The 521362-nt window shown below is 42.2% G+C and overlaps 2 protein-coding genes across 3 annotated transcripts; one reads left to right on the forward strand and one right to left on the reverse strand.

Moving 5' to 3' along the window:
* Positions 1-54463: 54463 nt before the first annotated feature.
* STARD13 (StAR related lipid transfer domain containing 13) lies at positions 54464-319891 on the forward strand (the record flags this gene model as incomplete). 2 transcript variants are annotated; one of them, XM_082011774.1, is made up of 17 exons in its annotated part: positions 54464-55713; positions 86615-86761; positions 92559-92693; positions 149066-149099; positions 284282-284353; positions 286391-286472; positions 294270-294333; positions 299610-300988; positions 302429-302602; positions 304694-304853; positions 308873-309071; positions 312224-312431; positions 313347-313461; positions 314036-314257; positions 315873-316090; positions 319240-319416; positions 319774-319891. In XM_082011774.1, 17 exons carry the CDS (start codon positions 54958-54960, stop codon positions 319889-319891), a joined length of 4260 nt encoding a protein of 1419 aa, XP_081867900.1. The 2 variants fall into 2 exon arrangements, with proteins under 2 accessions (XP_081867900.1, XP_081867901.1); XM_082011775.1 differs by lacking the exons at positions 54464-55713; positions 86615-86761; positions 92559-92693; positions 149066-149099 and adding an exon at positions 199778-199946.
* Positions 319892-336416: 16525 nt separating this feature from the next.
* Positions 336417-392067, reverse strand: KL (klotho; the record flags this gene model as incomplete). Its single annotated transcript, XM_082014723.1, is given in 7 exon segments — positions 336417-336754; positions 340545-341661; positions 344229-344497; positions 349983-350493; positions 390537-391334; positions 391338-391362; positions 391832-392067. Coding segments are annotated over 7 exon segments (3294 nt in total).
* Positions 392068-521362: the final 129295 nt, after the last annotated feature.

Below are 521362 nucleotides of genomic sequence, written 5' to 3' on the forward strand. Positions count from 1 at the left end.
CTTCTTTTGCTTGGATCAAAGGCAGAGGTAGTTCATCTCTGCCCAGAGCATGGCGAAGACATGTGTTGCTCACAATGTGCACACTGGTGATGAGACACATTGAGTGTTTCTAAAGTACTCATAGAACAAGATTTTTAATTTTACAGCCAGATTTGAGAATCTCAATATTTTTTTGATCCTGTGATAGGGTCCAGCTCCATTAACAGCACTTCTGTGTGGCTGAGCCCTCTGTCTTGGGGGAGCACGTGAGCAGCAACCTAAGGGTCAGCGATCAATCTCCAGATTGCAACTCAACTCTTGCTCTGTGAGTGGGGCTTGAAAGGAAGCAGAGCACCAAGCCAAAAGTCTGTCCCCAGGAAGGTCTAGGTTGGCAGGGTGGTTGAAGGGTCAGAGCTGCTCTGTTGTGCGGAAACTGGTATGTGGAGGCATGACAGGGAACAGTGACTCATTTGCTCTGGGACAAGGAAGGTCAAGTAGGAGATGAATGGAAAGAGAACTGCAGAAATCCAATTGATTCAAGTGGGGTTTTTAATACAATTACTTTCCAGAGTGTTTCTGCTAGATACAGAACCTGGTGCTGTAAGAAGCAGGTACACTACATAAAATGGGATAATAAATAATAGTAGATACCAGAATATAAAGTATAAAAATATAAGCCCTCCAGAGATGGGAGAGAACTGCTGCAGTATGGACTTCACAGATGTTGGGGCCCTGTTTTGGTAGGTGCTGTGCAGTCACTTTCTCTCGCCTTCGCTTTCAGCATAACTGTTGTGATTAGACTGGGCAAGAAAGAGGGCACCTTTCTTTTCTGTACCCTCCCACGCCTTCATTTCTAAGAAAGAGCTTTGTCATGTGTAAAAATTGTCTGAGAACGAAATGGCTGTCCTTTTCGTGCACAGTTGCACATTTCCGCACGTCAGGGAGATATACGTCATTTGGTAGGATTTTATTTTACACTCTAAATTGATTTATTCTTGCTTACCTCTCGCGGATCCACTCCCTTGGGCCCACACACTATAATGCATCTTCACCTCCATCTCCCCATGTCGTATTTCAGCCACTTTCAGTCCCTCCATCACCTCCACTGTTCCTTCCCTCCCACCATGACCTCTGGAGTGTAGCAAGTTTAAGTTCAGACTCTATAATCGACTGCAGGCAGCTTCGGTGAAAGACGGTAGATAGTAATTGGTTTATATCTGAAAAATAGAAACTGAAAAATGTATGGGTAGCAGGGGGAAAGTCTCTTATGACAAGTACATTTCATTAGACCAATTAATACATCTTTTAGACATTTAAACTCTTTCCCATTAAAATATCCCTACCTTCTGTATCAGGACAATAAGCCTCATAGTATTTTGTTATCTGAGTTTTGTACTCCAACTGTGCAACGGTTGCCAACATAGTGACAATGCCCAAAGCTTCCTCTTGTTAACTCTCCTATAATTTAACCTTAAGCAGGTTGCATCAGGGACCTTCTGCTCCTCCTTGCGGTAGAGAAGAAGTGACCTAATTAGTGCCCAGCCTGAGGGATGGGGTCATGGCCCGAGCTAGCATTCCTGTAAGGCGACCTGCCGTTGTCACCACATGGAATCTTAAACTGAACTGCTGTGAAACGAAGTTATCTCAGGTCACTCTGGCAAACTCGGATAAAAACTTTTTTGCATTTTGGGCATGTCAGAACACTTCATTTCAATATAAATTAGTAAGAAACCTAATGTAGACATCTTTCCTAAGAATATTTAAAAAATCAAGTTGGTATTTCCTGCCATGAATAATGAAAATTTCAAGTCCTGTAGTTCCAACTTACGATGAGAACAAATGGCGAAATGTCAAAGTATCCCACTGGATAAAAACGTTTTCTTTCTCAGCTGTGCTCTTTGGGAATTGGGTGGAATGACATGTCTCTATACTCATTTTTTACATCTGTATACCCCTAGACTGCTGGAGTAATTTTAAAACAGACCTTTCTATCCAGAAGTAAAATTGGCACATAGCCCTTTGATTCAGTTGACAGATGGTGTATGGTATTTATGAGAACAGTTGTTAAATGCTTTATAGTGTGACTCACCAACTGATAGCTGCATATTAATGGAAAGTGGACGGTGCTATCACATTTACAAGTGCTGTATTGTTGAGGGGAGCTGGTTGAGCTGATTTATATAAACAGTTGCCCTCAGAAGTTGTATAGTATATTTGGATTCTTTCCCAAAGTACTGCTTTTATGGGGCTGAAACCTGCTAACAGTGCTGAAAAGATGAAAAGCTTTTAAACCAGAACTCAGACCTCAGTTTCTGAATCAAAACACAACAAAAAAAAAAGGAATTCAGCAGTTCATTATGTTTATTATTTAGAATTAATTTCTGGGCTGGGTGATATTTCTAGTTACTAACTGAAATGATCTAGGGAGAAATAAAATTCATTTATGATGCTGCTATCAGTATATGATATACTAGCTGTTAATCAAACCAGACAGAAGGCATTCTAGCCTTTTCTTGGTGAAGTTTAGATAGAAATTTGGTTTGCCCATTTGCACAAGTCTTAAAGGAATCTTTCTAGAGCAACTTGATTGGATTGAATTCAATTCAGGAATTATTTAAAAATCCTTTCTATGAGCTTTTTGATGAAACACTCTGCCTATCAGTTATTTAAAGAGCCAGAAAAAACACTGAAAGCATGCTACACTTTTCATGAAATTACAAGGACCATAAAACAGGCCTAAACCACAAGACCATGCAAATTATTGCAAAGACAACTAGCTCTCATTGCTGAAGCACTTCTTTCATTGCCTTGATCTTGCATTTGTTTGGGTTGCTTTTGTTTGCCTTTCAATGGTAAAACAGCCTAATGGAAACACTGCCGCAGCAGTGACACCAGCGGCACGGCTACAGCTTGCTGTAGTTCATGTGAATAAAAATAAGCCTAATATAACTAGAATATAGTTACAGAGCTCATTCTCTCTCTGGCCCCTGCGTTGCACAGGCACACTGGGGCCCAAAGGGAATAGCCCCTGATGGGAAACCGTTGGACAGAAGGTGCGGAGTTTGACCTGTTTCCCAGGATCTGGAAGGAGCCAAACCCCACCAGGTACCCAAAATACACCAGACGGAAGGCAGCTCCGAATTGTCCTCTGATTCTTCATCGTCTGTGCAGGAATTTCCCTTACCTAAAGTTACAGTCTGGGTTTAGGGGCGTCCAAGCAAAGGAGGTGGCTGGAAAACGGCAGTCTGGGGCAACGCCAGCGGCTCACAACAAACCCGGGTGTATTTTAACATTCCCCCGCTGCTCATGTGAATAATCAAACCTTATATAAATTGTCTGGGGATTATTTTTCTCTCCTTCAATTCCCACTAAGCTTCGTAAGTATAGTAAGATTCCAGTGGGATTTTTAGCAAAGTACTACTTGTGCCATAGGCAACCACGCAGCATCTGGTGGCAAAGGTTGGAGAGACGCATGGTGTTCGCAGCGTGTTGCAACACAGTCCTCTTTACTCAGGCGCCTGTTTGCACTTTGACCGCGGGGTAACGCAGGGGAGATGTGGAGACACAGAGGCTGCTGGAGGTACCGACCTTCTCAGGTGACCACTGGCCCAGAAGCCTGCTCCGAAATCGCCGCCTGTGACTGGTATTTCAGGCAGGAATGATGCTCCTCCTGGGGTCTGGGTTTCGGCTGCAGACACCCCACCTCTCTGGCAATGGTGCAGATTGGATTCCCAGGTATCTCTGAAGGTCTCGACCTGAGGCTGCAACTGTACAACTGTGTGCACAGGCATTTACCCAAGTGTCGAGTCAATGCATTTACCCAAGACACTGAATTATGTATTAGTGTGTTTGACAAAAGCGGATGCAAATGTTTGCAACGTCAGGGTTTTAGTAAAACTCTAGTCATCCAAACAAATGTGACAAATAAAAAGAAACAGGTATGAAGGTTAGAGCTGGTCAGCTCAAATACAAATTTGCCTTAAATTCTCCTTAATATGTCTTTATTTTCATCCAGCTATTGCCCTTCTTTAAAGAAAAGAGACCTAATCTTGTCTCTGCTGTCTTTTAAAAACAAACCAAGTCTGCAAACTCTACGGTAAAAAGCAGCAAAGATAGAGGGGTTGGAGGAACTGATTAATGAGGAAAAAAACACATAGAGCTTGGTGAAGCGGTGGCTCACAGGCGATGCGGTAAGTCTACAAATATTTGCAGGCTGTAAATACCGAGGACAGGAATTTAGTATGACACAGTCCGGCATAATCAGGACTAAAATGAGAGGAAAAAAAAAATATGCTAGACGTTGAGGAAAAAGACTTGCCAGTGAGATGCAATAGACCTGGGGATTAATAGATGGCACGCACGTCCTGCAGGGAGCCGCACCGTCTTGGTAAGTAAATAGGCTGGGGGAGATGACAGGACCGTTCCTCTTGAGCTGCTGTGGTAAGGTGACTTGCTAAATCTCAGCCGTTAACGCATATATGCTCAGCATTCAAGAGCTGGCTTGGCTGCGTGTTTAAAGGAGGCTGGCAGGCTGACTTTCCCAGGCCTGATGTGAATTTGTGGCTCTGTGGCTGTGGCCGATACCAACACACGGAAGGCTAAGGCAGGTCTCAGGTGTGCCGGTGCGGATTCGCAGTCCCGCTTGTCGCTGCCGGGTGGGTGTGAGGCTGGATGGGGCAGAACTGTCTCTTCTGGAGGTTTCACCTTGCGTGGGACCAAAAAAGGAACGACGAAGCTAGACCCTTTGAGAGCTTGTGGAAAGCCACTGAGGATGTTGGGGTAACAGCCGGCTGGCCGTACCGGGGAGGTTTCCGCTCGGGTTCCTCTGCATTGCCCCGGCAAGATCTCAGACTCAGTGGAAATAACCATTTTACAGGGCTCAACATTTTTTCCTCCACCTCTGCCTCCAAAGTGTTGCTGGATGCTGCTTCGGCTCCAGCAGCAAAAGGGGGTGAAGGTTTGCCCCGCCGTGCTGCAGGGCACAGCCCCAGGGAGAGCCGGACAGGCTGACCCTGCTCCAACCCCATGCCCGGCCCCGGGATCAGGATCGGGATCAGGCAGGAAAACCTCCGGCCAGCCTTTCCCCGGCCACTCCCAGCTCGGAAACCTCCGAACAAAATGTTCCCGGCTGGGAACTGGAAACAAGTTTGCTCCTTGTTGCAGATCTGAAAAAGACCTTACACACCCCAAAGACGGTCCCTCTCGCTCCTCCCCAACCCGCCGGCGGCCGATGAAAGAAATTACTTCCACTACGGCTCTTGGCTCTCACTAACGGGGAGTTATTTCCTGCTCGGGGCTTGCTGGCCTCAGCCTCTGGAAATGGGAAATTCCACCCTGAAACCGGCGGGAACTCATTTCACTGAGCGAAGTCCATCCCGCCTCAGTGTCCTTCTGCGGGAATTTTTCCTCTGAGAAACCGGTGGGTTCTGGAGGTGGAAAATGGAGCTTTGTCAAAATTTTTAACCAGCCTGATTATATCCGCCATAGGAAAAGCATTGTAAAATGAGCCTTTAGTAAATTCCTAATCTACTAGGCTAGAATTTAGAAGCAAAATTAATTTAATTAAACCATGGACTGGAGCTAGCAGTTTCTATTACAGCCAGCTCACCCTAACCTGCACCCTGTCTGTGAAAGTAAGGCTATTTGATCAAATAAAGCTACTACTATGAATTGATAAAGCCAGCACTGATCTAGTCGAAGATGTCCCTGCTCACTGCAGGGGGGTTGGACGAGATGACTTTTAAAGCTCCCTTCCACCCCAAAGATTCTATGATTCTATTATGGGAGGTGCGAGATGGGAAGGCCTTTAGGTCTCGTACTTCCGCTGGAAAAGGCACGGCTTTTGCACTGGTGTGTTTACTGGTTTCCCTTCCCAGCACGTTGTGACTTGCAAGCACGCTTCCAGGAGTGAAAACAAACCTACAGACGTTAGTTCATCACGCTCACCTATGTACGGTCTGATTTTTGACTTTACGCCCTGCCTTGCTGCTGCGCTTTCAGCCCGCGTTAACGCACACGCGTTTTTCTCACCCTCGGTTCTGCGCGAGGGCTGAGCACGCAGCGAGCCAGCAAGCTGTGGCTGTACGCCTCTGAGGTTTGAATTTAAATGCCGTCGGCTTAAACAGATGCAGGACGAAAATGACCTCTCCGACTGACAGGCACGGAGCGAAGCTGCGTGCGGGGAGCTTGCACGGCGAAGCCGGGCGGCTGCGGCGGAGGCAGAGAAGGAGCAGGGAGCCCCTGGGCAGCCGGCCGTGCGGCGAGGGGAGAGTGTGAGCTTTCGGGGAGAGGGAGGAAAACCCAGGGGAGGCTGACCCGCTGGTCCAGAGTACTGCCAGCCCCCCTGTTATGAGGGGCTGGCGATGCCCAGGGCTTTTCCACAGGCATGGTTTTGCAGGAATGAGGTTTGGAATAAAAAGCCATAAATGGGGTTAGAATAGCAACTAGGAGAAAAAGTGAAGAAGCATCTAATACAATGGTGAATGAGATTATTTTCATTAAAACAGTAAGGAATAAGGCCAAAAGGAACAAGACACAATTCTTGTCCCCAGGCTTTGGTGTCCTTATGGCTAGTTTCGCAGGACCGGCGGCGCTGAGGCCGTCTGCAAAAGGCTCTGCCTTTGCTCCCGCCGCCCCCGTTTCGCCTCCCGCGGCTGGGCTCGGGGCCGGGCAGCCCGGGCTGGGGCACCCCCCGCGCCGTGTCCCACCGGCACCCGCGTTCGCCCGGCGCCTGGGTCCCACGGAGCATATGCTGCCCGTGACCGGGGCGCGGGCGAGCGGCTTTCCACATCTGCGCCCAGGGTCTCCCGATTGGTGTGCTCCGCAGAAGGGGCTGGTCCTTGAAGGCAGCTCCTCTGCCTGTGACAGATGATATTTTTATGCAAGAAAACAAAACCAGGATATCTGATGGACTGCAGTATCTTTCCAGACGGCTTGAAGCTACAGCTGCAAAGTAAGAAGTTTTATGCTTAGACTTCAAAACCGTGAGTGGAATTTAAACATCAGTTTTAAACACCTACTTTTTTTTTTAACTTTTTTTAAACTTTTTTCTTTTTTTACTTTTTTTTTACTTCTTTTTTTTCCCATGTATATAACTTTGCATGAAGTATATATATCTGCATAATAACTTTCCATTATCAAGCAAGCTGTTGCGAATTCTCGTAAGATGAAATAATTATTGCTTTGGAAAACTTCACAAAGTGTTAGCTGCATTTGTGGCTGGACTAATAAATGTGTACTGAAGAGGAGGAGGATGCTCTTTTCAGCGAAAGCAATTAGTCTAGCTAGAAATGGTTTCAAATTATCTTTTCCACTGGAAAATGTGTTTGAGCAGGATGAGTTGTGCTGAGGGAGAATCTCCTGGGAGTTATCAGCAAATGTCAGGCTGGTCTGTGTGTCTGTCACGGGCGTCATCTGATGTTTGCTTGTGTATGGAGAGGGATTAGGTTAAAACCTGCTGTTGCCATTATGTGGCACTGCGCTCACTAGATGAAAAATCTGTTGGTACCAGGTGCTAGCAAGCTGGCCAATTAATGATTAATGATTAATGATTGCGGGAAATTAGTTTAAGAGAATATTGTCCACTATGCTGCAGATTTATAGAAATAATTTTAACAGATACCTAGCACTTACTAGTGCACAGGATGAACATTCCTGTATCTGAAGCATTAATAACCTGCTCTTGCTTGCACGTGTTTGAATAGGAATAATGAAATGGTTTCCTGTGGGAGAGCTCTAGGGTCAGGTGTCGAAACCCGAGCAGGCAGTTTGCGACTCCAGGCTTGTGGTATTTTTGTTTTCTTATATGGGAACTGTCCAGGATGGTGTCTGGATCTTTCCAGATGACCTCTGTCATCCTAGGATGTTATTTTATATACAGTCTTGAGCAAAAAGAGATATATGTTGGAACTGTTCTTGATTCACTTACGTGTTAGTAAAAGCTGAGATACATGCTTTTAAAAAAAAAAGTTGTGTCAAATTCTGTCTGGATTGTTCTACAGCTCGCTCTAGCTACCCAAAACAATCCAACACCCTTCCCAATTTAACATACATTTTCCTTAGAAAGCAGGCAACTTCATGCTTCTGAGCCTTGGCATCGCATCAGTTTATACTTCTATATTCTGGTGGACCCAGGTGAAATCCAAAGGTGACATGAAAAGAAAAATCAGTGGCATGTTATTGCTAACTTGGTATGGCAGAAAACCCATCCCCGGCGGATCCACTGCCACTCACTCTCCATCTGGGCACCTCCAGATCACACAGCAACCCAAAGAGCAGCCAGATGAGGTGTGGGCATACAAGTGCATTTCTGCTGAACTGGTCAGAGCACACAACATGGGATGTATACCAACTTTGTACAACTGGTGATGAGGACATTCAGTCCATTGCCTGCTACGAAGTAAATGTCAATATTTCTTTAACAAATGAACTACTAGAGTAAATCTATACCATTTTGCTACTCCTACAGCATTGGTTGCAGAGTTTTTGTTACAGCACTGGGATCTCTAAAGTCAGATTTACAGTATCACCAAGCCATGGCCTGAGTGAACCTGAACTTACTGGAGATAATGCAGTGATGATAAATTTCCCTTACCTTCATTCTTTTCCTCTATCTTTTGTTGGTCACTACAGTAGGGACGCTCTGGATTTGTCCAGCAGAGCGAATCACTGTGTTTTTCCCAAAGCTGAATTTGGCACTGACAGAAAAATGCTTCCACAGAGAAAATCATAAACTCAACAAATTTCAGCCAGAGAGGCCATCTTAATTGACATGGATGAAATCCTAAATGGAAGACTTCTTAACCCAAAGTGCTAATAAATGCATAATGAATTAGTGTTCTGTGTTGAACAAATTGCAGTATTTGTATTTCAGTAATGTTAAAATCAATCCGTTTTCTTTCCATTTGCTAAAATAGCAAATGAGGGTTAAAAAAAATCTAGGCATATACAGAAATGCTTTTCAGGGGCCTGTCCTTTCAATGCTGATAAAGTCCTTAAACTGAAGGACCTGCAAAACCCTTATAATGTAAAATGTTTCCTCTTGATGTGACATAGTCTGGTTCTTCTTGTTCCCTTAATTTGGCAGTCTTTTCTCTATTAGATATTGCAACCTAGATAGAATGGGCCAGATTCTCAGCTAGGCAAGCGTGAATAAAGAGTAACCTCACTGAAGACAATGACATGACCCTGGATTTGTTCCAGTGTGACCAGAGTTGGAATGTGGCTCCATACATGCAGCTGGCATCCCTGCCAGGCTGGCCAAGGAGGTAAACGAAGAGCTACTGCAGTTGTGCACGTTGCTAGCAGAAGGATGGCTGTGGTCCTGCCAGCTTCCAAGTTGTGGTTTCACCTGCAGTTTCTTACAAAAAAAAAGATTAACCAGGACAAACTCACTTCTATTCCACCAACTTCAGTTATAATCTCTTCAAACTATGCGTGGTTTTGCAGAAAGGTGCTAAATCCTTTACTGTGTTACTCTATTTTCTTTCCTCCTGCTCAGAAAGGTTTTAGCTTGTCCTTGACAACTTTTAGGTTTTTGTTGTTCTTTACGGGGGATGATGTTTGAGGAAGCTTGGCTTCTTGCTGTGAAAGTGCTGGTCTCTGTGATACTCTGGGACCTTCTGGAAGCTGCTTCCCCAGTCCTAGAGAAAGTTCTGTTTCCACCTCTGCTTCGTGATGATAACCACACTGTTCCCATGGCCACCTACCCAGCCAAATAACTCCCAGGTCTTTGTCATGGAGAGACTAATGGGATTATTTTGTACTATAGGTGGGGCTTCCTTACGATCACTCTGATCTCCCTGCTCTGCATGCTAGGATAGTCCAGAGCTGCTGCCCTAAAGAGAGGAGAGGATTTGTGTGGCTACCTGCAGACGCTGGCTGATCTCCTGAAATTCATCCCAAAGGCATAAGTTGGCCATGTTTCAGATGGAAGAGTCAGCTCTTACTGCTATTGCTCATCAGAAATGGCTGGTTCATACCTCTCTTGCTGCAGCTAAAGAACTAAATTCTGTGGTATTTTTACCAATAGCAGTTAATCTCTCCTAATTGGAAGTGCCAAAGCTACAAAAGGATCTTAAGGGGAGGACTCTGCATAAGGTCTGGGGTGAGGCTGGTTTCCTGGTTACTCTGAACGGGAAACAAAAACATGGTATGTTCAGATTTTAAGGAGTTCATTACAAGTGCTACCTGCTGTGTGGATTTCCAGGGACACTCAACTCTCTAAATGTTCCACATCACCAAGAAAAAACACCAACGAAGCCAAGAGGCAGGAGGGTGCCTGTTCTTCTTTGGTACTTCACAAGTTCCTAGAATGAAGTGTGCTTATATCTACCACTGAAGTGGGGATTAGATGAAGCTAAGGCTCAGCTGAACTGTAGCTAAAATAGTTTCTTTTGAAGTACTTTTTATCATTACTCAGATATTTTTTTTGCTATGTGAGCTTGTTCTCAACAACAGCACTCTATTAGTCCAAAATAACTTAACAAATTCTGTCTGTATGGGCACAAGTTTTACCTGTAATGCTAAATATTCATATGATGTATGCAGCCTAATTACAAAACTTTTATAAAGTTTTATAATATTTTATCAAATCTTTAAAGTTTTATAAAATCTTACCTTTTGTAAGTATTCATTCTGTTGCATCTGGTGCTGATGACAAGAACATATCACAGGCTGCTATTATGGAAGAAGTAGTTCCACTAAGAAACTGATATTTTTATTTTTAAAATTAATATTCTGCTTCCACATACACATTTGTGAGATGAGGATATTTGTCGTGCAGTTAGTAAGAGTTGTGAAAGGGATCAAGCAGAAGAGAAGCAGTGTCTTAGCACATACAAAAGAGTCTGCAAATTCAAGGAGGTCTGTGGACCTAAGAGATATAACACCTTGGCTGCAACACTACTAATATCACTGTTTTTTCAGGCCTGGGAAGTATCACACTATAATCTCATAAATTATTTGTGAAATTGGGGCCTTTGAGTCACCTGAGAGAAGCTGTCCAGAAGCAACGTGTGAAAGGAAGGGAGTTACAGGGCAAAGGAAAGCACTGAAAAAACAGACTCGTGCTAGTACTACACAAACGCTTCTTGAAGCTGAAAATGAGAAAGCACAAAAGCTGGCAAGGGGAAGGATGAAGGTATGAGTAAGAGTCATGTACCTCTGATGTTGTTTTTTACCCTTTGTGCTATGTGTTTTGTGCCTTAGGGTGAATGAATAATACTCTGTTTTGAAGACAAATTAAGTTACCTTAATTAATGCATAATACATTGTTTTGAAGACAAATTGAATTACCTTAATTAAATTGCTGGTTGTGGGTTCTCAGAAAAGAAGGTGTATCCATGTGTCAAAAGTAGGTGCATCACTTGGGTTCACACACTTGTGAGGGGGATGTGCAGGGCAGGAGGGAGGTGTGCTGCTGAGCAACCCAGGCCACGAGCGCTCCGGCTCTATCCAGAAAAATTAGAGGGATCCCAAAAGCAGTTGATCCCAAAACCTTTACAACCACAACTGGATTTTTCAACATTTAAACCCCAGCTGTTTTCATTATGTCCTGAAGTTACGGCAGTGTGAATGGCATATCTGGCCATCGGAAAAACCCCTACCAGTTTACATATCATACAGAACCAGCAACTGGTGTGGTTTAAGTTATGTCTGTCCCTCTATGAACAAAGGGCTAAGAGCCCTTTCCCTGGCAGATTATTGCAGGGACACAAATGGAGGAATTCAGTCTAATTTAAACAGGGGGCATTTAAAGACCCGAGCTGTGAGCAAACCAGTGGGACTGACTTTAATATTTTGGAATTTAGCCAAAGAAAAAAAAAGGTCTGAAAATAATTTTGGATATTGTGTCTCATCTTCTCAAACTGAAACTTCAAAAATTCCAATCCATATCTTTACACCTTGATACATATCTTTACACCTTTATATCTTTACACTTACCTGCGTGTCTTCATATCGATCTTTATTAACCAGCAGAATTTAGGCCCACCTAATTCTCATTCTTGGAAACATACGTGGATTTACCTTTTGTGCAAGGTAAGGTTCTAGCCTTCATGTTAACCAAGAAAATGCATCTCAAAAGAAAATCCAGGCAACTGAAATGAAAAATAATTAAGGGCAAGATAAACATTCATGATTTTTAATCACTTTGTGAGCTTTTTAATGGGTGGCTGGAGCAGACTCCAGTTTTGGGTTGAGCAGTGTTGCAAATCCACTAAACCTAACGGGAATAGAAATAACAAAGAATTAAGGTGCCCTCAAACCTCTTCAGAGAACTCCCTCCTGTGTGATTTCTGCCTTTGAAACATTCTGCACCAAAGCACAGCAAGAGCAACCGCACACAGCTCAGGCTGGAGAGGAAACATAAGGATACTCTGCCCCTTGTTGTATCGGGAGAACGATATCGGGAAGGAGGTCTGTGACTATATTTGCTGGAATTTGGCGGGGGTTAAAATTTAAAACATTGCAAAACGCCATGAGAGCTGTGATGCCAATATAGGATCAGGTTATCAGTAGCAGCATAGTCCGACATGCCTGAACACAAGCGTCAGTGTTGAGGATGCCTGTGCTGTTGGTATTTCATCATTTTAATTGCAATAACACCTAGAGGTTAAGCTCTGCTGTGCCAGCTGCGCGTAGTCCGTGGCGGTACACCTACTTGGTGTGTCTGCACTCTGCAGGTTCTGCTCTACTCCCCAAAAAATACCCGTGACCTCAACCTCGAGGTGGTTTAGGCAGCCCTGCCTGGCTGCAGGGCAGAGGTAGGTTATAACCCTGCCCACTCTCGGGGCTAAAGCTGAGGCCTCGCTTGAACGCTGCGTCTTCCGAAGACCTTTCCACTATTTCGCTGGAGAGAAGAGACAATTTTACTCTCTCTGTCGGGAACATGACGGTGTGAATCCCGTCAGGCTGGGGAGCGACAGCACCGCGTCTGCCACGTCCGCAGCAAGCACCCTCACCCCCGAGAGCGTTGCACAGGCTGCAGGAGGCACAGCTGCTGCTCCCTCCCACGCCACCCCTGATTTTAGGGAGAGGGATCCCAGGGGATGCTCTGGCACTCCTTCCTGAGCAGCTTCTCAGGCATGGTGGAAGAGTGCTGTGTTGTCCCTCGGGCACCATTGCATTCAGTTACTCCGTCGCCCCTCCAAGGAACTCGGGCACCAAACTTCAACACCTTAAATTATGCTGCTAAGAACAGGAGCTCTGATGCCTCAGGTGGGTATCCAAGTCAGGCGTGCTAAAACTCACCCAGAATTTCCAAGCAAGTAAGTAAAAATAACATTCCTCCTCATGTTTTTGGTTCTTGGTATCTCCATCCCAACATGGATTAAACAAACATACAGATGTTAGCAGAAGGGGATGCCAAAGGGTAGGTTGTTTTATATAGATTATTTACACCCACAGCTCACATGTAGTCAGGAGCAGTGATTTCAAATGCTGTCAGCTTGGCTGCCCAGTTCTGAAGAAGGGAGGAGCCTGCCTCTTCCAGGTCCTCAATACAATTTTCTGCAACACTAAAGTTGGCAGTCTGTAAGTGGTGTATCTGCTCTTCATTGCTGCTCTTCATTGGGGTACAGTGACCTTGGGATAGAATCATAGAATCATAGAATCATGGAATCATAGAATAGTTTAAAGACCTTTAAAGACCTTCTAGTCCAACCACCCTGCAGTGAGCAGGGACACCTTCAACTCGATCAGGTTGCTCAGAGCCCCGTCCAACCTGACCTTGAATGTTTCCAGGGATGCATGCACTGTCCCTTTTTTACATTTTGAAGTTGACTTCTATTTCCTTTTTCCCCCAAACCTTAAATTGCCAAATACTTCTGAGAAACATCTCCATGGAATTGAGATGCTGCTCCATACCCTTTGCAAATGTAAATTAACTAATCTTGCAGGAGTAATTGGCAGAAAAGTAATTTCCCTTTATCATGACAAACAGTATTGCAGTATGAGAGTAATGACTACAATTTAAGCAGCTACGAATTGTGCATTAGGGAGCTCTAGGTCTAAATATTGCTCACAATGAAATTTAAATTGTATTTTTTCTGTATCTCGGTGTTTATAAATAACATTGCTGTTACACCCACAACAGTCCTTTTTGTCACCAATTTCTTATTGTCACTGACAGTAGAAATAAATGATCTAGCTAGCTGATGGTCAGTGCAGTAAATAAAGGTTAAAATACTCTTTATTACACTCAAACTTCACTAGAAATGGGAATAAACCGAAACCCTAGATACAACCACAGCATTAAGTGTAAGTACCTTGAAAACCTAAGTAAACATTTAGCAGCTAGGATCTCTTTCAATGGCTGGTAATAAACAAACAAACAAACAAAAATTTAAAAAGGATACAAGGCTCCTTGAACGCTGTCATATAAATTGAGATTTTGATACAAATTTCTGGCTTGGACCTAACTCTCAACTACCTGGCATCTGTATTTAGGCGCAGAAGAATAAGTGGGTTAATATATATTGTAGTAGCCTCCAAAACCTGCTGGATCCTGCGCACTCAAGTGCTTGCACAGGTGTGCTGCAAGCTCTACAGCTTTCAGTCACTTGTAACGCACTCCGTGCTTGCATCCACGGCGCAACACCCCCCTCTGACCGTGCAGGGACCCCACGTGCCTGCTGCTGAAATCCTTTATTTACACTTAGCTCGTCAGACTGATCTTCCTGTGAATAAGGGATAACTAAGGGGCAGTCCTACTTGTGGTTCTGATATGGCTATTTTTACAATTCATCAGCATGATGGAGCGCACCAGCAATCCTCTCTTGGCCGTGGCAGATCTTCCTGGAGGATTGGAGCTCAGGGTCTGGCACCCATTCAGGACGTGTGTTTTACTACGTGTGGCCATGAAATCTGTGAGGGCATTTCTTAACAACGTCACAGCAGGTTAAGCTGCCCACGCAGCTGCAGTCACAGCCATCTCCACGTTGCGTCTTATAGGTGGGGCGAGCATGGGCTGTCCTTTACCCCAGGGACGGTGATGCTGGAGCTGGAGGTGGCAGAGGCAGCCACATCTGCGGCAGGAGCGCGCTGGTCCTCAGCGCTCTTCCTCCAGCCCGGGTGCCGTACGCATACACCCAGCAGCTCCCAGCTTCTTAGAAATGCTTTGTCTGAGAAACACAGGGCTGCCCAAACGGTAGGAGAGGAATGCAATAACATGTTTTCTTTGTATATGTATTAAAATGTCTTTTATTGCTCTACAGTTAAGCCATTGCCCTCTAATTTCTCACTGCTTTTACGATAGAAATGAGTCCTCAAGAGAGAGCTTCAGAGAGGAGAAAGAGTGTATTGAGGCAGGGGGTGGGGTTGGTAAAGCAGACATAGAAGACATCAAGAAATGCAAAGCAAAGCAGACGTGGGCATTACTGTATGATGAGTCTGGGCTCAACTAAATGGAAATGAGCATCTATTACATTTTTACAAGCCAGGCAAAAACAATCGTAGGTAGAGATAAACTAGCTTCAGTGTAAATACAAGCTCTGCTGCGTGCTCCTCTGTGATAACAGGATAATTTACTGATACAAAGAACCTTTTTTCTGCAGTCTGTGAATTAGCTAACATGGCTGTGTATGCAAGATATAAAAAAATGGACCTAACAGGGAAGGAGCTTTCTAATGGCCCTCACAGGGAAGAAGGAAAGGATCTAAAAGACCAGCAGAAAAAAAGACAGGCTGAAATAGCAACAAAGAGGAAAATTAATAATTTTGTGCATGCAGGACTCTCCTGTAGCTTTTTTTGCAAGCAGCCCTAAGACTATTTTCTGTTCCTCTGGCTCTTTCTTACCACTCTGCAACTTTAGAGAGGTACAGATATCACAACTGTCTAATGCTTGTGAAGGAGCAATAGAAATAAACAACCTAAAGATGCAGATCCCTATGCTGCCAAAAAAGCATAAGATCATGATTAATGGAAGAAATAGTTTCATGTGACAGCTGGTGAGAACCTACCTTGAAAAAAGAAATATTCAATCTGAAAACGTACACCTTGAAACTGGTTGTAATTGAAAGTCACTACAGTAGAACGAATTGGAAACCTTTTAATAGTGGCTAAAATATTTTCTCTTTAACTGAGACCCACGTATTAGCTTCAGTCAGAGAATAAATATCAATAAAGAGTCAAGAATTTTTTGATAGAAATCTGTAATTACCTTTGCAATATTGCTGGTATCCATCTACTTAGCAAAGACTCTGACTTTATTAGCTATTTAATCATCTGAAATACTCTATTACCAAATGCTCAGGGAGAACAATGTCTCTGTCAGATTCTGCAGCTGTTGGGTTGTGTGTTTAATAACCTGTTATATTTCAGCCCCTGTAGAAATTAGTCACTGAAACTCTTCTTCTTTTAATCAATCCCCAGATTAAAGATATGGACGGACTAAATCTTTCTTTGAAGCCAGGTTCACAGAGTTTTCATCCTCACCTAAGATTTAGATTACCTCAAAGTCTCTGTCAGCGATTTGTGTTCCAAAATGTTTAAAGAGCTGTGCTTTTAGGGTCATGTCCTTGTGTGTGCGGCGGCTGATGGGGACTCTGCCCTGACCTCAGTGGGACGAGGGATGGGGAACTCCTGGAGCTGTGCCTCTGAGTGCGCTGCAGAGCCCCACACCCACACGTGATCTGGCCAGCAATCCTATCTGATGATGAACCTCCAAACTGCCAAGAAAATGATGAAAATAAGGCCACATCTGTCAGTGGGAATGTAGTTCTGATGTAAATGGGAGTGACTGACTCCCAGTCCCTTTCCCCCTTTCTCCATGAGGTTGCCTGCTGGAGGCAGCCGGTGGCAACATGACTGTGAGCTGAGGGAATATTATTCTCCGTGGTGTGGCCAGCTCTATGTCTTCCCTCCAGGAGACACTAAGGGGACAGAACTGCAATGGGAAAGTCTTCAGAAGCTTGGCAGGGCTTAGAAAGTATGCAAAAATGTTCAAGACCATGTGCAGGATTCTCCTGGTAGAGCTGCACCATAAGTAAACGCCACATCTTTTCTGCACGCAACGTATCTTTGGCCAAGTTAGTCAAGGAGGCCAGCCTTTGCTAACTACGTTATTTGGCCAACAGCTCTAGTCAGTGTCAACAGCTTGCAGAGCCAAGACGGCCAAGAAGAGCCTTCTGAGGAGCCCAAGCCAGGGCAGTAAGGAAACAGAAACACTGGGATTCAGAACAGGGAGGGTCACTAATGGTAGTCTTCATCTGAAATAGCGAATTATACAGCTGAGGAATGAAATAACCTAGTATCTAGTTTGTTCCTCTACCACTGCCATTCTCTCCGTTGCATTCCTTTTCCGTGAGTTCAGCCTGTATCATCTCCCCCCGTTGTTGATCTCAGATTAAGTTAGCTGAAAGGCATGGAGTACGAGGGAAAATGCTGCTTTTCACTGATTGCAAACCAAGACCGCTTAGCGGGTTTCCCAAGCGTTAGGACTCCAGGGACAACAGATCTGGCTTACAGCTGGTTGGGAAAGGTTCTGCAGCTGCTCGGAGGTGGGAAAAAAAGACAGTATTTTTATTTTTACATTGTTAATGAGAGATCAGGGTGGGTCTCTACAGCTGCAAAGACAAAGGGCAAATGGAGGTCAAGGCTACTACACTGATTCAACAGATGTCTCCTAGCCTTCCTGGAGATAATGGTAATGAGAGCAAATAGGCCCTAGCCTTGCCCATAGTGAAGACTTTCAATGTCAGGAGGACCTTTCTTTATGGTACAGTGGCTGCACTGACAGATGGCTTCACAGCCCCACCTTGCTCCAAACTTACCTGCACTGAGGGCTGGGGACATGAGATGGCAACAAAAAATAACAGGTAGAAGTAGAAAGTAAAAAGCAGAAGTAGCAACAGAAGTCCACATTCCTCTAACCACTGTCAAATGAACGTTAGCTGCAGGGCACCACAACAGAAGTAGGTTCCAAGGAGAGATTTTGAAGATTAATTTACTAAGTTAGCTATATTAAAAATTAAAAGTTACCATATTAAAAACTATGTTTAAAGTGTACTAGGTTAACTTTACATGTGAGTGGAGGGAAAGCAAGAGAGGCAGGTGATAGACTGGAAGTCGAACCTGCTGCTGTTAGCTGGGCACAGTGAGGAATAGTCAGTCCCATAAACTGTAAGATTTGATAGAAAAGGTGAGCTTGAAGCGGGGGACCTTACGGGGAGGACCACAAATCAGTGTCTGTGGGGAGGATGAGAGAGGATGACAAGTTGATGTTCTGAAACCAGGATGCAAAGAGCTTTGTTTTGTATGGATTTAAATGAGGTGGTTCAGAGGGTATCTGAACATTGCAATGAGTATGAGATGCTGGCCTAACATTGCCCGGATCTGGCCTGCATGTAGCAAGAGACAAGCACAGTCAGCCTAGAGAGAGGACCCTTTTGGTGATACTTTGTGGGCTGTTGCATTGTCATGGCAGCAGTAAAATGAAGGACAAGAATGTACCAGCAATGTTTTAGCAGCATTGAATCTAATGTTAAGTGTGCCAGTAGCCCACTTACATCATCCTGAAAGGCAGTCCAAACTATTTTAATTACTTTCTTAGGATTATTGATGTGCCTTTTGCCTTCAAGTAGTGTCCAGCTTTGGCCAAGTCTGATTCCTGCACACTCTCAAAACTTCTGCTTTTTGTCCAGCCTTCCAGCTGTTTGAACATTTTTTGTCCTTTTCTTCCTCTGGATCTTTTTCTATGCTGGCTTTTCTCTCTCAGTGCCTAATGCATGCGTTATCATATGGTCTATGGCATATTCTCTGAAGTCAAATTCTTCTTTAAAGCACTTTACTATTCTAGCGAAAACTGCCTCTTGCGCTATTGTCTATTTCATTTATCACAAAGCACATCCTCGCCCAGGTTCAAGCACATCCTTGCCCAGGTTCAAGCACATCTGCTTCACATCTCCTTTATTTGATGTCACTTCGCAGTCCTTCCCACTTTTCTCCTTCCTGCTCCCTTGTTAATTCTCTGTGTCATCTGATTTATGCTGTCGGCTCTGCCAAAGCTATTTGGCCCAATTCTCATCCTAATTATGGAGATTTACTCCACAAAGATGGAGTAAGAGGAGATATTCCAGTATTGCTGATACACCAGGATCTGAATCTGGGGCTGATTTCTTTCTTTCAATAGCATGCATGATTTTGGCAATATAATTGAATAATAACCTCCTTTCATTTAGAGTACTCAATAACAAATTGAAAATTTTTAGAAGATGAATTCTGAAAAAAAAAAATCCCTTCTTATTGTAATTGTCTGTCTAACAAACAACCTCATTTGGCAAACAGGAGTCACTAAAGAAGCTCCTGACAATACAGCCAAAACTGGTAATACGATGGCATTCCCTCTTGGTTAAGGCATCAAACCACCGTGACAGACAGGCTAGCCTTCAGCGGCCTACAGCAAGGAAGACTTTGAAGACTAAATTTCTTTTGAAACATTTAAAAATATTTTGAAACTTCTAATCTCAGGAATAAAGAGGAGACTGGTCATTGTTACCCAGAAGATGCGAAGCTACAGGGATAAATAGCATAAATCCTTCAAGTTCATCAAGAACAAAATATTCTTCCATTAAATACAGCTTGAACCTTTCCTAGTCCTTCTTTTTCATCTGATATTCAGCTCACCGAAGCTATGCTTTCTCAAAGCATCACACTTCAGCTGAAACACAGCCTGGCTTCTTGCCAGATGTAATGATTTAAAGATATTTGTGTGCTTACTTGACTTGCTCTGAATGGACATAACTGCTGGGTTTTGTACCGTCACCTCCTTACATTCCTGCAGCAAACTCTTTCCTGTTACGCTCCGGGTCTCCCAAACTCCTTGCCTCTACAGGTTAGGGGACACTGAAAAAATGTGTAACCCTAGAGTGTGCTGACAGCTTTTGCAAAGCGTGTGTTGTTGACTGGTGCCGACTTGAGCAACGATGGGTCCGCCGGGGAATTTAGCCACGTGCCCAGAGGCTGCCCGGGATCGCCTGCCGGGGAGGCGATGCCATGTGTAGGTCTGGGCTGACTCGCCGGTGGGAGGGAGAGTCTCCAGAGCTGCTGAAACCCCCTGCACGAGATACCCACGCAGCTTTCTTCCACGGGGCAGAGGGGGAAAAAGAGAAGAGATACAAATAAGGGTCTGTAGACCTCCATAAAAGAAATGCCTTTGCTGAAGCTTGGTTGCCTGCTTGGTGCACCCAGTGCAGCCTGGGGGACCGCGGCACAACAGACATGGGTGGGAGGCACCTGCAGACCACACGTGCAGGTTTTCTTGCCGGCTGCAGCCCGGTGACGGCCATCATCTCCTGCTGTGATATGTGGCTCAATCCTTTTCCCAGCCACGCCGCTGCTCTCGGGAGGTGGCATCAATAAAGGCAATCAGCTGTGAACTGACACAGGTGTAACACTGACAGCTATCAAAAATATTTCAAAGACATTCAGCATCTCCTCTTTTCTGTGTGGATTCACATCTTCTGGCCTTTCACGGTCTCCCTGACCTTGCCATGTGTCTGTGAGCGGCTGACATTTCAGCCATGAGTTATGGCAGAAGTTATGGCTCTGTGCAGTCCTGTTTTATGATGATGATTTATCGTTTGTATTACAGTCGTGCCTAGAGGCCTCAAGCACGATCAGGGCCTCGTCGTGCTAGTTGCTGTATAAACATGTATCAGGAGATGGTCCTGCTCGGAAAATATCACAGATGAGGGGCGGGAGGGGGAACAGACACCCAGAGATGTGAAATGCGTTCCCCAAGGCAACCCAAGGATCGGTACCAGGGCAGGGAGCAGTAGCGCTCACGTCCCTGGGCTCCTGCCTGCCCACCATATCTGCGCCGGGCTCCGCCGCCTGCAGCGGCTCCACGTCCTCCTCGCCCGGCGCTGTTCTTCTTCACCGCGCCTTGGCCCGCGGCCTGACAGCAGGCCGGGGGTGCCAGGAGGCACGTCTGCCCCTGCTCCGCGCGGGTGCCGCGGCTGCGCCCGCGCAGGTGGCCGCTTCTGCCGCGCTTCTGAAATTGTTGTCTTTCCATTGTTTTCTCACCGCTGAGCTGGCAGTCATTGCTACCGGCGGCGTTGTTGTTTGTCATCACCTCCGAACTAGGACCAGACGGCCTCGTGCCTTCCCAGAGCAGAATAAAACGGGTAGCTTAAAACAATCGCTATGTTATATATAGGTGGAAGATACCTTCGGTGCAACAGCAAGACCAGCAACATACTATACTGAAAGCGCAGAGACATCCTATGGGACAGCTGCATCCTACCTCCAGTTACGGGGCTCGGATCTCACTTCTGGCTCTGCCTAAACACTGCCCTTGCTTTGCCGTTGTAGCAGTTGCGGGATAATTGGAGGGCAACATTTTTCCTCCTTTTGGAATTGTTATTGCACTTGGCATTATGACCAGAGCTGTTCTCTATGTATAAAAATGCAGTTTCCAGAGCTTAACCTGAAAGCTGGTGGTGTGACATGGGAAATCAGTCCTGTGTTAATATGAATTATACATTGGACATTACTTTGAAAACATTGTCAGCTAACTCTACACAGGAAAGAAAAATGAGATGCAGGCTTGGCCTGAGGATTTTCAAAGAGGAAAAAGACAGACTGCACTTAGGAAAATTCTTGGTTATGCCCTTCAGAAAAGCAAGGAAATAAAAATACTGAGCGCACTGCGCTGGCTGTCACTGCTGTCGGGGGTACCAGTACAGCAGTCGGGAACAGACAGACACGCCGAGATGATATTAGGGTGACAGGAAAGTTGTAAATTGAGGGACCCTGGTGGGCTCTGAGGGCTGGCAGGGGACTCCCCAATGCTGGCTCGACTCCAAGGCCTGCTAGAAGCAGCAGAAGATGCTGCTCCCGAAAGAACCTGGAAAGCGTGAATGGCATCTAAGGGAAATGGAAACGTTATCACACCGGCAAGGCCACTGTCAGAGCCACACAGGGGGAGCAACCCGCCCTTCAGCGAGCTTCTGTCACGAGGCACTCTCCAGAGACTTTTATCTCCAGGCAGGTATTCAGGCTGTCTTGCAACATCTGAGCTGTCTTTTGGTGCTTTCACGACAGAAAGTGCTTACTTCCAGCTGAAGCAAATATATCCTCCATTAGCTTAATGTTATCACTCTAACTGTGGCGGGGGGGCCAGGCAGACATTTTCTATCTACTCAGTCAATCTCCAGTGTAGTTCAAGAGCATGGCAAAGAGCTGGATCACAAATTACATCCAGGAATGCAAGATGATGCAGGAATACATGCCTGCAAGATGTAGCTGAATTCCTTGTTTCCTCTCAGAGCCAGGGAGCATCCAGACTTCTCAGCCTCACCTGCATCTTTCCCAGGTGTGTTCCACCAGTTGCTGTGTGTGTCTGATTCTTCTCCCTTCATAACACAGCTTGGCCAATGCTGATTGTATCTGCATGATACTGTCACCATATAGTGCCGTGAGGCGTGGAAAGTCTCCCCACAAATGTGTTTAAAAGGAGATTTTATACTAGTTCATTCTTTTATATGGATGCAAATAATGTCACAGTCAGCAATCTCTGCATCAAGTCCATTCTCCTGGCAAAGTAGTCCACCAGCACCTGGTTCCTCATCCCTAGCAGGAGCTTTGCTTCTGCTTCATTCATAATTTTCCATTCATTCCCTGTTGCATGGAAATCCATCAACTCATGAGTTTGAAATTTACTGCCATTTCCTGAGTAAGGTAGTGGTTGTTGTTTCCTCCAGCTCCTTGAAAGAGGGCTAGTTCCTGAACTGACATTTATTACCAGCATAAACCTTTTTTTTGTAATGAAAAAGCAGTCACTGAGTGTTTTCCACATTGTGTTTTCTACTTAACATCCCTATGCTTCTTTTTTTATTTCTTTTTTTGTATTCCTTCTGTAGAACGGACACAAGGGGTAGTGCTGGCCTTCTTCGCAGTCAGCCAAACCACCACCCCATGCCTCAGCACAGATGTCACATGTGTTACATACTGCTTCACGTGCTGACGGAGAGGCACCCTCAGCCCAAAATCAACCATCAAACAAGTCTGTTCGCTCCAAACAGACATTTTTATGCCTTGTCTGTGTGAGCCAGCTATTGACAATCCCAGCACTTTAGGCTGTTTTTTTTTTCCCTTTGTTGTCAGAGATATGAGGGTGATCTAAGCTTCCTCAAGTGTGAGATGCAGAGCAAGCAGGACACACAGTTTTATGGCACTAGGCTTCACTACTTCCACTTCTTAGGGAGAAAATCCATTTCGATGTGGCATGTGATCCGTAAAACAGCTTAGCAGCAGGTCCCTTCAAGAAGCCTAGCAGAGCTGAGCTGCTGGTGGGGCTCCCCTTCACTGCCTGAAGCTCAGACACCCAGTCCACCATGAGGCTTCCCTCCTGCTCAGGGGCAGGGGTCAGCCCTTTCTTTGAAAATGCATGGTAAATACACCACCAGCAGCAGCCTGAAGAGGTTTGGGGATCAAATCAGCATCATTGACTCTTGTGGAGACATACCCACAAACATCTTGGCTGCTGTGCTTCTCGTGGGCTGTTAGCATTTACCAACCAACCTAATGCTACAGCGTCAGCCAGCGATGTCTTGCAGACTGGATCACAACTGTATTCCTTGGCTGCGGTGGCACTGCTTGTGGGGATAAATATTACACCTCTGAGGTGTAATGTGTTATTTAAAGCCATAAAGTTAACAACATTGCTCCTAAGCAGACAAATTTAGTGCAGTGTCTATTACTGTTCAATGACAAAATTAGAGTTGTAACAATATGGAGATGTAAATGTAATAGTGTCTAACATTGTGTAATCATTAAAATCCACATAAATTTTGCGCACCCAAATTAAACACAAGCGACTACTGCTTGACACCTGAAACATTAGCATAACATTCATGCCATATGGTTGGCATTTTCTTATATCTGTCGCTCTTCATTCTTGTCAGCTGCTCATGAGAACTTGCCAGATAATATCTGCACCATTGCCAAAAATGTCTAACAGCTGGTGTAGTACTGGTTAAACACTCCTTAATGTTTCAAAGTTTAGTGCTCCCATCTATGCATTAGAGAGCTAGTTCTTGGAGCAGATGTTTAGCTTTGTTTTTAAATTAACTTCAGTCTGCTTTTGTGTCAGTGGCATGTTTTTATGCTCCATCATTCTGCTGTCTTCTGTGAGATGAATAAGCTCAACAGAATCCTGGCTCTGACAGCCTTAAAACACATAAACTGGCATGATAAACTCTGTGTTAAAAATGTACTCTGCTGTCTGCTTCGGTACCTGACATGGGCTCAGGGGCTGGACTTGGACTGAGAAGTTAAAGATCAGTTCAGGCTATCTATTAGCTGAAGCAGTGAGATCTTAAATTTTCCCATGTCACACAGAATCACAGAATCATAGACTCACAGAATCATTAAGGTTGGAAAAGACCTTTAAGATCATCAAGTCCAATCACCAACCCAACATCCACGTGATCCTGCACATAGCACGGAGGTGGGCATCTGCTCCATGTCCTCGGTGCCACTGGAGCCCCTCTGTGATTGAGAAATAGGCACGGAGGGACCTAAATGCCCAAATGAGTGTCCTGAGGGACCCAAACCGTAACATGGGCTTAAGACATAAGCACTGCGGAGGCGTGGGTTAGAGCTCTGTACCCCTCAGCTGGGGAGAGGGCAGCAGGGTCCATACTGGCACCCACGCTTGCAGCTGGAATGCGGCCTGGGACCCTAAGCCCACCTTCATCTTGTAGGACGTGAGGCCACTGGTGGAGGACTGAGAGCAGGAGACACATTTCTGACTCTGTAAATACCCTTTAAAACAGTGCTAACAACTAAACCGCGAATTCTCTAGTATCTTCTGTATGGAAATAAGTGTGAACCCTGAACCTGCTGAAATCTATGTAGTTGGATGATTTACATATTAGGATTTATGATGAGCCAGGCACATGAACACCCATGAATTAAACAAACATCCAATTTCATAAACAATCTGATTTTATGGATAGTGTATGCAGTTCCCTTGGGGCTGTGAGTTTAAAAGGCTGATTTACACCTTTGGAAAAGAGGGCTCTGCTTTTTCATTTTGCTTTTCTTTTCCTGGAGACAAGGAGTTATTCCACCTTTTGCTCCCTCAGATTCACTTCCAAATGAAGTCACTAGCTAGTTAAAACACTGGCTTGAATTTTGAGTCCTTAGACACTGTGATGGAGGGCATTTACTGAGAAGCTGCTAAGACATCCTTCTGTCCCCCGATGGCTTTGTAGGGACAAAAATGGGGAGAATGCTGAAGAGAGGAGACCTCTGCCCATCCAGAAGTGGACAACTTGATCCTGCTAGGCTGCTTCACCTCTTGTAGGGAATGACCTAATATACGTCCTTTTTACACAGAGGCATTTTCATTTGTGCTACCTTTTGGAATAGGACACCCTTTCTGAACTGGGATTCTCCTGTTTCGGCTGCCATACAGGCACACAACAAGAAGGCAATGGCTTCCTGGAAAAGCTCCCCATCTGACATGAGGCAAAAAACAGAGATGCAGACAGGCAAAGAGAGCAAACAAATATATGGGTTCATGCTATAGGCAGTGGTCTTAGCATGCCATCACCACCAGCAGGCTATATGCTCGCTTTTGCCATGTAGGATGCATAAACACTGGATATTCAGATAGTGGCTTGTGCCTCTGATTTCCTCTCCTCTGCACATGCAGACCTACTCAGATGGAAGAAGTGTAGGCAGAAGAGTCGTGGGCTGCATGTATAAGAAAATAGATTTGCACAGTTTTTATTCTTTGCAGACATTCCTGCCCCTGTACTGCATCCCTGGAAATTATCCATCTTGGATAATGGATGGAATTAGATTAGAAACAAGACAAGATGCAATTACTCACTGAGGATGAATTGGGTAAACTGGTAAAATGGGTCTGCAGCTGGGCCTGTCAGCGTCTGGTTTGTGTGCACATGGAGGAGTCACAGAGGATTTTATCCTTGGCATTAGCTGTAATAGGATAAACATATTTTCTCTTTATTATAATATAGCCTTCTATCCACATTAAAAATCATTACTGAGCCATCATCTATCACATAACAGCTGGTATCACTTATTCCAGTAAGGTGCTATCCACGTGAAGTCCCTAAGTTAAAAAACAAACAAACTGTGACTAAAACAAAAATAAACTTTATCTTTGATGAGGAATAAAGAAACCACCTCAGGCCAGAGCACTGCACCAGGATGCTCATAATGCCTTTTCAGCACCATGGGATCCCATGTAGGAACAAATGTCAGACCAGTCCTTTCCCAGTCCAGGCTCAGCTCTTCCTAAGGAAGACTTTAAAGCTTTCCCTCAGCACCAGGGTTTGCAAGTTCATTCCCAAAGTATACAAGCAAATGGAACAAGCTTAATTTGTTTCGGTGTTTGGCACATCCCTTTCAATGCTTTTCTGTTTCTTTGGGCATTTGGACATTGTTGACAGTCAGGCCCTCAGATTAGTTTAAGGACACCTGAGAGGTGTGACAGAGCTGCGAACACAAGCACTGTTGGGAGGTGTGTTCCCACTGCTTTCCCTCTCACACGTGTTTTCTTGTGAATGCGCCCATTGACAGGGCAAGGTTTTGAATTCCACAGTTAGGGAGGGAAAGTGTGAAACCTCTGCTAACGAACGTTCACACTTCATTATTTTTTTATCTGTAGAATCCTTGGACTATTTTGATGTAAATGTTCCATTTTACACAGTAATTGAGACCAAAATTTCGGCACAAGGCTACACCCCTGAAACTGAAGATGTTGGTTATCAAACTATGATGTTCTGCTGCAAAAAGATGAATAAAAAGAGTGACATAAGTAGATGTTCCTGGAGGCAAAACATGTAGTACAGTGCAGCTCATTACTTAGTAATGTAGCGCACATACATGTGGTTGTAATCCATCATTTTTACCACCACCTTGAGCAGGATTATAGCCAACTTGTAGGGTCATACAGGTACCGGTAATCCTAGGCAGCAAGTTCCTTTCAGCTCAGGCCATCGCAAATCTGTCATTTGTAGTGTTCCGTTTGTGTTCTTTAGTTTATGAATGTGAATTATTTGATGGAAATTGTTTCAGTGCAAAGGTAACCAGGCAATGCTTTTGACTGGGTGCCAGCCAGCAGGTCAGGAAATCAGTTTTGCACTTCTTGCTGTTTATACGTTTAGCTATGGGACTGTTTTTTAAATGTCTCTTTTATGTTTCTGTATTGATATGTTATATATAAACATGAAGTTTCCAAACTCAACCCTTGCCCTGTATATTCTTTGTACACGTACTTAAAGCATTTGAGTTGTCCCATTCGCTTCAGCAGACTAATCAGGTACATAATCAGGTGTGTATAATATTTACAGGGTCAGGGTTTAATTCCTGACAAGACTACAAAAGAAAGGTCATGCTAAGCATGGTGGTTGTGACACAAAGTTGTTACATGTTTCTTCTTTTATGTACTGCTCAGGTGATTAAAGCCATGTGGATAGACCCCACTGTCTGTGTGGGCTTGAGAGGCTGCCCCATAGGTGTAATATAGGTTGTCACTTGATGGTCAGCATGGGAAAGCACTCACGTATACATAAAGTTAATACAGTTTATATAGTGAAAGACAGAGAAATAGAAAGAATATGGTTTGTCTGGTTTTCTTTCTGATTCTGTTCCTTTCTCCCTCTGTTATGTTGCTATAGCATGTCAATACCTTCTGCTGATATGGAAATCATCAGAAGCAGCCAAGTCCTTCATGCACTGTAGAGGGGGCACCGTGCTCTGCTTTTTGGAATCAACCTTTTTTTCATTAGGAGTATTTCTAAGGCCAGATTTTGAGACACTGAAAGGCTGAAATAGTTGTCTATATTGAGTGTAATTTTTTTAATGGACTTTATCAAAGATTTTGTAGACTTCAAAATCTTTAATTTCTCGGAATTCTTCTTGAGGCTAGTGTACTTCCCCCAGCTTCATAATGTCAGTAGCAATGACTTAAAAGAAATTCATACAAAGCAATGAAGATAACTCACAGTTCAAAAAATACATTTTCATTTTGCCAGTACTTCTGTAAGAAATATTTTGCTGAATTTTAGCACAGAAAAATACTGTCGTCTATTCAAATTTCTTAAGTAACTTTTAAGGGTTTCACTTGGCTGACACTTCTTGGCCTTGCATTAATCTTGGGATTGTTTCACAAGAGACCCAGGGAACACCCACTGATAACAATGTCAAACATTCAATGTATTTACTGAACGTTTCCACTTGCTTGATCATTAAGGCATGCTTTGCGTATGAGGTCACCGATGTTGTGTAAGTGTAGAATTTATGGGGTGATTTGAACTATAGGGGAGTCCTGACATGTTTTTGGCAAATACCGTCAGATACCATGGACTGATGCCACTCAGAATTGTAGCTCTGGGATATAATCAGGTTCTAGCATGAATGTGTTGCATTAGAATTCAAATCCTCTGATTACAGAGAAGATGGGAAAAAGGTTATTTAAACAGGCCATACATGCACTGTAGGAATCTTTTAACAGAACACATTTTCTTGTCTGTTAAAACAGATGATTTAAACATTAAGTCTTTTAACAAACAAAAATGAAAATGCAGTTTTAGAAAATCAGAGGAGAAAGCTTTACATCAATGTAGCATGCAATCATTGTGCTCTCCTTTTGAATCCTGCATTTAAGTTGGAGGGAACAGTGAAGGTCTAAGTTAAGAAGGTGCAGTGAGACCGATTCACCGTCAGCGTGGGCTGTAACCAAGTCTGGGCTTCCTAAACTGTACTCCTGGATTTGCCACCAACTTGCTAGGTAGCCTTGCAGAGCCTATTCAAGGCCTGTTTAAAACTCATTGAAATAATGAAAAAATCTTAAATTTTATTTTAGCATGTTTTAGATGTAGTGATAACGACTTTGGCTACCTTAATTTGCCACTTCTCTGCTTGTAGTGCTGTGAGAATAACCTAAGACTTGGAGACCTTGAATGAAACCAGACAGGAAGAGGATCCGGATCTATACAATTGCTGACTTTTATCACATAACTGCTGCCTGACTTTGAGTATTTTGAATCTGTTTTTCCTCCAGCCTCTTGTTTTGCATGTTTAAATTGCAAACTCCTTCGGACAAGGTCCATTTCTCACAAGAGATTAGTAGAGTCTGTTGTCTGTGGTCATGTTGTAAGTCAAACTGGCAATGGCTGCCACTCATGCTGGAGGTTTCAGCAGTTCTCTCCCACTTTGTCTAAAACATTCTGGTATTGTGCACATTTTAATCCTTTGCAAAGCCGTTAACCCTTTGACATTAGCCCCACTATTTGGATTTTGTTTCATTACCTGAACTTTTTCCCTTATCATTTTAAAAATCATGTTGCTAGCTGGTTGCCAAGACCACAGGTAAATGAACAGCATTTCAGTGTGGATTCTGGAAGTAAATACTCTATAGGTATTGACTTACACTAAAGTTCTTCATTCCTCCCATAATAGAAAGAAAGGAGACAGAGTAAAGAAAACACAGAAAGAAGTAGAGTAAAAGATAGAAAAAAACGAGTGATTCTATGTGTTTGAGTATACAGTTATCAGATAAAGACTAAACAAGACTAGCTGATCCATGGCCAAGGTCTTTTCTAGAGGATGCATAATTGATACACAAAATATTAGATTTGAGACATATTTTATAGGGATCACTAGCAAGCAACATATGCACTGGAGGGTTTTAAGGAACAGTCCTGCTCTTGATATTCAGAAAGCTCCACAGTTTTTGGAAATGTGCTGTCTAGCCCTAGGAGTCCACTTCTTACAGGAAAGGCCTTTGAATAAAGTGTTCCAGAATTTCCTGACCCACTCCCTGAAAGATTTTCAGTACTGCTTTTTCAAAATAACTTCATTTTATAGGCTCATTTACATGGGAAAAATGGGCAAATACTGCGATCTATTTTCCTGCTCTTATTTTTATTTAATGTTTTATATTCCTATTGCAATTAGGACTATCCTATGACACAGAAAGGACATCACCATTTTCTGTGGAAAACAAAGTGCAAAGTCTTCTGAAAAATAGCACAAAAATGGTTTTGCTTTTTAGGTGGACATTGCTCTCCAGATATCTGAAATACTTAGACATTAGAGAAAAAGGTGTATTAGTGTAGCGAAGCTGACATTGTCGGGTGTTGTATATGAGAAATGTCATTTATGAGTTGTCACACAGCTGCTATTAAGAGACTGTTCAGCAGAACACAGTACATCATAGTGACTGTCACTGCGCTCGCTGCAACCACCGAACAACCAAGGCATAGTTAAACAGAGCATTTCTTTTCGCTTTCAGAACAAATTACACTTACGGTTTATTTACGTGATTCATTCGTTGCCTTTCGGCATCCCCCGCGACTATTTTACGCTGGCTCGGGAGGCACAGACCCACGGCACGGTGCCTGCCAGGTGGGACGGGCGACAGTCCAGCCTCCCACAGCTGGCCAAGGCAGCCAGCGTGGCTGGGGGTGAGGAGGTGGGAGTGCTGGTGCTCCAGCTCTGGTCCCCCTCACTCCCCTACCAGTGGTTCTGGAGGACGGGGTCTGGCGGCTCTAGGCAGTCTCCTGGCCCTGGCTCTGGCCAGGATGAGAATCCAGCAGCTTCCAGAGCTTCTTCTCCTTCCCTGCACCCCCCCAGCCTCCGGGGCAGGGACCCTTGCTGTCCTCCTTTCTGCAGCATCTCATACATGCTCAGGTGTCTCCCTCCAGCTACACACGGCTTACAGCAAAGTGCAGTTACTCCATGGGCTTCCCCACAGCCATAACTATTTACACCAGGTATTAAAATGCACACAGACAAAGGAAAGTTAGCCCTAGATTTGGGATTTGAACAGACACCACCTGCTAACGACTTTAGGTCACATACTGCCAGGTCACAGACTGGTAAGCCTTGATTCTCTAATCTCTCCACGTGTTGAACTTCCATTGACTTTAACCTGCCCAGCCATATCCTTTAAAGCCAGCCTCCCCCAATTATTGCACCACGTGCAGCCCCGCTGGACCTCTAAATCTTTCAAGAGGTTTGTAATTTGGTGCATTCCCTAAGGAAGGTTTGGAAGGGGTCCAGGGAACAAGGCTAATTTAGGAGATGGGAGAATACATCTTCTGAAGAAATGGCTCCAAGACCTTAACATGTTGGGCCGTGAAAAAAGAGCAGGTGAGAGAGGATTTAATTACAGTGTACAAGTACCTAAGGGGGCGAACACAGAACTAGGTCTGAATCTATTGCAAAAAGGTAAAATATGAGGTCATGGGCTGAAATTAAAGTGTATTTCTCTCAGCAGAAGGCTACTCTGTGTATGTAATAATCTGGCAAACAAGGCAGCAGAAACTGGTAGTAGGTGAGGTAACCTGTTCATTACTGTTGCGGTGCGATCGGGTTGCCCTGCTGATGGTTCTTGTCAGTCACAAATGGCTCTTTTTGTGCATCATTTGGTGTTTCAATCTACAATGCTCTCTTTGGGGAAGCTGAGCTTCCAGAGGTTAAAAATAGATACAATATTTAAAGGCTAACGGTAAGAAATACGTAACTATTTTTTTCATTAAATGCTTTGAAGGTTTATGTATATAGTATTGTAGGTCTTGCAAAATGCCATGAATCCCTCTATGGTCTGGTGCTGCAGAAGAGCACAGCAAATACTGCACAATTCTGATGAATTGATGGCAGGTGAAAAGTAAGGTTTCTGTGACATCGAAAATAGTAATATGGTACTGGGCATTCCACCTCATTCACCTTTTTCATGTTTAGGTAGTAGGGGAAAAATAAAAGATCTAATCTGGAAGATGAGTACAGCATGTGAACCATGGTTGCTTGAAGGTTTTAAGTTTTTGGGTTTAAGTTTTTTTGATCAGTTTGAGCAGCAGATGGCCCAGTTTCAGCTGGTACTTCTGACTCTGAAAAATGTCAGAACACGCGGAGGCAACTGGGACAATGATCTGCCCCTTTGCAAGCTGAGTAGCTTTGTTTTCACCCATTTCCAATCACTTAATCATCTACTAATGGAAAAGCTGCTCAGAGAAAAGGTTAATGTGAGACTTAACTTGGACTTACGGGGCATCAATAAGCAGATTATTATTTTGGACAGTCTACATTCATGCTTCACGTTTCCTAAACAAAGTTCAGAGTTGATTTATTTACTCCACCAGAAGTGCAAGAAAATAATGAGTTGAGGCAGCAGTTCTGCCAATATCGCTGTGTACGCTCTACACGTTCACTTTTTTTTTAATGGGAAACTTCCTATTAACAACTTAGGTAGGTAGACTAATCCCAAGTATATAGCACCTGTAGATTAACTGGAGACGGGATATGCCTAGAACTGCTACATCCTTCAAAGGACCCTGCTGAAGTACTGAGACTGATTGCTTCCCATAGCACATCAGAGCGCTGTGCTAGAGGGGAGATGCTCCTAGCTAAACCAAACACTCCCAGGAGATCACTTTGGGTCTCCCCTGGTAGAACGTGTGGGTTTTGACCTGGATAGTCCTGGTGAGATTCATTTGGGTAGCAGAGACAACCTATATATAGTGGTCACCCTATGCTCCTTCTGTTGTACCTGGAGAGCAGCAGACTCTTCTAATATGCAATTCATTTTGAAGAAAACACTGAAAACTGGTAACACAGACTCTGCCTAATGGGCTCTGTTCCTAAGCTTGGATTATGGAGTAAGTCTTGGGTGACTGGTTGGGCTCCTGGGGTACTTTCACAAGTTACGGTTGCAACTTTATGAAAGGTTTATCCCAGTTGCCAGAATTGTACCACCCAAACTCAACAGTTGTGTCTTCTCCAGGGCTTTCCTTGCCACTTCTATCCCAAGGCAACTTCAGTAACTAAAACTGAGGCTGTCTTCTACTAGCTTCAGCTTTTTTTCATCTGTATATCTTTAGACCAGTATTTATGACAGAGATAATGATCTTTAAAATGAGGTTAATAATCCTTCTTAAACAATTTTGCCAACTTATGTGAATTTTCTAGAGCAGAGACTATTTTCTCTAGGATTTGGACTGGTGCATAGCAGAAATCATAGATTTTATCCTGCAAGAAAATTTAGCATTTTAAAATATATTTCACAGCAGCTGAGGATGAAAACAACTTTGTTAATTTCTTCAAAACAGGGATTCCTGAGAGAATTCATATTAAAAACTATTTTTTCTGTAGTTTCAATTTATTTTCTGTCATTTCAGAAAAGGAATTTTATTAGTGCTGGTAAAATGCTTCCCTAAATTAATTAAAAAATAAAAGAAGAACTAGGGTGTTTTACCTATTATGATGTCATACCACAGCACGTCAGTGTAATGTTACACAAACATAAATTTACTTTTAACTCATCTAAATTTTTTCTACTTCAAAATACGTGAGGGTTTTTTGTAGGAAATCATTTTGCTCACAGTTTAATGAAAAGAATCATTTTTTAAACAAAATATCTTTGAGGAGCTTTAATTTTGCTTCTGTCCCATCTCTTTGCATCTTTCCTCAGCTGAGTCTTCGAGCTGTGCTAAAAAATCTAATACTTATTATTTTATTTTGCAGCTCAGATTAATTCCCTGGGTGCACTAGTCAATAAAGTGAATAATGCAGCAATAACATTTTTTACAAAAAGTTGAGAGTACTGCTGTGGACTGCTTTAGTAGATGATATATCTATAAGATCTAGTTATATTAATCAACTTTAACAAAATGCAACTAGACAGCACAGCCGTAAACATGCCAAACCAAGGCTGTGTGAGCCTCAGCAAAGACACACCTCAGCAATCTATCTTGCTCTGATTCAGCCAGTCACTCAGAGCAAACCACCAACTGGGTTTAATCCTTTGTTGTTGTTGCTGTTGCTCTTTGGTGTGGTATCATCTGAAGAACTGTCTTAAATAACTGCGTTAAATAAGATCAGACTAACGGAGGAGAATCACATCTCTGACCAAGAGACTTCTCAACGAAGAAATTCTAGATTCAGCTGTTATAGCAAACTGTTCCTGTTGCCCATATAGCTTATTTCACTCAGGAAATTGCTTTATGTTATGCTAGCAAAACAAGTTGGTTGAAGACTTACTTTGCCAAAACAAGTTGCATCTCTCTGGAGAGCAGTTCTCCAGGATTTTAATTTTTTTTAAGAGTAAACATGGTGACACACTGAGAATTACTTCACAAAATGCTCTGTGGGTAAAAATCAATCTTTTTTTCCAGTAACACATTATTTAAGATGAAGGGTAAAATAATTTTATAAAATAAAGATTTAGATAAGATTTATAAAATAAAGATTTATAAAATAAATCTTTAAATTTGATATAAAATTTAATTCCAGAAGTTCTAAGATGCAAATGTTCTAAGTATTATACACACATCTCTCTCCTCTTGTTTCCTACATAGTTTTTCCCCCATTATTGTGATAGATTTGGGGGTTTTTTAGTACTTTATGGAAACTTCGAAAAGAGGAACAAAGATGGAAAATGGCTTTAAGAAGCTGGAATTATTGTCATTTGAATGAATGGGTTTTAATTCATTTCTGGCTGAGAAATAAATGGTTCATTAATCTTCAAAATGGACTGAAAATACGCTTAGAAGAAAGAATGATATTAAACACACAACAGAAAACTGTGGGGTTGCATTGACCTATGCAACACTTTAAAAATATTCTTACTTTAGATGGCTGAAGTAGTTTGGATGAGTAGAATGATTCAAGTCTCCCCTAAGTCAAACTTCTACAGAGAAAGTATAAAACCAGCAACTAGCTAAGTGGTCTTTCAACAAGATCCCTGAAAATATTTTCACTTATACTTTTTAATTATCCTTTGCTTCTTGATTCCACCTGAATTTAGGGTGGCTAAAAACTCCACAACACCCTAATGTACTGAGGCACAACTCAGCAATGTTTTTATGCTTTTTTAAAGTGCTTTTTAATGCTTTTTTAAAAATTATTCCTGATGTGACTGTAAAATTAACTGTATGTGACGTATCAGTATTTCTACAGCCTTCAGCCAGCCTCATGGGCCTCTGAGGGCTGGCTGGCCAATATTTGTGTTTATATATGCTCATCACAATCTGCCTTCTGTACAGCTGTTTGTGCTTTCCATAGTTGTTTATGTCGTGTCATCTTCAGAGGAACAGGCTGCGAGTTCCTAGAGCGGACACTCATCCCGGTGAATCTACTGCTCTTCGCACAGTGAAGAACTGATTCTTTAGATGGTGCCCTGGCCCTATCACAATATAAGTACCTTTTTTTTTGGTATTGGGACAACTCCTTTAAGTCAAAGGAGGAGTCATGGAAAGAGGCAGTGAAGAAGCAGAGATTTCATCACTTTAAAATCATGTTTTTTGAAGCACGTCTTTCTGTGAGGTGTTATCCAGAGAAAGCAAGAATTATATTTTGAGAATTCTAGTGATATTTTTTAATCCATATCAACCTAGTATTAAATACATTCTGGATCTTGTAAGATATTGACATAGTGGCAAAAAAAAAACCCGCCTTAGGCCACATTTTCTAAACCACAGATCCAACTGTAGATATGATGCTTTTAGTAAATTGACAGCGGGAGCTGTAAGAGTGGTTTAGATGATTCATATTATTCCTCTGGGCAGAGTCCCAGCTCAGAGTTCTCTGAGTCAGCTTTGGTGTTCCCTTATCAGGAGGCAGAGCATTGTTAGAAAACACCATTTTGGGGCTAAAGCAACTCTTCTGTTGTAATAGCCCTGTGGCATTGACAAAATTTTAGCTCCTTTTAATAGGGTAGTTCCCTCTGCATGCCAGCCAAATCCAAAGTGCTGCTTGTAAGTCATCTTTACATCACAACTTCATTTCTGAATTTTTGCTTTAAGATGACTTTTTACTTTTCCATTTTTATCTCACTACATTTTAGCTGTTAGTACTGAAATTCAGTGATTTAACCAGGTTGTGGAGAAATACGCTACTAGTATTTTTCTGTTACTCTCTTGATCTTTTTCTGCAGTTTCTTTCTTGTCTACATGCAGTAACATTTTATTGTGCTTGTATCCACACTGATTAATTCAGCTTCTACATATCCTCCCTTCTGACAACCAGGCTTGCCAGTGCTGTCTATATGTTGGCTTCCATTGCAGTTTAAGTCTAAAAAGGGACCTGCTGGCTTGCCTGGTATGGAAACTCAGGCCTGGTTAGCAAAAAGACTGGATGCCAGCAGCAACCAGCACTTTGACCCCCTCAAAGTCCTGCAAATGTCTGGGAGCTTGGAGTGTTGCATTGCCCTCCACATTCCCCTGACCCATCCCATAGCAAGACCCTCACGGTGACCTATGCTTAGCATCCCAGGCTGTAAAGCAGGACCTGTTCCTGGGAACAGATTTTCTGCTTAATGGCATTCATGGTAGATGGATCCATTAACACAGAAGAGATGATGCTCTAATGGCAGCAGAGGATGGTTCTCACTGATTGCCCAGGAGCCGGAACATTTGCTTTCTAGACCCTCAATCTGAAACACTGCTCCTACTTTCCAGGAAAGTCCATCAGCCACCAGGCTGCAACATAATCTAGCATGGAACAGTTCTCCTGCCAGCACCAAACACCCTGTTGAAAGGGTCTTGAGATTTACAGGGCAAAAGCTGTCAAGAAAGATGGTACCGGGGCCTTTGGCCTGTTACAAGAGCAAATTCCGTGAGAAGGGGAAGTCCCAGGCCCTGCTCCTTGCTCCCACTTATTTATTTTTTGTAGTTCATTTGTGACACAGACACTCAAAGTCTCTCTAAGCTGGGCTGAGTTATGGCTCCACATGTAACTTCAGAGTATGAGCTCGCCAGTTCTCTGACCAGTGCCAGTAAGGTGGCAGATCACTCAAAGTAACATATAGCTCAAAACTATCAACCTTCACCCTAAATCTAAAGCATTTCCAGCTCTCTGGAAAATTGAGCCTTCATTTCCACCCATGGGAGCCCTCCCCCAGGTCCCTCCCTTGCCATACTAGACAATTCTGCTCTGCAGATCCTTCCCTTTAATCTTTATCCTCCCTTCACAAGTCAAGCTAGAGACACAAAAGGCCTAATACCAGATGTGTTATTCATGTACAATAAGCTTACAAATGCATGCTTGAGGCACCACCAGAGTCAGACAACTTGGCTTGCCAAAAGGCAGAGCTGCCTGGGCTTGCCAGAAGGCAGAGCTGCCTGGGCTGCCTGCTCCCTGCCTGCAGGCTGCCCTGAGAGAGGAGCTTTTGGAGCCGGCGGGAGGTCACGGACCGTGCAGTGGGGCAGCTCTCTCTTGCCTGCCCCACCAAGCCTACGAGGACAGTCGTGTCCCTCCTTGCAAGGGATCATTCACTGCAGAGCATCCATCAAGAGAAGGGGAGCATCAGGAGTGCCAACACGTTGGCGTAGGTAGGACAAATGGCCACACGGGGAATGTGAAGGGGAAAATAAGTGGGAATGGGGTGCTAAGGACTGGCAGAGAAGTCTCCGGCAGAGGACAAGCATTGGGCAGATGGAGCTGAACGGTTAGGTTTTGTTGGGGGTGACTTTGGGAAGAGCTTGGAATTAGTTCTTTTTGTGTTTCTCTCTCTCTCTCCCTTTTATTCTGACTCCATGATTTTTCACACCCCTGTAGCAGACAGGCATCTGGTTACACCTCTGACTGCCACAACCCTTTCTGCCCTAAGAGCTTTGCCTTTCTGGCCTTTGACCTTCCCTTGAGCAGAGACCATTATTGCTAACTGTTCGGCAGAGGTGAGGTAGAAAAGTATAGCTTAATAATGGTGATCATACAAAAAAAACTTTCCAGAGGCTGCAAAGGACTGATAGAAAAGGTATATAAATCCTATGGCTCAATATCTTCTACTAGCCTATGAAACAGACTTTTTTGGTGAGTTGACAGATCTGTTAATGAATAATGGCTGCATTTATTCTCTTCCTCTCCAAACAGTCCCTTTAAAAGTCTCTTTTTTGTTCTCAAGATCTGAAATTACTTTGATAGGAGGAAGACAGTTGCATTCCCAGTTTGGCTAACTTTGTTCGATACTAAGCTGCGATGTCTTCAGCCTGGTAATGTTTATAGATCTCAGTCCCTTCCAATATTCAGTATATGCCTACCTGTAATACCTACAGTGCTCTAGCTTGTAGAAAAACAGCACTGCAAGAGAGGAAAAGCTAATGTTTAGCAAATATCAGAAATGACAGGATAAATTAAGCTGTGAAGCCAGATGTTCATTTCAATGTAGCCGGCTATTTGAACTTGTTCTGCAAGATCGATATTTTTAGAGTTGCTTAATTTCTAGAGGCAATGTTTTCAGTCTGAAAGGTTTTTAGCCTGGGTGAGAGGGTGAAGAATATCATGGGAGATACGTAGGAGCAAAAGAAGATGCTTCAAAAACAGCGCATTAGAAAATCTCCAGTTGTTTTAACTCCAAAGAACACTCAATTTTACAGCATACCTCGCATACAATGCCCATCTTTCACCCATAATTCAGCTTCTGAAGGTGTTTGCCTTCTCTCCCTGCATCACTAGTGGTCAGTTTACCTCTGCTGTCCCAGCCAGTTCCCCATGCTAGACACACTTCTGTCTGTCAGGTGCTCCTTCAAGGGATTTCTAAGCTCCTCTGCACTTCTATGGGGAGTGATTTGTCACGTAACTACGTAGCTTTTGAGAGAGGAAAAAAATTGAATGCATTTGATTCAGCCTCAGTCACTGTTCCTGGTTAAATGTAGAAGTACCTTGTGTTTAGAAATCCCTAAGAGTCATACTAGCTCTTCCAGAGTAAGAGACACTTACAGCATTGATGAATTTGTAACAACAGGCATGCAAATATGTGACTGCTTATCCTCAGTTGCCTTACTTCTGTTTAGTATAAGCTCCTCAAATATGCGCTAATGGAGCACACCTCATATGGAAAATGCTGCACAAAACAAAGCTATAAAGTCTTCCTGAAACAAATGGAAAAGGAGAGTTTTGAAAATCTTGAAATTGGTATACTTTTATTTCTTTAATTACCTGGTCCAGTACTCATCAGAGTAAATGGAAATCTTGCCACACAAATGTTAATTTAAAATAACACAAGATAACTGTAACCTGGGCTGCATCCAAAGCAGCGTGGCCAGCAGGTCAAGGGAGGTGATTCTGCCCCTCTACTCCACTCTGGGGAGACCCCACCTGGAGTCCTGCATCCAGCTGTGGAGCCCTCAGCACGCGAGAGACATGGACCTGTTGGAGATGGTCCAGAGGAGGGCCACAAAAATGATAGTCAGAGGGGTGGAACACCTCTCCTCTGAGGACAGGCTGAGAGAGTTGGGGTTGTTCATCCTGGAGAAGAGAAGGCTCCGGGGAGACCTTCTTGCAGCCTTCCAGTACTTAAAGGGGACTTATAAGAAAGATGAGGACAGACTTTTTAGCAGAGCCTGTTGCCATAGGACAAGGGGTAATGGTTTTAAACTAAAAGAAGGTAGATTTAGACTAGATAGAAGGTATAAATTTTTCCCAATGAAGGTGATGAACCACTGGTGCAGGTTGTCCAGAGAGGTGGTAGATTCCCCATCCCTGGAAACGTTCAAGGTCGGGTTGGATGGGGCTCTGAGCAACCTGATGTAGTTGAAGATGTCCCTGCTCATTGCAGGGGGGTTGGACTAGATGACCTTAAAAGGTCCCTTCCAACCCAAAGGTTCTATGATTCTATGGTGTTTGGTAAAGAGCACTTAGACTGGGCAGTATGTAATTAGTTGCCACTGCCAGCTATGAATGGATTACACACATTTGAGGGAACCTTCCCAGTTGTCTTTTCAATACCAGTTAACCCTTAAAATACAACTTTCTCAGGATGGTGGTCATTTCTACATTAGCATTTAAACTGCCTCTGACGTATCGCTTCCATATGAAGTATTTACTGACACCACTACATAAAAACTCTCCCAAAGCAAATTCTGATAGTTAGTAGGCCAGCATTTTATTTTATTTCCATAGGTGGAGTTTCACAACTGGAAGAGTTACTTTGGGCACTCAGAATACTGACACTGTCTTCAGCCTGGAGGTTGGTTGGTGCGAATTCATGGTACACATTGCTGTTCTGCCATGTTTTTGTGTTGTGTGGGTAAATGGAGAGTGGTGAGCAAGCTTTGTAGCAGTCAACTCATAGCAGGTGAACTCACTGGCACTCCACATCTTCCTCTGAGAAAAAGAAACTCAACAATAGCTCAGTTAGAAGCTCATAAAAACCTTCTACTTGCCTGTACCCTCACTGGTATGGTGTTTATCTAGGATACTTTCAAATATCTTTGGAATTGTTTATGTAAGTTAACATTTCTTCACTTAGCTGAAGGTTATGTATGACAGGAATTCACTAAAAATGTGATGCCATCAGGTAGGTGCCATTTTAAAATCGAATGGAAACGTAGCCTTTTGCACGGTCAAACAAATACGTGTAAATAACTCACCCAGAAGCATGCTAAAACAGCACATAGTCAAAAATTAGCATGTCTTGTTTTACCATTGACTTTCCCGCATTGACACCTGTTTGGTCACTTGTCTCATGTGCAGGATGAAGCAGGAAACCAAGGGCTACAAAACTGTAGGATTGTGTAGTTAAGAAATATACTATAATAAACATTTTCAATGGGAACAAGATGAAGGTGTGTAGGCAACTCTCGTACTTGTCAATCTCTCACTGCAATGGGAACTCCTAGGAATCTAAAATCACAACAGTCCTCCCAATGATTTAAAGGGATGGTGACAGTAATGCATTGTAACACACGGATGCAGAGTACATCCCAGACCCTCTAATAACCAGAGTTCTTGTGTGAGCATTTGCATATGTGCTAATATTCTGTTAGTGTACGGGATTTTAGGTTTTTAGAACATAAAAATAATAGGCTAGAATGAGACAGAAAAAGGCTAATAAGTACGTTAAGTTGCAAATCTAAGCAATTTAAGGGAGGTGTTATAAATTTCTGTACATCTGTACACAATCTGACCCTGACCAAGGCACTTAATTTTCATCTACTGGAGCAGCAGAAATTTTGAATACGTACAAATCTTCATTTGCCCATTTATTTCTTATTGTGCAACCTATTTCTTAAGCTCAGAGCATGATTGTTCCAGGGCTTGTTGCAGCCCTGAGGATGTAAGTTTTTGGGAAGTGGCACAGCTAATTTCCCACTTACCACAATTGTTTTGCTGTTTCCTACACGGTGCTTTATTTTTTCCAAAAAAAGCCTGAGAGTAACTCTGCTTTTCACTGCTTTTGGGCATCATCGTGCAAAGCGGGGCTTGACTAACGCAACGCAGCCCTACGGCTAATAACACACAGTGCCTTCGTGGCTGCAGGCACCGCCGTGTGTTCGCACGACTTGCGGTGATGAAAGACGAACAAGACCGATTCCATGTTCCCCACCACCACCAAAAAGCACAAACAGTGATCACTTCCTGCAGCTTAAAGAAAGAGAGAGGTGGCAGCGAGAAACCTGTCAGCAGTAAGTGCCCTGGTGCGGGTGGCCGGAGGCGGTGACGTTGCTCGTTTCTTGTCATGGCCGCTCTTCTTGGCGTGGGTGGTTTGCAATTTATGCCGGGCTGAGGTGTGCGGGCAAGTCCGTATTTCATACAGCTGCTTCACCCTGTCATCGCTTTGGCTCAGGGAGCCAAGGTTGCGTTGGTTACAGTCTCGTACAATTTTTAAGCTTCTCTTAAGAACAGTGGGGACTAAAACATGTTTTCAAAACCAGACAAAGAGAGCTTGATATTTTGAAATCAGAATGTTTACCATTACACAAACGATCCCTTTGGAGAAGGACACTTTAGAAGTGGCTGATATTTTTCAGAAGGAGAGCCCCACGGTTTTTTGAAGATCAAGCCCTCTTAAGAGACTTTGTGATGAAAATATCAAAAACTTCGGCCTTAAACTACATGGAACATTAGGGTAGAAAGGCACTCAGACCATAAACAGAGCATTTATTCTACCATTTGTTTGATCAGGAAGCTAATGAAACTGTCAAATACACATATTTACTTGCTTTTCTGCTTTTTAACTAAAAATTACCAATGCAGTGATTATTCCTCGTTGTTAAAAAAGTTTCTATATCTAACATGACAAATAGACACATACACTTTAGCCGTATTTGCAGTAACCGAGGTTTATACCCATGAAAAACTGATTTACTGACAGATCTTTAACTCATACTGTGATGGTCCAGGCATCCTGCACCGTAACAGCCTCTACAAAGCATGTGCAATATGCACAAATGAACACCCCAGCTTTTTTAATGAATCAAGTGTGAAACTGAATTTCTGGCACTTCTAAAGCTCAGTCGAGGCAACTAGTCTTTTTCTTGTCTCAAGGGGAAAAAAAAAAATGACTAGTCTTGCTCCTCTCATATCTGAATTAATGACTTATCTGCAGCACTCTGAAGGAAAGAAAATCTCTTCCACGTTAACACAACATACTTTGTACTTGTAAAAGTAAGGATGAAAAACACCATCTATCTCAGAGGTTAATATATTGGAAGAGTTGCAAAGGCCATTGCCTAGTGAGAGGAGGGTGTTGAGCATTTGACTGAATGCTTGTATACTGCATAGAACCTGGAAATAACCATTCTGCTTGTTTAAAGGGCTCCGTAACAGAGTTTGCATCAATGTTGTGTTTCCACGGGAATGAGATTAATTGAATTTCATGTTCTGTGTGAGCTTCATCCTGCCAGGCAATGGACAACCCCTTTGATTAAGATTTCAACTTATCTTTTGTTTTTATTTATTAAAAGTTGGAAAGAAATAGCTTATGTAGGAAAGGAAAACTAGAAAAAGTTAAGAAATACATTTCCTTCATTTGCTTCATCTACCTTTTAGTCTGGGTATAAAGCGACAGTTTCAGATATTTTTCTCTACTCCAAATTTCTTTCTGGAAAAAAATATCCAGCTCATTCTTTGTTTGTGGACTGTGCTTCAGGTGTAGTAGACCCTTTAAAATTTCTAGCAGCATGTACTAGTGGATTACACAGTTTTCCATGATGGGGTGGTTATTTGCTGCTTCATTCCACAGAGTCATGTGGAAATCCCCACAGCAGTTTTATTCTGTGTAGAGGAGAGATGTCATGGGTGGAGAAAATCTGAGAAAGTCTCACAGGAGAAATTTGTACTGTAAGAAACCAAACTTATGGAGGGTCCAGTGAAAAACTTAAAAAAAAACTTCTGAACTTGGCATATTTATGTCATGTGCTATGTAAATATCTCTGAGTTAACTCTTTGGATACCACAAACAAGGTGTATCACAGCAGTATCCCTCAGCTCCACTGCTTTATTATTTGTGGGACCTAAGCTAGTAAGCTTAGAGCTAGTTTAGATATTTTTATACTGCATTTGTTACACCATTTGAAATGTTTAGTTGTTTGAGTTTATCCAAAAAGGACAGCTGTTATTTGATAAAAAGTCTAGAAAGACCTCTTCTATGGGGAAAAAAGATCATCTGATACCATAAGTCTCTTAAATTTAGCAAGGACAAGAAGAAATCTCTGTAAGTAGAAATCTGTAATTTAAGAACTGAAACTGGAAAACTAGTGTAAAAAAGAACTAGTGTAAAAAAAAAAAGAGTGCAACTAATTATTGGAATATCTCAAAAGGGAAGAGAAGAAATAACCGACAAGCAGAAAGGCAAACAGGGAATTTGTTCAAAATAACTATTCAGGCTTCAAATATGCACTTTGGCTTAAGAAACACTTCCTTCTCTACATAAATAAAACTTTGGACACCTCTAAAGCAGCTGTTACTAAAGTATTGCTGGGTGTTCTGACCTCGCCTGGTATAACTGGGCAAAAACCCCATAAACTTCTCCAAAAAAAAGAAGAATTCAAAGGAACTGTGAATTTCTGTCAAATTAACTGAACACAAAATAATACCCAAAAAAACCAAAAATCACACGGGGAAGCAAGAGATAGAAAAGTTGAAAATACTCTAATACTCAACTGCACACTTTATATTTGAACACTTCTTTTTTCTGAAAGCTCTGAAAAATTAAATAGATTAATCAAAAGGAATAAATATCCCCCAACATAAATGATTTTTTTTTCAGATTAAACAAAAATGTGTCATGCATGAAAAATTTGTTGTTTTTTTTTTACCAAAAAGTAATTCTTGACCAAAACTGATTGAGCAGGATTTGCCTTGGCCTTATCACACATTCAGATAGGGATCACAGGAGGTTCTTCCAGAATAACTTTCGCCCCCTCTGAAATAACTTATCTATCTGCACTGCGGCTGACACAGTCCTCCCTTGCTGCCATTTATATCTCATGCACGCAGTAGGTCTGGAGAGGAGTAGTCTGCCCTCCAGCATGGCCTTTGTAGTAATAGGCGTTTATTGCGGGGGTCACCATTACTTTAGCATTCGTTACAGATGCTGATTAGAGAGATATTAGACATTGCTGCAGTCCAAAGCCCATCTTGAAATGGGGGGGGGGGAAGTACGCAAAGTAACATTTTAAACGAATGCATCTATGTCGTGCTGATGTTTTCGTACAAATGGTTTAGTGATATTAGATTCAGAAGGTGTAGCAAAGGCTTTAATTTGCAGCAGTTCTGGTCTAATAGGTATAAAGACACCAGAGGATTCTGAAATACTAAACTCAGAGGTGTTCTGACAAACCTTTGTACTCATAAAAACAAGAGCTAGTGTGAGCTTATACAGTTTAAAACTAATTGCCCAGCCAACATCCTCATTACCATATTGATGCAGTTCATAAATCAAAGCCCTGCCTATTCAAGCTGTTTACCAGTCTTGCATTAAGCAGCGTATTTCAACTGAGAAATGTAGTGTGTTGCCAAAACACTGCAGAAACTTTAAAAGACTGATAGGAGCACAAACCTGGGGAGCTGAAATGCCACGGAGTGATTTAACACACGTGGCACTAAAGGACTCGTTCTTGTTTGTTTTCTGAGTATGTTCTGATTTAGCCTTGAAACTTTCCATAATAATGTACTGCAGCACAGATACAGGTCCTTACCCAGCAGAGAGCTGCTGGCAATTTTGATCAATTTGGCTTCCTACAGGAGATTCTTTGCTTAACCAGGAGACTCTCATGTAATTTTCTTTTTTTTACAATATAGTACTTATGCCAACTGGATTTAGCTGCACACGTCAAGAACATAGGATTTTTATATAGGCAAAGGAGAGGTTGAGGCTTTTACCTAAGTCTTAAATTAATCACTGAAATTAGGTGCCTGAAGGTAATTTTTTTTTTTTAATACCCTACAAAGTAAACTGAAGATTCAATCTTTTTGCATAAACAAGTGCCTACCTGTGGGTGCCTAGCAGTACCCTTTGAGATACCCATCCTACAACAGACACATAGTAGATGTGTCAAAGGAGTTGGAGAAGATTCATACCTCTCTGCCTGGCTGAAGGCTGGGTGAGGTAGTCTAGGATATCTCAGAGGGCACTGGAAACCTATGTTTAAGTAATTGAATTTTTCCTGATTTTTCCTTCAGATGTTCAGTGAGCTGGTTTAGGTATCAGAAACAGCCTGTTCCTGTAAGCAGGATTAATAAACTTGTGCAAGCTTCAGTAGCTACCACGGTCCAGCTGCTTCCAGCTCCCCAGGCTGGCTGCTTTAGGACTAGCTGGGAATTTCTGCAGAGGCCTGAGCCTGTTCTCATCCCAAACACCAGTGTCCTGTGAGTTATTTTTCTGTTTATACTTTGCTCAGAAAACAGCAAGAGAGATTTATTTTTATTGTGGTTTCTCATGAGCTGAGCAGAGTAGATCTTGGCAGCTGCTGGGAAGCCTCTCCTCCTGTGCCAGGCTTTCACCCCTGTGGTGGGTATGGCCACAGATTGCAGGGACAGAGAGCTGAAGCAAGAGTCAACTTGCTGATGTGAGGGAAGCTTGAAGAAAAAGCAGGGCACTAAAGAGTTGCTGAAGGCTATTGGAGCTGTTGGGGGAATTTAAGAGATTCTGGGAAAATCAAGGGCTTGGGTGGAGTAGCGTTTGGTTAAGATCATTGGTTTATCCCTGTTTAAGAGGATAAGACACGAGAAAAAGTTTTTCTTCAGAGTTCAGGGGAAAAAGGGTGGACATTTCTAATGAAATGCAAGTCTTGTCTATAAATAGAATTCACAAGAAGAGTTCAGCTTATTAAAATAAGTGCTGATCCTCAGTCATGATGCCTATTGAAGCCTCTGTCTCTTATGTTCTTTACATAAATTCAATTGCGGCAATTAGTAAATCAAACAAAACAATTTTTATGGCTGGAAAATGAGATGTGATTATGACATGGCTTTAGCGGTAAAGAAACTTTGATTCTTGTTTACATCTCTTCTGCTGTGTGGTCACAGTAGATGCAAGCTTCCAATTCCTTATATCAGATGGTAAATAACAATTATAAAAAGTGAAAGGAATATGAATTGATGCCTTCTCTTGAAGGGACCCAAGGCAGTGATATGTTTTCATTCTTCAAAGGAAATAACTTTAAAGAACTGATGGGTGGCGCACTCAGTGGATAAGGATTTGGATAGATGGTCACACTCAATGAGTTGCAGTCAATAGCTCAATGTCCAGATGGAGATCCATAACAAGTGGTGTCCCTCAGGGGCCCATATTGGGACCAGTATTATCTAACATCTTTGTCAGAGGCATGGACAGTGGGATTGAGTGCACCCTTGTCAAGTTTGCAGAAGACACCAAGCTGAGTGGTCCGGTTGATACTCTAGACAGAAGGGATGCCATCCAGAGGAACATTGACAGGCTAGAGAGGTGCGCCCATGTGAACCTCATATAGTTCACCAAGGCCAAGTGCAGGGTCCTGCACCTTAGTTGGGGCAATCCCAAACATGGATGCAGGCTGGATGATGAGTGGACTGAGAGAAGCCCAATGAAGAAGGACTTGAGGGTGTTGGTGGATGAAAAACTGAAAATGAGCTAGCCATGTGCACTCACAGGTGAGAAAGCCAACATATCCTGGGCTGCATCAAAAGAAGTGTAGCCAGCAGGTGATTCTTCCTCTCTACTCCGCTGGAGTGAGACCCCACCTGGAGTACTGTGTTCAGCTCTGGGGTGCCCAAAGTAAGAAGGACATGGACCTGCTTGAGTGGGTCCAGAGGAGGGCGACAAAGATGATCAGGGGGCTGGAGCCCCTCCCCTATGAGGACAGGCTGAGAGAGTTGGGGTTGTTTAGCCTAGAAGAGAGGAGGCTCCGGGGAGACCTTATAGTGGCTTTACAGTACTTAAAGAGGGCCTACAGCAAAGATGGGGAGGGACTCTTTATCAGGAATTGTAGTGATAGGATCATAGAATCACAGAATGGTTTGGGTTGGAAGGGACCTTAAAGATCATCTACTTCCAACCCTACTGTCATGGGCAGGGACACCTTCCACTAGATCAGGTTGCTCAAAGCCTCGTACAGTCTAGCCTTGAACACTTCCAGGGAGGGGACATCCACAAGTTCTCTGGGAAACCTGTTCCAGTGCCTCACCACACTCACAGTAAAGAATTTCTTCCTAATCTAAATCTGCCCTCTTTCAGTTTAAAACCTTTACCTCTCATCCTGGGGGTTGGACTAGATGACCTTTAAAGGTCTAACTCCATTTCTTTCATTTTTAAGGAATTATGAACCATACGGTAAACACATATCATACCAGCCTCTGCACTTATGAAGTACCAAAATAACTGCCATTCGCCAGTGTCTTGCTGCTGGCGGTTGTCACGGGTTCAGCAGAGATTTCTCAAAAGGAAATTCTCAGAGCATGCAATTCTGGAAGCCACCCAACGTGTATGCACTTTCAGTCTATTGTGAAGGACAATTTTGTGCTGATACACAACTTTCAATAGGCAAGAGCTAAATAGAAAAAACCCAAACCAAGCAGCTTGCTATTTACCTAACTTGTAGAGTGAGAAGTGGTTGTCTTATGTCATATCTCTTTCATGAGCTTAAAAAAAAGTAAAGATGCGAATATGACTTTTAAGGTGTCCATCTTAATATAGACATCATCCCATCTGAGAAAAATTCTTCTTCTAGACTCTTTCCTCTTGAGCAAAATGAAGATTAATTTCCAACCAGTCTATTGAACATCCCATGAGCATATGTAATGGAATTCACTTTACAGGCTGAAGAAACAGCCATACTATTTAAACTGGAGGAAGAAGCAGCTCATACCTGTGTGTCTTTGCTTGCAGAAAGGCTGTTTCCCGACTTTGGTTTGGACTGGCTGCTTAGACGAAGAGCTAGGATCTTACCAGTGCCAAGATCCTCAACCTAAGGGGAGACAGGCTTTTTTTTTTTCCTGTGTGGTTTATCCAGTGTTATTTTTAAAATATTTATTAGGTGTTGGTTCATTTTGGGGCCTGTGTTTATGAACACTGTCTGTGTATGACTGGCTGTTCTTCCTGTTTCATGTTGATTGCACCATTCATACAAAAATGTATTCTAGGGCAATATATAAAAAAATACTTGTCTTCATTTAATACCACAGATTTTAGATAAATGCATATGCACACACACACCTTTCACTGCTTGTTTCCTGTGAGTATTAGGATTTTCAGCAACTTCACATCAAGTTTAATTTCTCAAGTAGTTCAGACTGTAATCTTAAATCACTCAAAATTGCTTTCTGAAAGCATGTACTCAAACAACCTCAGGACAATATCTCATCAGGAGCTTGAGGCTGCATTTCATAGGTGCAAGACAAAATCCTTGGGGGAGAACAGGGAGTACAAAAGCAATACATTGAATGCAATGCTAAAAGAAGCCAATGGCAGAAGGAAAACCAGATCTTGTTCTTGAAATGTATTTCATTCATGTTCTCAGAGACATGCTGAAAGACATATGCCCTTAGTTTCCCATTCATACCTGACTCCTTTTCGGTACCTTCTTTTGAGAGGATGCAATCAGGTATGCAAGAGGTATGAGACTTTTCCAAGTGTGAAGAACCACATCTAGTCCTTTGCCTTACTGGTGGTCACATACTCCTGCTGTTTGGTTTGCTCACAATCATAACCACGCTATTCATGGGCTGCACAGAGCAGAATAATTTGCACAGTCAAGGGCCACTTTATGTAAATTAACTAGGGCTAAACATTGCCCATGGATCTAAGTTCTTAGAAATGGCAATAATTGTATTACAGAAGGTATTTTCTCTCTTCCTTTGCAATTAAACTACTGTTCCCACATGCTGGTGAGGTGACAATGTGAGTGGTGTTGAGAATGCTGGTTTAGACGGAAACGCAATTGAGTCAGCACACTGGCAGGATGTTAGCACCTCAGCTGGATTAAACTCAACTTCAGGCTCAGCTAACCACACAAAATGTGCCAATGATCCCTCCTGGAGCAGAGTCTTTCCCTCCTATATATTGCAGGTAGGTCCAGCTGTAAATAAATTGCTGACATAGCTGCGCTAGTTAAGATGGTGCTTGGAAAACGGCACATCTGTGACCAACAGTTGCACCTAAGACAAACATGAATGTTAGCACAGTTAAATTAACAAAGTGTCTCTTTATCATTGTATTTTACTGCATTTGAGAAGATATTTTACTTTCCTTGGCAACATAAAATGAGCTTCTGCCACGGTGGAGGTGGGGACAGACATGGCAAAGCTAACGGAGAGGCTTGGTAGTACAGCTCTCCTAGGATAATAAACACTTCTAAGTTGAGACAAGCCTCACTAAACTGTCATATAAAGTAATTTCTGTAAAATGGTTGCCTCAAGATGTGGCTTCATTTGCTGAGTGACTCATTCATAAATATGCCAAATTCTTTGCTGACTAAAATACCGTTTAACTTCAGCGAAGGCAATCGGGTGCATGAGGTGTAAGAGAAATCGGCATCTAAATGCCGCCTCCCTCACTCACTGAAATGAGTCAGGAGGGATGTTGATTTGGCAGCATCTGTGCCAAATATCTTTGCCTGGATATCTCAAGGTGAAAAATATAATCTACTACTTACTAGCACACAAGATCCATTACATGAGAAGGGTATTGCAGCTTTTCCATTTTTTGCTGTTTGCTCTAATCAAAAGCAATATAGAAAAACACTTCCAAATTAAACTATAACTCTCTCACCCCATATTTCCAGTGACAACTCATCCTTTTCCTTTCCAGGCTAGATCTGCTAATAGCTGATTTATAAAGGCGCTCAGAAACTCACATGTCCAGTGACCCATACTATAGCTACACTTTGCAGCATATGCAGAAGTCTGTCTGCAAGTTATGATCCTATTAATATATATAAAAAGGAAGACTTGTGAAGTTTTGGCAGCAAATGCAGGTCTTGAAGAAACACAGGCAAGCAATAATTAGAATTTGCAAGTGACATGGAAAGCTAATTTTGGTATTCCTTTATACTGGCTTTATACTACATCAAAAGGCATTTCACAGCCTACCTTTTCAAAATCTGACAGCATCCAAAGTTGAGTGTGTTCAGTGGGAACCTGACTCCAGGTGCTCCAGGTGATAAAGCAAAGCACAATGTTAAGGTCTGGCATAATGTGAAGAATGAGGTCACACTGTATTTTTAGAAGTGCCTGGTGTTCCTGTGAAGCATGATCTCGCTCTCTCTTTTTATTTTTTTCCTTCCCTCTCCTTTTTCTCTGCCTTTTGCTGCGAATAATTTGGCCGGTGCTTGCAAGAAGGCTGTTTTTGCCCCAGGGATTCTCACACATACTTCTGTTGACAGAGTTCTTGTGCAGCAAGCAAGCTGAAATGCCTTTTGTTAAGGATCTGCTCACTTCTTTTTCTGTTCTGCCCCAACGCTTGGAGGATCTTTTGGCTACTAACTGAGTTCCTGTTGTTACGCTTATGGAAATTAACTGAATTGAAAAATATGAGGTTACCTTGCAAAACAGGTAAAATTATCATCAGGAAAAAAAAATTCCTATCTCCATTTGCTCTTAGTCTATGTGTCTCACAGTTTCTTGGCTTGTTTGCTTAATTTTTCAGGGGAAGATTGTTTAAGTCAATGGGAAATATTAAGCGAAGTCATTGTGAAAGGGAAACAAATGCATTAGGGGCTGAGGGGTAAAAACTTGTTATTTTCGATGAGTGGTGTACTATTCCAGAAAAGATCAGCACTTGATTTGCTGGTTTACTATGTCAGTTCAAGTATAAATTGAATTTATAGTAAGAAAATGCCACACGTTCACATGCTCTTTAATGCCAAAATACATAATGGGTATTGAAATGCACTAATTTAAGCAATGTTTGAAGAGTTAGTTTAGGTGACTTGCTGTTATAGCAACCCTATGAAATAAAACATAATCATTTGCCCCAGAAAACAATTGTCCTTGTATTGACTCAAGAAAATAGAAATGAGTCTACGAATATTAAAGTCTCTGTAAAATCTTCCTATTTAATGGTTAAGCCTAATACGTGCTTTTTGTGTGATCGTTACGCAAAACTTGGTGAGTTTTAATACAAATTCCAGTTGTCTGGGTAAAGGGGAACCAAGCCAATAGCGCATGATACACAAAAATTTATCTGTGAGTCTGCACATAAACATTTGCTTGTGCCAGATCACATGAGAACTTTCCTTCCATAGCACTTCACTAGCTTTAGCACGAATCTGTATTAATTTATTGCTGATTTGTGAGGAGCTTTCCTTAGAAAATAATATTTGGGTTGTAAGTTTTAAAATCACGTGTGTAAAAAGCTGAAGTTGCTACTCCCAGATATGCATTTCACATTTTAGCTTAAAAAAATAATCCTGCGTTGCTTCTTTTGTGCTCCTCCTTAAGCTGTTTTGGAGTCAGTTTTGGTTTTAGCTGTCGTAGCTCTAAATTTCCCTTTTTAGTTGGAAAAAGCCCAAGAGACTTTTATTATTTGACATCTTTACCTACACTAGTGCCTACCAGTAGAGCTAATGCTACAGTATTTAGAACTATGTAAGCATAGTAAAGTAATTTCCCTATTTATAAAGCCTTGAAGACGTTTTCCAGAAAGATTATTATTTTTCAGAATTTATAAGTGCACACATTCAGAACTGTGGTGAGAATTATCTTATTTTGCAGGGCTGTGTTATGGGCCTTTTACAACATGTACAGTTTTAGCTCTGAATGTTCAGACCTCTCTGAGTTACACATGTCGCTATGGGCAAGATTTCCCAATCCACAGCTCTGACAAAAATGCTCCATTTTTAGGAGCTAGAAATGTCTCTGTGTAACTCTTTATAAAATATGGGATTTGATATTTTGTATAAGGGTGGGGGGTTTTCCCAGTCACTGCTAGATCGAGTAAAGAGATATGTTCTACAAGATGAATAAGGGTAAACTCACACTCCCTCTTCTTACCACTTCCTCTTCAGAGATTTCTTGCCATACTTGCACAAAACCAGCCTGCTTTTGCATACTTTCTTTGTTCCAGTCTCAGCTCAGGAAAAATAAGAGTCCAATGGAGTAAGCAACTCTAATAAATGGAAAAACTCTTTCATGCCTTTTGTACTTAAACTGTTAGAATTACAGCTTTACACCACATCCTGTAAAATCCAAAACGTATTTGAGAGAAAGAACTTAGCAAAATTTTAAAAGAAGCTGGGTAGTGATTTTAGATGCTAGGAATATCCACAGATAATGAATAATACAAACTTCTGCAGGGATGAGAATTCATGTTTTGGAGCCTAAAGCATCATCCTAAAATACTAGAAATAAAAAATATGTAATTCAGTTACCCCATGCTTGCCTGCTGTAGAATTTCTGTGGCTTCTTCTGGAGCATTTTTTGCTGTATTTTGTGTTTGTTACAGCAAAGATGTTCCTGTGAAAACAGAGGTGTATCTCTGAAGATGTCGTCACAGCAGAGCCTGCTCCGCAGTATTACCAGAACTAAAGACAGTCCAGGGAACAGGCCAAAGCTGGGCAATTTCTGCCAGAAAAGCAAGAGTGGCAATAGGAAAGGGTGAAGCTGGGAAAGAGAGTCTGTGGCGGAGACCTGGAGACATGAGTATGCTACTGGAACTACCAATATGTGAGGAACCTGGCAGCCAGCAGCAGCAATGGCTGGGGAACACAACCCATCTTCTCATCTGATGGCAACAGACTGGAGTGGCCGGCGAGGCCAAAGCTCTTTTGTTGCCTTTTGGGGAGTCTTCTAGAATAGGCAAATCTTTTTTGCTTATATCTGGCTTTGCATGGTGGGAGTATGGGTGCTAGCAGCATGCCTTCTTGCAGAGTACTGGGTGCCAGGGACTGAAAGACAAAGGTGATGGCTCATAGTGAAACACAGATAATAATACCCACCTGAAATGACAGGAGGCTTTTCCACTGTGCCCACAATGTACAAAATATTATGTGAAATGTTAGTTATTCCAATCATTTTCTACAATGTGGGAATGTGTTTTCTGTTTCAAGAACACTGGGCTCGACTAGTTCACATAACGTTAGGGAGAACCAAAGGTGTTCAGCGCTTCTGAGAGTGTAGTCACTTCCATGTAGATGGCTTAATTGAAGCTTCTGAGAAAATGATGGTTTCAAAAGTAAGTTTCTCATTCACATGTAGACAATGTAATCTATTATTAGGGTGTAACAAAGGTATGGGCTGAGATTTTTCTTGCCTTTGTTTGTCCCTCTAAAAGCTGGGTGCTGGGTGTAAGGTTTTTGTCTAGACTTCCTCCATAGTTTTGGGTAAGGTGGTCATGCCATGAGGGAGACTAATCCCATGTCAAAATAGGTATCCAAGATAAATGAGAGCATTTACCATCTGAAAGCATTTTTCCCTCCCCGCTGACTCCAGCAGGAGGCTGGACAGTTAGCTTACAATAATGACTGACTTTTAAATAACTAGCAATAGCTGAGAGGAAGTCTACCTAAGCAATGTGTACCTGCATGATTACACCTTTTACAGCTGCAGTTCAAACAACAAAGGTAATATAATGAATTCATATTTTCTGTACACGTAACAATATTCTTTCTATTACCCAACGTTATGTCTATAACACTAAAATAGACACTAACGAGCACTAAAATATGCCTAGCTGGTATGAATTGCTCAGTTTATGGCACATGCAGTGAGAAGCACATCACATGCCAGCATCTTACTTTGCTTGCTTCCCACTTTGACAATCACAGCACTGCCTTCTGACATGTCCTCCTCATCACTGACAGGTTTGCTTCATACATCAAAGGCTTAAGCTTCTCTTTTTATTTTGACAAGCTTCTGTTCTGCTTTGCTCTCTCACAGATGGAATACTGAAACAACCATTAAAATAAATACTATCAATATTCAATCTGTCACAAGAACTAAATTACATACATGGGTGGATGTAAGCTATTCAGTGATGCAAGACTGGTTCTTCAGATGCTCCTTTCTTCCCATGCGTTGGAGGTGCACAGCCTAAATGTGGGCACAGAAGTCAAGCCTGATTTAAACCAGACATGGCCAACTCTGATGTAGTAGTAAAGCTCTCTGTATTTTTAGCCTCCTCTTTTTGCTTTGCAAATTTATTGGAAGTGGACAGGTGCTGCACTGCATTGGCAATTCACGGAGGCCAAGAGACAGAAAATTGTACTTATATTGAAATGTTCTTTCTTTTCTTGCTCTTTCCTATGGCATTTTAGTAGCTTTATCAGAACAGCATAAAAATTTTCAGTAATTTAACGGACAATAAGAATATAGTGAACAGAGGCATGTTTCAGTAACAAGCATATATCTAACATCACTTTGAATGTTTCTGAACCATTGTGTCAATAATCAACATAAAGTCAATATTTAAAACCCATTTCTGCATTTGCCAGTTCTTTCCTAGTCTCTAAGGTAAACAGGTCAAGGTTCTCATGTTTTAAGTTCATTTAATCTGCATACATCAAATATTTTTGAAGAGACCTATAAGTAAATTTGATACAGGAATTTAATGTTTTAGGATGACTTTTGCTGAAGCACTCCAGTGCAAGCATGTTACCATCAATAAGGTGTTTTGTTTTTGGTTTTGTTTTTTTTTTCATTTTCAGGAGCAGAGAGAATTCAGATGTTTTATATAAGAATCCAGGCATTCATAATGATTGTGTGATCATGCTTTTAGAAAAATAAGAAGATATTTCCTGGCTACATATGTGGAGTTATGTTTCTTGAGAAAACCAAGAATGAAGTAATTTTGATCTCTGATGGATGAAACTCACTGGAATGGAAACTAACATCTATGAAGAAGAACAGGGCTCACCTTACCTTACATCTGCAAAGTCTCCGGGAACGCCAAAGGACGGACAATATGAAAAATACCAAAGACACACAGAAAAACAGGCAAGTCCATCTGAATTTCAGAATGTTTTACTGGAACCTGAGTTGAGTTTGCTGTCTGCATTACCCTTATTAGACCACCGTGAGACATCCTTGCAAGCTGGCAGGGTTGCAGGCTGCGTCATTGCCACCACTCAGCCTGAGACAAAGCACCTTTGTGAAGAGTTACTGTGCTCTGCAAGGCACAAGCCACGGGGAGATCCTTTAAACCTTCCCTCACACACAAAATGGCCAGCCCTTGCAGGAAAAAAATCAGACAAGGAGCCAGAAAGAAGTCATGAGATCAGAGTCATAAAACACAAACCAAGTGCTATCACATTTTCTGATTTTGATTTTTTATCACGTGAAGCTAATACTAAACTCCATATTTGCGAGGTGGGAGATGCAGAAGATTTTTCATCTGAAGAGGAAGAAGCAGATGGCAGAGATGATGAGGATGTGTTTACAGAACTGCCACTGTATGAGGCATTTTTCAATGGTCTTCACAGAAGGAATGTTTCCCCAAAAAAGCAAGCTAAACATGAACTTACTAAATACGAACACATTTATCATTTAGAAGACTGCAGTGATCCTTCTGAAAAGGAACTGAAGGACCATGACAAAGAAGAAAAACACATGGAGCTGGAGGTAACACAAGCTACTCTTTTGTTCCAAGTGTGTTTCAAATAAGTGGTATGCTTTAAGCTTGGTTGCAGGAGGAGGAGGAGTTGCACAAGTTGTTATACAGTGATAACGAATGTGAATTATGTAAGTAAGAATATAAACCAACTCTAAAATACATTAAACATTTAAAATATAATGTTAAGCTTTTACATTAGGCAAATCTATTACTTCAGATTGGCCATACTTCCATTATTCTGAACTTCAAACTCTTGTTTTCTGTTTCCTTTTTTAAAATGGGAACATTACCTCAGTTTCCCCTGTTCCTACAAGATATCGTGCCAAGTACAGCATATATTCCCTGAGTTTATGGACTGTTCCAGGGGGGTAGAGCTCAGGTTTACACTGCAAGCAGAATATATTTCTTTGTGCTGAAAAGTGGCCTTTTTTAGTGTAGTGGCACTGTAGCACTGTGCCTTCTAACCCACAGTATTGCTTCTGCTAAATAACAGTGTTTTCTGTATTGTTATTTCATTAAAATAATATGGAGAACAGGTTACAATCTGGTCTATAATAAAATAAAATAACGAGGGTTTTTTTGTATCTGTACTGGTACACATCATGATCCTCCATAGACCAATTTCCAAAATGAAAACATAAGATTTAGCACAAAATGAAAAACGCTCTGTAATAAGAATCAACCAACTATAACCTTTCCAGAAAAAAATGGTTGAGTAAATTAGCTATGTTTTTTTGGAACTGGAGGAACGGAAGCTTTCCAAGTGAGTTCTCACTAGTCTGGAGAATAAGCAAGGCTTTCCCCCTGCTCCCAGCTGGTGACCAACCAAATGTCTGGAGCTAAACATGTTTATCATTGGAGAAGTTCAGCTCTAGTACAAAAATATGAAGTGACTCCAAATAGTGGGCAAAGCAGACGCTTAAAATTCCAACGTTCCTGACCTTGCAGCACAAATTAATCTTAAACTGCAGGCCAGGCATACCTTTCCTTCCTCTCTTTTCTCCTCCTCCATATTTTTAAAGATATTTTTCATCTAAATCAGCTTTATACCTTGAAAATCAAGGTGGAGCCCTGGTCTTTTACCTGGTGTGTTCTATTTTTCTCTCTCTGCAGTTCTCCTTTTACTTCTACTGCTTATAACACACAGTTGGTTCACTCATTTCTGATTAAATGAAAGAAAGTAGGATTGGGACTGTAATGTCCATATTAACACCAAAATATTGGTATAAAATACTTAATTACTTGTCTCCTTTGATATTAATCTATGACAAATTTGGGGGGACTAATTCTGCCCTTAACTGAGCAGGAGTTTTGTGGTTGTGTTTCACACATATCCCAACTTTCCTGTGGAAAACCATCAGCTCACAGAGAAATAAGCCAGATTTTTACAACTTTTTCTCAGCGGCTAACAGTAGAAAACCAAGGCCCAAAGATGGTTCCAAAACAGTGCACCTTTTGATGCAATACTGAGCCTGAGAGATTCTTGTGACACATGGTTTATTAAATAATCGCATTGTTGCTCTACCCTAAGCCAAGGCTTGCTTCCTCATTTACTCAGAAATGTTCCCATTAATATAAATATATATCAAAATGCATGTGCAACATGCCTTGCATTCTGCTTACTGAAGGTCATTCCCACAGATAAAAGGGAGAGGCCAGGGGCTGTTGTCATTTAGTTTACTTATGTCTATGACATAAAATAAACCCAAGGATGCAGCTTGTAGTGCAAAATAATGGATTATAAATTGCCAGACAAGCATGTGAAATTACCTAGTAAATCTCAGAGAACATGTCAAAACGTTTCAAAAACTGCACAGATGCAATGATGCAGTCCTGGGTTTGATTTTTTTTCTATGTAAATAAGTATGTATCATTCTAGTAAAGCCTCCAAGAATTAAAAAAAAAGGATTATCTTGTCTCTGAAATGTTAGCAGCAGTCATACATTACTGTTCAGACTAAAAACTCCCCTCATGACTCTGGATCAAGCAAATGCATGTTGCTGTCAAGTTGCTTATTTCTATTATTTAGAAATGGGACCGCGGAAAAATGTCTTTCTAGTGGAAATAAATTAACTAAATAAAGACAGCACGGCATAAAAATGTTGTCAAAAGCGACCGTTACTGCTAAGCCTTAGACTTAAAAATAGTACAAGAAACAAATCACCTTGGCCGTACAGATACAGGCTATCACACATAGCACCCTGACCGAGATCCTGGCTAAATCCTTGCTACTAGAGTTCACAGTGAAATGGTGATTAAGATCTACCCTGCAGGGGCATTCCTAAATGAATGTACTTGTTACTGACTGCAAATCTCCTATTTTATACGTAGAAAGCAGGAAAGGCTGCCACCTTCTCCAGGCTGGGAAGCACTGGCCCTTGCAGGCAGTCACCATGAGCAAAGCCTGTGTCCAAACCTCATCTTGAATAGTTGTTACACCCATTTAAGTGATAATTGTTGAACTTCTTATTTCATTCTAATTAATAAGCAGAAGCAAATCCCCAAGTACACTGAACAGTAAACAAGTAGAAGGAAGAGGGAAAAAATACAACTTGGGTATGCTGCCAACACTGCTACAAGCGGAAGAAACTGCTGAAAACAATTCATACAATGGTGCCCATTAAAAAAAAAAAGCTCTTTCGTTTTCCAAAGGCATACAGCATCTGTCTGTTCTGAGTGCTACAAGACAAATGATAGTTCTGTTCAATTTATGAATTCAGTACAGCTCCTGAGTTTCCACCCTTAGACCAGTCCATATATATTTCCTTTGCCTTCTCATCAAATCTAAATTTGGCAACCGTTTTCCCTTGTCAGGAGTGTGTAACCAGTGGTACATTTCAATGCCCACATAGAGTTCTTAAATTAAAATTAACATTTATTTCAACTGAGGGACCAAAATTTTGAAGATTTAAAAACAACTCTCTATATATATGTCTGAAATATTGTTCATGTTATTTCTCATTTTGGGATGGTCGTCTAGGTAATTTCATCACTAACAAAGTACTTCCTTAAACACACCTTTGAGTTTCTATACCCTTGTTATAGATTTGTCTTCTCTGCCACCTTCCTTGCAAAAGTCCCCTTCTATCTTGAGCAGGAATTTTTTTTACATCACTCATATCCTTCTAATATTATTTATGATTGTTTTGTTCTGTCCAGAGATTTTCTCAGCAGCACTTAAGTGGTATCTTGAGCCATTCTTTCTTGCTTGTTTTGCTTCAGGTCTTCATATGAAACTACTTTGTACATGCAACCAGCTCAGTTTGCAATGGCAATAAACTATTCAGCATGACTTCTGAAACATAACATTTTTCTACATTGCCATTTTTTCAAACTGTTCTGAACAGGACCCAGCCGATAACCATATTTAACCAGGAACTGTGCAACTTTACATCAGTAATCTTGTCCTACCCTTACATAGTCTCAAAACAATGTGTTACTTCCAGGAGTAGCATTTTGGTCAAGTAAAAAATTGAAGATATTTGACAGATATTAGGCAAAAAGAAGTATTACAAAATCATACCCTTGACAAAGTGCGTTGTCATGGATCTTCCATCACCTCAGTGATTGTATAGAAATCCTGCTAATGTTGGCGGCTGCAAAGAGTCAAGCATAGTCTTACCAACAAGGTAGCAAACTGGAAATTCTCTCTGGGAGCCCATCTTAGCTATTATAAGAGCCAAAAACGCTTCTGTCGCTGTTGACATTATTAGGGGCACTGCAGTGAGTTGTCACAGCTTCCTCTATTGTATCAGAGAGAGAAGGGGGCAAGCCAGGAAGCCCACATGCTGGCAAGGAACCGCTTAGAGCTAACTGTCAGGACATGCTAGATGCTCCAGCAGCCCCTCTGCGGCCTCCAGTGCCTGCACCAGGACCACGTACTGGGTATGTCTCCCCATTGGATGTTAAGGGTTCTCCAAATGAGTCCTCTCTCAGGGCTGCTGCTTGGTGAAACAAGGTCACCTCTATCTAAAATATATATGGAAAAGTTGAAGGATTAACTGTTGGCAAGTGTTGTCTGTCTGGGTCTAGTTTCCTCTAAGGATTATGGTTGTCCATTTCTATCTATATGTGGGTTTGCATATAGGCGTAACTTCCAAGAGGATCCCAGAAAAATAATTGTTCTTAAAGAAATGAGAGTCCTTCCTAACCCAGGAGGAATCCATTTAGGGAGCCCCCGTCATACTATTTCCCCCTGCACTCTGCCATCCCTGCTGTGCAAGCTGGTGAGCAGTGTGTCCCACCCAGAGCATCACATCTGCTAGCCCTTACACAGGAACCTGGGAGACCTTTTGGGGGGCTTGAGTTGCACACAGATTTACATCATGCTTCTTTCAACACAGTTCGGAAGATCTAAACCAAACCTTCTTGTTGGTTTAAAGTTAGAGGCTGATGGTCTAATATTTGCATTAAATATTAGCTTGTTCAGCTGGGTCAAACAAAGAGTGAGACACCACTCCCTAGGAGCAACGGAAACAAGATGACCCAAACAGATAATTTTGGTAATTGAGGTAGTATTCACAATGCGTATCTTTGTCAGGATTTGTAAATCCTTCAGACTGTAAACTCAGAGACTTTTGGAGGAGGCTGCACAGTCATGGGAGTGGCCAGTGCAATGTCAGGAGACCCAGTCTCTGTGTACAGCACTGGGTAATGTTAACGGGGTAGCTGTGCCATCACCTTTCACCGTGAGCAAATCTTTATTTTAAGTGAAACTGTAGTGTTCTAAAGGAGATTTGTGAAAGCTCCATTGCTTTTGACATTTAAAGCTAAGCCAGCTGAACTCTGGAAATGGTTACAGAAAACAGTCCTTTACTGGCAGGAAGATGGATGATCTGGCCTTCCAGTCTCTCCTTCCTTGACTATTCACTTATTTTCATTAATTTCCTTGTTCCATCCTTGTACTACACTTAGGTAAATTTCATTGTCATTATACAATCATTACTGAGTGACAAGTTTGAAAATCATTGTATAAGCTTAGACCATGAGAGTTCATATTCAGGCTGAAATAATTTGCTGGGACGTAATGTGGAAGTTTCCATAGCATCTGTCCTACATTTTGTCAGCTTCTGGCCTGTGTCTCCATTCTTGTTTTCACAAACACCAGAAGTTCAGCAAAGGAGCAAGGCAAGGTAAATAGACAAGGACACGTACGAGGGGATAAATACACAAAAATCTATTCAAAGCCATAGTCTTTGTAGTTAATTATCATTCCTTAAAAGACATGTGTTGTCTGTGTGGCTTGTAAGTATTTCAATCAAGTAGTGATATCCAATGAGAAAAGAATCAGAAAGTTTGAAGGCTTTGACAATGAATTTGCTTTATTCAAATGAGATCGAGTTCATTCAATTTAAATGATCAAAAGAGAGCGGCAGCCAGCCCTACAACTATGTAACTGGGCCTGCCAAGGTAAGCTTCTTACCCTCATATTTGGATGACTTAAATTCTGCTAAGTCCTTATACGTCTTGTATTCCTGCTCAGTGCCTTGCTTAGCCACTCTGAAGCACTTTTCTGAGAGGTACTTTGCTGTTTTCATTAATGAGGCACTGGAACATAGGTGGAATTTAAGCTATCTGAAAATTGCCCTGCAATAGTTTCTTCTCTGATTCAGTTGTACAAGAGCAAAAACTAGTAAAGAACCTATCAGTGAAGCACACATTCCTTCTTCCATTCCTCCCATACTTTGGAAGTTTGTTCTTCTCTTTACCCTATCAAATTGAAACTCTAAAACTAGAGGAGGAGAATGGTTGCAAACTTGTGATGACTTCTTCATGAGAAGTAATACGGTTATTATTATCTCCTTTTTGTTCATCATCTGCAGACATGGGCTGTCTACCCAGGTAGGAGAGCTGAGTGCTGAAATAATTACCAGGGAGAAGAGAGTAGGAAGTAAAGGGGAGGAAAATGGGAAATAGCTTGTCTAAGACAGGAGTGATGCACTGGGCTTTGTACATTTGCATTTCCTTTGCGTGTCTGTGAAATTTGCACTTTCTGCATTTCAATTAGACTTTCTCTAGAGCTGACAGAAGGAGACGCGGTGATTTCAACTTTGCAAAGTTTGTAGTGTTTCTGCTTGTTTTTTGCCTGCCTGGGAAAGGAGTTGAACTGCTGATTACTTCAGCAATTACGCATTACTACCAGTCAATAAACAGCCACAATCAGCTCTTAATAATAAGGTCAGATAAATGCTGGCGTAGGGACTCTAATTATTAATTTAAAAGAAAGAGTCTTTTATTAATTTCACAGATTTGAGGGACTAATGATAAACATAGCATTTTGTACAGAGTACATTTTTCTCTAATCCCACTATTCTTAATGTAACCATTTTCCATTAGGATATGGCATTTCTTGTATCCTACTTCTTATTGTGATCGAAGGGAGCAGTAAGTTCAAAGTTGCATCTTACTAAAAGAAAATTAACTGTATGGATGTTTCTATTATAAAATTATAGGAACTTTGGAAAATAACAGTACAGTACAGTCAGGAATAGTAACTTAAGGATGTGCTGAAAGATCATATAAACAAGAATAGTTATATTGGAGTTATGCAGGAAAACAAGTAGATACTATCCAAATGATTGTGCTTTATCTCTTCAGTATACTTGCATGCTGCTTGCATGTTTTAATATACATGCATGATTCATTATTCATTAACAGAGAATTTAAAAGATTAATTTTCTTGACACCAGCAGATACCTGCCTTTCAAATCACAAGATTGTCTTCAGCAGGCATCAATGGCTGCTGGATTGAGATTGGAGAAAACATACGCACTCTGGCTTTGTGAATATCAACCTATAAAAAAAATATTTTCAGCAGTCCCATCTTGGGCCCTGCCAAAATCCTCCTGAAGAAAAGCTGTAATACAAGAGGGGCAAAATCTGTCCTTTTTCAAAAGCAAAACTGCTAACCAAACTTCCATGTGATGGGTGGACTAGCACTCAAAAAATTCAGCGGGCTTTTTTGCAGTTGACCCTTCATGCAGTTTGAAATAATTTGTGCTGCAGAACACCATCACTCTCCAAATATGTGTAGTATATGGTATATATTACCTATACAGTGAAATTCTGAGAAATTTAAAATTCCAGGACAAAATAATAATGTGAATCAGATAATTACTCAAAAAGACAACTCACCTTGACTTTCAAACTCCTTCAGAAAATTTACAAAGCACATTAAAAGGCCCTTAAGTATTTTTTATAACATTATGAAATATATTCAGGCTAGCATTTTCCAAAGTGCGGCTACCTGCTACCGGCATCTGACAAAGGTTTTATGCTGCCTATCCTAGCTGTAGCTATCCTATTAAGATCATGCTGTGCTACCGACGAATTTTGTTGCACAGGCCCATTGTGGCCCCATGCACACACATTAAGAGGTCCCATGAACAAAATGTTGAGACCTCCTGCTTTAGCCTGTTCATAAGTATTAATGTGTGGTTTATATTTATCTTTAAAGCTTCAGGAGAATAAATAGTTAACATAATCGGTGTACTATATTAAAAGGGGAGAGAATCACAGAATCACAGAATCACAGTATTCATTGTATGCAACTTGATTATTTTTTTCAGATATTGACTCCTTTATTTGTTGTGTATTTGAATACTTCATAGACATACAGCCACTTCAGGAAACAGCAATATTACTATTGCTTCTTCCAGAAAACATAAAAAAGATTATGTGTTTATGGTCGCACTAAGCCCATAAAATAAAAGAGGTATATCAGGATTCTCCTTTGCAAACATTTGAAAATATCTGGAACTTCTGCAATGTGAGACCATTCAAGAGTTTCATGTATCTCTACAGAAGTAGAGCAAAAGTCAACAGAAAATAAGCCCTGTCTAAGTCAAGGCTCTGATGAACTACATTCCTCTGTCAGAGCATGGGAACAGGCACCTGTGAGAATTACAGACTGGGTCTTAGGTGGGGAGAACCAGAGGAAACATGTAAAAATCTGTTAATCTGCTTACCATTGAAATGAAGATATTCCTTCAAGGTGCAGATGGAGATTCTGGATAAACCGGGATGGGCAGTAAGCAGAACAGCTTGTGAGACCGGAAACTTGCGCAGAAGATGAGGGGACTGGGTTGGGTTGCATTTTCAAGCTCGTTTGGCCGATAGGTGAGGATTTGGTATGTTTTTCAAATCCAGCGATAGAACTGAAAAAGTAACAGAATGTTACTGAATTAAAAGTATATTTCATAAAATGGCAAAGTTCTTGAGCCAGTGTAAGAAAAATGAGATACAAATTTCCTCACATGCACAAAAGTCCCACTGAAAGTTTGTGGCACTTCCTGTAAAGCATTTAGGTGCTTTTGAAAATTCTTCCGAGGTAACATATACCCGGCTAATAAAATCAGATTCTAGTGATTCTAGATTCTACCTAGGATCACTCTGTCCTTCTTTGTGTGAAATTCCAATAAAATAATCTTAGCTTCATATTGTAACAGACATATTTCCTTGGTAGTACCATGGGACCACAGAGTATCATGTCATTTGACATAGCCAAGGGTCTATGATCATTTTGGTACTGCCACATCACCAGCTATCATATAAACAGTGATCTGTGCAAACACTGAGGTCCATATTTGAAAAAAATTCAGAGAAACTTTAAAACTTTTTTAAAATGTAGTGAAATGCATAGAAGTTTAAGGATGATGGATCTGAGGTTTCATTTTATAACATTCCTGTGTGGTTATTTCCTGTAGCAGAGAATGTCATCACCCTCAAGACTTTGCTTAACAATCACTCCAACTACTGAGTATTTTAAATTGTAATAAAAATGGAAATGGACTGCTTTTACCTATCTATGTTTTTGTCCAAACTAAAAGTCATGCCTAGTTTTGAATTATTTCAGAACTAAGACCTTTGCAGTGTAACTAAGTGAAACCTCCCCTGAATTAGTTTGGAGTTTCCAGAAATAAAACGGGCAGGGCATTGAGGCCAGCTCCTGCATTTGAAACATTTTTCTTCCAGAAATTAACTTCAGTAAAATCTCACCAGACTTTTGGATTGTGTTATTGGGCTCTCTTTAGCCATGCTTTCTATTGATTCTGAAATTCTCTGCGTTTAGACTTTTAATCCAATGTTTAAAAAAATTGGGTGTAGAATAGGTAATATTTTAGTGTCAAAGATTTAGCATCTCATTTATACTGTATATTCAGAGAAACATCGTCTGGCCTTAATCTAATCTTTGTGATGAAGTACTTAGTGATACGGTATATAACCTACTGTAAGTTTTGCAGTTAGTATTTACTGTTCATATTCAAACAGTATAATGGTGAGATTTCAGTAGCTACGTAACGACGATTTTGCACTGTGGCAAAAGCCTTTGCACTTAGACTGGGGACTGAGCTCCTTAAATTAAAAAATCAAAAAAAGCCGCTGAACCTGCCAAGAAACAACAGACTATAACACTGCAACTTGTACGTATTTCATGTTGTAATACATACATCATACATCAAGACCAAGAGGAAAGTTTGCAAAGCCGATGACTAGAAGAAGGACCACGCAGACTGGCCAGGACAGCAAGAGAGCGTTAGCCATCAGCAGTAAGCTGCTGTGTATGAACACGTATGTGTGTGCTGGGCGAAAGCCGAGTACCGACTGCTCGTGCAGCTGAGGATCTCGCCTCCACGAGTTCACCTCAAGCTGTACTTTTAACTGCTGTGTTATCAGAGTTTGCTAAGATATTACACATAACCGTAGATATAGATGTATGGAAAAAAAAAGATTATGTTTGGGATATGAAAGATGGTTAAACTAAAAAAGATTACCCCCCCAAAATATTCCACAGACACTGTTTGTTTTTTTTTAAATAAAGGTTGCAATACTACCATGTATCTCTCATGCAAGAGGGCTGTCAAGATAACCCTCCATTTTGTGTTTTGTATAGTATAGATCATGTGCTATCTTGAATTGTCCAAGTCTTGTAAGGACTTAACACTTTTAGTCTTATCTAATGCCACTGAGGTAAATAAAATTAAAAAAAAAATTAAAAAAAGGAATGCTAAAAGAGAGAAACAGGTTTAAAAAGCCTTAGTGGGAAACCCCCAGTATTCCAAGCAAGCAGGGACGAACTCAATTCTTTCTGAAATAAAGGCAAAAGTGCATTATACAGGCTCAGAAAATGCTTTTGAAATGAAAGTTTTCAGACATGACAAAGCCTGCATTTTGCATGTGAATGACAGACTGAAAACTAAAATTGCCACTTCAATGTTCTCATATAAAACTTTTTCAAATAAAAGAATTTACCAGGAATACAAACAATAAATAACGGCAAACTCTAAAATAGTAAGAATTGCTGTAAGTTGGAATATATACATTTGCAGTTTTTATCTCGGATCACCTTCTCTTGTGCTCAATGTTTCCAGTTTCGTATAATGTTCTTAAGAAAATTAAGTTAAGTTGCATTAAATGGAATGCAGATATCTAAGCTAAAAAAGACTAGACCTTGATGGGTGTTCTTTTCTTATTCAGAAATTTTGTTCAGATGATTGCAAATGCTAAGACGTGGTCACACACACAGCTCAGGACACTCAGCATTAAGTTCCAGTGCAAATTTAAATGAATTTAATGTAAGAACAGCAAGCATGAGGACAAAAACTGGACAAAACTAAGAAGGAAAATTTAGTTTATGCACCCAATTTAAAATTTGCAGTACATACCCCAAAAAAACCTTCTAGGTATAGCATGGCAAATAAAAGCATTTAGTTTTGCAAGGAAAGTAATTCTTTTAAAATTGGGGTTTACTCCAGTTTCAGAAAAAAACTCCACAAAGATTTAAAATTCTCCATGAAAGTTAATGATTCCTCAGCCTGGGCGTGATATGTCAGGAGCCTCCAGCAGCTTGCTAGGTGGGCTACTAAGGAGCTTGTATAGTTTAACTGACAGGTAAAGGTATTTTCCCCAGAGGAAGGTCGTCAGAATTAAGCTGTCTTTGAAAAGTAATTGAAGTTTGATGAATTGACAAATATCAATTAAATGAAAAAAAAAATCACTTAGATTCCAAAGGAAATTGCTATCACTTTGGCGTTTTAAATTTAAAATTTAAACATATATTGGGTGGGTTGCAACTAGACTGCTTTCTACATTGGTTACCCATTTTTTTTCCAGCAGGGATAAACTATTTATCGATCAGTTTATGCACATTCTCACTCTAAGTGTGCTCTAGCCCATTTCCCCTTGTTGTTGCTTTTAAAAAAAGGTGGCAATATCGCAACAGGACTATGCGGAGGTGAGCAGGATTGGAGAGCAAGTGGGATTTTAAGTTCCTCAAGTGTTACATTAAGACAAACTATTAAAATACAAACTATGGTCCTTCCAACTCGGATACAGCCCAAGTGCTAATGCAGCACCTAAAGCCTTCTCCATATGAGGGTATCTAGATGTGCCTCTTACACCTGCAAATCTTGCGATCCTACGTTTTGCTGCTTTTTGCTAGGAAGATTTTGGTTATTCTTGCTATTGTTAAGTCTCTTGCATTTCAAAATATGCTTTTTAAACCTTCTTTCAGGCATATAATTGGAGGGACTAGCTGAAGACCTAGCCACCTTGAATTAGGCTAGGAATTGTTTGTTTTCAATTATTTGCCAGAGTTATGTCAATAGATTTTTTTATTTGGATTATTATGGTTTTGCTAAAATATTTCATATCACATGGAAATATTTGCAAATAGAAAATATCACTGCTGATAATCATCCCACAGCAGGGTTTTTTTCTCTTTCTTATAATTCTCTGAGTAATTCCAAACAATGATGTTTTCCTGTTCTTTTTAATAATCATTACTTTTCTAAATATAAACAAAGCTTACCAAATACCTTAACATAGATAAACAGAATGTTCAAATGCTTCCAGTTACGACACTTCACAAAGAGCCAAGCAAGTGCAAATAACACAAGTACTCAAAATATAATGTATATTAGAACTGGAAGTCAATAATGGTTAGGCTAAACCTCAGCTTGAAAGTGCAAACACTGGGACAGGCTCATGTTTACAGCTTCACCTGTCTCAGAACATCTTTAGTGCATTTGTGTCTTGAAGATTTTGCAATACTCTTGTAGGTTTAGGAAAGTAGCTGCTACAGATCACTCCTCTCTCTCAACCCCTCTCACTCCAGCAGATGATGTCTGAAGCAAGGGCACAGGGAACTTGTCTGAGCCTTGAGCTTCTGGTAACAGTAGTCATTGTCGTTTAGTGACATCGTACTCTGAAAATAAGACAGATTTTTTGAGCTCTAGGCCACAATCTCCAACCTTTCTGTTATACAAAAATATTTATATGCTATAAGCAATATGTTTACCTGCTCTGGGGATACAGGAATTATTCTTTTCCTCCAAGAATGATGCCTAAGGCTACTCTATCAAGGCAACTTTTCTTCAAAATTGCAATCAAACCGATTTGTTTAAAAGAATGTTTTATGGTTTTTAACAGTTATCTTTTTTCCAAGATGAAAAGGACTTGCTAAAATCTATAATCACTGTTCTGTTTCTCAGTTTATGATTAAAAAAGCCATGACAGAGTCTTCAAAAAGACAGACGTCCAAGGGGAGCAAAATACACAAGTCAACATTATGCAGTAATAATACATTTCCACATACTAGCACCGTTACTTTTTAAATTTTTTTTATTCTGGCAAAACAGGGCTTCAGCCGTTTACAAATACCATTAGTAAATAACATGAACAGTTAAGTTTCTGAAAGTTGTTTTGATCACTCACATGGTATTTGGCTCTGTTTCTGATCTCTGAAAGACGAAATATAGCTAAAATTCTGAAAGGTTTAAGCAGATAACCAGCATTAACAATTAAAAATATAAGACAAAATACATACTACATAAACTAATACGGGAGTAAGGAACATATGCATGCATAGATGATTGTTCTTGTGCATTAGGTGACCATCTTAAATTCAGCATTTAAACTCTACCTAATTCCTTCAGCTTCTTAGTTTCTGCGTTTGGCATGGGTATTCGTGCCATTTAGAGGGGATAAAAAAAAAAGACTATAAACTACAGCAGAGTATTCTAGTTGCCCACCTGATACTGTGGCTTTTAGCATAGGTGTGTAGCAGGAACGTATATCTCAGTCTACCAAAGAATGGTGGTGAAAAAACCCAGAAACCTCACAGAGAGGTGACTTGCAAGAGGTGTCATCAGTAGAGCCTGTGGCCTGTTCAGAACATTTCCTGTAAGACTACATGCTTCTCCAGGTTGAAAGCTTTTTCCAGTTTTATCAGCTTAGCAAGGGAGGGTTGAAAGATGATCTCCATACTTGAGGCAATTAATTTTCATCTAAAATGTAGACGTTTAACTATCTGTGGTTCCTGATCATCCACATGGCCTGGTGGAGTAGGCTTGCTGCTCTCATTGCTAATTTCCTTCCCAGAGAAACTAGGGATGAGGGAGGATGGCAAAAGGGAGTGGGAGTGGAGATGGTGCACACCAGGTCTTGTCCCAACACGGAGTTAAGACATCGGCAGAGTATTATCTGGATCTGGGTATTAGGGAACGTATCCAGTTTCCACGTTATAGAAAAAGCAATCTGTCAAATGAAGCACATAAATTCCTTATACAGTCAGAGGAAAAGACATTGATGCCTTTGAAGACCTCCAGAGGGAGATCCCATCTGATTAAGTGCAGACATTTAAGAGACTTAGACAATGAAAAGAAAAATGTGCCTCTTCACTCATCTCTGTCGCTTCCAAAAATCTACACAAGGAGATTTATTTGTTGCAATGATCAGTGTCCTTATGTCATTTTGACAAGCTTCTTATAATTGAAATGCTGCAACTCATAAGCCCTCTCAAAATAGGGGATACAAAACATTAAAACTGAACAGCGTACATGTACTATAAATAATACTTGGAGCTAGTTTTATCTAGCCACCAACTATAAAGATATTTCTGATTTCAACAGCATACTCAAACTTACTCCCACCTCCCTTTAAATTTAGCCAATTCAAAACTTAAAAAAAAAAATAATTTACCGTTTGTATCAAACTGTATCTTTAGTTACAGATATCTTTAGTTTACTTTCTCAGTCCTAACAACTTTTTTTCCCAGAAAAGATTTTTAATCATGTACTTTATCTGCTGCAATTTTGCCACATAAAAGAATTATTTTCTTTTATGTAACTGTTACTTAACCCACTACTCTTCCTCCTGGCTGACATTCAGAAAGGAACTAACTACATCCCTCTCTCGATCCTTGGCCAGTAGAGATGGGCTTCTAATGAAGTTCATTGAATTCATCGAGGCTCTGCAAGGAGCCACTTGGCAGGGCTGACACCTAAACAGAAGCTGTTGAGAAACCCCTTTCCTCCTTATGAAAATATATAACAGCATATGGGATGAGTGATACAAATCCTATAAAATCATCAAATAAGAACTGAACAACCCATCACCTCCCTCACAATGTATTTTTCTTCAATTTCTTGATTGGGGATGAATTGCCCTTCATGACGGAAAAACTGTCACTTATAAAAATCCAGTGTCTTAGGGTAGGAAGTGAAAATTATTGTCCTGCTGTTTCTACAGAACTCACCTGATCACCCCCAGATGATTATCTCTGAAAAGAATTGTTCCAAAGTGTTTTTCCGATTACCACAACGACATTCTGCAAACTAATGCATCCTGCGTTCCTGTGGCCTCCCGGCTCACCCCTTTCAGCAGCTCGTGCGCCCCGATCCATTCCCCATCTCTCAGTGTTTTTCCACTATACTCCAGCCCTCTCCCAGCATTCTTGCACCATCTCCAGTTTCCACCTCCCACTATTTTCTCTGTACCTGCCCATGGCTCCTCTATTTCCCTTTCCCCAGAACCTCCCCAAACTCCCCATGATTCTGGCAAGAGACAACATGTGCTTTAGCTAGAGGTATCTTTTCACTGCCCAGCCAGTTAGCACATATATGCTCATGGGAAGCTGCTCAGAAAAGATATGAGTTGATATCTCCTCATTTTTAGCTTATAGCGGGCCGTCATTTTGAGTCTCTTGTATCTATCCAGCCACAAATTTTGATTAAACTTCAAAGTTTGATCTCTCTGATATTTCTGCCCATCTTTCAAACTGGCTTGAAACTGTCTAAAATACTCCAAAGTTGTGGGGGAAATGTCACAGCAGTTGAGCAACACCAAGACAGAACAGTATGACTCTTTTAAAACACCAAACAAAAAAAAAAAAAAAAGAGAGAAAGTACAGAATAATTACTTAAAGTATAATTACTTTACATATAAGTACCATTAAAATATAATGGAAGAAACTCAGAGGAAATAATACGTTTAGCATTTTAATTAAAACTATAAATTCCGATAATGAACACTTAGGAAAGGCCTATTACAAAAAGTAAATGAAACTAGAAAACTAGACCATCCTGAAGGAAAAATTAAGAGAACTGATTTTTAAAAGGTATTTAAAAATATTCTGATCTATGTGGTCCAATATGTTTGGGTTTTATTTATTAAGGAAGAATAGGAATTGGAGTTTTACTTATTATCATTTGTATTGAACCAAATGACAAAGGACCACAATTAAAATTAAGTCCTGCTGGCACTAGGAGCTGTACTGTAACAGGATTCAAATTCAGGTTTCAAAGCCTTGATTCTCTGTTCTACCAGTTTCTCCTGAGTCTCGTGGTGTCAAGACAGGAGGCTGATCCTCCAGATCTGGATCTGATGCTTTGCCAGATTTCACTCTTGGTAATTAAAGGAGTTGTGATTACAGCCTGACCTTGGCTTCCAGCATCCAGAATTTCTACTCTTCCTCCCTCCCTCCCTGTATCCTTCCCTTTCATGCCCCAAAATATAATGAAGAAAAACCTTTTCATATCACCAGAAAGATAAAAAATGAGCCTGCCCAAATCTGCCCACGCAGGCTCATTTTAGTGTGTCAAAACCAAATATTCAAATCTTAAATGCTTTCGGAAATGCTTTATTTTAGGCATTCTTCTCTTGAGCTGTGCTGAAACCTAGGAGTCTGAAGAATTTTCTCTGTCACCTGAAGTCTCCTTTTGTGTTCAATATGAGAGCTGAGCTCAGGCTGTCTCACCACTAACAAAAGCAATCAGATCTTAGATTTGACATAACTATTTTCCTCAGGTTGAAGAGAATCAGTCTCGACTGAGTCAGCACGCTTTATCCCGACATCTGTCAGGTATGGCAGAGGGGCAGATTGTCTGTGCAGCACCTTACGGATTTACTTTTCAGAAACGCGTGTACGTAACTATTTAGACGTGCAGTGAGCCATTTGTAAGTGAGATGCTTGTAGGGCAGTAACTGCAGCTTTGAAGGTGAAAGCAGTAACTTCCTCACCAGTGCGCGCAGTTGCAGAAGTATTTCTGAAAATCTGATTGCCTTTAGATTAACTTTTAAGCCCTGTCTGCCTCTGCGTAGACGTGCAGGCAAGGCGTCAGTAGCAGGTCCCGCACGCCCAGCTCCGCCTGGAGCAGGACCTCCTAGCTGGAGTGCTCTTTCGTACGGGGTAAACTGAGGCACAGCCCGATGGAAGTCATGTCAGGACTGCGGGAAGCCGGCCCCAGGTGTGACAGTTTTTTATACCAAGACAAAGCACGGGGGAAGGAGGGCGGCGGGGGGCAGCTCAGCGGCCCCCTCTCGGCCCTGGCACCCCGGCGGCTCCCCACACCCGCTCCCGGAGGCGTTGAGGCCACGGCCCCCGGCGACCCTGAGGACAAGGGGACCGCCAGACCGCTCCCGCAGGGCCGGCGGGAGGCGTCTCAAGCGCTCAGCCTCGCCCTCTGGAGGAACCGGCTCCCCGCTGACTGCAGCGCAGCCGGCACGGCGGTTCTCCGGAGATCTGCGAGGGCAGCCCCTCCGGGCCAACAGCTGCCGGGCGGGGCGCGGAGGGGGCAGTGGGCAAAGGCAGAGCTGGAGCCCAGTGCCCTCACCCAGAGGCCCCGCACTACCCGGCCGCTGCTGAGCCCCTCGGCGGAGCGAGCCCCTCCCCGCCGCGGCGGGCGCGCCCTTCCCTCTCGGGACGTTAGGGCGCGCTCTCGGGCCGCGGGCGCCGCCGCGAGACCTGACCGCCAGGTGGCGCTGCCGCCCCGCGAGCCGGTGGCCACCGCCCGCCCTCCCCTCTCGGCTCCGCCCTCCAGTGACGTCACGGCGCCGCGCGGGCGGGGCGCAGAAAGAAAAGAGGAAGCTGGCGGGACTGCGCGCGCAGCTCGGGGCGCTGGCCGAGGCGGGAGCTCCGCCCTCTCCTCCCCTCACTCCCCGGGCGCGCGCGAGCTCCTGGAAAGGGCGGGGGGTCGGGTCGCGGCCATTGTTGGAGGGGGTGGCGAGAGGCGGCTCCAGGGAGGCGCCGTCTCCTGTCACGCAGCAGCCGCTGGGGCCGGCTCCTTCCCTGCCCCCGCGGCCGGACCATGCGAGCATGGCGGGGAGGGCGCAGGGGGGGACCCACGGCGCTCGCCGGCGGCCTCACGGAGGAGGAAGGCCGAAGAAGAAGCCGTTGCCGCCTCGGCGGGACAGGGGCGCGTTGGCTTCGTATATGTGCCCTGATCCCGCCCTCCCTTGCCGGGGGAAGGGACGGGCCCTGCCGGCGCCTTCCCGCAGCCCTGCTCGGCGGGATGCGCTGGCCTCTTGGTTCGGCCCGGGAAGCAGGGCCAGGCCGCGCCGTACGCCGGGTCGGGACGGGCCTGGCCCTCGTCCTCCTCGGCGGTGCCGCCGCGGTGCGGGTGACATTGTGCAGTGCCCTTGAGCACAAGGGTGCGGAGGCAGCGCGTCCTGGTTTGTGTTTTTTTGGTGAAATAAAGCTTCCCCAAGTGAAGGGTGGGAAAAATCAACTTTTTTTTTCAGTATGCTACTGAAAATCACATTATTTGGGGCTAGATGTTGGAGGGATCTGGGTGAAAGCTGTTGGCCTGGAGGTCATGGAGAAAACCTTCCGTTGTTCTTTGTCTGCTCTTATTTTTGGAGGAAAAAGCTTTTGTGGTGCTTTTTACGGGATGGTGGTACTGTATTCTGCCCGAAATCCCAGGGAGGTTTCTCTGCTGCTGTGGGAGCTGCTGTTTCAGAATCCGGTTTCTCTCCAACTCCGATGTGATGTTAAGAGTGTGCCTTGTCACAAAATAAATTAAAGTACATGCCACCTTTAATTTGGTGTGGTTACACCCAGGCATTATAAAGCTTGCAGGTCTGCGTTACATTTGGGACAACCACAAGGACTTCTGTGTAATTATATTGTTACAGTGTGATGAAACTTGGCCCAGGTCCTTGTACATACTATACGCAAACTAACTTTTTATAAACATTTGTCGTTATTTTAGTTTAACAGATAAGCATAACTTGGCATGAAGCTAAGTAATGTGAAGTAATATAGGGATGTTTTAACAATTATAGTTGCATTCACTTAAGGAAAACAGATATGTGACTTTTGTATTACATAATGTTAGCAATATGAGTTATATTTGTTGGGGACAATCTTTTCAGCAGGGACTGTTGTGATACCAAGGGGAAATGGTTTTAAACTAGAAGAGGGTAGATTTAGGCTAGATCTAAGGAAGAAATTTTTGACAATGAGGGTGGTGAACCACTGGCACAGGTTGGCCAGAGAGGTGGTAGATGCCCCATCTTTGGCAACATTCAAGGTCAGGTTGGACGGGGCTCTGAGCAACCTGATCGAGTTGAAGATGTCCCTGCTTATTGCAGGGGGGGTTGGACTAGGTGACATTTAAAGTTCTCTTCCAACCCAAACCATTCTATGATATAACTTGTTATTTTAATTCCTCTAAATGTTTCAAAGAGTTTCAAGAGTGGTTAATAATAGTCATGGATTTTTTTTTTAAAATGCATTTAAATATATCAATGTATTTATATTTATATAAATTATATTTATATATCAATAACTATCTAGCTCACAGCAAATCCATAGATTGCATTTAATTTGATTTTGAATAATATAGAAGCCTGGTAGTTAAATCTGGATACTTAGGTATCAAACTTCCAGTGAAGATCTGGGAATCATGCCTAATTACTTTCCTGGGCCTGGGATTAATGCCCTCTCTTTATTGTTAGTTTGAGGAAAATTGGTTCATGATATAATTTAGAAGGTTTACATTATTTCGATTATCTGCTGTTCTCTTATTCTCTCATAATTCATGTTCCATGCTTTTTCCCATCACCACCCACTCTTAGCCACCAAAAATATCTTCCCTTCTACCAAGCTTTCTCTTATTTGTCCTTGAGTACTCTTTAATTCCAGAAAGTGCCTTTCACTCTTTATTTTCTCTGTTAATTTATGATTTCTGCTTAGAAGAGGATTGCTAAGGTTAACATGTCTTCTCAACAGTAGATTGCAAGAACTGTTGGGCAGGGAACAATGTCAAATTTGACAGAACTCCATGAATGCTTGTGAATATTGGAAAGAGTATCCTTTTTATCCTGTGCAATGGGGTTTGGGGTTTTCTTGGTACTTTCTCATAAATATAATGATAGTATTACAGTAATTTTACCAGTTTCATATTTTTCAATAGCTTTTTGTTATGTTTTTGTATGTAGTGTAGGCACCAAAGAAGCACCCTATGACTTAGAAAATATGAACAGCTGAAGTTCCATGATACATGGAGACAATCTCTATTACCAGTTTTCTTGGAAATTCTTTCATTGCCTATATGGATTTTTAAAATAAAATAACTGAAAAGTAGGTACATAAGAATGTTGGCATTTTAAGGAAAAAAGTGTTAAGGTTACAGTTATCTACACAGAGAGGTTTTTTTTTAAAAGTATTCTGGCACTTTGTGTTTCAAGAGAGGTTCTATATTTACATTTAGAAATCTGCCAGATATTACTAGACCTCAGTCTTTATCCTTTACCATCTTAATCTTCAGAATCTACTCCAGAGTTCTTGAGGAAACATTGATATTTTTAGAAAAAATGACACAACTTGAGTGTTAGATTGCCAGGGCAGCCCTGGCGCTGGCACGCAGGAGTTGATTTGTGGCTCTCGGTACCTTTAATACTCTTTGCCCACACACTGAGCACCAGCTCTTGTCAAGGTATGCTCTGACAGTTGACCTGTGTCGTCATTTTAGCATGGGTGGTGATGTGCCAAGGAAGCAGGGAAATCCTTGCTTCATTCAACTACTATATTAGATAAGATTATTACTTTACTAATGTTGGTTACCATTTTATTAATAGCATAACCCTGCTTCAGCTGTTGTAACAACCAGTGAAGCGCAGGATGGATCGGTGACTTGTTAACATGCTGTCCATGGCCCTGACAGGCGAGTGGGGAAGGGCACCCGTGTTGGCTTATGTTGCTCAGGGTGGGGTAGTGCTTCCCCTGCCCCATATTGCGTTATTATTGTGTGTTCTGGTTCCAAGGCACTAGTGATTCCTCTCTTGAGCCTCCATTGCCTTATGCTGCACGTAAGCCTATTGGTGGCTTTTCCTCTCAAGCTTTCAAAGGCCTTTCCCCAAAATTTGCTTTATGCCTTAGGGGGTTTGTGTCTGGGACCTCCTGAGCTTTACCTGGTGTCCTGCTTTAACCCCAGCCGTCAACTAAGCCCTACGCAGCCACTCGCTTACTCCCCCACGGTGGGATTGGGCAGAGAATTGGAAGAGTGAAAGTGAGAAAACTCAGATGAGATAAAGACAGTTTAATAGGTAAAGCAAAAGCCACGCACGCAAGCAGAGCAAAACAAGGAATTCATTCACCACTCCCCATGGGCAGGCAGGTGTTCAGCCATCTCCAGGGAAGCAGGGCTCCATCACACATAATGGTTTCTTGGGAAGACAGGTGACTTAACTCCAAATGTCCCTCCACCCCTTCCTTCTTCGTCCCAGCTTTATATATCGAGCATGACGTCCTATGGTATGGAACACCCCTTTGGCCAGCCTGGGTCAGCTGTCCCAGCTGTGAACCCTCCCAGCTCCCCGGGCACCCCCAGCCTGCTCGCTGGCAGCCCAGCACGAGAAGCTGGACAGTCCTTGACTGCTCAGCAACAACCCAACACATCAGCACGTTATCAACATTTTCTCATCCCAAATCCAAAACACAGCCTCACACCAACTTCTGTGAAGAAAATTAACTCTCTCCCAGGTGAAACCAGGACACCTGGGTCACAAAATCATTTTTTATATCATCCTGTCACTATCCCTCTTACCTGCTGTAACTGTTTGCTTCGTTATGTTACTTTTCACTACTTGTCTCCAGCAAAGGCTGTGTAGTTTCCACTAGTCACATTAATTTTTCTTTCCTACAGCCAGTAGGGGTGAAGTTCACTATATACAAATTTGTGTCCAGCAAGGTCATGGCACCAGGGAAGATGTCTGTGGGCTCCACATGAGTATTTGTCTTCCCTACATTCTTCTATATGAAAAACACTTTCAGTATAGGAGAACTATGTTCTCATTTCTACATAGAACAGAAAAAGAACAAGGATCTGGTGAGGAAGAAGCAAGTATGCATGAAGTTTTTCTTCTTTTAGTAGTATAGTATAAGGAGGTCTCTATGTAGTGCACAAGCACAGCATTAGAGCTTTAAATCTTGCTAGCATTTAAAAGCTACCGTGGTAGCAGTTGCTCACTCTTTGGAGAAGAAGTTCTTTTTCTCACTATTTGTATTAAGATGCGACATGACCTGGTTTGCATTTGTGTGTTGGAAGACCTAGATCAGGCTGAAGTATTTGTATGCTGTAATGGTCTAGTACTTAGATTAGACCAGTTCTTTACCAAAGACCTCAAACATTATCACAGAAAGAATTCAGAACAGTGTGTTACTTCTGTTGGGCCTCCATCAGGCATCAGATGTTTAATAGAAGATAGAGGTTTCAGACGGAGCAGTGGACCTTGCAGTGTTTTGTAGTGTGCATGTCTAAGTGAAAATGTCATAACTGAAGAGCTGCCCTTGTCAGGGTTTTGTTGGCTAAGATCTGAGAATTTGTCCAGAACTGCACTGAATTTGTAATGTTTGGATCAAATTCAGAACATTTAGGGCATAGGCAGAATTTGGTTGCTTGACATGAATGTGCTGTTTAATGTCCACTGTTGTACAACTTGCAGCTTATGGTACTGAAAACTGGGAGAGCATCCTGTGTGAAATACCAGGTTATTATTGCCTCGTTCTTACCCCTTTCTTTAGGCATCAGCTGCTGACCATTCTCTGAGACGTGCTATTAGGCTAGCCAGGCATTGATAAAGTAGGGGGGAGGTTGTTATTTTCTGGACTCTTTTCTCAATTTAAGATTCCTTGTTTGCTTTTTCCTGTGGTCAATTAGTTCCAAGACCAAGAGCTTGATGCTTATCTTGAGGCTAACCTTGACTGGGAGGCAGCACATAGGTGGACTGATTGCTCTGAGTCACTTTGGTGGACATACTTGTAGAGCCTACATGTATATCCTGAGGCTTAAGGTTTCCACAAAATGCAATAGGAGCTACTGCTTTCCTTGTAAAAGAAAGAGGTACTGTATTACCATTTTCCATAATTTACTGGTTTGTCTCCCCCAGACAAGAAGGATTCAGCTTTTTCAACTGTTTGAAAGACACTAGGCTATGTTTTCTACCTTCCAGAAGAACTTTTGCTGGTGAGTTTTTATGGGCATAGGTTCTTCTCTGGTAGCTTTGCCTGTGCAAAAATAATTCAAGATTTGTCAGACAAATAAGAGAAACTACATGTGATGGAAGCAACTCAAATCTGTAGCCTGGGGATGAAATCCTGTTTGTAGGACTTGAAGACCAATACACTAGTCTTACCAAAGTGCTTATATATTATATAGAGCGTAGTTGCTGGCTAAAACTCTTCCGATCTGTTCCCCGCAAGGTAGGTGCTACAGCTGGTAAAGTAGATTTTCACGCTTGTTTCCTCTTTGGCCAGAAGGAGAGGAGGAACTTCATGCACAGCCACTTGTACCTGCTACTAACGTGATACTATTTTTTCATCTCCCTGCTGATTTTTAAAATGATGGGAGAGCTGATATAAAATGCATTAGGCCAAAGATGAAGCTGAACCCAGCTCTTCTACATCCTGGATGGCTCTAACCACAACATTTTCTAAAGAGATAACCCTTTTTTAAGAAAACAGATTAAGCACTAACCAATCTCAGAAGGTAGTCCATAGGTGCAACTAAACACACTGGGGAGAAGGATCTGTAAGTTACCTATTCCAATATGTAATTTTTCATGGATTTAGTGGCCTGAGACCCCTCAGCTTTTGTGAAACCCAGTCTGAAACACACCATTGCTTAGTCAACAAGCAGTGCAGGAAGATACCCTTCTGTAAGTAGACACAGGTTGGTTACGTTTTCCAAGATAGTCATGGTAAGAGTTACTGTATTTTGAAGTTTTTTGGTGAAGTTGTAAAATATGTCTTAATATCTATGTGTATAAACTATTTTGACATTCATGGCCACTGACTGTGATGTGCAGATACAACCACTGTTGTAGGTGGTGCCAAAGCAAATGCAAATGGACTGTGTCAGGAATTTGACTACTGCTTAGAGCAGGTGTTTGGGATACAAGTTCACTTCCTCCACCTCACGAGGAGGTAGAATAGATAAATGATGAGCTGGCATCTGTTCTGAAGCACCTGAAGATGGGATAACCCAAAAGGATAATTTATGTGCTGAAAGAGGAGCAGATGTCAATTAAGACAGCTTGTCTGGTCATTCGGGTGCCAGCTCTATAGCATGTGTTGGCAGCACAGGCTTGTCGGACAGCCTGTTTGTGAAATTTGGTGTTGCTTGACATTGTAATTTGTTACAAGGTGGAGAACTGCTGTAGGCATTGTGAACTGGGAAAACAAAAAAGCATTTTTTTAATCATTGGAGCAAACACAAATTACAATTTGATGTTAAAACCAACTACATGCTATTTTAAGTTGTCATTTTTCAAATGAGACATCCAGTACGAAACTAGTTGCTTTTACTAGAAACAAAACAAACCTGCAACAGAGTTTTCATATTAGGCTGTCTGGAGCCATGGGTTACTGCACTTAAAAACTTATGCAGTAGTGTGCAATTGTTTTCCAAAGCTTTTTGCCCCACACCTTTTCTTCAACGAAATTCCTTTCTTTTCCCTTTCCATGCTCTCTGTCATGTCTTGGGTGAAGCACCATGCGGATACAGCTTATGGCCTTCAGTATCAGAAATTAACTCAGGTTTCTTTATCTGGGAAATATTTCCATAAACTAATATTTGGAAGACTTTGTTGGTACCAGGGCTCCTGTCCTGCCTAGGTTAGAGTAATAATCCTTAAGAATTGATGCAGGAACCCTTGAGAGAGACGGGACTTCAGGATTTTATTTTCTTTTATATGATGGACATTATCAATATGCAAAATCAATGTGTTGATTGCAAATTAAAGGCCAAGTTTACCAGTTCACTCTCTGAGACATTAAAAGCTGTTATAAAAAGTAATTGAGTCTATTGTGAGCTGGTATGAGTTTGCCTTTAAAAAGTCAAGCAGTCGAATACACAAAAGGGGGTTTGTTACATTATTTTGTCGTGGTACCACCTCCTTGGGTTCCCTTTTCTCCCATGTTGCGCACATTTTAATCATGAAAAAAACCAAGTGCATCTCTTTATTGTTCTATGTCTTGAAGTTAGCATTTCCACAATATTTTTCTGTATTTTGTTGTATTTATCCTCAAAGACATAGCTGGTGGTTTACTAAAATGCAAACGTGTAGGTTATAGAAATGCATGGTTAAGCTTCTTGAAAGAAGATGAAATCAGTTATGCGGTGGCACTGTAAGGGGAAATGGAGAAAAGCCAGAAACAACCTTAAGTGTCTGTAAAAATCAGTTTAATTTGCTCTAGAGCATCAAACACTTACACGGTTTTATCAGATTCATACAGTTATGGCTTGTGTCACTTCTGAAAACCTGTTTGAAGAAATCAGTAGCTTGGGGCAGCATGCCCTCAGGCAGAAAAGCACAAAGGAGAAAGTGACTGGATAGGAAGGAAAAATGAAGATCCATACAGATGTATTTAAGAAGTATAAATCTCATGGGTTTGGGGGAAAAGTATTCCTCCTGGAAAAGGTATTTTCTTTAAAACCAATTAAATTAGCACTATGTTCATCCCAGTATTTCTGTACCTTTTCTTTGTGAAAACTGCTGAGATCCTAATAGTCCATCTTGGGTGAATGCTTTCATGTTTTAGGGTTCAGAAGGATCGAGATTGCTCTGAATTTTATGAGAAGTCCCTGAAGAACTTTCCCAGTGACTAGCTATGTGCATGGTTTTGCCTGCTGACTTGAGAGGTTGAAGAGCTTCTCCTTGATGGTTTCAGATGGATAGCGGTACAGTTCTTAGAAGTGGAAAGGTGGCTAATTGCAAAGTTTACTTTACCTGCTTTCCAGGATGAAGGTGCCAGAAGATAGCTGTCAATCTAAAAGCTCTGTAAATATTTAAGCAACTCTGTAGTGGGATAGGAGGGAAAATTCCCTTTGGAATATTTTATCTGTAATATAGAAGGCACACACAAATCTCTTTTGAGAATAAGAGAGTCCTTTGTATTCTAAATACTTTTTTTCGGAAGGATTTTGTGTAAGGAACAAATCTGGCTTCCTCCCCCAGCCCTTGTAGGCAAAGCCACCAGTGGCTGAGACCTTCTTTTACACAGAGCTTCTTTTGAGAATGGAGGAACCCCATCAGTGCAGCAAGAGCAAAATATGATATTTGGAGTCTGAAATACTTCCATGAAATCTTTCTTTGTGGATCTAGGCTGTACATCAGAGAGAATTTTATCTAAACCAATTTAATATTAGGCAGGAGGGTTAAATAGCATTGGTATTTTTTTATTTGGAGGTTAGTAATTTATGACTTGAAGTTGTACAATACATTAATTGTCAGAACAATTGGACCTATTGAAAGTTTCTGAAGTGAAAGCCACAAGTTATCTGATAAATTTAGAGTTGTGTAATTTTCTCATAACCCTTCACTTGGAAGCCTTTCTGCTTCCAGCATATGATGAGGTCTGGCAGCGAGGTTAACCCTGACCTCTGAGTGTTCTATATGGACTTGTTCATTTCTGCCACATTCTTTCAGTTTAAATTTAGATTTACTGGCAGCTATTATGCCTATTGCAATAAGCTTCATGAGCAAAACATTGAAACAAATATGCTTTTATCGCAGATGTTTTTGCTGAATAAGATTCGTGAAGAACACTTGAAAGCTGAAAAACAGGGTGCAGAAGCCTTTGGTCCAAAAGGCACAGATTGTTGAATGTCTGGAATGTATTTACTTCCCAATCGAAGGAAAGAACAAGTAATTGTTTAAGTGATGGACAATAATCTTGCACCCTGTTTTACCTCTGTTTTGTTACTGGTAGTGATGAAATTTAAGCTATGTTAAGTGAAAACAGAATCTGGATACAAATGTGTACATATAATAAAAATATTTAAGCTTGCTGTCCTAAACCAAGCTGCGGTTGCTGTAGGAAGTAGCAACCTACAACTAAATTTTATGTTTGGCTGATTGCTAAATGTGTCTTAATAAATATTAAACAGCTGAGTTAGTTCTTCATCTGCAGTAACTATGTGAAGCATAATAGCTGCATTTGTAACTGCTTTAAGTTCAAGAAAGTGAATACCACTTAATTTTATATTTAGCAGTGAGGATGATACTTCTGTTTTATTATATTTTTATTCTTTTTTGTATAACCTGAATATACGGGTCTTGAGAAATCCATATGGCAAAGGAGTTCACTTTCAAGGCCATTATGTCATTCTCTGCCTAATGTACAACATGATCTTCCCAGGATCCTGCACCTGGGTCGGGGCAACCCCCGGTATCAATACAGGCTGGGGATGAAGGCATCAAGAGCAGCCCTGATGAGAAGTACTCAGGGGTACTGGTGGATGAAAAACTGGACGTGAGCCGGCAATGTGTGCTCACAGCCCAGAAGGCCAACCACATCCTGGGCTGCATCCAAAGCAGCGTGGCCAGCAGGTCAAGGGAGGGGATTCTGCCCCTCTACTCTGCTCTGCTGAGACCCCACCTGGAGTCCTGCATCCAGCTCTAGAGCACTCAGCACAGGAAAGACTTGGACCTGTTGGAGCGGGTCCAGAGGAGGCCACAAAAATGCTCAGAGGGATGGAACACCTCTCCTGTGAGGACAGGCTGAGAGAGTTGGGGTTGTTCAGCCTGGAGAAGAAAAGGCTCCAGGGAGACTTTATAGGAGCCTTCCAGTGCCTAAAGGGGGCCTACAATAAAGCTGGAGAGGGATTTTTTACAAGGGCATGTAGTGGTAAGACAAGAGAAAATGGTTTTAAACTAAAAGAGGGTAGATTTATACTAGATCTAAGGAAGAAATTTTTGACAATGAGGGTGGTGAACCACTGGCACAGGTTGGCCAGCGGGGTGGTAGATGCCCCATCCCTGGCAACATTCAAGGTCAGGTTGGACGGGCCTCTGAGCAACCTGATCTAGTTGAAGATGTCCCTGCTTGTTGCAGGGGAGTTGGACTAGATGGCCTTTAAAGGTCCCTTCCAACACAAGCTATTCTATGATTTTATGATCTTCATAGACAAGGTTGCTCCACCTTGAAAGATTTATTTGACAAAGGTTTCTCTGGCCTCACTCTTTACTACTGCTCATCTGTCTAGGATAGGACGAGAGGAAACGTCTTCCCCCAAAGTTGCACCAGGGGAGGTTTAGATTGGATATTAGGAAAAATTCTTCATTTGTTGTCAAGCATTGGAACAGGCTGCCTGGGGAAGTTGTTGAGTCACCATCCGTGGAGGTATTTAAAAGATGAGGTGCTTAAGGACATGTTTAGTAATAGACTTTAACCTAACGGTGTTAAGGTTAGCAGTTGGACTCGGTGATCTCAAGGATCTTTTCCAACCTAAATGATTCTACATCCCGAGGTAATATACAAGAAGTGTTCCTGTAATGCACTTCTGTCTCTAAGCTTTTTAGGTTCTTCAAAAGATAACATCATTCCTGTGACTTGCTGAATGCAGCTCCAAGAAAGAAGGGAGACCTTGAGAGTGTATGGAAAGGAGCGTTCTCCCTGTACACTTTTTTAGGGGAAAAACAATGAATAAAGCAGACCATATTTCTTAGATAATTTAAAGTAAGATTTTTTTCCTCCTGAAAGGCAAGACACAAAAGCTTCCAAAGATACTCTGACCCTACTGCCTCTGCAGTTGCTATGGGCAGGATGCACTGATACTCAGCTCTTCTGAGCACTTTGATAGTGTCCAACCTAGTTACTAGGGCTGAACACCGGGGAGCTGTGTTCCTCATGAATGGATTAGGCAGAATTTATTCACTAGTTAGAAGCCCCACTGTGCAGGCTGTATATTTTTGAATGTAAGTAGCATCGTGTTTTTGCTGTTCAGCAGGAATTTCAGGCAACCTTGAAATATGTAGCCAATCAGCTTTTGTTCCAAATGGCACTTTTGTGCCAAATTTCCAATTAGTGAATGGCATTTGTTAACTAGGCCCATTTGGCTTTATCTTGAAGGATAATGAAAACCCATCTTTTTCCTCATCCCCTTAATAGACACAATATAGAGTCTTACTGAACTAAAAAAGACAGAACTCAATGGAGAAAGCTAGGAGAGTTATAGTTTGCGGAAACTCTTCAGGACTTTTATTTTTAAGGAATGACTGTGGTTTGTGTTCTGTTACAATAAAACAAGAAATTTATAAAAATCAGGGGTGTTAGCTCCTATGGATGTATTGCAGAGTATTGGTGAATGCTGGAAATACTGTTCCAGTAGGTAAATGTTTGTCAAGATAAAGGTGGAGTGTGCTTCCCTACGCATGGAACTGTATTTTTTATTGTAACACAGATAATGCATATCGTTACATGCATTCGGAGTGTCTTAGAAATATTTTTAAGCCTTTCTTAAAGTCCTCATGAATTTTCATCTTTGTATTTTCTATGGAAAATGCTAAATTAGAGACACTTCTCCAGCCCCTCGAAATACTCTTTTCTGTCATGGAACAGAAAATGAACTGTTTGCACTTCCATAAATCACTCCTACTACAAAACTCAAAAATTGAGACTTCGAATGTAAATCTTAAATGTTTGTCACTGGGCAAGTACAATTTTTGCATAGCTCATGGAAATCAAACACATTTTATTCATTATTGTTGCCTCAGAATTGTTTACCACTGATAAGTAAGAAAGCACATTCTTACAGCTCCTTTTTCTTAAATTACAGTTTAACTGTGTTGAGAAATAAAACCTTCATATTAGATTTTGACAGACTTTCTACATCCATTGTTGCTGGAGTTTGGGTTGGTTTGTGTGTTTTGTCCTTGCTGAGTTTTTTTGAGCATTCTTTAGTATTGGAAAGATCAGTATGTGAGGAAGTATAGCTACAGGAAAGTGTACAATCTTTACTTTGTTTATAAATGACTGTGATAGACATATATCAACATGCACATTTCCTGTATAAGATCATCTCACTCAGAATGGATTCAGCATGAAGAGTGTCTTTTGATCCTCACTTTCTGTGGGCCATCCTATATTTTACTTTAGAATGGTTGGGAAGACAATGGGAAGCAATCAAAGTATCTGCTTAAATTATTTCAATAGCTACAGGGTTGCAATACAGCTTAGCTCTTTTAACAGCATTTCAGGAAAAATACTCAAGAGGTTGTAAAATTTGGGAAATTCCAAATAAAGATTTTGAAGACTAAATCTTGGATTTTTAATTTTCTGTGCTTCAAAATAATCCCTACAAAGATAGTACTAGCCTCTCGGAAGGGAACATACATCTGTTGGTAATATGGGTCCAGGAGTTTGACGATCTGGGGCCTTATTCTTAGTTACTGTGGTGAAGATGAGCAATTCCATTAGTAATAATATATGTCAGTGTAATACTGGAGTGAGCTTCCTGGATTCTATTCATAAAGCTTTTTCTACAATAGCGAGCAAATTACAATTATCTCTCTGTCCCACTTGCAAAACCCTCATAAGGAAACAAATCACTGTAAACATTTATCAGGTAAGAATAATAACAATATTGATCTAGCTCTCCTAGGTATTTTGGAGCGTTGGTACAATGCTCTTAGGATTTTGGCAGGATGGCAATGCAGTATTACTCTTTGTATACTCAGCCTGTTAGAATTGTTTGCTATGCAATTATCCTCTGTGCAAAGATATGTATTGTTTGCAAAAGTAAGACAGATGAAAGAGCTGCGGTAGCTTCAGGACAGAGACTAATCTGGGGAGCTGTAGCTGCCTGTGATGACAGGGAGGTCAATGTGACTGTATTTTTCTCGTGAATCTTTAGAAGTTATTTGAATAAGGAAGACGGGACATAATGCAGCAGCATGCACAGGGACTGCCATGGAAAAATGCTTGAGGGGAGTCACTGGAAAGGACTTTGAGGAAACTAAGGAAGAAGGAAAGTATTTTTGGCAGTTTAATCCAAAAACATTTGGATTAATGTTTTCATTATACAGTGAAGCAGTCGGGTAAAAGGGGGAGATGTATTCATGACAACAGAAAGTGCTTGAGACCAGTGAAGTATTCCCAACGGATGGACAGAAGAAAGCTGCACGACTTGATGAAATCTGGAATTATAGTAAGGAATAAAATAGAGTGTACATGATGACCTTCAATGTTCTCATTCTTACTGACAACAAGCAATCAGCAGAGAGATGCTAAAATAGAAGTGGCTTAAGAAGGAGACATTAAAGTTACTTTGGTTTTGGTCTTGGTTGTGCTTAGCTTGAGCTGGCAGTGGTTCACCCAAGATGAAGTGTTAGAAAGCCATTCAAATATACAGAAATGGAGTGTGATCACTTGAGTATGAACAGCAGCTATGAATATGTATCATCAGAATTGGAGTGATAATTGAGGCTTTCTAAATGGAGAAAGTTATCCAAGGTCAGGGAAAGAACTGGTCAGCTTTTTCCTTGAGGGCTAGAAGAAAAATGAGAGTCTTCAAGTTACAAAAGCTTGAATGTTTTAAGACTTCACGTATGTTTGATTTCTTTTAGACCCAACCAGAAAAAGGATCGGAATGGTCAGACTCTATGTCAAGTCTTATGAAGAAACTGGAACAGTTGAATTTAGATATTGAAGAAGCTCTGAGTGTTGGCTCTTCTCCCTCCGGTACTCCTTCTACCCAAAGGCACAAGCAACTGGTAAGAATGCATGTGTCATATGAAGCATTATCTAACATCTAGCTATCAGATGCTCATCAAGCCATGGCTTTCAGATCTGGTTGTGTTTCTGGATAGACTGAGGGGCTCAGGTTCAAGGATGAAGAAAGATACAGTTTTCACTCGATAATAATGAAATCTTTAATTTCATTAGACAACTAACGGCCAAATAATGAGAAACGTCATAGGATGAAACTTGTAAGTTGTGTGTCAGTATGACTTAAAAATCATTAAACACCTGTTTTAGAGGGAAATTTGAATGCAGATAATTGCCTTTGATATTTTTTTAGGATAGAATATTGTTAATTTAAAGTTCCAGTGCTAGCCCATTTACACATGTTATATTTGTGTAAAGACATAAATAGCAAGAGAGACACTATGTATCTTCATCGAGAGGTGAATTAATATTTTTGTTTGTTTATTTTATCTGGGTATTTGATTTAGAACTGCATTCTGTTAGTTAAGAATATTTTGTGATGGCAGATGTCATCAGTTGATGACACACAGTTTCCCAAGCTTTTATTTTGAGGGCAAATGGGATTAAGGAGCAATGATATCAGTAATTTTTGAATAAGGAGGTTTTTTTATAGAAGCAAGTGACTGGAGAGTGAACAGTGTGAGAAGTCGGAGTGTTTGTTCTCTGCTTTAGGCTATGATTAAAGTGAGTTCTTAAGATAGAGTTGTTTGGATTTGCAGCTATGAATGTTAGTGCTGGCTTGAAATTCCTGAAAGGTGAGCTTGTTTGAATGTTTTTGCTGTCACTGCTGTTTCAATGCTGCTTCATTTTGTAAAAGTAAATTCTTTAAGTAAATGTCTGTGCGGATCACACTGTAAACGTTCATGTCCCTCAAGGTGGGACATTCAGAATCTTGCATCTCAGTGTTGCCCTCTGCAGTAGCTGTTCTGATATTCTGCAGAGACAGTGTTAATAACAGAGTGGCCATGACTGTTTCTCATTTCCTTCTTATTGTACATGTCAGCAAGTCAGAACGAGGTCTGTCCAACTGAATTAATTTCATCATTAACTTCTGTCTTAATGGACAGTGTTCTGTCTTCTTGTAGGAGGCTGCTCAATGTCTTCTGTCAAAATGCGGTGGCAGTGTAGTCTGCTTTTCTGCCTGGAAGTGAAATCCAAGCCATCAGAGTTCAAGCACTTCCCGTTGTGACGCAGTCTGGTTTTGCTAACCAGTGATCCAAACACCTGTGATTTTATGGCTGTGCCTGTCCTACTAAGACAAAAGCCATGGTTTGGTTAGGCATCATTTTTTTTCCATGATGACTTGAACATCATAAGATACTGGACTTCAAATCCATTCCCGGAGCATTCAGTGAAGGCCATGTAGTATGTAGCCAGCAGAAAAAAAATCCAAATAGACAATGTTTTCAAATGCCCTTTGATACATAAGAATAACATCAAAAGTCTTTGCATAAAGAATGCCAACACCAGCATCCCAAGTGCTTGCACTTCTCTTATTGAAGCCTAGTGGTAGGACATCTTCTGAGTACGGATGCTAGGACTTTGAGCACAGCCTTCTGCCTGGGACGTGCCTCCCACCAAAAGCCTGTGCTAGTGTTACAGAGCTGGTTATGCTTAATATGCTGATAAGACCTACCTCCAAGCCAGTCTCACTGATCTTGACACACTTGTTTCCCTTACCAATAGTTGCATCTGTATGCATAAGTCCAGAAAGATTTCAGGGATGTTTCTAACATCAATGCCAAAATCACCATTTTCCTCAATATGATTGTCGTGGTTTAGCCCCAGCCGGCAACTAAGCCCCACGCAGCCGCTCGCTCACTCCCCCTCGGTGGGACGGGGGAGAGAATCGGAAGAGTAAAAGTGAGGAAACTCATGGTTTGAGATAAAGACAGTTTAATAAGTAAAGCAAAAGCCGCGCACGCAAGCAAAGCAAAACAAGGAATTTGTTCACCACTCCCCATGGGCAGGCAGGTGTTCAGCCATCTCCAGGGAAGCAGGGCTCCGTCACGCATAATGGTTTCTTGGGAAGACAGACGCCATAACTCCGAACATCCCTCCACCCCTTCCTTCTTCTTTGTCCCAGCTTTATATACCGAGCATGACGTTATATGGTATGGAATATCTCTTTGGCCAGCCTGGGTCAGCTGTCCCAGCTGTGTCCCCTCCCAGCTTCCCGTGCACCCCCAGCCTGCTCGCTGCAGGCCAGCATGAGAAGCTGGATTGTCCTTGAGTACTTAGCAACAACTCAAAACATCAGCACCTTATCAACATTTTCTTATCCCAAATCCAAAACACAGCCTCACGCTAGCTTCTATGAAGAAAATTAACTCTACCCTGGCTGAAACCAGGACAATGATTTTTGAGCAGTTGCACTCCTCTTTATCAGGTCTCATCTTCTTTCCGCTCTGAAGCAGGAGAGCTTCCTTCATTTTAATTGTGGACAGGCAAACATCATGTGAATCAGCCACATTTCTATTGTGGCCTAATTTGGCAGACTGGAAATGTCCTTTAAACCTCCAAGAGCCAATGTCACTATGGGAGGTGGAGAGGTCAGTTAACACAAAGGTCTTTCTGATGTGACCAGCAAGATCAGACCAAGAAAAGAGTCAGGGACAATCTGTTGTGGAACTTATGATGGAACGCCCTTTGCTGTCTCCTGCAAAGGTAATTGTAGTCAAACCATTTCTGAACAAGGGAATCATCTCCTGTAATGTAAACATTTAAGAATAATTTGCCTCAAAATGGGTTGACCTTAGTCTTCCCATATGGTCAAAGAAGTGAACTACATTCTCCTAAATCTCTCCATTAATTTACTGTGAAGAAGCAGATTTTGAAAACCTGAGAATGACAGTTGCAGCAGAAAACTCTTGTTTTCATACAAGTTGTATCAGTAATTTATCTTCTATTAATTCATCCCATTTGGTCCGTATTTCTTATTATAGCTTTACTTTACCCGCACATATCAAATGTTTTATTCTTGTCACTCACAATGAAACTTCAATAGGAAGATCTATCTCAGACATATGCTTACTAGTAACTGTGTAAATTTGGCTTCTATAAAATGATGAACCACTTCTGGGTTCTTCATATTTTTTTATGCTATTTTGATTATATAAACTGGGAACTGACACAAGAAAGTATGATTGAAAAGGATTTGGGGTGAAGTGCTCACAGATGCAAGGTCAGCTTGTGTCTTGATCCGACGTCTCAGAAGTAGGTGACTCCTGTATGAGTGGCAGCATTTTTGGTGGAGCTGCTGCTCTGAAAATTGATTTCTTGAGAATGTAGGCAATTTTTAATAGATGACAGTGTTTACTTTATATGGCAGATGCTGTGTCTCAGGAATACACTCCATACTTTAATCACTGGGTTGAGCCAGTCAGTTTTCTACTGAAGGATTTTTTCATCTGTTCACAGAAGTAACTCCTTGTTATTTTGTTAGTCTTTACATTTTCCTATTGTGAAGATATCTGTCATTAATAATACTCCATTGGACAAAAATTTTTCCAGAAAAAATATTTGCTAGTTAATGAAAATGGACTGGCTGAATAAATGTTTTGGGAGTTATTGGGTGGGAGTAGGGGGTCTTGGAGTATTTTGGTGAACAAATTTAAGATATTTTCCAAAACATAATAACTTCTAGAAAAATGCTAAGAGGTTTAACTTCCCTTGGTCAGTCTTCTGTATAAACATTTTTTTTCTTCAACCATTGATCTTCAGCTAGATAACCTGACATAGTTGAAGATGTCCCTGCTCATTGCAGGGGGGTTGGACCAGATGACCTTTAAAGGTCCCTTCCAACCCAAAGATTCTAGGATTCTATGTGGGTTTTTTTAATTGGGAAGTAGCATTGGGCAGTAGCAGTGGCTGGATGACTCTGTATCTGATTGAGAAAAGATATAAAAAAAAATTAACTGGCATCAAATTATTTTCTGAAACAATCTGTCACCAATGCTATAAAAAGCACAAAAAGCTGGGCTATCTGAATGTACTAACAACAAAACTGCTAGCTTCAGAAAACTGCAATTAATAGTATTGCTCCTCTAAAACCTGCATGTTTCCTATGAAAAAAGTCTGTCTTAACAATATAGAAGGAGGTACTTTGTAAATGAGATATCAGAGATAAAACAGTCTTGCTGTAAACACTGTTGTTTAATGTATCTGCTTCGTTGCCATTTGATGTCTAGTACTAGTTTCAGTACAGAAAAAACAGCAGATCTGAAGAACGAGAATCAGGTTTTTCAGTTTTAGTCCTTTATCATTCATGAATAGTGACACAGAAATCCTGTTTGATTATAATTACCCTGTCTTCTATTAAAGATACGACTTTCATTGAACAAATTTTTGTCTTTAACTTACACATTCTCTTAATTCTTTTGCAACAGTATATTATCTTCAAACTTTTTTGGGCCACGTGCTGATACTTTTGTCAATTTTGTAAAGCCTCCTCATTTTACAGCCCTAAAAATATACTATCTGGGAACTAGGCAGTTGCTGTTAAAGACCAGCAGCAAATATGTCCTCTGGTGAAGGGGAGCAGCCAGAAAATGAACTGGTTTTGATCGATTGTACCCAACAGCTTGGAACTGCTTTGCAGTGCACCCCCGATCCTGGTTCCCTGATTGTTCCCAGCACAGATCCTGCTGGATTGCAGCACGGCTTGCTCCTTGCTTGCGCACCTCATTGTTCTTTTGAAACAAACCAGGATACGTTGGGGAATGTTGTGGAGTTGGTCTCTTCGTAGAATCACAGAATCTTTGGTTTGGAAGGGACCTTTAAAGGTTGTTTAGTCCAACCCCCTGCAATGAGCAGGGTCGTCCTCAACTAGACCAGTTTGCTCAGAGCCCCGTCCAATCTAACTTTGAATGTTTCCAGGGATGGGGCATCTACCACCTCTCTGGGCAACCTGTGCCAGTGTTTTACCATCCTCATTGTGAAAAACTTCTTCCCTAGATCTAGTCTATATCTACCCTTATTGCATTCAGTGTGGTCAGGTACATGTGAGCCCAGAGTTAAGATGTGCATCTTTTAAAAAATGGTATGGGAGCGGAGCAATTGAGTAAGATCTCCCCAGGTTTGGGGGACAAGGAACAGTGAATTTGGAAAGTTCAGTGGCTGTGATTTGAAAATGGAAATTTGCTGGGTCTCTGTTTAAGTTAGTGTCATGGTTTAACTCCAGAGGTTGACTAAGCCCCACGCAGCCCCCCACTCATTCCCCCCATGGTGCGATGGGGGAGAGAATCAGAAGGGTAAAAGTGAGAAAACTCATGGGTTGAGGTAAAGACAGTTTAATAGGTAAAGCAAAAGCCGCTCACACAAGCAAAGCAAAACAAGGAATTCATTCACCACTTCCCATCGGCAGGCAGATGTTCGGCCATCTCCAGGGAAGCAGGGCTCCATCATGTGTTACTTGGTTACTTGGGAAGACAAATGCCATCACTCTGAATGTCCCCGCCTTCTTTCTTCTTCCCTCAGCTTCATATGCTGAGCATGACATCATATAGTATGGAATATCCTTTTGGTCAGTTGGGGTCAGCTGTCCTGGCTGTGTCCCCTCCCAGCCTCCTGTGCAGCCGCACCGCAAGAAACCTCTTCACATTATATCTGGATGTCTAACTTAGCGAAATGTAAAAATGGCAGCAGGTGGTTTTAAGAAAAAAGACTGAGGTCAAATGTTTACCTTACATGAAAGAAAAACAGCTTTAAAAAGATAAAATTACAATGTTTCTGTCTTGCAGTTCACATTAAAAATATTTATGACTTACCTTTATTTACAGGGTTTTTAAAATTCTCTTACAGTGCCCTGTTCAAGTGGAGACAGGCTTTTATGGAGATCATCAAGGAAAGGGATCTTGGAAAAACAGAAGAGCAGACTACCAGGATCTAGGCTGTTTACCTTACCCAGCGTCAGCTGGAGCACGACCTAAAACCGATGTAAGTAGCTACAGCATATTTACAACGTTCTCTGACTCTCAGGTTCAGTAACCTCAAAATTTACTATTTATCATTAAAATTGTCCTTGTGTTTCTTCAAAGTAATTTGTTCTGCAAATATTGCACTCTACAGAGTTTGGTTTGCAAAAGAGGTATAGATAAAAGTTAAGTCAGTCTAACCTGATTTTAGATAACTCTAGGGAAGACTTCTACATCTGAACAAGTCACTTGGACTGTCTTTATACTCCATGGAAAGAAACGGGCATTTCTAAAGAGTAAGTAAACTCATCTGGAGGTTAAACATGATGGATTCCAGGCATCAGATCAACCACTGCATCTTCTTTGCTTATTTTAGAATTAGCCTCTTAGGATTTTTAATTTGGCTGTTGGTTAGGCCCAATTCAGGGTGGATTCTGCCCTGCATTCTGTGTAAGCAGAAGTGTTCAGTTCTGGAGGTTTAGTTAAGCCCTATTTCTAACCAATAATAGCAATTTTTTTTTAATTTTTTTTATGAGGTGATGCTGTACTCTGCAGTTGAAGTCTGTTAAAATTTATCAGAGGGTTTTCTGAAAAGGCTTTGATTCACTTCCCTCAACAACTACATGTAAGCTATTTTAGGATGAGTGTCTTGATTACAAAATGCAGATGGTTTTGCCTCTCAGTTTCAAATTACTTGGGTGCCAGCAGTGTCCGTGATCACCACACAACATAAAAATGGCTGCACCGGATTGAATCAAAGGTACTTACAGTTCAGTATCCTCTCTTTGGCAGTGGCCAACGTTGGATGTTTCAGGAAAGAATTGTAAGGGCAGGGTAAGCAGATAGCAACACTTATTTCTTGTTGTAAACTTGCTACTGGATTATTAATTTGTCGGTAATTCTTGTACTGTGAAAAACTGAATTTCAGCAATCTTGTAGGAAGAATTGAATACCTGAGGCTGGGGTTGTTTTTTCAGTGTATGTATTGGTACTGAATTTTATCTACCTGTTTACCTTATGTTCATTCAGCATCATGAGATCATTTCGCAGCAATTGGCAGTCAATTTTTGTTTTTACTAGCCTCCGTAATTTAATATCATCAGAAAACTCTGTCCCTTTTTATTCCTTCATTTTCCTGATCATTTATCAGTTTTTTGAATATATATCTGTGAGGCTGCCAGGTAATATCTGTCCACTGTAAAAGAAAGCAACCGATTATTCCTAACTTTTTTTCGCTTTTAGTTAGCAACGAAAAGAGATTTTTATTTCTTGACGTCTTTTTTGTATTCCTCCTTGACAACATAGTTTGAGTCTGATGGATAACTTCATCAGAAGTTCTTTGAAATGGAAGTACATTGTATGAGCCAAATCACCCATATCTGCATGACCATTCAAAGAACTTGGGTAGATTACTGAGACATGGCTTCCAGAAGCCATACGTATGCTTCCCTGTTAACCTGTGTTACTATCTGTGTGTTTATTCTGTTCTTAAGCATACTTTCTGGCAGTTTTCTGCCATGCATAGCAGTCCTACTAGCATCACTTCCACGAATAGCTTCAGAGGCATTTTCAAATATTGGCATCACATATGCCACCCTCCATTTCTGTGATCCCAAAGCAAATAGATTTTAGCAATAATTACACATTAAGTCAGTAGCTCAGCAGTTCTCTTTCTCCTGATGAGGTGCTTATTTCGTTATCTATGCAATTTTGATTAAAGCAAAATCAATTATATTAAAGGTATCTTTAAAACTGTCATACTGTTCATCTACCAAAGAATGATGTACATGCCACCATATAAATTCTGTATTTCATTAAATGAGCCTACTCCTGTTCATTGAAATGGAAATTTGAAGGTAGGCTCCACTTGCTTACTAATTGAAAACATTATTGTCTTCCTACCAGCTATTTTCTTTCCTTAGCAAATAAGTTTGCTGTTTTCCATTTGTGCAAAAGCACAAACACTTGTTTTGATTTGTCGCATGTTCTAGTTGGAGTAGATAGTAGAATTCAGTAAGAAGTAAGATACTTGCCAACTTTATTTGGTTTTTACCTCAGCCAAATGTTCAGGCATGTACAAGTGTCATTGCTTAACTGCCTTCCCAGTAGTACTATGTAAATATTTTTGAAGTGATGGTGCAGTAATACTGTTGTTTGGCTAGAAGTGTGTAGGAGAGAAGGCAGAGAAAGTAACTTTTGGGGTTTTTTTCTTTTCTGAAGTCATCATTTCTCTTTTTGTTGAAATTCAGGAAATACTAGTACAATAAATAGCAGTTCTGCGAATCTTCATCAGTACAGTCCATGTATTGTATCAAACATTTGTAATACTGTAGTAACAGCAATGTGATGCAGAAAGTACTGCTGTTGTGAAAGTACTTTAGGGCACCATCTACTCTAGAAACCTACGGGAGGCACAGAATTTCTTTAGAAATTACTGGGCTAGGTTTTTTTAATTGGCCAGTGCTTTAAATTAGGGATAAATGTTGAAGCTGGGTGTTTGCAAATTTCATTCAGGACAGTAGATCATTTTACTTCCTTCAAAGTGCTGCTTTTAGTGTACGTGCTATATTTCAGGCAAATGCAAATAATGCCATGTCTAGCTGCCGGCATTGCAGTCTGCCTGAGTCTGTCATGTCTCTCCAATACATGAATTTTCACTGCTTATTCCTTAAGATACAGGCTTTTCCATATTTTTTAAAAAGGCCATGCCAAAGTTTCTTTAATTACAGTAAAGGGGATGAATCCAAATGACAAAAGGCCTAATTCCTTCTGTGTCACACCCAGGTTGCATCCATTTAACTCCCATGATCCAAGTGGTATAATGTATAACTTGGGAGTAACACAGAGATAAGTCAGACGTGTTGTATTTTGAGCTAGTTTTTCTTCTCATTCAATTTTTTATGAGTCAAGAGGTCAAAAAGAGCTTATTTGTCTCCATTCCCCAGGAGGTCATACACCCAGTCATTTAGAGAACCAAATACTCCTTAACTTACTGAGATTAGCAAATATAGCAGAGAAGACCAATGTTAGAAAGAACAGGGATGCTGTAATTCAGGAATAATATGCAGAGAATTATGCAGGACACAGTCATTCGATTCTCAATACAAGGCAGCAATGTTAGCTGTCGACGTTATCCACTGTCATGGATACCAACTAGGCTGACAGCTGAGAAGGTGCAATGAAGGTTTCTTTGGCACACTTTGGTCACAGTAGGTATGCTGTTTATAAGCCTTTAAAAGTTGACTCACATTTGTTACAACTTTTTGATAGAACAATAGTAAAAATCATGGTTTGAAGGCAATGATGTGTCATATCATGTCATGTCTCCCCTCCTTCCTTCCTCCCAAAAAGTTGCTTCACTGTGGGAAACATTATGTGTGAGGTACTAAAGGAGATTACGTACCTCAGCTGGTGGGGAAGTCAGGTGCCTGAGAGACAAACAGCAAGGTTGCACCTGACAAATGCTGGCATTTGTAAGTCCATGTCTACATCACAGAGATTCCATTAATAGAGAGAAAAAACACAATTCTACAGCAAGGTCCATCTTTCCCTGAAGTTGTCATCTGAACGTAGGTCACCTGGTTGAAGTTCTTTGTGTCCCCAGATTGCTGATGTTGGTAGTTTGAGTATTTGAAGAGGCTGGAGCGACTGGCTGAGGCATAGGTGTTAGAGCTGGGTGAGCTAACTCCCTCCCATGGTGTATAAGTTACAGTCTGGCCTTTGATGGACAGTGCCTGCCTCTCCTTGCACTGAGCAGAGGAAACTTTGAGACCCCAGTGGTCTACCTTACGAATCTAATACTAGGTGGTGTAAAAAACCCCATCAGTAAACACCCTCTAGCTCTTGCAGATAACACAATATCCTCTCCAGTATGCACTCTGTGGATTAGTAAGGAAACAAAACTTCATGTATTGGTAATAAGGTGGGCTTTTCCCTTTTATCTGTGGTAAGTCTGTTTTTATGTTTTCATAAAGTACAAGTAGATTTTAATTTTTTTTGCAAGTACAGTAGATGAGCACGGTTTTGATTTCTCGTGCTTTAGTTCCACAGGTAGCTTGTTCATTAAACCAATCGGGCTAAAATTAATTTTATAGGTTTTTGGCTTGTTTTAACCTGGTTTCTCAGTGTGGTACACTCCTCAGCCACATGAATATGTAGCCTGGTGCAAGAGTGGGTAAGAGTGGCTGGAGATGAGACAGGGTGAATTGCTTCTCTCAGCATCAGTGCCAGCTTCTGATCGCTTAAACTATTTGTAGAACTGTAGTTTACCCGTGCTAAGCCACTTGATTCAGAAAATGGAAAACAAGACAGTGCCTTGTAACCCGCATGACTGAAAAGTGTTTGTGATTCTTTTAAGAAGATATTATTCTTTTTTTTTTGTCCTGAGAAATGCTATTTGATACTATAAACAGTGTCTCGGAGTTTAGGTCAGAGGTTCCAGAGATGTCTGATCTCTTCTGACATTGTTTAGCAATGTAAAACCAATAATACCATAATCTATGACTGTAGTAGTCATTATCCCTCTGTAGGCAGCGTGATGCCTGCCTGACCCTCTGACATTGTTTGAGGCCAGAGAAACTCAAAGTAAAAACAGCTGAAGGAAAATAAGAATCATTGTGTTTCTCATGTACTACTTGTTCAACATTGCTGCCCCTGGACCAGCAGGGATCAGAGATTATTCCATTAGTGAGCATGTGTGACAAGCCTTTTATCAGATAGCTGCCAAGGTCCAGTGCAGAAGGAAGTTATAATGTGACAACTCATAACAATTGGTATTTCTACTAAGCACTCTTTCATAGTCTGAGGATCTTAAAATATTTACAAACTTTAGGCTGATCCTTCTTTTCTCCGTGAAATATGTACACAGAGTCTTCATTTTACATCCGAGATTAGAAGGTAAGTGTATATAACCTGGCTCTAAAATATATTTCACACACTATCACTGCTGGATGTGGTCATAAATCTATTGGTTCACGGTACAATTTACAGCAGCTGAAATGTCCATTATCTAGTAGGGTGTGTTTCCCTAGGTGAAGATTAGGCAGATCATGCTTTTCTCTGACCTTGCCCCCATTGAAAAAGCTGATAGTAAAGCCCCAAGAAGACTTGTGCAACCTCAGGGCAAAGACTTCTTACCTCAGAGAGCTCTCTGCCCATTCTGTTGTTGGGTCACTTTGTATGACCCACAAAGTGCAAGATGATGAAATAAGAAGCCTAGTCCTAAGTGAGGGAGACATAGTGTTTGATGCTCTGTTTTCTCAAAGAAACGGTGTGCTTGAAGACATGGTTATTTGGCTTTGTTGGAGCTGAAGATTTCTGTCTGTACTTCAGCTAAAGACGAGCATAGCTCATGGAGGTAAGAGAGGCAGAAATATTTGTAGAAACCAGGTCCTCACTGACTTTCTACAAGGCGTACTGGTTGATTGCAGCATGGTCAAGAGCAGAATCAGGACATAAGCCTGGGCCTGTGTTTTTGCCTCCAGACCATCCTTCTTCATAAAGAGTGCGAACTCCAGTTCTTCCCATTTCTGCAAAAATAAATTTCAAATTGTGTCCTTTAGTCAGGAGAATTGCTTTCCTGTGTATCCTTAATGTTGATATTAATCACATCAGCAAATTAGCTCTCCCGTATAGATGCAGATAGCCTGAAACATCATCTTTGCAGGATTTTTCTTCTTGCTTTCAGTACGTAATATGATGTGCGTTCCACTGAGACAGAGGCATAGTGAAAGAGTCAGGTACAGTGACCCACTCTGCTTCCAGCTGTACCCCGTTACGGTGGACTTTCTTGCAGGATGGCTGCATTTCCATTTGTCCCCTGCTTTGCCCCCACAGTGAGGACATTACCCTTCTTGCCGAGGAGCACTGTAGACTTGGAGGCCTTTCTGAGACGATCAAGCGCTCCTGAAAGACAGACTCTTCCCCACTTTGAGATGAACTGGTTTCTTGGTAGTAGAGGGATTCATTGTTCCGGGAAAAGCCTGTACTAGCTCCAGGAAAAAACAAGGAGGCTAACAGGGAGTGAAGGGCAAACGGCTTGCTTGCTTCCTTCCTTCCTTCCTTCTGTCCATCCATCTGTCCATCCCATTTTTAACAGGAAGAACTATATATTCCTATATATATATATAACTATTCTATAACTATATAACTATCTAATACTCCAGGCTTTCTCATCCGCTTTGTTTCCAGTGGCGCTCTGGCCAACGTCTGCTCCCAGCAAGGAGTGGTTGCAAACATAAGAGCCCAGCATAGCCCCTTCTCTTTTCCCTTTTGTCTTTATTCCCTCCTCCCATCAGTCAGCTCCTTCACAGAGCAATTAGCGGGTCTAAGACAAAGCTGTCTATGAACCAGGCAACACTGTGCTTACACGTTACACTGAAATGATGATGCCACGATGAGTTCAGAGAACAGGGGAAGGGGGAGCTCAGTATAAATTTTAGCTTTTGCTCAGTATAAGTATTTTGTACGTGAGTGGATAAACTTTCAAAAACTTCTGAAAGGAAAACTAGCACATTAAAATCTCATCTAATACATCTTCTGAACAGTCCTAAATTCTAGGTCTAATTTCCCAGTCAGCCCATCTCTGCAGATCAGCGAAATCGCAGTGGAAATAGGATCAGGTTTTCTGAATCAAGAAGATGTACATAAGAGTACAAGGATCTCGTTAGGTCAAGCAGGGACAAAATTAGAAAGGCAAAAGCCCAGCTAGAGCTCAGTCTGGCCACAGTCGTAAAGGATAATAAAAAACGTTTTTACAAATATATTAACAACAGAAAGAGAGGCAAGGAGAATCTCCATCCCCTACTGGATATGGCGGGGAACATTGTCTCCAAGGACGAGGACAAGGCTGAGGTACTTAATGCCTTCTTTGCCTCAGTCTTTAATAGCCAGTCCAGGTATCCACAGGGTATTCAGCCCCCTGAACTGGAAGATGGGGATGGAGAGCACAATGTACTCCTCATAATCCAGGAGGAAGCAGTCAAGGACATGCTAAACCACCTGGACACCCACAAGTCTATGGGGCCTGATGGGATCCACCCGAGAGTACTGAGAGAGCTGGCAGAGGAGCTTGCCAAGCCACTCTCCATCATTTATCAGCAGTCCTGGTTAACAGGGGAGGTCCCAGAAGACTGGAGGCTTGCCAATGTGACGCCCATCTACAAGAAAGGCCGGAAGGAGGATCCTGGGGACTACAGGCCTGTCAGCCTGACCTCTGTACCAGGGAAGATTATGGAGCGGTTGGTCTTGAGAGTGCTCACAGGGCATCTGCAGGACAACCAAGGGATCAGGCCCAGCCAGCATGGGTTCATGAAAGGCAGATCCTGCTTGACCAACCTGATCTCCTCTATGACCAGGTGACCTGCCTAGTGGATGGGGGAAAGACTGTGGACATGGTCTACCTGGACTTTAGTAAAGCCTTTGACACGTCTCCCACAGCATTCTCCTGGAGAAACTGGCGGCTCGTGGCTTAGACAGGTTTACTCTTCACTGGGTGAGGAACTGGCTGGATGGCCGAGCCCAGAGAGTTGTGGTGAATGGCGTTAAATCTGGCTGGCGGCTGGTCACAAGTGGTGTTCCCCAGGGCTCGGTTCTGGGGCCAGTCTTGTTCAATATCTTTATTGATGATCTGGATGAGGGAATTGAGTGTTCCCTCAGTAGGTTTGCAGATGACACCAAGTTGGGTGGGAGTGTTGATCTGCTGGAGGGTAGGAGGGCTCTGCAGAGGGATCTGGACAGGCTGGATCGATGGGCAGAGGCCAACTGTATGAGGTTTAATAAGGCCAGGTGCAGGGTCCTGCACTTTGGCCACAACAACCCCATGCAACGCTCCAGGCTTGAGGAGGAGTGGCTGGAGAGCAGCCCGGCAGAAAGGGACCTGGGGGTGCTGGTTGACAGCCGGCTGAACATGAGCCAGCAGTGTGCACAGGTGGCCAAGAAGGCCAACAGCGTCCTGATCTGTATCAGGAATAGTGTGGCCAGCAGGAGTAGGGAAGTGATTGTGCCCCTGTACTCGGCACTGGTGAGGCCGCACCTTGAATACTGTGTTCAGTTTTGGGCCCCTCACTACAAGAAGGATGTTGAGGTGCTGGAGCGTGTCCAGAGAAGGGCAACAAAGCTGGTGAGGGGTCTGGAGCACAAGTCCTTATGAGGGAACTGGGGTTGTTTAGTCTGGAGAAGAGGAGGCTGAGAGGAGACCTTATCGCTCTCTACAACTACCTGAAAGGGGGTTGTGGCGATGAGGGTGTTGGCCTCTTCTCCCAAGTAACTAGTGATAGGACAAGAGGAAATGGCCTCAAGTTGCTCCAGGGGAGGTTTAGATTGGATATTAGGAAAAATTTCTTCACTGAGAGAGTGGTCAGACATTGGAACAGGCTGCCCAGGGAGGTGGTGGAGTCGCCATCTCTGGAAGTGTTCAAAAAACGTGTGGATGTGGCGCTTCAGGACATGGTTTAGGGGACATGGTGGCGCTGGATTAATGGTTGGACTTGATGATCTTGAAGGTCCTTTCCAACCTAGTGATTCTATGATATACCCAAACAGCAAACACTAATTCCATCTCACTGAGCAGATCGATCATCTGAGTAGCATTTACTAGATTTTTTTACAAGATTGATGCCAAAGACTGTTTGTCTCAGAGGTTCAGTTCTGATGGTGGCAGAAGGAGGCCCTGAATTAGAAAAGGGAGGTGAATAGTATACAATTATTGTGTTTATCAGCACTGGCTAATAACAAACTGTTGCATTACACATTCTTACTGATTTTTATATTGAAAATTACTATAAAGAAAGAGGTCACAGGGCCAGTTGGCAGGCCACTGCCTTTTCATTTTAGAAATGCTGTCTTGAGATGACGTCCCTTTTAACTATGCTTAGAAATTTTAAACTGGAACTTGGCATTGCAGGGTTTATGTATAACAATAGGAGATGCTATCATGTTACTACAAAATGTTTTTTTGAGGGAGGACAGGATTGTTACCTGTTAATTTTATCGCAGCTTTTTCTTGGTATTTTGCTTTTGTATTTATCTGATTAGAATTAAAAAGGGGTTGTTTTGTTTGGAGTTTACTCTCTTTCTTTTCTGTGTGTGAGCAGCATTGTCTTCACTAGTACACGAACAGACCAGAGAAACTGAAGTCTTCCCAAACATACACAGCCCCAAAAGTTTTTTTCCAAATGCACACTTATAAACCATCTTATTTATTCTGATTTACCGCATAACTCTTAAATTTTGCTCAGGGTATTTTAGTGAGGAGACTCGAACAGCTTGCGTCAGAAGTACGCTGCATACAGATAGTTGAATAGTGAAGGGGTTGTTTTATTTCTTGGTCATAGTAATCCTGAACTCCAAATGGACTGAAAAGACCTTGTCATCTCAATTGATGAGACTCGTGAGATTTTAGTGTCAGTTCCAAGGAAATTAAAATTTTAGATCATTCTGATTCATTTAGGACCAAATTGTGGTGTGTTTCAGAACTTACCAAAAAGTATTTATCAAATAGTTTCTTTGTCAAATATCACAACATGCCTTAAATAAAATATTTAACATACTTTTTTTCTTAATAATTAGCTCAGTTCCATTTTTTTTCCTGACAAAAATGTTGAAGTCAGCTGAAGATGATAATCCTAATGTAGCTATACAGCAATTAAAGTTACCTTGAACTGTTATGTTTAAATCGATCTATGAAAATATTTATTTAATTTTAAATTACATTAACAGTATTCTTTTTACACAGTATTTTGCATCAAATTCATTATTTTAATTTTCATAAGGATTATTTTGAGGCGGGGACATGCTTTGTACATTTATGTTTTTTAAAAAAACCCTCATTGTGTTATCTGTGTAAGAAAGGAAGGAGCTTTTTTATCCTTATTCATAAAACAGCTTTGAGAAATAATTTAACATTAATTAATTACTTTTGGATGGATGCGGACAAGATAATTTATATGCATTTCTTTGGATACAATACAAAGTAAAACCGAAGTTTCCAACTCATTTTGGAGTAAAGTTCATTTGATGAGGTTCAAAAGGTGTATGAAGGCCAAATCTGTCCTGGGAGGAGACTAGAATTGGTTATTTTTATTGCTCGGCATTACATGGCTATTTATGTAGTTCCAATTGATAACGTTTGTTTACCTTGTAAGAAAAGCTTTGAACAAACGAGCGACGGCAGGAGCAGTTGGGAAGTGGAGGTGACCCACCTCTGCAAGGGCAGCTGGCCGTTCCACCAGGGACAGCAATAGCCGCGGAGCAGCTGGGCTTGCTGGTCATCCCGCCGAAACCCCGTGAGCAGAGACTGCCAGCGACATACATTGAGTGAGCGCTTTTCTGAGCCAGCCCAGTCCCTGTCTCCTAATAACTGTCCCAAGCACGCTCAGTGAGATTTGCCATCTAGGTCCAGCTGTAGCGACAAAATGAGAGCTGCGGGCAGGCATTTCGTTAATAAATACATCCCAATTAAGCCTATGTATGCTACTTGGCTTTTATAGACATATTTATCATATGTAAATAGAAATATTCAGTATTCTAGATTGACTTATTACATTAATTATATATTAATATTATCTTTTTATCATAATTTATTATTAATATTATTATATATATTATCTAGATTGACTTATTACATTAATGTTATTACATTAATTTTCAGATCTTCTAGCTGAATTCTTTTGCTGAAACTATACTGTAAGGTACCAGTACTCTTCAGTGTTGTTTTTTGTGTTGTATTTCTGATAACAGTGACTGCTTTCAGGAACACAATCGCATTTCATAATAATGCAATCTTATTAATCACAGACACTAAAATTGCTGACTTACATTTCAGCGTTAGTACGCAGTCTCGGAAATGCATTGCTTTTCAAGGACAGACTGAAATGTCCTGATCCTCTGTCAGTAGATGTGGGATGTAAGCTGTCAAAATAAGAATCTCTCTAAATGCGTAACAAGAGGCTATCAGGAACCATACCGGTAAATTATATCTTGCATATGCAAATATAAAGAGAGATAACCTTACTTCCCTACGTTTAACTTAATACTCAATGAAGTGCATAAGGGAAACAATTTATCTCTCTTTTCTTCTGTTTGCATGTTTTATACCAGCAGCTGGGCTCATGCTTTTAAACGCAACACACTGTTTATTTAATTGTCAGTACAATTTTGTACTATGTTTTGTAGCAGCCACAGGAAAGAACAGGCGATAGAGTACACCGGCTCCCACGGGTGAGATCGGCAGGCGTGCGCTGGCTTGGACCCTGCCAGGCTGCCTGTTGTATTTTTGTTTGTGGGATTTGTTGAGCACAGTTTTCTTCAGGGAGGTATGTACAATCATACCTTATCTGTCTACCTATCTGTCAGAGTTTTGTTTACTCTTTTTCTGGCCCTGTAGTATATTTGTTACAACAGTGTGAAAACGAAGAGTGAATACGTTCTATGTATATAGTTTTATCAAAGTGATTTCTCTTCCAGTGTAGCTATTACTCATTTTCACCATCTTGGCCCCAGTTTTGGGACTTGTGTCATTCTTATTCAGGTAGGGTTCTCTCAGCTACTTCGCATGTTGATCGGACGGCGCGCACAATTGAGCTGGAGCCTTTGACTTTTACAGTAGTTGTTTACAGCAAGAGGAAAGTGGAGAGACTCAAACATTACCAGACACATATCGTTAAAAATGTGTCCTGCCTGGATGTAGAAGTGCTTGTGTGGTGCTTCAGAGCTTGGGTAGAGTCGGACCCCTAGTCCCACTTATGCAGTGATGCAAAGGTCTCTCATAATACAAGCCTCCAGGGTCTTTGTACTCTGGAGAGCTTGTAGACTGCTCTCTCCCGTTTCCCACGCTAGGGAAGAAGGGACTTCCATCTGTAACACACCAGAGACAGAGGCTGGCTCAATGCGTAGGGAGAGCATTTTTTATGCAAATGAATACAGCAAATCGTGCATCCCGTCTCTCTGACAGATAATCCCTCTCAAGGTACAGCTCTCTCTTCTGCTTCTGCTGGGAGGAGGCATCTTTGCCCAGCTGCCACCCCCTTGTCCTGGGACGTACGGTGTCTCACAGTGCTGAAATGGGATTATGCAGCCCTTTTGTGTAAGTGATGTGCACTAAAGCTGGTAGATGTGGGAAGGCTCAGGATTCTGCCTGACTTGAGCAGCTTTTTCAGACACCTCTGTGTTTTTTTTTCTCTCAGGTATACCCAATCATTTCCCAGAACTTCTCGTACAAGTTTGTGTCACAACTTCTTTTTCTCAAAAAAAAAAAAAAAAAAAAAATATTGCATATTTTAAATATGTACTTGTATATGTGTATATATATACATTTTATATATACATTATATGTATATGTTTTTGATAGACTTCAGATTTTTTTAACAGTGTATCTACCTGTACACAGGTAGCTTGCTGTATGGTTCTAGTAGCCAGTCCCCTGGGCACTGTTGCCTCACTGAACTGTGTTTAAATAGCTTCTGCAGAAGCCTTTACAGCGCTTCAGCTCTTTTACAGAGGGATCACTGCTACACAGGACTTACTCCCTTATCCAGAGTGGACCCCATGCTTGTGTCCCATGGGAACCAGGGAGTATGGGGCTGTGGTATGTGCCCAAGTCTCATGTTGACCCAGAGTCATGAAGCACAGCCAGAACCAGATGATAGACAGGGCTTCCACACCCCATGCCTTAGATGTAGCGTGAGAGCTCAGCTCCTCAGCAACCTTCATCCTTGCTTTCATGGAGCTCCGGACCAAAAAGCTCTTTTCAAAAAACACATAGCAAGAGTGAGAAAGTAGGTTGATATTCTCTAATTTTTCCATTTCCCCATTCATTTTTACAGAAGCCAGTTTTTCCTGTTCTGGACAGGAGAAAGTTCAGATGTGGAAGCCTTGCTACTATAATTGCCTGATGTACACATGGGAAAACAGACAAAAGCTTCAGAAAAGAACTTCTCTCCTGTCATTTCTTGGTGTATGGAGGGAAGTACAACCTCAGAAAAATTATTTGCAGAAGGTTTCTATGTAGCTACCATTCATTTTGGTAAATTCCCAGAACTGATAAAGTAGTGATTTTGGGATAAACTGCTAGTTGTTAGATGGGCCCTGCTGGTAATCCACAGTAGGAGAAAGGTCACACATTATTTGAAGCAGCCAAGTGTCATAATTATAACCTTTAAACTGACATTTCGTGGTTTAAGTATTGCAATGGCTGATCACTTGATACAAAACCAAAGTGCTCAGAAAATAGAAGTGCCTGAAGCTTCTGTATTGCAAAGTGTCCTAACACAAATTTTCAGATGAGCCATTAAAGTAGAGCTTGAGAATGTTGTGGGTTAGCCAGCGTGCTGCAAATTTAACTGAAATTTTCCAGAAGTGCTTGCGTGTCTTAAAACCTGAGCTAACAAATTGGACTTTGCATCTGGGACTGTGAATCTGGACTGAAACAGAGTTATCACAGCCTCAGAGAGGAACTGGAGCAGCCTATGGTCTGAGAGGCCTCAGGAGGACTTCTAGGCTATTCCCCTCTACCAAATCAGAATCGCCTATACCTGTGTCTCCATGACACAAGTTTGACTAGCTTCTTTTTTAAGACTCCCGTTGACAGACTGCAGAGGCTGTTCAGATGATACGTTTCAGTACCCTGCTTACCATTAGAAAGTTTTACTATGTTTTCTTGCTGTAAAATATCTTCTTGTGTTCATCATCAATATGCAGAACAAGTTATGCTTTTATTATTTCCCTTCTGCCTTCCTTCCTCGGGTCAACCTGGTTTATGTAGCCTTTCCTTGTAGGTCCTGGTTTCCAGACTCCTTATTCCTTCTAGTGTGCTGACCTGCATACTAAATGTTAATTTGAGCACATCCAGAGCTGGTTATGTGTCTCACAGCTTTGTCAGGGGCGGGGGGGGGGGGGGGGGCGGGGGGGAAGAGTTTTAGCAGTTGAGGCCATAGCAGAATCTGGGCTCTTTGTAATGCACAATGACTGGTGAGTTGCATGGGCATTGAAGTGGATAGTGGTGTACCATCCTCCATAAGCCAGCCATCACCAGTACTAAGAAAAGAGAAGAACATAATTTGAAACTCAGAGGAGGATTGTGCAGTGATGGTGATGGCCCACCTAGAGATAACTGAAAGGGACTTCATATGGAGGTAGACTTGCAAATTTGATGGTCATTTGAAGAAAGGCACGGTACCGAGTGTATAGAAATCCAAGAACTGACTAAATCATTAACATTTTCTGTTGAAAGGAGGCCACTTGTTTCTCAGCACAAAGGCAAAAGCTTCATGAAAACGATGAAATGAAAGAACAAAAGAGGAGCAAAGAAGATAACTGGGCAGACAAAAAGTCAGAGAACCTCTCTCTTGTTTCTTACTGTTCACTTTCATCTTCTCCATGATCATGGTTGCAAAAGTTACATGTTTCCTACTGCTGGTGTTACTCCCTGTAGCCTGCATGTCCTTAGTACTAGAAAGTCCGAAGAAATATGTTGTAGTTGTGTTGTGATCCGTGGTTGTGCCTACCATACAAGGGATCGCTGTGCTGATAAATATAAAATAATTCATCAAAACACAGTTACCACCAGACAGCAATTCCCAGGAGCTCTGCAGCCTGATTCAGATTTCCTGCTGGCTTTCTACCAGCGTAAGTGAAAAGGGAATCCTAGTCTCCTTTAATTTCCCAGGCTGAACGCCTCCTCACTCCCTTCCCTAACTGCAGCACAGCAGGAGGCTGTGTTGATGGCAGGCCCGTGGTATCTGGGAGCAACCTGAAATACTCCACGGCCAGAGGGGCATCAGGTGCGGTCAGCAGGACGGAGAGGGGCAGGGGCGGGGGGAGCCGCGGCAGCAGGGCTCAGCAGGTGCCACTCCTCCCTCTGCATCGGCAGCCAGGGGAGGGGGCGGCTGCTCCGCGGTACTCGCCGCCCGCGCTCTGCTGACACACCAGTTCAGGATGCGGTGTGAAATCCAAAGCCTGGTCCTCCTTTGATCGCTGGGTTGCTTGGGGTTTTTTTCTTTTTTTTTCTTTTTTTTTTTTTTCTTTTTTTTTAATGGAGTCGGCCTGATTTGTGTATAAAAATAGTTTACCAAATGCTCTTGAAATTTCAGCTCAGGTAATCTGCCTAATGAGATGTCTATCTATAGCTTTGGCTCTGTAAATTATTCTTCGCTCCTTGTTCAAGCAGTGCAATCCTAACTTTGATGTCAGACGTAACTGTCTTTCTAGGCCAGTGGTGAGTCTCGTCTGTACAGTCGGAGCATTTAGAGATGCAAATCTTCATATTATTATAGACTGTTTTCTGCGTTGCACTGGCTTTTCAAGCAGTCATTCAGTCTGTTTGCAGAGTGAATTTAGTGAGAGCCTAGACAACTAACATACACTTGAAGTCTAACACTGTATGAATGTACCCCATCTTTTTAATGAACCCTTTTTAACAGGGAACCTGGTTCGGGTGATTAAGGGTGTCTTGTTCACCCCACCCCTAGCTCTTATGGCGATATAAAGAAAAGAAAAAGAAGTTTTGGCAATAAATGGTTATAATGAGCTTTAATCCCCAAGCTGTACCTGTACCAAAGCCTCAAGGATTTTTTGCTTGCTTTCTTTGGGTGTGTTTTTTTCTGAAGGCGTATCTGGAGCTTCACCAAGTACTTGCCTCTGAGTCCTTGTTTCACAGCAGGGATTCAACCCAGGGTCAGGACTGTCTGGTTCTGGGTTGATAAAATTTGCACAGTTGTTGGCTTTGCTTAATTGAGGAGCCTCCTTTTGTCATAATCTCTTTGGGAGTTTTGGATGGTAGGTAGCTCTGAGTCAATTTATTGACATTTCTCTCCACAGGGTATTTTTTTTATTAAGGTCTATCAGAAGCACTACCTTTTCTGCTGACCACTAGTTTTTATATACACCTCTTTGAGAGTGCTCCTTAGGACATTTAGCTTAAACATACTTGTCATGCTTTACTGGCTGGCCTGTTCTTTTACACTGAGAGAGACTGATTTTGCTGCTGAACCGTCCAGCTGTATATGCCTCTGTGATGTGGAGTTCCAACTGCTGGGACCTGATTGAAATCTCTTCAGCAAGAATTACTTGTGCCTCCTGGGAAATCAAAATATTGCTGCTCCCTACAGTCCTGGCTAGCCTACATCATACCTGTGGCCCCCTTCCTCTTGGCTGGCACGTGTTTCACACACTTACTGTCCAGCAGTCTCCTGCAATGCCATTCATTTAGGATGTGGCAAAGCAGAGTGTGGTGAGTTTTGTTGATTGTCTTACACAAAGTACATTGGGACAATGATTTTTTTAATATTCATAGCTCGTTTGGAAGTGTGTGGCCAAGTTCACTGCATGTGGGACAAGATTGATCATTAGTGGGGAGTCTTACAAAGGTGGTTGCGGAAGGACCGATTCAACCTTTTTCACAGTGGCTGTGGTGGTGGTGTCCAAGAAGTGTCCATCTTTGGTTTGGTGGGCTTCCTGGGAGTGGTCTCAGAGGAAGTACTTCTTGTTTATTCACAGCAGGTATAAGCATGATGTGATCTTCTCTGAGAAGTAATTATCCATAATTCCCAGCAAATCTGAGGTATAGCCCACAGTGGTTGAAGTTCAGGGTGAATTTTTTTCACCATATCTGAGGTTCACAAAGTCAATGATAGAGATGATTTCCATGGCATAATTCATGATCTCAGACTAAACTAAAAACCCACAGTAAGGACTAGAGGAGGTCCAGACTCGCCTGACAATAAAATCCTCTGGGCCAGTCTGGCAGGAGCAGGCATTGATAGGAAGCGCATGTGCATGGTAGACATGCTTATATCAAACAAGTCCATCTTTTGTTTGTGGTAGATCCATCCCCTGGTTGCACTGTCACAGGTGCTTTATTTTCTTCCAGTAAGAATTAGATTTATGTATGTACACAGAAGAACCATTACTATGAGTTTGTTTCACTTAACAATACTAACAGCTGGACAGTGAGGTTAGTTGGTTGACAGCAACTGTGCGTATGGCATTTATCAAACTGGGAGGGTTTTTTTATCCTCTAAGAGATGTATTACTCTAAGGTATTAAAAATTACGTTAAAAAGGTCCCCTTAGCTCTGGAATGAATTACTGGTATCAGACATTCTCCAGCTCTGAAGACCTCAGGGTCATTATATGGGAACAAAAATTATGTACCATATGGCACATATGAAATATTCAGTAATTTGAAGAGAGTGTTTGCTGAAAACAAATTTTACAGCAAAGCAGGCTGTAAATTTTATATAGCTTTGAAAAATCACTGTGAAAGAAATAAGAGGATAAAACACTGAAATGTATACCCTTCCCTGCATCATGAATGTAGGTTTATCAGTGAATGATTATATTCTTTTCATTGTACAAATGCATTCATCAGACCTTTTCAACTATAAACTCTACTGGTGATTAGCATTTTAGTGTGGGGACCTGAAAGCATTCTGTAAACATGACTGAGCTCACATCCAGTGTTTCCTGACAGGCATTTCTGTAATAATGCATTTTGTCTGCCTCTGGAATTTTTGGATCCCCTGCTTTCTGTGTCAGGAGAAAAAAGGCCGCATGCAAAGAGGTGAATTGCAATATTTAGGCTTTCAGACCCAAGAAGGACACTTCGTGTTCTTCACTGTCTTCATTTTGCAGCTGGAAGGCAGAAGGGCAGAACGCAAATCATTGCCCAGCATCGCACATGAGGTCTCTCACAGTACTGAAAAGATCAGCGGGATCTTTTGATCTTCAGTCCTGCACCATCCTGCTGTGCAGAACTTTCTTGTACACTCCCATCAACACTTGCTTTGCACCTTCGTACCTAGCGCAGAATATGCAAAATAACATTCTCTGTAATACCATTTACTCCTCCAGACTACAGTAAGGCAAGTCCTGAACGCTGCTGCCTGGGGCACTCGGGGCACTGCTGACAAATGTCCCAGCAAAATCAGTGTAGTTACACTTTTTAATGACTCTGCGTCCCAGTAACACGGTTGACACCCAGTAGCCTCCCAGTTTACACCCTGCTCTGTCTGCAAAGGCTGCATTTGCAAAGCAAAGGCTCTGGCAGCTAAGAAGATACCTCACTCAGCTGGAGCACACCGCTGAGGCTCTTAAGGGTAACCATTCCCCTGGTTTGACTGAAAGGTACACATTTGTGGCAGGCATTTCAACACCGCAGATCTTGGGGCGTCCTGATTTCCAGTGCGTATCATCTGGCAGTTCTCATTCAGTTGGATCAGCAGTTAATCTGCTGGAATTGCCAGTTCTTTCTTTTTTTTCATTTTTTTCCCCTTTTTTCCCTTCTTTTGTTGTTATTTTCATTCTCCAGAGTCTAAAAAAGGGAAAGTGCAAGCCTAAATGAGGCAGCTGGGACCCGCACATTTAGTTGCACAGATCAGCCATCTGCTTTGCATGCTATACCTTCGCTCCTTGTTATACACTTATTATGGGAATATTTATTCTGTCAATGACTAGCTGTTTGCTCTTAATATGCTTCCATCTGCATATAAATTTGTCAAACCACTCCCCTTAGGCATATGAAAGTTTGGCTTTCCCTTTAAGGTGGCTCTAACTACGCAATTAGATTTACTGTATCATCATCAGGGTGTTCAGCTCCCACATCCACTGCAGGATGCGCGTGTGGAAGATGGGCTGGGAAAAGCCATTTACACAACTCCTCAGGTGCAAAAAAGGCTGGGTTTTAGAGTGACAGTGAGAGCTGGAATCTGTGTAGGAATTTTGGAGGTCTTAGAAGTAACAGTATAGTGAAAATATTTGGGGAGGAGCCATAGACACCTTTAGGTATAAGTAAAGGCAGGGGATTGCTGGGAATGATGAAAAGGGACTGTCTCATGGTGTGTGCCACATACCTGGCAGATTTGCCTTCCTTGAAACTCCCAGTGGGATTTGAGAGGAGCTATGTGAGGAGAAGACCCCTCGTGGGCCTTCCTTCTGGGAGGAGGCAGAACAAGACCAAGTTGCAGTGGAGGGTGGGTGAGACAGGTTCTGAATTACTTAAACATTTTTGTTTGTGCAGTTTGTGCATATTGAACAGAGAAGAAGAAAGAGGAAAAAAAAAAAGAGAGCTTGGGGTTTAGGGGCTGGTTTGTTTGCTCTCTTCTGATTTTGTTTTGTTTCCCTCGCAGAAAATGACTCAGACTAATGCATTTTCTCACTAGTTCTGCTCCTGTTAAGTTCTAACCGAATTCTAAGAGACAGGGCCAGATCTCCTAACACTGTCCATCTTGGCATTTGGCACATGGTACCACTTTTCCAGACTAGCTTGAACTTTCAGAAATTGTGTGCTTTTGAAAATTAATTAGATTCTCCTTCTTATGCTAATCAATACTGGTAGCATTTTGTCTACAAAAAACTTTATCCCAGGAGCATGGGTGGTTTAAGTGCATGCCAGAGAACTGTCAGCTATCCCTGGGGAAATGATGTGTTCAGGCGTATCTCACTTTAAATAATTTTTAAAGTAAACACTTTGCTTTGTCTTGCATATGAGTTATGACCCTAATGACTTCTGGTTCTGAGTTTCCTTTCTGAGCGTTTCCTCTCCCCAGACTTCTCCTGATGATAATGCTGCACAGTGTGGGAATGAGCCCAGGCTGCTTTTTATTCCTATGTATTTACCTGACATTTTGCCAATGTGCTATTACGCTGCTTTTTATATTGAAAAATAGTGCCCTGAATGTCACGTTGTGAAGATCGAAACCCACTCTTCAGGAAGGTATATAGTAGACCAAAATCTCAATTATGGGGACAGAGATAGCTAGGCAGTAGGCACATGGGCTGTTAGGGGACAGATAGAGAAAGCATAAGGCACGGTGCCTTACTGGAGGCAGTTCAGTCTCTGCAGAAGCACATTGAGTGCCAGTGGGCTTGGGCACAAAATTGTAATAGCTTTGAAGAATGCAGCAACTTTATTGATGCCTGTGGTGAAGGCATCTTTTTTCTCTGTTTAGCCTACCTTAAGCGAGGAACTCTTGATGAATTTTGTCTTTTGACAGCCAAAAGATTGACCAGGGAATTTCAGAGATAATGGCTTTTATTGCTGAAGACTGTCTTCCCTTTTTTCTCCCTCCCAAGAAGATGTTGATTAGAGTTGTGGCTTGTTTCTTCTCTTTGATTCATGGCTTCTGAGTGAGTATCTTGACATTGTATGACATCCTATCATTAACTGGTTCTCTGAAGGTTCTCTGCAAGTGTTTTGCAAATCACTGCTACATTATAGGCTCACTGTTGGGACCAATAATTTAAGACATATCCTTACAACTTAAAATTGCTTTGTTCATAATGGGAAAGCAGGCAAAGTTTTGGCTACTTGAATATTTGCGAATGGTGTTGTGAACATGATGCAGGAAGACACTGTGCACAGGAAAGCTGTAGTCCTAGTCCTGCAGGTCTGGGGATACATTTGTTCCCACAGAGGTCAGCAGGAGTACTTCTACAGGAATTTCTTCAAGACCTCAGAGCACGGTGCTTGGGGTAAAGTTCAGCAGCACCAGAAACACTAGGTGAACCTAGAACCTCGGTGAACACTAGGGACGATTTGTTCCCAACTTTTAGATAATTGACCCCTCCCTGGAGAATATTGATAATGTTTTGCGTCTTGTTGTTTCAGCTCCTCACAAAAATCTCTCTCAGGTCTCGTGTATCTCTTCTTTATAGTCTTTCTTGCTCTGCAATTGCCATCATACCGATCCTGCATCCTTACTTCTCCATTGCCAGCTTTGCTGACAGTTCTAGGACTGAGAGTGAATTTAAAAACCTGACTTTGTCTGGCTAACATCACCCAGAGTCATTGGGGTGTCTCTGCACCATGCTCTCATGTCATTCTGATGTAGGAATACATAACACAGACATACAAGTTGGCTTTGCATGGATCTGTACGGATCAGATAGAGCTTGTTCATTCCCTCTCCGTGCTTCATCTGTGACATGCTCATGGGTCACCACTGAGATCCACCTCATCCATCAGAAAACTCTGAACAAGAGTGCTTAACATTTTAACTCCATTGCAAATGATTTCATAGACATGGAGTCAGTTTATTCACAGTGGAAAATAATTTATTTCTGTGTAGTTAATGAGCTGTTGCAGACAAATAAGAAAAAAATGCAGAACAATTAGAAAGAATTTGCTCGCAGGTGGAAAAAAAGTTAATTTTTGTGAAAATCAACAGTAAAAATATTAAGTAGGCTGCATTTTCTTTGGATACATGTACCTCAGCATAAGAATTTAATTTATAACACTTGATATAAATAGTGTGATAACACTTCACAGAAGCTCCACTTATCAGGGGAATTCCAACTTCTTACAGAGACTAAAGCATACTGGTTGTCATGCCATCCTTGTAAATATTTTATGTTGGCTTAAGACTCAAGGGCAGACATCTATTTTTACTTAGTGTTTGTGAAGAACTATGAACCTAAAAAGCTTTTGGTATAAAACATTTAGCAGTAGCAAAGTCAGTTCAAAGCTGTCTCCGGAAACAGAAATTGTGATGCAGCTTTTTTGTTTGTTTTTATATTAAATTTAATGTTTGCTATACTTCTGTGGTAAACATGTCTGTAATAAATAGTTGTTCCAAACAACAACACCCATTCAGCAAAGTAGCTTGGAAGTCAGTATTCAGAAAGCATAGCCTGCCTTTCCTCTTAAAGCAACTGCCTTGCACTGACATCTTCAGCAGTAACTTGCTATTTTTATTTTAAAGCAGCTACAGCTTAGTATTGCCCACCTGCCAAAATAATGCGACTTGTAGACTGGCAAAGACAGCGCATTACTAATGTTCATCTTATATTGTCTGGTGTCCCAACAAGCTTTCCTGCATATCTACTGATTTTTCAAAGAAATTACATAAAACTTCTGTTTGGGACATAATCTGAGGTTCCTAAAACCACAAAAAAATGTGTCATGTGCTCTTGATTAAAGTGAGAAAGTTTGAGAGCTAAAGATGTTTACTGTGCAGATAACCAGTACAAATGTTGAGGTGCCCGAGCCACATTGCCTGCTAACACAGACTCCTCACCTGCATCCGTGCCTTTGGAAGCAGGGCAGAGAGATTCAGTCATTCAGACACTTGTAAAAGGTTTAGCCAGCTTTAATATTTATTTTAGAATTCAGATTTCAATAACTTAATGCTCTTCTGTGTTTCCATGGCAGAGTCTCAAAAGCCAGCCACTTTACCATCTTGAGTGGCCATACCTACTTGTTGGCTTCTGCCTGCGTTAGCGTAGGGCTTGACTCGGTGCTGCTGTGAGAGGCCGGCGTGTGACATCATTACTAATTAATTTTGAATACAGAGCTATGTTTGAGAGCCAAAGGAAGTGCAGGAAGGAAGCTGAGCGTCAGTGAGTCATGTCATATGAATGCATGGCAAGCAGTTATTGATAACATACAGCCAAACCACACTGTTGATTTTGGAAGATTTGGCATGGGAACTAAAAGCAACATCCTGACCTCAGTTGCGATTTGTTTGTATTTAGATTTCCAATAATGCTGTTTTGGTTTTTTGGAAGAGTTGATTATTTTCAGATACTCTCTCTTTATTTATCTCACAGCTCGTGATAGAATAAGTACCCTCAGGGATGTCAACGTTTAATCTGTGTGAACAAGGCATCAGCATTTTTCTGAAGACTGTCTCCCATTTTCTGTGTGAAGGAAAAATGTCTCTTTAGTGGCAGGCACACTGCCTTGCAATTTCCGTTGTGTGAGCTTGGACATCTGTGCGATTATCCTCTGGGAACACTTGTAGCTTGACACACATGGTAGTCTAGCTATTTTTAATCACTGCTTTTCAAGTGTCTGTAGTGAGTTTGGTGACATGAATGGGAATAGTGTTTTCCAAATTTGAGTCCTTTGGTATTTGCTTTTCATAGTCCCTCGACCCCACTAAAATCTCAAAGTATCATAAAGGTTAATCACTTCCAACTGTCCAGGAAACTTCATTATAAGGCTTGAAAATATTAGAGTGCCCACAGAATTTGATTATAAGAAATATTTAATTTCTGTGTTAAGTGTAGCCATACTTATATAGCAACATAACAGACTGGGAACCAGGTAGTCTTTAAATTTTTTTGAAGTTATTTTTAAATTAAAATATGGGCATATATGTGTTTTGGCTTAATTTATAGGAAAGGTGATAGTTCTGTACCAGCAACAGTTACTATGGGAGTGGTTCATCTTGCTGGAGAGTTATTCTGGTACTGTTTTCATTTTAGTCTCTGGGACAAAACTGATCCCAGAGAACAGTCTTTTCCTTACCTATCCCTTCCTGTCACAGCTCCAGGGACTACATCTTTACTGCTTACCTCATTGCAAGGATCTTATTACATCACTCGCAAGTCCTTCTCTGTTCATAAACAGGTCTAGGGAGGGTGCCCCGCTGGACCTGTTGTTTGCGAACAGAGAAGGACTTGCGGGTGATGTGATGGTTGGAGGCTGTCTTGGGCACAGCGATCGTGAAATGATAGAGTCTTTAATTCTCAGAGAAGTAAGGAGGTGCGTCAGCAGAACTGCTACCTTGGACTTCTGAAGGGCAAAGGAGTCCAAGAAGGCTGGACATTCTTCAAGAAGAAAATCTTAAAGGCGCAGGAGCAGGCTGTCCCCGTGTGCCAAAAGAGAAGCCAGCAGGGAAGAAGACTGGCCTGGCTGAACAGAGAGCTTTGGCTGGAACTCAGGAAAAATAGGAGAGTTTATGACCTTTGGAAGAGGGGCAGGCAACTCAGGAGGACTACAAGGATGTCATGAGATTATGCAGGGAGAAAATGAGAAGGCCCAAAGCCCAAGAGGAACTTAATCTGGCTACTGCTGTAAAAGACAATGAAAAATGTTTCTACAAATACATTAGCAACAATAGGAGGGCTAAGGCGAATCTCCATCCTTTATCCTTCACCGCTTTGCAGACTGAAGAGGAAAGACCCATCACATCAGTAGAGATGCTGGAGCTGAGTTAGGCAGCCCAATCTGCTCCCTGTATACCAAACTAGCACAACTGAGTAAAAGCAACAGGTGATAGTAGTAGGCGACTCTCTTCTGAGAGGTACGGAGTCACTCATTTGCCAACCTGACGCACTCTCTAGAGGTGCGCTGCTTACTGGGGGCTCATATCAGGGACATCACGAAGAGACTACCAAGCCTTATACATTCCACTGACTATTATCCGCTGCAGTTGTTTCACATGGGGATCAGTGATACAGCCAGGAGCAGTCTGAGGAGTATCAAGAAGTACCACTGTGCCCAGGTGGCCAAGAAGGCCAACAGCATCCTGGCCTGTATCAGCAATAGTGTGGCCAGCAGGAGTAGGGAAGTGATTGTGCCCCTGTACTCGGCACTGGTGAAGCCGCACCTCGAATACTGTGTTCAGTTTTGGGCCCCTCACAAGAAGGACATTGAGGTGCTGGAGCGTGTCCAAAGAAGAGTAACAAAGCTGGTGAGGGGTCTGGAGAATGAGTCTTCTGAGGAGCTGCTGAGGGAACCGGGGTTGTCTAGTCTGGAGAAGGGGAGGCTCAGGGGAGACCTTATCGCTCTCTACAACTACCAGAGATGGGGTTGTGGTGAGGTGGGTGTTGGTCTCTTCTCCCAAGTAACTTGCAATAGGATGAGAGAAAATGGCCTCAAGTTGTGCTGGGGAGGTTTAGATTGGATATTAAGAAGAAATTCTTTACTGAAAGAGTGGTCAAGCATTGGAACAGGCTGCCCAGGGAAGCAGTGGAGTCACCGTCAGTGGAGGCGTTCAAAAAATGTGTAGATGTGGCACTTTGTGACATGTTTTAGTGAGCATGGTGGTGTCGGGTTGACAGTTGGACTTGGTGATCTTAGAGGTCTTTTCTAACCTTAACAATGCTGTGATTCTATAACCCTAACTCTCAGCCCATACTCATAGGGGAGGTGCTCCAGCACTTTGATCATCTTAGTGGCCCTCTGGACTTGCTCCAACAAGTCCATGTCCTTACATTGGGGGTCCCCTGAGCTGGAAGGCAGGGACAGGGAGCAGAATGAAGCCCCCATAATCCAAGGGGAAATGGTTAGTGACCTGCTACACCACTTAGACATACACAGGTTTATGGGGCCAGATGGGATCCACCCAAGAGTATTGAGGGAGCTGGAGGAAGTGCTCACCCAGCCACTTTCAATCATTTATCAGCAGTCCTGGCTAACCAAGGAGGTCCCAGTTGACTGGAGGCTAGCAAATGTGATGCCCATCTACAAGAAGGGCTGGAAGGAGGATCTGGGGAACTACAGGCCTGTCAGCCTGACCTCAGTGCTGGGAAAGGTTATGGAGTGGATCATCTTAAGTGCCATCACATGGCATATACAGGACAACCAGGTGATCAGGCCCAGTCAGTATGGCTTTATGAAAGGCAGGTCCTGTTTGACTAACCTGATCTCCTTCTATGACCAGGTGATCCGCCTAGTGGATGAGGGAAAGGCTGTGGATGTTGTCTGCCTAGACTTCCGTAAAGCTTTTGACACCATTTCCCACAGCATTCTCCTGGAGAAACTGGCTGCTCATGGCTTAGACAGTGTACTCTTTGCTGGGTAAAAGACTGGCTGGACGGCCAAGCCCAGAGAGTTGTGGTGAATGGAGTTAAATCCAGTTCATGGCTGGTCACAAGCGGTGTTTCCCAGGGCTCAGTAGTGGGGCTGTAGTATTGTGTCTAATATCTTTATCAATGATCTGGACAAGGGGGTCAAGTGCTCCCTCAGTAAGTTTGCAGATGACACCAAATTGGGCAGGGGTGTTGATCTGCTGGAGGGCAGGAAGGCTCTGCAGAGGGATCTGGACAGGCTGGATTGGTGGGCCGAGGTCAACTGTATGAGGTTTAATAGGGTCAAGTGCCGGGTCCTGCACTTGGGTCACAACAACCCCATGCAACGCTACAGGCTTGGGGAGGAGTGGCTGGAGAGCTGCCCGACGGAAAAGGGCATCAGGGCGTTGGTCGACAGCTGGTTGAATATGAACCAGCAGTGTGCTCAGATGGCCAAGAAGGCCAATGGCATCCTGGCCTGTATCAGAAAGAGTGTGGCCAGCAGGAGTAGGGAAGTGCTGGTGCCCCTGTACTCGGCACTGGTGAGGCTGCACCTTGAATACTGTGTTCAGTTTTGGGCCCCTCACTCCAAGAAGGACATTGAGGTGCTGGAGTGTGACCAAAGAAGAGCAACGAAGCTGGTGAACGGTCTAGAGCACAAGTCTTCTGAGGAGCGGCTGAGGGAACTGGGATTGTTTGGCCTGGAGAAAAGGAGGCTCACGGGAGAGTTTATCGCTCTTTACAACTACCTGAAAGCGGGTTGTGGCAAGGTGGGTATTGGTCTCTTCTCCCAAGTAACTAGTAATAGGACAAGAGGAAATGGCCTCAAGTTGTGCCAGGGGACGTTTAGAATGGATATTAGGAGAAATTTCTTCATTTGTTGTCAAGCATTGGAACAGGCTGCCTGGGGAAGCATTTGAGTCATCATCCCTGGAGGTATTTAAAAGACGTGTACATGTGGCACTTAGGGACATAGTTTAGTGGTGGACTTGGCAGTGTTAGGTTTACAGTTGGACTCGATGATCTTGAAGGTCTTTTCCAACCTAAATGATTCTATGAGTCTGTGATTCTATGAGGAATACTTCTGTACCACATCTCCGTATGTGAAGTAGTTGTAAAAGAAGACCTGAAGAGTAATGATCCATTTGAGGTCTCAGATCTCTAATTGACTCCTGTTCCAATCACTGAAAGACACTTGAAATAGCACAGTATTTGGATTCATGAAACAGTATTTTAAGTGAGGTTACAGATGTAAAATTCAAGGGTAGTATAAATCTCATTGTACTGATCAAGTCATGAAGAATACCTTGTATTACAAGTTTATTTGAAAATGGTTGCCTGAAGGTTAACAGAATAAGAGAGGAAAAAAAAAATCTTTAAGGGATTTCTGTTATGTACTTTGTTTCCTTGGCCACAGTGTAGGATCAGGTAGATCTGTGTCAGTTCTGCGAGATGTTTGTGTACTCTGTTCTTGAAGACCTCTGATGATGGAGACCCCACAATCTCACTGTGCAACCAGTGTTTCACTATAACATTAGAAAGTTTATTCTTTAAAGTGTAGTCTGAAGTTTTCTTGCATGTTACATTAATTAATTTCTTCTTGTCCTCCTCAGATGTGGAAAAAAAATTATTTTCTTTCTCTTTATGGTATATGTTTGAAAACTGCTCTCGTGTTTCAGACCACTCTTTTCTAAATTAACAATCATACATCCACCAAATTTTCCTTGCAATTCACATTTTCAGGACACGTGATCATTTTTTGTTTCTCTCCTCTGGTCCATGCTCTTTTTGACGTATATTGTCCGATGCTTCAGGTGAATGCAGTTCAACAGGAATCACGCTGAAGTTCATGGAGCTCTATCTGATGCTGGAAACTGATAGCTCACAAAAGTAATCCCTCTGGATTCAGCGGAGCCACTGACCTAAATGCTTCTCAGTGTGAGAAAGGAGTGCAGTCCTGCCGCTCAGATCTGCCAAACGTTACTGCAGAGCTAATTTTCCTCATCCATCACTTCAACCATATTCTTTTTGCACTCTTCAAGCCATGCCTCCGTTTTTTGCTGTATCAAGTGTAAGGTCTTTATTGTCACTTGCAACTTCCTTAACAGCCTATTCCTTTCTTACCATATTCTCTTAGCACACTCCCACACCTTCCACCTCTCCGTTCCCAGATTCCTAGGTTTAAGGAAGTTCCTTTGTGATTTGTCTTACTTGGGGTCTCACACTTAGGAAAACTCTTTGTAAACAGCCAGGGCTCAGTGACAATCTTCCTTTTAAAACCTTCTTAAAACTCTGTTTCAGAAAAACTTGGAGGGAGTTGGGCTACTTGTGTGCTGCAACTTGGTAGTGCACCAACCCAACGCAGTTATGGTGAGTCTTTGTTCCCTCCTGTTTACATGCTGTTGTCTCATGTCTGTTTTACTCTTACAAAGAAAGTTTTTTGGAATATAGGGCATCTTTTATGTGTCAAATGCGAAATACTTCACACAGTATTTTTTCCTATACTTAATATGATAATACTAACAACAATACTGGTAAATGTGCTAGAGATATTTCACAGAATCACAGAATCAGAATCACAGAATCACTAGGTTGGAAAGGACCTTTAAGATCATCAAGTCCAACCGTTAAACCAGCGCCACCATGTCCCCTAAACCATGTCATGAATCGCCACATCCACAGGTTTTTTGAACACTTCCAGAGATGGCGACTCCACCACCTCCCTGGGCAGCCTGTTCCAATGCCTGACCACTCTCTCAGTGAAGAAATTTTTCCTAATATCCAATCTAAACCTCCCCTGGCGCAACTTGAGGCCATTTCCTCTTGTCCTATTACTAGTTACTTGGGAGAAGAGACCAACACCCTTGTCGCCACAACCCCCTTTCAGGTAGTTGTAGAGAGCGATAAGGTCTCCTCTCAGCCTCCTCTTCTCCAGACTAAACAACCCTAGTTCCCTCAGCCGCTCCTCATAAGACTTGTGCTCCAGACCCCTCACCAGCTTCGTTGCCCTTCTCTGGACACGCTCCAGCACCTCAACATCCTTCTTGTAGTGAGGGGCCCAAAACTCAACACAGTATTCAAGGTGTGGCCTCACCAGTGCCGAGTACAGGGGCACAATCACTTCCCTACTCCTGCTGGCCACACTATTTCTGATACAGGCCAGGACGCTGTTGGCCTTCTTGGCCACCTGTGCACACTGCCGGCTCATGTTCAGCCGGCTGTCAACCAGCACCCCCAGGTCCCTTTCCGCCGGGCAGCTCTCCAGCCACTCCTCCTCAAGCCTGTAGCGTTGCATGGGGTTGTTGTGGCCAAAGTGCAGGACCCTGCACTTGGCCTTATTAAACCTCATACAGTTGGCCTCTGCCCATCGATCCAGCCTGTCCAGATCCCTCTGCAGAGCCCTCCTACCCTCCAGCAGATCAACACTCCCACTCAACTTGGTGTCATCTGCAAACTTACTGAGGGAGCACTTGATCCCCTCATCCAGATCATCAATAAAGATATTGAACAAGACTGGCCCCAGAACCGAGCCCTGGGGAACACCGCTTGTGACCGGCTGCCAGCCAGATTCAATGCCGTTCACCACAACTCTCTGGGCTCGGCCATCCAGCCAGTTCCTCACCCAGCGAAGAGTAAACCCGTCTATGGTCTGCCCTATGCAGAGCCTGCTGTTCCTTGTGCAAGGAGCCAGATATTTCAGAGACGACTCTTATATCCTCATGTATTTTTTCAAACCCATAGAATTATGCTTTAATAGTATTTCCACAGGAGAGCAAGGTAAGCCAAGGCCCGGTCATTGCAGAGTTTTTTCCATGTAATTGAGTGGTTCAAGAAAATATTATGAAAGATTATCTTGGCAAAAGATGTAAATGTGAAGAGCAGCTGGTAATCCCATGAAGATCCTGCTCATCTATAAAGTAATACATGCCACTGGGGATACTGACAATTTGTCTGGGAAGTGAAATGGTTGAGAAGAGATTTTGGCACTCAAGCAGCAAAAGATATAACACTCATAAAAGCAGGACTATATTTATGACGTAGTACAACAGTTAATTGGTTTGAGATATATTTATATTAATATGAAATCCAACATCTATTTGTGATACCTTTATGTGTGTGTGTAAAAATGGAACTGCATTCCATCGGGAGAGAGAGAAAGCTTCCTTTGTTATCTTATCAGAAGAACACATCTCCTACCATAAGAGCTCAATGAAACATTTTTGCAATTTTCTGAGGTTCTTCATTGAACAAATGGTTTTCTCTCAGCGCTCCACCTCCGCTGCCTTAGTTTTACAACATAATGAAAACAAGGTGCAGCAAACTGTAACTGAGCTAGGATCAGAAGAACAGTTTTAGTGGGGTAATAGCTGAATACATAGCTTAACAGTTACATAACTGGAAGGAAGACTGGGAGACATAAATGTTTCTCATTTATACATACATATGTACGTATGCATATAGATGTAAAAAAAGTATGGTTGCTAAACGTGCCACTGATGACATAAATATGAGTGTGGATAAATAGATTGGATATTCAGGCATCCAGAGAACTAAACTTGCTTTATGTAGTTAAATTAAATGTAGATTTGTTGGAAGTAGCTATGTGAACTAAATATAAGCTTAACTTGAGTGCATTGAGCCAAAAGTCCCAAACTTGCTTTCTCTGTGACCATCAGTGGTGACAGATGCCACCAGTGGCAATAGGAGCACTCCCTCCAGACTGCCTGAGCCACAGGGCAGCTGTAAGTCCAATATTTTTTTCTGGGTATGACTTCAGTCCAGACAGAATGAGATGGCTTGAGTTCGTCCAAGGTTCCTGGCAGCCTGGGCCATCTTGCCACTATGCAGCAGCACTGACTGCAGGGTGTGTGTGACCTGATGCTGGACACGAGCTTCACAGACACTCTGCAGTACGCCTTGCTGTGACTACATGCATCAGCTTTTCAGCCTGCCTTGACTCAGTCACGAGTCTAACGCCTCTCGAGACTGTCAAATTTACTATGTGTGTCTGGTAGGATTAATGCTACCTGTTTCACTGATGCGTGATGCACAACACCTGTATACACCTGTATACATTTCTGCCCTGGGACTCCCAAACAGAGGTAAGATAGTTTTTTGTATTGGTGAATCCCTTCCAAATTAGTGCCCATTTCTGTATTCCCTGCCTCGCTTCTTCCTAGAGCATGTGCCCTTCCCCAGATAGGCCCTGCTCCTCACCACCTATCTGCTGCAAATTCCATCTCTTTAGGTTAGGAAACCTACTTTCAGCACCAAATTAGGACCTAGATCTATAACTCTTATTTCTATATAGCACTACCAAAAGCAAAGAGCTTTCTGCTCTCTATTTCCTATCTCACCTGTCTTCAGGTCTGGTCTTCTTCATTTGTGTTACCTTTTTCTGGTGATAATGGTTTGTGGATCTTATTTGTCTTGTTTTTATGAGAAAGCCATGATTTTGGTCACTGTTGTGTCTTTCTATGCTGAGTTTTGTGCAGTTAAGTTCTGCAGTTCTTTGTGTGTGTTTGATCCCTTTCTCTGTAAAAGCACATTTTTTTTTCCCTGAGTGAGATAAACAACCGCTCTGAATGTTCAGGGTTTGCACCTGTGAAAGGGAAGGAGCACCAGAGGGAGCACTACAATTTTCTCTTAAGTAGATGCTTTTTTTTCTGCCCCAGATCCCAGGCTGTGACTTTAGATACAGGTTGAATTGTGATACAGATTGTGACTGAATCCTTCATCATCAAAGTCAAAGATGCTTCTGACTGCAGACCTGCACTCCAGCTCCCATGCCACAGCCTCAGGCAGAAGGGACAGGACAGCCTTGACTTCACTCTTTCTCTCCTTTGATATCTAGTGGCGTTTCCAGCAGAGGCAATCCATTTTAGACCTGAGAGAAATATCATCTGTCCCTACATCTGCTGTTCAGTTCAGATAGCCTGAGGCCTTTCTAGAGTTACTGGAATCATTCTGTGAAAGCCCTCCTGAAGTCTTTTGGGACAGCATCCCAGGTCAAATTGATACGCTGCATCTGCCAGCTCTGACCTATAGAGTGATGCTGATGGATAAGACTATTTCTGTTAGTTCATTTGCTTTAGCAAGTACTGGCTTAAGTGCAGCTTCTGCTATGTGTCATGACAGAAGCTGCCAAACGTGACTCACATTTTCTCTTCGTTCCCCTCTACAACAGCCTTTCCAATTGCTGCTGCAACTTCCCAGCATGAGGAGCAATCTTATTTCTTAATAAACAAACAAACAAATTGGCAAGAACTCCAGACATCTAGCTGTTTTTGATAGAAGGTTGTGCTCATTAGCATTTCTCCAGTAGAGGATAGCAAATTCCTAAACCATGCTGTCTGGGACAGGGTTCATACCCTATGAAACTGTATGGTTCTGGAGAGGATGAAAGAGATTACCTCTCCAAGAATAAGAAACTTGTCTTCCACATTTGCTTTGCCAGCTGTCCCGGATGTGTGACACACTATAACAGAATAGTTTAATGCTTTCCTTTTGCTAAATAAGGACTACAATGATAGGACTGCTCTATGGGATTTAGTTTATCGTATGAATTTTCTCTAGTATGGGAATTACACTCTTGTCTTCAGGACAAGACTGTCTGAGAAGGTAAATAGAGCTACCATTGCCACAAACTCTTTGCCCACATTTCTTTATCACCTTTACAGTCTCCAGCTTAGCCTCTTTGAAGGTGCACTGGAAAGATGAAGAATCCATTTCTTCCCTCTCCCCTTCTTCTGGAGGAGCCAGGCTGTTTTCTTCTGCCTTCTCTGGTATTGTGCTGCCCAAATGGGGCAGATCTCGTGTAGTTTCATAATTATGAAGGAGGGAAGTCTAAGTTTCTGTTTCAGTCACCAGAGAGGAAGAGGGGTGGAGGTCCTGCCCAGTCCTTCCCTTTTTTCCAGAGCCTTCATGAAGTTCTTCTCCGGAGGGCTTCAGAACCCACCACAACAGCCTTCAGGCAAGCTGATTGTTGTCTGCTTGGAGGAAATGTGAATATATCTGTGCAGTAAAATGCCCTTCAAAGTACCTGCTGGGCTATTCTTTAACCCCAGTAATGTCAGAAATTACACTAGTCCATGTGTTTGAAAGTTGCATCCAGCACCAACCACTTAATTTGCCACCATCAACTTATCTCACAAGAGCTCTGAAAGTGTAAGCAGGTGAGATAAACTGTCTCAGACTAGCTGGAGGCTGGTGGAAAATCTAAGATGACATCCTGAGTTTGCTTTGGATCCATGAGAAATAACAGGAAATACCAACTCTTCTGCTCCAGAGCCAGTCTGTTTCCAGGCACTCTGTTCTTTCGGTTCTCTTTGGGCCACCTTGTGTTGCAAATCTGCTGCTTCTTAGAGACCTCAGAAAGCTAAAGCAAGATAATATTAATGTGATTAGGCTAGCCTGGCATGGTCCCATAAAATTCAGGTTGGCAACTACACCCAAACTGTTTCCCTCCGCATCTTATCTGCCAAGCATGGGAAGAGGCTGGAAAGACAATTCTGTCGGGGCTGGGACATGATTTCTGAGTGGGGCCCATAAATCTAAAAGCAGTTCTTTCAAAAAACATTTGGTTTATATATTTTATTTTCCCTTTCCAATTAAGTCTGCCTACATGGTCTCCTCTTTGTCCTGTATTCAGTCCTCATTCTGTTAGCTTTTTTTAATACTTTACCCATCCCAAAAAATAAAACAAGGAGTGAAGAGATAAATTTGGGGAAGAAAGCAGTAAGTGAGGATCTCTTGCAATTTCAAGTCTCTAGCTTGGGTTCCTCATTGCTCACGGAGCCCTCGTGAGTTGTTAGCCATTGTGGTCCGTGAGTCCCAGTCACTCCTGAACTGATCTGAGAGCAATTGCGGGAGTGTACTTGCAGATCGGTGTGTTATTAGGTCTTGAGATCAGTTATAAGGAGTTGGCAGGTTTCTCTGTTTCTGCAGTCAGTTTTGGCTCCATTTCCATCCTGAAGCAATTTTAAATATTCATTTTCAAAAGTTGGCATCACTGATACCAGAACAGAGTACTTTTTTGTAGCACTTGGTTTCTATACTTAAGGTTGTTTTCTTTCCTCTTAAATGATTGTACTCAACTACTGATAAAATTCCTTTTCCACAATCTTTGATTAATAAGTAACATGGGCTGTGCAGGCCTGGGAGGAGGTGATTCAGAGCAAAATACTGCATTTTAATATGAAGTGAAGTGAATCTATTTGCACATAATCATGTAAAAAAAAAATGCTTCCAAGTAACCCTGTTCTTGAAATACGCTCTTCTGCTTCTGTTAGTTTAATCTGCAGCCTTGCTAATTCTAATTTCATGTAGGCTTAAGGTGACCTGTTGTAGGTGTTGGTGGTGACCTCTCAGTGTACAGACACCCATCCTACATAGGATGTCATCTGAATGCAAACATCCATCCCTGGTGATGATGATTCAGTAGTGTACTGTTACAGGTTTTCTCATCGGTGGCAGAATCACGGCGTTATTAGTTTGCTTTAAACAGAAACCACATATAAAGTACAAGGTATAGAAATGACAGAGATGTTGCCAAAAAAAGAAAGTAATTAAAGTGAGCAAAATGAATAGGTCAAATCTTGGCCTAATGACATTCAAGTTCCTTTTAAATATAGAGAGCAGAGAAAATAGGCAGATGGGAGTACAGAAAAGGGAAATAAGCCAAAATGATTAGCCTGGTGACCTTCCCTCATTTCTGGTGGGTTTTGTACATATGTGCACTGTGCCATTGTTTTTAATCAATAAAATTAACATATTTGATTTATATCCTAAAAGAAGCCTAAATTCAATCATTTACCTAGTACTGCTATTCCAATTTAAGGTGCAAGTTTTAACTTTGGAAGTTATTTGTGGTACTCATTTTCTACATTTTACATATTTATGTGCTCAGATTGAAGATACACAAAAAAGAAAATAATAGTTTTATAAAATACCATTAGGATTAATTAAGAAAAGAAAATAGCTCAGAACAATGGCATGCTCCTGGGATTTTGTTCCTATGCCATTTTTAAACAATTGAACATTGAGCCACTCAATAACAGATTAGCTTATTCATCAGCTTTCTAAGAGCTAAATTTCAATGGATTTCTTCCCTTATATTCTTATATTCCTTCAATTGATTTACATAAAGGAAAGTTTTCACTTTGTTGGTAAGGGTTTTCCAAGAAGTTTCCAACTAATGCTTAGTTAAACAAATTGAGTAGAAATTTATACTGTAATTAGTTTGATGCATGGATTGTGTTGCACAGCCCAGATTATCTAGTCTTTTCTACTAAGGAAAGTAAAGAAAAGAAAAATGAAGGCAAAGAAAATTAAGGCGCTTCACTCATGACTGTTACTTATGACTTTAAAATATAATTATAATTAATGATAACTTAAAAGTATCTTCTAGTGTTACTCCTCTCTGAATGTTTGCTAGACATTTTGGGGGGCATAGGACTTGTCATTTGGATGAGATCGACAGTGTCCTTTTTCAGAGACGAGCATCAATACTTGGTTAGCCTGGTGAGTTGGCTTACACAGAACATGCTAACAGTATATGGGTCTCATCCTCCACCCTGAGAACTTGGCTCCTATGTGGAAATAGGTTTATTCAAGTAATTTAATTTCCAAAATGCATTTGCTTGAAAAATAGTAGAACTGGATATTTCTGATATCCAAAAAGGTGTCTGAGTTCTTTTGCCTATTGCTAAGCTCTTGCTCCTCTAGAAAGGTGTGCCATAGTATAATTTCCTGTTTTGTGAAAAAGCTGTTTCATATTACTATTTTTAAAATCCGTGGTTTTGGATGTCCTTGTTCTGGACATACAAATGAAGTTAAGACAGAGTCCTTGATATACCTTTTATTGTTTATGCACTTTTGAACATCTCCCATGCTGCTAATTTCCTTCCTAGGAGCCACCATCCCTTTCTTTTCATGCTCTCTCCATAGTTTTTGGCAAGTCTCAGTGGTCCCTCTATGAACCCTGTCCAAGTTTGTGATTCTGCATTTAGGAAAAGATGACCAGTGCTTCCACAATGTCCTACATGACACTGCACCCTGATTCATGGAACAACATTATCATGTTATCAGTGTCCTTCTCCTTTCTACTCTGTGTGTATCCTAACACCTCTCATCAGCTTCTTTTGGCAGAGCAAGCCGGAGAGCGGAGTACCACTGAGCTATCAGTGGCACACTTTTGGAAATAAACACACCCTCTTCTTGCTGTAGCTGTACCAGCTGCAAGTATTTCCATATCCTCCTGCACTTCACCGCCTTGCCAGTTACTGCTTCCCCAGGTCTCGCTTTCGAGCTGCTCATTCGTGGTACAGCAGCCTGTTTCAGCCGGGTTAGCTGAAATGGTGTTGATGGTAGGACTTGGGTAACTTGCTGCCTTTTCACTGGAAGAGGTGGGAGAGGTGCCCACGAGAACCCTTCCAACAGCAAATCTTGGGGGGACAGAGGGGAGGAGCAGTGGTACGTGCGAGGAGGGCAGGGTCTCGGGGAGATAGTGTCCGAGCAGCAGGGGCCAGCGACCTGCAGGTGGTACAGCCCCACCAACGGAGAATACGCGTCAACGTAGAGGCCATTAACCTCTAACCGAAATAGTATCATACTATTTTGCATTACAAGGCATTACCTAGTATTTCTCAACAATTTTTCTGTCAGTTCCCCTGTAATTCACCTGTTGAGCATTCAATAAATACGTTTATAAGGGCTAGCCCTGCTATATAAATCAAATCCTACGTTTCAGCTTGTTGGAAATAGAAGAGTTTTGAAAAACTTGTGCAAACACCTACTGTCTCCTCGGAGGCAGCTTTGGTACCAAATATATGCTTTTCACTGAGATGTATTTACACTGAAGAAGGCGACTTGACATCAGCAGCTTTATGTATTAGCATCTACTTTCAAATAGTCTTTTGGAGTAATCGCACCTCGTAAGAGGCTGTTACATTTTTTTGTTTCAAATTTTTCACATTTATTGGCTACCTTCCATAAACCTCGGTACTGCAGAGGGGTCAGGTAGCACCGCTGCCGACATTCATGGGACCACTCAGTTAGACAAGGCAAATGCTGCACAGCTAAAGTTCTGTGGAAAATGCTGTTTCTACAAAATGCATGTGTGGATTTTTTTGACTTTTTACGTATAAGGGGAGATGCTTATCCTGCTCAAAGGCCAAAACAATTCAGAAGGTTATTTTGTGAGATGACTGATACCCCATATAGAATGACTGGCGCAGCTGTAGATGTTTGCATTGTAGGTACAAATTACTACACAAAATGAATCCCATCCATGCAATGGACTGTCAGACTGACTCAAAGTTTGTTTTGTTCCACGTGCCAAAATCTGACATCTTGATGACTGGGATTATCAAAGCATTCATCTTCATTTTAATCAGGCATTTCCAATGTTGGTTTGTTAATTTTTTCATATCTTACATAATTTTGATTTTTTTTATTATTTATGACAAAAATGCTGCAATGAAAATTTAGATTTTCGCTCAACTCCTCATTTTTATTTACCATTTTCTGTTCTTGAACTGAGTCTCCTCAGTAGAACTGCCTTAGCCGCTGCTGAGGACGTTCACGTTCTGTAACAGGCATGCCCCTGTGGATAAAGGAGTTCAGGTTACCAGGAGATGTCCCTTCTCAGTACAGAGTTTTCCAGGTGACCTGCACTTTATGTTCCTAGCCCCCTTTAAAGTTATATCTGTTTAATTAACCACTCACAAACAATGTTACTTGTTACATCTAATATCTCTTCTCCAAAATAAAAAAGGCAAAGTCTTATTATCGGCAATTATGAGCCTTACTTTTTTTTTTTTCCCCCCGAATAAAACATAGTGGATAAAATTTAAGCATTAAATAGGCCTAACAACTTAGCCTGTTTTGTTAATTTGAATTATATTTATCCCTCCTCTGGCTTTAGTAACGTCTTCCAAGGTGTTACTGCATCAGTATTGTATTTGTAGAACTTCTCCAGCAGAGCTAATAGATTCTGAAATGCCAAATGTTACTGGTTTACTAATTGTTTCCCCTGCAAAACCGTTAAGGTGGCTGTGCTTTTTATTACAACCGTGTCAGCATCTCAGAACAAATTGAGGAGACTCTCAAGGGTAAAATATTTAGCTGCATAATGTAGGCTGTTAGATAAAGGCAGTGGTGAGGATGGTGCAGTTACTACTGCACTAATACCTACTCTCTAATTAGGTTATCTCTGAAAATGAGAAGTACATGAAAGTATGAAAATTATTACAGTTATTACAGTAAGGTACAAGTTTAATGTTCTTGGTTACTAATACTAAATAAGCTTTTGACAAAGCAAGATCCTTAGACTCAACCTTTCTCTTTGGCTTCCCAGGAACAACTTAAAGAAAAAACAACAGATAGGTCTTCTCAGGAAGAGTTTTACTCTTACCTTCAAAGTGTATAAATTAGAATCATAAACTATATCCATTGTTCAGACACTGCACAGTATGTTCAATATGCCTTGTTCCATAAGTTAACATTACACTTACATTATGATATCTCCAGGGTAATAATATTAAAAAAAATTAACTTTGCAAATGTCTTTTGAAAAAACATTCCCACTTTGCTAATGCCTTAGAAGAACAGCTGATGTTATATTAACTCTATTACCAAATTTATAAATCTTTCAAAATGACACATACATGTGTTATATGGATAGCTGATCTTTCATATTCTGCTAAAGGTAATGTTAGCAATGTCCCTTTTATTGAACTATTACCTTTTTCTTTCACTCTTATGCCCAAGATTTAAAAACCGTAACATGTGGCACAGAAACAAAACCAGGCTTTCAGGTAGGTATCTGAGAAGTGTAACTGATTTCTGTTGTATTATTGTAAAAAAATCTTAGATTAGGCAACAGCTACCCAATTGAAATCAACTGCAATCACTGCTGGCACTGTTTAACATCTCCGTAGGGTACCCACAACCATAACCATATTTCATCATTTATAATTTCCTGCCATACAGATATCTCCATTGTAGAATCTTTCTGTACTGACCTTTTCCTCTGTGTTTCCTAGTTTTTACTTGTAACATCAGAAGAACAAGGCCTGTAATTGTAATTAAATCAATCTGACAATGAGTCACAGTCTGGCGGCTAAAGAGGAATCAGGAGAAAAAAATAATCTAATCTTAAACGTGAATGGTATTTGCTGGAGGGAAGGGAGGAAGGGAGTATGTATGTATTTTTTTTTAAAGGGGAATGTAAAACTTGCCAGGAATTCATTACATTCTTTTCTTAACTTTTTTTCATGATCTTGTGCTTTATGATCGAGTGGTTGCTGAAACACACTATCTTGAAAAATTCGTGCTACATTGAAATCACCTGTAAATACATATTTCCTTGTGTATGCAAAATGGCAAGTTTCAGTTTTTAATTACAGACATTGTTAGAGGCAGAACGAGTGGCAGGAAAAAGATCACCTATTTTTTTACATCCGTTATCCACTGGCACCATCTCAGAAATTATAAGCATCTGTAGTAGGCACCTGAGCATCCTGTACTGGTGACAGCTACAATTCCTGAGAGCCATCCGTACAGCCTCTATCCTGGCACAGAAATCTACAACTGGCTGGTGTGAAATGCCGAGCTCTGGGGGTTTCTGAGCTACTCGTCCCCCTCTGGAGCTCTGTGCCTACATACACATTTTATTCTCCATCCACTTGAGATCCAAGCTTGGATTACACTTCCGAGAACAGGCACCCAACTGAGCAATGACTGTTCCCTTTGCAGCTGCATGTCAGATGTCATCTTTGCCGTAGCATCCAGAGTGAAAGTTTCAACTAGGCTGTAAGATCTTTGATGCAAGGATCATCTTTTCATCCTATACGTATGCATAGTTTTTCACCTAGTTTTTCATATATTGTGTGTTCCCATCAAAAAGTGATCTTATTGCTGGTTGCATCCTGAATGTGGGGTGTTTTGTAATGTAAGTAATAAAATATAACACTACATTAGTGGTAAGTTGCTCCATTCTCATGTTGCTGTCTTGAAGTGGTGCTTTAAGCTCATATGAAAAAAACCCTCTCAATAGATACTCAAAAACACTATGACTATCAAAAACCTGGCAGGTAGTGTACTGCAAAATCACAACAAAGGATCAAAAAGACTGTTGGAGCCGAGAGAGATGGGTACACGCTAGTACCAAACTGTGGAACAACCCTTGTGTAGAAGGTAATTTGAGTCTCTTTTTCTTTCCTCCAGAACCAGTTAAGATAAAAGTCATCTTAGAATTATCATTTGTCTGTCTGATCATTTACTAAAATCAAAGTGTTCTTGCTAGAATGCATTTTAGTCAAGGATGAGCTTAGGTTTGCCTAAGATTAGATTTGGATTATGTTAGATTCAGCGCAGAGTGAAGGTGAATATTGCAATATGTAGCAGAGAGAATGCAGCAAGAAATCAGACTGTTTTCTATAAAGAGCCTTAAGAATGTTTAGCACGAAGACCAGATGAACTCCAGGTAGTGTATGATGATAATACATATGCTGAGGTTTTGCTGCCTGATTGGGCTTGCGTAGCTGTGCATTCAGACTAAAGGGATACTAAGATTCTGAAATATAAAAAAAGTCAGTGAAATAATTACAATTCCTTAAACTCACAGGCAAATTAATTTATAGGTAAGGCCTCTCCTCCCTTAAATCATCTGGCCAGAATTACACATTCTCATTCTTTAATCACATATATGATAAGGAGGCTTGGCACAGTGCATGGATGATATACCCAATGAGCTAAAATAGGCTGTCACAAAGTACATCCTTGTATCTGATTTTCTGCTGTTGTATTTGGTTTAGTGTAAACACTTAGATATTTAAATTAATGTTTTAATTGAATGTTTCTTCTTTTCACCAGCAGTAAAATATTAATAGGTATTTCTAGTGACAGATGGGTTTTAAAAATAGCCTAAAAACACTGGAGGGCCCTAAATGTGAAAATGCAAGTGGCCATTAAGTCACAGCTATTGCCGTAAGGGATGCAACATTTGAACTTAAATAAGCAGATCAGAATTCCAGACATTCTGTAATTAATTCACAGCAGATCTCTAGCAGCTCAAAGTAAGGTTTTATGTATCTAATGATCTCCTTCAAGCTCTCATAAGTGTAGTAGGTCCTAGATTAACTCAAGACCTAAGCACCAGTCCTGAGGTACAGCTAATCCTGGAAGAAGGACCTCAGACTTTTTCTATCAGCTGTCAAGTGGCCAGTGGTCTTTGAAAACTCAGATGCATGAAGCTACATGCTTCTGTGACCAAACAGCTGCTCATAATTATTTAAAGGTCCTGTCCTACTGCATCAGCAGTACGGACATGTCCTCAGCTACATGTCACTGTAAATTGGAGCACAGGAAGCAGGGGGACTGTGAAGTAGCACCTCTCTTTTCTTGTGATGTCATTGCCCCATGAAGTATAAGATGATGGCTCCAACTTCTCGGTCTTGTAGGAAATCTACCTGGGACATACCACAGCTGAGAATCTGGGCCACTAAAATCTGCTCTGATAATCCACTGCTAATGCTTCTGTTGTCTGCCACTCTTGCTAGCAGAGCTGTCCTCCAGGCCTTTTCTTGGAAAGACATTTATGTCCCATAACAGAGCAAATTGGGTGTGTTACATTTTTATTCTTTGATTTGTTTCTTTTTATTTTTTATTCTGTTTATTATTTATTCTTTGGAGAGCTACCTAAGTCTTGGTAGAACTTCTTCCACTTTCTTGGTTTGTGGCAAAGGGAAGCATGATTTGATGCCAGTTGTTTTCCACCATCTACCATAAAAGCATACTGACACTCGGGCAATTTAAGCACTCGCACAAGTGGTTGTTTCGCACAGTTGTCTCCAGAACTGTGGCTATACTGGTTACATCCAAACTGCTCCCCAGCAAGTCTGATTATTCAGATGGAGTTTCTGGTGGAAAGTCCTGCAGCTTTTGCCCCATCCACACATCCAGGTGCCGCTGACAGCTATTACTCTTTGTACATCATGGAGGTCCCCAAGGAGTGGGGAGCTGGTTGTCTTACAGCCATGAAACTTTGTGAGAGCCACCATCATCCCCCCAATAATATAACAAAACAATTACTAATCAAATGTACGTCTCCATGCTGCAACAGAATTCAAGCTGTAAAGGCAGAGAGGCATCTCAGCATCCAGTTTCCCAGCAGCTGGTATCACCAAGGTTGTTGACAGATGTGCATTTTGGAAGCCTGGTCAGAGGACGTGGGAAGCTCAGATTCCTTCCTTGCATTAGTTAGTAGGTTTTGCCCACCAAGAGGCCCTTTATGAATGTTTCACATTTAACTAATTCTTCCTGGAACATTAGAATACACCAATTAAGAAATACTTTTAAAAACAGAATAGCAACAGCCACTTCCTGAGTTCAGATGTTGTGTTGTGAATTAGTATTATTTTTATTTGTTACGGCTGAGTGAGTAAAACTATACAGAGGATAGATGTGGATTGGTAGGTGCATCATTTACTGTAGGGTTTTTCCATTTTCAGAGTTGACAGCAATAATTTTCACTTTAAAAGTTTATTCTTGTTGGACCTAACTTGCAGTTCATATAAATCAGACCTACCTTGATTTAAGACCAGCTGAAGCAATGGTGGTTTTCATCAAATCAGTACTTCTCAAAAGATGAATAGTGCCTTAAATCTAACTGTAAAAACAAATTTAAAGCAGTGGCCATTAACTTGAATTATGAAATGGAGAACAGAAAAGGATTATATTTGTCTCACAGTGATTAAGGGCAACAAGATATTCAAGGTGATAGAAAAATCTTCATTAATTTGGTCAGTGTTTAGTTGTAGTCCATGATATGTATGGGAGTGGTATAAAAATTATGCAACAAATATTGTCATACATGTTAGACAATGCTATGAAATATTTCTTCTTATTTTATGAAATATTTCTTCTTATTTTAATTGTCTGAAACTTGCCTAATACCACTTTTTTTTTAATTATATAATCTTAAATTCAGTTCAGAGTTCCTACTGAGCTACCCAGAACAGTAACACTCTGAGAAGATTGTGGAGCTTTCCACTAAAGGATCCCTGAATATTTTTAGGAAGGTCATAGCACTTAGCAACAACAACAAAAAAGGAATCAAAATAAAATGTTTGTCTGCATTGCACAGAAGCATAAAATCAGTTCATTATATAGGAGCATAAGGTATGGCAATAGTTCTGTGAATTTATTTGTTTTGGCTGTCCATGACATCTGAGAAATAACACATGCCAGTTTTAAAACCCCTCTGTGGGAGTATAGTTATTTCATCCTATTTCAAGAAGTAAAGTATGTCTTCTTTTTGCTTTAAAATAGCTTGAGTCAGTAGTACATATATTTAAATGAGTTTGAAGCTGCTTTAGACTATGCAGGAACGCATGTGTCTGTGTGTGAAAATGAGTGAGTGAGTGAGAGAGAGGGGGAGAGAATTTGAGCCAGTCCCTAACAAATCTCTGCTCTCTTCTGTTGTGAGAGAAGGGTACATGCAGGCAACTAAGTCTCTCATTACGATTTTTGTCCATCATTTTAAACATGGTATGATGCAGAAAAGTCACTATGTTAATGCTTCTGTGCAGACATTTTATGATATCTGTATGGCAGGAAATTATAAATGATGAAATATGGTTATAGTTGTGGATACCCTAACACTTTTTACTTCTGCCTTTCAGTTAGGCTTTGGACATGTATATTAGTAGTGACACAGATGCAGAAATTAGAGACCAAACTAATTAAGGGTTTGATCTGGACAGCAGTAATCCAAGTGTCACTGTAGGAGTGAATATGCTCATGACTATCTGAAGAACATCCATTCCTTCATTCAGTTAGTGCTGCACTGACTTCCTGGAGGTCACAGATTAAGTCAGCAGCACCTTCAGTATATGGGCACACAAATTTCTGCTCTCTCAGAACCTCAGCAATTTTTGAAGGGAAAAAATTGGAAGGATGTGTGAATCAGAGGCACATATATATGTGTGTATATATATGTGTACATAATTGTTTGAGAAGGCGAAGAGGGAGTGATCGTGGTTCATGCATTATGTGTGTGGTAACGGAGGCTTCCAGCTCCAGTCTCTCCAGACTTGAGTTGAGTCAAAAGCTGTTGTGGTTTAACTCCAGGCAGCAACTAAGCCCCACGCAGCTGCTTGGTCACTCCCCCATGGTGGGATGGGGGAGAGAATTGGAAGAGTGAAAGTGAGATAACTCGTGGGTTGAGATAAAGACAGTTGAATAGGTAAAACAAAAGCTGCGCACGCAAGCAGAAAAAAACAAGGAATTCATTCACCACTTCCCACGGGCAGGCAGGTGTTCAGCCATCTCCAGGGAAGCAGGGCTCCATCACATGTAATGGTTACTTGGGAAGACGAATGCCATCACTTCGAACATCCCTCCATCCCTTCCTTCTTCTTCATCCCAACTTTATATACTAAGCATGTCGTCCTATGGTATGGAATATCCCTTTGGCCAGCCTGGGTCAGCTGTCCCAGCTGTGTCCCCTCCCAGCTCCTGGTGCACCCCCAGCCTTCTTGCAGGCAGGCCAGCATGAGAAGCTGGACAGTCCTTGACTACTTAGCAACAACCCAAAACATCAGTACGTTATCGACTTTTTCTCATCCCAAATCCAAAACACAGCCTCACACTAGATTCTATGTATCACAGAATTACAGAATCATTAAGGTTGGAAAAGACCTTTAAGATCATCAAGTCCAACCATCAACCCAACACCACCATGCCCCCTAAACCATGTCCTCAAGTGCCACATCTACATGTTTTTTGAACACCTCCAGGCATGGTGACTCCACCACCTCGCTGGGCAGCCTGTTCCAAGGCTTGACCACTTTCCCAGTAAAGAAATTTTTCCTAATATCCAATCTAAACCTCCCCTGGCGCAACTCGAGGCCATTTCCTCTTGTCCTATCACTAGTTACTTGGGAGAAGAGGCCAACACCCTCGTCGCCACAACCCCCTTTCAGGTAGTTGTAGAGAGCGATAAGGTCTCCCCTCCTTGCTCACCTTGCCTCTCCAGGTGCTTCTGTACAACATGTATGAAGCTCTGGATGTGGAAGGCTAGTCCATGGATGATATGGACAATGGTCCAGATACACCGGAGGTGTTGCCAAGGTCAGGAAAGCCTACACCCTGTATCCCTTAGTAAGTTTGCAGACGATACCAAGTTGGGTGGGAGTGTTGATCTGCTGGAGGGTAGGAGGGCTCTGCAGAGGGATCTGGACAGGCTGGATCGATGGGCAGAGGCCAACTGTATGAGGTTTAATAAGGCCAAGTGCAGGGTCCTGCACTTTGGCCACAACAACCCCATGCAACACTACAGGCTTGGGGAGGAGTGGCTGGAGAGCTGCCCGGTGGAAAGGGACCTGGGGGTGCTGGTTGACAGCCGGCTGAACATGAGCCGGCAGTGTGCCCAGGTGGCCAAGAAGGCCAACAGCGTCCTGGCCTGTATCAGGAATAGTGTGGCCAGCAGGAGTAGGGAAGTGATTGTGCCCCTGTACTCGGCACTGGTGAGGCCGCAGCTTGAATCCTGTGTTCAGTTTTGGGCCCCTCACTACAAGAAGGATGTTGAGGTGCTGGAGCGTGTCCAGAGAAGGGCAACGAAGCTGGTGAGGGGTCTGGAGCACAAGTCTTATGAGGAGCGGCTGAGAGAACTGGGGTTGTTTAGTCTGGAGAAGAGGAGGCTGAGAGGAGACCTTAGCGCTCTCTACAACTACCTGAAAGGGGGTTGTGGCGACGAGGGTGTTGGCCTCTTCTCCCAAGTAACTAGTGATAGGACAAGAGGAAATGGCCTCAAGTTGCGCCAGGGGAGGTTTAGATTGGATATTAGGAAAAATTTCTTTACTGAGAAAGTGGTCAAGCATTGGAACAGGCTGCCCAGGGAGGTGGTGGAGTCGCCATCTCTGGAAGTGTTCAAAAAACCTGTGGATGTGGCGATTCATGACATGGTTTAGGGGACATGGTGGCGCTGGATTAATGGTTGGACTTGATGATCTTAAAGGTCCTTTCCAACCTAGTGATTCTGTGATTCTGTGATTCTGTAATGTCAGTCTGAAGTTCATTCCCAGCTAAGTGCTACTCTAGACCAAGCTAAAATAACACCACAGTTCTAGCCAGAGCTCACAAGGCTTGGTTTTTATGTCCTACCATGGCTTACTGCTAACTGCTGTTTTCTTTAGAAGTCGCTCATTTCCCATAGCAGGATAGCATAGTCCCCAGCTCTCACGCCTCTCTGTTGTTGTGTGACCTCGAGTACCTTTCCCACTTCATTTTATCTTTAAAATAGATATAGCACTTCTTCCTAGTCAAGAGGGTAAAAATGATAGCAATGTGTGACTCACTGCATTGTTCCAGGACTGTAAAAAACGGGGGACTGCTCTCGCTTCTCACTCTTGTCCATCTCCATTTCGCAGTCATTGCTCTTCTTTTTATCCTTCTTCTTCCCACCTCCACCCCATCACATTTCCACCTGACCCCCCCCCACATATTGTGACAACTGACCTGTTATCTCTAGTTTTTATTCCTGCCTTTGTTTATACAGAAGCATAATTGGTTATCTGAACACAGGACTGAGCATTAACTGATATTTGCACAGTTCTGAGCATGTTGATGTTAGTCCTGCTGCACAGTTGAGAGTTCAAAATGAGTAAGAGCTCCTGGGACTTGCCAAAGGTAAAAGCATCAGAAGGAGGACGTTTTTTGTTTTTACCAGAACCAAATTTGCTGAAACGTGGCAGAACTGTGTGCTGTAAGGAAGTGATCACAGAGGGTGGGTATTGGGAATTGGGGAGGATGAACTTGAATGTTCAGGACACCGTGTAGACCATACTTGGATATGTGTTCCTCAAGCTGTTCCCTTGGCTAGACACTCGAGATTGCCTGCACCTGCTTTGCTTCTGACTGTGCAAAAGCACAATACCAAACTGTCAGGTTTGATTTTGATTACATTTTAAAATATCAACTACAAAAAAGCCCATTTAAAAGCAAAAAAGTGGGATGAGTTATGAAGAGCTTGTGTAAGTGAAGGAGAGGAGGGTACCTCACCATGTTTTGCTGGGTGGGACCAGACTAGCTTGGCTGCCCGGGTCACCTTGAAGGGAGAAGGGGCATTTTTTCTGCATGGAACGTCTGTATTCTGTCTCGCAGGTACATCCAGCTGGCCACAAAGGGCAAATAAAGCACAACAGATATGCTGTTGTCACAGCTTGCTTTGGTTAGAACATGGACTTCCACAGGCATAATTTAGAATCCCTGAAGATTTAAGAAAATGAGCATGGATATGTTACAGTGAAGTAATGTTCTGGAGTTTTAAGTGTCTACCTTTCTGAAAAAAAAAATCAGAATTTTAACTGATCAGAGCTATTTAAAAAATTCATTCCAGTGGCCTCCAAAAATCACAGGTATCATAAAATCTTTAAAGATGAAAAAGTTGCTGACCTTGTGATACCTTGGGGTCCTTTTTTCATGGTTTGAAATAGAGATATTGGTAGAAAGAGTTTTTCTGTTCTGTGAAATGTTTTGTCAGTTTGTAGTATTTCCTTATCTGGTTCAAGGTCACAAGCCAAGACCAGGTAAAAATGATTTTGTGAATTTCTTTTCTAATGTAACCTAGTTAATTTTTAATTAAACATATTTTAAGCACAAAAAGGTGATTTTCCACTGAAAGCTATAAAATTGAAACATTTCAACAATGCCAATAATTTGCTTATATGTATTTGATAATTTGCTTTCTCTGCTGAAAAGTTGTGTCAACTGAATTAGCATTTGTCGCGGCCCGAAAAGAGCCGTTTAGGACGACCTCCCTCCCCTTAGGACCAACGACCAGATTCGTGATCCCCCTGGACTGAATTAAGGTGAAACGACACCAGCCAACCAATTTAACAATTTAATAGTAGACTAAACAATCTAACCAGACCAACAAGTCCCGTGAACCACGTCTTTCGCGGTTTGGCAAAGAGACGAGGAGAAAGAGAGACAGACAGGGACAGAGGCAACGAAGATATCACCACCCGTGGATACAGCGGCGTCCCCTTGGTCCTCTTGATTCTTGTCGCTCCTGCATGGTGGGGGTTCCCCCAGTCGCTGTGGGCACCGCCTTTTATACTTTATAGTTCTGCCTTTTTCACCCCGGTTGCCCGAGGAAACGTCACGTTCTTAGTGCCCACGCGGCACGTTCTTCTCGGATGCTGGGGAAGGCTCGTTGCTTGTCCGGTGCCCTCCTTAAGTGCCATACTTAAGGCTCCATTCCGGTTTCGGTTCTTATCATTGTTCCCCGGGCTGTGCCGTTTGTGCAGCTCCCCCAAGCCATCTCCGCATAGATAAGGGTCTGCCAAGGTGAGACGAAGCTGAGTCGATTCACAAGTCCCTGCATCCCGCCTTTGTGCTCCCAAACCGGTCTAGTCCAGGTGATATTTACCGTGATGCCTGTGCTGTAGCTCTGCTAGACAAAGTCCACGAGTCAGTCTGCTGCAGCATTTTAGAATGAGAAAAAGGAGTGGAAAAATACCTCAATAATTGCAGTCTCCAGTTTACTTCTCCTAGGGATTCTGGTACCCTTTGCCCTCGTCCTTCTGTGGGATTTCTGGATCATTTTGTTTCCCTAATGTGAATGGTGGTATCTGAGCATACCTGCATATGTTGTATGGCGTAGTAGGCAGCAAAGAGGCTCTTCTCAACGCAGAGGCTTGTCACTATTCATTACACATAGAAAAATTTTCATGTTCAAATTTCAACTCGTTGTACTGGGGCCAGATTCAGGAGACCAGATAATTAGCTCTTCAGGGCTGCTGCTTCAAACCGCCTGTACCATTTGCAATGTCAGTCATCTGTCCTATGAGGGCAGAACCAGAGCTACGAAGGATGGAGGTTAAAATCTACTTTCAAAGAGCACCGCGGAACAGCGAACAGTGTCGTGTTATCCCACAGATGGATAGGCATGGCCAGCCGAGCCACAGGGATGAATGACATCTTCCCGTTGGATGGCAAAATGAGCAACTGGGCTGATTTAATATCGTAACAAATTCCATAGAGGCACACACTAACACTCACTGCAGGTGGCTGCTCCTCATGTGTTGGATTCCTCCTGAATAAAAATTTGGGTATAACCACCAGTGCCATAATTGCTTGACATTTTGAAATCATATTAACAGCTGGTGGAAGTAAAAATCTCCCCGGTCTGTTAATATAATACATTTTTAAAGTTAAGTATGATAAGTTACAGTTACTAAAATGCATGTACTTCTACCGTTAGTCTTTCAGCTCATTTTCTTCTGATTTCACTTTGAACATTGTTGAAATGGTTTTCATTGTTACAGACTTTCTTATCACCCTGCTGCACTTACTGTAAACCTTCTTATTTAATATGTTATTCAAAAGTCTTCCCCATAAAATACTTTTCAGCCAGTTTTCTATTTGATCAAAGCTTTCAGAACTACAGCAACGTGAAATTCTGGACTTTACCAATAATAGTACATGGACAGAATAGATACAGATTTGTAGCAAACAGAAGAAAACAGTTGAGTAAATCTTTCTATGTCAGTGTTTTTCAAGCCAGCACTGATCTTGGTGTAAAAATTGAAAGAAATATTTAGAATTAAGTAAAATGCATTTTAAAAACAAGTCTTATTTTGCCAACTAAAACACTAACCCACGGAAAATAATTTTCAAACGTTCACTAAATGTTCTTTAAAGCTGTGCACAATGATTAAATATGCTTTTGTATCTTTAAGCACTATTTACAGTATTTAATCTTTTTAGAATACAACTCAGCATATTAAGTCTAGGGCTTTCAAAAGACATTTCTGTATCCTCTGAATTCTTCTGGATGCTTGAATCCCTTAGGCTCATTTTAGAAATATCATCGTAAAAATATTAGAGTTCAATTTTCTTTGCACAGGATTAAAAGGTTCTAAATGCTAGCTCCTCAGAGAAACCAGGAAAAAGACAATTTATATGATTTAGCCAGTTTAAACCAAAGAAATAAATTAGAATCCCTAAATTAGACTTTTTCCATGTCAGCTACAGAGAAAAACAATTTTATTTTATTTACATTCTTTTCTTGACAACCCCTTGAAACCTTACATAGCGCTCCAGAAAACAAGATGAAGTGTCAGAGGTTTAAAATGTCTGTGGAAACACGGTGTCTCGCAGTGCTTCTACAGAACTGGACTCGGTTCGGTTTGTTTTCAGTAACACAGTGGAGTGCAGGTTAGACAGCAGCAAATGTCTCAGTGAGCTGTGCTAGAAAATGGAAGAAGCCTTAGAAATCCTTTTAAGTTGCATGAAGTTTTATAAATGTTCATTTATAAAACCAGCCAAATCTCTGCTTCGCTGGGGTACATGTACATCTACTCATTAATTTCAAGTAAGCTGATATGTATTTGGGCCACATGTGTTTTTTTTGCAGTAACTGGAACAATATTAATTATTTTTTACATATTTGTACAGCTTCAAAAATATGAAGCGTTATTATATTTGAGGATACCTGAAGTAGCCACCTGTCGCTATGACAGCGGTGCTATAAGCTAACATAGGGAAAATATTTTTAATGTTAAATCATTTAGGTTAAGTGTGTACAAGAGAGAGTGCTGAGGGACCCTGCAGAGCAGACTGAGCATGCTCATCCTCTGTAGGACTTGGCCCTGGCTCTCCACTGTGCTCTTCGTGCTCTCCAGTTGTTATTTTGTGTATGGGATCTTTTGTACCCGCGGTGAAGTGAAAGCTGTGCTACAAGCCACAAGGTGCGCGTTTTAGGGGATGGACATGTGCTGCATGCCACGGAGTATGGCACGAGGAGGTGTTTAAGGGTACAAAGGATGGAGAGGTGGTGCTGGAGGACTCTTCAACATGGCAAAAGGCAGGTCTAGAGCAGAGTCTACCTCCATTCTGCCATTTAGGAGTGGTCCCCAATCTCTTGAACTATGCTAAGGTTTAATTTGTAGATAGTTAATTGGAGCAGTTCAAAACAGAGCTAGGGGTGACCCAGCAGTTACGCAGTGTGGTTGATCAAGGGCTCATAAATGCACCTTGGGCTTTGGGTCCAGCAAGGGCGCTCTGTCCAGTAACAAATACAAGCACTGAAGCTAACCTTTGCATGAGCAACAAGATTGCTTTCATCAGTGTCGTGGGTATTCTTAATGTCTTACACTGTTTTAAAATACCATGGTGAAAACAGCGTAAGAGCATTGATAATAATGTTTTCTTATTCCAAATATCAAAAAGTGTAGACAAGGGGACCTGGACCCAAGTTTCCCCACTTCATAGAATAGAATATAATCATAGAATGGTTTGGTTTGGAAGGGACCTTAAAGCTCATCTAGTTCCAACCCCCCTGCCATGGGTAGGGACACCTTCCACTAGATCAGGTTGCTCAAAGCCTCATACAACGTGGCCTTGAACACTTCTAGGGATGGGGCATCTACCATCTCTCTGGGCAACCTGTGCCAGTGGTTCACCACCGTCATAGTGAAGAATTTCTTTCTGATACCTAATCTAAATTTACTCTCAGTTTAAAGCCATTATCCCTTGTCTTGTCACTACAGGCCCTGATAAAGAGTCCCTCCCCATCTTTCCTGTAGGCCCCCTTTAAGTACTGGAAGACTTCTATAAGGTCTCCGCGGAGCCTTCTCTTCTCCAGGCTGAACAACCCCAACTCTCTCAGCCTGTCCTCACAGGAGAGGTGTTCCATCCCTCTGAGCATTTTTGTGGCCTCCTCTGGACCCGCTCCAACAGGTCCATGTCTTTCCTGTGCTGAGTGCTCTAGAGCTGGATGCAGGACTCCAGGTGGGGTCTCAGCAGAGCAGAGTAGAGGGTAAAATCACTTCCCTCAACCTGCTGGCCACGCTTCTTGTGAATGAGCAAGTGGACTTGCTTGACTGCAGAGTGGGGAGCTGTTTACTCTTCTTTCTTCCTTTGACTCCATCAGTCGTTAATAGTTTGCAGTGCAATAGCTCAGCTTCAATGGAAGAAATTGAGAATTTCCCTTTCCCCCTACTTTCTAACACGGCAAGGAGTCCAAAATGTTGTGATGCAGCAGGTATGAGACTGAATCCCTTCCAGCCAAGAATATCTGTCCTCCATGCCCCAAGTGACTTCTCTAATAATGCTCAGGCTGTATATTAAACATGGTCTCCAAGAACACTGCTGCAGAGGCTGTATTTTGTAGGAAAATTAAGATCCCTGTTGTCAGCCTTGAAGATACAACATAAGCACCTAAATCCAGCTGAGGTTTGAAGCCTATACCAAAGATTGGTGCCAAGTCTCTGAGAGAAATCAGATTTCTGACACAGCAGTGTCAGCAGTGTTTTCTATGGGATAACTTCAATATTGCCATTATTTTCATCTGACTAATGCTCTCTAGGGAACCTGCAAGTGTAATCCAGACTGAAGATCTCATTACTGGGGCTGGGCAACTTCAAGTTAAGGCTGACATTGCTGAGTGTCATAATATTACTTTCCATTTTGGGCTGTAGAATTTTATTTTGAAGTAGTAACTAGGATTTTCTTTCCTTCTGTCAACATCTTTCTGAAAGGATCTAATAAACCTGCTAATCAGATGATTGAGTTTTGCATGTGGATTGCTAGTTTCCTCTTTTAGAACTGTCTATATGTCACTTTAATTAAAGCCTAGCAGATTATTAAATTAGTAGAATGAGGAACTAGCAGGATTTTCAGTCTTTATGCTTTGCAGGATCTTTTCCAGCTCAGAGTGCTTTCCTCCTGTATCAGTTAACCAGTAAGAGTTGTACAGATTTATCCTTTTTTCCTCTGAAGGAGGTGTTGTGTTTCAGAGTGGTGCTGCCAGTTGCTCACCGCAGAACCTAAGTGTGCAGAATCCAAAGCCTTTTTTATTAATAGCAGATGTCAAGTAGTCCTATCAAAATGCCAGGGATTATTTGATAGCAGTGATATTTTTTATACCATATCTATGTTGAATAAATTCTCAGGCTTTTTTTTAAGCATCCAGAAGAGTGATTTGCATGCTGGACAGATACATTAATCACTTTTTAAATTTTTTGTGGAGGGTGTGATTTCCTGAGTGAATGATTAATTTGGGCATATTTGAAATGAGAGCGTAGAATATCTAATAACTAATAGGAGATGACGGGGAAGAGGGAAGCAAAAGACATGGATACAAAACAGTCTTTTATTTTTTTTAATGGTATATAATATTATGGGATTGGCTGGCATTGCAGAATCCCTGTGCTGTTACAAATTAAAATGGTTTTGAATTTGTTTAAGTCAACCATTTTGCATTCATCTTTTGTGTCGTAAAAAAGCTTTTATGTGACAGTAAGTTTACTGGAACATTATTAAATCATTTAATCCAGTTTGATGAGTTCCATGCCCTGATCACTTATAATCATGAAAGATTATGTATAAATCAGACAAACAATTTTTTAATGAGTGTGTTTATTTTGCTTGTTGAGTTTATAATGCTGGTGTTTTGCTTCTACCTTCACTTCCACTTAATCCAAGGAGTTCATTTGAGTAATTTGTTTCTACACAAAATGCCTTTCAGGAAAATCTTTCAGGTTCTTTGTAAATGCATTATATTCACTTTCCTCCCCCTGATAGATCCACAGCCTTTCTTCCTTCCTTTCCTCTGTGCCCCAAATGCACTTTTTCACATGCATGGCTCTGTAAGTGGCTATAATGGGATCACTCACACGCTTACAGGTGTCCTTGGTTTTAAGTATCTGTTGAACAGAGGCATTATTTTCATTTTTCTCTACGGGGTTCAGATTCAGGTAATGATGTCTAACAAATTCTCTTGTTCATCTGTACAGGACCCAACAATTTAATACTACAGACTCAGAGGCTATGTTTATAGGGTGATATACATTGGTCCAGGGACCAGTCCCTCACCCAAGGCCAAGTGGCACCAGGTGTCCCCTCGTCCCCACTGCTGAGGGCATGCTTTCCAATAGCTGCCTTGCTCCAAGCAGAGCTCTTCAGAGCAGTTCGTAACAAAGCCAGCGCTGCTGAGTCGGGTGGAAAAACCCTTGTACGGTGCTTTGGCCTCATCAATGGCCGTCTTTTATTTAGCTGTGTAGGTGAACCCTCGGAGCTTCACTTAATTCTAAGTTGTTCGTTGAACTAGCTGCACCGCCACTGAGGGAGACTTGCTTAGTTCACAAGACTGGCTCATCCTGCTCCCGTCATAAAGCAAAGGCAGGCTTCTTGGGAACCTTTGCTCATGTAGGTGAACATGGGACACATCTCCCCACTGAGACACAGGAGTGCTGAGGGGGGAGAAATGGACCCAATATCTAATAAATACCTGGATTCTGCGTGCTGGTTTACATGTTTCAGCAAATAAAACATGGTTATATCAGCAGAGTGCATTTGTCTTTGGCTTCTGTTTGACACTTCCACTCGCAAAATTGCTACAGCTGGAGTTGTAAGCAAATGATTTCTTTATTATTCATAGCAGCAGGTGCTGCAACAGCCTCTTGGCTAGAGTTGTACTCTCTTGGTCCATGGTTTCTATATATTTGATTAGATGGTGCCATGCTGCTCAGATGGGATACTAGTCCTCCAATAAATGTATTTTGTTATACAATCAGTTATATAGTGCATTATCATTATTATTTCCATAAATCACTTTTAGTTGGCAGCTTTCTGTTGCCATTTGGGATTGCTCCAGCAACAATTTGCATCCTTTTTGTATGGTGTCCTAAAAAGATTTTGGAAGTTAACATAGCCTGGGTTTGATTTTATAATAGCTGGTGCCCTTCTGGCTGCGCCAGAACACAGGAACCAGCTATCCAAGCAGGACTGACATACTTATTTTGATTCACATATTGTTTATGTATTCTTCAAGAAGTGTTTGTTCCAAGATTCAATATGGCAATTTAGGCACCCGCCTCCAGCGTGCTTGAGCCAACATCGTGATGCTAAAAATCAGGTGCCTATCCCCAGGAGGGTGATTGAGAACAACACAGCTCACTGCAGAGTGGAGGGACAGAATGATGTCCCTCACTCTGAGAGGCAGCCCAAAACTGTCACGCTGTCACGCTGATGTGGGACCTGCCTGTCCCTTGCCAGTTGACACGGCATGTGTCCGAATTTCCCATTCCTCTGTGAAAGCGAGATGCTTCTGCCAGAGCACTCTCCTGAGAGCTCAGCACTGACTCTTTTTAAGTGATGCTGCTGGAGAAATTCTGGCTTGTAGCACTGTAGTTCTGCTTCTTACTCTTTGCAGAATGGGCCAATGTGGAAAGACCTGGGAAATAGGTTGAATTTCCTCTTCAGCCAGATGGGAATCGGAAGGACGTTCTCCCTTTCTGGGCTGTAGAAGACCTAGGGGGAGGTGAAACCTCCAGCCCCTCTATGAGCAAGAGAAGAAGAGGTCTGGCATGAGGGTCTGTGCAGGTACCACAGAGCCTGGCACTGGCAGGCCCTCACTGGGGAAGGGGGCTCAGCTCCAGCCTCTGTGGCCACTTCACCATCACTGAGCTAAAAGTCAAAAGGGAGCCTGGGTGAAAGCTGTACACATCAGCTCAGTTCGGGGCAGCGTACAGCAGCGTGCGTGGGCCGCGACTTGGAGCTAAAGCCAAGCTACAAATGGCTGTTAACAAAACCTGATTTGGACTCAGCCGCTCGTTATTTTCCCATCTAGAAGTGACCACCTCACTTGGTCCCGGCTGACTTAAGACAGGCGAACTTCAGCTGCTGCTCAGGCAGACTAAGAGGCCTTTTTACAACAAAAGTGCCTTGCAGAAGGGAAAACAACTGTAGCCTCGCTGCGCTTCTATTACTGAGATGCTTAACCAATTCAGTTCCATGCTTAGGGGAGGAATTTTCCAACATCTCAGTAAAATTCTCTGCTAAATAAAAGGTGAATAAAACCCATGTTTTTATAGACAGACTCCTATCAAGGCTGCAGAGGCAGTTGTGACTGGAGAGATAATGGTGCACTTGGTGCCTCCGACAGAAAGGTGCAGATGGTTGTCCATACGGGGACAAGCAGGTAACAAGAACAAGGAGTGTGTCACTGCAAGGTACAGGAGGGGCTGCCTTTCAGCTGGCTGCAGGCTGGGCACTTCACACCTGTGAGTTAACTGGTTTCTGGAAGAATCAGTTCAGCCTTCTGTTTAATTAAAAAAAAATAAAAATTAGGTGCAGTTTCACCCATTATGCTAGGTTCATTTACAGGCATATTGCTCAGACAGTTGATGGATCTATCATCTGAAAGGAGAATAGGTGATATGCATTTAATCACTGGCAACAGCCTCCTGATTTGGGCGTTGAAAAGTAAAAAGAACGATAATAAACCAAGAGGTGCATCCAATATGATGTTTATGATACCACTTTCAGTTAGCATGACAGACCCAAAGCAAGGAGATTAAAAATATGAAGAATAAAACACGGCAAGTCAGTTTGGCCATGTCCCTCAGACAGAGGGACTCTCTCCTGGTCACAGATGAATAAGCACCATCGCTCCACCGCTCCGAGCTGCTGTAGCCGCAGTGTCCTCTGTTCCCCAGCTGTCGGTACAGCTGCCCGCGCCTGCTTTGCCTCCCCGAGCCCCACCGGCATCGTGAGACGCTTTCAGGCATGTTCCAGTGTGCCAGACCTCATTTATCCTTGTGGCACACACCCTGCTCGTGCCAGAGACTGCTCCTAAGCTCGCTCCCTGCAAGACAGGTGGACCGGGTTTGGGAGTGGGCACCAGGTTGTTCTCAGCAAGCAAAACTAGACATTCCCTGTGATTTTCATTGATGAGCTCTTGATTTTATGCCCTGTGTAAGGTGGTGTTGATGTTTAAGAATGACGTATATTGTCATCCTGAAATGAGGAACTTATTTGAAGGAAAAAAATGTATCGTTATTAAACAAAAATTAATTTTGTTTTTACAGGTGCTGTTTCAGAAGCTGTGTAAGGAAAAAGCAGGTAAGACACTGCATTACTTCTTGAAAGTTTCTTGGCGGCTTGTGTAGACATGCATGCGTTGATGGAGGACCCACGGGCATCTCTGCTGCGCTCCGTTTCAGTTATTTCATGCAGTTGCTACAATCACATCCATGCTGTTGTTCATGACATACTGGTGTATGACTTATGTGTTTCTTAGGAAAGCTGGTAATTCAGCAACTTTTGACATACCTTGCAAGGTGAGTTCTGAAATAACGGGGATAAAACCAAATATTTGGTAGTGATGTCAGAGTGGGACTGAAGGGTTGGCCATGGCGCTGGCGGGCGTAGGGTGAGTCGAGGTGAGATGTACCTGAGCTCTTTTTCTCGCTCAGCACTCACACAGAAGCTGAGTCTGGTGAAGAGGCTCGTTACACAGGCACATTTTCCAAAAAAAAAAGTAACATCCCCCTGGGCCTTGTCCCCAGTGACAGAGTCATGGTGCCCGAATCACTCCTTGGCATGAGCTCACCAGCCAGTTAATGCGGATGTCAATATTAACAGCACTGGTGAATTTGACTATTCTGGGGAAATTATTTCATTACGGCTGATGTTCTGGAAGGCACCAAGATCAGAGCAGTAAGTGGCGTTAAAACTGAGATACCCTGAACCCCGCGCATGCCAGGAGCTAAGGAAAGGCTTGGACAGATAGACACACAGAGATCCTGATTCAGCAAGATGCTTAAGACACAATTAAACCTGCGTTGGACAAAACCAAATCATTGCAACAGGGAGTAAGCAACTGCTTGGATGGTTTGTTTAATTGAGGGTAAATGTCCTTATTAAATTGTAATGAAGCACAATTAAGAAATACAGAGAAAATAAACTGTTTCCCAGAATGTGGGTGACTGGAATTTAATAACAGCCCCACAGTTTTGCAAAAAGAAGTGTCCCCAAAGTCTAAGTGAATCCTCCCACAAAAGCCTTTGCCAGCCAGAAATATTTCAGTCATAAAACAACTGACCTCTGGAGTCACCCATTTCCGACTGCTTTTTCTGTTTCGTTAGTCAATATGTATGCAGTGTGTGTCAATTAAAATGAAAGCAATTGGAGATGGTTGTTGTAATTACCCCTCTGTCCCTAGATGACTTAGCATCTTTTTTTGGCCTGAAGGACTAGTTTAAGCCAGTTTGCGAACTCAGTGATTCCTTCTGGCTCGGAGTAGCATCTGTCTCTGCTCTGAATTGCATCCGCGGTTCTTTCCAAGGGCTACCTTAACTCTGTTAGAAACAGATGAATGCAGCCTTTTGCAGCCAGTGTCACTGATTCAATGGCTCTGCTGGCAAACGTGCTGACTTAGCAAAATGCCAGCAGCCCTGGCCCAGAAAACTCAGGCCTCTGTCGGCAGTTTCGTCCTCATGTACTTAGCATCAGCTCAACAAAACATGAAGGCTGTTGAGCATAGTATAAATATAAGTATTTTCATTCAAGTTCCGTGCACATTAACTTTTTCTGGTTTATGAGTTGTGTGTGTACTTATTCCGTGACGGTATTTGCCAATGAAACCATGTGCCTGGGCTTTTCCAAAGCCAAACAAATCCCATCAATTTTGAGACCGATTTAGCAATTGTTTTTATTGTTTTCATTGCTTGGATCAAAACCTCTATGTGACACTGAGGGCTTGCTTTATAAAGAAAAGGAAAACACATCAATGGTACATAAATTTTAAATAAAACTGATTATTTTAGCAGCGCTCCCATTTTTTACTATGATTAATTTTTGAATTGTTTTACTTTTATGATAACATTAATTTTGTCACCAAAAGAGATAAAATTTAGCACCCATCTTTATAGTAGAACATGATGGTTGAAAATTTGATAACTGCAGGAATGAAGGAAGAATGACAGGTCATTTTCTGACACAGTTTGGTCACTGAGGTGGAACTTTAATCATGTAAATCTAGCATATGATAAAGCTGTTAATAAATTTATCATTAAAATGCTTTTGGCAGAAAATGACCATTTCTTCAAACGGAACCATTTTACAGGAAAAGGTTAGCATCCATTAATTTCTATTTCAAATCATTTCTGTAAAATAAGTGTTAACGTCTTGACATGAGATGTTCTAACAGTTTTCAAAGTGAGAAGTTTTAACTTTTATTTGGCTTTGAAACTTTCATCTTTGAAACTTTTTATGTTAAAGCGTTGGGAAAAAAAAAAGAGAAAACATGATTTAAAATTAAAAATTGGCCTAATCTATGTCTTGAACTGAGGGGCAGTGTTCCTTCCAGGTTTTCAGTTCCTAAATATGTCTGTTGCTTTCTCTGCTTTCTGGATGAGAAGCTTTTTTCTGTTTTGGAATTTCTTGCATGAGAAGACCTGTGCTGCCCGTATCGGCCATGTACAGAACACAGCACTCTTCTCCTCAAGTTCATTTCTGCACCACCACTTTCCTCTTACGTTACCGCTTCTTATTTTTTCTCATTCCCTTTTGTGACTTCCCTTTCTTCTCCTGACCTCTTTCTCAGGTTAGTGTGGGGAAAACTCTCTCAAACTAGAGCTCGCAAGGCCCACAGGAGTAATTTCCTGGAGTAGTGGTGGGTCATAGTGGGACAGCACCCTGTCCTCCCCACCATAAGCATCAAGCATTTCGGATGGAGACGGCCCCTCTAACCCCATCCCAGCAGGAGCTGGGGATGCACAGGGCAGCTGAAAGCTGATGCAGCCAGAGGGTCCTGCAGCCCTTTCCCAGGGCTGTCCTTGGCTTCTAGGCATTCTCCATACAAGCCGTATTTTTGTGTGAGAGGAAAAAAAAACTCTTGTCCTTTGTGCTGTTGTTCTCTCTCTTGCTTGCATTCTAAATTTGTTTTTTTAAATGAAGAAGTGTACTATTCTGGGGCTTCCGTTCCCTGGATTTACAGTGAGAACCTTGCAATTTGTTAAGCAGAATACCCGAAACGTCTCCTAAGGAAAGCTGCAGCTGTGCGGATGGCTCAGCCACCCCAGGGGAACCTCCTTGGAGGGACCGGTATGGCTGGCCGTGTTGCTGCATGCTGGGCAGGCCTAGTACCGTTGTTTCCAGAAGTAATAATGCTGGTACTGGTGCATGCACTGGAAATAACGATGTTCTGAACATGAAAAAAATTGTGCATTAGGAAAAAATTAGTGGTAAGGTGTGACTCTAGAGGCACGAATTTAGTCTGCTTTCTCTTTTCTTTAGTAGCGACAGGGTGCAGCATGGGCCGGTGACTCCCTGGGGACCAGGGACAGACACGGGGACAGGGTCAGAGACGGTTCCAGGATGACTGGGCAGGGCCATGGGGACGGGGATGGGCTGAGGCTGAGACGAGATGTCAGCCTGCAGGTCGTCCCAGCTCAGTGGGACCCTGGCCAGGCAGGGCTGTGGCAGAGCTGGAGACCAGCCCTGCTGCAGCGTCATGAGGCTGGGATGGACAACCCTGGGCTGGAGCGGGGCTCCACAAAGACTTGGAAATGTATATATATAATTGCACACTACTAAGTAAATACAGTGTTATTAGGAGTTAGATCTAGGTTGCAAATGTGGTGTCACCCACGCCCTTTAAGATGTAGTTAGCAATGTGCAAGGGAGAGTTGCAAGAATAAGCACTTCAGAGTGGAAAAGTTGCTTTTCATGTAGACAGGCTTATCCTTGGTCTGTAGGTTAGCAAGTTGCCCGTTGGCTTGGTGTAGAAGCAGCAGACAGGGAGGTAATTCACACTTGTGCAGCTCACACTTGTAATCCTTGTACGTGATGGCATGAGTAAGTAAGTTTTATGAATATGTAAAAAACATCCTATTCTGTGGCTTTACCAAGATCCGTGAAAATGCCAGCTTCATCCACTGAGCCCTACTTTCTTTCAGAATGAGCATGGCTATCCTGGTGGTAACTGTGGTTCCAACCACTGAACCACATTCCTGCTGTCATTAATAGATGATGTCGTTAATAGGACTGCCCCAGGCCTGTCACCATGCAATAGACCACTCTGGTCAAGTCATCATTGTCAGTGCTTTTCTTCTCATGTTGCCAGGTACCTAACGAATCACAGGATCATTAAGGTTGGAAACGACCTTCAAGATCATCAAGTCCAACCATCAACCCAACACCACCATGCCCCCTAAACCATGTCCTGAAGTGCCACATCCACACATTTTTTGAACACTTCCAGTGATGGTGACTCCACCACCTCCCTGGGCAGCCTGTTCCAATGCTTGACCACTTTCCCAGTAAAGAAATTTTTCCTAATATCCAATCTAAACCTCCCCTGGCGCAACTTGAGGCCATTTCCTCTCGTCCTATCGCTAGTTACTTCAGAGAAGAGACCAACACCCACCTCGCCACAACCCCCTTTCAGGTAGTTGTAGGGAGCAATAAGGTCTCCCCTCAGCCACCTCTTGTCCAGACTGAACAACCCCAGTTCCCTCAGCCGCTCCTCATAAGACTTGTTCTCCAGACCCCTCACCAGCTTCGTTGCCCTTCTTTGGACACATCTTTGAACACCAAACCTGATCTGCACCAATCTCCACTCTGGACGTGTAACCTGGGATTTTTTGATTACAAAAAAAAAAAAAAAAATCATGACCCAGTCGTAATTACCTGCAGTGGTACCACAGAGAACACCTTGGTTAGCTGCTCCTCTTGCCATCAGATTGCTGCTGGGTTTTTAGATAGCCTGTGGTAGTCACTATTAAAACCTGTCTGACTGACACTATGCATCCTTACTATCTCCTAGTATATCTCTTAGTAAAAATCATTCTATCCAGCTTGAGCATTCTGGCTGCCTAATGTATTTTAAAGTTATCACCACATAGCTCAATATGACTAACACAGAGAACACTTCATCATGGGTAGGGAAAATGAGCTTTTACTTTGCTGACAAAAATGTGAAGTCAGATTAAAAGCTGACACATCCTCTATTTTAGTGGTATGTATGAAACACTAAATATAGCAGCATGCTGGTGTTATTTGCTGATGCATGGTAATGTAGTCTGAAGCAGAACAGCAATGAGCTGGCAAGGAAGATGGTGCACTGCAGTAATATGATAAAATCCTCATGTGACCTTGGCCATTTCAGAAGTGCTCTGTGGATAACTGTGTATCCTTGACTGATATATTACAACATTCAAATAGAGGTAGTGGTGGTCCCAGGGCTTTAACAAATAGCCTGATCCTGCAACATTTGTCCAGGCATACTGCTAATTGACATCAAAGAGGGGTCTCCATAGCTTAAGAAACCAGAACTGTGCTATACAGCAGCTGTATATGAACAGCTGCCAACAAAGGGCCTGATTCTGGCAACTGAGAGGGAACTGCAACTCCATCTGGCCCTTGTTATAAACTGCAGGCGCTTGATTCATTGCAAGATCAAACCCATGTGCTCTAGTTCCCACTGACCACATATTTTTGTGTTTCCTTGGTCATAGAACATTTTACACTCATGTTTGTATTTTATGTTTGCTGCAGTCCCTGAGCAAGAGTTACGGGTTGATTACGCTGCGAACAGGGAAATGGATGTGGCTCACTGAACCATAACCTGTTCTGGGATTTCCCTCTTCCTCATGGGGACATGGAGAAGATGATCCCTTTCAGCCTTTCACTTGCCATGCATGCCTGACAAGTGTGCTGGAGGTGGAGCAGGAGCTGTGGCCATGAGTTCCCTTGTCCCATCCTCTGCAGGGGAGAGCAGCAGCTGGATTAGATGTTTTGGAGTCCCTCCCGAGACCTAGGTAGTACTGATGTCTCATGCTGTCATTACTCCAGCTACAAGAGTTTACCCAGGATGAGAACCTGACCTTAAATAACTGGGAAAAATGAAACATCCTCATCCAAAGATCCTGTGCATTTACTAGAAAGCAGAGTGGGGTCACTTTGTCATGTTTCCAACACGAAGTGGAGATGCTTACTTTGAGCGGAAAAATGAACAGGTTGTTCATTTTCCTGTTCCTCAGCAGTGGTATAGTGAAAATAAACTATTGAGCAAACCCAGATGTTTGGCGGCCTTGGCCTGTTAACTGGTTAAGCCCTGTACTACTCAAATTAGAAGTTGGTAGACTTAGTGCTTGTCCTGCAGTCAGTGCATCAGAGGGTCCTTTCATTTGGCTCCTGTTCTAACTTCTGTGCAGTGCTGGTTTGGCTCTCAAAATTAGGCAGGGAGATTGCCTCTTCCTGCCTCTGTGTTCCTTTCATAATCAGCAATGATAGAACAAATCCCTTCTTTGTTCTTCTGAAAAGGCAAATCTTTGCTACTCGGCTCCTACTGACGTATTGGAGCAGCTGAGGGCAAACTGTGATCTCCAGCTCTCAAAAGCAAGAGGAAAATGAGAACCCTTACTATTTATATCTCAGGATATTGCTATTTTAAAAAAAAAAAAGTGTAGATTAAAAACATATACGTTTATTGTTTTAGTATGTGAATTATAGACAAAAGCTTGATCTATTAAGGAATACTCTGAATTTTGTGTAAGAAACTTCTGAAATAATGAAACAGTAATGTATAAAGACACTTTATACACATACTAACACTCAATGTTATTGTAATTACCTTCTTCCATTTCCTTGCTCCATAGTTCTTTCTGTAACTTTGATTTTCAGTCAACATTTTTAATAAGAAAGAAAAATATTGAAAAGGTTAGAGATGGTAAATTTAAAAAATAATATCTAGTCAATAATTGTAAACAATATAGGTGGTTTCAGAATTAAGGTATTATAAACATTTTTGTTTACAGCGTGGACTTCTAAGGAGAGCTGAACACTGAAGAGTTGATAGATGAGCCTGGGTTTGTAACTGCTCTTGAGTCGTGACAGGGACCTTGTTGTAAATGGTGATCTAACGCAAATTGATAAATTGCTCTAAAGTTTTGCCATTGTGGAATTAGGGGGTGTTGGTTTCCAGCAACTAAGGTCAGACATGGAGCCGTAGGATTCTTAAGTCATTTTCTTCTATTAATGAACAAATGTCTGGCAAAGGTTGTGGACAAACAGCCCTATTCACCTTCATCGCATCTGAGTAACCAACTTTCTTTAAACTTGACTTCTCCAAGCGTCATGACAGGGGGCACATTCTGACATTTAATATTTATTCGAAAAGTAACAAATGTCTTGAAAAAATTCACTAAATAATAAAAAATCTAGTATATGTTTTTTCTATTTCAATTAGACCTTTCCCTCAGACCTTTCTTATAGCCACAGTGCAATCTACGTGCTTGTATTTTTTTTTCTGGGTAAAGTATAACTGCAAAAATTTGAAGATTAGACATATTAAAGTGTGCAAGCAGCAAAATAAATCTTTAGTCTTTTGTAATGCTAACTGAGCATTACAGCTCTGAGAGAGGCACACACACATGGAAGAATGAGTATATGTAGCAGGACCCCTTTGTCTTCACAGAAAGCATTTCTAATGGGTAGCAATTCCAGTAATTTTAGTGTTCACCATTAGAAAACATTTCCTTCATGTAACAATTCTCTAGGTTCAGTTTTTGCTATTTAACTATTTAGGATCAATTCCTAAAGAGTAACTTCTGAGGTTTTGTGCTGAATCTGAATGACACGTAGCTCCTCTCTGAAAGGCTCAGGACACAAGATAGATAGATTCTGCACTGTTTCCTTGTTTGCAAGTCAGGCAGGCAAACACAGAGGAATGCTTCTGTCTGGAACATATGCTTAATGCAAGTTCTTTGGGGCAATAAAGCTGTCGAATGAAACAGCCAACTTCTGACCTTTTGCAGCATAGGACCTTTTGTGGGACCATAGTCAGACCATGCCACTGTTTCATGCTATTGAACAACCTGCCCTGGGTGCAACGTCTGCTCAGAGGAGATGACCACGGCACAAAAAGACTGTGACTGGCTATGGTTTCCACTTCCATGAGCACCAGAGAGATTAAACCTTTTGCTGTTGCTTGTGATAGGGTTGAACATGGGATCTCTAGGCATGAGCCTGTCGTGGTTTAGCCCCAGTCAACTACAACTACACACCACGCAGCCGCTCACTCACTCCCCCACGGTGGCACGGGGGAGAGAATAGGAAGAGTAAAAGTGAGGAAACTCATGGTTTGAGATAAAGACAGTTTAATAAGTAAAGCAAAAGCCGCGCACACAAGCAAAGCAAACCAAGGAATTTGTTCACCACTCCCCATGGGCAGGCAGGTGTTCAGCCATCTCCAGGGAAGCAGGGCTCCGTCACGCATAATGGTTTCTTGGGAAGACAGACGCCATAACTCCGAACGTCCCTCCACCCCTTCCTTCTTCTTTGTCCCAGCTTTATATACTGAGCATGACGTTATATGGTATGGAATATCTCCTTGGCCAGCCTGGGTCAGCTGTCCCAGCTGTGACCCCTCCCAGCTTCCTGTGCGCCCCCAGCCTGCTCGCTGCAGGCCAGCATGAGAAGCTGGACCGTCCTTGACTACTTAGCAACAACTCAAAACATCAGCACCTTATCAACATTTTTTTCATCCCAAATCCAAAACATAGCCTCACGCTAGCTTCTATGAAGAAAATTAACTCTACCCTGGCTGAAACCAGGACAGAGCCTCAACACCTTGCAGTTGAGTAATAACCACATTAACTTGAAGGAAGTAATCACTGCATAAGCCTCTCCCTAAATATGATGGGACCACTAGAGGAGGACAAAGAGCTGCGTAGTGTTAATGTCAACTACAGGGGCACCTTCCTAAGAAACAGGAGAGTTGCTTTAGCAAGCTTTTCAACTGAAAACCATCCAGTCTCTGCCCTTCCTGTTCTCAGTATTAGATTCCATCCAGGCCAGCAAGTTGCTACAACAGAAATGCACATAGAGATGCTGGTATTTATGGAGCTCTCAGCATAAGGCAAAAACAAATTAGTAATTTCCATCACGCTGTCAAGCCACAGCTGAAGTGCAGCAATAGGAGGAGGCCGGAGCTGCATTACGAATGCAAAAGACCTGCCAAAACCATCCCGTGTATAATTCTGTTGCATATAATTACATTTGTCAGTTGTGATTTTGGCTTTGTGTCTTTATGAAGGCAGAGCAATAAGAAATGCAAGTTCAAGAAAACAGATGGCCAAAAGGTTGCTTTATTATGGGTATTATTAAGTGGACCTGAAATTGCTATTCCAGCCTTGGTGAAGTGTTGGCTTTTGACATGGGGTCTGAGAAGGTAATGGCTTTATGCTTTTATTTGAAATTTGTTTATATTAGGTCCATACCTACCCTGGAATACTTCTTCGTTCCCAAAGACTTTGTTATATAAGGCTAGTATGTATGTCAGGACAATTTGTTTTAAAGCAAAAGGACAAATTTTTCCCTGGTGTAATTCTAGTGAAAACTAATGCTTTTAAATCAGTTGACTTAAGCACCAATGCAGTGATGGTTTAAAATTAAGCAATATGATTAAATATTCAAGAAGTTGCACAGCACATTCTGTGCAAGGCATAGGTCTGCTTGATTGCCAAGCAGGGTTTCAGTATTAGCTACAAATTTATGAATAGCAAGGACTGCCACATGTGCAATGTCTGAAATTTGGTTTGGATGACTTCTGCGTGAAAATGTAACGGGAAATGCTGAATTTACTTTTAAGCAAAGTTGATTGAAAATTCATTTCTTCTATGAACTACAACTGATAACATTTCTTTAATTACTTGAACAGTTACAGTTGTCATTGTGTCCTGCTTAGCAGTAACTACTGTTTTCTGGAATTTTTAGCTTACCAGGGGTGTAAGTACTTCTCATGACTCTAAATCCAATTCTTATTGCAATATATGATAACATATGATATGTAATTAACACTAAGATAACACTTGCTAGTGAGAAAGGCTTGCATTTAAAAGTCAGAAAAATGCCCATCTGTAAGTATCATTGAAGTTATTAGATTGATTGAACGGTTTTCAAGTCCATAATTATCAATTTCTTTTAAAATTGCCTTAATTCTGAGAAGTAAACTGATTTTAGCATAGAATCTTGTAGGTTTATTCTGCAGAGTATTAAGGATTCCTCCTTTGTAGAACCTAATTCTGCACCAACTGCAGTCACTGGTGACTTGGTGGGGGTAGGATTAGTCTCTTAATGATACATTTAGAGCTGTATAGGGGATTATTTATATCTGTAAAGAAAAAAAGCCCCACAACTTCTGCTTTACACAGCATTTCAGAATCAAACAACTCCTCTAAGTAGCTGAGGAAATGGGAAGCCCAGGAGCATTATATTTCATAAAATGTGTATAGTTCTTTTAGCAAAGTCTTAAAACTACAATTTACTTGGATTGCTAATTAAGTCATTTATTATTTTTAAATTGTTTGCACTGAGGCAGTGACAGTGGGCCTCAGGCCTGGAGTAGTGTCCTTTTGAGTACCGTAGAGGCAGAATGGGAGTCCCTCCCTCACAAACCTTACAGCCTTATGTTATCATCAAAGTTCTTCGTACAAAAAGGTGACTGTTAAAACGTTTACATTTGTTTCTAATCCATCATTCAAATAATTTTTCAAGAGCTTATTTTCATGCATGTTGGTCCATGAGCTGATCGGTGCCCAGGTTACGGTCCCCATCCTGCTGGGTGCTCTTTGCTGCGCCCGTTGTCCACGCAGAGCTCAGCACCAGGAGGAGCTTCCGTTAGCGCTGCGGTTATACGGAGAGCCTCTGTCTCTGCTCTTGCGTGCCAGTGCACTCATCTGAGCATCGTCGCAGCCGGCAGTCAAGGCTTCCCAGTGTAGAAAAGTCAGAGAACCAGTGGCTAAAGCCCAGGGTGTTGGTGGTCCACTCCTGCCAAAGACAGAAGGATCAAGGGCGCAGAAATAGGAGGGAGAGACGCAGAGAACTGTGCCTGCTTCCCAAAGCAATGGAGAGGGAATATGGAAGGGAATGATTGCAACGTCCCCTGACTGACTGGTCTTCCTTACAGCCTTTCCCAGCAGTAGTTGCCTTACTATCCGTGCCAGGCCTCCATCAAGAAAAGCTGCTAGTTTGGATTTCCAGGGTCTTTTAGGAGGCAGAGCAGGCCCAAAGCCATAGGTACTCTGGCATCGCTAGCAGGCTGCTGATGGTGGCATCTGTTTGGTTTATAAATACATAGTACATAAAGTTAGCCTTGCTTTTCACACTCTTTCTTTTCTTGTCTACTCACCAACACGTGGTCAAAATCATCAATTTACAGCTCTCTGGACTCTCGTTTGGTAACAAAAATGTAAGATGAGTTTCCAAAGTTAAACTAAACTTCTCCTGCTATATATTTTCACCTATTTATAAGACAGACAGGACTGATGCAGTACATTCAGTGGCTGGATGATGTATTGGAGGACTGAAAATATTCAATAACTTAGTTTAAAGTATACCCTTTCATTTGTTGCTTTTGTTGCCGTGCTCCTCTTCTACGGCCCCATAGCCTTGGAATTTTTTTAAGCGTAACAACCACCATATAGGGATGATATCCAGAGTATTAAGCTACACATAGGTAAATAACTGAGTGTGTACAGAAATACATGAGAGTGCCTCTGACTTGCTGTGTATATGGAACATTGATGTAAGTATAGCATATTGTGCTTCCTTAGGTCTTGACAGACCCTGTGTCTTATGAGCAGGAAATGCCTTTAATCTTCAAGTGTTCATTTGCAATGGCTACATTTTATTCTTACACAACACAATTTGGGTGGCCACAGAGAAGCCGTTTCCAGTGATTTTGTTCCCTTGGGCTTGAGCCTTCTTTCACTGAAGTCTGTGGCAAACTGTCCTTGACATTGTCAACAGAGGCCAAGTGGAGTGATGAAGTACTGGAGTTCTGTTTTGTAGGGCTGCTGGGTTGTCGAGTAGGCATCGCTGTCCTACGGAAACCACAGAGGCACCTCTGTCTACAGCGTTACGCTTATTTCATCATGATCCTTTTAGATGTTACAGAAAAGCAGCTCCTGTTTTTTGGCAGGAAACACTTCCCCGCACCCACATTAAGACTGTTTTCTTCTCTTTGCCCCTTCTCCTGTGAGCAAAAACTTTGTCAAGAAAACACATTTGTTTGGGCCAGGAACAGAGACAGCTGATACTCAGCTAGCTATTTTGATTGCCTGGCTGGTAGGGGTTGGGGGAACAGATAATGTCAAGATTTCCTCTGCATTCCGGATCTCTTTTCCTCCTATGGTTAGCAGGCGGTGAGTGTGACTTTTCCCACTCAGCTTTTCCCACAGTCAGTAAGACTTATCTGACAACGAAGTTAGTGTCAACTGTCCAAAGCTAACTAGGAGATATCTTCCTTTCACCACTCCTGTGCTGTTATTGCTTATCAATGTCACTCTCCAGCTTAAATGACTGGTTAATTTACAGACATACTGAGACAAATTCAATTCTGTTGCGGCTCCATTGAGTTCAGTGGAGTTACACTGGGAACGAGTTTGGCCGTAGGTGTCTGAAAAGCACAAGTGGTAGGAATGTGATACTAACAGAAGCAAGAGCAGTGCAACATTCAAAACAAAAAGGAAGCCCTGAGCTTTAGCAGGGTTCTCATTTCAGATTTCTGGGGTGTGATACAACAAGGTGTTCATGTTTTACAGCTGGTGCTGCAAGAGAAAAGTTGTATTCAACGCAAGACAATTCCAGTGTCTCCACATCAGAACGTAGCCCATGTTAAAAAAGAACAAAAGGGGAAATGTCATAGGATTTCAGAACATAAATTCTATTGAGAGTCATGAGGACCATGCTTTTAAATCTGTTAGAGGCTTTAAAAGTCTAGAGTAAAACTGAAAAATACTCAACCTGAGATTTTCAAATGAGCCTACAATAGCTAAATACTGAAATCCCATTAACATTCCTCAGAAACAGAAAACGTGAGATGAAATTGATAGCTTCAGCTTTACCTACAGTCTAAGGTGGCTCGCTAAGCACGTCTTCTGTCAATGCGGGGAGAGAGGCATCTTTAGAGTGTAACGTCTTCTTCCGCTGGAGCGAGTCCTCCTCCACAGGTCTGCTCTAGCACCTCTTTTACGCATCTGGTTTGGGGTGGAATGAATCACCCTCTGAGGGTCATATCTCCCCCTCCCACCTCCTCACCTCCCTCAGTTCTCTTTTAACAATGGGTGCCTAAAATGCAAGGAATAGGACTCTGATACCTATTGCTTTTGAAAATTTCTTAGCATTTCTGATTCATAGATTAAGTTAAAATGAATGAAGTCTAAAAACAAGCATTTTAAAGTTATTTTCAACTCCCATGCTTCAGTTAACCTGGACTAGCAATGCAAACAGACAACAGCATATCCAGAGCACTTCGTTCATTGCTCTGCACACTTCTCTACACAAGCACATATCCTACCTACTGTTTTTGTCTCTCTTCTGGACTCCCATACTTCTGATAATTTTCTCTCCATTTCCTTCTTTGCAAAATCCAGCTTTAGTTTTCCTCTTTATCATTTCCATTCGCTATTCTGTTTCCTCTTAAATGCACTGACATGTCACAGTCTGGTTACTGTTCCCCTGCTCAGGATGCCTTAGTGTGGTCTTTTTTCCTTCCTTCTCTTCCTTCTGCCTCTCCTGTCACCTCCACCCCATACCTCTATGTTCTCCACAGCTTCTTAGTTCTCTTTGGTTTTCAGTGAAATGGGCAAAGAGCTCTGCCAGCTCTCTAAAGCTATGCATAATACTCCCCTTCTACCTGTGCCATCAAAAACAATTTCTTGCTTTTCCTTCTGCTGGTTAATGGACCTATCATGGACCCATGGGTTATGTCTGCTTGACTGGCTGAGGATTAGCCAACTTTCTGGGTTAGTAAGAAGGAAGGTTTAAAATCTGAGGACCAAAGCTGAACTTCCAAATTGCTGTTTATGCCTTTAAATAAATCACCTCATTTTCACAAAGGAGTTCAGAAGTGGCTGATGAGTGGTAACCACTTCTGATAATCAGACAGTGACTTAGGGTGTAAGACTTAGGGACACGATCTTTAAAATCATGATTTTTTTTGTGCCTGGGCAAAGTATTTCCAGACTTAGTGCCCAGGGGTTGGACTAGATAACCTTCAAAGGTCCATTCAAACCCAAACCGTTCTATGATTCTGATTCTATGATGTGAGTGCATTCTGGAGTCCTCTTCTCAATTAAGAGATGAAGCACTGTCAGAAACAGAGCTAAAGGTGAAAGTGTTGTAATATACTTCTCAGTTCAGCTGTACAAGCAGCCAGAATGATACCCATATTTAAAGATGAAAAGAAGTCATTGTGGGCAATGAAAATAATTACAGCTTCCCATATTAATTATCATATATGTCTCTGAAAAAAACAAAGCAACCTGTAATACGCCCAGATGAGAATACAGATGTAGGATCCAGTATGGCCCTGTAAAAGAAAAGAGAAACAGCTTTTTCACAGGAAAACAGGAAGAGATAAAACTTATCTAAGCTCTCCAAACTAATATTTGAGAAATCTTCAAAACAGAGAGGAAATAATGTGAGAAATCAGTGTGGGAAGGAAATTTTGGTCATAGAACATAAACTTTATACAAGATCCAAAGACACCCAAATTAAACTTGTCAGTTTTCGGAATGAAGAGGGGCTAATAATAGGTTGCCTAAAAGATTTTTAGTAGGACAAGTATCATTTAAAGCTTCATTATCTTGACAAGTGAGTGAACAGATGGCAAAATCTGTAGCAAACTCAAGATTTCCTAGGGTACTAAAGATTAGAAAGATTTCTGAGAACCAAATTCAAATCACCAAAGCAAGGTGATTTGACAACCTCAAAGCAGATGGGATTTCAATTTACCTAAGTGTGAGGTAATGCTCAGGAATGATCTGAAGCCTTCGCTGATGCTACATACTTAATGAAGTGTTGCCGGTTTGGAAAAATACCTAGGCAACATTACGAACAGCTTAATTAAAACAGCTCAGTGAAAACAGCTGTTCAATTTGCAGCACTAGTCATGAAAGCAAATAAAATGCTAATTTTTATGAACCATAAAGAACAGCATTGCTATTATTATAATGCCATCATATAAATTCAGGAACTATATCACAATGACGTCCAGCATTGTCAACATTACAAAACTGTCTACAGAAAGAAACATTAAGAGAAGTCAGTGAACGATGATATGCAGAGAAGATAATAATTTTGCTTAACTAATGAAAAATGTTGCAGCACTAAATTCCTACTCACTTTTAAGTCATGGGGACATCTAATGAATATAAGATACAAAACATGTAGCACCCTCATGTGCTGCAACCTCTTTCTCCTATTAATGAGGATCATAAAATCAGCAAGAAACTGAGGGCTTTATGCTCACGTATTCTTAAAAAGCATGATGGGAGTGAGCAGGGAAAGGGAAGTACCCACGTGGATGAAATTTTTCAGTGGAGCATATAGGAATTTTTACAGTTACTTCAGCAAGTCAAGAATGTCACCATTAATGTGAGATTGTCACTAGTGTTTGGTCTAAATTGTGGGTTTTTTTAAAAAAATAATGATTAGAGCAGTTCTTGTAGGCAGGAAGGCTGTCCCTGGTGACTACTGAGAAGACCTTGAGTTTCATCAATTCTGAATTAAATGGGTAATACATACTTGTACAAAGTAGAGTAAGAGCCTACTGTTACTTTCTAGTAGTACATACAACCCACTTTGCATTTATCCTGCCCAGCTATAAAAGATGAGCTATAGGACAGGAGGGAGGAGGACTAATCCAAATCTGTTTAAGTCCTAAAGAAGGATAATGTTTTCCAGATGAAACGGTCTTCTTTATGACTTGAATGACAGCAATGAACTACTTGAGGTCACTGCAAAACCATTTAGCAGTATTTCAGAAGAGAAATTTGGAATAGCCTCCAATTTGAGGCATAAAAACACTAGGTTTTGGTTTCCAGATTTACTTCCTAAGGGTTTTTTCCCCCTTAGCAGTGACATTCACTAAAATATTTTCAAGGCCTAAACTCTGAAACTATGTGTCTGATAATTTTGATCAAATCAGCATCAGGGTTTACTTAGTATAAATATTCTCTGTCAGGTAAATTAACTGATCTTCTGTCTCAAAAACTAACACTGGGTAAGATCCCACTGAGTTATAATCCCTTTAGCACCTACTCTTCCAGCAATTTACATGGGTTTTTGTAATGTAAATGATTCAGAAAAAATTCCTGAAATGTAGAACAATTTCAGGTAATTACTACTGAGCAGATTTATGTCAGCACAAAATGATGAAAAACTGTTGAAGTAAGTCTGCACGACAGTAGTGTAAGTAAACACTATAAGCAACATCTGTATCTGCAGCACCGTAAAGGTGTCCTGACATCATCCGTAGGAACTAGTTTCACCAGAAACCATTGCAACACTGAAAAGGAACTTTGGAATCAGCAATACCTACAAGCAAAATAACAAATTTTGCTTGCCTTCTCGAACAGTCCTGAATACGTATCTCCTTCATCGGCGTGGCACTTAATTGAAGTCAAGGGGAATTGTGTATCTGGAGTCTCAAAATTAAAGTGTTAATAATAAGAGGGGGAGTCAGGCTGGCTAGAACAGTGCTCCGAGTGCAAGGGGCAGGCGAAGCCTGCTCTGTTCTTTCTGGAATCAACTTTTCAAGTAATACTAAACAAAAAGAGAGCCCTTGCTGGGAAGTGAGCGGTGGCATTATCAGTAGAGAGCAGTGGCTGTGACCTCTGTCATCATTCTGCTCACATCGCTGTACACAGCAGCCAGCGATGGGGAAACACCTCTCAAGCTCGCTCCGCCTTTGGTATGCCGGGCCAGCTACAGAGCAGTCCCTGCTGTTGCCTTTCTTGGGAATTAAATTGTACCAAGTACTGCTTTCAATCCCAAAAGAGAAAAGAAAAATATCTTTTCTAGCTTTCTCCCGTGGTGTTTGATGTTGCTATTTATATAAGAGTAATTTAATGTCACTACTAAAATTCAGTTCTGAAAAGCAAATGGGTGCATAGCATAGATTTTTTGCCTCTTGCAAGCGGAAGTTGGAGTCTATTTGGAAGACCACAATAAGTTATGCTTTGTGTGGTGGACTATTTCATTTCTCACAGTTGAATTCTTTCATATAGACTATAATTATACAGCAGCACATCAGTGCTCTCATAAAGTCTGCTGCCTGCTATGCAGTGACACATTATAGCTTACGTCTCTGTGCATATATGTAGTATAGCCCACATAAAAATATAACATAGCTTTGTTTCCAAGATACTGGATCTTGAATGAAATTATGTAATTATGCAAACCCCCTCAACCTACATGGAAAAGGCAGGAAGAGTGTAAGCAAAACTAAGGTGAAGAAGCTGCAAATTTGGTCTCACACGTATTTTTTAGACTTGCAGTTCACAGCTATGCTTTTGCCTGCCTGATTACATGAAGCCGTTGCTGAATATTTGACTTCTTTTAATAACTTTTTTCTCCAAAGCTTTCTGCGATGGTTTCAAGGGCAGTACTACGGGCCTGTTTGTGTTTCAACCAAAAAATACTAAAACTCTCAGCAAGTCACAGTAAACCGTTCTCTGCGCAGCTCTAGAAACTGCAACTACAGTTGTTACTGCTGACTTGTTAATATAACACAGACATCGACATTTCCTGGTTACTGTAAACACTAAAATGCTTTTGGAGTTAATGGAATACAGGTGCTGCCTGATGCTACCAAAATGTTCTCACAGAAACAGAGACATTTTTGGATAGAAAGAGCTGCAGATCCACCTAGTCCAGCCCCTTCTTCACAGCATGAATATCCTGCTTCTCAGTGGGAATACCCAGATATGTTAAATGTCATGAAACAAGCATTCTTCCTAAGCTTAAGCTCCTTTATACGAGCAGGAACGGCCGTACGACTTAGCCTGCTGGAACAGAGAGTTCTGTAATGCCAGAGCTGGATGATGGAGTGGGCTTAGGCAGGCTCTGAGCTGGCTGGGAAACCTTCCCAACGGGGCTGTGGGAAATGATGCTTACAATCGAATCGCCACCAGCCTTCACTTCGAGTGAGACTCAGACAATACTGTGAGCAGCCAATTGGCCCTTCTTTACTGTGGAAGCAAGAAGAAATTTAAAATCAGCCTTAATGATTCAAGACCCTGTAGAACTGTTTAGGTTAATAGGGGTTGGCTTGGTCCTCAGACAAGGTTTGATTCTGGTCGTTATAATCTGCCTACCTGAAATTCTATCCCCTACTGCAACTGGCCATGATATTCTTTATTTCCCGTCCAAAAATGTTTGTAGCATTGCATTTCAATTCCATTGAATATATATATTTAAAATCTGTTAAATAAGTTAAAATAGTAGTTTTGTGACCAGGACTGAAGGAAGCTCTGCAAAAATCCATAGCTTGTAATATTGTTACTTGGCAATATGCTCCCATCAGTCAGTAGCCCGATTACTAGGAAAGTGTGTGCACATGAGTACTTGTGTATCTGAAGAAAGTTCTTACTCTTAAAAATAAATTGATTTGGGGAACAGTTCCGTTGCATTGTTGTTAGAACCTGTTGTCAAGACTGATCATGTTTTCCTGTGTAATCCAGGAGAGTTATAAAAAAAGAACAAGCTCCCAGGTCTCTGAACCAATATCCAGATATGATGTGTGCTAAATTGCTGCTGACTGCTGCAAGGCTTTTTTTACACAAATGTTCCGATTATTTCTACTGTGATGGTAATAACAGTTGGAAGTTTGGAAAAAAAAATACCTTGGTTTAGACAAGGTCCCAATACAATATTAAGGAAATGAGTACTTTGAGAGCAAAGAAAGATATAATTTAGAATAATATATTTTTGTCAAGCAACTAAAAAGGAGGGAGAAACTTAGACACCAGAAGCTGGAATGAGAAGAACAGAGGCAATAGTCTGTGCTGAGACATTTCTTGTTTCAACATAGCTGCTCACTTTTTCAAGGGCATTAATCACCTCAAAATGTCAAGCTCTGCTCCAGTAAAAAAAACACACTATATCTACACTTATAAAATTTATTCCACTTTCCCAGTTGCTTAATCGTTGAATAATTGGCTGTTTCTACAGTGACTGGCATTGCCCAGCCCAGGCTTTCATATCTGCAACATACTATATTTTAAAGATGTCCACAGAGCATCTTATGAAAGGAGGTGAAAGTCTGTTGGCATTCGGTTTGTTTTGTCCATTCTTCTCCTCTGCTATCTGATGTGCAAGGGCTTTTGTGGCTGCAGTTCTTCAGAATTTCGGCTTAAGTATCAGCTTAGTTCAGTAGAGGTGCTCTGTTTACTCAGACAGTAACCCATCCAATGACCGTTTGTGCCACAGTTCCCTCCCTGTTCCCTTTTTCACCGTTCTCACAGAACAGAGCATCCTCCTACCCTGTCACACTTGGAGTTCATCATTCTACTGTGACAGCTTAGGCTGAGTTAAGGACACAAGATCAGAGAAGTAGAGGGTTTATTAGAAGATAATCTGCAAGAGCTAGATACAAGTAGGATGTGAGATGGAGAGAAAAGTCCAAGTTAAGGTTGGGCAGAATGTGAAAATCCTTGTCCGTGGTAAAACCAGGGAAATGGCAGTTATTTTCCAGAGCAACTGATATTTTCTCTAATTTTTATTCTGTAAGAAATTATTTTTTTTGTCAGAAGGAGTTTTCTAGGTGAAAATTCGTGGTTGGAAAAGCTTTCATCCCATGTTTGCCATCTCATCTTTGGTTTCCCTTACTCTGCCTGATAGACAGTCTGGTCTACTTCAGTGCGTCCCAAATGCAAATACTCTGGCAGTTCTCTGCTGTCACTATTCATTGCAGTTCATCCTGCCTTTCTGTTGCATCAAGTGGAGGATACTTGGCTTAAGGCTGAAGGTCCCTATCTATCATTTGTTCAATATTAAAAGCTTGATTCCCACAGCCTGTCTCTACATGATGCCAGCTTTCACTGTCTACTCATTACATTTTCAAATACACATTTGCGTGCTTTCTCCAAAACTGCCCCTCACACGTGAGAGTTGGTCCTCTGGATATATAAAGATAATATTAACCTCCTTGGAAACCCTCTTGCTAACTCGCTTTGCGTCAGTGCCTCCAAAAGCTAATCTGGTGTGCTAGCACCAGTAGTTACAACATTGGCCAGTATTGTTTTATTGTTCTCTTGTACTCCACCCTTCCTACCCCAACTGGCTCTTCTCTCCGGTGTCTTGTTTTATATTTAGCTTGTAATCTCCTGAGGGCAAAGATTATACTTTTGCTCCATCCAGTTTCTGGTTCTAAGTGCTTTGATAATACAGTTTAATAATAATAATAATAATAATAATAATAATAATAATAATAATAATAATAATAATAATAATAATAATAATAATAATAATAATAATAATAATAATAATATTATCCTCTCTCCTATGAACAGAAAAAAGCTTAATTCTGCCCCCAACCCCTCCATGCCAGTTTTAGGAAGGGAAAGGGAGCACAGTCAAACAGCAGATACTTTGTTACTGTAGTCTGTATTGAGCATACTTAGAGCCTTTTCACTGCAAGAAGGCCCGTTTATTTCAGCATTAATCACTGTGAACAAAAGTGAAAGAATTTGGCCCTGACTAATGAAAGCCAGCAGTGCTCTGCTGTTGGCAAAGTGTGGACTGATCCTTTCCCAGAGCTTCAGAAAGCTGAAATGGATAAGGATGAACAGATAGGTGCCAATCTCTTGATAAACTGGGAAAGAGTAGAACTGCTTTAAAATGGAACCTCATTAAAGCTACCTTAAAATGATGATAATTTGCATATGTAAATAACAAGCAAGGAGAGAGTGCCAGGGAACAAGCTCGAACATTTTGTCCTCGTTCACAAGGATTCTTATTTTTCTCTATCCAAAATGTTTGTTTGTTTACTTAGATGTCAAAAGGGACACCTACTCATATGCCCGTGGTGCTTTTCACATAACTTCAACCGCAGAATAAGTATGCAGCTCACTGCGGTCTGCTATTGGGAAAACAAGCAATGGAAAACCTCAAATCTTTTCTTCCCTTCCAGTGGTAACCCAGACTTACAACATCACACTCAGGACATTTAGCCTATGACAGAAAACAAATTCCAGAGCTCTAGGACCCCCAAAGAGATAAAGACCATTGCCAAAGTTATAAATATTACTTCATGTATTTATATCTAGGCTCTCTGAGATACTATTTGAAGATACAAAAGCACAGCAACACCATTTTGAGTATGATAAACATCAAGAAGGTTCATTAACTTACATTCAGTTCCTGAAGAATTAGATGTATTATAAAATTTGGTATTGTACCGATTAGCATCAGACTGCATCAGTGATCCTGTAATACTAATGGTTTTCCTCTTTTGCTTTATTATCGCTTTTTAAGAGATACAAGCATAAAGGAGCTTGTATCCACTAAACAGCACGCAGCAACCAAGGATGTACTCTTCTTGCGTTTTCCTCTGCGAACAGCTATCCTGTTTTGTTCTTCTGCAAGCAGACAAATATTGTGAAGTGGTTAATCTAACAAAAAAACCTGACTTGCCATAATTAAGGACTAGAGGAAGAAAAGGAAAGAAGTTGTACTTTTATGGTCATCTTTCAGTAGTTTACAAATGGCAAACCAAAATGTAGTCATCTTTCTCTTTCCTTAGGCCTGATTCTCTTCTTACCAGATGCATGGGAGTTTTTACAGTGACTTTATTAGGACTAGATCAGACTGCATAATGGAATCTGTAACAAATTAAAAACACACTGCTAATTAGAGGCCAGATTATTATGTAGTATCAATTAACTTGGCATTTAATTACCATGGTGATTGGGAGGAACTATAAATTGCTAAATGTATAATTAGAACATCAGACTTCTGTGCCACGATGGCTTCAGAGCATGGGTGCAATTAGTTTAGATTTTTCCCCAACATTTTACATGCTTGCAAGATTTTAAGACAGATAAAAATCACTTTCATTCCTGTCAATATTCTGATATCAGTGAGAAAAAAACAATATCATAGTCCAGCTTCTTTTAAGGCAATTGGGAATTTCCTCCTTTCTGTTCATCATATACAGTGTTTTTATTGCAATTACTCTGAACAGAATCCTTTTGGCGTGACTAGTATCAAGCAGGAAAACCTCTGTTTCTGTGGAAAATGTGCTTTCTTTCCTTTTCTTTCCCTCAGAAATATTATCTGTCCTCTTCAGGATGTCAAAATGTTTCGAGATGTAGACAAGAGCACTGACCAGTTGGCTACTTATGCACTTAACCAACAGATGAAAATGCACGGAGGGAGACCGGAACTTTACCTCTTAGTCATGCTTGCTACCATCCTAAAAGGAAGTGAAACATCTTTGGCCTATGAATGATCCCTAACATGTACCTTTCTTCAAGCAGGTTGCGTAGAACAGCTCTTACTGTAACTGCTACTACTAGGTGTAGTACATCAAACATACCTATGTTGACTTCTGAACAGCTGACTATGATTAAAGGCATAAAAAAGGAATGGGCCAGTTGCTGCATGAGATATTTTCTCATCACTCAATAGCACTGTTTTATTTGGGGGGAAAAAGTACGGCATCTTATCTTGCTGCTGGATTTAATTTTCCACAATAAAGGCAAGTACCTGAAATTAGTAAGATTTTTGTCAGCATCTGCCACAGAGTTTGGTCTAGGCTTGCCAGTTCTCTTTTGCTGCTGATTATGAAATCCAGCCATATCACTCGAGTTTATCTTAGTAACCTGTGGTAAGATAGCATGGTATTAGCAATTGCTAGTATCTCATTGCTAATCAACTGCTTTAATAAACCCAGAAGTCTAGGGACATTTTTGATAAAGTAACATCTTAAAAAATGCTATAAAAGGGAGGAGAATAGCTATTGTTGTATTGCTACATTCTGGCCATCACAGAAAGCAACTGAAGAAAGGGAGATCTATCTTCCAGACAGGCTGGACACGGTAAAAGAGCACATTGGCGTGTGGCTGCCAGAAAAGCACTGTTGAAGGTTACAGTACAGGCTGACGCAGACTGGTGTTTGTGGGTAGTTACACACCGTTATGATACACAACCTTCAAAACTGATGCTGTGATTTCCCTCTAGAATGTGTCACAGATGATCTCTGTATGGTGGTTGAGTACAATGTCAGAAATCAGTTGCTCGTCTCTACCTGGTGCCTAGCGGATATGAGCCCATGGCAGAAAACTAGGATCGTAAATCTTATGTACCAGTAATGGCTGTGTTGGTAGGGAATTAAATAAAGTGAGGCAGAGGTCAGAGGCAGATTTATGGGGCAGAGGAGCTGATTGTAGGAACTGTATTCCGCTCTTCTCCCATTAACATCAGCAGGGGTTTGCTCTGGATCATGGGATGTGCGAGTATTTATGTAATTAGGCAGTTCCCCTTCCAGATCTTGGTTGCATCTGTCCCTGGAAGGCATCCCTTTTCTCACAAGAGTTCGTCCAGTCATTTGGAGGACACGGTAGCTGGAATTGCAGGAGGAGGAGTGACATACAACATCTTCACAAGTTCTGGGCAGGCACATCATCTCTACCATGTCAGATAAAGTAGTTTAAGATGAACGTTTTTAGGACAGGGACAACAGAAAACAAATTCACATCAGAGAGTAAGCAGAAGATGTTACTAAAACTGAGTGGTAACATGGAATACATCTGTTTGTTTTTAGCTCCTATGGGTATTACTGACATTGCAGCTATGGTTTTAATTTAAACAAGACAGAGATATCAATAATGTTCAACATGACTGCTTCACCAGGGTATTCAGCTGTTTCAGTGTGTGGCACTCGCTTTCGGGAACATCAGCATCTTTCATTGCACATCACAAATGCACTGCAAAAAGAGTAAGCAATAACTAATTGTGACTAAATGAAATGAAGCTCCTGTTGTCCTTCTGTACCAGACTCTCTGTTGCCAGTCACGCTGTGAACCATCCACTCTGCGGTGTCTGGGATAGGGCAGGGGCCGCTGTTACAACAGTATTTCCCAGATTTCAGGGAAGCAGAGACCCAAAATTGGTTTCCTAAGAGGGATAAGGGCCCTGGTGTTGCTCTCTGGCTCGAATAGGAATGGAGGAATCGGTATTCCTTTCAGTCCGTAAATGTGCAAAAAGTGGCTGCCAGGGGTTTCATTTTGAAACCTTTTAGGAGCATAAGAGCTTGTTAGAGAAGAGGAGGTGATGCAGGGGGGGTGGAAGGGATGAAGCAGGGGGAAGGAGGTGGGAGGTGAGTGGGTGGAACGCAGAGAAAGTGGGAAAGAAGTGGGAGAGGCTATGTTGCGAGGACGGTGGCTTGAGCTTGGGTGAAGAGTTGATAAACAGAGACCTCGGAAAAAAACAATTTTAATTCGGGAAAAGTCGTGGCGTGGGTGAAGCACCTATTACAGCCTCCCGAGAAAAAGGCAGCTCGCTGCGAGCCAGGTTTTCTGTCACCTCGTGGTGGGTGACCCGGCCCTGGAGCAGCCGATGCCGGCTCTCGGCAAGCCGGGCTCCCGCAGGGCTGGGCGGCAGGGCTGGCGTGGCGGCAGGCGGCTCCCGGCCGCTGTCCAGGGACCACCAAGCCCGGCCGGCTCCGGTGGTCCCCTGAGGCGGGTGGTGGGCAGCGGGAGGCGGCGAGCGGCAGCCCACGACCGGGCGCTGACAGCAGTGCGGCCGGGGAGTGCTCGGCCGGACGGTTCCCAAATGAAGGGTCACAGGCACAAGCCGGGTCACGAAATTTAGGCGCTGGGCCGCGAGGTGGCCCGGGGCTGTCGTTGGTGCCTGAGCCCGAGGGGCGCGGGGTCCCGGCCGGGCCGGAGGGCGGGGGCGGCCATTTCCCGCCGCCGGCCCCTCACCGGCAGCGACGGGGGAGACCCTCGCGCCGGGGCGGCCGCGGCCTTCGGGCGGGGCCGACGACCCTCCTCGCCTGCGGGGCAGGAGCCGGGACGGGCCCCGCGGGGTCTGAGGCGCGGGGGAGGGAAGGAGGGAGGAGGGCGGCGAGGCGCCGGGCGCGGGACGGGGCGCTGAGGGAGGCTGGCGGCGACGCTGCTGCCCCGGGGGCCGGAGCGGGGGCGGGCGGCGTGCCGGGCGGCGCTCAGGTGAAGGGGCCGCCCGCCCGGAGCGGCGGTGACGCGGGCTGCGGCGCGGCGGGGTTGCCCCGCGGCCCCATGTGGCCGCCGCTGCCGCCCGTCCCCGGCGAGGGGAGCCGCCGGCGGCACTGAGCGGGGCTGCCCGGGGCGGCATGCGGAGCCGCCGAGGATGAGCAGCCAGAGCCGCCCGGCCAAGGCGCAGCTCCGGAGGTCGCTGAGCGAGCAGCTGCGGGACTCCACCGCCAAAGCCTGGGACTTGCTGTGGAGGAATGTGCGGGAGCGGCGGCTTGCAGGTCAGTCCCGCCGCGCCGCGGCTGCCGCTACCTGCCGGCGGCCGCCTGAGGGGAGACCCTGGGGGTCATCCCGGCCCCGGCGGCGCAGAGGGCTCTCCGCTGCGAGAAGACGGCCCGGGGGACGGCCGGGGCGCCTGGGGGGCACCCGCCCCGCTGCCGCCGCGGCGCCGGAGCGTGGAGACCGCGGGGCTTCAGCCCGGGCGGGACGGGGAGCTCCTCGGCACCGCCTCGGCTACTGGCACGGATGCAGTTGGCAGTGGCCGGGCAGGTCGGGCTGCAGGCAAGACGCGGGGTGCAGGCAGGTCAGAGGCCCCCCAGCCCCGTGCAGGCAGCACCTGCCCCGTTCCCGGCGGGCACGGCGGGGATGGTGCCACAAGCAGTGGGGTTCAGGGCTAAACCTGGAGGTAATGCCACGTCGGAGGCACCGTCTGAGCGTCTCAGAAATCAAGAGAGTTGACTCTGCCACCGAGAAGCTGGCTCACCTGCTTGTCTGATCAGTTTTCTAAGTCACTTGCAGGTCCAGGTTGGTTGCTCGTAGGATTTGCGTGTGAGGAGCACCACAACTCCCAAAGAAAAATGATTTGTTTCATTTCAGGCGCTTTTATAGCTTTAGGTCACCTATATCTGCTCTGAAAAACCGGGCTTCTGCACTCTTACCATCCCCAGGTGGAGACCAGAAGGGCACAGAGCAGGATGAGTGCTCCAGGATGTTGGGTCACATTTAGAGCACTGCTATTGCAGCAGCACATTCGCTTTATGCATGCAAACATACCGCTAATTTGTATTTATAAAATACTTCGTTAATTAAAATATCTAGAGGACACATGCAAGTGCAAGGTAACATTATACTGGAAAACAATACATCAGGTTTTATGAGCAGAATCATGTATAACGAAAGCTAATTTGTAAAGACGGATTCTTCTGCCACATCCTACAGCATTGTTAGGCGTTTGGTGACCTTGTCTAGGGCACTGTGACATGCTGGTATTGTATAATACAGAGGTAAATAGTGTGATATAGGTGTCTCAACTGTGTCTACAGCACATAAGTTCTTATGTACATACAATTAAAATAACAGATAAAAATTGCATGATATTTTTTTAAAAATGAATCTAAAGTGTGTATTCCACAATGAATTACTAAAGCAGCTAATTTTGTAGTGTTATGGTTACCCAAAATATTAATTTGTCCTTACATGTAATCTACTTATTCCTGTATTAAGAGCAGATGCCAGCAGACATTCAGCAAGGATACTGTTGGCTATTTTTTTCTTTTTTGGTCAAAGACAACTATTGCTTGATTGAGCAAAGGACCTGGGCAGGCTGCCATGAAGCCTTAGCCAACTTCTTAAAGTAACTGGGTATTAAAATTGATGGAGTCAGACTTTTTGTTTAAGGTGGATAGAATACTAATGTTTTATGGTTTATGCACTGCCATAATTTAAGTGCTATTCCTAATATGCTGGTGAGACACTGATACATACATGCCCTTTAATTAAATGGATTATCTGACAACATAACAAAATATGTACAAATAACATCTGTTGATTCCAGAGGTGTTCTTTTATTCCGATGCTTTTATGTCTCTTGGATTTTGTCCTTGTTTTTATATTTATTTGTCCATCTGGCCCCTGTAGCTGCAGTGCATATTCCTGTGCCTCTTCTTCCAGCTTTTGTTAATGAGAAGGCAGGGAATTTAAACTGATCTAAACGTGTCATTATTTGCTGGTTGGCAGACCAGCTTCTTCTCCATCACAATAGACCCAATCCCAGTCAGGTAGACAGTTGTACAAGTTCCCTTTTGTTTTCTCAAAGTTGAAATTGTGGTTCAGCCCTGACTGACGATTGGAGCAGCAACGTAACTGATAAATAGTGTTTAAAAGCAGTGACCGAAACAAAACATGGTTTTAACCATCAGTGTGCTGTCATACTCTGACTATCAAGCCAAATAAAGACTTGTGATTAAATCTTCATTGTGATGGTGGCTTTGCAGGCACTTTTGGTCTATTTTACTTTTTTGCCCACCTACTAAGGTTTCAGATACCAGTTGCCCAACATATACCTGTAAAGAAAGTAAGCACGAGACAGCTTAATTCATAAAAATTATATAAACGTCAGGGTTTGATGAGACGCTGGGAGGTCTCTAGTCCAGCCTCCCGCTCGGAGCAGGATCAGCTCTGGGAGCAGGACAGGTTGCTCAGGGCTTTCCCCAGTGCTGCTTGGGAAGAGTTTCTGCCCCAGTGTCCATGTGCTGGAGCAGAGGGCAGCAGTACATGGCTGGGCAGCGGGTGTATGAGCTGGAGCAAGGAGCTGAACCCCGGCTAGAGCAAGGAGAGAGCTGAACCTTGGCTTGGCGGCTCTCGAGGCAGACAGCATGGCTGGGTTGCTGTGGAAAGTAAGGCTGTGCATGAAAAACTGCTACAGTGTGCTCCTTCCCTCCTCCCTCACCCTTTACAGCGGAGGTGATGAACAGCAGCCTGGCTCCTGGCGTGCTCCTGGGACAGGTCTGCTCCGTACTGTCTCTTATTCAGGACAGATCTATGGTGCCCAGCAGCTCTTAGTCACTCTTTCTGATTCACTGACCGGGATTTGCTTTTCAAACAATGAATGTACCCGCTACAGTGCCACAAATCCCAGCCCTAGTTTTTCTGTGCTTTGCAGAGGTAGTTTACACTGTCTGTGTTCCCACTATGGGTACGGTTTAAATTGGGATTCGCAAACTGATCAGGAAGTGAACCAGAATTTTAACTCCCTTCTTGGAGTGGGGATCTATTTGTCTGAAAAGTTACATAAAATATTGTTGGTTTAATGTAATTCTGAACTGCCATTAATGAAATCCATTGCTTTAGGAATTTGACTTACACATTTAACCAACTTTTTAAAAGTGATGGACCCTAAGGTGATTCTGAGATCCCAGCTCAAATCATGATCACTTGTAACAGTAAAACACAACAAGTTGTAATTGTTCCATCCGTTGTATGTAAGTGAAAAGTGCCACCCTCTATCTGGCATTCTTTCAGTTACTACATACTAAGAAATAATCACAAAGAATATAATTAAGCTCAGTGCTTCAAAGTCAGGAAACACCAGAGGTAAGGATGCCTGTTGCTGCCTTGTTGTGCAGCTTCCTCACAGTGTAGGATTGTCTTTTAATGACACAATCACATCCCCCTTTTTTGCACAGAGCTTTTCTGCCTCATTCAGTGCACAAAGTAACGATCCCCATTGCTGAATCTCTTAACCTAGAGCCCATTGTACTGAAGCCTTCTCAAATCCTGGACTGCACAAATCCTGGAGTACAGAACTATACATTCCCTCAAGTGCTCATGAGCACAGTGCTTAGGAGTACTGAGTCTTGTGTACTTTGTACATTAATGTTTTAATTGTGTTCCTAGAATCGGTAAGGTTATGTTGTTCCCATTTTACAGATAGGAACCAGAGGTGCAGTGAGATTGAGCTCAGGAGTATCAATAACTCTGAGTGTTAGAATTTGATTTTTCTACTTTAATACTCAAATTATGGCTCTTGGTGGCTCCTATTGTGCAGCACTTGTGCAAATCACCCTCCAGGATCTAATTTTACTGCACCCAGGGAATGAATAACTTGCAATTCCTGGCAGTCTGGTCAGATTTTGTTTCAAGTGACTTGCTGAAAACCAGACGGAGAAGGATAGAACTGCAGGGGCACCGTTTGCTTGGCATAGTTTCAGAAACATAATTTTTTCCTGTGTGCTGTCTCCCACCCTTTCCTGCATGCCTTCCAGCATCTGCAAGAGATGTGACAGGAGTCCTGCAGCAGCTGGGTACATGACTCTGATACACGACTAGGTCATTGTCCATCATCAGACGGGATCCTAGGGAAGTGCATGTACAGATGAGGTAAAGACTTTGTCATAGTGCCTGATGGGAGGAGGGTTGAGTTAGGATCAAACAGGTGACTTCAATTCTGAGACTTCCTGAAGTTTGAACACTTGACTTAGTGGCCCTAGCATTCTTCTAATAATAGAAAGGTTTGTCTCTAATTTCCTAGGTTTAGCTTTTAGCTGTGGTTTATCAATCCAGAGATTGCAGTTGGGATTTCTGCTCTGCAAGGCTGCCACTGCTGTGTCTGCAGTGTAGATACACCTTCAAGCTTTTTGCCAAATCTCTTCTCACCTGAGCTTCGTGTCCCACAATACTTTGTATGTTCGGTGTTCTTGAGGAGATTATAACCTCATCCGATTTGCTCTAGCTCTTCAGGTACAATTCCCCTTATCTCTTCTTTGATGTCCTCTCTACTGCCTGATTGTGACAGCAGTACAGGGCAGGATACCCCGCAGCACTGTCGCAGCTCCTGCCTTGCTGCAGAGGTCTCCGGGAGCAACTGCCTGGGCTGGTTTTGGGGAAGGATCTCAGATGCTCCCAGCCTGTGTTGGGCTTGGCCATGCTCCGGGTAAATGGAACATGGGGGCAAGTTTTCCACCAAGTCTCCAGTGGTTTGTTCAGACTGACATTTCAAAGTTTTATAACTTGGCCAGGTTTGGAGAGATTTTTCTGAGACCGATGCAAGAGTGACTCTTGAACCTTTGCTGTGAGGTTACAGGTTTCTGTTTCAAAGGATGAGGCACTAGTTTCTCAATCAAGCAGCATGAAAATGTATAGTGGGACAACATACCATGGACTGATTGATATTATTCTATTACTGAAATTTCTTCTTAATTAAACCCTTTGTGTACAGTGCAAATGCAGCAAGTTAATCTAATTAAAGCCCTTGAAGAAGGTAGTGGATTTTTTTACAAAATAATTTTGCCAGGTCAGTTTTCATTAGGGAGTGTGGGAGATGTGTATGTAGAAAATGCGGTATTTGTTGTGGCCGGTTTGGTGGGCACGTTTTGTTTTAACATCATGCACATATGTTTTTAGTAAGCAAACTAAAGAGGTGGCAGTCTGTACCCCCGCTAGTGCACTGGAAAGTACAAGATGCTGGTTCTCATGTATGTTGGTAAGATGTATATGTGTAAATTCCCCCCAATCTGACCCCATCCATGGGAAAAAACTATCCTTTGTCAAGGAGAAAAGTTATGAAAGATGTTCTTTATTAAGGATGGAGTGCTTCAGGGAAGAAAGAAAGTGACTTATGAGTGATTCATTTGGTCAGGCACGCCAGGAAATTTTCTGCTCTTGTATCAGTTCTGAAGAAAATGTAATAGCCAAGAAAGTAGTCATTGATCTCATAAACCGTATTAATCACACTACATATTCTATATTAAAGTTAGAACTTTTTAAAGGTGAATTTCTTTAAAGTATATAGATGATCTTCTTTGCATGCACATTATGTCAGTATTCTGTAATTTCCATCTCCTTCCCTAGACACTCCCAGAAGACCAGTGGTTTGAATCTGAAAAGAGGGTGATGGTGGCAAAATACCACCATTGTTAGTTCTGCTGCTGCCGGGTTCTCATGACCCTCAGCAACAAGAAGTTAATTCCAGAAATACAATTACAAAAATACCAATATGCTTGACCTGCCAAGTATTTCTGTATCAGCATGAGACTGTGGAGGGGGGTGATGGAGAACTCCCCGCTGTCTCAAACTCCAGCGAAAGATGTAATTTTCTCATACCCACTCCGGTGGCTCCGCTGCCATTCGCCATGTAAGATGCAGTAACTGTGGAGGGGCAGCAGAGATTTGGGGGTGACAACATTCATACTCTGGTTTTACATTTAACACATAAATTGCCTGTTTAAACAAGTCCTGCTTCCATCAAAGAAAGATATATCAGAGGTTATTTTCCTAAGAGAAATTCAGTTTTGCTTGTATAATTTCTTAACATTATGAGATATGAAACTCTGCTGATAAAATGGGGAATCAGTGCTGGTAATAGGACTGGATGCCATTTGAATCAGTCAGGTTCTATTTGATAGCTATTTAGAAAAGATTCTTCACAGGTCTCTTTTCTGGAGCTTGTCTGTTCACCGATTCCAGTGACACATTAATCTTTTGAAAAGACCCTCTTTTTTTTTTCTAGAAAGTTATGATGTCAGTCCTTTTTGTAGTACAACTTTCTTTTAATTTTTTTTTTTTTTTTTTTTTGCTACTGACTTTGTGTGGTTCCTTGAGCATCCACATGGTTCTTTCAGTTCTCAGTAGAAAAATATTTCTTCCTGTTTCTTCGCACATATACATGGTCTCCATTATTTCCATCTGTAGATATTTTCCGTGTGACTAGAAAAAGGCTGATAACTCATCAGTATGCTACACCATGCCTTTATGGAGGATTCCTGTAAGCATTGTAATTATTGCTGATGTTTGCAGACTATAATATTGGAAACAAATCATAGTACTGTTTTTCCAGAATCAGAATATATAATACAATATTGTTTAAGTTCCTATAACTTTAGATGGATGTGTTTATTGTTACTCATATTTTCCTATGATATATGGGAGCTCATATAGATTGGTATAAATATTAAACTAATTTGTCTGACATTAAACTGTAATGGCATTTCTCCATCCCAAGATCGCTTCTTAATACCAGTCATGGCATATTAAATTACGTATTTTGTCAGTTATTTCCTATTAGGTGTTTTGTATTTATTCGTATGACTTTAATTCTATAGAACACTTTTTATATTCCCACACAAAGGACTTCATTTATAATAATAACTATGCCAGAACGTGTATATAGAACATTTATATCCACAATAAACTTTTAGCTGCTAAGCGAACACCATAATAATTCCCATCAATACAGCCTCATTGGTGGCTGCCCAGTAAATTCCCAAACGGGAAATTTCCAGACTCAGTAAGGCTCTGGAGACTGGACTCCCACTCTTCTGCTTTTCCAGATACGGTAGGACATGGTGTGTAGTTTCAGGAATCAGTGAAGTGTCTGAAGTTCTGAAGTGAATTTTGTGTCATTGCTTTTTGTTTGAATGAAAAAATTAGAGAATCATAGAATAGTTTGGGTTGAAAGGGACCTTTAAAGGTCATCTACTCCAATCCCCCTGCAATAAGCAGGGGGACATCTTCCACTACATCAGGTTGCTCAGAGCCCCGTCCAACCTGACCTGGAATGTTGCCAGGGATGGGGCATCTACCACCTCTCTGACCAACCTGTGCCAGTGGTTCACCACCCTCATTGTGAAAAATATCTTCCTTATATCTTGTCTAAATCTGCCCCTTTTAGTTTAAAACCATTACCCCTTGTCCTATCGCTAGAGGCCCTGCTAAAAAGTCTGTCCCCATCTTTCTTATAAGCCTCCTTTGAGTACTGGAAGGCTGCAATAAGGTCTCCCTGGAGCCTTCTCTTCTCCAGGCTGAACAACCCCAACTCTCTCAGCCTGTCCTCACAGGAGAGGTGTTCCACCCCTCTGAGCATTTTTGTGGCCTCCTCTGGACCCACTCCAACAGGTCCATGTCTTTCCTGTGCTGAGGGCTCCAGACCTGGATGCAGGACTCCAGGTGGGGTCTCTCCAGAGCGGAGTAGAGGGACAGAATCACCTCCCTCGACCTGCTGACCACGCTTCTTTGGATGCAGCCCAGGATACGGTTGGTCTTTTGGGCTGCAGGCATACATTGCCATCTTATGTCCAACTCATGTCCAGAAAGCTCTTCAAAAATGTCCCATACTGTAATGTTTTTAAAGATTCTGAGAACTTAGATGACTTGACAATTTGGTTTGTGTAATACTCGCCAGGCAATGGCCTTATTTCACAGCAGTGGTTTGACTTATGTTTGTCTTCTTGTATTTTGTATTTCTTGCATTTCTTGTGAGACAGATATTCTGTCTTGCTCTTCCTGATTTCTTTTGTTTTTCTGTCATAGCATGGCCAATTCCTGTGCTGCTATATATCATAATTCCCTTACAAATCATCTCCCTGAGTCATAATTCATTGAGAAACCCAGCTTTCACTTCAACTGAAGCATATTTTAATATCAATTTTGAAAAGAAAAGCTTGAAAATGTGAATTTCAGGGTCTGAAAAGACAGGGAAAAAAAATTGTAAAATGTCATAGTTTTAAGCCAGCCTCATGATTTTAAAGTGATTCCTGTATTATGATTCTTGAAAATTTAGTTTGGGGAATATTATTTTCAATTAATAAAGAATTTGTGATGATTTCTTTTTATTATTACAGGCTTAAAACTATGACCGTGTAGGAGGTTCCTTGACTGACATTAGAGCATCCACAAGAAGATTGCACTTCTGTAGCTCCTTCACGCATCCTGTTTACACTTAAAAATGAAAATATTTGACAATCAGACCATCCTGGTGCAGCTTATACTGCAAATAAGCAAAGATTGAATGTATACAGATATGAGTGCAGCAAGTAACTATGGTACAAGAAGGGATCAGGAAACATCTGTAATTCGAAATCCAAAAAACCCCAAACTCCAAAAATCAATTTAATTACTTTGGGTAATAAACAATTATTTCACATTAAATACTCTGCCCATCATTCCAATAGAAGGCAGTAATTTACATACAGTAATATCAATTAGTATGTGTACACAATATGCATCACAGAATACTGGACACAATAAGTGGTTTTACTAAGATAGTGCAATATTCAAGGCATATCAAGTCCCTCAAGGATAGAGTGCCACCCTGAAGTTTTATTTTCTGTGCTTTTGCATCAGGACTTAATCACATTTAATTACACTAGAATTTATGAAAGTCGTACTCAGCTCACTAAACTAAATCACCTCCACATGCCCCAATACTACACGCAGAGGTGTGCAACACATGCCCCCGGTTTAATGCCATAAAACCCCCAGACTGAAGGGACTGTGACACAGCTTTTACATTACTTGGGTCACTTAAAGCAAGAAAACATGCCAAAACCTATGTGCTTGGATCCCAGGGTAATCACATGACATCCAAAACTATACAGTGCAGATGTAGCCTCTCACTTGCAGGGTGCCAGTCTGTAGTAGTGCGTACAAACCAATTCTCCATCCTTTGGCGTAGAGTCCTGAGATTACTTACAGCAATTACCACACTTAGCAATGTAGAAGTAGCCCAGAATTCATGAGAGTTAAAAAACCTGAGATGCTTTCAGCGAGCATGCCAATCAAAACTAAAACATACTCTGCTGTATATAGTCATCAGAGTCAACTGTATTTTGACAGATAATTTCACTGAGGTACTGAACAGTAAGTACATAGGAAAATTTTTGTGTCCAGGGATCATTTTTACAGATCCAACAACATGCTGTAGTATGGTGGAAGAGGAGGCACTGAAACGTATAATCATTGGGTTTCTTGAAGTGGTAACAGTTTGATTCCTAATCTATTTCAAATCCACTACCATTTAAAATTTATACGTAGCTAAAGTTGTTTAATCTGCAAGTACTTCTTCAGAAGCAAGATAAGTTCACTAACTCCAAAACAGCTTTCTTAATTCTGTCAATACTTTGCAAATTTTACTTGTCACAGATCTAAAATAATGTGGGGATAATTGGTTTCTTCTGTTGCTAGAGCTAAATGAATGGCACTGGTGTCCCAGGAAGCGAAGCAGCATGTTTTCTGGGGAGGAGGGATTAGTGTCCCAGGCCATGATGAGGCAGAAGACACTGAACCTTCACAGGTCATTTAATGCAGCAGCACTTAAAAAACCCCAACAAAATGTAGTATTGGTTTTGTTATCAAAAGAATTTGAAGGGAAATTAACTTCAGCACAGAAGCATAGTTCAAATATACCTTGTATCATCTGTAGATCTGTTTGAATCTCAGCTAAGTGTTGCTTGAAATATCTTTGTATTTGGACTTCCATCACTGCAGTTTAGGAAGAAATTCAGGGTAGCTGCCAGCTCTAAGAAGGGGATAGCTTAAGGGAATGTCAAAAGAGTTAAGTAAAAAGCAATCTTACAAATTATATTTCTCCCAGTCAAAATACTGAAGAATTACACTTAGCATTGGAAAAATGGGTTCCGAAAGACTTAGGAACCTCCTGCTTTGGTTCATAGCTTGGACTTCCCTGAAGCGTGTTGCATGCATGTGTAAGTTTATTTTGGATTCACTGCATGAAGGAGTGAGGATCTGAGCATCTATCCCAACTTTTAGGTTATTTTCAATGCGCCTCATTCCTCTGGTAAATGCACCTCTTTTTCCCCACCCCAGTCCCACTCATCCTGGTTTGAATGACATGCTGTTTCATAGCTTATCCAGGATAATGCTTAGTAAATTATTTGAGACTGTGAGTCGTTTATGTGTCAGTTGACCGCTGAAAGAATATGCAGTTGGCATCTCACAGTTTTGCTCATTTTAAGAGGTCTCTTTAACATAAGAACAGATTTTATCTAAATAAATCAATTTTGCAGGGAGATTTCAGCCATTGGATTTGTAGTAAGAAAAAGATTTTTTATTTATGACATTAGAACAACCACAGCTGGGAATGCATCCATTAATAGACTCAAACAGATGGATTCTGACAAGTGCGTGAACTATTCACACTCTTTTTTAGCAAATATTTTGCAGCAATCCCAACTTGCAAATGCTACTTCAGAAACAAATATGGAACTATCTGTCTGTCTCAAGGCACAGAACAAGAGAGTGACGAGTGACTTTAAAATATTGTGAGTACGCATATGATATTCACTTGAAATTTAGCAAGGAGTGCTATTAATGGAGAATAGTTATGCCTTGATGCAATAAATGTTTTGAATTACAAATAAAGTCACAGAGGGTGGGTGTCTTTACAGATGTAGTGAAGTGAGGATTTTCAGCAAAGGCTGGCACTGCTTTTTTCAGGGAAGATAAATATTTTCCATTTGTGGAAGTCACTGTCTGAGAGAAGGTAAATTCACATATTCAGAATAGCTCTCCAAATAAAGTAGCAGAAAGAGAAGAAAATGGTACAATATGGGCAAGCACTAGAGGAGCTGATAGTTATGAGAAAACTGATGGGAGGAGGACTGCTGTGTAATGGTATGACTGGTGACTCAGATCATGTACTTTCAAGTAAAACCAGTGCGTGGCATGCATTATTTCTCTTCAATTTTTAAACTTTAATTTGGAGATTTAAAATTTTACTGAACATCACTGTATTTCTGGTATCACAGGAAGGTAAAAATGACAACTGATTCCTCTTTTCTGTATTATTTATTGCTTCATCTACCTTTACCGTATCTTCTATTACTTTTCTCAGTTGAGATTTTCAAAGCCCCATGACAACACTGAGCCCATCAACTACCTTTGAACAGACTGGGCAATGACATGACCAAAAAGACACAGTCAGCTTTCAAAACATCAGTAATTGCCATTAACATCCGTAACCAAACATACGTGCATTGAACCTCTACCTGAATTTCTGCCACATGGTGAGGTATTTGGGGTTTTGCCCAGTTTCTTTCCTGGGAAGAATTCTTACAGCTCTGTTAAAGATTTGGACCATTTTTTCTCTTCCTGTTACATTGAGGAAAATAAAGAGCAGCTTCTCTAAACATCAGCAGAAACATTCTGGATTCTGATGTAAGAATGACTTTATCATTCTGACTTGACTCACTCCATCACTCCTGAAAATAAAGAAATGCTAGTTCCTAGAGGGTCAGAAGCATATAGTTTTACACCAGCTTGGTGAATGAGTATTTTGATAATTACAGCTGCTTGGTCTCTATCTCCCCAACAACTCCAAGTGCTTTTATTTCAGAACAAAGCTGATAATTTGATCATGGCCTTAATTCAGCAGAGAACTTAAATACTTTGTAAATTTAAATGGTTAAGTGTTCAACTCACGTGGACTCATCTGTTTTGTTACATTTAACCTGTAAACCAACAGCACATCACTTTTTAAAATATTATCTGTTAAATCATTGTGGTAGGATTTTCTGATTTTTCTGATTTTTCTAATAAGATAGTGGATACTATACCTAATCTGATTCAAATAGAGATCAAATACATTTCAGAATCCAGGTTAGTCAAGATACCACCAAATAAAATTGACTCTGAAACATCTGTTTTGTTTTATACAAAACCATAAACATGGGTAATTACAAAATGACCTAAGCTGTTTCTTTTGAAGGCACCCTAAACAACAAGGACATCGGGACAAGTGTCACAAAGCCAAGGCATATACACTAATTGTGGCATGGCAGCATTTTAAAGAGACTATCGAATTCAGAGGGATTATGAAACAGCCGGGATGAATTGTAGGTGGGAACTCCAGACTCCACAGAATTGTTTTTTAAATCTCTGGATTCTAGGTCACAGCAGAGGCTACGATGCGGAGTACTTGCTCTTTCACTCCTTCGTGTTGCTTTCTCTTAAGGTAGGGTCATGACTTTTAGAGGGCTGGAACCATTATCTCTTCTTTTATGGAAAGGATCAGTTGGTGCAATCGTTAGGGATCTTGAAACTGGGAAGAAGTTTATTGCTATGACAGATCAGGCAACATATGGAAGGGAATAAGACATTCTCCAGAGACAGATTAAGATTTTGCCAAGGCATTTTATTGAAATTTTGGAAAATAAACAGGTCATTAATTGGGTCCAGATTTAGCTACTGCAAATTGTGCAAAGATGTTGCAAACCAGCTGCTTTCCCCTATTTGTTTTTACAACCCTTTCTATTTATGGGTGCTCCTACTTAATGACTTGGTGCTTTAATGGGGGGCATTGTTTTGCATCGGAAGTCGCATCTCTCAATTAGTTTTGCCAGTAGATGCCTGAGTAAAACTTAACATGTCCACCCAATTTCAAGCAAAGAAACAGTCAGCAATAACATAATAAGTAGGAAATAATCAGTAGGAAGTTGTGGAATACAGTAATTCTTGCGCAGTTAACATTTCATTCTTCTCTGGGTTCCTCAGCACGTAGCAGTTTTCAGTCTTTATGCAGACCTTGCTAGTGAGATGGTAGAGACAAAGCCACCCATCCCAAGGACGGTATCCCGAGACCCAGCTTGCCCATGAAGGTGAATACAATCCATGTCAGCATTTCACTGGCTTTCCTGAGGTATGTGGCACAGCCACTAACGTACCTCTCAACCCTGTTGAAGCACAGTTTCAATTTGATCTCCAGATCAAGGCTGGATCCCAAAATGGGAGCGTAGCAGCCAAGTCAGCTAAGCTGCACTGACTGACAGGAATACCTGAGAAAAGAAATCTTCATTCCTTTTCCACTTAGGTTTCATTTAGTCCCAGAGTACAAGCATTATGTTATGCACTATCCACATAGTCTTGATTCATGTTATAAATAATGGACAGGGTGAAAAGCATCTGCCCTGAGCTGAAATCAGTGAATCTAGTGGGGATGCCTTTGGAAAGGATTGAACTAGTCACACGAGGTCCTTTACAGTCAAGACAAGAATAGGTACCTCTGAAAACAAGTCCTGTCATCCTGAAAGAGGTGTGTGAGACAAGGGGGTTGAATTGCCTGCTCGTGGTACTTATTTCTCTCCATAATCCTAGCCAAGTGACAGCACCAAAGACCTGCCTGCATCAGTGACAGGCAGGGGAAAAAACCTTCAGCTACCACCTGAGTGTGTTTGATATGGAAATCAGTGAGCCACTAGCATTGCAGAAGTTTAATTTTAGGTATTGGTGCTTATAGCATCTCTGGCTTCGTTTTAAGGTACCTGCTCAAGTAAGCAAAGCAGCAGATTGAGCTGACGAGGTGCCTGTGACTTCAGTGGCCCTTGAACATGCACTTAAAGTTAGATGTTCCGACAGTAACCAGCCAGTGGACCTGAACCTCACATAAATGTATTTCTCCATTTCCAGATTATTCTGGGGGGGCAGATTGTGAATTACATGTCTTTAAAACACATACCGAATTTATCATAATAAAACCTGTGTGATTTTATTTGTGATCCTAGGCTGGTTAACTAAGCAACAGTGGCAGCAGCCATGCAGATTTCTTACTGCATACTTTAAAGTGTGTTTGAATGTTCACTTTTCAAACTACTAGTTAGTTATCCGATGTGTGAATATTTGTTGTACTTGGTACAGTGTCCTCGGTCAGAGCAAAAGTCCGTCAGCCTCAGGTATCCTGTTTTTCACAGCAGCTGCTAGTGGATACTTAGGAAAGCGTATAAGGACATGACAAGTTTATGGTATGACCTCTTAGCTTCTAGGTTTCAGTAAATAGTTCTTTGCTGATGTTGTTAACAAGGCTGCCAATTAGGAACAAAGTAAGAGGGAGGTTTACGATGTGACTGTGCACTTCCTAGCTGAGCTACTCCTAAACTGGTGAGACACAGAGTCTGTTTCCCGTTTGTAATCTTCTGGAGACGTGTAATCCCTCACATCACAATTGCTATTTTTAAAAGTTATTTTCAAATCATTCACAGGTGTCACAGCTAGAGTTGCCTCCCTGTCGCACGAACTTTCACTAGTCTGAGCAAAGTGGGAACAAAGTTTATTTTTAAAGCAATAGAGGTTTACCAGTGCTTTGAAAGCAAAACGTTCAGAACTCCATTTGGTTTTAATTTATCATCCAACCTATTATGTTTGGTAACATATTAGGAACCAGTGAGTATATTATTTGTCATAAGTTCCCCAGGCCATAAAAGGAGGAAAAATAAAGACTGAAGTACATGAATCTCTGGTTCATTCTTTTGCCATCCAAGTATACAGCACATACAAAGTCCTTCAAAGCCAATTCTGATCTCAGCTACACAAGTACAAATCCTGAGCATTTACAGAGTAATCAATGAATTCTCGTTTGGAGTAAAAGACGTCTACAGCAGCATGATCTGGAAATTCTTATTTCAGGACTCAGTTTTGCCTTAATTTCATAGCTGAGAACAGCACCTACCTGTCAAGTTCTAATTGAACACGAGGGAAAAAAAATCAGCAAACATAAACAGGACCAACCTTTTTCAAAGGTCAGGTGCAATTTCAGTTCTGCAATTTTTAGTTGCCTGACTTGAGATACTTCAAAGAAGTCTTATGTTCAGACTGAGGAAACCAACGCTCCCAGAAAGTCAGAGCTTTGCAAGTGTCATGGAAAATCGACCCAAGATGAGTCGTTCCTTTTGAAGGTTTTGGCCAAGGAATTTTTCCAGTAAAACTACATTCCATAAACATGGAGCAACACCTTAAGTAGACAACAACAAATGAGGAACACCGTGGGGTTGATTTGAAAGAGAGCTGTATGTTCAGAAAGTGGGACAGCGAGGAAGCCTGGTAGAGGGACTTGATAGAGTGCCAGGAAAAACACAGGATAGGCAGCAATATTTTCATCACACTGGAATCAAGAGAGTAAAAACGAAATTCACGGCTGGTATGGACTTTATCAACCAACTCTCTTGGTCTGCCTATTTTGAACAGAGGGGGAACCAACAGAGGAGAAGAAGTCTTGGTAAGTGTTTGCTGGAGGAGGGGGGAGGATGTGCAAGGGAGTGTGTAGATGTACAGAGCTAGAGAGGGGAGAGGTGGAGAAAGAGAATATGCTCCAAGGCAGGACAGCTGATACGGTGGGGGAGAAGGAGGGAACGTCTGCTGGAGAATAATTCACCCCGTCTGCATTGCTGCAGGTTTTAGGCTCTCTCTGGTCCTTCGTGCTCACTGGAATCATTTTCCAAAGGCAGGCTGTGGGGCAGGAGGAGTAGGCTGCCTGCCCTTTCTCAGGAGAAGCAGCATGGTGGCTGGCAAAGGAGCTATGTGAAGCCCTTTCCTCTGCATGGCTCCTGCTATTTGGCAGGCTTCCACTCTGTGGAAAAAAAAAAATACCTGCAACTTGTTGGCCAAAATTACTTTATCTAGTTAGATACATCACCTCTATGGTGTCTATCTAGTGCAGTGCAAACTGAGTTTAAAAACAAAAGTGCAAGAAAGAAATGCAGAGTCTAGAAATGGAAAGCTTAAGTTGTGCACAGAGCAGCTGATTGCTGGGAGACAGAAAATCCTGCAGTTGTCCAATTCATGAATATATATTTATACTGTAAACTGTTCCACTGCTGGTTTATTGTGGAAGGTCTGCAAGGGATTGTTTGGTTTGGGCTGTGGGTTTTTTTGTTGTTGTTGTTTTAAATAAAATTATAACTGTTTGATGCTCCTAAATCCTCTGATATGAAAAGAAAAAATTTGGGATTAAAAGCTATGGGCATCATGAATGTCAGACATACAGGGCAACTAATGTACTGTACAGAGCCATTGATGTAGATTATGCTAAATTCTAGCTTTAGGTGAAGGATAAGTGATACATGCATGTCCCATATTTCCCCCGCTTCTTTATTTGTGAGGTTGCCATTTAGGCACCAGTATGGCTAAAATTATACAACCAGCTAAGTGTGCAAGTGTGTTGGTTGCACTTGCAGTGACATGGTGGGTCAGCCTTAAAGCTGGACTACTGACCACATTCACTGCTCATCCATATTACTTTCTGGGCAGGACCTTTTCTCTGGTTCTGGGTTGCCCAAGCTGGTAATCTGGGGGAGGGAAGAAAATATGTGCACCCTGTTCTCCAGGGACATGGGCAAGCACATACCCAGATGCCATGGGGATGGACCTCTCAGCTCTGTGCTGCATTCAGTGCCCTCACTCACCCTTGCAGCAACAGCACGGCACTGCCGCATGTCGGGCCAGATGGTCCTGCACTGTGCCAGGGATGCTGGCTGCCACAGGGCTTAATTCAGTTTGCTTCTTCAGGGAGGTAGGAAAGGTGGAGGTAGAAAGGGTCACTGCAGCTTCTGCAGGGCACATCCCTCCTGGGAACACTTGCTGCCCAATGTAGCCCAAACTCCCAAGCACACATCAGCCAAAATTTTTTCCTGCTTTCCTGCATCTCCAGGAAGAGTAACCAGCAAAGGGAAGGCTTTGCTGTACCTAGTGGCTTTCTTGTTGGTGATGGCTTGGGGGCTGTAGAAAAAAAGGAGACATTTTAGCTGTTAGTGAACAAAATGTTTTATACGTGTCCTGCAGAGCACTTCCTTGCATGCTAGGCTGCAGTCCAGCCCTAGAGTCAAAACCCAGCTTACCAGTTAGTGCATATTGCTCTGTAGAGCCACATGTACAAACACTACATCCTTGTTATACAGTATTTATAAGATCTGATAACATGCATTTAATAATATGTTGGGAAATCTGTAGCGTTCTGCAAGTTTAGGCAATAAGTGTCTCATCTGAAGGAACCCCCTACAGGTGTGGGACCATTTAGAAGGGTATTTATTTTCTCCTTAGTTCATGCAGTTACAGTAGACTTTAGCCTGCCTCCAGTGGACTGATGTTGCTTGTAAGGAAAATGAACCTGCCTACAAAATTATATTTCCTTTTTTTACATATAGGTACCAAAGTAGTGAAGCAACACAAAGGTTATTGGTAGCAGTCAGGAAATTGGTACAGAGATAGATTATACAACTTCCCTGAAGTCTTACAGCAAATCATGGCCAGGTAGTCCTGTACCTTAACCATTGTGCCAGTCTGCCTCACTGAACCAGTGACCGAAATCATGCAATTAATATTCATTGATTTCAAGGAGTCTGGAGAGTTTGATGTTCCCATGCACCAATCCCATGCTGTTGTGTTTGAAATAGTGCTGCCAAGAGCTATTCTGTTCTGTCTTGCTGGGTTGTTTTAATTTTTACAAAATGTAGCTTTGGCATTGTCTCTCTAGGACAGAGAGATGAAAAAACCCTCTCTCAAAACCAGATCAAAACCTATTTCATCACCATGGTGCCGGAGTCCTGTTGAAAGAAAATAAATAGTGAAGCCCTCACATGAAGTCTGCGAAGACATGAACCTTCAGCTGAGATAGGAATGTTTGCCTGTGGTTCAGAGTGACACCAGCAGTAGGCCAGCGTAGGGATTTACAATGTCTTTGGATAACATAAGAAACTAAGTTTATTTAAACACTTTCTTAAGTTATCGCTGTATTATCCAAACACTTTGTTAGTGAGACTGGGAGATTAGGATATGTGTTAGCCCACCACTACTTAAATGTATTTATACAATTCCTGTGGGTTTGGTTTTTGGAACATTTAGCAGAGGGAGTGCACTAAGGGTATGGAAACTACTTTTAGCTCATTCCTCTCATAATACTCTCTGAATGCTTTGGCAGAGGAGGTCTGCCACCTGAAAAGTCTTTCTCTCTTTTTGACTTCTATTTTGACCTCTATTTATTATCCAACTTTTTTTTTTTTTTTTTTTTTTAATTTACTGTTGAGAACCACTGTCTTTAGGGACTTCACACTGCGGGATGCTAGCTATTCTTGGCTTGGGACGAGTTCAGCTGAGGCCAGTGGAGTCTATATTCATAAGCTGGTGTGGTTTGACTGAGAAAAAAAGTGATGTTTAAAACTGAACGGGAATGAAACCATAAAGCCTAAATTAGCAGCCAAACACTGCATGAAACAACCAACCCCTTGCAATGACTTTATGCACTGGCCAGGAGCACCTGGTCCCTTCTAATCCCCAGGGAGAGCAGAAGGGATGGGAAGGTCACATCCCCTGAGCCAGTCATTGCGACCAACGGGCCACCGGCTTACACTTGACCAGCAAATGTGCCAAGAGGGCACGGAGAGGTTGTATCCAGGGAAATACTGGCTATTCTGCAGGCTCCAGCCACAAATCACAGGAGCAGTTATTTTGATGCATTTATGCACTAGCAATGCTCTTAGGACCCCACTATTATATAGTCCACGGGGTGGGTGCAGGCTGGTTAGCTCATGTAAGAATACAGACCAGCCACTGCAGGTCAGGCCACAGCCCCATCCAACCCTGTATCCTGCGTCAGCCAGCGGGCAGATGCAACTATTTTGGGAAAAATATAACAATGACATAAGCATGTAGTGATGCTGTACAGCTTATATATCCTACCTGTGTTCACGTGGTTCAGGGAGGATCTGAGCCACTAACTAGAATTTTGTGCTTAATGGCCCTCGTGGATTTTTCTTTCAGGATTTTATCTAATCTTTTTTTGAACTCTTTGAACTTCTGACAGCCACAGCATCCTTTAATGATGACTTCCAGGGATCAGCTATGCTGTTTTTCTGTTCATTTGTTTTGAACTTTCTCCATGATAATTTCAGTGTGACACCAGCAGTAGGCCAGCGTAGGGATTTACAATGTATTTGGATAACATAAGAAACTAAGTTTATTTAAACACTTTCTTAAGTTATTGCTTATATGTTCCATCCACTGTGAGAAAAGACCCCAGCACTGCCAAGTGCATGGCAGACCTTTGTAATAGCGTAACCATCTTTGTTGGTTTGCTCTCAATTACTTTTCTAAAAAAGTTTCTAAATGCTCATTGATTTTTTTGTTCCTACTGAGCACTTGTACTGGATTTTCCTAAACCTATTGAAGATCTGTTTCCTCAGTGATAACAGCTCCATTAAATCCTATCACTGTGCACTGTGTACTGTGTACCTTGAGGGTGTTTTTTCTCCGGTACATTTATCAGCACCCAAAACCTACAATTTTAATGCCTTCTCAATCAATATTGTAAGTACCTTCAATGGCTCAAATCAATTTGCATTTTGACTTCCAGACTAATTTGATATCATCATTACATTTTGCCACCTCACTACTCGGTCCCTTTAAATAAATGTATGGACAGTGGACAAAACAGATTCCAGTGCTAATCTCTGTGGGAATCCATTGGGAACCTCACGCCATTGTGAACATGGAATATTTATTACTACTTTTGTTTCCTGTCTTTAAGCAGCCTTTAAGCCACAAGTGGCCTTTTCCTTTTTATCCCTGATAGCTTGAGCTTCTTTATGATCTCTTGGCAGAGGATCTTGGAGGAGCATTTTTCAAATCTGTTACTATTCATTTTGTTGATTTGACATCCCTGAGCTCCTCTACAGGAGGACTGATGGGAAGAATCATTTCAGCTTTATTGCCATGACCCTCATCTTCTCAGCTTTTTGCATGTGTCCTTATTTCTATAAACTTGCCTGGGTGGCTGGTGGGGCAGTTACTGCCCTTTTCTCCCTGCCGTCCTTTGTGCCCATAAACGCACTACTGTTGTAGCAAGCCTGCATATCATTTCTAATCCTCTGCTTGTATTAGAGCTGCCTGGCGTGGTTTGGCCAGGCCACTAACGCTTTTGTAATCAGGAGGTACATTTTACACCAGTGCTGTCCACTAAACATGTGAGTCTTAAAATGCAGATGGATAATCCTCTAATGCTGGAATGGGGATGCTAGAACAGAGGGAAAAGATATCATGTACTAGTCAGAAGCCTCTTCTGGTTTGAAGTTTATCAAGGGTGTCTCTAAGCCTCTCTTTCATGCATAAAAAGAAGCCTTGCTTAGCAGTACTCATTTTTAAAACTCACTATCAGGCAGTTGACATAGCAGCTGACTTGCCTCCAGAACACATCAGTATCAGGCTTTCCAGTGAAACGATCCTCTGTTGTAATGCTGTGCAGCTATTAGCCGTTTCCATCCCGCTTCCCGGCGGTGTCGAAATCTGGCATAAACTATTTTCCTTTTGCCCCAGTCCGATTCCTAGCAGCCCCAGACGAGCCGCAGAGCCTCAGCGCCACGGCACGGCTCAGGAAGATGGTCGAAGCACTGCTGAGCCAGAGGGAAACGTTTCTGGCTGCGCTAGAGACCCTGCTGTTTCATGCCCTGTATAAATGAGTTTGCAGCCTGTAGTAATCCCAGCTCAGCTCTCAAACAAACGTCTACGTTCAAACATAAAGCATTTTTCCTAAACTGCAGGTAATGAGCTTCTGCTTTTAAAAGTCCCAGTCCCAGAGACAGGACCCAACACACGTGAAGTAAGTGAAAGCCTCATCATAAACACAGCTTTGGGTTCCCTGCATATGAATTTTTTCTCTTCCTAAATTTGAGAAAGGAGGAATTGCCTGCTGTTAAGACATGAACTGCTGTGCAGGCATCTGTAAAGGCAGATACAGGTAAGCAATATAAGATGTGTGGATAGGCTAGGGGTAGGATATGTGGATAGGATGCCAATATCCAATATAGGCTATATTGCAGATATAGGATATTGGAGTTTTGGCCATAATCCATCAAACCAAACTACTCTTGTACTTGCAGAATTACAGAAGGGAATTGAGAGATCAACAAGTTAAAAGCAGACGCCTGATTTTTTTTCTTCTGTGACATGAAAACAAGAGTTTCCGGCTTCTTCTAAATACAAGTCACTAATGTTAATAACAGCTGTGCCTCTCCAGTGGTTAGGAAGCTGTGTTGTTCTCATAGCACCAGTGCTTTCAAATGAAGAGAAGCCATCAAGTCGCCATTTAATTTCAGATGCGATATAACAAGATAAGTGCAACTAACAATAAAAGGGAAATGGGTCACAGCGGGAAGATCAAGTGGCTGATTGCTGTGTGAGAACTGCAGGTTCAATCCAAGCCCGAAGAACTCTGTGCCACATACGGCATCATGGACCTGTCTCACAGTTATTTAGGAGGGGTGAATTATAAGACAAGAGTAAGTGGTCCTGTTATTTTTTTATATATACATATATATGAATACGAGTGGGAAAGTGCTGTTCATCTCAATTTACTCTCAGTTACCCCACTGCCTATAGCATTGCCTCCTGCCTATGTGACTACTACTCTAAGGCCAAGGTGATTTTTGTCTGAAAGATTGATGGCCAAAGGGGTTTCCTCATTTGAATGATCCATTTTTTAAAATAATAGAAACTCACACTGTTGTTTTGCTCAGAAAAGCTGGTTATAAGTGCATAGTTCATTATCAGATGTATTTTAGCTTTTCTAGAGTACACCGCCTTGTTCTCTCCAGCTGATTGGGTCACCCCGCTCTTAGTGACATGGAAGCAGATCTCAAGTATCACCTGTGATACTTGGGTAGCCCTGGGGCAGGTTTTTTCTGCAAATAGTTTGCTCTTTCCCTCTCGCACCAAATGCAATTTCAGGGAGAAAAGGTAGGAGAGAGACATAAAAATCAATGAATAGAAAATCGAGTGTTGCAGTTCTGCCTATGAATGCATACAGAGAAGAGTACGCACCCTTGAATTGACTTTGTCAGTTATACTAATAAACACTGTGCAGGTGTCAGTAGTGCTGTCCTTTATTAATAAACCTTTAAGTGAAACTTCCTGATCTTCCAGAACATTTCAATATCCATCAAATGACCGTTTGTCATGTTAGATGTCTAGCTGTGACGTGTAGGTAGTACACTATAGATACAAATGTGGACGTTTCTGATTCAGAAAAAAAAATTAGTAATTCCAGCGGTGGTTTTATGAAGGATTCTCCATTCCTACATGGATCAGTCACGACATGGGAACATGGGGTTGCGTTTCCATCTCATGGGCTCTGCTGCTGTCGTGACAGGCAGCAATTTCAGGTGTGTGCTGGAGCTCCCTGCAGCCTTTGTAAAACGCATGGGGAAGCTTTCATCTTGAAGTGCTTTTATGAGATGCATTAGCATGAAGTTAAATGTTGCTCTATGAACTATTCCAGAAATAGTCTGTAGACTGAGACTGAAATATTAATTAGCACTCTTATATAACAGCTTAGGCTTCTGTAGTACTTTTTGTGTGAAAGATTGATGGCCAAAGGGGTTTCCTCATTTGAATGATCCATTTTTTAAAATAAGCAGTGAGCATCCAGGCAGTCACCGAACAAGGAGACAGTCGCTTTAGAAGTATGCAGTTGAGGACTACTTCTTTCCTCCACTCTGCACAACTTCAAGCACAGGAGCTTTCAGAAGAATACCGCAAGACCAGTTAACTCCTGTTGTTTCTTGTTTTATTTGACTACTATGCGAGTGCTGGACCAGAGCCAAAGAATTCAGCCTCAGCAGAGGCAGCGCTCGGCAGTGCTGAGCCTGGAGCAGCCCTCTGGCTCTGACGTTGTGTTTGGACCCTCGTGTCTGGGAGGAAGGGAACGTTATTGCCCTGCAAAGGAGGCTCCTCATTCTGCCCCTCGTGGCCACTGAGATGTGCTGTTGGGGAACATGGGCCCTGCCCTGCCCCTTGCTCTCTGGTGGGAATGAGGGAAGGATGGGCAGCCACAGGGGCACTGGGGCTGGTGCTTTGCTCTGAGTTACAGCCATATAACTGGGCTTGTTGAGCCCTTAATGGACTTCTTCCCTAGTCAATACCTTACTCAGGCTCTTGCCTTGGTTTTTGTTTCTTTGGGCTAGCATTGCATTTCTGTTAAACTGTTTCCTAGTCTTTGGAAATAGTGCAAGGAAGAATGGAGAATCCCATTAGCTGAAAAAGTCAGTGCATTTTCCAACAGAAAAAGAAATCCCTATGAAAATTTAAACAGAGTGCTATGAAATGTTAATAATTGCTTTTTCCACTAGCAATAGCATTTTATAAGTAGAATTAGATCAAAAGACTGTAGATTAATCAAATAAGAATTTCCCCACATGGTGGTAATGTCTCTCTGGATAAATAAATAATATCTCTCTGGATAAAGCTGTGAACCCCATTGACACCGGGGAGTCTCTGGGATGTTTATTCTTCAAAAGACAAGCAGATGAGGGACTGACATGCTGACTTCTCCTGGAGTGGGGCAAGCTGGGGTGGGAACAGAAACCATCCCTTCCCCGCTGCTCCGGATCTCTCCACTTGCACCTGCGTGGTTCTCCTGCCTCTCTGCTTTGCGCAGCCAGTGACCAGACCTGTTTGGGAGTATAGATGGTAGTGGTGCTGCTTCTTTTGTCTGGAGTTTGAAGTCCCTGCTGGGAGTCTCAGAGAAGACTGTACAGCCACACCGGGAGCCAAAACCAGCAGATATAGGACTCACGGGTGCTGTGGACGGTAATAAAGGTCCTGGAGGCTTTCAGGCTAGAGCATTTTAAATTTCTAGTACCTGGAATTATATTTCTCCATTTTATGGCACTGCAAAGGCCCCACATCGGTGAGGAATAGAATCCATAAGGTATAATGAGAACAGATTGAATCGCAGTAAAACCCTGCCCTAAGGGTTTTGCATAGAGTGAAATTTTAATGAACAACTGTGAATGAGACACTGTCCTTTCCCCCCACCACGTTTAGGTAGCTACCTCTGCCATCGCAAACTGGCCTGACCCCATCCCGTGCGAGCGGGCAGGTCGCAGCCAGTGCCACCCCACGGCGCTGCCCGGGCAGGCAGCCTGGACGAGGCTGCCCTGGCTGGGGTGGGAGGAGAGCTCCGTCGTACGAAGGCACGTTGTGACAGTTTGTTGGTCTCAAGGCCAGAGAACAGGACCCAGACAATGTCACCACAGGTAGATATCAGGGTGGAGACGGGGGAGATGAGATCCCCCATAGGTTGGGATGGGGCTTGAGCCCCTTCTGCCCCGGGGCTTGCAGCCACACCAGCAGTGGTCGGCTCTCCGTCTCCCTGCTTTGACTCTGGCCTCCTGGGAAGGGGCACGGATTCGGGAGGTGGCAACACGGTTCCTGAGCTGTGCAGGATCCGTGCTGGCTGGCCACCCCGCTGCCTCCCCTCTGCCTTCCCCTCCCTGCTGCCTGCACACGGGTGTTGGCAGGGGCCCGTTCAGTCGGGCGGGTGGAAGAGACTTCTGAGTCGCCATCATTTCCAGTTTTGTGATCCTGTGAAGCTGATCTCCAGGGTTGTGAAAGTGCTTCCCGTGGGCCAGTGGTGCCCATATCAGAAGCTGTCTTGATCACAAAACTCCCTGGCAAGGGCTCTGCTCCCTTAGAAATCAGCTCATGCTAGGGATGTATTAAATCAAAATATTGTTATTTTAAAATGTGATGGAAAATTCATTGACGGGCATACTAGGAGGGCATTTTTCGGTGTATTTTTACCCAGATTTGCTGCCTGCTTGCTGATAAAAATGGCAGTGTTCTGCTTCCAAAGAAATGGCATGTTTTGCAAACTCAGTGGTTCATATGTAAGACTGAATGAAAACAGGTGCCCCTCTGTCCATTAAAAACACCCAGAAGACGTTATGGTGAGAAACCTGAAGAACAGAATCTCTCCATCCCCTTCCCCTCTTCCAGGTTGTGACCGGTTCTCGGTAACACTACTATTAGTGGCTCTTGAGGTTTGTTTACTGCTGTGTGCCTGCTGCTAGGCGTTGTTGATTTTTTTTTTCATCCCAAGGGCTTCATTTGTTCCAGTGCTCGTTGTACTGTGTGGTTTTGGGGATTCAGACGGCCCTTCCGTAAATGGACTTTGTCTTGGCAAACAGGAGTATGATTTTTAGAAAACTAGCGAGGGCATCTTCTCTGGCGGTGAGTCGGCAGCTGGGCGGTGTGGAGCGGAGGAGGAAAAGGTTTTCAGCAGCCCTACGTGTGCTAAAACAGGCGTTCCCGAGTGGCTTCAACTTTTTCTTCTTTGCTTTCCGAAGCGGCCCGGTGCAGCCCCTCCGTGCCGGATGAGCTCCGTCCACCCGGGGGCTGCCGGGGCTGCCGGGGCTGGGGCAGGCTGGCTGTCCCGCTCAGGCAGGCTCGGCTTCCACAGGCTGGACTCGGAGCGATTGGCCCGTGCGGATCATGTGGGAGAAGCAGGAATCCTGAGTTGTAGCTTTTGGCACTCCTTTTTCTTTTTAAAGCGCTTGCTCTTTTCAGCTCCCTAGGGCTTGTTGCCTCCCTCCTTTCATTACCCTGATTATAATCTGGAGTAGCCACAGCGGAGACGGACAGAGTGATTTTAAAGGAGCAGAGATGTTTAAGCAGGTGCCCAGGACGTCGGGCACAGGCTGTTACTACCTAAACTCGGTGTCACCTGAGGGCCAGGACATGTACTTGCGCTTCGATCAAACTGCCAGGCGCCCTCCCTACCGGACGAGCAGGATCCTCGCCCGTCACCAGCTACTGACGAAAATTCAGCAAGGTGAGTTACTGGCAGAAGCTCTCCTTAGCCTGCTGTTGTGGCAGGGTCTGCAGGTCCCCTCTTTCGTATGAGACCAGTTTTTAATGCCCCGTATTTCAGGCTTTTTTCCCCATCGCTATTCTGAACTAACCTGGCTAAGAGTCAGAGTTTGAAATAGTCATTCATACCTTTCTGTTTCTACACATACACGTACACAGAGAACCAAGAGACAAACACTAGTGCATGATTAGCTATTTAACTAAATTGTCTTTTAATCATAAACTATGCGGTAGCTGAAGTGCTGAAGTTCGTCTTTTCCGACTGTCAGTGCAGTTACTGGCATCAGTACATCTGCTCCGATTGCTACAAGTAAAACTTGCCCATGGTAAAGCACAGAGAGAGAACAGCTGATCATCCAGTTAAAAACAAAGCAGAAGTCCAGAGCGGCTGGAAGAAGGCAGCTGGGATAACATCCTTTGGAAACAAGCATGTGTATCTGTCAGAGGATTAGAAAACGTGTCACATGTCTTTAAAAATAATTGCTGACTTGGCTTTCTGCAGCTGCTTATGCAGTTATCTAGGCAGTCATTACAGATGTATTGATTTTTTTTTTTTTCTGAATGTGTGTCTATGGCAGTAAAGCTAAATGCAGATTGGCCTCAGAACAAATGCTTTGGCTTGTGTGTGCAAGTTAAAATCATCTTCAGAATCATTAATGCAAAGATAAAAAAAAAAAGCCAACTGTACAGATTTTTACAAATTAAAAAGCAAATCAATACACAGTTTTGTATTGATCATAGTTTTGTATAGCATCCTGTTTCCAAGAATACGAGTTTCCAAAGTGGATGTGGTCCTACATGCAGAAAAAGAGTATGTCATGTATTTTTCATAAAAGAATAAAATCCTGAAGATAATAGTCACTTTCCTGACAGCTTGCAAAAAGATATTTGATTCTGCTAACTAGGGGCAGGCATAGAGTTAACATCGTTTACTGTCAAATCTGGCAAATATCACAGATACTGGTGTGAGCTTCTGACCAGCAGCAGTTAAATGGAGTGGCTATTTCTGTGTGTTGCTTTCCAGTAAGATTCTCTATATCCGTGGCTGTCAAACTCTGGCAGAAGTGCAGGGATATAGTGATGAAACCTTTATTGCATTTATAAAGAAAACAATATATAATTCCTTGGCCAGCTTTTAAAAAAGATGAAAAAGATAGTTTCTGTGGCAATTAGGAAAATGCAGTTGTTTGCAAGGCGGTCTCAGGAACTGGTTGTTTGAAGGATACTGGTGCTCACTGCAGCTCTGATTTCAGGAAGGATATTATGTCATTCTCTGTACCCAGTGTACAGCCTGGATTGAATGGAAAGAAAGGGTAATTGACTTCTCTCCAGGTTTATTTGAAAGTGTTTTGGGTGCAGTGCTAGTACCAGCTTAATTTTCAAGCAGCAGCTGTGGGTGGGATGGATGAACACAGCTCCTCTACCTGTCGTGGTGCTGTTTAATGTTCCCTCTTGTAACCCGTAACCCATCAGCTGTCCGGGACAGCCAGGGCTGCCAAAGCCACCCAGCGGTGCCAAGTCTTTCGAGAGGCTGCCTGGTGGGACAGGGAAGGGTTTCCGAGTTGTAACGTTCCTGGCTGCAGCTTGTCGCAGGGATGGTCAGTCTGCGGTGAATAACCTCTGCTCCTCTGCCACAGCTTTCCAACCTGTCCCGCACAGAGCTGCGGGAAATGGGATTTGTGTAGCGCCTTGATGATGTGGTATGCGCTGCACTTCGGTATATGAAATATTTGTGTATTTTGGATGACTAAGAATATGTTGTTGCTTCCTTCACCTCTTTGATTGATGGAGAACTGGGGACAGAGTCCACTGTTGGTTAAGTGTCAGTTTGTTAGCGATAATGAATTTATGTGTGCGAATAGATGCTGACGTCTGTGTATGAGCACATGTGTAGGATACACACATCTAGTGCAAAACTATAGGCAAGGTACACATTTTTTCTGCAGTGCCCCAAGTAACGACTAATAATTTTGATACAAATAGCTGTGTTAGCAATACCAAAAAAAGCTAAGTCTAGCTAGTGTAACTCAATCTGAAACCTCAAGTTTGCACTCTGGATGAAAAGCCTGGACCCATCAGTCACTGACAAGACTTTCACCCAGGTTTCTCTGGGTCAGCATGTCACCCTCTGTGCTTGCCTTGTTCAGACTGTAAGCAGTGTGAGGGCACTGCAGTCAGTCCCAGCCCCAGCCCCAGCCCCAGCCCCAGAGGGTACTAGAAGAGTACCGTAATATGGATGGAGGTATCAGCCTGTCCCTTTAGAGGCGAGTGAGTTTTAACCCCTTGGCAAGTGGGATTTGTTACTAGTGGAGTGCCACAGACCAGCTTATCAAGAATGTATCGAAAAGTAAATCAAAGAGATGCCAGATGAAAAAAACTTGCTGTCAGGCACCCAACTGAGTAAAGCATGTAAATCATTATTTAGTCTCCTTGAATTCGCACGTCCCAGAATCATGCATTCTAAGGCCATTAAGACCATGTATTTTAACCCTGCTACCACAATTCTTGTGTTAGCACCCCCCCAATCCAAAATTTGAATTATAGCGTATGTTTAGAAAAACATCCAGCCTGCATTTTAATATCGCTGGAACGATGAACCCTGCCTGGTTAATTGCTTTGCTGAAAACAGATCTGCCACATGTTTAAGTGCCTTGGGGCTTGTTTGAATACCTGCTCTCTACTTCTTGCGCAGATATTTTTCGGTTCATGGTTTTCAGACTGGAGGCACCCACAGGAGGAAATAGTGAAGTTTTTACATCAGGGATATTTTTCCCTAGGGAAAGGAATGATTTACAAACTCACGATGCATACAATTTACAATGTACAGAGCAGTCAGAGCTTCAATCCCAGGACAGGAACCAGGTTCACTAATGCAGTGTAATACAAAGTTTTGCATATACTTCTATCTTTTTGGTCATTAGCTGCATGTACTATTTTAAATGATGCTAAATTACTTTATCATATTGTGCAATATAGCTTTTCTTCCTCCTTTATAAACGCGTTTGCTGAAGAAGCTTTCCTTTGTATTTTCCTTTGGTATTAGTTAAAAATAAACTAAATGAATCATTAGAGGAATTATGCTATTTAATAATTTCTAAAAAGAAAACCACCACAAGGGAAATGAAAGGAACTAGACTGTTATTTTAATCAGATCATACTTTGAAAGTCCTAAATATTTGGTTTATGTACACCACCGACTCCTTGAGGCAGAATTATGTGGTGGCCTGTGAATGTGAGTAGTAATTATCTGTCGTATATTAAATAAGTATTTTCAAAATGTGATCTTTTGATGATTCCCTTTCCCCCATAAGCCCGTTAGTTTCCACGCTGAAGGGGACACATGCCTCAGCATAAAGGAACAGGGTGTAGCATGCTTGGTCTGAGGTATTTATTCAAACTCTGTATGCAGTAACTGTATGAGAATTCATTAATGATTACTCATGTTCTCTTTAAATAAATAAGGTGGTGACTTTCAAGAATTTATATTACATGAGTCACAAAGTTGTTATTTCTTTCAGAGTACATGGCTAAATTCAGTGGAGAACAGAAAATATAAAAAGTAGCAGTAGGTATGAAAGAAATGAAGAATTAAGGCCATACTCTGAAAATGTTTACTGGCATCACCAGTAAAGAAATGTCCCCGTTCATCTACAGTAGAATTGGATTCTTAGACTGCACTTTCAGTAAGAAAATAATGAAGAAATAAATGAAAATAAGAAATAAATGAAAATAAGAAAGAAAGAAAGAAAGAAAGAAAGAAAGAAAGAAAGAAAGAAAGAAAGAAAGAAAGAACGAACAATAAGAGAAATTCCTATTCTCAGTGAGTAAATTCCTGCCCACAGTGTGCAATGCTCTGTGATTTCTCAGTTCATGTCCACAGGCAAGAGCAGTTGAAGAGAATCGTTCGATGGAGTGATCTCAAAGAATACTTTCACTTTTCAAGACAAACTCTCCATTCAACACTCAGCAGACCTTTTATACTCTTACACATTGCAAGTTCAGTTTTGATCTTTTATCTGTTACCTCTGTGTCACCTGCGCTTGTCTGGTTTGAGCGAGCATTTGAGGTACGAACAAATGCTCTTTTCTGTCTAGTCTTCCCTTCAGAGTCAGGTCAATGTGTTTAAGTCTTCTCTTTTCTAAGCCTGAGTACAGTTTGTGGAAAGTGTTCCAAAGGAATGTGAGTAACTTGGCAAAAAACTGTACATTTCAAGTGACTTGAAATTTCAACTCTTAACATTCAATAAAGCAAATATCAGCAATAGACATCTGTAATATACTCCCATACAGCACTCAAAAGGAGAACTTGGAAGTCATGTAAGTGAAAATGTTGCAGTCACAGTCTGCATTAAAAAAGCCTGGATCATATTCTGGGTATGCTCACAGGTATGGAGTACCTGTCCATCCCTGGAGATGGGAAATGGGATATGATTAAGTAATTAAAGACTGTGGTTTTGTTCAGACATACAAAGAAGGCAAAGTATGGTTGTTCAGGCAATCTGAACCATGCTGTTTCCCACGTTCTGGATGCTGGCCACTTTACCTACACATCTTTTAACCTCATTGGCTGAACCCAGGAAAGTAAAAGATTAATCAACAAGATTCAGCCTTGCTGGTAATGATACAAAACACCCCCACTTAGGTCTTCCCCGACCAGTGCCAGTGACCTACTGCCTCTAGAGCTCATGAGGTAACTCATGGCAGTAGCAGTCTGTAGTCCCCTTTCAACCTCCCGTGCCTCCACCTGTGGTGGCCCCATGGCTGTGCTTCAGCCCAGGCAGGCAGGAGAGGACGGGTCTGGGGCTGGAGTGGCCCAGAGAACCAGGAGGATCGTGCTCAGCTGCAGAGCTGCCTTGCAGACCTCATCCTCTCCAGTGTCAAACGTGTGTGGGGCTGGCATGTGCTCACAGCAGAGGGATCTTTGGATCCATTAAACAATATTAAGTCTTGACTAAATCTGTGAAAACTGTTTCTTACAGTATCTGAAAGTCCGTTAGAAACTGAGGTCCTACAACACATGGAGCTTCCTCACCATCATCTTTCCTTCCTTACACACTCTCTTTCCACAATTCCTTAGCCCTAAACTTGGAGAAACTAGAGTTTTTCAATGAAATTGTAGGATTACTTTTAAAATATTTGTTTTCTAAACTCATACTCAGAAATAGTTGAAGTATTTGTGTGAAACTTTCACACAAAAAATGTGAATATCCTGAGGGGTATTTATAAGCTCGAAGTGCCCTGAGGTGTGCTTGTAAAACAGAAAATAAACAAACGGTAGTGCAAAAGATTGCAGTCCAGTTAATTAAAGTTTGACAGATTTGTTCTTCATAGACAGCAGCATATTTGAACAAGAGAAACCTTCACTGGAGCCACTACATGGCAAAGAGGTTCAAAAGCTGAAATTATCAAGAAATATCTGTGTGGCATGTATCAAGAAATGGCCTGTCTGGTACTGGAGATCAGACTCAATGACAGTGGTTCCTTCTCGCATTGTAACTTCACAGCTGCTGAGTGTCAGTGACATTTCTGCTGACACGTGCAGATTGGAGATGGAGAAGGAAATCTTGGCTCTTCTTTTAGGTTAGGGGCCTTCCGCTCTCTATTTCACTGAAAGCAGGGTTTCAGCAAAAGTGAAATCTTAACTTGAGACATTTTTGTTTTGAAATTTCTTGTGGTGAAATTAACACTTGTGGTTGTGCTATATATCTTCTGTTTTGATCACTGAGAAGGTTTTTAATTTTCAAATTAACCCTACTGTATAATTAGAGACAGTGATGTTAAAAGACATTTAATCCAATAAATGCAGGATGTGTGGTCAATAAATGAATCATTTATTCATAGTGTGATAATAATTATATTTTTTTCAGTTTAAATTTAGAAGAAGTAGTGATAAGTCACTGGGTTATATAAAATGATATGTAATGTAAGTAAAATAGATATTGCTCACAAAAATAGATTAATTAAAAGAATCTGTACATAGCAGTTTCGTTACTGGGAGACCCTTATGTCTCTGCTTATACATAAATCCCTGAAAATAAAACGTGGTATTTGTGCCCTGATCATCATAAGTGTTAATTAAAAAAATCTTCAGTTTCTCATTTTTGTCAGAGAAAAAAATACTGTTTTTCTCTCTAGGCAATAGACCCTTACGGGCTTTTTTTCCCTCCATTTTGGTTCAGATGCAAACACTACAAAGTCATTGATAGCATCTTAGCCATAGTCATTGTTTTAATCTTACTTGTATCATACAATATTCTCAGACTTTTAGTTGCAGTTAAACAGTTATATGAGCTGTTTCATATAGGCCATCACATATATTTAGATTCGCGCCTAAGCCTCTAATGGAAGGGACTGAGAAAACAGGTTCCTTGTAGTTGGGTTATTAGTTAACAATTGAACAATTGTTTGTAGTTGAGTTTGTTACACCTTGTAATAGCTGTTTTCAAGGGTAAAATGATGAATTATGTGACCTGTGGGCTTGATCCAGTATATGTTAGTCATATAATTTCTTGTTTATACTTATTTTACAGTATTTGAAACTGGGCAAGTCAGTAAAACCTCATCTTCATGCCTTGTAAAATTCTCATGTGTTGTACTTTTTGCTTAAAAACTTGTTGAGTTTCCCCTTTCAGGTTCAGTTCAACAGGTCAGCTGAGCTTACTAGAGCAAATCATCACAACACTAATTGCACACTGTGATATAGTGGGGGAGAGGAGGGCTTGAGCACCTTGAGCTGGACTATTTAGAAGCTATTGAAAAGCAGACAGCATGATTCAGAGAGCTTGGGAGCATTATGGCTTAGCTGAAAAGAATGTGTGTGAGACTGAAAACTGTGGCTTTTTGTCTCTCATCTGTTACAGGACTGAGGAGGTTAATTCTACCAGGAGCAGAAAATCGCTGCATAGCATTTCAGACTACATGGGGTTTTGACTAACATACTCTCACAGATGAGCAAAAGTTTCTGTCCTTGTGATAAGTTAGGTGAATTTGAAGGAATAACTTAGTTTAAAATATGGGCTGTGCAGTACGTCTTAAGTAAATACCATCTGCCAAGCATGGAAGCTGCTTTGCTGGAACATACCAAACATTTCACTTTCCACTCAAAGTCCTTTCATAGAATCATAGAATCACAGAATAGTTTGGGTTGGAAGGGACCTTTAAAGGTCATCTAGTCCAACCCCCCTGCAAAGAGCGGGGACATCTTCAACTACAGCAGGTTGCCCAGAGCCCCGTCCAACCTGACCTTGAATGCCCCTTGAGCCCAATCTCCTTTGCTAAAGAAGGACTCAGCCCTGCAACTTACTTAGATGAATCTTCCTCTGTACGAAAGGAGCAAAATAATAAATCCTAATGATGTCAACTGGCATTGTTTTAATGAGCTGGATGTTACAGGCCTTTGGCAATAGTTGTGCTCTCTTTTAATAGGGTAGTGCTGGAGGAAGGTCTGTTTGTGTGAGCAAAGTTTTCAGGATTTGGAAGCAAAAACTGTATATATATTTATTGTTTTCTCTCTCATTTAGTCCTAATGGCTTAAAGGGTATCTGAATTTTTCCCCCCTTAATGTGTCACTAGTGTCTTTCATGGTCTGTTTATTTTATTGATTGTGCCATGCTTATTTCTAACTCTCCATCGAGTGGTTTAGGAATATGGAAAAAAGCAGTAAGTTCAAAGTGGAATCTCTAATTTAATTGTAGCTTTTATCCTCTTTAGTCACAAACACACACCCGCTAGCATCCCCCACACCACATACCTGCCATTTTCTGGGAGATTTTTCAGCTTCCTTCTTGAAATCACATTTGGAGGAAAATATTACACCCTCTCATTAAGGAAAGGCATTTCCTTAAAGGCTGCAGTACAGCTTTTACTGCTGAATGTGTCCAGAAGGGAGGATGATCGTACAGCTTTTAACCTTCTCTAACGCTTCTCTACAAGGGAGTTGCTGCCTCTGCAAACCCCCCAGCACATGCTGAACCCTGTGGCTTTTCCCTAGATCTCTAACTCTTTCCCCTTGCTTACTACATGCGTCCTTTGGGCCAATACTTCAATGTGGATTACCCATGTTATCCACAAGCTCCTGCTTGAAGACGTTAGGTGTTAAAGCATCATGTTCCTGTGTTGGTACTAGGCTTATGGCAGTAAAATGTCCCTCTAAGTCTGAGTGGGCATGTCTGTACTGCTAAATAAGAGGGATGGGAGGTGAGTTGGAGCACCTACTGCTGCACCAAGCAGATGACTCCCTGGCTCTGTTTTGGCCTTCTCCAGCTATCTCAACCCAGAGCAGGTTTATGGGAGAGAGGACTAGTCCTAGGTGGTGTGGACATGAACTGAGTGATGCCACTTGAGCAAAAAACGGGGAGTCAGGCTGTCTTTCATTGAACTGTGTAAACGTAACCACTCTTTCCACAAGAGGTGTAAAATGAGGAGAAACCATATTTCACAGGTCTAAAAATCTAAACATTAATGTTTCTGTAGTATTTACCCCAAGAAAGGTAAAAGTTTCTTGCTGTACTACGATTTTTAATGCTTGAAGTTTCTGAAGGAATTATGCAAAAGTAAATGTATCTTACCATGAACTGCCTTTTAATTTCTGCATAAATGCAGAAGTAAATTCTGCTAAAAAGGCAACTACTTAAGTCTTTGTCATTATTTCATACTATACAGCAGACAGTTCACGTTAGCTAACCACAACCACATTCTTCTTCTTTTGAAATCAATATCCCAAATCTTTGTACAGTCAGAACCTAACCAGCGAGACTGCTCCGAATAATTAGATTATGTTGTTTGTCCCAATAACTGCAGCATCATCAAACACCCTTTCAAAGCACCTAAGACTTGAAAAGGGACCAAAGACGACTCTAGATTTGAGAAGGAAGAAGTGTCTCTGTTAACACTGGGACTGCAGAAGCGTAGGACTTGTGTGAAAGGCACAGTCCTTTTGCATCCTTTGGGCTTCATGAAAAGGCAGAACAATTAGTTTTTCCTAGTCTCCAACTGCTATGGGAGTGGGAGGCTGGACAGGACAAGACTCTCAGAACCGCACAATGTGGCTTTTTTGTAATATATTTGGCAAACTCAAATGTTCTGTGGGATGAATCTAAGTTTTGGGTCTTTAAATGCATCTGATCGCAGCAGCTGAATATCTAATCATTATGTAACTTCAAAGATAATGGCTTTCTCTTCCTGCAAACATTTATCTGAGAGGGATAATGTAAAATCCAAAAGTTAATGCTTGGCACAGACAATGAGGCAGTAAGTCCTTGGCTTTTAATTTTTTTCCTTTTTCTTTTCATTTTTACAGCTATATTTATATATATTTCTGAGGGCTTTTAAAAACTGCCATTCTGTCAGCTTCACTTCATTAAAAGTGTGGCAGTCTGCCTAGGTCTTATCCAGAGTTAAAAAGAGTTTCTTTTCTTTTAAATTCACCAAGCGTTGGATTATATCTGGTTTAAAAGTCCCTTCCAAATTACGTAGAATACTTTGTTCAAAACTGCTTTATCATTCAAACTGCTGACTCTGCATTAAAACCAGACACCCCTGCCAAAACCCACGCCATTGCAGCAAAAGCTGCATTTCATATCGCTGCCTGAGTGAGGTAGCCTGGGTCAAAAAACACCGGTGCTGATTTGTGGCCGGGACTAGTATATTTTCATCCAGTGCTTCATGGCGAAAGCCAGAGCTGTCTTCATCCTTCCGATGGCCATTCAGACATCGCATGAGTGATGCTACCTAAGGAAATGCGTGGCTGCGGTTCGGCTCTGAGATACTTCAGGCCATCCATCCCCAGCAGCTCACAGCCCTGACATCCTCATCAAGGCACCGCGGGCGCCGGCGGGAGGCAACGGGGTGCCCTTGCACTTGCACATGGGTCTGTTCAGACCAAGAGCCATCTATTCACCAGCAGCTTCTGAAGGAAGGAAAAAATTTCCGGTGACATTTTAATTCTCTTTTATGTGGAACTATTTTTAGATGGTGCTGCTGCCAGTCATGTCAAATGCTTTGTGTCTTTTGAGTTTTCACTGAACTGCATAATAAGCATTTCAGCTCCCTGGTGAATAATGGCAGTGTTTTTTGCTGAAAGTCCTATTATTTCAAGTGGCCTCTTATCTTAAGATCAATTCATTAGTTCTGGCCTCTGAAGTTTAAGAGGAAACAATTGCAGCTGCTAAAAAAAAACTAAATTAAACTTTTTTCCAGTAATACTTATTTTCTCTAATATTGGGTTCTGAAAGTCTATTTTAAGACTGACAAAGCAGATGATCCATATATCAAGGCTGTAATCTGGCTTCTGACATCCATGGCTGAGGTGTTAAGCTGAGTGAGAGAACTGGAATATTGTTGAGGGACATTTAGTACCTTTTCCATTATTTGGATTATCTTTTTAGTCTGAGACTGCAAACCACTTTGTACCTCAGGTGCTCACGGAAAGCCAACAGCAGTGAGAGCCAACATTCCCATCAGCCCTGTTGTACACTGCTACGTCCCACAGTTGCTAGTCCAGGGGCAACTCCTGACACATGTGAAGTGGCCTAGAGCCCAGTGGGTGTCCCAAAACCCAGCCATGAAGTACTGCTGTGGATCCGTCACTGCTGGCAGCCAAGCTTGCTGGGGACTGGAGCTCAGGTTCATGGATATGAGACATCAGGTGGACACATTCCTTATATGAGAGCAGAGTAAGATCATATCGGGTGATTGGACTATGGTGTAGAAGCTGAGCAGCCAGAGTTTGCCTGGTTTTCTCTCTCTCTCTCTGTATAGACATTTGTATACATATTTATATAATTTTATAAGCCTAAAAATTAGATTTCTGAGGGCAGTAGGCACTCTAAGTACAAAGATTCAAACAGTTCACCATTGCTGAAAGTTGCAATGACCCAGAATTTTCTTATCCTCCCAGAGCACAGAGAGGGCTGCTAAGTACAGACCCAGCAATCTGCACTCATCTTTCCGCAGAATATCCTGCCGGCTCTTAGAGGCATGAAACAAATACAGTTCTGTAGTCATTTAACTGATTTATATAGAAATCAAGATTTCAGAAAGTATAGAAATTCATAGTTTTGCCCCATGCAAGTATCATTTCACCATCCTGCTTTGCTTTATTCTGACAGTACTCCTGTCTGACTTTTCTGGCACTGTGGGAGCTGGTCTTCAGGAAGCTTAGTTCATTAGCTCTTTGATAGCCTCTAATTAGGACCACTGGCCAGGGCTACTTGAGGCATGCTTGTCTGGACTGGCTCTACAAACAGCAGCCTGCAAAACGTGTGATATGGAAAAAAAAGTGGATATTACTTTATCATAGCCGTGATTTGGGAATGTTTCCTGCTTCCTTGACAATAATGGTATTTTGGACTAGTCATGCCCTGACATCAGAGGCTTTGCTTCAAACCAGTTATTTTTTAATAATTAAGCACACACAGGTTATTGAAGAAACCATTCGCGTACTTGACTTTAAACAAGTAATTATCTGTTAATCAGAAATGGCTCAGGCCTTTGAAGTTGCATTGTTCTAGAAAGTTGTGTTTTGGACCACTTCTGTAGAAGACTTTGGTTAAGAAAAATACTGCATTGGGCATAGGGCCTGAAGTTGTTGTACACGCAGAAAGACAGTCTTCATCAGCCACTGCGTATGAAGTTATGTGAGAACTAGAGGAAGATTCTGGTGTAAAATCCTGGAAATATCCCATCTTAAGGCTTTAATGAGAACCAATATAAAATTACTGGCATTTTAATTGTAGGTCTACAGAGCCATTTACTCCCCACACTGGCAGGACTTTTTATAGCTCCATGGTGCCCGCTGACTGATTCTGAAAGCAGGAAGTTTTTCAAAACACGCTGGTCCCAATAAAGAGAGACTGTAGCTTTTAAAATACATGCTGAATACAGATTATACAGAATTTTAAGGATAAGGATGCAAGTAGTTGCGTGCATATGTTTTCTTGTTCAGAAGAACATTTCTGTTATTACAATGCTTTCTTCCTCCTGAGCACCTGAAGCTGACAGTAAACAATTTTCTGGTCTGAACTATTGCCATATAGTTTGTTTGGAAGAAAACATATGAAAAACTGAAATTGTAGAATAATTGTCTTTAGGGAATGTTCAGTAGAGATGGTCACAATGCATTTAAAGTGAATCAAAAATAGACCACCCTTTTTTTAAAAGTATCCCTTATTGACTATGTAGCAGCTGGAAAACTATAGCAAGTTTTAATTATCTGCAAAAACCAAAAAGCTCTTGCCAACACATGCTGGTTATTATCAGCAGCTGCTGTATGCTGACATACTCTTTCAGCTCATCTGAGGCTCAGCTGTCTTAAACAATCATTGTAAAATGTAAAATAGATTTATAGTGATGATCATTTCTTGTTAGATACTTAACTACTGATGTCATTCATACTGCATTTAGGTTCACATCTTTGTTTAAGCTGTAATAAAATTTCATAAAATCACAATTAATGTTTCATGTAAGAGGTGCAAATACCATCCAACAGGAATTTAAAATATTGAACTGTGGTGCTTTTTTAACAATTCATTAAAAAGAATCAAATTCCCTGTTGTCATGGTTTTAGCATTTATATAAATGTAAAACTTGACTTTCTGCCTTTGAGTAATAATTACTACAACTTTATCACAATAAAAAAGTTACAAATTAATTTGCTGATTTAAACAGAAACCTTTATCTTTTACATGTCATCCTTCTATTAGCAGAAGTGGAATTCTTTATGGCAGTGGCTGTTGTCAAATCAGATGTTGCAATTGTTATTATTGTGTAATTTAGCACAGTTTGTTTTTTTAATGACATTAAAGTACTCTTTAGAATCTGAGACACCAAGAAATACGTGCAACATTTATGCTTCAGTGACCTGTAGAAAGACACATAGCTATGGCGGATTCTTTGTCAATATATCTAGAGCCTGCATCTTCTCCAAACTGGAAAATTTGTGATGAACTAGATTTTCCATTACCTTATATTCTCCGTGATCTCTTTTAATTTTGCACTGGCAAAGAACAAAAGTTATCAGGCAATCTGTAAAATGTTTTGTTTAGTTGTTGGCATGAAGGCAATTTTAGACCCTTTCTTGTTGACACGAGTGATTGATTGAGATTTGACAGTTTCTGTTCTGAAGTTTAACCTGGAGGGAAGTGCTACATTCAGCAGACTGGACTCTTGACATTTTAAGGAATTCTTCAATATGTATTAAAAATATGCATGAGACTCCACATTTTGTATTTTTCTGAGTATTTGTATTTTACTGAAAAGATTATTGACTTTTGGACTTGATTTTTCACCCAATCTGATTTTTAATCAAATTACAATCTACAGAAATAGTTAAAATTCTAGTTTTAAGTAGGACTCAGTTGTCATTCACTCCTAGAAAACACGCAGCGCACATATGGTTCCATACTGTCTTCACCCCAGCTATATAAGAGATGTTTTCCTCTGCTGTCTCAGAGACGCAGAGTTCAGATCCCTGAACAGACCTCAGCAAAGAAAAACACTGTGCTGAAACAAAATAGCTATAGTTTGCAGACAAATAGTCTGTGCGGGAGCATCACAGTAGCATCACAAAGTGCAAGAAATACACCCAGTTGTAGTCTGGTGTTCAGAAACCATGACTGCTGGTTTGATAACAGTCTACTTCACTGAAGCTTATTAAAACCTCCAAAACTTCAATGAACACGAACCTCCTAGTCATCGAGACCAAAGACTTAACAGAATCGCAGAATAATTTAGGTTCAAGAGACATTGGGGCTTCATCTAGTCCAATCCCTGCTCAGAGCTAGATAGTGTTGCTCAGGGCCTTGTCAGGTTTAGTTCTGAGTATCTCCAAGGACTGATACACCAAAACTTCCACAACTTCTCTGGGTAACTTGTGCCAGTATTTGACCACTGTCATGGTGAATTTTCTTTTCCCTTATATCTAACTGGATTTGCAATGCTGCAACTTGTTTCCATTGCCTTTCATCCTATAGCTGTGTACCTCTAAAAAGAGTCTGGCTCCGCTTTCCTGTTAAGTAGATGAAGACAGCAATAAGCTCTCCTAGCCTTAGCCTTTTCTTCTTAACGTTGAACAAACCCAACTCTACCAGTCTTTCCTCCTACGTCAAGTGCTTCAGCCCTTGGATCATCTTGATGATCCTCTCTGCAGGGCTTACTCTGGTATGCCCATGACTTTCTTGCACTGGGGAACCACAAACTGAACAGACTAGTCTCACAAGTCTGGATTAGAGAGGAACAGTCACTTGCCTTGGTCTGCTGGCTACATCCTTCCTAACACATTAGCCCAATATGAGAGTGACCTCCATGGTCACAGGGGCACACTGCCTACTCATGTTCAACTTGTTGTCCAACACGGCCCTGAGTTCTCTTCCACAAGGGCCCTCCCTGTCCAGTTAGCCCCAGCCTGCCCTGTTGCAGAGGGTTATTTCATCCTAGTTGCAGGACTTTGCATTTGCCTGTGTTGGTATGAGATTCTTGTCAGCCAAATTCTCCAGCCTGTCAAGGTCACTTTGAAGAGCAGCCCTCCAGCATATCAGCCACTTCTTTGCAGCTTGGTATCATCCACAAACTTGCTGAGAATATACTTCATTCCATCATCCAGTTTGTTATTAAAGATATTAAACAGTATCAGTCCAGTATCAATCCCTGAAGGATGCCACTAGTAACCAACCACCAGCTGGAGTTCGTACTGCTGGTTACAAACTGTGAGACTAGTTGTCCAGCCAGTTGTCACCCATGTTATCTATCATCCAGTTACCTGGTTTGGCTATAAGGATGCTATGGGAGACCAAGTCAAAGACAAGCCTACTTGTTCTTCTTCCCTAACAAGCACCAGAGAACAGCCCATTGGTTATGGTGTACTTAATACTGTGTCTATGAATGACCCAAGTTCAAGATCTTGCCCACACTCCTACGGCATAGGCAAGGCAAACCTTTCTCACTTGTAACTCTTGTCATCTTCAGTTTTTTATAAATTAATAACTATACATCAGCACAGATAATTGAACCAGGATCTCCAACTTCACTGATCTGTGCCATGAGCGCTATGCTGCAACGTCAGTCTGTGTAGACCTTCCACTTCTGTAGGGTACTCCATATTGTATCATAATTCATTGAATGAAACTAACCTGCAGTTCCCCTGCAGTCTTTAAACAGGAAAATGTGATGAAAGCAGAGAAAAATGAATTGACTCTGCAGCCTTGTTTAGGTATGATTTGTCTTGGTAAGCTGTTGTTGTGTATTCAGTCAAGTCCAATGAGTTGATACCATTTGAATTGAATTGTTTTATACCAGCCTGAGGAGGTGCAGATTAGTTTAAGAAAATACGGGGCAAAGGAGAGATACAGGGTGAGATAACAGGGGAGCGGCAGATCTGTTCCACCCTTCCCAGTATCGTTACTTCCCATGCGCAGCGTGAGCTGGGGCCATGCTGGCAGAGCAGCTGAAGAAGCCACAACAGAGATCAAATATAAAGCAAAGGAGGGGTAAGGAGACACACAAGGTGGGTCACTGCTGTCACTACTGCAGGAGATAAAGGAGTCCACCAAAAATATCCAGGGCTGCTGAATCAGAAGTTGTTTTTCACCCTGACTTCTGACTCTTACTCTTGCCAGCGGCAACAGAGAGGTGTATTTAGACTGCCATTACCTATCCAGGATTACATATATGACTCAGGTAAATGAGGGCAAGTACATGCAGGTCTGCTGCAGGGATGTACGCATAAGAAAATGAATCTGCACCGGTTTTTATTTCTATGAAAACAGAAGAGTTTGGAGCTAAAAATAGGCATCTAGTTATTGTTACCTACCTTTTTTTATATCCTCTGCCCCAATTCCTATCAGTAGAGGAAAAATAAAAATCCCAGACAACAAATGTAAAAAATACTTAGTTATTCTTTATAACAAACATTTAAAAGCCCATCAAAGATTTCTTTTTTATGATCAGGGTAACTGGTCTGGAGGAATTAGCTTAGCCAGGTAAATGGTTTTACTGGTTTTCACTGTTGATGGCTTTAATAATAAAGTAAGTAACACAGGAAAAAAAAAAGAAGCTCTGAAGTACCGGCTTAAAGGATTTTGACCTAAAAAAGTCTGAAGGGCTTCAGATTATAAGTCCACTGTGATTCTGCATCTAGAAAACCTTACTAGAGTCTCCTCTTAATTGGAACGTTTTGTACCACATCAAAAACTAGAACCAGTTCCCACTGGCTAGCAGAAATAATTAAGCTTACCATTTATTTTAAGTGGCACTGTGTGTTTTCAAAGTAAAGCGTGACTTTAAAGATGTGGGTTTTGAACCTCCCTGACCCTCCTTCCCCAGCCCATTTGAAACCCTTGAGGAAAGCAGAAGTGACAGGTGTTCAGCACCCTTTGAAAATGCTGGTAGCAGCTCGGTAATGTGGAATCTGTAGTTGTTACTACAACTTGAAGATCAGAGGATGGACACACACGGCTCAGAGATTTTGATGGAGGATAGGTGGTAACAGAGCAGAGAAGCCAGAGTTACAATTCCAGATTCCCCCATGCTGTGTTCAAGTACATTAGATCACACTGCCTTTCCAGAATAGAAGAAGGTACAAAAGGCATTCTAGCACTAAAATAATACCATTTATTTCCTGGGGCTTTTCACCTACAGCTCTTGCCAAAGGAATTGGTGAAGATACCGGTATGGCAGTAGCAAATGTGGCAGCCGCCGGGTGCGTAACATCTCTGCATGACAGTAAGACCATACAGGTTGGGGCAGGTAGCTGGCATGGAGCACCCTGGGGGCAATCCCTGACCTTTTTTAAAAACTACAACACATAACACCTCTGTCTTATAACTGAACCGAATCTATAGCCAACATTAACCCCATTAAACACCAGACCGAAGCTTCTTGTACTGACAGCAATATTAGCAATGGGTTTGAGTCTCAGAGTGAGCAGGGCAAGGGCTGGGGCTTGTTCCTGCAGCATTGGCTGTGACCTGGGTGCTGGTCTGGAGAAGTGAGCAGCTCGCTGGGCAGTGTCACTGGACACGTAATCCAGCTGAAATGCACATTCTTGCCAAAAGGGGTGGTTTTGTCCCTGGCCATTTCCCTCCCTTGGATTGAGTCTGGTAAAAATACAACTGCAGGATGACTTGGGTCAGGTTGTTTGCCCAAAAGAAAATAAATGACTGTGCTTGTGTGGTTTTATTACAAGGGAAATAGTAAGAATATGTAGTGAGGGATGGGACTACCCCTTTTAATGTCAATCAGCGACCTTGCTGAATTAAAAGCAAAGACTGTAGCTACACAAGCCATGTAGATAGAGGCAAAAAAGCAACTCAGTGTATTGGATTTCTTTGCACATTTCTAATGTGTCCTTATTTCATAACTCAGCAGAATTATTTTAAATAGACATTTCAAAGTATTTTTTTGGAAATCTAATTAAAACACAATAAGGTTATGCACAGAACAAATTTAAAATTTTTGTTGCACGTTCGTGTACAAAAATCCGGAATAAAATCCTGTTTTCATTTGCCTGGTTTGTACTGCCTTTATTATCTGTGGTACGCTGATGTTTGCAACTCTTTTGATTACTATTGGAAAGCAGTGTTATTAAACAGGGTCTCTCATTCTTAACAAAAGTTCCCTAGAAACTGGTAGGGCTAAAGGGTTTAAAGGTCTAATTCTGAAATGCAGATCGTATCTTTTTATTAAGAATTTCTTCATGGATATTGGAAATGTAAAGTTGACATTTCAAGAGAGATCAGCGCAAGCAAAGCACACAGTGCTCAGGCAGACGAAAGCCAGATTCTCCTGGCATTATTCATAAAGGAAAATATTGGGAGCTCATGTGAATCAGCAGGTAGGAGGTTGTGATGTGCCAGTAATATCATAGTGCTCTTGAGTATGCTTGGGAAATGCAGAGAGATTCAAAATGGGTCTAATCTCTTGATTCAATTGCTTATCTTTCTCCCAGTCTGATTTTTCTCCTCTATTTGCTTTACTTTCTTGCCTTATCACTCTCTGCCACAAGAAATAACAACACAGATTTCGTCCCTATATTTTGCATCTGCCTACAGAGATAACTTTCTGTAACTGCCGTTTTCATTTTGGTATTTTCCCCTTCCTTATCACACTACACACATGCTACCTCTTCCAAATCTCCTTACAAAGTATGCTAACAATGTGCTTTTACATGTTTGACAGAATTCTAGTGTGGTCACTGATCAATAAAAAGAAGCTGTCTAAACAAAATCTTCATATTTATTTTTAGTTTATGTACATTTTATTTCAGTATTTATGTAATATTTTAATTTGGTTGCACAGAGTTGGCTTGTATAGTTGCCCCATTGACCTTTTTTTTCTTCTCCTACTGCCTCTCTAGTCTGTAAACAAAATCAAATGGAAATATGCCCATAAGCTGATAATTTTAAAAAATCATAGATTTGGAATGTTTTCATTATATAGCCACTGTAGCTAAAAATATGCAGTTTTATATTTGGGTGCCTACTTTGCTGAACATTTACAAATCAGAGAGATGAACACTCATCTGCAGACACACTCATGAGCAAAAATAACACATTCCCAAGTGGGTGTCATTTGGAGAGGCTGTAATACAAATTCCCCAGCAGCTGGGGAAGCAGGACTGGGTGCAAGGCAGCACTGATAGAGCTTCCCTGACAGAGGGGAACCCAATGGTAGGCTCTGGAAGTCCCTTTGGGTGGCCATGTGCTGTTCTGAGCAAGTGCCTGGCCCTACAGGGACACTACCAAAAAGGCAGCAGGAAAATTTCCTCCTTTCCTAGGGTTAGGGTGATTTACTTCATTCAAGGTGTTCTTGGTTCTTCTTGCTTTAGACGAGTGTGGTTTCTTGTCCATAGCTTGTTCATGTGCCCTTGCCCTGAAGCAGTCCAAGAAGCAATCATACCAGTAGGAGTATGGCTGCTTGTGAACCACATGCTGTCATGTCTTACTTTTGAGTGCATCCTCCCATAACTGTAGATATTCAGGCCTTGTAATAATAAGTGCAGAGTTAAAGCTCACAGAAGGTAGACTGAATTAAGGATTCTAGTCTACCCCGTACAGGTTGCCTAGAGAGGTGGTAGATGCCCCATCCCTGGCAACATTCAAGGTCAGGTGGGATGGGGCTCTGAGCAACCTGCTCTAGTTGAAGATGTCCCCGCTCATTGCAGGGAGGTTGGACTAGGTGACCTTTAATTTTCTGTTCCAACGCAAACTATTCTATGATTCTATGATTCTGTGTTCTACGACACTTGCAATAAGCCATGATTCAGCTATAGAATTACAGCATATATACTCAATATGCCCTCAACAACTCTTCCATGCATCACAGAGAAAATGTAACACATCTATGGAAGAAACTCTCTACTCTTGATTCTGCACATGAGAATTTTGGAAGCGCTTCAGTAACAAGGCAGCCATCAGTCACCTGTTTCTTCCTCTCCCCAGCAAGGTTTCTGGCCAGTTCCACCTGTGAATGTCCCAGCTCAAACCCACGCAGGAGATCCTGCTCTGCCCTGTGGACACCTAAGGACAACACTCCAGGAGGTGTCTCCCAGAGGGCTCTTAGCACCTTGTTGGTTTGATCCCTTGATAAATTGTGTAGCAGTTTATTGTGGGGCACTGTGGCTGTCCCCACTGAGCTTTTGAGTAACGCGGTAAATGAAAGGCCTTTGGCTGTGCACGCTTCTCCTTTCTGACCACTGTAGCTATGGCCAGGTGCGGAGCCAAGTGCACGGAGATGGGTTGTTCTGCAGTGGGCTGTGCCATCCTTGCAGCATGGTGTAGACACAGCGTAGGAGATATTTGTGGGATATTACAAAATGGCTTGTGACCTAAGACAGGGATGGTGAGATCATGAGCACTGAATACTGACAGGACCGCTGGGGCAGCAGCTGTTGTCTGTTGCAATCCCTGTGGCACAGCTGCATGCAGACAGGAATGTCTGGCGCGGAGGGAGTACGCCAGTGAGGGGATTACACGGTCACGGAGATTAAGACGACCAGGAATGTATCGAGTAGTTTTGCATAAGGCTCTTGAGGTTAGCTAGAGGCAACCATGCAGATGTAGGTTTTGAACATTATCCCAGACCAGACATTAGGTGCCATCACTAAATAGCGACAGATTTAAAAGAGTGGTTTTAATGAGTGGCTGCCTTGGTGCAAAAGTCAATGAGCATTGTCCTTGTGGGGATTTGAGAGAGGACGCAGGGGTGGTGAACATGGCTAGTATGTGAGATAGTATTTGCCTCAAGAAGGGTTGGTTCAGCTCTGTTGGGCTGGTGGTGGCATTATTTCTTTGCCTTAAGGAGCACATCAATACAAAGGATTGTGGACATAAGGTGGCCACAAAAGCAAGTAGAAGAGGATCTGCTGGCAATGTGCCTGGTGCTGACATGACCAGAAGATCTGGCATTTACCTGTTTGAGGAGAAGGAATCTCCTTTTTCTCTGAAGAGACCAGGTTGCTGCTGCTGTTGTGTATGCAATTGCATCCTTGGATGACCGCAACCAGAAGGAAGAAAATCTCATTGCCGGTTTGGTTGGCAGAGTGCACGTTTGGCTGACTAAAGGCTACATGGTGGTGCCTTCAAAGCCTGTTAGGAGCCAATGTGCTCAATGTCTTCCAATGCTCCCAGAAAGTGCAGTGTTCATCACTGTACCTGTGTGTAGGCTCGAAAGGGAAAAAAGAGGTGCTTTGTACACTGTTATCCCAGTGGCACCCCTCGGTACCACTATAGCAGGGAGTGCAGTGCCATGTGATGTTGCAGTCTCACATCTTGTTTGTTTTCTACTGCTTATGTGTCCCTATATGAGACTGAAATATGACTAAAAGCTCTACATAGAGGTTTGTGCCTCTTCTTTCTTAACTAAGCTCTCAGAGACTGGCACAGTTCTGGGATATAATATTTGATTAAAAAGTAAGCACGCACTAAAATACCAACATTTCAAGTGTTCTCATAGCAATTAAGTGGTGCAGAATAGGCAAGAAAATTGGGAAGTGCAGTGTCCTTTGGAAGCTGAGCATCAAGCAGTGAGTGATAATGGAAGTGGAGTCTCCAGCAGGGATGCTGCCATCAAACACACCGTCTGTAGAGCCAGGAACTCTGCATAAAAGTCTGGCCTAATTTGTCTGATCAAAGCTTCTTGTGAGATTCGAGTGCAGACTTTCTTCACCTAGGCTCTTTGTAGGACGTCTATGTTGTGGGGGGAATGTTCAAGGGCCTGTTCAACTAGTGCTATTTGTTTAATGCCAAACCTCCTGAGTGGGGTTAGATGCACTTGCCAATGTCAAATATCTTAATCTGAGTGCTAAATGCTGCCATAATACTTTTCTCAGATGCAATTTCAAAGTTAGGCAGCGTATAAGTACAGCAAGGCTCATGGCTTAGGCTATCTTATTAATGAATATCATTGCATTGCATATTAACTGCCTCAGCAGTGTCCTTATTAAAAATTTAACTTGCTATTTCTGCAGTAAACATGATGATGTTTGCTTAGCAATAGGTAAGAAGAACTGGTTCATGAACACCAGACCCAGCTTTTTTTGTGGTGAGTTTGCATGGCGGGTGTTGAGCTTTGTGCAGATTTTCTCTGGCTTAATAAGGATCGAATTTGTTCCGAAGCCTTTTCTTTAGTGAGCCACTAAGAGGCTCTCTTTCCATTACCCTGCTGCTTATTTTCACAAAACTTGTAAGAGTTTAATACCTTTGAGCCATCTGTCTCTCTTTCAAATCAGCCAATTCGTTCAAAAGTTATTGGGGGAAGCAATGAGGAGCCTGACACAGACAGACAGACAGAGCAACATGCAAAGCATGGTTGGGTGAATGGCATTTCCTTAGGAAATCAGGCTAAATACACATTGTACAAACAAATTCTTAGAATAAGTCTTTGTGGACTAGATCTCTTTCATATAATTTTCTGCAAGTTTTAAATTAAGAATTGGCTTATAATAATAAACAGAAGAGAATTTCAGCTTATAAAGGGGAACCTTTCCCTAGTTTTCAAATGCAGCATGAGAAAAAGCCCAAAACAAGCCCTGAAACACAGCAATGGTATTTGTTCCAGAAGAGCCTACTCAGTTAAAGCAACCGTCCAGCTGTGGCAGTGGGATCTGCTTAGAAACTTGCACCTAGTGGGCATGGACGTCTGACTTGCCAGTTCATGGACCTCTTTTGCAATGCCATTATGTACATTTTATGGTGTCATATCTGCCCAGGAGCTCTGGCATTACTTGGAGAGTTCAAATCTGCTCACGGTGAGTCTCTTAAATCAGCCCATGTCAGCTCAAGGTACAGTGCTATTTGCATTGCCGCCACAGCCGCGGGCTCCAGGCTTTCAACAGACATTTGACAAAATAAATTTACTGCCTCAAAAATCTTACAGTGGTGGCTCTAACCCTTATCTTTATGCACCGCATGTAGTTCCACCCAAACAAAGGAGGTTATTGTTGAGCAACTGGGTGAGTCACTGTAGGATCGAAGCTGAGTGTAGGCTTAAGGACAACAGTTGGTTACAACAGACAGGAGGAGCACATACTAAGAAAGATATGACTATCGGCAATTGAAAACACAATAAGGCCCGAGGCACATGATATGTACATATGGCTTATGTTCTGTACATATACAATGTTTCTTCTCCACTCAGTAATTAAAAAATTTAAAACATTTTCTGGCAGGAAATTTAGGTTTCTTACATTAAAAAGTGGTATATAATTGCATTAGATGGTAAAATGAGACTGTCATATAACATTTGTCTCTACTTTGCCCTATAATAGGGACAGAAATATTCTTAGGTCATAAATACCTATGGACCTTAGTCATAATTGTATAGCTGCTTCATTATGTTACTGTAATGCAGCAGGGTTGTCTTCATGGCCTTATAGAAAACCCACACCCAGGGCTGACTGGGAGTGCCTAGTCCTGGACTGCTAACCCTGCATGCACAGGTCACCGTGGGTGCTCTTGGGCATCTGAAAACTGTCCTGTTGCTGCAAAAAATCAGAAGTTATGTCCTGTATGCTTTTCATATGGGACACAGCTGCCATAGCAAATACCCTGTATGTGGAGCATCTGATACCCCTGGTCAGAGGTTGAAGCAGGCTGGGGCTTCTTTCCCACCAGGGTCTTCTGTCCAGTCCTGAGGGGCCCGTGCATTATGTGGCACCGCAATGTACACTTTAAATCCTTTGGGCTGCTTACCCATTTGTTACCTCTACGCTTGCTGATTTATTAAGTAATGATATAACATAGTGGAACAGATACAGTGATAGAGGCTTTCAGCATTAAGTCCATTTTGTAATAGGATATAATTAATGCCTAGAAATTAATTTTAGATCCGTATCACTGCTGAGGCTGAATCAGGACCAGAGTCCGGCTGTGTGAGGTACTGGGCGTATTTACTCAAGTACGGTGTCTCCGGCACACGTAGCCCACCACATCAGGTACATACATCTCTTCCCTATCCCTGCAATGAGCAGGTTCTTTCATTTGGTGGCAACAGCTTAATAGGATTGCAAAAGCTGTACCTGCCAGTCATCCTGTTGCGGGGTAATTTCTAATGACCTGCCTCTCTGTTGTGACTCACTTGTAGAAGAAGCTGTCATACAGCTCATCAGAGTGAATTTAGCCCCATTTGTACTTATCTGTCAAGTGCCCGAGTTCTTGTTTAAGCATCTCTCTTAGCACGGCAAGGAGGTACTAAAGGTTATTGTTGCTCCGTCTTTTTTAATTATAGCAGGACAGTATTTTAATAAATGGTGACAGAAGTAAACAAGTATCAGAATAAAAAATGAAGAATTATATTATACCAGAGCTATTACTCAGCATCCCACAAATCACTTGGTTGGTAGCTATAATAAGTTACTGCTGAGGACCTGCATTAGCAATATCCTTGTTTCCAAGGCTTTGATATATATATCCAGTCTTTGCTACCTTATTAATATTCACTGGATGAGGGAAATATAACCATGAATAACTATCTAGCAGTAGACCATTTGGGAAAGACACAAAAGTATTGATTTCTATTTTACAGTGTTCAGTGATCATTAATTTCCCCACACCAGTTACCATAATTAAGTTAATAGTCTCTCTCCTGAGGGTGAACAAATGATAGCATACCACGCAGTCAGGAGTTTGATGTGGAATGAATAAAACCGTATTTTTCACCCCAGCTCCCACCTTGTAGGGAAGGTAAAGACTGTAACTCTTAACTCTTTTCATGCATATCAAGATGGGATCTGAACTGTTGAAAACTTGGGTAATGAATATTGTCCGACACGATGCGGTGACTGAGCACGTGGGTACCCACATCAGCTGGTGCTGATGCTCCCTTTACAGGGCTTGACATCCCCAGGATCCAGATGCTGCTCAGGCCATCTTCACGCTGGGGCAGATACAAGTACTCAGGGGGTCCTGAGCAAAGCCAGAGGCAGTTGCAGGACTGGCAGAGAGGCCGGGGACCAAACTGAGTGACTCAGGCTTTGCATTAGTTACTTACTCCAGTTACTCTGTGTGGGAGGAGTCTCCCACACTGACCCCAGTGAGAAAAACATAGACTCATAGAATCATAGAATAGTTTGGGTTGGAAGGGACCTTTAAAGGTCATCTAGTCCAACCCCCCTGCAATGAGCAGGGACATCTTCAACTAGAGCAGGTTGCTCAGAGCCCCATCCAACCTGACCTGGAATGTTGCCAGGGATGGGGCATCTACCACCTCTCTGGGCAACCTGTGCCAGTGGTTCACCACCCTTTTTGTCAAAAAATTCTTCCTTATGTCTCACCTAAATCTACCCCTTTTAGTTTAAAACCGTTACCCCTTGCCCTATTGCTACAGGCTCTGCTAAAAAGTCTGTGTCCATCTTATAAGCCCCCTTTAAGTACTGGCAGGCTGCAGTAAGGTCTCCCCGGAGCCTTCTCTTCTCCAGGCTGAACAACCCCAACTCTCTCAGCTGGTCCACACAGGAGGGTGTTCCATCCCTCAGATCATTATTTTTGTGGCGTCCTCTGGACCCTCTCCAACAGGTCCATGTCTTTCCTGTGCTGAGGGCTCCAGAGCTGGATGCAGGACTCCAGGTGGGGTCTCAGCAGAGAGGAATAGAGGGGCAGAATCCCCTCCCTCGACCTACTGGCCACACTTCTTTGGATGCAGCCCAGGATGTGATTGTCCTTCTGGCTGCGAGCACACGTTGCTGACTCCTGTCCAGCTTTTCATCCACCAGTACCCCCAAATCCTTCTCACCAGGGTTGTGCTCAATCTCTTCATCCCCGAGCCTGTACTGATACCAGGAGTTGCCCCGACCCAGGCGCAGGAGCCTGCACTTGGCCTTGTTGAACCTCAGGAAATTCACATGGGCCCATTCCTCGAGCTTGTCCAGGTCCCTCAGGCATCCCATGCCTCAAGCATGTCAGCCACACCACTCAGCTTGGTGTCATCTGCAAATTTGCTGAGGGTGCACTCGATCCCACTGCCTATGTCATTGATGAAGATTTTAAACAGTACTGGTCCCAATTCCGACCCCTGAGGGACGCCACTCATCACTGATCTCCATCTGCACATTGAGCCGTTGACCACTACTCTCTGGGTGTGACCATCCAACCAGTTCCTCATCCACCCAACGGTTCACCCATCAAATCCCTATCCCTCCAATTTAGAGAGAGGATGTTGTAGGGGACATCATTGTCAAAGGCCTTACAGAAGTCCAGAAAGACAACCTCAGTTGGCTCAATGCCATTCTGCATTAATTATATTTCTCCTTTCACCTTCATGTCTCTGAAACCAGATTTTCTTCTAACTTGGTGTATTCCTTAGAGCTCAAGGAGATCTGTGAAATATTTTTCTAATACTGAGCAATTATGGAGCTTTTTGGATGCGGCTCCCAGGGAAAATCATCTCATATGTGTGTCTGATTTAAGAACAGGTAAACTGTTTGAATTTACATTTCCATGCATGGAAATCACCTCTGGGTTGAGAATAAGCCCAGAAAGCATCAGCCCCAAAGGCACTAGTTTGACAGAACTTCTAGGAAATGTAAATGAGGGTTAAGAACTGAATTTGTTGTTGAGCAATTATCTTCAAAGCAACTAACACTAACTAATCTTCTGCACAAAATGAAGAAGTTCTGTTGCATGGGAGAGACAGGCTGCAAAACCCTCTGATAGCTACAGTTGTGTGATATGCTCAGTCTTCAGCAATGGAAAAAGGGCTGAGAATAGCCAGAAGAGTGTGGGACACTGGCTGGAGACTCAGGCTTTGTAGAAATCTTGCCACCAGAACTACTGAGTGAAGCAACACCTGGTAGGAAGGGCTGAATGGGCAGGCTGGGGGTGGTTCTTTGCCTTTGGAGGCTGAGGGTGTTCTCCAATGCCTTTGCCCTGCCCAGGATGATTTAATTCAGGTTTGAGCAAGTAGTGTCGGTGCCCAGTCTCATGTTCAGACTCAGGTCCAAATCATTCTCAACCACTCTGCTAACTGTTAGTGTGTAGAATGACAGGCTGGGGTTTCTGCCTCGCAGGACGTTATTAGAAGGGAAAGGAGTGTCTCTGCTCTCGAGAGGCTTCCTTCATATTTTACTCTCACTGATGATTTATGGCATCCAAAGAAATGCTTTTTCTTATTAAGTTTCAGCTTTGGAAAACTACAATTCTACATTTCCAAAGCTAATTTAGTTCTTTCGGTGCACTGTTTGATAGAACAGCTATACGTTAGGGATGTCTCTCTGCAAGAAGTACTATTAATCTGAAAAATTTGGAATACGTCTTGCTGAAGTTTTTTTTTTTTTATTTTTATGATAAAAAGTACTAAATGTATATAAAAAAGCAAGAATCCAAAATGTAATATTTATATGTCATTTAAATGACAATAGTATGATTTAAATGTGTGCTTGCTTTTTAAAGATAATAGAGGCCTGCTTCTTGCAAATTAGGTAATAGAAATTGTGTGATTAAGGAGCTAATGCCATTTAAAACAGCTTTCTTGTTACAATAAGAAAGAGGAAACTAAATTATGCTCTCGGTTTCACTTTACTAGGTTCATCAGCAATTGGAAAGCAGAAAACAAGCTGGTACCCAGCTCTGTACCCATCCTGGGAATACAATTCAGCACTCAGAATATGACAGACTCCTATTTATCACCAGAGAAAGAAAATTTTATCAGTAAACTGTTCTTTACTGGAAGCAAAATCGTAGTTTGTTGCTTGATTTCAGTGTCTATGGCTCTGGTCTCAGTGCTGCCGCCTTTCCTAGGCATCTGCCATTCAATGATTTGTATGTTTCAATTAAGTTGCTATAAAAAATGAGTAGCTTGAGGGCACTGGTTTATTACTGGTATCCAACTCTGTTTTCATTTACTAAATGGCATTCTGAAAGCTTCTATTCTGAACATAATCACCTTAGGGTATCCACTGAGCACAGCCCTGGATGATTCAATTACTGCTGAACGCCCTTCTCTCCCCAGAACATAGGGCTTCGCGCATTAGCAGCATGTTTAGTGTTTCGCAGTTGTTCTCTTTGCACTCATCAGGGTTTTCCCAGTAACACACTGGAAGGATAGAACTTGCTGCTGCTTCTTGAAAACAGAATCACAGAATCACAGAATTCAAAAAAACATGTTATCTTTATGTCTCTTCTCTCCAGATGAGCGTGTTAAAGCTGGTGGACGTATTTTTTACTCTTTTCTTTGCGACTACACTTCCCCCTTACAGTTCATGAAACCTTTGCATGCTTTTCATAAAGCTAAATTACAGAAATTTACAGGAAATGCTTTGTTTGTCAAACATGGATTGTCAAACAAAAATATAGTTTCTGCACAGTTTTCTCGGGAGCTGGTGTGAATTTCAGAGCTGCAGCAGCTTGCAATTTAGAGTTCAGAGCTCTCAGTAAATTCACAGAGCTATGACAATGAATTTTATATTTGAGAACAAAAGGTTGAAAAGAAGGAACATGTCAAAGCTCACACATCCTTTCTGAAAGGCCGTCAGGAGTGAATGTGTTAGCAAGTGCTTAACTTCAATATTTTTCATTTTGTACAACTTTCCACATTTCAGTTTACCTGGTACCTGCCTTTCAATAGGCACTTTTAAGTAACATGGTAGCAGCCACTGGCTGAACTGCCACATAGTTGAGAGTTTCCTCAGCCATTAGTGAAAATCAAAAATCTGCAGTTTAGCTGACGTTCCTTATCAGTAGTTATCCAAGGTAATTTTGTGCACCCCTTTCTCCTGACCCCACAGTTGCTGCTGTTCCATTGCCAGTACTATTCCACCATATCCCTGGATGTCTGCTTCTTCATCCTAACAAATCTGGGTACACACACTCAACACAAAAGTTTGAAATCTTTTTCCCCTCTGCTTTGCTACGCAACACCTCAGCTATCTCAGCTGTTCCAGCAGCTCAGTCCAATACACTAAAGTATTACTGGGCATACTGGTCTTTTAATCATTCAAAATTAAACTTTTTCAGGCCTTTTATGGTGACGTGATGGTTTTAAAACATTTAGTAAAAGCATGCTAGATTTGACAAACTTCTGGTTAACCTAGGTGTCCTTCAGTAGCTCAGCTGGTGGGCTGCTGGTGGAGCCAATGCTGTCAGGGTGCCTGTGATGGTACAGGGTTAAGTTTCCAAATTCCCTGTGCCCTAGTTAGGCATTGGGAAATCACGGCAAAGACTTTCATACATGCAGCTCAGAGCACTTCTGTTCATATGTGCGTCTTCTAAGTCCATGGACTTAAGACAGGTGACCCCAAAACACCTCAAAACCGTCAAGCCTCAAGCTCATGACAAGTTCTGGCTGCTCCTGATGTTGCTGTTGTCAATGACATCTTTCTTGATTTCATATCAAAGAATGTGATGCTGCATCCTGTCCTTCAGATGGGAAATCAAGAGGCATTAGCAAAGGCCAGAGCCAAACATTTTATTCCTGGTATTTCTGAAAGGTGAATATGTTTGAATTTCAGTTTGGAAGAGAATTTGGAAAAATCGCTTTTTAACCTGCTGAAAATTAAACTGAACTTCTACATCTCCTGCATGGGGCAAACACTGCAGACACATACCTTCCCAGCTGCTCAGTAACCCCAGAGCAAATGGAAAACTATGAGAAATAATGACAGCGTTCATGAATCTCAGAAGGAACAAAAGTTTGACAGACTATGAAGCAGAGATGTCCTTACTGAAGACCGGAAAATCTGTATTTTTTTTTCTCTTTTCTAACTTGGAAATAGATTTTTATTTCTAAAAGAATATGAATTCCCCAAGGACTGATGTTTGCATCCATTCAAGCTTGGCAACCAACAAAAATGTATTAGCGCTTAACTTCTATTGCTTCTGTAGTAAAAAGGGGGATGCGAGAGGAAGTCAAGGCATAAAATATGAATCGAGGCTTTATGAAGGCATTGTTAACATCTTGCCATCTGTGAAGAGACAAGGTTTAATATTTCTTCCATCTGCAATTCACTGAACTTGCACCAATGCAAATCTCATCAAATAAAAAGGGTGGTCACTTCCAATTATTTTTATTAATGACCACAGCTGTAACCACTGTAAACATAGAGTTTCTGACACTTAATAGAAAGATTTGACCTTGTAAAGCTTAAACCCATTAGTTCATTTGGCCTGGCCTCCTGTCTGTCTCATGGCTTGTGCTGAGAACAGAATTTGGTTGTTTAGTTTCAACATCCTTCCCTGAAACTCGCCTTGCCTTACCTTGGAGAGAAAAATTTAAAAAAACCAAAAAGCAGAGTCTACCACATTCCTTGGTAGTTTAATCTAGAGTTAACTTATCTCGTGTGAAAACCATATGCTTAACTTTTAATTTGAATTTGTCTGTCTTCACATTCCAGACATTTTTGTTATGCTCTCATCCTGGAATGGAGAGATCTTCACTGTCAGGTACCACTGCACTCTGATAAATATATGTCTCAAACTTCTTTTTTAGATAGACAAAGTTACTGCTGCTCACTATGCCACTACTTTATCCAATACTTAAATAATTCCTGTGGGTGGTTTTTGAAACCTCTCAGATTTTTTTAAAAGGATGTCAAAGCAGTCCCAAACATCCTTCCCTAGTTATTATTTCCCTGACGTACCCCTAAGGATCAAATTGCACAATTATTTTTTCCACAGCATTACAGAGCTATTTCTCCACTCAGTCCTTTTTGGAATCTCTGACTTCATGATCACAGCATCTTTTCAAAGGATGCAGTCACTCACCTGAAGAAGGAATGAGTTTTACCTGCTAAGGGCAGGGGCTCTTTGGCCATATCTGCAGTGGTGGAGGGCAGGTGAGAAGGTGCAGAAAAGTTACAGATTATGGGGAAAAAATAATTTTGTTTCTAAGGAAAGCTTGAAAATCCTGTTGTGGTTGTCATGGGGTAGGATACTACATTTTGACCTTGACAGTTCAGCAGCACTGAAATGGAGGAGCAGGAAACATGAAGGCATTTGAGTGGGAAACGAGTAGCGCGTACCTCCGGGTGGTAGTGTGTTAGGTTTATTGCTCACAGTATGGATATGCAATGATACTGCCCTGATATTGGTTCTGTCATATTTTTAGTAGGTTTCTAGTAACTGCCCTGAAAAAAGGTACATTTTATGTTGAAAATCTCTTCTCACAAACGTTTCACTTAGAGTCAGCCTCTTGAAAATCCATTTAAAAGGCAATCTGAAGGCCTCTGAAAAGAGAGGCAGGAAAATCTTAAAAGCACTAAATTCAGCGATTTGGAATAAATGAAGCTTAAAACAGACAACATCTGTTGTTTTCAATCCCATGGGATTTTCTGCTTTTTTAGCATATCCCAGCCCTTAATGAAAAGCAATGTCAGGTTTAGAAAGGACAAAAAAAAAAAAAGTTCATACAAAATTAGAAATGTGTCTGGAAATCTGAAATCCTTGAGTATGTAAGCCAGCATCTGCTCCAGATCTTTCTTTCCTAATGGAGAGAAGTCTGAGTATTGTGTGATCACAACAGTTTTCAAATGCTACCATATATTTAATCAATCTACACTGGGATGAATATTGGCTAAAGAAACAGGATTTCAGTTTATTTTTTAATGGCCCAAGCCAGCTGCAGAATTGGACCTAAAGATTTTTAGAAAGTTGAGAGATCTCTGCACAACGCTAAAGGAAATGGCTGTGGCATATACAATAGCGTAGGCTGCTAAACATTGTGGGATTACATAAATTTCAGGGAAATGCAAAATGTTTCCAATAATAGACAGGGTTATTAAAATATTTGTAAAAATATTCTTTTAGAGTCAACAAGTTTTTTAATGCTAAATTTCAACATAGCAAGTAGATGCATATGTAAATCACATTCTGTCAAAATAACTTCTTGTATAAACTTTGGGTTTTTAAGGGTTTGGAAAAAGCAGTTTAAGTTTAAAGCAGTTCTGAGGTATTGAGTCAACACACCAATGTCTTAACAATGTCGTAGCTGGCACTGCAGGACTCTTCAAGTATCTTCTGATTTCCAGCTTGAGTGTGAGAAAAGGAAGTGTAAAGGAAAGGGTTCTGAAAATGGCTACAACACTTCACACTTTTCCTTGCTGCAGGTATAGGAATAGCCTTTTGGCAGTATGAGCTTGCCACATGCATGAACATATTTTTGTACATTGTGCCATGAAACCAGATCTTGAAATTGCTGAATTATACAGTGATCTGGAAACAAAGTGGCCTGCTATGTAGACTTCTGGCTTAAGAGGGGAATGAATTTGGTTGTGCGATATAAACCTGAGCTTTTCTGCCATAAGTGTATCCCTGAAAATTTAAATTCTATCCCACTTACAAGTGAAAGTTCATGCACCTTCAGCTATGCCAGGGAAAATGAGGCACAATCTTGAGGTGCTTTGTTAGCAGTTGATCTGGACTGGAGGAATCTGTCTCAATGTCTATGTCTCTGTGCTATTCCTTGGTGAGCAAGTGACATTGATCACAAGCGCCACCAAATCAACGTCCCTTCCTCTGCTGAAAATACAATTGCCATCCTTTTTTCCATCAGATACGTCTCGTCTCTGTCATTTGTGCTGTTGTAACCTTTCGGTCTTCAGAGCCCTACTGCAGTCCAGTGTGCAGTTACCTTCTTACTCAAAGCACCGGCAAATCTGGCATGTGCCGACTCTTCCCTGCCGGTTGCCTTTGGCTGATACGCAACATTCAAGCGCTTGTCTACCCATTCGCAAAGACCTGTAAACTGCGGGTCAAATTAACCTTAATGATCCTTCACTGCTGACAGTCCAGAGGTAGTCAGCTGGGATGCTGAAACGTTATCTCCCAGGGAGGAAGATTTTGGAGGATGACTGCATGGGCTTTGCGGGGTTGGACGACCCTCGGGAGCTCACTCCCTGGACACAGGCAGAAAGAGCCGTGCCACAGAGCTCTTCACTTAAAGCCTCCCTTCTTCCCCCAGTAATTCCTGTCCTATTTGCTTAGGCAAACGAAGAGCTGGCAGGCTGAAATGTTGGTTGAAAGGCAGATGGTGCTAAGGAGGCCCTTCCCTTTGCACATACATGCTATTACGTACCTATAGCAATAATAGTTCTAATTCAACATATACATCTCTATTAAGCTCTTTCACAGAATCTTTACAAGCAGCGTGTGTATGGAAAGAATTCAAAAGCTCTAGAGTGCATCACAGATACATTTGTTAAAGCAATGTGTGTATGGCTATTTTTTGTTAACGGACCATAGATTAATGGAAAACTTAGTCATGTAACTTCAGCTCCGTATCTCCAGTCTTGTTAATGCTGCTACCACATCTCTGATACAGCAGTGCTATAAGAGAGGATTAGCTTGATTCCTCGCTTTATTAATGATGCTGATATAGTTATTTTATTAAGGTCCTTATTATTTTAGCTTATCTTTGACTGCTCTGAGAGTTATGTATGCAAGTAAAAAGAAGGAGCATTTACTCTGGGGTAAATCCATCGACTCAGTTTAATATTGACAGCTGTATCTGGATTTAAGCGACTGTATATAGGATCCAAATCTGAGCCAACTTCTGACTGTGAGCACATAGGATTTCTTTTTGTGAATTTGGTACTGTTTCAATGTTTGCAGTAGTCCTGTAAGTGGAGATGGTTTAAGGTTCATTCGCTGTGCAAGCTGACCATCTGCTCTCAGTAATTGCAAACTCACTTCCAGTATTAATAAACTGTTCCTCTGTTCACGCATATCTCCAAAATGCCTGAAGCAACTGTTCCTTCCTCATATGGAAAAGTCACAGCAGCTGTGGGATTCACAAGGACTTTGGTGCTTGTCTCTTGCTACACTTCTGGCAGCAAATTGCAAAGTGCAAATAACTTTTCTAACTGTCTAATAACTGCAAACCCATTAAGTGTAACTTCTGCGACACCAGAAAACCTTGCTTTAAAAGAGCCCTAATGGGATTAGAGAGTATGTGAACACCTGGGGTTTTTCTCAGGGCCGCCTACTAACTGGGACGTGGTAGAGATAAGGACTCGACTTTTCCTTGAGCGTTGGCCAGAGGAGCTGTGGTGGTGCCTGGTGGAGAGGGGCTGGAAGTGTGAGGTGGGGATGCGCCTCCGCATCCTGAGACACCCCTCTCCCTCCCTGCCTCCTTCCTAACGTGGAAGGATGCTCATGCCCCTTCCCACATTTAATTATTGCTAGCAAATCAACAGTCCCTGCAAGGAAAAAAAACTCTCTTCTTGACAGACACAGTCACATCTGACATATTTATTTAGCCTCCTTTGATAAAGGACAAGTCCCAGGAAGAGCTCAGGACACTGTTTTGCACGGTGCTTCCCTGCACACTGGTGTGGACCTCCCGCTCCGGAGCAGCAGCCGCAGCGCAAGCTCCGGCTTGGGCATCCCTGCACCCTGCCTGGGGCCGAGCCACACGCCATGGCCAGAAGGTCCCCGTTGGAGGGGACAGCTACCATTTATCCTTGTGAAATGCAAAAATCAAAATCCTCTTCCACGCTGGACTACCCATGTTGTATATTTGGGCACAGACTACCTGATCGCTTGTTTCTTGCAAAACAGCTGTCAAAGGACAAAGCGACACTCACGTTTTGCATGGTACCTTAAGGCTTTGAGGTATCTGCCCACCAACCAAAAGGGACTTAAATCCACAGTCCCCAAACCTTAATAGAATACATGACCATAAGGTTGCCAGGTATTTGAGAGCAACACAAGGAAGAGGAATAAATATACATTTTCACAAAAGTCATTGGTTTTTATTGAAATTTCATTTTTGGAATTGTGTGACATAGCTATGCTGTTCAATGATGTGTGGCAAAAGTGTGGAAAACATGACAGAGGTTGCAGAAGACACAAAAGTATTTAATTAATCGAGATGGCAGAAGATAAAGGAACTTAAACGGTACATAATTAGTCTAGGTATGTGAACAGCACAATGGCAGATGAAATTCAACATTGCAGAAAGCAGAGCAATCAATAACTTCAAGAAATAATCTGATCTACACTGACCCTTTGCAGGTTTCTAGATAACCTCTCACAAATTAAGTTTGCAAGAAGACATTTAGATCCGATTTCCAGCCCTAGGCTCTGTAGGGGCCGTGTTCATTTGCCTCCCATAGAAGTCACGATTTAATGTCCTCCCTTAGAGCACAGCTCTGTGCAGGTCTCGTCTCCAAATTTTTGCTGATTTCACTGTCTCTCTCATGCAGGGCTGTGGTATGGTCGCTGAATAACCCAGCAAACCCCAGTTTCAACTCGAACTGGAGGAACTGAGTTTCTGCCAGTATTGCTTCTTTCGCTTATACTATCCCTATGTGTTTCTCGGTGTACCCAGAAACGTCCTCAGGTTTCTTCCCCACACACCAACCTTCACCGTGGTTTTTCAGTGCACATGTGTTTGTTGCTGTAGGTCTCCAGCGAACTGCACTTGTTAAATCCCGCTCATGCCTGACATCCTTTCCGTTGATTGCTGCAGCTTCCCAGGCTCTGATGAGTGATGCTCAAAAAGAAAAAAATATTTTAAAAGTGGTCCATTATGTTTAACTACTCATTTGTTTACCTTGGGAACAGCTTCCCTCCAGCCAGCTGCATTGCCCGCTCCTCCTCCTTATCATCCTCCTCCTCTTCCTCCTCCTGGTTTTCCAGCTGCAGGTGAGCGGATCTGGCTGCCCACAGCAGGTCCTGCTGCTCCCACCAGCCTGTGCCTTGCTCCACAAACGAGAGCTTATGATTTTAACGCTGGAAGAAAAAAATTCTCATTTTTGGTGTTTCCCATTCCTCATCCCCTTTACACTGGGCTCCAAGAGCCGGGCCCAGGGCAGGTGTAAGGGCTTCACGGCCTCTAGCGGGCAACGGCCAGAGCTGCAGGACTTCCCAGCCACTACATAAATCCATGGAAAACTATTTTTTTAAAATTCGGTATACGTTTTCCCTGGTTCCCTATGGAAACAAGGCGTATGCAAACAGTCCCTCTGTGTGCACTGCCTCCACTTCAAGACCCTCAGCATCTGAGCCTGATTTCAGGTTAATTTGACAGAGGTGCGGAGATTTCGCAGCCGGTGCCCCTAGGGTTTGTGTCAGTAGAGGTGGCTGCGTCGAGGAGAAACTTCTAACACTCTTCCTAACAGCAAGGCTGTTACTGTACAGCTTCACACAGTAAAAGACACCAAAATATGGGCATAGGGGAGAGATTACGCATATGGAAAAGCTGCTTGTAAATCCATTGTGAATCAGGCTTATTTGTTCACATGCTCATAGAAGACCTGACCCTTAATTTTTTTGCTAATTTGGTTAGTATAGACTCAAAGAACATTAGTCTCTTCCATGATGTGGTCAGGTAGTCCTTCTGGGAAGGGAGAGGGGAGACACTCCAGGTTGCTGGTACTGCCCAGACCATCACAGTGCACTCCTGCTTCGTCGCTTATAAAACTAAACGGGTATTTGAAAGACACCTTGATACTTGCATTTTCTTTCTCATTTTAGCTTCCCTATTCAGACCGGTTCATAATAGCAGTCATTAAAATATAGCAAATAAAAATGAAGCTCATAGATAGATTCTTCATTAGAGTTCAGACAAGCTGTTCCCATATGTCAGTAAGAACAAAGGAATGAATTTGGCTTTGACTGTGAAATAAGTCCTTTAGATTACATAAAATTAAGAAAGTAATTCCTGAAAAATGGTTGCACGCGTGATACCTTTTCTCCTTATTTTTGCTTAGCTGTAGTAAAGAAGACAGAAAAGATACAGGTGGACTGCAGGCTCACTTTAGGTTAATCTAACAAAAAAGGCAGTCCTTCAAGTGAACAAGAGGGAGGCATATTGTCTCCTTCATCATGTCTCACTTCTTGTAGCATTTCATTTTCATTTGAAAACCTCCTTCTCACATCAGATGTTAGATGCCTTGCTTTACTTAGAGCATCTTAGAGTATTTTTTTAACCATAGTGAAACGGTTTTAGGTTGAAGTTGTAGGAAGGTGATCTGGCCCTGAAGTGGTTAGGATCTGACTTCTCATTTTAAAAGTACTTGTTCCTCATGTGTTGCAGACACTTGAAATGACAAATTTACTGGTAATGACTTTTCTGAGTTCATACCACAAATGCCAAGCCTGTGAAGATTAAAAGTGACTCCCATGGAACCATACAGCTTTTTTCTTTGGGTACAGAATATCTTGCAGAGGGTGGGGTTTTTTTTCTCTCATTTTTCCTAGAAGTGATGCTTGAAGACAAAACCACAGTGTGGCCTTTTTGTGCTAGGAAGTCTTTGTTGCTTTTGCCAAGAGAGTTAGAGCAGGACAAGGCCTAGTATGGCATCATATGCTTTTGGTACATAAAAATATGTCTAATTGGGACCATCTTAGGAGGTAGCAGAGTGTTGCAAATGAAATCAAATCTCACTGTCTCCGACTCTTCTGAAAAATCCTTTCTCTCTGTTCTCTTGTACTCGGGCTCTTCATTTCTAAAACCTAGTAGTGGCCTCTGTCTTGGCTGCATTGGCTGTAAACGATAGTCTCACGTGTCCGGGTAGCTTCCCAGCACTGACATATGTAATCAAGATCCTTAAAACAAATCTCACCTTGCAGGAAATTACTTTGGGAGAATCCATCATTTTCTTTGCCCAAAGCTGTCTAATGTACTGCCAGTTTTTGGTTTTCTTTCATTCTTTCCCCCTCTGTAAATCACGCTGAAAGATCTGGAGGACCATGGTAATAGAAATATGATTAGTAAAGTTTTTTACGCATGTATGTGATGAAAGAAAACAAATTAGTCAATAGCATAATTCACCACAAAAGCAAACATTAGTTCTCTGGGTTTCTGAAAGGTCAGGGAGACGACGTTTCATGCCTCGAGCATGCTGAATTTTACTCAAAAAGAATCTTTATGCATTTTAAAATGAAATTTTATACTGTGAAATAGTCACAAACCAGACTCCTTTGCTTTCTCTTCAGTCAATGTAAGGATGGGAGAATCACACGCTGAGTGGCACCACTAACACCGAGAATTCACGACCATTCCCCTAAGTGCTCTTTCAAAATAAACCTCTGATGTCTCGATCACGGCCTGTTAAGCTCCAGAGCAGTTGAATTGTCAGCAAGTAAGCATTTTTTTCTGCTGATGTTTGGGGCAGGGCTGTGCAGAAAAACTTTGTCTTTTCCTGTTGCTTAGAGATAATCTCCTGTGATGAGAAGCACCCGTCTTTATTTTAACGAATCCCACTTTAAAATCTCTGGGAAATGCATGATACCCTGCAAGAGGTGAGGTAAGCCTTCTAGCCTTCTCTGGTTTTGTTGCAGGAGGCAACGAGGAGGTCTTAGGTATACGGACGTGCTGTGAAAACATCTTATTTTTGGTAGCAATGAAAGAGGAGGTGCTGGGACACTTGTTTCCTCCCAAGCTCCAGGCTGCACTACTATAGCTAGTAAAAACCTTGTAACAGGAGAGCTGCTTTGTGGAGAGCTCTGCTTCTCTGTTTTCCTAAGTATGGTTATGAATCTTTGCACATAAACGTAAGAGCTGAGTTGCCATAGAGTATTTAAGGCCTGGCATACTTCATACAACACACTTTCTACAAAGAGGTTTTTGGATGCTGGGAGCATTCTGGCCATAATTAAAGCATTTCTGCATTTAGATGCTGCTTCTTATTGCTGATCTGGAAATGCGTTTTGGTCAGACCTTAAGAAAATTAATATCAGAAGCATGTAAAGTTTGAGATGCCATATATCCTACTGCGTTTACCTTGATATATTTTACGTAGTCTCAGATCCTAGCTGCTCATAAACAGTGTGTTTGGGAACACAGTAGTCTTGTCAGATAAATTACCTGAAATAGTCACAGACCTGTCATTGAGATACGATGGTGGAAAAACTATACTTAGGGCTGCAGCACAGTCAGTGCTGCTACACTCCTCCAGCTCCTGTGAGAGGGGGAAGAAATTTCACCCCGGGCAGTGATCGTACCTGATTTCAGAGGCTTTAGCAGTCAAGCTAGAGCAGTATTTGGAAGGAGGCCCTCGAAGTTTTAGGCAGTGCAGGATGTGTTCTCGGCCATTTACTGCTCTCCAAGCCAGCGCTAAGCGAGCGCTTGGCTGGTATTTGGGGAGCGCTCTGTTTCCGTAGGTATCAGTCCTCGAAACCGCGAAGTGTTCCACAGCTCTTTTACAAGAGGAGTAATTACATCCCGTCGGCAGAAATTACTCCCGCTGTTTAATTTGGAAACCATGTTCTTTGCTTCCAGTCTTGTGTTGTTGCCCTGCAAACAGCAGCTGCATTTTCTGCCCAGGGCGGCGACACTTCTGCCTGACACGAGCGTGGGGGTGATAGCAACGGCAGTGGTGTCTCTCGGGATGACATTTCAGGTTTGCTTGTGACTGAGGTCATTTAAAGCAGTGCAGACGTATAGCTTCAGAAATCCAACTTTCCTTCACAGCAACAAAAATAACTTTTCTAGCTCTCGTCTCCCAGCAGGAGGGGTCCTGAGCCAGCCCCCGGGTGCCTTGGGTCTTGAGGCAAATGCTGATGCTGAACTTTTCTCTCTTACTCTGTCCTTTTTAAGCCTTTTATGTACAGAAGGAAATTAGCACTCCAGATTATTATTGTCTGTTAGTGGTGGTTTTAATTACTGATTTTCAGGACACCCAATTAACTTTTTGCTGAAAACAAGATTTTTTTCCTCCCCTGAAGCAAGCCAGTAATTCACATTTTAATATAAACTTTTTAAAAAGTTTGACTCATGCAGCAATTCCAAGAATTTTTATTTCTGAGCTCTTTGAAGCTTTTGAACGAACTAATGAAACACCGTGCCTCTGCCGTGCACAAACTGAACCTCATGTTAAACTGCTATCGTTGGAAGTGCAGTAAATGACATTTTGGGGCCCCTGGAGATGCTTAGTCCCACAGGATCACATTAGCGGGAGCCGTATAGCCATGCTCTGCCAGGTCCCAGCTTGCGGAGAGAGAGGCAAGGAGGAGATGCCACTGAATCGAGTACGACACTGCTGGTCCCCGGGAAAGGAAGAATATTGGGGAACAGATCCTGCTGAAGAGTGTTGGGAATCAGGATGGTATTTATCACTGGGTTTGATCAAACCAAAGTGAACTGCTTTGGGCTGGGCTCTGGGAGCCCCTGCTTTGCAGCGAGGCCAGTGGGTAAGATCAGCAATTGTTCGGTCGCATGATGAGTAAAGCAGAGAGGCGCTGCTTGACTTTCATAAGTGAGACTTGAGCTGTAGAGTTTAGAGTTGAAAAAACATTTGTATTGGCTATTAAAAGGAACACATGTGACACAGAGATATGCCATGTAAACACAGATTTTTCCATCAGGAGAAAGACTCTGAAAAGCTAAATGAGTACCAAGTATAAATGAGAGGTTTTCCTGAAAAATAAGTTAGGTAATACATATTTTGATCCTTTCAAATAATGTGTTTTATATTAAAGTGCAAAAGTGTATGGCTTTCTCATCAGGTGGAGATAGTACAGCTGTCCTACTTTACATAACCACCGCAATAGTAAACAAATGGCAAATAGTTCAGGATCCCTTTGGGAAACAGCAGCCTTAGGTAAGAGCATCTACTGCATGTACACTGCCCGGGAAAAAAAATTCCCGCTCAACATATGATCATTACAATTTTCTGCTATAGATGGGAACTTTTCAAATCTCTTTTTTCTCTTGGTTTTGCCTTGAAATATCCATTTTAATGCAGTTTCAAATAGTAATAACCTGGATATTATTTTTCCTTTCCCCTTGTCCTTTTGCTTAAAACATATGTGTGATATGCAGCACTTTATGTTCCCTCATCTCTGTAACTTTTCAAAATTTCATAATCTTTAAGGAAAAAATGAGTGTGTTTGTAGGAGAAACCTGAAGACAGGGTTTGCCTGGTCCTGGTAGCACAAAATAAAACCTTTGCGTGGAGTTCTCCTCCAGAAGCTGCCAGGGTTAGCTCAGGACTTGCAATAATAAAATGGGATGAAAGGGAAGCGGCAAGCAGTGGGGCACTGGCTCCGTGTGCCTTGCCTCTGCGGGCAGCTCAATTGGCAGCTGCACAGTGGTTATCGGTGGCGTGGTATCGTGATTAGGGGACAGCAGCAGGAAATACTGGCATAATCTGGGAGGCTGGCAATTGGGAGCGACGGAGGAGATCAAAGGCTTGAATGTGTTTGCAGAGTGGAGAACAATTGCAAGTCGTTCCCAAAACGTGGCCTGGCGTAACAACCTGGCTGCCAGCTCTATCCAGCGACGTATTTCCACAGGAGAGGTGAAGATGTGGGGCCGTGGGGCCCCATCTGCAATACTGCACTTGTTTCTCGTTCCCCATGATCCATCCTTTGGTTCAACTTGTGTCAGTGGATTCAGAAAAGCTGTTAGAGGGCAAATGGCTTATTTTATCAAAGGAGGGTGAAACAGTGGCTGTGTTTTAGTCTCTTGTCCACAGACAGAACAAGGCTGCTCTCATTGCCTACAACTGGAGGGTAATCACCAAGAGGGGAGAACAGCCTTTGAGCTGGAGGACCATGTAGACCACCTGTGGAAGAAGTTTCATGTGAAAATGGAGCTCAAGACCACCGGAGGAGCAAGGCTGCAGAGCAGTGGTGGAGAGGAGATGTTGGGAGACTCGAGTGCTCATCTATGTAGATGAGCATCTTCATCTTGCTCATCCTTCCAACAGTGTCTTCATATCTGTTGCTTCTTCTCAAGGGGCTCAAGGTGTTTCCAAACCTATCTAGCAGCTTATGTATGCTGTCTTAGCAAATCAAACTCTGAGAGTAAGAAGAAATAAGGTGTTCTTGAGTGTCTTAAGAGTTTTAAGATGCAAAATATAAGGTTTTTAATAATTCTGTTTACCACATTATAAGCAAATACATTGCAGTTAGAGTGCCTTTAAACTATTAAAACTTTTCCCCTGACAGCCTCATGGTAGAAGGCTTGACTTATTAAACTCATTCAAGTCCTGAAAAGAGTCCAGGGCCAAGCAGGCATAGCCATCCTGGTTGCATTGAGAAGGTCGAGCTTTTCTATTCACAAGTCGCTGGGGCAAAAATGGCAAGTAATTTATTCTTCCTCCTTGCCTCCAGTGCTGGTTGTGGGGAGCTGAAACTATTTCTGAACTTTGTGTTTCAGCAAGGGCAGAAGACCAAAGGGGCTGTTGGACTTGAGACCTCCTGGGGACCTTTCCAACCTGAGTTACCCTAGGGACCTGCAATTTTATGATTTACCATTTTTAAGGACAAGGCAGGGCAGACTTTCAGCAGAGCCCGAGGAGCTCTGCGGTTGCTCCCTCTGTTGTACTTTCATCACAGGGTCTGTGAGCACTGAAGGTCTTTGGATGGAGTCCTAGCTCCTTGCAAAGGAGCTCTTCACATCAAGGTGAAAGGTCTCGCTCTGACAAAAGTCCACCCTCCAAAATGTTTGCTCATTCCCCAAGTGTCAGCAGAGGGAGAGGCTGCAGGTCAGAAGGCCCAGATGAAGATCTGTGTAGCATCCTAAACTCTTCCTCAGCAGAGCTTTCTTGCTTGTTGAATGTCTGGGCAAGGGATCATCCTACAAGTTGAATAAATCTACAGGTCTCCAAGTCTTTCATTTCATATGACATTTTCTAAGCTCTTTTTAAATGATAATGAGACTAATTAACAGCATGTGACCTCTTGTACTTGGTCTGTGGAGTCACAGTTTGGGAAGTACTCTGATTTTTTATGGCAGTCAGACCTGGTATTCAGTCCCAGCAGATCTCATGACTATTTCTAGGTGAGGGGGAAGAGGGGGCTGCAGTATCTGCACCGCAGTGGCAGAAGGAACTATCCTACTGTCCTTCATCCCTGGGGCAACATCTATACTACCAAACCAAGAAGGGTCAGGGATTCCATGGCCAGGGGACGTAGACTGACTCATGTTCACACTGCTTACAAGAAGGTTGGTAGGAGTGGTCCAAAACAGGGCCAAAGAGAACCAGTAAATAGCTTGCAGGTAAGCAGTACAGATGATCTGGCTCCCAGGACCGGAGCTCATTCCATGGCCACCTTGTGTTCAGCTATACTGGGCTACTGTAGGGTTGTGTTCACAATTAGCAAATAGTGTGGCCCAATAGGAGAAGATTTGCAGAGAGAAACAGTTCTGATATAAACCAACATATATGCTACGAAATTTTGCTGCTTTACTGTGGATTTACTCTGGTTTGAGCCTGTGAACTGAATGCTCACTAGTGGGAGCAGATCTTCCAATTCATCCCTAAGGAACTCAGTGCACTGTCAGGAACCAAAGCACATGGAGGACAATGTAGAGTAAATATATTTCTTTTCACCTGCAGCAGGCTTTTTTTCTTGTTGTTCAGATAATGGTCAACAGTCTCAGGGCAGAGAAAGAGCAAATCTTCCCCTATGTGCCATAAACATTACTCCAGGCAGTAAACCAAATGCTCTGTAAAAGTCCTTGGAAGATCCCCATCCTGGGTTCATGTAGTGCATGTCACACTGTGATACCGAGTGTTTAAATCTCCTCTTACAGCCTTTGCTAGAGATTCAAAATTCTGTTACTATTCAGATGGGTATGTACCACTGATTGGTCTCATTTATGGATTTTCAAGTACATTTTAAAGGTCAAGCAAGTAATTTTAATCAGTCGTGTTTTTTGACAGCTGATAAGTATTGAATGTACAACAGCACCTGGAAAGCAGATTAATTACATTTACCATTACATATTTGGATCGGGCGCAGGGGTGGTGCTTCTCCCCTGCTCATTTCACTCTCCGTCATCAAGCTACTGGCACTGATCAACCAGTACATCCACAGGAGAGCACTGTCATTGCAGCACTTCAGATCTGAGTCACAGCTGCCTGGATGGGGGCCCAGGACCCATGTCTTACGGCTGCTGATTAAGAGAGTAGTACTTGCATCAGAGCGGTGCTGCCCTCGGCTCAGAGCATTCATGGCTACTTAATCCACACCACTTTCTTCTAGGCTGCCTGGCTAGTAACCATTTGGAAATCTGTCTGGTGTAGTTGTTCTCAAATTCTTGTGTGCTGGCCACTCATGAGATGGCTGTGGAGAGCTGTCGGATCGCAAGAGGACAACCTCAGTTACTGTCCACAGAATTATAAGCATAGAAAATGAAAATATTTTCCCATTTCCACAAATGACAGTCACAGACTGGGAGCAAGGCTTGAGCTCGGGTGCCGTAACATCCGTTTGTACCACGTGAACTAAAGGGCTACCTGCATCGCTTATGGGAGCAGTAGTACGTACAGGGATGGGCAGCAAGGCTGACCAGCCCCGGCATGAAACAGAGGAGATTCTTCAGCTTAAGGAAAAAAAGAGAGTTAAAAGGGATCTGATAGAAGCCCGTGAAGTCATCTACCGTGTGGAAAAACTGAACTTGTGAGAATGGCGAGGCATGTAACGAATTGGTTAGGGAGTTGCTGTAAGTAGACAGAAGTGCTTTTTTTCATGTTTTTTTCTGCTACGTTTTTGGAAGGCGTTAGGGTTGGGCAGAAGCGACTTCAAAAAGGGATCCACATCCACTCGTACAAGACTGGTGATGCAGTCATCCAGCTCCTCCAGCAGGCCAGGGAAGTCCCCAGGTCCCTGCTTGCCGGCAGCCAAGCGCACACCTGGGGAAAAGCCGCTCCCGGCACGCGCTGCTCTCGCACCCTTCCCTGAGCCGCTGGCGGAGCTGAAACTCGAGGGGTCCTTGATAGAGCCTACGGCAGCGGCTCCGCTGCTCTCCAGCGATGCCCGGCTGAGGCAGCCGTGGGCAGCGGTCGGGGGACCCGGCGTGCCAGCAGGGCATGATCAATGTTAGCGAGGAAGGAGTCGGTTTCAGCCCTTCCGACAATTTCAGCTTTTCCCACCGTAGAAAAAACTGAGAACCCCTGGATTTTGCAGCCCATTCAGACTGTATCCAAATCTGCCCAGTCATTTTTAATTTCCAGAGCACAGTTTCTTAAGATCTGGAGGGTGGAGGATTAAAAAAATTTACAGTTTACAGGAACTCAGGTCTGTTTTGCTCTGTTCATGGGAACAAAGTTCGTAGCTCTGGTTTTATGTACCACCTTGCATTTATACTCTACGCTTTGTTAAACATGATAATGAGTTCAGCGCTGTATAGTGCACTTAGTGCTGTGCAGAAATAAAAGTGTTTCCTGCCCACACTTCAAAAGAACTGCTGCGACGGTAAAGACTCTTTCAAGCTTAGGGCTGCTAGCCTAAACAGTATGTACGCTGGGTTAGTCTGTCAAAAAGCTCTGTATTGCAAATGTAAATTTATCTTTGTAAGAATGACAAGCTCCTGTTCAAAGCAAAGCATTATATAAAGCAGTTCACTGAGGCAGTATGTTTTACCATATTCCCCCTCTGGAACAGAGAGGAGTTTTGTATTACATTAATCAGCTTCTAAGCCCTGAAGGTCACAATTATCTGGCCACTATTTTTCAGTATTAGTGATTTTAGTACATGATTAACTTTCATGTGTGCATCATTAAGATGAGGAATTGTTTTTGAAGTTTCAAATAGAGCAGCAGGTCTTAGCTGTAGTATTTGCCATACTTGCTCAGCCACTGTTAAAAGGGATGATTTATAGAAAATCCAGCTGTGAGTTTTCGTTTCTTCAAGAGCAGGAGGCGGGACTAGAAACCAACCTAAAACCAAGCAGAGCATTGATCAGAGTAGAAATGATGTAGAGCACAGCTCGGCAGACAACAGCTAAGCATCGTGGAAGTATTAGCTGGCAGCGATAAGGAGGCGGAAGCAGCGCTCGGTGACAGAGGAGCCATCTGTCAGGAACTGGGAATCCGATTTCCAGAGAGCAGAAAATGAAGTACAGAAGAAAGTGATTTTGGTTCAAAGGTACAGTGAAGCCCAAGGACATCTGTGGACAGTAAGTTTCTATGCTGTAGCAGGGATGTTTAATACAGCAGCTAGTACTGTTTGGAAGGGCTTTTCGGCTTTGAAAACAGACATAAGTAGCTTCTTTATAAAATAGCTTTGACTTAGAGTTTGTTTTTTTTAATTTTAAGATGTAAATAAGCTTATCTGTTTGAGGCGGCTTGTTTAAAAACATGTAGAAAAACTTTAAAACTGCTGGTGTCCATCACTTCAGAGGGTGGTTTTGTTGAACAAGGTCATCTCCTGTCGAGGATAAGATTTGTTCCTAACCTTTCTGAAAAATATCATGGAAGAAAAGACTGCTTTGGCCCCAGTTGCGAGGTGAAAAAGGGTAGGCAAGAATATTTTTTCTGGAAAGGGGAAAGGAGTTCCCACCCAAATAGATCTAAACTAACTGGAACTACAGTGTATAAACACCCTGGGGCTAAATCCTACCCTCACTTACACTGATGTAAGTCAGGTTTAAGTCTACTGCAGTTAATAACATTACTCCTGATTTAATTAAGGATAGAATTTGGTTGCACATTTCTTAATAATGAAAAAGCCCCATGGTTCTTTCCAAAGAGCATTTTATGTTAACAGATTATTAAGGACTTGCTTTAAGATACATTAAAAGTAATTGTAAACTCACTTTGTGATGCATCTTTTGTCATGTACTTGTATCCTTATTTGAAACTAGCACAAAAGCCAGCGTGAGATATTGTAAGCAATCCTATTATTTCTTGTTAGCAGGTTCTCAGATCAGGGTTGCAATGCTCATCGTTTCATGCTTGTTTCAGTTCAGTGGCTTGTATTTGGGGTGATGTGCTTTAATCCCAAAACGGTTTGTGAAGCTCCAGCTGGGAGCGGTAAGGCGATATTAGCTGTAGCAGAAAAGTGTCAAAGTTCTGTACAAGACCCCAGACTGTATTATTGTGAACAAAACTGTTCTATTACAAATTGTACAGAAAAATTACTCTTGTTGCAGTGGTTTTAATGTACGAGCTAGAAGCAGAAGCATTGGCTGCTGACTGAGAAAAAAAAACAAAACCAAAACCCACTCACTATTATGGCCCAATATGGATGACAAAACACTGTAGCATGTGTGGGAAAATGGCTGCAGTCCAATGTCTGGAACCATTTATCTTCTGGTAGAGTCTGGAAGATGACTGTTTTATGTATTTTACAGAAATCCCTGCTGATTGATTTCATTTACTTAGGGGGAGGGGGCATCGTGACTGATGGCGGGGACAACTGGGAAAAAAAAAAAGTGGAATCTTTACATTATCGCAACATCCTGTTCTGGTTAGGGTTGTTGGCACCTTCAAAGGGGACTGGACCATGCTGGACAGCCCAGTATATCCTGCCACTGCTTTTACTACTACACACAGGCAGGGTTGCTTCTTCTTTCTGGGTCTCAGTGAGCTAAAAGTTGCAGGTTCTGCTTCCACTCACGCCAGGCACATTTTGGAAATTATGATCTGCAGAAGTCTGAAGGGGAATGGACAGAAATGGATCCAGGTCTCTGTAGCCCACTGGTAGCTTGGCTGATGATGGGTACTGCTATTGAAGAGGAAGGAAAGAATGTGTGAAAGGTCTGGAGGAAAAGTCTGTTTTCAGTCCACAGGACTTGCTGGAATAGCTCATCCCGCATTGGCACATGAAGTCTGTATGCTAGGATGATGATATTGTTTTCTTCTGATGCTTGTTGCTAAAATAGCCACGATTCCTTGTGTTTCTTTATTTGTAAGGAATAAAGAGCTTGTCAAGCACGGTAGAGTCAACTGGGATGTGCTGTACATCAGTCTCTTTCCTTTACCTGACTGTTATTTTTGTGTGTGCTCTGTCAAGGTGTTTGCCTTCAAATCAATTAGTCTCACATCACAGCATGACAGTCACTTGTTATATACCAGGCATATCTACAGGCATTTGCTTTCATCTTGCAGGGAATCAGTGCCAGCATTTTCATATGATGAAGCAAGAGGGAGGGTATACATTTCCTAGTCAGTACACTGCTCCTGTGCTGAGGTTTAACAAAAATGGGGAGAAAATGGATTTTTCAATGGACAATACTACTTCATTTTGTACCTGTCAATCTCTTCAGAGGGCCCTCTACTGATGGCTACAATGCCAAGTCCAATGCAGGGTCACGTAACAGACCTGGAGAAACTGAAAAGTATTGTGTCTCTCCCATCACATCCAGTTTCCCAGACATAACCCTTAGTATAGTCAAGACATTCTTCATTGACAGAGTGGGAAAGAAAGAAAGAAAGAAAGAAAGCTCTTCTGCTTTATCCCAACCGGCTAGGGAGCTTCACATATTTATCAAGTATTTTTATCAGACTGGTAGGAGCTATTAAGCACCTTACTATTGGTAGGAGCTATTAAGTATCCCAGGAATAAACCCAGCTTCACCTCCCTTCTGAATAGCATCCTGTGCTATTGCCCTGTAGTGTCGTTCAGCCCACTGAGGTTCTTTGGCTTCACCGGTCATCATGCGGTCTTGATCTGCACCCATTTTCTGTGACTATTTATTTGTTGAGGATGTGCTTACAGCTATCAGACATCTCTTTGTTACTCATGTGTTGACCTGTGGTTTGTAAGTTTACAGGAATTTAGATTAATCATAACCTTTTCTACTTTCTTAATTTTCTTAGCCTCCTTTTCAGCCACTACGTGTTTTGGTTATCCTCCCACAGAACAGTTTCTTGTTGGACCCTCCCATATGGGTAGCCAGTTTTCCTCTTGATTAATTGAGTTTGAGCTTTTCCTGCCTTTTGGTAGATCTAACCAAGGAGGGCAGAGGGGTTTAGGTGAAGGTACCATTTCTTTTACTTGGGTATGCCACTAAGCTTCCCTATGACACAGAGCAAACATAGTGCCCTGGTGACTTTTTCAGAAGGTCTGCCTTTATCGTGGGGCCCTTGAGCAGGAATATCTCCCTCGTCGAGAGGACTGGTAATGAGGTAGTGCTGGTAAGCTTGTAAGCAGATCCAGTGAAAGTCCAGTGTCTCCCTTTAATCTTATATTTGGGCAGGAGGGAAAAAAAGGGCTCCAAGCTGATGGAAACTTGTTTTTTCATCCAATGGGACTGCATTCTCCTGGTAATTTGGAGCATACTTGAGGACTGCCAGCCCACGACCCTTCCTCTTCTGTAAGGATTAGCCTGCTCAGGCAGCAGCCATTTCTGCTGCTGCCTGCATGGTCCCTACAGATTGGTCAGTGTCGTGACAACTAGTCAGCTCTTAAGACTCTTCATTACCTGGAAACATCCTCCACGTGGCCACTGCAAAGGTGCCTTTCTGAATGCATTACTTCTTACAGGTAAAATATCTCGGAACATATTTTACAGACTTTGCTTATTATTCCATTTTTTTATAAATTTCATTCTTTTATACTTTGCAATATAGTACATGACAAGCATAGGCTGGGTGGTAGAGCTACAGCTGCCTCTTGTTTTCTTATCAGATATTGTTAAAAACAGAAAATTAGATTTAAAAAAGGGAGCTCTGTAGGCTGTGGAACATTATAAAACCTCCCACTCGATGTCTGCGCAGGACATATGGTAACAGCAAAGCTGTTATGTGCTGAACGAGTTTGGAGTAGAGGCCAACTGAATGCAATGCATAAGTAATTTACTTATTCATTTATAAACCTAACCTAGAATCATGAATTTTTGCTGTCCCATAAAAAGGATGACTTTATGTCACCTTTTAAAGCCTTCAGCATTAAGTGGCATTAAGTTGATGGCTACTTGTTTTGTACCTTCAGTGAAAAATTATGCATAAATCAAGTAGGCTTTGCTTGTAATGTACTCATAATCCTCACAAGCAAAGCTCCCACCCAAATCTAGTGATCAAGCATGGTTTCTTGAACTCAGCAGAAAGGTCACCTCGTAAAAAATATGGGGGTATAATATATTCAGGCCACCCAGGCAATTTTTTTTGGCTAGGACATTGCTTTAATTAAGTGATTGTAAAGTTAAAACAATAATAGGATTTTGATTTAAGCAGATAAAAGCCAGGGCAGCTACATTAAACTCGGTTTCCATCCACCAAACACATCCAGATGAGCTAAGCTCACTTGCTGTTTGAAGAACATTTTTGCACAGAGGGACAGACAGGATGGGCTGAGGTTGAGTCCTGAATGTTCTGGGGTTTGCGTATTTAAATCAAGCCCTTAACATTGTTTTGTTCCTTAATTACCTCTGGTTTGTTGATTTATTGATGCTTTTGTAGATCTACTGAGTAGACCCAGTAAAACATAATCATCCTGTGTCACGTAAAAGCTTCTGTTAAATCTGTGGACATTATAGAAGGGGGACTTTGTGGGGAGGGGATTGACTGGGGGGACTTTTGTGGAGATGGCCTTCCACATACAGGTAAAAGCAGCAGTAGCTGCCTTTTAAAGGTGGAATTTAGTTATTGAATTGCAAATTAAATGGAAGGTCTTGTGAAATCACTGGTTAGGGCTGTCCCAGTTCTTGAAATCTGCCAATGCAGCCAACAATTTGGGTAGAAGGTGACTGAGAACCGACGGTCCTGCAGAAGTTGTTGGTGGCTGCGGCATCTTCGTGGAGTGCTGTGGGAGGAGCGAAGGCTGGACTTACCTATTCTGTATGAAATGGCACTTCCATACCAGGGTCACTTTGGGGGAAATAGGAGTACTATATGCTTTAGCACTTGTTACGCAGGCTCTGAGCAGGGGTTAAAACTGCGAATGGCCGTCCTTTGCCAGCCATGAGCACTGACGTACAGTTGAAAAGTCACAACATGGTTCCAACTGGCTTACTTTTGGGGAAATATTCGGAGCTTGCACCTACACTCTGCTGCCTGTGTCCCCGGGACTCCCACACCTGCACCCTAAACCCCAACTCCAAAAAGCACCTCTGTGTCGTCTTTTTCAGCACAGCAGAGCAGAGCATCCAGGTATTACTCCTTCCCTGTATGCCTCTTCCGTGTCTGTGTGTCCCAGCTGGTACACTTTGAGCAGGGCATGCACCCTCACCTGTCAGAGAAGAAGGATTTAACAAATTGTTTGTTCAGGAGACGTTAATTTGTCACGTCCCTCCACCAGTGGCTAATGACCTACTTGGGCAGCTCTGTCGTATTAATTTGGTTTGCAGGAATATGCACACATTACCAGGAGCGAATGTGGTAGATACAGGCACAATGATGTGTACCTCTCTTGTGCTTCTGAGCCACTGAAATCAAAATATAGAAGTATGCTAATATTTAGCACTTACATAATGGATTAAGTCTCCATAGGCCTGTACGAACATGTCTAATTTATGCATCCTAATTAATAGAAGGGGTAATCACACATAATAGTCAATCTTTTCATCACTTAACCCAATGAGGAATGAAGTCACTATTTTGTTTGGACTGTAACTGCTTATGCATACCTGAAAATACCATCCCATATTCTCAGTTCTTTGTAAAAACACCACGAGTTTGTCGTCACAAGAACACTTCAGACAGCTGCATAATGAGTTAACTTCACTTTTTAATGAAACTGAAAATTAGGAGGCTGACCCAGATCTCAGTGGGGTATCTCCATTGGAGTTTTTGAGTGAACTTAGGTGCTGAACGAGCTAAACCAGTTCATTTTAAAAAATTGTTTGAAAATCATCTTTCAGAACATAGAGTCTTGAAAGCCTGGCACTGATAATGAGCATGCTGGCAGACCTTTAAGGCAGCAGTCAAACACCCTCACACTTCATATTATTTATTTATATTACATTTATATTGCCCGCCTGAGCTTCCAGAGGGAATTCAAGGCAGCTATAGTTCTCCCTTAATTCCTCAGCCTTCGTTGCTATGGCATCCCAATTAGGAAAATATCTGCCAGCTCCAGGTGGCTGAGCACACAGATGGGTGAAACACGAGCAGTAATTTAGGGAGCCATGAGGTGGTATCCTACGACCAGTGGGTATTGTGCATGGTTTTTGCAAAAAGAGACAAGGAGTTGGGAACACGGCTGGGAAACCTGGGATTTATTTAGCTACAGCGCAAGCAGCAGCCTGTACCAGCAACCTACATTTGTACTGAGAAGCTCTGGTAGTGAGCTATGAAATAATATCCTGAACTGTTCAAATTAAATACAAAATTAGAGATTAAAAGGGATTGGCTGGTATCACCTGTAGTCATCCTCAATAGCATCCCACTCTGGGATTCATTCCACTCAGCTCAGTGGGATTATAGTAGTTGTTGAATAAGGCAGCAGACCTGAGCCTTTAGGTTAAAGACAGATATAACAAGAATTGTCAGTACCATGCAAAAAAAATGCATTCTTATTTACAGTCTTGGTACTGAGAATTTGTCCCTTGAGATCTGCATAATATAAACAAGTATGATCTACAAATTCAAACTTTTTAGTCTTAACTATGCTCAGGATCAATATTCAAATACTTTGGTAGAGTTTCTTCCCCCATCCAGTTGTCACTGTTTTAAGTCACTTTAATAAAGAGAATTAATCTTCATTGAAAGCAATTTTTTCCCAACATGTCTTTGTTTCCAGTAAGAAAAGAACAAGAACAAAGACTACCAAACAAAATACAACTTGTCTAAAATCTCATAAAAGCTCTTACACAAGAATCTATCAAGCCTGGGAAAATATGTGTTCTTTTGTAAAAACATATTTTTCCTTGAAGTCACTGCTAGATTGCAAAAGTTCACATAACATATTGGTATGTGTATGTGTTTATGTAAGACAAACCTCTGTATTTTACTTTCTGATGTCAGTGTTGCCTTGGCAACTGTATTTTATTGATTAGTAGAATATATACAATTTGTTTCAGAGTGCATTATCTTACAAGTTCATTTTTCTTTGTGAGAAGTGGTTTCATTTTCTTACTCTCTGAGTTAAATTATTTTTCTGATAGGAGAAATAACATTCTTTTGATTCTTTTTGAGGTGTTTCTGTGGCTGTACACAAAAGCCAACAAAGTTTGACAAATGCATGCTGATAAAGTCATTAAATACTTTATCTGTTGATACATGCATTTCTTATTAAAGTTCTTTAGCTATGTCTGTTAACCTAGTATCTCATCTGTAACTTCCCTGGTAACCAACTGGAGACTCTGTCCATGCAGCTCCGGTTATTAGATACTGCCTGGTGGATCTCAAATTCCAATCACAAAATCACAGAATCATTAAGGTTGGAAAGGACCTTCAAGATCATCAAGTCTAACCGTTAACCCAGCACGACCATGCCCCCTAAACCATGTCCTGAAGCACCACATCCACACGTTTTTTGAACACTTCCAGTCATGGTGACTCCACCACCTCCCTGTACAGCATATTAATATTTTATTTATTTGTTTGTTTGTTTGTTTATTTATTAGTAATACTTTGCAGGATCTCTTTGAACTAAGTATTATTATAGAATTTATTTTCACTTAGATAAGATGAGATATGGAAAACTTACCCTCAAATAAGAGTAAGTCTGAAATAGCACTAAGAGTAGCTCCTGAAACTCAAGAAACTTTTACTCTTGTTCTACCCATTGTGGGTTTGTCAGATCTAATGGGTAGTTCCTGATTTAGGACAGTAGCGTTTAACAAACCAGTTGTTCCATTGCAAGTCCTATTGCCCTGAGTGCTGGACACATTTATGAGAAGTCATGGTCCTGACTTGAAGACTTTTCATTTTCACACAAACTGAGTAGGGGAGAGGATAGGAGCGGAACCACGTCTCGGTTTAGATGGTGCCATTGCCTCATTACATGCTCAGCTGGAGGTATCCCAAATATCCTCCTGCTTTTGGTTTTGTCTTTTCCTCTCTTGTGTTTATTTGTTTCATGGTTTATGAGTATCACAGGAGCCAAGAGCAGGCAGGGTTGTGCAGCTTCCCGGATCAAATCAGGCAGGGGAGCAATGAGAAAAAAAAATAGGGAGGCTGAGGAGAAGGAGGAGGAGTACAAATAGCAGATGGGAAAGTAATGTTCAGCCAGATGTTGATGTAAAAGCTGTCTTTTTTATGTAGAGCTGAAAGCATAGCCATTCCTACAGTCCTAATATTAACAATTTACGAATTATAGCAGTGATTGTATTTATATGTCATACAGAGTGTAAATGATGGGAATGGGTTGTCAACACACATAGGAAAACAAGTCTGAAAATCTCTAGCACTTTCTTTAAATATAATAGTTCCTGACAATTAAATATCCCATTGGTTGTTATCTAAATATTTATCTTCAGTTAAATTACAAGAAGTACATAGTCAGAGAAAACCCATGCTCCTCTGTTCTCTGTCTTAAAGATGAAATTATGTTCTACCTTTGAAAAAGCGCTTGGTTTCTGGGTTTATTCTGTTTTATTTTTGTGGATAACTTTGAAAAAAAGAGTCTGCCATTGATGGCAAGTAGGGACAAGGGCACTGTTACTACATTGTGGTTTTGAAGTCTGTTTACCATGCTAAGTCAGAGACCATAATGTGAAATCATGTTTTTCATCTTTTGGATTAAAACATTCAACAACAGGCCTTCCTAGCAACAAGGCTCCACCTAACACAGAGCCTCATTTTCTTGCAAGTATCCTGCAGTTTTACATGGATTTTTCTGGGCCAGTCTTTGGCAGCAACAACACTAATTTATTCCAGATGAAAGTCAGGCCCACTATAATTAGCAATACTATGGTATTTGTCTGAAAAATGAAGAACACTGGCATTTGCTAGAGAGACAATGTGTCTTGTGGAGAACCCAGTCCATTTAATTCAAGCTTTCAGGTACCTGGGCTTAAGCAGATAGTCCAGTCCATTTGTCATAGCTGCTTAAATTCCTTGTACAGTCTAAGGAGAGCAACAGTTGCTTACTGAAGACCTGCAGAGGGAGATCCATTCCCCCTCTCCATCCATCCACCCACCCGAGGATGATTCAGTCTACCTCATTCAAGTAAATACCTCTTCCATTGGGAATATAGAGGAACAATAGGAAATAAATGCTGGCACCTCCATGCAGTTGGGATCCATTTACTCATTTGAAGATGGATGTGACTTATCTTCCTCTTGCATAACAACCCAAGAATTAGAGCACTCACCCTGGAGGGAGGAGGTCCTGGGCTCTACTTGGTCTGAGTTGGTTGAGCTCATATCTTCTACATTTAAGTCAGAGGAGCTAAATTCCTTCCTTCATATGATGACCATCCGTAAGTCTCCGTGCTTTTGTTTCTTATCTTCTCCTTTTCTGCCTGTGAGGACTGTAAACTCTGTAAGTTACAAGCTCATTTGTCATTGAATGTCTGAGCAGCACTGATTGTTATAAGGTTCTGATTTTGGCTGAGGTTTGTAATAAAATGTAAAGAATAGTAATGCTTGTGCAAATTTCTCCCCGCACACCACAAAAAATGCTGAGTAAAAGCTTTGTTCTGGTAGATGCATTACATGGTTTTGACTGGTACTGGTAGAAGATGGGGTTTGTATAGCCTTTGGTTGTGACATGGTTTGTGGAAGAGAAGATGAGTCTCCAGAGATGTTGGACTTGATGTGTATTCGGGGAAAGGCTGTCTGCTTGTTGGTTTTCTATAGGCATGATTATTTCCTCATTTTTGGTTGTTTCTTCCAGGGACATTTGTGCCAGAGCTTAGTACATCTGTAGCACTAGGAAATACGGTGCTCCACCGCGCTTTCTTGTAACTGCCTCTTTTAGGAGCTTTTGGACTTAGGCAGGTACACAGCTCAGGGCAAGGGTAGGCTACAGAGCTCCTACTCAGTGCAACAGCCCCTTAGCATCTTCTTCTTTTGGAATTTCTAAAGAAGGAAGAGGTGGGAGGAATGGGGCTGCAAGGACGAAGTGAGGGCATTATGCTGTGAGGACATTATGCAGTCACTCCTGCAACACTGGCGAAGAATGCAGCAGTGATATGTTCCTTGTATGAGTCATTTTGGAGCTGCCAAAAGTTGGAGCAGACCATTGCCCAGTGATGAGTAGTGGTTGACCTTTATTCCCACCATAGAGAATATTGTAAAATTGAGCCAAATGAATTGCTTTCTGAGCACTGGCATCAGTGCAGCCTAGTTTCCTACAGATTTGGATTCCTTCCCCCCACCTCACTGAATCCAAGTCCTTACTTCCCCTCTCCCATGCTAATCCCCAGATGTCTCTCCCATCCCTTAAATGTTTGTCAGGAAAGTAATATGTACGCTGTGGCTGATGCAGAGCACTGTGTACTCTTCAGCCAACAGTCTGCTGCTTCTCAGCATGGATAGTGGGTCACCCCACAAATGCCTTTTCCTTACTGAAATACTAATTTGTGTGCCTTTGTCTACCCAACACCAGATTTTCTAAAACGTAGTATCTTTGAGACTTGTCTCCTCCTGTCAGATATGACTGAAACTGGCCACTAGATTCTGAAATTATAGTGGGGTGCAGCGGGGTGTCCCAGAGAGACATGTAGCATGAATATTGTTTCCATAGGAAGCAATACTAGAAATATACTGTAACACAAGCAGAAATTAAAAACATTATGAGGAAATGAGTAGGTGAAGCTCTATGAGTTGTGTTGTGGAGACAGACATAAAAGGAACACATTTTTAGGTTTGCCATAAAATCTTTTAAATTATTATAGTGAAAAATTGATGAGCAACTCATCATAAGGAAAATATGGAACTCACCCTGCCAATTCATCCCTAATGTATTCCAGCCCAGCAGATAAATAACCAGTGATGAATTTGGTCTGAGCTTATCAAGCATAGTAAACAACAATACAGCTTATAGAAGACTAAAGGTATATCAGTACATTGCACCTATAAAGTGGCATTTTGGTCATCTCCTACACTGACACCTTTAAAGGTATTATTAATTCTAGCTGCCTTCTATTTAATAACATTTAAAAGAGAAATAAACTTGCATATAACATCTCAAGCTATGTTAAAAATGTATGTAGAGTCAAGGAGAGTTTTAGAAGTTCATGAATGCTGTATTTCATCTTACATCTCCTTTTATGTCTCCCTATCCGCAATAATAGGAATATTGTGGTTCAACACATATGGTTTATTCTTCACAATACATTAAAAAAAGAAAGGTTAACTATGAATGAGCTGGAGGTTTCTCCATTGATTTGGAGCTTGTCTTGAATCATCTAAGGGCAATTCAGCTACTGGCAGTTCAAAAAGGCATCCAGAGATGCTACTGGCTACTCTTGAAAACTAATTTTCCTCTTGAAAATCAGATTGACACAAATTGTTCAGTAAAAGTCACAGAAATTGAATATATTACAGTGCCAAAAATATTTAGCATGTGGAACCCACCAAAGTATTTATAATCTAGGATTTATCCTTTGCTTTCAGACCTCAGGCAGCTTCTTCCTTAAGCTATTCTAGTATTTTTTTATCAGTCTGAGTCTGCATAATCATTCTGCTATTTCACTCTGTCGTGATTCACAGGGTGCCCACTTGGCTTAGGATCTTCTCATGCTGTCGCCACTTATGAAAGTGGGAGTTAGGAGAGTATTGGCCAGGGACTGGCTTCAGCCTGAGGAGGTAGGTCTCCCCGGTTACCCCAGTACTTAGTGAGGAGAAGCTGTTCAGAGAGGGAACCTAACATTGCATTGCTTTAGTTTCCTAAAATGCACCATCACTTTGAAGTTTTTACCCCTGATGTATGACGTGTCTAGTCTACAACTGTTTTGAATTAGACTGTACTGGGGAGAGGAACTCTGTCTTACTCCATGTATGAAACAATCCTCTGTTCTCAGCTAATGCCAATTTATATGCACTCTCTCCTGGACCGAGTAGGAGCTGTGTACATGTACACTTCAAGAAAGAAACCTCTGCTTGAAAAGCTTGATCCAAAATGTTAATCTTAGGGAGAGTGTACTCTGCTATTTGCATAGCAGGTCATATAGTTCCTGCATAAGAACAGTAATAAAAATATACTCATATTTGTTATTTTTCAAATCAGACTTCTTCACACTGTTGGATATCACTGCAGAATCCTTCTGGGATGATACTGGGTCCTCTCAGGGAGAGAACACAAAGCACCGTCTTGGGCTGTGGGAGCAGCATCCTTATCTCACAGGATGCCCTCAGGGAGCAGAGAACTCTTGGAAAAACATCTGACCTGAAGGCCCTGAGCATTAATCTGAAAGCCCTTCAATGCTCATTTCCTAGACTGGCAGCAAAACAACCCTCCTGAATAAAGGAGCGTAGTATTAAAAAAAACAATGCCAATGTTACTCCTTCAGAAACTTGATAGAAGTTAAATTCTGCTTTTGAAAATGTAACTTCTCTCAGTGTGGGTAGGGATGTGAGGGGTTTCCATGTGGCAGAGTGTTCATCCAGGAAGAAATACAGGCGAGTGGGGAATTTAACAGGTAAAGCACTGAGTACATTTTCATCTATAGTCACAAAACAGTTTAGGGAGAGAGTCTTTTGTAACCTAAGGACAGAAGGAGATTTTTAAAAGTGATAGCATGAACCAGTATGTACCTTGAATCAAAATATCTTCAGATTAGGGGCATATTCAGTATAAGCCCAAATTTGAATACTTCTGATGTGTCTCCCCTTTAGCCCTCTTGTCTTCACAGTGGGCCAATCGATAATTCTTTCAGGACATCTTTTATATTTGATTGCAGGTATACATTTTCCTATTTGAATCAACATATCATCCTTAGGAAATTATTAAAGAGAGGAAGAGACTTGGTAGTCTCAAGGTAACATGGTTTCATTGCAGATGAATTATTATCTCCCTACTTAAGTATTTTACTGCAAATGTCCAAAACGGACAAAGGAAGAGATGACTGTAAGGTTACTGTAGTGAGCTCCTGAAAGCTTTTGTAACATAGATGGTCAAATTCATGTATCAGAGAAAACAGGAGGCAGCAATGATATTAGAAAAATAATTCTTGCAAGTAAGAATTTGGCGATTTGGTGACTGCTCTTTAGAAAAAGATTCTGACTATAGTTAGGATGTAGGATTTTAGGAAAAACATGAAGTTGGAAACTAATATTGTTTCTAAATATACCCAGTTGCGCTTTTTATTGAAGGATATTACCCCTAACTAGAAGTTCCTGTGAGTACTGTGAAAGCATGTGCCTCTAATGTACACAACAACAAGCTACAAATATCACGGTTTGGAGTCAAGGTAGATGCACAGCACTCTGTGCTTTTCATTCTTGGTGGCTATTACAGGTATTTCCAGTAGAAAATTATTTTTTGGTGGGCTATTAGAAGGGATCTAAATATCTTACAGATTTTGTAGAGTTATGGATTAAATATTTATGAAATAAATTCCTAGGTAATTCCAAGCTAAAAACCCAGACTAAAGCTATGTATTATATTTCAGTTAAGGATAATCTTCCATCTTGACATTCCTTGGGACTCATTTGTGGTGCTGTCCTTTCTCATTTTTTTATCTTCTGAAAGCCATATTTGCCTTAGGGGTATAGTATCATCATGGTATAGATAAGCTGGTCTCTACGATTGACTGGCGTACTTGAGCAGCTCTGTCAGCACACAGCTGTTAAAGGCTGCTTTGGAAGGGTCTTTACACTTAGTACAGCTGCTAATGCTCTGATCTCTTCCAAAATGAAGTCATAAAGTCTTGGAGACTTTTGAGGCCGGTTGCCAGATGTGATTAAAAATTAATGAAGCAGAGCAATTGTACCTGATCCCCCTGAAAGACACTTGAATAGCAGTTTTTCCTAAGACTACCTTTCTAAATGGTTCTTTTTGTATCTGTATTTCTCTCTTTTCTGACCACAATGACAACTTTCTTATCATAAAAAATGGAAAACAATATTAGAGGACATTTGGGGCTTTATTTAATGCAATTCCCTGCAAAATCTAGTTGGATGCTGTTCATTGCACATACCAAGACAGACTGTAAACTGAAGCATAAAACTGAGTCAACAGGTATTACGTGGGGAAGCAGATGTACATCTGTTTAGGGGTACAGGAGTTGCCTTCAGTAACGCTCACACTCAATGTGTGCAAATTGAAATGTAGCAAACTCCATTTTTTGGGGATAGATCTACTGCCTTGCTTCAAAGTCTGTCTGCATTGGAAGAGAGTAAATATCACCTACATAATAACCAACAATGTGACAGCAAAGTAATACCAATTAATGCTTCTGCACCTCAAATACTGTGTTCAGTTTTGGGCCCCTCACTACAAGAAGGACATTGAGGTGCTCGAGTGTGTCCAAAGAAGGGCAATGAAGCTGGTGAGGGGTCTGGAGCACAAGTCTTATGAGGAGCAGCTGAGGGAACTGTGGTTGTTCAGTCTGGAGAAGAGGAGGCTGAGGGGAGACCTTACCGCTCTCTACAACTACCTGAAAGGGGGTTGTGGTGAGGTGGGTGTTGGTCTCTTCTCTGAAGTAATTACCAATAGGACGAGAGGAAATGGCCTCAAGTTGCACCAGGGGAGGTTTAGCCTAGATATTAGGAAAAATTTCTTTACTGAAAGAGTGGTCAAGCATTGGAACAGGCTGCCCAGGGAGGTGGTGGAGTCACCAGCACTGGAAGTGTTCAAAAAATGTGTGGATGTGGCACTTGAGGACATGGTTAAGGGGGCATGGTGGTGTTGGGTTGATGGTTGGACTTGATCTTAAAGGTCTTTTCCAACCTTGATGATTCTGTGATTCTGTGATTTACTACTTTACATATGCTGAGCATTGCAGAGACACCAGCTAAATGTAGAGACTTGGTTATACATAGAGAGATTTGGTTCTTCAACTGCTGTCAATCTTTTTGAACAGATATATATAAGTAAGCACATATTTGAGCATTTTTTTCGCAGAAGCAGAGAAAAACAGTCATCGCTGTCTGTGAAATATTCATAAGGCTTTGTATACAAAAGCTTTTAGGGCTAAATTCTGATATTTTCACTCATACTAAATAGGAATGTACCCTTCAGGTTATTTATTAGTAGTGAGAGAATCTGGTGTTTGGCAAAAATGTTCACCATGAAATATTGTTTTGAAGAGGTATTTATCACTAAAATTATAATTTGGGGATTTAATTTATCTGAAAGAACATGCTCCTAGCTGGTCAGACACACTTTTTGTTCATTGTGCCCTGTACAGAATAACCATGGGCTATTTAGAAGAGTAGTATTTGCCTGACGCAAGTATTGTTTTCTTAAGAGTAGATTTTCATTATAATCCATCACATTATCATGACGTGTGTACGCATAGTTACTCATAGTCACTGCAGTTACGTAGTTCCCCCCAACAGGATACTGTTAAATAAACAATGTTATTTGAGGAATTGGCAATTCTCTCTTCCATGCTACAACCGAAGTATGTTCTTAGCTTTTCATTCACTGGTATTTTTGCTTTCCTGGAATCCGCTCTTCTGCCTTCTGAAACTCACAGTTGTTCAGACCTCTCATCCAAACAAATCTGTGATAGTTCATATTCATCAGAAGTGAGGGTTAATTAATCTGGGCACTGCAGCCAAGGTTATTGTCCCTTACAAGCCGTGGAAAGCAGCACTGTATGAAATGGCACCATTTCTATTAGCAGGGATGCAAATGATGCTGAGATGCCAGCACGGCAGGAATATAAGATACTATTTGCAGGAAAAGAAGAGGAGTTTACTGAGTTTCTGCTGAATAGCTACAGGTGTGGCAATCCAGAGGTAGTTAAATGCAAGGGCTGGAAAAGTAAGCAGTGCATTCCAGCCGCAGCGGCCAAACACTGCGCGAATTAATGTCTCCGTCTGAGAACAGAGCTGGAACTGTATCTTCAAAACATCTACTTCAGCAAAGAGTATTAAATTTGCCACCTAGACAGTTTGAGACCAAAGCAACCTGTTTGGTCAGGTGTATCTCAGACTATATATTTTTCAGAGTTATCCTGAATCCTAAATACCTCTAAGGAAGAGTAAATATTAGTCCTGCAGGTTTCAGCAGAGAGTGGATTAGATGAACTTTCACTTTCCACTTTGCCCATATTTTCTATGGCTAATTTCAAGTTCTTAGATAAAGTCTTTTTAAGATAAAAATGAGCATGGTCATTTTGGTGAGGAGAAAAACCCAAGTTAATTTTTTTTTAAAAACTGGTCATTTTACAGGATGTGGCTACAGTTATTATCAGTTCTAAATACATGAGTCAGATGGTGGTATTACCAAGTTATTCCTTACTCTGTGTTTGCATAAAATCCACTCAAGGAAATGTGACTGCCTTCACAGGCAGTGGAGTTCAACATTTTCCTAAACTTAGTGACCAGAGCAAATTGAGGAATGAAATTTGACAGAGACTCACTGAAGTAACCTGAACTTTACTGGGATAGGTGTGGAAACTAAGACAATAAAAAACAGTTGAAGAGTTAGAAAGAAGAGGTATACTTATTGAAATAAAAGAAAAAGAAAAGGAGCCCAGCAGTAAGGAATTCTCTATGTTGTTGAAAATACAGGAGAGATCAAGAACGTGTGTTTTTTTCCTAAGTCTATTTCTTACATAAATAGTACAATGCATGCTTTATGGCACCATCCCTCAAAGCAAGCAAGGAAATCAATGTAAGAAAGACATGCTTAGGTGCAGGGATTTCAATAACACAAATTTGTTGAAAATCCTGATCAGGAAAGCAGTCTTATTCAAGACTGCACTAAACTGCACAGTGGACCCCTTACAGCAGAAGTTTAAATTCATCTTGTCTTCAGAAGACAACAACTTTAAATGTATCTCTTGATTGCGATCTAGGTTACAGGAACATACTGCTATAAAAGTACAGCATTAGTGGAATTTTCCAAGTCCAAAAATAATTTAGTGTCCTAATACTTATTTGATCTGATTTATGGCTTCACAGCCATGTCTAAGCCAGTACTGCCAAATAAAATTTTCTTTACTGTGACATGTGTGCGGTTCTTCTTCAGGTATTTGGAATGATGTCTAACATATAAATTAAGTGACAGTTTCTTTCTAGAAATATTCAGCTGTATTTATATTTTTAAAGTGCAACTTCGTTTTTTGCATTTTTGAAATCGAGGAGTCAAATACATGCAAAAACTGTGTAGTCATATCATATGAAGGTGTTTTTTTCTTAATATAATTGTTAAAGTACTTTTCTGTACTCCAATAATTGAACTATTTCTTTGAATATCTCTCAGGAAACCAATCAGACAAAAGAATAGTAGTGAATTTACCCTCCGGTTCCCCATAGATGGGTGTATTCCTGACACCTATGTAGAGACATGTCATTGAAATAACATTTGCATAAATTCCATTTAGTAAAGATGCACTGACTGATGCCAGTGAATGTTAGGGCACTTAATCAAACAGTAAATAGCAATGCATGTCTAAGCATTGATCATTTAATGCAGACATTGTCAGATGAATTAAATAGATCATTATGTCCTTTTATTCTTTCTTTTTACTTAGTATAATATACTGTTGCTTTCTAAATCTCCTCAGGCTCTTTAATAAAGAAAGATTTCTTCTCTTAATTTGGACAGCTGCATAATTGGGGTGCTAAATCATCCTCAGGGATGTAGTCAAAATGATCCTACTATGTAGCAATTTTATGTTTTCCCTGCTTAGTTTAAAGCAGAAGGAACAGATTTAGGCGGTTGCAGTCTGCTTTATTGACTTAAAAATTAAGCATTGATCATTATAACATAATAGTTTTGAAACTGAAGATCTCTAGGTCCCTTGTAAATTGATCTAATTCAAAGTTCAAAATATCTGTGTGGCAGGTACGGTTATAGCCCTTTTAATGTAGGAAAATCTGATGCCTAAAGACAATTTAATAGAATTGCAGGGTTTGATTTGCCCAATTCAAATCATAAACCAGCAGCAGGATCTGGAAAAAAAATATCACCAAGTCTGACTTCCAATCTGGACTGTTAGCTCCACAAAATGCACCAGACAAATAACTGCCTAAATCGAGACCCTATTTGTAAAAATTCATGGGATCCATACACCAGCATTTTCCATACTTGATGGGAAGGTAATAGCAGTGATGGTAAAGCCAAGGCTTCATTCACGAGGCACCCAATGCAGAGAAGGGGTCCAAGAGGAAAGCCCCAAACCGGGATCTCACCACATACTGCCCTTCCCTGCCTGCTGGTCAGGCTCTTGCTGTTAGCCCCACCGTCGCCAGTGGATATATTTATTCTGGTTCCAGGTATTTCCTTGAAGACAGTGAGGTGGAGGGAGACCTTTATCCTAGAAAACTCTCAGAAAAGGGTAATGATCCTAACACCTGTACAGTTTCACCCTTCAGTCAAGTGCTTAAGGCCACCAGTGTATACGTCAATTAAATCAAATTTCCTATTTTTATTCTAAAAAGAGGCAATAGCAGGGCAGAACTCCGACCTAAAAACATATGTTAAGGTATCTCTACTCAGCAGGAGGGACTCCAGATAATGTTATCCCTTGGAGTTACGCCGAGCTGCTAATTTAACTGCTCAACGCGTGATAGAGTTCCTGTAGTGACACTCGGCAAAAGAGTGACTTAGCTTAGAAATGGTGCAGAGAGTGACACGGAAGCTCAGGCAAGCCGGGTGGCTCATGGACACTGCAGCATCCTCCTGGAAATGACCTGCCCATGCTCACTGAGAGCATTTCTCCTGCAAACAGGCTACATGCTAATTTCTCGATATGCCCTCAATTTCCACTGTATAATAGCATTAATGACCTTGACAGAAAGCATTTCCTGGGGATTAATAACCATTTGAGGTTTAATGACCTGAGGCTATGCCTCAGGCCATCAGCTCCTCCAAGATGCTCATTAAATCCTTAGCGTACACAGTCTGCTTCAATCACTCCTCCTTAAGCATTTGCTCAGTGTCACCTAATAACAATATTCTCCCTGAGGTACTTCCTCTTCAGAGGCCCTGCTGTTGGAAATGTGTTTGTCCTTAAGTCTTTTGTGAAAACAACTCATCGTTAATTTTTTAGGTGACTGTGTATTACAAGTCAAAGTATTTATTCAGACTGTCACTGAGTTTCTGTTACAATGACCACAGTAAAAATGGGAGAGTTAAATTAAGAAATTGCACCTGGAAATGCAAACTATTTGTTTTAGCTGCTTACAATCTCATAATCTAAATGAAGAACCAGTAGCCTCCCCCATCCTAACCCTGGTAGTTGAGCCGGAGGTAGTTTATTTGGGAGGTGATACAGGACAGGTTTCCACCAGCAAACATTGGCTTCATACTAGCACTAAAGGGTACACCAATTCAGATCTGTGTGGAAGGAACGATATAATAGAGAGCACATCTGCCTGTTGGAGGAGAAATGCCATTGCTAGGCCAATTTCTTACCGATGAAGTCATAACTCAAAGATGGTGTATTGTCCTATGTTATGGTACATACTTGTGACTGGTGAACTTGTTTTTCTGTCAAAGATTTTTCATTTAAGGGAACATTCTTCCCACATCCAGGTGGCATCAAGTACAATTGGATCTTAGTTAAATCTGCTGGTGTGGTGTTACATCGTGTTCCCTGTTGATTTGTGTAATAGCGCAGCGCGGCATGCCAAATAGGCACTGCACAAACAAATTGCTATTAGAAGTTTCTTCCCCATGTTTGTAAATGGAAAGAGAAGAAAAGCGCAGGGAAGAAGGCAATCAACAACATTTGTAGGAAACCAACGCAGTGAGCAAGGTGCAGAGTTATGTGTCTACGAATCAGTTATATTGCCTTCTCATCAATTATAAGAATCCTCTGGTGAGCCTTTGCCAGCATCATGTTCGCACATTAGTCTCTGTTGTGCACTGAGCAACCAGTTAATTTGATATATCCAAGCAGAGCTAGGAACAGTGCTCTTGGGGCGCTGGAAAGTAGAGGTGTTTACCTCCCTGAGAGGTCTGGGAAGACCTGACTTTAACTTAGGATTAGCTATGCTGGCCCTGTACTTTGAGCTAATGTCTTTGCCCAGAGCTAACCCACATTTTTAGGGAAAGGCATTTTTCTAGCAAATTCTAAAAATTAGAAGTACTTGGAGTTTTTCATAAGCTTCAGATACTTAAAAAAACCCTGAATACAAAGAATGTATAGTGTCGACTGCAGGAGAAATCTTGATAAGTGCAGCTTAGTTCTGGTAGGTGAGATATACGTACATCCTATGGAAACCAGTGGGTGAATTGATGAATAAGACACAGATGAGGTGAACAACTCAACTACTTACTTCCTTGCTTGTGTTTGAGATTAGTAGATTCTGAGATCAAGTAACTCTAATTCAACGACATACTTTGTGTGGGAAATACATGCTGTTTGTGGTAAACACTGAGCACCTACACAGGAATGTTCCTACATAAATCTCAAATCCCTTTACAAACACAGATACAGATTATTTACGCCATCACTACAAATGGAGAAAATCATGTGCAAATAGGTGAAAGTATGGACCTTAAGTCACAAGTACATTAACAGGAGATGCCTCAAAGAAGAATTTATTTCAGCTCCCTGGAAATGTCTCTAGCTTTATATGCCTGTTCCTCCCAGATTCTCTATATGGTCCTTAGAGAAGAATGAGCACTTTCTGGGCCCAAGCCATTTGACGTCCTTTAGACTTTAACGTTAAGGTAAATATTTTCATGGAAGTATCTCTTTCTCTCCATAGCCTTCAGCAGCACCTGGGATGAATAGTTCCAATGCAGCTGCAGATAGGTGAGATGATTCCCACCCTTTATATCCAGAAATCCCCATGTATGTGAATAAATATTCTAGATGGATGACAAAATGGCTGCTGTGAAGACAGGTCAACTAGATATTTAAGTATATGTTTAATGCTAAGCTTCAGATATGTCCTACTGAAGCCTGGTTTATAAAACCAGCCCCTCTTTTGAGATCCTCACCATTGTGTAGAGCAAGCGGGTCTCCTCCTCACCCAGCCTTAGCTCTGATTCTTCTGGCTGCTGTTGGTTTCAGACAAGCACATAGCATCATTCCCACATAGATTTTAGGTGTAAGAATACACTTCTAGTTGGAATTTCCTTTCTAAAGTCTATTGAGAATTCAAATGAGAGCCAGATGAGTTTTTTCCTGTTCGTTTAGAAGAAAAATGCAAAACATCATGAGAAACTTTAAAACCCCAGCACTCTCTGAAAGTTCTCACCACAATAACATTTTCCTGAAAAAGTTCTTTCCAGAGGGATTTGAGCTTGCAGGTGATAAGCATTCATTATGTTTTTCTACCCCTGATGAGGAAAGGCCAGATCGGTAAACAATGAATAAAGGAAATGCTTTGAAATACATTCAGCAAATAGTAGCTTTGTAGACTCAGTTTTGAGGCTACTTTTAGCAATTGGCTTTGGCTTGGAGTTGCAGAAAGATTAATGAAAGCCCCAGTTCTGTTCCCAAAGTCAGAGTCGGCCAATGGAGCATCACAGGTATAATTTTCACCTTTTGACAGTGTTGCATGTACTCCAGCGCACGTAAACCAGTGGAGTCCAAGCTGGTTTGCTTGGGTTGTTGTTTGTCTTCAAAGATGAAGCTCTACCAGAAAATAAGGTATGAGTAATAAGTGAGCTTTCAGAGCATAACACAGTGGCCACAGGATATCATGGGTCCTGGGTTTCTAACTACCATGACAGTGTAAAAAAATATTGCAAAATACGGCCCATCTCCTAAATCTAAACACCTTTATCATGTGTTCAGTTTTAACCAGTGGTTTCAGAACAACGTGTGGGCTTTTAGGATGATTATTTAAATCTTTAACTTCCATTTTGCTGAGGTTTCATTGTCAGATTTAGTCTTCTCCTTTTGAAAACTGAGCCAGGCATTTTTACAGTGAAATCTGTAGGAGATACCATCTTTTGTAGGCAACTGCCTGCTTTCTGCTTCTGTTTCTGTCTGGAGAACAACTTAATCTCATCATACTTCTGGCATATCTGAGGCTAGACCCTGCCAAAATCTGAAAGTGAAATAAAGCATCAAAAAATGTCAGATTCTTAAAAGTGCAGACCAAGGTCAAGTCTAGAAAAAGGCTAGACTTGGAAAATAAAGTGCTTTGCCTTTTCCTTCAAAGCATATACCACCAGTTTTCAATCTTTGTCTTTATCTGTATATCCCATTACTGTAGCACCAGACAGACAAAAATGGCTCATGTCCTCAGCACATGCATTCATTCTCCTGGCCTTGAGGGGACATAAAGCCAGAGGAGCCCCTGGATCCTGCTTTTCGTGGAGCACATCTGGAGATGGGGAAGGTCCCCGAGCTGATCCCGGAGGCGGCACAGCGGCCGGCGGGGAGCTTCCAGCTGGCATGGATCCGGGTGACCCTGTACCCCTGGGGAGGGCTCCCACCTCATGCTGGAGGTTACATCCAAAGGAGGGAGGTGTCCTCATGCACTCCCCCTGGGCAAGGGCAGCTGCTGTTTTTCAGGGAGGTTTTTTCCCGAAGACGAAAGAGAAATTTTGCCCAACAAATTGAACCTCAGGCCCCAAGATTTTGAATAGCAGACATCGCTCATCTCTTCTTTGAACAGGGTATTTTAATGCTCTGCAGAATTACCGTACGAGGCACACTGCCTTCCATCTCCTTAATCCTCTGTAAATTTACTTCTAGCAGCTACTGCCAAAATATAGTATGGCACTCGCACAGCACATGCTTCTTCAGTGGTGAGCACAAAGAGGCTTCTGTTCAGAGGGAATATGTTGCAAACCCATGAGTGACATACTGTGAGTGCTGAAGATTATGAAACATATTCTGAAACTGAGCAAGCCATAAACTATTCATTTTTCAGAAATAGCCACATTACTTCTGTGATTCCGCTTGGCAGATGTATGTACACAGACCTTGGTGTATCCACGTAGCACACGTTGAACAAGCACCAAGTGCTGAAAGAGCCACGTGCCAGCAGCGCTGCAGAGTCCAGAGGAAATATTTCTAGTATGCACTTCAGCACTCTTCTCAGGTTTTTATAAAAGCCCATGTTCTTTATTTGCTTATTTTTACTTCACTAGCCTCTTTCTTGGACTAAACTGACCTCAGGCTATAGCATGGAGTTATATTCATTGATCTCCTGGTGAATGTTCTCTAAATGATCAGGAATCAGGTCATGGCTTAAGACAATTCGTAACTCCAAGTGGGAAATATTTGCTGGAAGGGCAAGTGTCTTGTGTCTATGGCCAGGTGCTCCTATTTATTTATTATGTCTAGAGATCAGCTGAGGACCAAATCCTTAATAACACCAAAAAACCTCTTGTATTTGATATCCAGGCCACTTGATTGTTGAAGGTGTAAAGGAAGGAAGACCACTTCATGCAAGGTAGCTATGTGGTCCTCATGTACTTGGAGCATATTTTTGAGCTTAGCACACACTTCAACATACCGAGTCTCACAGTTTTCCTTCCTAGGGAAGGAAGAACATTTCTTCCCTTTTTAAACTGAAGTGTAAGTGTTAAGTGATGTGTCTTATTTCCCACCAAAAGTCTGGCTGAGCAACGAATTAGTCATTTGCTTTCCAAATATCTAGCTGGTAGCACTGCCTAGCGACCAAACCATCTTTGCCCTCAGTCAGGCAAGTAATGATTCAGACAAGTGGGAATGTGCTCACCAGCAATCAAAGGGACTCTGTCCATGAGATGGCAACTAAAACTGTCTAACTGATTTCCCATAACTATTAGAAGATTATGAAATGGTTGAAATTCAGGCAGCAAGTTGAAAAGTGCCAGGGTCTGTATTTCACTGACATTTGCAGAGCCAACCCTGCTGTATTCCCTCTGGTTATCCAGCTAGAGACATTGACATGAAAATAGTAGGTTTGTGCTTCGGCAGCTTTGATGTCTCCCACTGTCCACCCACAGACCCAGTTTCCTGCATCGGCAAGGAGCAGGCACTGGTAGGTCTCCAGCCTTCCTGTTGTCGTCTTCCAGGGTAACGTGTGCCACATCGCTGGAGGGCAGACTGCATCTTAATAGAGTGATAACTGCAAACATCTAACTTACTAACATCTAACTCTTTCATGGTGTTTGATAAAAGAGCAGTTTATATCTTTCCTGCTTGTAGCTAAAAATAACAGTAAAAAAGTGTAGAGTGTTGTTAGTCCTGGGTGGTACGCTAATTAGTTCTTTGCTAATTCTGCTTTATTGCTGGCAATGATTATTGTCGAGTAATTGCAGAGTTCCTATGAATCTGGCTTCCATTTGCTCTGTGGTGTAACAAGAGTAAGGAAATGAGAAGTGTCAGTACTATGGCTATCCAGTGTTATTTCTGCCATAGCAGAATTTTGTATTATACGGAACAGTTATTCTGTACAATGGTTTTAATAGATGGAAACAGACCTAGGTGAGCTGCAGAATGGAAAACCTGTATTTTCACTACATTACAAGTCTGTTCTCTACTTGAAGAAGCCCATAATACCCCCACAGCTTTCTATAAAAAAATGTATGTAAAGGAAACCAGACACTTCAGCCAAAATGCTAAAAATAACAACTATACCAACATAGCCAAGTTATCTGTTCCTTCCTCCCTCCCGTATGGACGAATAAATGTTTATGCATAGCTATCACGTAGCAATTGCTTTAGTGTGATTTCTGTGCGTTGCTCTGTAGCCGTATGGATTGCAGCTTTCATGGCAAAGGGGACTGAACAAAAGAAAACGATTTGTGTGAAGAAAAATCCTGGAAGTATTTTACTTCAGATATTCAAAACCTTCCAGTTCATTGGTAAAACTGTTTGCTCTGTAATCTTCTCTTTGTTTTTTCAAAGTGCATTTAGGTGAGTACGTGCCAAAGTGTCTAGAACATTCACATGCTGCCATCCTAATCGCTCATGTCGGCAGCCACCCAGTAGTAGAAGGCAGGATCAGGTGAACCAGAATCAAAGGTGCTTGGGAAGGCAAATGAGAGTTAAAAACTTCAGACATCTTCGAAGATCTGCGCCCTACCAGTTAGGAAATTTAAATATCCTTAAAATTCTGGCCTTTGAGTTCACCGCTTTGATATTGAAAGTTGTCTGTATCTATTCAGTAAAATTAAACAAAATTTCCATCATGTGATGGATGATGGAAACTGCCTGTATGCTGTCTGAACAGTAGCTCCACTGCTACTTTAAAAAAGAACCTTTAATTTGACTTTTCCACATTTAGTACTGTTTTTGTGTTGGAGAGAAGTGTTTGGAAAACACTTTTGTAAAAACGGGTGCTTTTGTGAAGACAGAGTGAGGAAAGATTTTCTTTTTTTAGTAAGTGAGTAATTGTCTCCTTTAATCTCTTTGTTTTTCTCATGACTGTATAAAGATCAACATAGAGCCATGTAATTAGTGGCTCTGGACTAGATCACATTGAAACACACACTAGTGTGATTCCACTGTTTTTACAGCACTGCACAGTCAAAGCAAAGGGTGAAATTTAGTTCACAATAACATCTTTACGTAAGCATATGCTATTTCTTCAATCACTGAAATAATTTTAAAAAGTAGTAGAACCATCAAACAATGGAGGTCATCTGGTCCAACCCCTGCTCATGGCAAAGCCAGCTTATCACACCTGGCACTGCCATAGGATCAATCCAACTCCAAAAAGGAAGATGGGCCAAGTTCAGAATATCCAGTTAAAAAAAAATAATATTTGTGCTTAGTATTAATTTGCTGATTTTTCATTTCTTCATACAGTCATAAGAAGACATCCTGGCAGCTCTCATCAGTAATATTCTTGTAGTAAATAGCAGCTGCAAAAAAGCATTGAAGAGATATGGGTATTTGATGTTTAATCCTCTCAGAAAAAATAAGAATAAAAAAGTAGATATCCATGAATTGTGTTAACCTTCATTTTATAAACAATTTTTCACTACAGTCTCGAGGCACAACGAAATGTTAATAGTGCTGGTATACTTCAATGATAATCATTGCGATATAGTTGTGAATCGAAAAAGTCATCTGGGTTTGTAGGTACAGCCCTTGCCTGTGCTTTCAGGATAATGCCAGCCCTCCTGTTATGGGGTCGTATCTAGATGACAGCTTCTTCCAGACTTTGTGAACAACTAACATTCTGCTTTTGGGCTTTAGTTTTTTCAGAAGAAACACACAGGACGTCTTTCTCTACAGGCCTTTTCATGGAAAGAGCTGATAAGGAAACAGTGGGATCTAAAGGCAGATCTGCTTGTAGTGTTAATCAGCTGATAACAGCAGAGAATACTGATAACACCAGGTGGGAGCTCAGCACCTTGTATTACATTCGCTGTGCACAAGCCATGGATTCGGACATCTGTCTTGAATATTTGAGCTCTTCTGTATGTGCTGTATCTTATCAATGTTTCTTGCACTACAAATTACTGATCTCACCCAGAACTCCAAAAGAAAGTGCTTTAATCTTAATTTATGATAAACAAGAACTGAGAAGTCTTTTATATTAATACATCAAAGTATTATCTCCAAGGGGATTTAGTTTTATATTAATGTTCAGTGTTTAATATAAATTCACAGCATGAAGACCACCTCAGATGGGTAGAGATTCTCTGAAGTATATCTGATTGCCCACATGTAATTTGAACATCTACAGCACATGAAGGGTATAATCAAAGGATAATTAATATGTTGATAAGGAATTGTGTTTTGTTCTACTTATCTGCATAATTCAGAGAGAAAGTTTACGGTGACAACATCTATCTTTTGGGGTATTGTTTACATTTTCACTCAAATTATAACATGAAGCATTCTCCGGCATTCCATAGTGTCTTTCATCTGATGAGCTCCAATTACTGTCTGACCAATTAATTTCAGCACCGCACACATGGAAACCATGTTGGGTATTGTGGAAAAACTAAGCGAGGCACTGAAGTCTGAAACTTGACCTCCGGTTTAGGACACTGAGCTTGAAAACCCTGACATCCAGAGACATTAAATCTCTGTCTTTAATTGGAGTTACTAGTACCCATGAGAGCTGAAAGTAGTGCTCAGACCAGCACTACATCCTCTTGGGAGCTCTCTGAATGTCAGGCCACTCCAGAGACCTTGTGCATCTCTCATGCCGCTTGAACTCAAGCTGACTGCAAATCTCCCCTAGCCTTGCAAGAGATGACATTTTTCAAAACCTTGCAAGGACGGAGGGTAGCTGCAAGCTGCATGTAGTGGCGTCCATCTGCTGCATCCAAGTTCAGACCAGATTTCAAGGGCAGAGTACCAGACAAAACACCTTATGCAATTTATGTGCACTGAAAAAATATACCTTGTGTACAGATTGAAGAATTTACTGCTCCTGTAATTAATGTATTAGCAATCTAATCAAAGAGTTAGTCTAGGGACAAAGATAATAACACTTACAATTCCAAGTATAAAGTTATGGCAAGTTTCCAGTAATGGTACAGTTGGCATTGATATATATATACTTGCTACTAGCTACACCACACCCTGGTGTTATGCTTACCCTTCCTATGACTTTCTGGGTCCTAAAATCAGTGGCGCTAGTCTTCCTCAAGAAAAAAAGAGGTGTAGAGGAGATTACAGCAAGGCTTCATCTGAAATTCTCCACTAGGAGAAGTATGATGTTGCTGGTGGAGATTTTTTCCTCCCCACTGTTGCGTCAGTTTAGGGTTATTTTTACACATTTCCTGAAATAGTCACAGAATCACAGAATGGTTGAGGTAGGAAGGCATGTCTGGAGGTCATCTTGTCCAAGCCCCCTGCTCAAGCAAGGCCACCTAAGCAAGGCTGCCTAGGACCATGTCCAGATGACTTTTAAATATATCCAAGGACAAAGCCTCCACCGCCTCCCTGAGCAACATGTACCAGTGCTCGATCACCCTGACGGTAAAAAAGTGTTTCCTGATGTTCAGATGGAGCCTCCTGTGTTTCTCTGTGTGCCCATTGCCTGTCACTGGGCACCACTGAGAAGGTCCTGGCTCTGCCCTTTTTCCACTCTCCTGTCAGATATTTGTACACATGAGATGATATTTCCCCAAGACTTCTCTTCCTCAGACTGAACAACCCCAGCTCTCAACCTCTCCTCATCGTTCAGATGCTTCCGGTTTTTAATCACCTTTGTAGCCCTGTGCTGGACTCACTTCAGTAAATCTGTATCTTCCTTTTACTGGGGAGCCCAGCACTGGACCCAGCACATCAGGTGTGGCCTTACCAGTGCTGAGAAGACTGGAAAGATCACCTGGCAACGCCCCTCCTAATGCAGCCCAGCATGCTGTCTGCCTCATGTTCCAGTTGGTGTCCACCAGACCCCCAGGTCCTTTTCTACAAAGCTGCTTTGCAGCCTGTGGGCCACTCGCTCTTTCACTCTTCAAAAATAGTGATCCAATAGAAGATATGTAACAAGAACATGGTACATGAATATGCAACATGAACATACAACATTAATAAGTACATATAGCTACAATGTTTCAATGATTGGTTATTAATAATACTTATTAGTTATGGAACTATCAATGGTACATTGTAAAAATTGCTTTATAGCATACCAGGGTGGCAAGGGAGCATACACTTGAAGGTTTTCTAAATACCAGCAGGACTCAACATTTCCCTTTTCAATATGAGCTCAGCAGGTATTTTGGTCTTCAGGCCACTCTTTGGCCCGTAATACATAGAAGTTTAGATGCCACCTAGATTTCTTAACTTGGGAACCCAAAGGCAGAAACTCATAAAATAAGAGTCTGTTTTCAAAATTTGGCCCATAGCAACTCTATGAGTCACCAGAAGTTTTGGAATAGATCCCAAGGGATGGGATTGCTACCCCTTCTCTACCTGTTTGTTAATGTTCCTTCCACATTAAAAATACAATATATTTTATATTATAGCCCTTTAAGACTCACATTTTCCAGACCTTTATCCAAACACATTTTTCAGTGAACATACAGTGCTCATGTATCAAAGCCCTGCTAATTCTCAAGTCCGTGGTGCTCAGCTTTTGAATGGCAGGCCAAATAGGTGGGAAGGGCAGTGTGGTACTGGGGAATGGGTGGGTGGTACTCTGTCCTCCCAGTCTGTGCTGAGACAAGACTCATGGGGGCTGTCAGAAGGCAAGAAAAGGAATATAAATCCTAATGTGAAGGCAACCAAGCCTTTAATCACTTCTGCCCATTAGCAATACCAGAGTATTTTTCCTAAGAATAAAGGGAGGAGAGCCTGGTGTCCTTGTCAGCTCCCTATATATATATATTATTTGAATTTTATCCATCTCATAAATCCTTTTAGTAGTTTCAGCTGGATAAAGTATTCTCCTTGTTTCTTGTTATAAACTGCTGCAGCATTCGTTTATGCAGCTGCCACATTTCATTGTAATGCAGCTGCATTTCACCCAGGGATGAAGTGAACCCTATATATAACTTTCGCATCAGTTTTTATAACCATTTAAAGTGCCTCAAAATGAGATGTGGGATGCAAGCTACTGTTTTATTAGTGTCATCACAAAGTGCTGCATTGTACAAATCAATTGTAAGCTAAGAAGAAAAGTGGTTTTGAAGTGATACTTGAAGATAGGGAGAGATTTTTTGGGTTAGGATGGATTTAAAAAAAAGGAAAATGACAAAAAAAGGAAACAAACTAGCATGGAGCAATGTTGTATAAACTGAGTGGACATGTGGGACAGAGGGTAGCAAAAATGTCAGAGAAATGGATGACAGAGTTAGCTTTAAGTGATTTTGGAATGGAAGACACAGAAAGAAAAGGAGAAAGGGAAACCAGCAGTAAATAGAAATTATCATGATGATAAGTAGCAACCAAAGTCCTGGAGAGGTCACTCAAAGGAAGACCTGAATCTCTTGGTTTTATCACATAGTTGAGCCATATAATGTGGATGTGACTTTTCACCATTGGTTGGTGCTATTAAACATCTTTGCTGTGTTATTAACCTTATGTCTGAGACTTTCAAGTGTTAAGACAACTTGGTGTCCAAATCTCATTGCATTCTCATATTTAGGTACCTAATTGTGTGAACACCCTGTACCTCAGCAGAGGGTGTTACTTAGAAGTCTACGTAATGGGAGAATTCCATGGGAACTGATTTTATGCTAAAGACTCTTAGGGACAGTGATGGCTATCTGGAAGGGGGGCTCATTACTCTGAATTAGGAGTCCCTCAGGTTATTTCTTGCTCCTGAGATCTTTATGTGTCCCTGTGTCCGTCCCTGCTGGCTTGTTGTGCTTGGCTGCTTCAATGGCCCCTACGAGTCACCTCTCAGCTTAAAAACTTGGTGGGGTGTAGCACATCGTACAAATGTGTCTCCTACACTGTGAACTGTTAGTGGTTTCCCCGTTGTTGCAATGCTATTTGCATGGATACCTTCATGTTATTAGCATGAGTGAAAACATTATGTCGTATACCTAGCTCTGATGAGATCTAGATATAAAAAATATTAATACAGACACCCTGTTCCCAGACCTGTAAAGTTTCATGCCTGGCGAACCTGCTATAAATCTCAGGCCTACCAGTTTTACCAGTATCCCATTAATTTAGAATAGGAATTCAGCATAATCCTTTCACCCAAAGGGGACTTAAGTTCCTAACTCCTTGCTGGAATAACACACATTTCTTCTTGGGAAATGCTCAAGATAAAAGGCTGATGATAGTTCTCCCAGCTGGGCTGTGCATTGGTTATAGTAGAGAACAAAACAATTGTCATCATGGTTGAAAGAAACATTTTATATAGTCCCGGACTATGTCTGAGCAATAGAAATGTCAGTAGCTCAGAAGCAAAAGCTCGATAAGGGGTCATCTAACTGGGAAAAAAAAATCTCATAACACTGTCTTTAGTTTGGTTTAATTTATTCCATTCTGGTGAATACTTTTCCAAATCTGTAGTGGTAGCAGTGAGTAGCCAGATAAGACACCAGCTCAGTTTTGAGCCCACTCATCTGATGCCAATGTCCTTTGGCAATGAATTTTATAGATTGTTTTAACAAAATACTCTATCACTTCAAATTGCCTTTCTTCTTTTTCATTCCTCCCTTTTCATTAATCTCCCTGTCCTTGTGCTGCAAGGCAGAGTGAATAGAAGTTTCCAATTTCCTATTTTTGTATTACCCCTGATTCTGTACCCTTTTATCATAACCCTTCCTTATTCATCTGCTCTCCAAGGTAAACAGTCCCAATCTTTTCATCTCTCAGCATATGAGATTTTTTTTCATGTCCATAAATAATCACGCTTCTCACTTTCAACCCTTCTAAGAAGTCAGAACATGAATGGACATCATCTGACTATTATTCACCAAGTGTAAAGAATTACACATAAAGAAACTACTCATGAGGTCGAAAGGATCTTTTTCTATTGACATTTGAATTATATTCAGCCACAGTAGTTTAAAAGGTCCATATTTTATTGTATTATTACTGGTACCACATATTCTGCAAAAGCTTAAGGTCTATTAAAATAACACTTTGACAGCTTTATTTGTTCTTTGCTTGCAAAACATGACCTTGCCTCTAACAGTAATTATACAGTATGATATAAAATAATTCCAATGAAATTCCACTTTTGAAAACCTTATTATCAGGATTTATAGGATAGTATGCACCATGGTGTAGTAAAATCATATAAATTCATTGTATGCTTATGTTTTATTCTATTTATGATATATTTGTACTATAAATGGTAATTTTACGGGTGCATGGTACAATTACCTTTGCATTACTATAGGAATTCTTCTGGAAGAGTCCCGCAGAGTGGAAGGGAATGGGGTACACCATTAGAGCTCTATCTAAAAGCATTCCCTCAAATGGAGTTCTCAGGAAATTATGCTAAAAGCCTAAATAATTTCAGAGACATCAATATCCTTTGCACAAAAATTTATGCCATACTATAAATAAAAACTTAGAATTTTCCTTTTTAAAGAATTCTGGTGGGTATAATGCAACATGAAAGGTTACAGAAAATTTTATCTGTCTTTATTAAATTACATGGGACTTCTTCCTTAGGGAATATGAGAAGCTTTGTATTTTTCCATGATCTACACCATCCTGCTTGCAGTAGTGAAGCAAGACAATAATCTAGTAGTTAAGGTATTAACCTGCTCCTTGCAAGTTATAGATGTGAGCCTCTATTTTGCTGTGAATTTCCTACATGACCTTGGAAAGTAATCTTTTCTCACATTTACAAATATTTTCCTTTTCTTTACAATTTAGCACCTACACCCTATCATAAGTCTAACTTCTTATCTCTGAAGTAGCCTTGCAAATGACATTCAATGGAAACCTCTCAGCCTTTAGTGTTACAGAGTAGCTGTACAACAAATTGATGGGATTAGGTATCAGAAATTTGGGATTTGGTCTGTCCAGACCAGATTTCTAAACGTATTACTAACTAAGGAGTGACATAGCCATATTTTGGACCTGTTGAAGAGGGTCCAGAGGAGAGCCACAAAAATGATCAGAGGGATGGAACACCTCTCCTGTGAGGACAGACTGAGAGAGTTGTGGTTGTTCAGCCAGGAGAAGAGAAGGCTCTGGGGACACCCTACTGCAGCCTGCCAGTACTTAAAGGGGGTTTATAAGAAAGATGGGGACAGAATTTTTAGCAGGGCCTGTTGCCATAGGACAAGGGGCAATGGTTTTAAACTAAAAGAGGGTAGATTTTGACTAGACAGAAGGAAGAATTTTTTCCCAATGAGGGTGGTGAAGAACTGGCACTGGTTGCCCAGAGAGGTGGTAGATGCTCCATCCCTGGCAACATTCAAGGTCAGGTTGGACGGGGCTCTGAGCAACCTCCTCTAGTTGAAGATGTCCCTGCTCATTGCAGGGGGGTTGGACTAGATGACCTTTAAAGGTCCCTTCCAACCCAAAGACTCTATGATTCTATGATTCTCTTTTCATGGGCAGGTAAGGTAGTCAAGCACCTAATTGCCATCAACCTTATCTCTAACCAGCTTATGTACTTGTGAACTCCTTTAAATCCCCATCTGTAAAATAAGAATAAGAGTTACACAGATAACTATCTTAAAGACTATGAGATGTAGAGGCAGGAGAGTAATGGGGGCCACTCACTGAGAAGTATCTTAGACTGGGCTGCAAGAAGAAGCTGAAACTTGCTGGACCTGTTCTCATACAGCTTCAGCCTGAACTGAGCTTTCCTGCAGATCCCATCTGTCCTCATGAGTGCCCTAGTGCCCTTCTGGGAAGACATCAGGGTTGTGACACGGCTTGCTGGTGACATGACAAGCGTATGGGGCAAAAGGGATGAATCAAGGATCAGCTAGGCAAGGCGGAAGCTCTCCCACACAGTGTCTACAGCTGCCTTGAGCGTGTAAGACACGATGAATGTTTCCTCCCTAGGAGTGTTCTCTGGTTCACTTTTCACACAGGTCCACAGAGGGTCCTGAGAGTAAAAGGTGTTATTAAACTCAGGGCTGAGCTAAGCCTCCAAACTGACCCTAAAATTCCAGGTAGATGTTGTTCTGGAGGATGCGGTACAATCTCTGTCATCCCAACAGGTTTCCTCCTCTTGAAGGAGAGAGTAAGACAAGGACCCAAAGTTAATGTAAAGCATAGCACCAGGCTAACCACCTGCACAGCCTATGAGCTGTAACCAAGCTGTTACTCTGCTCCCAAACAATGCTTGCAGGAGTGAGACCTCTTCCACCTAACAGACCGGCTTGTGATAGCCACTGGAGTTCACTGATGCGGCTGCACAGTAAAATGCGCTCCTTTCCAATGACTTGATTAATCATTTGCTCTAACACTCCCAGATACTTTATCTTAAGTCTTGTAAATTAGATTTAAGTGGTGAGCAATATAGGGGGAATAAAAAAGTAAGCGCAAACAGTGATTTGTTACAGACAGATGAATAATAAAAGTTATCACATAAAATTGACATAAATGCAATAGATGGGATAATTATGTACCTTATTTATTCTAGTTGCTATTTCTTTCACTGCATTGTGCAAAAGGATATCTGAATCTTAAATAAAAAATATAGTTTTAAAAAAAAGGGAGAAACACCAAAACAGAAGATAGAAATGACAGAGGGGGAAGAATGGCAGGGAGGCAGAAACAAGACGAAATGTGCTGGTTTCTAGACAGGAAAAGTGAAAGGACTGTAATATCTAGGTCTTAGCACCAATATTCGGGGACAGTGAAAAGGTCCCAAGCTAGAAAATTCATTTACTTACATGATTTTCTCTTGACAGATCAATTTTCTCCAAACAACTTTTTAGACAGTTCTCTTTCACTGTCCCAGTGGTTTGGTTTTCTTGGGCTCATTAAAATGTAGCTGATGTGGACTAAACAGGACCCTTAGAGGATCTCGCTCAGTTTGCTAATCCAAGAGCAGTCTGGTACCAGTTTGAGGCAGTTAGCTTTCTACCAGTTTAGAGGGTTCAGCTAGATCTGCGAAGCATTAGCCAGGAGCTGGTGTGGCATGAAGGGAAGCAGGAGAAGAAGCCAGCCAGGGTGGTAGCAGGAAGGGCAAGATGTCCCCTTTGGTGGCAGGTAGCTGCTCGAGCCTTCCTCTGGTGTTGGGCACTGTCAGAGCAGATTGTGAAGAATCAGAGAAAGTGTTGGGAGAGAGAAAAAGACAGCAAGCAACTGTCTCCATTTCAGCCCCAGAATAGCCGGAGCACCCACATGATCTATGCAGAAATGTGACTTTTTGGTGCTGTAGTCATCCTTTCTCAAAGAAGGCTTTTGTGTGTGCAGATCCCAATTATAAATTGCTACTGGTAGAAAAGTGAAATGGAAAAGAGAGACTGTCAAACTTCAACTAAAAAAATGAAAAAAAACCCCACACTGAGAATTCAAGTACTGTGAGACATATTGATGCTTGTCGATATTTGTGACTGGATTATCATCTAGCTTTAATAATTAATGATTGTCATTAACTGCTGCTCAAGTAAATGGAAAGCAATAGGTAGATTATACCTGACTTTTTTTTTCAGTCAGCAGAGCAGAGCAGTACTGCATAATCACAAACCCACCATCAGGTGCGCTGGGGTGAGCAGCCTTTTGGTCATGTCAAGGTAGATGCTGCTTGTGGGTCGGTGGTGGCTCACATGCTTCTGCGAGGACCTGTGGCTCCTGCCAGCACTTGAGCGCAAGACTACGAGCCATGTCCTCTCTCAAATCACTCTTCTCAGCGTGACAGCCATTCTCTGTGCTGTTCACAAGCTGCCTGGGAGTCACCTGTGAACACTTGCAGTTTTTCAGGTCCTACAGGGTTGTACCAAGACAGTGCAGCTGCTGCAGGCTGGTTCAGACCTGCGTTAGCCTTGATGTGCAAACAGAACTGGACCAACACTGACAAAAATACTTCTGCAACCCTCCATTGACAGCTTCAGCTAGGTCTTTTTTGTTCTGTACTCATCCCTTCTCAAAGACTTCTTCACTGATGTTTAACTAGCAAGTAACAAAAAGCAAATATTAGAGTATGTGCACAGAAAGAGAAGGTTAAACTGAGCATCTCAAATGACGTTTTAAGCATTACAATATCCGGTAATGTATTGCATTCTGAGCTATAACTTGGATTACAGGCTCAGAGCGAGATAATAGAAATCACCCTTCGTGACTGCTGAGGAGTAAATCCTTGGCTGTTCATTTTCACCTAAACTGTAGGAGCGGCCAAGAGGGGAATGGGTGGAACAGGTGCCTTTAGCCCGTAGAAATACACTCGTATGAGCAAAGTCATATCTTTGGCTGGCCAGCAGTACATTGCACTTCTGCCCTTCTGCTGTCCTCTGAATAAGACAAAAAAGGTCTTATATTACATTATATCTAATCTAAATTTACCCTCCTTCAGTTTAAAGCCATTACCCCTTGTCCTATCACTACATGTCCTTGTAAAAAAATCCCTCTTCAGCTTTCTTGTAGGCCCCCTTTAGGTCCTGGAAGGTTGCTATAAGGTCCCCCCAGAGCCTTCTCTTCTCCAGGCTGAACAACCCCAACTGTCTCAGCCCTTCTTCATAGGAGAGGTGCTCCAGTCTTCTGATACCTTCATGGCTGTCCTCTGGACTTGCTCCAACAGGTCCATGTCCTTCTTATCTTGGGGGCCCTAGAGCTGAATGCAGTACCCCAGGTGGGGTCTCATGAGAGCAGAGTACAGGGGAAGAATCACCTCCCTCGACTTGCTGGTCATGCTTCTTTTGATGCAGTCCAGGATATGGTTGGCTTTCTGGGCTGCAAGCTCAGGTTGTGTTGAGCTTCTCATCAACCAACATCCCCAAGTCCTTCTCCTCAGGGCTGCTCTCAATCCATTCTTCTCCCAGCCTGTATTTGTGCTTGGGATTGTGCCGACCCATTTGCAGGACCTTGCACTTGGTCTTCTTGAACTACATGAGGTCTTCATGGGCCCATCTCTCCAGCCTTTCAAGGTCCCTCCAGATGGCATCCCTTCCCTCCAGCACGTCGACCACACCACACAGCTTGGTGTTGTTGGCAAACTTGCTGAGGGTGCATTCAATCCCACTTTCCATGTCACCAACAAAGATGTTAACAGCACCGGTCACAATACCCCTGAGAAACATCAGTCAGTCATGACTGGTTGCAGTGTTACAAACTGCCTAATAAAAAAAAATCCAAACAACAACCAACCCAAAAAAGTGTGAGATTTACTTCCTTGGTTATTCCCTGCAATTATTCACCTATTGCAACCTGAGATGTTTTAGATCTCGCTTGGGCTGCAGGAAAATTCCTCAGCAAGCTCCTCTCAGCAGCCAACTGCAAAAAACATCGAAATATGATAAGCATATAAGAGCATTAAATGGTAGCATTCTCCATCACCCACAGCCTCCGTTAGTTGTGCTTCCAGGCCAGATGAAACTAGAATGTACGTACAGCTGTTCTGAGTTGTAAAATACATTTTGAAATGGGATTGATTCATTTGTGTTTCATGAGATTGAATTAAGCAAAAGAAAAAAGTATAAAGACTTGTCTTTTCTCCAAGCATTTAATAAAAATATTCAGTCTCACTGGAACATAATAGAGATGTGCTTTCAGCACACAGATGTGCAGTAGTGAGAGCCACGTTTTATGTAAGCTGCTCATTCTTTTGTGCAGTGTTAAGAACTGAATGTACTTTCATACTCCTTTTTTTGGCCTTGACATGAACTAATGTCAAAGCAAATGAAGACCTGGTGGTAAATCCTTTTCAGCACTGCTAATGAGTGTGGCCATTGCGGAGCCTTTACTGGCTGTCTAATCATCTTCAGGGAAATTGGGCTTTTGATAAGTAGACTTTGTATTCTGAATTTTTATTTCTGCAACAAAATTTGCTGGTGTGATTCAGTATTTAGAGGATCAGAAAGGTGTGTGGGTCACATACTGCAGGGTATATTCAAAGCAAGTTTTATGGTGAGCTTCAGTGGGTAAAGTCATTAAGGGTATAATGAGTGATTTGAACAGAATAACATGGGGAAAAATTCACACCAGCATCTCCTATGTATAAAAATGCATTTTAGTAGAAAACAGATTTACAACTGGAATTTTTTTTGCATGCAAGGCAGAACAGCAGAAGAGCAACTAAGCCTGATTTTCTTTTTCCAGTTCTATTACTTGGTTTATATTTAGGGGTTTGTATTATGGCTGCCTAGGTTTTACAACCACAAATGTGTTAAAACCCTTGACTTGTTCATTCAGGTTGCATAATAAGCAAAATAAAATGTCTACTTTCTTCAACACCCTCACACTCCATTCCTTAGTGTTTTGCAAATGTAGGAGTTGTTTTGACTTTGATCTTGTAACCCAAACCTGTTCAAGTGGTAGATCCTGATCTAGATCTGGGCAGCAAGGAGATGTTGCCCAGGTTTCCTCAGCAACCCATATTTATCTGGGTGAACCTCTACCTTCAGTTGTTCCACCAATTGCTCTGGGAGCAGCTGCACATGCAGGCAGTGTGGGCGCTGGGCAGAGCCGGACCTGGCACACTGCTTTCCATAAAATGAGCCCATGGAGCTTGGTAAAAATTGAGGTACCCTACTGTCAACATGCATCGCCATCTCAGAGATTGGGTGCATAACCATGTGTGTGACTGCTGGAGTGCACAAAATCTGTTTCCCTGGAGATACTTCAAAATTTATCCTCTGTTTTTGCGTAGCTGACATTTATTTACTGCTGCTTTAGTAATTACATGGGGTGGATCTGCCCCTACTGTGCAAAACACTTTAGGTCTTATGTAGTGCCCATCTTGAACACTATTTTCTTCCATTTCCTCATGCTCACCTATACCTACTCTCACTCCTAAAATAAGGAGGGACCATTCTCTTGTCCAGCTGATGATTCCCACACATCTTCCATAGGGGTGGGATACATCTGACCCAGTGAAAGCTGTTTGAAAGGGGAAGCCTAATCCAGCATCAGCTTTATCCATACTTCTAAATAGTGAAGAGGCAGGGACAAAATGACACAGACTGATTCCTCTCTTCACTGCTTAGTATTAGCCTTCTGAAGAAAAGGTTTGTCTTGATAGATAACTGAAACAGTCCAAAACAGGCCTGGAAGTGGATTAAAATTAAAGAGTGAGCAGTCTGGGGTCCACTGCTTGAAGCTACTGCCTGTATCTATTTTATTTAGCTGCACAGACATGCCTGTATCTGTTTATCCTCCCTCTGCCTGCAGCCACAAGGGAAAAGCATTGTCAGTAGTTGATTTATCCCACCTATTTTAGACACTTCTTTAAGGTGAGATGAATCACCCTTTGGAAGTAACTGTCTCTCTATTCACTATGGAGGGAATCTACATAATGGGGTTCAGATGGCTGAAGGTAGGAAGGCGCATCCTACCTGTGCAATTGTCCCTTCAGTAATATGAAGTCTGAGGGGACAGTAGTAACATGAGACTTGCCCTGGGGTTTTCCTGGCAGAGCTTTCAGTGGCTTTCACATGGGATTGTTCTCCACAAGTGTCAGAGCAGAAGAAAACAGAGTGCTTGCTCTTTGTCGTCCCATTTCCACCCTGCTTCATCTTCATTTTTCCCCAACAACTTACCCTTGGGGGAGGATAGGACACAGGACCACAAACCTGGCTGAGCAACTTCTGCTGCTGCGTGGAGATGATTAACACTTCATCCAGGTCACCAAGTGGCTACGCAAACCTCAGAGTCCTGTGGAGGCAGGTGGATTTCTTTGAGGGAATCTATTTTATTTTCTGGTGCTATAAAGAAATACTTCAGAGTGATGGCAGTACTTTTAAGCAACAAACAGATACTACCAAATCTCTTCACTATTTCCTTGTAAAATGCAAAATAACAATGTGTCAACTTTTTTCTCTTTTCTCTTTCTGCTCAGAAATTGAAGCAAAGGAAGCGTGTGACTGGCTACGTGCAGCTGGATTTCCCCAATATGCTCAGTTCTATGAGGGTAAGTAGGTTTCTCCCCTCTTTGTGCAGTACTGAAAGTGCACTGGACCCTTGCCAGGAGAGCTTGCAGTTGGCCAACTCTACATTTGACTGAGTTATGGCCATGGCTGGCTGCCTCACAAAGCCTCAGCTGCTGGAGTTATATGAGTACCTAAAGAAAAGTAAGATTCTTGCCCTCACAGCCATGTGAAGAAAAAAAAAAGAGAGAGATAGCTTGTGTAAATCTCAAAGTTTAACAAAAACAAGTACAAAAAGTCCAAATACATAGGTCTTTTTTTTTAAAAAACTTCCTGAACTGTGTCAAAAGCACTGAAAGTTGCTGAAAATGTCAATCTTATTGAAAACTCTGCAAAGTTACCAAAAGTGAATAATCTGAGCTGCATTTTACATTTGCAAAGCAAGAAAAGCCAGTATTTTGGTGCTCACTCAAAGCAAATGTCCATGTCCCCTTCCTAGCTGTAAAGTTTGTGACCAGGGAAGCAGCGTCCCCGAGGGCAGCGCGAGTGGTTGCACTGCTGCTGCGTTCAGAAGCAGTTTAGGGACCGGGGCTGGGTTTTTCCGGCTCTCCCTAGCTCCATGCTGAGAGGGAAACTGCAGCTGATCCTCATTTTTCCCAAACTGCATATTCTGTCTGCCAGAGACACAGAGCCAGCTCAGGCCCGCTTGGGCTTATTAGCTGAAGTGCAGCTCCGCCAAACGCTGCTGGACACCTTCCAGGGTCAGCTTGGGTCTGGAGGCAGCACGACTCCACGCGTGGAGCCGTGGCCAAGAAACCTTGTGGGTCAGAGCCAGCTCTGCTGAGAGCCAGCTCAGACACCCATCCATCCCCTCACGCGGGGCTGAGGGCAGTGGGGAGCATGATGCCAGGGACACCTCCGTGGCTTCTGATGGCCATCTGAGGTCCCACAAGGCTCAGGTGCTGGCTCCTGACGGGCTGCTCGAGGGCCCAGGGACTAGGAGCACCAGGCAGAGATGCTCAGGCGGCTCCGCAGGAGCCATGCAGGCTCTGGTAAACCCAGCAAGAAACTAAGACTAGTTAGCCTGCCAGCCCAAAGCTGACACAGATGTGTATCTACCACAGTTCCTGGGTGCCCAGTAGTACTTTTGCATCTGCCTTTTAATCAGAGTCCCTCAGATACTCGTGCCCCAGAGAAAGGAGAGCCTGCTGATGGCCGAACTCAAAGGGACGTTCCCTCCAAAAACCAACCTGTGCTGGGCTCCCACAGTCACCGTACAGTCAATAAGTGCTCTAGACAGCCTGCGTCTCTGAAAACAAGGTCCTTTTTACAGGCATCTATTATGTCAGAGTTAGGCACCAGTGTCTGAAAATGCTGGCTGCGGTTCCTGTACCCCCGTGTCCTGCTGCAGTACCTAAGCACGGCAGCGTGGTCTGGAGAGCAGCCACAGCACTGGAACCCATCCCACCGTTACGGAGCCCACTAATGTGTTGCAGCCATGTCACTTTTCATTACAAATGTCAGCTTCCAGCACGCTAGTCTGGCTTATTAGCTAATGTTGGGGGTTATAATTCAGCTCATTTTTTTGGTCTCTGTTACTCGAGTAACCCTTTGTCTGAAATTGTCGTTACTGGGACATGTGTTAAAAGCAAAAAGCACAGAACACTTCTGTTTCATGGGAGAAGTCTGTCTAGCAAATAACTCATTAAGTCACTGTGATGGGAATGGAGAAAGTTGCTGCTTATGTGGATGAAGAAAGTGTGGTGGTAATTCCCTGATCTCATTTGTTTGTGTTAGGCACTAGAAAGAACAGCAAAGTATTGAGTATCTTGTTAAAGTCAAAATGAAATAATCTTGCTCTCTCTTTGGTGTACAGGATGTTCAACTATATCTTTAGCAGAAAAAAAAAAAAATAACGTGACTGAAAGGGTCACAGATACAGCTGGAAGGGAACCAGAGCTGAGTGAAATCGGTCATACTAGATTTCAGTGAGCAAGCACATGCAAAGCATTTTAGATGCAGACAGTGTATTTTAATTTGAATAGCAAGCAGTCATCTTAATATTGTGTCTCCTTTTATAGACTCCCAGTTTCCCATTGACATTGCTGCAGTAAAGAAAGATCATGATTTCCTTGACAAGGACCTTGTAGAACCTCTTTGCAGGTAAATAACACCTTAAGTTTCTTTTCTGATAATTTACAAACATAAGCTGTTTTGTTATTGTTAGCACAGCAGCAGAAGCAGCAGCATAGATGTTTGCTTGTCCACGTGGATTAAGCAATGATATCTATAACGATACCATTCTGAATTAATTTCTCTTACGGAAAGTTCTGGAGTAGGACTCACTAAGAAAACCGCATTGACTGGAAGCACCTGCATTTTAGGAAAGAATTAGCAGTAGTACAAGCAAACCCTGAATAAATGAGAGTCACATTTGAGTCGCAAATGAGTAACTCTCATGTACAAGCACAGCAGAAAAGATGAGACTTCATTGCACGGAATTCAGCGAGCACTTTCTCTGGCAGCAGGCGTGGTTTTCATGCAGCTGTGATTCCCTTGGTACTCTCCTTTTGGCACCAGTAGCACAAGTGGGATCAGAACCTCGCAGTACTACAGCTGCTAGTCACTGGTTTGCCCCTCCCCGAGGGCTTGTGTTTACTGTTTATCCAGCTTTTTATGCTCTGCCTGTGATGAACATACCGTATTGCATTGCTCAAGTACTGTCCCCCAGGACTCAAGAAGCAGCGATTCTGCGGTAGTTTTGCAAAACCACGTTGCAGAGGCATCGTTCCCCTCTTCTTTCTCCGGTGCTCAGCACAAGCTGGGTCCTGCTCCTCTCCTCTTCAGCAAGGACAAAGGAGCATCTGGCCCGTAACCAAGCAGGCTTTATTACATGTTATGGAAGCTTTCACAACACCAACATCAAGATAATTGGTCAAAACTCTGTTTCCCCTTCTGCAACTGTGGCTAAAGTCATCAGAAAGTATATGCTGTTCCACTGAACATCATACCATGCATTGCAGGGATTAAGTAGTCTGTAATGGAGGACTACAGAGAGGGTTTCTGCGAACCATAGAAAATAGTGCTGGAAGAGAGTTGATCTGGTCCATCTCTCCATTCCAGATGTCCTCCTTCCTTGGAGGATCCAGGTAATTCCTGGCCGTAGCTGTTAGAATGGTTTCCCAGAACTCCCTTGCTGCAAATGAGACCTATTGCTTCTCATTTTGTCTGTTACAGATAGGGGGAACAGAATGTTCTCTTTACCTCTGCAGTAGTCTTTGTGGCTGAAGACAAATCAGTAGGAAATACCTGGATCCTTCAGTGATTGCTCTCAAGGATGCCAGGGAGCAGAATAACCGCAGACTTGATCCACTGTTGTTCTGTACAGCTTAGTGGGAGGGATTGCTATGCCCATGCCTAAGAAACCTTCTTCCCACACATACATGCATCGTCCTGCTTCAGTCTGGCATGATGAAAGACATTGCTGTAGTTTGGGTAGGAGTGGTAGGAGGTTGAGATCTCTCTGTCCTTTCCCACAAAGCTGAAGGACCATCCAAAAGTGCAAATATGATGCCTGTCCCCATCCCTTTCTTGTGAGAGCAAATGGTGAGGTGCAGTCATTGCATAGCTCTATGACTCTCCCCAGTCTTTCTTCTCTGAAGTAATTAGCAATGGTAGTACTTCAATTGTGGTCACCAGGCATCCAACACTGATGCAGCTAAATGGGAACTCATGTCTTGCTCTTCTGGCGTCCCTGTAGACTCAAAGATACACCTATAACAATTACACTAGGTTTATATATTTATGAGGGGTTTTTTTTGTGAGATGAACAGCTAAGGGCTGGGTGGTTTTTCTTCTCTTTTATTGAAATAATAGATTTTGGAAAATAAACTGGTAGCTGGAGAGATACACTCGTGTGACAAAATGCTTTATATTAGCCTAAATCGAGTGATACTGCTGAGACCTGTAATACATAAGCATAGACACAGATCTTTCCAAATTATTTTATTCAAAGATAAATCATTTGACCTGTTGACTTAAATTTTTATTAGCAGTTTTTAAACAGTTTACATCTAAAAAAGGAATAACACCTCATATACTAGCCTGGTAGAAATACAAGTATTATGTACAGGTTATGTTTTTGGATTGCAGACATTTAATTTGCTGTAACTCAGCAGCTCCAAACCTTTAGCTGAGAGCAAGCCGTGAAAGCAATTGTGCCAAACGTCAAGATTCATATTCATCAGAAACACTAAACAGTGTCAGCAGCTGCCCCCGGTACCAGCTTTGTTACTGTATTAGTTATCAAACCAACATCTTCCAAGTTTTCCAGTGCACTGGAAATCTTCACAGCTCAGCTGACCACTGTGGCTGGTTTTCTACCCTTGCTTTGCTCTGTGGTACTATAAGGTGCATGCCAGTATATCATGCTAGAGCTGCAAGCTGTGATTCACTTTTATGAAATAGAAAGTTAAAAAAAGGTTGGTTATTATTTCTGTATGCACCGGTTCCAAGGTCATGAGCCAAACTTCCATTATGCAAATACCCAAACCTGCCCTCAAAGCTATGCATGACCAAGCCTTCACACTGACTAATAGCGTATTCAGCCCGGAGTACTGAACAAAATGGTGTTCTCATTTTTATTTGGAGCATAATTTTAAAGCTGGAGTGCCAGAGTGCATGATCAGTTTCAGCAGAGTTTTAGCTCTGAACGGTAATTGTTCTAGCACAAACACTGAATTTCTCTGCTGTTGTGGATTGAAATCACACTCAACCTCATTTTATAATCCATTTTCTTATGGCATTGCAGTATACAAGACAACATGAGGTACAAATGCAGAGGAACCTTTTCTTTTTTAAGGCAGCTTGTAGTGTTTTATTCAGAAAGCCTGACTCCCCATTGTAAAAGATTTCAGTGACCTTTCTGAGATAGTCTAACACTCCTGCTGTTTGAAATATCATTTGAAAATTTGGCAGAGTAAAGACCAAATTTGAGGCCTTTGGGTTAGAGGCGTATCTATCAAGAGATTCCACTCAGGCTTTATTGAGTAACGAACAATAGAAAATTGCCATGCAATCTGCAGGCGAGTGCTGTCAGCCTGCCAAAATAATAATTGGGCATGAAAATTTTATAGCTGGATCTCTGTGTCATTTCCAAAATAGCAGCAACTAACTCTGCCCTGGGAACTTTTGTGGCCACTGTGATAAGAAGGTGAGAAGGAAAAGCCAAGCCATGTTGTACTTTCTGTATTCACGTAAACACAGTGACTAAGGATATAAAGAACAAATATGTAAGTCTGATACAAAGACCCCTAAACCAAGCTCTTAAAACCTGAACTGTGCCCAGCAGCCAGCAGCCTCTTTTTCCATAACTAGTGTCTCTTAGATAGCTTGTAAATACTCCAAAGGTCACTACCCATGGGACATCCTACCACTAGAGTTTTGAAGTGGTGGCTGTATAGTCAGTACGGAATCTAGTATAGTCAGTCTGCTGAGCCATATTGCTCTGGGTGCTGGTGGGAGGTAAGCCCGGCTCTCCACACGCAGGACAGAAAACCCTGCTCTGAAGTCAGTAGAATGGCTCTCATTGACCTCAGGGAGAGTTGACTCACCTCATGTCAGCATGCAGCCTATAAAGTAACTCCGTTGCGGCCATGACAAACGGTGATAGGAATGGAAAACAGCATATTCTCTTCACGCACAAAGCTGGTGGAGCAGGGCTATGCCATCGCGAGCTTCGCACACCAGCTCTGCTGGTACTGGGAGGACCCTTATTCAGTGTTCAGACCTCAGCAGAGCCCAGCACAAGGAGCTGGATGTCCTCTTCCCCAAATTTCACAGCACCAGAAGAAGCCAGCTAGGGGCATGGGCATGCAGCATCTAAACTTGTCTAGGAATAATGATTAAAAAAAAGAAATAGTGTCATGTTTCCCTCAGAGAGGACTTTACAGAAGCATATAATGTGTCTGCCTGGCCACAATCCATAAGAGAGGACATTTGCAGATCTGCAGGTGTAGGAGTCGCTGTGCTGTCTATGCTAGCCCTCCCCATGGTGCCTCCTCCTGGTGCCTCCTCTTGCACAACCAGTTGGTGCTCCTGGCTGCATTCCCCACCAGCTGCTTGGAAGCAGCTGCAGAACAGGTCCAGGGGAATGCATGGATCTCCAAGTCACTTTAAAGCTGTCTTCCCATTATCTGGATGGCTCTTCAAGCAGGACAACACATCAGGCATGAGGTTTCAGCTAATCAGATCCTGCATTGCTACAGGCTTGTATTTATTTGTAAATGCTGCTTAGTGCTGTCCTTGATATGAACGTCAGAGATTTCCTGCTTCTAAAAAACTTCCATCATAAGGGTTTGTAAGTACAGCACTGATGTTGGGATTCAGAGCCCTAAATGCCTGTGTCTTAGATCTCCCAAGATATCTCTGTGGGCTGGCTGGACTAAGAGGACCTGCAGCAGCTAAAGGCCAGGCTTGATGCTCTAGGAGATTTAAATAGCATCAGATACCTCTGTTTGGGCACCTGAATTGCTCCGCTGGCATTTAAGTGTTGTTTCAAGGGGCACTTTTCAACATAGAGGTGATGTTTCACCGTAGACATGATGTTTCATCACAGAGATAAGTGTTAAACTATAAAGGTAATATTTACCTGTGATGGCCTGGAGAAGAAATAAAATTAACATCAGTGAAGCACTTGCTGTGGTAAATATTTTGCAGGCTTCCCCTGAACACTGCAGAACTTCCCTGACAAGGATTCAAATGTATCTGAGATTATTTGGTTTTTATATAGCCACCTCTCTTGTGTTCATTTAATGTGTTTTTTCCTGCCTTTTCTCAAGTCCAGATTTTGTGTTTTCTTAGCATTACAGGCAGTCTTTTCCCGTTTATAAGCAGTGATGTGAAAGTGTAGTGCTTCTCTCACTTTGACTGGGACATTAGTGACAGCCTTTTGTAGCAAGAGACTTTTATTCTTTTGGTTTTTGAAAGATTTGCTGAGGACTTGGCTGTCAGTCATGTAATGACTTTAAACAGATGAGAAAAGCTTTCTGACACCGCTGGCACATCAACAAGGCATAAGAAGTTGAAACAAACTGGCTTTGATTGTAGTTGTTAGTACCAGGCAGGCTCACAAATATGATCATTAGTTTCTCTAATTTCACTGGCAAATCTTCCCATAGCATTGGAAGAGCCCCAGAAAGCCCGCTGACGTTTTGTAGATGGGTGAATTTAAAACCTGAGGTTGAGTCCCTGGCACCCAGTAAAAAGTAGTTTTGTTTTTGATGGAGCTAATTCTTCACAGTAAAGCCAGGTTAGAAAGCAGCCAGGACAATAGTTTGGCTTCCCAAGCCTCCAGTTTAAATAACAATATTCACTTTTACATAGCTGACCTCTCAGTCCCTGCTGAAACAAACTCGCTCTCAAATGCTGTTAGCGGGAAAGCGATGGCTTTGGACGGCCTTGGTTTCACCATGTGCTTTCTGCACCTTTCCACGCTGAAGCAGCAGCCCGTCTTAACAGGAATGCGACGGCACTTTCTGCCGTCGGCAGGACACATGCAGAGGTACCTGGGTGCAAACAGGGAGATGGATAAGTCCAGGGCTGTCGCTTTCTTGTCTTCCCACTCCTGAAGCGAGCGGCTTGCTCCTCGGTTTTTAGAAGACAAGCGGCATCGCAGGGAATGGAAGGAGCACTGTTCCCTGTGTTTAAAATGTTTTCTTCTGCATCTTCTCCTTAACAGCTGCAAAGAGGCAGTGAGTGGAGGGGTATTTGGTAGACTATTGAGGAAGCAGTTGCCGGGATCACCTCCAGCAGCTGTTGTGGAGACCAGGGCCTGCTCTGTGGCCCTCTTTCTCTGGGGAATTTCTTCAGTGCCTGCTCTCATGGAGGCGAGGGAGGTGGAGTCGATGGCTTGGTTTTCAGAGTTGAGGAGCAGCTTGAGAGGAGGCAGTGGTTTCTCAAGGTTTCTGGGTCTCTGGGCATTAATTCAGCTCACGCCTGTCTCCTGGCCAGCCTTGCAGGACATATTTCGGTCAAGGAAGCAGGGAGCTCTTCCCTGTCCCTGGTCTGGCTGCTCACCATGTAAAGGTGTGCGGACACTGTGGCAGCTGGATTTAGATATTCAGCTGCGAGCACTCAGGTGGTCAGGCAGTCCAGCGGTGCATGGCACACAGTGGCATGTCAGTGTGGAAATGTGGCTACAAGCTTGCCCCTCCAGCACAGGCCGGCTAATGGAGAGGTGCAGGGACTCCGATCTGAGCCTCCGGCTCACCTCTTGGAGGAAGCTGTCTCCAAGGACAGAAAGTTGGGCTTGAGTCCTTTGAAAATGTGTCCATGCCTCTGTATCTTTGGAATTGATAACAATACACAAACTCAAACATTTTGTACTCAAAAGAAGCTCTGAACATTATTCAGCCCCAGGGCCCCAAGAAAATGTAACTTTGAGTTTAGAAATTCCATGTTTGGGCAAAAGACGAACTTTGCAATAATAGATGTAATCCCTGAGGAGGAGGATTTGTGGGCAGAAGGCTGAAGATACAGCTACAGAGCCACAAAGCCTGAAATTTATTACAAGAACATTACTATCATGCATGCGGGGTGTGCTTGTGCATGCATTATACTCACATTAATATGATGAGCGCAGGACTTTTCTCATATGACATAACGGGTTTATCAGCTTGAGTTAGGGAGGAGTATTTTATCTACAAATGAGCAGGTGATATTTTGTGAGGAAATTGGTTTTAAGATCCACGTTTTGTGGGCTGGTTCTTTATCAGTGGCAATTTGAAAGGCTTTCTAATATTAGAACTCCTAGGGAGGAATGTGTTAATGCCATAATGTTCTTATGTTACATGAGAGATTATATTATTGATGTGATTTTTTTTCATGTGTCCTTATAACTTGTCACATGCATTTCAAATGTTACCAGTTCTGCAGTTTTGCAGCCTCTTCCTGAGACCCAGGAGCAACAGGGGCAGCTCTTGCTGCAAAGACACAGGAGATGCAGGCAGCCTGCAGAAGAGTGCGGTGGGCTCAGGGCTCTCTCACTCTGCCTCTCTTCATTGTGAAATTCAGCTCTAAATCTGGAAAATGTTCAAAAGTCAAACATATTTAACTCTGAGCCTCTGCTTTTAGAAGATGGATGCTTTCATTAATCAGGCACTTTAAGTGTAAATAAAACTAAACGATTATGATTAGCATGGTAAGTTCACTATTGAAAAAGCACGTTTTCTTGTCCTCTTATTGTCTTGTGCACACATGCACATGGATTCACCTTCCATCTTTGTCAGATTGTCATTTCAACCCACTATCATCACGGGCTAGCCTTGGATTTAAAGAACAGCAGCATTGCAGTGCCCCTGGTTAACATCATTACAAACAAAACATGTCCCAAAATAACTAAAAAAAATTGTTTAAAGATATTTACTTGTCTATAAAATCCATAGGTATGGGAAAGAAGCTATTAGCAGTGAAGAAACATTTAGCTAATTGCTAAAAGGTCTTCTTTATGTCAACTTTTTAAAGGAGGTACTAACTGCCTGAAGTGAGGAACTGCATCTTTTTCTTTTGTCTTTTACAAGTACTTTGAAATCTCCTAACATTAACCTTAAATCATTTTAGACCAATTATGTTACGTTCCTGCAGAAGGCAACTTGCCTCCTTATTCTTTTATGATTTCCCCAAAACAAGTGTTTGTTTATATCTATTTCCTTTACTAAGTACTTAAACGTCTATGAATTAAAAAGCAATATATAAAACCTGGCTATCAAGTAATGTGAAGCTAACACATTTAATGCAGTGGTCTTGTTATTAACCTGGAATAATACAACCGGTATTGTTTCTGAAGCCTGTTGTATGCAGGTAGCACCCTACAGGCAGATAAGAGAAAAGCTTTTGAACTTATGAAAAGTCATGCCCTTTAATCAGAGGCTGCTAATCTTTTGAATTTGCTTTGCCCTGTAGACGACTGAACACACTGAACAAGTGCGCCTCAATGAAACTCGATGTGAACTTCCAAAGAAAAAAGGTAAGGAAACTTCATGAAATGTGCTGGCTTTGCCCTGGCTTTTGTGATAAGACCTCCCCAATTTAGGCTTTAAGTCAGTAATGCTCTTAAAAGTAAGTTAAGTGTATTTGACTTTGAACATGTATGTCAGCATTATCTGGACACATGATAATGTGAATCGCTGAATCTGGAAAATATAAATAAAATAGAAAAAAACTGTAACTAATACAGCAGGAACAATAGTGTGTGTGTTAAAAGGGCACACACAGTACATAAAACTTTACGTATATGCAATTCAAGTTAGTGGGTGAAAAGACAGTGCCGTTTCATCAGGCTGGCTTGTTTGCCAATGCCGTGTGAGTACACAATGGAAAATCCTGCTCGGAAAAAATGGAAGCTGCTCAGACAAAAACAATAGCTTTTCTTTATTTCTTGTACTGACTTATTCCTGGTTAAGAATATGAAAATAAACTCTGTCATTTGTCCGAGCTCCTGTGTAACATGGGAATTATTTGAGCTTGAAGGGTTTCGGCAAGGATTGCAGAAGCTGCCTATTGATTTTGAGAGTTTTGTAACACGTCCAGCGTTAACTGTTGAACGTTTGACTTTCTGGTGACAAATTCCCCCAAGCCCTTCAGTAGTGTTCAATGGTAGTTGTCGACTCTTTGAGAAATCTTGGTGTCTGTTTTTCCTTCCTTAGAGTGTTTGTCTAATGCTTTTTAAAGACTGCCTCTGGGAGGTGCATTTTTGGTATCATTGCAGATTCAGCCTATTCATATTCTATTTACTGTTTGAGGGAACTTGAACAAAGAATGGTTTTAATGTCCAGATATCGTGCCTTCTGCATGTGCTCATTTGTTCTGCTGTGTATGTAGGCTCTTTAGCATGTGTTTTGTCCATCCACTGGAGCCACGGGGACCTCTTCTCTTCAGACTTGATGGATTTTTCTTATTTTTGATAAGTGCACTTTCCACATCAAACACCCACATCACACCTGAGAAAAGGAGTAGTAAAATCCCCTGACTACATGATAACTTTACGCTTCAGCAAAAACTAACTCCATTGATTGTGTCAGTGACCTGCTTGGAGCAGTGTCTGGTTTGCATCCTTGGGCCCGTGTACTTGTGTTCACGTAGAGATACTGGAGCTCCACGAGAGACAGAATTACAAAAAGCAACCTATAGATGAATGCTGATTGTCCTCTGGAAATTTTGTTTAGTTCCTGTCCTTCTTTTCTTCAACAAGTATTTTGGATTTGGTGTGAGATTTGTATTCTTCCTTGCTTGCTTCTTTAAGTGTCTTGATTATGTTGGGTTAAAAAAAAAAGGAGAATTTTCTTGTTACCTTGGTTTTTATTAGTTTTTTCTGCCACTCCTCACAGTTCTGAATGGGTTGAAACCCACAGCTGCTCTCCTTGCACATGACCATTAGTCTGCTATGGAAGTGAGATTGCCCTACTTGGTACCCTTTCAGGGGAAAAGAAGCTAGTTGGGTCCCTATCTGCACAAGGCTAGGGAGAAGCAGAGCACAGAAAAATGTAGAGAAAGAGGGGATGAAGGATATTTGGGATGACAGATGCAGAGCATGTGAAAGTAGAAGAGAGTGTGGGGGACAGAAGAAGAGGGAGGAGAGACTGCTGACAGGAGGAAATGTAAACGCAAGTGTAAAAGCTGGAAAATTTGCTCTGGAATTGTACACTGAACCAAGAAAACATTTTTGCTGTAGATACTGCCTTTCCTAATAGTCTCTATGGTGATCTGAACAATGAAATGCAAAATCAGCTTGCTTTGGAGGTTCAGCATACCAGGTTTGCACAGGACTAGCGCAGCTGCTTGAGTGATTCATCAAAATACGGCCAAGCAGGCTGCCCGGCAAGGTTACGGTGAAAGCCAGCGCGGCGTGAGCGTTCCCCACCGCCTGCTCTCCCACCTGAACCATTCCCGCTGTGGGCTGCTCTCTGCCCCTTGGCTTCATTGAGATGCATACAGAAATCCTCATGTATGTGTTACAAATATGTCCGTAAGCGATTTGGAGAGACAGAGATTAGCCTTCGGATTAACTGCCTTCTGCAGCTGTCGATTTATGAGAATTCATGCCCCCAGCTGGAAAAATGTGGCAGAATTCCACTGCAAATAAACCAGTTTTTGCATTTTGTTAACATCCCTCCGTATCTCAGGCGAGTACACCCTCAGTCGAAAAGCTGTACTATTTTAAATCAACTGTGACAAATCTGTGAATCAAAACCTCTTTCTCTTTGGCAAATGTTATCAGTCACTCCTCAAGAAACTTGCCCCTTCTCGTCTTCCCAAACATAATGGTATTAAATGGACTTTTGAATATGCTCCAAAGCCATGCACTTGATTTCACCCTAGGTCAGTAGAACTGTACAGTCACTGCTCCAAGATGTCTGCTCCGCCTGCGTAAGATGAATCGTTGCTTTCAGACCTACTCTTGATCCACTGTCCCCGTAGCTGGTGACATGTTGGTTGGCAAAGTGCTCTCTGCATTTTTTTTTAGGACAGTCTCGTTTGTCAGGGTACTCTGATATCTAACAAGAACAGTGGGTCATTCAGGATGTTCGTGGCTTCCAGAATTTCTACTGATCCCATCAAAAGAAAAGCACATTATGTCACAGGACTCACAGTGCAGCTGAACTTGGAGTGACTCACCATGGCAGCATTTCAGCGCCCAGATACTTCATTTGTCGGATTTTGCTTCTGATGAAACACAAGCATGTTTCGTTACCGATTAAAAAAAAAAAAAGCACACAAAAAAAAAATCCCCAAAACAACTAAACCTTTTCTTAATTGAGCTGCAAATTTTGACACCAAAAACCCTCTCTATTTTCTGAGTGGTTCTTGGGCAGAGTGTAATCCTGTCTTTGTTGTGGTTGGAGGCAAAACTTGTTTACTACCAACATCCATTTCTGTTCATCTCTATTTTCTCAAAAAAAAAAAAAATCCAAACTTATTTTCTTCTAAGAATGATTTAAAGTATATTCACCACTGAATTTATGTTTATTTCTGTCTTCTACTCTGTGCTCTCCTCTTGGTGTTTTTCACAATGTCTCTACCACTTTGGCTAGTTTAATCGATCCCAGCTTGTAAGAAAATGCAGGCTAAACACTGTCAGTTCATACGGTAATGTCAGTGCAACTATAGGGATTTGTGTCAGCCAAGAATCTTCTTTAAGGTCCCTTTGGCATATTGGGATGTACAACAAATAAAAAAAATATATTTTTATCCTAACGGCTGGTGCCATCAACGCTTCAGCAGTGGTATGCTTTGTAGATATAATTACCATTACTAAATATTTAAAAGTACATACCCTTGCGGTTTTTAAAATATCCACTTTGTGGCACTACTAAGACCACAACAGATGGATTTTTAAGTGCCTGAGTCTGTGCAGTCCTTCAAGAGTCTGTGCAGTCCTTCACTCCATATATGCATACAGCAAACTGTGGAGCTAAAATGAAGGTCAAGCTGTCTGATACGCCATTTCTTTCCTGCAGACAAAATGGCCAAAGCAATCTTAGCCTTTTCTAGCCCCTTTCCTGGCGCTTCACTAGCTGCTTAATTTTTCTCTGTAGCTAGCCACAGAACTAAGATCTCCATTCATTCCTATGAACTAACATCAGCTGCAGGAGCGCTGCACACCTCAATGTTAACAGATAAAAGAGGAACGACTAAACCCAAAATTTCATAGCTATATTTTATTTTATAGTTTGGACATGATCTAAAACATGTGGCCAACTTGAAGTGATAAACTGGCAAAAGCTTATGGCAGTAGTGAGACGTGGCACACTACTGATCCCAATCTCCACCTTTTGAGGTTCTGCATTATTTAAGGTTTTGGGCGTTCTTGTAAAATTTGGTTTACATTTTTCAATTAGACAGGCCAGCGAAGATCTAGTCAGAGGTGGGAGACAACTTTACCATCAAAACTTCATAGAAAAATACTTCTAATAATAGACTTTTAAAATGAGAATTTTTCCAGTCCCAAAATAGTCTTTCTGGTTTAGCACCTCATTTTAGTCTGACAGCCTGTCATATTTTACTGCCTTCATACTGCTTCCAAGAATGTGAAGAGCTGTTTGGATGTCATGTAGGTGCAGTTAGTTTGTTCTGCTTTAAAACAAATGTACAAGAATAATGCAGTATAAACCCGGTTCAAAGTCAGGGGAAGGATACTCATTAGCAGCTGTGGGCTTCGCATCCTTAGAGAACAGCGAGTTCGACACTGACTGTGCGCTTCATGCTGAAGACGTTTTTTTTTTTTTTGTTTGAGCAAACAGATGAGAAAAATGTCATAGTGAGAGCTTTTTTATCCAATTTTTTTTCAAGGCACATGTTGTCTGCATTGCAGAGTCCTGGAGCTGCCTAAACATAAGCACAGCACCACGTGCCCCAGGATGAGGCATGAGACCAGAAAAGGCTGTGGGGCTGCTGCTGCCTTGGGAGAGGGGAGGGAGTGGAGACAGTAAGGCAGGCTGGAGATCATCAAGTCTGGGGTGCCTCTGATGGCAAAGGCCATGAAGGTAGGGGTTGCCACTGTAGGAAAGCTCACCTCAACTGTAGATGCTGCCCCATCCAGGACTGAGCCTGGCTGCTCCTCCTCCCCACACCCCCATGACTGCCTTTGCTGCCTTCCTTTGCTTGCGCTCAGACCTACCCTAAGTAATACCACCAAATATAATTTTTTTGTTGTTATTTTAAGCATCATGGCTATTTATCTGTATTTATGTTCCTGAAACATAAATCTTGTTAGATGTACCTGGTCTGTGAAGTTTATAGATGTTTACTTAGTTCTCACTGCAAAGCTATGTGCAGCATTGGACATTTGCTGTCTTGGTTTCTTAAATGGCTCACATCATTGCCATAGTACCCAGCTACTTCCCAGTCTTTACGGTGCATATCTTAACAGCATCCCTGCAAGTCAGGATCCCTCTACCTGGACCTTTCAAAACCCTTTTTCTTCTAAACAGTCACTACGGGCATCAGTCCTACACAGTTCAGTGCACAGGCAATCTGCCCCACAGAAGCCAAGAGGCATCAGTGGGACTCATGAGCTCCCTAACATCGAGCAGGTTTTTATTCCTTACTTGTTAAGATGCTCGCCTGCAGTCTTTACAATTAAGTGAAAGAGGTTGTTATGAAAGGACTGATGACCAATCTTTCATAAGCTAGGTTCACTGAGACTTTTACCACCTGTTGCTCACATGGAGCAGCACAATCACATTAATTCAAATAACTAATAAAAGCACCTGCTTTTAACACATGCCATTTGCTGTTTTCCAGAGTGAAGATTCAGATGAAGAAGACCTCTGTGCTATCAGTAATAAATGGACTTTCCAAAGAACAAGCAGACGATGGTCTCGGGTGGACGACATTGACGCTTTGCTTCACCGACCAGACAGACATGGATCTTCTGGGGACATTAAAATGAAAAATACCACAAGCAGTGAGAGCGTCCTTACAGATTTGAGTGAACCTGAGGTCTCATCTATTCACAGCGAGAGCAGTGGGGGAAGTGACAACAGAAGTCAATCCGGCATCAGCAGTACTGCCAGGGAGACCTGCGACTGCTCTGGCCAGCATGATGTAGAAGGCACACTGCTGCAAGACTCCACTGCGATAAACACCGCACTGTCCCCCAAGGACAACCTGAAGAATGAGAAACCAACACGAACCAAAGCAAAAACCTTTTTAAAACGCATGGAGACATTAAAAGCAAAAGGTGTGCATGGAAAACTAAAAGGCCCAGGAAGAACAGGTCCTTTAGAGATAAGCGGACCTGTTCTTCAGTATGAGCCAAAATCCTTGAAAGACATGCACTGTGTACAGATAGTCAATGGCAATCTCCAAAACTTAGGACAAGATTCAGTCAAAAGAGGACTTTCATTTTCTGCCAAATCCAGCAGTGACAGTAGTCAGTCCGAAAACAGCAGCAGTGGGGTGAGCACACCGTGTTTGAAGGAACGCAAATGCCATGAAGCAAACAAGAGAGGTGGAATGTACCTGGAGGACCTAGATGTTCTGGCAGGAACAGCCTTACGGCAAGTGGTGGACCAAAACCGCAAAAATGAATTTCATTCCCAAGAGAACTTGGTTGTGCATATTCCCAAGGATCACAAACCGGGGACCTTCCCAAAGGCACTTTCTATTGAAAGCCTCTCACCTACAGACAACAGCAACAGTGTAAACTGGAGGACAGGCAGCATCTCTCTGGGAAAGCAGAATTGCTCTACACCAAAAGAGTCCGGATTGATGGCTTGCTGTCCTAAAGAGAGCAGAATTAGTATTTATGACAATGTGCCAGGTTCCCACTTGTATGCTAGTACTGGGGACCTCCTGGACTTAGAGAAAGATGTCCTTTTTCCTCATTTAGATGACATTTTGCAACATGTCAATGGACTCCAGGAGGTGGTAGATGGCTGGTCAAAGAATGTGTTGCCAGGTCTTCCAGCTGATGATGTGTCAGTCAGGGAATCTCCGTCATTGCCTTTCCAGTCACCCACACAGATCACTCTTGATTTTGAAGGAAACTCTGTCTCTGATGGCCGGACCACACCAAGTGACATGGACAGAGATGGAACATCCCTGAATGAATCTGAAGCCACTGGCGTTAGGGACAGGAGAGACTCTGGGGTGGGAGCATCACTCACAAGACCAAGCAGGTAGGTAGCAAAATTTTGTACAGCAATCCATAGATTGTGTAATATGGTATAATGAAGCAGAGGCTCTCAGCCTGGGAGTCAGAAGGTGCAGGTTACCATGACAGTTGTAATCCTGTATGGGGATGGGGACTTCCCAGGGAAGGACGGGACACTGGGAGAAGGGACATCCTGCTATGGAAATTCTCATGTGGAATCAATGGAGAATTGGTTTAACAGAGCAGACTAAGGTATTTTTTTCTCTCTTGATCCACTGATTACATAGTGGGACCCTGTACGTGTTGTGGGATGTATTTTCAATGTGTCTTCTAAGTTGCACACCCTAGTATTTATGCATTAGGAGCCTTGTGCACTTTTTTTATGCATTGATCTGCTTTAAGAATGTGTCCCTTTGTGCTCAAAGAGAATTTCCCTACCCTGTCTCAGTCCCTTACATGATGGGATGAAATGATGGAATACAATTAACTTCTTCATAAAAGTGAAAAGCGGGTTTTTGTTAATAGTTTGCAGACATGTTTTAAGTCAGAAGGATGAGCCCCTGTTGAGCCAAGGGAGCATGGTCCTGGGTAAAGGCCTTTTTGGATCCATATTACTGTGTGTAGGGTGGCTTTGTACATGCAAAAGCATGAGAAAATACCTGGTATTTCTGATCTGCCGCCAGTCTTGTCACATCCTCACAGAGGATTCTGCTGTGCCATGGTTTACTGCTGCCCGTGCTTGCTCACCACCATCACAAGCAAGTGAACTCGAGGAAACTACTGAGTAAATGATCAGTGCCAAATTTTTTAGGATTTGAGCCAGAACTCATGTTTAGCAAAACAAGAAACTTAAACGAGTTTTTTTCTCATGTATCCAGTATATAGAGAAAGTGCATTGGAGTAAAGAGAAGATGTGAGTGGCTCAATAGCTTGGTGGTTACAGCTCTTGCCAAGGAGACACAGAGTTCAATCCCTTCTCCAAAAAAATCCTTCAGTATTCAATAACAGAGATATTTGGAGAACCCCATCTCCAAATACCTTGGTGGTCAGGCCGGTCCCCTGGGAGGTGAGGGACCAGGCATCAAACCCCAGTTCTGAGTCAGGCAGAGAACATCTGAATCTGGATCTCCCACATCCTGTTGGAAACATGTGGGCTAAAGGGCATAACAGGCAGCACTGCTTCCCTGAGTACATGGACGGGACCCACATCCACTTGTGAATTTAACATTAAAAAAACCAAAGCTTGGGCATTTCCAAAATTAAAGAGATTGAGCAAACTGTTTTATTTGCCTCTGAGCTACATTTTCTTTCAGTTGACACACCACGAGCCAGAATGTGTGTTTGTATGTTTCTATACGTTTTATTTATTGCCCAGCCCTGTCTCACAGTATACTGTTTTTTTCTGGCCAGTTAAAGGCAGTTGCCTGATTTTTCTATTGGTTTGTTTTTTTTTTTTTTGCTAAAGGCGATTGCGATGGCATAGTTTCCAAATCTCTCATCGCCTGAGCCACTCCATCGCATCACTTCACATCAGCAATCAGTCAGCAGCCCAACTGAATCTACTGCAGAAATTCTCTCTGCTTCGTCTCACTGCCATCATGGAAAAGTACTCCATGTCAAACAAACATGGCTGGACCTGGTGAGTACCATCAATAACTGGAAAAGGGATATTTTTAGAAGAAAATAGTTTCTCCTGATTCCATTATTCTGGTAGTAAATTTAGTAAATGCAATTAGGAGAAGCAATTGACTTCAACTGTAGAATTTGAAACTGTCCCTTTTAATCCATTGCTGCCTAGTGACTCAGTGGCAAAATCAGAAATAGATCCTGGAAATCTGACTTCATTCCTGTTCTGTAACGGAGGGACAACCCCGGCCTCTCTACCAACACTCCAGTTCCAGAAAAATAAACAGGAGTAGGAGAGAGTGATTAAAAGTAGGAAATGTTTACAGTAAGTCCTCCCCAGAATTCGTTTTGTGAGTTGAAAAGAAACAGCTGGTGATGATACTTCATGTGTTCGATATTGGTTTGTTTGTGCTTTAAAAGAAGGGTTAGAACAGTTATGGGACATTTCTCTGCAGATCAAAAGATGCAAGCTTTAGCCTAGTCCCGGACCTGTTTTAGAGGGAGCTTGCAGCTGTAGCAGCTGTAACAGCTACCTGGTCACTCAGAGAGTGGAGTGAAGGGCAGACGGACGTGAATGCTGCATGGCTCCTTCTGTAGCAACTGGCTACAGAAGTCTGCGTGTTTAATAGTATATGAACCCTGATGGACCATGCAGACTGAGGTATACTGGAATGGAAATGGTCATAGATAAGAGATAATAAGTATCTGAGAAATAATAAAAGGATAACAGAAACTTTCCATAATACATAGAGACACCGAGTCCAAAAATAATACAACTTGATATTTACATTGTGATTGCCATGTTCAAAGCACTTCACCAAAATCCCACTAAATTCAGCTGTGAGCTGGATAAGACAAAGTTTGCCTTTAGAAATGGAAAAACAGATACAAGGGACTACATGTAAGATCCACCTCACTGACATCAGCCACTCTGAAAAGTTGTAAGTCTAATCTGAGCAAGCCAGGTCAGCTGTCTATGGTCAGTGAACAAAGACGGGCAACTCCAAAGGCAGCTCATTCTATCCAAGGCTGAGGGTTTGGGTCACACTCCAAGAGGTCCCTCGCTCCACAGTGGGTATAAAGGCAGTCTGGACTGCTAACTCTTTCTAAATCTCCGTTAGTGAGCTAATTCAATAAGATGAACCCCCAGACTTCTGTTCTCCTTTGGTGCAGCTCCCTGTGGCTAGCTGACAACATCTGTACTGAAATGAATCTCACCATAACCAACTCCAAATAAGCAGACTAGAATACAGCAAATTCTAGATCCTGCTGTTTGTACAGAGGTTTTCCCTCCTGACAAATATTTCTTCAGTTTGTATAATCAGTCTCTAAGGATTTATAAGAGTGGGACTCTAAATAGTAAAGTAACTCTGTAAAGTTATACGCTGTACTCCTTCAGTAGGTCATTTAATCCAAATTTTATCTCCTTCCCACACAGATGAGAAAAATCTTTGTCACATTCAGGTCATAGTCATCCTTTTTTTTTTTTTTTTAATTCCACTGCAGTCATGACTCCCACAAAGGGAATCCAGTTTGTTCTTGTTTTCACCATCACTTTTGGAAGAAAGCAAGCACACTAGCTTCGCTTAAGTTACTCAACTAAAATAAATCATATAACACCAGGGATGAATCTGGCACATAGGGATTTCTCACCATCATTTATTACTGTAAATTGTTAGTCAATAGAAATACTAAATCATGTAACTGGTAGTATAAAAATCACTCAGCATGTTAGAGGACTGAACCTCCTTTTCTCTCAGATACTCTCTCCATTATGCTTTGCTGTGCCATTCCTTTAAGTCCCTAATGGATGCTTTAAACCACAGTGCCTTCAGCTGGATGACAACTGCGTAGTAAAATTTTTTGTTAGAACAGATTGTTATGCTATATCTTAGAACCAGAGGCCACCTCTTACAAAAGTTATCAAGAAATCCATCAGTTATACAGATTGCAAAGTGTCCATGTATTGTGCATTAAACAATATTTCACTATCTTTATAAAAAAGGAGGTGGCCCCAGTTACCAATTTCTGCCAGCAGTGTTACTCAGAGAGACTGTGTAAATACCATGATATGTTCATGCAGCCTGTTCATGTTAATTTTCAGGTCTGTGCCAAAGTTCATGAAAAGGATGAAAGTCCCTGACTACAAGGACAAGAACGTCTTTGGTGTGCCTCTGATAGTTCACGTCCAGAGAACAGGACAGCCTCTTCCCCAGAGCATACAGCAAGCACTACGCTACTTACGGAACAATTGTCTAGATCAGGTATGAACTTTAGTCCAGGGACTCAGCTGATATTTTTTTTTTCTGAACAGCCACCGTAAACAAGCAATGGTGGAGCTTTTTGTACTTACTACCAGAATTATTTCAAGGTTGTTATATCTCATGCTAGGGCCAGCATCACTACCCCTCTGGTCATTTGAGACTTGGTGCCAATACTAATGGTTTGCTGTATTGGGATTTGTATCCAGCTACAAATTGAATTCTTGTAGCTCTAACAGTCCTGTTGATTTGTATACAATAGCCTACCTCAAAGAGATCTTCATGTCTATTGAATCAGAGCTCAGGACTCCCAGCTTCTACCCATATCTGCACTGCTTATGCTTGACTGTTGCCACTGAGGGTTAACGGCATTCGCCATTTCACAAGATATGGTACAAAAGGTTGTATTTACTTAGCAAAGAAAGAAAAGTCCAAGAATAGAGAGCAAACTCAGCAAAATATTCAAAGTATTCTGTTGACAAAGTCAGATACATCCACATAGAGTTAGGTCAGCAGGGGTTCAATGCCAAAACCATTACAGTACGTTTCCTTTTATAGAGTTCTTAGCTGCACCAAGCCAGCTGGGAGACCCTCATGCTCAAAGTATTTCAGATTTTTCAATTGCCTTTAGCTACAGAGCAGGGACATACCAATCATATTTTTACCGTTCTTCCCCTAAGGATGAGGATATGTGTCTTTATGAACATAGGACTGGGAGAAACCCCCTGGCTGATTGAATTTAGTCCTCTACTATTATTGACCTCACGTCATATGATCTCTTCCATAACTGCTTTTAGACAGTTGCAAGTTCAAAAGGAGCAACCAGCATTTTACTCCGCAGACTTTTCTGCTTTCCTAGCTCTGAGCACACAAAAAGGGTAAAAGTGGTCAGTTCTAAATCTTTCCATTTTCTGATCACCATTCTGGTTGCTGTTCAGGTTGGTTTGTTGGGTGACAGTCACGTTCCCCAAAACAGAAGTCTAAAAATGAGATGCCTAGCTGTGAATCACAGCTGTTTCCCTTTACAGCCCGTGGGGACACATGGGCCCTTCCTGTCCTTTCTCTCTGTTGACTGTAAGGAGATTCTGTAGGGGTCAGACCTTGACATCTAACTCCTCCATGTCAAAAGTGAGGTGAGATGAGTTCTGCCTGTCATACATAGCACAGGAGTTGAGGGACGGGAGGAATAGCCTGTTGGAAATGTATTAATAGAAAATGAATAGAGACAACTAGAAGCAATATATTCAGTAGCTAACATGCCTGGTTATCACTGTAGTAATCTGGGTTTGTGTACTGAGCGGGGAAACCCAGTATAGGAAGAAAGTGGTGCAGCAAGCCTGGAATCAGTGATGGGATTGATGGAAGAAACACTTGCCCAAGTATGAGGAACAGGAGATGTGGGGATAGGGATGGACTTGTCAGCTAAGGAGCAGAGCAATAGGAAGAAAGAGAGAAGAGAGAGGGTATAAATGGAGGTAACAGTAAAAGGGAGGGTAAAACCAAAGAGAAAGAAAAGGTTCTTGAGAGATTTGAGGTGGCCAAAGGAGTGTCCGTGGGCAGTCTCAGACAAGTATCTGCTCTGAGAGGGAAAGTTTACTTGCTGGTAAGAAGCAGAGCTATGTGAAGGGCCATTTCAACTCAGCTTGTGTTTCCACTCAGAGTGGAATTGCGAAAATATTGAATAAAAAATGAAGGAGGAGAAGTACAGATCGGGACCATTTACAATATCTTTCCACCAAAAACCTTTCTAGGCCAAAACCCTCCAAGCAATTCAGCTTCTCTGCTTTACAGTCCCTTTGTTCCCATTTAATTCAAAGTCCCCTAATGCCCAGCCAGAGGTCTGAGCAGCCTCCAGTCTTGCTTACGTGTCTCTTCCGTGCACTGCAGAAGGCAGCCTAGAGTCCTGAACGGGCATCAGAGTTTCTACTGCACGCCCTTGGTAAAGTTGAGATTGCTCTCAATCATTGTAAGGTCTGGCTTCTGGCGCTGAAATGTCTAAGATGGTATGAGGAGCCTCACCATTATTTGCAGGATTTATTATTCAGTTTCAACTTGTGAAATAGAAACTGCTTTGCCATTGTCAACTGCATCTTTATTTCTGTCATGTATCATATGGCTACTTGCAGGGCAGATGATCCACAGCATAAGGATAATAAAGAGATTGGGCCAGACTAAACTCAGATAAATCACTGGATTTATAGTCCTATTTTATTTACAAAATGAGTCTGTAATATTGCAGAACAGAGCCTAAAACATCTTGTTCCATCAAGTGAAGGACTGTCCTCTTTCAATTAATTATTAATTTTCCAATAAAAAGGGAAATAGGAGTTTGGATAAATATCATTAAACAAAAACAGGGATCAAGAGTAGCAGAATGATGTGCACCAGGAGATTGCGCAGGTGAGATTTGATGTCTGACCTCTGGAATCAGATTTAGTTGGAGGTTTTTAAAGGTTCTTTGTACCAGCAAGGACACTTTCCATCAAAAGCAGAGAACTGAGCCTCTGCTCTCGCATTTATCTACCACATGCCAAAATTGTATTTCTTGGATAGAACTACCATGTGTCCTTCTGCATCTTCAGCACACATCTCTAAGAGGAAAAGGGATTTAAAAAGTAGATGAGAAATGGAAAGGGAAAACCAAATGAAAAGAGCCAGATGTTCTTTCTTGTATTCTCTTGTCAGAACGAAGAGCAGAGCTTCGTTCGTGAACAGAAATACAGTGCACGGGGATGTATACAGGGCACGCTCCAATCCTCTACTTCCTACACATAAATTTATCTCACGAGTGACACTAAATTCATCAGTAAGAAGACATTGCAGAAGAGCCACTCACAGCCAGTCTGGTGTAGCAGCTCATCTCCATATAAATAAATACACCCTCTCACAGAGCTGCGGAGTGTGTGATTTATGTAATTAGTGTCATTAATGCGTGAGTTTACAAAAGTCCTCAATACGATACAGTTGAGTATGGGAGGTGTTCTAGAGAGAGGAGGAACCTACGTGAACTCTGTCCAGGCAGAAGTAAGGGGAAGAAGGCCAAAAGGCCTTCACGGGTTTTTGTTGCCACGCAGAATGCTGAACTGACCACCAGCCAGATAGCAGGCACGGAGGAACAGAAGTCTGTAATGCCAAACCTGAAATGCGCCTTTTTCATAGGTCTTTCTCAATATTTCACCTTTCCCCCTGCAAAACTGAAGGAAAACTGAAGTGCTAACACTTCCCAAATGAAACGCTGTAAACTCACTTGGGAGTAAATAACGTGGTTGAGGCTCAGGAATTAGCTCAGGAATTAGCCCCGGGGGAATTCCACTGGTGAAAAGGACATAAAAGGGCAGCACTGCAGTGAAGGCATCATTTGAAGAATTACTGCTTCCTTTAGAAGAGAAGGCAAACAGGAAAAAAATGTGACACCGGACAAGTAATCTCTCTGTGGCCCCTGCTTTCAAACTGGGGTTTTCAGTGGTATTTGGGGGAACTGTTGGAATCAGAGAGCAGCAAGGGTAAAAAATAGATTTGGTCTTGATTTTAAAGCTCTACCAGGATGTCCTAATCTTTTGCCACATCATTTCTTACTTAGCTGAGCATAATATTTTTGTGTTAGTCTTCAAAATATATACCCAAATAAACATCAGGAACCAGATTCTCAGCTGGAGTAAATCAACAGACAGTCACCCAAGCCGAGCAAGCCACACTGATTTATATCAGCCGAGCATCCTGCTGAAACTCTTCAGGCAGCAGGGAAACCACATGCACTCTGAACTCTCCTTCTAGGACAGAACACAGAGCAGCAGCATTATTAACTCTTACAGTCCTGCTGTGAGAGCATGCACTTGCCTACAAGACTTGTGGGCAAGCCATGACCATCACATTTGCATGTTTTCCTTGTTCTTGCCTAGAGTAAAATATGCAACCCAAGCTTTGGTCATGGTTCAAGTCCCTTGTAATAGATTTTTTTTTTTTTTAATATAGATATATATTCTTTAAGTAACATCTTCTTTTCACCTCATTCACCCTTTTAGGTGGGTCTGTTTCGAAAATCTGGAGTGAAATCCCGAATCCAGGCCCTACGTCAGATGAATGAGAGCTCCCCAGAAAACGTCAGCTATGAAGACCAGTCAGCATATGATGTGGCAGACATGGTAAAGCAATTTTTCAGGGACTTGCCGGAACCTCTCCTCACAAGTAAGCTAGGAGAGACTTTTCTACACATCTACCAATGTAAGTTGAAATATTTTTATTATTATAAACAATTAGAAAATATTATATGTTATATTATAATATATTGCAAATAATTTTGGTATATTAACACTGGGTGGGATTTTTTCTGCTCACCTTTGAGATGTATTAAAGAACCTCTCTGCCCTCAAAATCTTTCTAAGAGATTTTGGAGACTAAGAGATTTTTGGGACACCCTAAAAGTTTCAATGCCAAAATACTAGCAATTTTAATGGAAAGACAGCATTCAAATCTTGGGAAGCTTTGAAAATATCAGCCTCACAATCAGAAAGAAGCCAGAAGGACAGGCTGCCATGGACATAAAAAGCACAAAAACTCACTTTTTTGGTCAGGTTTCTTTAAACTGTGGGTCTATTTAACGCAGACATCTCAATACAAGTGAGTCTTCTGGGCATGGAGAAGTGGTACTTGACCATGAGAATGTGTGCCCATGCAGTCCCCTTTCTTGCTGTGACTTTTGATTATTTACTTTTTTATTATAGTCAAGAATACAATATAGTACATGCAAAAAACAAGCTGCCTTCATTTAGATCCTCAGCTTTTATGTAAAGATCTCATAGAGAAAGAAAAAAAAATGAGGATTTCTTCTTTTCATTTCAGCATAAGCAGTCTTCAGCAAAATCTGAGACTCAAATGCATCAGAATGGTGAAAATCCCTGTAAATCAGGAATTGACTGTGTATCTCTTCTCCAGACTGAGGGAGAAATAAACAATGAAGAAAACACTGAAAAGCCAGAGGAATTAGTGTATTTTCCTGACAATGTCCATTATGAAGGCCGGTGCTCTGGCAGATACAGGAAAGCATACCCAGCCAGCCTAAGACAAATAATTGGCAGCACTAAAGAGAAGTGTGTCTAGTCTTTTCACTTGCAGACATTTCAGCTGCCAAAACAATAGAAAGCCATTTTTAAACATTTTTAATCCCAGTGCTAAAGAATCTAAGCTACTTCCGTTGTCTCCTTTACTGTAAAAATCTGTCTGTGGTACACAGTCACTAATACATTTAACATCATAGTGTCTGTAGCTGGTAGAGAAATGCTGTGATCCTGCATGTGAGAGACAGCATCACAAATAAATTTAGTGGATTTGGTCATGCATGATGTCTTGGGACACAAGTGAACTGAAACAGTTGGTGCCTAGCCCTGGATCATCATTTCCCCCTCTTCTTTCCTGCTCACAAGTTGCAGGTCTTGTCTGCCTATGCACACATCAATGACCTTGTTCAGAAAAGCAACAGAAATTCTTGGTGCTAATAAAGTGGCAATCACAATTGTTTCCACAGTGAAGTGGCCAAGGAGAAGATTATCCACTAGAAGGACGTGTAGAACATGTCCTTAGATTATCCACTAGAAGGACATGTTCTACATGACCTTAGAAAAAAATCACCTTTAAACTATTGCTTGATGAAAATTTGTCCTATCTCGGCACAGGAGAGACTGCAAGTAAACAACCCCTTGTCAAAGGAAGCGAGACATGGTGAATCTCGATGTCTTTGGCATTACTAGATCTGTAGCCAGAAGGACTCCCCATGTCTGAGTTGGGAGCCTGGCGTTAGGATTCACAACAGCCACAAGGCTGGACGGTGAAACGTTGCTACCAGCTGACAAAAAAATGTAAAAAGGGGCACAGGCTGACTCTGTAACACTACGTAGTACTGCAGTGGGAAGTCTGAAGAAATCTTTACACTGATTGGGGGGGGGGGGGGCGGGAAGTTCTAGGAATTATTTTCTTGAACTGCACCAATACTTTAAAGGATTTCAGAGACACTTTAGGATGGGTCTGTTTAAATCAAGGTGGGAACAAGAAAAGATGGGCTGTGTAGACACTGGAGACCAACGTTTGGATTAAGAGTAAGTAGCAGTGGGTTTTTTTCCATGTCACCACCAACAAATATATTTTTCTGATTTAGACAATACTGACAAAACTTCTTTCACAGAAAGAAAAATGTTGCAAATTACTGGGATACCAATTGTATTTCATAATGTCTGCAATTAAATGCATCTGTAGCTGTGAGTTTTTCTTCCCCTTCATTCTCTTTAACAAATTACTAATGTGAAGCTAGGAAGAATTTTTCCTCTCTTACTGTATTGGCAAGGGATTTCTGATTTTCTGGGACTCACTAAAAATATATTTTTCTTATATCCAGGACATTTTGCATATATCCAGCATGGCTTGATTTGCTGTAACACAGAGGATTTAGGATGAGATGATCAGTGTAGTAGTCTATATGGCATAGCATCAATGAAACTTTCTCCATTTCCCTAAAACTCTCAGTTGCCTAATGTTTAGCTATGGCTTGAAGGGCTGGGCAGTTGTCTTCTCTATGCATCAGACCCACCAGTGCAACAGTACAGGTGAAGGAGTACCAGGAGGCCATGTGGGGAGAAAAGACACATTGCATGGATTTAGCAAAAGCTCCTCTGACTTCTCAGAAAGACCTGGCCTTGCTGGTTCTAGAAAATTGGAAGCATTGGACTGTGTTCAGTTTGTCATTCATGTCTGAAAGCTTTTAGAATAAAGTGCTTGTACAAGGCTAGCAGGCAGAGCTTAAAAGCTGGCAGTTCCCTGTACTGTAAATCTACTTTTGTTCTTCTTCCATTCGATTATATAGAGCGTATGTAATACCCAAAGGAGGGCTTCAAGTCCAAACTGAGAAAACTTATGGTAGTTTTAGAAATGAATCTGTTGAGATGCTATTTAAGCATATCCATTATCTCTTTCATTAAACTCTTTTTATGGTTTAGGACACAAATGTAAGTATTTTCCCAAAGCTTCCCTAAGACTTTTGAACTGTCTTCCCAGGGGGCAAAAGAAACCTGAAAAATACCATTTAAAGATATGAGTACTGAGTACTGCTCTCCCTTCATAAACTTTAAATGAAATTCAGTCTCTGTCTTGGGCAAGAGCCTTTCAAACAAGCAGAGAAAAGTCATACACTGGCTAGGCGAGCCGTGCTTGATGGAGGAGCAAATCCCATGGCCCTCCAACAAGCAGCTGGTCCCTGCCCCTTCGTGCCCTGTCATCTGCCTCTTCAGAAAGCCATTCCCAGCATGTGAATGCTACCTCTATCGTGCTCCTGGCTCATTGTCTGATCTTACATTTGACACCCGTGGACGTCACTTGCTTTTCCTCAGATGTCCCCAAGGAGCAGCGGCTGCAGGCGGTGCAGGCAGCCATCATGCTGATGTCGGACGAGAACCGGGAGGTTTTGCAGACTCTGCTGTGCTTCCTGAGCGACGTCACCTCCGTGGAGGAGAATCAGATGACTCCTATGAACATAGCTGTTTGTCTGGCCCCTTCCCTCTTCCATCTCAATATAGTGAAGAAAGAAAGCTCACCAAGGTAGGATTCTTCCCAACACTATAAACAGTTCTATCCTTAATACAAAACGATGCTTTTGGCGTTTCTAAAGGTACACGGGATAAAATTTTCCAAAGCATCTGCTTCCAGCACACATTACCCAGGGCATGGCTTCAGTGAGAGGGGAAAGCCCATGCTGCAGAGCCAGAAGCACACTTCAACATGCGTAGAAGGTGTTTTCACAAGCCCAGCAGGCATTTCTGGCTGGCTGTTGTGAGTATGCAGTGCCGGCTTTCCATGCGGAATTTCAATGGGGCACTAGTGGGTTTTGCATAGTGTTGGTCCTGTGAAGGGAAGGGGCCTGATCTTGCTCTGGTTCAAGTAAAAGATTGAGCATGTTTTAAAGGATTTTAATACATAGATTTTTCAGTGAGTGTTTTTTCACTCTCTATTTTCTGGCTACATTCTGCCGCTTGGGAAACCAAGTTTATTTCGGCTGATGTTAAGATGGTGTGTAGCATGGTGAGTGTAAACTAAACAGGGCATAGACCCTGGTAAACATTAGTGGTCCCAACTTGACGTCCTTCCCGACTTTTTTTTCTGGTTCAGAATACACTGAGTTTCTTGGTCATGTGCCTGCATAACCAGTGTCTGAGCAAGTGCTTTAAGCAGTAACAACATAAGCCACCGTACATCGTATCTGTTAGAAATCCATTTCAAAATGTACAACATCTAATGCAGGACATGCATAACCTTTCCTGCTTTTACCTTTGTCTCAACAATATTTTCAGTAAAGATTTTTCCTTTAAAAAAGGCCCAACAGTCTGAGCAATCTTTGTGATAAATAAAAATTAAAGATAGGCTTTTCTCTCTGGTGTTCTGAACATCTTGCACCTCTTTGCTTTCATATTAAAAAGATTCAGTTCTTTTTACCTGAGACACTGAATTCAATTACAGGGTAATACAGAAAAAATATGCAACAGGGAAGCCAGATCAGAAGGACCTCAGTGAAAATCTGGCAGCTACTCAGGGACTTGCTCACATGATAATGGAATGCAACAAACTTTTTGAGGTGAGTTGAGAGACTCAAACAGCATTATTCATGCAGCATTCTTTGAAGTATTTATGTTTATGCTTACATTTTCTGTCTTATATTAGCTCAGAGATTGATGGTGTCTCACTTATTTGTAAACGTGCTCCATCTAAATTTTATTTATCACATTTCTTTATGACTGTTCCCTTCTAGCATTCAAAGACACAACTATTAAAAATGCAGGGTAATTATTCTGTGGCAGTTTTCAACCTAAATTACTGTATTAGGAAATTTTAGTCTAATTAAAATAAAAATCTGCTTATTTAGCATTTCATTTTATTATAATGCTTTTAACACCTCAATTAAAACTTATTCATTTCAAAAAGAAGAGCTGATACTCTTTATTTCTGTGTGCCATGCAATAAAGTTAAAATCACATACGGAAATGCAGTTATTCCTGCAGCAAAGACAGAAATAGGTATCCATGTTACAGATCACAGGCTCATTGCAGCTGGATGCTGCATGGTCCATCAGCCCAGAAACACATTGCCTTAAGGAAAAGTTCTCAGCAGGAGGTTTTCACTGGGTGTTTTCCTTCCCTTCTGTGGCACAGGTCCCACATGAGATGGTCACCCAGTCCCGAAACTCCTATGTCGACGCAGAAGTACATTCTCCCACCCTGGACGAGCTCGGGAAACAAGTGGATGAGGAGGGAGGGAACTATCAGATGTACCTGGAAAGTCTCATGCAGAATCTCCAGAAAGAAGCAAAAGAGAAATTCAAAGGATGGGTCACGTGTTCCAGTATAGAGAACACAGAACTCGCCTACAAAAAGGTGATCTGGGGAGACGTAGAAGCAGCAATAAAGAAACCAAAGCAAAATACAGCCTAGCTATGGGACACCTTGACTTGTTGCATGGCTAAATACATACCCTTCTGTCTGGTGAGGCGCACGATTGTTTTTTAAAAGTCGACTAAAAGCAGTTAAAAATATAACGTAATAGTGACTGAAGTACGAGATTCCAGGAAAAGGCAGACAAAGCAAACTAGGGTCTCCAAAATGGATAAAGCAAGTGATACCGCAACAACGCAACCTGTTCAGGGCTGCTGGAAATGCAATGGCAAACAGAGGTCTGCAAACCAGCAGCAGCTAGCGGGAGGAGAGGATGGATTTGGGGTGGGTGACGCTAGTTAGGTAGGGGAAGGGCACTGGGAGGAGTGTGGGATGTGGGCAGGAAGGGGGCAAGAGGCAGAATCACTCCTATCTGGGAAAGCGCAACCCCTCTTTTGGGGCAAAGAAATCACAATTACTCTGGTTTGCAGTCAGCTTCTGTGAGTGACCTCTCCAGGGAGGGACTGCAGGAGGTCGGGGAGGGAGTAACAGGGCTCAGGTGGGAGGTGGGAGAGGAGAGGGAGTGAGCAGGGGCACGCGCAGGTCTGGGGTGAAGGGTGCGGGAGACTACTGAGGGGACTGGGAGTCCCTGGGGCTCTAGGGCAGGACGGCTGAGGAACTGAGAGCTTTGGGGAGGTAGAATTATAACAACATAAAATAATTTAGGGTGGGAGGGGTGGAAGGTGGGTTTCTGGGGACACAGTCATGGGTCTGTGGGAGGTGCTGGAGGCTTCTGTAGCACTAGCATTGGTATGTGAGGATGCTAGGGCAGGGAGGGGTTAGAAAAGCAGGGCTTGCAAGATCCAGTGCTTACAGTTAACTTGTTTGCTGCATGTAATATGACCCCTGAAACCATGCAGAAAAGCTGTATGTGTGGAATTTAGGATATCCATCTTGTGCGTAGCCCAGCACTTTCCACTCACCTTATTGCATGCTGTGGAGGTGTAACAAGTAACAGGATCTGTGAGCTAGGAAGACTTAGTAAGCAGTTTGTGTTTTCCTTCTTTGAAAGGAAAGGCATTTTCCCAACACCTCCCTTGCAGCTATTTTGAGGAGCAAACATCTGTGTCCTGATACATAACTGAAACAACGTATGTTCTACTCTTCCACCAATTAACCATGAGGTTTAATGGCCCTTCAGTCCTGGCTAGTGCATCAGATTGCCCAAGGTGATAGCTTTATTTCAGTCCAGGGTTTCAGTCTCTCCTTCCCTCTGTTTTTACATCTGCACACACGTATTCTTCATTACACTTAGGATGCTTGGCACTGAAAAAGCATCACACCAGCAACCACACAGGAACTCCACTGACACTATGGACTCTGGTCCAGATATACAATGGCGTGAGAGCAGAAGTAACGTATCACTTCAGTTTTCCATCCAGCGCTAGTATGCATGTGTTTCTACATAGAGTAGAGCAGCAACAATAGCAATAATAGTAATGATTATCAGGGAAATATGTGTTCTCTTAAGCTAAAGTCAGATACCTATATCAAGATTTTGTCCTCAGCTATCCTCTGCTGAACATAGGCATATAAGTCATGGAGGTTTATGTTCTAGGTTGGAGACGGGAACCCGCTAAGGCTTTGGAAAGCCTCGGTGGAAGTTGAAGCCCCCCCATCAGTTGTCCTGAACCGAGTGCTGAGAGAACGTCACCTCTGGGATGAAGACTTCTTGCAGTGGAAGGTGATTGAGAGCCTGGACAAGCAGACAGAAGTTTACCAGTATGTTTTGAACAGCATGGCTCCTCATCCCGTCCGAGACTTTGTCGTTCTAAGGTAAGCTAAGGGCAGTTCTCCAGTATCTTTGCTTCCCGCAGGGCATACAAGGAAGGTCTGGTCTTATTTCAGCCTTTGCATTTGTATAATTGTGCTTTGAGAACTCTACTTCTGGACAGCAGTGTTGATTTCTCAAACTGAATTAAAGTTGTGCACCTAGAGCGTGCTGACCTTTTCTCTGATGTAATTTGAGCAGCACATACTCCTGAGGCCATAAATATAATTTCTTCCTTAGAACAGATGTCTGATAATAGCTGCTGTTCTCTCTTAGCTTTGTTTGTTGTCAAAACAGTGCAAATAGAACCCAATTGTTTTTTATACTGCTTTTGCTGTTCTCTGGGGAATGTTTGATGTTTAAGAGCCAAATATTTAGTAGAGAAGATAGTGATGCTTTTAAGCTAAAGTTGTTATACGGTGTCTATATAAGTTGTTATTTTAGATTTGCAGTTGCAGTCTTCATAGACCAAGAAATGCTTATCCATAAAAATCCTAGTGTGGAAATGAACAGAAAGAGGCAGTAGATATTTATTCTGACTGTCTTCCAGGGGATGACATCTCTCAAATAAATGTATAGCTGTGTATCAATATTTCAAATTCAATCTCAGTTCTGCCATTGTCTATCTGCCTGTACAGAACAGAAAAAAAATTCCTCTTATGCACCTTCTGCCTTTGAAATCCTGGCCATTTGCTTGCTAAGAGCTATTGTGGAACTGCTGACATATTTCACTTACAGGGTCAGTCCTATAGTTATTTGTTTCAGGATGATTTTGTGCATTCTTGTTCCTGGTCTCTACTTTCTTTGATTGAAATGATGTGCCAGAGAAATACTAAGCAGTTTTGACAAAGGAAATAGTCAGTGAGTCAGAATTTTATTAGAGGGAATAAAGATTGAAGGAAAAAGATGAGCCAAATAAAATATAATTATAAAAGTACATCCTTTTTATGAACCTCAGTATTCTCTGAGAGAAGGATAACATGCAGATATTGTCGGTATAAGGGAAGAATTATTGGAACTCTTAGGAGAAGAATTAAAAAATGTTTTGTGTAAGTTCTTTATAATGTTAAAACACCAGTTCTCCCATTACTCTATTTCCTTTGCCTTACCACAGTATACTGGGCTAAATTAGTTGTTTTATCATAATTATTATATATATTATAATAAATATTTTATAATTAATTTTCTTATATAATATTATTGACTTAAACCAGTGATAAATTTGGCCCTCCACATAGCACCAAGAAGATTGTCTGGGAGTAGCGGGGAGGTGTCGATGGCCGTAATTCTGTCCTCTTATTTGCCACTTAGCTCACTATTAGGTTTCATGGTGGTTTATGTTCTTTAAAGACCTGCTGTGCAGTCACATCAGTTAAAGAAAAATCTTGCCATTGAGTTCTCATTCTTTTCACTAACCCAGGCAGAATGACCCCCAAGGACTGAAATACATATCATAAAACTGGTGGGTTTTTAAGGGCTGAAAATAGCCATCAGGCAGATCTGTCAGATTCTGTTGTTTATCTCTCTTGATTTATATCATTAAGTCTAGAGCAAGGTTAGCCAGTGATATCGCAGTCAATTTGATACCTTATGATTGGTGGGAAGTGAACAGTGAAATTATAATTAACCTCTGGGGACATGAATAAATGTATTTTAACAGTCAGCAATTTTCTTCTTCCCAGTCAAACTTTTGGCTGTGAAAGGATAAACTTAGTTGTTCCAGGGTTCCCCCCACCACTGCCCCAATTCGGCAGTCATAACAAGGGGATTAGGCTCCCTTGAGAAGACTCTAATGGTAAGAGGATAGGGGTGATGTTTCATATGCCTGGGATCTGACACAGCACACAGCTGCCCTGCACAGGCATTGTTTTTCATTAAAGATTCCTCCAATGTTTAGTGTTCACGGACTCTCACAGCATCTTTATGAGTTAGGTGCCACGCCCGTTTTTACTATTGTACGGTATTTAGAGAAGTACAGGAACTGGTCTAAATCCATATTAACTGGGAAAAGGAATCGTAAGTCTTCTGCAGTCTCGGGGATATACAGCTTTCCACTTCACAAATGGCCCAAGTGCGTGCCACGTAGTTACCAGAATGATACGGTCACAGCTAAGCACTGTGCAGGCAGAGTAGATGGTTCAGCATTTCACAGAAGATCTGAGGTGTGATTTCCTACTGCCCATGTGTTTCATCTACCAAGATAGCTCATAATTTTTATTAATGCACAGACACATTTAAAACCTTCTGAAGTCAGTATCTTCCTGCACTGTCTTGAGCAATAGCTCAATTTCATGTAAGAAAAATACAAAATGTTAACATTATCTGCTGAAGTCCAAACTTCAACAGTCCTTGAAAGCTGCTTACCTGCTAAAACACAATATTTCCCAAGGTAGCATAATCCCTGTCTCAGACAGGCCATGGCAAGACGATGCACATTACACGGCACAGTGGGAATTTCTCATTTCTTCCCACAGCGTAGGAAAGAGCATAGACATATCCCGTGAGATTCAAGGCAGACGAGAAAGATGTGAGACACCAGAATAAGTAGAAAATGCTTCCAGAACAAGAAAAAAATGTTAAATATAAAAGTCTAGGTCTCCTGAACTTGGTGGAAAAGTTCTGCAGCATGTAAGAGATGCTAGAAACTTGAGAAAGGGAAAAAATGAAAGGACATTTTGGTTTTAATTCCGATGCCCTTGAAACATGTTCCGGGAGTTTCAGAAGTCAGTGCGGGTAGTAGTGAGGATTTCTGCTGTGCTAAACTGTATTTGTTGTCCTGTAAGTCTGCATGGATGCAATGCAACGTTTCAGCCTTCGCTGGATGGCTTATGCTCACTTTATTTCCTTTCCAAAACTTCTGTCTGCAAAAGGCTGTATCGTGCCCTGTAATACATAACAGTTACAAAGTGCTCATGTGGAGAGGCAAAACTTCTCCACTTGGAGCCTGCAGCAACATAGATGGGTGGCCATTCCACATCAGACTCCCAGCTGGGGAACACGAAACTCCTCCAGGGACTGCTAGGACAGTCCGGTGGCATTGCAGGCAACAACAAGGATAGGCAGACAAGTAAACTGTAACTTTAATTCTGGTTCTTACTCATGAGGCTGAAAGTTTCATTACTAAAGTGATTCCATCTTGAATGTGTTGCTGCAGGACATGGAGGACAGATTTGCCAAAGGGGATGTGCATGCTGGTTGCCATCTCCGTGGAGCATGAAGAGGCTCCTCTTATGGGAGCTGTGCGAGCCGTCGTGATGGACTCTCAGTACTTGATAGAGCCATGTGGCTCAGGAAAAGCCAGGCTGACCCACATCTGCAGAATTGACCTAAAGTAAGTATCCCACCTGCAAAAAGCAGGCCAAAAACCTCCATCTCAGGGAGGGGAGGTGTTGGGAACAGAGGACATGGTCAATGTAGCTTTGCTTCTTTGGAGTCTTCCTGCAGTCTTTTCTATCCACCAAGCTCATTTCTCTGCTCAGCGTCTATCACTGTTATGATGTGATCGTAGAAATAAAATCTGCTTATTTGATTACTGCAAGGGAGAACTTCAGAGTACGCTTACAGTGACAAGTATTTGAAGTTACCACCACCACCGTAGGCAGCGGGGATTAGGAAGCATGGCAAGCCCATTCCTGCGGGGCATGTTTCTTATTTGAATTTCTCAATAATTCCCTTTCCATTTCTTCAGAGGACATTCCCCAGAGTGGTACAACAAAGGCTTTGGACATCTGTGTGCAGCAGAAGTTGCCAGGATCAGAAACTCATTTCAGCCTCTGATTGCCGAGGGACCAGAAACAAAAATCTGAGGAAGCGTTCCTGGGAGCGTGTAAGCGTAAATCAGGGTCTGGCAGGGAACAGGAATACTGAAAGCAAAGATCTTATTTAAGCTGCATAAATCTGACCAGACCCAGGTCTGTACAAAGCTGAAACAGGAATTTTATAGGAAAGTTCTTTTATTCTGGAGACTTTGCCTCCCCCCACCACATTCCTTCTGTATTAATTTCAATTATTGAAGTAAACATTTCTTCAGAGAGCTTTTATCATTATTACTTTCAAATGAGACTATTGCCATTACTTGTGTGTTACATAACCTGGTATTTAAAAGGCTTCTAAGAAGCATATTTTAATTGTAAATAAATTATGTACAGTATGTATATATCTATATTGTATCTATATATATGTATATGTATAAATTAATTATTTTGTATATAACTCAGTGCAAATCACTTGTATCAGTTGGACCTGAAGTGAATCTGTCACTCGTTGCTTAGTGTGTTACTGCTACATAAGCTGTGTTTGCTATTATCACAGGGCCACCGGGCATAATCCGTGTGATAACAGAAACGCCTGTTCTCAAATATGTTTCATGTTTGTGTATGCTGTGAGAAGGTACCTAGAAATAGATGTAGGAAGAATTAAAAGAACTAAGGAGAAGGGAAGCTACTGTATGTTTAAAAATGAGTGGATCAGTTTCACCAAATCGAATACATGGAAATGTAACCGAGAGAAACATTTTGAAGGCCATTTATATTCAGCTGCAGAAAGTTTGTGCACAAGGTGTTAAAAACTTACCTATTGCCTTAATTAATGGTATATCTGCCACTAAAGAACCTCGCTATGTGCAGTATTCATACTAACTGCTCATTCTTGGAGAGTACAAGATAACACTGTGTGTACTGAGGTGTCTGAAATCAGACCAGTAAGTTATTAAGCTTAATACAGTTATTAAGCTGTAAATCTTTTTTTTTTTTTAGCATTTTGTCAAGGTTCTGACTAAGTGTTTCTATGTTGTTCTTTCCTTCTCCCATAGAAACAGCCAATCATTAAGAAACTCCAGAGCAGATTTTCCACATCCAGTGGACACAAAGACATGCAGATGAATACCATGCCTTTTAATATTCTTACTCTACAGATAACTAAACCTTTTTTTTTTTTAAGCTTTTAAACACATCTTGGAGATTTAAAAGACTAAATGCAGACTATGCTTGGAAAGATTGCTTTTATAGAAACAGCAAGCATTTTCATATTATATTGCACTGATCTGCATCATCCTGCCTCTGTAGGCATGGGTAGGAGCAGGATTAGCCCCTGACTATGAGGAGTAGGAGCCATTTAAGCCTATTATGTCATTTCATTTTCAGGGAGCTATGATTTTGCTAATGGAAGAATGCTTTAAAAGTAATAATAATAATTTGTCAACATTACCTTTTGAGGCAGGGTTCTGTTTTGTTTTTAACTAACCTAAGACCAAAAATTGTATTACATCTATGATTCAATAAGAATGTACAAACCTGTTAATACTGTTCTTCATTAATCACGTTTGTTCACTTTGACTTTATTTATTGCTGCATAAACCAGCTGAGTCATTCATAGCCAGTGTTTCAGCTCAGTCCTTCCAACAAACTGCACCAAGATTTAGTGCGAGGTCAATTAAGTGGGATACATTTCCCACATGAAGCTACGGAGTTTTGTGCCCTGATTCAGTAAACAGGGCAGTGTCTTTAAAGCCAGTGCTTTGAATCTGCCCCAGGTATGGGGGCTGTGGGGTGGACCATGTGCAGTCCTCGATTGCTGCTAAGGCATGGTCCCACATGCCATTGTGCACATGGCATAAGGGCTGTGCTGGTGAGGGACAACCCTGCAATCTGAGGAGGCAAGCCCGTGGGAGCTCAGGGTGGACAGGGGCAGGGTGACCCAGCACGGTGTCCCTGTGGAGCAGCAGGACCCCAAAAAAGTCACCATTGTCTTCCCCCATGAGCTTTCTCACCCATGTGTTTTTTTGTGCTTCTCATAGGATCAGGGAGGTTGGCTGCCCATGAGCTCCTGCCTTGAGCTTATGGCCAACAATAGTTGCAATATGCAACTATTGTATTTTTTAAAAGTCTTAAAGACAGGGGAGTGCTCACAGCCCTACACGGCCGTGCTGAGGTCTGGCACTCACCAGCCAGCTGTAGGGCACCACCGCTGCCCAGGTCCAGCCTTCCCAGGCGCAAGAGGTGGCTGCAGAGCTGGTGGGGTGAGGCCAGTCCCCCGGTTCCAGCGGGACTGCCGTCCCAGAAAGCGGCACCTCCTCCCCAAATGCCTGTAGCCATGGCAGCAGGTTTCATAGGGGCTGTTTTCCAAAACACGAGTAATTAGAGCACTTCTGCTACATTAGTTTGCATAAATGAATACAATAGTGCCTCAGTATTAATGGGTGCAGAACTTTTAGCCCTGGGAATGGTAACTGACTAAATAATTTCTTAAGGAAATGAAGGGAAAACCTGGACAGTGGTTTTATCCTGTCTGACAAGTCATTGCTCAGCTGGAAGGGGCCCTGTGCCACCGGCTGCTGTTAGCAAGGTAGGGTTGTCATCCTACCCTTGCAGAAGCTCTGTCATGTGCTTCTGGCATCTCTAAGCCATGTATCAATGAAATATGATTTCTTTAAAATGCACATTACGCCACATCTACCATTCAGCTACCACAGTATTTTGTATTGTTACATTGCCATTGAGAATACATTATGATAATTGCATTTTTAAATGTTATACTCATATCAATACCTCATATTTTTACCTCATCTGTTGGTATCAGTCATTAATTGTAAATAAATAATTGCAGAGTTGAATAAATTTGCATACACTAAAGAATCACATTTCCTTTGTGCAGTCATTTAATCCATTGGCACAAGAAACATGGTACATTTAAGCCCTTTCTTTATTGCAACCTGTACACCAAACTGTTCTGATATGGGACTTCAACAATGATTTTAGGTACAAAATTATATTGTTGTCCATTACACTTATCCTATAGTGTCATTAAGTATACATGAGCTTCATGGCAAAGATTATGTCTTCCAAAGAAGCCATTAAGCTAGGATGGCTGGCTTGAGAAAGGTAAACTCGGGTCCTCAGTGATGTTTAGGTCCCTGACTCCCACTGAATTCAACCATGGTTCTGCATCTATGTTGTTGTCAATAATCTAAGTCTAGGTTCATCAGAGTGACGGTGAGCTGGGATGCTGAATGTTGGGTTCCCATTATCAGACTTCAGCAATCTCAAATCCATCAAGCCACTGCAAAAGAGAAAAAGCTGCAACAGCAGGATAGTGATTCCTGTGGTTTGCCTTACACAGATCTACAGGTGGAATAAATGTCCGTTTGGATGGGCCTACATCTCTCCAACTCTCTCTTGAATTATCAAAAGAAGGAGAGTCTCAGAAAACAGGATGCTGAGCAGGCAGTCAGCTATGAGAGACCATCTAGGAGTGGATGGCATAAGGCTTATGTCCCACCACTCAGGGAAAGCTCAGTATTAAACTTTGGCCTGAAAGGAAGCATTTTCTCAACTTTGCCGTGGCAGAGATGGTCAGCTGTGTAAGACCATCCTTTCTCACAAAAGAATACAGTATGTGATGCACTCTCATTCCCAACCCCCCACTCCCACCTGCACCAGTGTCAGGGCAAACAGATTGTCATAACCCTAGCAGCACTGATGTTTCAGCTCCTGAACACACTGAAATGACTAATGAGATTAAAATATTGGAAGAAATATCCAGAAGACTGCTGGAGCCTGCAAATGAAATAGGAGAGAATGAAAACTGATACTGCTGGTCCAGCTCAATAATGACATGGAAGAGTTGGGGAGTGAACACAGACCTTGCCAGACAGAAAGCAGCACTTAAATGGCATGACCCACTCACAGTCCCTTGGGGATTTAGGATGGCCATGTCATGCCCTTCTTGCCAGATGTGTGGACAGTTGCACAAGGGCTTCGTTTGGATGGGTGCTAGGCCAGGCAGACCATTTTGTTACAACTGCAGTTGCACATCATGGTGAGACAGGACTATGAATATGGGGAACCAAACCCCAGATCCATAACAAGGTGGGTGTTTGGACTTTCCTAAAATGTACAATTTAAATTGTGACCCTCAATATCATGGGTCACTCAGCTGTACTATGTAGAAAACTAACATTTTCCCCCAAAGCAGCAAGGGATGCAAAGCAGGTCCCATCTTGCACTGTTTGACTGTAGACTGTCCTGCTTCAGTCTGCAAGAAACTCAGCTCAGCAAACACAACAGGTACATGGAACCCAGGGGCTAACACAGAGCAGAGCAGTGGGTCTGGGTTAATGAGTAAATGACAGGGAAAACATTACAACACTGCAGGTAGATATCTATTTGCCTGTCTTTTATAGGCTAATTTTGGGGAGGTGTCACGCACTCCCAGATACCCTCTCTAATCCACAGCAGGTCCCAGACACCAGCGCCTCTACGCCTCTTGTGAAGGTTAGCATCTCTTGCAGAAAACTTACCTCCTTCCACCCCTTTGACTCCAAAAGTAGGGTCTCTATCCCGCTGCCTTACTACTGACCTCCCACAGGTGGCTGTTTTCCACTGCTCTCTTCTGCTGTCCTAAGCTCAGCCCTTGAGCCCAACATGCCCTCTTCCCCCCTCAGTCCCCACATGCCTGTCTGCAGGCTGGGCTCCAGCCTGTGCCCCATTCACCCAGCCCAGGCTTCACAGGAGGCCACAGGGTTCAGCCTTCGGGGCAGGGTGATCATGGCCAAGCGGTCGGTGGTCCCAGCTGCAACTGCAACAGGGGGGAGTCAGGCATTGCCAACCTGCCAGGGCTCGACTCTGCAAAAGTCCCATGTCCCACACTAGGGACAATACTCTGGGGTGAGGAGAGATTGTTTCAGCTTCTCCCCTCCAAGGAGGCAGAAAGGCAAGAACAGGAAAATAACCAAGAGCTTGTACCACCACAGAGGTGCTCCTCAGTCCCACCACAATGACGAGTTGGGGCTTTTGATCCTCTCTCAGGAGGTGTGTGTCCAGCAGGATGGGAAGGCTAAAGGCAGCCGCGCTCTGAATGCAGTGAACTGCTCTTTGCCTTGAGCAGAGACTTGAACCACAGCGTGCAGTTCATTGGCAACAGTTTGCAGGGAGGCAGGATGGGGTCCCGGCTGTGACTGCACTTTAACGAGAAAATACCTTGTTCTGTGGCAAGAGCTTCTGCTCCAGCAGAAGACTGCCCTGCTTGGCCAGAGCAGCTGCGTGGAGCTCCGCTGGCAGCCAGCTAGAGGATCACAGCTTATTTCTTAATCAAAACACTCGATTCTGCAAAAGGCACTAGGGAAACTGAGCCTAAAACTGCAGATTGCTCTTTCCCTTTCACCTGCTCCTAGCAGCTCTGAGACAGACCCATGGCTGAAACACAGAGACAGCACTTGCTACAGTGAGGACTTGCAACAGCTTGTGATTTATGAGAGCAAATTGGCCGCAGGGCCATCTGTCCCCTCCGAGACCACGCCTGGCCAGCTCCTTGCTGGAATTACTCCTTTTGCTTGAGAGGATACATATAAAATTTCTTTTTTTTTTTTTCCCAAAATTAAAGAAATGTGGGAACCGCAGGTGGCAGAGCAGACGACAGTAACCCTCTCAGCAGCATCTGCTAGCCAGCAGTGACCCGCCACGCGTGCGGGACAGATTCTGGCTGGGTGCCTGCGTGCAGCCTGACCCCAGACCCCAGAGGGGCAGCAGCCCAGGGCCAGACAGCCCGCTCGGCCGCCCCGCTGCACCTCGCTTGACTCCATGGCTTGGTCTTCATGGCAGTAGGACCAGAAGCACCACACCTGCTCTGGCTTGACCACAAACAGTGAGGTTTTCTTCCCCACCAGATTCTTTCAGTTTAGAGACTTGCCATGGTGGCAGCTGAAAGCAGGGAGTTTGTTTATCAACACCAAACACCCATTCATGGGCCACACTGCTGGCTAACCAGCACGACCAAGGAGCCCACCATGGCTGTAAGTGCAGACTGCACTGGGTTCACAGTTGCTCCAGGGTTTTGCCCAGTGTCAGCCAGTTCCCAATGGGACAAGAACTCAGAATCATAGGATCATAGAATCACAGAATCTTTGGGTTTGAAGACCCAAGTAATCTAGTCCAACTCCCGTGCAATGAGCAGGGACATCTTCCGCTACATCAGGTTGCTCAGAGCCCTGTCCAACCTGACCTTGAATATTGCCAAGGATAGGACATCTACCACCTCTCTGGGCAACCTGTGCCAGTGGTTCACCACCCTCGTTTTCAAAAATTTCTTCCTTATGTCTATTCTAAATCTACCTTCTTTTCGTTTAAAACCATTAACCCTTGTTTGGTACATAGCAATGTACCTATAGTTACAGGCCCTGCTAAAATGTCTGTCCCCATCTTTCTTATAAGCCCCCTTTGAGTACTGGAAGGCTGTAGTAGGGTCTCCCCAGAGCCTTCTCTTCTCCAGGCTGAACAACCTCAACTCTCTCAGCCTGTCCTCACAGGAGAAGTGTTCCATCCCTCGGATCATTTTTGTGGCCTCCTCTGGACCTGCTCCAACAGGTCCATGTCTTTTCTGTGCTGAGGGCTCCAGAGTTGGACGCAGGACTCCAGGTGGGATCTCAGCAGAGCGGAGGAGAGGGGCAGAATCACCTCCCTCGACCTCCTGGCCACGCTTCTGACACAGCCCAGGATACGGATGGCCTTCTGGGCTATGAGTGCACCTTGCCAGCTCCTGTCCAGCTTTTCATCTACCAGTACCCCCAAGTCCTTCTTGGCAGGGCTGCTCCTGATACCTTCATCCCCCAGCCTGTATTGATATCCAGCGTTGCCCCAATCCAGGTGCAGGACCCTGCACTTGGCCTTGTTGAACCTCATGAGGTTCAATGTCCCTCAGGCGTGTCAACCACACCACTCGGCTTGGTGTCATCTGCAAACTTAGTCTGGATTTCTCTTTCCCTGAAGAGTCATGTCCCTTTCCTCCTGGCCCAGGGAGGAGGGGTCATGCCACCTCCTTCCCCAGGCTTGCAGCATTGGGCTCATCACACATCTGCTGCTTTATCAAAGATGTAAAAAACTGATTTAGGGAAAATCTCCCATTCTTCAGTGGCTGTACTTGGGGATCTTTGATAAGCAATAGGGCTGCAGGTGCAGAAAGACGAGGTCTGCTGCAGCTGCGTTGTCACAGCACTGGTGGCCGTGTCCACACACAAACAGCTCCCTGCTGGGGCCATGGGACAACATGAGCACCATTTCAGAGCCAACTTTTAGCAGTCCAATTTTTCCACTTCCCACAAGGCTGCAGAGGTGGAGCCAGACTGCCCACCAGCACAGAACTGCTGCACAACTGGACCCACCAGTGGTGAACCCACCCCAACATGGAGTGAGCCACCAGTCATGTTTTATTCACATACCCTTCTCAAACACCCAGACCAAACACCATTCACAAACATCACCTTGAATGGGGTTTACTGCCTGGCCATGCTGATGCCCAACTATGATCTTGTGTGTTTTTGAGCTGGGGTTATCTTCTGGTTGTCTTGTATGGTTCTCTCCACCTCTCTCAAAGAGGTGCTGGGACACCTGTAAATAGTTGAGCAGTGACATTCATATCACTGCTGAAACCACCAGGGCAGCGACGGAAAAGTTCGTGGTTATTATCAATGCAAATAAAAATAATGGTTGCAAATAATGAAAAATTAAATGGGTATCACTGCTCTAAGCAAAACTATTACAATATGGCCTCCTTGGCCTCCCAGTATTTCCTGCCTTGGGCAACTTTTTCAGCAATCACTTGTATTTATCAGAAAAGAGATACAGTTATTGCATTTGGGTTTTTCAAATAATTGAGTAATTTAATCTTTTAAGTGCCTCTGAGATCACTTGCTGTAATTAAAGACAGAAGATGTATGACTGAAGTACAAGAGCATTGGAGGACTTTAAAAATGAATGTGTCCTTGACTGCGTCTCCTGTGCATTTATATAATGATTATCCCACATTAATATGACCAAACAGATAAAAGGAGAAAATAATAAGCGCTTGGTTGCATTATTTTTCTTCCAGCCCAATAATAATATATCACCAGCTGGAGGAATGTGCCTGTGAATACCAAGCAGGAGCAACCACATGCTGCCGAGTGCAGGACCCCACTGCCTCCCGCTGCGAGGTGCAAGGAAAGGCAATATCCGCTCACAGATCCTGCAGAAAAGTGGCAGATAAATGAGTTACAAATGTGTATAAAATTCACAAACTTCCATCTGAAGTGTACTTAAAGGCTCAGCTAGTGCTGGAAGAGATGACTGCAACACTGGCAGCTTACTTCATGAGCATTTATTTTCTCAGCTTTTGGAAATAAGACCCATTTGATCCTGGTGGAGAGAAGAAGGCAGAAGGGTTGCTGCAAAGTAATAACCATCAACAAAAAAATTTGTAAGGCCTGTAAACAGTGTTTTGTCTTCTAAATAAACTATATGCCCTGGCATACCTATGTCATACCTTGGTGTTTAGCTCCCCATTTCATAGCCCAACTGTAAATAGATTCGTGCCCGAAGAGGGAAGAAGAGGTGGTGAGAGAACTGGAGCTGGTTTTTCATGCAGCCTTGAGCCCCTGGATCACGCCTGTCCCAGGGTGGAGGAGCGGCAGCCTTGCACCCCTCGGGGCACCCTCCAGCCTGACCGGAGAGGCTGCAGTCTGCTGGGAAGTCCTCCTTGCCAGCTTGCTCCCATCCCTTTCCTGGATGGTCTCCAGCTTGATTGTGCTATTGCCAGACAGCAAAAGTTTGTCACCTCGTAAAACTTTACAGCACAGGTAGTTTATACGGTTACAACTCTTGAACTAAACACTCGGCCAATTCGTGGTTCCCTCCGGTGGGAGGAAAAACAGATTTCTTCGGTCAGGTGTTGTGTTTGTGCAGCCCTGCTGGTTTACGGTGCTGCCGAAAGCCTGTTACAGAGCCCTGAGCACAGAAGGTGGCAATGCAACAGCCAGCTCGCTGGTGAGAGCCAAGCCACCATTTCAGCCAGCATCCCGCCGGGACATGCCATCAGCGCTGCTCTTCCTCCGGGCCCCGCCGCACGTCCCGCCTGGGAGGTGCCTGGGGCTCGGCACCACTCCGGGTGGGATGCGTGCCCCAGCAAGGCACTGCCCCGGCGGGAAACTCTGGCTTGGAGGTTTCTCTGGCTCCTGAGAGCCAAGCAGGTGGGACTGAGAAGGTGCTGCCGAGGTCCTCTCCTTCCCTGGAAGGACCAATGCCAGAAAAGAATCAGTGAGAAGTACATTATATATCCCACGTTAGGGGGGAAAGAGTGAAAACTCATCCCTCCCTGCCAGAAAAACCCTTGTGTTACTCTCTTAGTAAGGAAGGAACTCTTTCCACTAATAAAAAAGAACTAAAGTAGAACCTAACCCAACTTGATGTGAATATGCAATATTTAGAAAGCATCACCACTGACATTCCCACTGCTTTGATCAGTGTGACAGTGACAGTGACTACTCCTCCTGCATCTCAGACACCCGTGGGCCTCCTGGGACTTGGGCCAGAAACACGTTTGGATGAGCTCAGGGGAGCTGGGACCAGATAATGAAGCTTCGCCGTGTTGTGTTATGAGTAACTCTTGCGATGAAGAAAAGTCCTTTTACAGTAAAATTCATCATGTAGGATGTGTATCATTAAGGGACAAATATGGGAGGTTGGGAGTTTTCAGAGGTTTTTTTATTTTTTTAACAGAGAATATTCAAGGTCTCATGGCCCATTCCCACGCCAAGGGACTGCTCCCTCAACTCCCAGGGTGAGGAACTTGCGCATCCGCTTATGCCTGTGGCTTTTCTGCCCTGTTTTGTTAGTATTTTCCCTGGCTTCTCTCTGCCTCGTTGGCCCTTTTGCCACTCCTTCACAAACACACAAAGCATCACAAAATAGCCAGCAAAATGTCAGCACCCACAAGTGTTATGGCTGTAAACTGCTGTTATTTCAACTTTCTGGTTTCTTAACAATCTTAATTTTCTCAGAACAGTTTGACAGACAGTAGTGTTTCTGTTCAACTCACTAAACAAAATAAAACCCTCTGACATGTTGGACCCTGCCACTTTCATCTCACCTCGTTATTCCTTCTTTTTCCAATCTCTTAAAAAGCGTGGGCTTAACAGGGCAGCACCAGCCATAGCCTTGCGACAGCTGGCGAAGAGTGATTTGACAATCCACGAATGGCACATCAAAGATGGGAAGAGCTTTCTTTCCCCTTTCTTTTCCTTGCCTCCTCTTCTCGGCTTTGCATGAGTGAAGAAGGAACAAGACTGAACTTTCTCAGCTGAAGGTGAAATCTAGCACCTAGAACTGACTTCTTTGCCCTGAATAAGGGCATTTTCACCTAAGGCGTTTTTGCAAGCAGAGTGAACAGATCAAGTTTTCTAAGTAAGTGACTCAAAAGCAAACAAATAAAACGCAAGGAGAGAAGTGAAGAGCAAGTTATGTGTTTAAACATGCTGACACTTGTTCGGTCACTGTCCCATTCATTAGTTTTGTCCCTTTCTGCTCCACTTCCTTTAACCTTGACATTTACTTTCCTTTGGATGTTTAACAAGGATGCCACAAACTGACTGCTTAGTGCCACAACTATGCTGACAAAATCCTTCAAGCCCGTGAGCAACTCAACTGGAAGAGAAGAGCTGTCATATTTACTGCAGTGTTACTATGGAATAAGCTATTGCAACAAAACACTCTTATATTGGCATGGTTACTTCCATAGACTTTTTAAACAGCAACAGTCACTCTAAAAAACAACCAACAATAAATCAAAGAACCAAAACCCCTCCAAAGCCCTAGGTCTATTGGAAAAATCAGATGTAAGACGCCAGGTGAAAGAAATCAGGAAAGGAAGGCAAGAGGCCAGCATGGCTGAGTCGAGACCTGCTGGGAAAACTGGGAAGGAAATGCACAGTCAGTGGAAGCAGGGACAGTATCCTGGAAAGAGTACAAGGACACTGCCCAGTTGTGTAGGGATGGGGTCAGGAAGGCCAAGGTGCAGCTGGAGCTGAACTTGGCAAGGGATGCAAAGAATAGTAAGAAGCGCTTCTACAGGTACATCAGCCAGAAAAGGAAGGTCAAAGAAACTGTACCCACCTTGATGAGCAAGACTGGCAGACTGGTAAGAATGGACAAGGAGAAAGCAAAAGTACTCAATGACTTATTTGCCTCAGCTTTCACTGTCAGTCTCTCTCCCCACACCTCTCAAGTGGATGGACCACAAGATGGAGACTGGAGGAGCAAAGTCCCTCCCAGTGTACGAGAAGATCAGCTTCAAGACCACCTGAGGAACCTGAACATACACAAGTCTATGGGACCTGACGAGACGCATCCCAGAGTTCTGAGGGAATTGGCTGATGTAGCTGCCAAGCCACTCTCCATGATATTTGGAAAGACCTGGCAGTCAGGTGAAGTCCCCCATGACTGGAAAAAGGGAAACATTGCACCCATTTTTAAGAAAGGTAGCAAGGAGGACTCTGGGAACTACAGACCTGTCAGCCTCACCTCTGTGCCTGGGAAGATCATGGAGCAGATCCTCCTAGAAGCTATGCTAACGCACATGGAGGACAGAGGTGTGATTCAAGAGAGCCAGAATGGCTTCACCAAGGGCATGTTCTGCCTGACCAACTTAGTCACTTGCTGGGATAGAATGACGACATCAGTGGACAAGAGAAGAGATACCGATGTCATCTTCCTGGACTTCTGTAAGGCCTCTGACACGTTCCCCCACAACATCCTTCTCTCTAAATTGGAGAGAGATGGATTTGGTGGGTGGACTGTTGGGTAGATGAGGAATTGGTTGGATGGTCACATCCAGAGGGTGGTGGTCAATGGCTCAATGTCCGGGTGGAGATCGATGACAAGTGGTGTCCCTCAGGGCTCTGTATTGGGACCAGTACTCTTTAAAATCTTCATCAATGACACAGACAGTGGGATCGAGTGCACCCTCAGCAAGTTTGCAGATGATGCCAAGGTGAGTGGTGCGGTTGACACACCTGAGGGACGGGATGCCATCCAGAGGGACCTGGACAAACTTGAGCAATGGGCCCGTGTGAACCTTCTGAGGTTCAACAAGGGCAAGTGCAGGGTCCTACACGTGGGTTGGGGCAACCCCTGTTATCAGTACAGGCTGGGGGATGAAGGGATTGAGAGCAGCCCTGCTGAGAAGGACTTGGGGGTACTGGTGGACGAAAAGCTGGACATGAGATGTCAATGTGCGCTTCCAGCCCAGAAGGCCAACAGTATCCTGGGCTGCATCTACAAAAGCGTGGCCAGCAGGTCGAGGGAGGGGACTCTGCCCCTCTACTCTGCTCTGGTGGGACCCCACCTGGCGTCCTGCATCCAGCGCTGGAGCCCTCAGCACAGGAAAGACATGGACCTGTTGGAGCGGGTCCAGAGGAGAGCCACCAGAATGATCAGAGAGATGGAACACTTCTCCTGTGAGGACAGGCTGAGAGAGTTGAGGTTGTTCAGCCTGGAGAAGAGAAGGCTCTGGGGAGACCCTACTACAGCCTTCCAGTACTTAAAGGGGGCTTATAAGAAAGATGGGGACAGACATTTTAGCAGGGCCTGTTGCAATAGGACAAGGGGCAATGGTTTTGAACTAAAAGAGGGCAGGTTTAGACTAGACACAAGGAAGAAATTTTTCCCAATGAGGTTGATGAACCACTGGCACAGGTTGCCCAGAGAGGTGGTAGATGCCCCATCCCTGGCAACATTCCAGGTCAAGTTGGATGGGGCTCTGAGCAACCTGATGTAGTGGAAGATGTCCCTCTGCTTATTGCAGGGGGGTTGGAGTAGATGACCTTTAAAAGGTCCCTTCCAACCTGAACTACCCTATTATTCTATTTAAAAACTTCTATTTAGGCACTGGCCCCAGCAATCTCCAACAGAAGTTACAGTTATTTATTTGTCATTGGAAAAACAAATAGCAACAGAAACCACTTGCAGTTATCATAACAGCCTCTCCTAAGGTACTCTATACTTCATGTGGCAGACAGAGAAATTGGACAGATTAAACAGTAGGATGATGTTACAATTTCTTACAGACCATATCCTTATTTCTTTTCTGAGATTGTTATAAAAACAATGTAACATTCATTCTTTCATTTAACAAAGGCATCCTTCCCACAGTCAGGCTGCACAATCTTTTCAAGCAATGAAACAGAAGCTTTGCACTCAACATCACAAAAATATTTTTAATAAAAATATAATTTTGTATTTTACAACATGTTTAACCTGGAGCATTGAGCAAACTGGCAACAACATTTCATTCTAGAAGCATGGTTAAAATCAAGAAACTGGTCTACATATCATACGGCAGGTTAACATCCATCACATGCAGACTCCAGCTGCTCTTCAGAAAAGAAAATAGCATTCTCCCCCGAGCTGTCTTTGTAGCCTGAGTTTGGAGTCCCCTCAGCTCAAAGTCTTTGCTCCTGTCGGCACTTCTGCTCTCGGCGCACAGATGGTGACGGGGAAGTGCCAGATCATTGCTCACACGTGGGTATCGAACGGAAGAAGTGCCCCACAGCCCACAGCCTGACCGCAGAGGTGATTACCCCATCAGTTTGCATGAGCACACTGCAATTCTCCTTGGACAGGTACCTAACCTTTGCCTATTCAAGGGCTTTTGTGTTGTTAGTGAAGGTTGATTTTTTCCAAGAAGATTGACAAGAAACTCACGCTGGCCCCTCATTACATAAAATGAAGCAGTTTCCTGAGGCAAAACCATACCATTATCTCCATCAGACCAGCCTGTATTTTCGCTGGCCCATCACTGTGCAGTTCATTCGCCGAGAGCTCTGCACTGCTGCGTACAGGCAGCACCACAGGCAGACAGCTTAGGAGAAGACTTTGGCAACTGCTGTGCCCAGCTCGAGCCAGTCGCTGCTCTGCAGTGATATTTAAAAACTTGTGAAGGGAAGAGCACCAAAGGCTGAGTTATTTCTACAGGCCACAGCACCATGAGTGGGTGTGATCAGACAGTTTCATTGCAACAAAACCCAATTTACCTACAAATTAGATATCCAGCTGGTGCCATCTGCCTGTCGGTGGTTACATATCACCCAGCCTCTACGCGAAGAGCCTACAGCATCTCCTCCGTGCTCGGACTGCTGTTTCACACTTTGCGCTGTGGCTGGGCCATGAAATAGCACAGGACAGCAACTCACTCGGCGGTTAATGGCTAGTGAAATGCCAGGATGGGCCAGTGCTCACCGGCACGGCACCTGCGCTCTTCTGGACTTGCCCTGCCCAGGCCCCCTGAACCACCTCAAACCCAGGGGAGGCACATACGCTCAGCTTCTCAGAAAGATCAGCTCCAGAATCTTTTCGTTTTACCAACAGAAAAATGATTATAAGATACATACACGCACACACATAACATACAAGTTAGGCATGACCTGGCTACAGTTTATATTAAATGGATGTCACTTTCTGTTATATACTGTGAAGGCATCTGACTACCGGAGTAATGTATTGCAAGGTGATTCATTGCCATGCCATGGAGAAAGCCATTTGGCATTTCATACATTTAGGGAGAGCTATTTCTTTGTAATCCACGCAGGCACCAATGCATAAATATACAGCAGTTTAAAATTTGGTCTTCTTCAGCAGTCCTATCAGGCTATAAATAATTTTTATATATATTTTTAATACTTCATCACTTACCCTGAACTTTTGATCTTAATCTCAATACCAAAATATACATTAGTGCAAAGAGAGACTGCTTTAAGATTGGAACTAGAAGACAAATATATTAATCATTATTATAAGATACTAATTCTTTTCTATTTCTATAGATTATTTAAGAAAAAATATAATCTTAAATTGCAAATGAAAATCATATTTCATAGGTAAATTTTAATTTACAGTATAGAATCACAGAATCATAGAGTATTCATGTTGAAAGGAACCCTGGCAGGTCATTTAGTCATCTGCTAGTCATCTAGTAGATAAACATCACATTTAATACAGCATAATCAGCTTTAGTAGATAAATAATTCTTAATTAACACAGAGCACGTTTCCTTTAAAATATTATTTCCAGTGACTGACATTATTCACATAGCAATAAAAATACAATTACCGCTGAAGGCGATGCAGGCCTAGAGTTAGAGAGTGGAGAAAAATGACCTCACTGCTTTATACCGAGGACACTCCTAATGTAGCGATTCACAAGGCAGGCAAAATAACGTAGGATTTTTTCCATTCTCTCTCTGTTCCTACTAATAAACAGTGTTGCTAGTATTTTGCTAATTTATCTTGCTGAGAGAAAAATGAGAGGCCCACAGACGTTCAGCAATACTTCGGGATGAAATGCTGCCAGGGACAGATTCAGTTGCTCAAAGGAGACCCTCCAGCCAAGCTGGAAGAGGCTTGGAGCAACAGCTCCAAGATCTCAGACCCTGGCAAAAGCAGCAACAAAGGGCTGGATTATCACGCCAAGATGCTGGGATTTAAAGTCTCCATGCTCAACACAAATGGCATGCGGAGACCATCTTACTAAATTACCCACAAGTTAAGTAAATTACCCAGCAGGTAAGTAGCCGGGCAGCAGCGGAGTGCCAGCTGTGTGGAACTTGCTGCAAGGAGTGCAGAATTGGGGTGCCCCAGCCCTGCTGTGTCCATGGGTACAGGGCAACAAGGCACAGGGTCAGGCACACAGTTTTCTGACAACTGAGACAGCAAGGACATCCCAGTTCCTGCTCTCTGCTTTTTCACTGAGCAAACCAAAGAGAAGCCTTTTCACCCTTCCCATCTCTTCCTATCAAATGGCATGACCCCTGCAACCCCTGGACATACCCCTCGTGCTTTCCCCACTGAAAAAGACACAGTTCCTTGAGCTGAAGTCCCCCAATGACATCCTGAAGTCAGATGCAGCCGTCAGCAACCTGAGTAGCAGTTAACTAATTTACCGAGAGCTCTCAGCAGCAGAGACTTGTGTCCCCCTGTTCTTCCCTCTGCACCTGCTTTAGGAAAGGGGGTGTCCTTTCCCCTGCTGCTGCTTTGTGCAATTCTTCTCCGTCTCTGCTCAGTCACATTCCCTGCTCCAGTCAGGTGTTGGCTCTGATCACACAACATCAGCATTGAATCCTAATTTGCAAAAGTAATCTATTTTGTTTCTCCCCCATCTTCTCTTGGAGAATTTGACATTCAGGCTCTTCCATCACTCCATGTCTTCAAAACATACCTTTTACCTGTCCAACTCAGTGAAGGAAAAACAAGAAGGGGAAAGCATCTGCTCAACAAAAGGTCCCAGGGAAAGTTATGAGATAATTCCAACCACAGGAATTAAGGACTGGTCATAAACCAAATGTACTAAACCAGAGAAAACGATTTCTGGAAGCCATATGCTAGCAATCTCTTCCCTGTGTCAATATACTGCAGTATCAGGCAATGTAAATGCCTTCCTGGTGCTGAAGCAGTCATGACATTGTGTGCTCTTATTTCAGATTTCCCAAGGGGATGGAAGGGAAAGGGCAGCGAGTGATGTATTCGAAGGGGCAGCTCTATTTATACCTTCTTTCTACCCTCCTGGAGTAGTAAGTAATGAAGAATATAGTAACAATAAAAGCAACAAATGTGAAAGAGAGAAAGGCTAATAATGATTTTCTGGTTCGGAAGAAGTGGCATTCAGAACATGAGGCAATCTCTTCTGGGCACAGCAACTCAGGAGTTTCAGGACCAGGAAAACCGTTATTGTCAATTATTTCTCTGTAATGTTTCATAGAAGGCTTTGGTTCGTATTGATTTGCAACATAACTGTAGAGACCATATTTAGGAGCAGTCTTGTCATTAAAAGAATAGACAAAATATCCTTGCAGGTTAACGTTATCCAAGGTGTAAGCTGCGAAAGAAAACAATGGGTTGAAAAAATTAATAAATGTCATTTTGGACTTTTGTGCAAAGCTTGCTACATAAATGCCAGTACATAAAGCAGGGGCAAGGGCATGTTAAACCCACATCTGCACTTCTCTTCTCAAAAAGAAGGTAAAGTACATGTACATCTATGAAGTGTTTGTCATAAAAAGTAAAAATTTGTCAGCCATTGCCAGTGTGATCTGTGAGTACCCTGCAATTTATTTCCTTGTGCTTGGTAAGCACAGCTGTGAGTGCATGATTGTGTTTAATGATCAGTGTGGAGCTTATCATGAAAAGAAGGCTCTTTATGTATGATAGAATACAGGTTTTGGTTTTCCTGCACCTGGATTTCTGCAACCTGCTTCTCTGATTCCTCCTTCTCTCTTGCAGAGCACCTCCTGATGGGGATGGTCGAGGAACAGAGGACACCAGGCTGCACTTCTCACTAACAAAGGCACAGTGACACCAGAAAAAGACGTGTCCATGCTAAGGTCATGTACTAGAATATCACCAGTGCAAGTGGAAAGGTTATGCAGATCATAGTCCTCTCGTTATTGACCCAAGTTTCTGATCCAAGATGACCTGTATTAGTCTTTGTTGAGAACATGTCCACAGTGCTAACCTGGCTACTGGAAGAGGTCCAGCAGTTGGAGCATTAATCTTGAGCCATTAGTCCTGCTTAACAAAACCCATCAATGCATAGTAGTAAATGCAAACTGTAATATTTTATCTCTCAAAATCACTATTTTTAATAAATGAAAGCAACATCTATCAGATGAACACAGGACTGAAAGTTAACAATTGCTGAATTTTCATGTGCCTCTGAACATAATTCTTTCTGCAGCCACATGCAAGACATTTAGCACCTCTAACATACTTTTTCATGTGTAAAAAGAAATAATATTTGCCTGCCCTTTTACAGAGCTGCTACCCAGGATAATTAGTTTGTGTTTGTAAAACCGCATGTGGATTTAATGGTGTTACATAAATGGTTACTGCTGTTCTTTGTTTTCAATTGGCAAAGATGTACTTAAACAGTGTAAAAAGCACTTAAAAATATAGCCTCTGTCCAAAGGGTCCCGTACTGTATTCTGGAATCATTTATCAGCACAAACCTCTTGGCTCCCCTGGAACAATGCATGTAAGCAACATTACATGCACAAATGCTGCCACGTGCAGTCCCTGAGACCAGTTAGAGGAAGAAGACAAAACAGGAACTTTAAGGCGAGAGCACATGTACCAAATCTCCTCTCATTCCTCCCCAGCATGACACTAAGGCAAGGACACAAGATCTCTAATTCATCTCAGTTACTGCACAGGGTCTTGCAGAAAAAATGCAAGTTTTGGAGAAACCTTGATCAGTCATGATGCCAAGGTTAAGATCTTGCTCCCTGTGTAAGGACAAGATGGACAAAAGCACAACACCAGAGCGAGAGAAGAAAAGAAAATTAAAACGCTGGTATTACTGACAGACCAAACACAATGGAGGAGTGTATGATGTCAAAAGTGGGATAATGAGCTTTAGGGCAAGTACTATGGCTAGTTAACCCAACATATTCATCTATGACAAAGAAGGTGGAAAGATAGGAAAATATGGCTTACATGCAATGGTTAAATTGAAAAACATAGAAGCTATTTCCAGGCTGGATAGAAGAGGGGAGAAGGAAATGATTGGGGGATACTGATACCAGATCAGTACGAATGACGAAGTTCTGTAAAAAATGGGGGGATGTGCACGTGTTCTGGCTGGGAGAAAAGCCCATATCCATACATACTTTGAAAACAGAAGTGCCAAGAACGGGTATGGTCTAAAGTGGTAGGAAGGAGAGAAGTAATACAGAAAAAACAGATTGAAACCATAAGCCCAAGTATAGCCAAGATATGATTTTAACTACAGATGTAGAAAACATGTATCCAGTGCTTCAAAAAGCTGGAGAAGGAACTCTTGGTCACTTAATATTTGTGTTCAGTAATTCATGAAAGAGGTGGAAATTACAGAGGAAATTAAAGCCAATACTTAACAGAGTGGACAGGATGATGTAGCAAATTATGGAACTGCCAGCCATCCTTCACCACCTAGCAAAAGAGTGGAATCGATTATATAAGGCTTGAGATATGTATGATTAATGCCAATCATCTTAGCTTTATGAAAAATAGATCTTGTCAAATTAACAACATCTTTTTTATGAGATTAGCAGATCAATAAAAGTAATGATGTTTGTTGTAATATACTTAGAACTTCACAAGGCAACTGACTTGGTATTATAAGGCATTTGGATCAAGAAAATAGAATCTTACGAGTTCAAGGGGAGCCCATAATAAACAGATTTCATCTGATTTCAAATAGAACTAGTAAGTCTAGAAACGTAATTGCAGGTAAGTAAGTGTCATAGGTGTATTTCTACCGTGGTCATGAAGATTACCTTTTAGCACTAAGATATTTAATGATCTTAAGTATATTGGCTACCTGAAAGAAAAGTAAAACTATTCCTCACAACGTTTGCAAATAATACAAAGATTACGGAAATAATTTAGCTAGTGTAGCAAGCTTTGCACAAGCAAGCAACTGGCATTTGAACATGACCAAATGTGAGGATGTCAAAGAACAAGCAGACCACACTTTAGAAGAGGAAGTTCTGCCTCGGGCACAGGAATCTGTAACTGAGTTTGACATCTCAGCAGATAACCACAAAGTGTGTGTAACCAACCTGCTGCCATGGCCAAAAGGGCTAATGGGCTGCTTAGATGTGCGAAAGAGGAGTAAAAGGGTAAGAGGTTACATTATACCTGTCTGAGATATAGGTGTGCCTGTGACAGGAACAGTGTGTCCAAGTCTGGGTTTATCCCTCTCAAGAAGAATGCTGGCAAACGGGTAAAAGTTTAATAATTGAAAGGTTCTAAATAATGTTTTATAGTAAGGGACACAAAGAGCTTCGTCTATGCTATTTATCAGAGAGATAAATGAGAGCGAGCTTGTTTTCTGTCTGTAAATACCTGCACAGGTAAAATAGATGCAAATGACCAACAAAATAGTTTAAAGCTGAAGCCAAAAAAATTAATATTAGAAGTAAGATTTCTATATATCTATACATACACTTATATCTAAAACCAGTAAATAATTAGCCACTGCAACAGCTTACAGTGAGATGTAGAAATTTCTTTATCAGTAAAAATTATCTCATTCAAGTCCTGTGCTTTTAAAAAAAAATAGTGGGTGTTGTATGACAGGATGACTCAAAATGCCTCGTTTTTGCCTTATAATTTATGAATCACTGAGTCAGAGAAAAAGACTGGTTTGGGTTCTGAATAGCAGGAAAGAGTCCAAGAAATGGTATCATGAGGTAGATAGCTGAATTATTATGAAGAGCCAAGATCACTGTTGGATAAGATACAGAGACAGCTGAGGAACAGAACTCATACCCAGCCCTGAGGCACATCAGCAGAGAGAGGCAACAAAGCAAAAGAACAGTAGGCATGCACTAGGAAGAAAATCTAACTAAATACATGTGGAGCTATTCACATAACACCTACTTAAATTTCTTGAATCCATAAAAAGTTTCTTCTGCTGTCTTACGCAGAATATGTAAAAGGTCAGTATTCCTGATGTTTAGTAACACCAATTAATCATAAATCAAAGGAAAAACTATCTGTTACGCTGTAATAACATCTCATTTATGGAGTATTCTAGATAGGGTTTCTTTTCTTAAACATACTCTATCACACAGTGTATACTAATACTGGGATTTGTGACATATAAGCCATCTACGGTTCCTTACCTTTTAAAGCTTCATTGATGTAATTCTGTATGTAATACACTCTGAGCTTATCATGCACCATATTCTGGTCATCATCAATTCCATTAGCCATAACAAAAATTGGGACATCGCCATACTTTGATTTAACCCACTTGAGCAATTTACGCAGTCCCCAGGGCACTACTGCAGCTCTGCTGGGGGAATGCAGCCATGTGATGTCATTGATCATTTGAACTTCAAGATAGTGGTCATATTTTAGTGCATCTTCTTTCTCCCAGCCCACAAGGGTAGTAGTGTAGTGACTCAAGGCAAAAAAATCAAATGAGCCCTGGACTAAGTTCTTTTCATCTTCTGAGAAATAAGGCAAGTGGAAATTATATAGGTCAACACTGTTTCTTCGGTGAAGCCATGCTCTCATCACCTGTGGGTAATCACCATTTCCAAAGATGGGCTCTGCAAGCCAGCCAATGTCGAACTCTAAAATTCTGTCAGCAACTTCTTGGTCATTCCTGGAAAAGGGACAAGCTGGTTCTACCCAGTCAGCTTGCAGCGCTATAGATATTTTACCCTTCTGAGATCTCCTGAATTCTTTGTCATAAAGATGCCATGCTTTTGCATGGGCTTTCAACAGGTTGTGCCCTGCAGTGTATGTCAAGTTTTTCACAGGCGGTTCATTCATTGTGATCCAAAATTTGACACGGTCCCCAAGATTTGTAAAGCAGAATTTGGCATACTGAACAAAAGCCTGAACAGTTTCTGGGTTTTCCCAAGCTCCGTATTTGGCAAGGGAAACTGGAAGCTCTTGATACTCGGCCATAGGTTGCCATAAAGCAACAACAGGAGTTATGTTAACTCTGAGAAGTTCACTAGCAAAACACTGATAATAATGTACAAGTGTGTGGTTGATTAGAGAAAGGTTACCTAAAGGAAGGATTGAAGACCATTTCAGTGAAAAATGGAAGTGTGTGACATGCATTTCTTGCAGAAGAGAAATCTGGAGCCTGATAGCAGCAAAATCAACACAGTGACGCTTGCGTTTCGAGGTGAAAACTCCATCCACTTTAATAAGCTTTTTCGTCTGGTGAACATCCCACACATAAACATTAGAGTCAAGAAACTGGGCGGGTGTCGTGTCTACCTAGGTAGAATAAGAAACATACCAGATTTGAGCTGTTTGTTCTAGGTAGGTGGGAACATCATAACCATCGGGAACAATGTAGTGAAAGAATATCGCAAGTCAAAACATTGCATTTAGCATCTCTCTCGCATCTCTGATACGATAACATCTCTGGCTCATATGAATGAATTAATCTTCTGTTAACATGTGAGGTCAGAAAAGTACAAAATTTACGTATCATTTTCATCCTACTTTCCAAACAAGCTTATGAATGGTCACCATGTTTGTATCTTCTCCAGACTGCTTCAGTCTGTATGGGAAACAAGGGATTGCTCAGCAATGAGGCACTAAGCCCGCCACAGATCTCCAGAGAAGCAGATCTTCAGCAAAGACTACAGTAATTTTTAAAATGTTTTTCTTTCAAGACTGAGAAGCTATACCGAAGGGCCTACAGACAGACTGTCTGTTGTAAATTACCCAGTAGCTTCAGTTTCAAGACCACTCCCTGAATGCAGTAAAAGAAATAATGAATGCAACATCATTTCTGTGTTCAGTTCTTTTCCTGACTATGATGAAAGATGAGTAATGCTCTGCACTTGATTTTTAGCACAAATTCAGTTGACAAGCAAAATTTTTCCCTCTTGCTAAAGACGTTCTTTTTTATTTAACTCATACTGAACTTATTTCCAAGTTATTTCAGCAGTCTGTTGATGTCTGAATCAATTTTCTTTGGGCCTCCAAGTAAACCCACTATATGTAACTCCAACAATAAATGCATTTCCCATAAGTCTTTAGGGCTTCAGATGTCAGAATTGCCTGTGTGATATACCGGACACAGTAGAAGATGAACTTCTCATGGTCCCACAGAATTACACTTTCACTTTTTAATGAATATCACAGTAACGACTAGAAAATGGAAAAACGAATTACTTAAAGATAATGCACAGTATAAAATCTCCTCATTCATACTTTAGCGTAACTCTTACAAGAAAAACCCAGACTACAAGATACTGGTCCCACCTCTGTTTATTTGTTCTTTTTTTTTTCCCTTTGGTGCAAGGTTCCCCCTGAGTTCAGATTTCCTTGTCCTGCCCTCTGTTTGAAAAGCAGGTGTCAGCCTACAACCAGTGTTCAACTTGTAGCCGAGGCTCTGCAGACTGTATAAAGAAGCTGCTGAAAATCAGTTGCTATTTTCTCCGGAGAGGTCAGTACTGTGCTTATAGAAGAAAGTAATAAAAAACAGCATGTCTGAGGGAAATTGCTTTTCTGGAGAATTGTCCCTTGTAGATTACTAAAGCATGCATTGCCACTAATACTGTGGGAATGTTGTCAAAAGAGCATCTACAAATCACGCTACCTAAGCCTTACAGCACAAAATGTTTCAACGGCCTTTTGAAATGAAAATATTCAGCTTTGGAGGTTTTGGGGATGGGAGGGATTTTTTAACTGTCTTAGGATGACTGACTCCGCAACTTTATAGCTCTTATCGATCCCAAAGGCAGCAATTCCATTTCCAATTCCTAACCTATCTGGGTGCTGGGAGGATAATGACTGTTTACTTTTCTTGGAAATAGGTGTACCAGGTAAGGAGGTTGCAGTATTTTTCAAGAGAACAAAGTCAGATCTTACTTTTGGACTGAGAAAAAACAAATAAGCCCCTTGTACACTAGAATTAAGAAAGATTATGTCTTTGTGGAAAATTTAAATTAAAAATTTCTATTCTTGGATCCGGCCTCAGTGCTGAATTTAACTACACCTCTTTACTGTGGTTAGAGAAGGCCTGCAAGCCAAAACAGCATCTGAAAATTACAGAGACAAACTGTTAAAGAGACCGTAACTAAGCTACAATTTTTACACATGCTATGAAGTCTTAAAATTTGAAAGGTTCTCCTGAAGTATCAGATTTAGTTAAAATAAAAAGAGTGATAGCTATGAATTGGATCCATGATCTAGCTCAGTGCTATCCAGGGGCACTGACACAGTACTGCACAAAATGATAAGAAAGGAGTAGAGAAATTTAATCTAAATCTAATATTGTTGACATTTTTTTACATAAAAGCTCTCTAGCAACAGTACCTGAATGTATATGCATAAGATGTAGAAACATGCCATTGGAGATCTAAGAGCTTTCAGGAAGTTTTCTAAAACATATATTATCACAGCACACAAATATATTACCATTAAAATTATGGACATGAAAAAGCAGTATTATTTCCCATTTCATAGACATGGACATTTGGAAATACACTTTACCAGATGTAGTCAACTTCCATTTGAAAAGGAGTGACTTCCAGTAACTGATCACATAACATGTCCAGGGAAGATGAGCATCACACCCCTTTCAATTTCCGTATGTATTCCTAAAATGTTATTTATTGTATCTCAATCTGACTGGATCTCCTTGGTCATACACAGAAAGTCTAGTGAGGGCTGAAGGACACAGTGTTTGGCCCAAAAGCCTTTTACCCATCTCCTTGCAGCACCGTGGTAATACGTATCAGCAAAGACACTCCATCCAGCAAATTTATCAATATAAACTTGAGCACTGATCTGGCTGGACAGCCTGTCGGCTTTATCATCAGACTCACCTGAATGTAGTTGTCAACAATTCCCCAAGCAAAGCCACAGGGAAAAATCCATTCTATGGGTTGGTTTTCAGGCAAAGGTGGGAAGCCGTTTTTTTCTATCAGCTTTTGATAGAACAAGACAGAAGATTTGGGCATCAACTTCTTGTCATGGCTTTGAAAATCAACATAAAACAATCCGCGCCGAATGCTGTATCCCCTGTGCCATTCAAAGCCATCCAGGAGGGACCAGACCGTGTAGCCAAACACATTAACACCGTCGTACCGGATGGCTGAGGAAAGAACAAAACCAAACTTATCGCAGTGCTCATTTTTCCTCTGTAGATTGCACTGTATCAGCAATGTTTGCGGTATCCACATAGAAGAACAAAGCAATAGGTCAGATAAGTATCTTGGGGCCTGCCTCAAAGACTGTTCGGGGAAGATATTTCAACTCTGCTCAGGGAGCTGCCAGGGCACGGGTGCACTGTGCAAGGCAGTAGAGGTACCTGGCCTGGCTTTAAACGAGCCAGATTTAGAAAGAGCAGCAGTGCACCAGCGGCTGAGCAGTGCGGCTAACGAGGCGTGCCAAACGCCGGCCTCCGAGCAGAGCTCGCCACCCCCGAACTGCGTGCAGCAACTGAGCGAGTCACTGCGCTGCGCTAAGCACGCGCTGAGGCTCACTCCGGGGTAGCCCAAGTGCCATGAATGCACGCTACCCCGCATGCAACCAAAAGTTAACCTCTTTTTGATCCTTCCCCTCCGCTACAAATACAGATTGAGAAAACCTGGACAACACTTTTGGTCTGCTGATAAATTTTTATGACCGTGGATTTTAAGTAGAAGTCACAGTGCAGGAAGACCCTCTTTATTTGGTAATTCTGTCTCTTTACACCTTTTATGGCATAGCGTTTTCCAGCTTAAACATTTACAGGTTTCTAAAAATATGTATATATTTGTCCTGGTTTCAGCCAGGATAGAGTTAATTTTCTTCACAGAAGCTGGTGTGAGGCTGTGTTTTGAATTTGGGATGAGAAAATGTTGATAACGTGCTGATGTTTTGGGTTGTTGCTGGGCAGTCAAGGACAGTCCAGCTTCTGATGCTGGGCTGCCAGCGAGGGGGCTGGGGATGCCCGGGGAGCTGGGAGGGGACACAGCTGGGACAGCTGACCCAGGCTGGCCAAAGGCGTATGCCATACCATGTGATGTCATGCTCAATATATAAAGCTGGGACGAAGAAGAAGGAAGCGGTGGAGGGACGTTTGGAGTGATGGCGTCTGTCTTCCCAAGAAACTGTTACACATGACGGAGCCCTGCTTCCCTGGAGATGGCTGAACACCTGCCTGCCCATGGGGAGCGGTGAATGAATTCCTTGTTTTGCTTTGCTTGTGTGCGCAGCTTTTGCTTTACCTATTAAACTGTCTTTATCTCAAACCATGAGTTTTCTCACTTTTACTCTTCCGATTCTCTCCCCCATCCCACCATGGGGGAGTGAGCAAGCGGCTGCCTGGGGCTTAGTTGCTGGCTGGGGTTAAACCACAACAACATTCTAGGTCAACTGTTTGACTTTTCAGGATCACCACACACTTCATAGGCTAAAATCGGTGTCTACTGGCATCTGTTAGTACTGCCAGCATCACAGTTTTATTTTGAGATTCCAAATTATACTACTCACATTTAGTTGTATTAACACAGATTCAGCAAAATGTTCCTGGGCAAGGCTCGGCTTCAGGAAAGTACAAAGGAGTGTGCTTATTTTAATTACATAATTAGACCCACCCTAACTCAGCAATGCATTTAAGCACATTCTTAAATGTTCTTTTGAACTCCAGTTTGGCTCCACAGCCAGCAGAATTTATCTTTATTACTCACCATCTTCTGCCAACCCAAACTGGGTACTGACAGAATATATTTTCCAGCCTAGTAACACTGAAAGCATTATTTCAGGCAACCAGAATATCAAGATCCTCATTTCCTGGTTTTATTAATGTACCTTATTACAATCAGTTATGAAGGACCACATGGATTCTTGATTGCAACCCTGTTTGAATCAATTAAATGAACTGCAGTTAAATAAGCAATGAATTTGGCCCAGTTTCTATGAGAGGTCATGAGAAAATGTCTAAGGAAATGGAATATTTCTCCTCCTAAAGGCATCATTCTTCTGTGTTTGGCAAATGCCAGTATTTTTCTAACCTCTGCATATATCCCTGATGACATCTGCTATACCAGCAGAGTAAAAGCCAATACAGGTCCACTTTGTGAACCAGTTTCAGTGAGAATTTCTCTTCAAACAGCATCTCACCCCTTCCGTAAGTCATCACACAGCACTCCCACACTTCCTGAGTACCTCGCAAAAATTCTCCTCAAATCCTTCTCTAAAAATGGATTAATTTTTATATGTCACCTACGAACAAAGCAACTTGAAAAATTTTTGGAAGTTCCAAAAAGTTTGGAAGTCTCAAACATAGTATCCCACACTGAAAAACCACAATGAAACTTACTGTCAGGGTTTTTTTTTTCTTTCTCCTTTGTCCATCTCCCTGCTTTTTTATGTCTGTTGGTGTCCAAGCCAGGCTGACTGAAAACTACGTTGTCCTTGCTCCTGAAACTGAGTGGCCTTGTCCATACTACCTACTGGAAATAACTCCTGACCTGAGCAATCCCCCACAGCATGTCTAGAAGTGTGCTACTGTGCAGGCCAGAACTCTGTCAGAACTGGGTTAAAAATTAAACAACACTTCAGTTCACGCTCTATTTAACTCACTAGTATAGAAATAGTCCAAGGAAGCATGTCAGACCCATCAAACACAGATCCTTCAAATCCTCCGCTCAGCTGCTGTACAACCCCAGTGCATGAAGGTGTGGTGCCTTCACATGGCCCCTGCTTCCATGTGGAGGGTGCCCAAGGATCTGTTTTGCCTCTGGACATACCTGAGAATAGCTCGGTCCTGACTAGTCAGGGCCCTGGCTGCTCCTGTTCTCCTTAAGCCACTTTGGATTCAGTCCTGTTGGCTCCCCAGAAAATGACCTAACCCCTAGTCAACACGGCACAGAGGAGCTTGCGTGCCCTCCTGGACAACATGCTCTACTTTACAAGGAACAATCAATTTATTTGTTGCATCAGAGACAGAGCAGGGAAGTGAATATGACCCGACAGTAAGTGGTTAGATACCCATGTGAGAAGGCATCTCCAACCAATTAGCAGCTCTAATTAATATTTAACTAGTTTATATTACAGCTCGATTCACTCTATTCAACCCTATATGGAATTTGAGGGGAAAAAGAAGAAAGATCAATAATAGTAAACAGTAAAAGGATTTAGGGCTGTGAATCCCAAATAAAGAGACCCTTCCCCGGAGTCAAAAAATAAATAGAAAAAAATTATGTACGGTCCTTGAGTACAGCATGCTGTATCAGAATGGACATCAACATCAGCTCTTCAACCAAAACCAGGAGCACATCTTTGAGCAAATCTCCTTCTTTACCAGACTTTGCGTCTGTCCTGGTTTCAGCCAGGATAGAGCTGGTTTTCTTCACAGAAGCCAGTGTGAGACTGTGTTTTGGATTTGGGATGAGAAACTGTTGATAATGTGCTGATGTTTTGGGTTGTTGCTGAGCAGTCAAGGACAGTCCAGCTTCTCGTGCTGGCCTGACAGCAAGAAGGCTGGGGGTGCCCGGGGAGCTGGGAGGGGACACAGCTGGGACAGCTGACCCAGGCTGGCCAAAGGGATATTCCCTACCATCCAACGTCATGCCCAGTACATAAACTGGAGTTGGCCGGGGGGCGGAAATCGCTGCTCGGGGACAGGCTGTCGATCACGGGGTGGTGAGCAATTGCTGTATTGGGCATCACTTGTTCTTGTACATTCCTTTGTTGGTATTATTATTGTTGTTTCCTTCTCTCTTTCTGTCCTAGTAAACCGTGTTTATCTCAACCCACGAGGTTTTTTTTCCTAATTCTCTCCCCCGTCCCACTGCAGGAGGGGGAGTGAGCGAGCGGCTGCGTGGTTCTTAGTTGCCGGCTGGGGCTAAACCACGACAGCGTCACATCACAGACTGGTCTCGGGATGCATGACCTGGGTTCCTTTGAGGTGGAATTAATCCAGAAATGGGCTTCAGGAATGCACACAGTGTGGACACCAGGCCCTCAACACCAACTCTTTTTACGCTACAGGCTTGCTCCAACAGGGCTGCACTTACTCATTAACGTAGACACAGAAGTGTGGAGTAAATCTGGTGGTAACTAGCTCATGAACCTCTACATTACAGTGCTTTATTGCACAGTCCCTGAGAAAGCAAACATGATGCCTTTGTGGATCTTTCTCAACTAAATTCCCTTAGGTTTCACATGGACAACTTTGGTATTTACATTGGACTTTGCAGATTCTAATGGGAAGAGGAGTTGGGTGCAATAATTTTCATCATAATGATGGCAAAGTCCCTTCTGCGGATCCAGTTTGTCTTCGCTTTTTTTTTTTTTTCTGTAAAAAGTTTAGCCAAGTTTTAGTATTCTTAACTTAATATGACAATACTACTGTTGTTGTTGCTGTTATTATCATTTAGTAATTGGCACATTAAAAGGAAAGAAACTCTGTAAACTGAGATTGTTTCCAGCCAGCTGTGATTAAAAGGCAGATCCCTGTATGTATGTCAAGCAATTTCCTTATAGCTCTTTTATCTGACTTCATGCAAACTAGTAATACTGTACTTCCAGTAGTTAGTAACTGTTTTACACTCTAGTCCTCCCATTTTGGATGCACTGGCTTACGGTTTCTGGAAAAGCAGATGATACAAACATGAGACTCCTCTGCATCTTCATGAGCACTGAGAATAAAATGAAAGCCATTTTTGCCCACCCCCTGTATGAAAATGGCCATGCAACACAATGGCTATTTCATCTGAACTAACAAACAGCTACAATAACACTGTTTTTAAACCCAGAACAGTAGACTATAGACAAGTAAATCAATTATTAAATTGTAAATTAAGAAATTAAAAGACAATGAAAGTGGAAATGGGAACCCCAGCAACTTATTGGTGACTACTAGGATTGAAAAAATCTGTTTCGCCACAAGGAAATAGGAAAATAGAAAATAATTCTCACAGAAGGTAGTGTATTTCTCCTGCTATTTAGAAAAAATAATAGGTTAACGATTAATGTAGATTATTAATGTAGATTATATAACGTCAAACATTCCATTCTCCTTAAAATGATGTAAATCCAGATTATTGTGATTGATGTCCAGAGCTGTACCCATGTAAAATTTGTGCAAGGGCAACACTGAGATGCAGAATGAAAAGGTTCCAATTCTTCATTTAAAAATGTATTCTTTCAGCCTTATGTTTTCTTCAGAGGAACTCCTACTGCATGGTACTTACCCTCTCACATATATATTCTTATGTTTTGTACATATGCATTCATATGTCAGATATGAAAAAAAAAAACTGTTTATAGATAACACAGTAAATTTCCCTATGTCCATTGCAAGTATAGTTCACACACGTTTTGCACTTCCTCCCACCAAAGACAGTAGAAATTTTTCTACTGACTTCAAGGACAGCAGCATGAAGCTCAACAAATGCTATCTGCAGATATTAAGGGTCTTCAAGAGCTGAAAAGAACAAACCCAGGAAAGGGATTTGGGGTCTTATTTCACAAGTGCCAAGATGAATGTTAAAGACCAAAATCAGTTTTCAGTCTGGTTCTTTAGCATGTCTCTGTAGGCTATTTTGCATTATGATTTTGTCAAGCACATAATACAATCTCAGTCCTACCTTTTAATGTTTCCATAATGAACTTTTTTAGATAGTAAATGTATTTGGCATCATCTCTCTTGGTACTACCAGAAACAAACCAGCTGTTCTCCACAATGAATATTTGGGGGTTGTTATATTCATTGCTTATCCAGTAAAGGAGCTGCCTCAGGCTTATTGATTCCAACTGCTGAAATTTCATGTGGGAGTCCAAGAGCTGGAAACTCAGCGTAGGTCCAAAGGAAAGAGCAAAAAAGTCTGCCGTTCCCTTGATATACTTCTTCTCAACTTCACTGAATTCAGGCAACAGAGATGAGAGATTGCTCCTCATGCTCTCTGGATAGTCACCATCAATAAATATGGGCTTACCAAACCAGCCGAGCACAAAATCAAGGGATTTCTGACATTCTTTTATGTTTTTTTCAGTCATATGTTGAGGTTTTATCCAATGGGAGCTAAGGGCAATGGACACTTTTCCTCTCTGAGTTGGACGAAAATGGTCATTGTAGAGATGCCAAACTTTAGCATGGGCCTGTTGAAAAGAAAGACTGTAATTAATCATAGAATAATACAATCATAGAATCACAGAATCATTAAGGTTGGAAAGGACCTTTAAGATCACCGAGTCCAATCATCAACCTGACACCATCATGCCCACTAAACCATGTCGCAAAGTGCCACGTCTACATGTTTTTTGAACACTGCCAGTGATGGGTGACTCCACCATCTCCCTGGGCAGCCTGTTCAAATGTTTGACCACTCTCTCAGTAAAGAAATTTTTCCTAATATCCCCTGGCACAACTTGAGGTCATTTCCTCTCATCCTATCACTAGTTACTTGGGAGAAGAGACCAACACCCATGTCGCCACAACCCCCTTTCAGGTAGTTGTAGAGAGCGATAAGGTCTCGATAAGGTCTCCCCTTAGCCTCCTCTTCTCGAGACTAAACAGACTAAACAATCCCGGTTCCCTCAGCCGCTCCTCAGAAGACTTGTGCTCCAGACCCCTCACCAGCTTCATTGCCCTTCTCTGGACACACTCCAGCAACTCAACGTCCTTCTTGTAGTGCGGGGCCCAAAACTGAACACAGGATTCAAGGTGCGGCCTCACCAGTGCCGAGTACAGGGGCACGATCAGTTCCCCACTCCTGCTGGCCACACTCTTTCTGATACAGGCCAGGATGCTGTTGGCCTTCTTGGCCACCTGGGCACACTGCTGACTCGTGTTCAGCCGGCTCCCAACCAGCACCCCGCAAGCCTGTAGTGTTGCATGAGGTTGTTGTGACCAAAATGCAGGACCCGGCACTTGGCCTTATTAAACCTCATACAGTTGACCTCTGCCCATCGATCCAGCCTGTCCAGATCCCTCTGCAGAGCCCTCCTGCCCTCCAGCAGATCAACACTCCCACCCAACTTGGTATCATCTGCAAACTTACTGAGGGAGCACTCGATCCCCTCATCCAGGTCATCTATAAAGATATTGAACAAGACCAGCCCCAGAACTGAGCCCTGGGGAACACCGCTTGTGACCGGCCGCCAACTGGATTTAACTCCATTCACCACAACTCTCTGTGCTCAGCCATCCAGCCAGTTTTTTACCCAAATGCACCTGAAATTCCATTTCAAGTAACACAGTTAGTCTCAAGCACTGACATCCAGTGTCACATAGTAACCACATAAACACAGCATTTGAGGGCTCAGCTCTATTCGTTCATCAGCAGTTTCCAACTCCTAAATTAACTTTTCTTTAATGCCATATTAATACCATATATCAACTAGAAATCACTAGTTGGCTGGAGAAAAGCATCGCTGTTTTCCATGACATACTACTCCAGGCACTGAACACACTTCTGTTATCAGCTAGACACCTTATTAACTTTTATTATTGAGTGTAGACGTACTTCCAGTGTTTACAAAAATGAAAATGCATTTAACTAAACATGTTTCAAAGTATGTTTTCATTATAGGAATATCACTTTATCTCTCGATTCACAGATATATAAAGAAGGAAGGTCTATTCCTAAGAACTGCCCAGATCTCTCAAACAATACAAGGCAAAGAAACACTCTTGAACTTATACCTCTTTGAACCACAACACACAGTATAGAAAAACCTACCAATCTGGATTTTAAAAAGTCTGGTAAAAAACAATTTATCACAGCTCCTGAAAAATTATTCTAATAATTCAATTTAATTTGTTTTATTAAAATTTGCTATCTACCTCTAGCATCAGATTTCAACCACTTGTCTTGGTTGAATTTGTAATTTTATCTGTTACTGTGAGGAGATCTTTTCTATCAAATTTCTTTCCTGTGATCTTACAGAGTAAGTTGAAACAGTCTCTTGATGTTCCCTTTGAAAGCTAAATAGATTAAGTTCCTGGAGCCTTGCATTATCTCCAGGCATAGCTTCAAGCCCTTTAACCATTCTCACTGCTTTCCTCTGATTCTCTTCCAGTTTGTCATCATCTGTCTTAAGCTGCAGAAACAGAATTGGACATAATATGCCAGTGGTAGTCTTGCCAGCAGTAAAACCAGAGACAATTTAATACCCTATTTCTGTATGTGGCCATAGCATTACACTGTGAGCATATGCTCATCTAAACTACCTTATCTCCAGAGCCCTTCACCATCTAAAACATATTTTTCCTTTGCACCTACCTTATAAAAGAATTTTGACTGCTCCATTAATCAACATCCCATCTTTTTGCAGTCTACACATTAGTAGAAATTGTAATGCTTTTTTCTAGGTCATTGATAAAAACATTAAAAATATGACATCTATTCATTAGAATAAAGCCTACCTAATAACTATTCCCAGTTTACATTTGCATTCTGAGATTCATCAGTTAGTACTTGTTCATACGTGCTGTGATGACATGAACCTCCATTCTTGTCATACAAAGTCACAGGTGTGATGAATACATGTGACAGATTATTAATCAAAATGTCACATGCATTTTTGGCCCTCCCTGGAATATAAACCATATAGAAAGCCTTATAATTCCACTCCATGTAGTTGGTATGTTGGCAAATTTTATCATTAATACGTTGATAGCTGCTGTTCACAGTTTCCTTTTCATACGTTCTTACCATTCAAGCTTTGAACCACAATGATTTCCAGTTGCCATCATTACTAGGAACATTAAGCAATTAAGATTATTAATCATTTCTGACATAGACACTGTTAATTATCCAGGAAAAAAAAATGAGTTCTATCATTCTACTGTTCTTGCAGAATTTTAATTCTCACTGCTGGGAGAAAAATTGGAAGTGAAGGATAACTAAAGGTAAGATCAATAATCAAGGCTCAGTTCAGCTGCGCCCCATACTGAAACCTGCTGCCTTTGAGTCATCATGGGGCATATAAAACATCTGTGCAGATCTGACACCGGCTCTACAGGAGACTAGACCCATGCCCATTTAGAGTGGCCACCAAAACTCAAAGAAAACAATCTTGGAAACTGTGAATCACAGTACACACCTCTGTGCGTGTATTTGAATCAAGCTCTCAGTTGCAAACTTCAACGTAGATGCTCTCATTTATAATACATCAATAGCTCAAATAAATGTGATGCAGTCCTACCATCTGTCTATATTAATACAATGGATTTTGATGCTAGTGAGAAACTAAATATAGTTACCACTTCAAAGTCTCTTGTCAAAAATGAGAGCTGACCTAAGCACAGACTTAATTTTACTTCATGCTGAACCTCCATTACGCTGATGAAAGAATAAAAGACATTATGCACCATGACCAAAATGCTACACACCCAACACTTTAAATATGACTTTTAAAATATCATTGGGAAAAAATGTGCCACCACTTGCAACTCAAACTTGCACACCCGAATTTTCCCTCATAAAGATGCCATATATTCTTCCTCTGTTGGACCTGGCTCATCCCCTGATTTCCTGTCTCAGATCTTAAGATACCACCATGCACACTCTCCAACACACAATTTCATCTCACTCATCTGCACTTGCAAGTATGCTGCCCACCCACAGAGTACCTTGAGGACTGTGGAGGACTTGTCCCATAACTCTCAGCCCTCCCTATTCCTATCAGTGGAAAGAGATCTTCCAGCATTTTAGTAGCTTTGATTCTACCATGAAGAAAGGAGGAAGGAATCCCACAGGTTATCCCTCTATACAGTTAAGGAGGTGCTGTTTACTCTCTCATGACAATTAAAAAATATGAAATGTAGCAATGTGGGATTATCTTGCTCTGCTTTCTAAGCCAGTCATCTAGTCTGCCTCTATAGAAAATGAGAAGACTGTTGTCTAAGATATGCAGGGTAAGTCACTCTTTGGGAGTGCATCTCTCTCCAGTGATGACAGACAAAACCTGTGACTCAGTTTAGACACGACATGTTCTACAGACTGATGAAAGCAAGGGAGAAGAAGCCCACTTACATGTCTGCCTTCTGGAGTGTGCATGAAATTGAATTATATTATTTCCATAACACAACAGCTAAACGTAGAAAATACTGCATCAAAGTCTCCAGGCTCTGTGGACATAGATTAATGAAGTAGTTCAAAACTGCATTAAAATAAAGCTGGAAGAAGCCAGTGACAGTGCAGAATCTCTATGGAGATCTGGGACAGAATTCATTTGCCTAAAATTAGGTGTCTAAGGCAGTTTTAGAGACTTCAGAGTATTCCAGCCTGAATTGCAGCCACTTTCAGAAAGCTGTGAGTCTCCCGTAAATTCTAAGTCTCATCTCTCAGCTCCACAGAGACACCTGGGATACTACAGAATGTGTCAAATGATAATTTGCACCTATATCTATCTTCAGAAAAATGAATCCCTCTCCTAGGGTGGGACTCATTTTGAGCTGAAGACACCTTATATTTCGCTGCCCACATGTGAGCTAGATGCTGAAGCTCCTACTATAGGCAATGGACATCTCAGGCTCCACTCAGCTGCCTGAACACAGGCATCTAGTTGCCACTCCAGAACAATATAGGCCTAGGTCACATCTGCCGTTTCCATGCAGTTGTCCTAAATAGCCTGGGATGCCTCACATGGCACTACTTATACCGAGCTAACGGCATCCCATTCCAAGTCAGTCTACTCACTGGGGTCTAGTGAGCGATTCCCCAGTACAGTACAGCAGCCATATCGTCGCACTCAGCAGGACCACTAGCTAGGTCCTAATAACTGTATGGATTAGTCGTAGGATTTAATGTAGGTGTCTACATCTTTTGGAGATGTCTTACGTGAATGAGGCTGGAGGACGTGATTCAGGACCCAATGGGAGACCTGGGTCTTCTGGAGAGCAACAGGAGGCCAGGCAGAATATCCTAGGGTAGCTCAAGCAACACTATACCTCTGCTGGGACAACTGGAACATTCTAGATGTCTATTACCTATAACTGGAGATCTGTCCCAGATCATGTGCAGAGAAAATACGTAGGAACCAACCTACCATCAGTTACCACCTATATTTATCTGAAATCTTACTGCCTGATCTCAGTGACTTACTTACTGGTACCTATTTTTAGTTCATAGCTGACTAGGATTAAGATCATGGCAATCCACACTTCAGTACTTTTACTGACACACAGCAAGGTCACTCCATGTCCCTGGTTTTGCAATGTGCTGAGGGGTTTTCTTTGCTCCTTGTTAGCTCAAACAGATGTGCAGTGCCAACAGATCACTTGGCTTGACTGGAAAACCTTACTAAAAAAGACTGGTTACAAACTGCCTCTAGGAAGGGTTGTGCAGTCACCCATGTGTTATGAGCAGAACTAACTGCTAAAACCTGTATGCTGGTTTCCAGGCTGCTGAATTTGGGTAGTCTGGTCATTATTACTTGCATTCAGAGAGTAGCACATATGGTTAGATACCAAACACTTGACTGACACCTTTTTGGGGGATAGTACTCTATATTCTTGAACATGCTGAGCCTTGGGCTACGCCGGTATTGGGAAAGCTGCGGATTAGGATGGGTGCTCTCTGTGCTTACTACACTCTATTTTTCAGGGACAGACTGCCAGGAAAGCTTTTAAACTTTATTACTAGAAACTGGGCCGATGTACCTCCGACAAAAATGTCATTATTCAGTCCTACATCAAAAGCCCTTTGGGAATGGAAATAATTATTGGAATGACATGGGAAAGTCTAGTATATGATTAGTTAGAATGTGCTTTGTACCAAGAAGGGGAAAAATATAACGTGGTTTTCTTCCCCATATCATCAAAAGCAAGTATTTTAATCAAAAGCTACAACAAAGGATGTCACATTCCATGTAATGTTTCACCCTTAGATCCAAAGTCAAGTAGGTTTTACTCACACAGCCTTTGGGCAAACGTTCTCTTTCACAAGCAAATTATGTTCTTACTGATGAACAGATACAGGTATTTAGAAATTGCTTAAGGATTTTCCCATATTTCAGAACTGGTAAGATAATACCTTCATGTATACAGCACTTTGCTATAGGTAGTAGTAGTCATGTAGTAACTTAATTTTTCCTCTGTAAATCCTTCCCAAATATGTATTTTTCTAGTTTTCTTTTTACAGTCTGTTAGCCAACATTACCGCAGATGATCAATTCATTAAACTTGCTATTTTTGTTCAATCTCAACAACGTGGGACCAAAATTAGGCTTGTAAATGGTATACAGAACGCCAAGTAAACATTTTTCTGTCTATAACCAGTTAATGTAAATATTGCTACAATTATGGCTTTAAGTATTGATCACACACCTGAACTACACTGTTTTGTTCCAGTTCCTTTCTCAGTACAATCTAGCCGCCGTTTTTCACACTGTCCTGGTCATTGTAACATGCTGACACCTCATGAACACGAATGAATTTATGCCTGACATACATAAGACAGGAAGCAGTATCATTCCTATTTTAAAAATTGGGAACAGAGATACTACAACATGCACAGAAGGAGAAAAATTAAGTTGTAGAGCGGTGTATTAACTCCAGAACAATGCTTCTGTTTGGTATGACGCTCAGCTCTACAGAAAAAGCACCAAAGATGGCCTTAAATACTTGTCTGAAGGCACAGTAGCTAGCTAAAACACCATTTCTCCCTATCACCGGCAAGATAGAGGAGCTTTGCTAGCACGAGAATAAAAAGGAGAAAGTAACCTGAAAGCATGAAGCTAAGCCACAAGTATCAAGATACTCCAGGTACTCTAAAAATATTAGCAGAAAGGAGAAAAAAAAAAAAAAAAAAAGATAAGGAAGCAGATAAGAGTTATTTTTACACTTTGATTTTGAATTTTATAGCAGATGAAAGTCTGGGGAGGCTTGTACTTTCACATACTGTATGCATAAGCCTAAGTGAACACTATCACAGATAGATACGTGACAGAGAGGCACAAAGTGACCACAGTGTGACAGAAGGCAACCAACATCCCCTTGATCTCGTTGTGTCAGGTGGCTGCTGCAGGAAACCTCTCCTCTGGAGGACAGAAAGCCTAGATGTTACGGCACAAGCCCTGAGTTAAGCCTCTCTGAGGCTCACTCCTCCTTGACAGGCCCTTCGCTCAGCAGGTGCCCTGCGGCATGGCGGTCAGAGGGAAAGCGGCTGGACTGTGCAGTGCACCCTGCGCACCCCGCTGTCACCGTCAGAGGCTGCGCAAACGCAGGCGTACGCCTTCGGTGGGGGACTCATCTGTCCTGATGTCAGCCAGGAGAGTTCATTTTCTTCACAGAAGCTGGTGTGAGGCTGTGTTTTGAATTTGGGATGAGAAAATGCTGATAACGTGCTGATGTTTTGGGTTGTTGCTAAGTAGTCAAGGGCAGTCCAGCTTCTGATGCTGGGCTGCCAGCGAGGGGGCTGGGGATGCCCGGGGAGCTGGGAGGGGGCACAGCTGGGACAGCTGACCCAGACTGGCCAAAGGGGTATTCCATACCATATGATGTCATGCTCAGTATATAAAGCTGGGACGAAGAAGAAGGAAGGAGTGGAGGGACGTTTGGAGTGATGGCGTCTGTCTTCCCAAGAAACTGTTACACATGATGGAGCCCTGCTTCCCTGGACATGGCTGAACACCTGGCTGCCGATGGGAAGTGGTGAATGAATTCCTTGTTTTGCTTTGCTTGCGTGCACGGCTTTTGCTTTACCTATTAAACTGGCTTTATCTCAAACTATGAACTTCCTCACTTTTACTCTTCCGATTCTCTCCCCCGTCCCACTGTGGGGGAGTGAGGGAGCGGCTGCCTGGGGCTTAGTTGCTGGCTGGGGCTAAACCACAACATCATCTCACCTAATTTTTGTCATCACCTGCGTCTGAGCAATTCACGTGCACGGCGAAGGGGAAAGCTTCTAGGCCACAGTTCACGTGAGCCGTTTTTAAAGCCCAGATGGGAGTGAGATGAAAAGTGCCTGTTCCCCTCCACTCACCAGCCAGGCAGGCTGGCACGGCCACTGGAGTCAACATCTGTCCAAATAAACTGAAGCACTAAGAGACAAGTAGGCTGGGAAAGCGATTTGAAGTCTCCTAAGACATAACAGTCTCTGAAAATATAAAGGTCATCTGGAAAAGTATTAAGTGGCATTTGACTTTGAGAAGCAATGGGAGACGAGATAAAAATAGCTTTATTTCTGACAACAAGTGCTTCTGAGACACTTGATGTGTTTAATCATTTTCTGTTACCTCTGACAGAAAAGATTAATTATGGATCTACACAAAAATAGTTCAAGGAATGTTGTGACCCATGTGAATATTAAAGATATGAGAGATTCTTAAACAGAGTACAAAAAGAAGATAAAAGTACAAAGTAGTTTGAGTGATTTAAAGCTGAGAGACAATCTTGTGGTACTGAAGGGAGCTAAAATAGTCCCTGATAAAAAACTTGACTGATTGGAATCTGGGACACAATGCTCAGGAAGTATTTAGGGGAAGACCAAGATATAACCTTTGCTATCAAAATTGTTTTGGGCATGTTGGAGCTGCATAAACATATAAAAGCTCTAGAACTGAGACTGCCCAGCAAAGCCCTCTACCAGAGCATGAACCTCTTGGAGGACAGACCAGGCTCCAATCATGCTGACATATTCAAGTATACAAAATACTGACAAAAAAGATACAAGGGAAAGACATGGAGAATTTAGCTGTAATCCACAAAAGCAAGCACACAGAAGTGCATAAGCTGTAGTAAAAAGCACAAACCAAGATGATAACACCACTTTGCAAGAGTTTATAATCATCAGACAAATGTGCTGCACAAGGAAGATGAAAAAAACACCATGACTTTGGAGGAACCCTTAATGGGAACAGTCATAAAGGTTGTGGCAACTGAATACATTATTAGCCCGAAACCCAAAAGGAACATTAATGGATTTTAAGTCACATTCTGGTTGAAGTAAGATGGTTCTAGAAACAGTAGTGAGAAAAAAAGTTAAGCATATAAAACTCTCAGAAAACTCATATAGAACTGATATACCAACTATACTATGTAGAGTATATGAAACTGATGAAATAATGCCCAGTCAGAGCACTGAGATTAAATGGATGCTAAAAACCGGAAAAGACAGTAATAGTACTGGTGAGGAAAAGGCATCCAATATGGCTCCAAACCTTTTGTCTCATCAAGGTTTGCACAAACTGGATAGAGAAGGAAACAAAACAATTGAGGAAGGAGCTGAGGACTGCCTGCAGGAAGATCTCAAACTACAGAACGGAACTTGAAAAGCCCCTGAACTCACAGCTCTCTCCTGTGCTAAGGCAGAAGACGAAAGAGAAGATAGATAAACCTGTTGCTCTCAGAAGTCATACAGTGAGGAGGACAATCACAGTAACATATACACTCTTAATGACATCAGTTTAAAAACAGAAACTACTTTTGGTTATATACAGAATCAAAACAACTAAATAAATATATATAAGGCAAACATTTCCAATATCTTTCAGGGGAAAAATTCTGGAAGAGGTGACTAATGCCAAGCATTTTTCAGTGTTTGATGCATCACCTGGTTTTCTGGTTTTCACCTCATCCAGGTCATCAATAAAGATATTGAACAAGACCGGCCCCAGAACCGAGCCCTGGGGAACACCGCTTGTGACTGGCCACCAACTGGATTTAGAGCCATTTACCACAACTCTCTGAGCTCAGGCGTCCAGCCAGTTCTTTACCCAGTGAAGAGTAAACCTGTCTAAGCCACGAGCCGCCAGTTTCTCCAGGAGAATGCTGTGGGAGACACTGTCAAATGCTTTACTAAAGTCCAGGTAGACAACATCCACAGTCTTTCCTTCATCCACTAGGCGGGTCACCTGGTCATAGAAGGAGATCAGGTTGGTCAAGCAGGACCTGCCTTTCATGAATCTATGCTGGCTGGGCCTGATCCCTTGGTTGTCCTGCACAAGTCCTGTGAGCACTGTCAAGATGGACCGCTCCATGATCTTCCCCGGTACGGAGGTCAGGCTGATAGGCCTGTAGTTCCCAGGATCCTCCTTCCAGACTTTCCTGTAGACAAGCCTCCAGTCATCTGGGACCTCCCCTGTTAACCAGGACTGCTGATAAATGATGGAGAGTGGCTTGGCAAGCTCCTCCGCCAGCTCTCTCAGTACTCTCAGGTGGATCCCCTCAGGCCCCATAGACTTGTGGGTGTCCAGGTGGCTTAACAGGTCCTTAACTGTTTCCTGCTGGATTATGAGGAGTTTATTCTGCTCTCCATCCCCGTTTTCCAGCTCAGGGGGCTGAATACCCTGTGGATACCTGGACTAACTATTAAAGACTGAGGCAAAGGCAGCATTAAGTACCTCAGCCTTGTCCTCATCCTTGGTGACAATGTTCCCCCCATATCCAGTAAGGGTTGGAGATTCTCCTCTGCTCTCCTTTTGTTGTTAACATATTTGTAAAAGTATTTTTTGTTATCCTTTACGACCGTGGCCAGATTGAGCTCTAGCTGGGTTTTTGCTTTTCTAATTTTCTCTCAGCTTGACCTAACAAGATCCTTGTATGCTTCTTGAGTTGCCTGCCCCTTCTTCCAGAGGTGATAAACTCTCCTCTTTTCCCTGAGTCCCAGCAAAATCTCCCTGTTCAGCCAGGCTGGTCGCCTTCCCCGCCAGCTCGTCTTATGGCACATGGGGACCACCTGCTCCATAAGACAAGCTGTCGGGGAAGATGACTGGCCTGGCTGAACAGGCCAGGTCGTATGTGCTGGTTTGGCTGGGGTAGAGTTAATTTTCTTCATAGTAGCTAGTATGGGGCTATGTTTTGGATTTGTGTTGAAAACAGTGTCGATAATACAGGGATGTTTTAGTTAAGAGCAATGCTTACACAGAGTCAAGGCCTTTTCTTCTCCTCATACCACCCTGCTGGTGAGAAGGCTGGTGGTGCACAATAATCTGGGAGGGGACACAGCAGGGACAATTGACCCCAACTGGCCAAAGGGATATTCCATACCATATGATGTCATGATCAGCAATAAAACTATGGGGAAAATTGGTGGGGGGCCACTGCTCAGGGACTGGCTGGGTATTGGTTGGTTAGTGGTGAGCAATTGTTTTCATTTGCATCACTTGTCTTTCTTGAGTTTTATTTCTGTCTCTCTGTTATTTTCCTTTTCACTACAATTTATTATTATTACTATTATCATTATAATGTTTATTGTTTTCTTTTGTTTTATTTTGATTATTAAATTGTTCTTATCTCAATCCATGAGTTTTCTCACTTCTACCCTTCCAATTCTCTTCCCCCATCCCACTGGCAGGGAGAGTGAGTGAGTGTGGTGCTTAGTTGCCAGCTAGGGTATATCACGACAACATACCACTTCAAAATGCTTGTTCTACACACTGCTGAACTATGTTTCTTATCCCAGGTGTTTCACAGGGAGAAAGAATGTATTTCTGATGGTTTAAAGGGTACACAGACAGGACAGCAGTCTGATACCAAGGAAAAATTGTGGAAGCACATGAAGAGAATTTGTTTGGAAAGTGTCAGAGCAGCTGGCAGAAGCTAAACAAACAAAAATGGCTGATTCCATATAATTAAAAAAGTGTGTTAGGACGACAAATTTTCTTGACAAGAGATAGAGGTAAACATAAATAAAACTAAAGCCCATCATCAACATGTGAGCCAGACAGACATGGAAGTGGCAAAAATGCTGGGCCTAATCTAACTTGCTAAACAAACAGGCCAGCTTGGAAAGATGTCAAAGACAATCTATAATTTTGGGTGGAAATGGCAGAATGAAGAACCTAGGTTACTCAGTACCCATATCCCTGCATTTGAAGCACCCAGAGTAGAAGTTCTGTGCTCTGGTGTTAATGATTAGAATCTTATCCTGGGCTCACCATCAGATTAGCAATAAATTGACTCAACTGAAGTATGTATATGTTCCTGGAGATGTACTGGAACATTTTGTGTGTAACTTAATGCTAAGAGTTTCCCAGGAGAAAGATTGCAAGAAATCCCTGCCATACCATTATTACAAGAATATTAACTGATACTGGATTTGGCAAACCAATGTTTGTCAAGTTGAGAAAGGCAGATAGAAATTATTCCTGAGGTACTTGAATGTGCTGCCCTAAAAAACCTCAGAAGTTTTTAAGCCATTTAAAGATGAATGGGTAGAGGCTTTTCCCCAGCTATGGTCCCAAAAGAAATTAGATTGCAGGAGTATTCATGCCAAAGTGTTTATGAGTCCTGACCATAAGCCACAGAAGCAGTGAAAATATCCCCAAACCACAGAGAAAAGCTTATTGGAGCAACAAATAATTGCACGAATTCAGGCATTTCTCATGCTCTAGTCTGGCCTATCATAAAAGCAGACAGCAGGATTTACTGGCTAACAGTTGATTTTTGAGCAATGAATGCTGTTACACCATAAACCACACCTGTTGTAGCAAAATTGCTGGAGTTTGGCCTAACAGATTCAGCATATGCTGTCTTTGTGATCTTGTTATCAGGGCAAGGCTGGGAAGATTTTCCCCCTATATTTATGGGGCAGCAGTACTGCTTTATATGCACCCACCATGCAAATATATCACTGTGCTTCAGCTTTCTGCACTATTCCTATCATCCAAACATGGGAAAAATTATCAGAGGCTGATCAAATCCGTGTAATTTCATGAACAGATGATGTATTAACCCACAGGCAGACTCAAACGGAGCTGAAAGAGTTAATTAAACAAGCGTTAAGCCATAACTTTGGAAGCACAATTCTAAGTGAATTGATGAACAGGTCAAGTGGCACAGGAAAGAGTAAAATATTTAGAAGTAGACTGATCACCTTATCAACAGCAAGCAAAATTAACAGGAAGCTCCTTGCTCTACGAGCCTGCATGAGCTCAGATGTCTTCTGAGTTTGTTTATTTTTACTCTGGATTTTATATCCATGTTTGCAGATATTATTAAGCCTTTAACCAAGTTGTTAAAGAAGCAATGGGAGTGGAGATCAGGACAAAACCTGACCTCTTCAACATTCAGAAAAGGCTGGCATAGGTAGCCACACTGCAGATGCTGTTCCAGCATGGCCACTTTATTTGCACTTTGTTACCCCTCCAGAAGAAGTACAGGCCATGTCATCACCAAATCAAGGAATGGCAGTCAGTTCACTCTGTATGAAAAGAAGCATGTGGTGCTCCTGGGAGACTTCACATGGTGACCCAGAAATTACAGAGTGGGTGAAAGGTGTAATTACCAAGCTCAACATATTTAAGAGTATCAACAGAATAGTGTGGGCTCTGCAGAAGAATGAACTACAACAATAGGTGGTCCCCAGAGCATACCATGGGGATCTGATCCAATTTGTTCACACAAAAGTCACTTCGAAGAGGCTAGAAGAATAGAAATGTAGCCCCCTCTGGGAGAAGACATCAAGCAATCGGTACAGAATTATTTGATATGTACTATAGTAAATGTTTCTACTACAACTTCAGGCTGTCAGACAGACAATGGCATGTAACAAGACTCTGGTGTGTGCGCACAAGGCAGAGCTGAGCATCATTAAGCAAAGTCCAAAAAAATTATTGGATTAGAGCTCTGTGCTATAGCATAGGCAAATGCAACCTGGAACAAAAGGGACTTAGTTGAGGTGATGTCTACAAAGATTCTTTTTTAAACCAAACATTTGGGTTGTTCATGAACAAATGTAGCTTAGTCACTCACATGATAACCTGAGTTTACTCTCCTATAAGTTTGGCTATTAAATTTAATCCTTCTGAGATTAGAGTGGTGCATCAATGATAATGTGCTATGGGGTAAGATGGAAAGTTCCAAACAGCCTTCCAGATGGATGGAAAAAGCAGCTGATCAGGATAAGCAATACATATGTGAAGGTACCCGTTTTCAATCTTCAGACAATGGTTTAGATTACAATTTGACCAGATGTGAATATGGAATTCTTCCTTCTCTTTCTAATCAGTCTGCAACTGTGTGAGATCCAACTGCGTTTGCATGCATACCCAATATAAAGCAATGACTACAAACTGTCACACTGTGTATAACCTGCCTGAAATGCTTTCGTTTGTGGGCATGTAATAGAGCTGATTGAAGGCTGTGATTTCAATTATACACCTTTACAAGTAATAGTGAAGTTGCAAAAATCACTGAAACTGTATACTAAATTAACTTTAATCCAACTTTTGGAGTAGCTTTGGTGTGATTGTTGCAGATACTAAAGCATTCAGCTGTAACATATGAAGTCTAGCTGGTTGTAAAACAACCCACAAAAGCAATGATTACAGTGCACTGCAATGGCAAACAAAATACTCTCGAACAACTGCAATAGAGAAGGCAGGGAATCCTTCCGATTCCGTTCCTGATGGGAATCCCTCTTGCGTGGTCCCCTTCAGCTGCAGTAATTGTGAACTTGGCTCTACATCCTGTAGCTGTCATCCTACTTATACTTTTATACTTCATAATTTGTACAAAATAGAAGAGTATTAAGTGCTGAGCAAGTTAAGGAAGAGCTACACCCTAGAAGAAAGAAGTGTGGACTACCCTCAGACCTACACAGCTTATCAGGAGGCCGTACCAGGCAAGAAAGAGCTAACAGCTCCAAGAAGAACCACTGCTTGGTCCTAATCCATAGAAACTGTAGGAGGAAGCACAACATCATTGCTAGATTCAGGAGTAATAGCTCACAATTTGCAGACGACTAAAAAAGGGGATTATAGCCCAGTAAATACAGTATTTCTGTTGCTAGTACCAAGCTACAGGACGCTTATGAACTTTTTCTTAACTCAGCAGTCATGACATTGGGATCTGCTTTGATGTGTCTGTTTTAGCTGCAAAACTGCTCAATGATCAGGGAAGGAAGAAACTATTGCCCAACTTGCTGGGGTTTTTTCCCCCTTTTGCTTAAAGCCAGCTCTGTGGTGGTATGGTTCTATCTAAATGGTATTATAGGCCTACTTTTAGGCAACTGAATCCCAACACTAATGCCAACTTAGGTCTGACAGAGATCCTGCCTAACCTAGATCTGTTACTACAAAAGAGTATGGGTCATCTGTGAATCTTTTGTCAAACCTTTGAGCCAGTGCAAATGCATTCCACAACATGAATGGCAACAGACATCTAAGCTCAAGCAACTGAATCCCACTCCTATGGAGTAGAAAGCAGCTCCAGATCCTGACACACAGCATTAGAGGTCAGAAGTGTTAATAACCACTTGTGACCTAAGATTCAGTTGCTTACACAGAGGCATCTAGTACCATTTGGGATGTTCTGGACTATCAAGACATCTGCATGGACAGATACAACACAAGACCTGTGGGAAATGTGCCTTCTGGACGGGCTAGTCAGGATACTCTAGGCTTCTCAAATGGCACGTTTGTCTGTATGTGCAATGTTTTAGACCTGGTTGCTTCTAAAAAGATAACCTTGCACTTGTATGAAGTTATGCCTGTGAGAAGGACATACACTGTGGAAGACTATGTAAGACTCTCAAAATCCTGAAAAGATTCAAGGAAACCTAAGCCAGACTTTTTCATTCCAAAAGTCTTACACCAGCAACAACCCCTGCAAGGCTGACATGGTGAATCATAGGATTGCATAGATGGACAAGGCAAGTAAAACTGACTGACTCATAACCTAGTGGTCTTGATGCCTCAGTCGTCTGCCCATCTTTGCAACAATACAGGGAACCATAAGGTTAACTGAAAAATTTTAATTAATACACTACCTGATCAGTAGGGATACAGTCACTGGAGGAGGCAAACTTTGGTCAGACACCTTTATTTTGAGGAACCACCACACTCCTTAGCAGCCATCACAAAGATAAAGTGCAGCTCTTCAAATCAGAACCCAGAAGAGGAAAGAAAAATTCCAGTGCAGGGAAAGATGAGGGAAATGAGATTCACTGGGGGAAGATAAACTCTTGGGGTATCACATTTTTAAGCACTCAAATAACAGAGCGATTACTTCGGTCAAGAGATGGAAGGACAAAATGGGGCATCCAATTTTATGGTGTAAAAAAATTTTGAATCTATTTTGAATTTTTTGAATTTTTGAATCTTCAGGGGCAAGTATGATTTATGTGCATTTATCCAGTCTTTTCTATGAGCTTTTGGCTATACTGCAGTCACAGATTAAACTGGATTCAATTTATATCTCCTTTGATTTGGGAAATATATTTAGAACCTCATCCAAAGCGTGCCAAAATCATGAAAATATACTTTTGAGGTATGAATAAGTCCCTTTATGTCTGTTTCTAAATGCATGTTTAATGGTAGATATAAAATTTCTCTACTACAGATGAGTGTTAACTGAAGAGCATACAAATAAGTTTTCCTGCTTTATTCCTGTGGTCTGCAAACATAATAAAAAGCACCATTTGAGCTAAAAGTTGCAAACTTGTAGAACAGAGAACTGCAACAAATAAAAAGCATTTAAAATTAAATATCTAATTCTTACTTTATAAACACATTCTTCATATTGTTGATTATCTATAGAAATTAAGCTGGGTTTCACCTGTTTGTGTACAAGGAATCCAACTGGTTTGGCTGACATAATATTGAATAAATGTTTTAACATAGTTGCTAAGAAGCTAAATGTTAATAAAGTTGATATCAAGATGCCAGCTACAGTTGTTTCCTTTTTGAAAGTATATCCTGTATTTTTATACGATGCAATATAGAATAGGGGAAGTTACTACATCAATGTACTGCAATCTCAACCTTAGCAATCAAGAAAAGAAATCACAGTAAAAGACCTAAAACAGCTTTTATCCAATCCTTATAATAAGAGGAAAAATTAAAAAAAGTAGAAAACAGCAAAAGGAACAGTCTTGTCAGGGTAATTGTTTAGTCTAGGCCACACAGAAAAGGGCCTGTGTTGGTTAATACATGCAGTTGTAAAAGCTAATTAACTATGCTTCTTTCAGCAATCCCTGTTTCAGCTTCTGTGCTCTCACCACCACAGTGCTCAACACTTTTTGACCAGAATTAACATCATATTAACTGACTGAGGCATTCACAAATATTTTTATATTTATGGAAAAATTTTAAATGTATTTAGCACCGTTAGGTTTAGAATTCACTCTGGCAGTGTAATAAGCACTTCTAGAGGCCTAGCATGTGGGTTTTTTAAAAGAACAACTTAGCATATTTCAGGTTCCCTTAACCAGCTCTTCGCCAGTTCTCTGTATATATTCTCTTCTGGAGAGAAAACAGTTGTCACTTGAAGAAGCGTTACTAAGCTTTCTTTACATAAGAAACCTACAAAAGATTATTTTCAATTTGACTAACACTGCTGCAGAATGAAGTCTTTTAAAAAATACTATCTGAGTTGAAGGAACTGGCACAAGGGGAAACTGATAGAATTTATCTTGTATCTACTATTTCAAAGTGCAATACTAAACTTCAAATTGCTGTAGAACAAAATATAAAGCTAGCGATGTCAAGACATTTGTATACATGAATGAGATCTCTCATGGGATTATGCATATAAAAAATGAAATGCTTGTATATCCATCTTTTCTTTTTCCTACAGATTCCACATATGGCTAAAAAACTTTTATTTTCCCATGGCCATTTTACATATAGGTACAGAAACATAAGGGGAAATTAAAGCCTCAACAAAGCAGTCAACTCACAGCTTCAGATACACTTTTTAAGCAACTTGTCTGGGCTTGGCATTTGTTTCTGTATAACCATGTCTTTGGAAATACTGTCAGTACACTGTCATATATAAATATCCAATATCAAAGTACAATAGTATTTTCAACAATTTAAAGAAAACTTATTCAGGGAGAAATCCCAGTTTTAAGATCAAAATGTGCTAGGACAACAGAAATGCTCATTTCCTGTAACGGCATAATTTCACCCTCTTATGTCCAGCTATATATATGCCAGAAAGTAATGCTGCTGTCCTTCACGTGAGGGTAGGAACATTAGCAGCTGTCAGGAGGCCACGTACAATTATGGTAATTAGGTCAATATCTAACGTGCCTACCATTTGCATATTGCCTGTTTTAAAGTAGGGCAGTTCAAAGGTTTTGGAGAGAAGCCTCATTTCTAAGTAATTGACCCAAAAAAATAGCTATACAGGTATAGCAAAAACTTTCAACAGATTGCCATGAAGACATCCATCAAAACTCTCAGAGCCACAGAGGTTTTTGTAAACTAGCTCAGTATTTGTTACAGCCCCACTCCTAGAAAACAGACTGATCAGAGACATCTCAGGCTTAAATACAGGAGGACAGGAAGAGCAATAAATCCAGTGACTGAATTTTTTTAAAATACTGTCTTTGATTTTTTAGACCTCTACAAGATCATGTAAGCAGCCAGATGGCTTACATATATTCTGGGCTTTTTAGATGGAAAAGGAGATTGGAGAAAGGAGATGGAAAAGGACATAAAATTGTACCCCTGTGCTAATATAATTATACTATATAGCTGGTGAATTTCCAGCCATAGTACCTACATCTGCTTTAGCAAACAGTAGAGCTGAGGACCCAATAGCTACAATAACCCATGGACCAGAAGCCGATTAGCCGCTGGATTACACTAGGTGTGCTCCTGCAGAGTAGTTTCCAGGTTACCTTCATCCAAAAACAATCCTGCTGGATATTCCAAAACACTTCAGGCTACAAACCATAGTACAGCAAATGGAGGCAATGAGGAGATTCACATTGCACACACACTCCTAATGTGTACTGTAATACTATTGTAGACACACACTTAAACGGCCTAATGCTACAAAAGCATGAAAAGCTTTGCATTTTTTATCAAAATCAAACAGGAAAATAATCTTTCATTTTGAGGGATCACATACAACACATAAGGTAGTGAGAGAGCTGTCCAGCCATTTTGTCCTAGAGCAAAAGCTTTTCACTAGCCACAGCTATGCCAACACAACCTTCAACGAGTATGTGGTACAAAGGATATTGAAAAAATGGATTTAAGACAGGATACATTAAATCAGGATGACTCTTTAGATATCAAGAAATTCACAGATTACACAGCTTACATGGAATCATGGTTCAATCAATGATGCTACAGGAAGCAGAGCAGCTGGCAGTTCAGTAATTAACTAGTTGCTCAAACACCAATGAAAAGCAAATTGCTGGCCTGAATCAGGGTGTGAAGGGCTTGAAGAGCCAGGAATTTTGCTGAGATGAAGGGAGGAAGGCAGGGAGGGAGAAAGAAAAGCAGGAAGGCAGGAGGGAAGGAAGTAGACGAGGCTGCATGGCATTAACTGAACTTTTTTCACTGGAAGCTGTTTTATACATGAACGGTCTTATATAAGAGTTAAGATACTCTGCATGAGACATGTACATAAGTTCTTACTGTCTCACTGGGAAGAAAAAAAAGTCTGTAGAAATGAGCACTTGGGAAAAAAGTAAAGCTCCAATCAAAACCCACTTTCTTCATACTAGTGAGATGCAAGAAAGCAGAGATGTTGGAAAGAAATACTGAAGAAATGGTAGGGATTTTGTGCACATATTTTGAAACATAAAATAATTCAAGAGTATTAGGATATGATTTACAGTCAAGTCCATTAGAAGCATTAGAGATTTATTACCAAGTGAGCCACTGGGTACATTCAGTAATACAGGGACAGAAGATAAGGACAAAAGGGATGCTCTGCTGGGTCAGATCAACAGTCCATCGAGCCCAGAACCATCTCTGATAGCAACAACAGGACGTGGTGCTATTTTAAGAGAGCAAGTGAGCCCAGTCACTTTCTGAGATCTAGCCTCCTACCTCCCAGACATCCACACTGTTCTGCTGAGGATGTTAGGGGGTACATTCCTGCCTATTTTGTTTAATATCTGCTTATGGACCCACTGTTCACATATTTGCCTACTCCCTTTTTGAGTCTGCTGGTACAAACTACTTCCAAGAACCTGTTATGGCAATAAATTCCTGAAGTTCATGACCTGCTGTGTAAAAAGGACTGAACTGTTTGCTCCAGGTTTCTTTTATACTCCATGGAGAGAAACGGGAAAATCTAGATTGAAAATTATCTTACCCTAATGTAGATACATTGGTAAAATTGGTCAGAATTATCATGCCTTAAAAGTATTTCCTCTGAGTACACAGGGAGCATAATCTAACTAGTTCAGGTGTATGTACAATGCAAACATCTAAAGTGACGTTGACATGAACCACACCCTTTAAGTCTTTAATTGGTCCTTTCCAATTTAAAGTATATAGTTCAGCACAGTTTAATTAAATATACTTAAGAGATACATATGAAGTAAGAGAAATTTATTGCTACTCTAAGAGTCCTGCCTCCATAAACCCTCCTTTCAGGGATAATTTCTGTGCTGTAGGAGAAAAATGTGAAATGAAAGTAAAGTCCTTCCACAAGCCTGATCTACTGTAGACCAGGAGTTAGTCCTGCTAATTGTGAATCCCCCTAAGTTCCTGCATGATGATGACTAATCATCTCCTATGTTTTCACTGTGGACACAACAAAGGATTTCACATAAAAGTATGAAACACAGCTCTACCAGAGGGGATGCGATACTGGACCTGTTGGTCACCAACGCGAGTCGATTGGTGATGTCAAAACTGGAGGCAGCCTGGGCTGCAGTGATCATGCGCTGGTGGAGTTTGCAGTCCTGAGGGATATTGGGCAGGCGAAGAATAAAGTCAGGACCCTGAATTTCTGGAAAACAAAATTCCAGCTCTGCAGGGGGTTAGTCAATGTTCTCCCTGGGAAACTCCCCTCAGGGCCAAGGGAGCAGAACAGAGCTGTCAGGTCTTTAAGGACACTTTCCACAGAGCGCAAGAGCTCTCAATCCCCAGGTGTAAAAACTCAAGCACGGAAGGCAGGAGGCCGGAATGTCTGAGTCAAGACCTGCTGGGAAAACTAAAGGGCAAGAAGAAAATGCACAGGCAGTGGAAGTAGGGACAGGCATCCTGGGAAGAGCACAGGGACGCTGGCTGGTTGTGTAGGGATGGGGTCACGAAGGCCATGGCATGGCTGGAGATGAACTTGGCAATGGTTGCAAAGAATAATAAGAAGGGCTTCTATAGGTATGTCAGCAAGAAAAGGAAGGTCAAAGAAACTGTAACCCTTTTGATGAGCAAGATTGGCAAACTGGTAACAATGGACAAGGAGAAGGCTGACGTACTCAGGAACTTCTTTGCCTCAGCCTTCACTGGCAGTCTTTCTTCCCACACCTCTCAAGACTGCAAGGCAGGGACTGGAAGAAAAAAGTCCCTCCCACTGTAAGAGAAGATCAGATTTGAGACCACCGGAGGAACCTGAACATACACAAGTCTATGGGACCTGAGGAGATGCACCCCAGAGCCCCGAGGGGATTGGCGGAGGCAGTTGCCAAGCGCCTCTCCATGATATTTGGAGATGAAATTTGGAGATTCCATGAAAAGTCATGGCAGACAGGTGAAGTCCCCTGCGACTGGAGAAGGGAAACACTGCACCCATTTTTAAAAAAGGTAGCAAGGAGGACTCTGGGAACTACGGACCTGTCAGCCTCACCTCTGTGCCTGGGAAGATCATGGAGCAGATCCTCCTAGAAGCTATACTAAGGCACATGAAGGGGTATGATTCGAGACAGCCAGCATGGCTTCACCAAGGGCAAGACCTGCCTGACCAACCTAGTAGCCTTCTAGGATGCAGTGACCACATCAGTGGACAAGGAAAGAACTTCCGATGTCATCTACCTGGACTTCTGTAAGGCCTTTGACAGGTTCCCCCACAACATCCTTCTCTCTAAATTGGAGAGAGATGGATTTGGTGGGTGGACTGTTGGGTGGATGAGGAATTGGTTGTATGGTCGCATCCAGAGGGTAGTGGTCAATGGCTCAATGTCCGGGTGGAGATCAGTGACAAGTGGTGTCCCTCAGGGGTCTGTACTGGGACCAGTACTCTTTAAAAATGACACAGACAGTGGGATCAAGTACACCCTCAGCAAGTTTGCAGATGACGTCAAGCTGAGTGGTGCGGTTGACACACCTGAGGGACGGGATGCCATCCAGAGGGGCCTGGACAAGCTTGAGGAATGGGCCTGTGTGAACTTCATGAGGTTCAACAAGGCCAAGTACAGGGTCCTGCATGTGGGTCAGGGCAACCCCCAGTATCAGTACACGCTGGGGGATGAAGGGATTGAGAGCAGCCCTGCTGAGAAGGACTTGGGGGTACTGGTGGACGAAAAGCTGGACATGAGATGTCAATGTGTGCTTCCAGCCCAGAAGGCCAACCGTATCCTGGGCTACATCTACAGAAGCGTGGTCAGCAGGTCAAGGGAGGTGATTGTGCCCCTCTACTCTGCACTGCTGAGACCCCACCTGGAGTCCTGCGTCCAGCTCTGGAGCCCTCAGCACAGAAAAGACATGGACCTGTTGGAGCAGGTCCAGAGGAGGCCACAAAAATGCTCAGAGGAATGGAACACCCTCCTATGAAGACAGGCTCAGAGAGTTGGAGTTGTTCAGCCTGGAGAAGAGAAAGCTCTGGGGAGACCCTACTACAGCCTTCCAGTACTCAAAGGGGGCTTATAAGAAAGATGGGGACAGACTTTTTAGCAGGGCCTGTTGCCATTGGACAAGGGGCAATGGTTTTGAACTAAAAGAGGGTAGATATAGATTAAACATAAGGAAAAAAATTTTTGACAATGAGGGTGGTGAACCACTGGCACAGGTTGCCCAGAGAGGTGGTAGATGCCCCATTCCTGGCAACATTTAAGGTCAGGTTGGACAGGGTTCTGAGCAACCTTATCTAGTTGAAGATGTCCCTGCTCACTGCAGCAAGGTTGGACCAGATGACCTTAAAAGGTCCCTTCCAAACCAAACTATTATTCCATGATTCTATGATTCTGTTTTGAGCAAGGCACTGGAAATGCTTTGTTAAATGATACAATATTCCAGAAGATGGTGATGATTCATAGTAATATAAGTATAAGAAGAATTATGACTTTAGAGAATTTCCACAGAAATACAAAAAATACCTTACTGGAAAAAGTCATTACCATCTTTATGATCCTCAGTCTACTGTCTGCCAGGGATTAGGAAAACTGGATTATAAAGTTAAGAGGAGCCTCAAGGGCATCAGGTTCAACCCCCAGCTGCTATGGGCATATATATGACACAATCCTATTTATAACCTGGCCCAGATTCACTTTAACATTGGCTAGGTATTTTGTTCCTAATATTCAGAAGATACAGAATCACATTTCATGAGTGGTTTCCTTCTTTCCGTATTTTCAGGTCAAATTTATTCGTGTTCAGTCTAAACACTTTGATTCTTGAATCAAAACTTTCCCTGGAATTAGACAGTTAATTTTCCTTCGCTTATTTCTGCCATTGATCTATTTATAGACGGCAAGTATATCCTCTCCCAGTGTTCTTGCTCAGGTAAATAAGCTATGTTCTAGTCAGGCAATTCCTCATCTCTGCTGGAAACATCACCTGATACAGACTGGAAACAAATATGTTTTTATCACAGCTGGATTATATTGGCATTTGATGGTCATGCTGTGATCAGCAAGTTCTCATCCTCTGGAAAAATTTAATGAACCTTTCTGTTCATCTGTTTATTATCCTGATTATTCTTTGCACTGGCACTGTTTCCTCAAATTTAGCTCATGCCCTAATTAGTGCAATCCTAGTCTGTGTCAAAGCACGAGAATTAAAATATATTAAAAAGTTCAGCTAGGAACTGCCCTTGAGCCTGATGCTTCTACTTTCAGTGCAACTTACTGTGATATTTGCTTTAGCAATTTCCTAGCTACTGCTGAAAAATCCCTTCCTCCTGACCTTAAAACAGTAATTCACCATGTGCCACCATTTCAAGTGTCCTACTGAAAAAACAGATTGATTAGGTTTATCCCATTTTCTTTTTTTAGATAATCAGTTATCACAGAAAGCTATGAGATGGGTCTGGCTTGACTTCGATACTGTAAATTGATAGTGTTTTGTGTCCATTGCGCAGGTGATTGAAGGATATCTTGCAATTTGTTTTAAAATAATGCCATTTTTTATTTTTAAGACTTAATGCACATTTTAATTTTTCTGCTTATCGTAGTCAGTAAATACCTATTGTATTACTTAAATTGAAATGGGATTCAATTAATTCCTTGGAGAAAATGATGGGGCCCTAAAGGAAAGAGACATCTTTTGTTTCCAGACAGAGGGAGACTGTAACAACTACTATATGGTTTCCATTTGCATATCAGTTCCAACTAGAGGAAAAAAGACTGTGTTAATTTTAAAATTTTTAACATTTTTGGATGTTTTAAACTACGTTTTCCAAGGACTGTGCTCTCTTTACATTTTTGGAGAAGGCATGAAAACAGTCATGGTGGGTCAGCGGCAGCTGACTGGCAAAAGGGAGTGAAGAGCCACAGGATGGGGCTACTCGATGCCCATGAGATCTTACATGGGACACCATGGCTATTTGCTTGCTCCAGCTCTACAGGACCAAGCAGGTCCTGCTGACCACCCTTGCAGGGGGTAACTGCACTGACGTGTATCAGCTGCTCTCTGTGTCAGAGGGCTGAGCTCAGTGCTCAGGAAAACCAGGGGAGAGCATGAGATACAGGATTTCCCCAAAGGTAGGCAGAAAATACCACATGCCTGAAATAGGTGACTCAGGCAAAATTTGCATATGATCCAGACTGTGTGTCAGAGTCCACCACCTGCGAAGTGACAGGAACACAAAGTACCTCAAGCCAATTTTTGAATTAGCCCTTCAGTACTCCCCTTCTCTGTCATCTACCCCACCTCTCCCTACCCTCATTAGACTAAGTGTAAAAGTCTGTCTACAAAAAATCTGGGTTTGAGTTTGTCACCACAGGTTTTGTCTATACCCTGCAGACAGAAATGGAATAATTTCTTTTTCTTTTTTTTTGGTCATAGAATGAGAGATACCATGCTCACTTCTCTCCATTACCTGTGAAAGGACCCTAGGATGGCAAGCTCAAAAGTAGATGTATCTGATGAACATGTATAAAATTAGCTCAAGTGTGATTGCTCTCCCCCGTGTTTACTTCCACAGCCTGCAAGGGAGATGGCTCTACTGCAATGAAGCATCTACCTAGCAAAGCACACGCATTGCATTCCTCCATCTTCACCCAGCCATCACCAGCCTTGACACAGCACTGTTGTATGACACTTGAGCTCCTGGCCCATCACTTCAAATTATGCAGCTCTATGCCAAAGGCCTGCAGGCAGCCAAGGACAGTTTAGTCCATGTCTTCACTTGCTAGTTGTGGTGCAGAGCCAAAGTACACACAGCTACACTCCTGGTCAGCCCAGTGGACAACTGGCTCAGAGTTGGAGAACAAGTCCTAGCTGCTCTTCCCTCTGGGATCACTGGGAATGCTGCCAAAACCACTTTAAGAGAAATATCTTTACACTAGACCACATTTTATAACGGTTATTGAAAAGCCAACTATTGAAAGGCCAAGCAGATGCCAAACTGTGTCTCAGAGCTGATGCAAACACTGCCTGGAAGAGAGCACGATGACACTGCTAAACTGTGGGGCAGGAGCAATTTTCCATGCTACAGCCTCACTCAAATTAGAAAAATGGCCTGCTGCTGACAGCTGTAACTCGGGGTGGACATGAACCTTGGCTAGTTTAACATTGTTTTTTCAGCTGTTGGATAAATATAATTTTCTATTGATAATCTTTGCAGTTTGAAGACTGTCCCAGTTGTACCCAGTGCCAACACCAATTAATTATTATCATGCTATACACAAAGGTGAACGTGGGGATTCTGCAGGCTCCCCATCCAACTCACCTATTAGCACCATAACGTGGAGCTTGAGAGCTGGTGGCAGACTGACACTGAGACAGACCACTTCTGTACCAGCCATGTCCACCCTTGATTAGGCATACTGGTTTTCCTTGTGCGCTCTCCTGTGTCCTCAATCTGGAGGAGACAAGCTGATAAAAAAATTACTCGCATATCTCGCAGACTACTCTCCAGTTAACCCATCCATTTCACATTCAGCACAACAAAGACAGTTTTTTCACCTAGAAAAGGTATTTATCTGTATCCAAATTACCATGTTATCCTACAGTCCCAATAATCTACATTGCGTTTTAGCATTTACATTGGCGGTGTCATTCCACCAGCACAGAACTGCAGTGGCTTCACTGGACACACTCCAGAATGACACCTTACTGCCTATCTGTCTTCTGGACATGCTCTAGCCCTTAAAGATTTTGAGACACAAAACTGAGGCTTTGGGCTGGTGCTTCCAAAACCTATGCATAGTTACTGCACAAAACCATAGTGAATTATTCAGTGGTGGGGTGGATAATTAATCTTACCAGAAATATAATGTAGGGACTGAGAAAGTAATATTTTCTTACAGTTGTAGAAATAGTACACTTGTAGAATAATAATAGAATATAAGAATCACTGCAATGGGTCAGGCTGTCCAACTGATCTCATTATCATTGAAGCAGTTCCAGAATAAGGTGCTTCAGAGAAAAATCTTCAGCTGCTTGCACCAGCCGCTCAAAAATCTGAAATTGCTTTATTACACAACTAGTGATATAAGAAAAAAGCTGAGCCTGGCTGGCAACTTTTTGGGCAGTTGTCATTGCTAATGTTTCTATCTTATGTTCAATGTCAATGTTCATGTCACAGGAAGCCTTGTTGTCTGATAGTTAACTGTTTAGTCTGGTAAATAACTGTATGGATTTGACTACCAATTGACTCCCGTGTCTTGTATACCTCCTGGTATAACTTTTTCCCCTAGATGTTTAAATAGCTCAGTCTGGCATTTCTGCATGATTTTAGGTCTATGAAATGCTAGTGCCCCACAAGTCTGTTTCCAGACCCTCCAGGTCCTTTCCCACATTGGGAACATGCTGCTCCAATGTACGTTTGACCCTTTCCAATTCCTTGCTCTCTTTGTAGTTCACTGTTCCGTACTCACTTCAGTCCTAAAAATATTCCCCCAGAATCATTCCCACAAAATGAACAGTCCCTCAGCAAAAAATGGAAAGGAGATACATAGATCATCAAGTTTAGTTGCCTGCAATAGTGTAGCATGCTTTTAGCCCCAAACACTACACAATAATATCCACTATATGTCCCCTTTTCTCCCATGTTCATGGCATTATGGGCCACAAAACAAATCCTGAGACCTTTAACAGAAGAAAAAACACCCAAATTCTCCAAACATCACAACAGGCCACAGGAAAAAAAAAGGAAAAAACAAAGATTATTATCAGAATCCTAAACCCTTGCAACAGAGGGCAAATTATTTAGGTAAAATGCCTTAATGATCCTGGGAACCTGACCGCCTTCCACAGCACAGAGACAGGGAAAAAAGAGGCCCAACAAGAAACACCTCTGTTCCTTGACAATATAACTTCCTTCCTGATCATCAGTCCAGAGCCCCCCAAAACCAGATCCCACAGGTCAGCACCAGTATCTCATTCATACCTACACTCTAGAAACACTCTCTGGTTTCTACAAACCTACTCCAAACGACCAGTTACACAGGAAGCATTCCTCTCCAGAAGAGTCCAGCTTGCGTAAAGTGGGATCCGACTGGTGTAAAAGTTCTCACCTTTCATGGCTTACGTGGTTACAACACTGTTTCTATAACCATTTCACCACCAACCAATTTTGAAGTGGTCTCCATTTCATTACCCTAAGCTGTGCTATGGAAAAATGCTGTTTCTGAGCTGCTCTGTGCTAAAGTTTGCTGGTTCTAACATCCAGACTCAGAAGGACTGTGCTAATTTGACACTGCTTTTATTAGACTTTTTCCCTCTTTTAAACAGTACCTTCAAGTACCACTTTTTACCAGAAATAGGAAAGAGGAGCAGGATAAATGACTGAATAATTACAGTTTCTCACAAAAGTGGCACAAGCAGCCCAGCTACAAATATGAGACACAGAATAACTGCTACAGTGCAAGAATTCTGTCCTGACTGTTTCATTTCTTTCATCAAAGAATAAAAGCCATCAATCTGCAGCTTCAAGAAGTCAGTCATATTGCAGCAGGTTATACAGCAATTTCACAAGGGTAAACTGACCCAGTTTGAAGCAGTGGGCACTCATCCAATGAAAGAACACAGAAGGCAGTGTGTGAAATGACTGACTCACTGTATCAAAATGAAATTTTTCAGTATCACATCAAAATGGAAAACCAAGAATTTCCATGGCAAAGTAAAAATAAAAGGACTGATTTTTATATTAATAAATTAATAAAAATTTATTACGTTTTTCTGGGAAACGGAAGTCTCTCTCTAAAATAATTTAATTTCAATCAATAGTCAAATTCCAGTTTCACAGGTTTTAGATCTTTCTGACTTGCTCTAATTACATTATATTACTTTGTGAGAACAGGAAGTATTAGGAATCTGAGAAAAAGCTAGCTGATATGACGAGGGGGTAGTAATCACAGCTGACTATGAAGAAGAAGAAGAGGGATTTTTTTATACTACCAAGCATATTATTAACATGCAGAACTGCAGTTGAATAATATTCCCGCAGCTCTGTTCCTTGCCCTGCTTGGTATACCCCAACATTCTCTTCTCATTCAAAACAAGAGGCATGTTCATGGCTGGGAAGGAAAGTAGCATGATCAACTGAGTTCAAGAGCTCCTTTCGTGCATTTCCAAGGTCTTACACTTCACATGGCAGAAGTGCCACTTGAATATGGGAATGCACATTTTCTTTAAGTTAAGGGGAATACATCTGTTCATCTTGCTAATGTACTTAACTCCTTGAAAGTGACAGCATTCTCAAAAAACTTAAGGAAAATTCAATTTTCACTTATTTTCCTGAAGTTCCTTTGAGAAACCCAGCCTTTATGTAGCATCTCTCCTTCTTGCTTTTGCAGTCTGCTCACTGTGTCCCCCATTCCCAGTGTTGGTGGCAATATGAAGACAGCAAGTGGAACACCATAAGCCAAGACAGACTCTTGGAATTAGGCTCCATCACTGTGAAGCATGGTTTGTGATTTCATTAAATCACCAGTCAGCTTCTTCAAAAAAATTCACATGACATATTTAAATAAAAATGAACCAGAGAATGACTCATCTTTGGGAGACTCCAGGCCATCTCATTTCACGTCAAGTTTATTTTTTAATGCTAAATACACACACAAAAATGCAGTACTGTCTCATAAGCCCAGGTCCTGTATTCCCATTCATGGCCAGTCACCCCCACACCTCACCAGCTCTTCATGCATTGTCTGTTTCTGCAATACTCCTCTTTCTTACCACTTCATGTTTTGTTACAACTCTTTCTGGCCTGGATTTTGCCTCCTGATGGAATACATAACTGGCAATGGCCATTCTTTTGTGGTGGCCCTTCTCCCTCCAAACACCACTTATACCCGAGTTAGCATTGTACTATGACAAGAAAAGAAATGAAGAATTAAATAAGTGTATTACAAAAAACATGTCATCACTGTACAGTCAGGAGCCATTTGAACTTTCATTTCAAACCTGAGGTCAGAATTATTGAATTCATTTTGACACAAAATGTTATTACTTACAATATATAAAATAAAAAATAATCACTCAGCCTGACAGTGCAATATATTCCCAATCTACTTTCTCTAAAGAAAATAAATGCTGCATAATTCTACCATTTCCATATATATTTGAGTTAAGGAACCACAGTTAGAATAATTAATCAATAACTATGTTCAACAATTCCATGCCTGCAGCAAAAATGAGATTATTCCTTAAAATGCTGAAAGTTAAATAAACAAATTGAGTAAACTTTGCCCTCAGCTTTGAAAAACAACTGATCCAGTGGAGCTACTGCATATTCAAAAGAACAAGAAAAAAGCTGACTGAGAAAAGGCATTGGAAAAATCACAGTGAACTTTTACCAGAACATGTGACCAACAGCTACAACTCTGTACCCCCTCCTGACCCAACCTCTTGATGTCTTTTCTAGAAGCAGGATCAAAACAAGCAGATGCTACTATCTTCTCAACTGTAGAGCAAGTACCTTGCAAGATATAATCCCAATGGTGCAAATATTTCTTAGCTTTTAGTAAGGGTATTAAACTGATTAACCTACAAAAGGACTCCTGGGTTGACTTTTGGACTCACAAAATAACAAGGCATTTCCATAGTATAATCTCTCCTGGCCAATTTTAAACCATTCAGCTGTCTTTAGAGGTGTGCTAAACTGACTGAAACAGAAATCAAAGCTCAATTGTTATCATGACACCTAAAGTGCAAGTAACAAAATTATCACGTGCTGACCAAAGTGAGAGTCCACTGGAAATGTGCGTGTCTCCCTGTAGCTCACCCTCTTGCTGAAGAGCATGTTGCAGGGTGTCTTGCAGCACTCCTCCGTCTTTCAGCACCCCAAGCTGGATGGATCCTGAGACGTGCAAAAGCCCCTGTGCTTCTTGTCATGAAAAAGTCACAGAGCCCCGCCTGCCCAATGGCACTGGAACCACCCATGGTCCCAGTCCCTTGGTTCCTACACCAGCTGTTGTAAACAGCACCTGTAAAGATTTCAGTAACTGGGAGAATTCAGAATACGGGCTTTTTTTCAGAACCGAAACAGAGCTAAACTTTAAACTTTTGCAGTTCTCCGTAACACAGAATGCTATCTCTTCTCAGACTAAACATACATTAAAATGAAGCAACACAAACGTGCTTCAATGTGTCCAAATCCAGAGATTCTTAAATTGCTTTACCTTACTCCAGTGTCCATCTAGAAGGACACTTTCTGCCAAATCTCCAGGAAGATATACCACAAACTTTACAGACCAGGCCTCTTGTGACTGTTTTCTGCTCTCAGGGTAGTGTTGAAACTGTCACAGCAAACCAGAAGTTGCTTTCACTAATATCCTCAACAGACTTTTTACTGTGAATATAGATTGTATTTCATTTATTTTCCATTGAATGAAGTTCTCAGAGTTTAAATCATGCCAGGTATCATTCTGCTATGAATTTGCAAGCAAAGACGAAGAACACAGGTTTACAAGTCCTGCCACCACCGCTGTCACCAAATGCATCAAGAGTCTCTTTTCTTAAGCTGCTCTAGCTGTCTTAAAATGATACTTTTGTTCCTATCATTAATGCTTAAAAGCTATTCCAAAAACTCTTTCCGCCAAGGGCTATCAATGACTTCTAATAGCCAATCTAATTTTACCGATACTGAATTTTTATCCTTTTTTGTGTGTGTGCATATTTTCCTTTAACTCTAAATTTTCTCCCTGCCCTTGATATTTCTACCAGGAGTATTTATAAAGCACTGATGTGAATCTAATTCTTCCCCTTCCTTGGTATCATTTGTCTCCTACTCATCCCATTTAACTGAAGGCTCCATTTCTTTGCCATGACCAATATTCCTTTCTCCTCCTGTGCTTAGTTAGTTACTCTTCCTTCTTGACAATCCACCTTCTCTTTCTGCTGGCAAATTTTCCCTCAGGTGCTGTAATTCAGTTCTTCTTCCAGAAGCTAGCCCCTTCTTTCATGTTTTATTCATGGTCATATTCCATGGGTCACCTTCTCCATCAGAGATCTGTCCAGTCTTCATTTCAGTAATTTCCTAAACATCCTGACATGCTTTCTACAATCTTAATTCTTCTCTGCCACCATACTCTCAGACTTAATGTAAAATCAGCACTCACAGCTTTACCTGAGACACTCTTCTACAAGTTTTGGCAGGCAAATATTCAAGCATGAGTAGTTTTTATTTGGTACTTAAAATAAATAGCACACATCCTATAATTTCTACAACCTGTCATCATTGTATGTGGAGGTCAACTCCCCTACTTCTTCAGAAGGACTTCATAATTCCTTCATCTTTATTTTTACCATCATGGAAAGGAAGAAGAAAATCTCCTTGTGTACACTCCTTCACTTAGAAGTCTCTACAGGCTACTTTGATTGCTGGCTTCTTGGCTTTTTTAGAACTTTGCCAAGATCAGCCTTGCACTGTCAGATTAAGTTCAGCAGTTTAACTACTCATCAGCAACAACCAGACAAATGACACACTCAGTTGCAAGGATTAGCAAATAGCCCTCAGACTGTCAACTACAAACTGTAAACCACAAGACACCACAAACTGGAGCTAAGCAAACTACACAGCATCTACATGCGTCTTGTTTGTTCTTTCCTGCTCCTCCCAAAGTAAGAAAGATATGTATCATAGCCACCAAAAATAGTTAATACGCAACGTCTCCAAATGCCCACACCCTGCACTGTTCTCTATTCACTGTCCTAGAGGCTGTCGCTTGCCAGTGGTCCTATGAGCTGTATAGACATATTCATTGCTTCCGTCTAGTTGAAGAAATACTAAAAAAAGGAAAAAAAAAAATGGAAGGGGAAGGAGATATTCCTGGGAAGGAGATGCTGTTACTCAAAGAAAGAGTTAATAAATGTGAGGAATGAAGCTAAGATAATTGCCCAAGGAACTGACAGAGTCCCAGTCTGACTTAATTTTCTACCAAAGCATTAGAGATCAGAATTTGACTTTCTAGAAGGTGGACATGTGATGAGTGAAGCAACTTTTTCTTACATCACCAAGCATTTCTTCCTCATAGAAGACAACACTTTCAACAGAAAAGACTGTCTCTGCACTTTGACCTGCTGACGGTTGCACAGTAGAGGTTTCTGCTTGACCTATCAAGGGAAAAGCTCTAAGAGCTCCTTGCCTTCGATCAAAAGGGAAAGGCAGGGACTTAAAAAATGGTGACCTATATTAAATTAACATACACATTTCACCCTTCAGAAATTGAAGCTAGGCTTTATTTTCCAGGTCCTAACAATATCCTTAAGTATAGGTAGGAATTATGCCCGTCAACTCCCTTAAGTATTGGAACCTTTCCATAGAAGCAAGGTGAAGTGGAAACTGGAAAAGTTCGTCATACAAAAGAATGCACAATAACATGAGTCCTTCCACACACCTCACTTTGGATCCCCCGAAACAGTAATAGGATCTCTTCTGCTTGAGGAAAGAGGTTGAAGGGGAGAACCAAGAATGTCCCATACTTTATGAGGTTTTACTAATGCAAAATGAAAGACTATCAAGGAGCAGACAGCTTTACACTCATGTACCCAGTGAGGCTTTGTAAGATGTGAATTTTTTGTTGCCTATCTAAGTGCCCTTATTTACATCAAACTGCTGTTAATCAGTAGTCATGATCTTTCTGGCACTGAGCAGAGCCCTGCCCAACATGTTAAATAAAAATTTTGATCTTACATTAAAAGCATGCTCTTTAAAAAGGAAGCACACTAGATTACCTTGGATAGGAACCAGAAATATCACCTAGGTACCTCCAGCAACAGCTACTGCAACAATTAAAAATCAGTCACGTGGCACTTAAAATGAGATATGAAAACACAGATTTGGGGATGCCTACAGAATTAAATACAGAGATTTGTAGCTATAAAAACCACAGCTACTAAGCACTTAAATTCTAATAATGAACCGCAATCAACAAATTCTCATCCTCATAATGAACAGCAAAAGAGTTGAGGTGGGACTTAACATACCTATAAGCTTGACCTGGTGCTCTTCCACACAGAGAACACTCAAATTCTGCTTCTATTCCACTTTAGTCACTGATGTAGCCTTTCCAGGTCCTGCCTGTTCAGTTTTAATAAGATTTCCTATAACCTGGCAACAAATGATATAAAACCTATAAACAGGTAACGATGGATAAGGAGAACATTGAGGTACTCAGTGACTTCTTTGCCTCAGTCTTCACTAGCAGTTTCTCTTCCCACACCTCTCAAGTGGATGGACCACAAGACAGGGACTAGAGGAATGAAGTCCCTCCCACTGTAAGAGAAGATCAGGTTTGAGACCACCTGAGGAACCTGAACATACACAAGTCTATGGGACCTGACAAAATGCATCCCAGAGTCCTTAAGGAAATGGCTGACGTAGTTGTCAAGCCACTCTCCATGATATTTGAAAAAACCTGGCAGTCAGGTGAAGTCCCTCGTGACTGGAAAAAGGAAAAAATTGCACCCATTTTTGAAAAAGGTAGCAAGGAGGACTCTGGGAACTACAGACCTGTCAGCCTCACCTCTGTGCCTGGGAAGATCATGGAGCAGATCCTCCTAGAAGCTATACTAAGGCACATGGAGGACAGGGGTGTGATTCGAGACAGCCAGCATGGCTTCACCAAGGGCAAGACCTGCCTGACCAACCTAGGGGCCTTCTAGGATGCAGTGACCACATCAGTGGACAAGGAAAGAGCTTCCAATGTCATCTACCTGGACTTCTGTAAGGCCTCTGACACGTTCCCCCACAACATCCTTCTCTCTAAATTGGAGAGAGATGGATTTGGTGGGTGGACTGTTGGGTGGATGAGGAATTGGTTGTATGGTCGCATCCAGAGGATAGTGGACAACAGCTGAATGTCCAGATGGAGATCAGTGACGAGTGGTGTCCCTCAGGGCTCTGTATTGGGACCAGAACCCTTTAAAAATCTTCATCAATGACACAGACAGTGGGATCAAGTACGCCCTCAGCAAGTTTGCAGATGATGCCAAGGTGAGTGGTGCGGTTGACACACCTGAGGGACGGGATGCCATCCAGAGGGACCTGGACAAGCTCGAGGAATGGACCTGTGTGAACCCCATAAGGTTCAACAAGGCCAAGTGCAAGGTCCTGCATGTGGGTCAGGGCAACCCCCAGTATCAATACAGGCTGGGGGATGAAAGGATTGAGAGCAGCTCTGCTGAGAAGGGCTTGGGGGTACTGGTGGACAAAAAGCTGGACATGAGACGGCAATGGGCGCTCGCAGGCCGGAAGGCCAACCATATCCTGGGTTGTGTCAGAAGAAGCGTGGTCAGCAGGTTGAGGGAGGGGATTCTGCCCCTCTACTCTGCTCTGTTGAGACCCCACCTGGAGTCCTGCATCCAGCTCTGGAGCCCTCAGCACAGGAAAAACATGGACCTGTTGGGAAATGATCAGAAAAATGATCAGAGTGGTGGAACACATCTCCTGTGAGGACAGGCTGAGAGAGCTGGGGTTGTTCAGCCTGGAGATGAGAAGGCTCTGAGGAGACCCTACTGCAGCCTTCTAGTACTCAAAGGGGGCTTATAAGAAAGATGGGGACAGACATTTTAGCAGGGCCTGTTGCGATTGGACAAGGGGTAATGATTTTAAACTAAAAGAGGGCAGATTTAGACTAGATCTAAGGAAGACATTCTTCACAATTAAGGTGGTAGAACACTGGCAGAGGTTGAGCAGAGAGGTAATACATGCCCCATCCTGGAAACATTCAAGGTCAGGTTGGATGGGGCTGTGAAGAACCTGACCTAGTTGAAGATGTCCATGCTCATTGCAGGGGGATTGAACTAGATGACCTTAAAAGGTCCCTTCCAATGCAAACTATTCTATGAATCTGTGATTCTATGAATTTCTAAAAAGCTTTTCAAGTTCTAGAACCCTTAGAGTTGAGGAAGGCCCACTCTTACTTTTCCATGACAACACCTTATTCTCCACACAGTCCTGACATTTCTATAATTAAGGATCAAAGTACTCTGTAAATATAACACTGCTTTTTTGTTACATTGTTATATTTGAAAACAACATTTCATTTTGCAGATGGGTATGTGATCAGGTAGAAATGGCAAGGGGAAAGTTACATATTCTATCTTCGGAGCTTATTTCAACAAAATGAGCATCCCTGAAACTCCAAACTCTTCTGTTTTTCACATTTTAATATGAGACTCAATTTTTTTTTTATGATTAAAGCTTGAGAAAGGTACACTATAGCTGTTAATATAATTTGTGAACACAGTATAACCATTCATAGCCATTGGCATTGAAAACTGCAATATTAGATCTGAATTTGCTCTATGGTTTGACTGCACTTGTTTGTCATCTCTGACATCTGAAAGATACCTGATTCAAATGATTAGTGATTAGAATAATCACAACTGCAATAAATTCTTTGCAAATATATAGTACCCAACTGATATTCAAAACCAGGAACAGAAGCAATTTCTTCTTTTTTCATCTTTGAATTAAGTCTTAAGAAAGCAAGATTAGGAAAAAAAAAATTAAAATACTATTACTTAGAATTATTCCTTCTTTTTTCTAAAAATTCTGCATGTCGTCACAACTATGATAAGCCATGTTACTTTCAGGAAAATCCAAAATCACTCCATTTGCACTGAGTGAAAGTTTGAAGGCTGTCTGAATTTTGAAACAACATGCACTGAGAAAAGACCCTTCTCCTATGCTGCAATTACTAATACTTTATTAGGTTTAGCATTGAAAGAGTACTTACCTTTTGTTTTTGGAAAGAGTTTTGGAAGGGGTATCAGTCTGTTGCTATGTGACTGGTTTCCAGGCAGCAACTCCACTCACTTCTTTGGGGAAACAACGTGTTCTTCTGTTTCTGCAAATGCTGTTTATATTGAGTAAATCCAAGTATGTTCAATTCAGACAATATACTGTGAACCAGTAATGAAAAAATGCATTTGCAAAAACCAGAACACAATACAATGACCCCTCTCAACTCCTATCTGGAGAAAGAGATGCATCATATACATGACAAATTGCTGGCACTACATTTTCTGGCTATTTACTCGAGGGAATGCCAACTTTCATGAACTATTCTTGATCCATTCCATTTATTTTGTGAATAAACACATACAGCTTCCTCCATTTCCTACCATGTTTGAAGGGCTTAGACATATCAAAAGCGACAAGTGTCCGTGGAAATACTATGAAAGGATGAAGTCTTCACCGAATACTGATCAGCATCCCTCAATAACAAAGCAAGGATGCATCCATAAAACATTTTTTCTTAGAAGTTTTTTTACACTATTCTTATTTGCTCTTTATAAAAAAAAGTCTCTTACTCTGTCCATTTAGCATCTGTTATGACTCACTTGTGGAAGTTAAGAAAAATGAAACATAATTGAAAAATTCAGTACAATAAGATGAAATCCATTCAAGCTAAATTTAAACATCATTATTCAGATCAAATTTCATTGCCTTGTTTTCACCAGCCCTGAATTGAACAACCTGAATTGGATCAAACTGTTGTTTGATTATTTATTCAGATAATAAATAACTCACTCAAAGACAGGCCCCAAAATCCACATTGATATCTGTTGAATTTTAAAGAACTTCAAGGAAATTATTTAGTCTTTCAATGTAATTAGCATCCAGTTAAATAAATTAGTAGACATCAGCTTTCACTAGCCATTAAGCTTTCCACTTACAAGGGTCTTTGGTTTGAATAAATGCAGAAAGAAGACGCTTAAAACTGTATATTGTAAATAAGAAAAAAAAGTCAGAAAACTTGCATATTAAGAGTTAGTCTGCCCATTTGCTAAGAACCAAACATTTATGACAACATGTTTCATCTTTTAAAAAGCAAACATGTTCTGCAAGCTCAATTTCCCTGGGAAAAAAAAAGAGAGACAAGAATGCCACAAAGAAGTAAAAACAATTTGGAAGAAACCTGGTACCAGACCTTTTGGGTAATGTAAGACAAAGCACCAAAAGGTTAGGCAGCTGAAAGGGGTTTTTTTGTGGGGGTTGATACAACCATATCTTTTCTGGTGGGCCTATGAGGACTGTATCTCCTGGCAGCACTGTCTGGTGCTGCCCACATCCTCCAGGTTATGTGATGAAGCCGTACTATTATATATTCTTCTGATCCAAATGAAGGCTGAGTGTGCTCCTGAGATCAACTGACCAAACTCACCTACAAAATTATATGCAATCTAAAGACACACATTAAAGAACATTATTCAAGTTGCAAAGTCAATCACTCAAGAATTATGTAAGAGAAGAAATGAATTTGCATGTGGAAATGTAATTCACTCCTTACAATATGTGGTATGACTTAATCTTTCATTACACGCACACTTTTTCTGTGGATATCGGGCTGTGTAGTCAAAGAAACCATACTGTGTAGCTTCCTACTTCATTGCTTGCACAAGTCAATAGGTTTAGTATCAATAAGCTACGGAGATGTAAGAAGGAAAAGGAGGATCTCAGGGTTAAATCTGTTCAGTTCTCTGTCCTGAAGAGTTAGGCTCTATCTCTTGCCTCTTCTGAAGACTCCTACCTGGAGGAATCAGGGATGGGAGCTCTTCTGCATAAACTGCACATCCCTTATTTTCTCTATGGGTGATTTGAGTTTTGGGGATCTGACTTGTAGAAGAGCTGAAAGTATAATATAACCGACCAGTATGGTAAAAATATCACATGCCAGGAAAAGAGCACTAAAAATCAGTGGACACGTCAGGTCTTAATTGCATCTGTGTTTCAGTTCCTCATTCATGAAATGTGGAAAAAATGATACCTTGCTGCCTTACATTGTTGTGTAAAAAGAAATGTCCACTAATTGTGAAAACCCTGAATGACAGTCACTAGGACAAAACTAATCCTGAGGTTCTGTCACTAACCAAGTATTGGTAGACTTTCCTGGTTTAATGATCCTTTTTACATGGCGTAGGCAAGTCTGTGCCTCAGTTTCTCATTTGTTAAATAGAAAAGCACCTTCCTTCTCCATAGGGCTTTTATAAGAACAAGCATACGCTTGAGACTACGAGGGACTCAGATACTCTGGCGATGTGGGATATAAATATTCAAGACAGCACTATATAAAAGCCAAGGACAAAAGAGGTGTTCATCTTTATTTGTCTGTTCTCAGAGCCCTGTATTAATTCAGGTCTGAAGTGACAAATTCAACAAAGGGCAGAGGGGAGAACCACACAGAATGTGAACGGACTCATTAACTGTCCACTTTGCGCAGCAAAGGAGGGGCTTTAAAGAGAAAATAAAGTGACAGGTAACATTAAAACTCCACCTCAGCAAGCCTACAACCCTTGGAGTTGAAGGATTCCAAGGTCTGACAACCTGAGTGCTCAAATTTGCAGCTTTAATGATTTCTTTTGCATAGTAACTGTAGGAAGACAGAGAAATGGAGCTTCTCCCCAAGTCCTGCACCCTGGGCACGAAGCTGGCAGCCCTTCTGCGCAGCCCCATTGCCTTCAGAGTAACTATGCAAAGTATAGCAAATAACTCACTGCCAACTATTCAGTGACCATGTGAAAAGTGTAACGGTCATTATAGGTGATGAAGCCCTGGTGCAAAATTTGGGGCTAAACCTGCAAGTGCTGCTGAAATTTAGGAATAACTTTAACCATAAGCAGACTCACTTAGTTCAGTGAACCGTACAAGCACAGCGTGAAACACAGTCAAGTACACCTTAAGGTAGTAAATGAAGGGTTCAAAGGTTTCAGGACCAGGAATTTAATCTGAATTTTTACCCACATCTTCCCCACCTGTATTTTCTCTTGAGTTACTTGTAGCACTAAACAATACATGGGTAATGCAGGAAAGGGGCAAAAAGTTGACTAAGACATGCGTCAGGTGTTTTCTCCGTGTTCACATCTCATATATGATACTCATTAGGATAGAACTCCTGCCAGTAAGTATACACTGAGCAGACAGACATTAGCAGAGTTTGTGAATATGTCTTAAGGTACAACAGATCACACCTTAATGGCCACACCATTTCAGTTAGACAGGCTGGATCCTTTCCCCTGTCACTGAAAGGATTTTTACACACTTTTGCTTAATTGTCCCTGAGAATCCACAATGTTTGCTTCCAGCAATCATTACAATCACACCATATGTAGATACACTGCGTAAAAATTATGTCTAGCAAAATACTTACGCCTCTAAGTAGATTAGCTTGGGAGCAGAGGGTCTTTTTTCCCAAAAAAGTGTTCACATTGCCAAAAAGAACCCCACCCTGTGTCAAGAAAATCACTCAGTATGACATTTCAGCCACTTCTACCATCTCCATTAACTCAGTCAGATTTTTTTATCAAATGCATGAATTCTCTTTACAGTGATATTAAGCATCTCCACAGTAACTTGAGTAAGCCAGCGCTGGGCTGGCACAGCCGAATGCATCCACTCACCCACCCAGAATGGCATTCGCAAGCGCTGGCAGCAGGATTGAACGTTTCTGCAGAACACAGAGCGCGCTTTAACTCGGCATTTTTCCACTAACTTGAAGTAACTGCAGATACAAAGTTCTTGCCTCCCATCTCTGAGCTTTGCCACCTTTAGCCCATAAGGCAGCTGCCCACACGCGGTTGGGCACATCGATTCGGTTTCCGCTGCTGTAGGCCGACCAGGGAACAGGGGCACACAACAGGGCAGGCTGAGGGCAGCCTCCGCACCCTTCCCCTTGGCATGACCCGGGCACCAAGGAGCCACTGGGTCCATTCCCGCCGCCCGCCATTACCTGGAGCAGGTGGTGGGCCGCCTGGTAGCCAAGGCGTGGGCCTCCCTGCACGCCGGGTGGCAGCCGGCCCGTGCCGTAGCCATGCCAGGCCACCACGTAGGGGTTGTCCATGGTCAGCCAGTAGCGCACCTGCCCGCCGAAATGCCGGAAGCAGAGCTCGGCGTAGTCGCAAAAGAGCTGGGGCAGGACGGGGCTGGCCCAGCCGCCGTAGGCGTCCTGCAGGCCCTGCGGCAGGTCCCAGTGGTAGAGGGTGACGACGGGCTCGACACCCAGCTCCCGCAGGCGGCCCAGCAGCCGGCGGTAGTGGGCCAGCCCGGCGGGGTTGAGGGGCGCCGTGCCGTTGGGCAGCAGCCGGGCCCAGGCCAGCGAGAAGCGGTAGTGGGAGACCCCCAGGCGCCGCAGCCCCTCGGCGTCGCGGTACAGGTTGTTGTAGCTGTCGCTGGCCACGTCTCCGCCCGCCGGCCCCGGCGGGGCGGACCCGGGCGGCGTGGCCGGGCGGTGGGCGAAGGTGTCCCAGATGGAAGCGCCTTTGCCGCCCTGGCGCCAGCCGCCCTCCGTCTGGTAGGCGGCGCTGCCTGCCCCCCAGAGGAAGCCGTCGGGGAAGGTGTCGTGGAGGAAGAGCTGGTCCTGCGGGTAGGGCAGCCGGGCGAAGCGGGACCAGGTGCCCGCGCCCTGCCCCGGAGCCCCGAGCAGCGGCCGCCCCAGCAGCAGCAGCAGCAGCAGCAGCAGCAGCAGCAGCGGCGGCGGCGGCGGCGGCGCGGCGGGGGCCATGCTCCCGGAGGGGCTCCGCGACGGCGGCTACCTTCTCCCAGCCCCCCGCCGCCCCCTTTTATCTCACCTCGCCTCTCCACCCCCCCCTCCCCCGCCCGCCCCGGTGGGCACGGCTATTAATAATTACCTCGGAGCTGCCCTCCGCATCCTTACCGCCCGGCTCCCTCGGGGAGAGCTGCCTCCGGAGGCGGGATTCCGAGGGGGTGAGACGGGGCGGGCGGGGAGGTGAGGGCGGCAGCGAGGCGGGGGCTCCTCGGGGGAGAGCTGGACCCCGTCTCACCTTCGAGATGGTAGTTGTCACCCCCCTACAGCTCCTTAGGGCGGAGATCCCCGTCCGCGGGTGGCAGGGGCGGCCCCCGCAGCCCTCCGCCCGCTCCGCCGGGCGCCAGCACCTCGCTGGGTCTCCGATGCCTCCCTCGGAGGCGGGACCCTCGCCGCTTCCCTGCACTCCTTCCCCGAAACGGCTTTTCTGAGGAGTCCACGGAGAGACTCGACGGCCGGATCCATCCCCTCTGAGGAGCTACGCGCAGCCCCCTTCCCGCCCCCACCGCCGCAGGGCCGCCGTCGGGGGCCCGGGGGCTGGCGGGCAGCGGTCCCTGCGGCGGGGCCGAGGGGATGGAGCGATCCGCGGCGGGGGGAAAGGCGAGGAAATGTTTTTTCCTTCACCCAGGATTTCCTTCGTGCTACCTTGGCGCGAGACATCGCATTTGCGATCTCTCGTGTAACAGTGATTAAAGAGGAACTCGTGGGCCAGGGACATCATACACTCACACACACCCCCCCAGTAATTCATGGACTGTCACCTCCCAGTAATAACACTTGTTCTCTGGAGTAGCAGGTTTGTATATTTGCTTGTTTACCCCATGCAAAACAAGTTCCAATTAGAAATGCCTCACAGATCTTTACGGGGAGGAAACAAATCGAGCTAAGTTTCATTATTGAGTTAACACTTTTTAACGGATTGAGTGGGCGTGATGCATGGACCTCTCTTTAAAGGCAGGTCTGGGGCTGATGTTCTCGTTTCCTTCAAAAAAAAAAAAATCGACCAGGGCTGCGAAGCAAGAACTAGCTCAACAGATTGCAAAAACCTGGTGTCAGATGTGTGGACTCTTAACACGAGGGACATCTAAGAATAAAACACATCTACTAGATCAGCTGTTAAGGACAGGGAGATGTTCCCAGGAGATAAAGTTGTTGTCTAACTACAGAATGAAGGCATTTAGATAATTTCATTATATTTTTAGAAAATAAAATCCCTCGGGGGAAAATTATAGGTAATCGCTAATGAGTTGATGGATTTAAGCGCCAAGTGCAACCTGCTGAAGGTTTCCTCTAGTGCGCAAACTGGGCTGTCACGCCTCCGGGGTGCAGACAACTTCTACCTTTTCTGCACTGATTCAGTTTGGCTTCAGGTGTTTTGTGGTGTTTAAGGAAAAGACCAAAGATGTAGAGTACAGGATTGCAGTTAGTCTTCCATTAGTGGTGATTAATTTATTCTCATGTAAGAGAGATGAAGCTCCATCGGCACCTCTTCCCTAAGGGAAGAAGTTTGTGGGGTAAGAGCAGGGGGGTGACAGGCCCAGTACCACGGCTGGTCATCGGCTTCCACAAATGAGTTTGCTATACAGTCCAACAAGCTGATGAAATTTATTACAGTCTAAGTAAATGACAGCTTGAGCTCCAGCGACGGAGCTGCAGCAACAGAGCTGGGTGTTAGCATCACATGGCAGTTACTTGCAGAAGCTGGACATTAGTTGTTAAGTGCAGAGCGGTATTGCTGCAGTTGTCCCTGTGCAAGGAGTGAAGAGCCAGGCTCCTGTTCAGCTACTGACCTGATTTCAATGGAAGTGTAATGCCTTCACTGGAGTTCGCTGCCTAAGTATTTTGAAAATCAGGATGTTGAGACTTGCTTCAGAAATACCTCGGCTTCAAACAGGGTATTAGTGATGCTAACTTCATTGCTGACATTTAAGGAAAAAAAAACTTCATTGGGTATCCAGGGACACAAGAGACTTTAAAACATATCTTGACACATTCTGTTTTCATTTGCTAATTATTAACTAAAACCCTGTTTATACTTAGGCAGCACCAATAAGTAGGTGCTTAACTGAAGGACGTTCATTAGGAGCTCGTTTCTTCCAGAGCCTCTGAACAGTCAAAGGAAAAAAAATAGCCTCACAGTCTTTCGTGGTTTAATACCAGCCAGCAGCTAAGCACCACGCAGCTGCTCACTCACCCCCCGCCCAGTGGGCTGGGGGAGAGAATCAGAAGAGTAAAAGTGAGAAAATTCTCACTTTTTTGGGTTGAGATAAAGTCAGTTTAATAGGTAAAGCAAAAGCTGCACACACAAGCAAAGAAAAGCAAGGAATTCGCTTCCCATGGACAGGCAGGTGTTCAGCCATCCCCAGGGAAGCAGGGCTCGATCACACATAACAGGTACTTGGGAAGACAAACACCATCACTCCAAATGTCCCCCTCTTCCTTCTTCTTCCTCCAGCTTCATATGCTAAGCATGATGTCATATGGTATGGAATATCCCTTTGGTCAGTTGGGGTCAGCTGTCCCAGCTGTGTCCCCTCCCAGCCTCTTGTGCACCCCCAGCCCCCTCGCTGCTGGGGTGGTGTGAGAAGCAGAAAAGGCCTTGACACTGTGTAAGCACTGCTCAGCAATAACAAGAATATCTTTGTGTTATCAAAGCTGTTGCCAGCACAAATCCAAACCATAGCCCCATACTAGCTACCACCAGCTAGAACTCAATCCCAGACAAAACCAGCACATGGAGTTAGTGCAAGCGTCCTGGTTTCGGCTAGGATGGAGGTTTTTTTTCTTCCTGATAGCTGGTATAGTGCTGTGCTTTGGAGTTGGTATGAGAATAATTTTGATAACGCACTGAGGTTTTAGTTGTGGGTAGGTAGTTGTAGTGCTTATACTAAGCCAAGGACTTTTCAGATTCCCATGCTCTGCCAGTGAGGAGGTGCACAAGAAGCTGGGAGGGGGCATGGCTGGGACAGCTGACCCAGGCTGGCCAAAGAGCTATTCCCTACCATATGACGTCATTCCCAGTGCATAAACTGGAGCTAGCCGGGGGGTGGGAATTGCTGTTCAGGGACAGGCTATCAATCACCAAGTGGTGAGCAATTACTCTGTTGGGCATGACTTGTTCTTGTACATTTCTTTGTCAGTATTATTACTATTATCATTATCATTGTTTTTTCCTCCTCTCTTGCTGTCCTATTAAACTGTTTTTATCTCAACCCACGAGTTTTACCAATTCTCTCCCCCATCCCACTTCAGCGGGGGTGGGAGGAGTGAGCGAGCAGCTGTGTAGTGCTTAATTGCTGTCTGGGGTTAAACCACGACAGTATGTCAGCCTAGCTAAGATCTTTGTCAACTTCTGGAGGTGGTTACCTTCTCCAAAAACTGTCCAGGAAGCCTACAGTGACTGTGGTCCTGAAGCAAGCAGCCTATTTTTGAGAAATGAAATCTGGCCATAAGTTGCTGGCACAAAGCTGACACTTCACCTGTATGTCTGTCAGATGAAAACTTTTTTTTTCTGTGTGTAAATGTCAGAAAATGTGCACTGTGGCCTCCAGTTGCTTGGTTTTTTCTTCTAGAGAAAGCTTGTTTTCATGTTTTAGCACAACACAATCGCCCACTGCTCTGAGCCAATTTTTTTTTTTTCTAACAGACAGTCTAACAAACCCTGTGCAATATTAACCATGCAGAAAGGTCAGCCAAACACTTGCAGACATCCAGGTCTCTCTCACTGCTCCTTCAGTTCAAAGCATGGCTCCATCACGTCTGTGCTGCTGAGCAAGCACACTTCCAACTCTGCCCCAGATCAGCAGATCAAGATTTACCTTTCAACCTCTTTGTTTTGGTGATTACTGAACGATCAACTTCTGATATGTGTAATGGATACCGTAAGTGTCAGTATAATTTTCACTCAGGCTGTGCTGAGATTTTATTTGCTAGGAGTCAGTCCGTGCCATCAAATTCAACAGTGTTCTGACTGAGATTTCTGTTTCTACCCCAGAGAGATTGAATCTTCTGGGATACTTAATTTTAGGTAAAGTAACTCTGTTACTGCTTTAGATTAATTTAACAGCTTTCCCTGAGGTCACATCATGCACTGGCTTCAATGCAGCAAACCCCTTCCTCATTTTAAAATCTCTGCCAAAGAGCTAGCAGCCTTACACTGGTAGCATCTGTGCTCCTCACTGTGGTAGAACAAGTGGTCTCGGTGCCTAAAATAGCCATCTTCTGTTTTAATGCCCCTTCTCTGTTCACAAGCATATTGCCAAGCATATACAAGCATACAGGCTGTTGAAAATAGCCTTGTGTAAAAGATTTACACTCTCAGCACTTCATCTCAAGACACAAAAGTACTTGCTACCAGTTGGGGACACTGCTTAAAAAAGTCACCACCTGAATTAGACTTGAGCATTTTCGCTACTGCTTCCATCACTGCATAACAATACTACTTCTTTATTCTGTCTGTTAAATACAAACTGCTAAGACGTCAAATTTTACCTCCACTTGCCGATGAACTAGATGTTCCCAGTGGAAAGCTGTGCAACAGTGTTCTAGATTTACCTTCTTCAACCCTGCCAGCACATCATAGCCTACCAGGCAAATAAGCTCTGCCTCAATTTTCTCAGAGAAGAAGTTGCAAGTCCAATTTTGTCGAAGAAAATGCAGCCTTCCATACCTATTTGTTCTTTCTCTCTTGATTGCGCTAGTTATATGCATTCACTGTACATTCAAAATGACTTTAAAGATACCTATTAACTGACTGTATTGAAATTAGAAACACGGTGTTGTCAGGTCCAAAAATCCCTGCTAGTGTAATGAATTAGTGTAGTGCTGAAGGATGCTTGCGAAGATGTCAAATCCTCCTCTGTTCTAGCTGTAAGTACCAAATCATTCTTTGTCTCCCCTTTTTTGTAATTGGAAAGGGTGGTTGAGAAACTGTAATGCCCTTTTTTGAATCCTGAGGACTCTAGCTGGCTCCTGTTTCAAGTGTGACAAATTCTTTTTATCCCATAAAGGACTCTCAATTGTTCTCCTTTATTCTGTGGTAGGATCTAGTATGAGGTGGGAAATGTGAATCGTAAACTCCAGTTGTTTTCTCTTTACCCTTGTAACTGTGACTCCAAGAAGGGGGCAAATCATGAACACCCCTTTGTAGGAAAAGTGGAATTCCAAATGCTTTGGCTGCTCTTATATTGGAGGATGATGGGGAGTGACTTCAAAGCAAGCCTAGAAATTCTATTTTGTTCACACAGGACAGAGAGGACACTCCCATTGTAACCTGGGAAGGGACATGTAGTGTCTGGATGCTTCCTCACACCTGGAAGGCAAAGGCAACAAAGCCTTCCCAGTCTTGCAAACCCTCTTTCAGGGGAACCAGTAAACCCATTTCAAACCCTGAATCACAGAAGGTGATGGGGACAGGAAGAAAGGTGAAACACCATCTTGAGATGCCATTTCATTGGTAATGAAATCTTGGAAAAGCCATCTTTCATTTCTGGGAGGCCTCAAACACCTCCCCGTTATCCAGACAATGAAACAAGAGTTTGCAGATGATCACCCTGTCTTCAAAAGTGCCTTCTGAACTGGTGGAAGAAAGGATGGGCAAAGAAAGAAGAGAAAATCTGTGACCTCTCTCCCAGGAATGGACAGAGTGAAGGTAGTAGGTGTAGCTTCTCTCTTCCTGTCCCGGGCAGGGGACACGGGCTTGGCTGGCAAGAAGGGTCCAGAGCTGAGGGAGAAGAGTCAGGGGTGTTGGAGAGAGGAGAGAAAAGAGTGGTCCTTCCCAGTGCCAGCCATGCAGCCTGTGAGCCATGGGCTTCAACTCTGTTTTAGGCAGGAACTGAACCCTGCTTGCAGTGGTTGAAGAAATAGGCCTGTCCCCCCAAACTCTGCTGAGCCTGTGTGAACAAGTGAAGGTGGGTGTCCAGGGAAGTTACAGACCAAACAGGGAGTTGCCTAATGAGTTTCAGAATTTTTAGGGTAGGAAATCCTGGAAAACAGAAGGACTGGATCACTCACAGGGGTGAAATAGATCTAACAATTTAGATGGGATCTGGATGGACTGAATCTCAACCGTAAGAGGTGGATACCTGTGAAAATCCCAGTTTGTGGTCTCTGATGCAGTATAAAAAGGAGCAGAAATATCATTTCACTGTTCTCACTTCTATTTTAATTTCTATTTGTGATACAGTTATCATTTTGAAACCAATTTCATTCAGTCTCCACAGGATGGCTCGAAAGCTTGAATCCTGTGGCTCAGTCTATAGCTGAGGGCACTCTAGAGACATGTATGGTGACTTTTCATATACAGTCATCCTATCTCTTCAGTTCAGGCACAGCTGAAGCATTTCCCTTCACTCCACAAATTCTTACTATTTTAAAACCTCTGGCAAAATGCCACATCTTCTGTGAAAAGAAAGATCCACAGGGGCTTAAACGAAGAAATAAAAAGCACTACTATTAAAAAATGAAAATGCAATGCTGAGTTTTATGTACATGAAAGTTGAATTTTTTATGCATTAAATTCAGTCAGGGAAGAACATCCTGCAAAATTACTTCTATCATCATATCTTTAAATCACTTTCCCTAGGTAAATTGATAAGAATTACTCCTGCTAAAATCATACAGCAGGACAAGTTAGTGCTTGCTAAAATCTGTATTTCAATAGGCAGTTGAATGACACATTAGTTCAGATACTTATTTCTTGTTGCTTTCAGCTCATGCCAATATTGGTCTCCTTTACTGCAAGGCAAAGACTAGCTCACCAAGAAATAGGAATGGTTTTAAGAACTACTGTAGTGTGTTAATTCTTTTTAAGATTTTCTGCCTAAGGGGCTCTTCTGCAGTTAAGAGTTACATCATTTTAAACTGAACTGAGCTGAAACTTTGTAAGCTAGTCGTTTAAACTATATTGCACTATACTGCTGCTTTTCTAAATGTACAGGCAACACTGGCTGCAAAGGCATAAACATTTTTCAGGGCTACAGGCATAAGATGCTCTTTAATAAACACAACTACTATATTATACAAAATCAATTTTGACCGAATAGCAAAAACAGTATCTGTAGCGTGAAGTGTGTAGTACTGAAATGTGATTTATAGTCAACTGAGAAGCCATTTAGTCTTTTAATGCTGCTTCATACTCATAAAAATGTACTTGGGAACTATTCCCAGATACTCTAGCAAGGTTTTAGTCTTGTGTTTCCAAGATTGGCTCAAAACTATTGGGAAGTCAAGACATTTATTACCAAAACAGTAAGTATGCACAGTTTAGGGTCTACCTCTTCAAATGTGGTTGAGGAGTTGAACCAGATCAGGCCAAGATAGAGTATGTTGCAACAGTCCAATCTTGAAAAGTAGACTTTTCTAATAAAAGAAAAAAAACCTTGAGGATTACTGCAATGAATTTCACCTCTGATTAAAGCATAGATGCATGGCCAGCCAAAACATTTTGCATTAAGCATTTCTTCACAGCTCCTGTCCAGAAGAATCGGTGCACTACAAAAACTGAAAGACAGATCATTTCTGTAGTAAGTTTTGGGTTTTTTTCTGTACTTTTCCTGTGATTTTTGAACACTATTTGAAGAAATAGCTTTTTACTTATTACACTGTGGAGTGGCAGTCACCAGCCTATAGGTTTCTAAAAGCAACAGCTATCCAAGTAATCTGGCTCCATGGAAAGACTGGAGGAATATCTGCAGGTTCTTGCTAGATCCTCTATGTGGGCCAGCAGCAGAGACTAAAGCACTTCTATAAAGGTTTTCAGTTATGAAATTTAAAGCTTGTAGCTGGGCAGCTAGGTAATGAGAAGTTTAAGGTACTAGATTAACACATGGGATGTCTGTAGTCTGTCAAAGAAGTAAGAAACCTACACAGGATACATGTCATATAGGGAGGATGATGCACAGACCAGAAAACATCCAAATATGGTACATAAAGATATATAGCCTAAAGTAAACACACATTCTGGTAATGACTAGAGCTTCCCTGGATGATTACCTTATAGAAAAAATAATTAGCCAATTAGATAATGCAAAACAGAGACAGATTAATTAAATGTGTGTAAAGAGGACTTGGATTCTACGGATTCAGATTGCTGAAATCACTGCTATGTTTTCACAGTGCAGTGTTGCGCTGTGTCTACCATACAGGACTACCATTTCTGAGCAAAGAAACCTCTGTGAGAATTCCCATGCTGAGTTGAGCTGTGGGGCTGGGCAAGGCTAAGCAAGCTGGGCCATCGAAAGAGGCTCCAGAGCTGGGCTGGGGCATGTCAAGAACACCTTAGGGGAGCAGTAGCTGGCTCCTGCAGTGCTTGGAGTCAGTAATCCCTCAAATATGAAGAGTTATGACAGTGAGAGGCGGACCCTTGCAAAAATCATCCGGCTTGTAGTCTTCAAAAATTAACAAAACTGATGAACTAAGGGTGGGACTTAGCTTTGGATTAAGGCACCTGAATGTAGTTGTCTACTTACAGGTTTCTATACGTAAACTGAGAAACAAATTCAGTAGCTTAAACACAGACATCTTTTGTCATTGTAGACACTGTGGTGTACCCCATCAGACCACTGTCTACCACTTCAGAAGTTACTGGACTTGCATCCAACCTGGAAATTCCATGTTAATGTCTTAGGGGCCCCAGAGCATCTCAGAAGATGCCTATGTTTAAGTAACTGAATTGAGTCCATGACAGTTCAAGGACATCTAACCACTGTAATACATGCAGCCTAGAGAGTGATTCAGCTCACCCTTGGTAAGCACCAAGGAGAGATTCACCTGCCCAAATATGTATGTCTGGTTCCATCTCCAGCAGCTCATGGTGTCTGGCACATCTTCATGGGAGTTGCTGATATTGCACAGAGGGTTCACTTCAGCTGCCCAGATATAGTTGACATGACTTTTGGCTAGATACCCCACCTGTCTTCCACTTAATATTCCAAAACAACACAGGTGTCCTGTAGATCCTGTCATAACTATCAGCTTTGGGTGGATGACATGGTGACTCTATGGCATGACACAATGGTCATCAGATGACACCATCTACGTTCCTGTGGGCAACCAAATGTGGGGAGATTTGTGTCGTCCTGTAATGGCAGTTAGAAGTCAAATAGGACACCCTCATACATTCAGAATGGTACCCAAAGCCATGTGTAAGGATGGGAGTCCTGACCACAGGGGCTGTTCAGCTCTCCCTTTACACAGTCTGCTATGGTCGGACTTTTGTGGGTCCTGCATCACCCAGCTCTTGTTGAAGACATTCAGGTGCCTGAATCTCAAGCTGAATCTCACTCTACTAGTACTCTGATAGAAATTTTTTTCCTAACACCATTAATAACATTCTTATACATCATAAATCTACTACCATAATTAATATTCGGCCTTGCTTTACCCACGTCTGAAATCACAGGAGGTTTAAGCTTTTGAGCAATAAGATGCCCATCTCTTCCTTAGGGTGAAATTAGAGCCAGGGTAATATTTTTTCACATTGTCAGGGTCTTAATACTAGTTCCTGAGCAGGAGCCAGACTGTTACATGTTTTAGGTTTATTGCCCTCTTTAAGTGATGGACTTACAACATCTTCTTTAGACCAAAACAGCAGGGGCAAATCAGGAAGCCATATGTGCTACCACTGACTTCAGTTCTGAGAGATTAATTGTTTATGAGACTATTTTGAATTTTCTCAAGGTCAGTGATTACCAGACACTCTGATTCACCCCTACAGTGCCATATCTGTTGCAAATCAAAGAAGGATGAGCAATATAATAAGGAAGGAGGAGCTATGCAGCAATTATAATGCAGGTAGCTGAATGTAGGAGTAACAAAAATGCCACAAGGATTAAGCAACACATGTTGGCACACCAGTGTTTTAGTTCTCTTCATCCAGCAGGTAACTTCAGAAAATGTTAATATTGGTGGGATTCTACCAAAAATGTGCTTGGTATCTCTGCTCAATGGTTGTGAGGAAAGTCCCAAATCGTGGCTGAAGAAGGTATCAATTAAATTTTGATATATATATATTTGAGCTATATGTAAGAAAGTTAAGCAGATTAATTCTCTAAAATAGTCAGGCCTGTAGGAAGGTTATCTACTGTTTGGTACAAGCATCTAAAGTAAGCATTTTCCAAGTGTAAATCTTTGATTTACAGTGCTTTTTTATATGTGCCCAGAACGTAACCCATGCAAAAATTCAGCTCAAAAAAAATGCTTTGGAGTCCATGTAACTACGTCCAAATGCGTTCCCTGCTGGAAGAATGTACCCCCTCACCAGCATGTTGCATGGTTTCGTCATTTAAACCTAATTTTTTTTAATTGCAGAAGACTTACTTTGTAGCAAAAAATCTTTCAGGTGTAGGCAGTGAGGCAGTCCCACCCGCAGAGAGGAAAGCAGACCCCTGGCATTATGAAACATGCTTCACAGGAGACAGCAGGAAGTGAGTTTGAAATCTATTAGATATTAAAAAAATGTACTACAGTTAGGCATCATCAAGCAATTCCTCCTTTCAGCTGAAACAGGGAAAGGGCTCTTTGCAGGAGAAGCAGGGGAGAAATTATATTTACGGAACAATTTCTGACTTAGGTACCAAAGGGTGGTAGCTATTGAGTGAGCTACACATTTTGGGTCATGCTGTCAGAGCACGTGTTCAGTTGGGCAATTTATGGTCACAAAAGCTGATATGGCACTCTTCTGCCTGAACTCTGTAGCTTAGTCATAGATACCAAGAGAAGTTAATTTTGTCATTTTTAAAATTAACTTAGCATTTAAATTCCTGTAGGCCTGACTTGCAGCTGACAAACAGAGGTTCATTGAAAGGAAGGCATCTGTGTCCACTTCAGTTATTTCTATCTTCAGTTCAAATCAGTTCTTAATTCAAAAAGCTGAAAATTTTGCGGAAGGTGATCTACTAAATACATCCACTTATTTTTCATGCCTTTTTTTTCATTGCCTCATGAGAATCTCCTTTCTGTATGCAGTGGCTTTTCTGGATGTTGCCTTACAGTGGATATGCTGTATAAGGGCAGAGCACCAATGCCTGCAGTGTGTGAGGCTTGTCTTGGTGTGTTTGCAATTATTATTTCAGCAGGCCAGCAGCAGTTTCCAGAGGATCACAAATGAAAGCAGGAAAATGGTGATTTCTCAAAGTGTGGCAGGTATCTCCGAAAAAAGCTCAGCAAAATTTCACGCTGCGGAGAAAGCGTGCTTCCCAAGGCGAAGGGCATCTCCAGACCTGCCTCACAGCTGTTGGTGCAGTCAGCACTGTGAGACCTTGAGGTCAGTGAATCTGGTCTCCAGAGATTGCAGCACTGCTCTTGTCTCTTAAAAATGATGACAGGCTTAACTTGGTGGCAAAGGCTCCACCTGGTTTACTATCATGTCATGCCCCTTACACACGTGTGACCTAACTGACGAGGCATTGCATGTTTGCCTGTAACAAGGTGTTGACACGACCCTCTGTAGCCTCGCTGGGGCTAACACAAAATGTTTTGATTTCTAACTCCTCTTTTGCAGCAATCAAAACAGATCACGTATCTCATTTCACACATACAATTGCTCAGCTATATCCTGCCCTGCTCCCCTTCCTCACCTGAGTCCCCAGCCATGCCATATGTAACACAAACACTTCTTCCACCCATCTCATGAAAGAACGTCACTCCACAGCAGCATCTTGCACATGCTTTTACTTTCTTGCTTTAGCTTATGTTTTGTTCTCAATTCACTGCCCAGGCTTACTTTGGCCAGTGTTTTACTGGACCCATGCATGAGCAGCACTGAATGGTGCTGCAGAGTAGCCTCTTCAAACAACAAATGTCAGCTAAATACCTGTGGGCAGGTGACCATTCCTTAAAGAAAAGGCAGGAAGGCTCTTTACTGTGAAACATAATGGAACCTGAAAGGACTGTCTTTTATCAGTTTTACTTACACCATAATAAAGCTGGGTAAAAAGAGTGAAGCCTTTTAGTAAATCCTGTTTAACACACTATGGAATAGTAATATTGGTAAAAGCTGTAGTATGGGTGTAGGTATAAAACCACATAATTGTGGCTTAGTTTATACCTCTTCCAAAATGGGAAACATCTTCACCAGCGGAAACACTTTTATGCTCCTTTAACTCAGGGCTTGGATCCATGAGAAGGTCTCTGGATGGCAGCAAGTGCCAGCCGATCCGCAGTAACAGTTCATCCCAGTATTTTTGGTACATGGCAATGGTTGTTACCCTTTAAATGAAAGGCCTCCCCTCCTCACCTGCCACCCTCTCCCAGGACAGCTTCTCGACCCAGTAGTCTTTCAGTACTGGTGCTAGTCCGGGGATCTTTCTTACATATATGTTCTTTTCTTTCTTTCATACATGTTTTTCTAGTAACCCCTCCCCAGAGGCACACTAACAGAGGTTGTGGGGGAAAAAGAAAAGCAAAAGAGAAATTCATGGAGAAGAAAAAATAAAGTTAGAATAAATGTGATTTACAAACTTGATAAAAAAGAAGGAATTCTCTTTTCTGAGATTGAAACATTAAAAAAATATCATCTGTTGCAAAGGATTTTATTTTCTGTTCCTGTTTGGAACCGGGAGATGCTTTGGTCACCTGCAGCACTGCTGTTTGAGTGAAGTAATCCAGCAGGCTTATAAGGAATGAAACAAGGATGGTCCTGCCAGAGCTATTCTGTCCTAAACTAACCTACACGTCCAACTGTGCTGGTAAATAAAAGAGACTTGTGGTGGGCTTGCACACTCATCCCCTAATCATCTCACTGGTTAATTGTTGTTCTCTGGCTTTGCTTTTGGATAACTCTCTGCAAGACAAATCTGCTACAAAGGGGAACAGCCTTAACCACTGTGGACCTGAGCCAAATGGTGCTAATGGGGCTACTTAGCCTGAGGCACAGGAATCAGTCTCGTCTCGTCTCGTCTCGTCTCGTCTCGTCTCGTCTCGTCTCGTCTCTTCTCTTCTCTTCTCTTCTCTTCTCTTCTCTTCTCTTCTCTTCTCTTCTCTTCTCTTCTCTTCTCTTCTCTTCTCTTCTCTTCTCTTCTCTTCTCTTCTCTTCTCTTCTCTTCTCTTCCTCTTCTCTTCTCTTTCCTTCTCTCTTCTCTTCTCTTCTCTTCTCTTCTCTTCTCTTCTCTTCTCTTCTCTTCTCTTCTCTTCTCTTCTCTTCTTTCCTCTTCTCTTCTCTTTCCTCTTCTCTTCTCTTCTTTCCTCTTCTCTTCTCTTTCCTCTTCTCTTCTCTTCTCTTCTCTTTCCTCTTCTCTTCTCTTCTTTCCTCTTCTCTTCTCTTCTCTTCTTTCCTCTTCTCTTCTCTTTCCTCTTCTCTTCTCTTCTCTTCTCTTCTCTTCTCTTCTCTTCTCTTCTCTTCTCTTCTCTTCTCTTCTCTTCTCTTCTCTTCTCTTCTCTTCTCTTCTCTTCTCTTCTCTTCTCTTCTCTTCTCTTCTCCTCTTTCCTCTTCTCTTCTCTTCTCTTCTCTTCTCTTCTCTTCTCTTCTCTTCTCTTCTCTTCTCTTCTCTTCTCTTCTCTTCTCTTCTCTTCTCTTCTCTTCTCTTCTCTTCTCTTCTCTTCTCTTCTCTTCTCTTCTCTTCTCTTCTCTTCTCTTCTCTTCTCTTCTCTTCTCTTCTCTTCTCTTCTCTTCTCTTCTCTTCTCTTCTCTTCTCTTCTCTTCTCTCTTCTCTTCTCTTCTCTTCTCTTCTCTTCTCTTCTCTTCTCTTCTCTTCTCTTCTCTCTCTCTCTTCTCTTCTCTTCTCTTCTCTTCTCTTCTCTTCTCTTCTCTTCTCTTCTCTTCTCTTCTCTTCTCTTCTCTCTTCTCTCTTCTCTTTTCTCTTCTCTTCAGCAGCATATGGAAATGGCTAAAAGTTCAATTAGCCCTTACTGTTTGGTACCAGGATTATTTTTTTAAAATCTACACGGGCACCAATAACCAGTAAAGCATCTCCATACCTTATCTAGCCTTCCCAACTGGTGTTTGATAAGGTCTTAATCCATCAGCTCCTATTCAAAGGACACATCTGCCCATGCTCAAAATGCTGTGCAGATTTCTGAAAATGGATATAAACATCTATAGTGCTTACAAACTTTTCTTTGCAGCTTTTAACCTGCTGTGGTGCTTTGTATTACCAGGTGAAATGGCCTCAAGTTGCACCAGGTGAGGTTTAGATCAGATATTAGGAAAAATTTCTTTACCAAACAGTATATCAAGCATTGGAACATTGCCCATCAATGATGCAGTAAAAATGTTTTCTAGTGAGCTCAGGAGTGTAAATAAAAGCTATGGTTCGCTTATGTTAAGAGAAGGGAAAAAATATTATAATAGACAATGTATATTAGATACATTAGATACATGGTCTAAAGGAACAGTGTAGAAACCCCTGCAGTTACCATGTCTCAGACAAGTTTACCACCGTTACTAATCCCCTCACTTCTGAGAAAGTTACGTGACCACCAACAAGACAGGGAAGAAAATCAGTGTGTACATACATGCATGACATATTTCTCAACACTGGTGATAAAACTGGTGCGATGTGGTGATAACTTGAGATTACCATTACACAGCAGAGCAGTGCTTTTTTTCCTCCCAAGGTTACATTTGCAAAGTTGACCTACACATTCTCTCACACAAGTTTCCTTTGTTTTTAAGCCCCAAAACTTGACAATAATTTGGTTGCTAGTGTACTGTCTGCCATCCTCATTAATACTATCTATTTGCTTCTTTAAAATCCCCAATCTATAACCATCTTGACTTTTACCTAGACTGAAAGTTTTTCCTGGTGCTCTGAGGGAAGAAGGGAAAGTGAAGACATCATCAATGTGAATGTGAAGCTTTGGAAAGGGATTAAAGGCACTACAATAATGCAAGTTGTTGTGGTGGTTATCAGAAACTTCCAACAAAGGTTGGTCTCCAGAGCTCAAGACCCTAAGGATGATGCAGAAAGGATCTCATTAAATATCCATGTTCAGAACGCTTTAAAAACAAGTTCAGATAGATGAGGCACAATTATATTTAAAAGATTGCTGAAAATTTTTTGAGACTAGCTTTCTTGCTGGTAAATACATATTAAGCCCAAAGCTATTATTAGGGTGATTTTATCTTAGTGAGTGTATCATCCAAACGGTATTTTATAGGGTAGGTTGGGAATTTTCCAACAGAAAGTATTTTTGGTCAGAAAATGCAACTTTGTCAAAACCACGGCTTTTTTTTATGGAAATGTACATACCAGCTTTGATACAGATAGAATTTTCATATCAGAAATCAAAGAGCTGGAGAAGCCTAAGTCATAACAGCCTCTGGCTTGGCTCACTTTGGCTGTGTGTTGTGGTTTAACCCCAGCAGGCAACTAAGCCCCACACAGCCACTCACTCACTCCCTCAAAGGTGGGATGGGGAGAGAATCAGAAGAGTAAAGGTGAGAAAACTTGTGGGTTGAGGTAAAGACAGTGGAATAGGTAAAGCAAAAGCCACGCACACAAGCAAAGCAAAACAAGGAATTCATTCACCACTTCTCATGGGCAGGCAGGTTCAGCCATCCCCAGGGAAGCAGGGCTCCGTCACATGTAATGGTTACTTGGGAAGACAAACACCATCACTCCAAATATTTCCCGCTTCCTTCTTCTTCCCCCAGCTTTATACACTGAGCATGACATCTTATGGTATATCCCTGTATTTCATATCATATGGAATATCCCTTTGGCCAGTTGGGATCAGCTGTCCCAGCTGTGTCCCCTCTCAGCCTCTTGTGCACCCCCAGCCTCCTCACTGGTGGGATGGGGTGAGAAGCAGAAAAGGCCTTGACACTGTGTAAGCACTGCTCAGCAATAACGAAAAAATCCCTGTGTTATCAACACTGTTTCCAGCACAGATCCAAAACACAGCCCCGTACTAGCTACTATGAAGAAAATTAACTCTATCCCAGCCAAAACCAGCACACTGTGGGAAATGAAGACTGAGGTGTCTGGATGTGCATGACTCTGCCTGAAGTCTTGAAGATCTGTTTTCTACCTGCAGTCCTTGCACCCATCTATGCTAGGATGAGTTGTTTTTCATCTATAAACAAAAGAGAGAGAAAATGAGGCTTGCTCTGCAGCCCAACGGTCATAACTCGCACGTGCAGTACGGTTGCCAAAGATATGCAATGTGACAGTAGCACCAACATACTCAAAAAGAAACCAAGGTTCATGTCTCTGGTCGGAATACAAATGAGCAGATTAAAACACTGATCTGCCTTGTCCCATTTCATAGCTGATTGCATCTTGTGACTGCAAGCAGCCACAGGATGGATGGAAAACACACTTGGCGGCAGACACCCTCAGAACATGGTATTCCAAAGTTATAAAGGACTACAAACGGAGAAGGGACTCAAGAAGGAAAAGGTATTTCATCTTTCCAAGGGAGTGACTGACCATGAAAGCACAGGCACCTTCTAGAGAAACACCTTGTGAACTGTGAGAATATGAGGCTTTTGCCTCCACATATTTTATCTCTTGACAGGAGTGCAGCCATTTCAGATTTTCTCTGGGTATTCAAAATTGCTAAGTAAGCACACCATTGCAATAAAAGAACATGCTGTAGCAAGGTAATAAATGTGACTTGCTTAACAACTGTGTTATCTCATATGACCAGGCACAAGTGTAGATAGCATAACCTAAGTACCAATGTGCCTTACGCAAAGGGTATAACAAGCTGTAAGTCACACTCTTTGAATTATCATATATCCATTTGCAATGTACCCTTGAAAAATGCATATAGCCAGTCAGAAATTAAATATGAAATTTGTCATGGAAAGTTTATTACATAAAATGAAGGCGCATACTTGGTGGAGAAGGGTCACCCATGCTTTCCTTCAGTGCTGCAAAAATACCTTTTTGGTATTTTGGTATGTATAAAAAAAATATATACATTGGTATATATGAAAAATACCATTTATGGCAGGTACTGCCATAAATAAACATTTGCTAAGTTTGTGCTTTGTTCCCCATTACAAACTATCACGTAGTGATGTGATTTTTGTACCTGGTATAGTGGGAACACCTGACCTTCACATTAATGTCTTCATACTGAGGCTAGCTGAAAGCCCTTCCCTACTGCAATACTTGAAATTCTTTTGTCTGCTTAGTTTCTGTCTGATTAAGGTAGAAGGTCCAAGGTTCATTCTGAAGAAAAGCAATAACACTTTTCAAATATTTCCTATCTGGCTTTCATTTTCATATACATGAAAGTTGTTCTCAGACATACTATATTGTTTGTACCAGATATAGTCATAGATAATGTTGTTAATCTTTTTTCCTGGTCGTATTTTATATTAAAAATCCAATTACAAATGGCTTTAAGTAGATTAAAATTATTACTTTAGAGTCAATAGCTTACCATGGGGCCTGACAGGCTGCTTTGAAAACATTGTTTGCTGTCTTCCAAAATACAATATACTGATTTTCTGTAGCTAGGTAACATGTTTATAATATTCATTAATCATTACCGAGCCTCTTATAAATTTATTTTTTATTCTTTATACAAAGCCTCTTAGGCTCAGTGTAAAGAATAACATTTTTCTATTCTTTACCATCCCCTTTCATCAACCAGACATCAGTCTTTCCATTACATTTTTATTTTTCTTTCTGAATTCTGAAGTGCACCCCTCCACCTAAGTAAAACACATATTATGGATTCTTTAGTTCTCACTTAAAACTTTAACTATTTAAAGGAAGGAGTTAAATGACACACAAATCTTGTCCTGAGCCTTGGCCCAGGAAAGTACTTCACCCCAGGGTCTTCATCACTAATGCAAACTCACCAACTAATTACTGTAAGAGTGGCAGGAGATCACGGTAGGTGAAGCCAGGTGGTTTTTAGCTGCTGGGGCTGGAGCACGGGGAGCTGCTGCTGTTTTTCAAAACCACGTGTGCTTTGCCTTGTCTTATGTTTGTAGGGTGTAGATAGCTTCTTAGGTGACAGCCAGTTCAAATCAGGATTTCATCTCCGGTGTCATTTGCTAAGTGGGATGAACTGGAACCAAACCTCGAGCTCAGCTCACCCGCTGCTCCTGTACAGGTGGCCCACAGTGTCCTGCTCAGTGTAGTGGCGTGGGAGCCTCTTCTTCTCCAGCCGAGAAGCCCTGGGGAGTGGATGCATCTACACAGGGATGTGTCCAGCAGCAGCTTCCTCTGAGACACTTCTGGTCTTCTACTAAACGACGACTGCAACAGTAGTATAAGCATATATGAACCGTTTTAATTAGTGGAATGTGGATATCCATTTCATTTCTATCTGGGGATTAATGACTGCTGATTAAAGTCCCTATTTTCAAAGGAAAATAAGATTTCCTCTGTTTGGAAGGCATCTGAATGCTATATATGCTTCTCTGTACTTTACATTCTGAAAGAGCTCCAAAGCGGTATTTCACTGAGTGGGAAGACTTGGGCTTATACATGATCTCATTTGCATGCACAGTGTGCCCTGCCTTGAAAGAATATATTTGACTTGCTTCCTTCCTTTGCTAATATGTTTTACTTGCATGATATTAGAAATGATGGCTCAAAAAAAAGATTGGGTTGCAGTCTTCAATGTGGACATCCTGAGAAATATATTCCTGAAATTTCTCTTTTCATCCTTCAAAAATTGTTTGGGTTTTTTTAATGTCAGCATGTCTAGAAGAGCCATGTAACTACCACTGAATGGCACAGTCGGGAAACTATATTCTCCAGATGCAATAAAAGTTACTGTATTTTATTTCCTATTTTCTGTGGAGGAAATGACTTTTAAAAGCCTCCTATGATTTTGCAAGAAATAAAAAAGAGAAGATAAATTAGTTCCTGCAAATTGTACATTTCTATTGCATTCATTTTAATGAAAATGTGCCAGTTTCAAAAGAAGTAAAAGAAGGGTTTTTTTAATTGTAGTATTCTTCTTTACTTAGATTTAATCAGGTATTTTATAGTACACTGAAATGGGTACATATGGGTGTTCAATAAAATTTTTATTGCTGTCCTCTCTCTTAAAGGTACTTATAAACACAGAAACACATATATATTTCACCAAATCCATGGTAATATTTTTAAAGTAGAGGCAGATTTTAGTTCAGTCATGATAAAGTGCTCAGTTTTGCTTCCACAAAACAATGTGGAAAACTCTGATACACTTGTAGGAATTTAGAGGTATTCTTACACTTTTAGTTTGGTTAATTCTACAACCCATACTATTGATAACAAAAATAAAAAATTCTTGTGTGCTGGAACTAGCCCTAAAGAGCTATTATAATGATTAGGTAGCCTCAAATATGTCAAAAAACATTTGAATTATCTGATGAAATATTCTGGTATTTTCTAGAAATGTACCTTGTAATCCATGGCTATTGCTATTCTTTCAAAATTCTACTAAAATGTATTTTAGAAGATATTTTATCTGCACTGTTGACTAGCCTCTTGCCTCAGATAATTATTTGGACTGTATGAAAAGGAAGAGATTGTTTAACTTGAATCCATGGTAACTCCTCAAAGTCTAGACTCTGTCTGTGTAGTACATATCACCTTTATGAGAATCTATAAAGCCTTTCTCTTACATTTCATGCACTGTAGAGATAAAGTCATCCTGTAATATGAAATAGGTATTATATCCCTTGAAAAGAGCTGTTTGAAAACCTTGTAGAAGAAAGCCCTCCCCACCCTGCATTCATTTATTATACTTGTAAAGGGGAGATTTTCAAGGTATTGCTCTCCATCTGTATTTGAAGAATTAATCAACAGCTTCAGATGGATTCCATTTTCTTTGAATCATCAGGGAGAACGTGTGTAAGGCCAGCTGTCAAATTCATTTTTCTTTTGCTCAGGCTGGATAAAGAGAGCTTGTGCTTTTCTTGCTGGCCTTGCACAAAAGTGAATCTGCATATGCAAACATTAAGGTTTTGGAAGAGTTAGACTGTTGCCTGCATACTATGAAATGCAAGTGGCATTTGCAGAGTTGCTAAATTTTTATCTTGCCAATCTGTTGTTGTAAGAGTTCTCCTAAAGCTATTTAAGGTCAAGCCCCAGAAGAAAATGTCTTAGCATGTGTCCATCTTTTACAGCACTACTGATGCTGTACAAAAGATAATATATGTCATGCAATTTATTTTCAAGCTGACATATTATTAATTTTCTTCTTTATATGAAAATGGGGCCACATGTGGCATGGATGTGCAACCATTTTCATGTTTTCCACATCTCCTTGTCACCTTCTGGCCAGTACAAAGGTGCTGACGCTGTTCCTTCTCTTCCTTCAACAACCCAGGTCTCCAGCTGTTGTTTCTCAGCCGCACGTCTCAGTTCTCAGTGTCATGTCATTCATCCAAATGTGCCAAATCAGAGGGAAGGCTGAGGTAGAGCTGGGAAGGTTCTTGAAGGCATGTGTACTCCCTGAAGTTCATCCTCTTGCCGAAAGGTAGGATCACCTTTTCCACAAGCTAGATTTTTAACATGTTTGTCTAAACTACTTTTAAAAACATCCAGTAATACTCTGCAACCTCCCAGCCAATGCTACCTACCAGTGCTCACTATCCTTGTCATTAAGACATGCATCAAGAGCTAATACATTGAACTGCTTTGATTCTGATTAATTCCATCAGTTTTGTATTATCCTTTCAGTTTTCTTCTCTCTTGATTTAAAAAAAAAATAAAATCCTAGAATATTTTTATAGTTACAAAGTCAGGAACTGCTTTATGCCAGCTAAGTCCTCTAAAGTGCCAAGTGGAACAGGGGAACTATTTTAACTGGCCTATATTTAAGACTGCTATTTATACGTCTCTGTATGATGTTTGCCTTTTTTGCACAATGCTGATTCATGTTCTTCTTCTCATCCCCTGTGATTCTCAGATGGCTTTCTGCAGAGCTGCTGCCAGATCAGTCATCTCCCTTCCTGCATTTGTTCCCAGGCAGACGTGCCTGCCTCCATTGAACTGAATTGGCGGAGATGGGAAAGGTCAGACGGTTTTCACACATTTGTCAGGATCACTTGGAAGCCTGAGCCTGTTCCCTGGTAGCCTTGCAGTCCCTCCAAGCTCAATATCATCTGCAAAATGAAAAATGTGGTCTCCACTCAATTATCCCATTGATTACAGTGTCAGTTGCTGGGCAGACCTTCTGCAGAACAGCAGTCAATACCTCCTTCTCCTTTGGCAGGGAACAAATGATAATGACTTTGTGAATAAAATTTTCCAAACACTTTTGCACTCACTTCACAGACATTTCGTCTAGACCATGTTTCCCTTTGCTTGAAGGAACGTAAGGGTGAGTCAAATATTCACTGAGCACAAGATATATAATAATCACTGCTTCTCCTCTAGCTTTAAGGGTTGTTGCACTACCTCCAAATGTGACTTGGTTTCTCTTTTTCTTCCAGTTTTGAATAGCCAGCAGATCGCTGGGCTGAGAAAGGCAAATTAAGGTAAACAGCTGAAATCTTTGTTTCGATCGGTATATTGCCCCCAACATCTAAGTAAAGAATAATTTTTTTAAGGATCCTGTGCAAAAGCTATGCTGACTATCTGCTACCCTTATTCAAAAGTAAGCAGTCATTCCAGCTTGCTTACTATAGAGAAATTTGGGGAAACACTATGCATAAACTTCTGGGCACCCGACACTTACCAGCAGGCTGAGCTGGTGGGGTGTACTTCTCAGAAAAAAATGACCACCTGAATAACTGTGCCCTGCTAACAGGTGATAGCTGCTGCAGGTGATAGTAACAGGTCATGTTACGGCATCATGCGACCTGAGAACACCTAAGGAGGTAAAAGTCCAGTGGGCTGAGCTCCAACACAGTGTCCAGAAACCTTCCCAGCTGGTGGGAAGTCTCTGCTGCATTTGGCATTGCCACAACTGCTCCTGGAATATCCAGCTCTGGACTGGTGTGTGCAATCCAAGAAGGAAGATGATTAACTGCAAAAAGTTTGAGAAAATTAAAACGGATGAGAAGAAAAGAAAATTGAATGAAAAACTCAAGCATCTGAAACTACATATCTGGCAGAAAAGAGTGGTTATAGGGTGGCTGGATCACAGTATTTGCACAGACAACAGCAATGCAGCGGAGGGAATCTTGCAAAGAAAAGGTTTATTGGTGCTGGAAGCTGAATCTAGACAAGTTCATCTAATAAATAATGGATTTTTTATGCATTGAAAACTTGTTTATGTGGGGTTCTCCATCAATGGTAATTCTGAAATCTAGACTAGTTTATTTTTCTACAAGTTGAGCTGTAGCTTAGAAGTCTCGTGGTTCCTATTACTCAGATAAAATTACCAGGACCATCTCTTTGGCCCTATCACCTATATGCTTTATATCCTGACTTTAATTCTGTTCAGGCACAAACAGATCAAATGTCATCCCCGTGTCTCAGTGTGCATAGTAATTGCTGTAGAGCTTTTCTCTAACATTTAAGATAATAGGTTGAATAGGAGAGTGTCCATATAGGGTGAACCCTGGCACCCCTGCTGAGCTATCGGCCCTCTTGAATTCCATCATTTCAGCAGCGGCAGGACAGATTCAGTCCCCTAATTCCTCGGGGGAAAGGAGGTATGGGACTGAACAGCCATACCGCTACCACCACATCACAAGACCTGGAGGGTATGCGTCACAGCAGCTGATGCCAGTGGGGGCTGTGAGCCCCTTGGCAGCCCAGTGCCCCCTCAAGCCCCTGTGGCTGCAGAGCTGTGAAAGCAGTATTAAGCTGGATGTGCTGAGCTCTGTATTTTGCACAGGAGGAAAGGCTCGGGGAAGATCACAGTAGACCTGGAGACAGTTGTTTTCAAAGGAGGATAGAGAGAAGGAAGAATCAGAGCAACCTTTGAGGTGAGTAGCCTGTAGTAACACCAGACATGGACCTGTTAGAGCAGGTCCAGAGGAGGAACACGGAAATGGTCAGAGGGATGGAATACCTCTTCTATGAATAAAAACTGAGAGAGTTGGGCTTGTTCAGCCTGGAGTAGATAAGGCACTGGCAGGATCTTACTGCAGCCTTTCAATATATGAAAGAGGCTTATAAGAAAGATGGAGAAACCATTTTACAAGGGCCTGTAGTGACAGGACAAGGGGAGATGCTTTTAAATGGAAAGAAGGTAGATTTAGCTTGGATATAAGGAAGAAATTTTTAACGATGAGTGTGGTGAAACACTGGAACAGGTTTCCCAGAGAAGTTGTGGATACTCTAGCCCTGGAAGTGTTCAAAGTCAGGTTTGACAGGGCTTTGAGCAACCTGATCTAGTGGAAGATGTCCCTTGCCCATGGCAGAGGACATTGGATGAGATGATGATCCTATGATTCTATGTGAGTCACTGTCATGGTTTCACCCCAGCCAGCAACTAAGCACCACACGGCCACTCACTCACTCCCCCACGGTGGGTAGGGGAAGACAATCAGAAGAGTAAAAGTGAGGAAACTCATGCTTTGAGATAAACAGTTTAATAAGTAAAGCAAAAGCCACGCACACAAGCAAAGCAAAACAAGGAATTCATTCACCGCTCCCCATGGGCAGGTGCGAGTGTTCAGCCATCTCCAGGGAAGCAGGGCTCCATCACGCGTAACGGTTTCTTGGGAAGACAGACACTGTAACCCTGAACGTCCTTCCACCCCTTCCTTCTTCTTCGTCCCAGCTTTATATACTGAGCATGACGTCATATGGTATGGAATATAGGAACGGAATAGGAAGTGTGTAATTAAACAGAGGACCTCTGTCAAACTTAAGAGTGCCATAAATAGAGCTGTTTGGATACCTTAAGAATGTTTTATTAATAGCAACGTTGGAGAGTGGTGTGGCCAAAAGAAAATAAGCCTAAAGGCCAGTATCTAAGAAGCTTTCTAATCAAAAAAACTGAGCCGTTTCTAAACAGCTTTTTATTGAATTTTCAGGAGAAAGGATGAGACTAACATTGAGATATGTTAATTTATTGAAACTGTTCCACTTTGATAAAACAGATTTCCATTTGCCAAAGCAGTAATTACAACGTAGGTACTCCATCTTCCACATACAAGCTATCACCTCTCCCTGTGACCCAGTAAGTAAGATACATACCTCAAAGGAAGGATACATGAGTTTCAAATCTTGCTTCAGCAGCTCTGGGTGCCTGTTATATCCTACAGGACACCTCTTACAAGATGAGAGCAGCCCACCTGAGATACGCAATTACGCAATAGCACTGTGTTGGAGCTGTTCTGGGAGGGGAAGAGGGAGGGAGATGCTTTTAAATGCTGGAGGGCTCGTTTTTCTTTTTTTTTTTTTTTTTTTCATTAGACTCAGCCACTGGAGCATTACAAAGGAACACGTCCCCTTCACTGATGTTGTGAATTGATGGCCTCATTCCTTAGATTTTGTTACATATGACCTATTCTGTTCAGTGACAAAAGAATAAAAGGTGGGGTTTTTTCTGATTGATATAAACTAGTGATTATTCTTCACCTTTTTGGCCCTGAACCAGCGAAGTGGTTGATTTATGCAGTTCTGCCACTGCACACAGCGGAGAATTCCTGGAGAAGTTTATGCTGAACCCCAGCTTTTCACCCCCAATGCCACAAAGCAGGCCCCATATCAAGAAGCCCTAACAATCAGGGACCATCTTTACATTCTTTGTATTACATGACTGGGACCCAAGTCCTCATTTACTCCCATAGAATAGTGCAGAAATGTTAATCGGATGAATTGCCTGCAGAAAATTGGCTTTTGCCACTTTCTGACTACCTCACCTTTCCCTCACTCCTCTTATTTCGGCCCCCCCATTTTTGCAGCTTTATGCTGTACACGTGGGGATAGGATGCTTTTTAAACCGTGAGCAAGTGTGTGAGCCGCACAGAGCAGAAGGCTCAGGAACGGGTCTATATCTCCCATCATCTCTCAAGAAGCAAATAGCTAACTGCTGTCCTCCAGCCCATGAGGACCTCCACCTACCAAAGCTCAAATTGAGGTGACAGACACAACTCATATCCCCTCCTTTCCTTGCCTGCCTGTATAAAAGGCAAGTGTGTGAAAATGAAAGTTGTGTAGTGCCGACCAGAACCTGAAATGCAGACAGGTCTTTTATTAGAGCACTTCTGAAGAAAGGAGCCGCACTCCGTGGCTAAGACAAGTTAGAAAGCCACAATGCAGGTACTCAGCAACTTCACAAATTGTAGTAAGGGACAGGAAAGAGATCAGCCTGTGTTGTATAACCATCTCTCTGTAATATTAAAGATATCCATTTTATGTGGCAATGGTCATGACATTTTTCTTATCCTTTCAAAACATTGAATGAATTCACAAATGACTTTCAATAACCCATTTGTAATAATTTTCTTTTTCTAAAATAAACTTGTCTAGGAAAAATAATGAATACCACATTCATTACAATAGAAGCCTTTGGAAGACATATTCTGCCTGATACATTTCTTTACACCCGAAGAGTATGATAAGATAAATTCCATTTTCAAGCAGCTGAATGGTATTACAGTCCCATTAATTTCAATAGCTAAGCCACAGCAAGAAGCATTTCCTGTAAACTCTTTCAGTTTTGTTTGGATGTACAATAGGGAAACTTACTGGAGATTAAAATGGCATCTGTTCATTTTTTAAGAGTTTTTCATAATGTTTTGCAGTTTTGCTTTTTTCCCCAATGCGTCAAAGCATTAAAAAACCCACGCTCTGACAAATAATAGCAAAGAAGTAGTGTTTGCAGACAACTTTGATTCCAGTCTAATTAATGCATTTGCCAGCATTTTGGCAAACTTTGGCCACCTGTTTTAGAACTGTGGGAATCATAAATTCCCTTCCATGTCAAATAAAAGGTACTAAATATAGTCACTATTGGAATGAAGCCAGTGATTAAGAGGAATATTTTGAGAAACAGCAAAAAGACAACACTAAAAAAGTTTCATATTTGCAACTTCAAATATACCCTAACCCAGAGAGAATATGGATTTTCCTTTGGTGTAAAATGGGCATGAGGTGCATAACTATAAGACTGAACTAGGAACAGAGTGAAACCCACAGCTTCCAGTGACCTTGAGGAAGTGTAACATCATGCTTCACATCTGTATATGTACTGGAGGTAGGGAAACATGTAAGGGACCTCTGGGGTCTCCCATCAGTAATGGTGAATGGGTATAAGCTTCTACAACTTCTGTTGCAACTGTTTGACTTGCAGACCCACTTGAGAAAAGGACTGTTCCCAGCTCTGCTCCACTAGAGAGAATTACTAGAAAGAATAACTTTGCAGAGTTTTTATCAACCTGCAACAGAGTCAATGAAAACTATAGCTGGCATTAAAAATTTGGTTTTCTATTCCCCAGAGCAATGGAGGAAAATAATGGTAAAACAGTGTTTTGGCAATCTAAAACAAAATAGTTGGTTTGAGAAGTGGTGGAAGGGTTTTCATGACTTTTTTCACACACTATTCCCACTTTCTCTTTCTTCCTCAACCGTCCAGAAAAACAGATTTCTGGCATTAACACAAAACTAGCCTGATGGTCCTAAAGGTATGTAGAGTGCAATCTTTTCCATGCATTGTACAGTATTTTCTTGGCTACATTCAGCACCAAATACCTGCCAGGTACGTAAGCAGAACTAATACTATTGGTATCATATCTAGGAAACACAAGAATTTCAAATCTAAGAGCATCCCTAATCACCTGGTGTTTCTGTGGTCTTGCCTCCCTGATCTTGTTGGGAGAGAATGAGACACAAATAGAGCAGATCCTTCCAATGAGTGCAAACATATCGAGAAAGAATTTGTGGGACATGGCACAGCCTCACAGCAGGAGAACCTGATAATATGTGAGGTCAGGGGGACATTTCTCTTCATCCTGATTTTATTTTGCTGGAAATCCATGTGAATAACAAGCCTCATAAAAAGATCCAAACCTAAACATGGCAAAACAAAGAATTTACTGCCATGGCTTTACATTTGTGGCTTAAGCCATAAACAGCAAAAAGTTCCATTTGCAGCTGAGAGGTAGTTGAAAGTAATTGTTTTGTCTGGCTTGTTCTGTTTTCTGCACCTTAAGAAGTTTATTCCATAAAAGTTAGTGCAGTCTGATTGGAACTGAGTTTGTGAGAGGAGTCAAGGAATATGATAAGTATCACTGGGTAAATAGAAAAATGAGTTCTGTCCATGATTCTTTTTTTCCTACACACCTCAAACATCTTCTGTGCAACAAAATACATTGTAAGTATCTTTTCATATGCCTTTTAGATTGTAATAGAAGTGTATACTTTTTTATAACTCAGAGGATAGAGTAGCATCATACAATATTTATGTTGGAAGGGACCTCTGGACACACTGCTCAAAGCTTCCAAGTGGGAGCAGGTTGCACAGGGCCTTGTCCAGTTGAGTTGTGAATACGTCCAGGGAGGCACATTCCACTTGCTCTCTGAGCAATCTGTCTTCCTGTTCAAATGGTAAAAAAAAAAAGCATATATGAAAGGAATGAAATTTTTCTCACATTTGCACAGTATCTAGCACAGTAGACTGCTAGGGTATGGATGTTACTTTACTACAAGTAATCAAGAAATAGTAGAAATGCTATTGTAAAATGCATTCAGTTGCATTAGTTATTTAAATACTATTGCATTGTCTTGTATTTACCATAGAGAAACTCAAGATTTAATTGGCAGCAATGACAAATTCTGCCCTGTATGCCTAAGAACTATCTCTGTTGTAGTGTTATATCCACCATCTGTTCCCAGAGTCCATCCACACAGAGCTGAAAGATCTCTTTTTTTCATATCGGCTAGTAAGTTTAACACCCTGTTGAGACAGGCTATATTTTAAGACAGTAACTTTCACAGTGAGCTCTTTTGAGAAGGTCACAAACCACTTTGCTCAACTGGCAAAGAGTGAACATGATGCTTCTGCAACCAGGATTAGTGCACTATCAAAAATTGCTCATTCCTGGAAACTTCCATGAATAGTTTGACTCATATCTGAAAAGACATGTCCCAAACATATCTCTGGAGCACAAGGTCTCATTTTTGGTTTCTTTGAGGGATGCAGGGCACCTCCAGCTGATGGTGAGCCAATGGAAAATTAGGGTACCCAGTATGACCATTAGTCTACCAAATGGTATTTTGCTTGGAACAGTCCAAGATTCTCATTTTTTAAAAGAAGTGTGTTTGCTGCAAGCAAAATCTCTTAATGGTTTATCACAATCCTAATTTCCCATTTAAACTAATGGAATAGTAGCACAATTTGCTTTAATGGCTCCCATAATATGCGGTATCATTTCTTGCGTAAGTTGCTTCCCACAGCTAATCTGCTACTGCACAAAATGATACCAAAAAACCTATTTATTTTAATGGTATTTAATGAAAGATATTTAGTTGTGCTCTGTACTTCTTGGAAAATCTGCCACTTTACTATCCAGCAAAGGGACTGCCTTTATTGACACACATCTTATATAGCAAAAGAGGAGGGTGGTTTTAAAGAATTTGTGAGATTTTTGCTGCCTATGTTTTGTTGTTTATTTTTCTGTTAGCACTCCTGCTGCGATGTGTGATGCTCAGAAAGTTGCTACTCACAAGGGAATATATTGTTCACGTATCGCTCATTTTTGCTAAGAGGTCAAGAATAGAGGAAATGCTGATAATTTATATGCCAACATAAGACAAATATCTTCCAACCTCAGGACTGACAGCTACAGCCACTAGTTAATAGTGGTTGCTTTATTATAACAACTGGAATTTAACTGCTTCTTGTCGTGAAAGCTACGGAGCACGGTGATCACAGATAAAACGTGAGACACCAAGAAACAGCCATTTCTGGAGCAGTTTCCTTAGTCAGAAAACACATTGCATCAGCCATCACATGGAAAAAGAACTAGGAAACACTGAAAAGAACAAAATTTATATGGTAAATTTCACAAGACTTTGAATGTCATCTTGAAAAGCATTATTGCACGCTTACATTATTGTAATATCTGCAGGGTCCAGTCAAACGAAGGCCCATTTCTGTCAGGTTTAACATTCAAGAAATCAATATTCTGCTGGTGAATACCATACATAATCCAGAACCATTTGGCTTCAGGCTATTTGGCATGAAAGTACTCTGTTTCATGTTAGCAGCCTTCTCCCCCTTGAGTTGGAGGCAGTAAACAGATGCCCAAGGACTTCACGAGAAAATGAATCAGAGCCAAGAAACATATTCAATGAGGCTTATTCAATCTCTGATTTATTGATCTGTCACATTGGAAGATGCAGGGATCCTACAGTGACCACCGAAAGTAACATGCATTGTAACTTCATAATCTCACTCTATTTAAAGCGCATGTTTGCTATGCAGCTAAATTAGCTATGAACATATACACAGGCTGCCTTCTTCCGAATATGACCTTCTTAGGGCATTCTTTATTGCATAGTTATTGTAGATGTAAAAAGTGTGATGGACAACATACCCTAACGTGGCCTACTCAAAGTTAGTGTTTGCAGAATTACATTATTCAGTTGGTTCAAATTTTCTCCCACATTCAACCTTTGGTTTCCAGCCATTTCAGCTATAGAGATGTTCATTTAAAAAAAAAAAAAAAAAAAAAAAAATTCCTTTTTACCTTTTTCTTATAGCAGAGTCAAATGAATACTAGGTAGAGACTGAAAAAGGTCTGAAAAATATCAGCTTTGTAAGTCATTATCTCAGAGACTTGCAAATATGCAAACTAGGATCCTTACTGCCCTACAGAGCTCAGCTGCAGAAGAAGGGAACAGGTAAGGTATTTCACTCTCACAACAGCCCGTCTTATTTATACACTAAAGATATGCTGTGCAGTTTTAAGACATAACTTTGAGGCATCCACATGTTCCTAGGGATTAAGGAAATTGGATGCAGTAATAATTCTCTGCTCATTTAACTCCATCCAAGTCAACAGAATTAACCCAGCAGAAGTTGCTGCCTGTAGTTTTTAAGGTCAGGGAGATCCCAGTGTAGTGGTTTCTTACAAAACACACACCAGAGACTTTACTGCAGAATAAGAAGAAATTTTTCTTCATGCTAAACAAATGACAACTGTCAGCCTGAGTATCCCTGTGCAGAAGGACTTGTAGTCTTGATTACAATTCCCACACAGTTTTGAATTTGCCATTTTCCTAAGTGAATTTAATTCTCCTGATTAATAGGAGTGATTATTAAGATGTTTCACTTTACCGCCAATCTTAACAAAGATTTAATAACAGCAGACTCACCATCTCAGAAACAGGGCTGGAAGGGACCTGAAATACTGATTATGCACTGGTCACACTGCTTAACCCTGGAGTTAAAATAATAAGCAGTTATAGCATAACCTTACATACAAAGACTGAATAGCTGGAGAATGTAACAACTTATACTCACAGAAGGCAACTCACAGCACTCACCAGTTTATTATATACAGTTCTTGTGTGGACTCTGCAGAAAGTGAATTTACTTCATCAGGAACAAGGAAACCATAAAAAGTATGTGATGGAAATAAGTGGTTTTGTTGTAAATAGTTCATAAAATAATGTTCCCTATCATAAAGTGTTGTGATTACAAGTCTTGATGCATGATTATTTCTTATTACATTAAAATGATCATATTTACCTGATAAAGTATCTGTTATTATCATAAAAGTGGGATGTTATTGTATCTAACCATCAGTATTATTTCAACACCTACAACTCACTTGTAAGTTTTTTATAAAATTCATGTTTTCAATAAGATTTCTGACATTTTCATATTTCTCAAATTCTGTGTAAGACATGTTCAATACCCTGGCAACAATTTGTACGATTTCCTCCTGCTTCTGTAGAAGTATATTTTTAAATGGGCCTTCTAATTAGGTCAAACGTTAAAAAAACATGTGCAAAGGCTGAAATCCTACATAAATGAGAACAGCTCCTCTTTGATGTGGTAATGAAGTTTTGGTAGAGCTATAGGAACAATTCAGAAGCCTGAAGAGCAGAGACAGAAAATATTTAAATTCTCAAATTCTTTATTATCATACTGAGTAGAAAGGAAGAAGAGAGATGGAATGTAGTGGTAGAAAGAAGAAAGAGGGAAGGTGAAATACAAGAAAGGGAGGACAAAATACTGTGAAGGAAAAGAAAAAGAAAATATAAAGGAGGGAAAGACAAGGAGAAAAAACAGAGGTGTGAGAAAAGGGAAATAGGGGAGATGAGGTGAGATCTGGATGACAAAATGGAAAGAAAAAAGAGTTGGAAGCATATGACAAGAGAAAATGTGAAAAATTACATTTATTTTAAAAGTATGTGTGTCAGCCATAGCAGCATTTGGCAGGTGAGGAAATTCAAAGCAACAGTAGCTCAGGTGACATTTATCTACTAAAGCAAGACCTTCAGTATCTTCTGTAGGACAACTAATAAATTGTCCACATAACCATCTGCGTATGCTCACTGCTTCGTTGCAGAAACTTTTACCATCCCTTGTCGTAACACAGTCTAACCACATCTGCTTGAGGTAAGCATCGGTTCTTGTCATTTCTCCACGGCACAGCCAGTGATATGGGAACACAGTGGATTTTTGCCATTCACATAATGTCAACATGTTTTGTTGTTGCCAAAAATCAGAACTCTGATCCAATAACTCCCAGGCTTCCAGATCATGTTCACGGTCTGAAACAATCACTTGGAATCATCACAGGACAATAAGAAGATTGCTAGCAGGCAATCTCATTAGCAAAACCACCCAATATATACAATTTAAAGATTCCTTTCTATGGCACCAGCTACGGTTATTATCTAAGAATGGTGCTGTGTCAAAAATACGGAGCAAATCAGCAGCATCAAAAGCTTAAAAAGATTGCCAGGCAACCATCATTTTGCATCATTCAAAGATTGGTTTGTGTGAAGGCACTTTATTCTGACTTGGATGATTACAGCTTTTCTCCATCACCCGTACACATTAGGAACTGGAAGTGGGGTTACCACCTGCCTGCTCCATTAGTAGCAAAACAATTCCTGCTTTTCATTCCCTGTTTTGCATACTCTGTGCTGGTGCCCAAGAGTGGGAGAAGAGAAAATTCAATAGTGAAGCCTAATTGCCATTGCTTTATGATCTGAGCTGGAAAAAATGTTGCACAGAAAGCAGAAAAATGCTCAGTATCCCTGGGATGAGGATGTTAGAGAGCTAAACATTTGAAACTAGGCTGTGTGTACATCCTTCTTCCCTCTCCTGATTAGCTATTCTGAAAGATGACTGGGATGAGAAAAGTAGAGCATCTCTCTGTACCAGAAATTACAGCATTAGCTGAAATAGCTTCCTCTTATCACTTTTGTTACCATTTTTGTGATGCTTTTGGCTTTCACTCAGTCTTATCATGTTGAGTGCTTTTGAAATTTGGCCTGCAAGTTCTTATAAACTTGGACTTCATACAGGTGCAATCATGGTTTAGTATGGTGAGATTTTTGGGTTGTTTCTCCTGAAGCTTAAGACTCCTGCGAGAAGCAACAGTGGTCTGCACGGGCAAGAAGACAAACTACATACGGGCAGCGTAAAGATCTACTTTCTTGGGAGTATAAGATTCATAACAAATTACTTCTAAAAGAGCCTGTAAGCAATCATCAAGACCAGTAAAAACATTCCAAGGCTGTCAGGGAACTTTGACAACCAGGGCAGATAATGATTAAATTTAAGACCCCAGTTCTCATCTGGTGTCTTGATGTCTGAGAAGAAATCAGAAAATCACTTGACATCAAAATGACTTGTAGAATAAATTGTTGCTTCTCCAGATAATCCAGTGGGGCAGAATACAATCAATCAAGAAATGTTCAGACAGGTCATGTACAGATGAGAACAGAAACTCATTTGGTTCCAGAATACAGTTAGGCTAATGCTAGTGTTCAGTAGTAGTGAAATGTGTGATTCTTGTGGGATTACAACCCAAAACCACAGAAATCTCATAGATCACTGTCATATGCTTTTAGGCCTTTTTACTTGCACTGCAAGTCTCCTGGGCAAAAGAACCATCTTTTTGAGTTTTGGAGCCCACAGTAAAATCCTAATCCCTGTCTAGTTCCTTTAATATTCCTCCAAAATAGATTATAGATTAAAGAAAATTGAAAAGGGAAATTATGGGAAGTAGTTGAAAATACTTCTTAGAAAAACTGGGCAGACATTAAAAATAACAGCATAACTCTAAAAATTCTTGGGATCATTCCACGTGAAAGATGGCAAACAACTCAAGATTAGAATCCAATGTCACAAATATTTAAAACCTGACCTAGTGCCTACTGAAGTCAGCATACATTTGTCTCTTCACTCTAAAATGATCAGGCCCAATCAACCTCCTTGCCAATGCATTTGTTTCAATTTCACCTTAGAATTAGGTTTCCTTTTAATAAGAATACAAATTTATTCCATGCTTGCCGTAAGATAACAAAAGAGAATGTTCACTCCAATTAAAGAGTAAACCCCCAAGACTTCACATTTTTCATAATGTCTTAATTTTGAATGTTTTCTCTTCTTTCACCTTTCCACCTGCTGGCGGAAATCAGACCAGTGCACATCCAGCACTATCTAACTGGGAGGTAGGGAAATGTCACATTGAAAAAACTCTCAAGGCTGAGTAGCTTCTTATTTTCTCATACCAATGTTACATAACTGAAATTAAAATGATTACATATTGAAGGGAAAAGAAGCATCCATAATCACACTAGGGATAAGACATCCTTAGGACAATCTCAAGCACAGTCCATCAAGACACTTCACCTGCGCAGGCTGCTGCAGAGCTGTCAGTGTCATGGGTTTTGCCTCTAACAGTGCGCTCTGGCCGTTTTCAAGGGTGAAGATGAGATAGCCCAAGCTGTTGAGGCCTTTTTTCTTTTTCTTTGTAATGTAGAGAAATGTTGTGTACCAATTTAAAAAACTGGCTACCTAAGGCAGGTCATCTGGGCTGCCAAAAGAAATGTTCCACGTATATGCTTCTCTACCTGACCAGGGAGACCATTTCACTAATATACACTGAGATTTATTGAGTCTTCATGCTAAGATACAGTTAAAAGGTTTAAAAATTGGGCTGCTGTGGTATATTCATATTGTTCTTCAATTGTTTTGTTCCAAATGCTTGTGTTCTTTAATTTCAGTACCATATACATTTCTTTTTTCACTTACTCGTTTCAATCAGAATACTTTTTCAACTGTTGAATTAAAAAATAATTGTTTCCTAACAAGAAGGAACACAAATCACCATGGTAGTAAATTCACAGGACCAAATTCAGTATAAAATTAGTAAATAAATACTAATAATGTTAGAAATAAAAAAAATCCACATTGTATTGCTCCTAGTAGAGCAATATTTGCTATAGCAAAATAAAAGAAAGCAAAAGAAAATCTTACATAACAAATAACATGCAATAATTATTAACTATTCCATTACTGATTACAAGAAAGTTTCCTATAATGAAGCTTGTAGATGAACACTGAGCAATGGTAAAAAACATACACAAGAGGGTTTATCCACACATGAAGCAGCTCCCTAGGTATTCTGGATGAGCCAGGAAAAATTGACAGCTATAAAATTTCTAAACCATAATTGCTTCTTTGAGTGGCTAAACTTCAGATTTTAACACTGGAGGGGACCAGCTAGAATCTGCTGTGTCCTCACACCCTGTATATATAAATTGAAATGTTACTTTTTCCACATTATTATGCCTTTATGGATTTCTTAACTTAGTGTTTTATAAGGTACGACAAGATGAAGCTATCATTCTCCTTGTAGTGCACTTGCTGTAAAAATTACTGCATATGCAATTTCTATATAGTATGGAAAGTGTTATGTTGAAATGGTTCAGAACAGGATGATACGCTTTTCTGCCATTGCAAGATGTTTCCTGCTTCCAAGACAATATCCTTGGCCATATATTAGCATCTCCTTCCATACGTTAGGCATTTGTCCTAGAGGTCATATGGGCTATCATCCCAGTCCCAGCTGACCCAGGAGAAAAAACAAGACAGAGTCTTAAAGAACACCTTAATTCAGTTTCAGTTCATGCAAGTAACAATCAAAGGCACGTGTATATTTCGTAAAAGTAAAGAAGACCCACAGAGCACTGATTCAAAAACATTTGGTCCTTAATGTATGAGCTCATTGAGGACCCCAGGCCTATGTCCACACGAATCAGTGCGAAGCTGGCAGTGAGGGCACTGGGAACAGACTGTCCATATGTGGCATCACACACTCTACAACGTGAATGTTGCAGTCAGCCAAGGGACTTCGAAGTGATCGTGAAGTGCACATCCTCCAAAGCACACCAGACAGTCCTTCAGTCATGGCTTGAAGTATCCTGAAGGACCCCACAATACATCCCTACACACCACCTATGAATTTTAACATTTAGGGCAGGTCCAAGAGCATACTATAAGCATTTTAATTTTTTAATTTTTGAAATGGCCTGAAATGTATTTACCCAAGTTAACAATTAATGTGATGATAGTGGTTCAGAGTCCCAAGTAATCACTGAAGCTAAACACACTTTGTACACACTTTGTGTACAGGTCTTGGACTTGTTTTTCTTAGTCTTGTCCTGGTTCGCTGACTACAATGCAAAAGGAATTTTATAGATATCTAGTCTTCAAATCAATCTTTGGTAAGACTGCTGGGTATTTTTTAAAGATTTTACTTAGAAAAAAATCACAGAAAACAATAAGTTATCTTCAAAATATTCAACTTCAACTCATCCGCAGGAAATTAAGCCATAACTCTATGGCACTTTACTGCAAAAACCATTTAATGCAGCTCTACCATTTCCATTTTGTGCTTTGTTGTTGTATTTGTTATTATATGATATTTCTTTTTCTTCTTAAGTACAGATGCTTTTTAAAGCTCACAGACTTTAATGACATTTCCATAACAGACAAAACCTGTGAATTGTGATAGGAGTTTTATAAGAGCAGCTAAAAAAAATGGTTCTAGCAAATAGCTTCAGTGTTTCCTAGTTCATCACATCAAAAATTGGGAAAATGAAGTCTCAAAAACAGCAGAAAGAGAAATATTGTTCTTTTATATCCTATAGTTTAAAATGAACAGAAAATGTCAGGCGTACTTCATACACAAAAATTAAACCACCACATTTCTTTTAAACTAAGTGCACCAAGTATAAAACAGCAGCATGTTCCATTTTTCCTATGGTCTTTAATAAATCTGAATTTATCTTTTATTGTTTGGTTCTAGATATTCATGAGATACAGATTTATGAGAATTAACTGCCTTGCATTACCCACTGCTTCTCTATGGATCATTGTGAAAAAATACAACCAAACAGCAAACACAATTACTGACCTCTGATGCCTTAAAGTGAAGGACTTCAAAGAGCTTTTTAAAACTTTGGAAATATTATTCACATTTCTTCAATGTGAAAATACAGTTATAGGAACAATAAAAGGCTGGTTCACATTTACACTACAAGTTAAAAGCAGAACTGGAAAGAAAGCCAGGCATAGTCTGAGTCCAAACCTTACGCTCTGTTCTTTAAATGTAACCCTTCCCACCTTCACTGGTGCCGTTAACATCCCATACCCCTACATAGCTGGAATTAAATTGGGGTATTTCCCATAATTATGAGCTACCAAATGCTTTAGATCAGAGCTTTGATATTCGTGCTGGGAGCTGCCTTCCAACAGGATTTGCCTAGCTCACTCAAAAGGAGTTTTTGGTTTCAGAGAAAACTATCCTTTCGACGCAACAGCACTGTTACCCATTTTGCAGAGGGACAATATTTAGGATCCGGTACTGATCTGCAATGGGCAGTTGAGTTCCACTCTTTTAAAAAAAAAATTGAAATAATGAGTTGATAATGACTGGGCTGAAAGCTGCTGCTGTAGATTATGGTATTGCTCAGAGAAGGCAGGAGGCAGAAAACTCAGGTGGGCAGCTCAGGGCAGAGGTGGTGACAGAGCGCGGGCTCTAATCCCATGTCTGCCCCTAGAAAAATCTGTCACCACTTCTCTGCGTTTCAACTTCTATGAAGGAGAAACAGAGAAGATCACAAAAAATCATTTGTAAAGTGCTCCAAGGTCTGCTGATAGAAGGTGTCCTGTGAGAGCTGGGTGTTACAAATATCCATACCTGCATGAGACAGGCAGGATTAAATCAAATTTCTCTCTGGGGTCACAGAGCACCAAGCCCTGAACTTTATTGAACGTGTCTGTCATGCCTAAATCCTACATTTGATAGAATATTGGCAGATATCCAATACAAAAAAAAATGAAGGGAACCCCCTCCAAGATGAAAATTAAGGGGCATTTTAATATCATTGAAAGGTATCACATTTGTATTGGTATAAGAAATAGTTTATCATAAACAAACTAGGGAATTTGTCAGCACAAGTTGTCAAGGAGGAAAATAATTTATTAGATTTTAAAAATATAATAAGATTAGAGGCGTATTGAAGTAATGAGCATATCCATCTCTATATTAGATTTTTTTTTTAAAGGGATAGGAGTTATCATGCTTTAGGGCATAAGACACCTACAAAACTACTGAGACTAAAAAGAGACTCTGCCACAAGTTTAACTTCTAGAATTAAAAGTTAAACTTAGAGAATTTATGCCTTCCTGTGTGGGGCACATTACAAAATTTACAACTTCCCATGAAACCCGGTTTTGGCTGCTGACAGAGTCAGGATACTGGACTAAAAAGCATGTGGTCAAGGTCATCTGGCCATCTGAAGTCAATGAATTGCATCCAGTGTGATTATTATTTATGATAGCACCATTCTGCAAGTGGGCCCAACACTGAGAAGGATAGCCCTGCTCTAAAGAGTTTGTAATCTGTGTTTTAGGGGGACATGGTAGGCAAGAATATTCTGGTCACAAGTTTGAATATCTTACCCAAGATGTTAATAGCATTTACCAGATCAGATAGTTGTGCTTTCTTAGGAAGAAATCTGCATCTTTTTACCTTTCAAATCACCACATCCAAGATCTGTGTTCATTGGTAAAATGAAATTATAACTGTATACAGTGAAATTATAACTGTATACAGTGATTTGTCTACTGGAATGAAATTTCCCACTAGGCATTAATGTGTTGCAGCCTCTTTTGCCAGACAGCAGGCAAATTGCATCACAGTGGAGCTGGCAGGGGACCCTTTCATTTAGTTCATCTACTTCTAGTGGAGGTCTTTAACTGATGTAGTTCGGCTAAGCATAGGCTAGCTCAGATAAACACAGCAGTTCGAGCTGGCTGCAAAAACCTAATGCTTCTGGTTATATAAGACAACAGTATCTAATGTTTTCATTCTTAGATATGTAGAAGTTCAGACTAAAGGGAACCGTGAGACTGTCTCCTCTGAGCTCATGTGTCAGCACTGATTCTTGTTATCAAACAAGAATGTTCAATTTATTTAATGTTTGATGTTCTTTCCTAGAACAGTCTGGTTTCAAGCTGAGGATGTAAGACATGGCGAATTGACTCCGAGGGGTGACCAACCTTCCTGTTAAAAATATGTTCCTTATTTTCAGTTTAACTGGCTTCAGCTTCTACACAACAGCTCCTTTGAAGTCTCTACCAGATTGAGGAGCATTTTAGGGTAGAATTTAACCCCAGCAAACTTTAAACACTTGCAAGTAGACATTCACATTTGACCTATATTTCTAGACCTCCTCTGTTATCCTTGGTGAGTGCTGGTGATAGCAAGCTTGTATGTAGACACGGCTGTGGACACCTAAATTTGGGTGCCTTAAGTTAAAACTGAATACTACCAAACCCCACCCTTGATATCAGGTATTTTCCCAGTGAAGATATGTTCACTTGACCATTAAGACAAGCTGGTTAAATACTGAGTCCAAAAACTTTTCTCTATCTCAGTGTAAAACATTTTTGCAGGCTACAAACCATAGCATCACAGGGGAGTTGTGACTAGAAAGGATGCCAAAGGTCCCTTTTCCCAGCTGCTGCTTGAGCCAGGGTGGCCTCTGAAGGGAGAGCAGAATCCTCAGGGGTATGTCCAGCTGAGGTTTGAATATCTCCAAGGACAGACATCCATCACCTCTCTGGGCAGTCTATACCAGTGTTTGATCACCACCACTGTAAAAAACCATTTTCTTAGGACTAGTCAAAACGTCCCTTGCTGCAGCTGGTGAGTGGAGCCCCTTGTCCTTTCCTCATGCTTCTTTCTGGAGCTTTCCAGTTTTTCAGGTCCTCTAAGAATACTTCCCAGAGGATGCAGCCTTCCCATATCAGTCTCAATAATGCCACATGCAAAACAAAAATCATCTCCTTATTCTTCCGTTCCCCATCCTATGTTCATTAACTGCATTAGCCTTCTTCATCACAATGTTGTACCTTAACAGCTCTTTGACTATTTCCACAATGTTTTTACAGCTCGTATTTCTATATAGAGGTAATGGTCTAAATTTCTTATTTCTAGCTATAAAACCTGGAATGTCCTCAAAGAAAACAAGTTTTTTGAGTGACCCTTTCCTGCAGTCACCAAGTACTTCACATTGCTGAATGTGGTTGACCTGCTTTCACCAGTAGTACTTCACATCATCTAAATTTTATACGTGGTTTACTTCCAGAATGCTGATAAAATTGTTGGCTAGACACATGGGTAGTATTGATTCCCAAGGAACTTCATTAGAACAGACGTTGTTTGCTGTCTGACAACTGCTCTTTCTGGTATCTTTTCAGATATTAAAAAATATTAATCTAAAGTACACGAATTAGAAAGAAAAACAGCACTGGGACATCTAGGGCATGGCTTCAGCCTTGATTACATCTGGAGGGACAGATGTCTGTGTGAGATCAAAGCTCCCATTGTAAAAATATTTCCTGAACTATATTTTATGATGGACATAATTTCAGTTATGTCCAGTTGGGAACTGATGCCTATCACTTGCTCTTCTAAGGAATGGAGGAAGAAAATGGGGAAAATCTGCTTTAAAGCAGCCTTTGAATAAAGCCTTTGGGCTGCCAGGATGAGGATCTACATTCCAGATGAATGAGAATATCTGGTCATCTTTTAATGACTTTTCAGAGCAGATCGGTACCTATTTGGGCATCTGAAACAGTTAGGTTTTCAACAGTGTTTGAACCCAGCAGCTCCCGCTGCGAGCCGTGTTGAAAGTTTCAGAGCTCAGCCCTTAAAATTTCACTCCAAATTGGTTCCAAACTTTTTATGAGCTTAAATAAAATTCAAAAACTACCAAAAAATAGGCCAGTGAGTTTTTAATGATTAAAAAATAAGAGGTTTTATTTTTATTTCCATGTCCAGATGTATTGTTGAGCTCTTTTGAAAAACCCAGCCCAAATATGCATAGCTTTTCTAAGGCATGTTTTTATGGTAAATTCCCAACAGCTACATGCTGAGATTCTCTCTCTTGTTCATGCCTTCCTCTTTACAGGGGCCAAAGAATGAGGCTCCTGCTCTTAGACTTCCCCAGTTCTCCTGAAACTTTCAGGGGCATAGTATCTTTGAGATATTGTAGGCAGGCATACTGAAGGAAAACTGGTACAATTTCATAAGCCCACTTCTTTAAGAAAATCCAATAGTAAAGAATAAACAAAGCCTGGAAAAGATTGGATAATGGAGACAAACTGTGAGGATTCTTTTAAAAAATTATCCTCATTTTTCTGCTCAGATTTGGCATCCCTTTCTCTCCACATGTTTCATGCTAATAAAAAGAAGGTTCTTTGGAGCAAGAATGTATCTGCTTTGGTGCTTTACCAAGCTCAGTGGGAAGGGGACTCTGATACTGGGTAATTTTTATAATAATGAATTACTTGCATCATCCACTGCAGAAGATTGTATGTCCCAGAGCGCTAGCCCTCAGCAATATGTATGAAAATCTTGGAGGTCTGAGCCCACAGCTGAAGAACTTAAATTCTCAGGAGATACATTTTCAATTAAAGTTTTTTACGTTAATACTTCAGATGTTTCAACAATAATTTGCTGAGGCATGCAGGGTATCTCAGTTATAAAGAAAAGAGAGAGAAATAATTACGTGCCCCGTTTGATCTTCTAGTTTCCCCAAACTTATTTTCTTTGTTGCTTCCAGAAAATTTAACTAGCAAACAAATTAACAATGTCAGCAGCTGCTCTGAAGTTTCTGTAGTTACAAGAACAATTCTGTAAAGCAGAATAATTCCACCTTGCACTGTTATGCAGGCCAGTTCAAACAATTCAGCCAACTGATAGTAAGCTTTTCTTTCCCAGAGTAGTCTTTGCCAAGTTTCAGTGCATCTCCATGAAGGTATAATTATTGTAAATAATTGGTAAATGTTTGTGATGCAGCAATGTCTCTGTATCCCAGATGAGACTGTAAGCCCTTTATGAAAGTCCATGTGCACATAAATAGCAAAGATCCCAGCTCTGAAGGCTCTCAGTTTAAATTGGCAAGATAGACAAAGGCCAGGAGAAAAGCAGTACTATTTTTGCCTATTTTGCATGTGGGATACTAAAGCCTATGGAGTTTATAGAAATTAATTACCAATGGTAAATTACATAGGCAATTATCTGTGGTTTTACATGAAGTCCCTGTTAAAAGAGGAGAAAACACAAAGCTGCCACACCAGAGCTCACCGCTGTTGCTGCGAGCCCATTCTGTCACAGAATCACAGAATCACAGAATCACTAGGTTGGAAAGGACCTTAAGATCATCAAGTCCAACCATTAATCCAGCGCCACCATGTCCCCTAAACCATGTCCTGAAGCACCACATCTACACGTTTTTTGAACACTTCCAGAGATGGCGACTCCACCACCTCCCTGGGCAGCCTGTTCCAATGCCTGACCACCCTCTCAGTGAAGAAATTTTTCCTAATATCCAATCTAAACCTCCCCTGGAGCAACTTGAGGCCATTTCCTCTTGTCCTATCACTAGTTACTTGGGAGAAGAGGCCAACACCCTCGTCACCACAACCCCCTTTCAGGTAGTTGTAGAGAGCGATAAGGTCTCCCCTCAGCCTCCTCTTCTCCAGACTAAACAACCCCAGTTCCCTCAGCCGCTCCTCATAAGACTTGTGCTCCAGACCCCTCACCAGCTTCTTTGCCCTTCTCTGGACACGCTCCAGCACCTCAACATCCTTCTTGTAGTGAGGGGCCCAAAACTGAACACAGTATTCAAGGTGCGGCCTCACCAGTGCCGAGTACAGGGGCAAGATCACTTCCCTACTCCTGCTGGCCACACTATTGCTGATACAGGCCAGGACGCTGTTGGCCTTCTTGGCCACCTGGGCACACTGCTGGCTCATGTTCAGCCGGCTGTCAACCAGCACCCCCAGGTCCCTTTCCGCCAGGCTGCTCTCTAGCCACTCCTCCCCAAGCCTGTAGCGTTGCATGGGGTTGTTGTGACGGAGGTGCAGGACCCAGCACTTGGCCTTATTAAACCTCATACAGTTGGCCTCTGCCCATCGATCCAGCCTGTCCAGATCCCTCTACTGAGCCCTCCTACCCTCCAGCAGATCAACACTCCCACTCAACTTGGTGTCATCTGCAAACTTACTGAGGGAGCGCTCAGTTCCCTCATCCAGATCATCAATAAAGATATTGAACAAGACCGGCCCCAGAACCGACCCTGGGGAACATCGCTTGTGACCGGCCGCCAGCCGGATTTAACGCCGTTCACCACAACTCTCTGGGCTCGGCCATCCAGCCAGTTCCTCACCCACCGAAGAGTAAACCTGTCTAAGCCACGAGCCACCAGTTTCTCCAGGAGAATGCTGTGGGAGACGCTGTCAAAGGCTTTACTGAAGTCCAGGTAGACAACGTCCGCAGTCTTTCCCTCATCCACTAGGCGGGTCACCTGGTCATAGAAGGAGATCAGGTTGGTCAAGCAGGACCTGCCTTTCATGAACCCATGCTGTCTCAGCAATTTTGGAAGTTTACAGTGTCTTTGTTGACCTATGGAGAGTGGTATGAGGTTGACCACTCACTTTACCATGGTGTAGCTTGAGGTGTTTAGAGGGCTCTTCAAAGAACACAGGAGCTGCCTAACCACCCCAGCCCTGCTTCAGACTGCAGAGGAGACTACTGGGCTGTGCGTGTTCAAACTGGGACACAACACCTTTTTACCCAGCAGGGAGGAAAAAAGCCGTACCAACTTTTTATATTCCCACAGTATTTCAGTTGTGTTTTCAAGCTGGGCTTGAAATCAGTAATGCCAAGGACACGAATGCCAAGGCTGTTCTTGGTGCATGCTGCCAAACTTAACCTGCAAGGAGAGGGGCAAGAAATCCTTCAGGGCATACTACTACACTGAGACTTCCAGCCACGCTTGGGGCTAAATTCTGGGAAAGCAGTTAGACTTTGAAGTGATCTCTAACCTCAACCAAACCCTAAGGGATTTATCGGTAAATAGGCTGAATAAGAAGATAGGCACAGGAAATCAGTGAATATCTGCCCTTCTTGCACTGTTCATAAAACTCAACAGAAAACAATGTCCCTTCATTTAGAGAGATGTGTGGATGCTTGCTGTGGAGGGCATGGTTTGAGTACCAATATTGCGTTGCTTATAAAGCAAGCAGCATGCTGAGATCTTGGGGTTTTGCATTACTTTTTCTGTTTTTTAACAGAAAATATATAATGGCTTCTGCTTGTGAAGAAACATAAAAATACCACATTATTTCCTTTTAGATCGTAAATTAAAGTATACTTTCGGGTATTACAAATTAATTTACTTACTTTTAAAATCAAATACATGCACTTGCAAAAAAAATTTGAATAGATGTTAAAAAAATCTGTTAGGTCAAAGGTTCTTAATACACAATAGGCTTTTTCTCCTACTACCCTCTAGGAATAAACAGCCTACACATGGCATCACCCTAGACATCAATCAGCTTCACACGACCTAAGAACACAACAGTTCCATCTGAAATTGAGGCCAAGGCAGAGAAGAACCATGAACCCCCAATTCCTGCTTCCACGGTGCAGTAATGGGAATTGACAGCTCCAAGTACAGCACAGCAAGTAGTTTCTGACCATATGTGGGAGATGCAAGCTGCTGAAGAGACTTTCTCCCCCACCACCTTCCCCTCCCCTTTTTCGTATTAGATTTGTCCCCTCTCAGAACTAAAAGAACTAAATATTCATACAATAAAGTGAAAAATAAGCATCAAAAGGTGACAGAGAGCAAATCATTCCTATCAACAGAGTCACGCAGCTGGGAGGGGAATCTACCTTGCTCCTTGACATCAGATCAACATTTTGTCAAACCTTTCAGATGCAGCAACTGAGGGCTCCTGTGTCCAATATTGGGGGAATGAATTACTGCCAGACCTTGACAGTTATCTTGAAACATGAGCTATGCTTGCAGGACTAAACTGCCTTCTCCGGTTCTGTGTTTGGACTGATTCAGATTTTCCACTGGTTCATCTAAGACATGAATTTAATTCCAGTGTCCATTCATTTTCCTTGGGTTTAAGGGGGAGGCACTGTGACAGGCCATTTGCTGTACCAATACTAGCAAGTGCCAGGTATGTATCAAGGAGGGTGTCCGTGGAGGTTTGCCGGTGCTTAGGACTTTTAGCTTACAAATCTCCTATTACACCAACTCTGGATCTTTGCTAGGCTGTATCTGTCAACTATTTTGTGGCACAGACAAATAGGGCCTGTGAAGAAACTGAAGCAAGATTTAAATTCAGCCCTCCAGAGATATGTGGTTAGCCCAGTAGCACTTCACCACCATTCCCTGTCACTGACCCCTTTCAAATTCCTGCTTTTACCCTGATCCATATTTCTTTCCTTCATGTATCTGTCTTCTATTACAGTGGTCTATAGGATGTGTCTGAGGACAGTTTAAGTTTATTAGAGCTCTGAATGCCAAGCAAGTACAGCTCAGCTTGGAAATGCTGCCAGAATTATTGGCTCCACTTACACGGATGTTTGAGTTTCTTCTGAAACAGATTCTCAGGATTCAAATTTATGGACTAAGACATCCAAAATCAATTATGTTTTCTCTTAAATTACCAAACTGAAGAGCTCTGATTTCTGAGCAGTCAGACATCCATGAACTGGGAGTGCATAGACACCTGGGGGCAATAATATATGTACCAGCTATCCCAAGCTAAGCTACCATCAGTGAGACTGATTGCATCCCTCTTCCTGTCACTGGGATGCTCTGGGTTTCAATACAATATGTATTGGTTAACTCCACAAAGCAAAGACACAGATTAAAGAGATTAATGTTGCTTGTTACTAATGCGGTTTCATTTTACCCAGTCACTCACAAGACTGACAGTGGAACAAGAGTCGGTGGTGCATGGCTTCCTCCTCACCCCAAGGAGACACTGCCATGAGAATACAATATCCTGCAGCAGGAGGTTTTCCTAACCTTGGACTCACAACCAAGCTAACTGGGGCAGATTAATGGACCCCTTGGGGGTCCACACTGGCAGGACCCATCTTGCCCCTCAGATTCTCCAGGATCAACAGAGAGGCACAAGTGGTACTGCCGCACTGCTGTACTCGAGCCTCTCCTTTGGGAAAAGACAGTGATGGATGGAGAGGCATTATGTGCAGCACTGCTCCCTCCCAGACTGAAGTGCTGGCTTTCCTCATGCGGGGATTTGGTGGGTAGGTAAGGACATGGAGCGAGTCCATCTCTCAGTGCTATTCCCCACCACATTCCTCATTAAAGGCATGGGGTGCAAATAGAGCCTTCCCAGCCTTCAAGACCTTTCCACCGTTTGCTGCACACAGCCTAGGAAGCTCGAGGCTGCACCAAAAGCAGTTCTGGTTTGGACACAAACGGCAAGTCCCACCATGAATTAGTGTGTATGTGGTTATGGATAGCTGCCTACACATATGCAAGTGATGGGAAGTCATCCCTCCTGAGTGGTTATATAAAAAAGGTATTTTACACTTGTGTATAGAGTAAAAAAATTGCCTACTGATCCAAGAAGATCTTTTTGAATTTGTATAATTTTGTCTTATCCTAATTGCAACTATACAAAATGTTATCAGCTACAACCAACATACTTGCTCCAACAGACCTCTGAATTCTTGGATGTTTAAATTAATTGCTTCTGTCTCATCCAATTAATCTCCATTAACTATTTGTTCTTCTTACAAATTAAATGAAAATGTATTTCCTAGCAACTGAAACAGTAAGGTGATACATCTGAAAGGCAATTTAGCATTCATAAAGATTGGAGCACAGGAGAGAGAGCTTTGGGACTTTGGTTTGACTCTTTTGATTGGGTTGTTCTTCCAGGATAAAGAATAACCACAAGCAAATGCCATGACACCAAAGATGTAAAAGTGTTCTCAGCTCACAAAAATAAGATGAGAAAGTTAGATCAAAATAGACACACTCTCCCCAAAATCTCTGTATGTCATTCACAGTGATGTATTTCACAGAAAATCTTTTGCAAACTAGCAATCCCAGAGGGAGCTGCTTTCACACCTGGACCAGAAGTGCCCATAAGGCAGAACACAGCAGTTGGTGACTGACCAACACATCTAGTTGATGAACAGGTGACAGCTAAAACAATTTAAACATTGGAACCACTATTGGCTTATTGATCAAGTAATGGTCCTTTACTTATCCGACCAATTTCATCCTCTTCCCTCCAGGTTTGAAATTGTCTGGACAGAAGGAAAGCTTTGGTCCAGACTGAATTTGGACAGAGGCACCAGTCCAGCCTCTGAAGGACAGGCAGAGGGATTCATGCAGCTCCTTCTACTGCTGAACAAAACAGACCATCTCTTTCTTTGTTGCTGTTACTTCTTAAATGTTTTTCAATGCTCTTCAGTCCAAAACCCCAGGAGAAATTACAAAACTCCACTGACTGATTCTTTTTAACATATGCTAGACACTTGCACCCCCAGCCAGAAAGCTGTTTGCAGAAGGAACGTTTTGTTAAAACTTGCATGGCAGCCCAAAAAGAAATAAAAACCCTTGTGTAAACCTGTTGCTGGAGAGACTTCTAGAGACATTTCTCCCATCAAGTCCAAGAACGAGCTTGGCAGATGGCTTGTCTTTCACAACAGCTGTTGTTGTGCCTGGCCCAATCAGCTCATTGAAGTGCTGGTCCCTCTTGGAAGATGGGTGGTGACAGCCATTTTCGATGTGTAAGACCCAGAAAATGCAGGGGAGTTTGCAACCGATGTTAATTACACTGGTGATTACAGCAAATCTGCAAATTATTCCAAGAAACCAAGTGTGCTCCCAACATCCATTCCAGCAAATTAAATGCGTGCAGGACTTTTCCTTGGCCCTGCGGCTGTCTGGCATGGGGCAGCCCACAGCAACCCTACAACTCCCTTGGCCTCCGCGATGAGGTGATGTCAGACAAGCAGCCAGTTGGAAATCATCCCCCCAGCCCACACTAAATTCTGTCTAAGAGAGTGCAAGCTGGCCCTGGCCAAAATGGCAGTAAGGACTGTGACCAGCAGCATGGGTAATTACAGGTGCTGGGAGCCTGTGGTCTGACACTGATTTAATACTACCAATGTAGACAGCAAGCCTCAGGAACCAGGACTGCACCCAGAATTTTCTTCTCATTTCCTGAGTGAGGTATTAGTGGGTTGTGACCTGGCAGCATCATCCATCAGTCAGACATCTACTGAACTGGATTACAGCTGACACGGCTGCTTCCACGTTCTTGTTCCTTTTCCACAACAAACCCTACCGTGTGCTCTCAGTCCTACCCACTCCCATCCAGTCTGACCTAATCCAATCCTTTCTGAGCTATTACAGGTGTAGAAGAGCAAAGTCTGGATTCCCTGCCCTCCCATCTGAGATGTATATTCTGAACTCTGGACATAAATGTGGAAGTGAGTACATAATGGAAAAACTTAGAGCTTCCTACAGTGTACAAATTGCATTAGTTTACAGCATATAAATTGCATCAGTTTATACTTCCTGGAAGACTTTCAATCAGTCGGCTAAATTGAGATGGGACAAGTATGCAATATAGGGCTTTGGTAAATGGAGCCAAACAGAGCCTGTCTAAGGGACTATTTTAAAAAATGGGTCAGGATTTCTTTTTTCATCTTTTGAAAAAAAGGTAGGGAAAGCAGGAAGGGGAAGTTATGGCAAGTTGAGCCATTGCACTAGACTTCCCCTCTGATCTGTGGGCAGAGACAGGTACCCTCAAATTTACAGCACTCTGCTCAGCGAGGCTTACATACCCAATCCATTTATTTCATGACTTTTTTGAGAGGTATGGTGAAGTAGACATGACCTGGTAAAAGACATGAGACACAACAAGCAGTTCTCTGTTGACAGTGTTTTTTCAGGGAGGGGATGCATAAAAGGAGGAAGCCAAATCCAAATGAGCTCTCCTGAAACGTTGCTGGGGCAGTAAGGCAGGACTGGGAGGCAGTCACTGCTCTGGGACCATGTGGGAAGTGTTGCTGCACCATGTTGTCTGACACACTCACAACACTGTTCCCCTGCAAGGTATGACATCAACCATCTTGTAATCATTAACCTTTTCAGACCGGGGTCAGTGAGGCTGCAGGACAGGTTTGCCACCCGTTGGAGCTGATGGCGGTCCCTGCCTGGTCCTTGCCCCACCATAAGTTACGCTCAGAGCAGTTGCCACCATCCCTCGCCTTTGCAGCCAGCCACAGGGAGGTGGAGGAGATGTGACGAAGGCACAGCAGGATCACTTTACCTGAACCAGCTTCATACAGTGGCACATAAGGATGCAAGTAGTATAGACCACAGCATGGAAATCATGTTGGCAGCTACTAATACAGATATGTTGCCTATCACCCATACAGATGGCACCATTTGAGGGCACTGCCAATGTCTGCACATTTGAAAGAAATGTGAAATTGCCCTGGTTTCAAGTGATTTTTTTCTTTCTTCATTTAGGATAGCTGATTCTACTTTTTAAGGAGGCAGGAGTTATCTAATTTTTTTTCTCATTTAGATGGTATTTATACTTCAATAATGCTCAGAAAGCCTGACCAGAACCAGGACTGCACCATACTGGAACTGTGCAAGCAAAAGCTGGGAGGATGCCAGCTTAGTTAATGGTTACTCCTGCCCTTCAAAACTTTTACTAATAATTTTTTTTTACTGGAAGGCAGCAATTCTATTTTTAGCCACATCCCTATTCTATGCACAGTTCATCAGCAGGTGACCTGGAATTAATATTTACCTTATTCTTAGCCTTAGTTAAGATGAGCAAGTGTCTTCTGGACAAGTGACCCAAGTGAACCCCAAACAAGAAACATTTACTTCTGTTTCTCGAGTTTGTCTACCACGCAAGACATAAAGCCAAGGAGACTCCTGTAAAACCCATGAGCTCCCTGGCTATGAAGAGCAGGAAGGTATCCCCATGCAGATCTCCCTCCATTGGAGAGCAACAGCACTTCCATGGTCCTGATGCTTGGGACAGCACAGAGGAAGGCAGAGGCAGATAACTGGAAATTTCTGAGCAAGTTAGAGCTATATTAACTTTCCTATAAAAACATCTGCATTACAGGGCCTCCATCAAGCCAATGGACAGCTGTATATTGGAGTCACTCCTACGAGTCACAAGATGTTTCTGCAGATAGTGTGGAGGGCACTTGAAGGCTGAGTAGCATCTGAGTCAACCATTTGCTTCAAAAAGTACATGGCCTATTGCTTGTATCATACCAGGATAATAATCTTGCAGCTTTTGAGAAGTGGCGGCTTGCAAGAAGGACCAAATGGATCGCAGAAGTAGCACGTTTGGCTACCTGCATCATTTACTGACTGGGTTCACTAGTTCCTTTTCAGTCTGGGTCATATGAAAGCACAGCTATTTTTACCTAATAAACCATGACCCAAGCTAAAAATATCCTTGTCATTTGATAAGTGAATTGACACAGTGAATGACTGTCACTGCTTAGCATTGATGTGTAAGTGATGAGAGCTAAAAGGGCCCAGAACCTAACATGATAAAAATTACAGTATATTTGATTTCACGTAGCTGTAATTCACACTTGGAGCAACTGAACAGTGTTGCCTTCTGGGATTCTCAGATGAGGACAATGATGACAAAATGAGAGTCGAAATAGCAACCACAGAAACAGTGAAAACAAAAGCATTAAATAGAATTTCACAGTTAATTACTAGTGGTCAGGGCAAAAAAGACTTGCACTTCTAAGAAACCACTAAACACATAAAAAAGGATTCATAGTATTGTCAGATCACATCTTGTTGCTTAGTGACCATGTGACATGACCCGATGAATCACTAAGCAACATCCTGCCATTCATCAAAATAAATGTCCCCCATTTTCATTAATATATATTTTCCTCACATACAACTGTAAATGTACGTACATAAACATTACATAAACATTTTCGTATTGCAGGAAAAACAGAAGCTCTTTCTTTTTATTTCCTGTTTTAAGCAAGAAGGACAAATAATATTGACGTCAAGGTTGGTAGCAAGGACTACTGCGTAAAACCACGCTGGTGAATCAGTACAAAGGCAGTAATAGTTACAGGGACAGCAAAAATATAGCAAGCTGACATTTAAGAGAGAACTGTCTTTGTAATTAAACTGCTGATGTGCAAACGTACAACAGAAAAAGTGATCACAGTAATCAGCCCTAAACAAAGACTGAGAATCAGAACAAACACGTCAATACCTACAGGCAGGGAGCACATTAGAAATGATTGCCACTGCTGGTAATCAGTGCTTGGAAATGCTGAAGTTGTCAAAAGGGCTCTGCTTTTGGTGACTGCACTTGCTTATCTATCTGTTCAGAGCACTCCTGTGTAACTCCTTTCCACACTCCAGATGTAGGCAGCAGTCCAGCGGAACAGACTTTAAAAAAGATAAATTAGTACAGATGTCAGCTAAAATAGCTGAATACCAAAGAAGGAGCCTCAACTGTGTTTATAAGAGGGTTTGAGCTCCGCCCAAAGTCTTTGTGTCTCTGGGGAGATTGGGCAGAATATCTGCATTGCTGGAAAGTACCCACTGTGCACGGCAGTCTGTGTGCAAAGGGCATGGAGTTATTTATCCTGCTTGCTTGAATCATGGTATTAAGGATGATATATGAATTCAAGGTCAAAGTGGTTTGCCCCTTGCCACTGCTACTAGACCTTTTCTTTTGCTCCTTTGCTAAAAACGCTCTTCTTTACCAGTGTGGAAGATGAGCTCTTTTAAAATAACATTTCTTCATGCTTTTATCCATTTTAACTCTTTACTATGTCTAAACCTCTTCATAACTTTTAACATTGGTCCTCTAAAGAGAGCCCTGGGAAAACATACAAGAAATAATATAGGCCTTAGACTCTGTTTCCAAAAGCAGAAGCATAGTTAGTACATCTCCCTCACCTGTCCTGGAAATGTGAAGAGTTGATTTACAGATGCATTGGTGAAAACAGCTGTACTCAGCCTGTGCATTTCTCTTGGAGAAATGCCTGCTGAGCTTACGTATAACAAGAGATTCAATTAAAAGCCACAAAATAATCTTCTAAAAATTTACTCTAGTGGCCCTGGTGTTCACTTTGTCACAGAAGCATAAGGGTATGGAGGTGTTTTGGGTGTAGAATTTTCCCCTTCTCAGAAAGGACTTTCAAACCCTCCATCCCAAAAAGAACAGGGGAAAAGAGCAGAAGCGGTCATCCTTCTCAACCAGTTCCAACACTATGTAACGTAGGTCATGTCCTCGCCAGCCTCACACCTGGCACCCTGGAACTTCGTCATTAACACCACTTTCTGGAATAAAAGATCACATACAGAGACCGTATCAAAGTCTTCAGAAAAAAAAAAAACAAACAAACGTTCTGGTCTTTGCTAAGAAACAAACAAGAAAGCCTGAAAAAGCTCTGAACTACACTCTGTAGCCAGAAACACTCTCTTCAGACAGTCAGTTTGGCAAAGAGAGCTAACATCACAAAAAACCCCCCAAAAGAAATTATGTGAGTTATTAAAGAGGGGTGTGAAGGTAAAGCAAAGTCTTCCAAGCCCCCTAGAAACAAATATTCCCAATAAATTTAACCAGTTTTTCCTTCAATTTGAGGTTATCTAATAGGACAGAATAAAATTCCAGAGGAGTATGGTTTCTGGTAACATAGCCTTTTCATTTAATTCAAAGTACTTAATGATAGTTTGCATGTCCTGTCAATTTTTTTCTTGTTGCAGCTGTTTCGTCCTAAAAGATAACCCTCACTTATATCTATAGCACAAAAGAGAAAGATCAGTGGCTCACCCAGAAAAGCATAGTGAGAATGGGGAGAGAGAAAAAAAAAGTTTTTTGAAGCTATCACTACATTAATAAACTAATCTCACCACTAAGAAAAAGGGATAAAACCTTGATCTGGTCCCAACGGACAAAGCTACATGCAAGTTTCACATTCTTCAAACATCAGAGTTGGTGTTTGTGACCCAAGGTCCACTGTGGATCCATCCCTGCCAGATTTCCACCTGTTCTGCATTTACTTTTTGCTATCTCCTTTGCTGTTTGGCAGGGAACATCTCTAAGACCTTTTTAAGATCAAGTGGAACCACATGCACCAAAATCTCCTGTCCTTACCACTAATGAGCTCCGTACAGGAACAGCCCAAAGCACACAATTAGCAAGTGCAGCGGTGCACATAGGCACCATACTTTGTGCTGCATCTCAGCCTGCAGTCCGAAAAGCCATCAAGTCTGCTCTCAGCCACCTCCAGAGCTGAATTTGCCCTGTCATTCTTCACAGGAGACAAAGAGGTTGACCAGGAAATGCCACGTAGTTGACATGAAAATAAGAGTTCTAAACTGAAGTGTCCTTCACTGCAGTCTCTCCAGCTAATTTAGATCAGGTTGGCGTGAATGACAGAGGAAACCTACTATTATTTTTTCTCCTGACAGTATAGGATTCTAAAAATTACATGCTTCTAATCCCTCATTAGCTGGCATTTTAAATTCCCAGGCTGTGTAGCTTGTGCTCAAGGAGAAAGTGACAAGAGAAGAGTTATAATCCCTGTGGCAAGAGCTGTCACCGAATACCTGCTGGGTGATAAATCCACTAGGTTTTTTCCACTAGCTTTTTTTCATGCTTAAACTTCAGGGATGCTACTCAAAATAAGGAAAAATAAATGAAAATGACACACAATCTAAAATTCATGGCATGCAGTATGACCTGTTTATACCAGCTGATATGTGATGTGTTCAGTCTTTGAAAGACCCTTCACATCATAGACTAGAAAAAGCACAGATTGACAAGCTATATATTTACCTAAATTGTTTTTCTCTCTTTCTCTTAGAAAATGCAGCTTGCTTAGAAACTGATCTTCCCCTGTAATGGACACTAAGACAAAGCTCTCTATGAAGATGTCCAACACATTAAAATGAAACTAATAGACATCAGGCGTCATATTTAATAACACTCTCAAATTATATTAGGTTCAGTATTCAGCAGAACCAACTTGCGCTAACAACAGGCAGGCCAATTGCAAATGATTGAATTTTGCAAATGAACAAGCACAAATAAAAAGCAAAGATAACATCATCAAGTACATTTTAGCTTGTTAAGCTGATAAGCACTATGTGGTTCGCAATATTTCATACTGTATCGCATTTGTCACACACTTAGTAAAAATTATGGTGCCATAAGCAACATGACGGCTAACCCACTGTGCACATTGTCATCACACTAACACAAAGTGGAGTCTAATACCAGGCTGATGCTAGAAGAAACAGTTACTAGACTTTGAGTCAGAATCCCCTCAATTCAGGGAAAAAATGGTAGGGAGCTTGTGTGGTTTTCATGTGTAATCACAGGATCACAGAAGGGTTGAGTTTGGAAGGAACCTCTGGAGGTCATCCAGTCCAACCACCTTGCTCAAGCAGGGCCACCTAGAGCCAGTTTCCCAGGATCAAATGTGAACAGTATGCACACTTCAGTGGAGAATAAAAAACATTGTATTCCCAAACATGCATTTATCTACTGTACAGGTAGACTTCAAGTGGTGGCAGGGTCAGCTTTCTCAGGCTGTGCTATCATCTGCCTTTGACCTTGCTTGTGAGCAGCCAGTCCTTTGGGGAGCAGGGAAGGTTAATCACCTGTATGGGCTGATGTTCTCCCCTGTTGCTTAACATGACAATGAAGATGTCAGATATCAGTGACTTCTTTTCCTTGATGAAATGATTTTATCATCAGGCACTGCACAGTGCAAGTTTTCACATGGACCACTATCCCACCCGCATACCCCCCAGTCTTGTTATTGCCAGCTTAGGTTGGAAACCCCAAACTCAGAGTTTCTCAAAGTCAAAGAGGATTTTGCAGGCATTATGCAAGAACAGGATAAAAAATAAATGTAAGCCTTTACACTTCACATACAACAGCTTCAAATATCTTATAGTTAAGATAGATGAAGTTTTGCCAACTGATGCATCATCCCTGTAGAAATCAATGGCAACATCTTATATTTATAGAGTACCTTGTGCCACAAAGTCTTTAAGCTCTCTACGGAGCAAAACACACAAACATAATAACATTAGTAGTGCCTGGGAACAATTTCAGTCCATCCTGTAGAGAGTTTTTCTGTCCTCCGATTAGTCAGTTATCCCCGTGAAAAGCCATTTTATTTTCATATACTTTTATCTCTATTATAAATAGACATTTTCATTTCTGTCATTTCACAGGGTCTTACATCTCTCAGTAGCATGAGGACTGGAAACAATATAGACAGGTCTGGAAATTGGCTGCTACTGACTGCTCTGAATAGGGTAGGCACAACTCCCTTTGACAAAAAGAAAACCAAGTTTCAAAGCATCTCTCCTTGCAGTTTCTAGACTCCTGAGGAATTGATCATGAAAAGAAAACAAGAGTCTCTAGTGAACCATGTTGGGTGGAAGGCTTACTGCTGCTACAGTCAGTGAATAATGAGTGTAGCAGCAAGGAAAAATGTGTACTGCCAGTAAGGCAGTGTCTGAGCATTCCCCAGCAGAATTATGCCAACACAACAATATTACAGATGGCAAGAGAATCTGAATATAGGAGAGGCTCTAAGGGAGATACATATATATATATACACACACATATATATCTCTAAAAATATATATCCTATTATTATGGGTTTATTGCATTATTGGATTCTTATATATACATTAACACAGTTCCTGAGCCTTTACATTGAAATCAGAACTGTTGATGAAGTAGGGTGTAAATGACTCAGAGTAATTCCCATTCCTAAGTGCAGAACACACACCAGGAAAATGCATGGAACAATAATACCAACAATAATACCTACACTACTGCAACTTGATTTTACCAAATAACCATCAAAGAACCAAATTTAAAGGTGCTCATGAAGCAATTTCCTCTTCTTGTCTGAACATGTGCCTTTCCTCTGCTGAAAAACCTTTTCCAATTCTGACTGAATCCCCTCTGAAGTCCATGGAAAGAATTTGGTGGTTCTTCCACTGAATAGATCACCTTTTTTGGAGTAAAGAGCACTAACAAATGCATTGATTTCAAATCTATAGTCACAGATTTAGAAGGCGGCAGTGGTTTCCCCTAGTTGACAGTTTATTACACTCATTTCGGTAACACAACCAGAAACAGAGCCCTCTTCATAGGTCAGTGGAAAATGAGGTTCTTCACGAGCCCTTTTTATTCCACTGAGTAAAATGACTACCAAAAAAATGGGCTGCGATTCATCTGAGCCACGACTATGTCTGAGACAGTTACGCCCTGCTCCCTTTTAAGTCAGTTCAGAGGGACAGGCACTTTCAGAGGACGATTCAGCTGATCTGATTTACATGCCTGCCTCAGGATGACATTCATTGTCTCCCACTGTCTGGAGGGTGCTTACCTCTGTCTTTGACCATAAAGTAACCAGCTAAGGTCTACCGCAAGACATTTTAGTTAGTAAATAGTGTGGTTACTAGTAATGATAGATGGCATAGCTTGCAGTTTGTGAATAGTTACCATGTGGCACACTGCAGATTCTCAAAGGATCTTAGCACTGTAAGAAAACACACAGCTCCTCTCCCAGTGGGAAAGGGAAGTGTCTCCCAAATACCCGAGGTACTGGTCTCTGACAAACAATGTTAACTGATTTGCAGAAAGGCTGAACAGGACACTCTCGCCCTGGTAAAATAGCACTGGAAGACAAAGCTTAGATCTTTCCTGCCAAATTCAATCATAAAATCATAGAATCACAGAATCAGAGAATCATTAAGGGTGGAAAAGACCTTCAAGATCATTGAGTCCAACTGTCAACCTGACACCACCATGCCCACTAAACCATGTCCTCAAGTGCCACGTCTACATGTTTTTTGAACACTGCCTGTGATAGTGACTCCACCACCTCCCTGGGCAGCCTGTTCCAATGTTTGACCACTCTCTCAGTAAAGAAATTTTTCCTAATATCCAATCTAAACCACCCCTGGCACAACTTGAGGCCATTTCCTCTCATTCTGTCACTAGTTACTTGGGAGAAGAGGCCAACATCCACGTCGCCGCAAGCCCCTTTCAGGTAGTTGTAGAGAGTGATAAGGTCTCCCCTCAGCCTCCTCTTCTCCAGACTGAACAACCCCAGTTCCCTCAGCCGCTCCTCATAAGACTCATTCTCCAGACCCCTCACCATCTTCGTTACCTTTCTCTGGACACACTCCAGAAACTCAATGTCCTTCTTGTAGTGAGGGGCCCAAAACTGAACACAGTATTTGATGTACAGCCTCACCAGTGCCAAGTACAGGGGCAAGATCACTTCCCTACTCCTGCTGGCCACACTATTGCTGATACAGGCCAGGACGCTGTTGGCCTTCTTGGCCACCTGTGCACACTGCCGGCTCATGTTCAGCCGGCTGTCAACCAGCACCCCCGTCAGGCAGCTCTCCAGCCACTCCACCCCAAGCCTGTAGCGTTGCATGGGGTTGTTGTGACAAAAGTGCAGGACCCGGCACTTGGCCTTATTAAACCTCATACAGTTGACCTCAGCCCATCGATCCAGCCTGTCTAGATCCCTCTACTGAGCCTTCCTACCCTCCAGCAGATCAACACTCCCACCCAACTTGGTGTCATCTGCAAACTTACTGAGGGAGCACTCGATCCCCTCATCCAGATCATCAGTAAAGATATTAAACAAGACCGGCCCCAGTACTGAGGCCTGGGGAACACCACTTGTGACCAGCCACCAACTGGACTTAACTCCATTCACCACAACTCTCTGGGCTCGGCTGTCCAGACAGTTTTTTTACCCAGCGAAGAGTACACCTGTCTGAGTTATTAGCACCAGCTTCTCCAGGAGAATGCTGTGGGAGACGCTGTCAAAGGCTTTACTGAAGTCCAGGTAGACAACGTCCACAGTCTTTCCCTCATCCACTAGGTGGGTCACCTGGTCACAGAAGGAGATCAGGTTGGTCAAGCAGGACCTGCCTTTCATGAACCTATGCTGGCTGGGCCTGATCCCTTGGTTGTCCTGCAGATGCCCTGTGAGCACTCCCAAGACCAACCGCTCCATAATCTTCCCCGGTACAGAGGTCAGGCTGACAGGCCTGTAGTTCCCAGGATCCTCCTTCCGGCCTTTCTTGTAGTCGGGCGTCACACTGGCAAGCCTCCAGTCTTCTGGGACCTCCCCTGTTAACCAGGACTGCTGATAAGTGATGGAGAGTGGCTTGGCAAGCTCGTCTGCCAGCTCTCTCAGTACTCTTAGCTGGATCTCATCAGGCCCCATAGACTTGTGGGTGTCCAGGTGGCGTAGCAGGTCATTAACTGCTTCCTCCTGGATTATGGGGAGTTTATTCTGCTCTCCATCCCTGCCTTCCAGCTCAGGGGTCTGAATACCCTGAGTATACTTGGTCTGCCCATTAAAGACTGAGGTAAAGAAGGCATTAAGCACCTCAGCCTTCTCCTTATCCTTGGTGATAATGTTCCCCCCCCTGCATCTAATAAAGGGTGGAGATTCTCCTTGTCTCTCTTTTTGTTGTTAATATATTTGTAAAAACATTTTTTGTTATCCCTTATGACTGTGGCCACACTGAGTTCTAGCTGGGGTTTTGCCTTTCTAATTTTCTCTCTGCATGACCTAATGAGATCCTTGTACTCTTTGTGAGTTGCCTGCCCCTTCTTCCAAAGGTGATAAACTCTCCTTTTTTTCCGGAGTCCCAGCAAAATCTCCCTGTTCAGCCAGGCTGGACATCTTCCCCAATTATTAAGATACACTTCATAAAAAAAAAAAAGTGCTTCTCTCTGGAGGCAAATGCAAATTATTGCACCCAGTCAGGAATGATCATTAGCAAATACAAAATGGGAAACCATTAGTTACACAGCCACTGTGCTGGAGTCATCTAAGGATTAGTGCAGAGCAAGAGATTAATTCGAATCAACAATGTCCTTTCTGTTGTGAAAAAGACACCACCATGCTCAAATATAAAAACAGAACTGTAGCTTGAAGAGGCAGAAGGTCATGGCCACTGTGATTCAGAAGGAAGTGAACAGGCAGAGCAACAGGAATGATCAGATGTCTACAAAGCACGTCATATGAGGAAAGACTGAATTAAGTGGGTCTGCTTACCGTAATGAGAAGGCTGAGAGGAACATAATAAAGCTTTCAAGAATGTGAAAGGATGCTGCAAAGAGAAAGAGAACAATCTCTTCTCCAAATCCATGTTGGGCTGGACGCAAATAAATGGGCTTAACTTGCAGAACAGAAGATCCAGAGAACAGCTGAGGAAAAACTGTGTAGCACTAAGCACAGTACAAGAGTAAAATATAGGGAAGACTACTACCAGAGATCTTCATGGGCATGTCAGACCCAGACATAGCACAGGCATAGGAGAAGGCCAGAAGAAATGACCACCTGCCTCACAGGTCTTCTTCAGGCTTCCACAGTGCTCAGAGCCTGTGGTCTCCATCACAGATAATCAGTATTAAGTGACAGTCTCCTGTGCATTTGTTAGAAGACAGCATGGAAAGGGATGACTTCTCTGAGGTACAGAGATTACTGTGGGAGGCTCGGGATATAATGAAAAAATAGCTACAAGCCCCTTGTGACAGCACTACCAGCATCACACAGTATCATTCTTCCCCCGGTCCTCTATGGAAACCGTGCTACATCCAGAGCCTCTCCACCCACAGAGGTTAGCTCAGGTCACAACTTGTACTGGTGAGACTTTTTCATGGGGTTTTCGCTAGAGTTGAAGGATTCAGACAAATAATCACCACAGACAAAAAGTATGTAGCAACAGATCCCACAGTTCTGAAATAATCAGTTCAGAAATAGATTGGATTACAAAAAAAAGCCCCACAAAAAGCAACATCAAAACAAACGCAGTACAAACAGATGAAAAAACACCTCTCTACATCATTATTTGACACCTCTCTCTTAAAACATGAAAGTGCCTTGGAAATACAATGTTAACTGCATGCATTATCACATAGTAAAGGAATTAATAAATAAATGTTGGGGCTTTTTAAAAAATCTGTGCTGGAGATGCATTTCTTGCTGAAAATGTCATTAATCAGCAACTTTACATCCTCAACTTCCTCACAGACAGAGCTGCGCCTCAAGGCAGAGCAAGTCTTGTCAGCCATCTGCTTCACTAACCACAGCTTGGGAGATTGCCCTTGCCCATTGCAAACATCCCTGTCAACTGCAAGGACTCCTGGGAGGTAAAAATGTGCTGGAAAAGTAAATTTTTTGGCTGTTTAGTTAACTCATACTATCACTTGGAAATAAACAGGGTCTGGTCAAGTGCATTATGATGAACCATGTCTCTATGGGAGAGAGACAGTCCTTCCTCCAGATACCAACCACCCCGACCCAAACCCCATCACAGCCCTGGGAGCCTGCCTGCTCTCCTACGTCAGCTTTGCCAGATCCTGTAACAAATTAGGAAATCCAAAATGATGTGGAATTAGCTAATCTTTAATTTCTAATCAAGTTTGCAGGCAATCCAGTGAATTATTCAGCATAGAATCATAGAATCATTAAGATTGGAAAGGATCTTTAAGATCATCAAGTCCAACCGTCAACCCAACACCACCATGCCACTAAACCACGTCCCGAAGTGCCACGTCTACACATTTTTTTGAACACTGACTCCACCACCTCCCTGGACAGCCTGTTCCAATATTTGACCACGCTCTCAGTAAAGAAATTTTTCCTAATATCCAATCTAAACCTCCGCTGGCACAACTTGAGGCCATTTCCTCAAGTTACTTGGGAGAAGAGACCAACACCCACCTCACTACAGCCTCCTTTCAGGTAGTTGCAGAGAGCAATAAGGTCTCCCCTCAGCCTCCTCTTCTCCAGACTAAACAATCCCAGCCACTCCTTATAAGACTTCTTCTCCAGACCCCTCACCATCTTCATTGCCCATCTCCTATGTCAGCAATATACTATAAGAAAAATAAGGAGAGGCCTGAGCAACAGAGTTCTGTTGGATCAAGGTTGGCTGCAGTGCAGGAGGCATGGCCGTCCTGGGTCTTGGGAAGCACTGAAAGGTGCCATCACAAGGGGTTTGTGATGATGAAACCAGAGGAGCAATCACAGTGACAGAGATAGTTTGGGGCATTGGCCTGGTCTTCTCCTCCTGATCCCAAGATGAAAGCGGGAGCATGACAGCACCTTCAAGTACAGCCTCGAGCAGCGCCAGACCCAGGGTACCTGGCAAGAGAAGACGCAACGTACTGAAGCCAGGCAGTGTCACTCTCCTCAGCTCATCCCCCCCTTCCCTCTGGCACAGAGTGCAGCCCTGTCCGAGAGGACACGAAGGCATCCACTCCGCTCCAGCTGCCATGCTAACCGCTTGTGGGGCAGAGGAGGAAAGCCCCCTCTCCAGTGCAGGCACCCTGTCCATTCCCAACACAACCATCTGACGTCAGGCCGCAAAGAGGAGCCAGTGTCCGCTGACTTTCAGACTCTAAATGGCATCAGCATTTCATGCTTATAAGGAATTTTCTTCTGGATTTTAATTCACAATTTCTTTAAAAGAAATATATTTTTTCCCTAGAAAGATGTGACAGTTAATCAAGCTGCACGATTAAAAGGCTCGGGTTGTAACGAGAGGTAAAAGACCTGAAAGCCCCCATAATTTTGTATCCCATACCATGTACATCCTGGAGCCTGCAGATCACCCCCCACCTCCACCAAGCACTGGCATTCTCTTTTTTCTGTTCATTATATTCAGTTGATCTCATCTTGCCAAAATTTTGTTCCCTGCGGTATGGCAACACGGACCATGAAAGCCCTTTACTTCCCAGAGAATTAAGCTAACCTCTAAAGCAGTGATCTCCACACATGAATCAAAAAAACACACCAAAGAGCAGACACCGGGCTGAGTTCGAGCTTTTCCACTCACCAGCGTGACAGCCGTACCTCGGCTGGCCCTGCAACGCGGGGCTGCTCACCTCGGGGTTGCCTCACCGCTTAATCGTTGCACATCACGCAGCAGGGATGGATTTGTACTATTTCAAAACCAGATAACCACTGAGTTACGAAACTGAGACATGAAAATAATTTAATCGCCTGCCTGATTTTTCTGGTGAATGCAAACGCTTAACGCCACAGGTTAGCGGCATGGCGTAACGTGATACAGGCAAGGTTACAACTACACCATCCTGTTGGTCTAGGCCCTATTTCCTATCTGTTGACTTCATAGCATCTATAGCCTGGACTGAGCCCAACCAGCCCTTCAGGCCCCCCCCGAGCTCCCCACTGGGGCAATAAAGAGACAAATGACTCAAGCCCCTTGTCTCCATGAACTCGAGCCTCATCTCAGTCCCGGCTAAAAGACAACATAGACGTAGCACTACACATTGGACAGTTTTGATCTCCATAAAGCGCAGATCTCTATAGACACATCACCAGAAAAGTTCCAGATTTTCACATGAATTTGTGCAGAGCCACAGGGTCTCTTCTGTTCTGTGGTGTGGGACCCTAGTAGGCGATGACTATGGCTCATTCTTGCAAGGTGCTTCAGGTCCTAAATTCCCACCAAATTCAGTGGATACTGAACGGCTTTTGCTGCTGGCAGGATGCAGCCTTTAACGCAAAGCTGAGGCTTGTGTTAACGCATGTGTCCTGAGGCTAAACAGGGGCTAAACGACCAGTCAGGTAAGTCTTCAAGAAATATAAACCTGTTTAAGATCCAAATTCCTCCCCCCAAAAAATGTAAAACATAGAAATAAAAAAGTGCTGAAAACCATTGTTTAATTGGTGTCTGTAATACAGTCTGATAAAGTGTCCAGTACACTTTTTTCTTGGAGATATTATGCAAGTTATATATATGCAAGTTATATATATTATATATATATTATCATATAATCTATGTATATAATGCATATTATGTATTTATTATATAATGTGTGTGTTTACGTGCATACACACATCTGAAAAGTCCAAAAATTAGACAAAAATTGTTTGCTTCATAGTAACGTGAATCTCATCAAGATAGCAGCAACAACAAAAAGGTAAATATAGAATGTGCCTAAACAAAACACAAACTTCAGCAGAACAACTTCCAGCAATCCCAGCATGTTCATAAGAAAATAAATGTCTTCAAAACTGAATTAAATCCATGAGAAAAATAAATGCTTCCCCTCAACATCATCACTGACAAGATGTGTAGATCTGCACTGGCCAGGGAAGACAAAATCTAAACAAATATTCCAAGCTTAGTAAAAGATACTAAGAATATAAATATGAAAAAAAGACATCAAACAACTGCAGACTCTCCATTGGCCACCTATGAATTGGCTGTATCTACTACAGCTATAGTATATGTTTTTTCCTCGAAAACATGATTTCCCTTCTTGATGTAGGCTGTTTCAGGTTTGGCCTCATTATGAAAGTGTTACATTTTGTTCTTTGAAAAAAGCATAGTGTCTTGGACCCTCCATAGGTGCTTCAGCTAGACTCCTCTTGCGCCACTAACATGAAAACTTAGACTATGTGGCCAAGAATTTGCAGTAATTTGAAGAAGGCTTCTGTTTCTTAGATAAAGAATACTTGGCATTATGGCAAACTAATCGCAAAATTATTTGGAAGCCCTCCCTCTTTCTGTGGCTACAGGGATTCCCAACTACACAGGTGTGCAGTTTCCACCACAAATGGAAGAGATATTTCCGAGTGGAAAGTATCCCACACTTGTCATGTGCCGTTTTCTGGTGCCTTCCTCTGAGGCCCCTGGTACCAGATCACAGCACGGATCTGGCCGATGCTCATCTTGGTTCCTGTCCAACCTGGCAGCTCTTGGGTTCTGGCAGCTCTTCATTCCCCTCCTAGCCCTGTGTAACTACCGCTTTCAGCTGTGTTGTGTGGGACAGAATATTTCTTTCTGAAAAATTAGCCAGCTCTTCACGTTGAATCTGTTGCAATGTCAGCATCGCCTCCAGTAGGGTAAGGAGATTACCTGAATCTAACAGCTAGTGATGCCACAAGATCAAGTGCTATAAAATATATCCCTATAAACATACTACTTTCAAGTGCAGAACATCCAGGCACACCTTAATCTTTCTCCCTTATGTGAAATACATGGTGCTGAGACCAAGTTTCTTTTCTTCCCCAGCTGATCCTCTCTCAGTCTTGTAAGGTCTTACACTGCTGCCAGTCATGAAAGCAGTCATTGGCAAAACTGCACAGGCTGTTTAGGGTCATTTCCTTCTCTTGCTGAGAGCACAGTGTGATGCATATTTGTTTTGTTGGGTGTTTCAGGTTTGGTAGGAAAGCTGGTTGAGTTGGGGTTCTCTGTTTCAATTAGCTTCTTAGCTTTCTGCCTTTCAGTTTTTAATACCATGCTAAGCTGATTTACTGCAAAGAAATGAACAAACAGGCATGTACATGTTGGTAAAGAATAGACATTTATCCTATGGTAACTGCTATTCTTCAGATGTTATGCCCACATATATGCAAGACCTGGATGTTTTTAAGGAAAGCAACTCCTGATGCCCACCCCCAGAATGCCAACTGCATATCTAGAGGACAGGCTGACAGGAGGCTTCTTAAATATGTGTCTCTTTTTCTTGGCCAAAACCACCTTCCAACTTAAACCTCCTTTTGGGGACACCTTCTACTACATTGTGATTTTCTGAACTGTTTGGATGGACTCCTTACCTCCCACTAAACTGGAAAACTGGTAGTTATATACACATTTTAAATAGGTTAATATATATTAATCAAACTTTGTTTCACAGATAATAGTGTATTAACTTCTTAATATACAGGTAAGCACTTTACGTTTCATCCATTTATAGAAAACCACAAGCTATGGTACATGGTGTCTCTCTTCAGCTCTCTCTAGGATGTTCTTTCTGCCTTGACCTAGGCTGAGCCTGCCTAGATAGCTCAGTTAAGTCTTTTAAGTTAGGTAACATGAAACTGGGGTTTTATCCTTCTAAACAGAATATAAGTATGCCCTGCCCTCAGATCTAACTCTCTTCAGCTCTTTTTATCAAAGTGACACCCACTAAAAAGTTAGTGCCTGTGGAGAAATGGTACAGAAATCACAATGCAAAGGGTTCAGTTGGGCTGAACATTGTTTAAAATTGTGCCTAACATCAATTTCAACATACTATTTATTTCAATATATCTTTTTTCTTAAATCAGTTAATAAAAGCATTTATACATACAATTGAAATTGTTTAATTAGAAGATCAGCCTAAAAAACAATATGTATCAGATTTCTGTAATATATGTGCTTCTGTTTACACAATAAAAATAACTGTTCTGCTGTTGAATTTGAGGTATAAAAGCCTACAGAAGTGCCACAACTTTGGGGAGCTTTTTGATATTGTGATAACTATTCTTCAAAGATCAAACACTGCACCTTTTTCTAAGACAAGTCTTGCGACGCAGCCTCATACATTCCACATGCAAACCTCTTTCTGTGCCTGCTCTGATTTCCTAAAGAATCAGCTGTTTTTCAAAAAAAGTGGAAAGCCAGATCTTTGGCTTCTTATTGTCAATTCACCATAGTAAATTATTCTTCACTTAACACATTAAGTCATAAACTTCGAGGTATATGCGATCTGTTGCTTCTCATTTTAAGGATCATAGAACCATAGAATCATAGAATCATAGAATAGTTTGGGTTGGAAGCGACCTTTAAAAGGTCATCTAGTCCAACCCCCCTGCAATGAGCGGGGACATCTTCAGCAAGATCAGGTTGCTCAGAGCCCCCTCCAACCTGACCTTGAATGTTGCCAGGGATGGGGCATCTACCACCTCTATGGGCAACCTATGCCAGTGGTTCACCACCCTCATTGTCAAAAATTTCTTCCTTCTATATAGTTTATCTATCTATCTACTCTCTTTTAGTATAAAAACATTACTCCTTGTCCTATGGCAACAGGCCCTGCTAAAAAGTCTGTCCCCATCTTTCTTATAAGCCCCCTTTGAGTACTGAAAGGCTGCAGTAGGATCTCCTCAGAGCCTTCTCATCTCCAGGCTGAACAATGCCAACTCTCTCAGCCTGTCCTCACAGGAGAGGTGTTCCACCCCTCTGACCATAATTTTTCTGGCCCTCCTCTGGACCCGCCCCAACAGGTCCATGTCTTTCCTGTGCTGAGGACTCCAGTGCTGGAAGCAGGACTCCAGGTGGGGTCTCAGCAGAGAGGAGTAGAGGGGCACAATCACCTCCCTTGACCTGCTGGCCATGCTTCTTTTGACACAGCCTAGGAGATGGTTGGCCTTCTGGGCTGGAAGCACACATTGCTGGCTCATGTCCAGCTCTTTGTCCACCAGTACCCCCAAGTCCTTCTCGTCAGGGCTGCTCTCAATCCCTTCATCCCCCAGCCTGTATTGATAACGGGGGTTGCCGTGACCCAGGTGCAGGACCCTGCACTTGCCTTGTTGAACTTCATGAGGTTCACACAGGCCTATTCCTCAAGTTTCTCCAGGCCCCTCTGGATGGCATCCTGTCCCTCAGGTGTGTCAACCGCACCACTCAACTTGGTGTCATCTGCAAACTTGCTAAAGATGCATTCAATACCACTGTCTGTGTCATTGATGATTTTAAACAGTACTGGTCCCAATATGGACACCTGAGGGACACCACTTGTCTCTGATCCCCATCTAGACATTGAGCTGTTGACCACTATCCTCTGGATGCGACCATCCAACAAATTCCTCATCCACCCAACAGTCCACCCATCAAATCCTTCTCTCTCCAATTTAGAGAGAAGGATGTTGTGGGGGAACGTGTCAAAGGCTGTACAGAAGTCCAGGTAGACAACACTGGTAGCTCTTCCCTTGTCCACTGATGTGGTCACTCCATCACAGAAGGCCACAAGGTTGGTCAGACAGGACTTGACCTTGGTGAAGCCACGCTGCCTGTCTTGAATCACATCTCTGTCCTCCATGTGCCTTAGCATAGCTTCTAGGAAGATGTATTTGTAATATAGTATGAACTAAACTGAAATAGTATTTAGGCACTTAATTCTCTTCATCATTATCTCTGTTTACATAACTTCAATATTTTTTAAATATCAGCCAGGAAATCTTTGCTTAACATACACTTCTTATCTTCCACAGTGAAAAGCAATTTCAGATCCTTTCAATGACAGAGTGTTAAGGGGATATGCCTCAACATTTCTATGCATTCATGTTAACAAAATAAAATAACTCCTGTTAATTCTGAAATTTCTTTGGTAGGTAAGGAAAAGTAATTGAAGAATTTTGATGCAACAGTTTCAAGGTCAGATGATGAGTTGCCCGCAGGATGTTTTCATGGTGAGAGACAAGCGCTTGGGTGGAAGTAAATATTCATTCTCTTTCTCCAGCTTCATTATTGTCTTAAAAATAATCATACAATGGATGATTTCCCTTTCAAATATTTAGTAAAAAGCTGTGAAAAGCATTTTGACATTTAATGGTTTGAGGAATCATTGACCACGAAAGGAAATATGCGTTTTTGAGTGAACCCTTTAATTGCTTTCTCAGTTGAGAAAAAAAAAAATCTGTTTCGGCAATAACTCCAGTTTCCACTGTATTATTTTAAATGTGGATGAATCTTAGAAAATAGTACTATTTCATTTCCTGTCATGATCAAGTGATAACTATGTGAAGACCTACAGATATCCAGAGACATCTGGTATTCTACAATGCACTTTTCTTGCACCTGCACCAGTCATGATGTTGGTTTTAGCAACAAAATGAAAAAATAATTTCAAGAGTTTCATTCTTAGAGATAAAATTATTTTTATAATCTGCATTTACAAGCTGTCCTTCATCTGACCCGAGAGTACTGAGAGAGCTGGCGGAGGAGCTTGCCAAGCCACTCTCCATCATTTATCAGCAATCCTGGTTCACAAGGGAGGTCCCAGAAGACTGGAGGCTTGCCAATGTGACGCCTGTCTACAAGAAAGGCCGGAAGGAGGATCCTGGGAACTACAGGCCTGTCAGCCTGACCTCTGTACCGGGGAAGATTATGGAGCGGTTGGTCTTGAGAGTGCTCACAGGGCATCTGCAGGACAACCAAGGGATCAGGCCCAGCCAGCATGGGTTCAGGAAAGGCAGGTCCTGCTTGACCAACCTGATCTCCTTCTATGACCAGGTGACCCGCCTAGTGGATGAGGGAAAGACTGTAGACGTTGTCTACCTGGACTTTAGTAAAGCCTTTGACAGCGTCTCCCACAGCATTCTGCTGGAGAAACTAGCGGCTCATGGCTTAGAGGGGTTTACTCTTCGCTGGGTGAGGAACTGGCTGGATGGCCGAGCCCGGAGAGTTGTGGTGAACGGCGTTAAATCTGGCTGGCGGCTGGTCACAAGCGGTGTTCCCCAGGGCTCGGTTCTGGGGCCGGTCTTGTTCAATACCTTTATTGATGATCTGGATGAGGGAATTGAGTGCTCCCTCAGTAAGTTTGCAGATGACACCAAGTTGGGTGGGAGTGTTGATCTGCTGGAGGGTAGGAGGGCTCTGCAGAGGGATCTGGACAGGCTGGATCGATGGGTTGAGGTCAACTGTATGAGGTTTAATAAGGCCAAGTGCAGGGTCCTGCACTTCGGCCACAACAACCTCATGCAACGCTACAGGCTTGGGGAGGAGTGGCTAGAGAGCAGCCTGGCGGAAAGGGACCTGGGGGTGCTGGTTGACAGCCGGCTGAACATGAGCCAGCAGTGTGCCCGGGTGGCCAAGAAGGCCAACAGCATCCTGGCCTGTATCAGGAATAGTGTGGCCAGCAGGAGTAGGGAAGTGATCGTGCCCCTGTACTCGGCACTGGTGAGGCCGCACCTTGAATACTGTGTTCAGTTTTGGGCCTGTCGTGGTTTAGCCCCAGCCGGCAACTAAGCACCACGCAGCCGCTCGCTCACTCCCCCTCCCACAGTGGGACGGGGGAGAGAATTAGGAAAAACCTCATGGGTTGAGATAAACACGGTTTAATAGGACAGAAAGAAAGAAGGGAACAATAATGATAATACCAACAAAGGAATGTACAAGAACAAGTGAGGCCCAATACAGAAATTGCTCACCACCTCGTGATCGACAGCCCGTCCCCGAGCAGCGATTTCCGCCCCCCGGCCAACTCCAGTTTATGTACTGGGCATGACGTCGGATGGCAGGGAATATCTCTTTGGCCAGTCTGGGTCAGCTGTCCCGGCTGTGTCCCCTCCCAGCTCCCCGTGCACCCCCAGCCTGCTCGCTGGCAGGCCAGCACAAGAAGCTGGACTGTCCTTGACGGCTCAGCAACAACCCAAAACATCAGCACATTATCAACAGTTCCTCATCCCAAATCCAAAACACAGTCTCACACTAGCTTCTGTGAAGAAAACCAGCTCTATCCTGGCTGAAACCAGGACAGTATCCACCCCTTATTCCATACCATTTACGTCATGCCCAGGTCCTATACTTTTCAATACATTCCAATTATTCATTATTACTCTTCCTGTCTTTTAATATATACACACAGATATCACTTTCTTAGTCCATGGGCCATCACTTAAAATGTCTATGGAGTTCAGTCAGTCCATGACTCTGGGCTTCATCCATCATAGCAGTCTCTCAGGGCAGGGGAGATGGTATGTGGTGTTGGATTGTCATCTGGCACGGTCCATGTCCATGATCTGCAGGTCGAAGATGTCGATCTCGAGGGATTTGCTGGGCGCAAGCTGCTGAAGCCAGTTCTGGTTTCATCATTGCTGCACGTTGCTTGGTTTCAGTGAAGCTCATTCTTCATCAGTCTGGGTGATTCTTACTATAATACCATTGATGTGGTAGATAGCAACCATGGTAGTAATGTCATTCTGAACAATTAACATAATACAATTCAAATCATTGACTGTTTTCACCCAAAATCAAGTCTCCTTGAGGTACACATCGGACTTCCCCATCCTTCCGCATTACCCACGAAGTGCACCCAGGTCCCTGGGCAAAGGCAATCCCACGAACGGGTTTGCCTTTTCCTAATGCAGGAGTAACCCAGACTGTCTTCCCCAGCATGTTTCTCACATGCACCACAGGGACTTTATCCCCTTCTACAGTACGTAGAAGTTTTGATTGGGCAGGGCCGGCTCTATTAGTAGATCCCCTAGTGTTGACTAACCAGGTGGCTTTGGCTAAATGTTTATCCCAATGTTTGAATGTCCCGTCACCCATTGCTCTCAGGGTAGTCTTTAACAGTCCGTTGTATCGTTCAATGTTTCCGGAAGCTGGTGCATGATAGGGGATATGATACACCCACTCAATGCCGTGCTCTTTGGCCCAGGTGTCTATGAGGTTGTTTCGGAAATGAGTCCCATTGTCTGACTCAATTCTTTCGGGGGTGCCATGTCGCCATAAGACTTGCTTTTCAAGGCCCAGGATAGTGTTCCGGGCGGTGGCATGAGGCACAGGGTATGTTTCCAGCCATCCGGTGGTTGCTTCCACCATGGTAAGCACATAGCACTTGCCTTGGCGAGTTTGTGGAAGTGTGATATAGTCAATCTGCCAGGCCTCCCCATATTTATATTTCAACCATCGTCCTTCATACCAGAGGGGCTTTAACCGCTTGGCTTGTTTGATCGCAGCACACGTCTCACATTCATAGATAACCTGTGCAATAGCATCCATGGTCAGGTCCACCCCTCGACCCCGAGCCCATCTATATGTTGCATCTCTTCCCTAATGGCCTGAGGTGTCATGGGCCCACCGAGCTATAAATAATTCACCCTTATGTTGCCAGTCCAGATCCACCTGAGCCACTTCAATCTTAGCAGCCTGATCCACCTGATGGTTGTTTTGATGTTCTTCGGTGGCCAGACTCTTGGGTACGTGAGAATCTACGTGACGTACTTTTATGACGAGATTCTCTAGTCGGGCAGCAATATCTTGCCACAATTCAGCAGCCCAGATGGGCTTGCCTCTGCGTTGCCAGTTGCTCTGCTTCCATTGCTGCAGCCACCCCCATAGAGCATTTGCCACCATCCATGAGTCAGTATAAAGATAGAGTACTGGCCATTTTTCTCGTTCAGCAATATCTAAAGCCAGCTGGATGGCTTTCACCTCCGCAAACTGACTTGATTCACCTTGTCCTTCAGCCACTTCTGCAACTCGTCGTATAGGGCTCCATACAGCAGCTTTCCACCTTCGATGTTTGCCTACAATACGACAGGACCCATCAGTAAACAGGGCATATTGCCTTTCGTTCTCTGGCAGTTCATTATATGGTGAAGCCTCTTCAGCACGCGCCACCTCCTCTTCTGGTGATATTCCAAAATCTTTGCCTTCTGGCCAGTCCATGATCACTTCCAAGATTCCCGGGCGATTAAGGTTTCCTATTCGAGCCCACTGTGTAATAAGCACGACCCACTTACTCCACGTAGCATCAGTCGCATGATGTGTAGAGGGGACCCTCCCTTTGAACATCCAGCCCAGCACTGGCAATCGGGGTGCCAGGAGGAGCTGTGCTTCAGTACCAACCACTTCTGAGGCAGCTCGAACTCCTTCATATGCCGCCAATATCTCCTTTTCAGTTGGAGTATAGCGGGACTCAGATCCCCTATATCCTCGACTCCAAAACCCTAGAGGTCGACCTCGAGTCTCTCCTGGTGCCTTCTGCCAGAGACTCCAGGTAGGGCCATTCTCCCGGCTGCCGTGTAGAGCACATTTTTAACATCTTGTCCTGCCCGGGACAGGAGGGCTACGGCATGAACTATCTCCTGTTTGATTTGTTCGAAGGCTTGTCGTTGCTCAGGGCCCCATTTAAAATCGTTCTTCTTCCGGGTCACTTGATAAAGAGGGCTTACAATCAGACTGTAATTTGGAATATGCATTCTCCAGAAACCCACAACACCCAGAAATGCTTGTGTTTCTTTTTTGCTAGTTGGTGGAGACATAGCTGTTATTTTGTTGATCACATCCGTTGGGATCTGTCGACGTCCATCTTGCCATTTTATTCCTAAAAACTGGATCTCTTGTGCAGGTCCCTTGACTTTACTTTGTTTTATAGCAAAACCAGCTTTCAGAAGGACTTGAATTATTTTCTTCCCTTTCTCGAAAACTTCTTCTGCTGTGTTGCCCCATACAATGATGTCATCAATGTATTGCAGATGCTCTGGAGCTTCACCCTGTTCCAGTGCAGTTTGTATCAGCCCATGGCAAATGGTAGGGCTGTGTTTCCACCCCTGGGGAAGTCGATTCCAGGTGTATTGGACACCCCTCCAAGTGAAAGCAAACTGTGGCCTGCACTCTGCCGCCAAAGGGTTCGAGAAAAACGCGTTAGCAATATCAATGGTGGTGTACCACTTGGCTGCCTTTGACTCCAGTTCATATTGAAGTTCTAGCATGTCCGGCACGGCAGCGCTCAATGGCAGTGTGACTTCATTCAGGCCACGATAGTCTACTGTCAGTCTCCACTCTCCATTAGACTTTCGCGCTGGCCATATGGGGCTGTTAAAGGGTGAGCGAGTCTTGCTGATCACTCCTTGGCTCTCCAGCCGACGAATCAGCTCATGGATGGGGATCAGGGAGTCTCTGTTGGTGCGATATTGCCGCCGGTGCACTGTTGTGGTAGCGATCGGCACCTGTTGTTCTTTGACCCTGAGCAACCCCACCACAGAAGGGTCCTCTGAGAGACCAGGCAAGGTGGACAGCTGTTTAATTTCTTCCGTCTCCAAGGCAGCTATACCAAAAGCCCACCGGTACCCTTTTGGGTCCTTGAAATACCCTCTGCTGAGGTAGTCTATGCCCAGGATGCATGGAGCCTCCGGGCCAGTCACAATGGGGTGCTTCTGCCACTCATTCCCAGTTAGGCTCACTTCGGCCTCCAGCACAGTCAGCTGTTGGGATCCCCCTGTCACTCCGGAAATACAGATGGGCTCTGCCCCTATATGGCTTGATGGCATCAGGGTACATTGTGCACCGGTGTCCACTAAAGCCTTATATTCCTGTGGGTCTGATGTGCCAGGCCATCTAATCCACACAGTCCAATAACCTCGGTTGTCCCTCTCCTCCGCCTGGCTGGAGGCAGGGCCCCTCTAATCCTGCTCATAGTACTCGTCACCCACTTCTTGTAAATAGGAATCAGAAGTCCCTTCAAGAGGATCAGAGGTGAGATCAGCTCTTCTATTCTTTCTGGGAAGCTGCCCACTGGAAAGTGGAGCGACGATTTTCCTCGAGGAACCTGAACCCCCTTTTGTGATTGTTTTTCCTTGCAGCTCGCGTACTCGTGCTTCTAGGGTCGAGGTAGGTTTTCCATCCCACCTCCTCATGTCCTCTCCGTAGTCACGCAATTGAAACCACAGGGTGGCTCGTGGTGTGTATCCTCTATATCTTCTCTCTTGAACAGAAGAGCGCTTACTCCTAATGGCTGAGACACTGGTCCATATGGGTGGAGGGTAGGGCATATCCTCTTTGAATTGCCGGAACTCTCAGGACAGTTTCTCTATAGCAGAGACGCAGGCCCATAGGGAGGAAGAGAGACTTTCTTCGTATTGCCGGAGTTGGCCAGCCAATTCATCCACCGTTGGTCTCTCTCCGTCCTTCCAGGCCATTACTGCTAATGAGTTGGCATGATGATGGTGCACTCCGTACAAACTTCCGCCACATAGGTTGCGTGCAATTGACTTCATCTGGATCTTTGGATGATTGTCCATTGTCCAAGTCACCATAAATCACTTCCAGCACCGCTAGCTCCCTCAGGTACTGGATACCTTTCTCCATGGTGGTCCACTTGCCTGGGTGACATAGAACATCTTCCTTGAAGGGATACCTTTCCTTCACACCCGACAGGAGTCGTCTCCAGAGGCTGAGGACTTGTGCACCTTTTCCAATTGCTTTGTCAATGCCCCCTTCCCTAGAAAGGGATCCCAGCTGCTTGGCTTCCCTACCCTCTAATTCCAGGCTACTGGCCCCATTATCCCAGCATCGGAGCAGCCAGGTGACAATGTGCTCACCTGGACGACGGCTGAAATCCTTTCGCATATCTCGCAATTCACTCAGGGATAGAGATCGGGTAGTTACCGTCTCTTTTATAAGTTCTTCCTCTTCCTCCTCTTCAAGCGATGACTCGCTCTCTTCCCTCTTCCGTGCTTGTGATGGCCCTGCTTCAGAACACTCTGCCTCCTCACTCTCTTCCTCTGGCTCCTTCTTAGCAGAATCTTCCTCCTCCCTTACTAAACGAGCTGACTTCCGCTTCCAAGATTTCTTCTTTTGTACAGGGGCAACTGATACCGGGATGGGCTGGTTCTCTGGTTCAGCTGCAACAGTCTGAGTAGCTACAGTGCCCGCCGTGGGGGTTGGAGTAGTGGCAGTGCCCGCCGTGGGAGTTGGAGTAGTGGCAGTGACTGCCACAGGGGTTGGAGTAGTCACAGTGCCTGCCCCATTGCCATCAGACCCAGAGAGCCTCTCTCCCCTTTGCACAGTGTTAAATAGGGTTCTGTAGGCATGGGCCAGGCCCCAGCACATGGCAATGATTTGTGTCTCCTTGGAGCTGCCAGGCTGACAGCATACTTCTTCCAGATATTCTGCTAGTTTATCAGGATTCTGCACTTGTTCGGGAGTGAAGCTCCAAAACACCGGAGGTGCCCACCGCCCCAGGCATTTGCCCATGCTGTTCCACACGCCCTGCCATTCATAACTATCCAGCCTTGGGGCAGATCTCCGGGTGATATTCTTAAATTGCTTGCCAACCTTAGAGAAAACCGAAACACTGTTCCCCAGAAGTAGCAATAGAGGTATTTTAACTACCCAAGGGTGTTCAAAATACTGAAAAATTATTGTGATGAAGGAGGAAATGTTATGATAGAGGGTATCAAAGGTACCATTCTGCATTTCCTCCATAAAAAACCTTTCAGAGGCAGAAGTATAATTGCTAATCGTCTCCACAAGACTGTAGCCAAAATACAGTAACGGCTTTAGTACAGAGCTCAGATGATACCACATTAAGCTCAAGGTCAGTGCTCTAAAAACAAAATTCACAGGCGAGACATTACTAATCATTGCAGAGTACAGCAGCCCGCAGAAACCAACACCGATCCTTAACATGTACAGCAAAGACGAGAGCATGATGCAAATCAAATAAACTGATATTGTGACCTGCAACCGTTATTATCTCAAGCCTCGGGCCCCACGTTGGGCGCCAAAAAGGACTGTCGTGGTTTAGCCCCAGCCGGCAACTAAGCACCACGCAGCCGCTCGCTCACTCCCCCTCCCACAGTGGGACAGGGGAGAGAATTAGGAAAAACCTCGTGGGTTGAGATAAACACGGTTTAATAGGACAGAAAGAAAGAAGGGAACAATAATGATAATACCAACAAAGGAATGTACAAGAACAAGTGAGGCCCAATACAGAAATTGCTCACCACCCCGTGATCGACAGCCCGTCCCCGAGCAGCGATTTCCGCCCCCCGGCCAACTCCAGTTTATGTACTGGGCATGACGTCGGATGGTAGGGAATATCTCTTTGGCCAGCCTGGGTCAGCTGTCCCGGCTGTGTCCCTCCCAGCTCCCCGTGCACCCCCAGCCTGCTCGCTGGCAGGCCAGCACGAGAAGCTGGACTGTCCTTGACGGCTCAGCAACAACCCAAAACATCAGCACATTATCAACAGTTCCTCATCCCAAATCCAAAACACAGTCTCACACTAGCTTCTGTGAAGAAAACCAGCTCTATCCTGGCTGAAACCAGGACAGGGCCCCTCACTACAAGAAGGTGAGGTGCTGGAGCGTGTCCAGAGAAGGGCAACGAAGCTGGTGAGGGGTCTGGAGCACAAGTCTTATGAGGAGCGGCTGAGGGAACTGGGGTTGTTTAGTCTGGAGAAGAGGAGGCTGAGAGGAGACCTTATTGCTCTCTACAACTACCTGAAAGGGGGTTGTGGCAACGAGGGTGTTGGCCTCTTCTCCCAAGTAACTAGCAATAGGACACGAGGAAATGGCCTCAAGTTGCGCCAGGGGAGGTTTAGATTGGATATTAGGAAAAATTTCTTCACCGAGAGAGTGGTCAGACATTGGAACAGGCTGCCCAGGGAGGTGGTGCAGTCGCCATCTCTAGAAGTGTTCAAAAGACATGTGGATGTGGCACTTCAAGACATGGTTTAGGGGACATGGTGGCGCTGGATTAATGGTTGGACTTGATGATCTTAAGGTCCTTTCCAACCTAGTGATTCTGTGATACTGTGATATTATCATTTATATCATAAATTCCAAAGCATCTTGTTAGATGCAAGGGGGTATCTTTCCTTATCAATGGGAAACCATTACAGTCATCATCATGGTCACAATCCATGCAAGGATGTAATTCAAAGAACTAAGCAGGCAGGAACAATATTTGGGTACAAAGTTAGATGATGATCACTTTGACAGCTCTTTACCTCTGCATGTTGAGTGAACAAGCCCCAAATGTTGTGTCCCACACTGCTACTATTTATTCCCTGATGATACATGTAATGGCTCTTCTTTAGCTAACAAAAGTTGGAGTACTCAGATAATACTAGCTGTAATTCTTTTGGGTAGACTTCAGCTCTCCTGTAAATTCAACCCAATGTATCATTTTGTGTTTCACAGGCAGTAGAACATACATCCATATACAGTCAGAAAAATTTAGGATACACTCTTTGTGCATACCTGTAAATCATGATGTTTGAGATCAGTACATACAACTTTATTTCAAACAGGATTGCTGAGAAGATGAAACAGCCTTCACCAAACATAACTCAGAACCCCCTCCAGAGGAATTGTTCGCACTGCTTCCCTCAATCATTCCCAGATCCTCATCTTTTTCTGACCAGGCTCTTCAATCTTCACACAGCAGACTTCCAACAAACTCTTAATGAGGGCCTGACATTAGGCTTATTTGAGAGTGTCTTCCCCTCAGGTCTCTGCTGTGATGCAGTCCTGGTCGGTACAGTAAGCTCCAAGGGAAAACTTCTGTCTGTATTTGTACCACAGGGCTCAGAGGCTTTCCCTCTGCTATAGCTTTAGTGCTAAAAGTGTTCCTCCTGCCAGTACAGAACAGCTCATAACAGTTCACTATGCTTCTTTTTCAAAGTTGCTAAATTTGCATGAAAATTTCCATAGAGCACTGGTGAGGAGTCTTCCTGGGAATGATCAAGGCCAGGCCAGAAAGAGCTAATACATTATTGGACTTAAAAAACTTTTTCTGTACTTCCAACAAATATAGCAATAAAATATATAATGTTTGTGTGTGACAATTATTTGTAGGATAAAAGAAAACACTTCCACTTCCGTAAGTCTTTTTGCTCGGAGTACAATTTAATTAACGTTATTCATAAGATGTTTAATAGTCAAACCAGAAACACAAAGCTGTGTTTGTGATTCTTTCCACTGATGTGCACTTCAGTGAAGTCTAAGGACAGCTCAAGGAGAAAAAAGACTTTTTGAGATTTTTCTTCAGTTTTTGTTATGACCCTGCGTTTCTCTACACTGAAAACAAGGCTTAATCAATACATTGTTTATCAGGGCTCTGCAAAGTTGAGTTGAGTCAACCCACATTGTACTCATGCAGCAGATGGCGTGATGACTCATAGAAAAAGGGAGAAGCAATCACCTTCAGGGACACTTCAAAAAATAAGATACGCACTTAAACAAGGCGATATATAGTAATCCAACAAGTCTGCACATGTCTACAATACCTCTAACCAGAAGTCAGGCAGGAGGAAAGCAACAGTCCCGACTGACATTAAGAGAGGGATTCATAAAGTAGCTCTTCCCTGGGGAGGCTGGTCTCTCAGAGTCAGAGCCACATGCCAGTGAGGAGAGATGCTCCATCATGGGACAGTTCACAGAGCCAACATTAGGCTCCTGTTTCAGGACATCAGTGTCTCTAAGGTAAATTTTGCCCTTGTCCAACTAGTCCACTTTGTGTGCATGGAGGACATGTTCCAGGAAACAAAGGGCATGTGGCCGGTCTGAAAAGGGAGCCATAATTTTCTAGAGAACTTGGATTTCTAAGATATTTCTTTGCTATTCATTTTTAGTGTTGAGCTTAAGAGCCCTAATCTGGATTTTACCACACCAAGAAACAGGCATACAGCAGTCAAAATGGATCGCACGATGAAGATGAGGTGATCTCACTGTTTTCTGGAAAAGGAGACTCCTCATGAGGTTTTCAAAGACTTTATTATTGCCTCTACTTCTTTCATGATTTATCCACTTTCTGAACCTTTTCACGGGAGAATACTGGATCTGCCTTCAGTTACTAAGCAGCAGAGGCTCAGTGACTCAAGTGACTGCTCAGGACCATTCCTGAAAGCAGTCCTCAGTACCTGCGTAGAGGTGGCCCCACTCCAGCCAAACAGCTTAAAACACAGACTCAGGGCTTTATTTGGTAGAAAAACCTTTTATATATGTTTTGTGGTTTTAGCTAAGCCTCTGAAATGCAGAACATTGCAATGAGGTCCTACAAGAGCACAGAAGTTAAGAAAACACCAATAATAATTAGTTTTCATTGGGAATTGCAAACAGTGGTGATCTTTCTGCATTGAGTGCTGTCTTCATGCTCAGATATAAGAGGATGAACAGAGCAAATTCGAGTGCCTAAGTCTGCACAAAATCCCGTCAGGGTTTGGCGCAGCCCCGCACAGCTGCCAGCTGGAGATGCCCCAGGGCTGGGAGAAGGGAGGCAGACACTGAGATGGGACCCTGGGAAGGGGCTGCGGGACACAGCACCCGCAGGAACACATGGCACCTTTTGGGAGCCCACAATGAGCCAAAGTCACCCCAACATTTATAAACACCTTTAACATATCTGTAAACCTAGCTGGGAAAAAAGATTTAAACATTTTTCATTCTAGTGAAGGGCAGAAAGGTTGGTATTGTAGAAAGCTTGTAAAAATCTCAGAATCATGATAAATTGGTATTAATTATCATAATGAGCTAAGAAATATACAAAAGCATCCAGATGTTGAGTGAACATCGCTCTCTGTCACAATTTATTACACTTGTTGAAAAATTTGAAGCCGAAATGAAATTACATGAATCAAATAGGAAAAAGCCTCATCTCTTAAGCAGTACACATATCAAAGTAAAAATGTGGGTTTAACTGGGGGAGACTGGAAACTATCTGAAAAATAAAATCATGTAAATTTTACAGGAAGGTCCATGTAAACTACTGCACAGATTTTCTCCTATTTAATGATTGCTGAGATGAACTCAAAGAGGCAAAAATCCACATGACTAGTAAATCTGCTACATGCTTTAAAATGGGGTCTGCCTTTTTCACAGGCAGAGATGTCATGGCAGAGATTTCACAATTGATTTTTCACAAGCTGGTTGACCACACAATGCCTTCTTGTGGCTCTTTTAGGGAAAGCGTGGAGGTATATCTGTGCTACCCCAACATCCCACTCCGATTGCAAGGATGGGTCTTTCTCAGTGGGGAACAACCCATGCACCAGCACACTAAGCTGCAAGCCAGACACCTCTACACAACTGCTACAGTTAGGGGAGAGTGAGAAAGAAAAACCACTAAAGGTATTTTTTTCTCCTTTAACAAAATCAACCTGATAATTTTTTACATATTTAGGCAATTTTTTTTTTACATACACACTCACAAGCCAGCTGCTACGAGACATGCCATGTGCAGAAGGAACATGCTTCACACTGGCATCGAGCAGCTGTGGTTCTGCTGGTTGCGAAGGGAGAAATGCAGAACTGGGTCATTTTTACTGAAGTGCAACCCTGCAAATTTCCCGTTTCAAATAGACAGTGGCCAAAATGTGGCCCTCAATTGTGTGGATGTGCCGAAGCCCACACAAGGTGAAAGGCAAATAATCCTCCCATGTTGATCGTCAGTTTTTAGATCTCAAAACCCACCAACATACTCTAATTAAAACAACTATTCCTGGGCCACACAGAAAGAGCAATATTTCTGGTGAAACTGTAAAGATCCCAAACACAGATGGCCTGAACTGCCTCTTATATGCAGTGAACGCAAGTCCATTGCAGTCTCTTTTTCTGCCCCTTCATTCTCTTTACATGTCATGGAGTTTCTAAACTGGGAAGAGGTCACTGCCTCCAGCAGTGGTCCTGCCCTTGGAGCACAGTGATAGCATGGATTGTCCCAAAAATGTTTTGGAAACCGGAATTATCAGAGGTATTCAACCAGACCCTAAATTAAACAAAAAAAAGATGAAGAAGGGAGGATGATTGCCAATCTAACCAATAACGTGAATATTCATGGTGTCATCACCCCGTCTCTTATCCTGGGAGAGTCTGCGCGAGAGTCCTTTACCACCCTGTTCAAGGACACTTCTTACAGGACAGTTACATTTCGTGGAGAACTGTTCAACTACCATGCAAACACGAGGACAGCAGAGTTTTCTTTTAGGAGTAAATGGCCAGCACTACACAGAAGCATTGAGGCCACTGAGCAATACCTGCCTTGAATTACGATGCCATGTTGTCTCCTGCACCAGTCGCAACCAGAGAGCGAGTGGGGCTGAGAGCTGGGAGGGAGAGGCTCAAAGACTTGCAGAGCACTTCACAGAATCACAATATCATCAAGGTTGGAAAAGACCTTCAAGATCATCAAGTCCAACCATTAACCCAACACAACCATGCCACTAAACCATGTCCTGAAGTGCCATATCCACACGTTTTTTGAACACTTCCAGTGATGGTGACTCCACCACCTCCCTCGGCAGCCTGTTCCAATACTTGGCCACTCTCTCAGTAAAGAAATTTTTCCTAATATCCAATCTAAACTTCCCTTGGCACTACTTGAGGCCATTTCCTCTCGTTCTATCGCTAGTTACTTGGGAGAAGAGACCAAGACCCACCTCACCACAACCCCCTTTCAGGTAGTTGTAGAGAGCAATAAGGTCTCCCCTCAGCCTCCTCTTCTGCACACTGAACTTGCAACAACCTAAACACCCTTCAGTGATAACTACCAGGAACATGTTTATCTCCAGCTGCCTTGAAGAAAGAATGGGAAGGCTTCAACATGCTGCTTGAGACTACCTGGCAGGGAGGATAAGCAGGGGGAGGGAGGATGGGGCCCTTCCTGGCTGTGCAGCATGTGAATTTTGGTGAGAGTAATGCGCACCAGTCAGCCATGGGGGCAGCTGTCTGTGACGGACCTGGGGAACCCGTTGCACTTGCGATGCCTGACTTCAAGAACTTCTACCACTGTCAACCTCCAGTGCAGCTTAGTGCACAGTCTGTTTGAAAGCCCAAGCCCACAGGCCATGGCTGGCTCCTTGTCTATGCATGGCTCGTGTCAGGTACGTTAGAGGCGGTCTCTCAGCTGGCAAAACAAAGCTTGCCCGCAATTAAGAGTCTGACCGTATTGTCCTTAAAGCACCACTAAGGAGTGAATTTTCCTTAGAGGAAATACAGACTCTGAAACATTCTCAGTTGTGCAAGCAGAGCAAAGAGCACTGAAAGGGAGATGAAGGTTCTGGCTGAACCTGCAGCTGACCAAGGCCACAGAAGAAATCTTTTCTTTTTGAAGTGACTGGGATCTTGAGCGTCACTGTCACAGGCCAATAGCTGGGTGCAAGGAGATTGACTTTGACCGGGAGACATATACCCTCTCGTGTGGCTCTAATCCTGGTACTGGTGATCTTTTTGGTGTTGAGTTTGAATGGGGAAAGTTTGGAGGCCAAAAGCAACTTTGGCATACGTCACCCAGAAGCCCAGGTTGGCTGTTCACACTGTCCACTGCACATCCCTGTCCATTCGTAACATTTCCCTGTGGCAGCCAGATTCATTTTAGCCACTGTACACAAGTCTCTCAGACTTCACCAAAACTGGTAGATTAGGGAGCATATCCCTTAAAGCTCTCAAGATTTGGTGTGTACTCTATTCAGTCCTGCTCTCCAAACCCTTGTCCTTCTCTTATCTCAAGGACTCCACACCTTTCTAAGCCACCCTCCTACACTTCAAAGAGGCCTCCATAAGAATGCCTGTTGGAGCATTCCTCCAAGAGGCATTCGAAGATGCCTCCTTGAGCATCTCTTCTGTTTTCTCCTTTACAATCAGATTAGGTAGTCATTGGCAGTGGTTAATGTAAGTGGTGTCTTTGCAGAGCAAAGTTACTTCACTTCCACAGCACCACTCCTTAGTGTGGATGGATCATCTCCAGAGACTCTTCATGTTTTTAGGAAACCTGTAACCAGGAACAACTTCTCCATCTTTCCTCTCATACTCTCTGCTACGCAGGACTGTCTAACCCGCCTGGTCCATAAAATTATCAATCTCACTGCATGCTGCCTGTTTGATACAAGTCTGGTGAAGCGTCATCAAATTGGTCAGGGAACTGGAGCTCAGGACATACAAAGAAAGGCTGAGAGTTGGCTTTGTTCAGCCTTAAGAGGCTCAACAGAGAAAGCAGAGCCTGACCCCTCCCACAGGCAGATGATGATGGGACGAGAAGCAATGGGCCCAAGGAAAATCCCAAGTAGATATTTTAAAAAAAAAAAAAAATCTTCCTCAGATATATTGAAAACTAGGCCCTGGGGAACGTGATCTAGCTGGACCCGCTTTGAGTGGAGGTTGAACTAGATGACCCCCTTCTGATTTAAACTATTCTGTGATGCTATGATTTAATTTACCACTTCAAAAACTGTACATTGCCAGAATCCAATGGGAATTACCTAATTAAGAACAGCAGCAGAACAGGCAATGGGAGATGTAGATGTATTGTAATTGTATTTGCGCTGCTGTCAGCACTGGAGCATATTCTATAGTAAATATGATAAAATAGCAAAATAAATTTAAGAGCTTGTGAGGAATCATGAGCCATATGAGTGGATCTTACTCATCACTGTGCTTCTTGCTGTTTTACACAGCGGGAAGAGGATAAGCCCTTAGTCAAGCCCAAAGAAAAGGCATCCCTGTCCTGTGACAGTTGTGTCCCTGTTCAGACATTTTCTGCCTATGTTACATTTTGCATTCTCTAGGGCTGTACTTAAGGTTCACCACAACATTGCTGGTGCTTTTTAGAGTTTCAGGTTATTAAGACAGCAACAGTTTTTGTAATTCATACGTCGCCATGCACTGCTTGCTTGTACTTTGATTACTTTTCTATGGCTCATAATAAATTTAGAAACTGCGTTGATAAGTTTTTATGGTTAAAAAAGCCTTCAGGAGTTATGCTGATATTAAAAAGGACTTCATAAGATTGATAATGATATAAAAAGACTTTATGAAAAACCTCTCAAAGACGTTACTGAAAAAATCCACCATGGTGATATTTTAATAAACACAGCATTAAAAAGGCTCTGAACGTAACAAACTGGCACCGATTTTCTGCATTAATAACCGCAGTTGCCTAAATGCAGGATGTTCTTTTTTGAGAAAGCCATGCAGGGCTCAGTACACGTGGAAGATATTTTTTAATCTGGCACAAGGAAGACCTTGGCAGGTGGAACAGGCTGGGATCTGGGTGAGAAGCAGTTGGTGGTAGAGCAGGTGTTGTCAGCCTAGTGGGAACAAGGGCATGAAAAAGGCACTTGTGCTTTGCTGGGAAGCAGAGAGGACCTCCAGGGAGACATCCGCTCGTACCTGCTTGCAGTGACATCTGACTCTGGATCTTTGGATGCAGTAATTATCATTCGGAACAGACACAAAAATAAGCACGGCCACTTTTTCCTACAGAGTGCTGCCGGCAGCAGCAGGCTTGCAGAGACCGTGGCACAAGTCCTGGCTGCTCTGGTTCAGCTGCCTGGGCTCCAGCCCTGCCTCTGCAGGCAAAGCACCGTGGCTTGCTGCACACAGACCCTCGGGAAGAGCTGTAAATCTGGTTATTGTTGGCGACCCTTGGACAACCACCTGCCTCTATGACAAAATAAGGATCTAGGCTGGCCACCAATGCCTATTTATGTTCTTCATCACACGGGGTGGCAGCAGGAACATAGCCACAGCTGTACCTCTTATCTTTAACCCATCCGTAGGCCACATCTTTGATTTTTCTGTGCATGGTGCCCTCCTTATATCCTTTCTGAATAACAGCCTCTCCTGCAAGCTACTTATTTTACTGTGTTTGATTTTTAGGAGAAAAAGGGAAAACGACACTGAGCAGAGAACTACAGAACTGTCTACCGGCTTTGCAGAGAGAGGGGGAACTTGAGGAAAAGACACCTTAATATTGTAGTGAACATTTTTGAAAGGAAGACAATAATGAACATTAGCAGCAGAAATAAATTCCGTTTATTTCCTCATAATTTCATTAGGAACTGGTTACTCAGACAGTATAAATACCTTGGGTAAGTCCCCATAACATTTCCCTTAATTTGTTTGTATTACATGTTTTATTGCTCCAGATTTCTCATATACGAACAGAGTGCTCAGAAAGCAATAGCACTCAAAATAATGATTTAGCAGCATACTAATTTGTATACGTGCAAATATAATCATTCCATCAGCTTTAAATTATCAAAAAGAGGTTAGTTATGAGCTTAGTGACTTCGTTAATCACTAACGCAACAGGAGCAAGAAACGCAGAAAAATTTCTTACGTCTGACTTTGTTCCAAACATCCCATCAAACAAAGTTATTTTCTTAATGATTAAAAAGCTAAATTAATGATCCGTGTTATTGAGGCAATATAAGCGTCTCAACGGAGACTATGAATAGCTTCCCTGAGTCACTCGGCCCCCGGCCTCGCACGGCGCCTGCCACGCGCTCCCCGCCGCAGGTCCCCCGCTGCGAACTCATCGCACCCGCGCGGAAGGGAAACGCCGCGTCCGCGCCTCGCGCTCCTGCGCACGGCCCTGCCCGTGGCGCGACACGCCGGGACGGCGGCTGGCGCGCGCAGGAAGCCTGAGGGGCAGTTTCGGGAGGCGCGGGGGGCCCCGCTCTCCCGGCAGAGCCCAGCTCCGCCAGCGCGCGCCCAGCCGCCCCCGGCTGTGACCCCCCCGTGGGGCGGAGGGGCTGGCGCGGGGCACGCAGCCTGCGGCCTCCGCCCCAGCACTCGCCGTCCCCGCTCCTCGGTGCGCCAGGCCCCTTCCCGCAGCTCCGGGCGAGACAAGAAACGGTGGGCGGGACGTCTGAGAGAGGCAGTGCTGCCGGGCGGAGAGAGCGAGAGTGGGACCTATTCTTGGCTCTGCCGACGGCTAACCCTTCGCTCTCCTTTCACCAGACGTTTATCATCCGCTAAATGTGGTTAATTTTTGCAGACAGACCCCTTGACAAAAAGGGCTCTGTGAGAATTAGGTACCCGGCAATTTCAATCCTATTTAAAAGGGAACAAACCAAGCCCCCCTTGCAGAGTCCTCACCTCGCGGCGTGTCTTGAATACTGATGTGCAGCCTCGCACACTGGTTTGCTCAATGGGTTGAGTAAGTGAATAGGGGCAGAACAAGGAAGTGCTTTGCTCGCAATAGCGAATACGGTGACAAAGTCCCATCCTCGTGACAGCAGGAATGCGATGGCCTTGGCATCTCGCTGGCTTTCCCTGCAATGCCGTCGCTTTCTTTTACCTGCAGGCGCTTGGCACAGCGAGGAAAAGCACCACATGGAAGAAAAATGCACAGGATAGTATTGCATCCGTTCTCCTCACTGAGTTATGAGGCATATATACAGATTATGACCTTTTCCTAGCACTGTTCACTGTAATAAAACAGATGGGGCAGAGTTTCAGCCTGATCCAAGCAGTTTCACCCACCTTTTTGACATGCCAGAAAAGGGAGGACTAAAGCCCGGCTCCGAATCCACTGGAAGGTTGAGGTGTTGTCACCACCAGAAAATCAAATAAAGGGGCATTTGCAGAAGGATGCGTCTTTCAGTTCCCTGTGAATACAATCAACAAGGGACACTTTTGAAAGGACATTTTTTGAAAAGAATTTTTTTCTCCCTTAACAAATTCCTATGCACGAGAAGGTAATTTGACCCTAAGTGACTTCTAGTATAAACAAAAAACACACAGTGAGAAGCAGCTGAGGTGATGAGCCTCTCCTTGCATCCCGCTGTATTTCTGCTGAAATCCTATGACTTCTTATGCACTTTAACATTTATTACACGTTACATTTCTGAGTTCCATATTATACTTGGCATTCCAAGATCTTTTCGTACAACACAGTCAGATTAAATGGCAAAAGGTTTCTAAGCAAAATAGGAAATAAAATTCAATAACTGCTAAACAATTGCTGTGGTTTCAAGCTATAAAGATAAAAATGGATAAATATTCAGGGGTGTCAGGAGAGAGAGCTAAAATTGGAAGGAAAACATTTGCCTAAATTTTCAGGCATTAGCACTTCCATCCACTCTACAATACACGAAAGGCAGAGGAGGTTTCCAGTGAGACTGTATTAAGGCAACAAATCACTGTCCTGCCATGCTCAAAATAAAATCATATAAAGTCATTTTTGTTGTTTTGCCTAATTATCGGGATGGAAATTACTAAGTTGTGAGTGCAATCCAGAGATCAGTGAAGTGTCCTGACTACAAAATGTAATTTTTTGGAAAACATTAAATTCTTCAGGTACAATGAATGGCTGGGGGAACTGGCTCCATTTTGGGTGACATATGAAAACCTTCTTCTTTTCTGTTTCTGCAGTTGAATAAAATGTGAGGACAGACAGAAGCAACCTCTGAAGCACACATAACCTTAAACTCAAAAAAGTGGCATTGCCACTACTTGAGAAATTAATTTCCCATTTTGAAATAGAGGTGTATCACTGCCTTTGTATGGAAGCATTAAAAGAGAAATTTAGTTTAGAATCAGCTCCATAACTCCGCTAACACTTTCAAGGCATGTTGCAAATGTTATTATCTGCAATAGCAAGACTATTTATGTCATGTAACTGCATAATTAGGGCCTTTTCTGGTTCATCATTACGAGGAACTAAATAAGATTAAAACATGACTTGATATTATCTACTTTTTCTACTTTGTCGCCTGACATTTCTTGGTAACTATTAATAGGACAGATAATAAAAGGAAACATTTTGTTCCCCTTTTCAGTAATAGCCATTGCTAATTTCCATTACAAGTGGTTTTCCTCAGGCTTTGGAAAAAAGAATTGCATTGATAATAAGTCATTTATTTCTGTGAACAGTAAAACCTTGGCTTTACAGCTGATAATAAACAAGTAAATATTTTCCTTTAGCAAGGAAAAACTGAAACGTGTCAAAACAACCTCAGAGTGGAACCTGACCATTACCATTGATGGAAAGTGGAGACTTTTTCCATAACAGAGTAGTAGCGATTTCTCCAGACATGGGAAAAATGCTGAAGTTGTTTACAGGCACTTGTGTACACAGTGAGTGAATAACAGACATATTGGCATTAAATATGAAACCAAAACCAGAACATTAAGGCAAGCACCTCAAGAGCAAGTCAGCAGTGGCCAAGTCTGAGATCACTTTGCCCCTGGAAGGTAAGAAGGAAAAGTAGGTCTGGTCTTAAAACTCACTGCAGTATTAGCTTCACACAAGTACCAATATGTGCATCTGAAGGATGAGGCACAGAAAGGTGAAGTAACTTGACAGCAATCGGTAGCAATGTGGGCAAAAGACAACAGATATCCACCTTACTAGGCTTGTGGTATGACCACTCAGCCACATCCCATGTCCCTCCTTACCTGAAACAAGAAACACGTTGCAGCTATTATGCAGTTTGCATCTCAAACAGAGCCAAAGTAGAATATTCATTTTTAACTGGGGTGAAGTTTGTTAAAAATGCTAGTTTTCAGTTTTTCATCTGGCAACTTCTGAAATTATTCTCTGCACACACATCTTTCCCTTAATTTTAACATCTGGAAGCGAGCCAGGAAAGATGTCTCTCTGTGGTATCTACTACAGCAAGATGACTTCCAAAATAAAATATTTATTAAACCAGGTTCACAATACTTTTGCCTGCAACAATAGACTGTTAATAGATTTTTCTGAAAAAAAAAAAAAAACACCAAAGCCAAACCAAACAATTGTTCGTTTTGACCCCTCTTCATGAATATATCCTATAAGCTGCAAGGAGACACATTTTACTTCTGGACGCCCCGAACATATCTTAGTGGTGATACGTAATATAGACAGTAACAAAGACTCCCTAAAAATTCCCCCCACATGTTTATTCCAAGCCTTGAGCCTTGGCAGGGCAGATACCTGGTAGAGAGAGCACTGAGAAACTGAGAAACTTCATGTATAAATCTTCTCATCTAAACTACTATCACTGCTGTAGAAATGGCTGGGGACACTAAATTAAGACACGAGTCATTTCAGGGTAGTCTAGGAGATTATTTCCTGATGCAGAGGGGATATTAAAGCAAGTAGCCTGGGATTCACACCATTTGGAAAGCTGAGCAGTGTTTTCGCTGAATAGATCCATAATCAGACATGTCTGATCCTCCACACACCCCAGGCACAGGCAGCCCTCTCTGCCCTACGCCTCTCAGCAGCTGAGTTAATGACACAGACACAGAGACATCCACTGTCCACTCTCCCACCCCAGCCTCTCCTGGTCCTGCGTGCCGGAGCACACATGGGCAACAAGCAATAGTGGAAGACAAGAGACAGCTAAAAGTGCAGGAGAGAGCAATTAAATCCTACGTGATTTAAAGTTAGTTTCCTTGCTCAGCTTTTCTTAATATTTGAAGGAGGAGGTGGCACCGTTTCTCATGTCACTTTCCGATGTGTATGACCTACTCTCTGGTGGGCGGCGTGTGGGAAAAATCAAGTAGAAAAGCCCAGGTGATGTGCAGCCAGCACAGGAACACTGAGCTACGATGCCACACAAGAGGATACACAATATTCAGAGCAGTAATCAAGGCTGTGAATGAGCTATGCCCAGTTTCCCTGGAGAACCATTGTCTGCTCCACAGAATGCATTATGCCAGGCAACAAAAGCAAGATAACCATCATCTTTATGGCTAGAATTGTAATGTAGAAAAATGTCATTAATAAGAGTATGAGTCTTACCTGCCCATCCCTCCCTGCTGCCGTTCTGTGACTCCTCCATGCCTACTGAAGTTCCACATGCACATGCACATGCACACTGTTGGGGAAAAGATCATTTTAAACAAAGACAAAGAGAAAAATACTATATATCAGAATCTTGAAAAGCTACACATGAAAAACTGAACACACAGCTTAACCTTCTTTTTGCTAGTGACTTCACCACTAACTTTTTCCTGCTCCCAGCCTATATGCTGCTTATGTGTGAGGTTCTGTAGTGATATCTGGTTTTAATACAGGGCTTTCCACCCCAAAAATTCCTGCGGGTATTGCTATCTGTATTTTGAAATGGAGAAACTGAAATTACAAACCAATCTCCGTCCTAGTTAGCTGCTCCATTCCTTTCTTGGATGTTCCCGTCCTGCTGCATGATTCAGCTGCTGCAGGATGGACAGCAAAGATTCCTGCCCCACAGCTGCCTGGACACCTTTGCCGCTTCTGAGCTCCTGTATACCAGGATGTATACCAGCTCCTGGTATACATCATTTCGTTTTACACCTGGGCAGTTTAAATCAGTGCCACTTATCTCAGTACCTGCGAACGATGGTTGTTGAGCAGTTGCCAGACGAATAGCAGTAAGGAGAAATGGAAGGGATAGGATGGGCTGCTGCCGACAAAAATTACCACAGGCACTTCTGCTTAGGATCGCTGTAGGCTGCTTCTACAGGAGCCGTGAGGAGCACAGGTCAACGGAGAGCAGAAAATGCTTCACTTAGGCGGAGATTGCCAGATACCTCACAGCTAGGCACATCAGTGCCTGCGGCAGCCTGGGTCTGGCCATCAGTCCTTCCACCAAGGCTGTGAGATTGAAAGGCAGCTGGCGAGAGCAAAAGCTGTAAGACGTAGCCTCCTGTAAAAAGCACGGGTTCAAAAGCAGGCTAATGTGGTCAGCCCTGCTTTCAGTTCGAATATTAGGAATATTCAACAGCAGTAAGTGGATAGTGACTGTGCTTTGATTATGAGAAAAGCCCAGTAAGCTGTTCTCTCTTTAAGTATATCCTTCTACACCATTAATAGCTTGACTTTAACAGAAAGCACATTAGATCCTTGATGAAAACACAGCAGAGCTTGGACTGTGTGAATACAGCTGCTAAGCAACCTTACCAACATCCTGTCTACTCCTGCATTGCAGCTGTGAGTAATTACTCCTCCACGTAACCTTCGCCTTTGTGTCACTGCTCTTCCACAGCTGTATACTGTTGTAACTGCAAATGGGCCCCACCCAAAATCCCACATCTAAAATTGTTCTCATATTTAAGGAAATCTGGAAAGAAATCCAAACAGGTGTCTGCCCTGCCTCGCTACGACTGGATGATATGGAGCCCTGAATATAAACAACCCAGACTTTCAAGGCTGTGTTTCTGTTTCAGATTCTGTGGTTCAAGCCTCTCTGTACTCTTTTTCTTACTCTGATCTTTTCTGACACAGGCAACTCTTAAAAAAAACAACCCGTAAACCAAACATTTTCACTGAAATTTAAAAAATACTTTCAAAGCATTGGTGATAATTAAGCCATTTACTGCATTCGCTGACTACTCTGGCCACCCTTTTCTGGAAGAGATGTGCTAGTGCTGCTTTGGAGGAGGAGGAGATTTTATCACACAGCTGAATGCAAGAAACTTGAACACACTGTTTGGGGTAAAAGAATGAATTGCTGCCCTCTTGGCACATCTCCCTGTTAACAAAAGAAATGAGCACTGCCCAACTTTAAGTCATCCTCTGTGAGGCTGCCCAGAGATTTAATTCCTAGGGGTCCTGGTCTACTTTAACTCCCCAGATTAAGGACTGCACAAATTTTAAAAAGCCAAATTTAATAGAAAGACTGCTGACCATGCTTCAGCAAATACATACAGAGCTGTTTGTTTTGAAGAGTAAATAAAATCTCAGCACTGCAATACTAAGATGTAGTAAAGTCACATCACTAAGAATGCAGAATTTAATCTGTCACTAGAATATTGCATTTCTAATCAATATGTGATTGCAAGATTGGATTACATAGCAAATAGTCATTACTAAAAATATGAATCATACTAAACTACAAAGATTTAAATAGTTACTGTTGAAGGAGTCAATATTTATAAAAATAAGAGTCTAGAATTGAACCTCTTGTGGGATTAGGAGGTAGCTGGGGGATAGATTTACCCAGTAGAGTTTTCCTTATAAGAACTGTGATTCCAGCTCTTACCAATTACGATCTCAAGACAATGGTTTTCCACCTTTTCTAAATATGTGAGACTGAAAATTTTCCAGAGGGACTGAAGGTTCCAGTACAGTGAAGTTCAGCCTAGTGATAATAACTTTGATTTTCCTCAACACATGTCACAGATCTATTAGAAAGCATCAGCAGAATCTGGCAGACTGAGGCAGATCGAAAACCCCTTTTTCTAGACTGTAAACATCAAAGTAGGTGTATCTCTTGCCCAGGCAGGAAGGCAACTGCTTTTGGGAAAGAAAAACAGCCTCGAGGCTGAAGAGCAGGAACTTTCTGGGAATGACACACTCTGCTTTCGGACTGCAGGCAGGCCATTTAACTTCCCTCTGATCATGTGTCTGTCCAAGGTCAGCAAGTGGCCTGACTGCCAAAGCCAGCAGTTAGCAATGCTGGAGGAGATTCACAGAGAAAAAGAAAAGCCCTTGTGCTCAGATATGGCCATGATATTCTACCTTCAGCAGCAACTCCTTGTCCATGTTTCCCTCTCTCCCCGCTAGCAAAGTTGAAAAACTCATGCATAAAAGCACCAAAAGCAGATTTCCATGAGCTCACACACCCAGAGTGAGGAGGAAGGGAAGCACTGCACACACCAAAAGGAAATCACTGCATTTGCTCCCTCCCAGCATCCATATCCGCCCATGTTTCATCAGAGAATTTGCATTCATTAAAGATCACTAGCACCAGCTAAATTAAATTTATTTTAAACACTGAATGTTAATTTCAGGAATGTCTCAGTCTGTTCAAGTGCTAAGAAGGATCTAACATGACACTGTCACTGTTTCATGAGCAAATTGTACTAATCTAGGCACATTTTCTACTGTTTATATAGATCTCAAACCAAATAAACCCATCCTTTTTTCCCCTAAGAACTTAAAAAGCTATATAATTACTATAACATTGGTCTTACAGCAAATTTTTATGTTTTTAACTCTCACAGCAAAAGGCACAGAAATAATATATTTGTATTACACGTTCTATTAAAGGTTTTCAATGCGGTTTACAGAAATCAATTCATGCACACGCTACTGCTGCAAGACAGGAAACTACCTGCTTCATCTAGTCATTAACGTCCAAAAAATCAGCATTAGCCAGGTGTTAACTAGTCTATATGCATCCAGGAGGGTTGTGGTACTCTAATGAAACTGATTTTAATAGGAGTTTATTTAAGCCTCTGTGATTTCTCCATGTGGAAAAGGCATGTGCCTTTCTATATCTATCTGTATGTAGTCGGCCATCCAGTAATGAGGGAATTAAATGTATTTTTGTCCTGAGTAACAGGGGCCCAATCCTAGGTGGAAAAGTTGCAGGGAAATCACAGAGTCATTCATTAACTATTAAAGCTGAGGAATACAGAGGGCTTGAAATTAATGAAAACACAACTGTTTACATTGAACAGGACACACAACTTCTGGGGATGCAAATTCTCCATCCTAAACAGGTTCACTGGGAGCATGGCAGCTTTGTGCTCCACGGGGCCAAGTCACTCATCTCTCTCTCTGCTTACTTGTGCACAAGCCATTGGGAAAACCCGAGACATTCCTGGTTGTCCATACATGAAATGTTGGAGTCCATTTGTGCAGATTATGAGGGTATTTTTCCAGCAGTCTTGCTAGCTATTTTCATTGGCATCTCTGCAGTAAGGTTTTGGCAGTATTTAGCACTCACAGTAAGTAGGATTGCTTTGCAATTTTGTATGGTATAAAACTTTTGTTATGACCTTCATTTTGCAGTAATCTTAGCATTCAATAAAAAAGAATGCTAATGAAAACATGTTTATGAGGGATTAACATGGCAACAAATATAAAACTGCTTCATAGTTTAAAAAAAATTACTAAATACTTTTCTCATGACTCCCCTAAATATTCTAAATTATTTATACTGACCTTCTGAGCAAATCTAGCTCTTAAATTTAAGCTGCAATACTAAATGTAATAGAAACATTATTAACAGAGTGCTTGAATTTGCATGCCTCATATAACACATTGGCAGTACTCTTCATCTCTGCTGTTCTACTGCTATGCTCACGTAGTACATGAAATTCAGGGGCTTTTGTACTAGAAGTGTTAGGGTTTTGGTCCCTTCCTCTTTCTCCAGACCTTTTGTACATAATTCCCTGGCCGGAGTGTAGGCACAAAGACAATTAACTGTTGGGGCAAGAGTCACTGGCAGAGCAGCCCTGTCCCTTTTTCTCTAGGGACAAGGCTCATCCTGCAGGATATTGATTGAGCCACTTTGCTGTGTACTACAGAAATGTCCTCTAGATTGAAGTACCCTGGAGAGGGTGGGCTTTTAGGGGTTGTTTTTAAGGTTCTCATTAAATCTGGGATTTATTACCTGGCAATCCACAGCTGTGGAGGACGAACATTCTGAAGATTCATGGGAATGTTCCAGTTTTGTGCTGCATAAATGTAAACTTTACTTCTCATCCTTCACTAGCTATCATCCCATTAGCACAAAGTGTCCATTTCAATCTCATTTGTGTTGAGCTGTGTAAACATCTGTCTTCACGTTTATCAGGCTCTGGTATGGTCCATGTTTGAACACTGACATATCTAAGCTAGCTCATTTTGGGTTTTATGATCAGAGGTTAGACCACACGGTGAGGAGGTAGGGAGAACAACTGGAGGCACAGACACTCTTTTATTTGAAAAGAGACTGACTGGCGTGGGATGTTTATCTTAGGAAAGGACAAACCAGACATGATAAACAGTTATGACCCCATCAAGCATCTGCAGTGATTCCTTCGGTGAAGTTCAGCAGTCCCAGCGGCCATGTCAGGGAGACTTTTCTAAGCTTTTTCTAGCCTTTTTGATTGAATGGCCAGATAATTTAGTTATAACAGTACTTGTAAATACTGTTAAATTCAAGGCAAGTAGTGGTGATTTCAACCCTTTTATTCCCTCCCAGGAGTGGCAAACATAGGGAAGAAAATTAAAGCAAATGACAGGAAAAGCAAAGCAGCTGTTGTCAGGGCAGGCATACTTTAGAGATACATACTGAAAAACATGCGTAACACGGTGCCAGGGTGTAAGAGGTATAGCCAGGCCAAAGAGCCTGGGGGATGTTTGTTACCACTGTCTATTCTGCAAACACATTCACAGTCAAGTCCCTTGAGACAGCAAAATTTCATCTATTCTCCTTCTAGCCCTGCACCACAGAGCAACAGAGAGGCCATTAGTTCTGGCACCTTTTAAGGGAAATTCAAAACGCTGCAATTTTCCTATTTATAGTACAAAGTTAATAATAAAATTCATACGGACTGAATACTAACAGAATAGTTTGCAGTGATCATTTTATACGTACCATGCATTTTAACTGAATGATCACCTGCCTACACATTTTCTGCTACTTCCAACACCTTGATTTATATCTCTAGAAACTGTCTGCCTGCCCTAGATCAGAACAACACTGAAAACCAAGTTTTTGTGACCATTTTGACATTGCTTGCAGTAGTTTTGCTTTCATTAGGTTTACTACTGTAAACAACTGAAGTAAATCAATTGCTCCAAAAGACTTTGTTGTGCAGATTTGGAGAATAGGAAAGACAAAGGATGGAAGTAAGAGTTCAGAGAGCCGCAAACCAGGGAACAACATTAAAATGCCCAATGTTGTTCATGGCACAGGATCTCCATCCAGTTGAGCATTTAAGCTTTGGACAGGGAGAGGCACCTCCAGATGTCTCACTGGCTTTTACCACTTGTCAACAAAACTCTCCTGTGCCATCACTTTCACCTAGGACAGGTATTCTCAGGCTTTGGCACTACGGAATAGCTTCTGGAGGTCTATTTGCAACAGCTACTGTAGCATGACTTAGGGATTTTGTCAGGAGAACATGCTGTCTCAAGGCTCGTGATGTTCAGGAGGGCTGGTGTTCGTCCTGTTGACAAAACCAAAATGGAGTGCAAACCTCCCAGAGGAGGTGCCCTGGAAGGCACATGCTGTCAGTGAAACGGTGAAGGATACAGGCCTTCAACCAAGATCATCATCCCAAAATTCAAATGCCAGTTTTAGGGTCAGTAAGCTGGTGACCAGTATTTCATTCTGTGGCATTCAGCAGTGAAAATTAGCTAATAATCCAAATCTACAGATGGTTCTTTCAGACTTTGACTCGAACACGTTTGCGACGGCGGCTGAAACTGTGTTTTCCGGCTGACCTGAAATATATATATATAACATCAGAGTAAACTCTGCTCTGCGCTGCCAGGCGTGCCAGGGCAACGCGGGGCTCCGCGCCTTGCAGGCTAACCCACGCGAAAACAAGAGGCAGACTAGAAGACTAAAAAGCCAAGGTCCTCCAGCAAATACTCCTTGAACCTGTTCACTGGGTTTGAGGCGGTGTGTAATTCTGTCCTGGAGTTAACTATTAAAAAGGCAACAGATTTAAATACTGCCCTGAAATACACGACTAGAAAATGCAAACCAGGTGAACTTGCCATCTGGAGTGGCGCAAGCTGAATACACAGGGACTTGCTACACTTAAAATGACAGCCCAGTCCACGAGAGGAATTGCCAGGAAAACAAAGAGGACTTTTGATCGTTACCTTGATTCTCCTATTTACACGCACCGGTTGTTTGCCTGCTATCAGGTGAGTGCTCGGTGTGTAACGTGGTGGTTGAAAGGCCAGGGCTATTTTCAGCCACGTACACATTGCAAGGTAGCAGGAATGCAGGGCGATTCACACAGGCAAGGCCCGGGCAATTCCTGCCTGCAAGCGTGCAGCACTCAACTGCTGCTTGAAGAGAGAGCACCACTGTCCCAGTCAAGAGCTGCTTTATAATATCTGTGTCAAAATCTAGTCCAAACATACATGCCCTCAAACACGAGCGGCCAAGTGTAATAGATGCTTCTAAGCATCTATTTTAAGCTGCCAGAGTGAGACAGGGCCGCCGCGTGCCCCTCGCCAGCAGCCTCCCAGGCTTCCTGACCCGAAACATTTAGTTATGACCAAACCCCACGCGGCCGCTGGCTCCGGGTTCATGCTGGAAGCAGAGGGACTCCCAGAGGGCACAGAGCTGGGCAGGTCACCGTCCACCTCAGCCTCCCCACCTACAGCCCAGCAGCCAGGGCAAGGGAACAAGGACATGGGCTAGCCAAGGGCAACCTAGCAGGGCCCCAGGCCAGCTCTGGGCCATTTTGGACAACAGGCTAACAAAAGGCATTCGATCTGTTGACAATCAATCATAGACGTTCTTTGCAAATTTTTCCTTCCCGTAAGGACGTTAATGGGCACCGGTGTCATCTCCTGAGACCTGTGTACTTCTGGTAGATTTCTCGGGTATTTAGACATGGAGGTTGCTCTGAACTGCAGTGGAGTTGCCATTCTACACGGAGTGGCACGTAGGAGAGACCGCAGCAGTTTTTCTAAGCTGCCTGGGGCAGTGAAGCAGCTTTTGCTGCTGGGAGGAGTGAGGAAGTGCAGATGTGACCACGAGCTGGTCCTCAGAGCTGCCAGGCGAGTTTGATGTCAGCCCAGAAGACAGCCTAGTTCAGACGGAGGGGAGGCACAGCAGAATGAGGAGAGGGAGCCAAGCCCTGCAATGACAAGGCCACATCAGATAGTCATCCACGCACACTTCACACACCTCAAAAGGTGATGGAAGAAGCGTCGTTTGGGGTAGAGCTCAGAACCATGAGGTGCATCTGGCAAAAGAAAAACATTACTACGGCTGAACATTAAGAAACGTCAGAAACGATGAGCAAGTTGCACACGATTTAAAATGAGAACGCAAGGCAGAAAAAAAATTGTGTGCCTGACCTGCCATTTTATCAGACTACAAATTCTCATTTAACTCCAGAAAAACATGTCTGAGCTAAGTTGAATGGAGTTCCCGCAGAGTTGTTAACAGAAAGGCTCAGGGTGAGCGAGGTGGTGGCTTAGCTACCCCTCAGTAACTATCTACAGATTATTTAATGCCTGTAATGTGCTTTAAAGATGAAAACCATCCAGTGCTTAGTAAATTAGAACAAAAAAAAAAAATCCCCAACAGTGACATCTATTAAATTACAAAATAACATCTCCAGGGAAGCTGCAGAAGTATTGCCACTAAATAAATTTAAAACTGAACAGCTTGAAATGTATTTACTATAGGAGAGAGACCTGCATTTGCCCCAAGGAAAAGAGATGAAATGTCCTAAGGCTTCAATAGCCTTTCATCTCCAGTTTTTTATCACTCTTTCCTGATGCATGGGGGAGAGAGATGATTATTTAAACTTTTTTTCTCTGGAGCTGTCTAGTGAAATGTGCTATCAACTCTGTATTTCAGGTAACTCACAAGGCAGGCAAGTAAGGGGGCCCACATTCTTTGAGAAAAAAGCCCATGCTGGAGTAGGATGCAGCTTCTCTTGGAGGCCAAGACAAGCTGCCAGCCTTTGCCATTTTCAAGGCAGACCAGAAAAAATTTTACCCGGACGCATTTCCAGACAGATGCACACAGCAAGCAGCAAGCAACAGCTTGGTCAGTCCTGGGCTGTCACAGGATGTTCAAAACAGAAGGAAAAGACAGACTTTTCTCTTTCATTATGGTCCTACTGCATCTGGCCTGTGCAGAAAAAACAGCTCTTTTCTCTTGCTACCGCTGACACGAGCCAGGACTGAGGTCGTTTATATTGCCAGTGGCAAAGAGAGAGGCAGGGGCAGGAGGAAGGTGAACAGGAGCCCAAAGAGCAAAGTCAGCTGGTGGAAGAAGATCCCTCAGACATTGCCAGCTTTTACACAGTGACAAGAGGCTCAGTCATTTTGATTTCCCATCAGAGCTACACCCTTGTCTGGGATGGTTATGTGTCACGGTCCCCATGCTGTGGGCACCTCGCTGAACAGCTGCATCTGCCCTAAAAAACTGTAGAGTGGGCTAGAGGCTCCCATGAGGGTTTTTATAGCCCCCAGGTAAGGACGGCCTCAAGCCCCCTGTGAAGCCCTGGGAGGCACTATCAAGTCTTGAGCAGGATTCACAAGCCACAGGATGGCTGCAGGAAGGGTGAGTACCAGTTACACAGGAGGAAGTTCCTTTGATTCTGTGATACGAGGCTGAAGTGTGGGGCAGGCCTTCAAGGACATGCAGCTCCTGCCCCACCAACAGAGCTGTTCTGTGGCTCAGCAAGAAAGAGAAGTGACATGGTAGCAGACGGTGTCTAAGGAAGGGTGGTCCAGTGCAGAAGACACCATCAAGAACAGCAGCAGCTGTTCAAACAGCGTAACAAAATGCAAATTAATTACTTTTTCTTAACTTGGAGGTAGCTTCAATACTTTTATTAAATTACATTTTCTGTCATTACTTCATCATCTGTAGGTTTTTGCAGTAAATGGTAAGTACCGTAAAAAACAGAAATAATTTCATGTTATTACTGAGATGTGTTGAGTGTACAAAAGTTCTATTTAAGAGTACACGGATCCTCAGCATAATTACTTTACAATGGAGTTGCCATCTCTGCTTAGCAGCAGAGGGCTCATATTTTCCTTTGCGTACAGTGATAGATATTGTACACATATTCTTCAGACATGAAGATGTTTGCAGGCCACATCAACCTTCGGGGAGGCAGGGGGAGAGAGAAAAATGAAAATCGGAACTTCTTGAATGACGTCTTCATTTCCAGCTATCTTCTGTAGTCCAGTTGGCAGCACATGGGAGTCAGGTAAGAACTGATACACCCCATTTCCAGAGGCAATCAGACAAGTACTGCAGGGGCAGGCAGGAGGAAAAGACACTGGTTCACTTCATGCAAGACATTTTTGATACAACCTACCACTACACAGTCCTTAATGAAATTTTCCCATGCAGCATCAGCAATAGCTAATGAGGATAGCTGGCCACTGTCGCACTTTGGTTTTTTTATCCTTATGGGCTCTTAAGCTGCTATGTCCAATCCTGCAATTTGCAAAGACATAGTATGTTGTTGGCAAGTCCAAATTTCCTCCCATCCCTGCTTGTCCTACTTTCTCTGGGGAAAAGTCCCAGGACTGCAGTAAAAAGTAGCAAGCTAGGTACCATAATGCAGGCAAGAAATTTGAACTGCAGCTCAAAACCCAAGATGCTTGCAAAAGGAAGTCTGATGTGGAAAAAGGATCTCACATCACAAGATCTTTGCAAGTTAGACATCAGAAATCAGTCCAGAACTCTACATGTCAGAGTATTCAGGTGCTCAGAACGCATATTTCTCAGTGGTACAATTTTCGTGCTGTATCTTAACAGGAAATTACTTGATAACCAACAGCTGCACTATCAGAATTAGAACCAAAGTCTTAGTTATGGAGATCTCTCTATAGTGAATCAAATTTGTCATTAAGATTCATCAAATGAAACTTTCACTATCAGCAAATTTGACTGATGTACTAGAAGATTTTTCAAGAGGTATATTTAAACTGAACTAGAAAATGAGGGCATATTCAAATAAATCTACCAGATTGTTGTAAATTACATATAAAAATGTTTTTTAATTAGAGGCTTGTTTTATGATAAGCTATGTTAATATTCATACTTGCTCAGGGAGAATAAAGTCACAGTACACGTGCCAAACTTACGTTTAAAAGCCTTTGATTCAAATCATATTCTAAATATAACAATAAATCTTGTTTTATTGCAAGTTTCTTGTAGCATGTCTATGTTATGATGCAAAACAAAATACAATGCATTATATTTTGAATACAGCCTCATGAAATAGCTGAATATTTACTGTATGTAATAGATGACTTGGTAACAAAGAACTGCTGAGCTTTTCTCTTAATAACCAATGATACATTCACCTTCCCTTCCCCAAACACATATGGTGTAAAGTAGTAAATAATGTTTTACAAAGCTTATTGAAGTACTGGTAACAAACAGCCTGAGTAAAACATATATATTTGACTGAAACAGCTAAATCATAGGGATGCCTTTTCAGAATTTTATTACATTGTTTGACCTCCTACAGAAAAAAAGCAATTCATTTTCTTGTAAATAAATACCAAAGAAAAGCACGTAGTCTTGACTTTAGGGAATTTCTGAGCTATTTCACCTCCATAGCTTTTCACTGAGTATTCTGAATGCGTGATGACAATCTTTTTAGGAAGACATTTGGATGCACTTTGTTTAAAGTGTTAGTCAAAATCCTGGTATGGAAAAAAAGACACACAACTTATGAGCGAAGCCATGAACACAGAGTTACTGTCACTGAAACTTTAACTGACTATCATTGAATTGTGAGTTAAACAGTGAATAGGGATATAATAGTTAATAGGGATTAATCTTGATTTAATTATTATAGAAAAAGAAAAAAAAGAAAATAAAAAAGAGAATGCTATTAAGTCTCAGTAATGACACAGGTGTAACTCTTAGACACATCTCTCAGTTCCTACCCTTTCTCCACTGTTATACTCACCTTTCCACTGCCCACCTGGATCCTAAGACAGCTGGCCTCACACCATATATGAGGTCTTACATACACTGGGTACTTTACCATTATTCTCTTTGTTACCCCTCAAATCAGTTTTACTCAGGTCTCCCTTTTTTTAAGTATTAGTCATGGACCACTGATGCGTTGTTTATAGCTCTGGGGTCTCAAGTATCATCCCATGCCCTCTACTGGCATCTCATATCTGTACTCCTCTGCAGTGCATCCAGTAGCTTTCCTTTTGAGGCCTCTGCTATGATACCATGTCTATAGTCCTCTACGCTGCACCATTTTGCTAGGGTCCTACATTCTTCATTCTCCATAAAATAACTACTTGTTACTCTCAGATAAATAAAAATTATGGTTATATCACACAACTGTACAAAGCTAAGAAAAAGTAGAACAAATTGTGTAATAGTCACCTGGTCATTAGGAAATTGCTGTTGCAGCTCAACAAGCTAAAGCAAAGTCCTGGGCAGGTCAAGACAAGCCCAGACAAAGCCTTAAGTCCTCGGGCCTTACAGAGCCCCTGCAAAATCTCTGGCCTGTTACAACCAGCAGCAATGTGTGTTACCATTAATACAGTAAATACTGAGCTACAGGGCTACACCAAGTTTGGATGCATGACAGCCTACAAATGTAGTCCATCTTTGAAAAGCTCCACCACACAGTCACAATGCCTCGCAAACAGCCAGAGAAGGGAACTGGCTCATTCAAATTCCTCTTCGTAGTCACTTCATTTTTACTTGGAAGTAATTAACTTCTCGTTGCTCCTAGTTAACAGCTGTATCTATCCCTGACCTAGCCATGCAAATTGGTGACTCTACTGTTTCCTTCCCACCTTGAGGAAAGTCAGGCTGCTTTAAAAGGAAGGGGGGAAAAAACCCCCCACAAAAACCTAATAAGGTTTCTTTTGCTGGTGACTGCTTTGTCCACACACTTTAGCCCAGCTAAGAGCATGCAGGAAAGTGTTTCTTCAGGAGCAGGACCTGGCTTAATATTGAGCCATAACTAGACCCCTGGATCTAGGAGCCAGTTTAACTGGGTTCTCCTCTCTTTCTTCAGCAGTTCCTTGCATGACCTTGAGGAGGTCACTGGTAATCTGTGACTTGGGGCTGATCTTCATTCTGCCAAATTTGGGCAGTATTGTCACTTAAGACCTTATGACAAAGCAGTTCAACAGCTACAGATAAAATGCACCATTTAAACAGAAGCTATTTTATTATCCACAAGTCACCTCCAAGCCGGTTGTGTCATTTCGGACATGGACCCTTTTAACTCGCACTGTAATGTGGCATCAGCCCTGAACGCTAGTTCCCAGTGAACAGTCACCTCAAGCAAGTGCTGTGTGTATGGCTGGATGAGCCGCCAGAAAGAAGCTGCCCTACCTTCTTTACTCCCATTTTCTACCACAAGCCAATCATATTCCAGAAGTGAGCACTGGGATGCTGTGCTTTTCATCAACATCCTTCTGGGAAAAGCCTAGCACAAAAGAGGAAGGAGGGGAAAACCATAATACTTCATGCTGTAGCTCCTTTATTATTCTTCCCTTAGTCCTGACCTTGCCAGCTTCAAACTAGCTCCTGCTGTGCGGCTCCCTACCACACTCTTACAGCAACTCCTATGCCTCGGAAACACATCCTGCTTGCGCTCAGTTCATTTATTCTTCATTTTAGACCAGTCTGAATAGAACTTTGAAGACAGTGAAAATTCAACTATGTTTAACTTAAGGTTCAAGGTCAGAAACATGTCCAATTTAATTGACTTCCAGGGAGAATTTCTTCAAATTCCAGGTTCCCCCTATCCTGACTGATTCTAGGTCCCAATTATACTGTCATTTCTATTTTGCTCTAAAACAAAAATACTAACAAAATACTAACAAAAAAAGAGATGACTATATATTCACAATTACTCTTCACTGCTCCCTACAGTACAAGTTTTTCTAAGCAGATGCTTGTCAAAAGATGCTTAGGCTGTCTATCCACTGATATGTGGAAAGCAACTTCTCAGCAGGACTGCAGGTCAAAGTGGAGCCTTGGAGTTACCATGGGCAAAAAACACAACCCCAAAAAAACCCCACAATTTTTTATTTAACAGGGTGACATTCCCTGGTAGGCTCAATGCAAAGTTACGAACATCACTATATGCACTGGAATACTACCCCATCCTGTTTTCTGCAATGTACCCTGGTGTTTTATGCTACTTCTGATGTATGCTCTTCAGGTCTGCAAACACCGCTAAATGTTCATGTACTTTCATAAATTATAAGAATCACAGCAACTGTACATTAATTAGTCTATTCTGAATCTCAGATTTACACTGATCTTTGTAAATAGGCAACACGTAATGCATTTTTTACTATACCATTCAGGAGAAATTATGGCAATAGGTGATTGTTTCTATTAGTGATTATTCTAGAAGTAGAAATTACTGAGAAGTGTTATGAGTGGTTTGAATTATAGCTGTAACCTGAGCCTAAGTCAGAGCTTTCTTAGTGAAATTATCTGAATCTTCTAAATACCTGATGCTATTATCATAAAACCATATGGGTTGATAGGGACCTTTTAAAGTCATCTAGTTCAACCCCCTGCAATAAGCAGGGACATCTTCAACTCAATGAGGTTGCTCAGAGCCCCGTCCAACTTGACCTTCAATGTTTCGAGGGATGGGGCATCTACCACCTCTCTGGGCAACCTCTTCCAGTGTTCTACCACCCTCATCGTGACAAAAGTCTTCCTTATGTCTAGTCGAAATGTACCCTCTTTTAGTTTAAAACCATTACCCCTTGTCCTATCACTACAGGCCCTGCTAAAAAGTCTGTCCTCATCTTTCTTACAAGACCCCTTTGAGTACTGGAAGGCTGCAATAAGGCCTCCCCAGAGCCTTCTCTTCTCCAGGCTGAACAACCCCAACTCTCTCAGCCTGTCCTCATAGGAGAGGTGTTCCAACCCTCAATCAATCTTCTCTCTGTTCAGAATAACTCCTGAATTTATCTTCTCTTTTTAGGGTGTTTGTCATCTCCAATTGCTCGGGTTAACCCACTTAACCTACGTGCTTCCCAGTGGGCCTGTTATCTCAGCACAGAGGCAGTGCATGCACAGAAAGCCCAAACTGCACCTTTCATGCATTTTGCTCTAAACCAAACCATTCCTGAGGGCTGTTCTCAAATGGAAACATTGCCACATGATTCAGACACTCCCATGTGTTTTTCTTTACCAGACTTTATATAGCATTTTTCTCCAGAGCCACTTCCACTCCTTTGCTGATGACAATTAATGAAACCAGGCCTGTACAGAGAGAGGGTATTTAATGTTACAGCATAAAGGTTACTCAGCCCATGCTAGCCTCTCTCCAATTTATTTCTAAGTACTCCTATGCAAAGGTCTTCTATAATTAGGCCAAATACAATCAATTCATTGTTTTCCCATGTTTCAAAGCAGTCATTCAGGACTGTTACACACTCTGAATTGATTGAATATGGGGATTACTTTATCTCCAGAGGAAATGATGATCAGCATTTCCCACCCAGTTCCTGAGGTGTCTTTACTAATTTATCTTAATAACATCTTTGTGTTTTGACTCAGAAGGAAAGAGATCAAAGCAGAGAACAAGGCAGGCATACTCTCGAGATTAAAACTGGCCAGAGGCAATCAGCAGAGCAAGTAAACAGCTCTTCATCAGTCTGAAGAAAAGCCTGGTCTAACATGAGCATTTCTGTGCTCCTGCAAGCTCTCTCCCAGTTAGCTTAGGAGGTCACATCTGCAGCTCATGCTATTTCTTGGCATCATCCCATCCCTATTGCCCTTTTTCACCATTGAACTTCATTAACCAGTAACATTACTACAAACCTTGTGGTTCTCCTTTTCTCCTTAATAAGGCAGCACAGAACTGTATTCCTTATGGGAACAGGGGCTGATCTTACAAGTACACCCAGCAGCTCCTGGCCTTATTTTAACCCTGAGCCCTGGCATGCTGAGGAGTACTCACGTGTCAGCCTGAGGTGCAGTGCTCAGATTTGGGCCTTAAAGGGTCAGTGTATCTCAGTGTTTCAACACTATACCACTTCAGCAGGAGTAGAGGACTGAGCACACAGGAGATGAGGAAGCCTATGTTTTATTTGATGTTCAGTATGTCTCACTTGGTACCTTGCCATTTCTGATGGTCCTCTCTGTTCAGACCTTCTCATCTCTGAGAAATGAAATTTCTTCACTGTAAGTTGGCTCCATGGCACATTTTGAACAGAACCACCTATCAGAAGGGAAACTGAGAGGGAGATTGCACTCCTTGTCTTTCTGCATGGGAGCCTAAAACATAACTCCTGCTTAATTTTCTTGGATCTCTTTTATATTGAGAAGACAGACTTGATGCAGAGGAGCACTTTAAAGTGTTAATTTAGCTTTCATTGGAGTGTGATTGTTATATTTTGGCTGCTGGAGCTCAGGAGCCACTGCAATCTATTTTAAAAGTGATTTTTAATTTTTTTTTTTTTAAATCAATAAGCATTACGCGTATTCTGTGGTCTCATCTTGCTCAAAGCCAGGGGTGGACAGAAGCAGCTCACCTTTGATTGAGAATCAATGCATACAAACACACGGTCATGTGCCTGGGAACAACAGACACACTTCCTGTGGAACAGGGAGTCGGATCCTGGTAAGCACCAGCTCTGAAAAGGACATAGGAGGTCACAGTGGAAAAGTACCCAGGTGCCAGTGGCACCGTGCTACAACAAAAGAAACACTGCTGCTACCTATGTAGTAGCACACTGAACACAGAAATGGTACACCCTCCATATTTGGCAGTGATGAGACTGTTGCTGACACACTTGAGCTCAGACGTTGGCATTGAAGCATTGGAGATGTGGGAAAGGCATGTGCAGTTCACAAGTGCTGTCAGTGTTGTAGGTCCTCTCATCTTTCTTCTCTTCCCAAAGCTTTGCACACACTACAGACATCTTCTTTGCTAACAGTCAACCTGTGACAGAGCCTGACGCAAGGGGATAGAAGACTCCAGGCAGCTCTTAAAAAATGACATCGGAGAGGTGCTGGTGTTCTTGTGCTAAATGTTTGTCTGAAAGGCGGAGACTGATTCATCCTTCCCCCTAAGGAAAAAGGAGGAAAGCCAGCACCAGTCCAAAAAAGACGAGCAATCCTGTCTCTGCAGGACTCCGTGATGTGTGCTACGCTCCAGAGTTCTGCTGTGACCTGTATCTAGAGAGAGATGAGCTAAGCTTAACCTGGGAAGCTCTAAATGAGAAACTAACCTTCCTCCTGGGTCACAACCTGACTGGAGGCCAGAACTTGAGATGTCCTTCATGAAAAGCCTGTCACAGTGCCGGAAGCCAGCCCCCAAAGCACAGGTGATAGAGTGAGGAATGCAGCCCCATGGCATGTATAGAGCCTGGGTTCAGCACCATTCCATCACAGCCTGCCATCATAGGTGAGCCTGGAACTGACTCTAATGTTTCCTTTAGAAAAAAATAATCATATTTCTGAAGCTCATTATTTTCATTTTCCTTGTATGTGGTACTGCTTTGGAAACGCTAACTTCTGTCCCTACCAATTTTATTCCTCACTCACTTCCACCTTCCTTAGATTCTTTGGTGAAAATAGGCCAGAAAGGTAGAAACACTAATTTAAAAAATTTGCCTTCTCAAAAATGCTTCTGACAGCTAAGCAACATAAAGTGCCCAAGATCTAGCTGTTGCTTTTTAACCAGCTAGACAGCTAGCCATTGCCTTTTTTTTAACCAGCTAAAAGGCCTGTTAGATTTATCGTGATATTCAGGGTTCTGCCACGCATGTCAAATCAAACAGCCACTGGGCTCTTTGGAGCTACTACTAGGCTCACTGGAGCCTCTACAGAACTAGATGATCGTCCCTAATTACAATTTTCCATGACAAAGTAGCTTTAATCTTCATGCAAGGCATGTGTCAGCTCTGTTTAATCAGGGAGGAAATTGGGCAGAGATGAAGTCAGGGTAATTAGCTCTTCTCTCTCCCCTTGGTGTCCCCTACACAGAAGAGTGTTTACAGAATACGAAAAGCATCAGCAAGTTTCTCAAGTCCAGAGAGTATCACCAGGCAGGTCAGCCATGCCACCAGTACAAACAGAGAAACTCTTGCCTGCTCATGGCCTTATCAGGGCCGATTTCACTCCTTTGTGTGGAAATGCAGACTGTATCTCACTTCCTACAAGGCTGTCCACACTCAGGCTGGGGGGCAGGCAAGCACCCAGTCACAGGAGCTAAGTGCTTCCACATCAGTGTGCTTTTGTGGGGACAGCTGAGCATCTTCACGTAGACCTGCTCTGATCTTCTAGCACATCCTGGGCTTCCCACAAGGACAGCAGAGCCCTTGTCTCTACCATGGCACTCTGCTGCTTTGGAAACCCAGGAAGAACCATCTCAGCACAAGGACATCTCTCAGCCACCTCTGTTAAGAGGGGACAGCCAGTCTTTTGAATCCTGTGCTGCCACTGTGGAAAAGTGTCACTACCACCAGCAGCACCCCAGAACAGGTCAGCATCAACCTGCACTTGGTCACACCCACACAGGACCATCAGTGGACCCTCTGGACCCAGCAACAGTGACCCACACAAACCTGCCCCTCCTCTTATTCCCTCTCCCACTGCTTTACTGTAAGAAGAATGGGGATTTCATGGATGAACTCATACAAGTGACTTGCAGACAATACATTATCTTTCAGCTACATCACCAAAATGGAAAAAAACCCCTCATAATAGGGTAGCTTTTATTTGTACATGTTTCATCATTCCTAAGAGCTGTGTAAGTTTTGCTCTGTAAGTCTTGTACCATAAGGTTTCTTTCCTAGATGTTGGACCATTTTTATGGCATTTCTTTGCTCTCTCAATAACTTACGTCACTAAACATGGACATCAACACTGAGCAAGATTGTTCTCACCAGTGTCTACCCAATGGGAAGGTGACTTCCAAATTAAGTTTCATATTTCTGTGATGTAAAACTGAAAATTAAGTTTTAGTCACAGTGAGTAGGACAATCTGAAGAACAAGCAGCTATTTCCAAGATCTGGTTTGGCTGCTCGTTTTCTGAATCCCAGTTGCTCATAACATTTTCTTGGGAAATACTATGCTTAATAGGTTTTCTTTATATAATGAAAAGTGTTCCTCTGAAAATCATATAAATTTGTTACTTTTTTCCCCTATGGTATTAGAGAAAATCGGAGAGAAAAAGGAGAACAAGTCAGTAAACTGGAGCAGAAGTTATGCAAAAGACTTCTACTCTGAAGAGCAACTAGAAGCAACATACAGTAACAGCCCTTAGGGTTGGGTTTTTTTTAATGGAAATCATGTGCTTGCATATTAAAATGCCAAATAGTGATGTGATATGTTGGACAGCTGTACTTGATAACATGCGTATCTTTGCAATATGTGATAAAGTAACTTACCTGCAAATTCCCCTTCTATCGCATAGATATGTGTATTCTGCTTCAAGGTTAGGGTTTTCCAGTCAGTTTTTTCTTGAATTTGTTTGCTTTTTGATGAAAAAAAATGGAAACAAACATCACTTTACTCCTCCCCTCTTAACATCATTAAAGCAAGAACAGCTCTACAAACCAGAGCCGTTAACTGTAACACAACACACTCGGTACTAGATGATTCAGCCGCCTCCAAGAAAAAAAAAAACATTGTGCAACGATAACATCTTTCTATGTACAAATATCCCACTCTGAAAGCTGTGCACCTCCTCCTTCCAAACTTTTTCACCCAAGCCCGTGCCCAGGAGTAACCAGACCTCAGCACACGCGAGGTGCTCACAGCCTCGAGGCGGGAGAAGCCCCCCGAGGCCGCTGCCTCGCCTCACTTACCGCCGCTGCGCCTCACAGACCGCAGGCGCGCGCCTCCCGTGCGGCACGGATAAAAATACTGAAAACGTGCCTAACCGGGTTTTTTAAGGTGGCGGTGGAGCGATGCGGCAGGTCGAGCTCTGCGCTGCAGCGGCCTCCGCGCCGCGACAGGAAGGGGTGCTGTGTTTGGGAGTCGCTTTCGCCCTCAGGCCTAAACGCGACAGTACCGGCAGACATGAATATGTGTGTTGTGCATCTCAGGGAGGGAAAGAAAAGCGTAAGACAGACACGCAAGAGCTTTCTAAACTTTGGAGTAAAGTTTTGACCGTTGCAGACCGCGCTTTAAGACCTCCCGGCTCTCCCCGTTGAAAGCCGGTTCCCCGGCTGCGACTCAGGCGCCCGCCGGCGCCCCGCAGGCGCCCGGCGTCCCCTCCCCCCGACCCGCCACCGCCCGCTCCCGCCGCGCCGCGGGGGCGGGGGCGCCACCTGCCGGCCGCCGCCTGCACCCGCCGCCCCCGCTCCGCTCCGGGGCCGCCCGCGGCACGGCGGTGGCCCCGCCCCGCCCGCCGGCTGTCGCTCCTCGCCACCGCCCCCGGCGCGGCGTCCGGTCCGTGCGCGGGAGGGCGGCCTGGCCTTTGACACCCTTTCCCCCAGCGATCTGGTGGAGAAGCTGGTGCTCACGGCTGGGACGGGCGTGCCCTTCGCTGGGTAAAAACGGGCTGGACAGCCGGGCCTCGAGAGTTGTAGTGAGTGGAGTTAAGCCCAGTTGGTGGCCAGTACGAGCGGTGTTCCCCAGGCCTCAGTTCTGGGGCTGGTCTTGTTTAATACCTTTACCAAAGCTCTGGATGAAGGGATCGAGTGCTCCCTGAGTAAGGCGGCAGACAACACCAGATTGGGTGGGAATGTTGATCTGCTGGAGGGTAGGAGGGCTCTGCAGGGGGATCTGGACAGGCTGGATCGATGGGCTGAGGCCAATTGTATAAGGTTCAACAAGGCCAAGTGCCGGGTCCTGCACTTGGGTCACAACAACCCCATGCAACACTACAGGCTTGGGGAGGAGTGGCTGGAGAGCTGCCTGGTGGAAAAAGGACTTGGGGGTGCTGGTTGGCAGCTGGCTCAATATGAGCCGGCAGTGTGCCCAGGTGGCCAAGAAGGCCAACAGCATCCTGGCCTGTATCAGAAATAGTGTGGCCAGCAGGAGTAGGGAAGTGAGGCCGCACCTCAAATAACTGTGTTCAGTTTTGAGCCCCTCACTACAAGAAGGACACCGAGGTGCTGGAGCGTGTCCAGAGAAGGGCAACGAAGCTGGTGAGGGGTCTGGAGAGCAAGTCTTATGAGGAGCAGCTGAGGGAAGGGTAATTGTTTAGTCTGGAGAAGAGGAGGCTGAGTGGAGACCTTATCACTCTCTACAACTACCTGAAAGGGGGCTGTGGCAAGATGGATGTTGGCTTCTTTTCCCACATCACATGAGATAGGACAAGAGAAAACAGCCTCAAATTGTGCCAAGGGAGGTTCAGATTGGAGGTTAGGAAAAATTTCTTTACTGAAAGGGGTGTCAAGCACTGGAACAGGTTGCCCAGAGAAGTGGTTGACTTACCATCCCTGGAGGTATTTAAAGGAGGTGTAGATGTGGTGCCTAGGGACACAGTTTAGTGGTGGACTTGGCAGTGCTAGGTTAGCGGTTGGAGTCAATGATGTTAAAGGTCTTTTCCAACCTAAACAATTCTATGGTTCTACAGTTCCATGACACACGTGGCAAGTGATAGAAGTAGCACACAGGCTTTCCACCTTCCCCAGCCAACATCATTGTAGTCTTCTCAGAAACACTGATGCTAGCTGCAGTCAGCAACCCTCGAAGATAATGCCAAACTATACGGTGTTCATAGCCACAGGACAAATTAGCTTTAAACAAGGGATTCACAGAGTTCTACTTCAAATGCACCTCGAACACATGAAGTTGCTCATCCATACCTTGAAGCCATGGCTCATTCTCTGTGTTTTTTCTTTCTCCTCAAGGACTCATAGCCCTGACACTGGTGCCACATCTTTCAGCCACTTTCACCTGATCCAATCTCTCCTAACCTCACCAAAAACACACCTGCTCCTCTTTATGAGTTCTCAGGAGCACTAAACCTGCTCCAGACCAGCATTACATTATAAGCTCATAAATAGTTACCAGAAAAATGTGAAAATGTCAATTTCTGCAAGGTTTATTAGTGTTTCATTAAAATCCTTGTTAATTTGCATCCCTAAATAGGTCCTTGAACACATTAAGGAGGCAGCCCCTGAAAATCCCTTGTTCATTTATAAACACACAAAAAACCCAGCTCTGAGAAGCATTTCTCTAACTAGTAGTCCTAATGGCATTTCCATTAGCTTTCCCCACATCCCTTTGCTCTCCTGTCATGTTAGATTACACAGGAAACTCTTACAACAGTGGTTGTCTGTTACTACACATTTACCAGAGCCCATCTTGGAGCATGGAAGTGTAAATAATAAATCCTTAGTGAAGGTCTCACCCAAGAGAGTAATGGAACATTGGCCCAAATGACTGAGACAAGTTATTTGTTATAGAAGGAAAATAGGATTTTTTTTTTTTAACAAAAAAGCACACACATTGGTTCAGAGATCTGGTGAGTTATAACCCAAGAGAGACATACAAAGTGTGCAACCTCTGCAGGGCTTACTTTCACCAGACTGCTCTGGCAGGCCATACCCTTCAGGAGAGACTTTTGCCAGGTTCTAGCCCCAGCATCATGTGTGCAAGACTTCATGATCACAGTCTTATTAAACTATAAAAGCTGCAGGAATCACTGTGGATCTTTTCCCTTCTCCTACCCCATGAGTACTAGGAGATCTCTACTTATTGCTGACAGGAAAGGGTCAACTGAAGCACCAAAATATTTATATTTGTATGTATTTGTTTTCATTCCCTCTCTGGAGCAGATGATAATTTCACTGGATACTTTTCCTCCATATATGTGAGAATTAGAACTGTATTTCTGAATTGAAAACTTTTTTGTTGTTTGGAAATCCAGCCTAGTGTAACAGGAAAATCACCAAAACAAGCAGCATATTATATCATCTACACCACCTGCAAGATTGGCTACATTATTTGTTCATGGAGACAGAAAAATACACCAGAAGATAAACCTAAAGAAGATGGTTACATCCTGATATTTCCTTTTCTTCTCAGGACTCGCAACCCCCTATATATGCAAGGAGGTCCTGCTGTCTCCATGAGCAGACAGGAACATGTCCAAACCTGCAGTGAACTGATAGCTAGTTCCTTTTGCTTACGGAGCCCAAATTCATAGATGTACAAATACGGTTATACAAGTTTGTTAAAAATACACCACCTTTTAAAAAAAGGTGCTTACAAAGAACATACCTTGATCTTCTCACTGCAAACACTATCCTAAAAATGAAAAAAAAAATTTCCTACTAGTTTTCCCAAACTACCATGGTATCAGCTATGCCCGCTACTGTGGATTTTACACAGAGCTCATAGCAAATTGTAATTCAGCATGGGATAAGTAATGTCTACACTAGACTTGTCCCAGTTATGAGCTGTTACCCTGGTCTCATTGGAACTGACCACTCTACCTTGGCTCAGGAGGATCCAATCGCTGAGGCCTTTTCTAAAGCAGGCGAGGGGTGAATACACGGTCCACCACTTTGTTCTGTTGCTGCTAAAAGCAGCAAAGAAATTTCTATTGCAATAGTATTTAATTCTACTTGTCACTAGTATCCCCAAAGACTCTCACAATATGTATCAAAAAAGAACAAAAGATTCTGATTTTAGTCAAAAAAGGTAGATAAAGTGTGGAGAGAGGGAAATAAGAAAAAAAAGTGACACAGATCTCCACACCAGTCTGTTTTCCCTTTTCTTGGAAAGAAGAAATAAAAGATGTGGAGAGGAAAAAAAGGGGAACTTTTAGGTTTTATGTAGTTATACTCCTTTCTGACACTGAATTTCTGTGCCAGGCAATGATGATGAAGAGCCACTAGATTAATATCCTTGGCTAGTCTTTATGTTGGTTTGAAGGGCTATTTGGTTGTACTGGCAGTGATTTAGAGACAACAACTATGAAGAGAAGTTCAAAGGTATCCAATTACAATCTAATTCTGCTCTGCCTAAATTAAACACGGAAAGGAATTAGCCCAGCACCCCAACCAAACTCTGTGAAGAACGAGAATCTACCCCTGGATCTACCTCAGCACAGTGACAACAGACATATATCATTAAAATGTCTCCAGCGATGTGCACAGCAAGTTGAGGCTGAATTTGCAAGCCTGTCCCAAAATGAAGGAAAAAAAAGAAAAAAGAGGAAAGAAAGAACATAAAAAAAGAAACTAATAAGGGTTTTTTTTCCACTGCTTTGTCATGTACAAATAAGTTTTCTGGAGCTGCTTAGTTAATCAAGGCTTCCATGAGCACTTCAAAAGATCTTTATTAACTGCATTCACTGCATAAGAGGCAGACTGGGGGCTATGGCAGCACTGCCTGCTACAGAGGACTGAAACCAGCCGGTCTGAACAAACTTGAGCTAGTTCAGAAGCCAGCATCAGCCTGTAACACATGGGACAAACAGTTACACGTTCAGCCCTTCAGAAGATGACCCACATGGCTATCATTTGTGGGCTGCAGTGGGTGCTTTGCCAGCAAGGAAAAAGAGACTTTGAACTGTTGGAGGGATGCTAAAAGGAAATGTCTGCTCTTCTGAATAGCTGCACAGTGGGAATATCACTTCTGTCACACTGGGAATGTCACCTCTTTTATGCTGCCCCACTTTTTCCCTGCTCCCTCTTGGCATGGAAGACAGGATCCATACTGTCAGGGTGACTAACAGGAAGAGAAAAGGACATGGACAATGCCCATGGAGAATGGACAATGAAGGGCCTCTTTTAGAAGCTATGGTAGGAGGCATTGAGGTCACGGGTTCGTTTTGGAGAGCGGAGAGAAAAGCAAAAGTCCTGGAAGGGCAGGGAACCACAGTCATTGCTATTTACTAAAGATGAGGATTATCTCTTTGGAGAGAGAAGACAGGCATGTCCTCAAGCAGCTATCTCATCTGGGAAATGACACAGTTCTAGACAGATCATTTTCAAGTTTATTTAACTTACAAAGAGACTGTGAAAAAACACAGAGCATCAGAACAAATTTAAACCATCTGTTTGATCATCTTGCAAACTGTAAACATTGTCTTTGAGAAAATAATTTTCCTTCAGAATAACAATGTGCACAGATTCGACTAAAATCTGGGTAAAAAGGAACTTCCACTAAGTCAGATGGAAATTACCCAGAGCACAAGTCAATATTTAAATTACTTTAATTCTTATTCTTTCATCAGCTTCTTCCAGGAGTAGCCAGGAATGTATGCTCCCTCCAGCTCCCTTCCACACGTCCCTGGGCAACTGTCCTGCACAGCACCATTCAAATTAATTGCCACACTGTTTGTCTATTTAAAGCCCTTGTGCATATGCCCTATCTTGCCTTATACTTCCTTTTTTCATAAAGATTCTGTAGCATCCACACTTAATCTTTCCTGAAAGTACCAAAGTTTTAAATTACTGCACTGCAATCAAAATTACTGTCAGCTGATTGAATACTGTTGCCTTGTCTGCATACTGTGCTTTTAAACTATTTCTTATGATACATAATGCATAGCTAAGAAAGGATGCCTGCCTATAAAGCAGAGGCACCAAACTTGCTCTTTCTTCTCTGAACTCAAAGCCCTTTTTCAGCAATTTCAGTGGTTTAAAATAACAGAGAAGAAAGCAGTTCATGTTAACGCCCACTAGCCACACTGATAATTCAGCCTTACGCCTTTTCGAACAGCCTATTTGTTGCTCACGATGATAACATTAATTTCCTGGATTAAAAAAAAAAAGATTTAATACATATACAACATCGACATTAATCTAAAGCAACACTTCACAAACAGTGCCAAACCTAATACATGTTAACAAGTCTTGGATTTATAGATACAGACGTTCAAAACAGTAGCAGAAACTACTTTCAGAATGTGATTGGTTATACCCACACACCCCACATCAAACCATGTTAATTAAAATATATAAATCTTGCACAAGCAGATAATTTTCAGCACAGTTACAGCACGGATGGGCTAGCTCAGCAGAGCCCAACTGGGGTCTGCGGGCCAGACCCAGCCTGCAGGAGGTTTCTGCCTGGCCCAGTGCCTCTTTCCCGTGAAGGAGATGGGGAACAGCTGCTCAGGCAACATGCGCAGTGCTAACAGCCCAGCATCTCTGCCTGCGCCTGCCCAAAGCCCAACCCAACGGGCCACGAGCTGTTGCTCAAGTGAGGAAGGGGAAAGGTGCAGACACATGTCTTTTTGCACCTCTCTCTTTGTTGGGAGTGACCTCCTGCCACCATTTCAGGACAGCAGCCATCAGCAGGACACCCCAGACTGCGGTCGGCTCCCCAGATCAGGCTGCCATGAGTCAGCTCCCAACCACTCTCTCGCCATAAGCCACAAGGTATCCCAACGTGAAGATATTATCCTACCTTAGAGAAACTACCAAAGCCTTTTGAGCCATCCTGACTCAGTCCTCCTCTCTGTTACACCATGAAGCTCTCAAGTCTCTCGAAGTCTGGTACTAATGTACCCAAGAAAAAAAACCAGCATGACATCATCTTACCCAACAGAATCATGGACATGTTGAGGCCTTGTTTACAGCAACATGAAATGCAGGGAGGGAGGTTTGACACCTTTTCCTTTGCTGGTCACATTCAGCTATCTATAAAATCATTCACACAATCATTCACACAATCTTCTTTCTGAAGAACCTTTTGAAATTTATTTTTAGTTAGGAAAAAGAAAATCAAGACTACGAAGCCCATCTTATTCATATTAAAAGCCAACACCACACGGAACAAACTGACACTGAAGTGTAAGCAGATAACAGCACCACAGGCTATGTGAAACCTAAGTTAAAGAATCAGAAGAATTAAACTTCTCCCATAGCTAGGGAATTTTCCTGATATACCCTCAACTGGCTGTTAACCATTCATGAGCAAGACTTTGGCATTTTGGTAGAAGCTTTCATTAAAACAGCAGCTCAGTGCTCAAAGAAGAAAACCCAGTGGTAGGAATTATTAGAAGGAAAAAAGAACCATCACTGTGCCAAAACTGGGGGTAGTTCCAGTCTCCTCATGTCAAAATGAAATAGCAGAACTGGAAAAGTTTGATTATCCTTGCTGTCTTCTTTGAAAATCATGGGATGTCTTCTTTATAGCCTTCAAAGAAAACAAAACCATAGATAACCGCAGCAGTATTGTAAAGGTCTAAGTGGCATGATGAGGCTGGTCAAGGGCTGACCATTCAGCATGTCCTCTGCCATCAGAACCAGGAATGGTCAAATTAAGGTAGTAGGAATTGGATTCAGAAACATTTCACACAATAGCTGCTTGCCAAGGAGCACCCTGCACGTGTGGGTTTTGTGGGTTGAAAGGGAGACTGGACTTGGAAGACAGATACATTGCAAGTTAATAAACAGTTAAACCTCAACAAGCTCAGGAAATCCTCTGGACTGAAAATAGCTCACAGCAACAGGGATGTCTGGGGGAGTTACTATATACTCTTATCCTGTTCTTATTCTCCCCCAGGCACCCATTTCTGGCCACTACTGGACTCAGTCTGTGTCTCTGCTACAGTACAGGTTCCCAGTGCAACGACTTTTCTGTTCTTTGATCTGAGCCTCTCCCCCCAACAAATGCCAGTTCGGTCATGAACTCCTGTGCTTGACCTGGTTTCTACTATTCACATCACACACACTGGCACCTCCCACATACTAAAAGAAACCCTAAGCCATCCTTGTGAGAAGGGAAGTTAAAATCCTTGCCAATAACTATTACATGTGTAACACAGGAAAAGGCCTGTTGGGTTTGTTTTTGTTCGTTTTTTTTTTTTTTTTTCTTCAGTGGGTAAGACCTATGATGGAGAAGGAACACACAGACATCTCTAGAGAATCCCATATTAGTGGAAACAGTCCTGCTTATGGTACTGTGTCTGCTTAAGAAAACATCCCTCTTGCCCATGAACATAACTCTTGGGAAGTCTCAAGTGCATAGGAGAGGACTAGGTGAAAAAGCAAAGTAGGAGTTCAAATAAAACATTTTTGCAATGAGGTAGAGGCTGCTCCATCAGCCTTTTATCTCCAGTTCTTGCCAGCAGAGCAGCTCTGCCATCAATCTCATGATTTGGCCAAGTTAGAGGGATAAAAAGACTGCTGGAGAGAAAGCAATGCAGTGTTTCTGTTGAAGATGCAGGAGCTAAAATTTTGTCTTCCTATGGTAGAAAAGGAAAGGTCTAACCTGCTTGCTCTGCTATAAGCAGCCACACACATTGCAGTAGCCAAAACACTACCATGCCTATTAAAGGGGAAGAATATGGCAGATGAGACTCCAGATATCCATACTCCTTTGTCCTTGTACAATGAGATAAATCATCTCCGTGTCCTCAATTGCAGCAAACACTCATCTTCTTATGTAATTGTCCGGTACTTCACACTGGTATTTTCATTGCAGGTTTCCTAGAAGGCAGAGTGTAATACAGAATCACAGAACACTGAGGCTGGAAGGAACCTCCGGTGGCTGAAGTCCCCACAAGGCCTAGGGCCTGCAAACATGAGGCTTCTTCCAGTTGCCTGAAGGCGGCCTCAGCTACTACTTCTTAGTGATCAGGCAATCTGTAGCAGACACCCACAATGTCACCCATGTTGGCCTGCCTGCTAATCGTGACCCATAAGCTCCCACCTGGCTCCTCATCCACCCCACGCAGAGCTCCGTGCACCCCTGCTGCACTCACATACAGGGCAACTCGCCTCCTCCTTAAGAGCTTGTGTTCATCCGTGGCGGCACTCCAGTCACATAAGCTAACTCACCAAATCTGTGATCTGAATTGGATCATAGCCCTGTAACTCACACAGGCCTCCAGTTTCTCCTGTTTGCTCGTCATGCCACATGCATTAGCATACAGGCATTTCAGAGGGGCGTGCAGTTGTTCCAATTTCCCAGGAGACACGAGACCTTTCCCCATAAAGCTCTGCTGCAGGTGCTTCCTTTTCTCAAAGCTGGCCTCTTTCAGGCCTTGTTTTGTTGATTCCCTTTGTTTGCCAACCTGATCCATTACTTGATGGTGGTTTGCCATTTCTGCTGTCATTCCTAGTCTCCTCAGGCACATTGTTGGTGCCCACATGGAAAAGCAGGATCCAAGCCCCCAGCAAGCCTCCCTAGATACCAGGTTGGGTCAAGGAGATGGAGTTTGCCACTGCTGCCATTTGCTGCTTTATCCCAGTGCTACCAGCTGAGGTACTGAGCTGCACTGGAGGAATCTTCCAGCCCCTCATCTGCTGCCAGACACTGAATCTCTTCCCTAGCAGTAGATCTGCAGAGGGAGCAGGAGCCATGCTTCTGGAGCCAGAAGGCACCAGCTCCCAGCCTTTGTGGGAGTCCTGCTTTCGCACCCAACAGACTCTTACCTGTACCTCCCTGAGTGCAGCTTTTGGGGATTTCAGGCTTTTGCACCTGCAGGGTGCTGGAGAAGGTCCGAGTTATCTTTCTTGTCATCCCTGATGCTGTGCAGCCACTGCCTTTCTCCCACAGCTCTGCTACTTGTCCACACGGATCCTCCCAGGCATGCACCTCCTGTGGGCAAAAGCCCATCTCCCCAGCCCTGGTGAGAGGTCCCCAGTGTCCCTCAGCCCCAGCCCTGTGGAGCTGCACTTGGGCTGTGGCTGCTGACGTTGCAGGGACAGTTGCCCCAATAGCCGCTGGGGTCTGTCCCCAGTGGCACATCCTCACTCACCACAGCAGGGCATGTATCTGCTGCCCACAGCGAGGTCCCTGGCTCTGTCCTGCACTAACTGCTACTATGGAGAGCTGTGTTCTCGGCCAGCCAGTGCTTGTGAAGGGCTGCCCCATACCTGCTGGAAAGGTGTGCGTCTGCTTTGGCCAGGAACCAGCTGAACAGGAGCACAGAGCCCCCCTTTTTTCAGGAACAGGCTAGGCCTGTTCAAGGTTGCAGTATCCTCACATACAGCAGCTCACTGATGCTCCTCAAAAGGCTCTGGAAGTCCTCTACCAACCCCAGCAGAAACTCTCAGAACATCCAGATTTCAAAGCAGATGCCAGAAACTGCTGTACGGACTGCTGTGCCTGTTGGCCACCTCTGACAGATGGGCAATTCCTCAAATGTGTCTCCAGCAACCCGAGTCTGCCTTCAGTGCTGGCAATTGTCCACTGAGGAATGTTAATCTTGCCTTACAAAATAATTTTAAAATTCTTTAAACAAACCTGACTATGCTAAAGTAGTTCTTCACTTAGATCCAAAGTCCACCATAGCATCTGACATTTCAATTTAGTGTTCAGTGGATTAGGAGAACCATGATTTAAGCCCATGGCCATACAGGGCCTTAAATATACTACATGATTTGTAATAATAATAATACATATCACATTAATACAACAATGCATACATTCCAGGTACTAATAACCAGAAGTCAGCTAGAAGTAAAAACCTGATTTCAAGCTGCCTGCATGTGTGCGGGCATGCAGATATACAGGCAGATACACATGCACAAATGTATGATAAGCTGTTCTGAAACCACATTTAAATATAATCACGTCAGAAAAATTAAGATGAACCAATCTATTAGCTTTGTATTTGTTATCTTCTAAACTATGCTAACGCTCATTTACAGTGATGCTAAAAGTTGAATGCTGTAATAGAATGACTTAAATGTGCCAAGCCAGGGGAAGCTTCCCTATTTCATGATTCCCACTTCATAAGTTGTGCTGTCACATGAACAGGACTATAGGATAAATCAGGCTGGAAGGGACCTCAGGAGGTCTCTAGTCCAAAATCCAGTTCAAAGTAGGGTCAGCCACGCAGCCAGGTTGCTCAGGGCTTTTACGCAGCTGGTTCTTGAAAATCTCCAGGGGAGACTGTGTAATCTCTGTGGGCAACCTGTTCCACTGCTTGACTGATCCCATTCTGGTCAGTTTGTCTTCACAAGTTTCTCCTTGCCTCCAGCCTTACACTCAGGTTCAGCTTCTGACTTTGTCTCCCTTCCTCCTCGCATTGCTGCAAAAAGCCTGGCCCATCTTCTCAGTAACCTCCCTGCAGGTAGCACCAGGCTGCTCTTAGGTCCCCCAAAACCACGCTGAACGCCCAGCTCCATCAGCCTCCCCTCACAGGGTTTGTGTTCCAGGCCCTGACCACCTTGGTGACCCTCCACTGAACTCACAGGTATTTATCAGTTTTTCATGCTCGGGGGGGTGCCAAAACTGAGCACAGTATCTAGGCATGGTCTAGCAACTACCGAGTCAAATGGATAATCACCACTCCTAATCACTTGCCTGTATTAATCCTGTTAATACACCCCACAATCCTGTCTACCAACTCCCCCAGGAGTGATTTGCAGCAGATCTGCTACCCAAACTAGTCAGTCCCCGACACTGTATTGTTGCCAAGGGTTCTTCCTGAGCAGGGGCTGGACTTCACATTTGTCCTTACTGAATTTCATGAGGTGGTCCTATTCCTCCCGAGATTCTAGGTGCCTCTGTATAGCAGCATATTGACTGCCCCCTCCCATTTTGTGTCATTTGGGAACTTCATGAGCAAGCACTCTGCCATGTCCCCCAGGTCACTAATAAAGATGTTAAACATAACATTTCCCAGGAAAGATCCCTGTGGCATCCAGTTGTTACTTGACCTTGAGACAGTAACAGTAGCCCTTGAACCATTGCCCTCAAGAGTCCAATCATCTAACCACTGTTTCTACCCACCTGGTTGACTGAAAACTCCTAAGTCTAGAACAAGGCTATTTACAGGTGCAAGAGAAGACCTCCATGTTTTGGGGTAAGCAGCCAGACCACCCATTCCCTATCATCTAATTCAAATATGGCCTGGATTGAAATGCTCTATGGATTACCACCTGGGCCATGCCCAGGAGGGAGTTCAGCTTGCAACTTCTTCCCACCCCAGGAATCACCTCTTCATCTCCCAGCTCCACCCACTATGGCACATTTAAACCTCTGACTAGCAAGCTAATCTTGATCCACAAGCTCGGTAAACTGAGGGGATTGTTTAAGTGATACTACAATCTAAACCTGCTGCCAGTCTCCTTCTAGCAACGTGCTTCCCTTCAGGAGAGAAAGTGTTGTGTGACTTGGTCACTGGGTATCAGTTCATGCAGTGTTCAGTGAAGTTACTCCTCTTTGGAGAGGGCTGAAATACTTCTATTTTTTTATTTATTAATATACTACTATTTTTTTAAAATTTCTCAATAAATCACCCAAACACCACCAATATCTCAAATTCAGTGCATTACCTAAAGACCATCTACAAGAATGTGCAAGTTTGCATTTTTAATGCATTTCTTTTGGACCCCTTTTTTCCTAGGATATTTTCAGGGTTTGAAAAGTGTGTTTATTCCCTTAGTCCAATCCACCATTTTTCATTTGTTATCAGTTTTCCTCTTGCTCTGGCTCTCAGCCACAGCAGATCTGTGCAAACAGGTGCATGTTCCAGGGATGGTGGGAGATGAACTTTCCTTCTCAGGGGCTGGTTTTCATCACTACTGTTCATCAAAGCCTCAGGGGCCAGTGAACATATCGCAAAGAGCAGAGTGCGTCTGCTGTTGACAAAAAAAAGAGTTCTAGACAAGCTTCTTCTTGAGAGCAACTTGGTTTTCCTCATTTGTATTTGCACTATTTAGACACCACTAACAAGAAGGAACAGTATAAAGCAGATGGCAACCCATGGCAGAAACATAAAAAGAAATTGAGAAGATACAGAAAACCCAACAAGACAGAGTGTATGTGCCGATTTTGCTTTTAGCACACCACACTTACATTCTAAGGAGTTTTCCATGGCTACTGCCAATCTTTTATTGAACTCAGATGCTGCCTGCTACAGAAAGCAACAGTGGACTCTGCTCTCCCATGAGGACTTGAACACGTCCCTCACGGACACTTCCCTGCTCCTGCTGGCCACACTATTTCTGATACAGGCCAGGACGCCTTCTCGGCCACCTGGGCACACTGCTGGCTCACGTTCAGCCGGCTGTCAACCAGCACCCCCAGGTCCTTTTCCGCCAGACAGCTCTCCAGCCACTCCTTCCCAAGTCTGTAGAGTTGCATGGGGTTGTTGTGACTGAAGTGCAGGACCCTGCACTTGGCCTTAATAAACCTCATACAGTTGACCTTGGCCCATCAATCCAGCCTGTTCAGATCCCTCTGCAGAGCCCTCCTACCCTCCAGCAGATCAACACTCCCACCCAACTTGGTGTCATCTGCAAACTTACTGAGGGAGCACTCGATCCCCTCAGTAGATACCAAAGGAAGGGAAAAACAAATAGAATGCTAATGTCTCTCAAAGATCACCCATTATGCATACACTAACTTACTTTTTCTTCAAGTGAGTTGGCATGCAGTCCATAAAAACATTGTACCATTTTCAGTGCAGTTGGTAGTTTACTAGCAGTTAGCTACTATCATGCACCGGAGAAGCTTCTCAAAAAAACCCCACCACGCTGTGTAGTATCAGTGTGCCAGATGACCTCCATCAGTTCCAGTGGTGAAATTTGTGTGCTGAAATCTGATTTTAGATTCACAAAAGCATGGATGACGCTGCACAGAGATGCACAGGGGATAACCAGAACGCAGCAGATCTTAAAGCACTGCTCTGAGTCTCTTCAGAGAGAACCCACTCTGACCACTGACCTCCTAGAAGTATTTCATAGAAGGCCTGGACACAGACTACTATCCTGAACAGTCACTAGTTAGAAACAGTGGAACACCTAGACAGAACGCCTGCAGGGGAAATGAACAGCTTATAAGATGTCTGAAGGTCTGAATCTATGCAGTTAAAAAAATCAAATCAAAATGTCTTCTGATATCAAGACTATGACAGACAAATTGGACCTAAAAGCAAAAGGCTCACGCGAAAAAGACCTAAAGCAGTTTCCTGGCAGAGATGAAACACCCACTGCTTTTGAAATGAACATGACAGAGGAATGGAGAAATGTGGCTGAAAGACAACAGAAAAGGATGTGAGGGTAAGCATCTCCCTGTGTCTAGCTGAGGTAATGGCTATTAAGAGCATTTCATTTCATTACCAAGAAAATGGAATCCAGAGGTTCAAATAGGGGATCCACCTTGAGAAGCACCCCAGTTGTCTTAGTTATTCATCCCAGGAATTTAAACTGAGTAACACTTTGGGGTTTTTTAGTCCCTTTATAACAAAATGGGATGACCCAGCTACTTAACAACTACTTAGAAGTCCTCATCAGTCTTGAATTTAAATAGGGTGGTGGGTCCTAAGCAGGGACAGCTTCAATACTAAGGACTACTGTTTCTTGCTAAGATTAGGAACTGTAATAATGGTACTGCTTCCTTAGGTACAGAAGCAAAGTGACCTCCAGACCACCCATGAGATCCTTGCTTGGGAAGGCCAAAGCCACATCAGCTCAAAAGACAGGTTTTTGTAAGCTGCTGTGCCTCTACAGGCCAGGCTTGAGCTGAGATCTCTCTGTGCATATTGACATAACAATGAAATGTGTTGAGATATGGTGAGGTATCTTCAGAAGATTGTTCCCTGTCTTTAGTACTAACAATGCAGGAAGTTGTTTCTTCTGAGAACTGGAATGTGCCCAGGCCCACTTACATATGCAAAGGGACCTGAAAAAGTGGTGGGGTTTGAGACATGTCCCTTTCTCTCTTAGTACAGAGGTAAAAAGACTGAACATCACCCAAAAACTATTCCCCACTCTAACAAGAGGCCCTGCAGGGTCAGGACAGAAGACAGATGACCTTCCTCAGTAAAGGTCAAGTCAGTCTTAAGAGTGAATCAGTTGCTAACAAGACAACAGAATACACAGAAGAAAAATGGCACAGAAAAAGCTATTTCATCAGGAAATTTAAGAAACAAACATGGCATTAGGCACACTGTCCATACAAACACACAGAACATGAGGGAGAACAGAGTAGAAGGGCTCCTGAAGACTGCAAAAACATTCTTCAACCTTAAGCAGTAAGTTCTTCTAGTAATTGTGCATCTATGTAGTCAGAGACAAAGGTTTTGCAATTCTACGTATACTATATAGACAATATTTCAAAGCTCCACCTTCAGTTTGCTGCTTTATGCCAAGTATTCATATGGATAAACAACACACGTAGGTTATAAGCGTATGTGTATCAAACAGAAGGAAGGCCCTGACTGTTGAAACGCATTTTACAACTCCAAAGGCTCCAAGGAAAGCAAATGGTTTACACTGAAAAGAAGCATTTGAGGCGAAACAACATATAAGACATTTCTGTGAAGGCTCTGGTATGTAGCAGCAACACACTACATATTCTACACTATTAATGCTTTTGACTTCTGAAGGCAGAGCATAATTAGCTCTTCTAGCTCAACTTGCATAAACAGAACACAATACAAAAGAAAACTATGTTCCAAATTCAACATCAAATAGTAGCATAGAAACTAAGGTAGTCTCACAAGTTTTGAACAAATTAATGAATTCAGTATTGATTTAAAGTGTTCTCCTAATACATCAAGTATTTTATCTAAACTAAGTATGATAGCAGTAAGTGACACTAGTTCTGTGTTACGACCATCTCTCATTTCCTTGTTTTGGATAAATACAAAAATGGAAAGCTGGCAATGGACGATGATCTGATATTAAATACCAGAGTTAAAAAATAAACACTACAAGTAGCAGAGCAGCTTAGGAAGAAGAAAACAAAATCAATTTTTATATCTTTGCAGAGATTAAAATACTATCCCATGCAGAGTGAGCATAATATCCTATAACCCACTGTCACACAATTGTCAGGACAGTACCCAAGTACATAATAATGAAAAGTTGCCGAAGTGATACATATGAGTAACTTTTCCTGTTCTTCCCATGAATACAAGAAAATAGTTTGGCAAAACTTGATCCTCCCTACTGTGATAATTTTCTTTCACGTTCCTACCTAAGACTTGCCTAATTCTTCCCTAATACAAACAGCAAGAAGTGATGTGAACTTCTGCCCAAATCCCTCCAAATTATTCCTCCTTTTGGTTTATGCTCTGTTTTGTGTTTGGGAGCACACAGTTGGCTACTTCGGCTTCAGGGGAGTCCTTACTTGCCATTTCATTGGATGACGCAAGCCAGATATTGGAAGACAGCTTCAAAATTTTGGATAAGTACTATAACCTTGGAAGGAGCTTGGTTCACTAGATATTGGGAAACAGATATCAAAATGTAGTTAGTTCAACTACTAGTTCAACTACAGAAGTTGTACACACCTTTTCCAATATGTACTGCAGTTGGGTAGTAGTCTGACCACTGCTTTTGTTTCACAACTTGATGGCTGTGAAACAAGCAGCATGATGGCTGCATTTAGATTCACAGAATATCTCAAGTTGGAAGGGACCCATAAGGATCATCAAGTCCAACTCCCTGCTCCTCGCAGCACTACCTAAAACTAAACCATATGACCATGAGCATTGTCTAGATGCTCCTTGAACTCCGACAAGCTTGGTGCTGTGACCACTTCCCTGGGGAGCCTGTTCCAGTGACCGACCACCCTTCTCAGTGAAGAACTTATGTCACAAACCAGAAAGATTCAGAAACCTGGCTGGTTGGGGCCACTGAAGCAATGACTGGGCAGAAGACACGCACTGTCCCCTAGGAGAGGACATACATATGTGAGAGAAGGGGAGAACCATCCCAGGCTGCTAAGAAGGTATATTGAAATTAGTAGAAATAACTGGGTCATCAGGGTTTCACAAAAAGCTGCTAAGAAAAGAGGTCACATTGAAAGATTTAATGAGAGGCACCGTAGGAGGCATCATTACTGATACCGCTATTGGCAGCGTGCACCTGTGAAGACTGTTGCTATTAGGCAGCTTTGAGAGCTTGTGTTTCCAGATGGCTTACATTTTGACATCTTTTGCCTTATTTTTTAGTGTTGCATTTAAATGGGTATTGCCTTAACCTTATCTTCCTACCTATGGAGATCAGAATGCTCTTTTGCCTAACTATTCCAAATTCCTTACTAATGACATTTGCCCTCAGCAGCAGTTATCACCTTCTTTCCACAAACACACTCCAGGCACTAGTCTCAATTCTATGTGTGTTTTTACATACATTTCAACACTCCAACCTCTTCCTCCAAATCAAAGAAAGCAACATATCCCAGTTCTTCTCTCTTAAATAAATACTAATAATGATATCATCATCACCATCACTAATTTAGCTTCCCTCATCTAGGCTTTCATCTTGAATAGAAGACTCCTATCACTGGTCATCTGGCATCGAGTAACTTATTTACCTGTCGATTCCCTACCCTTTACTCATCTCTCTAGCACCTTCCAAATTAATGACTCATTTCCCGTATCACACTTCTCACTCAACACACCATTTGTTTTTCCTTCACCTAAACCATACAGAATATAGCAGAAGGTAAAGAGAAGGTAAATAAAACCATCATTATTCTCTCCCCTCCTCCAGCTCTTTTGAAATGGTTTGCCTTTTGGGGAAAACACAAAGGCAGTTCCCACTGCCTTGCAGTATGTTGTAGGTCAAAAGCTCCAGAGAAATGGCAGTGTACATCAGACTCATGTAACATGTTACTGCATCTGTAGATATGCCTAAAAAAACCCTCGCTGCTTAAAATGAATGCCTTATTGGTTTATTACATATGAATCAAAAACTCTTCTGTTCTTCAAAATATCTTTAGTTTACAAGAATTTCATTTTGCTGAATATAAACATACTACAAGGAACACAGAAACCTGTAAGCTTAAAATATATCTACCAAAAGCACCAGCTATTCCACAATAGACTATTTCAAGGTGCCATGACTTTAGAAGAAAGCTGTTTTACATTATCAGTGTGTTTTCTCAACATATTAAAGAAAAAGCTTTTTAGGGCAAGAATGTTTCATTCTAACACATTCTTTTATATTATAATACCAACCAATACTACTACTTAGATTGTTACTAAGTTCACATGTTCTCTTATACTTCAGGTCATAAATTTAATTTAGTTGTCTTCTATCTATAGAAAATTAATGAAATGCAACAATACTGACATAGTCTTACAGAGTCTAGTATCTTAAACCTTCAGCTCTTTGTATCTATTCAGAACCACATAACAAATCTATGAACTGCAATTTTTTAAAAAATAACAACATTAATTCCAAGTTAGCAGGCAGCGTATTCAGTAATACTGCTTTGATTTTCAAAATACTGCATTCCTTTGTATCTACATACGTGAGGTAGGATACAAGCATCAGAAACACAGCTAGGCAAATAAACCACCTTATACGATGTTATCCATCCTCCAAAGCAACTTCATGTTAAAACTCATTTCAACTTATCACATGATTACTGACATACTGAAATACAGATTCTACCCCTGCAAATGAGAGACTTTCTTCCTTATGCAGGTATGATATGATGCTGCCATCTTGAAAGAATATACAATATACATCGTTATTACAGAAATGAAAGTACTACTAAAAAACCCACCATGACTCTAGTGAGGCACTGAAAAAAATGCAAGTGTGAAACCTTTTCATCACTGCATACACACACTGTATGGTACGATGTTTATCCTGCCTGTACAAATACCATGGCACTTGTTGAACTCTGCACAGAGGTCAGATCTTTCAGACAGCAGGATTTGAAGAAATTTATAAAGCAAATTGGGTGGGGGTTTTTCTGTATTTCTATCCCAGTTGCCAACATTCAGCTTTTTACTTTTCCACTAGCAACAAAATACCAGCGGCTGTACTGGGTGAAGTGAAGCAGGTGTCTTGAGTATGTTGGACAAACCTACTGACACAGCAGGAAGTCTACTTACGTCTGTGGAATATAAGTCACTTCTGTCAGCATTCGTAAACTGCACCTAAATTAGCAAACATTTTTTGTAAACTCAGCATCCAACAAAGATGCAAAGACTAGAATGGCAATCGGTGAGCATAACAGGAAACAAGAATGTACTCAGGTTCTTCTACTCCTCCTGAGGGATGACTGGACAGAGGGTCTTGGTCAGGTGAATTTTATCATTTTGGTCCTCACAGAGCCATCAGACTACTGAGATGGCCATCTAGAACTCATCTTAATCATGTGTTTATAGACACACTGCCTTGAACACACACAGTGGTATATCTGAATGTCTTTCTTTAAAAAATTCTTTGTAAAATACGTACTGCACCTACCTTGATGAGGTAGAGATGTATCAATCTCTACAATACCTATACATATATATTTAAAACACAGACAAGTTTTAAAAAAATTTCCTTCCACAAACTCAGAATTTTTTATGTCTGGGATATACATGTTTTAAGATACATGTAGGCTCTTTTCGTGTGCACAAGTGTTAGAATATTCAAACAGAACAATGTACTTTGTTTTGTACTTGTATTTGCATGGGATGAATGCATTTAAGAACTAACCCCACAGGGATGTAAACTTGCAGGATCAAAAACCTATTGTGTGCGTTCACAAAAGCAGACTTTGATAATCTGTCAAAACCTACACATACAAAAAAAAAAAAATCATCCAGAAAACTGCACACACACACCACTGAATTTTGCTGGGTTGTTTCTTTTTTTTTTTTTTTTTTTTAGAATATCAGATGACAAAGGCTACGCCAGAATGAAGAATTTAAACTTCAAGTCTAAGGTTTTTTGCAAGTTACTCACAAATTGAGCAAAGACATTTTCAGTGGAAATGTCTTTAATGTGACTGCTTTTTTGTAAATTTTAACTTTTTGTTCACATAGATCAAAATGTCAAAACAGCAAATGTCAAAATACTTGAAAGAGTTCAATTTTTCTAGAAAATAAAGTCAATTGGCAGAGTCAAGTAGAGTTAATTCAGGATTCTAGATTATCCTAGGGGGAAGAGGTATATTCACACTAGAACTTTCAAGCAATTTCATGTTTCCTTCCTGTTAGTGGATTAGCTAGCCCTAAATATTAATTATCTCAGTTGGTGACAAGTAAAAAAATCCCATGCTTCTGGAATCAGAGTGAATTATTCTTAAACACTAGTACCAAGATTACAATCGCTGTTTGCATTTTGCATTATGGACTACAGATCACTGAAAGTTTCCTGTTGCACTGCAGCAAGAAAAGGAAATGTAACACAAATAAGCTTAATTTGCTGCAAAGTACAGCAAGATACTTCGGTAATCTCATAAAAATTTCATACTGGAACTTGTTACAGTGAGTTCAATTTGATCTTTTAATGTAATACAGTACATTTTTATAAACTTAACATTATCATTGCAGAAGAGCATGCTAACTGAATGTTAGCAATTTATCTTTTATACATAATTATACTCTACTGTAGCTACTGTACGCAGATCTCAAAATGTTAGTACATAAAATATTCATTTTCTTTATATGAGATGAGAATGAACTTAGAAGAGGTTTGAATATAAGAATGAAATATTTGCTGTGCCTATTTCTCAAGAAATAATGAATTACACATTATAACTCAAGAAATCAACATTTAAATTGCAAAACTATAGCTTAAATTTACATTAAACATTATGATCAGTAATGTGCATCAATATTCAATGAAGTTTAACCTAACCATGTTTATGCACATAAAGCCTCAGGAGTCTGCAGCAGTTTCAGCATCAATTTTTCATATTTTTGTATAAAATGGACTTAAAAGGTACATCTTCCACAAATGTTTTCAGTGCAATTCTGTCAAAAAGGAAAATATAAAGCTAGCTTTCAATCATTTCATACCACAGAACCCCCCCCCAACAACTTGCATTTGCCCTGCTGAAGCATAAGCAAGCCAGTTCCGCTGTGCCAACTATTTCGAAGTCAATTCAAATTAACCATAATTGCCTTTTTAGGCAGCATTTCCCTCATTTCTATAGGTATAAATATTAAAAAGCTGAATACTGGAGGGGGGCAAGGAGGATGTTAAGCTGAGGCAGAATAATCTAATTGTTTATAATACCTTTTTCCATTGGTAACAAAAAAATGGATAATGAAAAAATTCTAAAGATTTCTTTACTAGTGATCTTATACTTTGGAAATCACTAAATCAATGTTTTAGTATTATCCTTTCCTCTAATCTTTACAGGCCACCTTGAAATTATAATTTATTTATTGATGGATTATGTGAAAATGCTCCATTATTCAATGAGAGAAATTTTTCCTAAGTTAGAGATTGATTTTTTCACATGTTGTCAACTGTAGGGAACCAGAAGGAAAACAGCACCTGAAATTATAATATGTGCTTGGCTAAGCATAGTGTAGTAACCTATACATTTTGGTTCAAAGACAGTTTGTAAACTGTAAAAATGCATACAGGATACTGCTTTAACTGTTTTGTTTCTATTTTTCTGCAGATTATACCTAAAAAAGAGAAACAAAAAAACCAACCTCTCTCTGGCGGCACAAAATAAAAATGGAGCTTCATTCAAATCTTGAATACCTTGACTGCAATAATCAACAGCTGGTTATTCAACAAAAACTTAGCTCTTCATACCAAAAAAAGAGGCTCAAAAACCAAAAACAAAACCGAAAGGTACAATAAACTCTCAATAAAAGGTTCTCTCATGAGGCAACCTACCATATACTACTGCTAGATACGAGTTTCCAAAAAACATTACATCCCATTTTCAGCACATTTTTCATAAACATGCAACTTCACTATAAAATACAAAACACTTGGCTCTCAAGAACAGGTTTATAAAGACACACTGCATCAATAAAATTTTTCTTTGTGATTAACTTTACATTGCAATAAGAACGTATTTTCACTAATGTTTATATATCAGATTTCATATTATAATGTAGTAATAATTTGTCTTTGTGAACGTCATGTTCAGAAGGAAATATCTATACACATTAACATACTAGACTATTAAAAACTCAGTTACAGAATTTTATTGATACAGTAGATTAATAAAAACTGATAGGGCAAGATAAAATGGGTAAGGTATTCAGTACATTATTTAATAACACACTTTTAAAATTAAAATATTTTAAATCCTTTTTGAATTTTCAATGCCACTAGAAGTCCAGAAAAGTCTGGCATCAATACTGAGGTGTAAAACAAGTCAAACCACTTCTTTCACAATTTGCATCCCTTGCATTATTCTATCCAACACTTTTCAACTGTAAAAGAAAGTAATTTAGCACTTCTGATGATAGGTAGGTGCCTAAAGGTAAACACTAGGTTAGATTCACGAAGGAAAAAGACCGTTTTTCTTGTTGTCTTCTTCTCAACAAACAGTGGCAAAAGAAAGTGGCACTATTTGTTCAACTGATTTTTTTTTTTTCACAGTTAAATGTCAACAAGAGTACAAATACGAACACTGACAGATATTGCTTGAGATCAATTTTCAACAAACTCTGTTCTTTCGTTTTTTTTTCAATCAATAGATCCAATAAACAGTGGGGTACTGTCAGTTTAAAGCCGCAGATAAAAGCTATACAAGCACTTTAGAAGTCAGAAACATTAAAAAAAGAACTATTTACAGTTGCTTTCTTCTTTAGTTCAT

This window comes from Phaethon aethereus (genome assembly GCF_964289735.1).
Source record: "Phaethon aethereus genome assembly, chromosome: 1".
Taxonomy (NCBI): domain Eukaryota; kingdom Metazoa; phylum Chordata; class Aves; order Phaethontiformes; family Phaethontidae; genus Phaethon; species Phaethon aethereus.